The sequence below is a fragment of the Triturus cristatus genome, chromosome 6 (assembly GCF_964204655.1).
Source record: "Triturus cristatus chromosome 6, aTriCri1.1, whole genome shotgun sequence".
NCBI lineage: Eukaryota > Metazoa > Chordata > Amphibia > Caudata > Salamandridae > Triturus > Triturus cristatus.
In genome coordinates, this window is record NC_140589.1 from 1863193771 (window position 1) to 1863770486 (window position 576716).

Sequence of the window (576716 nt, forward strand, 5' to 3'; positions counted from 1 at the left end):
GAGACAAACGCTAGTCACGCTGTATGTACACACCCTCTCTAAAGCTCGCCATGTCACAAACAGACCACAGTGATTGTATTTGCTTTCCAGTGAGCCGCAGTGTTCTGTGCTACCTTGTGGTGCACACTGGGGATTATGCTGTAAAACATATGAGGCAATAGGGCTCGCTATGTACATTTAACAGCCTACAGCACCACAAGGTGGTGGTGGGGTAGGTGGGAAGGCGAAACATGTACTTCTATTCGCTTTATATGACTTTTATTCTCGCATGTGTGCCTTTTTCTCACCATTTGTGCCTTTAAAGCGCTTCTTGTGCGGCCTTTGGAATCCGTGCATGTCCTTTCGAGGCCACACAATGCGTTTTTTACCCACATATGAACCTTCTAAACCTAATGTTTGCCTTTTACACTTGATTGCGAAATTGTGCCTTTGTTCACTATTTCATCTTTTTACATTTTTTGCGTGCTCTTTAAACTGTATATGTGGCTTTTATTATAGTTTACATTTTAGTTACATTGCGCAGGAAACAAGTAGCTACTGCCGTTTTCCTATTGATTAATTTGCAACAGAAGGAAGTACCGGTGTTTCATCAGGCAGCTGCTGCACACTGTTTCATTTTTTAATATACGTAACAAAGACTATATGGATTAAACTTTAATAGTGTGACAAAGAGATGCCGGGTTTCAGATTAGGCAAAAGGTTTATACAGTACCTTTTACAAAAATTTACAGTAACATAGAGCACATAAATAACAATCAGCGAGCAAATATTTTTGTGAACCTGCTTTAATGTCTGATTCTGATTATTAGCTTGTAATGGTGTCCAAATTAAAATATATATATATATCTATCAAGCATTTGCAATGAAATAGGTCTTGCATTTGCGAGAGTTTGAGCTATTTTTATTGTAAATGACATTGCCTTATGTTTTGGTTTTTGAAACATAAATAAAAGCCATTGTCATTTACAATGCCAATAGGTCAAATTCGCGCAAATAAATAATAATAATAATAATACTGGGTTTTGTAAAGCGCGACAGCTACCTCGCGAGGAGGTGTCCCGGCGCTAGTAGAACACAGAAGACATGGGAAGTAGTTAAAATTAGCAATTAAAAATTAAAAAGCTAGCGTGGTTGGTTAAAAAGCCAGGTTTTTAGCAGTGTCTTAAAACAGGATTCGGAAGGGGCCTGTTGAATTTCTTGTGGCGGGGTATTCCACAGAGCGGAGACGTTAGCCGAAAAAGTCCGACCCCCGAGTCGAGCCTTTTTCGTGCGTGGGACTGTCAGTTGAACACGGCAGTTAGACCGCAATGCGCGGGTTTGGGAGTATCTGGGAAGACGGTTTTTCAGGTATACTGGACAGGAGCCATGCAAAGATCTAAAAGCCAGCGTTAGTGCTTTAAACTTTATTCTGCTGGCAACTGGCAACCAGTGCAGAGATCGAAGATGCGTAGAGACTGACTGCTTGAGTGGAATTCGCAGTAACAGTCTCGCAGCCGCATTTTGAACTACCTGAAGCTTTTGTGTCAGGTATTTTGGTAGGCCTAGGTAGAGTCCATTGGCATAATCCAGCCTTGAGGTCACAGTGGCGTGGATAACCGTTTTTCGGCAGTCTTCTGGTAGGAGTCTGAGGATTTTACGAAGATTTCTCAGTTTGCTCGTACAACATCCGGCAACTTGTTGGATATGGGAGGTAAAGGACATGCAATCATCCCATCTCACTCCAAGATTTTTTGCCGTGTGACTGGGTGATGGGGCAGGACCCATCTCCGACGGCCACCAAAGATCTGACGCGGGCGGGGAGCCCTTGCCAAAAAAGATAACCTCAGTCTTATTGGCATTAAGTTTTAATTTATTAGCGTTCATCCAGTGGGCTACATCTTGAAGACAGCCTTTGAAGTTAGAAAAGGACTCTTGCGTGATCTCGGAATACGGAAATACCAACTGTGTGTCATCGGCATATGAAATTGCCTTGACACCCCAGTTGGCAATTAGCGTAAAGAGAGGAGCAAGGTAGACATTGAACAAAAGGGGGCTTAAGGCCGACCCCTGCGGGACTCCACAGCCAAGGGGCTTGGGAGCCGACGAGATCGTTCCAAGTGCCACCTTCTGGGTTCTCAGGGATAGGTAGGAGTGTACCCAATCCAGCGCCTTATCCTGAATCCCTATCTCGGCCAGCCGGCTGAGTAGTCTGGCGTGGTCCACCGTATCAAACGCGGCCGACAGATCCAGGAGTACCAGCATTGCTGAGTTCCCTGCATCCAACGACCACCTAACTGACTCGGCTACCTCAATAAGCGCTGTTTCCGTGCTAAAGCCGGGCCGGAAGCCAGACTGTGTTTCATGGAGAATTTTGTTTACTTCTACAAATTTACTCAGCTGGCGCTGTATGACTTTTTCCAACATTTTTCCCGGGGCGGCTAATAGGGATATCGGGCGGAGATTAGTGAGATCTTCCGGGTCCCCGTTAGGCTTTTTCTTTAAGGGCAGGAGGGTAGCATGTTTCCATGCATCCGGAAATATGCCCGAAGCAATGGAGGAGTTCCAGATATGATGAAGTGTAGGAGCTACGAAGTCGGCTATAGAGCTCCATAATTTTGCAGGGCAGGGGTCGTCGGGTGAACCAGATTTGCATCGGAGCAGTTCTTGCCGTACCTCACTCACGGGGATATTGAGGAACTGGGTGAAAGTCTCACTTAGCTCGCTCTTATTCGCGAGGTCCTGTTTCACTGTTTTTATTTCTGGTCCAAAAGAGTCGTAGACCTTTTTAATTTTTTGATCAAAGAACTCAGAAATTTGCTCACAAAGCATAACTGTTGGAGCAACCTCCCTCTCAATGCACTTTGGTTTAAAAAAAGACTGTACTATTTTGAAAATCTGTTTGCTAGACTGTTCTGCCTGTAGAATCGAGTCTGCATAAAAACGTTTTTTATTTTTCCTAATAGCTTTCCGTAGATTTTTAGAAGCTTCTTTGTACCTAATCTTTTCCTCCAGACCATAGTTTGCTCTCCAGAGTCTCTCCAGCTTTTTACAAGCTGATTTCTCTATTCTTAGCTCCTGTGAAAACCAGGGTGCTGAGGGAGAGTCTCTTTTCGATAGTGCACGGGAAGCTGGCGCAATGGAGGAAACCATCTTTCCAACCCACTCGTTGAGGAGTTGAGCATCAATATTGGCGTTGTTTGTCAGGGATGGGGTAGTCTTTTCCAGGACAGGGCCCATAGTCTCGGGGATCAGCTTCTTCCATTGTCTTTTTAGGAAGTAACATTTACTGGACGCAGAAATGTCGTGCGCCAAGTTCAGTGTAAAAGGGACAAGTGAGTGATCTGACCAGGTCAGAGGGAGTGGATCCTCGGACAGCACATTTTTGATATTAGAGAAGATGAGATCAATAGTATGGCCCCCCCTATGTGTAGGGCCCTCATTGATCAGTCTAAGACTGGCCGTGCTTAAAGTAGCTCTAAGTAGTTCTGCCATGGCACAGTCTGATTTATCCATGTGGATGTTAAAGTCACCCACCACAATAAAATGGGGGTGGAGAAGTGAGCTCTGAACAATCATGTCCAGTAGGATAGATAAGTTCGAATCTGCGCCGCCCGGTGGGCGATAAATCACCAGTCCTGCTAATGAGAGCTGAGGACTTGCCTGAAAGCAGAAGTGGAGGCCTTCAATTCCTTGAATCGTCGTAGGTGCTGAGGAGGTTAGTCTTAAGTGCTCTTTAAAAATGATAGCTACGCCACCGCCTCTTTTTGTCCCAGAACGGTTGGCGAGGCATATTTTAAATCCCAGAGGGACTGCCAATGCAATGAAGGTCAGGTTGTCTTCCTTCATCCATGTTTCTGTTAAAAACAGGATATCCCATTCCTGTTCTTCAAGTAACAGCCAGACATCATCAGCATGTTTGGCCAGGGATCTACAATTCAGTAGTCCGGCTCTAATGCCTAACTGAAGTGGAGATTTGGGATTAGGAGGCCTCACAGAATTTACGTTGCCAAAGACTATCTCACAAGTGTTACAAATCTGAGGAGGGGCGAAGGTCAGAGGGTCTGTAGAGTGCGGACAGCATTTAAAGAGGGGAGCCAGAGCCTTTAGGTCCTCACCTGACCACACTATCCTTTCACCCTGAGATCCCTCGCCAGCAGCATGTCTGGCCCCGGCCGCGGTCTGGTCGCGGACGGGCGCAGACGGGCTTGCCTTAGGCACGCCTTCGGCGCGCAAACGGCGCCCCCGCTGCGCCCGTCCGCTGCGCTTCCGGTGGAAACACATGATAAATAGTGGCGGAGGTAGGGGTGTGGCCTGTCAGGTGGTGGGCGTGGCCTGCGTGTCCCAGGGCAGGGCGTCCACTCGAGAAAGTATCCCGTGGCAGAGGGGGATCGAGGTAGGAAAGTTGTCAATCACCTTAAATACACACTCGAAGTAGTAAAATAAAGTCTAAAATCACTTCAGTTTACACAGTAATACAATTTTAAAAACGCTAGCTAGACTCTCCCGGCTTCCGCCTCAGGAGGTCAAAGTGTTCTGCCTCGCGCTAGGAGTGGCGCGCTATTTGAGCGTTCGTCCGTCTAAAAAGGGGCGTGGCCTGTCAGGTGGTGGGCGTGGCCTGCGTGTCCCAGGGCAGGGCGTCCACTCGAGAAAGTATCCCGTGGCAGAGGGGGATCGAGGTAGGAAAGTTGTCAATCACCTTAAATACACACTCGAAGTAGTAAAATAAAGTCTAAAATCACTTCAGTTTACACAGTAATACAATTTTAAAAACGCTAGCTAGACTCTCCCGGCTTCCGCCTCAGGAGGTCAAAGTGTTCTGCCTCGCGCTAGGAGTGGCGCGCTATTTGAGCGTTCGTTCGTCTAAAAAGGGGCGTGGCCTGTCAGGTGGTGGGCGTGGCCTGCGTGTCCCAGGGCAGGGCGTCCACTCGAGAAAGTATCCCGTGGCAGAGGGGGATCGAGGTAGGAAAGTTGTCAGTCACCTTAAATACACACTCGAAGTAGTAAGTAGTAAAATAAAGTCTAAAATCACTTCAGTTTACACAGTAATACAATTTTAAAAACGCTAGCTAGACTCTCCCGGCTTCCGCCTCAGGAGACCTATTGCATTGCAAATGCTTGTTTTTATTTTCTATTGGTTTTCAGCATCATGTTTCTATAGGTGTGCTTGTGTGACAAGACTATTATGAACTGCTTTAGTGACTTATTCTTTTTGTTATGTAGTGATTGGTTTTTATTAGTATCTGATCATAATAATTTAGTTTATGTAGCCAAATAACTGCATACGTTGGTAGCAGTGTGCTACATGTGTAGCCCAAAACCTATCTTACCCAGTCATTGGCTGCCTTTCAAAATTGTGATTGTAAAGTTGTTTCTTACTGGCCAATGTTGGTAACATGTATATATTTGTTTCTGTGGGTTACCATTCCTTCCTCTTGTATGTAAGTGCAGCAGCAAGATGCTTTATGTTTGGGTTGTTGTTCATAGCTTAATTTTTTGGGGCCAGAAAGAATGCAAAGAAAGCCTATCTTGAATGTAAATAAGGTTTGAAAGGAATAGAGATTATCTGGATTGAGGAAAGAGGTTTGAGAGGACATCAGTTTCCCCCTCTAGTTTCTTCTCTGCATGTGAACATCCGCACTATATGAACATACTGGAAAATATACAGGAGAGAGACTAAAATTAAAAATGAAGGCCACATTTTCAAAGTTAGTGTCTCTATTTCACAAAACACTAGGAGAGGGGGGGACAGGGAGCGTTAAAGAAAGTAGAAGGTCCAGTACCCTTGCTCCCAAGAACAAATATGTACTCACTGGTTGGTGACTGTTCTTAGATTAAAGACTGTAACCTACTTGGTTACATAAGAAAGAAGTTAGAAAGTAATCTCTACATGTGCTTCCAGTCTGATGAAGATGGGGGAATTTCTCCTTTAGAAATTAGTGCCCTCACACACTCTTGCGAGTGTCATGCTTCATCATCGGGCATTGCTCCTCCTGGGGGTGGCGCTGCTGTCCTCCACGGGCCCCGCAAGAGGGCTCTTTGTCAGAGATCTTTTAGGAGACGCCGCAGTTGTGCATGTGGGTACGTGGGACTAAAAGGGAATGGTGCAAGTGTATTAAAATTACCCCACCGGTACCCTGAAGTAAATTTTTATTCGTAGGTCCGAGAGGTAAATGTAAAAGAATTATCCAGGGGAGATGAGGCGCCTCTATTAGCAAATATGTTAGAGGTTGAGATATTACACTGCTGCTCTCAGTGCCCGTGTGTGTTTATGAATGTGAAACCTGGTCGACATGTTTCGTGCTGGAATAAAGGTCCCTAATGGATCCTGGTGCGCTTCGTCAGGACCGTGCAGTGAAAATTGGTGAATAAATGTGAGTATAAAAATAGGAGCAGGGAAACAGACTCCCTATAATCCTATAATACCTCTATTAAGGTTCTGAGTGAGTTATACTACTCATGGGAACATCTCATTTGTGTTCCTATTATTACCTGGAGGGGAAAAAAACAACAGGAGTTGGAGACACATATATAGAGACAAACTTGAGTTACAGTGAATACGATTATATCCACATTTTACTTCATTTCCGCAGCTGCGTATTGATCACAACATGCATCTTGTAGCGGCAATTGTGGAAAAACACGCCTTTTCATTTTATTTATACTGCCACCTGAGCAACCTGCCTATATATGTGGGTTATGGAGCGGTCTCATGCATAGGCCTCAAGTTGACTGTGCATGTTGTGCTTTAGCCCACGTGGGTGACTCGAAATCCTTTATTTGAGTCATGGTGGCCACCAATGGTTAAAAAATAAGCAAAGTGAGATTCGTAGGTGTAGCGATACAAAGGGGCAAGGAGGCCCTTGTGCATAGAGGCAGGCCATTACCGCTACTACGTCTTGTAAAAATGTTATTAAAAAAGATAGCGTTACTTGACTCGGTGTTCGTATATAGAGAAAGACGCATACTGTCACCCAAAATAATGCAGCCATTTACCCCTTCACAAGAATGTAGTGCCTCAACGGCGAGTCCCAGCGGTCTTGAGGGAGTGGTCTCTGTAGAATGATAAAACCTCCATGAGTCTCTAAGCGTACTGCGACATACCTGTTTGTGAAGAGAGTCAGCAGAGCAATACTCACAAAGTAGCCCCTCCGATCTGGCATTAAGCCTGCCCTGCCGCCGGGTGAATGCTGGAGGTTTGCCAGCAAGAGGCCGGCCTGTTAAGACTCTGTCCGTGGCAGAAATGACGCAGCTCCGTCAAAGAGCGTGGTTATGTCAACGTTACCGGACGTCGTGAAAAAGAACTAGCACGTCAAAAGTGCTGGGGAAGGTGGCCATGTTGGGGTTATGTTCTGTATATCTACACGGATGTATAAGTAGATTATCGTAATGGTCATGGTTCGTTATACACCCTTATACTCGTTAAAATAGGTCAGTTGAAAGGACGAAGAGTAAGGACATTGTTCGTTTGTAACGGACGTGGCTCACTAATTGGTGTTAAGTGAGCATAATTGTGTAGATCTAAACTTGGGGGTCAGTTACCAGGTTAGATGGTCCCCCCATTGGATGTTAATGATGAACAAAGCTCACGGTGTGGATAATTATGTGAGCCAAGTTGACTAATGTTACTTGGGGATCATGTTTGGCAGTATCCATGGACGTCGTTAGTCATTTGGGATAGCTGTGGGTATGCCTGTGCCAAATCGGTATACTCTAGAAAGTGTGGTCTGGTATTGTCCTAGACTAGCATTAAATGAGGGCCATGTTTTACCGTGTCAGAGAACGTCGTTATCCATCTTTTGAGGCTTTTGGTGTAACTCTTCTGAAAAGGATATGTGTTAGTGATATGCAGGGACTACCCCATTCGCCTCAGCCACAAAACCTGTAATCAGCAGTTGTTACAGAATATACAAATGTAAATGTACTGTGCTGTGTGGAAATGGTGTGGAGGGGGTTGTCTTAGGTGGTCTGTGCTCCACAAGGGACAGTGTCATAAAATTCACTCACTCCTGGGGTATCTGGTTCACTTTCCTAATGCTCTAAGTGGTAAGTTCAGCCCATGGTATCTCATCGTTTAATCCCCGCGTATTACATTTCGGTCTGAACACCCAACGTTGTTCCTGCCTAAATAGGGTGCTGGGGGTCCAATTGGGATTGGATTCGATGATGGTCCATCTCAGGCTGTTCCTCTCATGGTTCTTCTCCATTAAGTGATTTAGTAGCTTTGTACTCCTTTTTTCACATTGTATCATGCTTTTGTGTTCCCCTATGCGAATTCTGGCAGGTCTTGTTGTCATCCCTACGTATTGCATATTGCACGTACATGTGATTAGATATATACAGTTGTTCGTATTACAGTTCATGTGTCTTTTGTGTAACCATGGTCTAGCCAAGCTCAAGTCAATTTGTTTGGTTGCTCCTGTTAGGGGACAGATGGAGCATGACCCGCATGGGTAGTGGCCCTCAACAGGTGGCAGTGTCCACAAGGTAGATTGCATGGGGATGGATGCTTTTGGGCGTGTATGGACCAAGAGGTCCTTGGAATTCTGTGTTCGTTTGAATGAGAAAAGCGGTTGTGGCCCAGGTTTAAATACTCCAGTCTCTAAAATTCGCCAGTGTTTTTGGATCACTTTTTGGATTCTGCTGGAGTTGGGAGTGAATGTAGTTACACATGTTAGTGCTTCTGTTTAGGGTTTCTCCTTCACTTAAAATAATAATTCCCTGTGGTTATTCCTCGCTCGTTTTTGTGCTTGTCGTATTATCCTCTTGGGATAATTGCGTGCAGACAAGTTGTTTGCCAAAATGGTGGATTGATTTTCCACTTCTTAGATGGTATTACAGTTGCGTCAAAGGCGTAAAAATTGTCCTACAGGAAGGTTATCTCTGAGCGCCTTGGGATGATGGCTCTCATACATCAGGAGACTGTTACGGTCTGTGGGTTTTTTGAAATTGTTAGTTAGCAAGCTCCCCTCATGTAGTGTAATCCAGAGATCCAGAAAGGTGACATTCTCTTTTGATATTGTACTCGTGAATTTCAAAAAAGGGTCTAGAGTATTTAGCCATTCACAGAATGTTGTGCATTGGTTTTCATCTCCTTTCCAGAAGAGTAAAATGTTGTTGATGTAGCGACGCCAAGTCATTATGTTCTCCATGTAGGGGTTAGTCTCGTCCAGGATGTATTTGTCTTCAAAACTGGCCATGTACATACAGGCCAGACTGGGCGCGAACGTACTTCCCATGCTGGTCCCTTGGATTTGGTGGTACAGTTGTTTGTGAATGACAAACAAGTTTTCTTTGAGGGCCAAGGATGCACAATCGCAGATAAACGAGACTGCTGTCTCATATGGCCACAAGTGAATCCTCTGGAGCATTGATTCGATTACTTCCAGGGTGGCATCTTGGGGGATATTAGTGTATAATGCTTCGCTGTCTATGCTGACAAGTAGAGTGATTGCTTCTGGTTCTGCGAAATTCTCAATGAGATTGAGGACTTCTGTAGTGTCCCTTAGGTAGGTTGGATTTTTTGTGACTATGGGGCGTAGAATTTGCTCAATGGTTCGAGCAATGAGTCGATGCCTGACACTATCGGGCATCCTGGAAGGGGGTTGTCTCCTTGTGTATTTTGGGTAAGGTGTAATAGTAAGGCATTCGGGAATGATCATTCATAAGGAAAGCTACTTCCTGGGATGTGATCCAATCTTCACTTTCTGTCTCTGTGACCATCATTTTGATCTATGTTGTTATTTTGCTGTAGGGTCTTCCTCAATGGGGAGATAATATTTGGTATCCGTGAAATGACGGCGACATTCTGCATCATATGTGCCTATGTCCTGAATCACGATGGCACCGCCTTTATCGGCTGGTTTGAGAATTATTGATGCGCCTTCCGTTATGCCTTTCAAAAGCGTTCTTTCTTCCTCTGTTAAGTTGTCAAAAGTGCGTTGATGTTGGAGGTTGGTAACATCCTTCAAAACGGCTTGCTCAAAGGTGAGCACTTCATTTGGTGTCACCGCTGCTGGGGTGTGAATTTTGATTTATTCTTCAGCCCAGTGCCTCTGGAGGTGGTCTCTGGTTTGTCTTGAAAGAAGGCCTTCAATCTCACCTTCCTAAAGAACTGATGGAGTTTCTGATGTGGTCGGAATGTGTCATCACAGGGTGTCAGGACAAAACCTAATCCCTTCTCCAAGAGGTCGGATTCATCTTTAGACAGTGACCTGGAGGACAAATTGACCACTAATGTTTCAGTCCTGATGTCTTACTCCTCAGGGTCATTTGTTCTGGTTCTTGCAAGTGAACGTTCTTTGATCCGCTTCTACGTCTGCCTCTTCCTCTGCCCCGTCCTCTGTTGTGAAAAGGGGGGTTCGGAAACTGCTGATATTGTGGTATCTGGAAGGGGTGTCCTGGTGGTGCGTTCCACATATGTTGGTGACCAATCCATTGTCCCAAGTATGGTTGTTGTTGGAATGGGTGCGGTGGGAAGTTTTGGAACAGTGGTGGATGTGGTTGTCTCTAGGCCCCTCTGGACGATGGTGTGTAGTTTTTCCAATTGTGGCTTGTGTCTCTGTTTCCCAACATACTTTTGTGTAAATCTGTTCAGTAGCTGTTGAGAATTAAGGTTAAAAATGTAAGTATATATAGTGACAAATAGAATCCGCTGACCCAAAAGGTGAAAAATTAAGATCTGATTGGCTGGTGACAATATCAATAAAAATGCTGCGGCAGCCATTTGAGGACTTGTGGGCACAGTCCCCTGTCCTGAAAAAAGAATGAAAAAAATATAAGACGGCAGGGTAGGGATACACTGACCCCTTTAACTTTGCGGGGATGGTCCCTCTCGTGGAATAAAAAAAAACAGGGCCGAGGCAAAAGATTTCTTTTTTGAAAGCTTCCTCTGAGGATCCACCTTAAAATTAAAAACCAAGGCGGGAATCCATCCTTTCCAGTATGAAGCACCCTGGGGTGGGCCAGAGAAAAGGACTTTGCAGCTGACAGAAATAAGGGGTAGGAGTTTGTGGTTCCCTAGAGCCATTTTATGGCCTCAGGGACCCCATACCCTCAGCCGTGCATATTTATTTGATGAGGCAAGCGTGGGTCCCCTGTTCATTGAGCCATGTTATGGCCTTGGGGATCACATCCTCTGGGGCCCAACATAAAGCAGCGTCCCAGAAATCCCATACCCCTGGGACACATGTTGTACCCTGCTCCCACCAGGAAGGAGAAGAATGACTTGCGTCAGGTGAGAGCAATGAACACAGGAATGCTCCTGCCCTGCATGAGCAGAAAGACATGGTGCTCCCTTCCGGGCAGGAGAAAATCAATGCAGCTTGCCCCCACTGGTTCCCAGAGTGTGGACTACCAGGGGAGCCTGCAGGGCACAGGTGCTATGGGCCTCCCCCACAACCACCTGCGGGATGAGTTGTGGATGCACCAGGTAGAATAAAATAATAAAAGCCTGTGAGGCTGCTCATAAAATATTGCCTTCTCTTTCCTAAGAGCTCCCCAGAATTTCATGGGCTTTGTTTTTAAAATTGTCCTTGACCTGGTACCCCAAGGAGGGGCAGGAACTATTTGCAAAAGTTTTGTCGTGGGCTGCAAGGAGCACAGCAGCTCTCTAGGAAAGATAAAAAAAATAAGTCTCCTGGGTAATTGAATGCATGACCACAGGAGACATAATTATTATTTTCTTAGTATTCAGAGTTGGATCTATGTAGTCCAAGCCTAAAGGGCAGGTATGAAACATTCCAGTACTTTGATGGTGCTAAGCAAATGAAGCCTTTTGCTTCCTATTATTTGAAATTTTTCTGAGATCTCAAGATGTCATTGATTACCTTCATTGCGCCAAGGCAAGCAGTTCTGTCTCAGTTAAAATGGGCCTTGTTATTCTAAGAACTACCTACAATGCCAGTGTCAGAATGTTGCCATAGATCCCGCACATATATCATGGGTGACCCTTATGTCAAAAACTACCTCCAGGGGGGGCGTGGCTTAGCAAGCCAGCATGGCGGACAGCTTCAAAGTGGGCTCCGTCCAGCCCTTCATTAATCCTTACGTTATCCTGCTCCTCTGGCCACGATACCCCCGCCTGCTGTGCCTGGAGGTGGGGAGCTGCGGCGGCGCTTGTTGGCGGTGTTTTGGGGTCCGGAGCGGCATCCTGCAGTGGCGGCGGGATCGGATCGGCGCTGAGGGCTGTGGGCGGCGCTGAGACCACTGCCTCGAGTGTGGCCCGGCTGGAGGATCCTGTTGCGGCGGAACGGTGGTGGATGGGGCAGCCCCCGCTGGAGGCGCAGAGTGAGTTATCCTGCTGGTGGGGGGTTTCCTGTGTGGCGCCCCCCCCCTAGTGTTCGACGGTCGATCGGACCGAGGGGGGAGAGAGTTGACTACCTGGGAGGTGTTCGCTGCTGCGGACGCCATTTTGGGCCCCTGACGGGGGAGCTCCCGGGATCCGTGCATAGCCTGGTGGTGGTGGTGATTGGCAGATGCTCGCCTTCCTGGTCTGGATATTGAGGGTCCGGGGCCTGGTACGTGGCCCCCGGGCTGCGGAGGTTGGCCCGCCCGTTGTGGTTCACGGATAGACTCCCGCGGAGGATCACTCCTAGCTGTCGGCAGTCGGATCGGGCTGCGGCGAGGACCCGGGCGGCATGGGGTGAGTGGTCGTGTTCCCCCACTGGGCCTGCTGTTTGTGGATGGGCTTGGGTCCCTGCCCACCCCCCTGTCGTCTCCAGGTCTGTGTGGGGGTTCGGCGGTGCTGTCAGACCGTGTAGGGGTGTAGGGGGTGACCGCGGCCTGCAAAGCCTACAGCGTTTCTTGGATGGCGCAGGGGCGCATCCTGTCCGCTCCCGGGGGCTTGTCTGTGGCTCTGTGGGGGTGCCATTGAGGACCCGGGCTCTGGGGCATACGGCGATATTGGTGGCCCGTGCAGTGATTTCTGGGACACCCTGGCAGCATCCTCATCGCCCGCAGGGTTGCTGAGTGGCATTGACATTCACCCGCTGGGTGGAGCGGTGCCACCTGACGCACGAAGGGTAGGGACAATTGGCGACGGCACTCCGACGGCCGCATCGGCAGTTGGATCGAGCTGCGTGGACCGCTGTCGGACAGTAGTGTCGCCCTGGGCTACTTGCGCTGCCCTACCAGGGTGCGCAGTGATAGCGCTTGCCCGAGGGTAGGGGGTTCACGAGGGTCTACCCGGCTCACCATGATGAGAGATAAAACCAGTGGAAGGTCCTCCAAGCAAAGCACGCTGGACACATTTTCTGGCCCTGGAGGCTCCGCGGTGGCAGCGGGCGGGGCCCAGGGCACTGTCCCGGACAATGCGGCCCTCCTGGCGGCTGTCACCCAGTCCAGGGATGCCTTGGATGCCAAAATAGGGGCAGTGGGCTAAGATGTAATGTTGCTGCGCCAGGACCTGCGAAATGCGGTGGCACGCGAGACTGAGACGCGGATCTCTGGGGTGGAGGATGTGGTGACTACCCTGCAACAGCGAGTGGCCTCTCTGGAGACTACCCAGCAGGGCTTGGCGTCTAGGGTGGAGGATGCTGAGGGCAGGGCCCGACGTAACAACCTCCGCTTTGTTGATTTTCCGGAAGGATGTGAGTCTGGAAACATGGAGAGGTTTCTCACCCAGTGGCTGGAGAGCTGGCTGCCCCCCGATTCCCTTTCGAAAAGCTTTGTGGTGGAGCGGGCACATAGAGCCCTGATGCAGAAGCCTCCCCCTGGGGCCCGGCCGAGGCCAGTGATTGCGAAACTACTTAACTATCATGATCGGGATGTGATCCTTAAGCAAGCCAGGGCCCACAAACCTTTGCAGTTTAACAATGCCTAGATTCTGATATTCCCGGACTATACTAAACAGACTCAACAACAGCGGCAATCATTCCTTGCGGCTAAGGCCCACCTGCAGGAACTCAAGCTTCCATATGCGTTGCTCTACCCGGCCCGGCTGCGGGTTGTCTACCGCTACCGCACATACTTTTTTTTACTCTCCGAAGGAGGTTTTCCGTTGGACGGATGAGACGGTGCGGCTGCGCCCTCACTCCCCGCCCGGGAGAGAATCTGACTCATCCTCGAGCGGAGTGGCCCGGAGTGTGCCTGGTGGCCGGGTGAAGGGGTCTCGCCCCTCCAGGTCCAGGAGGCGGTCTAAGTCCGGCGATGCTTCGCTGTGTGGGGGGTCAGCTTTGGATCAAGCGGCACCAGCTGACTGATTCATCTTTGTTCATGCGCATCAATGACTCTTAGAAATGTTCACAGTGGTCAGAGGAGCTCGATGAGGGCCGACATCTCTGCTGGTTACTCCAGATGGGGATGGGGGCTAAGGGATGATGGGCTGTAGTTTGGGGATCCATTGGCGGGTGGGGGGTGGTACCCCCTGTTGGGGTCTGCCTGCTCTGCCTGCCGCGACAGGTACTTCACCGTTCTCGAGGTATAGGGTGGGGGTAGGGGGTTGGTTGGGTTGTTCTGGGAACTGTTGTTGTTCTTTTATCGCACTGTCCAATTGCAGGTCGGGGTCGCGCTGTGACATGTCTTGGGCTACTGGGGCTCTTCCTGTTTCCGATGTTTTGGCATGGCCGCTACTGCGGGTAGATCGTTGGATTCCTTGGGGTCCCTGCGCATTTTGAGCTGGAATGTCAGAGGTGCGCTAGATAAGATTAAGCGTGGCGCTATCCTTAAGCAGGCTAAACACGCCGGTGCTGATATCTTGATGTTACAAGAGACACACCTTATGGGGACTAAAGCACAATGCTTCCAGCGTTTCGGATATATTCAGGTGTTTCATGCGGGCTTTGTGCGAGGTTCAAGGCGGGTGGCAGTCTTGAGCCATAGACGAGTTCCTTACATCCACATTAGAACATGGGGTGATGCGCAGGGCAGATATCTTTTCCTACAGGGTACCTTGAGGGGTGAGTGCATAATTTTGGAGAGCGTCTATGCCCCACCGCCGCTGTCCTGGGTTTTGTAGAGAAACTAGTGACTGTGTGGACAGATATCCCAAAGGGACTGGCAGTGGTTGATGGGGACTGGAACGATGTGCTGGATCTTGCTCTTGACAGGCGGAGGCCTGATGGGGCCCCAATGGTTCGCAATCCCACCAAGCTTCATTCCCTCTTGGTGGGCCAGGATTAGGATGACCCATGGCGTCCGTTGCATGGCGAGTCTCCGGGGTTCACCTATCTCTCGGCGGTCCACGACTCCTTCTCTAGTATCGATTATATCTTCGTGTCTCGGGACGACGCTGGCAGGGTGGTGGAGGCCGACATTCTCCCCCGAGGGTTATCTGATCATTCATCGATGGCCATTACACTGCGTGCTGGCCCTGCGTGAGGACCATTCCGGTGGCGCCTCTCCGTGTGGAACCTCCAACAGGCGGAATATAGGGAACACATGGGGTACGCCATAGATCACTATTTGCTGCACAATGTGGGAACGGTTTCGGCGTTGGCGTCCGTGTGGGAGGTGATGAAGCCCACACTCCGTGGGGTTGATATCTCCTTCTGTGTGGCGGCACGCAGGGCCCACAGGGAATCTCTTGTTCGGGCAGAGGCGAAGATCGTAGACCTAGAAGCACGCAGTGGAGACGAAGGGGGGCAGCTGGTCCGCCGCCAGCTGTTGCTGGCGCAACAGTATCACGCGCCCCTTTTGTTGGACGAAGCCCGCCAGGCATGGTTGGCAACCCGCAGCAGGATATATCAGTGGGGGGACAAGTCGAGCAAAATCTTACATAGATTGTGCCAAGGGGCGACAGGCTCCCTTGTCCTCCCGGGTGTAGTTGGACCCGATGGAGTACCGATCGCAGAAAGTTTTGCGGCCTATTATGCGGACCTCTATGTTCCCCGAGAATGTCTGCCGGCAGAGGTTATTGCCCAATCTTTGGATGATCTTCCACCCAGAACTCTGACTGACGAGGTAAGCGCGGACCTTGATCACCCATTCTCAGTAGATGAACTAAACTCTGCTCTTCAGGAGCTGCAGCCTGGTAAGGCGCCGGGCCCTAATGGATTCCCGAACGAATTCTTTAAACGGTAGTTCCAGCAGCTTGGTCCTCATTATTGTAGGGTGGTGGAAGAGGCTAGGGAGGTTGGTCGTTTGCCCAGAGACTGGCGGCATGCTGAGGTGGTGGTTTTCCACAAACCCGGCCGGCCTCCTAAACACCATGCATCCTACCGTCCCATCCCCCTTCTCAACGTCAAGGCTTAGGTTTTGGCCAAGGCGCTTGCTAATCGTCTCCGTCCCCACGTCTCGTCTATTGTTCATCCGGACCAGGCCGGGTTTATGCCTCAGCGGGCGACCCGCCATAATATTCGTAGAGCCCAGACAGCAATTGCGGCAGCAGAGAGCTTGGGGGTACGCGCAGCCTTATTGCTTGCGGATATGGATCGGGCCTTTGATTCATTGAGCTAGGAATATTTATTCGCCCTCCTACGCAGATTGAATTTAGGACCTCACTTTCTCTCCTATCTGACTTTGCTTTACACGGACATAACAGCGTCTGTGCGCGTGGCTGGTTCTGTCTCGTCGCTCTTTTCTATTGGTCGAGGCACCAGGCAGGGGTGCCCCCTGTCACCTTATCTGTTCGCCCTGGCAATGGAGCCCCTAGCCGCTTGGGTGCGTGTTGATGCGCAGGTGTCAGGGTTTGAATGGGCCAATGGCTTGTCGGATCATATAGCTTTATATGCAGACGATGTGCTATTCTTTCTTCCACAACTGGATAGGACTAGCTTGCTGCGTATCATGCAGGTGTTTGGGGAGACTACCGGCTTGTATATGAATGAGCGTAAGTTTACCCTGTGGGTCCGAGGTGGACAGACTGACCCTGGTGCCTGGGCCTCTGCGGTGCAGGTGGCGTGTGGGGGGCTGAAATATTTGGGTGTGTTCCTCTCGGACACTCGGTCGATTTCCTGGGAAAAGAACTTGGTGCCGGTATGGAACAGGGATGCGTGAAGATCTTAGAGTCTGGTCCCACCTGCCCCTATCTATATATGGCCGCTGGGCCATTTTCAAGATGGTTGCTCTTCCTCGCTTGCTATACCAGCTGCAAAACCATCCATATCCTATCTCCTCGGGTTGGTTCCGCCAGGTTAATGCGACTTTGGGCCAGTTTCTCTGGGGTGGGGGAGTCGTTAGGGTGGCTCTCCATACTTGCTTTAAATCCACGTATTGCAGGGGAGTCGCTACTGCCGATATTCTCTGGTACTATATGGCCTCCCACCTGTTGGTCTGTAAGGAATGGTGGTATGGCAACAAGTCGGATCCGGCGTATCTTCTAGAGCGCCGGTTAATGGGAAACCATTCACTGCATACGCTCCTTTATTCCGCGCCTTTGAGGCGCTCTTCGCCATGTGTGACACGACTGGTGTTTCAGGTTTGGAGACATGCGTTGCGGAGGATGGGCTGGTGGAATCGCCTAACTTGAGAGACACCTCTTTGGCAAAATGGAGGCCTGCCGAAGTTGGCGGCCTTGCTCGGCTTCCAGGACTGGGATGCGATTGGGATCTCCACTTTGGGGGACGTCATGAGGGGTCCTGTCCTGAAATCATTTCAGGATTTGCAGCAGGACTTTCAAATGCCGCGCACTCAATTTTTTAAATACTTGCAATTTCGGCATGCTCTCTCTCCTAGCTTGGTGGGTCTGGGGGAGCTAGCCGACTTCAGTCCAATAGAGGCGAAAGTTTTCATGGAGGACCTGTGGGACCATAAGATATCAAAAATATACCAGTCCCTTGTGACACACTGCTCCCCATCTTTACAGCGTCTCCGTGGGGTATGGGAGGAGGATGTGGGCCCACTTGAGGAGGAGGACTGGATGGAGGCCCTGGCCTCCCCACGCGGGGCGGCCATCGCTATGAACCTTCGACTTATCCAGTTTAAATACCTCCATAGAGTATATTTTACTAGAGTTAGACTGTACAGGGCTGGTCTGGTGGCATCCCCGAATTGCCTTTGCTGCTTGCGTGAAAAGGGACTCTGCTGCATACAATATGGGATTGTTCTGCGCTAGCTAGGTTCTGGCGGGGTGTACTGGCATGCCTTTCGGAAGTTCTGGGTTGGGATCTCCCATGGTCTCCTAAACTAGTGCTCCTGCATGTTATGGAGGATATAGGGGGCAATGTCTACAAGCGCCACCTGATGCTCCTAGGCTTTGCCCTTGCCAAGTGCAACATTGCGAGAGCTTGGAAGGCGACGGCCGCACCCTCCGTATCAGTGTTGAATGCAGGGCTGGATTTCTGCATGGGCCTTGAGGCCCCCATTTTTGTGGCACGGGGCTGCCCGCGTAAGCATTATAAAATCTGGAAACGCTGGGCAGATTACAGGGGATTGGAATTGGAGCCCACTCCAGCGTAGGGATTGTGTGGGCTGTAGTCCTTTCCTCCTTTGTCGTGGGAGGGCATGTAACATATGAATATTGGGCGGCGTGGTGTCTTTTGGACATGTTTCATGGCGAGGGTAGAACTGTAGCTCCAAATATACTTGCTGATGTTGCTGGGTTGGCTGTGCGGGAGGGTGGGGGATGTTCTTTGTTATTTTGTTTTATTGGGTTGCAGTTTATATGCATGTCCCTTCTGTATTTCTTTTTTGTTATCTCATGAGAAAACTGTCAAAGTCAGGATTTTGTCCATTGATGCTCCAGAGGTCTCTGGGTTACAGAGCTCCGTTGAATGTGCATTTGACAAATAAAATTTGTTTACAAAAAAAAAAACTACCTCCAGTATGTCAGGGTTCGCATTTTGCCATGGTTGTGCTGACCCCCTTTGACTTCCCTCCATCATACCAAGATTTACCTCCAATATTTTAGCGCCAGATATTTGTCACACACACCAATGATTACCTCAAAGTTGCTAATGCCAGTATTTTGTCACTGGTGCCGGTAATACCAAGACTTTGCTCTAGCATGGCAGCAAAAGCATTTTGCATTGGATGCATTTTATGCCAATGCCTGCATTTTAACACATGAGCCTCATGTGCTGAGTTTTGCCTCCAGTATTGCAGCACCAGCATTTTGACATGGATGTCTTTGTAAGCCAGAGATTACTCTCACTCATTCATATTCTGTCACTCATTGAGGTTAGAAGGGCAGTTAAAGTTGCAAATTCCAGCAATAGATTTTCAGGTGTTAAGTTCGTGGAACCTATCACCTTCAGAGCTGTGACAAGTAAAGCACGTCTCTACTTTCAGGAAAGTTCTTAAGACTCATCTATTCTGCAAATGTTTTATTGTGATGAACAGTGGCCTTAATTCCTCTGCCAATGTTTCTCTGTGATTTAGAAAAATGACATCTATGATGAGTGTTGTGCTTTACAAGAATCTAATCAATCAATCAATCATTTATTCTAAAATAGCTATATGGTAGAAATGTTGGTGGCCAGTCATACCCAATTGTAACACTGGCTCAGAATTGTTCTTTGCGTTTTAGAGAAAAATGTGTCATGGAATACCCCCACATTATTTGGCAATTTGCAGCCCCAGAAGCAAGAGAGGTTGTGGGACCTGAGAGTGGGAGAAGCAAAGTAGTGCAAACAGTGTGATAAAGATTGACTCATGTCTATAAAACTGTAAAAAGAAAAATGAAACTTACAAGAACTAAACAAAACACCGAACAACTGCCAGGGGTTCACGTGCTCCTATATGAGAGATAAAATGGAGATCACAGGCCACATGTATAAAAATTCCATTTTGCATTCCCTAAATAGCAAATTTTAGGTAATCGCTATTTAGGGAATGCAAATTATCATGGAAGAAAACAGTGATTCCCTAATTAAGATATCTACAGAGTAGCAATCTCAATTATGGAAGCACTAATAGGAAATGCTACTCCATTCGTTACTATGGGCCTAAAGGCCTATAGGTGCTAATGGTTTTGTATTAACTAATTTGCGATTACCTAATTGGTAATCAGAAATTAGGGAATGCAAAATCATGGGTGCCTGGGTGCCTAAGACCCCCCTGAAGCACCCCTAAACGAAATTTAAAAAAATAAGAAAATTGCACCTGTAAAGCGCACACATGTCCTGGGGGCATGTGTACACTACCTGGAACTTTGAAAAATGCATTTGAAAAAATTGCACATAGTTACCATTGACTTGGAGTCTATGGCATTATAGCAGTTCTTAAATGTCCAGTTTACATTTAGGACATTCTTGGTACATGTGCTTAGGGAATCACAAATAACGATTCCCTATTTGGAGTAGCGAATACCTAAAATACACTGCCAACGCTTTTCATACATCTTGTATAAAAGGCTATTTGGTATTCGTAAATGGTCAAATTTAGCGATTCGCACCGTTTTCGTATGCAAATATAGGTTGATACATATGGCCCCATATGTCTGCTATAGAAAATGATGAGACAGGACTGAATCATGCCTTGAGAAAGCCTAGCAGAACCCGTCCAAGCAGAAGAAACTTGCAGCTACCATACACCTGTCTTTTAGGAAAGACTCACACTTCTTTAGATATTTAAGGCTACTTCTTACTGACATCACTGAGATTATACACAAGCCTGAATCCAGCATTCTGCAGATCAACCATCCTCTGTAAGGCTGCCTGAAGTCTTCATTAACTCAGATCTCCCAGCTAACAAAAGGTTCGCATTGGATCATTTCTCTTTCTTTTTCTATGCAGATTTCTTACCGTTTGAAAATCTATTTTTGTGGTGGTCATATTCCTGCCTGTTTGTTTAATGAAATGTGATCAAACCAGCACCATGTTGTGTTTCTTGTGTGAGCCCCTTCCTGTACTGTATCTGAGAAAATGCATATTTTTGACCTCTGTTTTATTATTTTTACCCATGTACGGAGCAGCATGAACCTTTACATGTGGAAACAGAGCCACTTATGCTACTTGAGGGGAGAGTTTCATGCGGATTCATTTAATCAAATAATGCCAAACTTTTAAGCAAACCAAAAATAAACCTAAACTTTACTACTTTTCAGTACTCACAAAGGTAAACTTAGACCAAAAGTCTAACTTTACTAGTAGTAACTTACCTTTGTGAGTACCAAAAAGTAGTAAAGTTACACAAAAGTGTAAGTTTGCCTTTGTGAATTGGGGCCTGTGACTCTGTGGACATCTCGGACCATGGTACCCACTGCCGCCTTAAATGAAACCAGTCACCTCAATGGCCACGCCCTTCTTACATCTGTCTGCCAGTCATGTCTTAAATCATCAATAATAAAATACTGTTCAATATTTCATAAGGACTTTATTTTGATTGTATGAACGCACATTTACAATGTAGAATTTATGATTGTTGCACTTTAAAGCTAACACATCATGCCCCCCCCCCCCCGCTGGCCTAATCTACAACACTTGACTCAAAGGTGGACCAGTAAAATCACACAGATATAGAGATAGAAGACCCCATCATCGGCCAAAGGTCCTCTTGCCTTGCGATAGGATGATCTCGGCAGGGCGTTGATGGGTGATCCAAGACATGCTTCATCATTCTAAAGCAGTAGAGAAAACAATAGTTAAAATAAATGTGTACACAGAAGCAAGTGCACTAGAAATCCTTTCAATGAGATGTAACTACACAATAAGGAGCATAATAATGAAAGAGTCACCTTTGAGCCTCGCAAGGGGGTGCAAGGGCGACACAACTATTAGGTTTGATTTGTGGACTTGAGTTGCATGATAAATCTAGAGTAACGCAACGCAGTACAAATCACTGTGTTGCATTACTCTGCCCTAGGGAGGCATTCTATGGTTAGAGAGTGGCTGTTACCACGTATTCAGCCATGGATTCTGACACAATCACAGATTTAACATCAGTGGTAGAACGGGGAATGGTTCCGGTCCAGTGAGGACCTTGCCTGGCAGTTCTGGCTGGGCTGTTCCCATAAGGAGCAGAGTCAACACTGATTAGCACATGGCTGGGTCCAAACTGGGGCGGCATATTGAACAAAAGAACAATGGATTCATCCCAGATCCCTTCACTGGAGGTGAATGGTTGAAAAGTTTCAGCACTCTGTCCATCATCTTTATGTGTTTGCTAGGCCTGGGAATGCATCAAAACGCTAAGCCTCCCCAGGTGAGGCATAACTATGAGAAATGACCTTAGTTCTCCACGTTACTTCCTCTTTGCACACATAGAAGAGTGAAAATGCCTCAGGGGAATTGTTTTTGTGCAGGAAGGCACAACAACAATCCTCCAAAACAAAGCCACCCTTGCACAATGGTCCACGGGTGCCTGCATTGGCGCTAGGCAGCATATTGTGCACCAATGCTGGGAAATGACAGGGATAAGCCGTATATTGTTAAGTATGGCGCATTCCTGCCCTTTCCTTATCACGCAAGGCAGCAAGGTGACTTACTGCACCGCATGAATATTTGTTAAACATGCCCCTAAGTCGATCAATCTACCAGAATTTAGTCCAAGAAAGAGATCAAGTCATGCCACTCTATTTTATACTGAGATCGGGGCAGACCATATTTCATTTTCATTTCTGCCAGTAGTTGAGTTCCACAAAGCATGTTAAGAAAGCAGTTGTATTTTGAAGGTGAAGCTGCACATTTTTCTTGACATGCACATAGCAGCAGGTGCCACGTGTCCAAATACTGAGCACTGACCGTCATTGAACATACATCATGTTCATCACTCTAGATAAGATTTTCCAGGCCAAGGTAGCATTGATACAATCAAAAAAGGTTATAAAAGTCTAAAGGTTTTGTAAAATGTTTTCCCTGGCTTAAGAGTGGGTTTAGGCTACCAATATTGATTAGCAAAGGATTTCCCAGCTTTAAAATAGTCTTAAGTCAGGATGTAACATGAATGAAAAACCCTTTGTATGTCAGACCATTGAATCTCCAGAAAATGCCCAACCCAATGCCTAATACAACCAAACTCCTATTCTGAAGTATCACAACATTTTGGCCCACATCATAAATAGGTAACTTGAGTAACTTATGGACTCAGCCTTCTTCATTATGGGATTTTATATGTTTCAGATCTGCATTGATTTTTTGAAACCTGGAATTCAAACTCATTTATAAATGCACTTTACATACATTGTAATGGTCCAGCCATTTCTGCCAGGACTATATTATCACACTTAACAACACTAATGATATATTCCTAAAGCATGTACCCTCTGTGACACTTGAAGTATGGGGCGCTTACTAATTTTGTTTTGAAAGAATATCCCTGTCCACTTTCATTCCATCATTCTACTTTGCTTGATTCTTCCTGTCCAGAATACCTGGGTACCTGAACCCAATCCTACTCGGAAGGAGGTACGAGGTGAGTGTGCAGATAGAGTGCAGGGTGGTAGGAGGGTACTGGGTGCTGTGAGGGGGAAGCTTCAATTTGTGTTGCCTGAGTAATCAGCTTCTGCTGTAACAATGCGGAAAACAGGATATTTGGAGTTTTAAGAATATTTATAATTGGTGAGGTGAGTTGGACACTTTTGCACATATATAGCAGTGAATAATAATAAGATAAACTGTTAAGAAGAGCAAGACGTGCCTCCTGTGTGAGCTGAGCCAGTGTCAGCATCTAGCAGAGGATGTCCTGTGATCTCCTATTAGAGCTCTGATACAAAAGCGTCATAAGAACAAGTTAGTGAATTCCATTGAGAGGCCAGGAGCAGCGAGGAGAACCACCAAATTATCAAGCCTTTAGGGAAAGGGTATGGCAAAGATACACTGCAAAGAGAAAATTAAACCCTTTGAAAAAGATCAGAGTTACAACTGCAGAAGAAAGGTGACAATGTCCCTAATAGACTCGAAGGCTCCTCTACAAACGAGGCTGGATCACCATCCACCATCCCACTAGCCTCCTCAATAAAACTTTCATGGAAAAGCACTTTAAGAACAAGAAAGGTGGGGAGGATGAAGGAACAGTAAGCTGCCTCAGCCAGGAAACATATGAGGGCCAGAATTTGCAAATAAGGAGAGATGCTTGCAACAAACTATTCCAGAATTTGGATCCAGATCTTGATGGCAACCGCTGCACTAGTTCATTGATTGAATTTCAAAAGATCTCCACTAAGAATGCAGTACAGGATAAGGGGAAAAAGAGTAAATATGTAAGAAGATGACTTGGAAGGGGAATGAGAAATTGTAGGAAGCTGGCTTTTTATGTGGTGATTCCAATGTAAGGGCACACCATGCAAAAAGTACTGACAACCCTTATTGGTTTACAGGGCTTGAATTAATAATTCCAAGTGCTCTATTTTTGGTAGTGTGGTCGAGCAGCTTAGGCTTATCAGAGGGTAGTGTTAAGCATTTGTTGTACACATAGTCAATAAATGAGACACACACTCAAGAATGAATTCCAAGACTTAGTTAGAAAAATAACACAGATTTTTAGAAAATTTTAGACACCAAGATCATTGGAGTCAGGTAAGCACTTTCAGAGTTATAGATTTTTGAGAAGTAAAAAAATACAGTTGCATAACATTTTGAGGTATGAGCCTCGGGAGCAGTAATGTTATCCTATGAGAGAAACATAACACTGCATATATATACTTTTTTGGTGGATGTCTTCTAGGACTTAAAGTGACTAGGGGCGAAGAAACCACCAGCAATTCGGTTTGACCTGCCCTGGTGTGTCCAGGTGCCGGGGTGCTGGTGGTGTTGGTAGCCTTGAGTGCTACGTGTTAAAGTCTATCGAAGAAGTACCTGCAAAAGAAAGGCTGCAAGTGGGAACTTGGGGACAAGTCCGACAGAACCCAAAGAGGGGACCCCACTCTTGAGGGTCTCCAGGGCACAGGGACACAGTCAGCTTATGTGAACCCGTTCTGGGGGTCTCGGTGCAGAAGTGTTTTGTCCGGTGGGTCGCTGCAGGTAGAGGCTCTCACTTGGCTTTGGTGACCTGGAGAGGGGGAGAAAACAGGGCAGCAGGGCCACTCTCAATGAAGGCCTCGTGGATCCTAAAATACCTCAATGGCAGGTCGGAGTGGGTGTCAGTGGTGTACGGACTGGACACACACCAAGTCTTGGTAGTTGCAAGGGCTCTGGTACCCAGGGCATTGGTGCTGCAAGGCTCCCGGAGGGGTCAGCTTCTTGACACTTGGTGAATGCAACGGATCTGCCCTCCTAAACCCAAAGCAACTTGTCCCTGGCAAGTTGCTCCCTTGGTGGGCCCGATGGCTAGTAAGACAAAGTACTGGGTTACTGCTGTTGGTGCTTGCAGATTCAGAGGGATGGCTCCTCTACCTCAAGGGAGAAGCTGCTTTGTTTATGAAGAGGGGAACAGTCATCCAAGGGTTTGAGGAGGCTGTTCCGCTTCTGAATGAGTCAGTCTTTGTGATTGTAATGGTGCAAGCAGCCAGGCAGGATTTGGCGTCAAATTCAGTGCAGGACCTCTGTTTACACGACCTTGGCTCTTCTTTGTTCTTCCTTCAGTTCCCAGTAGACAAATCTGTTTTCCTGTTGTCAGGGGGACCCCTAAATACTGAATGTAGAAGCGCTTAGGGGAGTTTATGGGCTACTTAACCCTGGAGTGACTACACCCCTTATATGACCACTTCCTATGGAGAGTTGGCAAAATCCTCACCCAGAGTTCCTAGTTCACCAAATCCAAGATGGTGAAACCCTTTCTCATCTGTCCACTTCAGGTGGCCAACCTTAGGGGATGTGCTTAGTCTGAAAGTGTGACACGCCTAATGACTATATTAATTTGCTACCTTCTCTGGTGCCAACTGAGCTTCAGGGGGTGGAATTCCCCAGGTCTTGGGGAAGCCAGCGTCATATATCAAAGGCGGCAGAGGCTTTCATGCCTCTGGCTTACATATGCTGAATCATTAGCCTTCATGCTGGAGGAGTTGTTACTACCTCCCTCTGGAGCAGGCATTGTTTCTGGCATCTGAGAGGGCGAACCTACATGGGGTCAGAAACTCATCTGTGGTGGCAGGCAGGATGATACCAGCCAGCCTGCACACTAAAGGACTAGCAGGTTATCATGGGACACCTCTAAGGTGCCCTCTGGGTGCATGTCACAATAAATCTGATACTGGCATCAGTATAAATGTATTGAGATGAGCTGTTTGATACCAAACACCATTGATTTCATTGCAGCCATCATGTAGCTGGGTAACTCGTGAAGGCCAGTGCCCAGTAAATGTCCGTAAGATGGCTGCCTGATCACTTTGAATATCTAGTAATGAAGCTTGACATCACAGGGGCCTATCTGCTCATGCAGGTGGGCCCTCACATATAATTTATTGCACCCTGCTCTAGGGCTCTTAGACCTGCTGAGTGACTTAAATATAGTATATGCAGTGTAATTTGGCGTGGCACACAGTGAGTGGGTCACATCGTATTTTCGGAATGGTTTGCACCATTTCACACAGCCTGCAATGTGCTGTTTGGGTGTGGGTCCCTAAGGGAGGCATAATACATTCTACAGCCCTTGGAGACCCTCTTTAGTACTCATGTCCTAGGTATCAGGAGTACCTTTTAGTAGAGACTTACAGGGGTGCTAAAGTCCTTGCCAATTGGGTTACAATTAGACATTTTAACATGTTTTAAGGAAAAAGAGCACTGGCGGCCTGGTTAGCAGGGACCCAGTGCACTTTCAGTAAAAAAGCATCAATACTAGGGCAAAATATTGAGGGTGTCAAAAAGGGGCACTTTCCTGCACAAATCCCCCAAAACAAAAGGGAATGATACTAACCTTTCCCATGACAGTCTTCATTATCTACGTGAAAGTACCTGGAAAGGCCATCTACATTGGCATGGTCAGTCCCAAGTCTGTGTCCCACTGTAAAGTCCATTCCCTGTAGGGAGATGGACCACCTCAATAGTTTAGGATTTTCCCTTTTCATTATCCATCCGAAAGGTCTGTGCTAAGTTTGCACAAAGAAGTGAGTACCAAACAGAAATGGTTTCAGCTTCTTCCGGGACCAACCACAGCAAATGCTTCCCTCTCAATGGCACTTCAACGCTTTCTCCTGGGAGCAACCTCCTGCTACTGAAAGCAACAGGCCGGTCCTAGCCATCATCGTTATTCTGTGATAGGACTACTCCTATCCCATGCTAAGAGGCATCTGTCTGCACCATTAACTGTTTTGCATAATCTGGAGCACATTGCTTCCTTCAGAGTGTCAAAAGCCTTTTGACAGCTTACTGACCATTTACTTTCTTGGGATGTTTCTTGGAGGTCAATTCTGTGAGGGGTACCATAATATTAGCATATCCCTTCCCAAACCTCCTGTAGTGCACAGCGCAGTCAAGCCAAGGAATGCCCTGACTTGTGTCTTGGTGATTGGAGCCTCCCTGTCCAGAACAGTCTGGATCTTGGACAGTAAGAGTTGAACTTGGCTTCCACCTAATAGGTGACCAAGTATGTAACCTAGACCTGCCCTTTCGGGCACTTGCTTACCTTGATAGTGAGTCCTGTATTCCGCAGAGCCTCCAGGACCTGTCCTAGGTGGATTAAATGATCCTGCCAAATGGAGCTATAGACAGCAATATCATCAAGATATTCTGCACTAAAAGACTCCAGCCCAGGCAAGACTTTGTTCACTTTAAACCATACTATATCACAGTAAACTGGTAATATCCATCTGGGGTCAGGAATGCTGATTTTTCTTTGACTCCTGGGGTGAGACAAATCTGCCAGTACCCTGATGTTAAATCAAAAGTACTGAGAAACTTGGCAGCATTCAACCTGTCAATCAGTTCATCAGCCCCTGGAATAGGGTGTGCATCTGTCTTAGTCACAGCATTGAGACCTCTATATTCCACACAAAACCCCAGCTCCAGATTAACTTCCTTGGAATGAGGTTTGGGACTGAGACCACTAGGCTGGCCCAGTGACTCTCAAGAGGGTTCAGTCAACCCTAACTCCAGAACCTTGCTGACTTAAGCTCTGATGCTTTCCTTGACTTGATCAGACTGCCTGCACATCTTGTTTTTGACAGGTAGGCTGTCCCCAGGGTCCACATTATGAGTACACCAAGTTGTCTGACTAGGCGTCAATGGAAAGAGCTCAGCATACTGCCTTAGGACTTGCCCAAAACCAGTTTGCTGTTGTGCAACTCCCTCCACAGACCCATCTTTAGAAATGTTAGAGAGGAGGTCAGGGAGAGGTTCACTCTCTTCTTTGTGACCAACAGCAGTCCCCTCAGGAAGGTCACATCAGCCTGGTCATGAAAATGTTCTAGGCAATTTACATGGATCACCCTGTGGGGGCTTGTGAGAAAGAGTCTCTTTTGCATGGTTAGCATCCCACTTTTTGCCTGGTTTCGATGTTGTTTCAAATGTAGTGCACCGGGTACCTGCCAACCAGGTCCTGTGTCCTCTTCCCCCTGTAAGTACCTAGTAACTGGTACCCTGTGTTCCCAGGCCCTGGGAGTTGAAGAGTGTCCCCTGGGAAGCCCCTTACTGGGGCCATGCCAAAGCCCTAGAAGCTAGCATGCCCATGTGAGGGAGAAAACGACAAATTTGACATTACAACCTGTCTGGGTGCCAGGACAATTAGCTTTGCCTGAAAGCATAGGTAAGTCACCGCTCCAGCAGGCCTCACAGCCCTAAGGCAGGGTGCACTATACCACAAGTGGTGCACAGACATAATATTGAGTTTTTTATTTCGACCTACAGAAATATCGAGTTGCAAATATCGAAGGGACAAAATAACTAGGGGTGGGCGGAATTTGCGAAATTCACTTCCGCAAATTATCGCGAAAATGTCACAAATCTCCGCAAACACGCGGAAATATCGCGAAGATGCGGAAGTTTTTTTCCCGCCCGTTCGCGATATTTTCTGCATGGTTGCGGGTCGCTAACTTACCCCTGCGGTTTCTCGCGGGCGCGGCCATCTTGTTTTCAGTTGTCTCGCGGTGCATGATCGCGAGAAGAAAGACGTGATCGTGCGACGCATGACGTCACTGCGGACGTGAACTGTCGCGAGACAGCGCAAATGGCTAAAACAATACAACATCTCATGGAGAACGTGACCGGATCGGGAAAACTTGTCGGCGAACGCGGGGATTCAGGTAAGGTGATCGCGCGCGCGCGAGAATGTATTATTTTACAGCGCGAGCAAGAAACAAATTATCGCAAAGCTGCGGAATGCAGAAATGTTGACATTTCCGCGCTCTCCGCGGAACGCGAAAATGCCAAATTATCGCAAATTCCGCAAACGGAACGGAAATTTTGCCCAGGCCTAAAAATAACGACATCAAGAATATCGGTGAGCAGAATATCGAACTGAAGGTAAGAAATATTGTTTTTGTTAAAATCGAGGTCAGTAATATCGTTTGCAAAAATATTGTTGTTAATAATGTTGATGTTTATCTTAGTGTTATGCATTTTAGTATGTATTTTATATGTATGTTTTCTATATTTTTTGTTAAGTATTGTATTTGTTTTAAAATGTATGTATTAAAATATTAAAAGTTAGTAATTTTTTAAAAAGTAAATTTTGGTATTCATAATTTATTGTTAATTAATTATTAATTGGTTATTTAATTAAAAAAATTACTTCATTGATAAGCATGTTAATTGTAACCCTCTGCTATCTAACACTTTCCCCACAGTTGCTCTTTCTGGAGTGAGAATAATAACTTTTACCCCTACGCTATCCAACACTTTCCCTACTGTTGCACTCTCTGGAGTTGGAATAGTAATTTTTACCCCTACGCTATCCAAGACCTTCCCTACTGTTGCACTCTCTGGAGTAGGAATAGTAATTTAACCCCTTCGCTGTCTAACACTTTCCCTACTGTTGCACTCTCTGGCGTGGGAATAATATTTTTTATCCCTACGCTATCCAACACTTTCCCTACTGTTGCACTTATTGGAGTGGAAATAGTAATTTTTACCCCTACACTATCCAACACTTTCCCTTCTGTTGCACTCTCTGGAGTGGGAATAATAATTTTTACCCCTACGCTATCCAACACTTTCCCTACTGTTGCACTCAATGGAGTTGGAATAGCAACATTTACCCCTACGCTATCCAACATGTTCCCTACTGTTGCACTCTCTGGAGTGGGAATAGTCATTTTAACCCCTTCGCTATCCAACACTTTCCCTACTGTTGCACTCTCTGGAGTGGGAATAGTAATTTTTACTATGAAAAACAGAGAGGTACCCCTTGTGAATGCCAAGGGAAATAGGGTTATTCAACCTAGGTAAGAGAAAGGGTTCCCTTAAGGCACAAATAGAAAACAGGTACAAAATAATGTACCTTATGACTTAACAAATACATACAACAAAATATGGAAAAGTTAAAAGTTCATTTATTTGAACATATTAAAAAACAGTCAATAGGGATAACTAAACTAAATCCCTGAACTAAAACAAGATAAAATTAAGACAATATATATAATTGCGACCTGCACAATTACAAGCAGACAGAACAGTTACAACACACATTTGTTGGATACAGGTTTGTATATTCTTTCTCCGCTCTAATGACACCAGAGTAGTATCACTACCAAATCAGCGTATCTGTTATGGTGTTGGAGACTTGAATTATACGCTTTAGGTTGCGTCGACGCGTTTCGGTGATAACTCCTTCTTATAATCACCTTTATCAAGACATAAAATTTGTCTGCCAGAACCAGAGGGTATGTAAAATCGCCCCTGGAATAATATTGACGATCCTTTATAGGGATCACTTCACGTTTCCTAATTGGAGCGTGGGCTTCTGTAGTCGCCTTATACAAAGCTGCTGGTAGAAGTATATTTCTGTTTCTGTTCCGAATAAATGCGATCTTTTGTTGTCCCCCTGATCATGGAAGACCAGACCCTTATAGAGAGAGGAACCCTTATCTACTAACTAGGCAATTTTGGCCTGATCATATATAACTCTTATGGTCTACAACACAACCAATTTCCCTTGGTCTTTTTAATATTTAATATTTTTAATTCTCTAATAAGACCCCACTTACTTTAAACACCATGAGTGAAACTGCAGAAACCAGCCAGGAGGAGCTCATCCTGGGGCCCTATGCACATCTTAAAGTTTTCCAACTTAAAGATTTGTGCAAAGCATGGAAAACTGCCATGGTTCCTAAACCCAATAACGCCTTTCTCCAGCCGTTGCTGACAGACAATGGCAAGGCACTGGCAAACAGAACTTACCCACTTAGGGAAGAAGTAGAAGAAGAGGAGGAGGTGGATGGGGAAGATACTGGCTCTATCACTACCCCCTCAGATAGCAGCACTTCTGGAGATAGTGTCTCCAGTAATGTCTAAGATTAAGCAGGCACTAAAGATGCAGATTTTCAGGAAATGGCAAAGAGGACAGCTATAAAAGCTAAACTCCTAGCTATAGAAAAAGAAAGAGCTGAGTTGGGCCTAGGACCCATCTCTGGTGGTAACAAAATAATGAATAGGGAAGCAGACTCTACAGACTCCAAAATCCCCAAAGGGAGTGTCCCTAAATATTTTGAGGGTGATGATATCACTAAGTGGTTTGTTGCATTTGAGAGAGCCTGTCTTAGTAGACAGGTCCACAGGAAGCTGTGGAGTGCTATCCTGTGGGAAATATTCTCCCACAGGAAATGTCCTGACACTTAATGAGAACGATGTTTCATCTTATGACCTCCTGAAAGGTACCCTTATTGAGGGTGTTGGATTCAGCATTAAGAAGTATAGGATAAAGGGTAGATTTTGTAGATTACTCAGTGAAAACACTGGGAGGTTGGTTGAGTGGTAACAATGTACATGATTTTGAAGGGCTGTATAATTTGGTTATGAAGGAACACCTTTTAAGTAATTGTCACCAAGATAAACTATCAATTCCTAGTAGACCTAGGTCCACTTTCTCTACAAGAATTGGGGAAGAAGGCAGACCACTGGGTCAGAACAAGGGTCACCAAAACTAACACTGGTGGGGGAGACCAAACGAAAGAGGCCAAGAAGCCCCTCCAAGGGAAAGAGGGTAACCCTAAAAATAATCAAGTCTTTTACAGGCCCCAAAAACCTTCTCAAGAGTGTGGCCCAGAGTCTCAACACAGTCTAAGGGTGTGTACTGGGGGAAGCACTGGGTTACCAACAAGGCTTGGTGTCATGGCTGTAAAGCCACAGGACACAAACTGGAGACGTTAACTGTAAAACAAAGAAACATACCTATCGACCACCTGCAGTACCTGCAGTTGCTAACATTCAGATAGGATCCCAGGTGTGGCTGACCATGTCAGTAACCCCACTGAGGCAACATTAGTCTTTGAGAGAGAGGTAGACTTAGTCTGTGCTGCCTGGTCAGATAATATGAAAAAATACAGGCAATTTCCCAAGATTAATGGGTCCAGGATAGAGGCCTTGAGAGATACTGGGGATAGTGTCACCATGATGACCCAGTAGCTAGTTTACTCAGCTCAGTACCTGATAGGAAGGACCTATCCAGTCACCAATGCTAGGAATATCACCAAAGGGTCACTTTGGGGGGGGGGTTGCAAATAAAGTAGCTGTGCCCCCAACCGCCCCTGTAGATTGTCTGCTTGGGAATGATTTGGAGACTTCCCATTAGGATGAAGGTGACCTGAGGGCCCATGCCTTCAGGGTAGGTCTGTCAGGATAGGGTTGTGGTAGAATCAACGCACAGAGCAGAGCTCTGAGTGAAGAAGAGGTGCAGGATCGTGGAAGAATGGACCAGCCCTCTGAGGGAAAGGGCAAAAAGACTGGGGACCAGCTTCTGAACAGGTCCTAAGTCAGATCCCCTCTTCTCAGGAACAGGACTTGGTATTCTCAGAGGGAACTGAGCCTGAGATTGGGCCTTATAGGCTGATCTCTTGGGCCCAGGGAGGCCCTCTAGGATGGATCTGTGCCAGGAACAAGAAACATGTCCCACTCTTGAAAACCAGAGGCAGGAATCTGCTGCACAGGAAAATGGTGATATCAGTGGCACTCACAGGACATATTGGGAGGATGAGCTGCTATAAACTGGGGCCAGAGACCCCAAACCTGCTGCAACCAGGAGAGTGCTAGTGCCTCAGAGTTTTAGAGAGTTTCTCCTTCCTCTGGTCAACTTGGAGTAGGTTAATCAACCACTTTTACTGGCCAGGGATGTCACAGAAGTGAAGGACTTTTGTCAGTCCTGTGCCACCTGCCAAACCAGTGGCAAGGCAGGAGGCCATCGAAAGGCCCCCTTAATTCCACTTCCAGTGGTTGGGGTACCCTTTGAAAGGTCAACATTGTAGGCCCCCTAGACATTCCAACAGCCTCTGGGTACAAATATATTCTGGTGGTAGTGGATCATGCCACCAAGTATCCTGGAGCTATTCCTCTAAGGACCACTACTGCTCCAGTGGTGACAAAACCCCTCCTTGATGTATTCGACAAGGTTGGTTTCCCAAAGGAGGTGGTATCATACAGAGGCACAAACTTTATGTCTACCTAACTAAAACATATGTGAGATGAGCGTGGAGTGAACCACAGATATACCACACCCTATCCTCCACAAACGAATGGCCTGGTGGAGAGATTCAATCAGACATTGAAAGGCATGATTGGTGGGCTCCCTGAAAAGCTCAGAAGGAGGTGGCATGTCGTACATCCATGCTTGCTTTTTGCCTACAGGGAAGTGCCACAGAAGGAAGTATGGTTTTCACCCTTTGAACTTTGGTTTGGGCACTCTGTTAGAGGTCCTCTGAGTCTGGTGAGAGAAGGTTGGAAAAAATCTCTCAAAGAACCAAAACAAGACATAGTGGCTATGTGCTTGGCCTGCGCTCTAGGATGGCTGAGTAATGGAGAAAGCAAGCCAAACCCTTCAGGCCAGCCAAGAACTGCAAAAGCAGTGGTATGACCAAAAGGCTGCTCTGGTAGAATTGAAACTAGGGCATAAAGTATGGGTATTGGAGCCTGTTGGTCCTTAAGATCTCCAAGACAAGTGGAGTGACCCGTACCCTGTCCTTGATAGAAAAGGGGAGGTCACCTATTAGGTGTGGGTCTGGGTCAAACACCTCAAAAGGATGATACATGTCAACCCCCTGAAGCCCTATTAGAACAGAGCTGCACATGGTCACAGATGAGGGACTGATAATGAGAATGAACCTCTTACTGATCTCCTCTCCAGCAATCCCCAAGATGAGTCTGTCAGTGGAGTGGTCTTTTCAGACACCCTCACTGAGCAACAGCATGTTGAGCTCTTTTCTCTAATCCTGGATCAGACTAGCTTGTATACCCATGATGTGGACACTGGTAACAGCCAACCAGTCAAAAAAATATTAAAGGCAGTCTGATAATATCAGAGGGAGCGAGGGAGCATCAAAGCTGATTTCATCAAGATGCAGGAATTTGGTGTCATTCAACCCTCAGAGAGCCCCTGGACCAGCCCAGTTATCTTAGTCCCCAAACCTCACTCAATGGGTGAAAATAAAGAAATGAAGTTTTGTGTAGACTATAGGGACCTCAGGGCTATGGCAAACACTGATACAATCCCTGGAGCTGATGAAATAATTGACAGGTTAGGGGCAGCCAAATATCTCAGTACTCGTTATCTCACATCTGGTTACTGGCAGATAGGTCTGACCCCTGCAGCAAAGTAAAAATCAGCATTCTCCGCCCCAAATGGGCAATTCCAGTTTACTGTGGTGCCATTTGGACGAAAGAGTGTCCCAGCCACCTTACAACGGTTGGTGAACAAAGTCCTTGCTGGGCTGGAATTCTTAAGTGCAGTTTATCTTGACAATAATGTTGTCTACAGCTCCACCTGGCAGGATCACCTGATCCACCTTGGCAAGGTCCTTGAGGCTCCGAGAAGTGCAGGCCTCACTATCAAGGCAAGTAAGTGCCAGATAGAGCATGGAGAGGTTGTGTACTTGGGTCAACTGGTAGATGAAGGCCAAGGTCAGCCACTCCAACCTAAGATCCAGACAATTCTGGACTGGGTCGCTCCAACCACTCAGACCTAAGTCAGGCATTCCTTGGCTTCACTGAGTACTTTAGGAGGTTTGTGAAGGACTATGAGTCAATAGTGACTCCCCTCACATAACTTACCTCCAAAATGATGCCAAAAAGAAGTAAACTGGACAGTGAGCTATCAAAAGAATTTTGACACTCTGAAGGATGTTATATGTTGTGCCCCAGTACTCAAAGATCCAGAGTATACCAAGAAGGTCATTGTGCAGACAGATGCATCTGAACATGGGATAGGTGCAGTCCTAGCCCAAACAAATGATGAGGGACACAACCAATCTGTTGCCTTCATAAGCAGAAGACTACTCCCAATCGAACAGCGATGTAGTGCCATAGAGAGGGAAGCCTTTGCTGAAGAAGTTAAGGCCATACCTGTTAGGCACTCATTTCCTAGTTCAGTCAGACCACAGGTCTCTCAGGCGGTTACAACAGATGAAAGGTGAAAATCCCAAACTGCTAAGGTGGTCTATATCCCTACAAGGAATGGACTTTACAGTGGAACACAGACCAAGGCCTGCCCATGCCAATGCAGATTGCCTTTCCAGGTTCTTCCACTTAGAAGATGAAGGCTCTCCAGGGGAAAGTTAGTTTCATCCTCTTTCGTCCGGGGAGTGTTCAAGTGAGAAAGTGCCTCTTTTGCATGGTTCGCCCCCCCCCCACTTTTCTCCTGGTTTTGATGGGGTTTCAAATGTAGTGCACAGAGTCCTTGCCAACCAGGTCTCTTGTGCCAGCGCGTCTTCCCTAAAAACATATCCCCAATTTGTTCCTCTCCCCCCTGTAAGTCCCTAGTAACTGATTTCCTGGGTACATAGGGGCTGGGAGCTGAAAAAGGTCCATTGGGACACTAACCCTAAGTCCACTAAGTATTGATGCAGTTTTTGTGAAGTACAATTACTCAACATATGCTCTTTCATTGTCAAATTATAGGGCCATTCATAGTCTTGCACCTTACTGCCTTTCAGCTAGCCACCTAGTGCTTTGAGTGAGAAGTCAACAAAATCTACCCAGGACTGACTCAGGGTTTTGTGAGTCTCCCTGAACTCAATCCTGTACTCCTCAGTGTTGAGTGCAAGGCCCTCAATCAGGGTATTCTTTATGAGGTCATAAGACTCAGCATCTTCATCATTAAGTGTCAGGAGTCTATCCTTGCATTCTCCTGAGAATACCTTTCACAATAGAGAGCTCCAGTGTCTGGTGCAACTTTCTCATTTTACGTGCCCACTCAAAGGCTGTAAATCACTTTGTGATGTCATCACCCTCAACATATTTGGGGACAATCCTTTTGGGGAATTTGGGATTGAAAGTTTCCTCCCTCTCCCTCTTTACTTTACTTTATTGCTGCCACCACTTATAAGTGCTAAACCAATCTCAGTCCTCTCTCTTTCTATGGCCAGTATCTTGGCCTCAAGAGCTACTCTTTTGGCTAGTGTTGCAAGAAACATATCCTGCTCATCCAAATCTTCTATTTCACTTTTCTTCAAGATTGCTGCCACCTAGGAGTCTATATTCCAGTTCCTCCAGAGCCCATCCGGACAATCCCAAAACCCTCAGGCCCACCATACAGACCACCGTTGCCCGATGATGCCCGCGCCACTCCACAGCAGGTGCCTGGGCCAGCCCCCAGCGCTCCATTCAGGCCACCCCAGTATAATCAGGGACCACAAAATTGGCGCTTCATGGCTCCGCAGCCTTCTCTCCCCTCTGCAGTGCGGGCGGGTCTCAGGCAGCTCTCCCCAGGTGCAGCTTCACAACTAGGCCGCAGGTTCCAGGGTGTCTGCCTTTGCGATTATCGTCAGCGCTCACCGGGCTCCCGGTTCAGTCCCCAGCACACCACTAGAGCCCTCCCGGGCTGGCAGGCAACTGAGATAGCGCTCCGCGCTTCACCACTGTTTCTTCTTAATGTTGCGCGGTTCAACACTCCAACAGGCAGCCGCCGGCCCCAACAGTCTCCCCCATGTTCTGTGTCACCAGTAGTTCGCGACCTCCAGTTCGTCACCGCTTATCGGCGGCATGCCTCCGCTCCCCAATAAAATCCTCCAGCAGGCGCCCGTAGGTCCCAGGTAGCCCTCCCAGGGTGCGGTGTCACCACCCAGCTGCCACTTCCAGGCCGTCCACTCCAGTGACTACTACCAATGCTCACCGGCCCCCGGGACCAGCCCCCAGTGCACCACTCGGGCAGCCCCGGTCCAGCAGGCAGCAAAGGTGGTACCCAAGTGGACCATAGCCGTTTCTCCTCTGCACTGCGAGGTCCGACCTTTCAGCAGGCAGCCACAGTTCTCCGACAACCTCCCCTGGGCCCTGCGTCTTCAGTCCACGGCTTTCGGGTGGTCTCTATTTGTCAGTCGGGTCATCTTTGCTCGCTTTTCTGTTTCCTCCCTGCCGACTCCCCAGGTGCAATCCTCCGCAGCAGCAGTTGGCAGTCGTGTTCCAGCTCTGACAGCAGGCCGTTTTAACAGGATATATTTTAAGACGCAGCGGAGCTCTTCACTCACGCAGCCATCATGCTTTGTGTCCAAGCCACGCCTTCTAAACTCCATATCTTGTTCCTATTTCGGAAATACATAGGTTTCCTTGATACCTATTTTCTTTATATTTTACCAAATGAACTGCTGTTTGCCGGTACACAATGAAAACACATTGCAAAGTGGAGTGCAGTTATTGGCTCTGGGTACCTCGGCTTCTTTGTAAACCTACAAGCCCGATATATTGCTGTAACCAGAAGGATCCCTTGGACGTAATGGTATATTGCTTTAAAAAATATAGCATAGATAGAAGTTACAGGTGAAAATGTAGGCACAAATGGATGGTTTTCTTTTCAACTCAATTTCAATATTTATTTATTCAAACTGTTACTTGAAGGATCTCCACTAATGACCCCTTGCTGAATTTAAAATGTTGTCTTCTTTTCAGAAATATATAGCATTCCGGTATCCATTATTGGCTTCACACCCATTTCTACCACTAACTGGAAGGTGGTTGAAGGCACAAAAAAATAGGAAAAATTGACTATGTCCCAGTAAAATGCCAAAACTATGTATAAAATTTTGTTTTTTTGACAAAAGGCTACCGGTTCCTGAAAGCTGGGAATATGGTCATTTCTGATGGATACATCTGCCAGTGGATTCCTCACCTTGTGAATAACCCCTGCGCCATTAACGTTCGGAAACTTTTGTAGCAGTCCACGCCGATGGGGTCGAAGACGACGTCACAGAGACACGGCTCCGCTCGCGACTCCGCTGACGTCACCGGCTCCATAAGAAGACCTCGTCGGCATGATGACGTCAGTTCCCTTTTTTCCGCGCCGTCGACGCCAACGGATTTCGGGAATCTTGCTAGTAGCTTTTCTGATACTTTGTGTATTCTTCTGATTTTCATCTGTTTCTCTTCGAGAATATGTCGGCAAGGAAGTCGGGTTTCAAGCCCTGTCGGGAATGTGGCAAACACATGTCAATTACAGACCCATATGAAGACTGTGTTTGGTGTCTCTCATCCGACCACGATGTGGATGGTTGCTCTTGCTGCCGCAAGATGAGCTCCAAAGCTCTTAAAGAAAGGGAGGCAAAGCTTTTCATCGCTAGGATGCAGAAAGAAAAGAGAGGAAGAAGAAAGTCCAGATTGAGGCAAGAAGCATAAGAAGAAGAGGAGGCATTCTTCTCGTCATCACTCCGATAAGAGTTCGGCTCCAAAGTCGAAGTCGCCGGCTCGACGCCGGAGGGAATCCGTGTCTCCTTCTCCAGTCCCGGCCTCACCTCCAGTTCCTTCTTCTCCAGTGGCTTCGCTGGCTCCGGCTTCATCTCCAGTTCCGGTGCTATCCCAGACGCCGGTTCCATCTCCGGCTCCGGATTCATCTCCGGCTCCGTCTCCGGCCCCGGTTGAGGATCTTCCACTCCAGGGTGAGCCTGCGACGCCGCTAATTCCACCGTCGGCGCCGGCAGTCCCGAGTCCGGTGATGCCTGACCAGTACCCTGCATTCCCTGGACCAGGTCAGGACCCCTCGCATTATCTAAATGCTATGTACTTGGTGTTTTCGAGGGCCATGTATACCACTGGTGCACCTGCGGGTCCGATTGGTCCAATGGCTTTTAATTTGGGAGTGCCGCAGGTCTATCCTCAAGCTCCATTCATGCCGTTCTTTCAAGCGACGCCGTCTTGGCATCTACCGGCGCCAAGGACGTTGACGCCGCTTCCCTCTTCACCGGCGCCGGCTCGACCTCATTCGACGCCGGCTGCTCCAGCGGATCCACGTTCGACGCCGGCGCTGTCGGATTCGAAAACGGCGCCGCCGACGCCGCTGGTGCGGATTCGATCCAGTAGGGAGGCACAGAGAGTGGTGGATGAAAGGAGGTATCTTTTGGAAGAAGCTGAAGAGGGAGAGTTGGTTGAGTCTGATGAGGTGTTTGAGGAGCTAAAGGAGTCAAGTGGGCTGGATTTGTCGCCTGAGTGGGAAATCACTCCACCATCAGATGAGCCCTCAAAAGATGCAGCGCCGTATCATGCGGTCATTAGGAAGGCTGCGGAGCTGCTAGACCACCAGTTACCAACCACGGAGTTCAGGTCTAATATTCTTACTGAGGTGCTGCATTCGCCTACTGCAGTCTCGGAGCCTTTGTTGCCCTTTAATGAGGCCATTATTGACCCTGTATTAGAGGTATGGCGTAAACCTTTTTCAGCTCCCGCGGTCCCTAGGGCAGTCGCAAGGAGGTATTGGGCGGCTCCGGCGGATCCTGAATTTTTAACATCGTACCCATCGCCTGAGAGCCTGGTGGTTCAGGCTGCTTGTTCGGGAAAATCCAAGGGTGCCTTCCCTCAGGTTCCAGGGGACAGAGAGGCCAAAAAGATAGACCAGTCGGTCAAAAAGGTCTTTTCTTCGGCCAGCATGGCCCTAAAGTCGACAAACGCAACTTGTCTGTTGGGGCGCTATATCCATGCGCTTATGGACTCAGCGAAAAAATTGGCACCAAAGTTGTCGGAGGAGGATAGGGCCGGCTTCAATGAAGTTGTGACTGATGCTCAGGCGGCTGCACGCTAAGTAATTCAAAGTGGACTGGACACAGCGGACTCAGTTGCCAGAGTCATGGGGTCTTCTGTCGCCACCAGGAGGGGTGCGTGGCTAAAGTCCTCTGAATTCTCCCAGGATGTACAGTCGGCTTTGTTGGACCTGCCATTTGATGGGTCTGGTTTGTTCTGTAAGAAGGCAGATGCTGCTCTCGAACGCTTCAAGGAGAGCAAGGCTACAGCAAGGTCGTTGGGTCTTCAATCGCAGCCAAGGGGATCTTTCAAGAGGTATAGAGGCTTCGGAAGGGCGACTTTTCGCTCTTACAGACAGACCCAACAACAGCAGCAGCAACAACAGCAAGGCTCTTTGTCCAAAGGATACAGAGGAAGAATCAGGGGTCGCTCACGTGGCTGTCAACTCGCCACCTCTTCTTCCTCCTCCTCTGCCCCTCCCACCACCGCAAAGCAGCCCTAGATTCGACATTCTGGATCATGCTGGTCCTGTGGGGGGCCGGCTTACCCATTTTCTACAAGATTGGGAATCTGTAACTACAGATCTCTGGGTTCTGGATCTTGTAGAGAATGGGTACGCCCTTCCCTTTCGGGAATTCCCTCCAAATAACCCTCCTTGTCAAGAAGCTTGCTCGGAGGACCACCGTCTTCTCCTGCAGGAGGAAGTCCTGAAGTTGTTTCAGAAAGGTGCGATAGAGGTGGTTCCAGAGCAGGAGAGGGGTCAGGGTTGCTACTCCCGGTATTTCCTGATTCCGAAAAAGGACGGCAGATTGCGTCCGATATTGGACCTCAGAATCTTGAATTTGTTTCTAAAACAAGAAAAGTTCAAGATGCTCACCCTTGCTCAGGTTCTTCAAGCGCTGAATCAGGAGGACTGGATGGTGTCGATCGACTTGCAGGATGCGTATTTCCACATCCCCATCCTGAAGTCGCACAGGAAGCATCTCCGGTTTATGGTAGGATCGCAACATTATCAGTTTGCAGTCCTTCCGTTTGGTCTTACTACTGCACCCCGAGTCTTCACGAAGGTGATAGCAGTGGTGGCAGCCCATCTCAGGAGGTCGGGGATCTCGGTTTTCCCCTATCTGGACGACTGGCTGATAAAAGCGGAGTCGCCAGAGAAGGTGCTGCGTCATCTGCAGGTTACAACTCAGCTGTTGTACAAATTGGGTTTTTCGATAAACGTGCCCAAATCTCACCTGGTGCCCTCTCAGCGCAACCTGTTCATAGGTGCGGTACTGGACACTACTGTGTGTCGAGCATTCCCTCCTCCTCAAAGGATTCTCGACATACAGGAAATGATTCCTTTGTTTTACAATGGGGCGGTCGTTCCAGTTCTGAAGGTCCTTCGCCTGCTCGGTCTGTTTGCTTCCTGCATTCTGTTGGTCAACCATGCAAGCTGGCACATGAGGGCGCTCCAGTGGTGCCTCCGCAGGCAGTGGTATCAGCACAAAGGAGATCTCAGGGAGTCTGTGAGGATCTCCAGAAAAGCTGCGGCGGATCTATCTTGGTGGAGCGTGGAGGGCAATCTGCCTCAAGGAAAGCCCTTCCATCTACCTCCATCGGTGGCCACAGTGATAACGGATGCATCCACTTTAGGGTGGGGTGCCCATCTGAGGGATCTGGAGATCAAGGGTCTTTGGTCTCCAAAGGAGAGGTTGCTTCACATCAACCTTCTGGAATTGTGTGCGATTCGTTTAGCACTCAAGGCCTTCCTCCCTTCCCTTCGCGGTCAGTCTGTTTAAGTCCTGACGGACAACACTACCGCGATGTGGTATGTCAACAAACAGGGAGGGGTGGGGTCTCTTTGTCTTTGCAGAGAGGCTCTGCGTCTATGGTCCTGGGCTCAGGACCATCAGATTTGTCTGATGGCAAATCATCTGGCCGGGGTTCTGAATGTGTGTGCAGACAGTCTCAGTCGGCAGTTCTCCGCCGACCACGAGTGGAGGTTCCATCCGGAGGTGGTTCGTCACGTCTTTCGGTCATGGGGGACTCCTCGGGTGGACCTGTTCGCCACTCACGAGAATGCTCACTGCCCGTCATTCTGCAGTCTCCAGTATCCGATGCAGGGAGTGTTGGGGGAAGCGTTTCAGATAGGAGGGTAAGTGAGCTTCAAGCTCTTAGTTCAAAACCCCCATTTATGACCATTCATGCTGAAAGAATGGTACTCAGGACCAGGGCTGCTTTTCTGCCTAAGGTGGTAACTCCCTTCCATCTGGGGCAATCCATTACCCTTCCTTCCTTCTATCCTCCCCCTCACCCTTCCAAAGAGGAGGAGAGACTTCATCGCTTGGACCCTAAGAGGGCGGTGAGCTTCTACCTGGACAGGACAAAGGACTTCAGAGTTGATGACCAGCTCTTCGTGGGCTTTGTTGGCTGCAGGAAAGGTCGAGTGGTGCACAAGCGCACCCTTTCCAGATGGATTGTCTTGTGCATCAAGATATGCTACTCTTTGGCTGGTAAGGAACCTCCAGAGAGTTTAAGAGCTCATTCCACTAGAGCAAAGTCTTCCACTTCTGCTTTGTCTAGGGGTGTTCCTGTGGAGGACATTTGTAGGGCGGCAACTTGGGCCTCCCACCACACTTTCGCAAAACATTATTGCTTAGACACCGAGGTGAGGAGGGACGGACACTTTGCTCGTTCCGTCCTTCAGGACTTTCTGGTATAGAAGGGTGGACACCCTCCTCCGGGAGTGGGACTGCTGTGGGAATCTATTCACAAGGTGAGGAATCCACTGGCAGATGTATCCATCAGAAGAACAAGTTACATACCTTCGGTAACGCTTTTTCTGGTGGATACAGTATCTGCCAGAGACACTAAACTCAAAATATCTATATTTTCCCAATTGAAAATGACACAGCACCCTGCCCTTGGGGCTGTCCAGGGCCTACCTTAGGGGTGACTTATATGTATTAAAAAGAAGGGTTTGGGACTGGCAAGAGGGTTAACTTGCCAGGTCGAAATGGTAATTTAAAAATGGACACACAGGATCTGAAATGGTAGGTCTGAGACATGCTTAAAGTGCTACATGTGTGGGTGGCACAATCAGTGCTGCATGTCCTCTAGTAACATTTCATTTACAGGCCCCTTGCACATGTACTGCACTTTCCAAGGGACTTATAGATAAATGAAGTATACCAATTGTGGATATGCCAATGTTATCATATTTTAGGGAAAGAGCAAATGTGCTTTATCATCATTAGAAGAGGTAAAGACCCCAGAACCACAAAAATGCATTCAGCAAAAAGGGGATGAGGAAGGTAAAATGTTTGGGAGTGGACCTGCAGAAAGAGGCAAATCCAACAGGGCATTAACGTGTTATTGTATGGTATAAAATTACCCAACGTGTCTCTTTGGGTTGGTGTACTTTGTGACTACGGTAGGAATATGAAATGTACTAGTGTGCATATTTTATTGGATTCTTGGTTTTATATTAGGTAAAGCCGTAGATTCTTATAGCCTATATTTTTTTTAATAAATATTTTTATTTTGTTTTGAAAAGAAGATAACATGTTTAACAAAGCATGAATAAACCATGCCCAATAATTGTCATTCCACTGTTGTGTCATCTGGCAATAATTCAAATATAATGTCCGTTGTAGGTAGATCTATCGATGGGCTTGAATGAACCGAGTGTATATGAAGAACAAACCATTCCTATAATACTCTTGCGTACCAACATCGAGGACATACATTGCATCGTTCAAGGTTCCTCCCTCGACCTTCCAGACAACAGTCCCCCTCCCTCCACTTCCCCCTCCACCTCCAGATCATAGTATTTTAACCATGGTGTGCATATCTTCCTAAATTTACGAGGGCAGCCCCTGGCCTTATACGTTACTTGTTCCGCCACCATGTAGAGATCAAGACTTTCCCTCGATTCATTAAGTGTAGGTATGTGTTACACCCCCCAGTACTTTGCTATGTCTCTTTGGCTACCACTAACCCCAAGATAGCCAATTCAAGTTTATGTCTTGGGATATCTACATCCGTCGGGATACCCAGAGAAGAAACCTTGGTTCCAGTTCAATTTGGACATCAAGTATTCCGTTGAGCTCACCCACAATCTTTCCTCAGTACGCTTGAATCTCTGTGCAGTCCCAGAGAGTGTGTATGAAAGTTCCGTCTGTTACATGGCACCTAAGGCATACTGGACTTTCCGCTCTCCCTATTTTATGCAGTCAAACTCTATCAAAGTATGTGCGGTGCAGGATTTTGTACTGAATGAGGCGTAGCCTAAGTTTAATTGCCACTTCCCATAGATGCATGAGAGCGGCATCCCAGTCTATATCCAGTACTCCGGTGGTCCTTTCCCATTTAGTTTGGAGTGGACCAAGTTTGTCGGACATATTGTTAAGTAGTGTTTTATAGGTAAACGAAACGGCTTTAGCCGGAATCTCTTCCTGCAAGAGTCGACCCTCTAACGGGCATATTCTGGTAGAGTCTCCCCATCCAATCCCTCCGCAATCCATGCATGCTTCAGACGAAGGTATGCATATGCCTGAGTGTCGTGGAGCTGATACCTGGCTTGAAGCATGCCAAAAGAGGCCAACACACCCTTTTCTAAGATGTCCCCTATTTTGGAAATGCCTATCAAGTCCCATTTCCTAAAGCCTCTAAGCTTCCCAATCTCGGTTAGTCTACTCCCTTTCCACAGCAGGGTCTCCCTGGTACGCCTCCTGTCCCATTGCATTTGCCGTACAGCACTTTTCCATGCCTCCAATAACCTCTGGGACGCTTGTAGCAATTGGCTGCTTCCCTTACCTCCTTTGATATAGTGGAGGTGTGTATGTTCTCTAAACTGTAGCCTTTCCAGCCTATATGTCGAGTGATCTCCCCTTGCATGAATCCATTCATTAATAACAATGAGGTGGGACGCTCTGTAGTATGCCCTAATGTCTTGGAGGGCCAAACCCCCATTATATGGATTTCTCTGTAGAGTTTGAAGTGCCACACATGGATAAGCCCCGTCCCATAGGAGCAATTCGCTATCTTCATGTTTGAACATTGTGTCCGGAATTTTGCAGTAAGTGGTTTGTAGCACATAGAGCAGCCGTGGGAGCGTAATCATTTTGTACATAGCGGCCCTTCCCATAATGGTTAAGGGAAATCTTCTCCATCGCTTAACGTCTTCTTGAAAATTTAGAAGAACCCTCCTGACATTACGCGCTAGGCTTGCTGCTACATCAGTAGTGATATAGAGGCCAAGATATGTAAACCCCTCTGTCGACCAGCGCAAACAACCAGGGTTCGTCTGGGGCTCCACCCCCACCCCCCCCCCCCCCCAATTGAGTATAGAGTAGACTTACACCAATTGATTTTATATCCCGCATGACACCCGTAGGTCTAAAAAATCTGTAGGATAATGGAAGTGTCTCTCTCGGGTCCGTTACATATAGTAAAATGTCATCCGCATATAGAGATATGCGTTCTTTGTCAAGCAATCTGGCTTCATCTACACTTAAAGCCTATTTTAATCAAATATGATATTAAAACACGTTATGTAACCTTAAGGTTTTTATGTGCTTTGCACTCACTAGATGTTAGAATTGCAATTCTTACAAGCAATTGAAAAAAGGAAATGGGAAGATTAACATATTTAATGATTTAAACAATTCATATTTTAATATATGTTTATTAATTTGAGTATCTAGTACTATGGAATACATTAACACACTTAGGGGCACATGCATCAAGCAAACCAAAAGCGATTCCTTAATAGCGAGAAATAAGGAATCGTTATTAAGGAATCGCTTTTGGGCATGCATCAACAGATTCGGTAAATTTTAGCGATTCCTTAAAAATCGCTATTTTTACCGATTATTCAATAGCGGGGCATGCAAACTCCGATTAGCTAATAGCGCGTTCGGTAATACCGAATTAGCTAATAGTGAATTCGGTATTAGCGAAATCGCAAATGACCGCGTCGCACCGGGAACGTGCAGATGACATCACCAACCAGGAAATACTGCAGCCCCACCCACATTGCCTCGACAGAGGAGCAAACAGGAGCTGTGAGTGAAGACTGCCTGTGCAGAGTGAAGCCACAACAACTGAGCCATCCTCAAAACAAATACCTGATGGAGAAGGAAGCACCATCCAGCGCTGAGGCTGCACGCAAGCGCAAGCGCAAGTTCTCCGACAGGGAGCTGGAGCACCTGATAGAGGGAGTCAGCAGCAAGCACGATCGCCTCTTCGGTAAGCTGTCCCTCAAGGTGCCTGAGGCGGAGAAGCGCCGCATATGGCTGCGCATCCGGGAGAGGGTGAATGCTGTAGGTGTGACGCCCCGCAGCATCGACGACCTCAAGAAAAGGTGGTACGACCTGCGGAAGTGTGCGAAGGAGAGGATTGCAGAGAGGCTCCGGGAGGCAAGCAGAACCGGAGGCGGCCCTTCCACGGTCCAAGCAAACAGTGCCCTGGAGGAGCTGGTGGAAGGAACAATCGAGCGGGAAGCCATCGTGGGAGTGACCCAGATGGACACGTCCGGCGCAGCCACAAGTGCCCAAGGTAAGATGCATGCCTGTGCCCATACCCAGCATAGCGTAAATCCATTTCCATGCCCCCAGCAGGATCTGAGTGTGTATGCAGCTTTGGCACACACAGCTTTACTCCTAAAACTAGTGCATCATGGGAGTTGTAGTCTAGTCAGCCCAGTGTGCATGTACAGGCGTAAATGCAATGACCATTCACCACATCAGTTGAACATGGATAGAGACTGTTTATTTAGTGGATCACAGAGGGCCATGTATGTGTACAACACTACGTAGGTGTAACTATCCCACTAACCATGCACTGTTTCACACACAGATGCATCTCCTGGGGATTCGGACGACAGCGGGCAGCTGATAATATCCGAGACACCTGTGGATTCCGACCTGGAGACAGCGCAGGATGCGCATACATCACCTCCACCTGCCACCCCACCAGCACCACCACCACCAGCACCACCAGCACCGGCACCAGCGCCACCAGCACCAGCACCAGCCACACCCACTGCAGCTACAACAGCCACAAAAGCGCCGAGGCGCAGGTCCCAAGTTGCGCCCTTGCAGGTGATGGAAACACCCTCCACACAATTGGGACACAGTCTTCGCACCATCACACCACCTGATGCACCACCTGGACACGCAAGACTCACACAGCGGCGCAGGGCTCGGCCAAGTTCCGTCTCCTCAGGCGACCTGGATCTCCCACACACTTCTGCCATCGAGGAGAGGATGCTGCGTGTACAGCGCCTGCAGGGACGACACATGGCAAACATTAGCTGCAATATCGTGCGCCTTGCTAGAGAAATGCGTGCCATGACTGCGGCGGTTACGGACATGAGCACGGCGGTTAGGGACATGACCACTGTGGTGGCAGAGGGCAATGCTCACCTCAGGGAAGACATCCATGAGCTCACCCGTGCCATGAGGGAGGGCCATGAGTGCGAGAAGAGGAGGCACCGACAGCAATTGGTGCGTTCCGCCGCCGCTACAAAGGCGATCACACGTCACAGCAACAGTACCGCAGTGTTGGCACGCCGCTCTGTGTCCTTGCAGGTGGACCTTGGGCACTTCTGCGGGGATGTTGCCAAGGCACTAGGGCAGATGACCACTGCTGTTGAACACCTACAGAGCAGCACATGCAGTGCTGCTGCTTTGGGAGGGGATGACGCCAGTGAGGCTGCCTCCAGTGTCAGCAGCGTGTCACTGGCAGAGGCCAGCACCAGGCGCCGCAGTTCGCGGGCCTCCACGGGGACAGGCCGTGGTGAGGCATTGGAGACACCTGAGCGGAGGCTTGGGGTACGTGGCAAGCGCCACTAGACAGATACACAGACATGCCGGACCATGGTGGGGCAACCATGGACCTCCCCTTTCTGAGTCTGCACAGGCGTGACTTTAACGCACATTTGATTTTACTTTTTTCCTGTGGAGCATTATTTCCATTGCTTGTTTTGTTGCACATACCGCAGTGCTACTGTGCATTAAACAGTTGCACCCCAAACAAACTTGTAATGTTTCATTCTCACCTGATTCAGAAATGATGTTGCATGATGTATGTCCGCCTCCTGTGGCCCTCTGCTGTGTTAGGGACGTGTGCCTGTCGGTGTTGGGCGGGTGGTTGGTCATTCCGGTGGTGGTCATTCCTGTCAACCTCTATGGGTATCCCCCTTCTGGTCGCAATGTTGTGCAGCATTGCACATACAGCAATAATCCGGCAGCAGGTTTCAGGTTTGTATAGCAAGGCGCCGCCAGTCTTATGTAGGATTCTAAAGCGACTCTTCAGAATCCCAAATGTCCTCTCTATGACATTCCTAGTGCTTATGTGTGCTGCGTTGTAGCGTTGTTCCTGTGGGGTTGCTGGATTGATGTATGGGGTGAGTATATATTCACGCAGGGCGTAAGCACTGTCACCTAGAAGATAGAAGCAAAGACTTAGCATTGGTGATGTCCATACATGTGTGGTGTTGGTGTGGGGAAGCGTAATTTGTACGTACCAAGCAGGAGTCCCTCTCCAAATTCTCAGTTGATTAGACGCCTGTGGATTCCACTGTGGCGGGATATGTAGGAGTCGTGTGTGCTCCCCGGGAATTGTGCCACTAGGTCCGTTATGATGTGATTGGCATCGCACACAACCTGCACGTTGATTGAGTGGTAGGACTTGCGGTTCCGGAATATGTACTCATTTGCTGCGGGTGGACATATGGGGATATGCGTACAGTCGATGCATCCAATTACATGGGGGAATTGTGCCACCTGGTAGAATGCCTGTTTGTTGCAGTCCAACTGCTGTGGGGTTGTGGGGAAGCTGATGTGGGTGTGTAGCATTGTCAGCATGGCATCTAGGAATTTCTTGAAGAAGCGTGAGAGTGCGCTTTGCGATACGCCTCCGGCTACCGCAATTACCCCCTGGAAACTTCCTGAGGCCAGTAGGTGCAGGCTGCATAGGACCTGGACGTGCGCAGGGATTGCATTGGTCTGGTGTGTATGGTGCTGCAGTAATGGTTCCAGGTCTGCAATGAGGCGCATGATCATGGCACGATTGAGTCGATACTTCTCGTACACCTCGTCCTCATTCTGCCCGAGCAAGGTGATGCGCAATCTGAAAACTCTCTCCTGGACCCTTCTCCTGCGCTGTCCTGCCGCATTGATACGCATCCTCCTTGCAAGCACGTAGAGGGCTGCCATTTTGTGGTAGCCAACAGGGTCTCCTGGGCCACATTTAAGGGTTTGAGGATTGGCACAATCAGTTGCACATGTTGAAAGTGTTTTTTTTTATTCACATGACTTTTTTTTAACTTTACCTCCAGGTTCTGATTCCCCTTATTTAACTCAAGCAAAATAGCGATTTTTGGGATTTTCGGTATTTGCGACTGTTGTTGCATTGGGGTGCGATTCGTTATTTGCCATTGGCACTTTCCGGGAGCTAATAGTGATTTCGGTATCTGCTAAATCGGTATTTAGCGATTCGGTAATTTTGCATTTTGGTTATTTGCGATTCGGTATTTTACCGGATTTTTTGGGCGATTCGTTATTGGCTCACATTTTGGGTTCATGCATTGGAAATCGGGTTTTTTGATTCGCTAACGGGTGTTTTTAGCGATTCGGTATTTTACCGACTGGATTTTTGCTTGATGCATGAGGTTGTATGTTCCTAATAACATATTTTTTATTACTACTATTATATATTTGAGTAGCATGACTTTGTATTTGTCAGAGTTGACTGTATGACCTGATAAGGATCCACATTCTTCCAACAACCACAGACTGTGTGGGATTGAGATGTCAAGGTCAGTTAAATACTGTGGGAAAGTGCCTCTTTTTGCATGGTTACTCCCTAACATTTTGCTAGATAACTGATGCTAAATTGGCTGAGTGTGCCCTGGGTCCCTGCCAATCAGGTTCACAGGGCCTGTGTTCTTTCCCAAAATGGTAACTTTGTTCCCACAATTGGCAAATCTCTGGGTCACATGTAAGTCCGTTGTAAAAGGTATCCTTGCGATCAGAGAAGGCCTCCTAGGGCTGCAGCATGTATTATGTCACCCTCAGAGACCCCCCACCTTAACACACAGACACTGCCTTTGCAGGCTGCGTGTTTTGCTGTAGGCCAAAGTGAAGAGTTGCCATGCCAACTAACCCTGCCTATGGCATGGATAAGTCACCCCTCTAGCAGCCCTCACAGCCCTAAGGCAGGGTGCACCATACCACGGGTGAGAGCTTAGCTGCCTGAGCACTATGCCCCTACCTTAGATACCCCCTAGAAAAAGACCAACCTCTAGTATTGGCTGACTGGTGCCTGCCAGCCAGCCACCATCAGAAAGGTTTCTGACGTCATGGGGTGAGAGCCTTTGTGCTCTCGGTGGTCAGAAACACAGCCTGCTCCGTGTGTAGGTGCTTCACTCCTCCCCCTGGCAGGAACAGCAACACTTGACGGTGAGCCTCAAAGGCCTCAAAGGCTCTCACCTTGTAATGTGATGATTTGGGCAGCTCCAAATAGTGGAGATGTCACCCTCCTGTCCAGACCCCACTGTTTTGGTAGCAGGACAGGTGGAAAAATTAGTAAGCAGAGTAGGAGTATCCACCTTAGCCTGGCACACCCATAGGATTGCCAGGAGTTGAGGTAGGCCCTCTCTTAGAAATTCCCCATCTTGAATTGGAGAATTAGGCCTAATAGGAACAGGTATGTGCCCTCTCCCCATAAGGAGGAGGCACCCAAAGGGTGTAGTTGTAGTCACATTAGGGGACAGTAGCCATTGGCTACTACCCTCCAACCACAGTAACACCCTTACATTTAGTATTTAATGGCTCCCCTGGAACTTGTTCCTCAAATTTGATGGACCACAGAAGAAGACGGAAGAAAACCACAGCCTGACCAGGAACTGAACCGCTACAGACAGAACTCTTCAAGAAACCCGCCACCTGTAACCGAATCGACAACTGGACCTATAATTCCTTCCAGACACCCTGCAAGGCCTCCAGGAACCCATGGAGGCCTTTCCGCCTTCACTAAATCGCCAAGAACCGCCTTCAGTAGATTAGGATCAAAACTTGTGCCGACACGACTCAATACTGCAAAGGAAATCCAAGACTGCAGCAGAAGAGGACCGACACTTATGTCGACGTGACTATACCCTGCCAGAAGAAAGCACTGCAGCTGTACGGCTTCTATGACCTAGAGGGATCGTCTCGGCCCAACGACCCCAGCTGTTCACAGCTCCATTCCCGAGAGCCTGTACGCTTCTGCAAGTGGCCCTGTCAGCCTCCTCCTGCCCCGCCTGCAAGACCGCAGCCTCTCTATGACGGTCCAATGTGGACATAACTCTTCCATACCCTGCGCATCTCCATACCCGTGGCCGCTGATCTGGTAGTTCCTTACTTCAATCTCTAGTGACACACTGACAACCATGACGTACCAGGGTTGGCAGTCTACTGACTCCCATTCACCTCTATTACTCTCCGCGGACCACAAGAGCCACCATCATTGCCGGTATCAACCACCATGGCATAGATACTGAACCCTGCACCTCTTCAGGTGCCCCCAGTTTCAATTGGCTAGACTTTGGCATGGAAAACCCTGCACCTGGCCGCCCCAGTGCCACTGGTAGTACAGAACCTCCTTTAAAACTGACCCTTGCCCAGTACCGGTATAAACACCTGGAGACTGGAAAAGTAGGTTGTGTACTTACCTGCTGATGCATAACCCTGCCTTTTTTTCCTTAGGATTGCATTTCCTTCCAAATGTTGAATCCGACTGTCTACCTGTTTCAAGTACCCAGTGTTACTGATTGACAAGCTCGAAAGTATTTCTTGCACATGCAAAGTTTTGATCGATACTATGCCAACCTATAGCCAGTAATCTGAAAGTATTGCAATTAAAAAATACTTACTTGTAACTGAGTTAAGCTTGGTTCCTAGATATTAAAGTAAGTAAAGTAACATATTTTTAAAACTTTTTTACAAACATTGGCCTTGAGTCAGTCACTGACTGTGTGTTCCTGCCTTGTATGAGTGCATACAACAAATGCATTCACACTATCCTCTGATAAGCCTAACTGCTCAGCCCAGCTACCACTTGATTAAAAGTAAGGTATTATCTACTTTAACCTCTGCCTTTGGGGACTCCCTGGACTCTGTGCACACTATTCCTCTTTTTGGTATAGTAGGTACAGACCCAACTTGCTACAAATACAATAAGGCGTCATCATTGTAAAGTGATATTTTTTATTATCTGTCTTCCCACCATAAACAACAAAGGGGAGGAGGTGGTCTTGCCTGAGAACCTATTCCTTAGGGTACTTGTATTTGCAGAATAGCATGCCCATCACCTCTAAAGGACCTGTGAGGTCTAGTGGATACGTTGAGTCCATAAGGTCCTTGTTGACCCAACCAAAATACCTCTCAGCTGAATTGCACCAGCTGGGACTGCACCTGAGGATCCTAAATGGGAGCCACTGCATACTATCTGATGAGTAGCAATCCCGAATGAAGACTGTCTGGTCACTTGTATCCTTAGCACTATTTCTAAATATGAAGCCAACCATTTGGAAAATAGCTTTAGATGAGCATTCAGGAGTAGAATTGTGTCATAGGCCCCACCCAGCTGCATGTCCTTACACAGTTATGAGAAAAGTGGTAAAGAGGAATAGGACATGATAGCGATAAAAAACCCTCTAATTTCAGGTTGAGAAGCAATGATGAAAATCAAGGGGTATACTGTTGTGCCCCAATGTTTTATCTTTCATCAAATGTTTGGGTGTAACCTATTATTTCTTCCACTTGGCAAAACAATGTGTATAATCTTTAACAGGGAAACTGTGCAATGAGTAATGACTAACAGAACTATTGCCACATGAGAATAGGTTTGGTCTGCCTTTGATCTGAAAGATTCATACAAATATTCAAATCATTAGTAACCCTTAGGGTGGTATTCAGGATCGAGCCTGCGGTGTTCACTTCCAATCAGATTGGAGTAAGGTTTGCATTGAATAGAGTAAGCCAGGTAACTTGATGACTTCTAACCCTCTTCAAAAAAGGACTGATGGGACTTTGTAAAATTGCAGTACCTCTCAGTCCTGATTATGATAACCTCCTTCCAAAGGATCCGGTACCTTTCCTAATTTGCCCATGGTTCTTGGAGATCCTATTTGCTTATGTTTGTGCTCTAGGGCGTCAATATCAGTAATCAATACTGGTTCCTTTTACATGTATTGTATCAGTTTCACTGATCAATATACCATGCATGAGCTATGCACCACAATTTTCAAAACTTCCCTAAAGGGTGTAAGGAGACCTCAGGACAGTCAGCACTCCATTTTATCCCTCATAATGCTCACTACAAATTCCCTTTGATGGAGAAAGGTGATTTTGAGTCACCAGCAAGGCAGGCTATTAGAGGACTCAGAAAGGTGCACCTCCAAAAGTAAGGTAGTATGATGCGGAACAATGGTAAACAAAATATCACACTTAGTTACTAGTACATCAACCGGTAGGGAAGACGCCATGTGTCCAGCTAAAGCTCAAGGATGTGTGTAAAATGTGAAATATTTCCTTGTTAGCATGAGGAGGTGCCTTATACCCCCATAACGCAGGTAACTAGTCAAGGCAGTAAGAGTCCTTGCAAACGTTGGGTCTCGGCCCATGGCTTGCAATTTCCTGTCTATACACGGATCCACTATGACATTCAAGACACCAACCATGAAGGATAGAGAGATAAAAAGGGGGAGAAAAAGTGAAAAAATTAGTTATGTCCACCAGCAGGCCAAACAACCACTGAGGTTGCTAGTACACACAAAGAGGGTCACAGAAACAGATGGAAAATCACAATAAATAATCATAGGTGCTAACACTACCCAAGGGGAAGTGTTTCACAATCAGTAAGGTTACGAATCTTCCCTTAGAGTTAAAGAAAGAGCCATAACCCAGACCTACTCATCCCTTTCACAGTTTGCACATCGGTTCACGTCCTACGCGAGATGATCGAGCAAACCTTCCATTACACTGTAGGTGTTAGCAACCATAGCAACTTCATGATTGAAAAATGACCAGAAATATTTATTTATGCGCCACATGCTAGTAGTGCATAGAATCATAGGATCAGGTCTAAGTGTGAATGAAGAAAGGCAATAAAAGGTCAGCTGAAGTTAGTTTTGCCCAGCATGCCAAAGAGCAGGAGAGGAGAGTCCATAATGGGCATTGAAAACAAGAATGATCAGGCTTATTATGAATGCAGTGAGGCCATCAATAATAAGACCGTGGGTTATCAAATTAATCAAACGTGATACATTGCAAGAGGGGCAAATATCAACAATTAATGTGGCACCTCGTATGGCACTGGCTTTAAAACAAAAGTAAACATAGCCATGCTAAGCTACCCAATTTTGTTGGTTCTCAAATGGCACTGTAGATACCGCAGAATGGGTACTAACATGCCACATAAAGTAATATGTATGAGGGGCAGAAACATTTTAAGGCATGGACAAAGTGGGCAATTGCTAAGGGCCCACCTTCTAAGGGCCCCCTGGTAAAGTGAGTGGGACAGTCAACATTCCTACCATAATAACATTACTCATAAAATGAAGCTACATTTACTAATTTGAGAGATGAGCATGCTTAGCAGAAACTTAGGGCCAGGTTTTCCAAGACTTTTCACAGCGAAAAGTCAAGCAAATTGAAGCAGAGCATCATACACCCTTGCAGGCGAATCTACTGACTAGTGCAAAAGCTATGTTGCACTGGGAAGGAGACCTTTTTTCCAGCGGAAATATCATTTTGCTCTGCTTTGTGCCACTTTGCGTCAAGGAGACTTTACCTAATTAGTAGAGTCACACACATTCTTTTACGCAAAGCCCCATCTACCAAGATAGCCAGATCTGGCTTTGCGTCAGAAACGTTACACTTCCTTGTTGTAGGCTCTAATATGGAGAAACGTTTTAATTTCTCCAAACGTTCCACATATGTAACGAACAGCACACACACAATGTTTGGAATATTTAAGAATGTGTCTAGGCATAAGGTTTTGCAATGGAAGAGTATACTTCTACTACAAATCTAATGCTAGGCAGTACACACAGTTCTGCACAACAGTGCAAAGGTTGCACATGGCTTGAGGCAATCTGTTTGTGCACCAGTGCAGGGGTAGTGTGCATCAGGGGGCCATTATTAATAAATATGGCCCTGAAATGCTTTATCCCACTTGAGAAATGCAGCGCAGTAAATTGTACCCAGAGCCCCAAAATATATCTTGCCTGGGGCCCCACAAACCTTTAGGATGTCATTGAAGAGGAGATCTAGGGTAAATATTCGCAGATGCCAAATACCACAGCTAGAGTCCCTGCTCCCAACCCCAACAATAAAATACCTCATTATTATATAGAATATACACATCACAAGTGATACAATTATCCAGTGGCCCTGGCCCTCAATGGAGGGAGATTGAAAAGCATGATATCGCATCTGACATCTCACAGTCAGAACCCAGTGACTGCTTGAAACACCCTAGGTTTGGTCAACCCACTCTAGATACAGTGGGCTCAGAGGAGATCACATTGTGCATTCCTGCTGTGCTCAGATAATTCATCAGTTCCCATATGAACTTCCCAATAGCACAGCTTCACTGGGGTAGTAACCTCTCAGAATCAAGAACTTCGGCACATCACTGGGAGAGTCAAAGGAGTGCCACTGCTCTCCAAAGAGTAGATGAAAAGTATCAGGAAAACATTGAGCATGCAGATAGAAGTGCTTAGGGCACTCTGTCGCCGCCCCCGAAAAGTCACTGAAGATCCTGACCATCTATCCCTGCAAAGTGATTTCAGGGCAGTAAGGCGATGACAGATGCGCACGTAAAGATCAAAAGTATGTTGTCAGTCAGTGACCGAATCGAAAGTGGCATCAACAGTAGGAACACTAGGTTCACACAGATGATGGTGCACCACACAGATTGCACTTTGCAAAGCACCCTGAATGAATGGCCACAACAAGGTGCCACAGGGAGCATAGAGCAAAGGCATTTTGGGGCAGATTTATGAGCCCCTTGCGCCACTTTTGCGTCACTTTTAACATGGGAAAAGTGACGCAAAAGTGGAGCAAGTGGTTCATAAATCTGCCCCTTTGTTTTTAGACAAAGGGAGTCCACAGGGCCCCAGATCAGTGTTCAGTGGAGCATGGGACAAATAGGATCCTCTGAAGAAGAGCTATAAGTGGCGACTAAGTAGAAAAGGACTGAAAGATCTACCAAGATGACTGTAGGCCCAGCAAGAAAAACGATTGAGAGAGCAACCACAAACAGTGATAGTAAGTGCCAAGTGTCTCCCTGCTTAGTGTGTCCAGGACTGACACTAGACCACTTGTCCAAGTAACAGAACACAGATGGCAGCCTGTAAATGAGAAAGGTGGCTAGAACAGCCTCTCGCAATGTTCAAGACTCAAGTGTGTGGTACTCTGTTGACTACCGCATCCTGGGGACCTCTTCATTCCAATGAAATTACAATAAATACCAGAGCAAATCAAATCCTTTTCCTTTATTTACTGTTTTAACACTTCTTTTCATTTTAAAAATGGTGCTTTGCAGCCCTAAGCACATGGCACGGTTCTCCAATGGTCCATGCACAGGATATGCGTCTGAACTGCATGATGAGTGTCTAAGTGAGGTAGTAACCAGTTGTGCAATTGAGCTTAACTTATGGCCATACTGTTTTTCTGAAGACCAGACACTATGCAGATTAAATGGGAATTATTAATTCCATGGGAAGCATAATAGTAAATTAGATCCTTTTCATGAAGCTTTAGGAACTACATGACTCCTACAAAAGTTACTTTTTATGCAGAAACTCATTTATAACCCAACTGTTGTACTATAGCGTACATTGTGGGGATAGCTACCATTATAAATGTAAGTTCTTCTACCTCCGCTGCCCAGGGCTATACCTGTTGTTGAAGGCCTATAACAAGGGAACATGCCTTTGACAACTGGTATAGCCCGAGGTAGAAGGGCGATAAGGCTTTTAGAACATCCCACCCACTGCAGGTAGAATGCTCGAAATTAAAAAGGGAGAAATAGAAAGACAATCTTTGGAATGTTGAAGCAGAAGGGTTATACCAGCCGTTATAAGCCCGGAGTCACTTCACTGTCTTCAATGGAGCTCTCAACATTCCAATGTTCCAATTATAATTATTTTACCAGGGCTATTGTTATCATTGTTATTATTTGAATCTGATGCTTTATTTATATCAAATTAAAGCACCGCCCTTAATTCCATTCTAATCAGTTTGCCTCGTGATCTCAACTAAACAGAGGTGATATTACATGTTCCCTAACAGGTCAAGAGTAATTATCACCTACTGTACTACACAACCTGATAGAGTCTTTTCATTACAAGCGACACCTTTTTTACCCATTGTTCTCCAGCATGTCCTACCGCATGGCCTAGACCCCATTGATCTTGGCCAGGGGCGGTGATCTTGGCATTCTCCATGGTGCTAGTTGTAAGTCTGACGCTATCACCATACATTACGTTAAGTAACCAACGTACTTAATGTCAGTACCAAAGGCTCCACCTGACAACGCCATCAACAAAGCTGACAATGGTGCCCCTTGCTCCCTGGTGAAGTTACCTATCAACGGATTCGAACACTTCTTTCCACATATGATGAGGCAGCACTTCTGCTTATTCGGGCAGTCATCGTCCACGCAGCACGTATCGCGGCCACGCTCGGGGCAATGTGCAGCAGCCAATGGGCACCTTCCTGCTTTCAGTTTATCTGAAAAGTCACAGGTTTGACAAGAGAAAAAAAGATGATGTTGCACAAAGAACTCAACTCAAAATACAGTATTTAGCAAGGCGGTCTCAATTAAATGCCTTTTGCGCCTGGAGTTTGGAGTGCTGAAGTGCTGGGGAGCCTCTAAAGGAAAGTGGGAAGGGATGTCCTGGATGGCAGCATCACACCTGTCTCTGTGGCACCTATCAAGAGCATTAGCAGAAATGGACAGGCCCCACTGAAGCCCGCGAGGAGCACCATAGGATGTGCCTCTGGCACCACAGTCTGTCTCCTGGTACTGCGGATTCGATATTTTGGAACTATTGTTTGATTTAAAACTGCAATGGATGCATTTTTGACATCTCTAGCTCAGGGCATTTATACATCGATTTTCCAAGCTCATCATTTGTTCTCAAAGTTGCAACTGCAAATACATCGATTCTATGTGATTTTCTCAGATCAATTAATTAATTTTATGCTCCAATCATATGCTTAATTTTTTATCAAATTTGTCAGGCTTTTGTTTCAGCAATTCTGAAGTAAAAATTTGGATTTTTCTTTTTTTTGTAAGGATAAGACAAGCACGATATCTCCTCCCAAAAATAAAGGAAGTCGTTATACACTCGAATACAAGGGTTACCGCCCACAACAAATGCCGCAAACCTGTTAACTAGAAACTATTTCAATATGACAGATGCTACATAAGGTACCAAACCAAAAATATTATTACAAACTTTGAATTTGGAATACTGAAATCAAGTACTCATTCATATTCCCTCCTCCCACTATAGAGTGTGAACGTGGCCCTGAGTCGTCTAAGTTTCTGCACAGTAAAAGTTACAGGTTGCAAAGTATAACCAAAAAAAAATGAGCCCAGCCAGTGATATATAGAAGACTCATACATCAATAATAAACAGTAGCACTCATCATTCAAAACAATGCAGGGCATATGGCCAATAAAACAATCAAGGAAGTCAAGGAAATGCACATTTGAAGCTTTTTAGGGTAATGGGTGGAGAGAAAGGCTTGGACAGCTCAACGCCTGTGGGTAGGATCTGCAACAGGAGCCTTACCTTAATGGCTTTAAATTCAAAAGATCCTGGACAGAGGCATGGCTCAACTGAGCAGAGTTGAAGATCAGAAATTATGTTTAACGACAATAAAAGTGCCTTGGGAATAGTAGGAAGTACCCAGCCTGTTGATGTTCTCTGACTGCTAGTGTACTAAGAATCAGCTGGAGGGCTCTCCAGATTCTCCTTGCTCTGCATGAAATGGATCGAATTGTAGACTGTTCTTGTTACCTCATGTTGCAAATGTGTGCATTAAAATAACACATAATACAGTGCAAGTGGGTTTTGGATCAACCCCTTTCTGCCATAGGCTCTCATCTATCTTTCAACATTTGTCCTTATTTGGATTGGATGTCTGTCACTATCATGACCTTTAGAGAAGGTTACAGTCTGTATTTTTGTTCCAGTTTAGTTATGGTAATCTGGCATCAAGCACTATACTTGTAAGTGTGGAAGGTACTACATGTTGCTGCCAATCCACCCTCTCATTATGTCCTATTCCTCCACTTGTTCTACATATGCTCCCTCCTGCCCTCCCATCATCCCCATGTCCCTCTCCCTCCACCCCCCCATTCTACACTTGATAGCTGGTCTGCTGTCATTGGTCTCTGTCCTCAGCCCACCATAGCTTGGTCTCTGTCATCTCACTTGCTTCCTGGACAGAGTACTGGCTCTGTTATACAGGGAAAAGAAGGAGTTGCTGGGCTGTTGAATATTATATGAGCAGGAGATTGTCCCCACATATGTTGTAAACGTGTCTAGCTCATTCGGCTAGTTGCCTGTCAGTCCCTGCCCTAACCTCTTGAGCTAGGTTTTGAGCTGAACAATGCTAGTGCACCACACCACTTACACACTGGTGCCAGCAGTGCACAGCACCCCACCTGCCAATTAAGGTGACCCAGTAGCAGACAAAGTAGCTCTAGCTTCCTTGTGGGGGCTTTGTAGCGCATCTTTTACTGCAATTCATTTTTGGGGTGGGTGCAAGCACCCTGCTAATTTGCAGTCTGCTAATTTGCAAGGTTGATGGTCACAGAAATACAGCTGAGCATGGATATGAATAACTATTCCTCTTTTCCATCATGACATTTAGCTTATCCTGGAATTCATACCTGTATGCATCACTGTCCAATGCTTAAATATCTGGGAATTTCACTGGAAGACTCCCCTTTCCTGGAAACGGCATTCTTGCTTTACTCCTGATGTCCAGCCGCTAGTACCCTGAAACCCAGCTATGGCTGATCCCCTCCCCCCAATCTGATGAGCCTCTAGCTCAAGGACAAGGGGTAAGACAAACTGGAGATGGCGCAGAACTATCATTTATGGAATCAATGGCACAGTGTATACAGGAGAATTTAATTACTAGCTCCTGTCAAAAGGCAACAGAAGGGAGATGCACTGGGTAGTTTGTGGAGCTAAATGAATTGCTAATAATATAAACACCAATCATAAACACATCTGGAGTTCTTAAATAGTGGTATTGTCCACTACTTGTGCCCTACATCCATAGTTAACGGCACTGAACCTGAATTATAGCCCCGGGTCTCAAGCGAGGGCCTACTGCAAAGGAGACACCCTTAAACATCTGTGGGGCATATTTATAAGAATGCTGGTGCCGGGCAGCTCAGCAATTTACAGCAGAATGCAGCACACATAGAAATAGGAAAAAACAAGGAGAAGTAGATTTACTTCTCCTTGTACACCTCACTTCAAGATTCCCAGGTTTACAATTCCTAGGAAATCTGTGAATGCATAAAAAACCATTGGAGTTGCGTGGTAACATCCACCACAACGTCCACGGAATGCCTCTCTTACCCAGAGTAAGGCGATGCAGCAATTTGCGCTGCATTGCTTTACTCCATATTTGTGAAACTGTTCAAAGCCACACAAGGTACCCACTTTTGTTGGCTTTTAGGACTCTGTGCACCTTACGTCTGCAAACCAGTGCTAAAGTGCTTATGTTCACTCCCTAAAACATGGAAAATTGGCTTACAACTTATTGGCCTATTTAATTTACTTAAAATACTGTAGTAAAGTGGTATACTGAATACCCAGAAATTATTGTGCCACCCACTTAAGTAGCCGCTTAAAACATATTTCATGCCTGCTATTGCAGCCTTTGTGCAGTTTTAAAATGCCATTTCAACCTTTTGCCAGGACTATATCTTCCTTTTTTATTATGCATAAGTCACCCTTAAGGTAGGCCCTAAAAGCTCATAGGGCAGTGTTAATGGTACTTAAAAGTAGGATATGTGGCTGTAACTTGTCACTGTACCATGCACTGCGTTCTCAAAAATTATGTGATTTGAGATGTCATAAGTGTTGTTATGAATGCTGTGATTTCAGATCCTATAAATGATGTAATATGAAAGGTTATAAGCAGTGCATGGAGAAGGCACAAGGTATAGTTAATACATGGCTACTGATTTCACTACACCTTGCGTGTAGGTGCGTGAGCTATATTAATTTGAAGGTGATGCCTACATTCCTAAATTTAATGTATAATTGTAACATTAAAAAACAAAATCTTTCAAATTGTAGTGTCTAGCGTTGTTGAGTGGAGTGCCGTTAAGTGAAGTGTTGTACAGTACAGTGGAGGAGAGTATCGTACAATTTAGTGTCATAGAGTGGAGTAGAGCTGAGTGGTGTAGGGTGTAGTGGAGTAGCGTACAATGGAGTAAAGTGTCACAGAACGGAGTGACATTTAGTAGAGTAGTTTGGCATGGAGTGCAATAGAGTGGAGTGATGTAGTGCAGAGTCAAGAAAACTGTCTGTAAACTTGTACCGTGGTGTGAAACGTTCATGGCGTGGAATAGAGTGGAGTGCCACAGAGTGCATTAGAGTGTTGTGGAGTGACGTAGAGTGAAGTGTTGTAGAGAGTAGTAGAGTGTGGTGGAACAGTTTTAAAGAGTTGAGCGGGAGAGAGTAACATAGAGTGGAGTGGTGTAGAATGGGATAGTGGAGAGGGGTACAGTGGAATGGAGTATAATGGATCAGCCTAGACTAGAGTGGCATAGACTGTAATGGTACAGAGAGTGATTGGCGAGGAGTGGAGTGGCATAAAGTGGAGTTGTGTGTCGTACTCTAGAGTGGAGTGGCGTAGAGTGGAATGTCGTAGAGTGGAGTGGCATAGAGTTTATTGGCATAGAGTGGAATAGGGTATGGTTGAATGGCATAGAGTGGAGTGGATTGCCATAGAGTGGAATAGCACAGAGTTGAGTGGAGTGGAGTGACGTAGAGTGGAGGCGCGTAGAATGGAATACTGTACAGTGGAGTGTTTACAGTGGAGGGGCATAGACTGGTGTGCGTAACGTACAGAGGAATAGCAAAGAGTAGTGTAGCATAGAGTGGAGTGATACAGAGTGGAATGTTGTACAGTAGAGTCGCGTGTCATAGTGTGGAGTGGTGTGTCGTCATCCTGGACTGCAAACTCCCCATGAAACGTCAGGTCAATGCCATTTCCTCCGCCTGCTTCCACACGCTCTGCATGGTCTGCAGAGTTTTCAAGTGGCTCCCCATCAGCACAAGGAAAATGCTGACTCGGGCCCTCATCACCAGCCAACTGACTATGGCAAGGCCCTCCTTGCAGGCCCCACCACTGAACTCATGCAAAGACTCCAGAAAATCCAAAACGCAGCTGCCCAACTGATCCTTACCCTGCCCAAGAGAACATACGTCACCCAGCACCTGAAGGACCTCCACTGGCTCCCAGTCCAGTAGAGATGCCATTTCAAGCTTCTGACTCGCGTCTACAAAGCCCTCCATGACCAAGGACTTGCCTAAATGATCCACCGCCTGCATTTCCTCTGACCATACAGGACTCTCCACTCTGCACACCTCGCTCTCGCAAAGAAACCAAGTATCCATCACTGCTGCTCCGAAGGATGCTCCTTCTCCCACCTCACTGCCAAAGCCTTGAATGCCCTTCCCTACACCTCCGCACCGCACCCTCACTGACACACTTCAGGAAGGGACTCAAGACCTGGCTTTTTGACTATTACCTCCTACAGCACAGCACCTGGAAATCCTCTCGAGTAATAAGCTGCAATAGTACGTCTTGATAGATTATTGTAGATTGGAGTGGCGTGCCTTAGAGTGTAGTGGTGTATCATAGACTGGAGTGTCTTCCAGTGGCTTACAGTGGGGTAAAGTGTCGTACAATGGAATAGAGTGCAGGTATATAGTGTAGAGTAGAGTCCAGCATCATAGAGTGGAGTGACATGTTATCGGGTAGAGTCAGTGGCATGGAGTGTAGTAGAGTAGAGTGGCTTAGAGGAGAGTCTACTAAAGTGTCATAAATTGGAATGCTGTGTTGTAGAGTAGCATGGACTGGAGTAGCATAGAGTTGAGTACCATGTTGTACATTAGAGTAGACCACAGTAGAGTGGCGCAGAGTGGAGAGGCGTATAGTGGAGGATAGTGTAGCGGAGTAGCATACACTGGAATAACATAGAATGGAGCAGCATAGAGTGGAATATCATAGAGTGGAGTGGCATAACGTGGAATACTGTAGAATGAAGTGACTTAGAGTGGAGTGGCATACAATTGAATAGCGTACACTGGAGTAGCATAGACAGGATTGGTGTGCAGAGGTGAAGCATATTGTAGAGTAGAGTGGAGTGGCGTGACTGCAGTGGCATACAGTGAAGTAACATAGACTGGAATGGTGAGTAGCGTGTTGTAAAGTAGAGTGCAGTGCTGTAGACTGGAGTAACATAGACTGGGGTGGCATATAGTGGAGTGGCGCAAAGTCATCATAATACATTAACTATAACTCAATCCTCCTCTATTGCATTGGCTGCAGATGATGTTACTTATACCTTATGAAATCATAGCTTTCATACCAATACTTAGTTATGACATCTCAAATGAGATGATTTTTCAGGACACAGTGCATGGTGGAGTCATGAGTTATGGTTAATGTAGTATGAGGATTGAGGTGGGAATACTGTGTACGAAGATACGTAACTTTTAATAAGTAATTTCAAGGTGGCGCCTTAAGTTACAATGCAAGGTATAAGTTACACTGTATATGTAGGTGGGTAACTTATAGTAAAGTGAAGGTGATGTGTAAATTGTAAATTAAAGTTATAACTTTCGAATTTCTAATGTTCGCGTATTTCAAGTATGGTTTGTGGGCAAATAATAAATAACGTTTTTCTAACTAGAACTGATCTTTAACCTTTGGTTTTTTCATGGAATTTCAATGGTTTTTAATGAAAGTGTGTTTGAAACTGCAGCATTGAGAGAAATTTATGAAGGTATTGTTCATTGGACAGTCGTACAGTAAAGTGAAGGTGAGTGTACTGTCGAGTGTCGTAGAGTGGAGTATTGCATAGTGGAATTGAAGGCAGTGTAGTGCAATGTAGTGGGGTAGAGTGGGACACAGTGTAGTACCGTGTTGTAGAGTTGTATAGAGTACAGTAGAGTGTTAAGAAGTGGAGCTGTATAGAGAAGCTGATTGGACAGTGGTGTAGAGCGAGGTAAAGTCTCTTACAGTGGGGTAGAGTGTAGTAGAGTTCAGTGGAGTTGCATTACGTAGTATGGAGTAAAGAATAATCCAGTGTATTATCTTGCCGTAGAATAGAGTAGCGTGGAGTGGATTATAGTGTAGATACATACCGTATAGTCGAGTAAACTTTTATAATAAATTGGAGCGGTGTGCCATTCAGTAGAGTGGAGGTCTGTATGGAACCAGTATAGAAAAAAGTTGTTTAGTGGAATAGAGTGTTGTAGAATGGAGTGTACGGGCACAGATTGGACTGTAGAGTTAGACATTGGAATCTATGTGGATAGAGTGAAGTAGAGTTGTCTACAGTGCCATAAAGGGCAACATAGTTCTATATAGTGCAGTTCTAGAGAGGGGAGTAGAGTGTTGTACAGTGGAGTTGCGTCGAGTGCAGTGGCATGCACTGCAGTGGCATAAAGTAGAGTGCCGTACAGTGTAGTACAGTGGAGTGGTATACAGTGGATTAGCACACAGTGGAATAGCGTACTGTGGAGTGGAATACAGTGTTGTGGCATAGAGTGAAGTAATGTACAATGCAGTGTGGTAAACTGGAATACCATTTAGTGAGTGTCGTACAATGGAATAGCGTAGAATGAAGTGTTGTAGAGTGATTTCGCGAAAATTAGAGTGGCATACAGTGGAGTGCCATATAGTGGAATAGTGTAGACCACGGTGTACAGTGGAATAGCATATAGTCGAGTAGCGAACAGTGGAGCTGGATACAGTGCAGTAGAGTAAACTGGATTGCATCCAGTGCAGTGTGTACAATTGATTTGCGTACAGTGGCGTTGTAAATACCGCAGGGGCATACAGTGGAGTCGGGTAGAGTGGAACTGCATATAGAGGAAGGTTGCAGGGTAAATTCTCATCCAAGGGAGTAGCAAAGCATGAAATTATGTACAGTGAAGTGGCATACAGTGGAGTAGCGTGCATTGATATTTGATATTTCTTAAGCGCGCAAATACCAGAAGGTGTACTGGCATTAAGGACCTTCAGCACTGACCAGAGGAATATAAGGCTTATAACGGAAGAGAAAACAGCCAAGACTTCAGCTGTTTACAGAAACTGGCTTTTAATATGTAATGGCAAGGTGTTCCATAGCTGACAGGTGATAAAGGAAAAGCTGAGGCCACCCCAGGAAGCCTTCTTTATCCTAGGAACAGAAATCAGATATAAGGGGGCAAATCTTTTCTCTGAAGATGGCACTACTTAATTATTTCCTCAGGTAGTCAAGCCCTACTCAATTCAGAGCTTTATTTGCCAGACAAAGTGCCTTGAAGGCAACCCTTTTCCTTAAAGGAAGCCAGTGAAGTTCCACAAATGTGTTTGTTACTGACTTATGTTTGGGAAGTTTTTTAAGAAGGTGGGCAGCTGCATTCTGCAGTGTCTGGAGATTTTTAAATGTACCCTGTAAGGCACCCAAATAGAGGGTGTTACATTAGTTGATACATGACAAAACCAAGGCAATGACCACTGTTGTTGCAACTGAAAAGGAATGAAAGCAGTACTTTCCTCCAGGATCTAATCATCAAAAAATAAGAAGAGATCAGTTTGTTTATATGTGCCCTGAAAGATAGATCTGAGTGAAAGACTACTCTGAGGTTCCGCACCTTGGTGATGGCTCAGGGAGGGAACCAAGAATACCGGGCCACCATGAATCATCCCAAAAACTAGTTTACCACCCAAAAACAAGAACCTATGTTTTGTCTGAAGACATTTAGAAGACACTCAGTTGACAATTGAGCTCGAACACTTGTTAAACCTGTCAGCAACTTCTTCTAGGTGGCCTGCAACAGAGATCACAATCTGGGCATCATCAGCATACGCAACTGTAGTGAACCCAAAAGAGTAAACCAACTCAGCCAAAGGGGCTATGTATATGTTATATAGAGTTGGGCAGATTGAGGACCCCTGACAGGAAAGGGAAAATTATCTAGAATTGAAATTCACCCATGACACACCAATTTTGAATAAATGATCTAGTAACACGACGTGGCTTACCATATCGGAAGCTGCGGAAAGGTCTAAAAGGACTACCTCAGCTCTCCCTCTGGCATCCTTAATAGATTTAATTTCTTCTGAGACAGCTGTCAGCGCTGTGCCATAAAGTGAACTAGTATAGAGTGGAGTGTCATAGAGGGGAGTGGCGTATAGTGGAATAGCATGCAGTGGAGTGATGTTGAGTGGAATAGTGTAAAGTGGAGCCACGTACAGTGGAGTTGTATACAGTGGAGTGGTGTATATGCAGTGCCGTACAGTTTAGTGGGGTACAGATGTATTTGAAATTTTGGAGGACAGTAGATTATGATGTGCAGAGTAACGCAAGGCAGCTACTTTTGCTGCATTGAGTTTCTGCACGTGTACCAAGCAAAGCAAGGCAATGAACGCTGGCTTTACACAGTTTTCTAAATGTTACATAAGTTTTGCTTTGCCCTTGCGACACTACGCGTAACGCAAAGATAACGCAATAGAATGTGCCATGGTATACCGCTGTAAGTTAGTGGTATGCCGTGGTACACAGTGATAACAAGCCAGTGTATAATTGGCTAATGTCTGCTTTTGCAAATTTAAAAGGAAGCCATACTCCTGTTAGCTGACTTTGGGATTGTTATGGCTTCGGTCTTAAACATACGTAAGTGGTAGGTTTTATTGTTGTTCCCACCCTATTACTATTTTCTGAAAGTGGAAATAGGCATGGAAATGTTTGTATCATTTTCTATCCATCAATAGTACGTATCATATTTTCTGCCAAATGAAAATTTATTAAGTAATTTTTTTTAAGTAATGTGGTACATTTTAGGTATTACAGTGGAAATGCATTTACTTGTTTTGACATAATTAGATAGGTAAAAAACTTGTAAAGTCACTGTAGTTTTTCAATGTTTATACCTTTATTTTAAAGGTACCGTGGTACTACCTATGTAATACCTTGGTAGCACCTTGGTACTCTCTAATATTTTTTTATTTGATAGAAACTTATAATTATATTTCTCTACCTATTACGATTTAAATTATAATAATTAAATGGTAATAGGTAGCGAAAACATATCAAACCTAATGCTCACCTATATTAAAGTCCTTAAGCTAGGACACCAGCAAAATGGCCTTAAAATGACATAGTTGCCTGCATGTTTTGTACAGACAGTCATTATCCAATCAGATAATCACTTGTCATCGCTATGTACCGTGATAGTACGCCGAACCTACCTCAAAACTACAGCCTTAAAAGATATCTCTAAGTTTAAAATGCTAATAACGCTATAAATACTTACCCTTCTTCAAACCTGATGAATTTCATCCAAATCAGATTGCCCATTTTCCCGCTATGTAAAGTACAAAGGTCTGTGTAAAATGCATTGGATTTCAAGTGTGTTTTGGAAACCCCCTTATTTCTTAACACCCCTTGACCAAACGCTGCAAAACTTTCAATCCTCCAAAAATGTAACAGATGCAACAGGTCTGCAAAGTTTTGTGGAGATTCGTGAAACGGATATAAAGTTATTCAGAGACAAAAATCTGAGAAATCACTATCTCTGGTAACCCTAACTATCATCACAGAGAGACTGCTGTCACTCTGTAATATATACATATATTACAGAGTGGCAGTAGCCATTCCGTAGTTACGGTTACCAGAGATAGGAATTCCTCACATTTTTGCTCCTTAATACCTTTGCACCCGTTTCATAAATCTCCACAATTCTATGCAGATCTATAGCTTTTTCTACATTGGTGGATGATAGAAAGTTTCACGGTGATTGGTCAACAGGGCACAAAGAAAAAGGAGGGTCCAAAAATGCTTTTTTCCCACCAATGAATTTTCCGTAGACTTTTTGTATTTGACATAGAGGGCAAACAGCCAGTTGGATTTGGAAGAAAATTGGCAGGATTATAGATTAAGGAGTGTAAATGATCCTTTTTGGGGCTAGAGCTAAGTAGGGTAAGTATTTTTTAAGTTATAAGGGAGCAAATCCTTTGCACCACTTTGCGCAACTTGGTGCAAGAGGGACGCAAGGACACTTTGCAGAGCCATGAGTAGCTCTATAAATCTGGAGTAAGGCAACACAGCGCAAATTGCTGTATTGCCTTACTCTGCCCTGGTAAGGCATTCCATGGGCGTTGTGTGGGTGTTCTCATGCAGTTCTCATGGTTGTTGATGCATTCCCAGATTTACCGAACCTGGTAAACCTGGGAATGTTCCAAAAGCGTAACAAGGAGAAATGTCTTCATTTCTTCTTCTTACTTCCTCTTTATATGTGTGCTGCGCTGCACTGCATGACTATTTCATAAATTGGTCCCTAATTATGTTTTTGTTGCTGTCATTTTAAGGTACTTTCGCTAAACCACCATGGTACATGTCGATGCCAAGGCACTATATGATTGGCTAATGACTGCCTTTACACAAGTTTAAGGCAGCCATCTTGCTTTAAGTAAACTTTGGCTGTGGTCTGGGTGGCACTAGGTAGAGAAAAAGAATTATAATGTATATGTTTGTTAAAAATATTATGGGACACAAAATGTGTAACAAGATTTAAAAAACACTGTAGTAAACTATATGTTATGAATATCGTGTACTGCAGTGTATTTTCAAATTCTTACATATTTAAAAATTTGAAAAACACATGTAAGGACGAAATACCACGCAAGTTAAAAAAAAATGTATTACACAAGGTACGTATGTTTAGCGAGCTGTTAGTAAGGTACTTCATAAACACTTTGAAAAATATATAGAAAAATATAATTTAATTTCTGTACCTATTGCCACTTTATTAAAGTGGTAAAAGGTAGGGAAAAACAATAAAATCTACTACTTACCTATACATAAGATACTAACCCAAATACAGCCAAAATGCAGTAAAAATCCTCTACTGCCTTCCCATCGGCATGCACCACGGTATACCGCAAAAGTATTGTGGGATACAATGGCGCAATATATGCCTAATGCTCAGATGCATTTTTGTATCCCGTTACCCTTGAATGATGTCACATTGCCAACACAATACTTTAATGACATTTACAAAGAAATGCAAGGCTACGGTTGGTAAATCTGGAGAAACACAAAGTAGTGCAATTCACTGTCTTGCTTTACTTTTCACACCATATTCTACATTCCTGCCTAATTTAATGTCCATATCTATGCCACTGCACACCACTGCACTGTAAGTCAATACACTCTATGGCACTCCTCTCTATGCCACTACACCACACACTATTTCACTCTATGCCACTGTAGTGTGAACACTTAAATCTATGCCATTGTATTCTACGCCACTCCACCGTAGGCTATTCCACTGTACGCACCTCCACTGTACACCACTCCATTGTATTTCACTCGATCCCATCTCATTCCAGTGTACGTCACTCTAGTATATGCCACTCCACTATACACCACTTCACTCAACGGTATTCCAGTGTGTACATCACTCCACTCTACGCCACTCCACTATACGCTATTCAACTATACGCCACACCACTCTACATTGCTCCACTTTAGGCACTTCACTCTATGCTATTACACTGTGCATAACTCCATTCTATGCAACTCCACTGTATGGTATTCCACTCTACTGTACGCCACTCCATTGTATACCAGCTACTGTACGCCACTCCACTAAATGCTATTCCTCTCTACGCCACTTCACTGAGCACCAATCCACTCTATGCTATTTCACTGAATGCCATTACAATCTACGACACTCCACGGCATGTCATTCTAGTGTATGCTGTAATGTGGTCACATTCAGGTTGAGTAGAAACGACACCATTTTACATGTTCACATTAAATTGACATCTTTTCTTGAACCCTGTATATTGACATTTGATACACATTTAATTGCGAACCTGTGCAGGATAATATTCTCCATAATGGCTTTGCTTATACTTACATTTCGTAGGCATTTGGTCATGCCGCCTTGAACATTCTGTATAGAAGCCAGGAACACTATGCAAAATGTTGTCTCTCATTTTGTCCACTTTGCAACAGAGCAATCACAATAGAATAAACAATTGCAGCCTGACTAGGGCTTCATCATCGCAACATGGATGATATTAATTATAAAAGCAGCATCACCTCCTTGTTTAGTTAGAGGAGAATTTCGCTGACAATGTGAGGTCACTGCACGCCGGAATTCCTGCCCAGCTGATCCCTGTTTACCTCTTGCGAGGGATGCGGCTCAGTTCCACACCAAGATGGGCCCCCTGATGACACTTACCCGCAGGTAATAGAGAGTTAGATCACCCTACAGGGGTTTGGGAGAGCACCCACCCCAGACATACTGGGTTAGGCAGCGCTAGATAGGAGTGCCAGCATGTGAGAAGTTGGCCTGGCATATGCTGGTCACTAGTTATAGTGGCCACCTTGCACCAGTCCAATTCGACTCTTATGGTAGATAGGTTTAAGACAACCTTTTAAAGAAAGCTATCCCAATGGTAGCTGTGGAGAGCAGCCTTCAGGCTAAGTCTCAGAGGAATTTAAAGCACCTTGTTTTACCTTATAATCTCTAGAATTACCAAATGAAAGGACACCACACAGGTATATATATCAAATATATATGTATTTATTTCTAGACACACTCTACTAATCTCTTTATGGGATTAGAAGCCAGGAACACATTCAAATATCAACGTTTCACAATACGTTAAGCACAAATATGGCTAGGGCCCTAGGGGCGTACCAGACCATATACTAAAACAGAGGTTTAGGAAAGTCGACTTGCAGAATGACAAGGCCTAGGGCCTGTAGAATCGCTGGGGCTTCACTGCTGCAGTGAAAGCAGGTAAGTAACATACCCACGGGAGACGCATGCAGTGTGTGAACACAGCCGCGTGTTCCCTATTGATTACAATGGAGCAATTCGCGGTTTGATTTTAAAGTTTTAGGGTACTTCGAGGAAGTCTACATGCAAGCCACTTATAAGGTAAGTAATTTGAGGGCCAACACACACTAGGGCACCGGAGTGCATTAGTTACCTCATCCAGGGAAGCCGGGTGCATAGGTGTCTTTTGGTGTCGGGTCGCGTCGCTGTTTTCTATGGAGACCAAAGAAGATTTGCTGCTTGCATCGACTGAAGAAGTGTACGGTGGAATCCAAGGGTGGATTCGAGATGCAGATGACCTGAAAATTGAAGGAACAGTGTTCACAGTCACTTGCCAGTGACCGGGGGCCAGGAAGCTGGTTGCCCACGGAAGTCGGGTGATTTCAGGTGATCAAGGGTGTTTTGAATCTTCGCTCACGAGGTCCAGGAAGGATCGACGATGACCAGCAGCTGGGTTCGGAGTGTCCCACGAAGTCTGCAGCTTACTGAGGTGTCGACAACCGGATTGGAGCCAACAAGCCTTGGCAACAGCAAGTCTTGTGGAAATCGAAGAAGGTCAGCATTGCAGACCAGCAAGGTCTGAGGGACTCACCCAGCAAGGGAAAGTGAGGGCAGGCCTGGAGCAACCAGGGAAGCCCTTTGAGTTGATAACAAAGTCTTCAGTGGACCCACAGGCCAACGGGCAAGGGATCGCGAAGACACCTCTTGAGGAAATGCTTCACAGGAGCCCACGGTCACTCGGGATGGGGTAGGCCTCTGATTTTCACTGCAAAACTGGCTGGAGGCTTGAGCCACAAATGGTCCAATGCCCAAGTTCGTAGAATGTGGTGAAGGGGTTGCACTCAACAATAGTGCACTTTACCCGGGTATTGCTGTTCCTCATCACTCGTGGGGTCCACTCGCCTCAGCTCTGCTGGGTACTCACAATGGCTGTCGAGAAGTCATGAAATCCACTTCCGGGGCTGCAGGGACTTCGAACTCCGGCGGGAGCGGGAAAGTTTGCGACCGTTGATTAGAGTTTCTGGTGCCTGCCAAGCAGGGGAGTCACTTCTTGACTCCAAGGGAGATTCTTCTGTCTTCCAAAGGTAGTGGAACGTCGAAGGGCCAGGATTCTTCTTTGTAGAGCGTCGTCCAGGGTTATCTGCTTTGCAATGGCAAGGTTTGCTATCTTATACTGAAGATAGGGGAGGGACTAGCTCTATGACCACTCCTCTGGGAGGGTCAGGGTAGGGGGTGGTTACACCCACTTCCCTTTGTCCAGTTTTGCGCCAGAGCAGGGTCAGGTAGCCCCTGAACTGGTTTGAGCTGGCATAATCACAGAGGAGCCTACTGCTCCCCCAGTGAAGGACTTCAAAGCACTCTAGAAGTGCACCCACCCGGCCCCAATACACTAAATCCTGTCTGGAAGGTGGTGATACCTCTCTGTGACAGGATGCCTATTGTTGGGCCTCCTCCACTGCGAGTTTCTGTCAGCAGCGGGAGAGCAGCCCAGTGTCTGTGCTGATGGCATCCATTTTGTGATTGTATCAACAAGAGATGTGTAGTTCCTACAGGACAGGAAGTCGACGGGGAATAAAGTATTCCAATTCAGACTTCAACCTAGTGAAAGTAAGTGCACAAGGGAAGGGAATCCCTCCAGGGTGGAACTAAAACCCTCACACACCCAGCAAGCTAGGTGTCATGCTTCATCATCTGGGTTCTGCTCCTCGTCGGGTCGGCGGTGCAATACCCGACGGGCACCCATACAGGGGCTCTTTGTCGGAGATCTTTTGTTCCCTGCCGTATGGTGCATGCGTGTGAGGGCCCGGGAGTGTAGATGTAAGTGATTTAAAAAAGGTTGGTTAATCTGAAATAGAAGTTTATTGGCTCAGTCAACCACCTAATTAAAAAGGGGGGTGAGTGGCGTAAAAGCTATATATGCTCACAACGGATGAGTGGCTAGCTACGCTCGACTCTTCTGGTCAACATGTTTCGCGCGCATTGAGTCAGGAGGATCTCGTGGCGCTTCGTCAGGACCTATAATAAAGTGAGGTGTGCTCGAAAAAAACTATCTACAGTGTGGTGAGAAAAACAAGGGTGAGAACTAATATGTTGGTCAACCCTTAATAGGCGCCCCTACCTTATGTATTGATTTAAGAGGGGGTCACCTAGGGAAAGAAAACATTGAAAAAATATGAACCCAAAGCCACCCTTGGAACTGTAGGCATTATATCACAAAGGTTTAGTCGACCACCACTAGTGTAGTAAAGTGGTGATCAATATCATATACTCCAGATTATTAATTATACTGGATTCCTACCAGTTTCCTAATCAGTTAATCAATACATGACGTGAGACAAGGTAGGGCAAGGTAAAAAAACGGTTAAAACAAGCAGCACAGCAAGGTTCTGGTTGGAAGCACAACCCTTGTTACATTGAAGAAAAAAGTCATGGTTATGCATGGACTCACCAATTCATGTTAAAAAGAGCTCATCATCAGGTGCATGGCGCGTCCACAGGGGGAGAAACACATTCGTTCCCTAAAGTATAATGGTGTTATGGGGAAAGGTAGAGGCATAGGAAGATATCACAAACATAAAGTCACAGGAGAGAGATCTCCGTCCTAAGTATCACGAGAACATATTGATTTGAGCGTGTGACACCTCTCGTGTGCAATAGTACTCTGATCTGTAATGTGGTTGCCCAGGTGCAGTTAACCGGGGGTGGGACAGAGATGTGCAAGTCCCGGATGGTTTAAAAAGGCTACGATCAAAAGTAATGAATCGACGTGGACGATTCTAACTTAGTGTGAGCTTGAATTTAGATATAGCATTTCTTCGCAACTGAGCCCTGTGTAATTGGGCGTGTCGAAGTGCTCACATGCAAGGTATACAGACGTGTACCGATGGTGGACAGTGATCCGAAAAACTGCGGATGTACTACAAGTGTCTAGAGCGCCCAAGATCGACTCAGGTATTAGGAATCCACCCTCCAAACCGCGCGCCGATATGTACTTACTAAACAGACATCCCCTGGAGGTAATTCAACCTGCCCGCGTCGCCGAACCCGGAAACTGGATAATGGGTCGGTGACGCTTTAATTTATTCAGGTCAGGATTGGTTGTGAGCCTGACACGTGATTGCAAGCGGACCAATCACGGTCTTGGTGACAAATCTCGGTGGCCAATTGTTAGGAATGGTATGACGTTGATGCGTCTTTAGCAATGGGAGATGAAGGCATGTAACTAATGCCGGGTTTAGAAAGGTCTTGTGTAGTGGGCGCCATGTTGGCACGGGCAAAATGTGGAGCGTACCATGTGTTGGAAACGAAATGATTGCCCGTGTAGTGGATACGTCTATAACAATATCCAGTAAAATGATGTACATAATACTGAAATCAAGACGTCACTCTTCATGGTCGCCACGTGGTGATCGGCAAAGAGTGGTCCATAACACTTTATGGGATTGATATAACTGCCCCTCTTGTACAAGACGATAGTCATGTGTGTTTGCTGTGAATGACAGACGTATCTCACACCCCACAGCTACTGATATTAGTAGGTGGTTCATACCCTACTTGGTGAGTTGGGGTACTAAACTCGGGGGCCATGATGTAATGGTGTTGGTCTATAAAACCAAGATAGTTAATAATCTAAAGAAACCATGGGCAGAAATGAAAATATATATAAGGAATATATATAGTGTGATGCCCGTATCAATCAGTAAAAGGGTCACTGAATATTATACCCCTGGTTTGTCGTACAGAGGTGGGTCAATGTCGAAGACCAAGTATCAGTAGGGACCTAGGGTAGTGTATGTATTATCCTGCCCCCTCAGCTATATCGGCAGACACGCATCCTATCGGTTAGATATCATTGACCAAGGTATATCATCGTTGAGGCCAAGTCTATCCAACGAGAGGCGATGTACCCAGCGTTGTTCGAGCCTGAGTAGGGCATGTTGAGACATAACAGGCTGGCACTCAAGGACAATCCAACGTAGATCAGTCGGGCTGTGTTTGCATGCAAGGTAGTGACTGTAAAGTTTTGTGGTGGTTTTACCACATCTAATGTTGCTTTTATGTTCGGTGATGCGTGTTTTCACAGCTCGTGTCGTCATCCCTATATAGTGGAGGCCACAAGGGCAAATTAGTAAGTAGACACAGTTCGTGGAATTACAATTAGTGTGTCTTTTGAGGGCCCATTCGAAAGAGTCAGTGAGGCGAATAGATTTGGCCACAATGGTTTGCCCGCAGCAGGAGCACCCTCCGCAAGTGTAATGCCCCTGTACAGGGGGAAGGTTCCAGAGGGTGTTGTGTGCTGGACTTATTTGTTTTTTCGGTCTCGTGTGTATCAGGGTGTCCTTCAAATTGTTGGTCCTCTTGAAAGCGAAACGTGGTGGGGGAATCATGAGTGTGCCTGCGGATAGTATTCCCCAGTGTTTCTTTATCACTTTTTTGAGGTTGTTGGACTCTGGTGTGAAGGATGTGACACATGTAATGATCTCTCTGGTGTCTTTTGGTCTTACTTCCAAAAGTGCCTCACGGTTGTTATTTCTTGCTCGTTTCATTGAGTCGTAAATCACTCGGGGAGGATAGCCTCTTTGAGTCAAGTTCCCTGAGAGGATGTTGGCCTCAATTTTGTAGTCTGTGACAGAACTACAATTTCTCCTGAGTCGAAGGAATTGGCCGAACGGCAAATTATCGCGCAGGGCTTTGGGGTGATGACTGTTATAGAGGAGTAAACTGTTCTTATCAGTGGGTTTTCTGTAGAGAGTAGTACTTAACCCTGTGGGTGTCAATCTGATGTTTAAATCCAGGAAGGGGATATCTGAGTCAGAGATATGACTAGTGAATTTCAAAAACTGATTTTTGGTGTTGATCCATTCACAGAATTCGTGACAGGTTGTTAAATCACCTTTCCATAGAATCATGACATCATCGATGTATCTTTTCCACAGGGTTAGGTTAGGTCCAAAGGGGTTGTCCTCGTTCATTATTACTGTCTCTTCAAACGCTGCCATATACAGGCAGGCCACACTGGGGGCAAAGGTACTCCCCATCGATGTACCTTGGGACTGATGGTAAAGGTTGTCTTTAAATGCAAAATAGTTCTCAGTAAGAGCTAATGTTGCCAGATCCATGATAAATGTTATGGGAGTGGGAGATGTCCATTCCCTTTTCTGTAGGGCCGCCTCTATCACCGTCAGAGTAGCTTGTTGCGGGATGTTGGTGTAGAGAGCCTCTACATCAAGGGTCACTAGGAAGTCAACATTCTCGGTGTTCTGTATTCCCTCAATAATATTCAAAATGTCAGTTGTGTCCCTGACATAAGAAGGTGTCTCTTTTACCAAGGGTTGTAGGAAGTAATCACAGAATTTAGAAAGAGGTTCCAAGAGGGAACCTATTCCGGAGACAATTGGTCTGCCGGGGACAGGGGTAACGCCTTTATGTACCTTAGGTAATGTATAGAAATATGGTACGACAGGTTTGGTGGTGATAAGAAAGTCTGCTTCTTTTCTCGTGATCCAGCCATTGGCTTCGGCCTCCAAGATCTTACTAGCTATTGTTAAACTTAATCTTGGCGTGGGATCGGTGTCAATAGGTGTATAATATTTCCTATCGCCAAGTTGGCGTAGACATTCTGTTTCATAATCACTAGTGGACTGGATAACTGTCGCACCTCCCTTATCTGCCTGTTTGATGGTGATAGTCGTATCAGCTGCTAGTATTCTGGCCGCATCCCTTTCTTTGCCAGTAAAGTTGTTGTACACAGTAGTACTACTCTGTATTTTGTCCAGGTCTTTTAGTACAGCCTTCTCGAAGGTGAGGACCTCCGAGGGAATCATGCTGTTTGTCGGGGTAAAGGTGGAAGCTTTATGTAGGCCAGTGTCACTAGGTTCAGAAGCCGGTTCGTCCTGAAAAAATGCCTTGAGGCGTATTTTCCGAAAGAAATTCTGGACCTCGCAGATCAATTCGAATTTATCTACTCTAGGAGTAGGTACGAAGCCTAGACCTTTCTTTAGTACATCCTCCTCTGTGTTACTGAGGGGTCTATGGGAAAGGTTGATAACTAATCCCTCTGGCCCCTCCTTCTGCTCCGAGTTTCCATTTGTGGCTGCGGTTGGGGTTGATCTTGCCACTGGACATGGGTGGTAGTTTGCTGTTGTCCTCGCCTTCGCCCTCTTCCTCTGCCCCAGCCTCTGCCTAAAAAAGGTTTCGGGTTGTTACCAGGATAGAATTGTGGCGGGTACTGAGGAAACATGGGATATTGCCAAAACGGAGGTTGAGGGGGGACAGGAAACATGGGACCACCTTGGTTCTGATATGACCGTGTGTTGGTCTTTCTCTGATTTTTATTGTTCCAACTCCCTGTACTAGATCCACTAGATGAACCTCTTCTGCTGTGATTAGATTCCTCATCACTTGAATAGTCTGTCTTGTTGGAAGTGTAGTCTGCTTTCAGGTAAGGAAACACTCTCTCTTTGTCAAATCTGGTGATGTCTTTCTGTAGTTTCGTTATTTTTTGTTTTAACAAAAACTCCCTACTTTCAGCAATCTCCTGATTAATCTCTGCTAGTTTAGTTTTAAAAATAGCAGATTGAGTGACAGGTTTCATCGTGCTTTCAAGATCTTGAATGCGTGTAAGGATGCAATCGGCCAGCCTCTTGGCTGTCCCTATGATAAGTACTAGTAAGTCCCTGGTGCATTTCCACGACACCAGGGACCACTCTTTCTTGAATAGTGGATCATCCAGGAATAAACGGGGTACTAAATTGACGATGAGACCATTAGGGGCGATGTTAGCCCTAAGGTACTCAGTCATCATAGCCCCATGTATGGTTATTTTTAACCATTCTTTTTTCAAAGTTGTTAAATTCGTCCAGTCGTCCGACTGGGAACCTGAAGCTATGCTGCTGTCGGTAACCAAAAGTGATGGTGTTCTTAAAATGTCAGATACGGCGTCTTCACCATAGCTGATGCCTAGTTCCCCTTCCATAATTTTTGGAGGGACAGATGGTCCTCTTAGAGCCAGATGGCACTATAGGTAACCTTGAAAACAAACTCCTGCGGGGGACTCCCGCGCTAGATATGTTCAACAAAGAGAAGGAGAGTGAAAGGTGGGCTATTTTTAACGAGGTCCTACACATAGGCCCTAAGTAACTGTATCAACAAGAGATGTGTAGTTCCTACAGGACAGGAAGTCGACGGGGAATAAAGTATTCCAATTCAGACTTCAACCTAGTGAAAGTAAGTGCACAAGGGAAGGGAATCCCTCCAGGGTGGAACTAAAACCCTCACACACCCAGCAAGCTAGGTGTCATGCTTCATCATCTGGGTTCTGCTCCTCGTCGGGTCGGCGGTGCAATACCCGACGGGCACCCATACAGGGGCTCTTTGTCGGAGATCTTTTGTTCCCTGCCGTATGGTGCATGCGTGTGAGGGCCCGGGAGTGTAGATGTAAGTGATTTAAAAAAGGTTGGTTAATCTGAAATAGAAGTTTATTGGCTCAGTCAACCACCTAATTAAAAAGGGGGGTGAGTGGCGTAAAAGCTATATATGCTCACAACGGATGAGTGGCTAGCTACGCTCGACTCTTCTGGTCAACATGTTTCGCGCGCATTGAGTCAGGAGGATCTCGTGGCGCTTCGTCAGGACCTATAATAAAGTGAGGTGTGCTCGAAAAAAACTATCTACAGTGTGGTGAGAAAAACAAGGGTGAGAACTAATATGTTGGTCAACCCTTAATAGGCGCCCCTACCTTATGTATTGATTTAAGAGGGGGTCACCTAGGGAAAGAAAACATTGAAAAAATATGAACCCAAAGCCACCCTTGGAACTGTAGGCATTATATCACAAAGGTTTAGTCGACCACCACTAGTGTAGTAAAGTGGTGATCAAATTCATATACTCCAGATTATTAATTATACTGGATTCCTACCAGTTTCCTAATCAGTTAATCAATACATGACGTGAGACAAGGTAGGGCAAGGTAAAAAAACGGTTAAAACAAGCAGCACAGCAAGGTTCTGGTTGGAAGCACAACCCTTGTTACATTGAAGAAAAAAGTCATGGTTATGCATGGACTCACCAATTCATGTTAAAAAGAGCTCATCATCAGGTGCATGGCGCGTCCACAGGGGGAGAAACACATTCGTTCCCTAAAGTATAATGGTGTTATGGGGAAAGGTAGAGGCATAGGAAGATATCACAAACATAAAGTCACAGGAGAGAGATCTCCGTCCTAAGTATCACGAGAACATATTGATTTGAGCGTGTGACACCTCTCGTGTGCAATAGTACTCTGATCTGTAATGTGGTTGCCCAGGTGCAGTTAACCGGGGGTGGGACAGAGATGTGCAAGTCCCGGATGGTTTAAAAAGGCTACGATCAAAAGTAATGAATCGACGTGGACGATTCTAACTTAGTGTGAGCTTGAATTTAGATATAGCATTTCTTCGCAACTGAGCCCTGTGTAATTGGGCGTGTCGAAGTGCTCACATGCAAGGTATACAGACGTGTACCGATGGTGGACAGTGATCCGAAAAACTGCGGATGTACTACAAGTGTCTAGAGCGCCCAAGATCGACTCAGGTATTAGGAATCCACCCTCCAAACCGCGCGCCGATATGTACTTACTAAACAGACATCCCCTGGAGGTAATTCAACCTGCCCGCGTCGCCGAACCCGGAAGCTGGATAATGGGTCGGTGACGCTTTAATTTATTCAGGTCAGGATTGGTTGTGAGCCTGACACGTGATTGCAAGCGGACCAATCACGGTCTTGGTGACAAATCTCGGTGGCCAATTGTTAGGAATGGTATGACGTTGATGCGTCTTTAGCAATGGGAGATGAAGGCATGTAACTAATGCCGGGTTTAGAAAGGTCTTGTGTAGTGGGCGCCATGTTGGCACGGGCAAAATGTGGAGCGTACCATGTGTTGGAAACGAAATGATTGCCCGTGTAGTGGATACGTCTATAACAATATCCAGTAAAATGATGTACATAATACTGAAATCAAGACGTCACTCTTCATGGTCGCCACGTGGTGATCGGCAAAGAGTGGTCCATAACACTTTATAGGATTGATATAACTGCCCCTCTTGTACAAGACGATAGTCATGTGTGTTTGCTGTGAATGACAGACGTATCTCACACCCCACAGCTACTGATATTACCGACAGCAGCATAGCTTCAGGTTCCCAGTCGGACGACTGGACGAATTTAACAACTTTGAAAAAAGAATGGTTAAAAATAACCATACATGGGGCTATGATGACTGAGTACCTTAGGGCTAACATCGCCCCTAATGGTCTCATCGTCAATTTAGTACCCCGTTTATTCCTGGATGATCCACTATTCAAGAAAGAGTGGTCCCTGGTGTCGTGGAAATGCACCAGGGACTTACTAGTACTTATCATAGGGACAGCCAAGAGGCTGGCCGATTGCATCCTTACACGCATTCAAGATCTTGAAAGCACGATGAAACCTGTCACTCAATCTGCTATTTTTAAAACTAAACCAGCAGAGATTAATCAGGAGATTGCTGAAAGTAGGGAGTTTTTGTTAAAACAAAAAATAACGAAACTACAGAAAGACATCACCAGATTTGACAAAGAGAGAGTGTTTCCTTACCTGAAAGCAGACTACACTTCCAACAAGACAGACTATTCAAGTGATGAGGAATCTAATCACAGCAGAAGAGGTTCATCTAGTGGATCTAGTACAGGGAGTTGGAACAATAAAAATCAGAGAAAGACCAACACACGGTCATATCAGAACCAAGGTGGTCCCATGTTTCCTGTCCCCCCTCAACCTCCGTTTTGGCAATATCCCATGTTTCCTCAGTACCCGCCACAATTCTATCCTGGTAACAACCCGAAACCTTTTTTAGGCAGAGGCTGGGGCAGAGGAAGAGGGCGAAGGCGAGGACAACAGCAAACTACCACCCATGTCCAGTGGCAAGATCAACCCCAACCGCAGCCACAAATGGAAACTCGGAGCAGAAGGAGGGGCCCGAGGGATTAGTTATCAACCTTTCCCATAGACCCCTCAGTAACACAGAGGAGGATGTACTAAAGAAAGGTCTAGGCTTCGTACCTACTCCTAGAGTAGATAAATTCGAATTGATCTGCGAGGTCCAGAATTTCTTTCGGAAAATACGCCTCAAGGCATTTTTTCAGGACGAACCGGCTTCTGAACCTAGTGACACTGGCCTACATAAAGCTTCCACCTTTACCCCGACAAACAGCATGATTCCCTCGGAGGTCCTCACCTTCGAGAAGGCTGTACTAAAAGACCTGGACAAAATACAGAGTAGTACTACTGTGTACAACAACTTTACTGGCAAAGAAAGGGATGCGGCCAGAATACTAGCAGCTGATACGACTATCACCATCAAACAGGCAGATAAGGGAGGTGCGACAGTTATCCAGTCCACTAGTGATTATGAAACAGAATGTCTACGCCAACTTGGCGATAGGAAATATTATACACCTATTGACACCGATCCCACGCCAAGATTAAGTTTAACAATAGCTAGTAAGATCTTGGAGGCCGAAGCCAATGGCTGGATCACGAGAAAAGAAGCAGACTTTCTTATCACCACCAAACCTGTCGTACCATATTTCTATACATTACCTAAGGTACATAAAGGCGTTACCCCTGTCCCCGGCAGACCAATTGTCTCCGGAATAGGTTCCCTCTTGGAACCTCTTTCTAAATTCTGTGATTACTTCCTACAACCCTTGGTAAAAGAGACACCTTCTTATGTCAGGGACACAACTGACATTTTGAATATTATTGAGGGAATACAGAACACCGAGAATGTTGACTTCCTAGTGACCCTTGATGTAGAGGCTCTCTACACCAACATCCCGCAACAAGCTACTCTGACGGTGATAGAGGCGGCCCTACAGAAAAGGGAATGGACATCTCCCACTCCCATAACATTTATCATGGATCTGGCAACATTAGCTCTTACTGAGAACTATTTTGCATTTAAAGACAACCTTTACCATCAGTCCCAAGGTACATCGATGGGGAGTACCTTTGCCCCCAGTGTGGCCTGCCTGTATATGGCAGCGTTTGAAGAGACAGTAATAATGAACGAGGACAACCCCTTTGGACCTAACCTAACCCTGTGGAAAAGATACATCGATGATGTCATGATTCTATGGAAAGGTGATTTAACAACCTGTCACGAATTCTGTGAATGGATCAACACCAAAAATCAGTTTTTGAAATTCACTAGTCATATCTCTGACTCAGATATCCCCTTCCTGGATTTAAACATCAGATTGACACCCACAGGGTTAAGTACTACTCTCTACAGAAAACCCACTGATAAGAACAGTTTACTCCTCTATAACAGTCATCACCCCAAAGCCCTGCGCGATAATTTGCCGTTCGGCCAATTCCTTCGACTCAGGAGAAATTGTAGTTCTGTCACAGACTACAAAATTGAGGCCAACATCCTCTCAGGGAACTTGACTCAAAGAGGCTATCCTCCCCGAGTGACTTACGACTCAATGAAACGAGCAAGAAATAACAACCGTGAGGCACTTTTGGAAGTAAGACCAAAAGACACCAGAGAGATCATTACATGTGTCACATCCTTCACACCAGAGTCCAACAACCTCAAAAAAGTGATAAAGAAACACTGGGGAATACTATCCGCAGGCACACTCATGATTCCCCCACCACGTTTCGCTTTCAAGAGGACCAACAATTTGAAGGACACCCTGATACACACGAGACCGAAAAAACAAATAAGTCCAGCACACAACACCCTCTGAAACCTTCCCCCTGTACAGGGGCATTACACTTGCGGAGGGTGCTCCTGCTGCGGGCAAACCATTGTGGCCAAATCTATTCGCCTCACTGACTCTTTCGAATGGGCCCTCAAAAGACACACTAATTGTAATCCCACGAACTGTGTCTACTTACTAATTTGCCCTTGTGGCCTCCACTATATAGGGATGACGACACGAGCTGTGAAAACACGCATCACCGAACATAAAAGCAACATTAGATGTGGTAAAACCACCACAAAACTTTACAGTCACTACCTTGCATGCAAACACAGCCCGACTGATCTACGTTGGATTGTCCTTGAGAGCCAGCCTGTTATGTCTCAACATGCCCTACTCAGGCTCGAACAACGCTGGGTACATCGCCTCTCGTTGGATAGACTTGGCCTCAACGATGATATACCTTGGTCAATGATATCTAACCGATAGGATGCGTGTCTGCCGATATAGCTGAGGGGGCAGGATAATACATACACTACCCTAGGTCCCTACTGATACTTGGTCTTCGACATTGACCCACCTCTGTACGACAAACCAGGGGTATAATATTCAGTGACCCTTTTACTGATTGATACGGGCATCACACTATATATATTCCTTATATATATTTTCATTTCTGCCCATGGTTTCTTTAGATTATTAACTATCTTGGTTTTATAGACCAACACCATTACATCATGGCCCCCGAGTTTGGTACCCCAACTCACCACGTAGGGTATGAACCACCTACTAATATCAGTAGCTGTGGGGTGTGAGATACGTCTGTCATTCACAGCAAACACACATGACTATCGTCTTGTACAAGAGGGGCAGTTATATCAATCCCATAAAGTGTTATGGACCACTCTTTGCCGATCACCACGTGGCGACCATGAAGAGTGACGTCTTGATTTCAGTATTATGTACATCATTTTACTGGATATTGTTATAGACGTATCCACTACACGGGCAATCATTTCGTTTCCAACACATGGTACGCTCCACATTTTGCCCGTGCCAACATGGCGCCCACTACACAAGACCTTTCTAAACCCGGCATTAGTTACATGCCTTCATCTCCCATTGCTAAAGACGCATCAACGTCATACCATTCCTAACAATTGGCCACCGAGATTTGTCACCAAGACCGTGATTGGTCCGCTTGCAATCACGTGTCAGGCTCACAACCAATCCTGACCTGAATAAATTAAAGCGTCACCGACCCATTATCCAGCTTCCGGGTTCGGCGACGCGGGCAGGTTGAATTACCTCCAGGGGATGTCTGTTTAGTAAGTACATATCGGCGCGCGGTTTGGAGGGTGGATTCCTAATACCTGAGTCGATCTTGGGCGCTCTAGACACTTGTAGTACATCCGCAGTTTTTCGGATCACTGTCCACCATCGGTACACGTCTGTATACCTTGCATGTGAGCACTTCGACACGCCCAATTACACAGGGCTCAGTTGCGAAGAAATGCTATATCTAAATTCAAGCTCACACTAAGTTAGAATCGTCCACGTCGATTCATTACTTTTGATCGTAGCCTTTTTAAACCATCCGGGACTTGCACATCTCTGTCCCACCCCCGGTTAACTGCACCTGGGCAACCACATTACAGATCAGAGTACTATTGCACACGAGAGGTGTCACACGCTCAAATCAATATGTTCTCGTGATACTTAGGACGGAGATCTCTCTCCTGTGACTTTATGTTTGTGATATCTTCCTATGCCTCTACCTTTCCCCATAACACCATTATACTTTAGGGAACGAATGTGTTTCTCCCCCTGTGGACGCGCCATGCACCTGATGATGAGCTCTTTTTAACATGAATTGGTGAGTCCATGCATAACCATGACTTTTTTCTTCAATGTAACAAGGGTTGTGCTTCCAACCAGAACCTTGCTGTGCTGCTTGTTTTAACCGTTTTTTTACCTTGCCCTACCTTGTCTCACGTCATGTATTGATTAACTGATTAGGAAACTGGTAGGAATCCAGTATAATTAATAATCTGGAGTATATGAAATTGATCACCACTTTACTACACTAGTGGTGGTCGACTAAACCTTTGTGATATAATGCCTACAGTTCCAAGGGTGGCTTTGGGTTCATATTTTTTCAATGTTTTCTTTCCCTAGGTGACCCCCTCTTAAATCAATACATAAGGTAGGGGCGCCTATTAAGGGTTGACCAACATATTAGTTCTCACCCTTGTTTTTCTCACCACACTGTAGATAGTTTTTTTCGAGCACACCTCACTTTATTATAGGTCCTGACGAAGCGCCACGAGATCCTCCTGACTCAATGCGCGCGAAACATGTTGACCAGAAGAGTCGAGCGTAGCTAGCCACTCATCCGTTGTGAGCATATATAGCTTTTACGCCACTCACCCCCCTTTTTAATTAGGTGGTTGACTGAGCCAATAAACTTCTATTTCAGATTAACCAACCTTTTTTAAATCACTTACATCTACACTCCCGGGCCCTCACACGCATGCACCATACGGCAGGGAACAAAAGATCTCCGACAAAGAGCCCCTGTATGGGTGCCCGTCGGGTATTGCACCGCCGACCCGACGAGGAGCAGAACCCAGATGATGAAGCATGACACCTAGCTTGCTGGGTGTGTGAGGGTTTTAGTTCCACCCTGGAGGGATTCCCTTCCCTTGTGCACTTACTTTCACTAGGTTGAAGTCTGAATTGGAATACTTTATTCCCCGTCGACTTCCTGTCCTGTAGGAACTACACATCTCTTGTTGATACAGTTACTTAGGGCCTATGTGTAGGACCTCGTTAAAAATAGCCCACCTTTCACTCTCCTTCTCTTTGTTGAACACATCCATTTTGTGATGCCAGGGCTCTTTCAGATTTCTACTGTGTTACCACAGTAGGTACATGTCGTCCCATCTAGAAGGGTGGGATCATACCCCCACACCAGTTACTGGTGTGGGTATGATTCCAAGTTGTTTGACACCAAACATGACATGTTTTGATGCAGTCATTCTAAAGTTAGCATTTACAGTGGGGTTATAATGTACTTAAGAGTATATGGTTTAACTGCATCCACCAACAGCCACAGATAATAGACTCTGCCAGCTGCAGAGGGGTGCTGCTCATGCAGAGGCCCCCCCTCACATAGTAAACCAAGCACCCTGCCCTCAGGATTGATAGGGCCTGCCATAGGGGTGGCTGATAGGTTTATATGTGTGTGTATGGTGAGATATAGGAAACTATACCTCAGTGAGGAGTGCTAACACTACCTCACCCTGGCTGCAGTAGCAGGCCTGTGGTGTCAGATTGAGTCTGCTTCCCAGGGGTGGCATAATATATGCCTCAGCCCCTGGCAGGCCTGTGAAGTGCCTATGCCCTAGGTACCTAAGGTACCATATACTAGGGGCTCATAAGGTACCACAGTATCTAATCACTAGTGCATCTAATATGCACACCAAGTTGATTAGATAGAACAGAGAGACTGGGGCCCTGTTTAGCAGGGACCCAGACAGACTATAGCCAGGAACCAGTGTATACATCAGAAAAAAAGTGGGGGCAACATAAGTGCAGATCCTACTCTCCTACACAGCATTATTCATTTTCTTCACCATTCTCATAATGCTAATTACGCTATTCTGTTCCCTTCTGTTGATTATTGCCGCACATCACTTTTATACAAGAATCACAATGCTTCAATAAACATTGAAACTCTTTGCTGAGTATTTCTTGTGTGTCTCTTTGGGTATGCATAATAACCAAACGAAAAGGTTCTGGATCTGTTACCACAATTCCTTGGGGAGTTAGGGTTGTTATGTTCTGAGCTTAGACAATCCATTTGTTACCTGGTCAGATTTAGGGTACATATGGTGCACTGTGAGCTAGCAGGACTTAGGCCAACACTTCCTGAGGGCGGGCTCAGACTCAGTCTCACACAATTCTGACGTTCATGTTGTCCAATAAACACACAGTTTTACTTGGGAAAGTATAAGCCATACAACAATGCCACTCCAGTGTATGCTACTCAGCTCTATTTTTTTTTTGTAAAACCGTTTTTTATTGCAGAACAGTATTATCAGCAGCGTACATTCTTAATTTTCCTGCATAGCTGTTACCAGCGTCCTATTGCACGTGGCTACCTCGGTAGCCGTACACAGCTCATGAGCCCACATCCCGGAGGCCGGGCAGCGACATTCGGGGTACCATAATGCTGGACGGTATCGTAAACTGTACTGTTGCCGCTTTCCTGGTAGGGTACCCTCGTTCCGCTTTAGTGTTTTCCTCCCCCCTGTTCCCCCGCTTTAGCACTGCCCCTCCCCCAACCCCATCCCCTAATCCCTCTCCCTCCCTCCCCACCACCCGCACCCCCGCCCACGACCGCGACTGCACCCGGCTTTCGTACTCAGTCTGGAATACATTTCAGAAGTACTTAACTATTCTCTGTGTGTGTGTTGATGGAACGCTCTGGGGGGACCCCCTCGGGCTCACTTTGCGGCTCATCCGTCTCCACCACGTTATTGCGCAGGGTCTGCACCAGCCCCTCCCACGCTGTGGCCGCCGCTAGCGCCCTGTCATCGGCCCTGCGAGTCGCTAGCTGGTATCGAAGCGTGCTTTCACTCGCCGCCCATTTCTGTAGCTCCTTGACCCATCTCTCGTGTGTGGGACCCGCCCTCGACTTCCAGAGTCTCGTCACCTCCCTTTTGGCCAGAAGGAGGCCCATGTCGATGAATCTACTGGTGTTCTTGTTTTTAGGTGTGTGAGGAAACCAGTGTAGGATGCAAACCGCCTTAGTGTAGTGCAAGTCCCTGTCCGTCACCTCAGCTAGCGTCTCGCCTACCGCCCTCCAGTAGTCTCGTAAGTGGGGGCAGTCCCACAACATATGCCCGAGCTCCGCTCCCACCGTTCCACACCTAGGGCACGCCGCATCCGCCACTCCGAAATACTTCCCAAGTTTACTCGGTGTAAGATAGGCCCTGTGAAGTATATAAAAATGTATCAGCTGAAAGCGCGCGTTTCTGGTGCTTTTCCTAGCTCTCCGCACCAGTCCCGCCCACGTAGTGTCAGGGATCTCAGTCTGTATGTCCAGCTCCCATTTTGTCTTTAGCTCCACCAGCGGCCGCAGAGTTTCGCGCAACATCCTGGAGTACAAACACGACACCGCCTTGTAAGTACCAGCAGACATCATGGTATACTGGCAGGCTGCAGACGTGGCAGGCTCCGAGAGCCCCTCTCCCCAATGCGCCTGCATCGCCCTTGTCACCGCCGCATGCATCAGGTAGTCTCCTCTCGGGAGATCGAATCGCTCCTGCAGCGTTTGGTAAGGGATCAGCGCTCCCTCTTAATATAGATCGCCCAACATTTGGAGGCCCGCCTCCTCCCATCCCTGCAACCCCGACCAGTCTCCGCCGTGCGGCAACGCCGTCACCATTCCCAGCGGGATCTCCGGCGCATACGGTCGCCGCACTCCACCCCGACGCCGCGCCCGATTCCAGCATTGCCGGAACGTCTGCTCCTCCAGGGATAAGTCTCTGAGAACCAATCTCTGCTGGAGCGTGATATACGCCAGTACATGCCTGGGGGTGCCTCCCTCCCTGTCCTGCTCCGGCCCCCGATACACCCGCGCTACCTCCTGTGTAAAGATCTGCAACTGTGCTGCCAGGTAATAGAGCTCAAAATCCGGCACCGCCAGGCCCCCCTCGTCTTTAGGCCGAGTCAGTGTCGCCATCGCAACTCTGCGCCGTCCTGTGCCCCATAAGAAGGAGACTAATAGTGATCGCAGCTGACGAAAGACAGAGCCCGGTATCCACACTGGTAGCATGCGGAAATAATACAGAAGTCGCGGCAATGAAATCATTTTCAGCAGCGAGATACGCCCCGTCACCGAGAGCGGGAGTGTGGACCAGAAGGACATGCTGCCCTTCAGTGCTCGGATACAGCGCCCCACGTTGCCTTCCAGCATATCCGCGGCAGTGTGGTATATATGTACTCCGAGGTATTTAAGGCAATCTGGTTCCCAGTGAAGCAGTGGACGGACCGCCGGCCGCAGCTCGCCCTGTCGCAACGGGAATAAACAGGTCTTAGCCCAGTTCACCCGCAGTCCCGATAACCTGCCAAATCGCGCAAGATGCCGCTCCGCTCCGTCCAGCGCCTCCGCCGCATTCTCCAAGAACAGGAGCAAATCATCCGCGTATAATGAGATGAGTTGCGGGTACCCTCTATAATCCAACCCTCTGTAGTAACCGCCCGTTCTGGCCTCCGCCGCGAGGGGCTCCACCGCCAGTGCAAATAGAAGTGGGGAAAGCGAGCATCCCTGCCTGGTGCCCCGACCCACACAGTACTGGCGCGTTACTAGGGGTCCCACCCGCACCCTGGCCACCGCCGAGGCGTACAAGACTTTCGTCCAACCGATGTATCCCTCCCCGAGGCCGAATCGCCGCATGGCTTTTTACAGGTAACCCCACTCCAGGCTGTCGAAGGCCTTCTCTATATCTACGGATAAGACGAGTGGCATTCGTGCGTCGTCCTGCGGGTCCCCCATCAGGCGAACAAGGCGTCGGATGTTGGCAGTGGTGCTCCTCGCGGGGATGAACCCCGATTGGTCCCTATGAATCAGTCTCGGCATGTGCCTCAGCAGCCTGGTCGCCAGAATGGTGCTCAATATTTTATAGTCCGTCGTCAACATCGACAGCGGCCTATAAGAAGCGGGGTCCCTTCCTTCCCTTCCCGGCTTCAATAGTGGGATCATCAGGGCCTCACACATAGAGTGGGGCAGTCTACCCCTCGTCTTGGCTTCCCTATACACCTCCAGGAGCCGCGGGGCCGGCTGGTCCAAGTATCTACCATAAAATTCTATCGGTAGGCCATCTAAGCCCGGGGTTTTATTCCGCGCCATTCGGGTCACTGCCCCTCTAATTTCCGCGAGGTCAATATCACCGCCCAAGGCTTCTGCATCTTCCCGGTCAAGGCGCGGTAGGTGGAGTCCTTCCAAAAAGTCGTCGATATCCTCCTCCTGTCCCTCTAGCGCGCTTTTGTAGAGCGTCTCGTAGTACGTGCTAAAGCCCTCCAATATATCCATCTGGGCCGTGACCACTCCGCCTCCCTCCCTGTCCAAGGCCAAGATCGGCCAGCTACGCTTGTCTGGGTTGGCCAGCCAAGCCAGCAGCGTTCCCGCCTTGTCTCCCTCCTCGTGCGCCCTCACCGTATAATTCTTATAGTCGAAGCTACGGAGCCTCTCCACCTCAACCGCCACCGCCTCTCTCGCCTCACTCACCGCCTCCTGGTGCTCGGGGTGGCCAGGTCGCGCCAACTCCGCCGCCCTCAACGTCCCCTCCGCCTTGCCCAGATCCTCCAACAGAGTCCGCCTCACCCCGGCATATTTCCCTATGCAATGCCCTCTGATAGCAATTTTGAAAGCATCCCACTCTGTTGCTCTAAGCGCCGAGGAGCCGTCATTCTCGTCAAAGTATTAGGTGATCCTATCGCCGAGCGCTTCCCGGAATGGTGGGTCGTCTAGCGTTTCAGGCCTTAGTTGCCACGTTGGGACCCTCGAAGTCTCAGTCACCCAGTTCAGCGTCAGCAGTAAGGGATTATGATCAGAGAGTGTGCGGCTTAAGTACTCAGTGTGCGCGACTGATTGTATCACGGTCGGGGAACCTAGGAACGTGTCCAGCCTAACATGGAGGTCATGCAGTGACGAATAATATGAATAGTCCCTCAGCGTAGGGTGCTGAGCCCTCCAGGCATCCTCCAGGCCCCACTTCCCCTGCAATTCTAGCCTACGCTTCGCTAGTCGGTGTACCGGGGACGCCGCCAAAGGTGGATGGGATCTATCAAACTCGGGGTCCGTTATTGAATTAAAGTCTCCCCCCAGAAGGACAGGACCCGCCAAATACCTGGCCAGCACTCCAGAAAGTTTCGCGAAGTACGCCCCCTGATCCGTATTAGGGACGTACACGCTACACAGTACTATGTCTCGGCCCCTAAGTTTACCCTCAACCGCCACATATCGGTCCTCTGGGTCTATCGTGTGCCTGATCACCTGGAAGGGGGTCCCCGCCCGGACCCAGATCAGAGTGCCCCTCGCAAAAGCGGAGTACGTAGTGTTGAAGAACTGCCCTCGCCACCTACGCTGCAGCGCTATGCCCTCCTGCTTTGTTAAGTGTGTCTCTTGCAAAAGCGCAATCTGAACACCCCTGCGCACCAGATAGGCGTGAATCTTGTGGCGCCGTGCCATTGTGTGAAGTCCCCGTACATTCCATGTCACACATTTCACCAGTCCAGTATTAACCATAGTCCCATGTCCAAGGCCAGGTACCCTCGCCTCTCCCAGTATAGCCGCAGTCCATGAAGCTATCCCTCCCTCCCCCTAAAGAACCCTGTACCCCCCCTCCAACCACCCCGCCTCGAGTCTCCCCAACTTCTCTCAGCTCCATCCCCCCCAGAACAGGACCTAACTTCGAAAAAGCAGCTCCCATCCAAACTTAAGGAAGAGCAATCCCGCTCGACCACCCACCGAAGCCGCAGTCTACACTGCGGCGGCCTTAAGGGCCTCTAGGGTGCGACCCGGTACCAAGGGCGGCAACCACAATCCCATCCCCCCGCCCCTCAATCCCCCCCATAGTCACTCACGAAAATCCAGCCACTTCAGCGGCTTAGTCCTTCCTCGGGAAGAGCCGGAGTCTCCAGCCCCTGCGCTCCAGCCACTCGAGAGGGCCCCTCCGTCAGCCCTCCACGATTTCTCCCGAGGTCTGGGGGTCACCACCGGGCCCCCGGCCCCACTAAGTTCGGATTGGTCTGTGTCCGAGCTTGTGACCCGGTTCTCTGAGCCCGACCCGCGGCTCGACCGGGCCGCTGCCGCCCCCGACAGGCTTACCACCGCCTGCAGAGCCGCCTTCCTCTCGTCATCAGTTTGCGAGACTGTGGGCCGTCCGTCTCTCCGCTGCCTCTGCCGGAGCCTCCGCGATTTCCGCACCGGTCGCCATCGCTGCGCTTCTGTCATTCTGGGTCTCTCTCCGTCTCTCCCCGCTTTGTACTCTTCCCACCACGCCCAGGCGTCCTCCGCCGCAGTGAAGAACAGCGTCTCAGTATCAACCACCACTCGCAATTTGGCGGGGAACAGGAGCGAGTACTGGAGTCCCTCAGCTCGCAGCTCTCGCTTGAGCGGTAAGAAGGAGGACCGCAGCTTCTGAGTCTCGTATGTATAATCCGGGAACATGGTAACGTTGCTGTTAGCCACTCGGAACGGACCCGCATCCCTTGCTCTCTGCAGTAGCCAGTCTCTGTCTTTGTAATGCAGCAGCTTCATCACCACTGGGCGCGGCGGTTGGCCCGGCCTCGGGGGTCTTGCCGGCACGCGGTGCGCTCGCTCTAGCGTGAAGAAGGGCGAGAGCCCGTCCGGGGCCACCCACCTCCTTGCGCAGCCAGGCGTCCAGGTACCCCACCATGTCATCCCCTTCCATTTTCTCCGGCAGACCCACCAAGCGAACGTTGTTCCGCCTGCTGCGGTTTTCAGCTTCCTCCGCCCGCCTCTCCAGGACTTGTATACGGTCTAGCGCTTGTACCAGCCTCCCCTCCAGCGATTGGCGCGCCGGCACCAGCCCCTGCAGCGTGTCTTCCACGGCCGTGACCCTGTCCTTCAGTTTACCGTGGTCTGCTCGCAGGATCCCCAAGCCGGACGCCACTTGAGCTATATCTTGTTGCAGTGCGTCCTTCGTGGCCGCTATGGCCTCCAGGATACAGTCTCGCATCTGCTGTAATTCAGCAGGGCTCTGGGTGGCCCCATCTCTCCCCTCCGGTTCAGATACCGGCTCTCCCCCTTTGGCCCTGGGTTTGCCCATAGTGCAGTCGCTTCCACCGATCATGGTGCTCTTGCGGTGCCGTCCTCCAGGAAGGTCTCCCTCAAGGTGCTCACGGGACCAGCAGGCGCTCACCACCCGCTCACCACCCGCCTCCGGGGTCGTTGCAACACTGCCCTTTCTTAGTCCAGGGGCTCCGCCTCTCCGCCAGCCTTCAGCGACCTCGCGCTGGGTGTCACCGGAGCGCAGGGGCCAACGCAGCCCAGCCCAGCACCTCTCCCCCTCGGGGCACGCTCTCCGGGAAGCGCCTCTTCCTGTACTCCTCGCGGCCGTTGTCCCCGCCTCAGCCGATCGACTGCTCAGGACCGCAGGGCGCAGTTCTCCCCCAACAGGGTTCTCGTTCGGCGGACGGCCGACCTCCCCGCCGGTCCGGCACTTCAGTCCTCACTGGGGGTCCCACTATTCAGAGGAGGCGCTATCCAGTGCCCTCTCGCCGCCGACTTCAGACGCTGCCTCGCTGATTCCAGGGTCGCGGCAGCGCCAGTGCCCCTTAGGTCACGCTCCCACTCAGGCTTCCATCTGGGAAGGCCCCCCTCAAGCTCCACGGGCTCCTCCCAGCGCTAGGGATCCCGGCGTCAGGGGCCCCCGGTCTCTCACCTCCCTTGGGCCTTCCGCCACTCCGGCCTCCTCGCCTGCTACATAGGTGCTAGCCCCTCTTGTCGGTTCCGCCAGCGTTTCCACCGCTCAGAGTGCGGGCCGTTTCAGCACAGGCCGGCCAGGCCGGTCAGCCGTCCCCGGGGCCCCCGGGCGGGGTCCACCAATCCTGCTTCTCGCCGGGCAGCCCTCTCCACCCCGCGCCGCCGTACCAACAGGCCACAGGCCTCAAGGAGTGTGTCGGGGCAAGCCGCGCCCTCCGGCGGCCGATCCGCCGCCCGCCCAGCGCTCCTCAGCAGGGTTCAGGGTCTCAGCGCCAATCTCCCGTCCTCAGTCCTGACCAGCCCCGGTGGATCTCCACGCTCCGTCTCCGGCCCCGCGGGGGTTTCCTTGGTCCCGGCCCCCGCTAGCAGCGCAGGTCCGAAGTCGCGGCCGCCATTTTAGGCCGCGCCTCTCGCCGGGTCGGCACTCTCCTGCCCCGGTCGTTCGTCCCCGGATCGGCACCGGCAGGCGTCTCTGAAGTCTCTGCCACTCGCCCTGCACTCGGAGCCACCTTAGGGGCCCGGCGTGCGCTGGATTCCGCGTTGTCTGCAGGATGTTTGTGGGGATCGGGAGCGGAGCTCTGAGCTCACGCCGCCATTCCCTTCGGCATCCAAGCCACGCCCCCCTATGCTACTCAGCTCTATACCACTCCAGTGTATGCCAATCAACTCTACACTACTCCATTCTACACTATCCCATTGGACACCACTGCACTTTATGCACTTTTACTCTACCCCACTCAAGTATATGCATTTTAGTGTATGCTACTCCACTTTATGCCACTCTACTCTATACTACCCCACTATATGATATTTTACTCAACACCACTCCACTCTATGCCACTCCACTCTATGCTATTACACTGTGCATAACTTCATTCTATGCCACTCCATTGTATGGTATTCCACTGTGCCCCATTCCACTGTACACAACACCAGTCTATGCCACTCCACTGTACGCCACTGCACTGTATGCTATTCCCCTCTGCTGCACTCCACGTCATGCTATTCCACTGTATGCCCCTACACTCTATGACACTTCACGGTACGCCATTCTACTGTATGCCACTCCAATGTACACTACTCTACTCTATACCACTCCAGTTTACGCCACTCCACTGCCCCATTCTATGCTATTCCATTGGACACCACTCCACTATACTCCACTCCACTGTATGCTATTTCACTCTACCTCATTACAGTGTATCATTCAATCAATCAAATAATTTGTAAAGTGCTCTACATACCCGCAATTGGTTTCAAGGCGCTGAGGGTGGGGAGGGGGGGTGCTGTTGCTACTGGTCGAACAGCCAGGTCTTGAGTTGTCTCCTGAAGGTTAGAAGTTCTTCGGTTTGTCGTAGGATGAGGGGGAGGGTGTTCCAGGTCTTGGCGGCACGGTGGGAGAAGGATTTGCCTCCGGCTGTGGTTCTACAGATGCATGGGACGGTAGCCTGGGAGAGGTCTGCGGAGCGGAGTTTTCTGTTGGGTACGGAGAAGGAGAGTCGGCTGTTGAGATAGGCTGGGCCGGTCTTGTGGAGTGCCTTGTGTGCGTGGATCAGGAGCTTGAAGGAGATTCTTTTGTCCACAGGGAGCCAGTACAGGTTCCTCAGGTGGGGGGTGATGTGGTCGCGGCGCGGGACGTCGAGGATCAGGCGTGCAGAGGCATTCTGGATTCTTTGCAGTCTGTTAATGAGCTTGGTCGGGGCTCTTGCATAGAGGGCGTTTCCGTAGTCGAGTCTGCTGCTGACTCGGGCCTGGGTGACTGTTTTCCTTTTGTCTGTCAGGACCCATCTGTAGATCTTGCGGAGCATACGGAGGGTGTTGAAGCAGGTGGAGGAGGCAGCGTTGACTTGTTTGGTCATGCTGAGTTTCGAGTCGAGGATGACTCCCAGGTTGCGTACGTGGTTGGTGGGTGTGGGAGGTGTCCCCAGGGACGCGGGCCACAAGGAGTCGTCCCATGCTGAGGGGTTGGGCCCGAAGATGAGGATCTCTGTCTTGTCTGTGTTCAACTTAAGGCGGCTATTCCTCCATCCAGTCGGCGACGGCCTTCATTCCCTGGTGGAGGTTGGATTTGGCGGTGAGGGGGTCCTTGGTGAGGGAGAGGATCAGTTGCGTGTCGTCGGCGTAGGAGATTATGTTGAGGTCATGATGTCGGGCGATGCATGCGAGAGGCACTTTGTAGACGTTGAACAGCGTCGGGCTGAGGGAGGATCCCTGTGGGACGCCGCAGATGCTCTCGGAGGCTTTGCATCGAAACGGGGGGAGGCGGACTCTCTAGGTTCTGCCAGAGAGGAAGGAGGAGGTCCAGTCCAGGGCCTTGTCTCGGATCCCTGCGTCGTGGAGTCATGTGCGTAGTGTGCGGTGGCAGACGGTGTCGAAGGCAGCGGAAAGGTCCAGAAGGATGAGGGCCGCCGTCTCGCCATTGTCCAGTAGGATCCTGATGTCGTCTGGGGCGGCGATGAGGGAGGTCTCGGTGCTGTGGTTGCTGCGGAATCCTGATTGGGAGGGGTCGATGATGCTGTTGTCTTCGAGGTAGCGGGTGAGCTGGATGTTACTATCTTCTCGATGACCGTAGCTGGGAACGGAAGCAGGGAGATGAGCCGGAAGTTTTTGAGTTCGCTCGGGTCCGCCTTGGGTTTCTTCAGTAGGGCGTTGATCTTGGCGTGTTTCCAGCTTTCAGGTAAGGTCGCGGTCTCGAAGGAGAGGTTGATGATGTTGCGCAGGTGGGGTGCGATGGAGCTGCCGGCTTTGTTGAAGATGTGGTGTGGAAAAGGGTCAGACGGCGAGCCGGAGAGGATTGTGCCCATGGTCTTGATTGTGTCTTCGATGCTCACGTTGGCCCAAGTTGTCAGGGGGTCATGGTCAGTGGGGTGTGGTGGTTCTGGCATGTTGGGGCCTGTTAGGGTCATCCAGGGTTGAAGCTATCGTGGATGTCGGCGATCTTGCGGTGGAAGAAGGTGGCGAGGGAGACGCACAGGGCTTGTGACGGTGGAATGTCGTTGGAGCTGGGGTTGGAGAGTTCCTTCATGACGTTGAAGAGCTCCTTGCTGTTGTGTGCGTTGTTGTCGAGGCTTTCTTTGAAGGAGGTCCTCTTGGCGGTCCTGATGAGGTGGTGGTGGTTGCGGATGGCGTCTTTGTGGGCTGCGCGGCTGCATGGCGACTTCTCGCTGTGCCATATGTTCTCCAATTTCCGGCAGGTGCGCTTTGACACTAGGAGTTCCGGGGTGAACCAGTTGCCTCTCTTGCTGGTGTCTTTGAGGATTTGTTTTTTCAGCGGGGCTAAGGTGTTGGTGCAGTCGTCCATCCATTGTCTGAGGGTGTGTGCACCATCGTCGGGGTTGGTCGGTGGGTTGAGTGCGAGGTTTGTCTGTAGTTGTACTTCGGTGATTTTGCCCCAGCAGCGACGGGGGATCTGTAGGGTGCGGTGATGTGCGACGGTTTTCCGGAAGGTGAAGTGGATGCTGTGGTGGTCGGTCCAGGTGGGTTCGGAGACGTGGCTGAAGGAGACGTGTGGGCTTGAGGAGAAGATGGCGTCGAGCGTGTGTCCAGCAATGTGGGTTGGCGTCGTGACGAGCTGTTCCAGTCCGAGGTTGGCAAGGTTGTCTATCAGAGTGGAGGAGTTGCTGTCGTTGTTGTTCTCTAGATGGAAGTTCAGAGAGGAGGATGTAGTCGGTGGAGGTCAGTGTGTGCGTGCTGATGAAGTTGGCGATGGCGTCGCAGACTTGTGGTCGGGGTCCGGGTGGTCTGTAGACGAGGGTGCCTCTTAGGGTGGTCTTGGGGTCCGTGTGGATCTGGAAGTGCATGTGTTCGGCGGTGCTGAGAGTGTCGTCGGTGTTTGTTTAGACCCTGATGGTCTTCTTGTGGATGATGGCGATTCCTCCTCCGACTCCGTTGGTGCGGTCTCTGGGGAAGATCTTGTATCCGTCGGGGATGGCTATGGCGATGTCTGGAGAGGAGGCTTCGTTCATCCAGGTCTCGGTCAGGAAGGCGACGTCTGGAGATGCGGTGTCAAGTAGGTCCCAGAGCTCGACGGCATGTTTGCGTGCGGAGCGGGTGTTGATCAGGATGCATCAGAGCTGGTTGTGTTTTGTCGTGGCCGGTGTCTCTGTGTCTTCGATGCAGGAGAAGCTGCAGTTCTGGCAAGCGAAGGGACCGTGGGTGCACTTCGGGGTGGCACTGCAGCAGGTGTGGGTTCGTCCTGGGTTGAGAGCAATGAGGTTGCTGGCGTCTTATCGGAGGCAGTCTTCTATGGCTGGTTGGGGGCCAGGGGTTCTGGCACTGGGCGCGGTCCAGGCATGGATGGGCGCAGACGGGCTTGCCATTGGTGCGCCTTCGGCACGCCAGCGGCACGGCACGCAGTGGCGGCCAGTTTAAGGAGAGGTGGGAGGGAGGAGCAGCTGGGAGGCGAGTGGCAGGGGGCAATGAATGGGCGTGGGGGGGCAGGGCCGCAGGGGATGCAGCGGCAGGGACGGGAGTGGCTCGAGCAGGCACAACAGGGGGCACAAAAGGCAAAATGGGCAACAGGGCAAAGAGGAGCAAAGGGCACACAAGAGCGGGGGACAAAGGCAAGTGGGCAGCGGGGCACAGAGGAGCAAAAGGGCACACAAGAACGGGGGACAAAAGGCAAGTGGGCAGCGGGGCACAGAGGAGTAAAGGGCACACAAGAACGGGGGACAAAAGGCAAGTGGGCAGCAGGGCACAGAGGAGCAAAGGCCACACAAGACCGGGGGACAAAGGCAAATGGGTAGCGGGGCACAGAGGAGCAAAAGGGCACACAAGGACGGGGGACAAAAGGCAAGTGGGCAGAGGGGCACAGAGGAGCAAAAGGGCACAGAGACACTCAGAGCGCAGGTGGAGCTGCAGCGGGGGGGCGACCTACCTGGCAAGGTCAAGGGTCGCTCTCCTCACCGCGCAGCGGCCGCCATTTTAAGGGGAGGTGGGAGGGAGGAGCAGCTGGGAGGTGGGAGGTGGGAGGCGGGTGGCAGGGGGCAGCGAATTGGCACGGGGGCGGGGCCGCAGGGGATGCAGCGGCGGGAAAAGGAGCGGCGCGAGCAGGCACAAAAGGGGGCACAGAAGGCAAAATGGGCAGCGGGGCACAGAGGAGCAAAGGGCACACATGAACGGGGGACAAAGGCAAGTGGGCAGCGGGGCACAGAGGAGCAAAAGGGCACACAAGAACGGGGGACAAAAGGCAAGTGGGCAGCGGGGCACGGAGGAGCAAAGGGCACAGAGACACTCAGAGAGTGCAGGTGGAGCTGCAGCGGGGGGGAGCGACCTACCTGGCAAGGTCAAGGGTCGTATGCCACCCCAGTGTATGCTACTTCACTTAATGTGACTCCACTCTATGCTACTCAACTATACGCTATTCCACTCCACTCTGAGCTATTTATTTGTATGTCACTTCACTCTACATTACTCCAGTTTATGATATTCCACTATATGCCACTCCACTGTATGCTGCACTTCTCAATGCCACTCCAGAGTACGTCACTCGTATCTACACCACTAGATTGGACACTATTCCATTGGACATCACTTCACTCTACACCACTCCACTGTATACTGTTCCTCTCTACCCCACTCTACTGTAAGCCACTCCAGTCTGTGCCCTTTAACTATACACCACTCCACTGTACGCTACTCCACTATACAATATTACACTCTATGCAACTCCACTGTACGGCACTCCACTCCCCCCTATTCCACTGTATGCACTCCACTCTACGACACTCTACTATTTGCTATTCCACTGTATGTCACTCAACTGTATGCTACTCTACTGTAAGCCACTCCAGTGTACACTACTCTACTGTACGCCACTTCAATCCACCATACACTATTCCACTATACACCACTCCACTGTGTGCCACTCTACTCTATGCTTTTACACTGAACACAAACTCTATTGTACATCACTCCACTGTATGGTATTCCACTGTACCAATTCCACTGTACGCCACTCCACTATATACTATCCCTCTGTATGCCACTCCCCTGAACATCCCTCCACTCTACACTATATCACTGTATGTCGCTACACTTTATGACACTCCACTGTATGCTATTCTAGTGTATGCCACTCCAGTGTATGCTACTCCACTTTACACCAATCAAGTGTATGCCTCTCCACTCTTCATATACTCCATTCTATGCTATTACATTGGACACCTCTCCACTCTACACCACTCCATTGTATGCTATTTCACTCTACCCCAATTCAGAGCATACACTTTTCGTCGCTCCACTTTATGCTACTCCACTTTACGCTATTCCATTTCACACAACTCCACTTTATGCTACTCCACTCTAAACTATTCCACTGAATGTCCCTTCACTCTATGAGACCCCAATGTACGATATTCTACTGTGTGCCACTCAACTGTATGCCACTCCGCTTTATGCCACCCCATTGTCCGTCACTCTGATCTATACCATTCCACTGCATGCATCTCCAGTCTGCACCACTCCAATGTACACCACCCATTTTAGGCTACTAGGCTACTATACACTATTCTGCTCTAGACCACTCTAGTGTACAGCACTCCACTCTTCGTTATTCCACTGTATGCCACTCCACTCTAGGACACTCTGCTGTACGCTATTCCACTGTATGCCGCTCAACTGCAAGCTACTCCACTGTAAGCCTCTCCAGTGTATGCTACTCCACTCAATGCCATGACACTGTACACTATTCAAGTTGGTGCCACTCCAGTCTATACAGCTCCACTGTAAAGTAATCCACTCTACCCCACTCCATTGAATGCCACTCAAGCCTATGTCACTGCAGTGTACGCTACTCCACTATACACCACTCCACTCTACGTCATTACACTGTACACCATTCCAGTGTACACCACTCCACTCTAATCCGCTCCCCTATATGCTACTCTACTGTATGCCACTCCACTCTACACTACTTCACTGCATGTCCTTCCACACTACACCTCTCCATTCTAATATTATGTAGGGTATTCCACTCTACTCCCACTTAACCATATGCTATTTCACTCAATGCCACTCCACCGTATACTATTTCATTGTATAACATTTCCCTGTACCACACTCCACTGTACGCTATTCCACTGTATACAATTCTACTGTAAGCTACTTCAATGTCCGGCACTCCAGTGTATGCCACTCCACTCTACGCCACTCCATTGTACGCTTTTCCACACTACCATACTCCACTGTCTGCCACTCCCATCTATGTCACTCAACTAGCTCTCTGCTATTCCATTGTACCCCACTCCACTCGACACCACTCCACTGTACGCTATGACACTGTACACAACTTCACTCTATGGTATTCAACTCTACCCAAATCCATTCCATGCAATCCACTGTATGTCACTCCACTGTACACAACTCTACTATATATTCCCCTCTACGCCACTCCACTCTATGCTATTAAACTGTATGGAACTAAACTCTACTTTGCTCCACTGTACGCTATTTGAGTGTATGCCACTCCAGTGCACGCTATTACACCCTACTCTACTCCATCCTAAGCTATTAGATTGGACACCACTCCACTATATCTTAGTACACTGTACGCAACTCCACTCTCCACCACTCCACTGTATAGTATCCCATTCTACCCAACTCCACTGCACGCCCCCACTGTACGCCACTCCACTTTACGATACTCCAGTATACGCTATTCCACTTTATGGCACTCTACTGTACAAAACTTCAATGTATGCTAGCCCACTGTGCCACACTACAATTTATGCCATTCCACAGTATGCCACCTCACGGTACATTACTCAACTGTAAGCCACTCCTCTCTACGCCACTCCATTGCACCCGATTCCTTTGGATGTCATTCTACTTTACACCAATTCACTTTATGCATTTCCACTCCACCCTATTACACTATACAATATTCCACTAAACACCACTCCACTGTACGGCACTCCATTCTAATCTATTCCACTGTATGCCACTCCAGTCTATGTGACTCCACTGTACCCACTCCTGTGTTTGCTGCTCCACTTCATACTATAACACTGTACACCACTCCATTGTAATCCACGCTGGATCATTCCATTAAACACCACTCCACTCTACGTCACTGTACTCTTTGCTATTATCCTACACACAACTCCATTCTACCCCACTCTATGGTATTCAACTCTACCCCATGCCAGTGCACGCCACTGCACTGTACGTTACTCCACCCTTCCACCGACTCCACTCCACTCTACGCTATTTTACAATGCCACTACACTCGATGACACTTCACTGTATGCTATTCTTGTGACAGCTACTCCACTCTACATCACTCCAGTGTATGTCACTTCACTCTACACTACTCCATTCAATGCTATTCCATTGGACACCACTCCACTCTATCTTAGTACACTGTACGCAACTCCACTCTCCACCACTCTACTGTGTAGTATCCCATTCTACCCAACTCCACTGCACGTCCCCACTGTACGCCACTCCACTTTACGATACTCCAGTATAAGCTATTCCACTTTATGGCACTCTACTGTACAAAACTTCAATGTATGCTATCCCACTGTGCCACACTACAATTTATGCCATTCCACAGTATGCCACTTCACGGTACATTTCTCAACTGTAAGCCACTCCTCTCTACGCCACTCCATTGTCCGTCACTCTGAGCTATACCATTTCACTGCATGCATCTCCAGTCTGCACCACTCCAATGTACACCACCCATTTTAGGCTACTAGGCTACTATACACTATTCTGCTCTAGACCACTCTAGTGTACAGCACTCCACTCTTCGTCATTCCACTGTATGTCACTCCACTCTAGGACACTCTGCTGTACGCTATTCCACTGTATGCCGCTCAACTGCAAGCTACTCCACTGTAAGCCTCTCCAGTGTATGCTACTCCACTCTATGCCATGACACTGTACACTATTCAAGTTTTTGCCACTCGAGTCTATACAGCTCCACTGTATAGTAATCCACTCTACCCCACTCCATTGAATGCCACTCAAGCCTACGTCACAGCAGTGTACGCTACTCCACTATACACCACTCCACTCTACGTCATTACACTGTACACCATTCCAGTGTACACCACTCCACTCTAATCCGCTCCCCTATATGCTACTCTACTGTATGCCACTCCACTCTACACTACTTCACTGCATGTCATTCCACACTACACCCCTCCATTCTAATAGTATGTAAGGTATTCCACTCTACCCCCACTTAACCATATGCTATTTCACTCAATGCCACTCCACCGTATACTATTTCATTGTATAACGTTTCCCTGTACCACACTCCACTGTACGCTATTCCATTGTATACAATTCTACTGTAAGCTACTTCAATGTCCGGCACTCCAGTGTATGCCACTCCACTCTATGACACTCCATTGTACGCTTTTCCACACCACCATACTCCACTGTATGCCACTCCCATCTATATCACTCAACTAGCTCTCTGCTATTCCATTGTACCCCACTCCACTCTACACCACTCCACTGTACGCTATTACACTGTACACAACTTCACTCTATGGTATTCAACTCTACCCAAATCCATTCCATGCAATCCACTGTATGTCACTCCACTGTACACAACTCTACTATATATTCCCCTCTACGCCACTCCACTCTATGCTATTAAACTGCATGGAACTAAACTCTACTTTGCTCCACTGTACGCTATTTGAGTGTATGCCACTCCAGTGCACACTATTACACCCTACTCTACTCCATCCTATGCTATTAGATTGGACACCACTCCACTATATCTTAGTACACTGTACGCAACTCCACTCTCCACCACTCCACTGTATAGTATCCCATTCTACCGAACTCCACTGCACGCCCCCACTGTACGCCACTCCACTTTATGATACTCCAGTATACGCTATTCCAATTTATGGCACTCTACTGTACAAAACTTCAATGTATGCTATCCCACTGTGCCACAGTACAATTTATGCCATTCCCCAGTATGCCACTTCACAGTACATTACTCAACTGTAAGCCACTCCTCTCTACGCCACTCCATTGCACGCGATTCCTTCGGATGTCATTCTACTTTACACCAATTCACTCTATGCATTTCCACTCCACCCTATTACACTATACAATATTCCACTCTACACCACTCCACTGTACGGCACTCCACTCTAATCTATTCCACTGTATGCCACTCCAGTCTATGTGACTCCACTGTACCCACTCCTGTGTTTGCTACTCCACTTCATACTATAACACTGTACACCACTCCATTGTAATCCACACTAGATCATTCACTAGATGTACGTTACTCCACCCTTCCACCGAATCCACTCCACTCTACGCTATTTTACGATGCCACTAAACTCAATGACACTTCACTGTATGCTATTCTTGTGATAGCTACTCCACTCTACATCACTCCAGTGTATGTCACTTCACTCTACACTACTCCATTCAATGCTATTCCATTGGACACCACTCCACTCTACGCCACTCCACTGTATGCTGTTCCACTCTGCCCCTCTCCAGTGTACACCACACCACTGTAAGCTACTCCACTCTACACTACTCCACTGTTTGCTACTCCATTACTCTATTCCATTCTACGCCACTCCGCTCTATGCCACAACACTGCACGTTATTCCACTGTATGTCACTCCACTCTGACACTCCAGTATATGATATTCCACTGTATGCCACTCCACTGTATGCTACTTCATTCTACACCACTCCAGTGTATGTCACTCCGCTTTATTCTACTACATTGTACACTATTCCATTGAACACCACTCCACTCTACCCCCTATTTACTACACTATTCAATTAGAAGCCACTCCACTCTACCCCACTCTACTGTATGCCACGCCATTATACACTACTCCAATATACGCTATTTCACTCTAGGCCACTCCACTCAACTCCACTCTACTCTACGCTATTCTACTATGCCAATACTCTCTACGACACTCCACTGTACACTATTCTTGTGTATGATTTTAACATAACATATGCCTCTCCAGTGTACCCTACATCAGTCTAGTGCATGCAACTCACTCTACTCCATTCAATCCTATTCCATTGAATACCACTCCACTCCACTCTCTGCCACTCCACTGTATGTTGTTCTACTTTACCCCTCTCCAGTATATGCCACTCCAGTTTACGCTACTCCACTGTACACCACTCTACTCTAGGCTACTCCACTATAAGCTATTCCACTCCATGCCACTCTACTCTATGCCACTCCACTCTATGCTATTTCACTGAATGTTGCTCCATTCTGCAACACTCCAGTGTATGATACTTCTCTGTATGCATGCCACTGTATGCTACTCCACTCTACATGACTCCAATCAACGCCATTAAATTGTAGAGCTAACTATAACTTGCATCTCCATGCACTGTTTATGACCTCACATGTGACATCACTCATGACATGTTCTATGACATCATTTATGACATCACTGAGAACATCTCAGTCATGTCCTCAATGAGTGATGTCATACGTGAGGTTATAAGCAGTTCATGGCAGGGGCGCAAGTTACAGTGAGCTCTGCTAACTATAACTAGTGAATTTCTGTGGTTTCTTTTGTTCAAATTGTTAATGTTGTCACTGACAAAGTCATGCTGTGCATGGCTTTTGGCATGCATTGAGGGGGGATGGCCGAAAGGCCTGGCCTGTGGCCAGGCCCTGTGGACAACGCCCCAAAGGCTGACAACCCCACACTATGGGAGGATTTGGCCACAGGGCCTGACCCTGGGCACCTGATCACCTAGGGCTACACTTTTTAAAATATAGGTGAGGGGGCACATGTGGCCCCCATCCTTCGGTGCACGGTACACTTTTCAGGGGGAGGGGGCCCATTTCGGCCCAGGTACTGCATCGCCCAAGACCAGCATGTTTATCGAGTGGGGCACAAAGCCCCCCTCCCCAGGCCAATTTTGGTTCCAGGCACTCTGCCTCCCAGGGCCTGGTGTCATTGTTAGGTGGAGGGGCACACAGCCCCCTCCCTAGGTTGATTTCAGTGGCCAACAGCCTATCCCACATGTGCGTAGGGGGATTGGCAAAAGAGCGTGACCCTAGGTCCCCATACACCAGGGCCATTGTTTTATAAAGGGGAGGGAGGCCACATGGCCCCCCTCCAAATCCTTATTAGGCCCTGAGGATCCCTTCCCCCCAGAGCCATGTATTTTATTAAGGGGAGAGGGCCCCCTCCTGTGCAGTTATCATCCCCGGGGACCCCATATCCCGGGGCCACCTATTTAAATAAAAATGTGGCCCCTCCCTGAGCCTCGTTAGACCCTGGGGACCCCATCTCCAAGATCAATATTTATTTTAAAGGGGAGGGTGGACCCCGTCCCCGACCCTCGTTAGGCCCTGAGGACCCCAACTTCCAGGGCCTTTTTGTTTTGATTGGGGAGCCTTGGTAGGCCCTGGGGACCCATATCCCAGGTACACTCTTTTGAATAAATCGGAAGGGGTGTGCATGCCTCCCCCTACCAGGGCCGATTCCCACCCCAGGGACTCCATCCTTTGGGCTTGGCTCAATTTTCATGCTGAAGGAGCATTCAGCCCTCCTCTCTGGGCCAAATTTGGGCCCAAGATCCCATTCCCTGGGCCCTCACACTTTAAAGTTTGGTGCCCTGGTGCCCAGGGCACCCACCATAGTCTTACTGGGGGCCGCTGGGGATCCCCAAAGCCCATGAGGCTCCAGTTGGATCCCTGCTTACAGTGGGAGCCAGCATTGCTTCTCCTCTCATGGGTTAAGGTGCCTACAAGGGATTTTGTCTCAGAAATGAAGTATCCTATTATTTTTCAGGAAGTTACTCTACAGGTGAGTCTACTTTGAACAGCCACCACAATATCAATCGATTAAATCAGAAGAATTAGTAATTATATAAAAAGCACAAACACAGGAGCACATTTCAGCTCTGTGGTGAGCTCCTGGGGACTCTGGGGGCTGGGGGAGAGGGGCCACACAGTGCCTCTTTACTTCATGAATACAGACTGGGGGAGGGCTCCCCGGGATAAATCATTTTTTAATGCGGCCCGGTTGCTATATTTTTTTCCAAACAAGAGAAAGTCTTGCTGTAACAAGGTCGTTTTTTACTATTTTCTTTCTTTTTTTAGCCCCATGGGAGGGTTTCTCTGGGTCCCCTTCATGGGGATTAGGGGGTTGGGGTATCCCTACCTTGCCCTCTTGCCCTCTTGTACTATTTTTGTTTTTTTATTTCAGGACAGGGGACTAAGTGCCAGATGTGCGACCCTTTTTTGTGGCAGAAAAGGGGAGATCCTCCCATTTGCGGCTGCAAAAAAAAGTAATAGCATATACAAATGCTATTTTGAGAGTCACTGACTCGCAAAATAGCATTTGCGACTCTCGCTATTAGGAAGGGGCATCCCTTACTGATAGCGAGTCAACATGCTATGTACTGATGTTTTGCGGCAGCATGTGCGGCTGCAAAACACTTGCAGTTTACCACCTTCTTCAAGTAGGTGTTAAACCACTGGCAAAGGGGAAGGGGTCCCCAGGGGACCCCTTCCTCTTTGTGAGTATGTGGGAAAATATTTTTTAAGGGCAGGCAGTGGTCCCAGAGACAACTGCCTGCCCTCAAAAAAATGAAACTGAAAAGTTTTGTTTTTCTTTTTTAAATGCATTCCGTTTTCCTTTAAGGCAAACGGGCTTCATTAAAAAAAAAAAAAATGCTTTATTAAAAAAGTAGTGACAGACGTGGTGGTCTGCTGACCCCAGCAGGCCACCATCTCTATGAATGCTAGCCATTCCTAAAGGGATCGCAAATTGCACCTGCCTCATTAATATTAATGAAGCATGCAATTTGCGACCCCATTAGGAATCATAAACAGTGTCTGAGATACTGTTGTGCATTCCAATTAGCGAGTCGCAAATGCCTTGGTTTGTGTATAGCAAAAATTAATCTCAGGGCAATAATGCCTGCTAATCAGAATGTTCGGTCCCGCAGAAGTCTGACTCCCGCTGGAGCGGGATGGCCCAAGGGAAATAAAGCTCCCATGGAAAAATCAGAACGCTCCATTTTTAAACCGGAGTCTCATGTGGACCCAACTGTCTAAATATACAATTATATTTTACACTATATTTCTCAAAAACTACTGAACGGATTTACATCAAATCACAAAAAGCACAATTTGCGGACCAAGATCTAACTTCCTGTCGAACTTGGTGTAATTCCGTCTAGCAATTTTTGCTGTAACTCATTTTAAAGAAGTCTATCGAAAATAGTTGGGGATTTTATGTTTTGAGACCCCCCCTTTTTTCTTGGCCCCCTGCTTGAAGGATCACCGCAAAACTTTCCGGGAAGGAGGTGAGGCTGATGAACTTCTTTTTGGAAAGTTTTGGAAAGTTCGTCAAATGAGGCCAAAGCTATTAGCAAACCAAAAAAGGCTTTTTCTATGGAAAATCAGACCTATCTATAACGACCTAGTGACGACTGACAATAGGAAATATATATATACATATGACAGCGTCTCACGGCGGGATGGCGAATCCCCAACATACACCAACGCTGTATTCTTATCTCCCAAAGACAGCATGCCGTGGACAACAAATGTATTTATTCAAAGCTTGACAAACACCCTACACATTTCGGAGCTTGCACCCCTTGATCATGAGTAACTGTGTTCGTTTATATATATATCCAACTTTTCGCCCCAACAGTCCTCAAATCCTGAAGGAAAAGAGAGTGCGGACCACAGTTTTTGTGCAAAGAGTATTTATTTATCCGTCTGCCATGACCCGTTTCGAGCCTGCTGGCTCTTGATCTCATGACAACGCTGGGCTGAATTAGCGGCTCTTTTAAAGTGACACTGCAATGCAACAATTTGATTGAGATGGACAACAGACTAACCCATACACCTTAATAGAAAAGTCAATAAATAATGTTCTTGTCCATATTACTTCAACAATGACTCCAATGTTAAAATAAATCAAAATAAATTGTTTAAATACATTGTAGTAACATAGTCACCATGTGTTATTAATTTCTCTAAATTGCTAGTGCTCATCATTGTAGCATGGAAGCAGACAACATATTATCTAATGTGCATTCATGAGTCATTACTTATAAAATGGCATTGTCTGTATCTCTTTACAATTGACTAAATGCCAAAAAACAAACCAGGTAACCTGTGTAAATACATGTTGGCAATTCAATCATGGCATACATGCCTTATTTCTTTTAGAGAAATTAATTTATCGCTCCACTTCATATTATTGTGCAAATATATAATGTTCACATTACAACCAAGCCACCATCCCAGAAAACAACATGGTACATTCAAGTAACTAATGCAAAAACTCCTATTATGACATGTACCCACCGATGTATGTAAAGTGAATATGTGCTAACTATTCATACCCTATCGGTATTAGTTTTCTAAAGTGCCCTTATCTGAAAAGTGCTAGTGCAGTGCAAATGATGCAGTCAATTAATGCCTCCATGATAGACTATATAAACATAATATGTTTGAGGTATATCTGAGGCTGACTGTTACTACAGTACATCGAGTAATACAATCGGATTACCAGACAACTTTAAGAAAGCAAAGTATAAGTTCAAATTCATTTCGTCTAAAAGCTGTAAAAGATTGCTTTCTATAATCTAAGGTTATAAAATCCGAAATGAATATATGGAGAGCTCATGGTATAAATGCGAACAATAAAACTGATTACAGATATGTGTGAAGATCTTCGCTAGTTTCAATCCGCCTGGACACTTCGTATCAAGTTCTAAAATATTCTTTGTTTCCAGTCTCCTGAGTTTCTCCTGGTGATTGCCCCGTCTTTTTGAACAGGGACTGAATCAATGATATAATATTTGAAGTGTTTGAGATCACTATTGTGAAACTGTTCAAAGTGTCTCACAACCGGATAGCTGGGGTCTTTATTCACTATGGCCCTGGTGTGCTGCAAAAAAATGTTATGCACTTGTAAAATTGTGCTGCCCACGTACTGCAAGCCGCAACTGCATTCCAATATGTATATTGCACAATCGATACGGCATGTAAGATGTTTCTTAATCTCCTGTACTTTATTGTTGAACGCCGTACAGTAAGACGTCTTAGTGATACCGTATTTACAAGTTTTGCAGCTTATACATTTAAGAAACCCAGTTCTTGCTGTTAGCCATTTCCCTGGTAGCACATCCTCCGGGGTAATTTTCACAAGAACATTTCCCATAGATTCCAATTTCCTATATGTGACTGGGTTATCTAAAACTAAAGGCCAATTTCCCTTCTTAATGCCCCTTAGTTGTTTCTCCTGCTTAGAGTATCTTAGAATCAATCTAGTGGGTTCATTCAATGAATCAACTTGAGTGATGTCCCTCATGCACTTGTCTTTCTTTTTATGCTGTAGGAGATCAAATCTTGCTTTTTGTCTGGACTTAGCTACAGCAGCATCAATGATTTTGGATTTGTAGCCCCTTGCTAAAAACCTCTGTTTACTTTCCTCTTGTTTAATAGCTAAGTCCGTCTCATCACTACAGATCCTCCTTATCCGCAACATTTCGCAATAAAGAATGCTTTGTATCAGATGTGCAGGATGAGAACTTGTGGCATGTAATACCATATTGCCTGCTGTTGGTTTACGGTGCATAGATGCAATGACCGTGTTATTTAAAAAGTTACTTCTTTTGGGCTAATAGTAGATGTAAAATTCAAATTGATATTATTTGCATTAATCGCTAAAACAAACTCCACTGCACTTTGCTCAGACCCCTTCCAGTCAACAAATAAATGGTCAATGTACCTTGGCCAGGTTATAACATTTCCATTCATATTCTGGCCAAATTGTTTCCTGAGGACCAGCTCCTCCCACCAGCCCATGTGTAAGCAAGCATAGCTGGGAGAGAAGCTGCCCCCCATAACCACTCCCTGAACTTGATGGTAAAATTGCTTTTTAAACATAAATAAATTGTTGTCTAATCAAAATATGAACATGCTGATCAGCATCTTGTTGTGATGGGCCTACTTCAAAGGCCGATGATTGAGGAAGTGTACCACCGCTCTAATGCCATCTCTGTGTCTTATGCTCGTACAGAGCAATGTAACATCAAGGGCTATTAATAAGTAGTCACGAAACCATGCCAACTTGTAAATCATCCGCAAAAAATCGATGGTATCTTGTACATATGATTGCAGATCTCTCACATATTCCTGCAGGAAAACGTCTGTTGTATCTTGACATGTTCTCTAGAGGGCCATCACATACTGCAATAATGGGCTCCCCTGGCGGTTTGCATGGTCTTATGTACCTTAGGTATAAAATACATAACGGGTATGGTAGGATGAACCTTCTTCAAGAACTTATATTCGTCCATACTTATAAGGCCAGTACTCTTCCAGGCTAATATTTTTGCAAAAAAGTCGTCTTGAGTACTTTTAAATTTTTGAGGAGAGCTCTTCCTGTAGCATTCCGTGTTGTTAAGTTGCATCATTGCCTCTTCTATGTAACCGGTTGGTGGCCAAAGGACGATGTTACCTCCCTTGTCGGAATTCTAACCACTACCTGTTTCTCTTTCTGCAATTTCTCTATCAGCTGATGGTACTGCCATTCCTGATTGGTGAGTTTGTTCTTAGTTTTGTTGAGATTAATGTTCAATTTTTTAAATTGCACTATCACTTATTAAAAACATTCCGGGCATCCCGAGGCATAACTGGGATAAATCTAGATTTGCTTTTGAAGGGGGTGTTGGGTTTAACACACATGTCTGTAGTGAGCGTACAAGTTACATTCCTCTCAGTTGTGATTCACACATACCTTGCCCACTCTCCGGGATTCTCAGGTCCTTCTCTAGATCTTGTAGGTCTGGAAGCAAAATCAGATCTGATACAGTTAAATTAGACGTTTGATCAGAATAGCTTTCACTGGGCCCCACCAATCTATCAATCTCATTCATTTCGATTGACTTTGTAGAAGATAGAACTTTTACAACTTTCACTTCCTTATAAACTTGTAAACATCTGCCTTGGTTTGTGTATAGCAAAAATTAATCTCAGGGCAATAAGATAGTCCAAGAGTGAGTAGTTGTTGTTCCGCTGCATTGAGGTTAACTTGGGCCAAATTGATGATTGTGTTGGCATTGGATTTCGAATAGGCCAAGCTCTGGCTTTCTACTACTTGTGCTTCCAATGTCACCGCCCACGTGCCGGCTTCTTGTTGCCTCCGATTTCGACCGGCCTTGCGTCTTTCACGTTTTCTTTTGTTATTGGATTTTTTCCGGGTCTGTTGTTTGTCGGCCTTAATGTCTCTCTTCGATTTTGACATAAAAAATGGAATTCTTTCCCCAGGGACAACGTGATATTGCTTCGGCAAGGTCTTGTGGTACTCACTTCTGTTTCTGATTCACTTTCTAGTGAAGAACTGATATCAGATGCTGATGCAATATCTGCTTGGCGGTGATCATTGCCAGCTTGTTTTACCGTTTGTATTTGTATACCCGCCTTTGCATTTCTCAGGTAGTCATATTTCCATGAAAACGTGAAGATCTGCCCATTTTCGTAATCCTCTTTATCACTTTTAAAATTTATAGGTTTTTCTTGTCTTGATCTTTTCTTCTTCTTTGTTGAGTCTCACCATCATCAGTCTTCCTGAGTGGAACAGTAGAAAAAAAGGAAAATAAACTGAAAATGTTCATCTCGGAGGCCCACTGGAAGGCTCTTTAGTGAAATGAACACTTTGACACAGCACAGAAACGTAATAAAGGTAAAGGAATTTTGAAAGTGCACTACTGATCCCAGCATGCAACACTTAGTTGATTTCACCTGTGAGGCCCACTGAGGGCTAATTAAATGGACATGCAGAGGGGAGTGCCTTTTCACCATTTCTGTGCAGTATCATCATGCCTGTGACCAAGAAGGTGAGTGCTTTAAAACCTGTAAGGCAAATAAATGCATCTGAATGAAAATGCCAGTTTCCTTCTGCTCTTCGAGTGCGTCTTCAAACTGGAGAAGCTTTGTTTATATTCACTGAAAAAAACACAGGTTTCAGGGACGTTATAGTTAGAAATTAGCATTTAAAAAACCTTAGAAATTCCCTGAAAAAACCACAGGTTTCAGGGACGTTAGTTAGTTGGACATTTCACTTGTACAAAACCAGAGAAATTCGGCCGTTATTTTTAGTTGAGCTAACTATAACTCACGCCCCTGCAATGCACTGCTGATGACGTCACATATTACATCACTCATGACATGGTCAGTGACATCACTGATGACATCACCAATGACATCTCAAATGACATCACTGATGACATCACTGATGACATTATCCAGTGAATGTGTGTTTCTGTAAAATGTATATATGATATATATATATATATATATATATATATATATATATATATATATATATATATATATATATATATATATATATATATATATATATTATCTACTGGCGGCTGCCAGTAGATAGTTATAGTCAGGACCGTGTTTCCATAGGAAATCCGCAACATTCTATTTGGAATAACTTTGGCGCCAGTTGACGAATCCTCGCGAAATATTCAAAATAGGTGGGGCGCTCCGCTCCGCTCCGCTCCGCTCCGCTCTTACCCTGAAAGTCTCGGGGGGATTCGTCAAGCGGGGGCTGAGAAAAAAGGGGGGTCCCAAAACGCGTTTTACCCATGCAATTTTCCATAGGGACCTTTAGTCCAAGGTACAGCCCGAACGGCTGAACAGAATTACTTGAAATTTGGCAAAGAGGTAGTCCTCAGCTCAGGGATGTGCCTTTTGCATATATGGAGTCAATCTGTTCATTAGTTCCTGAGAAAATCAAAAGTAAAATCATATATATATCTGGGCGGAGCCTAACCACACATCTCATCCTGAGATCTGATTGGCTGTCAGCACTTCATCCAAGAAGTGTTGGCAGCCATCTTGGGACCAATATACATGATAGTACCTCATTAAAAAGCATTTCAGTTAATAGAAGGTTTTAAGACTTTAGTTACATTATAAATCATTTGTTGATGGTACCATACTCATTTAAGGAATTGTGGTGTGGTTTAAGGTGATGTTACCATGTGAAAAGCCTTCTGCTGTGATATCATGAACCATGTTTTAGAGAAAAATATTTTCTCATGCTTTTCCCACAGAGGTTTGGAAGGTGATCTATAAGCTAAACTGAGAGCATATTTTCTGTAAATTCACATTATCTTTCTCAGTCATGTGAGAATGAAGTCTGACATTCTCAGTAAAACATGTACATCCAACAAGGGCAGAGACTGTCAGTTGATTCCTTTGTGTTCTACTGCAGCTTCCCAGAGTGTTCTAAAGAACAACTAGAGCGCTAACAGTCTTACTTATGACAAAAGTATGGCACACCTGAAGCCATCTTGATTGGAATAAAGTGGTAACACTTAAAACATTTAATTTACAAAGGAACAAAATGAGGGGGTTCATTTTGCCATAGAAATTATGATTAGTGCTGAAGAAAGAAAAATTAGGGCATATTTTGAGTGACTTCTCAAATCCTCTTTATTTCATAAAAAAATTCTGATATGCAGACTAAAACATGCACTTCTAATACTAGCAGCAGACTTCCGTGGTGAGCAGTAGCTTTACTACAGTGATCTAATGAGCAACTAGAGTGCTAACATTCAGAATTTATGGCAAATGTGTGACATATCTGAATACCTTCTTGATGGAATCAAAGTAAAAAACTGAAATCATTTCCTACTGAGGAGACTGCAGTAAATGAGGAAATTAGGAAACTTCATAACAAATAAATCTCCTAAAATGGCCACCAGAGACAAAAGAGCCCAAATGTAGCCCAAATGTAGCCCAAATGTAGCCCAAATATCACCCAAATGTAGCCCAAATGTAGCCCAATGACAGAAGTGTGCAAAACACTTATTTTTTGTGTATTTGCAGTTTTATATAGTGCAGACTTGTCAGGTATTGGAGTGCTTTACATGAGCATTGGTTACATCACACAAGATCAAATTCATTTTGGTTGTAGACATGGGGAGATTAAGTGATTTGACCAGAATCACAGAATGTTGTGCTGAAGCAGAAACTCCAACCTGGTTCCCCAGTTGCAAAGTCTGCAGCTCTGGAAGTAACACCACACCCTCTCCCCTTGGATGCAACATTTAATCAAGTGGTCAACTGGATAAAAAAACTAAGATTACAAATAATTTATAAGTTCTTTGTCGCTATTTGAAAACTCAGAAAATATGTCCTCATTTTAGTTTTTTAGAGCACTAACCATAATTTTGATGCAAATAAGACCATCTCATATATGTAATTTCTAAAGGAAATGCTCTAGGCATTACAGTTTTGATTACATCAAGATGACGTCAGGCGTTCCACACTTTTGTAATAAATATAGAATGTTAGCAATCTAGTTGTTCGTTGGGATACTGTTGAGAGGCAGAGGCCAGGGGCACGGACTCTGAAAATTGAAGGCAGGTAGGAGAGTGCAGAGGCAACACTTTGACCACACTAGGCAGGCAGGAAGGGCAGTGGCAGCACAACAGACTATGGAGGGCAGTGGAAAGGGGGGCAGGGGCTACAAACCAACAATACAGGACTGGCAAGAGAGGCTGTGGTGATGTAATAGACCATTGTGGGCAGAAGGAAGAGGCACGGGTCATACAACCATACATGCCAACAGACCCGTTTCAGCCAGGAAACGTCCAATGTTTTTAAGCTCAAATGGGCTTTACTTGATCTGGTTCCTGTCTACAATCTTCTCTTTTTCAATGTAACTCAAAGGGGAAAATCAATACCCCAGTTTTATTTCAAAATCTCCCTCTTACCAAGTTCAAAATGTTCGCAAGTATGGTACATTGGATCATGGTAGGCAGGAGGAATTGGGGTAGGGACATGGACTCGGATAACAGAGGAGAGGAGGGACATTGAGAGGTGCACCAAACTGACCCTACAGGGCAGGCATCAGGGTTTGCAGCAGCACAATACACCACACAGGGCATGCGGGACGGGAGTGCAGCACAACAATCCATAGAAAGCAATAGGGAGGGGACAGGACCATGCACATGGACAACAGACAACAGAGGGGAAAGAGGCAATGGTAGCTAGCTGACCATAATGGACAGACAGGAGAGAAAGCTGCAGCATAACAGACCATAAAGGGCAGGAGGGACGGATCAGGGGCATTACAATGGAACCGACAAGCCAGGAAGGAGGGAATAGGGGTCTGCACATGGAAACAGAGGGCTGGCGGCAAGGGGGCAGGGCAGGAGCAGCAAGATGACCATGGAGGTCAGGCAGGATGGGCACTAGAAACAAGACACACCATGGAGAGCAACAGTGAGACTGATGGCATACACACAGACCATGGAGGGAAGGTGGGAGGGGGTCAGGAGCAGCTAGCTGACCACACAGGGAAGGTGGGAGGGGCCATGACAGCACAGAAGACCATGCATGGCAAGCGGGAGGGTTAGTGGCAGCACAATGGCTATGATGGGTAAGAAGGAGGATGCAGGGGCATGCACAAAGGACCATGGAGGATAGAAGGGAGGGTCAGGACCTGGGCACAGACAAGAGAGTTCAGGGGAAGGGGCCTCACAACAGACAGCGCGGGGCAGGCAGGAGGAGCAGTTGCAGCACAACAGACCAGGGAGGGCAGAAGGGTGTGGCAGTAAAATGGACCATGAAGGACAGGAGGAAGGGGATAGGGGCATGGCATGTGGACAGGCAGGGTGGAGGTGGCAGGGACAGGTTACAGTCATCTGACAATGCTAGGCAGGTGGGAGGGGAGTGGCAGCTCAAGAGAACGCTCAGAGTAGATAGGAGTGGCAGGTCCATGGAACATGGTGGTCAAAAAGGATGGAGCAGGGGCATGCACAAAGACATCGGAGGGCAGGGGGAAGGAGAATAGGGGCAGCAAGCTAAGCACAGAGGCTAAGCAGGAGGTCAATGATTGCCCATAGAATTGGGCAATGGAGGGCAGGAGGAGTGGACTGGTACATCATGCTAAATGGAGGGCAGTGGCAGCACATCAGACCATGCATGGCAGGAGGGAGGAGGCTAGTCCATGGATTCAGACAACAGAGGATAGGGAGGAGGTGGATGGGGCAGCAAGCTAACTGTTCATAGAAGGTGGGTATTAGGAACTTTATTGTTTTTAAAATGTGTGTCTGTGCGAACTACTTAAAATATGATCAAGTATGCAGCATAATCTCACTTTTCTTCAGGAAGAAGGGGACGTTTGTGACTGTGACTCCGGGCTCACTTGGCAGAAACACACCCTGACCCTCCACCCCGATCGCAAAATGTAATGCCCGTGAAAAGCGTAGGTGAACACAGTGTTATATAGAACATAGTCCTGAGAGCACGATTGAAAATGAAAACTAGATATAGTGTATGGTATAAACTATGCACCAAAAAGTGTGATATAAGATGAACCGGGCGTGAAATATAATATGCAATACATTGTGCGCAATGACAGATTCATTGGAGAGCGCGAGACAGCACAGGTACTAGCGCGTGCTATGCGATATGCGCCTTGGAGTGTAATATGCACAGGGCAGTGTTGTGTAACCTAACTAGTCTCTAAAGTTGTAATATAAAATATGTGCTGGGGAGTGTAATGTTGCATATGCACTGTGACAAAGATATGGATCCCAGATTGTAATATGTATGGCATAGCGCTGTGCGTTATAACATAGGCATCGAGGAAGGCACGTTAGATGGGGCAATATAACCCGTGCGAAGACAAGTGTGGCATGACATATTCACGGGGTGGTGCTACAGTGCATATGGGCTAGAGAGTGTCATAGCATATGCACTAGCTAGTGGAATACAACACACGTGGATTCATTGTATGCATAGTCGCCTTTTAATGAATATCACGCAAATCGTCATGGTGATAGGTACGTACGGTTTGTCCAGCATGTCCTAGGTGTGTCTATAAATATATATTTTTTTTAAATAATAAAAAACAGTGGCCGGCCCTGGGGATTGGGGTCCCTGGGGCCGATTAAGGCCTTGGGAGGGCGGCCACACGGCGCCCTTCCAAATTTTTTTTCTCAAAGAAATATAATTAGGAGACAGGCCCTGGAGGATGGGGTCATCAGGGCCAATAAATTAGAATAAGAAGGGGAACCACACAGCCCCCCTTCTTAAAAAAATAAAATAAATAAAAGACTGGCATCGTGCCGGAGGCCACGCCCCCTCCTTGCAGCACTCTGCAAACGCGCCCCCTGGCGAGTTGTAAGTTGGGGAATTAATTCCTCTTCAATACTGAGGGCCCCTGAGGGCCAACTAGCCCAACAGGCATCTCCAGTATGCGCCAGGGAGCTGCGCTGCAGACAGGTGTTCTGAGGCCAAGCCCCTTTTTACACCTCTCTGCAACGCAGCTCTGTGGCGCTTACTGGAGGTACCTAGTGGTCTAGTTTGACCCTAGGGACCCTTAGGATTCAAGGGGACTTAATCTCTCAACTTAGAACAGCCACAGGGCGCGTTTACACAGTGGTGAAGGGAGGGGACGGGTGCAAAAACAACAATTGATGGACAGAATGCAGAACAATGTCATACATTCACCCCAGTACAGAGATCTGGGCCTAAATCCATCGTTTTTTTGCTCACCATGCCATTCCAGTTTGAACCCAGCCATATGGAAATCAGTCTTGACCCTGTGCCTCATGGGAACAGTCCAGCCCGAACTGCCAAGCCAGGTCCTCCCTGGACTGGAAACAAGCATCCTAGGACCGGTTTCGGGGTTTCACCCCTCTTCAGCCAGGATAGCTTGATTCCAGTGGCATGGAGAGCACGGGACTCACGTCTGAGCATACCCGTCCCACTCGGGGTGACAAATGCAAAAACAACAATTGATGGACAGAATGCAGAACAATGTCATACATTCACCCCAGTACAGAGATCTGGGCCTAAATCCATTGTTTTTTTGCTCACCATGCCATTCCAGTTTGAACCCAGCCATATGCAAATCAGTCTTGACCCTGTGCCTCATGGGAACAGTCCAGCCCGAACTGCCAAGCCAGGTCCTCCCTGGACTGGAAACAAGCATCCTAGGACCGGTTTCGGGGTTTCACCCCTCTTCAGCCAGGATAGCTTGATTCCAGTGGCATGGAGAGCACGGGACTCACGTCTGAGCATACCCGTCCCACTCGGGGTGACAAATGCAAAAACAACAATTGATGGACAGAATGCAGAACAATGTCAAACATTCACCCCAGTACAGAGATCTGGGCCTAAATCCATCGTTTTTTTGCTCACCATGCCATTCCAGTTTGAACCCAGCCATATGGAAATCAGTCTTGACCCTGTGCCTCATGGGAACAGTCCAGCCCGAACTGCCAAGCCAGGTCCTCCCTGGACTGGAAACAAGCATCCTAGGACCGGTTTCGGGGTTTCACCCCTCTTCAGCCAGGATAGCTTGATTCCAGTGGCATGGAGAGCACGGGACTCACGTCTGAGCATACCCGTCCCACTCGGGGTGACAAATGCAAAAACAAGGGAGGGGACGGGTCCTGAGGTGACGTGTGCAAACACGCACTATGGCACGTTTTAAACTGGGGATATAATTTCCCTTCAATCCTGAGGGCCCCTGGGGGCTAACTAGCCCACCAAGTGCTTCCAGTAAGCGCCACTGAGCTGCATTGCAGAGAGGTGGTCCAGGCAATGCCACTTTTTATACCTCTCTGCAACGCAGCTCTGTGGCACTTACTGGAGGTACCTAGTGGGCTAGTTGGACCCTAGGGACCCTCAGGATTCAAATGAACTTAATCTCCCAACTACAAACGGACACAGGGCGTGTTTACACAGTGGTGAAGGGAGGGGACGGGGCCTGAGTTAACGTGTGCAAAAACGCCCTGTGGCCCGTTTTAAGAGGTAGTTTTAATCCCCCTGCCCTATTATATACTAGGAGTTTACAGAGGAGGTCATGCTAATTACAGGGGGACCCCAACGCATAATGTTCCCTAGTATATGTAGGTATTTTCACTGAATTCTAAGTGTCTTTTAACATAGCACTGGCTCTAGGACTGGTTAGTCAGACTCAGTTACCACCAGTATCCATCTGAAAAAGTTGAGGGTACAGGATGATTTTGCAACAAGGCTTCTTTCTGCTCTTCTTTTTGTTCTTTCTGCACGTTATCTTTCTTCCTGCACTTTTCTTCATCTTTGAGGACTTCTGTTGCTTCTTTCTGCACTTCTTTTTTTCTTTCTGTGCATTTTTTCTTCTTTCTTCACATGTCCTATCTCTGTAGGCATAGTTAGAAATTAGCATTTAAAAAAACCTTTGAAATTCACAGAAAAAAACATTGGTTTCAGGCACGTTATAGTTAGGAATTAGCATTTAAAAAACCTCAGAAATTCACTGAAAAAACCATAGGTTTCAGGGGCGTTATAGTTAGCTGGACTTTTCACTTGTACAAAACCATTGAAATTCCCCCGTTATAGTTAGTTAAGGTAACTATAACTCGCGCGCCCGCAATGCACTGCTGATGACGTCACATATTACATCACTCATGACATGGTCAGTGACATCACTCATGACATCACTGATGACATCTCAAATGACATCACTGATGACACTGTGATATTTTCCGCACGAGCCAGAAGTGCGGTACAAGGACCCGCCCTGTCAAGAGTCCCGGATTTTACTGGCATCTTTGTTGTGGCTACCAAGGGATTGGTGATTACCGGGACCGCCACGAGAACGGATCAAGCCTAAGGCTGCTGTCAGAAGACAGACCGTGACTGCACGGGAGGGAGGACTCACTACAGTGCTCTCCACGGCCCGATTTGTTCTGAACTCGAGGCTGGGGCGCTGGGGACCCGAGGGAGCCTTGACACTTTCATTTCGGAGGGTTCCTGCAACTACACGGCCCCCCCTTCACACGGAATTGCAGCATAAAAGATGAACTTACTTTCCTGTCAACGCATTTGCCATGCCAGTGCATTCTGGGAGTTGCGGTCTCGCATGTGATCACAGCTGCCGCCAGTTGAACAGGATCAGCTGCTCTCCCACCAATGGGAGCACCGCAACAATATATGAAGGAGGGAGACGGTACCCTCTAGTTGCAATGGCGTCTGAGGAAGGCCGCTCTGGCCGAAATGCATTACGCTGCGCATATGGTGAATAAAGGACTCCTGAAAGAATCCCCGCTGTGTCCTTGGGTCATTCCGAATTGAGTGGTCTTTCCTGTGATATTTTCCGCACGAGCCAGAAGTGCGGTACAAGGACCCGCCCTGTCAAGAGTCCCGGATTTTACTGGCATCTTTGTTGTGGCTACCAAGGGATTGGTGATTACCGGGACCGCCACGAGAACGGATCAAGCCTAAGGCTGCTGTCAGAAGACAGACCGTGACTGCACGGGAGGGAGGACTCACTACAGTGCTCTCCACGGCCCGATTTGTTCTGAACTCGAGGCTGGGGCGCTGGGGACCCGAGGGAGCCTTGACACTTTCATTTCGGAGGGTTCCTGCAACTACACGGCCCCCCCTTCACACGGAATTGCAGCATAAAAGATGAACTTACTTTCCTGTCAACGCATTTGCCATGCCAGTGCATTCTGGGAGTTGCGGTCTCGCATGTGATCACAGCTGCCGCCAGTTGAACAGGATCAGCTGCTCTCCCACCAATGGGAGCACCGCAACAATAAATGAAGGAGGGAGACGGTACCCTCTAGTTGCAATGGCGTCTGAGGAAGGCCGCTCTGGCCGAAATGCATTACGCTGCGCATATGGTGAATAAAGGACTCCTGAAAGAATCCCCGCTGTGTCCTTGGGTCATTCCGAATTGAGTGGTCTTTCCTGTGATATTTTCCGCACGAGCCAGAAGTGCGGTACAAGGACCCGCCCTGTCAAGAGTCCCGGATTTTACTGGCATCTTTGTTGTGGCTACCAAGGGATTGGTGATTACCGGGACCGCCACGAGAACGGATCAAGCCTAAGGCTGCTGTCAGAAGACAGACCGTGACTGCACGGGAGGGAGGACTCACTACAGTGCTCTCCACGGCCCGATTTGTTCTGAACTCGAGGCTGGGGCGCTGGGGACCCGAGGGAGCCTTGACACTTTCATTTCGGAGGGTTCCTGCAACTACACGGCCCCCCCTTCACACGGAATTGCAGCATAAAAGATGAACTTACTTTCCTGTCAACGCATTTGCCATGCCAGTGCATTCTGGGAGTTGCGGTCTCGCATGTGATCACAGCTGCCGCCAGTTGAACAGGATCAGCTGCTCTCCCACCAATGGGAGCACCGCAACAATAAATGAAGGAGGGAGATGGTACCCTCTAGTTGCAATGGCGTCTGAGGAAGGCCGCTCTGGCCGAAATGCATTACGCTGCGCATATGGTGAATAAAGGACTCCTGAAAGAATCCCCGCTGTGTCCTTGGGTCATTCAGAATTGAGTGGTCTTTCCTGTGATATTTTCCGCACGAGCCAGAAGTGCGGTACAAGGACCCGCCCTGTCAAGAGTCCCGGATTTTACTGGCATCTTTGTTGTGGCTACCAAGAGATTGGTGATTACCGGGACCGCCACGAGAACGGATCAAGCCTAAGGCTGCTGTCAGAAGACAGACCGTGACTGCATGGGAGGGAGGACTCACTACAGTGCTCTCCACGGCCCGATTTGTTCTGAACTCGAGGCTGGGGCGCTGGGGACCCGAGGGAGCCTTGACACTTTCATTTCGGAGGGTTCCTGCAACTACACGGCCCCCCCTTCACACGGAATTGCAGCATAAAAGATGAACTTACTTTCCTGTCAACGCATTTGCCATGCCAGTGCATTCTGGGAGTTGCGGTCTCGCATGTGATCACAGCTGCCGCCAGTTGAACAGGATCAGCTGCTCTCCCACCAATGGGAGCACCGCAACAATAAATGAAGGAGGGAGACGGTACCCTCTAGTTGCAATGGCGTCTGAGGAAGGCCGCTCTGGCCGAAATGCATTACGCTGCGCATATGGTGAATAAAGGACTCCTGAAAGAATCCCCGCTGTGTCCTTGGGTCATTCCGAATTGAGTGGTCTTTCCTGTGATATTTTCCGCACGAGCCAGAAGTGCGGTACAAGGACCCGCCCTGTCAAGAGTCCCGGATTTTACTGGCATCTTTGTTGTGGCTACCAAGGGATTGGTGATTACTGGGACCGCCACGAGAACGGATCAAGCCTAAGGCTGCTGTCAGAAGACAGACCGTGACTGCACGGGAGGGAGGACTCACTACAGTGCTCTCCACGGCCCGATTTGTTCTGAACTCGAGGCTGGGGCGCTGGGGACCCGAGGGAGCCTTGACACTTTCATTTCGGAGGGTTCCTGCAACTACACGGCCCCCCCTTCACACGGAATTGCAGCATAAAAGATGAACTTACTTTCCTGTCAACGCATTTGCCATGCCAGTGCATTCTGGGAGTTGCGGTCTCGCATGTGATCACAGCTGCCGCCACTTGAACAGGATCAGCTGCTCTCCCACCAATGGGAGCACCGCAACAATAAATGAAGGAGGGAGACGGTACCCTCTAGTTGCAATGGCGTCTGAGGAAGGCCGCTCTGGCCGAAATGCATTACGCTGCGCATATGGTGAATAAAGGACTCCTGAAAGAATCCCCGCTGTGTCCTTGGGTCATTCCGAATTGAGTGGTCTTTCCTGTGATATTTTCCGCACGAGCCAGAAGTGCGGTACAAGGACCCGCCCTGTCAAGAGTCCCGGATTTTACTGGCATCTTTGTTGTGGCTACCAAGGGATTGGTGATTACCGGGACCGCCACGAGAACGGATCAAGCCTGAGGCTGCTGTCAGAAGACAGACCGTGACTGCACGGGAGGGAGGACTCACTACAGTGCTCTCCACGGCCCGATTTGTTCTGAACTCGAGGCTGGGGCGCTGGGGACCCGAGGGAGCCTTGACACTTTCATTTCGGAGGGTTCCTGCAACTACATGGCCCCCCCTTCACACGGAATTGCAGCATAAAAGATGAACTTACTTTCCTGTCAACGCATTTGCCATGCCAGTGCATTCTGGGAGTTGCGGTCTCGCATGTGATCACAGCTGCCGCCAGTTGAACAGGATCAGCTGCTCTCCCACCAATGGGAGCACCGCAACAATAAATGAAGGAGGGAGACGGTACCCTCTAGTTGCAATGGCGTCTGAGGAAGGCCGCTCTGGCCGAAATGCATTACGCTGCGCATATGGTGAATAAAGGACTCCTGAAAGAATCCCCGCTGTGTCCTTGGGTCATTCCGAATTGAGTGGTCTTTCCTGTGATATTTTCCGCACGAGCCAGAAGTGCGGTACAAGGACCCGCCCTGTCAAGAGTCCCGGATTTTACTGGCATCTTTGTTGTGGCTACCAAGGGATTGGTGATTACCGGGACCGCCACGAGAACGGATCAAGCCTAAGGCTGCTGTCAGAAGACAGACCGTGACTGCACGGGAGGGAGGACTCACTACAGTGCTCTCCACGGCCCGATTTGTTCTGAACTCGAGGCTGGGGCGCTGGGGACCCGAGGGAGCCTTGACACTTTCATTTCGGAGGGTTCCTGCAACTACACGGCCCCCCCTTCACACGGAATTGCAGCATAAAAGATGAACTTACTTTCCTGTCAACGCATTTGCCATGCCAGTGCATTCTGGGAGTTGCGGTCTCGCATGTGATCACAGCTGCCGCCAGTTGAACAGGATCAGCTGCTCTCCCACCAATGGGAGCACCGCAACAATAAATGAAGGAGGGAGACGGTACCCTCTAGTTGCAATGGCGTCTGAGGAAGGCCGCTCTGGCCGAAATGCATTACGCTGCGCATATGGTGAATAAAGGACTCCTGAAAGAATCCCCGCTGTGTCCTTGGGTCATTCCGAATTGAGTGGTCTTTCCTGTGATATATATATATATATATATATATATATATATATATGCCAAGGTGTATTGAAGAATGAGTGGGTGTATAAGTATCTGAATGGATGATTTAGTAGATGCGTGACTGACTGTATAAGTGAGTGATTAATCGTGTCTTACTGAATGCATGGGTTAGTGACTAAACTGTGGGAATGTCTGTATTAGTCTGTCGGTTGGTGTGTAAGCGGCTGCATGGGATGGAGAGTTGATACATGAGTGTCTATATGGGTTATTGATTGGATGTCTGAGTATCTGTATGGGTGCCCGAGTGTCTGTGTGGGTGTCTGGGGGTGGTGTGACTCTGTGCATTATTGTATGAGTGGGTAATTCAGTGGGTGTATAGGATCAAGAGAGCATCTGTGAAGGGCTGTAGGGGTGGGTGAAGGTTTGTATGGGTGTGTTGGTGAATGAATGGTTGTCTCAGTAGTACATGTTTGAGTAATTATATATGTGAAAGGCAGTATATGTGAGTGTTAGGGTATATAAATCACTATATGTGAGAGTGAGTGATTGTAAGAGTGGCTGTATGGATGAGTGTGTGCTTGTATCGGTAAATGTATAAGAGAGTAAGTATGTGTTAGTATCTGTATGAATAAGTGAGGTGGTGTGTGTATAACTGAATAGGTGAGTAAATGGGAGTGTGAATGATTCTTTGCATGATTGGCTAGGTGTGTGAGTAACTCTATGGAGGTGGTGATGTGTGTGTATCTGTAAAGGTGTATGAGTGCAAATGATAGTGGTGTATTGATAAGTGACTGCATGTATGAGTGACTGTATGAGTGAATGAGTGGACGTGTGTGTAGATCTAGGAATCAGTGAGTGGGTATGCAGTAACTGGTATTGGTGGCTACTGTTTCGAAAATGGTAGTCTGTATTTTAGAGTGGGTGTATCAAAAGTTATATTAGGGTGTGAGGAGGTACATCAGATTATCATGTGGATGATGTCATCAGTCATGTCATCAGTGATGTAATTTGAGATTTCATCAGTGATGTCATCAGTGACGTCACTGACCATGTCGTGAGTGATGCAATATGTGACGTCAACAGGCACTAATACATTCACTGCTACAATCGCCAGAGCAGTACCTATGCACTGCAGCATTCCCTCTGTCACTCAGTGAGCACTCTTGCAATCACCTTGCCAGCACCGTGTACTTATCCAATCACTGCTCCAATACCCTAGCACTTATAAATTCACCATGTACTCTCTTTTCAGTACTCTAATCACCCAGTCACTAACCATGTACTTATGAAATGACCCAGGCACTAACAGATGTGGTGCTACAATCTCCCGAGGACTACCTATGCACTGCAGCAATCCCACTGTCAGTCTTTGACCACTATAGGTGTTATAGTTGTTTGGATTAGTACATGGTAGTGGCTGGGTGACTGGAGGAGTGTGCAGAGCGTGACTGTGTGATTGTGGGACTGCATGGGTACTACCTGGGGAATTGAAGGAGCATATAAGAAGTGTGTAAGTGGTTAGAGGACTGTATGGGTAGTGCATAGGGATTGTAGCAGTGATCAGTTTGTGCCTGGATCATTGCATGAGTACATAGCTACTGCCTGAGTGAATTTATAAGTGCTTGGGTATTGGCAGAGTGTTTGGATTAGTACATAGTAGTGGCTGAGTGACTGGAGGAGTGCACGGGGAGTGACAGGGTGATTGCTGGACTGCATGGGTACTACCAGGGGAATTGAAGGAGCGAATGAGAAGTGCGCAGTTGGTTAGAGGACTGCATGGGTAGTACACAGGGACTGTAGCAGTGCATGTGTTAGTGCCTGGATCATTGCTTGACTACATGGGTAGTGACTGGATGATTAGAGTACTGCAAGGAGAGTGCATGGTGAATTTATAAGTGCGTGGGTTTTGGCGCAGTGATTGGATAAGGGCATAGGATTGGCTGGGTGATTGGAGGACTGCATAGGTAGTACCAGGGAGATTACTGGACTGCATAGGTAGTCCTCGAGGGATTGCAGCAGTGCATGTGCTAGTGACTGGGTCATTGCATGAGTACATGGGCAGTGACTGGATGATTAGAGGGCTGCAAGGACAGTGTAAGGTGATTTTATAACTGCTTGGGTTTTGGCAGAGTGGTTGGATAAGTACATAGTGTTGGCTGGGTGATTGGAGTACATGGGTAGTGACAGAGGGATTTCTGGAGTGCATGGGTACTACCTGGGTAATTGGAGGAGTGAATCAGTAGTGTGTAGGTAGTTAGAGATCTGCATGGGAAGTGCTCAGGGGATTGTAGCAGTGAATGTATTAGTGCCTGGGTCATTGCATCAGTTTGTGGGTAGTGCCTGGATGATTACAGTACTGTAAGGAGAGTACACAGTGAATTTATAAGTGCTTGGGTTTTGGCGGACTGATTGGATAAGTACATTGTGCTGGCTGGGTGATTGGAGGAGTGCATAGGTAGTGACAGGCAGATTTTTGAACTGCATAGGTAGTCCTCAGGGGATTGTAGCACTACATCTGTTAGTGCCTGGGTCATTGCATAAACACATGGTTAGTGACTGGATGATTAGAGTTCTGCAAAGATACTACATGGTGAATTTATAAGTGCTTGGGTATTGGCACAGTGATTAGATAAGTGTGAGAGGAATGGGCGGAAAATAAAGCGAGGAGGCCTTAGAGAAGGTTGAATGATGGCTTCATTTATTTTGCCAGGTCAATATGGAAAATGTGACAGTATATGTTAAGGTAGATGACGATGAGAAGTGGCTGTTTGGGTGCGTCCAGTAAGTTGGCGATAGTGAGTTTGCTCGTCGTCGTCTTCGGACGGTGATGGTACAACCCCGGCGAAAGGAAACAACAAAGGAGAAAAAAAGGCGGTCACTGCATATGCCCTATATGCTTTTCTTTCTTATCACACTATACAAAAGGTGCCGTCACCGTTAGTGCGTTCAAAAGAAAGGATGAAGAGTGTTTACCTGCTTGTGCCCAGATAGACGTTACAACAAACAAATGATGGACGGAATGCTGACAATGCATACATTCTCCCCCAGTCAAGAGATCTGGGTTAAATCCATTGTTCTTTTGCCCACTACACCACCCCAGTTTAGACATGGCCATATGCAAATCAGTCTTGACCCTGTGCCTCATGGGAACAGTCCAGCCCGAACTGCCAAGCCATGTCTTCCCTGGACCGGAATCAAGCATCCTAGGACCGGTTTCTGGCTATCAGCCGTCATCAGCCAGGATAGCTTGACTCCAGTGGCGTAGTGAGCACGGGTCCCACGTCTGGGAATACCCATCCCACTTAGGGCGAAAAGCGTTACAACAAACAAATGATGGACGGAATGCTGACAATGCATACATTCTCCCCCAGTCAAGAGATCTGGGTTAAATCCATTGTTCTTTTGCCCACTACACCACCCCAGTTTAGACATGGCCATATGCAAATCAGTCTTGACCCTGTGCCTCATGGGAACAGTCCAGCCCGAACTGCCAAGCCATGTCTTCCCTGGACCGGAATCAAGCATCCTAGGACCGGTTTCTGGCTATCAGCCGTCATCAGCCAGGATAGCTTGACTCCAGTGGCGTAGTGAGCACGGGTCCCACGTCTGGGAATACCCATCCCACTTAGGGCGAAAAGCGTTACAACAAACAAATGATGGACGGAATGCTGACAATGCATACATTCTCCCCCAGTCAAGAGATCTGGGTTAAATCCATCGTTCTTTTGCCCACTACACCACCCCAGTTTAGACATGGCCATATGCAAATCAGTCTTGACCCTGTGCCTCATGGGAACAGTCCGGCCCGAACTGCCAAGCCATGTCTTCCCTGGACTGGAATCAAGCATCCTAGGACCGGTTTCTGGCTATCAGCCATCATCAGCCAGGATAGCTTGACTCCAGTGGCGTAGTGAGCACGGGTCCCACGTCTGGGAATACCCATCCCACTTAGGGCGAAAAGCGTTACAACAAACAAATGATGGACGGAATGCTGACAATGCATACATTCTCCCCCAGTCAAGAGATCTGGGTTAAATCCATCGTTCTTTTGCCCACTACACCACCCCAGTTTAGACATGGCCATATGCAAATCAGTCTTGACCCTGTGCCTCATGGGAACAGTCCAGCCCGAACTGCCAAGCCATGTCTTCCCTGGACCGGAATCAAGCATCCTAGGACCGGTTTCTGGCTATCAGCCGTCATCAGCCAGGATAGCTTGACTCCAGTGGCGTAGTGAGCACGGGTCCCACGTCTGGGAATACCCATCCCACTTAGGGCGAAAAGCGTTACAACAAACAAATGATGGACGGAATGCTGACAATGCATACATTCTCCCCCAGTCAAGAGATCTGGGTTAAATCTATCGTTCTTTTGCCCACTACACCACCCTAGTTTAGACATGGCCATATGCAAATCAGTCTTGACCCTGTGCCTCATGGGAACAGTCCAGCCCAAACTGCCAAGCCATGTCTTCCCTGGACCGGAATCAAGCATCCTAGGACCGGTTTCTGGCTATCAGCCGTCATCAGCCAGGATAGCTTGACTCCAGTGGCGTAGTGAGCACGGGTCCCACGTCTGGGAATACCCATCCCACTTAGGGCGAAAAGCGTTACAACAAACAAATGATGGACGGAATGCTGACAATGCATACATTCTCCCCCAGTCAAGAGATCTGGGTTAAATCCATCGTTCTTTTGCCCACTACACCACCCCAGTTTAGACATGGCCATATGCAAATCAGTCTTGACCCTGTGCCTCATGGGAACAGTCCAGCCCGAACTGCCAAGCCTATACAAAAGGTGCCGTCACCGTTAGTGCGTCCAAAAAAAAGGATGAAGGGTGTTTCCCTGCGTGTGCCCAGATAGAGGCGTAGTACAAGAGAGGAATGATGATACCAACAAAAAAAAAACCACAAGAGGCTTCCCCTCGCACTTAGTGCTGGTTCAGGTAGTTCAGGTTGTACGACTCAAAACAATCAAGAAAACAGAAAAGTAGTGAGGGATTGTGAGGGTAGTGAGGGGAGTTAAAGAACACGGATTGTGGGTTTCCTTCCTTTCCCTCCCCTTCTGTGACTGATTCGTGAATTCCCCCCCTCCTGTTTGGTTATGGCCCTTGCCCCGACCCACGTACCGCGAGGGCCGCAACTCTCCAGAGCTACGGCGGCGTTGTAGCGCCTTCCGGGGGTGTCCACCAGTCTTCCGTCCACACCTCCCACTCGGTGGCTTCTTTCTCGGCCCGGTGATGGTAAGTCTCGTCTGCTTCTCGTCCTCGACCCTCGTCTCCTTCGTCTACTTCTCGTCCTCGCTCCTCAGCTCCTTCGTCTACTTCTCGTCCTCGCTCCTCCTGTGTGCTCTGGTCTGTTCCTTCCACCTCCAGCCTCTCGAACACGCACCCCCCGGCGTCTTCCGGGATTTCTCTTTCTGGTTTAGGCTCCACCCCTGGTCTCTGCGTTGCGGACTCCCATTGGTTATGGCGCCGAAGGGGCTGTTCCTCGTCCTGTAGAGGAGAAGGACCGAAGGGAGTTAACTCCTTCAGTGCCTCTACTTCACAAGCCCCGGTCTCTCTCTCACATCTCCCTTCCCTTACATTCTTGCTCGCAAGAATACAGCCAAGCGGATACCGGGAAAGGTAGTCGGCGTTGGTCTGTTCCTTACCCTTCCTGTGCTTGGTTTGACACCGGTAGGGCTGTAATGTGAGGAACCACCTTAGGATTCGGTCATTGTGTCCCTTGTTTCTGGACAGCCATTCTAGCGGGGCATGATCGGTGAATAATGTAAACTCTCTCCCCTCGAGGTAATATTTCAGGGATTCTATGCCCAACTTAATAGCGAGCGCTTCTTTCTCTATGACAGCATAGTTTTTCTCGCGGGGGTACAATTTCCTACTTATGTATAAAACAGGGCGTTTATGTCCTTGCGGGTCTACCTGAGACAGTACTGCGCCTAAGCCTGTGTCTGACACGTCTGTCTGCAGGATGAATGGCCGCGCATAATCAGGGCTGAGTAGTACTGGATGACAGGTTAAGGCACGTTTCAGAGATCTGAAGGCGTGGAGAAGGACAGGAGTGGGGTGTTTTAAGTCTCTTTCTGTCTGTACATTCTTCCGGAGAAGATCTGTGAGAGGCGAGGCCTTTTGTGAAAAGTTGGGTATGAATCTCCGGTAGTAACCTAGCATCCCGAGAAATGCTCTTAATTCTTTCTTTGTTCGTGGAAACGGAATGTTGTCAATGGAGGCTACTTTCTCATTTTGGGGTTTTATATAGCCTTCTCCTAACAGATGACCCAAGTATTTCACTGATCGGGCAGCCAATTTGCTTTTGGCTGGATTTATAGTGAGCCCAGCGTCTCTTAAGGCCCTGATTACCTTTTCCAGATGCGCAAGATGTTCGGCCCAGGTAGTGCTGTAGACGACAATGTCGTCTATGTAGGCTGCGGAAAAGGAGGAACAGGGTTTAAGTACCATATTCATGAGCCGTTGAAACGTGGCCGGGGCCCCGTGGAGCCCGAAAGGGATGACCGTGAAGTGATACAATCCACTAGGGGTGGAAAAGGCAGTTTTTTCTCAGTCATCAAGGCTCAAGGGTACCTGCCAGTATCCCTTACACAGGTCCAGGGTACTAATGTATTTTGCGCTCCCTAACCGTTCCACCAGCTCGTCGACTCTCGGGAGGGGATATGAATCGAATTGGGAGATTTTATTCACCTCCCGAAAGTCGATGCAGAATCTTATGGACCCATCGGGTTTGGGTACGAGTACTATGGGTGAATTCCATTCACTGTGAGAGGGTTCGATAATGCCCAATTGCAACATCTCTTGTACTTCTTTTTCTATAGCTAGCCTACGTGATTCCGGTATTCGATAGGGGCGTAGCTTCACTTTTTTACCTGGGAGAGTGTTTATGACATGTTCCGTTAGCGGTGTTCTTCCAGGGTAAAGGGAGAACACTTCCTGGAAGGGCTTAAGCCGGGTCTCGAACTCCTCTCTCTGTACCTCCGACAACTCTTAGTCTATACTTTGGAGATATAGGGGTTCAGGACTTTGGATGAGTCCAATCTGCACGGGCAAAGCCCCCTCCCATTTTTTTAAAAGATTAATATGATATATTTGGGTATTAGTCTTTTTTCCCGGATCTAATTCCAAACGATAGGTAACCGAGGTAACCTGCTCTATAATACGATAAGGTCCTTGCCATTGCCCCAATAGTTTATGGTCTGAGGTGGGTCGCATTAGAAGCACATAATCATTGAGTTCGAAGGAACGGGTTTTGGCTTTTTATCGTATTGAGCTTTTTGGGAGGCCTGGGCTTGTTCCATATGGGCTTGGACTATACTTCTAATCTGTCCTAAATGGGTTTTTAGATTCAGCACGTACTCTGGCAGTGGTTTTTCACCTCCGGTTTCTTCCTCCCATGCTTCCTTTAGCATGTCCAACAAAGTACGGGGTTGTCGGCCATATAAGAGCTCAAAGGGCGAGAATCGGTACTTTTTTGTACCTGACACCTAATAGCGAAGAGAGCCAAGGGGAGCATTTCCTCCCATTTTCTGGTCTCAAGATTCAGCAGTTTCTTTAGGGTGGTTTTAAGGGTGGCATTATAGCGTTCCACCAAACCGTCCGTTTGGGGGTGGTACGCGGAGGTTCGGATATGCTTGATGTTCAGGGAGGCACATACTTCCCTCATGAGGTGGGACATAAAGGGAGTCCCCTGATCGGTGATAAGTTCTTTAGGGAATCCTACTCTCGAGAAGATATTGATCATGGCTTTAGCGATGTGAGAGGCATTAGGTTGACGCAAGGCCACGGCTTCAGGAAAACGTGTGGCATAGTCAACCATCACCAACACAAAACGACAGCCACTGCGGGAGGGTAAAAGGGGACCTATAATGTCCATACCAACTCTGGAAAAGGGTTCTTGTATAATAGGTAAGGGGTGTAATGGAGCTCTGACGGGTAGGGCCCGACTATTCTTTTGACATACGGCACACTCCCTGCAGTATCTCTGTACCTGGGAGTAGACCCCTGGCGAATAAAACCTTTTTAATATCGTGTCTTCGGTTTTCTCTTCTCCGAATTGTCCCCCCAGTAAGTGGCTATGGGCCAGAAACAGAACCTTTTCTCTATAGTCTTGTGGTACTAGTAGCTATATAGGGCTGTCCTTCCCTCCTTTACGATAAAGGAGCCCTTTCTTTTCAAAGAACTGCGGACCTACTTGCAAAGGGTCCTCTTCCTCCGTGGCCTTGTTCCATGCCTCCCGTAAGGCAGGATCTTCCCGTTGTGCCTCCCGAAACCCGGGCTCACTGGACCATACGAAAGCATCTTTGCTCTGGGTCAGGTTTACTTGGTTCACATAGTTTTTCTTTTCCCTTTTTTCTGTTTTCCGCTTTTTCGGGGTTTTCCTGGAGTATACTCTTATTCAGGTTCCTGTGAGAAGGGTGCAGATTTTCTCCATTCCTCCCCATCCACCCATGATTCCTGTACTAGGTCTGGCATGTGGGGGTAGTCGTTTCCTATGACGAATGGTTCTGGCAGGCGAGGGATGAGGCCTACTTTAAGCGGCACTGCGGTCAGGGAGGGGTTGTGCTGTACCTCTATTTCTGTGGTGGGATACTGTCGACTATCCCCATGCACACACTGAATGGTCATATGTCCCGTGGAAATAGGTCCCCCCCCCCCCGGAGCAGCCTGTGGTTGGATCACGCTTTGCAGACATCCTGTGTCGACAAGGGCCTGCCGTTCTTCTCCATTTACTTTTACGGTTCGGTGGTAGGGGAGACGAGCCCCAGCAGGGCTGCAGTAATAGTTTCGTACCAGCCCCACCTCCATAGGTTCCTCCTTCTGTGGGCAGAAACGGGCTATATGACCTATAGTTCCACAAGTATAACATTTCGGGCCTGTTGGAGGGGGAGCTCGGGGAATCATTATAACGGGTCCGGGTGGCGGGGTGACTGATTCTGGCCTACGTACAGGCGGGGCGGTCGTGAAATCTTTGTAGTGACCGTAGAATGTCTCCAGTGTGTGTCTTCGCGTCCCCTTTGGGACTCCTGGGCCCTAAAAAATGCACTGGCTATCTCAATAGCCCTGTCCATGGTTAGTCCAGTATGTTGTCTCACCCATTTCTGTATTGGTGGGTGTAGGGAAGACAAATATTGTTCCAGATACACTATTTCCAGTATCTCCTCTTTGGTTGATAGCTGGGGCTTCAACCACCTGTCAGTCATATCCCGCACCCCATAGGCCAATGCACGGGGAGTCTCCTGAGGGCCCTCCTTTATCTGGCGTAAACGAAGGCGATAGGTATCATCCTCTATACCCAATCTCTCCAGTATGCTTCTTTTCACTTCATCATATGGGGTAAGGCCTAGTGGATTTACGGCTTGATAGGCCGCTTGAATGTCCCCCGACAACAATGGACCGAGATATTGACCCCATTTCTCCTGACCCCAACCAGCCGCCCGGGCCATACGTTCAAAATTCGCGAAGAAGAAGTCTGGGTCTTCTCCTTCGACATATTTTTGTAGGACGACGGAAGGGAACCCTGCTGTACTCCTCTGTTGTCCTAGTGTATCGACCAACTTGATGATCACGGCCTCCTGGGTCTGACTTTGTTCGATTAGGGATTTTTGTAAGGTCGCTCGGTCCTCTTCAGCTACGGCAAGGAACCGTTCCATACAGCGTTCTAATTTCTCCTGGCTTTCGGCCATCTTCCTCATGGTTGCCTCCATTTTCCCCGATCCCACTTCTGACACCAGATGTGAGAGGGATGGTCGGAAAATAAAGCGAGGAGGCCTTAGAGAAGTTTGAATGATGACTTCATTTATTTTGCCAGGTCAATATGGAAAATGTGACAGTATATGTTAAGGTAGATGACGATGAGAAATGGCTGTTTGGGTGCGTCCAGGAAGTTGGCGATAGTGAGTTTGCTCGTCGTCGTCTTCGGTCGGTGATGGTACAACCCCGGCGAAAGGAAACAACAAAAGAGAAAAAAGGCGGTCACTGCATATGCCCTATATGCTTTTCTTTCTTATCACACTATACAAAAGGTGCCGTCACCGTTAGTGCGTCCAAAAAAAAGGATGAAGGGTGTTTCCCTGCTTGTGCCCAGATAGAGGCGTAGTACAAGAGAGGAATGATGATACCAACAAAAAAAAAACCCACAAGAGGCTTCCCCTCGCACTTAGTGCTGGTTCAGGTAGTTCAGGTTATACGACTCAAAACAATCAAGAAAACAGAAAAGTAGTGAGGGATTGTGAGGGTAGTGAGGGGAGTTAAAGAACACGGATTGTGGGTTTCCTTCCTTTCCCTCCCCTTCTGTGACTGATTCGTGAATTCCCCCCCCCTCCTGTTTGGTTATGGCCCTTGCCCCGACCCATGTACCGCGAGGGCCGCAACTCTCCAGAGCTACGGCGGCGTTGTAGCGTCTTCCGGGGGTGCCCACCAGTCTTCCGTCCACACCACCCACTTGGTGGCTTCTTTCTCAGCCTGGTGATGGTAAGTCTCGTCTGCTTCTCGTCCTCGACCCTCATCTCCTTCGTCTACTTCTCGTCCTCGCTCCTCAGCTCCTTCGTCTACATCTCGTCCTCGCTCCTCCTGGGTGCTCTGGTCTGTTCCTTCCACCTCCAGCCTCTCGAACACGCACCCCCCGGCGTCTTCCGGGATTTCTCTTTCTGGTTTAGGCTCCGCCCCTGGTCTCTGCGTTGCGGACTCCCATTGGTTATGGCGCCAAAGGGGCTGTTCCTCGTCCTGTAGAGGAGAAGGACCGAAGGGATTTAACTCCTTCAGTGCCTCTACTTCACAAGCCCCGGTCTCTCTCTCACAATAAGTATACGGTGCTGACAGGGTGATTAGAGTGCTCACGGAGTGACAAGGGGAATGCTGGAGTGCATAGGTACCGCTCTGGGGATTGTAGCAGTGAATGTATTAGTGCCTAGGCCATTGCATGAAGAATGCACAGGGAGTGACAGGGGGATTGCTGGGCTGCATGGGTAGTGCTCTTGGGATTGTAGCACTGCATGAGTTAGTGCCTGGGCCAGTGTATGAGTACATGAGTAGTAACTGGATGATTAGAGTGCTGCAAGGAGAGTGCATGGTGAATGTTTAAGTACACATGTAGAATAATTCATTTATTTGTCCATCTGGCACTCCTATGAACCATTTGATTATGTGATTTCTTTCTTTTTTACGGTGTGCTGCTCCCTCTTAGTGTTTTGTCTAGGAACACTCTCTATTTAAACATGAGTTCAGGAGAAAGTGATACCTCTCACTTCCAAGTTGGAGGTGCGCACAATTATACTTGGACCTATTCAGGTCTTATTCACATTTGATCTGTTCAATAAAAAAATTCCATCCAATTCAATCCAACTTTGCATTCATATCTTTTATTTCGTTTCTGTTTTTCATGTTGTGATATTTTCACATCTCTTTAGCGAAGAAACATATTCATTTTGCATATTCACACAACCCAATGCATTTCGGGTCAACAAAAAAGACCCTTCTTCAGGGGTCTGAAACAGAAAAATAAAGAAAATATAATGAGCTATTCAGTACTATACTCATGCTCTTTCAATATTGAACTCTATCTAATGAATTAATGAATATACTCAATGGACCTTAATGCAATCTGTTCCCCAAGTCTCATATGTTATAATTTTCATTGTTCTTTGAATTGGTGAGGTATTAGAGTTGACTTCTATCTGTATCATGACAAAAAGACTAGTTACTGTGCTACCCTAGAACTACTAAATACGAAAGTAAAAAATAGTCTAAATCAAGTTAAACATGTGTTTGTTCCATTTTAGTAACGGTTTACTATCGTATACAATTGGTGACTGATTATTCGATCTAAAAAGCGAAGAATGTGAGTTAGCGTGGCAATACTTAACAAGCCTTTAGGTTACTTACTTCCGTGTGTAGCAAAAATTCCCGCCTCTCCCTCAATCCGGGTTCTGTTTACGAGTGAACGTGTGTCTCCGGTATTTATGTGTGACTTAATTGGTTGAGAGCGCGCTGACGAGTCGCGCTTACAACCAATAGCATGCAGAGATTCACGGAACCTATCAGTTACTTACTTCCGTGTTTACAATAATCCCGCTTCTATCTCTACCTATCAGGGTTCAGTTGCCAAAACCACATATGTTTACCTTGTGTTATGTATTGCTTAACTGGTTAGAAGCGCGCTAACTAGTCGCACCTATAAACAGTGATTAAAACAATCTATATCACGCTAGTGATGATTCTACAAAAGAACCATATGTTGTGAAAAAAGTCCAATGTGTTATTAAATTAATTATGTGATCACCCAATGCGAAATAAATACTAAACAATAAAAAATAATAAATTTAAGCGATACAGTTTAGTGATACCATCAGCAAATGTCCTGTTAGTTCAATCATGTTAAAAAATGTGCTGTCCATGCAGGAAATCAAACAATTATTCCTCTGTAGTTTATAGAAAACAGGATAGTTCGATTCTGTCATTAATTCCTGCCGGTTGCATGCTGCCCATTTTCCTAATCCAGAAATATTCTGCTCTCAGTCTCTGTTTGTGAATGTCCATCGATGAGTTTGGTTTGATCACTTCTAGTATGGTAAATTGTAGTTGCGCAATATTATGACCAGCTTCTATCCAGTGCATAGCTAGTGTAGACTTTCGATTTTTATTTCTAATATTGCTTTTATGTTCTGTGATCCTGATTTTTATCTTACGTTCTGTCTGGCCCACGTATAGTTTACCACAGGGACATTTTATTCCATAAATTACTCCTTTCGTGTCACAAGTGCTGGAGTGCAGGAGTGGAATCATTTGTCCAGTCATCGGATGTCTGAATTGCTGACCCGTTATCACATTATTGCAATGTGTGCAGTTTTCACATCTTTTCATGCCTTTGTGAATCATCTTTTCACTTTGATTTGATTGTTTCTTAATTAATTCTTTCAAGTTTTTTGATCTCTTATATGCAAATGTAATTTGGTTAGCTACCAGTGGTTGCAAATCTGGTTCTTCTGTGATAAGAGGCCAATGCTTTCTCATGATAGTCGTGATCTGTTTGGATTGGGCTGAGTATTTTAATACGCATACCGTGAGTTTTTTCTCCAATTTTTCTTTTTTATTGAGTAGAAGTTCTCTGTCCATGGATTGAACTTTATTCTTTGAATGCTGTAATACACTTTCAGGATATCCTCGTTTTAAATATTTCTTGATCTGATTATCGATGGTGGAGGATAAGTCATTCGGGTCTGATGTAATTCTCTTGAATCGAATGAATTGAGATAGTGGTAGGTGTGTCTTCAATGAGTAGTGATGAAAACTGTCGTAATGCAGACTGCTGTTCCTGTCTGTTTCCTTTGTGTGAACATTGGTTGTTATTTTACCATCTTTAATTGTTATTTTCACATCCAAGAATGCTAACTCATTGGTGTTTATTTGGTAAGTAAACTTGATCCTATCGTGTATCTGATTCAGTGCGTGGATGTTTTCAATTAGTTGATCTTTCGTTCCTTTCCAAATTAAAAAAATATCATCTATGTATCGTTTAAAGATCATGATGCCTTTTTTCCAATGTGGGTTATTCAGTATATGGTCATGTTCAAACTTTGCCATGAAGGTGTTGGCGTAGGGAGGTGCCCCCGCAAAACCCATGGAAGTTCCACTGCATTGTTCATAAAAATCATTCTCCCATTCTAAATAGCTGTGGAATAACGCAAAATGTAATAATTCCATCAAAAAGATTTTTTCTGTTCCTGTGATTTCATTCTCCAGTAATCTCCATTCCATTGCTTCCAAACCCTCGTGGTGGGGGATAGAAGTGTAAAGTGCTGTAACATCAATAGAACACAGCCATATTTGCTCATTTTTTGGAATTATCACTTTGTTTAGAAGGTTTAGAAAAGCAGTTGTGTCTTTAATGTAGGTACTCCAATTTTGAACCAGTGGTTGTATGAACCAATCTAAGTATTGACCTAGTGGTTCTGAGATTGACCCGCAAGCTGACACGATGGGTCTAAACGGTGGTTTGGTGGCATGTTTATGAATTTTCGGGAGCATGTAGAATTGAGGTCTCCTTGGATATTTAATGTTTAAAAAGTGAAAAGTCTTCTCAGTTATCCATTTCAACTCTAAAGCTTTTTCCAAAATAGATTTCAATGTTTCTGCGAAAACATCAGTGGGATCTTGTTCAATTTTACGATATGTGTTAGTATCCTGTAGATGTGTGCGTACACTTTCAGTGTAGAATTCAGTGTTCATCACTACTATAGCTCCTCCTTTATCTGCTTTCTGTATGGTGATGTTGGTCATATCTTTTAAAGATCTCAATGTGTTCCAATCCTTTTTCGAGAAATTGCTTTTATTACCACCCAAATAGTTGATTTTCTTCATTTCAGTAGTAATCACTCTTTCAAACGCGTCAATAGTCTTGTGTGACGTAGGAGCGCAAAATGTACTCTTTACTTTACATTTTGCGTTATTCCACAGCTATTTAGAATGGGAGAATGATTTTTATGAACAATGCAGTGGAACTTCCATGGGTTTTGCGGGGGCACCTTCCTACGCCAACACCTTCATGGCAAAGTTTGAACATGACCATATACTGAATAACCCACATTGGAAAAAAGGCATCATGATCTTTAAACGATACATAGATGATATTTTTTTAATTTGGAAAGGAACGAAAGATCAACTAATTGAAAACATCCACGCACTGAATCAGATACACGATAGGATCAAGTTTACTTACCAAATAAACACCAATGAGTTAGCATTCTTGGATGTGAAAATAACAATTAAAGATGGTAAAATAACAACCAATGTTCACACAAACGAAACAGACAGGAACAGCAGTCTGCATTACGACAGTTTTCATCACTACTCATTGAAGACACACCTACCACTATCTCAATTCATTCGATTCAAGAGAATTACATCAGACCCGAATGACTTATCCTCCACCATCGATAATCAGATCAAGAAATATTTAAAACGAGGATATCCTGAAAGTGTATTACAGCATTCAAAGAATAAAGTTCAATCCATGGACAGAGAACTTCTACTCAATAAAAAAGAAAAATTGGAGAAAAAACTCACGGTATGCGTATTAAAATACTCAGCCCAATCCAAACAGATCACGACTATCATGAGAAAGCATTGGCCTCTTATCACAGAAGAACCAGATTTGCAACCACTGGTAGCTAACCAAATTACATTTGCATATAAGAGATCAAAAAACTTGAAAGAATTAATTAAGAAACAATCAAATCAAAGTGAAAAGATGATTCACAAAGGCATGAAAAGATGTGAAAACTGCACACATTGCAATAATGTGATAACGGGTCAGCAATTCAGACATCCGATGACTGGACAAATGATTCCACTCCTGCACTCCAGCACTTGTGACACGAAAGGAGTAATTTATGGAATAAAATGTCCCTGTGGTAAACTATACGTGGGCCAGACAGAACGTAAGATAAAAATCAGGATCACAGAACATAAAAGCAATATTAGAAATAAAAATCGAAAGTCTACACTAGCTATGCACTGGATAGAAGCTGGTCATAATATTGCGCAACTACAATTTACCATACTAGAAGTGATCAAACCAAACTCATCGATGGACATTCACAAACAGAGACTGAGAGCAGAATATTTCTGGATTAGGAAAATGGGCAGCATGCAACCGGCAGGAATTAATGACAGAATCGAACTATCCTGTTTTCTATAAACTACAGAGGAATAATTGTTTGATTTCCTGCATGGACAGCACATTTTTTAACATGATTGAACTAACAGGACATTTGCTGATGGTATCACTAAACTGTATCGCTTAAATTTATTATTTTTTATTGTTTAGTATTTATTTCGCATTGGGTGATCACATAATTAATTTAATAACACATTGGACTTTTTTCACAACATATGGTTCTTTTGTAGAATCATCACTAGCGTGATATAGATTGTTTTAATCACTGTTTATAGGTGCGACTAGTTAGCGCGCTTCTAACCAGTTAAGCAATACATAACACAAGGTAAACATACGTGGTTTTGGCAACTGAACCCTGATAGGTAGAGATAGAAGCGGGATTATTGTAAACACGGAAGTAAGTAACTGATAGGTTCCGTGAATCTCTGCATGCTATTGGTTGTAAGCGCGACTCGTCAGCGCGCTCTCAACCAATTAAGTCACACATAAATACCGGAGACACACGTTCACTCGTAAACAGAACCCGGATTGAGGGAGAGGCGGGAATTTTTGCTACACACGGAAGTAAGTAACCTAAAGGCTTGTTAAGTATTGCCACGCTAACTCACAGTCTTCGCTTTTTAGATCGAATAATCAGTCACCAATTGTATACGATAGTAAACCGTTACTAAAATGGAACAAACACATGTTTAACTTGATTTAGACTATTTTTTACTTTCGTGTTTAGTAGTTATAGGGTAGCACAGTAACTAGTCTTTTTGTCATGATACAGATAGAAGTCAACTCTAATACCTCACCAATTCAAAGAACAATGAAAATTATAACATATGAGACTTGGGGAACAGATTGCATTAAGGTCCATTGAATATATTCATTAATTCATTAGATAGAGTTCAATATTGAAAGAGCATGAGTATAGTACTGAATAGCTCATTATATTTTCTTTATTTTTCTGTTTCAGACCCCTGAAGAAGGGTCTTTTTTGTTGACCCGAAATGCATTGGGTTGTGTGAATATGCAAAATGAATATGTTTCTTCGCTAAAGAGATGTGAAAATATCACAACATGAAAAACAGAAACGAAATAAAAGATATGAATGCAAAGTTGGATTGAATTGGATGGAATTTTTTTATTGAACAGATCAAATGTGAATAAGACCTGAATAGGTCCAAGTATAATTGTGCGCACCTCCAACTTGGAAGTGAGAGGTATCACTTTCTCCTGAACTCATGTTTAAGTACACATGTACTCATGCAATGTCCCAGGCACTAATACATTCACTGCTACAATCGCAAAAGCAGTACCTATGCACTCCAGCATTACCCCTGTCACTCCATGAGCATTCTTCCAATCACCTTATCAACACTGTGTACTTATCCAATCACTGCTCCAATACCCTAGCACTTATAAATTCACCATTTACTCTCTTATTAGTACTCTAATCATCCAGTCACTAACCATGTACTTATGGAATGACCCAGGCACTAACAGATGTAGTGCTACAATCCCCTGAGGACTACCTATGCACTCCAGCAATCCCCCTGTCAGTTGTTGACCACTACGGATGTTATAGTTGTTTGGATTAGTTCATGGTAGTGGCTGAGTAACAGGAGGAGTACACAGGGAGGGACAGTGTGATTGTGGGACTGCATGGGTACTACCTGGGGAATTGAAGGAGCAAATAAGAAGTGTGTAAGTGGTTAGAGGACTGTATGGGTAGTGCATAGGGGATTGTAGCAGTGATCAGTTAGTGCCTGGATCATTGCATGAGTACATAGCTACTGACTGAAACATTATAATACTGCAAGGAGAGTACCTGAGTGAATTTATAAGTGCTTGGGTATTGGCAGAGTGTTTTAATTAGTACATAGTAGTGTCTGAGTGACGGGAGGAGTGCACGGGGAGTGTGATTGCTGGACTGCATGGGTACTGCCAGGGGAATTGAAGGAGCGAATGAGAAGTGTGTAGATGGTTAGAGGACTACATGGGTAGTACACAGGGATTGTAGCAATGCATGTGTTAGTACCTAGATCATAGCATGACTACATGGGTAGTGACTGGATGATTAGGGTACTGCGAGGAGAGTGTATGGTGAATTTATAAGTGCTTGGGTTACGGCAGAGTGGTTGGATAAGTACGCACATGTCACATCAGGCCCGCCCCTCCCTTCACCACTGTGCAAACGTGCCCCCTGGTGGGTTTTAACTTTGGGCATTAATTCCCCTTGAATCCTGAGGGTCCCTGGGGGCTAACTAGCCCACCAGGTACCTCCAGTAAGCGTCACAGAAATGCGTTGCAGAGAGGTGCTTCAAGGCCACGCCCCTTTTTATATCTCTCTGCTAAGCAGCTCTGTGGCACTTACTGGAGGTACCTGGTGGGCTAGTTGGACCCAAGGGACCCTCAGGAATCAAGGGGACTTAATCCCCCAACTTTCAACATGCCAGAGGGCCCGTTTGCACAGTGGTGAAGGGAGGGGGTGGGGCCTGATGTGACAAGTGTGCAAACGCGCCCCGTGGATGTGCATGTGGAATCAGCTGTATGGGTGGGCGAGTGAGTGTATGGGTGTGTTGGTGAGTGAATGGATGTCTCTGTGGTATATGTGCATGTAACTACATATGTAAAAGGCAGTATATGTGAGTGATGGTGTATATAAATAACTATATTTGAGAGTCAGTAATTGTGAGAGTGGCTGCATGGATGAGTGTGTATTTGTATCAGTGATTCTAAAAGAGAGTAATTATGTGTTAGTATCTTTATGAATAAGTGAGGTTGTGTCTGTATAACTGTATAGGTTAGTCAATGGAAGTATGATTGATTCTTTGCATGACTGACTAAGTGTGTGAGTAACTGTATATGTGGCAGTGTGTGAGTGTCTGTATAGGGGTATGAGTGCATATGATATTGTTGTATTGATGAGTGACTGCATGTATGAGTGACTGTATGGGTGAATGAGTGGATGTGTGTAGACCTAGGAATCAGTCAGTGCTTATTTAGTAACTGGTATTGATGTGTCTATTTTTTCAAAAATGGTAGTCTGTATTTTAGAGTGGGTGTATCAAAGGTTATATTCAGGTGTGAGGAGGTGCATCAGATTTTCATGTGGATGATGTCATCAGTGATGTCATCAGTGATGTCATTTGAGATGTCATCAGTGATGTCATCAGTGATGTCACTGACTATGTCATGAATGATGTAATATGTGACGTCATTAGCAGTGCATTGCGGGGGCGCGAGTTATAGTTAGCTGAACTAACTATACCGCCAGAATTTCTATGGTTTTGTACGAGTGAAATGTACAACTAACTATAACGTTCCTGAAACCTATGTTTTTTTCAGTTCCATTTCTATAGTTTTTTAAATGCTAACTTCGAACTATAACGTGCCTGATACCTATGGTTTTTTCAGTGAATTTCTATGGTTTTTTAAATACTAATTTCAAGCTATAACGTGCCTGAAACCTATGGCTTTTCCAGTGAATTTCAATGGTTTTTTTAAATGAAAATGTGTAAGTCTAATGTACCTCAATCCTATGTTATATATATATTCACTGAAAAAAACACAGGTTTCAGGGATGTTATAGTTAGTTGTACATTTCACTCGTACAAAACCAGAGAAATTCAGCCGTTATTGTTAGTTCAGCTAACTATAACTCGCGCCCCTGCAATGCACTGCTGATGACATCACATATTACATCATTTATGACATGGTCAGTGACATTACTGATGACATCACTGATGACATCTCAAATGACATCACTGATGATTAGAGTGCTGCAAGGAGACTGCATGGTGAATTTATAAGTGCTGGGGTTTTGGCAGAGCGATTAGATAATTATATGGTGCTGGCAGAATGATTAGAAGAGTGCACAGGGAGTGACAAAGGGATTGCTGGACTGCATGGGCAGTGCTCTGAGGATTGTAGCAGTGTGTGTGTTAGTGCCTGGGCCATTGCATCAGTACATGGGTAGTGACTAGATGATAACAGTACTGTAAGGAGAGTACATGGTGAATTTATAAGTGCATGGGTTTTGGCGGACTGATTGGTTAAGTACATTGTGCTAGCTTGGTGATTGGAGGAGTGTATAGGTAGTGACAGGCAGATTACTGGACTGCATAGGTAGTTCTCAGGGGATTGTAGCACTACATCTATTAGTGCCTGGGTCATTGCATAAACACATGGTTGGTGACAGGATGATTAGAGTGCTGAAAAGATACCACATTGTGAATTTATAAGTGATTGGGTATTGGCACAGTGATTGGATAAGTATACAGTGCTGACAGGGTGATTTGAAGAGTGCTCACAGAGGGGAATGCTGGAGTGCATAGGTACTGCTCTGGGGATTGTAGCAGTAAATGTATTAGTGCCTAGGCCATTGCATGAAGAGTGCACAGGGAGTGACAGGGGGATTGCTGGACTGCATGGGTAGTGCTCTTGGGAATGTTGCACTGCATGAGTTAGTGCCTGGGCCATTGCATGAGTACATGGGTAGTAACTGGATGATTAGAGTGCTGCAAGGAGTGTGCATGATGAATTTGTAACTACACAGGTACTCATGCAATGTCCCAGGCACTAATACATTCACTGCACAAATCGCAAGAGCAGTACTTATGTACTCCAGCATTCCCTCTGTCACTCCGTGAGCACTCTTCCAATCACCTTATCAGCACTGTGTACTTATCCAATCACTGCTCCAATACCCTAGCACTTATAAATTCACCTTGTACTCTCTTTGCAGTACTCTAATCATCCAGTCACTAACCATGTACTTATGGAATGACGCAGGCACTAACAGATGCAGTGCTACAATCCACTGAGGATTACCTATGCACTCCAGCAATCCCCCTGTCAGTCTTTGATCACTATAGGTGTTATAGTTGTTTAGATTAGTACAGGGTAGTGGCTGGGTGACTGGAGGAGTGCACAGGGAGTGACAGTGTGATTGCAGGACTGCATAGGTACTACCTGGGTAATTGAAAGAGCAAATAAGAAGTGTGTAAGTGGTTGGAGGACTGTATGGGTAGTGCATAGGGGATTGCAGCAGTGATCAGTTAGTGCCTGGATCATTGCATGAGTACATAGCTACTGACTGAAACATTAGAATTCTGCAAGGAATGTGCCTGAGTGAATTTATAAGTGCCTGGGTATTGGCAGAGAGTTTGGATTAGTACATAGTAGTGGCTGAGTGACTGGAGGAGTACACGGGGAGTGACAGGGTGATTGCTGGACTGCATGGGTACTACCAGGGGAATTGAAGGAGCGAATGAGAAGTATGTAGGTGGTTGGAGGACTGCATGGGTAGTACACAGGGATTGTAGCAGTGCATGGGTTAGTGCCTGGATCATTGCATGACTACATGGGTAGTGACTGGATGATTAGAGTACTGCGAGAAGAGTGCATGGTGAATTTGTAAGTGCTTGGGTTTTGGCACAGTGATTGGATAAGGACATAGGACTGGCTGGGTGATTGGAGGACTGCATAGGTAGTACCAGGGAGATTACTGGTCTGCATAGGTAGTCCTCAAGGAATTGCAGCAGCGCATGTGTTAGTGACTGGGTCATTGAATGAGTACATGGGTAGTGACTGGATGATTAGAGTGCTGCAAGGACACTGCATGGTGATTTTATAACTGCTTGGGTTTTGGCAGACTGATTGGATAAGTACACAGTGCTGGCTGGGTGATTGGAGGAGTGCATGGGTAGTGACGGAGGGATTCCTGGAGTGCATGGGTACTTCCTTGGTAATTGGAAGAGTGAATCAGTAGTGCGTAGTTGGTTAAAGGTCTGCATGGGAAGTGCTCAGGGGATTGTAGCAGTGCATGCATTAGTGCCTGGGCCATTGCATCAGTACATGGGTAGTGACTGGATTATTACAGTACTGTAAGGAGAGTACATGGTGAATTTATAAGTGCTTGGGTTTTGGCGGAGTGCTTGGATAAGTACATTGTGCTGGCTGGGTGATTGGAGGAGTGCATAGGTAGTGACAGGCAGATTACTGGACTGCATAGATAGTCCTCAGGGGATTGTAGTACTACATCTGTTAGTGTCTGGGTCATTGCATAAACACATGGTTAGTGACTCGATGATTAGAGTGCTGCAAAGATACTACATGGTGAATTTATAAGTGCTTGGGTATTGGAACAGTGATTGGATACGTACACGGTGCTATCAGGGTGATTAGAAGAGTGCTCGCAGAGTGACAAGGGGAATGCTGGAGTGCATAGGTACTGCTCTGGGGATTGTAGCAGTGAACGTATTAGTGCCTAGGCCATTATATGAAGTGTGCACAGGGAGTGACAGGGGGATTGCTTGGACTGCATGGGTAGTGCTCTTGGGATTGTAGCACTGCATGAGTTAGTGCCTGGGCCGTTGCATGAGTACATGGGTAGTAACTGGATGATTAGAGTTCTGCAAGGAGAGTGCATGGTGGATTTGTAAGTACACATGTACTCATGCAATATCCCAGGTACTAATACATTCACTGCTACAATCGCCAGGGTAGTACCTATGTACTCCACCATTCCCCGTCACTCAGTGAGCACTCTTCCAATCATCTTGTAAGCACTGTGTACTTATCCAATCACTGCTCCAATACCCTCACACTTATAAATTCACCATGTACTCTCTTTACGGGAGAGTGAATGTGTGTGTGGTTGGGTGGGAAGTGTTTGACTGTTCAAAGATGTGTAAATAGCTGATTTAGTAGGTATATGAGGTTAAGACTGCATGTGGCAACAGTTGTTTGGGTGAGTGAATGTCTTTATGGGTGTGGCAATGAGCAAATATATGTCTCAATGGTATATGTCCAACAAGGTAGAAATATAAAAGGCAGTGTATGTGACAGTTGTTGTATATAAATAAGTATAAATAAGACTCAGTGATTCTATGAGTGACTGAATGGATAACTGTATACTTGTAATAGTGATTTTATAACACACTAAGTATGAGTTACTATCTATATGAATAAATTAAGTGGTGTTTGTATAAGTGTATAGCTGAGTAAATGTAAGTATGATCAATTGTTTGCATAAGTGAGTAGGACGACTGCATATGTGAATAGGATGTATGCTGGTGTGTAATGTTGATGTAGGTGTATAAGTATATTTGATAGTGTTCTATTGATCTTTGTCAGCATGTATGAGTGAATCTATAGGTAAGTGTTTAGATGTGTTTGTAGATCTAGGAATCACTGAGTGGGTTTTTAGAAACTGATATTGGTGTGTCAATGGTTTCAAATATGGTACTCCATATTTTATAATGAGTGATGAAAGGTTATACTAGTGTATGATGAGGTGTATCAGATTGTCACGTGGATGATGTCATCAGTCATGTCATCAGTGATGTCATTTGCGATGTCATCAGTGATGTCATCAGTGATGTCACTGACCATGACATGAATGTTGTAATATGTGACATCATCAGCAGTGGATTGCGGGCGCGCGAGTTATAGTTAGTAGAACTAACTACAACAGAGGAATTTCAATGGTTTTGTACGAGTGAAATGTCCAGGTAACTATAACAGCCCTGAAACCTATGTTTTTCAGTGAATTACTAAGGTTTTTTAAATGCTAATTTCTAACTATAACATGTCTGAAACCTAAGGCTTTTTCAGTGAATTTCTAAGGTTTTTTAAATGCTACATCCTAACTATAACATGTCTGAAACCTATGGTTTTTTCAGTGAATTTCTAAGGTTTTTTAAATGCTAATTGCTAACTATAACATGTCTGAAACCTATGGTTTTTTCAGTGAATTTAAAAGATTTCTTAAATGACAATTTGTAAATGTAATAATAGATATATTTATTTTTTTGATACTGATTTTCTACATTTTTTTAAGTATTTATTTTGACATATTTTATTTTTTAAATGACATTATATATTTTTAATATAAATGGAAAAAACAATTTTTAAATATTGAAACTCTAATTTTTTTTTGTTTTATATTTTTTTAAATATATTAATATTATTTTCTTTATTGTTTTTTTTTCAACTTTTTCTGGGGAGTCGCGTACCCAAAGCGTTAAGAATCGTGTACCCAACGTGTTAGGAGTCGCGTACCCAGTGCGTGCTCACCAGGGGCCCGCGCTGAGAGCCGCGACTCCTAATTTTACCGTAAAAATAATTAGAACCTACCACTAATTTCTATTCTCCCCAGGGACCCTATCCCCTGGGGCCTATATACAACGTTGGGGACCGTGGGGGGAGCCCTAATGCCCCCACGGTCCCAGCCGGCTCCCCGCCTCCTTCGGGAGCCGGCTTTGCTTTTCCACATGGGGAGCTGCTAACATGCATAGAAAAGCAATCTGGTTTGCATTTTGAAAGGGAGAGCAGGTTGCGTTTTGTGCACTTTTTTCAAGGATTTCTTGTGCCTCGGTTCAACCGAGGCACAAAATGGCTGACTACTCTTCCTGGTTTGGTGTGTTGACAGCAAGTTAACAGCCCATTAACATGCAGCTCGTGATCAGGAGGGTGCACGCAGGGTGAGCTCAGGGTGCGCAGATCCACCACGCCCATAGATATATATGTGATTTTACTTTTGATTTTCTCAGGAACTACTGAACGGATTTACACCATTTAACCAAAAGGCATGACTCTGAACCAAGGGCTACATTTTTGCCAAATTTGGTGTAATTCCGTTCAGCAGTTCGGGCTGCAGCTGCGACTAAAGGTTCCTATGGAGAATTGCATGGAGAAAACACGTTTTGGGACCCCCTTTTTTCTCGGCCCCCGCTTTACAAATCACCTCGAGACTTTCAGGATAGGAGCAAACCAGAGCTGGCCAAAAGTTTTGAAAATTTCGCGAAGATTCGTAAACCGGAGCCAAAGTTATTGGGAATAGAATGTTGCGGATTTCTTATGGAAAATAGGTCCTAACTATAACTACCTACTGGCAACCGCCAGTAGGGTATATATATATATATATATATTCACTGAAAAAACCATAGGTTTCAGGGGTGTTATAGTTAGCTGGACTTTTCACTTGTACAAAACCATTGAAATTCCCCCGTTATAGTTAGTTCAGCTAACTATAACTCGCGCACCCGCAATGCACTGCTGATGACGTCACATATTACATCACTCATGACATGGTCAGTGACATCACTCATGACATCACTGATGACATCTCAAATGACATCACTGATGACATCACTGATGACATCATCCAGTGAATGTGTGTTATTCTGAAAATTAAATATGTTTTATATATGTATATCTCAAGGTCGATGGAAGAATAAATGGGTATATAAGTGTCTAAATGGATGATTTGTTTTTGAAAAATTGATTGTGTAACTGACTGATTAAGTGTATCATAGTGAATACATGGCTTAGTGAGTAATGTTTAAATATGTAAATATCTGTATCAGTCTCTCACTTTGTGTATAAGTGGCTGCATGGGTTGGTGAGTAGCTACATGGGTGTCTATATAGGTTATTAGTTGGTTTTTTGAGTATCAGTCTGAGTGTCTGCATGGTTCGGTGGGGGTATTACGTAGTGCATAGGTGCATGAATGAGTGACTCACTGTTTGTATGTGTTGAACACAGTATGTGTGCAGGACTGTATGGGTGGATGAGTGTGTGTATGGGTGTGTTAGTGAGTGAATGACTGTCTCAATAGTGTCTTTATGAGTAACTACATATGTTTTAAACTAGTATATGTGACTATTGGTGTATATATGTGAGTACATGTGAGAGTGAGAGATTGAAAGAGTTCCTGTATGAATAAGTATGTGTTTCTATAAGTGATTGTTTAAAAGACTAAGTATGTGTAAGTTTCCGTAGAAGTAAGTGTGGTGGTGTGTGTATAACTGTATATGCAAGTAAATGTATGTTTGATTCTTTATTAGCATGAGTGACTATGTGTGTGAGTAACTCTATGGATGAGTGGCATTGTGTAACAGGATGTATAGGTGTATGAGTACCTATGATGAGTGAGTACATGTATGAGTGACTGTATTGGACAGTTGGTGAATGAGTGGATGTGTATGTGGATCTTAGAATTACTGAAGAGGTTGTTGTAACTGGTATTGGTATGTCCATTGTTTTGAAAATTTTAGTCTCTATTTTTGAATGTGTGTATCAAAGGTTATATTAGGGTGAGAGGAGGTCTGCCACTCTATCACAAGGATGATGTCATCAGTGATGTCATCAGTGATGTCATTTGAGATGTCATCAGTGATGTCATGAGTGATGTCACTGACCATGTCATGAGTGATGTAATATGTGACGTCATCAGCAGTGCATTGCGGGCGCGCGAGTTATAGTTAGCTGAACTAACTATAACAGGGGAATTTCAATGGTTTTGTACAAGTGAAAAGTCCAGCTAACTATAACACCCCTGAAACCTATGGTTTTTTCAGTGAATTTCTAAGGTTTTTTAAATGCTAATTCCTAACTATAACGTGCCTGAAACCTATGGTTTTTTCTGTTAATTTCAAAGGTTTTTTAAATGCTAATTTCTAACTATACCTACAGAGATAGGACATGTGAAGAAAGAAGAAAAAATGCACAGAAAGAAACAAAAGAAGTGCAGAAAGAAGCAACAGAAGTCCTCAAATACGAAGATAAGTGCAGGAAGAAGGATAACGTGCAGAAAGAACAAAAAGAAGAGCAGAAAGAAGCCTTGTTGCAAAATCATCCTGTACCCTCAACTTTTTCAGACGGATACTGGTGGTAACTGAGTCTGACTAACCAGTCCTAGAGCCAGTGCTATGTTAAAAGACACTTAGAATACAGTGAAAACACCTACATACACTAGGGAACATTATGCGTTGGGGTCCCCCTGTGATTAGCCTTACCTCCTCTATAAGCCCCTAGTATATAATAGGGCATGGGGATTAAAACTACCTCTTAAAACAGGCCACAGGGCGTTTTTGCACACGTTAACTCAGGCCCCGTCCCCTCCTTTCACCATTGTGTAAACACGCCCTGTGTCCGTTTTTAGTTGGGAGATTAAGTTCATTTGAGTCCTGAGGGTCCCTAGGGTCCAACTAGCCCACTAGGTACCTCCAGTAAGTGCCACAGAGCTGCGTTGCAGAGAGGTGTAAAAAGTGGCACGGCCTGGACCACCTCTCTGCAATGCAGCTCAGTGGCGCTTACTGGAAGCACTTGGTGGGCTAGTTAGCCCCCAGGGGCCCTCAGTATTGAAGGGAAATTATATCCCCAATTTAAAACGTGCCATGGTGCGTGTTTGCGCACGTCACCTCAGGCCCCGTCCCCTCCCTTCACCACTGTGTAAACGCGCCCTGTGGCTGTTCTAAGTTGAGAGATTAAGTCCCCTTGAATCCTAAGGGTCCCTAGGGTCACACTAGACCACTAGGTACCTCCAGTAAGCGCCACAGAGCTGCGTTGCAGAGAGGTGTAAAAAGGGGCTTGGCCTCAGAACACCTGTCTGCAGCGCAGCTCCCTGGCGCATACTGGAGATGCCTGTTGGGGGCGCGTTTGCAGAGTGCTGCATGGAGGGGGCATGGCCTCCGGCACGATGCCAGTCTTTTATTTATTTTATTTTTTTAGGAAGGGGGGCTGTGTGGTTCCCCTTCTTATTCTAATTTATTGGCCCTGATGACCCCATCCCCCAGGGCCTGTCTCCTAATTATATTTTTTTGACCCCAATCCCCAGGGCCGGCCACTGTTTTTTATTATTTTTAAAAAATATATATTTATAGACACGCCTAGGACATGCTGGACAAACCGTACGTACCTATCACCATGACGATTTGCGTGATATTCATTAAAAGGCGACTATGCATGCAATTAATCCACGTGGAATGTATTTACACCACTAGTGAAGCTCTGACATGTCTGATGCTCTACCGTGCCTAATCCCGGTAGACACCCTTGTCGTTTATTTATACAAACATGGGTAGCTATTGACGGGCACATTTAATACACATGCACACCAAGCCATTCAAAGGGGATTCGACAAAAATTCGACCAAAACTATGCAAGAAACCCCCCTCACAGTTAATAAAACACACATCCACTGCCGGATGTGTAATACTTTTTATTTTACTCTCTGGAAAGGGGACGAACATCACTTGCGAGTCACAGCGCGCTCCTGACAGAGCCCAATGCTGTGTTACACCCACCATTGCCTGCCGAGTGCCACACACCTCTGTATTGTATTCCACTAGCTAGTGCATATGCTATGACACTCTCTAGCCCATGTGCACTGTAACACCACCCCGTGAAAATGTCATGCCACACTTGTCTTCGCACGGGTTATATTGCCCCATCTAACGTGCCTTCCTCGATGCCTATGTTATAACGCACAGTGCTATGCCATACATATTACAATTTGGGATCCATATCTTTGTCACAGTGCATATGCAACGTTACACTCTCCAGCACATATTTTATATTACAACTTTAGAGACTAGATAGGTTACACAACACTGCCCTGTGCATATTACACTCCAAGGCGCATATCGCATAGCACGCGCTAGTGCCTGTGCTATCTCGCGCTCTCCAATGAATCTGTCATTGCGCACAATGTATTGCATATTATATTTCACGCCTGGTTCATCTTATATCACACTTTTTGGTGCATAGTTTATACCATACACTATATCTAGTTTTCATTTTCAATCGTGCTCTCAGGACTATGTTCTATATAACACTGTGTTCACCTACCCTTTTCACGGGCATTACATTTTGCGATAGGGGGTGGAGGGTCAGGGGGTGTTTTTGCCAAGTGAGCCCGGAGTCACAGTCACTAACGTCTTCTTCTTCCTGAATAAAAGTGAGATTATGCTGCATACTTGTTCATATTTTAAGTAGTTTGCACAGACAAAATGTTTTAAAAACAATAAAGTTTCTAATACCCGCCTTCTCTGAACAGTTAGCTTGCTGCCCCATCCCCCTCCTCCCTATCCTCTGTTGTGTGAATCCATGGACTAGCCTCCTCCCTCCTGCCATGCATGGTCTGATGTGCTGCCACTGCCCTCAATTTAGTATGATGTACCAGTCCACTCCTCCTGCCCTCCATTGCCCAATTCTATGCCCCATCATTGACCTCCTGCTTAAACTCTGTGCTTAGCTTGCTGCCCCTATTCTCCTTCCCCCTGCCCTCCGATGTCTTTGTGCATGCCCCTGCTCCATCCTTTTTGCCCACCATGTCCCATGGACCTGCCACTCCTATCTACTCTGAGTGTTCTGTTGAGCTGCCACTCCCCTCCCACCTGCCTAGCATTGTCAGATGACTGTAACCTGTCCCTGCCACCTCCACCCTGCCTGTCCACATGCCATGCCTCTATCCTCTTCCTCCTGTCCTACATGGTCCATTGTACTGCCACACCCTTCTGCCCTCCCTGGTCTGTTGTGCTGCAACTGCTCCTCCTGCCTGCCCCGTGTGGTCTGTTGTGAGGCCCCTTCCCCTGAACTTTCTTGTCTGTGCACAGGTCCTGACCCTCCCTTCTATCCTCCATCGTCCTTTGTGCATGCCCCTGCACCCTCCTTCTTGCCCATCATAGCCATTGTGCTGCCACTAACCCTCCCACTTGCCATGCATGGTCTTCTGTGCTGCCATGGCCCCTCCCACCTTCCCTGTGTGGTCAGTTAGCTGCCCCTGACCCCCTCCCACCTTCCCTCCATGGTCTGTGTGTATGCCATCACAGTCTCACTGTTGCTCTTCATGTTGTGTCTTGCTTCTAGTGCCCATCCTGCCTGACCTCCATGGCCATCTTGCTGCTCCTGCCCTGCCCCCTTGCCCCCAGCCCTCTGTTTACATGTGCAGACCCCTACTCCCTCCCTCCTGGCTTGTCTGTTCCATTGTAATGCCCCTGATCCGTCCCTCCTGCCCTTTATGGTCTGTTATGCTGCAGCCTTCTCTCCTGTCTGTCCATTATGGTCAGCTAGCTACCATTGCCTCTTGCCCCTCTGTTCTCTGTTGTCCATGTGCATGGTCCTGTCCCCTCCCTCTTGCTTTCTATGGATTGTTGTGCTGCACTCCCGTCCTGCATGCCCTGTGTGGTGTATTGTGCTGCTGCAAACCCTGATGCCTGCCCTGCAGGGTCAGTTTGGTGCACCTCTCCATGTCTCTCCTGTCCTCTGTTATCCAAGTCCATGTCCCTATCCCATTTCCTTCCATGATCCAATGTACCATACTTGCGAACATTTTGAACTTGGTAAGAGGGAGATTTTGAAAAAAAACTGGGGTATTGATTTTCCCCTTTGAGTTACATTGAAAAAGAGGATATTGTAGACAGGAGACAGATCAAATAAAGCCCATTTGAGCTTAAAAACATTGGACGTTTCCTGGCTGAATCGGGTCTGTTGGCATGTATGGTTGTACTACCATTGCCTCTTCCTTCTGCCCACAATGGTCTATTACATTGCCACAGCCTTGAAGGAGGGTAGATTTTGTATCACAGGGGGCCCCTGGCCCGTTCTGTCCACACCTGAAGTATGAGACCCTTGTCCTTGCCCTGCCAGCCGCATTTGTAGGCCGTATTAAATTGACCAGCGGGTCCTGTGTTGCTATATAATTATCCTGAGACATCCTTACCACTCAGCCAGCATAAAACCCCTGTGTAGGCCCTTCTGTTCAATATGTAGGCCTCTTTGTTAAATTGACCATAGCTCTGCAATTTTAGTGTATAGCAGTCTGAAGGCAGGTCTGCGAGGCCTTCTGCTCCAAACTAGTAGCCCCCACCCTACCCGAGTGCTCCGTGCTCGGTATCAAAGTTCAACATCCCCCTGAAGCTGTCGACATACAGTAGGCTGCATCCTGGACTGGTACTTGCTTCCTGGGCAGGTTTCCCGCTTTTAAGGAAGTGGCAACCGCAGAGCGTCAAGTTAGGAGAACTGAGGAGATTTTATACATGAATATATTGAATTCCTGTACAATACCCATTATTTTCTGCTTGCTCTATGGAACTTACGATAAGCGATTGGCCTGAGAGACTGACCTTTTCACCCAGTCCATTGTCAGCATTAAGTGGGTAAATGACGAAATGTCTGGTAAAATCTGCAGACGAAGCTTTTGGGTAGCATACGTAGGTAGATGTAGCGTGCAAAGGAGCCCACAAAATGATATAAAAAGGGAGCACCCACAGATATCGACGGACAACCTCGCCGTCTGGATGTAGGTTAACAGGCTGTGCAGGTTTTCCCCAAGAACTGGGAGCTCTTGTCTTCCTTTGCTTAAAATGTCTTGCTCTGCTTTGCTTGAAGTATCTTATTCTATTTTACCTATATGAAATGTCATGTTATGTTTAACCATTGTTCTCTTTACTTTTGCATTTAAAAGATGTTGTATTGTAATTGCAGGAATGCTTGCTCTAAGAGTAAATGTGAGTGTCCCTAGGTAACATTTTCCTTGGTGTAACTTGTTTCTCATGATGCATTTATAGATGTGTTTTCTCTCTCTGTCAGTCCATTAATTGAGATACAGAGAATATCATGACAGCTGTATGATTATCTGGATTCTGTATTTTGTACTTTATGTCTCTATTCTGCGGTTTCTTTGAAGTTGCATCTTCTCATTAAACTGCCATTGTATTCTGCCTCCAATTCCATGTCTCAAATGTCTGTTTTCTTCATTTTTGGAGCAAGCGTTCCTAGGCACCCCGGCTCAAATTAAGGTGCCCCTTTTGTCCCTGACTCACTCTCCTGCTCAGTTCTGTGGTGGCTCCCGGGGCTCTGGGGACCGCCCCTAGCTTCCTTGACCCATAATAGATCTTCCCTCCAACAGCCTCTCTTGCAAGTCCTGTATTGTTGGTTTGTTGCCCCTGCCCCCCTTTCCACTGCCCTCCATAGTCTGTTGTGCTTCCACGGCCCTTCCTGCCTGCTCAGTGTGGTTAAATTGTTGCCTTTGCACCCTCCTACCTGCCTTCAATTTTCAGAGTCCGTGCCCCTGGCCTCTGCCTCTCAACAGTATCCTAATGAACAACTAGATTGCTAACATTCTATATTTATTACAAAAGTGTGGAACGCCTGACATCATCTTGATGTAATCAAAACTGTAATACCTAGAGCATTCCTTTAGAAATTACATATATGAGAGGGTCTTATTGGCATCAAAATTATGGTTAGTGCTCTAAAAGACTAAAATAAGGACATATTTTCTGAGTTTTCAAATAGCGACAAAGCACTTTTAAATTATTTGTTATCTTTATGTTTTTTTATCTAGTTGACAACTTGATTAAATGTTGCACTTAGGGAAGAGGATGTGGTGTTACTTCCAGAACTGCAGACTTTGCAACTGGGGAACCAGGTTGAAGTTTCTGCTTCAGCTCGACATTCTGTGATTCTGGTCAAATCACTTAGTCTCCCCATGTCTACAACCAAAATGAATTTGTTCTTGTGTGATGTAACCAATGCTCATGTAAAGCACTCCAATACCTGACAAGTCTGCACTATATAACACTGCAAAAACACAAAATAATAAGTGTTTTGCACACTTCTGTCATTGGGCTATATTTGGGCTATATCTGGGTGATTTTGGGCTACATTTGGGCTCTTTTGTCTCCGGTGGCCATCTTGGGAGATTTATTTGTTATGAAGTTTCCTAATTTCCTCATGTACTGCAGTCTCCTCAGTCGGAAATGCTTTCAGTTTTTTACTTTGATTCCATCATGAAGGTATTCAGATATGTCACACATTTGCCATGAATTCTGAATGTTAGCACTCTAGTTGCTCATTAGATCACTGTAGTAAAACTACTGTTCACCATGGAAGTCTGCTCCTGGTATTAAAAGTGCATGTTTCAGTCTGCATGTCAGAATTTTTTAATGAAATAGAAGAGGATTTGAGAAGTCACTCAAAATGTGCCCTCATTTTCTTTCTTCAGCATTAATCATAATTTCTATGGCAAAATGAACCCCCTTATTGTGTTCCTTTTTAAATTAAATGTTTTAAGTGTTACCAGTTTATTCCAATCAAGATGGCTTCAGGTGTGCCATACTTTTGTCATAATGAAGACAGTAAGTGCTCTAGTTGTTTTTAAGAACATTCTTGGACATTCTGTCATTGGGCTATACTTGGGCTACATCTGGGTGATATTTGGGCTACATTTGGGCTCTTTTGTCTCTGGTGGCCATCTTGGGAGACTTATTTGTTATGAAGTTTCCTAATTTCCTCATTTACTGCAGTCTCCTCAGTAGGAAATACTTTCAGTTTTTTACTTTGATTCCATCAAGAAGGCATTCAAATGTGTCACACATTTGCCATAAAATCAGAATGTTAGCACTCTTTTTGCTCATTAGATCACTGTAGTAAAGCTACTGCTCACCAGGGAAAACTGCTGCTGGTATTGAAAGTGCATGTTTCAGTCTGCATGCCAGGATTTGAGAAGTCACTCAAAATGTGCCCTAATTTTTCTTTCTGCAGCACTAATCATACTTTTTATGGAAAAATGAACCCCCTCATTTTGTTCCTTTTTAAATTAAATGTTTTAAGAGTTACCACTTTAATCCAAGCAAGATGGCTTCAGGTGTGCCATACATTTATCATAAGTAGGACGGTTAGCGCTCTAGTAGTTCTTTGGAACACTCTGGAAAGCTGCAGTAGAACACAAAGGAATCAACTGACAGTCTCTGCCCTTGTTGGATGTACATGTTTTACTGAGAATGTCAGACTTCATTCTCACATGACTGAGAAAGATAATGTGAATTTTACAGAAAATAAGCTCTCAGTTTAGCTTATAGATCACCTTCCAAACCTCTGTGGTAAAAGCATGAGAAAATATTTTTCTCTCAATCATGATATCCCAGCAGAAGGCTTTTTCACATGGTTAAATCACCTTAGAACATACCACAATTCCTAAAATGAGTATGGTACCATCAACAAATGATTTATAATGTAACTAAAGTCTTAAAATCTTCTATTAACTGCAATGCTTTTTAATGAGGTGCTATCATGTATATTGGTCCCAAGATGGCTGCCAACACTTCTTGGATGAAGTGCTGACAGCCAATCAGATCTCAGGATGAGATGTGTGGTTAGGCTCCGCCCACATATATATATTGATTTAAATGCTATTTTCTCAGGAACTACTGAACAGATTTACACCAGACCTACAAAAGGCACTTCCTTGACCTGAGGACTACCTCTCTGCCAAATTTCAAGTAACTCTGTTCAGCCGTTCGGGCTGTAGCTGTGTCTAAAGGTCCTATGGAAAAATGCATGGGAAAAACGCGTTTTGGGACCCCCCTTTTTTCTCAGCCCCCGCTTGACGAATCCCCCCGAGACTTTCAGGGTAGGAGCGGAGCGGAGCGCCCCACCTATTTTGAAAATTTCGCGAGGATTCATCGACCGGCGCCAAAGTTATTCCAAATAGAATGTTGCGGATTTCCTATGGAAACAGGGTCCTAACTATAACTATCTACTGGCGACCGCCAGTAGATAATATATATATATGTATATATATATATATACATATATATATATATAAATTTAAAAACATTGTGAATAATTTTCAGTTAGGAAAACTATGTTCATTCTTTTTTTTATTTTTTTATATTATACAGAAGTCGAGCACCCTTCGCGCACCCTACACGATGGCTGCGCGCATTCCGGTAGCCATTTTGAAAAGTCGCGCTGGGGTCGCGACTTCAGCATAATTTGTAAAGTATGAAATATCTTTAAATTAATTAGAAATAAAAGTTTTCCTTTGTTTGTCTAAATTAATTCATAAAAGTATTATTTTCAATATAATTTCGACTAAAAATTATTCGAGTATTACTGGATTCAGAGGTTAGGAGGGATGACCATTATGCTCGATCTGTTTTGCAAGATTTTTTGGTCTAGTCAGGTGGACATCCTCCTCCGGGTGAGGTACGGCTTGAGGATTCTATTAAAAAGGTGAGGAATCAACAGGCAGAAGTATCCATCAGAAGAGCAAGTTACTTACCTTCGGTAATGCTTTTTCTGGTGGATACAGTATCTGCCTGTGGATTCCTCACTGTCCCACCCGCCTCCCCGTTGTCCACCTGTTTCTACCAAAAAGATACTTTTACTGTTTGGCATGAATGTTTTTAATATGTCTTAATCATGCTTATGTTTTAATAGTGAGAAATGTTTGATCTGTTGCCATTTCTTTATGGCTTTATTGGTAATGCATTTGTATATATATATGTGTAAATTCACTGAAAAAACCATAGGTTTCACGCACGTTATAGTTAGGAATTAGCATTTAAAAATCCTTAGAAATTCACTGAAAAAACGATAGGTTTAAGGGGCGTTATAGTTAGCTGGACTTTTCATTCGTACAAAACCATTGCAATTCCCCCGTTATAGTTAGTTCAGCTAACTATAACTTGCGTGCCCGCAATGCACTGCTGATAACGTCACATATTACATCACTCATGACATGTACAGTGACATCACTGATGACATCACTGATGACATATCTAATGACATCACTGATGACATCAACCTTGTGATAGAGTGGCAGACCTCCTCTCACCCTAATATAACCTTTGATACACACATTCAAAAACAGAAAGGGAATTATTTACCCTCCTTAAAACGCGCCACAGGGCGTGTTTGCACATGTCACCTCAGGCCCGTCCCCTCCCTACACCACTGTGTAAACGTGCCCTGTGGCCGTTCTAAGTTGAGAGATTACGTCCCCTTGAATCCTAAGGGTCCCTAGGGTCAAACTAGCCCACTAGGTACCTCCAGTAAGCGCCACAGAGCTGCGTTGCAGAGAGGTGTAAAAAGGGGCGTGGCCTCAGAACACCTGTCTGTAACACAGCTCCCTGTGCCATACTGGAGATACCTGTTGGGCTAGTTGGCCCTCAGGGACCCTCAGTATTGAAGGGGAATTAATTCCCCAACTTACAACTCGCCAGGGGGGGGCGTTTGCAGAGTGCTGCAAGGAGGGGGTGTGGCCTGCGGCGCGATGCCGGTCTTTTATTTATTTTATTAAGAAAGGGGGGCTGTGTGTCCCCCCTTCTTTTTCTAATTTATTGGCCCTGGGGACCACATCCCCCAGGGCCTGCCCCCTAATATTTTGTTTTGGAGAAAACAAAATTGGCCCCGGGGACCCCAACCCCCGGGGCATGGCCTTTTTTTTTTATTCTTTAGGAGGGGGGCTGCGTTGCCCCCCTCCTCAGGCCACTTATGGCCCCGGGGACCCCGGCGCCGGCCTTTGATTTTTACTATTTATTTTTTATACATATATAATATATATATATATTTTTCAATATATTTATAGTAACACCTAGGACATGCTGGACAAACCATATGTACGTATCACCATGACGATTTGCGTGACATTCATTAAAAGGCGACTATGCATACAATGAATCCACGTGGAATGTTTTTACACCGCTAGTGAAGCTCTGACGTGTCTGATGCCCTACCGTGCCTAATCCCGGCACCCCCGCCGGTGGGCAATCTCCAAGTATACACACTTGTCGTTTATTTATACAAACATGGGTAGCTATTGACGGGCACATTTAATACACACGCACACCAAGCCATTCAAAGGAGAGTCAACAAAAATTTGACCAAAACTATGCAAGAAACCTCCCTCACGGTTAATAAAACACACATCCACCGCCGGATGTATAATACTTTTTATTTTACTCTCTGTAAAGGAGACGAACCTCACTTGAAAGTCACAGCGCGCTCCTGGCTGAGCGCAATGCTGTGTTACACCCACCAGTGCCCGCTGAGTGCCACACACCTCTGTGTTGTATTCCACCAGCTAGTGCATATGCTATGACACTCTCTAACCCATGTGCACTGTAACACCACCCCGTGAATGTGTCATGCCACACTTGCCTTCGCACAGGTTATATTGCTCCATCTAACGTGCCTTCCTCAATGCCTATGTTATAACGCACAGCGCTATGCGTTACATATTACAATCTGGGATCCATATCTTTGTCATAGTGCATATGCAACGTTACACTCCCTAGCACATATTTTATATTACAACTTTAGAGACTAGTTAGGTTAGACAACACTGCCCTGTGCATATTACACTCCAAGGTGCATATCGCATAGCACGCGCTAGTGCCTGTGCTATCTCGCGCTCTCCAATGAATCTGTCATTGCGCACAATGTATTGCATATTATATTTCACGCCCTGGTTCATCTTATATCACACTTTTTGGTGCATAGTTTATACCATACACTATATCTAGTTTTCATTTTCAATCATGCTCTCAGGACTATGTTCTATATAACACTGCGTTCACCTACCCTTTTCACGGGCATTACATTTTGCGGTGGGGGTGGAGGGTCAGGGGGTGTTTCTGCCAAGACAGCCCGGAGTCACAGTCACAAACATCCTCTTCTTCCTGAATAAAAGTGAGATTATGCTGCATACTTGTTCATATTTTAAGTAGTTCGCACAGACACACATTTTAAAAACAATAAAGTTCCTAATACCCACCTTCTATGAACAGTTAGCTTGCTGCCCCATCTACCTCCTCCCTATCCTCTGTTGTCTGAATCCATGGACTAGCCTCCTCCCTCCTGCCATGCATGGTCTGATGTGCTGCCACTGCCCTCCATTTAGCATGATGTACCAGTCCACTCCTCCTGCCCTCCATTGCCCAATTCTATAGGCAATCATTGACCTCCTGCTTAGCCTCTGTGCTTAGCTTGCTGCCCCTATTCTCCTTCCCCCTGCCCTCCGATGTCTTTGTGCATGCCCCTGCTCCATCCTTTTTGCCCACCATGTTTGATGGACCTGCCACTCCTATCTACTCTGAGTGTTCTGTTGAGCTGCCACTCCCTTCCCACCTGCCTAGCATTGTCAGATGACTGTAACCTGTCCCTGCCACCTCCACCCTACCTGTCCACATGCCATACCCCTATCCCCTTCCTCCTGTCCTCCATGGTCCTGCCACACCCTTTTGCCCTCCCTGGTCTGTTGTGCTGCAACTGCTCCTCCAGCCTGCCCCGCACGGTCTGTTGTGAGGCCCCTTCCACTGAACTCTCTTGTCTGTGCCCAGGTCCTGACCCTCCCTTCTATCCTCCATGGTCCTTTGTGCATGCCCCTGCACCCTCCTTATTGTCCATCATAGCCATTGTGCTGCCACTAACCCTCCCGCTTGCCATGCATGGTCTTCTGTGCTGCCACGGCCCATCCCACCTTCCCTGTGTGGTCAGCTAACTGCCCATGACCCCCTCCCACCTTCCCCCCATGGTCTGTGTGTATGCCATCAAAGTCTCACTGTTGCTCTCCATGGTGTGTCTTGTTTATTGTGCCCATCCTGCCTGACCTCCATGGTCATCTTGCTGCTCCTGCCCTGCGCCCTTGCCCCCAGCCATCTGTTTCCATGTGCAGACCCCTATTCCCTCTCTCCTGGCTTGTCTGTTCCATTGTAATGCCACTGATCCGTCCCTCCTGCCCTTTATGGTCTGCTATGCTGCAGCTTTCTCTCCTGTCTGTCCATTATGGTCAGCTAGCTACCATTGTCTCTTTCCCCTCTGTTCTCTGTTGTCCATGTGCATGGTCCTGTCCCCTCCCTATTGCTTTCTATGGATTGTTGTGCTGCACTCTCCTCCCGCATACCCTGTGTGGTGTATTGTGCTGCTGCAAACCCTGATGCCTGCCCTCTAGGGTCAGTTTGATGCACCTCTCCATGTCCCTCCTGTCCTCTGTTATCCGAGTCCATGTCCCTGCCCCAATTCCTCCTGCTTTCCATGATCCAATGTACCATACTTGCGAACATTTTGAACTTGGTAAGAGGGAGATTTTGAAAAAAAACTGGGGTATTGATTTTCCCCTTTGAGTTACATTGAAAAAGAGGAGATTGTAGACAGCAGACAGATCAAATAAAGCTCATTTGAGCTTAAAAACATTGGACGTTTCCTGGCTGAATCGGGTCTGTTGGCATGTATGGTTGTACTACCACTGCCTCTTCCTTCTGCCCACAATGGTCTATTATATTGCCACAACCTCTCTTCCCAGTCCTGTATTGTTGGTTTGTTGCCCCTGCCCCCTTTCCACTGCCCTCCATAGTCCATTGTGCTGCCACTGCCCTTCCTGCCTGCCCAGTGTGGTCAAATTGTTGTCTCTGCACCCTCTTACCTGCCTTCAATTGTCAGAGTCCGTGCCCCTGGCCTCTGCCTCTCAACAGTATCCTAATGAACAACTAGATTGCTAACATTCTATATTTATTACAAAAGTGTGGAACGCCTGACGTCATCTTGATGTAATCAAAACTGTAATACCTAGAGCATTTCCTTTAGAAATTACATATATGAGAGGGTCTTATTTGCATCAAAGTTATGGTTAGTGCTCTAAAAGACTAATATTTTCTGAGTTTTCAAATAGCGACAAAGCACTTTTAAATGATTTGTTATCTTTATGGTTTTTTTTATCCAGTTGACCACTTGATTAAATGTTGCACTTAGGGGAGAGGATGTGGTGTTACTGCCAGAGCTGCAGACTTTGCAACTGGGTAACCAGGTTGGAGTTTCTGTTTCAGCTCAACATTCTGTGATTCTGGTCAAATCACTTAATCTCCCCATGTCTACAACAAAAATGAATTTGATCTTGTGTGATGTAACCAATGCTCATGTAAAGCACTCCAATACCTGACAAGTCTGCACTATATGAAACTGCAAGAACACAAAAAATAAGTGTTTTACACACTTCTGTCATTGGACTACATCTGGGTGATATTTGTGCTGTATTTGGGCTCTTTTGTCTCTGGTGGCCATCTTGGGAGATTTATTTGTTATGAAGTTTCCTAATTTCCTCATTTTCTGCAGTCTCCTCAGTAGGAAATGCTTTAAATGTTTTACTTTGATTCCATCAAGAAGGTATTCAGATATGTCACACATTTGCCATAAATTCTGAATGTTAGAACTCTAGTTGCTCATTAGATCACTGTAGTAAAGCTCACCACGGGAGTCTGCTGCTGGTATTCAAAGTGCATGTTTCAGTCTGCATGTCAGAGTTCTTTTATGAAGTAGAAGAGGATTTGAGAAGTCAAAATGTGCCCTAATTTTCCTTTCTGCATCACTAATCATAATTTCTATGGCAAAATGAACCCCCTCATTTTGTTCCTTTGCAAATTAAATGTTTTAAGTGTTACCACTTTATTCCAATCAAGATGGCTTCAGGTGTGCCATACTTTTGTCATAAGTAAGACTTTTAGCGCTCTAGTTGTTCGTTAGAACACTCTGGAACATTCTGTCATTGGGCTATACTTGGACTACATCTGGGTGATATTTGGCCTACATTTGGGCTCTTTTGTCTCTGGTGGCCATCTTGGAAGACTTATTTTTTATGAAGTTTCCTAATTTCCTCATTTACTACAGTCTCCTCAGTAGGAAATACTTTCAGTTTTTTACTTTGATTCCATCAAGAAGGCATTCAGATGTGTCACACATTTGCCATAAATTCAGAATGTTAGCACTCTAGTTGCTCATTAGATCACTGTAGGAAAGCTACTGCTCACCAGGGAAGTCTGCTGCTGGTATTGAAAGTGCATGTTTCAGTCTGCATGTCAGAACTTTTTAATGAAATAGAAGAGGATTTGAGAAGTCACTCAAAATGTGCCCTAATTTTTCTTTCGGGGTGACAAATGCAAAAACAACAATTGATGGACAGAATGAAGAACAATGTCATACATTCACCCCAGTACAGAGATCTGGGCCTAAATCCATCGTTTTTTTGCTCACCATGCCATTCCAGTTTGAACCCAGCCATATGCAAATCAGTCTTGACCCTGTGCCTCATGGGAACAGTCCAGCCCGAACTGCCAAGCCAGGTTCTCCCTGGACTGGAAACAAGCATCCTAGGACCGGTTTCGGGGTTTCACCCCTCTTCAGCCAGGAAAGCTTGATTCCAGTGGCATGGAGAGCACGGGACTCACGTCTGAGCATACCCGTAACACTCGGGGTGACAAATGCAAAAACAACAATTGATGGACAGAATGCAGAACAATGTCATACATTCACCCCAGTACAGAGATCTGGGCCTAAATCCATCGTTTTTTTGCTCACCATGCCATTCCAGTTTGAACCCAGCCATATGCAAATCAGTCTTGACCCTGTGCCTCATGGGAACAATCCAGCCCGAACTGCCAAGCCAGGTCCTCCCTGGACTGGAAACAAGCATCCTAGGACCGGTTTCGGGGTTTCACCCCTCTTCAGCCAGGATAGCTTGATTCCAGTGGCATGGAGAGCACAGGACTCACGTCTGAGCATACCCGTCCCACTCGGGGTGACAAATGCAAAAACAACAATTGATGGACAGAATGCAGAACAATGTCATACATTCACCCCAGTACAGAGATCTGGGCCTAAATCCATTGTTTTTTTGCTCACCATGCCATTCCAGTTTGAACCCAGCCATATGCAAATCAGTCTTGACCCTGTGCCTCATGGGAACAGTCCAGCCCGAACTGCCAAGCCAGGTCCTCCCTGGACCGGAAACAAGCATCCTAGGACCGGTTTCGGGGTTTCACCCCTCTTCAGCCAGGATAGCTTGATTCCAGTGGCATGGAGAGCACGGGACTCACGTCTGATCATACCCGTCCCACTCGGGGTGACAAATGCAAAAACAAATGATGGACAGAATGCAGAACAATGTCATACATTCACCCCAGTACAGAGATCTGGGCCTAAATCCATCGTTTTTTTGCTCACCATGCCATTCCAGTTTGAACCCAGCCATATGCAAATCAGTCTTGACCCTGTGTCTCATGGGAACAGTCCAGCCCGAACTGCCAAGCCAGGTCCTCCCTGGACTGGAAACAAGCATCCTAGGACCGGTTTCGGGGTTTCACCCCTCTTCAGCCAGGATAGATTGATTCCAGTGGCATGGAGAGCACGGGACTCACGTCTGAGCATACCCGTCCCACTCGGGGTGACAAATGCAAAAACAACAATTGATGGACAGAATGCAGAACAATGTCATACATTCACCCCAGTACAGAGATCTGGGCCTAAATCCATCGTTTTTTTGCTCACCATGCCATTCCAGTTTGAACCCAGCCATATGCAAATCAGTCTTGACCCTGTGCCTCATGGGAACAGTCCAGCCCGAACTGCCAAGCCAGGTCCTCCCTGGACTGGAAACAAGCATCCAAGGACCGGTTTCGGGGTTTCACCCCTCTTTAGCCAGGATAGCTTGATTCCAGTGGCATGGAGAGCACGGGACTCACGTCTGAGCATACCCGTCCCACTCGGGGTGACAAATGCAAAAACAACAATTGATGGACAGAATGCAGAACAATGTCATACATTCACCCCAGTACAGAGATCTGGGCCTAAATCCATTGTTTTTTTGCTCACCATGCCATTCCAGTTTGAACCCAGCCATATGCAAATCAGTCTTGACCCTGTGCCTCATGGGAACAGTCCAGCCCGAACTGCCAAGCCAGGTCCTCCCTGGACCGGAAACAAGCATCCTAGGACCGGTTTCGGGGTTTCACCCCTCTTCAGCCAGGATAGCTTGATTCCAGTGGCATGGAGAGCACGGGACTCACGTCTGATCATACCCGTCCCACTCGGGGTGACAAATGCAAAAACAAATGATGGACAGAATGCAGAACAATGTCATACATTCACCCCAGTACAGAGATCTGGGCCTAAATCCATCGTTTTTTTGCTCACCATGCCATTCCAGTTTGAACCCAGCCATATGCAAATCAGTCTTGACCCTGTGTCTCATGGGAACAGTCCAGCCCGAACTGCCAAGCCAGGTCCTCCCTGGACTGGAAACAAGCATCCTAGGACCGGTTTCGGGGTTTCACCCCTCTTCAGCCAGGATAGATTGATTCCAGTGGCATGGAGAGCACGGGACTCACGTCTGAGCATACCCGTCCCACTCGGGGTGACAAATGCAAAAACAACAATTGATGGACAGAATGCAGAACAATGTCATACATTCACCCCAGTACAGAGATCTGGGCCTAAATCCATCGTTTTTTTGCTCACCATGCCATTCCAGTTTGAACCCAGCCATATGCAAATCAGTCTTGACCCTGTGCCTCATGGGAACAGTCCAGCCCGAACTGCCAAGCCAGGTCCTCCCTGGACTGGAAACAAGCATCCTAGGACCGGTTTCGGGGTTTCACCCCTCTTTAGCCAGGATAGCTTGATTCCAGTGGCATGGAGAGCACGGGACTCACGTCTGAGCATACCCGTCCCACTCGGGGTGACAAATGCAAAAACAACAATTGATGGACAGAATGCAGAACAATGTCATACATTCACCCCAGTACAGAGATCTGGGCCTAAATCCATCATTTTTTTGCTCACCATGCCGTTTCAGTTTGAACCCAGTCATATGCAAATCAGTCTTGACCCTGTGCCTCATGGGTACAGTCCAGCCAAAACTGCCAAGCCAGGTCCTCACTGGACTGGCAACAAGCATCCTAGGACAGGTTTCGGGGTTTCACCCCTCTTCAGCCAGGATAGCTTGATTCCAGTCGCATGGAGAGCACGGGACTCACGTCTGAGCATACCCGTCCCACTCGGGGTGACAAGTGCAAAATCAACTGTTGATGGACAGAATGCAGAACAATGTCATACATTCACCCCAGTACAGAGATCTGGGCCTAAATCCATCGGTTTTTTGCTCCACATGCCATTCCAGTTTGAACCCAGCCATATGAAAATCAGTCTTGACCCTGTGCGTCATGGGAACAGTCCAGCCCGAACTGCCAAACCAGGTCCTCCCTGGACTAAAAACAAGCATTCTAGGACCCGTTTCGGGGTTTCACCCCTCTTCAGCCAGGATATCTTGATTCCAGTGGCATGGAGAGCACGGGACTCACGTCTGAGCATACCCTTCCCACTCGGGGTGACAAATGCAAAAACAACAGTTGATGGACAGAATGCAGAACAATGTCATACATTCACCCCAGTACAGATATCTGGGCCTAAATCCATCGTTTTTTTGCTCAACATGCCATTCCAGTTTGAACCCAGCCATATGCAAATCAGTCTTGACCCTGTGCCTCACGGGAACAGTCCAGCCCGAACTGCCAAGCCAGGTCCTCTCTGGACCGGAAACAAGCATCCTAGGACCGGTTTCGGGGTTTCACCCCTCTTCAGCCAGGATAGCTTGATTCCAGTGGCATGGAGAGCACGGGACTCACGTCTGAGCATACCAGTCCCACTCAGGGTGACAAATGCAAAAACAACAGTTGATGGGCAGAATGCAGAACAATGTGATTCCAGTGGCATGGAGAGCACGGGACTCACGTCACGTCACGGCTTTTCACATGGTAAAATCACCTTAGAACACAGCACAATTCCTTAAATGAGTATGGTACCATCAACAAATGATTTATAATGTAACTAAAGTCTTAAAACCTTCTATTAACTGCAATGCTTTTTAATGAGGTGCTATCATGTATATTGGTCCCAAGATGGCTGCCAACACTTCATGGATGAAGTGCTGACAGCCAATCAGATCTCAGGATGAGATGTGTGGTTAGGCTCCGCCCAGATATATATATGATTTTACTTTTGATTTTCTCAGGAACTACTGAACAGATTGACTCCATATATGCAAAAGGCACATCCCTGAGCTGAGGACTACCTCTTTGCCAAATTTCAAGTAATTCTGTTCAGCCGTTCGGGCTGTACCTTGGACTAAAGGTCCCTATGGAAAATTGCATGGGTAAAACGCGTTTTGGGACCCCCCTTTTTTCTCAGCCCCCGCTTGACGAATCCCCCCGAGACTTTCAGGGTAAGAGCGGAGCGGAGCGCCCCACCTATTTTGAAAATTCTGCGAGGATTCGTCAACCGGTGCCAAAGTTATTCCAAATAGAATGTTGCGGATTTCCTATGGAAACACGGTCCTAACTATAACTATCTACTGGCAACCGCCAGTAGATAATATATATATATATATATATATATTCACTGAAAAAACCATGGGTTTCACACACGTTATAGTTAGGACTTAGCATTTAAAAAACCATAGAAATTCAGTGAAAAAACCATAGGTTTCACACACGTTATAGTTAGGAATTAGCATTTAAAAAACCTTAGAAATTCAGTGAAAAAACCATAGGTTTCACACATGTTATAGTTAGCTGGACATTTTACTCGTAAAAAACCAATGAAATTCCCCCGTTATAGTTAGTTCAGCTAACTATAACTCGCGCGCCCGCAATGCACTGCTGATGACGTCACATATTACATCACTCATGACATGGTCATTGGTTTTTTACGAGTAAAATGTCCAGCTAACTATAACATGTGTGAAACCTATGGTTTTTTCACTGAATTTCTAAGGTTTTTTAAATGCTAATTCCTAACTATAACGTGTGTGAAACCTATGGTTTTTTCACTGAATTTCTATGGTTTTTTAAATGCTAAGTCCTAACTATAACGTGTGTGAAAGCCATGGTTTTTTCAGTGAATTTGCAAGGTTTTTTAAATGCTAATTGTTTTTTTTTTCTTCTATTTTTTTTAACATATTTTTATTTTATTTTTCTTACCTTTTATAAAGACTATGGTTAAATTTTTAAAATTCTTTAATATGTTTTTTTTAAATATTTTTTTTAAAATAAACATGTAAAATTTATTTGCAGTACTTTTTTTCTATTTTTTTTATTATTTTTTTAGTACGCGTACCGTAAGCTCACGGTAAGCGTACGGTTTACGCTACATCCGTAATTTATCCACGCTGCTTGCGTATAGTTACGCAATTTGCGTAGCCGCGCGTACTCCGCGTGGGACGCGTACGCGTGTGCGCTACACGCGCACGTTACGCGGAAGTGTCGGGTAGTGTCTGTTATGCGCATGCGCGCAAGCGCGTGTCTTTTTTACGCGCATGCGCACTTTTGCCGTAAGCGTACCGTAAGCGTACCGTAAGCGTACGGTAGGTCATGTGATCATGAAACACAACTTTTGATTGGTTGAAACTACTTTCAGTTCTAGAACTCTCCTACACCACACCCATTCCCCTCATTTCTGCTTGTGATCCCTTAGGAGAAGGAGCTGGTTTGTCTTTGGGATACGATGGCAGAACAGCAGAGCTCTTCTGAGAGTGAGGCTAGCACTAGCAGCACTGTCTTGAGGCAGAGATCGAGGAAACAAAAGCCCTCTTATGTATGGGATTATTTTACTTTTCCTGAAGGCCAGCAAAAGGTGAATGCACCCTTAGTAACTTGCAAGCTGTGTAAGCGTGTACTTTCTAGAGGTAATCCTGACAGGAAGTATTCCTTTGAGAATCATACCATGAAGAGACACCTCCAGGATGTACACAGAAGGACACATGGTCATCTTTTTGGAGGTAACTCTTCAGAAAGACAAGCAAGTACATCCACAGCAGCTCAGCCTGGACCATCATCTGCAGAGCTGACTCCTTCTTCTGCAGGTCAGGTGAGCCCTTCATCTGTGGGGGGAGCATCTCCTTTTGCTGGCCCTCTGGAAATTAACCCTCGGTTTGCGAGGGTTGAAGTACGGTGCGCCACTTGTCACGATCTAATTACTTATAGGGAGACCAGTGTTTCCCTAGTGAACAGTAAAATAGATCAGCACACTTGTCGTACCGTCTAATATTCCCAATCTTTCTTTCCTCTGTCCCTTTTTTTTTTTTTTTTTACCGTACGCGTACGGTACGCGTAATTTTTTTTTTTTTTTTTTAAAAAACACTAAAAATCAATTATCACATTACAAGGTCCTTGAGAGACTACAATTATTATTATTGACTTACCATACTCACTCAAAAAAATATTTATTCATTTGTTTTTTTAAAAAATAGCTTTAAAAATGGTTCTAGTTTTCAAAAAATTTCTATATGAATCTGAAAAAAAAGAAAAAAGTATTAATATTTTTAAAACATTTTATAATACAGTACACATATTTACATTTTTTTCCAAAAAATATTTTTGCCTTATTTTTGCTGTTTTCAGAATATATTGCATTTCACTATAAATTGTGAAAGCAATTGCATTCATCATTTTACAGCGGGCAAAAAAAAATAACAATCACAAAGATTGTAATAAAAAAGCCCAGAATCTCTTTTTACTTAAACTTAACATTATAGAAATGCATAATATTCTAAAAAAATATCATATAATACCAATAGTTATTTCTTTAAAATACCGTCTGATATGTTTGTTTCAGAAGTATAATCACAATATTATATCTCAAATAACTCCACAATACATCTGATTCCATTTCCTTTAGGGCAAATAGTAATTTTAAAATTTTGTTTGGAATAAATTTCCAACAGTAATCAAATAAAATTCTAAAGTTTAATTTGTCCAGATCTCACTGATTCTCTGTTACATTTTGGTTCACGAAAATTTTTGGAATAATTTATTAAGTCCACAATAGAATTGGTTACTTTTCCGCATGGCCAAATAGTAATTTTTTAAATCATTTTTGAAAAAAATTCCAATGGCAGTCCAATAACATTCCAAAATTTAAATTGTGCAGATGTTACCGATTATCTCTAAATTATTGGTTTTTCAAAGTTTCATTAAAAATTAAAAAAGTCCACATTACAATTGGTTATCTTTCCATTAGGCCAAATGATAATTTAAAAAATCATTTTTCTACAAAATTGTAATGGTAATGCAGTAAAATGGTAAAATTATTTTGTCCAGATCTTGCCAAATCTGTCTAAAATTTAGGTTTCAGGAAGATTAGATAGGAATTTGCTAAATCAAAAGGCAAACGTTGTTTGAAAATCAATTGGGAATCATTACACAGTGTCCAACCTTTTTCACATTTAAGATAAACTGTGTAATGGTCAGAAGTAACAGTAGGTCCATCATGGAAAATTATTGCAACAGTTACAAAAGTTTTTCCTGAAATTGATAATTGCTGTCCTGTAAACTTCTTTATTAAAGTATCCAATTTTGAACCATCAGCTCTACATCGTTGCATCATTAAAATTACATACTGTCCGTATTCCTTTAAAATTAATGTTGAAAACATGTCAGATTTACACTCACCACATTTCATGCTATGATTAGCATCTTTAACTAATTTTGCAAAAGTAACTGTTTTACTTTCTGGCAATGTCAAATAAATAAACCTTTCATTATCAACATTAGAACCACATATATTATAACAATTATCACAACTATGTTCCCATTTATAAGAGAGACCAAAAAAAATGTCAATGGGAACTCCTTCTTCTTCCACTACCTGAAGAAAATACATCAAAAATTCCTGTACGTCTTGCTGTACATTTTGAGAAAACTGTGTTCGTCCTGAACATACATCTAAAAGTTTTCTAATTTCAGTGGCACTTTCTATTTGAGTTTTATCTTTACTCAGCTTTTGAAAAAGGAGACTCAGCTCTGAACAGAATCTTTTTCCCTGATTTACTATTATCTGCTCTTGCAAACTTTCCAGATAAAATGCAACATTCAGCACTACATTTGCGTAGCAGTTGACACCAGAGCTATTTTCAAAATGACATCCTACAACCTGTTCTTCATTTTCCTTTTTCTTTTTGCTTGCAATTACATCACTCCTCTTTTTTTTCCTCTTCTCTACATCTTCATTACAGATATTGTCATTTTTTCTTTTACGAGAAACTACACGTTTCTCCAACACAGGATACTGACCTAAATGAGGAGCATAGCTTCTTCTTAATCTATTATACTCCTTTACACAATTTGTATCAGCACTAACTTTTGAATCATCAAAGTCTATCATGAATAAACCTGATAATGTTTTCACTCGTGACAAAGCAACATATGCCATACCTTCTTTGAACACAGTTGAACCAATGTTCACAAATGCACAATCTACAGTCAATCCTTGAGACTTGTGAATAGTTACAGCATATGCTAGAGAAAACGGAAACTGCTTCCTACGTACATATAAGTCTTTCACAAGCATGAAACGAACTGTACAACGACAAATATCTTTAACTTCTTCTATCTGATCAAATTTTATTTTTAAACATTCAATTCCTTCTTTTTTCTGATAATTAATAAAACCCACAACTCTTCCCATAGCTCCATTAACTAAACCTTTTTCAACATCTAAATTTCTTCTTAAAAATACTCTACAGTTCATGCAAACATATAGATTTTTTTCTAATCCAGCTGTTTTGGAGATGTTCTTCTCTAGTGAGTCCAATTTATTTTTCATTTTGCCTGTTACTGTGACAGTAATTCTTCCATCCTCAATTTTGTCCACTGCTTCCAATTTCCTGATCTCTTCCTTTTCCAATTTCAAAAGCTCCTCATTGAATATTGAGCATTCACGTAGAGTTGGCATTAAGCAGATGACACTTTTGTTTTCTGCAATGTTCTTGTATATCTTCTCTGCAACTATTTCTTCCTTTGGAAATAAATTATGTAGCAGCCGACTCTGTAATGCTTTTTTGCCAACTTCTGTGAGTAGTCCAATTCTGATATCCTTCAGAATACTTCCATATTCTTCATCGCTTGCTTGCCTCATATTAGTAGTAAGTTCCTTGTACTCAAAGAAGGACCAAATATTTGTATTTCCGATGCTTCCCAATGACTTCTTTGTGTCTTCATGTGTGACAGTACTAAACACTGGTTGTCCTTTAACTGGAGTAAGTTGCAAAAGATCTCCAAAAACTATGACGTGTTTTCCACCAAATAACATGTCATAGTCTGTCTTCAAAATTTGCTGCATTCTTAAATGCACAAAGGCAAGCATTAAGTTTGATACCATGCTCACCTCATCAATAATGAGAACTTGCATCTTCTTCAATACTCTTGAAACTTCCAAGGATGCTTCTCCAGTTAGCTTGTTGAATTGTATTTTGTTCTCATGCTCCACTGGTAACATTAGCAAACGATGTAAAGTGATTCCTTTTATGTTATATGATGCTAACCCAGTTGGAGCAGTAACCACACAAGACAAAGTAGAATCCGTTTTTTGCTTTAGGTAGCTTCTGATGACTTTTATTAGGAAACTTTTTCCAGTTCCAGCTTGTCCGCTTACATACATCCTGATTGGATGAAATGATGTGCATGAGCACTCTTTTTTTCATGTAGAAATCCGTGATCAATTTTGTTTTTGATCTCTTCATAAATTTGTTGCTGCTCTTGATTCAGTTGTCTTTCCAAATTTTCTAAGTCTATAAATTCTTCTTGAGCTTGATTCATAGCCGTGTCCACTTCATTCATGGCTATTGATGCTTCATTTTCAACGATTGGTTGTCCTAGGGGATCTTGACTGAGTGTTCCTGAACTTTGGCTGTCCTGAGAACTGTCTCTAGCTATTTCTGCTGCAATTGTAGTTTCCTGTTCAATTTCTTCATTTAACATTTGCAGATAAGTTGAGAATGTACTGCATTGTATGCTGTCTTTGCAAGCATTAAAAGAATCTTCATAGCTTTGAAATTCTCCCAGTAGTTCATCCTCTGTACGCCATGGTTTAAACAACTGTAAAAGAGCCAAGTAGTAAAATTCCTTCTTGTCAGTAGTGTCACAACTCAGCTTCCGGTGATTTATCAAACTTCCTTTTGTTTGCTTCACCAAACATCCTTCTTCACCAACGACTTTATATTTTCCATTGTTGATGTCTTCTGCAGCTTTCCGTGAATAAATGTAGTTCTGCAACACTTCATAGAGACACATGTTCTCCAGATGATGACTTCTCTTGGGATAATAAGTGTCCAACATGTTTGATTTCAAAATATCTGTACTTTCTGGGTCATTCTCGGCCAAATATTCAATTTCTCCTACAGATTTCAGTACCCGATTTCTCATTGCTGCAAGGCCTAAACTTGCCCAAATTATTCTTCTTGACTTCGAGTAGAGACTTGCAGAAGATAACCTATCTGAACATTCGTAGGATCCAATTTCTCGATGCGATAACATCTTCAAACTGAAACTGTACAGCTTCTTACTGACAGTCTTCTCGTGAGAAATCTCTTCCCACATTTCCTTCAATTCTGTTTTTTCTGATTTCGTAATGTAAGACGTTACATATCGAGCAACAGCAATGGAATTGTCAGCAACATACTGTATATCCATGTTAGCGTTCCACATGGATAAAATGACTGGGTTGTAGTCATTTATATTTTTTGATTCTTCTTTTCTTTTAAGGTTGTAGGTATTCTTTGGTGATTTTCTTGTGATAGTATGTCTCACAGCTGACATAAAACTGTTTACTCTTCCATTTGAAAGAACAGGTCTAGGAAATCCAAATCGACATTTAGTGTAGTATTTTTCTTTGCTCTTGTATTTCCGTCGACAGTATTTTCCACACCGATGACTTTGGAAACGTAAAACTTGCTCCTTTAACTTTTTCTCTTCTGTGCTTTTTGGTATAGCACATGTTGCATATTCTTCAATGTAAGATAACACTGCTTCATCAGTATCTGTTCCAAACTTTGGGGCATCCTTGATCCACAACAGCATATGAATATGAGGAGCACCTCTTGCCTGGTACTCTTTTCTCCAAAAGAAATCCACTACTTCTCCAAGAGGTGGATTTTTTTTATTGCAGATGAAGGACATCATAGCCTCAAATCTATGATTGAAATATCTGCAAATATTAACCGGATCCAATGAGCACAGTTCTCCTGCTGTCTTGTATTCGATGTTTTTAATGTTTGAATTGGCCTCTCGTAGAAAATCCAGTAAATCATCCCAAGCGTACTCGGCACAGCTTAGGGTAAGGAACCATGTTGGTGTTCCTAAATTCCGTAACATGCATTTTAGTTCACCATGGCGTTGGTACCAATATTCATTTGTCCCACGCTGACAAGCCATCAGATTGATCAGTTGTGTTTCCAAATGATCATCTCGGTGCTGCACTTTCTCCATAAAATCCGTAGCAGACACATTTTGTAAATGTACTCCACTTTTTAAAATGTGATTTACTGCATAAGACAGTGCAGACAAGTCGCTTTCAAATAAAAGATGGAACAAATAAGGAATACTTTGTCGAAATCTGGGATTTTCAGCATATAGTCTTGTAGTCCGATACTCAGAAGCTGGAATCTGTTCCGGACGTTCATCGTATCGTCCTCCTTTTCCTTTAGGAAACAGCTGGGGAAAACATCGAGCTTCCAAGCTCTCCTCCCATACACTCACGGGAGTTCCTTTTGCTTTCTTCATCTGAAAGAGATCAATATTGTCTCCCATAACTTCTTTTGAATGAAGAGGATGTATGCTAAAATGTTCATAAATTTCTTCTTCCTTTGACTTGTCCACTTTTTCAATTTGTCCAGTTGGTGTTTCTGTGTCTTCTTGTAAATCTTCTTCTTCTTCTTCTATATAAATTGATTCATACCATTTGTTATTCCTTTTCAAATACAAATTTGCTTTTTGTACTTTCCGTACATCTACCAGCTCCTGCCAAATCTTCTTATTCTTTGTAGGTACACCATTAACCAGAATAATTAATGGTTCAGTTTCCAAAGTATCCGCATCAATAGTTTCCATATTTTTTTTCAAATCCAAGGGCAAATACACCACTCTACCTTTTAAACCTCTCAGTAAATCTGAAGGAGGTAATTTACCAGTTTTGGGCTCCATACGTACTATGGTCTGGAACGGATGAACACATTGAATGAGTATAGACTCATATGTATTTAATTCAGAAAGTTCAGCAGGAATAGCATCCAATTCAAAATTATTATGTACAGCTCTGGTCGGCATTCTATTTTCCTCTAACTTGTTGTAACAGTATTTACAAATACGCTGATCTTCACCCAATTCAAAACAATTTTCTAGAAATATATATGTGGCAAAATCCTTCCACTTATAATTATCTTCATTTTCACTCTTTCTGTAGAGATCAACATTCCTAGTTTGTTTTCTATAATGAGTTCTGCGGCAACAAATACAAGTAAAATTTGGTCTTTCATTAGAGACTATTGCAAATTTTGTTATGTGATCATTAAATGTGTTACTTACAGAGGGTTCTACATTCTCTTCCACTTCTTCCTCATTTACTGTGTCCTTCTCTGCACTGTTTTGTTCAGGACCAAAGTAACAAAACTGAATTTCATCAACAACCTTCTCTACATCTGATACCGTTCCTCGGAACAGAGCCCTATTCAATTCATTTAACTTTATTGCTGGACTTTTGGCAAAATACAACCGTCTCACAAACTTTCTCATTTCAGTATGATGAACAGCCAGCATCCTAAAATGATGGAAAACACTATTGCACACTTTTCTAGATAGACAAGCCAGAGAATGACCCTGCAAACCAGTATTCTCTCTCACTCTGCATGGATCCAGACTTTGAAGCACCTTAATCTTCTGTTTTATACTTTTTTTACTATATTCTCTTAGAAACTCTCGAAATTTGTCAATAGATTCCTGACGCACAGTGCAAATACTACTACAATTCCAAGTGTACACTGGGGCTTTAGGACGTCTCCCCATTGCCTCATCTGCCATCACTTGTACCTCATCTCTTGGAACCATTATCTCCTTCTCCATTATGCAACCATTTTTTACTTCGTATGAACGACCTCTGGTGTCAACTGCATGCAGCAAACTATTACTTTGAAAATAGCTCTCTTCATTAAAAAAAGGTTCACTACTTGAACTATGCATCCACTTTCCTAAAAACACTTTACAAAAGTTTGTTCTGTTCACTACTCTTTTCCTTTTGCTATGTGATTTCAGTACATTAACCATTTTGTCTAATGTACGCATCCTATTCAAAATTAATATGAATAGTTTCCTTTTTAATTCTAATGCCTTTGCTGCAATGGCTTCAATTTCTTTTTTTCTCTTATAAAACTTTGCCTTTTGCTTATATTTCTTCACATCCTTTATCAAATTGGACATAACTCTTCTCTGAAACATTTTTCTACGTATCTCTTTAAACGCTGTTTTTCTGTTTAAGTTTAACTTTTTAGTTGCAGAAGGTATATTTGCATTAACTAAATTCTCAATTTTTTCTTGTCCTTTTTGTTTGAAATCATTCTTTCCTGTACAGACATTTTGTACATTTTTCCTTTTTTTGAATATATTCCTTAGAAAATCTTTTTTTTGCTTACCAGAAGATTTTTTCTTCCTCCCAACATCAGCATCTTCTACTAACTTTGATCCTCTAGTTGTCTTCAAATATAGTTTTTTTTTTAGCGTTTTTTGAACTCTGGATTTTGTAGGCATCTTAAATTTTGTTCACTGCTCTTCAGCAATACCTGAAAAAAACTAAAAAAAAAATTCCTTTATTTTATTTAAATATATTACTACATTTCTTTTCACAATACTCACAAAACGAAATTTCTTTGCCAATTTGAATGCACACTTACTGCTCTTTTTTTTGGGCAAGTGAAAATCACTTTTACAAACTGACACATTATGAAACCACTTTTCAGATTTTTTAAAAAGCCCATGTCCAGACTGCTACACTCCAGCAAGGGCAACCAGCCTTAGTGATGCTGAATGTTTTCGCATTACAGACTGAAACCTGAAAACCCCACTCGCTTGTAAATACTGTGCATGATTATACATGGCAAGCAGATGGGTGTGTGCTAAGAGTCTGCTTCTTCCCCCAAAAAATCGCTCCCCCTTTTTCCTACACACAGAGTCATGTTTTCACATTAGTCCCAAAACGAAATTTCTTTGCCAATTTGAATGCACACTTACTGCTCTTTTTTTTTTGGCAAGTGAAAATCACTTTTACAGACTGACACATTATGAAACCACTTTTTTGATTTTCTTAAATGCACATGCCCAAACTTCTTTTTCAGACCACCACCATGTGTAACCTGGGTGGCTGCCTACACTCCAGCAAGGGCAACCAGCCTTAGTGATGCTGAATGTATTTGCATTACAGACTAAAACCTGAAAACCCCACTCGCTTGTAAATACTGTGCATGATTATACATGGCAAGCACATGGGTGTGTGCTAAGAGTCTGCTTCTTCCCCCAAAAAATCGCTCCCCCTTTTTCCTACTAATGCAACTGTGAAATCACCAGAAAAAAACGCAATAAATCTCTGCCTATAATTCCTCTTTGCACACAGAGTCATGTTTTCACATTAGTCCCAAAACGAAATTTCTTTGCCAATTTGAAAGCACACTTACTGCTCTTTTTTTTTGGGCAAGTGAAAATCACTTTTACAGACTGACACATTATGAAACCACTTTTTTGATTTTCTTAAATGCACATGTCCAAACTTCTTTTTCAGACCACCACCATGTGTAACCTGGGTGGCTGCCTACACTCCAGCAAGGGCAACCAGCCTTAGTGATGCTGAATGTATTTGCATTACAGACTGAAACCTGAAAACCCCACTCGCTTGTAAATACTGTGCATGATTATACATGGCAAGCACATGGGTGTGTGCTAAGAGTCTACTTCTTCCCCCAAAAAATCGCTCCCCCTTTCCATCTAATGCAACTGTGAAATCACCAGAAAAAAACGCAATAAATCTCTGCCTATAATTCCTCTTTGCACACAGAGTCATGTTTTCACATTAGTCCCAAAACGAAATTTCTTTGCCAATTTGAATGCACACTTACTGCTCTTTTTTTTTGGGCAAGTGAAAATCACTTTTACAGACTGACACATTATGAAACCACTTTTTTGATTTTCTTAAATGCACATGCCCAAACTTCTTTTTCAGACCACCACCATGTGTAACCTGGGTGGCTGCCTACACTCCAGCAAGGGCAACCAGCCTTAGTGATGCTGAATGTATTTGCATTACAGACTGAAACCTGAAAACCCCACTCGCTTGTAAATACTGTGCATGATTATACATGGCAAGCACATGGGTGTGTGCTAAGAGTCTGCTTCTTCCCCCAAAAAATCGCTCCCCCTTTTTCCTACTAATGCAACTGTGAAATCACCAGAAAAAAACGCAATAAATCTCTGCCTATAATTCCTCTTTGCACACAGAGTCATGTTTTCACATTAGTCCCAAAACGAAATTTCTTTGCCAATTTGAATGCACACTTACTGCTCTTTTTTTTTTGGCAAGTGAAAATCACTTTTACAGACTGACACATTATGAAACCACTTTTTTGATTTTCTTAAATGCACATTTCCAAACTTCTTTTTCAGACTACCACCATGTGTAACCTGGGTGGCTGCCTACACTCCAGCAAGGGCAACCAGCCTTAGTGATGCTGAATGTATTTGCATTACAGACTGAAACCTGAAAACCCCACTCGCTTGTAAATACTGTGCATGATTATACATGGCAAGCACATGGGTGTGTACTAAGAGTCTGCTTCTTCCCCCAAAAAATCGCTCCCCCTTTCCATCTAATGCAACTGTGAAATCACCAAATAAAAACGCAATAAATCTCTGCCTATAATTCCTCTTTGCACAGAGTCATGTTTTCACATTAGTCCCAAAACGAAATTTCTTTGCCAATTTGATAGCACACTTACTGCTCTTTTTTTTTGGCAAGTGAAAATCACTTTTACAGACTGACACATTATGAAACCACTTTTTTGATTTTCTTAAATGCACATGTCCAAACTTCTTTTTCAGACTACCACCATGTGTAACCTGGGTGGCTGCCTACACTCCAGCAAGGGCAACCAGCCTTAGTGATGCTGAATGTATTTGCATTACAGACTGAAACCTGAAAACCCCACTCACTTGTAAATACTGTGCATGATTATACATGGCAAGCACATGGGTGTGTGCTAAGAGTCTGCTTCTTCCCCCAAAAAATCGCTCCCCCTTTTTCCTACTAATGCAACTGTGAAATCACCAGAAAAAAACGCAATAAATCTCTGCCTATAATTCCTCTTTGCACACAGAGTCATGTTTTCACATTAGTCCCAAAACGAAATTTCTTTGCCAATTTGAAAGCACACTTACTGCTCTTTTTTTTTGGGCAAGTGAAAATCACTTTTACAGACTGACACATTATGAAACCACTTTTTTGATTTTCTTAAATGCACATGTCCAAACTGCTTTTTCAGACCACCACCATGTGTAACCTGGGTGGCTGCCTACATTCCAGCAAGGGCAACCAGCCTTAGTGATGCTGAATGTATTTGCATTACTGAGTCCAACCTCAAACCCTTAAACTATTCTTTTTTTTTCCAGTACACCTTAATTTATTGTGAAAACATAGTCCATATTATTTTACATGTTCCTCACATTTAAATTTCTCCCAAAACAGAAAATGATAAACGCAACTTCAACAAAAAGAATTTTCATTTCTATTATTCATTTCTTAATTTACCATATACATCTCCTCTCAAACTCTATCCTCACCTTTAAAATTAGTTAGTTGTGAAAGAAATGTGGCACTCAAACAGCAGATTATCAGAGCCAGGATCTCTGTTGTGTTCACCTCTCTCCTCTCAGCAGAACCAGATAATGGCAAACTTTCCCTCTATTTTTCCACACATATACATGTAAGTTTCAAATCTCAGTGCTTCCCCCTTTTTTTCAAATGTAATCACACATTTCTATTGGTTGAAAACCAACCCTTTTCCAAAAGTACCCTGCCCCCAACTTGACTTCTGCCTAGTACCCTTCCCCCAACTTGACTTCGGCCTGCTACCATAGCAACAGCTCATGGAACACTGCTGTGTGGAGTTAGGTCAGAAGTTCGCCACACAATGTTTCAATTCCACAGAGCAAGAGTGCTTGACTTTTCAAACCTAACAGCAAATCCATAGTACTGTTCTTTGGTAACACATTTTTCTGTACCAATACAAAACATGCTTCTATTAATTTACACATACAGCCTAGTTTTTATTCTAGAATGGTATGAAACAGCCAATCAGTTCTTTTTGTTTTGAAAAAAATATGTATGCCTCCATTTCCAAACTGTCTTTCTTTTCATATTGCCATTCTACTGAAAGACACCTCCTGAGTGCATCCAGTTCTCCTTTGAAGATGTTCACAGTGTGGATTGTAGGGCACAGCTATGTCTTCTGGAGTGAAAAGTTTGCAGAGAAAACAGATATGGTGAGAGACCTTGCTTTGCCAAATGTAGACATTAAATGGATTGGTCAGAGAGGGTTAAAGTGGCACCAGTTGATGCCATTGGTGAAATCCTTCATGCAAATCCAACACCCTGACCTCATAATAGTGCACTGTGGTGGCAATGACCTAGGCACTTTGACTGGGGTAGGTCTGGAAATGCTTATGAAGGACACCTTTGCACAACTGTTTTCACTTTTCCCTAAAACTGCCTTTGTGTTTTCCAACATATGCCAAAGGCAAAAATGGAACTGGTCCAATCATTTCTGTCCGCAGATTGACAAAGCAAGAAAGCACGTCAACAAATCTGTTTCTGCTTTCCTCCGTGACTATGGTATGGGTGCCATTTACCACAACAACTTGCGTTATGACATGCAAGACATTTATAGAGGAGATGGTGTGCACTTCAATGATGAAGGGAACAGAGTCTTCCTTTTGAACCTTAGACTCTGCATCGGTACTTACTTGTAAGTACCACTTAAAAAAATGACTTCATAAACACAACAGCTCTTTTTAGAGCTCCCTAATATCTAAACTCTTAAATCTGCATTTCATTTTTTTTTTTTTTATTTTTTTACCGTACGCTTACCGTACGCGTACCCCGTGATTTTTAAAAAAATCAATAAATGTTTTTTTTGTACTTTTCTGTCCTTCTTTGACCCCCTTACAAATGTTAGGGGGTCTGTAACTCTCCTCATTGCCCCCTTTTCTTGTTTTCACTCTTTTTTTTCAGAGTGAAATACACAAAATGGCGGCCGCCGCTTCCTAGTTTCGGCCGATTCGAATGTTTACTAAGATCTAAGAGCCAATCAGAATCGCGCTCGCGCACGCCACCGTACGCGTACGGTAAGCTTACGGTAAGCGTACCGTAAGCGGGCTCAGATATATATATTGATTTAAAGGCTATTTTCTCAGAATCTACTGAACAGATTTACACCAAACCTACAAAAGGCACTTCCTTGACCTGAGGACTACCTCTCTGCCAAATTTCTAGTAATTCTGTTCAGCCGTTCGGGCTGTAGCTCGTTCTAAAGGTCCTATGGAAAAATGCATGGGGAAAACGCGTTTTGGGACCCCCCTTTTATCTCAGCCCCCGCTTGACGAATCCCCCCGAGACTTTCAGGGTAGGAGCGGAGCGTAGCGCCCCACCTATTTTGAGAAATTCGCGAGGATTCGTCAACCGGCGCCAAAGTTAATCAAAATAGAATGTTGCGGATTTCCTATGGAAAAGGGGTCCTAACTATAACTACCTACTGGCGACCGCCAGTAGGTAATATATATATATATATTCACAGAAAAAACCATAGGTTTCAGGCACGTTATAGTTAGGAATTAGCATTTAAAAAACCTCAGAAATTCATTGAAAAAACCATAGGTTTCAGGGGTGTTATAGTTAGCTGGACTTTTCACTTGTACAAAACCATTGAAATTCCCCCGTTATAGTTAGTTCAGCTAACTATAACTCGCGCGCCCGCAATGCACTGCTGATGACGTCACATATTACATCACTCATGACATGGTCAGTGACATCACTCATGACATCACTGATGACATCTCAAATGACATCACTGATGACATCACTGATGACATCATCCAGTGAATGTGTGTTTTTCTGAAAATTAAATATGTTTTATATATGTATATCTCAAGGTCGATGGAAGAATAAATGGGTATATAAGTGTCTAAATGGATGATTTGTTTTTGAAAAATGGATTGTGTAACTGACTGATTAAGTGTATCATAGTGAATACATGGCTTAGTGAGTAATGTTTAAATATGTAAATATCTGTATCAGTCTCTCACTTTGTGTATAAGTGGCTGCATGGGTTGGTGAGTAGCTACATGGGTGTCTATATAGGTTATTAGTTGGTTTTTTGAGTATCAGTCTGAGTGTCTGCATGGTTCGGTGGGGGGTATTACGTAGTGCATAGGTGCATGAATGAGTGACTCACTGTTTGTATGTGTTGAACACAGCATGTGTGCAGGACTGTATGGGTGGATGAGTGTGTGTATGGGTGTGTTAGTGAGTGAATGACTGTCTCAATAGTGTCTTTATGAGTAGCTACATATGTTTTAAACTAGTATATGTGACTATTGGTGTATATATGTGAGTATATGTGAGAGTGAGAGATTGAAAGAGTTCCTGTATGAATAAGTATGTGTTTCTATAAGTGATTGTTTAAAAGACTAAGTATGTGTAAGTTTCCGTAGAAGTAAGTGTGGTGGTGTGTGTATAACTGTATATGCAAGTAAATGTATGTTTGATTCTTTATTAGCATGAGTGACTATGTGTGTGAGTAACTCTATGGATGAGTGGCATTGTGTAACAGGATGTATAGGTGTATGAGTACATATGATGAGTGAGTACATGTATGAGTGACTGTATAGGACTGTTGGTGAATGAGTGGATGTGTATGTGGATCTTAGAATTACTAAAGAGGTTGTTGTAACTGGTACTGGTATGTCCATTGTTTTGAAAATTTTAGTCTCTATTTTTGAATGTGTGTATCAAAGGTTATATTAGGGTGAGAGGAGGTCTGCCACTCTATCACAAGGATGATGTCATCAGTGATGTCATCAGTGATGTCATTTGAGATGTCATCAGTGATGTCATGAGTGATGTCACTGACCATGTCATGAGTGATGTAATATGTGACGTCATCAGCAGTGCATTGCGGGCGCGCGAGTTATAGTTAGCTGAACTAACTATAACGGGGGAATTTCAATGGTTTTGTACAAGTGAAAAGTCCAGCTAACTATAACACCCCTGAAACCTATGGTTTTTTCAATGAATTTCTGAGGTTTTTTAAATGCTAATTCCTAACTATAACGTGCCTGAAACCTATGGTTTTTTCTGTGAATTTCAAAGGTTTTTTAAATGCTAATTTCTAACTATGCCTACAGAGATAGGACATGTGAAGAAAGAAGAAAAAATGCACAGAAAGAAACAAAAGAAGTGCAGAAAGAAGCAACAGAAGTCCTCAAATACGAAGATAAGTGCAGGAAGAAGGATAACGTGCAGAAAGAACAAAAAGAAGAGCAGAAAGAAGCCTTGTTGCAAAATCATCCTGTACCCTCAACTTTTTCAGACGGATACTGGTGGTAACTGAGTCTGACTAACCAGTCCTAGAGCCAGTACTATGTTAAAAGACACTTAGAATACAGTGAAAACACCTACATACACTAGGGAACATTTTGCGTTGGGGTCCCCCTGTGATTAGCATGACCTCCTCTGTAAGCCCCTAGTATATAATAGGGCATGGGGATTAAAACTACCTCTTAAAACAGGCCACAGGGCGTTTTTGTACACGTTAACTCAGGCCCCGTCCCCTCCCTTCACCACTCTGTAAACACGCCCTGTGTCCAATTTTAGTTGGGAGATTAAGTTCATTTGAATCCTGAGGGTCCCTAGGGTCCAACTAGCCCACTAGGTACCTCCAGTAAGTGCCACAGAGCTGCGTTGCAGAGAGGTGTAAAAAGTGGCACGGCCTGGACCACCTCTCTGCAATGCAGCTCAGTGGCGCTTACTGGAAGCACTTGGTGGGCTAGTTAGCCCCCAGGGGCCCTCAGTATTGAAGGGAAATTATATCCCCAATTTAAAACGTGCCATAGTGCGTGTTTGCACACGTCACCTCAGGCCCCGTCCCCTCCCTTCACCACTGTGTAAACGCGCCCTGTGGCTGTTCTAAGTTGAGAGATTAAGTCTCCTTGAATCCTAAGGGTCCCTAGGGTCAAACTAGACCACTAGGTACCTCCAGTAAGCGCCACAGAGCTGCGTTGCAGAGAGGTGTAAATAGGGGCTTGGCCTCAGAACACCTGTCTGCAGCGCAGCTCCCTGGCGCATACTGGAGATGCCTATTGGGGGCGCGTTTGCAGAGTGCTGCACGGAGGGGGTATGGCCTCCGGCACAACGCCAGTCTTTTATTAATTTTAATTTTTTAAGAAGGGGGCTGTGTGGTTCCCCTTCTTATTCTAATTTATAGGCCCTGATGACCCCATCCCCCAGGGCCTGTCTCCTAATTATATTTTTTTGACCCCAATCCCCAGGGCCGGCCACTGTTTTTTATTATTTTTAAAAAATATATATTTATAGACACACCTAGGACATGCTGTACAAACCGTACGTACCTATCACCATGACGATTTGCGTGATATTCATTAAAAGGAGACTATGCATGCAATGAATCCACGTGGAATGTATTTACACCACTAGTAAAGCTCTGACATGTCTGATGCCCTACCGTGCCTAATGCCGGTAGACACCCTTGTCGTTTATTTATACAAACATGGGTAGCTATTGACGGGCACATTTAATACACATGCACACCAAGCCATTCAAAGAGGATTCGACAAAAATTCGACCAAAACTATGTAAGAAACCCCCCTCACGGTTAATAAAACACACATCCACTGCCGGATGTGTAATACTTTTTATTTTACTCTCTGGAAAGGGGATGAACATCACTTGAGAGTCACAGCGCGCTCCTGACAGAGCCCAATGCTGTGTTACACCCACCATTGCCTGCCGATTGCCACACATCTCTGTGTTGTATTCCACTAGCTAGTGCATATGCTATGACACTCTCTAGCCCATGTGCACTGTAACACCACCCCGTGAATATGTCATGCCACACTTGTCTTCGCACGGGTTATATTGCCCCATCTAACGTGCCTTCCTCGATGCCTATGTTATAACGCACAGTGCTATGTCATACATATTACAATCTGGGATCCATATCTTTGTCACAGTGCATATGCAACGTTACACTCCCCAGCACATATTTTATATTACAACTTTAGAGACTAGTTAGGTTACACAACACTGCCCTGTGCATATTACACTCCAAGGCGCATATCGCATAGCACGCGCTAGTGCCTGTGCTATCTCGCGCTCTCCAATGAATCTGTCATTGCGCACAATGTATTGCATATTATATTTCACGCCCGGTTCATCTTATATCACACTTTTTGGTGCATAGTTTATACCATACACTATATCTAGTTTTCATTTTCAATCGTGCTCTCAGGACTATGTTCTATATAACACTGTGTTCACCTACCCTTTTCACGGGCATTACATTTTGCGATAGGGGGTGGAGGGTCAGGGGGTGTTTCTGCCAAGTGAGCCCGGAGTCACAGTCACAAACGTCCTCTTCTTCCTGAATAAAAGTGAGATTATGCTGCATACTTGTTCATATTTTAGGTAGTTCGCACAGACACAATGTTTTAAAACCAATAAAGTTCCTAATACCCGCCTTCTCTGAACAGTTAGCTTGCTGCCCCATCCCCCTCCTCCCTATCCTCTGTTGTGTGAATCCATGAACTAGCCTCCTCCCTCCTGCCATGCATGGTCTAATGTGCTGCCACTGCCCTCAATTTAGTATGATGTACCAGTCCACTCCTCCTGCCCTCCATTGCCCAATTCTATGCCCCATCATTGACCTCCTGCTTAAACTCTGTGCTTAGCTTGCTGCCCCTATTCTCCTTCCCCCTGCCCTCCGATGTCTTTGTGCATGCCCCTGCTCCATCCTTTTTGCCCACCATGTTCCATGGACCTGCCACTCCTATCTACTCTGAGTGTTCTGTTGAGCTGCCACTCCCCTCCCACCTGCCTAGCATTGTCAGATGACTGTAACCTGTCCCTGCCACCTCCACCCTGCCTGTCCACATGCCATGCCCCTATCCTCTTCCTCCTGTCCTACATGGTCCATTGCACTGCCACACCCTTCTGCCCTCCCTGGTCTGTTGTGCTGCAACTGCTCCTCCTGCCTGCCCCGTGTGGTCTGTTGTGAGGTCCCTTCCCCTGAACTTTCTTGTCTGTGCACAGGTCCTGACCCTCCCTTCTATCCTCCATCGTCCTTTGTGCATGCCCCTGCACCCTCCTTCTTGCCCATCATAGCCATTGTGCTGCCACTAACCCTCCCACTTGCCATGCATGGTCTTCTGTGCTGTCATGGCCCCTCCCACCTTCCCTGTGTGGTCAGTTAGCTGCCCCTGACCCCCTCCCACCTTCCCTCCATGGTCTGTGTGAATGCCATCACAGTCTCACTGTTGCTCTTCATGGTGTGTCTTGCTTCTAGTGCCCATCCTGCCTGACCTCCATGGCTATCTTGCTGCTCCTGCCCTGCCCCCTTGCCCCCAGCCCTCTGTTTACATGTGCAGACCCCTACTCCCTCCCTCCTGGCTTGTCTGTTCCATTGTAATGCCCCTGATCCGTCCCTCCTGCCCTTTATGTTCTGTTATGCTGCAGCTTTCTCTCCTGTCTGTCCATTATGGTCAGCTAGCTGTCCATGTGCATGGTCCTGTCCCCTCCCTCTTGCTTTCTATGGATTGTTGTGCTGCACTCCCGTCCTGCATGCCCTGTGTGGTGTATTGTGCTGCTGCAAACCCTGATGCCTGCCCTGCAGGATCAGTTTGGTGCACCTCTCCATGTCCCTCCTGTCCTCTGTTATCCAAGTCCATGTCCCTATCCCATTTCCTTCCATGATCCAATGTACCATACTTGCAAACATTTTGAACCTGGTAAGAGGGAGATTTTGAAAAAAAAACTGGGGTATTGATTTTCCCCTTTGAGTTACATTGAAAAAGAGGATATTGTAGACAGGAGACAGTCAAATAAAGCCCATTTGAGCTTAAAAACATTGGACGTTTCCTGGCTGAATCGGGTCTGTTGGCATGTATGGTTGTACTACCATTGCCTCTTCCTTCTGCCCACAATGGTCTATTACATTGCCACAGCCTTGAAGGAGGGTAGATTTTGTATCACAGGGGGCCCCTGGCCCGTTCTGTCCACACCTGAAGTATGAGACCCTTGTCCTTGCCCTGCCAGCCGCATTTGTAGGCCGTATTAAATTGACCAGCGGGTCCTGTGTTGCTATATAATTATCCTGAGACATCCTTACCACTCAGCCAGCATAAAACCCCTGTGTAGGCCCTTTTGTTCAATATGTAGGCCTCTTTGTTAAATTGACCATAGCTCTGCAATTTTAGTGTATAGCAGTCTGAAGGCAGGTCTGCGAGGCCTTCTGCTCCAAACTAGTAGCCCCCACCCTACCCGAGTGCTCCGTGCTCGGTATCAAAGTTCAACATCCCCCTGAAGCTGTCGATATACAGTAGGCTGCATCCTGGACTGGTACTTGCTTCCTGGGCAGGTTTCCCGCTTTTAAGGAAGTGGCAACCGCAGAGCGTCAAGTTAGGAGAACTGAGAAGATTTTTTACATGAATATATTGAATTCCCGTACAATACCCATTATTTTCTGCTTGCTCTATGGAACTTACGATAAGCGATTGGCCTGAGAGACTGACCTTTTCACCCAGTCCATTGTCAGCATTAAGTGGGTAAATGACGAAATGTCTGGTAAAATCTGCAGACGAAGCTTTTGGGTAGCATACGTAGGTAGATGTAGCGTGCAAAGGAGCCCACAAAATGATATAAAAAGGGAGCACCCACAGATATCGAGGGACTACCTCGCCGTCTGTATGTAGGTTAACAGGCTGTGCAGGTTTTCCCCAAGAGCTGGGAGCTCTTGTCTTCCTCTGCTTAAAATGTCTTGCTCTGCTTTGCTTGAAGTATCTTATTCTATTTTACCTATATGAAATGTCATGTTATGTTTAACCATTGTTCTCTTTACTTTTGCATTTAAAAGATTTTGTATTGTAATTGCAGGAATGCTTGCTCTAAGAGTAAACGTGAGTGTTCCTAGGTAACATTTTCCTTGGTGTAACTTGTTTCTCATGATGCATTTATAGATGTGTTTTCTCTCTCTCTCTGTCAGTACATTAATTGAGATACAGAGAATATCATGACAGCTGTATGATTATCTGGATTCTGTATTTTGTACTTTATGTCTCTATTCTGCGGTTTCTTTGAAGTTGCATCTTCTCATTAAACTGCCATTGTATTCTGCCTCCAATTCCATGTCTCATATGTCTGTTTTCTTCATTTTTGGAGCAAGCGTTCCTAGGCACCCCGGCTCAAATTAAGGTGCCCCTTTTGTCCCTGACTCACTCTCCTGCTCAGTTCTGTGGTGGCTCCCGGGGCTCTGGGGACCGCCCCTAGCTTCCTTGACCCGTAATAGATCTTCCCTCCAACAGCCTCTCTTGCAAGTCCTGTATTGTTGGTTTGTTGCCCCTGCCCCCCTTTCCACTGCCCTCCATAGTCTGTTGTGCTTCCACGGCCCTTCCTGCCTGCTCAGTGTGGTTAAATTGTTGCCTTTGCACCCTCCTACCTGCCTTCAATTTTCAGAGTCCGTGCCCCTGGCCTCTGCCTCTCAACAGTATCCTAATGCACAACTGGATTGCTAACATTCTATATTTATTACAAAAGTGTGGAACGCCTGACATCATCTTGATGTAATCAAAACTGTAATACCTAGAGCATTTCCTTTAGAAATTACATATATGAGAAGGTCTTATTGGCATCAAAATTATGGTTAGTGCTCTAAAAGACTAAAATAAGGACATATTTTCTGAGTTTTCAAATAGCGACAAAGCACTTTTAAATTATTTGTTATCTTTATGTTTTTTTATCCAGTTGACCACTTGATTAAATGTTGCACTTAGGGGAGAGGATGTGGTGTTACTTCCAGAACTGCAGACTTTGCAACTGGGGAACCAGGTTGATGTTTCTGCTTCAGCTCGACATTCTGTGATTCTGGTCAAATCACTTAGTTTCCCCATGTCTACAACCAAAATGAATTTGTTCTTGTGTGATGTAACCAATGCTCATGTAAAGCACTCCAATACCTGACAAGTCTGCACTATATAACACTGCAAAAACACAAAATAATAAGTGTTTTGCACACTTCTGTCATTGGGCTATATTTGGGCTACATCTGGGTGATTTTGTGCTACATTTGGGCTCTTTTGTCTCCGGTGGCCATCTTGGTAGATTTATTTGTTATGAAGTTTCCTAATTTCTTCATGTACTGCAGTCTCCTCAGTAGGAAATGCTTTCAGTTTTTTACTTTGATTCCATCATGAAGGTATTCAGATATGTCACACATTTGCCATACATTCTGAATGTTAGCACTCTAGTTGCTCATTAGATCACTGTAGTAAAACTACTGTTCACCATGGAAGACTGCTCCTGGTATTAAATGTGCATGTTTCAGTCTGCATGTCAGAATTTTTTAATGAAATAGAAGAGGATTTGAGAAGTCACTCAAAATTTGCCCTCATTTTCTTTCTTCAGCATTAATCATAATTTCTATGGCAAAATGAACCCCCTCATTGTGTTCCTTTTTAAATTAAATGTTTTAAGTGTTACCAGTTTATTCCAATCAAGATGGCTTCAGGTGTGCCATACTTTTGTCATAATGAAGACAGTAAGCGCTCTAGTTGTTTTTAAGAACATTCTGGGACATTCTGTCATTGGGCTATACTTGGGCTACATCTGGGTGATATTTGGGCTACATTTGGGCTCTTTTGTCTCTGGTGGCCATCTTGGGAGACTTCTTTGTTATGAAGTTTCCTAATTTCCTCATTTACTGCAGTCTCCTCAGTAGGAAATACTTTCAGTTTTTTATTTTGATTCCATCAAGAAGGCATTCAGATGTGTCACACATTTGCCATAAATTCAGAATGTTAGCACTCTTTTTGCTCATTAGATCACTGTAGTAAAGCTACTGCTCACCAGGGAAAACTGCTGCTGGTATTGAAAATGCATGTTTCAGTCTGCATGTCAGAATTTTTTAATGAAATAGAAGAGGATTTGAGAAGTCACTCAAAATGTGCCCTAATTTTTCTTTCTGCAGCACTAATCATACTTTTTATGGAAAAATGAACCCCCTCATTTTGTTCCTTTTTAAATTAAATGTTTTAAGAGTTACCACTTTAATCCAAGCAAGATGGCTTCAGGTGTGCCATACGTTTATCATAAGTAGGGCTGTTAGCGCTCTAGTAGTTCTTTGGAACACTCTGGGAAGCTGCAGTAGAACACAAAGGAATCAACTGACAGTCTCTGCCCTTGTTGGATGTACATGTTTTACTGAGAATGTCAGACTTCATTCTCACATGACTGAGAAAGATAATGTGAATTTACAGAAAATAAGCTCTCAGTTTAGCTTATAGATCACCTTCCAAACCTCTGTGGTAAAAGCATGAGTAAATATTTTTCTCTCAATCATGATATCCCAGCAGAAGGCTTTTTCACATGGTGAAATCACCTTAGAACATACCACAATTCCTAAAATGAGTATGGTACCATCAACAAATGATTTATAATGTAACTAAAGTCTTAAAACCTTCTATTAACTGCAATGCTTTTTAATGAGGTGCTATCATGTATATTGGTCCCAAGATGGCTGCCAACACTTCTTGGATGAAGTGCTGACAGCCAATCAGATCTCAGGACGAGATGTGTGGTTAGGCTCCGCCCACATATATATATGCTTTTAAATGCTATTTTCTCAGGAAATACTGAACAGATTTACACGAGACCTGCAAAAGGCACTTCCTTGACCTTATGGCTACCTCTCTGCCAAATTTCAAGGAATTCTGTTCAGCCGTTCGGGCTGTAGCTGTGTCTAAAGGTCCTATGGAAAAATGCATGGGAAAAACGTGTTTTGGGACCCCCCTTTTATCTCAGCCCCCGCTTGACGAATCACCCCGAGACTTTCAGGGTAGGAGCGGAGCGCAGCGCCCCACCTATTTTGAAAATTTCGCGAGGATTCGTCGACCGGCGCCAAAGTTATTCAAAATAGAATGTTGCGGTTTTCCTATGGAAACAGGGTCCTAACTATAACTACCTACTGGCGACCGCCAGTAGGTAATATATATATATATATATATATATATATATGAGAAAGCAAAATGCCCTGTAGCATTTGAAAGGCACTCGACAGTGCCCCGCCCTCCAGCTTAATTCACGCAGCAATCCTCTTTGCTCCGCTTGTCTATTAGCACTGCCGACGCGTTTCAAGGCCTGACGGCCCCTTCTTCCTGGGCAAAAAAACATCACACCTGAGGCTTTCATTTCAATTTCCAGCATTTTATTGTATCCATGGCCCACCAGGGGGCGAGTGCTGAGTGCTTCGTTCCCGTTGATTTGTGGGGCATGGAGTCCGTAAATGAAGGCAATTATTTGCTTTGAGTAAGTTCATGCGTGAGTTTCAAATTATAAGTCCATTAAAACCTTAAGTAGGTAGCGGAGCGCAGATCTTGCTCATTAGGCGTATGGAGCACTGTGCCAGTGACAGCTTCGATTCGTTCAAAGCGCTGGCCTCTTAAACAGGTAAACAGTTCTCCCCTGCTGCTGATGGTGCTCTTTCCACGGCCAGGCTGCCGTGTAGAAATTTGAGAAAGCAAAATGCCCTGTAGCATTTGAAAGGCACTCGACAGTGCCCCGCCCTCCAGCTTAATTCACGCAGCAATCCTCTTTGCTCCGCTTGTCTATTAGCACTGCCGACGCGTTTCAAGGCCTGACGGCCCCTTCTTCCTGGGCAAAAAAACATCACACCTGAGGCTTTCATTTCAATTTCCGGCATTTTATTGTATCCATGGCCCACCAGGGGGCGAGTGCTGAGTGCTTCGTTCCCGTTGATTTGTGGGGCATGGAGTCCGTAAATGAAGGCAATTATTTGCTTTGAGTAAGTTCATGCGTGAGTTTCAAATTATAAGTCCATTAAAACCTTAAGTAGGTAGCGGAGCGCAGATCTTGCTCATTAGGCGTATGGAGCACTGTGCCAGTGACAGCTTCGATTCGTTCAAAGCGCTGGCCTCTTAAACAGGTAAACAGTTCTCCCCTGCTGCTGATGGTGCTCTTTCCACGGCCAGGCTGCCGTGTAGAAATTTGAGAAAGCAAAATGCCCTGTAGCATTTGAAAGGCACTCGACAGTGCCCCGCCCTCCAGCTTAATTCACGCAGCAATCCTCTTTGCTCCGCTTGTCTATTAGCACTGCCGACGCGTTTCAAGGCCTGACGGCCCCTTCTTCCTGGGCAAAAAAACATCACACCTGAGGCTTTCATTTCAATTTCCGGCATTTTATTGTATCCATGGCCCACCAGGGGGCGAGTGCTGAGTGCTTCGTTCCCGTTGATTTGTGGGGCATGGAGTCCGTAAATGAAGGCAATTATTTGCTTTGAGTAAGTTCATGCGTGAGTTTCAAATTATAAGTCCATTAAAACCTTAAGTAGGTAGCGGAGCGCAGATCTTGCTCATTAGGCGTATGGAGCACTGTGCCAGTGACAGCTTCGATTCGTTCAAAGCGCTGGCCTCTTAAACAGGTAAACAGTTCTCCCCTGCTGCTGATGGTGCTCTTTCCACGGCCAGGCTGCCGTGTAGAAATTTGAGAAAGCAAAATGCCCTGTAGCATTTGAAAGGCACTCGACAGTGCCCCGCCCTCCAGCTTAATTCACGCAGCAATCCTCTTTGCTCCGCTTGTCTATTAGCACTGCCGACGCGTTTCAAGGCCTGACGGCCCCTTCTTCCTGGGCAAAAAAACATCACACCTGAGGCTTTCATTTCAATTTCCGGCATTTTATTGTATCCATGGCCCACCAGGGGGCGAGTGCTGAGTGCTTCGTTCCCGTTGATTTGTGGGGCATGGAGTCCGTAAATGAAGGCAATTATTTACTTTGAGTAAGTTCATGCGTGAGTTTCAAATTATAAGTCCATTAAAACCTTAAGTAGGTAGCGGAGCGCAGATCTTGCTCATTAGGCGTATGGAGCACTGTGCCAGTGACAGCTTCGATTCGTTCAAAGCGCTGGCCTCTTAAACAGGTAAACAGTTCTCCCCTGCTGCTGATGGTGCTCTTTCCACGGCCAGGCTGCCGTGTAGAAATTTGAGAAAGCAAAATGCCCTGTAGCATTTGAAAGGCACTCGACAGTGCCCCGCCCTCCAGCTTAATTCACGCAGCAATCCTCTTTGCTCCGCTTGTCTATTAGCACTGCCGACGCGTTTCAAGGCCTGACGGCCCCTTCTTCCTGGGCAAAAAAACATCACACCTGAGGCTTTCATTTCAATTTCCGGCATTTTATTGTATCCATGGCCCACCAGGGGGCGAGTGCTGAGTGCTTCGTTCCCGTTGATTTGTGGGGCATGGAGTCCGTAAATGAAGGCAATTATTTGCTTTGAGTAAGTTCATGCGTGAGTTTCAAATTATAAGTCCATTAAAACCTTAAGTAGGTAGCGGAGCGCAGATCTTGCTCATTAGGCGTATGGAGCACTGTGCCAGTGACAGCTTTGATTCGTTCAAAGCGCTGGCCTCTTAAACAGGTAAACAGTTCTCCCCTGCTGCTGATGGTGCTCTTTCCACGGCCAGGCTGCCGTGTAGAAATTTGAGAAAGCAAAATGCCCTGTAGCATTTGAAAGGCACTCGACAGTGCCCCGCCCTCCAGCTTAATTCACGCAGCAATCCTCTTTGCTCCGCTTGTCTATTAGCACTGCCGACGCGTTTCAAGGCCTGACGGCCCCTTCTTCCTGGGCAAAAAAACATCACACCTGAGGCTTTCATTTCAATTTCCGGCATTTTATTGTATCCATGGCCCACCAGGGGGCGAGTGCTGAGTGCTTCGTTCCCGTTGATTTGTGGGGCATGGAGTCCGTAAATGAAGGCAATTATTTGCTTTGAGTAAGTTCATGCGTGAGTTTCAAATTATAAGTCCATTAAAACCTTAAGTAGGTAGCGGAGCGCAGATCTTGCTCATTAGGCGTATGGAGCACTGTGCCAGTGACAGCTTCGATTCATTCAAAGCGCTGGCCTCTTAAACAGGTAAACAGTTCTCCCCTGCTGCTGATGGTGCTCTTTCCACGGCCAGGCTGCCGTGTAGAAATTTGAGAAAGCAAAATGCCCTGTAGCATTTGAAAGGCACTCGACAGTGCCCCGCCCTCCAGCTTAATTCACGCAGCAATCCTCTTTGCTCCGCTTGTCTATTAGCACTGCCGACGCGTTTCAAGGCCTGACGGCCCCTTCTTCCTGGGCAAAAAAACATCACACCTGAGGCTTTCATTTCAATTTCCGGCATTTTATTGTATCCATGGCCCACCAGGGGGCGAGTGCTGAGTGCTTCGTTCCCGTTGATTTGTGGGGCATGGAGTCCGTAAATGAAGGCAATTATTTGCTTTGAGTAAGTTCATGCGTGAGTTTCAAATTATAAGTCCATTAAAACCTTAAGTAGGTAGCGGAGCGCAGATCTTGCTCATTAGGCGTATGGAGCACTGTGCCAGTGACAGCTTCGATTCGTTCAAAGCGCTGGCCTCTTAAACAGGTAAACAGTTCTCCCCTGCTGCTGATGGTGCTCTTTCCACGGCCAGGCTGCCGTGTAGAAATTTGAGAAAGCAAAATGCCCTGTAGCATTTGAAAGGCACTCGACAGTGCCCCGCCCTCCAGCTTAATTCACGCAGCAATCCTCTTTGCTCCGCTTGTCTATTAGCACTGCCGACGCGTTTCAAGGCCTGACGGCCCCTTCTTCCTGGGCAAAAAAACATCACACCTGAGGCTTTCATTTCAATTTCCGGCATTTTATTGTATCCATGGCCCACCAGGGGGCGAGTGCTGAGTGCTTCGTTCCCGTTGATTTGTGGGGCATGGAGTCCGTAAATGAAGGCAATTATTTGCTTTGAGTAAGTTCATGCGTGAGTTTCAAATTATAAGTCCATTAAAACCTTAAGTAGGTAGCGGAGCGCAGATCTCGCTCATTAGGCGTATGGAGCACTGTGCCAGTGACAGCTTCGATTCGTTCAAAGCGCTGGCCTCTTAAACAGGTAAACAGTTCTCCCCTGCTGCTGATGGTGCTCTTTCCACGGCCAGGCTGCCGTGCAGAAATTTGAGAAAGCAAAATGCCCTGTAGCATTTGAAAGGCACTCGACAGTGCCCCGCCCTCCAGCTTAATTCACGCAGCAATCCTCTTTGCTCCGCTTGTCTATTAGCACTGCCGACGCGTTTCAAGGCCTGACGGCCCCTTCTTCCTGGGCAAAAAAACATCACACCTGAGGCTTTCATTTCAATTTCCGGCATTTTATTGTATCCATGGCCCACCAGGGGGCGAGTGCTGAGTGCTTCGTTCCCGTTGATTTGTGGGGCATGGAGTCCGTAAATGAAGGCAATTATTTGCTTTGAGTAAGTTCATGCGTGAGTTTCAAATTATAAGTCCATTAAAACCTTAAGTAGGTAGCGGAGCGCAGATCTTGCTCATCAGGCGTATGGAGCACTGTGCCAGTGACAGCTTCGATTCGTTCAAAGCGCTGGCCTCTTAAACAGGTAAACAGTTCTCCCCTGCTGCTGATGGTGCTCTTTCCACGGCCAGGCTGCCGTGTAGAAATTTGAGAAAGCAAAATGCCCTGTAGCATTTGAAAGGCACTCGACAGTGCCCCGCCCTCCAGCTTAATTCACGCAGCAATCCTCTTTGCTCCGCTTGTCTATTAGCACTGCCGACGCGTTTCAAGGCCTGACGGCCCCTTCTTCCTGGGCAAAAAAACATCACACCTGAGGCTTTCATTTCAATTTCCGGCATTTTATTGTATCCATGGCCCACCAGGGGGCGAGTGCTGAGTGCTTCGTTCCCGTTGATTTGTGGGGCATGGAGTCCGTAAATGAAGGCAATTATTTGCTTTGAGTAAGTTCATGCGTGAGTTTCAAATTATAAGTCCATTAAAACCTTAAGTAGGTAGCGGAGCGCAGATCTTGCTCATTAGGCGTATGGAGCACTGTGCCAGTGACAGCTTCGATTCGTTCAAAGCGCTGGCCTCTTAAACAGGTAAACAGTTCTCCCCTGCTGCTGATGGTGCTCTTTCCACGGCCAGGCTGCCGTGTAGAAATTTGAGAAAGCAAAATGCCCTGTAGCATTTGAAAGACACTCGACAGTGCCCCGCCCTCCAGCTTAATTCACGCAGCAATCCTCTTTGCTCCGCTTGTCTATTAGCACTGCCGACGCGTTTCAAGGCCTGACGGCCCCTTCTTCCTGGGCAAAAAAACATCACACCTGAGGCTTTCATTTCAATTTCCGGCATTTTATTGTATCCATGGCCCACCAGGGGGCGAGTGCTGAGTGCTTCGTTCCCGTTGATTTGTGGGGCATGGAGTCCGTAAATGAAGGCAATTATTTGCTTTGAGTAAGTTCATGCGTGAGTTTCAAATTATAAGTCCATTAAAACCTTAAGTAGGTAGCGGAGCGCAGATCTTGCTCATTAGGCGTATGGAGCACTGTGCCAGTGACAGCTTCGATTCATTCAAAGCGCTGGCCTCTTAAACAGGTAAACAGTTCTCCCCTGCTGCTGATGGTGCTCTTTCCACGGCCAGGCTGCCGTGTAGAAATTTGAGAAAGCAAAATGCCCTGTAGCATTTGAAAGGCACTCGACAGTGCCCCGCCCTCCAGCTTAATTCACGCAGCAATCCTCTTTGCTCCGCTTGTCTATTAGCACTGCCGACGCGTTTCAAGGCCTGACGGCCCCTTCTTCCTGGGCAAAAAAACATCACACCTGAGGCTTTCATTTCAATTTCCGGCATTTTATTGTATCCATGGCCCACCAGGGGGCGAGTGCTGAGTGCTTCGTTCCCGTTGATTTGTGGGGCATGGAGTCCGTAAATGAAGTCAATTATTTGCTTTGAGTAAGTTCATGCGTGAGTTTCAAATTATAAGTCCATTAAAACCTTAAGTAGGTAGCGGAGCGCAGATCTTGCTCATTAGGCGTATGGAGCACTGTGCCAGTGACAGCTTCGATTCGTTCAAAGCGCTGGCCTCTTAAACAGGTAAACAGTTCTCCCCTGCTGCTGATGGTGCTCTTTCCACGGCCAGGCTGCCGTGTAGAAATTTGAGAAAGCAAAATGCCCTGTAGCATTTGAAAGGCACTCGACAGTGCCCCGCCCTCCAGCTTAATTCACGCAGCAATCCTCTTTGCTCCGCTTGTCTATTAGCACTGCCGACGCGTTTCAAGGCCTGACGGCCCCTTCTTCCTGGGCAAAAAAACATCACACCTGAGGCTTTCATTTCAATTTCCGGCATTTTATTGTATCCATGGCCCACCAGGGGGCGAGTGCTGAGTGCTTCGTTCCCGTTGATTTGTGGGGCATGGAGTCCGTAAATGAAGGCAATTATTTGCTTTGAGTAAGTTCATGCGTGAGTTTCAAATTATAAGTCCATTAAAACCTTAAGTAGGTAGCGGAGCTACAGGGCATTTTGCTTTCTCAAATTTCTACACGGCAGCCTGGCCGTGGAAAGAGCACCATCAGCAGCAGGGGAGAACTGTTTACCTGTTTAAGAGGCCAGCGCTTTGAACGAATCGAAGCTGTCACTGGCACAGTGCTCCATACGCCTAATGAGCAAGATCTGCGCTCCGCTACCTACTTAAGGTTTTAATGGACTTATAATTTGAAACTCACGCATGAACTTACTCAAAGCAAATAATTGCCTTCATTTACGGACTCCATGCCCCACAAATCAACGGGAACGAAGCACTCAGCACTCGCCCCCTGGTGGGCCATGGATACAATAAAATGCCGGAAATTGAAATGAAAGCCTCAGGTGTGATGTTTTTTTGCCCAGGAAGAAGGGGCCGTCAGGCCTTGAAACGCGTCGGCAGTGCTAATAGACAAGCGGAGCAAAGAGGATTGCTGCGTGAATTAAGCTGGAGGGCGGGGCACTGTCGAGTGCCTTTCAAATGCTACAGGGCATTTTGCTTTCTCAAATTTCTACACGGCAGCCTGGCCGTGGAAAGAGCACCATCAGCAGCAGGGGAGAACTGTTTACCTGTTTAAGAGGCCAGCGCTTTGAACGAATCGAAGCTGTCACTGGCACAGTGCTCCATACGCCTAATGAGCAAGATCTGCGCTCCGCTACCTACTTAAGGTTTTAATGGACTTATAATTTGAAACTCACGCATGAACTTACTCAAAGCAAATAATTGCCTTCATTTACGGACTCCATGCCCCACAAATCAACGGGAACGAAGCACTCAGCACTCGCCCCCTGGTGGGCCATGGATACAATAAAATGCCGGAAATTGAAATGAAAGCCTCAGGTGTGATGTTTTTTTGCCCAGGAAGAAGGGGCCGTCAGGCCTTGAAACGCGTCGGCAGTGCTAATAGACAAGCGGAGCAAAGAGGATTGCTGCGTGAATTAAGCTGGAGGGCGGGGCACTGTCGAGTGCCTTTCAAATGCTACAGGGCATTTTGCTTTCTCAAATTTCTACACGGCAGCCTGGCCGTGGAAAGAGCACCATCAGCAGCAGGGGAGAACTGTTTACCTGTTTAAGAGGCCAGCGCTTTGAACGAATCGAAGCTGTCACTGGCACAGTGCTCCATACGCCTAATGAGCAAGATCTGCGCTCCGCTACCTACTTAAGGTTTTAATGGACTTATAATTTGAAACTCACGCATGAACTTACTCAAAGCAAATAATTGCCTTCATTTACGGACTCCATGCCCCACAAATCAACGGGAACGAAGCACTCAGCACTCGCCCCCTGGTGGGCCATGGATACAATAAAATGCCGGAAATTGAAATGAAAGCCTCAGGTGTGATGTTTTTTTGCCCAGGAAGAAGGGGCCGTCAGGCCTTGAAACGCGTCGGCAGTGCTAATAGACAAGCGGAGCAAAGAGGATTGCTGCGTGAATTAAGCTGGAGGGCGGGGCACTGTCGAGTGCCTTTCAAATGCTACAGGGCATTTTGCTTTCTCAAATTTCTACACGGCAGCCTGGCCGTGGAAAGAGCACCATCAGCAGCAGGGGAGAACTGTTTACCTGTTTAAGAGGCCAGCGCTTTGAACGAATCGAAGCTGTCACTGGCACAGTGCTCCATACGCCTAATGAGCAAGATCTGCGCTCCGCTACCTACTTAAGGTTTTAATGGACTTATAATTTGAAACTCACGCATGAACTTACTCAAAGCAAATAATTGCCTTCATTTACGGACTCCATGCCCCACAAATCAACGGGAACGAAGCACTCAGCACTCGCCCCCTGGTGGGCCATGGATACAATAAAATGCCGGAAATTGAAATGAAAGCCTCAGGTGTGATGTTTTTTTGCCCAGGAAGAAGGGGCCGTCAGGCCTTGAAACGCGTCGGCAGTGCTAATAGACAAGCGGAGCAAAGAGGATTGCTGCGTGAATTAAGCTGGAGGGCGGGGCACTGTCGAGTGCCTTTCAAATGCTACAGGGCATTTTGCTTTCTCAAATTTCTACACGGCAGCCTGGCCGTGGAAAGAGCACCATCAGCAGCAGGGGAGAACTGTTTACCTGTTTAAGAGGCCAGCGCTTTGAACGAATCGAAGCTGTCACTGGCACAGTGCTCCATACGCCTAATGAGCAAGATCTGCGCTCCGCTACCTACTTAAGGTTTTAATGGACTTATAATTTGAAACTCACGCATGAACTTACTCAAAGCAAATAATTGCCTTCATTTACGGACTCCATGCCCCACAAATCAACGGGAACGAAGCACTCAGCACTCGCCCCCTGGTGGGCCATGGATACAATAAAATGCCGGAAATTGAAATGAAAGCCTCAGGTGTGATGTTTTTTTGCCCAGGAAGAAGGGGCCGTCAGGCCTTGAAACGCGTCGGCAGTGCTAATAGACAAGCGGAGCAAAGAGGATTGCTGCGTGAATTAAGCTGGAGGGCGGGGCACTGTCGAGTGCCTTTCAAATGCTACAGGGCATTTTGCTTTCTCATATATATATATATATATATATATATATATATATTTAAGTATACTATGTATACATGTGAAAATTTGTCGGTCCACCTGTTTATCTCGGTGGCACAGAAAAAAGGGGTGGAACTGATGTCAGCACGCCGACGAGGTCCTTTTATGGCTCCTATAATGCCATACGGTATCGCGAGCGGAGCCGTGCTATTATGACATCGTCATCGACGTGGGAGAGCTAGGAAATCATTTTTGCGGAATGCTGGCGCAGGGTATATTCACCAAAGTGTTCAGGCTAGTCCTTTGGGAGCAACTGTTTATGTGGCCACTCCAGAAACCGAAACCAGTCATCCGAGGGCAGAGACCCTGCAGATGGCACACGAGGTGGGGAGCCCAGTCGTGTGCACCGGCGGGGCAGCGAAGTGACAAGCACCACTACCCACAGAAAAGGTAACAAGGGCACTGAATAACACAGGATCTTCTCTTTGTATCTCGCAGGTTAAAATGCCCTAGTTCCAAAATGTAGAATTAGTGCTGCAACGGTCTTCAAGAGGACCTGCGATAGATGCTGCTTCCGCCTTCCGTACACTGGAGGCGGCAAATGGGTCACGCGGTACTGTCATACTGCGGTGGGACCCACACTCGTTGACCTCTCATGGCACAGCTCCACACTTCGGGGACAACGCTTTCCATTAGCTGTGTTTTCTGATGACGTGTCGCACCGGCCTGTCCACCAGCAGAACCCCTTTACATCCAAACAGACTCTTCCACTCTTCCACCGGAAGTGAAACCAGGCCACACGGACACTTCCACAATACAACAGCCGGGAATGCACTTTTCGGTAAAAAAAACACATTCCTTCCTCCTAATTTGTCAAATATACGACTCACTGAAGAACAGGGGCCAGCTTCGATCGGTAAACAGCCGTTACAATGACTTTTTTACTTCGCGATACCATTACAACGCATGCATTACCACGCATGCGTTGTACATCGGGAAGTCATTACTACGCATTTTTTTTAACGCATGGTCATTTACCACACATGCCTTTACAACGAATTTTGTTGTAAAGGTATGTATGGTAAATGACCATGAGTTCTAAAAAAATGTAGATGATCCACGTCGTTTTAAGGAAACAGAGGCTGTTCCGTTTCCTCACAACGAAGTGCACCGCCCCTCAGAGACGACATGAAGCAGGAACCACGAGGAGAGAGGAACCACGAGGAGTGAGAGGTAAGGGGGATTGGGCATGGTGTTGTTTTTCTTCTTCTAGGGTTTAGGGTAGTGAGGAAATATGAATTTTGTGATCAGTTATGTCCCCTATCGTAGACCCCAACGGCTCCATGTGCATGCTATAAGTACATGTATGTTCCCTCCTGCTCCAGTTCTGAAGACGCAAATATATGAGCGTCCACCGTCAACATGTCCTCTTTCAGATCCGCCATGAATGGGTCAGATATTCCATTCCTAAATATGAAAGGCCACCGACTTTATGTGGTTCACTTTCCACATCTCACAGATTCAGGCGAGTAGGCCCGAATTCTGTCATCAAGCCTTTTCCTGCCTTCTGCCTCTGAAAGCTCCAGTCTGAGCCTGCATCTGTGACCATGAACTTTGTCCTACTCCCTGCGCGGCTAACGGTGCCTGATCCACCATATTGCCTGCCAAAAACTGTATTTCACCTTCGAGATTATCTCCTTCGCTCCTCATCCGATGCATTCCTGTCTAGTAGTTTAGGTAAACATTCTTCCAGCTCCCGTGCAAAGGGCCAGGCTTCGCTGTCCTCACGCAAGTAATTCATAGCCCCGTTACCATGGAATATTCCTACCCCCTCGCATCTAGTGTAGACACTTAGACGCTTGTACACGCACTAACAGTCAGTATAGTCAGTATAGAATAAGATTCTATCCTAAGAGACCTCTCTTTTTGGATAACACAGTTCTTTAAACATAGGATATTAGATATGATTCGGGATTAGGTTGACATAACCCCAGACTTCTGTCTCCACACGTAGAGCTAAATGTCAAGTCCCCTTCACCCTCTAGTTGCACGTCAATCACACGTCATGCGGCTGCGCGCGCATCTCTGCCACATATTTCTGCTGACATTGCAGGATTCTTTTATGGATCCACCCACTTGTAACATCATGTTTAAATGACGTATTTTAGTTACACCCATGTTTAGTTACGTATGTACAGTTTATCTGAGTTATCAGCTGTCACGCCTCTTGCATCTGTTTTACTGTAATGCATTTTCTATAAAAACGCTTAACTGTCAATAATATATGTTCCTTCCTTCCTGAACTTTCGTGGTGATGGAATAGAAGGCCCACAACTTCGAATTGTGTTCCTTTGTATAGGAATAAAGCCTTTTTAAACCCTCTAATACCACGGATTCTGCCTCTCATTTTACTGAGTTATTCTTAGACAGACTTTACCGCATAAAAAATAGTACCGGTAACAAAATATTTACCACATAAATTGGCGCCCGAATAGGGACACTTTCTCATCTCACGCGCCGGCGGTGCGTTGCAGGCCCGGTCTCCTGCCACAGCTGAACGGACAACAAAAAACGCGTATCTGCAGGATTTCCTGTATCTCCTTCCGGCCAAGCGGGGACGACTGAGGCTGCGATCAACACCCAGACGAGGCGGTGAGAAGTGCGAAGTATCCCGACCAGAGCCTAGCTGAGAGAGCAAGATCCGAGGTATACAGAGACCCGCCAGGTTCCGAAGTTCCGAGTCCGGTCGAGTCCAGTCCAGTCCCGTCCAGTTTCAAGTTCTGTTCCGAGGCCTTCCGTTCCGAGCTACCCGGTGAGTACCATTACCGGGGAGGCATTTTACGTGCACATAGTCTGTGCCGGTCAAGACGGGTTTGGGTACACAAATCCGGTCTGCACTGTTTTAGCAGTGTATCTGTACTGTTTAGCAGTATATATAGTATGTTTTGCATATAAATTAATATAAATAAGTATTATCTAGTGTCAGTATTATGTCAGTAACTAGTTTTTATTAGTTATCATCGTTCGTAAAACTGTTAAGTGTTAAATGTTTTAAATACGTTCTATATACTGTGGTGTGAATGACTGTTCATTATTGTGTTTTTATAAAGTGTGTTCTAGTAATAAGGTCTAAAAATGCCGCTCTTTTCGAAACTAAGACAGATCAAAACTAGAAAAGGGGTACTCGAAGAAGCCGTTCCCATCCCACCGAGGGACACTCCAGGGTACTTTATGTATCATAAGCATGGCCTAGATGCCGTATTATTTCTTGATTTATGGGTGGACTACACCAAAGAATTACCAGAGAGTCAGAGATGGCCCGCAGCGGGGACCTGGGATGCAGATTGCATCATGAGAGTAGAAGAAGAATTATGGAAAAAGAAAGCCAGACAGTCACAGAAAGATGCCATTGAATTATGGCGTAAAGAATCATATAGACGCACGGAAAAAGCACTCAGACAGGAAGAGAAAGGTAGGGAGAATTCAAATAAAACCCGAGAAAATCTATTACTTGAGGAAGGTACCCGAGTAAAATCAGAACAAGTAGACAGACAAAGAAACGCCCTTATGAATGGTATGTATCCACTTTTGGCCGAAGGGTTACCTAAGGCTACTCCGGAAATACCAAAAGACTTGCCACCCCCATTGTTTCCGATAAAAACACACCCCAAGGGGCATCCCAGAACTGCAGAAGATGTTTTCCTTTCCCGCTATTTAGATGACGCAGCTCCCGAGTATGCTAATACCGCACCACATAGACCGCTTGCCGATGATGCTCATAGCCAAGAGCATTCGTCTGTACCTCCACAACAACAAGCTTCGACACACATTCCGACAAGCACATCTGTTTCTACAGCTTTTCCAGCAACGACGGTTGCTGTCTCACCCTCAACAAATCCTTTCACGTCCAGCACCCCAGACGGTGCCACAGGAGGTACGACAGACATTTTTTCTACACCACCCAGAGGAAATAAATTTTCCCTTAGAGAATTAGCACACCAACGTACGCCCAAACTAGCAACCCCCGACATGCTCAAGGAACTTCTAGTAGATTGTAGATATGATCCTGTGCCCGGTAAACGGGACGAAATGCTGCTGTCATCATTACGTATTAGACGAGCTGCAATATATTTAACGAAGTTACCAGGAATGGATACACATTTAGAAAATATATATCACTTTGTCCAGTCAGGGCGAGGTCCTGAAAGTATTAGTAGAGCCATGGAGTACCAGAAAGCGGAGGTACAGGGACAACTGTTACGTTTCCTCATAAACTGTGTAATCAGAAATCAAGACCGGCCAGGGGTAAATCCGGAAGAAATGCAAAAACTTGTCACTTGGGGTAAGAATATATCAGAAGGGAGACATGATAAACTGTTATGTATAGTAGCTATGTACCGAAAGATCCGCAAAGAAATAGAACGAATACACGAAGAAAGATTAGAGGCAGACGCCGCGGACCTAAACAGAGAGGAGGAGGAGCAAGAATCAGACCAAGTTGATACAATAGCTTATGTAGGTAGAGGAAGATCCCATAATAATACCAGAGGTTTTAACGACCCAATACGTCCAATACGTCCAGAATGTAATAGACATCTCCCAAACCCCATGCTAAATACGAAATCCCCTGAACACTTATTCCAAGCCGCTGATAAATTACTCCGAGATCGAAGGGGGTACCACGTGCTCGATTCCATGGACGAACAAGAATTAGCCAGGTCAGCAGTACAATGGGCAGACAGTCCCGGCGAATACAATGACGATGTACTTGCACACACGTTTCTGAATCTAGACCCCTATGAACAACGTTTAGCTAGTATATACATGATTCAACACCTCCTTATATTATATAAAAACCAACACTCCGATCCAGGACCCTTACCTGACATATTGACAGAACTGCTCACGAATATATGGAGAGGGTCAGGTACTGATTTGATTAAGGAAATTCTAGAATCTCGAAATCAATATTTAAATTTCGTATGCCCAGAACACGTTCCAGTTCCCATTATGGGAAGAAAAATGTATCACATAGATAGACAGAACCCGTTACGCGAAGTGCACCCGATCAGAGGTGCCGACGATAATTTCACACGTGTGTTTGTATACACGCCTATAACTAAACTGGAATTATTAGAAATGAAGAAAGTAGTACCCAGTCATGACAAAGACCCAGCAGGTTTCCACCGTGAGATAAAAGACATGTTACTCATGGGAGAGTATACCTACCCCGACATTATGAAAATATTGAAAGTACTATTACCTGCCGGTGTTTATGAGAAACTCAAAGAAAAGGAATGGGAGGTGGGAGACCAAAAGATAGATTGGACAGCATTAGAAAACGAAGAAAAGGCCCGAGCTGCAGGAGCAGGGCTTGGGGATAAGACTACAGCATTAGCAGGATTACTAATACAGGTACTGCCACGTTTATTAACTACGAAAAAGGAAGACTGGGGTGCAATCTCAGCCTGTAAACAAAAACCAGATGAAGACACTAGTGATTTCTATTCCCGATTCGAAAAATGTTTTAGTATAAATAGTGGCATAAAAGCCAGTAGTGAGTCATATCCACATCTGTTTGTGACAAAATTAGTTGAAAATTCTCTGCTACAAGTCAAGAATAGAGTATTGAAATTCGAAAGTACCTGGCAAGGTAATACCCCATCACAGATGCTACAGATGTTACAATATCATCACAATAGAATTAGAGAAGAGCAAGAACACGAACAAAGACGTATGAAAGATACGAAAATGAAAATGCTTGTTGCACAGTCAGTTCCAGCTGATAGTCATCAAAAGGGTGATTCCGCAGGCCCTGCGAAAGGGACATGCAACTATTGTAAACAACCAGGTCATTATATACACGATTGTCCAGTCCTGAAACATAATATAGCCACAGGTAGAACACATGAGAGACCACGTCCACCTAGACAGGATCAGAATAAACAACAGATGCCTCAGCAGGCACAACCTAGGTCAGCTCCGCAACAATTAGCTCCGCAACAGGCAGCTCCACAACAGATTGTAGTACCACCACAAGCGCAGCCTATTGCTGCAACACAAGCAACGACACAACAGATGTATCAGTATGCACAAGCAGATTATCCCGATTATCAGCGATACACATGAAATAGCCTAGAGAGGGAAGTTGGCTTACCCCTTATTGAGGTTCCTGTAGACCAAGAGGGACCTTATGTACATAGTGAACTATTAGGGGAAGAAAGAAAGTTTTTACTTGATACAGGGGCAAGCAGAACAACTATAAGACGTAGTGAAGTTCCAGGGGCACCCCTCTCAGGCTCACAGAATATTTCCCTTGGATTCTCAGGAAAACCTATAATTAATGATGTAACACAACCTCTTCCACTTACGATTGGTCCATTGACACGTACTACAGATTTGTTGCTTACTAAATCAAGTCCAGAAAACTTGTTAGGAATAAAAACATTGAAAGCTCTAGGAGCCATAATATGTTGTTCTCCGGAAGGAGTACGACTATTTTTACGTGACTTTAAAGGTCACTACGTATCCAGAGACATGGATCACCGACTGCAGAATTTACCTACACATTTATGGGCACAAGGCCCCACTGATGTTGGTTGCATGAACATTACACCATATCGAGTTACACTGAAATCAGGAATAGTACTACCACGAATGCGACAATACAAGTTACCACCAGATGCTGTAGTGGCTTTACTGCAAATCATTGACGAACTCATTACACAAGGAGTGGTTGTGGAAACTGACTGCAATGTATGTAATTCCCCGATAATTCCGATTCTTAAAAGAACGGATCCAAAAGCACCACCAGTATATCGATTGGTTATTGATCTGCGCGAATTAAATAAATGTATTGTACCACAATACCCCGTGGTCCCAGATATCTCTTCATTACTCACAGCTATTGACTCAGAAGCAACGTTCTTCACTGTAATTGATCTCAAGAATGCTTTCTTTAGTGTCCCAATTGATCCGGAAAGTCAATATTTATTCGGATTTAGTTTAAATGGACGAAGTTTTAAATTCACACGCGCACCTCAAGGATTTACAGAAAGCCCCAGCATCTATAGCCAAGCACAGAAACGAGAACTTGACAGTATCCATATGCCAGTTAACACTGCCTTGCTTCAATATGTCGATGATCTGCTGATCACCGCCCGAAGCAAACTTGAATGTGAAAAAGCGTCACTGACGGTTTTAAAATTTCTGGCCGACAAGGGGCACAAGGTGTCCCCTTCTAAGCTGCAATTCTGTGTCCAGCGAGTTGTTTACCTTGGGCACTCGCTGTCCAAGGAGGGAAGGCAGCTTACACCCGACCGCATACAGTTAATTGCTAACATGCCACCACCCAAGACACAAAAGGAGGTACGGGCTTTTATAGGCCTCACTTCATTCTGTAGGCAGTAGATCCCTCAATATGCATTTCTAGCAAAACCACTCATCCAGTTGACAACACAGGAGGCAGCCACATCGACTGTCCTCCCTTGGACTCAAGAACATACACACGCCTTTGAAAGCTTAAAGAAAGCTTTATGCCAAGCACCTGTTCTAGCAACACCATGTTACAGTAAACAGTTTACACTCTTTGTTACAGAACGCGAAGGTACTGCTTTGTCAGTACTCACTCAGGAACAAGCAGGATCACACAAACCATGTGCTTATTTCTCTAGTACATTAGATCCAGTAGCTCAGGCACTTCCAGCGTGCCTGAAATCAGTGGCAGCAACAGCTTTAGCAATCAGACAAAGCGATGCCATAGTGTTAGGACATCAATTGACAGTACAAGTACCACACGCAGTAGAGGTTCTTTTGAATCGCACACAAACACAACACTTGACTATAGCGAGACTCACCGGTTACGAATTAACACTGTTTCAGCCACATATAGAAATCAGACGTTGTAATACGTTAAATCCTGCCACACTGTTACCAGTGAGCGGAACAGATCCATTGGCACATGATTGTGTCGAAGTCATTACTATCACGACGAAACCCAGACAAGACTTGACAGACATCCCTTTGACAGATCCAGACTTGACATTGTATGTAGATGGGTCATGTATGAGAACAAGTACAGGAGAGTTAGTGGCCGCTTACGCAGTCACAACAGACACTGAAGTCATTGAAACAAATTGTATTAACACTTTGTCAGCTCAAGCAGCAGAGCTCACCGCTCTGACACAAGCCTGTATTCAAGCCATGAATAAAAAAGTCAACATATACACAGATTCACGTTATGCATTCGGAGTCGTTCATGACTTCGGCGTACTGTGGCGAGAGAGAGGTTATTTAACTTCTCACGGTGCCCACATCCAACACGGACCCCTCATTCAAGCCCTAATAGACGCGATTCATCTACCTACTGCAATATCGATTATGAAATGCAAAGCCCACACAAAAGTTATCGATATCATTTCTCAGGGTAATGACCTAGCTGACAGAACAGCTAAACAGACTGCTCAGAATCAGACTCTCACAACTGACATGACAAAGACAATAGTTCCGACACCAACACATTGCATGACAGTTAAGGATCCCGCCCTTGATGTAATTGACATACAGACACACGCTACACCAGAAGAAATAAAGAAATGGACTGAATTAGGAGGGATCCAAACAGATCAAGGATGGATGACGAAGGAAAAATCTATATGGTTTCTTCCCGATTCAATGGTCCAAGTTATCATTAACACTATACATAGTCCAGCGCACCTAGGAGAAAAAGCTATGCTAGACAGCATTCAACACATTTGGTTCAACAAACATTTACGAGCCGCAGCTAAACAAAAGGTTCGTACCTGTATGATATGTTGTCAGTTTAATCCAGGTAAAAGCATCCCCGTAGAACAGGGTGGATTCCAAACTCCCGATCATGCTTTTAAAGTCCTCCAGATGGATTATATCCAGATGGAACGATGTCGAGGATTCAAATATGTTCTCGTAGTTGTCTGTGCTCTTTCCCGTTGGACAGAAGCATACCCGGTTTCAGATTACACTGCCCCGACTACTGCCAAACAGTTAGTTCGAGAATTCTTCCCACGGTACGGTTTACCACGTGTTGTCTACTCAGATAACGGCCAGCCGTTCTCATCCGAACTAATGAAACACGTTTCCCTTCTATTAGGATATCAATGGAAATTTCACTGTGTCCGACATCCCGAGGCAGCAGGTCTCGTAGAACGCCATAATCAAACTTTGAAAATTAGATTGTCCAAAATATGTAGAGAAAAAGGAGTCGACTGGATAGTAGCCTTACCAGTTGCGCTCTTTTACATGAGAATGGTAGCACATTCTCGAACAGGGCTATCCCCGTATGAGGTGATCTTCGGTAGACCACCAAATATGTGGGGGACGCCTATACCTCGTAAAATCACTGACGTTGACTGTAATATGCTGACAGATTACCTGGCTTCCTTGATGTCTGCACTACAATCTTGTCGTTCACAGGTATCCGCAGCTTTTCCCGACAATACTGAGGTGAAACCCCATGACGTGGTTCCTGGGGACTTGGTGTTGGTCAGGAATTTTGACCGGAAGACCCAACTGGATCCTAGGTGGAAGTCACCGAAGTTAGTTTTACTCACCACAAGGACAGCCGTGAAAATCGAAGGAAGAAAAGGATGGTTGCACTCGAGTCATATCAAGAAATTTTATGGACTACCACCCAGTATAGAGACTCAACCCTGTAATCCTTCACAGACAGACTCAAAGCTCCCTTTGGTTGAGCAATCGAACTCAGAACTATATAGACTAAAATTGAGGTCCAGTAAGTCAGACAATTTGATTGTTTAAGTCCTCTCCAAGGTGAATTGGTTGAATTTGTCTCTGACATGTATCCTCTGGACCGGAATAGAGAAAGAAATAATCAAATGCTGCTCAAAAAGCAGGCGTATTGTAAATCATTTCGTAGTCATTGTACAGTAACATTATTAATTTTGTTTTTTCTAAGTCTTTTGATCATCATTGTCAGCATCCTATTGCACATGTATTACCCTATTCCTAAGCATGCTTATAATATAACTGCAGAACATTCTTTTAGCGAATTTCCTCCGCATGAGTTGTCCTATAGATTTGCGCTGCGCAACAACACTTTTATTAGTATGTTACATCATTCCCATCAAACCAGCAATGCCACAAATTGTTGGATATGTGGCCGACTCCCTCCCTATCAGAACTATAAGGGAGTCTTGCCCCTCTTTCCCTATCCGTTCACACACAATGGCTCCTGTGGAGCATGGTTTAGTTTGATTAATACCCTAGATTCAAATTCCGCAGTTTATCAAGACAACTGGGTATGGGGAAACCTGAACCTAGCTTTACTTAAAGTCTGCTACCCTAACAAGGAGGGACTTCCCAAAAGAACAGGAACTGATCTAGAAAATGAAGTATATGGATTAGGTAATTTTACACTTAACCTCATGATCCTGAACGTTGAATCTGAAGCTACACCAATCTTGCCCGCCATGTCAGTATTCCCAGTAAAAGGGGAATTATGTATAAGAAAGAATGGTTCCATACATATGGGCCATAGTAAATGCACCACTGTAATAAAATTCAGTGATCAAGGCAAGTCTACATTTAGAGCTTCCCATCATTCCTACTTCATATGTGGCCAGACCGCATATATATGTCTACCTTTAGATTGGGATGGTACCTGTTACATAGCATTCCTTCTGCCACCTGTTTTCCTAGCTCCTCCTGATTATCATAGAAATACCCATTTAGTACACAATAGACAACAGAGAGATCTCCCAATTGTCGATTACACTGAAACGGCATGGGAAAAATACACAGATTTCAATAAAGGTTTCTTTCCCTATATAGGTACAGTCACTAATAGTAAGCTGATACGTAGATTAACCAGAACCCTCGAAACAGTAGTGAACGAAACTATTTCCGCCTTAGGCAATTTAACAGAAGAGCAGTCTGCTATGCGGATTGTTGTGCTTCAAAATCGTCTTGTCCTTGACGTCATCCTGGCCGATAGGGGCGGAGCTTGTAGGGTCATCGGATCAAGTTGTTGCATTTTCATACCAGAAAATTCACCGTCAGTATATAAAGCCATAACCCGCCTTCATAAGATTGTAAGCCAGATACACCAGAGTCCAGGCACCTGGACTTGGTCCGGTTGGTTCTGGGGCGTGTTGTCAGCCTGGGGATGGAGAATACTATCCTTCCTAGGTATTGGCTTTCTCATACTATTCAGTTGCTGCTTATGTCTACAATGTGGGCCAGCGATTTGTGGTCTGTGTGCCACCTCGTGTATCCCACATCCAAGTTTTCGTTCGAGATCCCGGAAGAAGAAAGAAGAACAAATGATGCTATATGAACAGATCGATGGATTGATGAAGATCGATATCTCCTAAGGGTCCGAAGGGGACAAGGAGGGAATGAGGAAATATGAATTTTGTGATCAGTTATGTCCCCTATCGTAGACCCCAACGGCTCCATGTGCATGCTATAAGTACATGTATGTTCCCTCCTGCTCCAGTTCTGAAGACGCAAATATATGAGCGTCCACCGTCAACATGTCCTCTTTCAGATCCGCCATGAATGGGTCAGATATTCCATTCCTAAATATGAAAGGCCACCGACTTTATGTGGTTCACTTTCCACATCTCACAGATTCAGGCGAGTAGGCCCGAATTCTGTCATCAAGCCTTTTCCTGCCTTCTGCCTCTGAAAGCTCCAGTCTGAGCCTGCATCTGTGACCATGAACTTTGTCCTACTCCCTGCGCGGCTAACGGTGCCTGATCCACCATATTGCCTGCCAAAAACTGTATTTCACCTTCGAGATTATCTCCTTCGCTCCTCATCCGATGCATTCCTGTCTAGTAGTTTAGGTAAACATTCTTCCAGCTCCCGTGCAAAGGGCCAGGCTTCGCTGTCCTCACGCAAGTAATTCATAGCCCCGTTACCATGGAATATTCCTACCCCCTCGCATCTAGTGTAGACACTTAGACGCTTGTACACGCACTAACAGTCAGTATAGTCAGTATAGAATAAGATTCTATCCTAAGACGCCTCTTGCATCTGTTTTACTGTAATGCATTTTCTATAAAACCGCTTAACTGTCAATAATATATGTTCCTTCCTTCCTGAACTTTCGTGGTGATGGAATAGAAGGCCCACAACTTCGAATTGTGTTCCTTTGTATAGGAATAAAGCCTTTTTAAACCCTCTAATACCACGGATTCTGCCTCTCATTTTACTGAGTTATTCTTAGACAGACTTTACCGCATAAAAAATAGTACCGGTAACGAAATATTTACCACAGTAGTGCAGTGGTGTTTGGGTAGTGTAGGGGGTCGTGCTGGGGGTAGTGTTTTAGGGTTTAGGGTAGTGCAGTGGTGTTTGGGTAGTGTAGGGGTCGTGCTGGAGTAGTGTTTTAGGGTTTAGGGTAGTGCAGTAGTGTATGGGGTCGTGCTGGGGGTAGTGTTTTAGGGTTTAGGGTAGTGCAGTGGTGTTTGAGTAGTGTAGGGGGTCATGCTGGTGGTATTGTTTTAGGGTTTAGGATAGTGCAGTGGTGTTTGTGTAGTGTAGGGGGTCATGCTGGGGGTAGTGGTTTAGGGTTTAGGGTAGTGCAGTGGTGTTTGTGTAGTGTAGGGGGTAGTGTTTTAGGGTAGTGCAGAGGTGTTTGGGTATTGTGGGTCATTTACCACGCATGCCTTTACAATGAATTTTGTTGTAAAGGTATGTATGGTAAATGACCGTGACTTCTAAAAAAATGTAGACGATCCATGTCGCTTTAAGGAAACAGAGACTGTTCCATTTCCTCACAACGATGTGCACCGCCCCTCAGAGACGACATGAAGCAGGAACCACGAGGAGAGAGGAACCACGAGGAGTGAGAGGTAAAGGGGATTGGGCATGGGGTATTTTTTTTCTAGGGTTTAGGGTAGTGCAGTGGTGTTTGGGTAGTGTAGGGGGTCGTGCTGGGGTAGTGTTTTAGGGTTTAGGGTAGTGCAGTGGTGTTTGGGTAGTGTAGGGGTCATGCTGGGGTAGTGTTTTAGTGTTTAGGGTAGTGCAGTAGTGTATGGGGTCGTGCTGGGGGTAGTGTTTTAGGGTTAAGGGTAGTGCAGTGGTGTATGGGTAGTGTAGGGGGTCGTGCTGGGGTAGTGTTTTAGGGTTTAGGTTAGTACAGCGGTGTTTGAGTAGTGTAGGGGGTCATGCTGGGGTAGTGTTTTAGGGTTTAGGGTAGTGCAGTGGTGTATGGGGTCGTGCTGGGGGTAGTGTTTTAGGGTTTAGGGTAGTGCAGTGGTGTATGGGTAGTGTAGGGGGTCGTGCTGGTGTAGTGTTTTAGGGTTTAGGTTAGTGCAGTGGTGTTTGAGTAGTGTAGGGGGTCATGCTGGGGGTAGTGTTTTAGGGTTTAGGGTAGTGCAGTGGTGTTTGTGTAGTGTAGGGGGTAGTGTTTTAGGGTTTAGGGTAGTGCAGTGGTGTTTGGGTATTGTAGGTCATTTACCACGCATGCCTTTACAACGAATTTTGCTGTAAAGGTATGTATGGTAAATGACCATGAGTTCTAAAAAAATGTAGACGATCCACATCGTTTTAAGGAAACAGAGGCTGTTCCGTTTCCTCACAATGATGTGCACCGCCCATCAGAGACGACATGAAGCAGGAACCACGAGGAGAGAGGAACCACGAGGAGTGAGAGGTAAGGGGGATTGGGCATGGGGTATTTTTTTTCCCTAGGTGTTTGGGTAGTGTAGGGGGTCGTGCTGTGAGTAATGTTTTAGGGTTTAGGGTAGTGCTGTGGTGTTTGGGTAGGGTAGGGGTCGTGCTGGGGTAGTGTTTTAGGGTGTAGGGTAGTGCAGTAGTGTATGGGCTCATGCTGGGGGAAGTGTTTTAGGGTTTAGGGTAGTGCAGTGGTGCATGGGTAGTGTAGGGGGTCGTGCTGGGTAGTGTTTTAGGGTTTAGGGTAGTGCAGTGGTGTTTGGGTAGTATAGGGGGTCGTGCTGGGGGTAGATTTAGGGTTTATGGTAGTGCAGTGGTGTTTGGGTAGTGTAGGGAGTCGTGCTGGAGGTAGTGTTTTAGGGTTTAGGGTAATGCAGTGGTGTTTGTATAGGGTATGGGGTTGTGCTGGGGGTAGTGTTTTAGGGTTTATGGTAGTGCAGTGGTGTTTGTGTACTATAGGGGTAGTGCTGGGGGTAGTGTTTTAGGGTTTAGGGTAGTGCAGTGGTGTTTGTGTAGAGTAGGGGGGTAGTGTTTTAGGGTTTAGGGTAGTGCAGTGGTGTTTGTGTAGTATAGGGGGTTGTGCTGGTGGTAGAGTTATAGTTTAGGATAGTGCAGTGGTGTTTGGGTAGTGTAGGGAGTCATGCCGGTGGTAGTGTTTTAGGGTTTAGGGTAGTGCAGTTATGTTTGGGTAGTGTAGGGTGTTGTGCTGGGGGTAGTGTTTTAGGGTTTAGGGTAGTGCAGTGGTGTTTGGGTAGTGGAGGGGGTAGTGTTTTATGGTTTAGGGTAGTGCACCCAACCAGCCACAATATCTGTGAACAAAGTGGATCCTGACTCTTTTGAACGCTCCGCCAATTGAATAATTTGGGTCAAGGGCTCTACCACGTCCAAGACCTATCACTTCCTTTCTTGGGATCCCTCTTATACTTGGAGAAAAAGGTACATAGTTTTTCATCAATTTCAGGCATGTGTGCCACCTACCCCTTCAGTGAGGGCCTGGGGCATTCTCCCCTCATCCTATTCCTGTCCTCCCTTTCAAGGGGTTGATGGATTTTCCCCACCACATACTCTGCCACTTTGGTATCAGGGGTCCACTTCGCCGACCTAGGATGGTAAATTTGGGTAGACTCGAACATGTCCGAGTGGACCCTGTCCGCAACCCGGGACTGAGAGGAGTGGGACTCTGGATGCCAGTGACGCCCCGAGTCCTTATCCTCATCGGAGGAGAAATCGTCCTCCGATACACCCTCTCCCTCTAAGGGAAACCCGCTGTCGGGGTCTACAATAGTGGTGACAGTGTCGCAATTTTATCTGGACTCCTCCTCCTCCCGGCAGGGTGCATGTTTTAGCGTTCGCGCACTCTTGAGAAAGATCTTCGTAAGTTTATCAAATCCTTCCAAGTGCCCGGCGCTATGCTTAACGGCCCTTTCATTCCCCATCTGGGAGTTACTGGGACCCGCCACCACCAGATCTGGGTCACTGAACACCCCATGGATGCTTTTCGCCAGCTTATCAACCTGATCCCTAAGAGGAGCCAGCGCCCTAGAAATAGCCAGAGAGAGGGCTTGGTCCACTGCTGGAGGGAGAAGTTGGGGGGCCATTCCTCCTCTACTTCCTGGTAGGAGGAGTAAAAATGGTCTTCTGAAGAAGACATGATAGCAGAGGGTGTGAGTACAGAACACATGCCCTTAAAATCCTTAAGGCAGCTCCCTCGCCGGTGCTCCAACAGCTGGGCTTTCCCCGAAGCTGTTATAAGAATGGACTGAGGGGCAATACCAATTACCACTAACGTGTCCGTGTGGGGAAATCACCGCGTAGCGGTGTCAAAATTAGGTGAGGGTTGGTCGGGAATCAAGCAGACACTAAAGGAGTGACCGGATTCCCAAACGCGCGTAAAGAACAGCGGGAGCGCTCGACAGAGCTGCCTCGCTCGGACCAGACGCGCCTGATAGGATCTCACCGCGCGCAGAGCGCACAGCGGGAGAAACTGCGAGGGGGAGAACGCTCTTGGGCAAGAGCCTGCTGCGCAGGGAATATGAAACAATACCAAGGCAATAATGCTGATAACGTGCACAAGAAACCGCTATACAAACAGCAACAACGTCAGATTAAGCCAAGAATGTAAGGAATGCACTTAACTGATGAGCAGTGAAGAAAGAGGAAGCGGAAGGGACGTCACAATATTATATACGATGGACTGTGATATGATTGGACTATAGTTGCCTTGGAGACTTCCCCCCTAATGGTTCATGGGTTGTGTAGTCTTTTGTTTAATGATTGTTGTGTTATGTTTTCTTTGAACTGCTATGCAAGTAAAGTGAGGAAAGATATGCATAATCCTCGCCTCCGTCCTGCCATAGAATTCATTAAACTTTATTCGATCTGATTTAGAAACAAAGATCATAAAAGTGTACATAAAAACAATAAATCCTCTTTCCTAATACAATACAGTGAGAATTAATTAAAACCAGCAGGTAAAAACGGGTGTTACAAAGTCCGGTTCAGAGCAACTTCAGGTTAACATAATCGTAAAGTTCAATGTTTCACAAGCTAAATCTCATGTACTTCGTGCAAAATACGCAATAAGGGGTCCAAGTAAGATGTAACGCTTCAATACCTGACCAGTCTGCACTATATAAAACTGCAGAAACACTAAAAATAAAAAGTGTTTTGCACACTTCTGTCATTGGGCTATATGTGGGCTACATCTGGGTGATATTTGTGCTACATTTGGGCTCTTTTTCTCTGGTGGCCATCTTGGGTGACTTATTTATTATGAAGTTTCCTAATTTCCTTATTTACTGCAGTCTCCTCAGTAGGAAATGCTTTCAGTTTTTACTTTGATTCTATCAAGAAAGCATTCAGATGTGTCACACATTTGCCATAAAATCAGAATGTTAGCACTCTAGTTGTTCATTAGATCACTGTAGTAAAGCTACTGCTCACCAGGGAGTTGACTGGAAGTCTACTGCTGGTAATGAAAGTGATTGTTTCAGTCTGCATGTCAGAATTTTCGAATGAAATAGAAGAGGATTTGAGATCTCACTTAAAACATGCCCTAAATTTTCTTTCTACAGCACTAACCATAATTTCTATGGCAAAATGAACCCCTTCATGTTGTTCCTTTTTAAATTAAATGTTTTAATAGTTACAGAAGGGGGATGGGAACACACTGCTACCTCCCAGCACAGTTCGCCCCTTTGCATCCTGGTACATGCAGTTCAATTTTAAATGCATACTTGATATTTTGCCATCACTGATGACATCATCCTGTGAATGTGGTTTGGTTCGTTATTTAAATATGTATTATATCTATATAGCAATCTGCATTGAAGAATGAGTGTATATATAAATATACATATCTGGATGAAGGATTTAGTAGCTGTGGGATTGACTGTTTACTTGACTAATTTATAGTGTCTCACTAAATATATTGGATAGTGAATAAACTGTGTGAATATCTGTATCACTTTGTCAGTTGTTGTGTAAACTGCTGCACCAGTTGGTTACTAGCTATGTGAAAGTCTATATTAGTTATTGATTAGTTAACTGAGTAGTTGTATCGGAGAGTGAATATGAGTGTGGTTCGGTGGGGTTGTGCCCAAAGATGTGTGAATAGTTGATTCAGTAGGTATATGAGGTTAAAACTACATGTTATAACAGTTGTTTGGATGAGTGAATATCTTTATGGGTGTGGTGATGAGCAAATATATCTCTCAATAGTACATGTCCAATAAACTAGAAAAATAAAAGGCAGTGTATGTGCCAGTTGTTGTCTATAAATAAGACACGGTGATTGTATGAGTGACTGTATGGATAACTGTGTACTTGTAATAGTGATTTTATAACACACTAAGTATGAGTTACTATCTATATGAATACATGAAGTGGTATTTGTATAAGTGTGTAGCTGAGTAAATGTAAGTATGATCCATTGTTTGCATAAGTGAGTAGGATGACTGCATAAGTGAATAGGATGTGTGAAGGTGTGCAATGTCGATATAGGTGTATAAGTATATTTGATAGTGTTCTATTGATAATTGACAGCATGTATGAGTGAATCTATAGGTAAGTGATTAGATGTGTGTACATCTAGGAATCACTGAGTGGGTTTTTAGAAACTTGTATTAGTGTGTCAATGGATTCAAATATGGTACTCTGTATTTTACTGTGAGTGGTGAAAGGTTATACTACTGTATGATGGGGACGCGCGCTGCATTTGGTGATCCTGCCGTGAGGGGAACGGCTCTTCCTACCTCAATCCACCGCTGCGATTCTGCCTGTCGCGCCGTGAGGGGAACGGCCAGCCGGAACATTGGCCATCGGGCCACGCCGCGAGGGCACGGCCTTCTGTGGACCACAGTCCCCAGAAGACACTGGGCGTCGCACGCTTAATGAGTCACCACTGTGCCGGGGGATTCAAAAGCTGACCAGCACTACCGCAGCGCGGGACGCGCGTGCGCATGCCCGGGCCGCGCCCGGGCAAAGCCCGGGCCAAGGGCCGGCCCGTCTGCGCCCGTCATCGCCAGGAGGAGGCATGGCTGGGCCTTCCCTCTGATATTCGACCTACGAGTACACGATTGCAGGTACCGTTTGCTGCAACTAGGCCGGTCTTACCGGCTAGACGTCCAAGCCGATATTAGTGACTGTGCATTTATTTTTGTTGTCCAGTGGAAATATCCTAATGGGAAAGAGGAAGCTAAGGAGGGAGGGGGCCCACTCTCAAGTAGGAGAGGGAAAAAAGCCAAGAAAGTCTCCCATGCGGCCAGCAATTGTGTCCTAACTAGGATCGAAGCAATTGTGAATGACTGTGAAGATATTTTGGGTACTAGTAATAACACTGCTTTAGCTGTCAGTGTGTATAATCCTGAGGAAGTATCAGTATTAGCACAGCCAAAGGAAAAAGTATTTCCCGCAATGTTTAAAAAGAAACCATCTAAAAAGCTTTCCATTTGCGAATTACACAGCCCAGTGGAGGATAGTTCAGGGCCCCTCTCCACACAAAATAACCCAGGTCCAAGTGACTCTATAGGAGCCACCAGTAAGGGAATTCAACGTGATTGCTTTACTGTCCAATTACCCTGCTCAATTAGGTATGCAGTTTTAGATTCCAGCGTCGAGAGCAGCTTACCTTCTACCCCGAGTAAAGTAGGTGTGATCGAGCCCTCTGCTAGTCCAGCAAAATGCAGTTTGTGTGGCTCCCAAAATGATGCTCTTCGTCATAGAGTGGAACTCCTTGAAAGGGAACTGGCTCTGTTGAGAGAGAAGGTTGATGTGCTTGGGCACAGGCCACCTGGCCTAGCCACTACCCCCCCACCCACCTGTATTAGTTCAGACAGGGAGTTGGTGGGAAGGAGTTCTAAGGAGGCTAGGCTTGGGCCAGTAACTGGCCACGCGTCCCAAGCTCAGTTCCCTACTGATAGTTCTATTCCCCATAGAAAAACCAATACACTTTTTGATTTAGATCGTGACAAGGGTAACATGGGCAGGGTATCAGATTGGCACCCTATAAGAGCCAAATTTGATAGTACCGTTGTGACCAGGGAAGGGCAGTTCGACCAGGCATGCATAGGGTCCACAAGGGGCAATATATACACAAGGAACCATACTTCTACAATTTACATGACCAAGGTCCCAAAAATTGTGAATCCCCATAGATACGAAAGCCACAAATCCCTCCATAATAAAGTAATCCATTGGATAAGATATGTGAGGGGATGTAGGTCAGTAATACGGGAGGATGTGGTAAAAGTAAGGAGGATCAAAAAAGATGGCTCGCTGACAGATTGTATTGAGATACAGCTATTTAATGCTGAAATTGCTGGGAATCTGGTTGCACTTGAATTCCGCACTTCCCTCCCCGAGCACTCGGCAATTCAGTTTCGTAATTCCCAATTATGGACATTAGATGGGGAAGGAATAGAGTCTGGCCTGAGCTCAGTCGATTGACTGGATATAACTTTGCCATCAGCATTTTGCACCAAATTAAAAGAGGAGGGAAAAGTCAATGCAGCTATTTGTCGAGGTAACAGGGAGACAGGGAGAGTGGAGCAGAGGAGTTTAATGGCCGATTGCAGTAGACACATAAGAAATAGAGGTATTCGACCTGCGGGTAGTAGTCCAGGGCAAATTTGCTTTCTCTCCTGGAACATAGCAGGGCTGCAAAAAAAATGTTGCTCCCAGAGTGGAACAATTTTATAGATAACCAAGATATCTGCCTATTTCAGGAGACTTGGAGTTTGGTACCCTTCACAAATCTGGATTTATTACCTATATCATCCCAGCCAATAGATCAGGGAAAGGTCGACCAGCAGGGGGGCTCCACATTTGGCTAAACATTTCTCTAAACTGGTCAACTAGTATGCATTTAACTCCCTCAAACGACATTTTACATCTGACGGTGAAAGGCCCCAAAAATGGTTTTAATTTGGAAATATTCAATGTTTATGCTAGAGGGTCTCCCGGGGCACAATCTTCTTCAACTATATCAGTATTAGAGAGCGAGCTGTCCAGCATTAATCCCAACTCAGTATCTATTGTGGCAGGGGATTTCAATTGTACCTATGGACCCCTTTGTGTTGAGGATGTTTTGGGCATTGGTGAGCAGGACATTAAATTTGCAATTCCTCCCCTTAGTCTGGCCCCAATCAAGAAATGGACCCAAAGGGCCATACAAATGAGTGCCCTAACAGTGGAGTACAACTTAAGAGCTGTAAATGGCAGGACACGCTCTGACTTGTGTGGGGCCAACACACATAATAGGCCCAGCTGCCCGTCAAGGATTGATTATATCCTGTTGGATATACGGCTTTGGCATGATTTACTGGATATGGAAATTATACTGTCCTTCGATAGTGATCATAATTCGTTATGTATGCTTTTAAGTAATAACTGGACAGTTTCCAGGTCCCATAATGAAGCGAGATTGCTAACAAAAGAAGTGGTGCCTTCTAACTGCAACCGACGCCTTAAATGGCATAGGGTTTCACACGAGGAAGACACATTGTGCAAAATAAGAGACCTGATAGAGCAAAAGTCCTTAGAGCTTGATCTGTACAGGGAGACCTTTGAGGGAGCTCAGAACTCTCCCCTTCCAAATTTCTATCAATAAATTATTGAAAAGTTGGGAATGTTTTTTTCTACAACGGGGTCTTGCACGTATAAAAAAAACTCTAGGCCCTCCAATCTGTGATATACAAGTGTATGCAGGGAAAAGAGATGCATGTTATCTGTGGCCCTTCAAAGCAATAACACCTCTTCAGTTAGATCTGCTAGGAAAGAGTATGCCAGGACAATTGAGCAAGCCAAGCGTATTTGGGAAGAAGCGCATTGGCAGGATCTCAAATCTGCCTCCCTTTTGAAAGATGCCACACTGTTCTGGGGCCTCATTCATAGAGGCAGTAGCAAGGGTGCTGATCCGATGCCTAATCATATCACGGAACAGCAATGGCATTCACATTTCCTTGGTTTGTACTGTGACGGTGACAGCTCCTTATCCCCCAACTGCGAGAAGCGCCCCCATCCTTGGAGGACCCCTTGTTGGTCGCTATTCCTGAGGCTGTTAGTTCACCTGACCTTTTTACGATCAATGAGGTTTCCCTTGCCATCACTGGGTTAGCTTCAGGAAAGGCGGCGGGATTTGACGGCATCCCCGGCGATCTCCTCCTGCAAGAACCAAAGCTATGGGCCGATTTCATCTTGCTCATATTGAATTTTTTTTTTTGATAAACAAGTTTTTATTGTTTTGAGTGATACAACATAAAAACTTTGAGCCTGTCGAACCACCAGCATACAACAACATAGCATGAGAACACGCCACATCCCGCCCCCCCCGAAACCCTCCCCCGTCCCCTCCCCCCCGAACCGCACGCTCATAGTACATTGCCCAACCATTTCCCCCAGACCCTACGGTATTTCTTTTGGCAGCCCCTTGCCTGGTAGAGAGTCCGTTCCTGTGTCGCACACCAGTCCACTACGGTGCTCCATTTGGCCAAGCTAGGCGGCTGCGGTTGCTTCCATGCCGCTGCAATGTCACGTTTCGCTACCATTAACGCTGTCGTGAGGAATAACTTCTCTGCGCGTGTGCCATCCAGGCCCTCAGTGATGCCCAGTAGGGTGTGTCTAGGGTCATGTGGCACCTCCCACCCCAAGACCTCTGTGAGTTCGGCTTCTATGCCCCTCCAGTACCCCCCCAGTTCCGGACAAGACCACACCATGTGGATGAAGTCGGCCGGCTCAAAGCCACAACGGGGGCAAGCTGCGTCAACGGAGAGGCCCGCACGGTGCAGGCAAGCCGGTGTGAGGTAGGCAGTGTGGAGGTAATACATTTGAATAAGCCTCAGTTTGGCGGAGGCCGCCACCAGCCTGGGGGCCATAAGGGCATCCCGCCAGTCGGCCTCGTCCAGGGGACCCACCCACCTCTCCCATCGTTCCTTTAGGCCTTCCCGGGACATGGGGGTATTGTTAATAAGAGAACGGTATATCCTGGAAATACCCCCCTCCCCAGGTTGCCCAGCATGACCTGAGCCTCCGGGGGGGCTGTGTTCCGGCAGCCTAATGTCCAGTGGGGTGTAAGTGCGTATGGAGTGTCGCAGTTGGAGGTATCTATAAAATTGGGATGAGTGGAGGGAGAAGCGCGCCTGCAGTTCTGAGTATGAGCACATGCGTCCCCCCCGCCAGACATCTCCCAGCTGGGAGATGCCGAGTAGATCCCATGATTTAAAGCCCTCCAGTTCCGCAACGTCCCGCAACCATGTCCCATGCCAGAGGGGGGTGGCGCGAGTCAGCTTCCCGGTCCACCGGGTGTGGCGAAGCGCCGCTCGCCAAGCCAGGAAGATCGCTTTGGTGATGTCTGGGCAGGAGGCGGGGACGGGGGCGCCATACAGGCGGTCCTGAATACATGAGAAACCCAGGTCCTCTAATTCCACTCTGTAGGCCGGATCGGACCATCCCCCCCCAAACCAATCATGGACGACCAGGAGGCGGGTGGCCAGGTAGTAGAGGTAGAGATCGGTCATGCCCAGACCCCCATCAAAGGTGGACAGGCGACATACCGACAGGGCCAACCGCGGTCTCCCACCACCCCAGAGAAATCTGGTCGCCATCCCGTCCAGCTCGCGAAACCAAGGCCTTGGAAAGGACAAGGGAGTGTTTTGCAACACATAAAGGAACCGGGGGAGAATCATCATTTTGTATAGGGCCACCCTCCCCAGCGGATTGAGCGGGAGTGATTGCCATCTCGCCAGATCTACCTTGGCTTTCTTGACCAGGGGGGTCACATTAAGTGCCCAGCTCAATTCCGGGAGAAGGGAGACCCAGATGCCCAGATATTTGAAGGACAACCGGCGGAGGGGAATAGTGTCCTGCCAGTCAAAACATTCCCGGGAGGGGTGCAGAGGCACAAGGACCGATTTTCGCGGGTTTAAGTAGAGGCCATATGCGCTGCCAAAGCGGCCCAAGATGTGTAGTGCGCGCTGTCCCGAGCGCGCCGGATTACCAAGGTACAACAGGACGCCGTCTGCATAGAGGGCGATTTTGTCCGCCTCCATGCCCGGCCACTCCCAGCCCTGGAGGAAAGGATCCGTTCTGATCAGGGCAGCAAGGGGCTCCATCGCAAGCGCAAAGAGAAGGGGCGATAGTGGGCACCCCTGCCGCGTCCCCCGGCCCCGACAGTGCCCCGTTAACCAACACTCTGGCGCGGGGGCGCGCGTAAAGGACCCGTACCATTCCGACAAACTTGGGGCCGAAACCCATGTGGGTCAGGACATCAAACAAGTAGGCCCACCCAACCGAGTCGAAAGCTTTTTTGAAATCAGCGAGCAGGAGGGTGAGATATGGAGGTAAGCGATGGCGGTGAGCCAAGGCCACGTGAAGGCGACGGAGGCAGTGGCGAGTGCCCCGGTTTGGCATAAAGCCGCATTGGTCCGGGTGGACCAAGCACGACAAAAAGGGCCGGAGCCGCTGGGCCAGGACTGCCGCGTAAAGCTTGATATCAGTATTAATAAGAGAGATCGGCCGGAAGGCCGACCTATCACTGGGTGGCGGCGTAGACTTGGGCAGAACCACAATCGTGGCTATGTCGGCTTCCGGAGGGAAGGAGCCTTTTTCGACCGCTTCCGCAAAGAGATCACACAGCCGCGGGACCAGGTGATCTTTATAGGTGGCAAAAAACTCCTGGGGGAAGCCATCCGGTCCCGGGGTCTTCCCCGCGGACGTATGCCCTATCGCATCCCCGATCTCCTCAGGAGAAATGGGCACCTCCAGACTCTCCCAGTCTCCTGGCCTAAGTTGGTTAAGTCGTAAGTTACTAGCGGCGAGCAGAGAGGCCAGGGAAAGGTCCGGTGCTCGTGCCTGATACAGCTGCGAATAGTACTGGGCGAAGGCTTCCGCTATCGCCACGGAGGAAGATTGGAGCACGCCATCGGAGTCGGCGACCGCCGGGATGATGCGCGATGCCCTGGGGTAAGTGGCCAGCCGATGCAGCAGCGCACCGTTCTTATCGCCCCACCCGTACACCCTCGCCAGCGAGGATTGCCAGAGGAGCTTGGCCACATCAAGCGACCGTTGACGAATCTCATCACGCAGAAGTCGCAGTTGCCGAGTCCCGTCCGGATCACCGGACTCGGAGAGAGATTGCTCCAGTCGCAGCGCTCGGGCCTCACAGGTGGTGAGCTGCTGCAGTTGCGTCTGGCGGTGCCGTACCACGTGCGCCTTGGCAGCCCCCCTAATGGTGGCCTTACAGGCCTCCCAGAGGGTGCCCGCCGAGGAGACCGAACCGTCGTTGTCACCATAATAGTGCGTCAATGCGGACCCCACCTCCCTACGGAGCATCCTGTCCTGGAGGAACCAAGCTTTAAAGCGCCACATCTGGCGGACCACGCGGGGGACCCAGACCCAGGAGGACCGGAGAGTGATCAGATATCCCCCTGGGGAGGATGCGGATGTCCGGGATGCCTACACAATCGGCGGGGGGACGAAGATTGCGTCAATGCGTGCATGGGTGTGATGGGCGGCCGAAGTATGAGTGTATTGACGTGCGTGCGGGTGCCAGATCCGCCATGCGTCGCACAAGCCCTGAGCCTCCGTCCAACCCGCCAGCTGCTTCGCCCGCGCGGCGCGGGAGTCTGAAACCGGTCCCGAGGAGTCGAGCTGCGGGGCCGAGACTGCGTCGAAATCCCCCCCAAGAACAATAGTGCCCGGTGGGAGAGTTGCCAGCAGAGATGCGACATGAGATAAAGCCTGAGACAGCCCGGAGGGCGGCGCGTAGAGCGACAGGAAGCTGATCGGCCGACCATCAAGCGTGCCGCAAACGGCAATCCCCATTCCGTGGGGGTCGTGGATCACCCGGGTAAAAACAAGAGGGAGGGAGCGGCGCAGCAGGACGGCGACCCCCCGCGATCCGCGCGAGAACCCGGAGTGCCACACCCGGTCATACCCATAGCGTGCCAGAAAGGGACATTTCTCGCCAAGCAGGTGGGTTTCTTGAGCACATCTACCTCTGCGCGCTGGGCATATTTAAGGATGGCGGTGCGCTTCAGCCTATCCAACAGGCCGTTCACGTTCAAGGACAGGATGTGCACCTGGGCCTTGGGAGCTAGGTCATCCATGACAGTGGTGGGAGCGGGTCGCGCTAGGAGTGAAGCGGCCAGGGGATGCCGGGAAGACACCCAACGGTGTGGGTGCGCAAGGAGGGAGCAAGGAGCATGCGGGCCCCAGAGGGACTACGGATCTCGCGCTAGGGGAAGCCAGCGGACGGCGGCGGAAAACGAGCGACGGCGGAGTGCGTGTCAGTGTCTGCATGGAGTAGCGTGGCGACACTTGTGGTGTGGTGCTGCATGAGAGGCTCATTGGAGAACAAACCCAAACCAAACAAAACACCCTCCCAAGGAGGAACAACCAACGAATACCCAACCCCGACCCCCCACCCTGCACTTCAAGAAAGGAAGCATCTGTCGCCCTAACTTTAACCAACAATTACAAGGCCCTAAGCCTGGGCGCTCTGGTGTAAAGAGCGTGGTGGACCCCTCCTGAAGTACGGATTCCAATGTCCTGTCCTAGGTTTCTACGTGAAAGCGTGATGCTCATATCGAATTTAATTGCTAGAGATCACCCTGTTCCGGATTCTTGGAAGGGTGCTGAAGTGGTAGCCATATTTAAAAAGGGGAACAGGGAGGATCCTGCCAACTATAGGCCAATTAGTCTAATTGACATAATACAGAAGGTGGTTGGCAGGGTCCTCCTTATGAGGGTAAGGTCGAGGATGGACGATGGCAGTGTGCTTTCGCATTTTCAGGCAGGATTTAGACAGAGGGTGGGCACGATGGATCAGGTCTTTCGTTTCTATATGATCTACTGGAAAGTAGTGGTCATCGGGAAAGGTAGCCTATATTTGGCTTTTATTGATCTTAAGACAGCGTTTGACCTGATCCCTCGTGCCAGGCTCTGGCAGGTGCTGTCCGTCCTGGGTTTTCCATCTTTGATCCTTGATATTACTAAGCGTCTCCATGAGGGGAACTATGCCAAAATTAGGTGGGGTAATCAGGGTCAGCTGACAGAAAGGGTGGCGGTGAATAGGGGAGTACGCCAGGGTTGTGTGCTGGCTCCAACTCTGTTCTCTCTCTTTATAAATGGGGTGGTTGACCATTTGAGAGAGGACCCATCTGATGCCCCAACCCTGGCAGGGGAGAAATCTCCTACTCTCCTCTTCGCCGACGACACCCTTCTGATGTCTAAAAGTCCAAGTGGCCTGCAAAAGCTGCTAGATAGGTTTAGTCAGTTTTGCGATGCACGGGGATTAGTGATAAATACCACCAAAACAAAACTAATGACACTATCCCCATCCAAACGTTTTAGGAATGGGATCACACTCAATGGCATGCCACTAGATATTGTAGATTCTTTTGATTACTTGGGCATTAGGATTAACAATAAGATGAAATGGAACAGCCATCTAGCGAAAATGCTCTTTAACCATAAGAGGGTGGCGGGGGCAATTCTAAGAGAGCAGCGACTTTCCTTTAGCAGACCAGTTGTTCCGGCCCTTGTGGTCTACGATGGGAAGGCCCTTCCCTCAGCACTATACGGGGCAGAGCTATGGGCGTTTGAGAATATCAGTGATCTGGAGAGATATGAGAATCATTTCTACAGAGGACTGGTTTCTCTACCATCTTCTACCCCCCTGACACCGCTTTGTAGGGATTTGGGGAAACGCTCTATCAAGGACATAGTAAGATTGCACCCGTTGCTCTTTTGGGTTCGCTTGAGACGCACCCCTGAACTGGCCAGCTATGCCGCTGCCTTGAACGAGATTATCAATTTAGATAGCAAGTAACAAGATCAAATAGATCCGCAATTTAAGGCAGCTGGCCATAGAAATTGGTTATGGGAAGGCATGGTCCAGCCAGATTCCACCCGCAAAGCAAATTATTAAAAAAGCTTATTGGGACTGGGTGAAGGGAGAGGAAGATCGAAACCCCAATCGAGGGATCCTTACTGATCAGTTCCTGGAGCACAAGCCTTACATTAAAACTGAGCAGTATCTCGACTTTATACAATCCCCACGAGATAGAACACTCTATATGAAGCTTAGGGTAGGAACCCTCCCACTCAACGCTCTAGTAGTGGGTTGGAAAAAACAGAGCGTAACATCTGCCAACTGCCCCGGGTGTTGCGCCCCCAATGAATCCATTTCCCATTTCCTCTTTGCCTGCCCGGCTAATAGGCCGGCAAGGAGGAAATGGCTTAGCCCAATTTGCAGAAATTTGGGTTTTCGGGATTTTAGGGTGGCGTTGCGCTCTATTCTTACAGATGCCTCTTCCCTTGCCATGGTATGTGGGGTAGCTAAATTTTTGGGGTGTGCATGGTTGACGCGTATCAAATTGTTGAGGCCTAACCAGAGCTAGGCCTCTAGAGTGACATGTGAATTTTGCTCTGCCAAATTAGGAAGCGATTTTATGGCTTTTTTTAATTTGCATATATTCTTTTTTTTTAATTCTATTTTTATATTGTCACATGTGGCACAATGATGGACTTTTACTGATTATTGATGAATCAATTATGTTCGTACTTTTATGATATTTTTATATGGAATAAAGTGTTATACTACTACTACTGTATGATGAGGTTATCTGATTGTCATGTGGATGACGTCATCAGTGATGTCATCAGTGATGTCATTTGAGAAGTCATCAGTGATGTCATCAGTGATATCACTGACCATGTCATGAATGATGTAATATGTGAAATCATCAGCAGTGGATTGCGGGCGCTCGAGTTAGAGTTAGCACAACTAACTATAACGGAGGAATTTCAATGGTTTAGTACGAGTGAAATATCCAGCTAACTATAACAGCCCTGAAACCTATGGTTTTTTCAGTGAATTTCTAAGGTTTTTTAAATGCTAATTCCTAACTATAACATGTCTGAGACCTATGGTTTTTCAGTGAATTTCGAAGGTTTTTTAAATGATAATTTTTAAATGTAATAATAGTTATATGTTTTTTTATACTGATTTTCTACATATTTCAGCTGTTTTTTTTAACATATTTTATTTTTAAAATTACATTATATATTTTAAATATAAATGGAAATAAAAATGTTTTTGAAAATATTGAAACTGAAATATTGTTGTTTTTCTTGAATGTATAAGTGCAGAACTATAAGTGTGTTGGTTAGTTAGGTGACTGCATGCATAGTGGATAGGGTTTTGAAGCAGTCCATGTGCTAAGGCCTGGCTCAGTGCATGAGTTCTTGGGTACTGACTGAATGATTAGAGTACTGCAAAGAGAGTGCCTGGATGAATTTCTAAGTGGTTGGGTTTTGGCGCAGCGAATGGATTAGTACATGATGCTGAATGGGTCACTAGAGGAGTGCAAGAGGAGTGACAGGGTGTTTGCTGGAAGTGTATGGATACTGACTGGGGAATTGAAGGTGTAAAAGACAAGTGTGTAGGTGGTTAGAGGACTGCATGCATAGTGGATAGGCGTTTGAGGCATTCCATGTGCTAATGTCTCGCTGCATGAGTACTTGGATACTGACTGAATGATTAGAGTACTGCAAGGAGAGTGCCTGGCTGAATTTATAAGTGTTAGAATTACTTTTCAGGATCAGCACTGGGCTCAAAGATGCAACTCTGAGGTCTCTCTTGATAACAGGTGAGTAAATCAGAATTCGTAGTTCGTCTGATTTTAGAGGAATATTTGTAAGTTCAAAAACTCCACACTTTGAAACGTTTTCAGCAAAAAGCAAGCAATGATATCCTATGGAAGGAAATTCAAGTTACTGGTAAGTACGGTTAGAATTACTTTTCAGGATCAGTACTGGGCTCAAAGATGCAGCCCTGAGGTCTCTCCTGATAACAGGTGAGTAAATCAGAATTCGTAGTACGGCTGATTTTAGAGGAATATTTTAAAGTTCCAAAACTTCACACATAAAAGAATTTCCAAGTGAAACCAGTCAACGTTAGCCTATGGATGGAAATTCAAGTTACTGGTAAGTACGTTTAGAATTACTTTTCAGGATCAGTACTGGGCTCAAAGATGCAGCACTAAGGTCTCTCCTGATAATAGGTGAGTAAATCGGAATTCGTAGTTTGGCTGATTTTAGAGGAATATTTTAAAGTTCAAAAACTCCACACTTAGAAGAATTTCCAAGTGAAACCAGTCAATGTTAGCCTATGGAAGGAAATTCAAGTTCTTTTCTGATAACAGGTGAGTAAATTGGAATTCGTAGTTCGGCTGATTTTACTTTGATCTAGTATATATAGAGCCACTTTCCTACACCATACCCTACCTTTACCACTGTGTAAACGCGCCCTGTGTCCGTTTTAATTTGGGAGATTAAGTCCCCTTGAATCCTGAGTGACACTAGGTACATCCAGTAAGCGCCACAGAGCTGCGTTGCAGAGAGGTGTAAAAAGGGGCACAGCCTGGGCCACCTCTCTGAAACACAGCGCAATGGCGCTTACTGGAAGCACCTGGTGGGCTAGTTAGCCCCCAGGGACCCTCAGGATTCAAGGGGACTTAATCTCCCAACTTAAAACGGCCACAGGGCATGTTGGAACACGTCACCTCAGGCCCCATCCCCTCCCTTCCCCACTGTGTAAACACGCCCTGTGGCCGTTTTAAGTTGGGAGATTAAGTCCCCTTGAATCCTGAGGGTCCCTAGGGTCTAACTAGCCCACTAGGTACCTCCATTAAGCGCCACCTAGCTGCGTTGCAGAGAGGTATAAAAAGGGGCACGGCCTAGACCTCCTCTCTGCAACGCAGCGCAGTGGTGCTTATTGGAAGCACCTTGTGGGTAGTTGGCCCCCGGAGCCCTCAGGATTGAAGGGGAATTATTTCCCCAACTTAAAACACGCCACAGGGTGTGTTTGCACACGTCACCTCAGGCCCCGTCCTCTCCCTTCGCCACTGTGTAAACACGCCCTGTGGCCGTTTTAAGTTGGGAGATTAAGTCCCCTTGAATCCTGAGGGTCCCTAGGGGCAAATTAGCCCACTAGGTACGTCCAGTAAGCGCCATTGCAGAGAGATGTAAAAAGGGGCACAGCCTGCACCACCTCTCTGCCACGCAGCGCAGTGGCGCTTACTGGAATCACCTGGTGAGCTATTTGGCCCCAGGGTCCCTCAGGATTGAAGCGGAATTATTTCCTCAACTTAAAAGGTGCCGCAGGGCGTGTTTGCACACGTCACCTCAGGCCCCGTCCCCCTCCCTTCACCACTGTGTAAATACGCCCTGTGGCCGTTCTAAGTTAAGAGATTAAGTCCCCTTGAATCCTGAGGGTCCCTAGGGTCAAACTAGCCCACTAGGTACCTCCAGTAAGTGCCACAGAGCTGCATTGCAGAGAGGTGTAAAAAGCGGCGTGGCCTCTGAACACCTCTCTGCAACACAGCTCCCTGGCGCATACTGGAGGTACCTGGTGGGCTAGTTGGCCCCCAGGGACCCTCAAGATTGATGAGGAATTAATTCCTCAACTTAAAATGCACCACAGGGCGCGTTTGCACAATGCTGAAGGAAGGGGGCAGGGCCTGAGGTGACATGTCTGCAAACACACCCTGTGGCGCGTTCTAAGTTGGAAAATTAATTCCTCCTCATTCCCAAGGGTCCCTAGGGGCCAACTAGCCCACCATGTACCTCCGTATGCGCCAGAGAGCTGCGTTGCCGAGAGGTGTTCAGAGGCCACGCCCCTTTTTACAACACTCTGCAACGCAGCACCGTGGCGCTTACTGGAGGTACCTGGTGGGCTAGTTGGCCCCCAGGGACCCTCAGGATTGAAGAGGAATTAATTCTTGAACTTAAAATGCGCCACAGGGCATGTTTGCACACATATCACCTCAGGCCCCGCCCCTTTCTTTCACCACTGTGCAAACGTGCCCGTGGCGCATTTTAAGTTGGGGGATTAACTCCCCTTGAATCCTGAGGGTCCCTGGGGTGCAACTAGTCCACCAGCTACCTCCATTAAGCGCTACAGAGCTGCGTTGCAGAGAGGTGTAAAAAGGGGCATAGCCACAGAACACCTCTCTGCAACGCAGCCCCCTGGCGCATACTGGAGGTTCCTGGTGGGCTAGTTGACCCCCAGGGACCACAGTATTCAAGGGGAATTAGTTCCCCCTCTGCAAACGCACCAGGGAACGCGTTTGCATAGTGTTGCAGCGAGGGAGCGGGGCCTCCGCGGGATGCCGTTTTTTTCCATTGTTTTTTTAAAGAAGGGAGGCTGTGTGGCCCCCCTTCTTTTCTTATTTTTTTGGCCCTGGGGACCCCATCCCCCAGGGCCTGACCACTTTTTTATTTCTTTTAACAAAAATGATTTGGAAGGGGGATGCGTGGCCCCCCTCCCAAGGACTTAATCGGCCCCGGTAACCCCGTCCCCTGGGGCATCGCCTTTATTTTATTTTTTTATATTTTGGAGGGGGGCTGTGTTGCCCCCCTCCCAAGGCCACTTATGGCCCCGGGGACCTCATCCCCTGGGGCCTGGCCTCTCGTTGGGGACCGTGGGGGGTCCTCAATCCCCCCACGGTCCCAGCCAGCTACCCGCCTCCTGCGGGAGCCGGCATTGCTTTTCCACATGGGGAGCTGCTAAGATGCAGCTCCCCGTGTGGAAAAACAATTTGGTTTGCAAAGAGAGAGCAGGTTTCTCTTTCAAAATGCAAACCAAGTTTGCTATGGCAGGGCGGGAGCCACGAGGCTCCCGCCCTGCCATAGCAAACTACAGTGTTCCGGGGGTAGGCACCCCGGGACACTGCAGGAGCTGGCCCTGTGGTGGTGGTCCCCAGGGCCACGACAAGGCTCCAGGAGGGGGCCCGCATGGCCCCCCTCCCACATTCTACAAAGCCCCGGGGGGTGGTAGTCCCCGGGGCTGGGGGGTCCGTGACGGACCCCCCAATTTCAATATTTAGAGCCCCGGGGAGGTGGCCTTTGAGCCCCTCCACCCACCTATATTAAAGCCCGGGGTGGCAGTCCCCGGGGCTGGGGGGGGCTGTGAGCCCCCACACATAATTTTTTAAAGCCCCGGGGCTGGCGGTCCCCGGGGCTGGGGGCTCCTCTGGGCCCCCCATTCACTTAAAAACATTGCCCCCGGGACTTGGTCCCCTGGGGGCTAATTAACAACGAAGCGCGGAAGCCCGTGCTTCATTTTTTTTTTACATTTCGGCCGAAATTCGCGGTGGTACGCTACTCTCGGCGATTAAAAAAAAAAAATATATCTTTTTTGGGCCCTGGGGGTCCTTGTGGGCCCACCTGAGCAGGCCTAGGGGATCAGGGTGTTTCTATCATGCCCCCTTTTTGCGTTTTTCTTGTTTTTTTCTTAGGTTTCTTGTGCCTCGGTTCTATTGCATTGGTGTGTTCATGGTTTCGAAAAATATAGTCTGTATTTTAGAGTGGGTGTATCAAGTATTATATTAGGGTCTGATGAGGTACATCAGATTTTGACGTGGATGATGTCATCAGTGATGTCATCAGTGATTTCATTTGAGATGTCATCAGTGATGTCACTGACCATGTCATGAATGATGTAATATGTGACGTCATCAGCAGTGCATTGCGGGGGCGCGAGTTATAGTTAGCTCAACTAATTATAATAGGGTCATTTCTATGGTTTTTTATGAGTGAAATGTCCAATTAACTATAACATCCCTGAAACCTATGGTTTTTTCAGTGATTTTCAAATGTTTTTTAAATGCTAATTTCTAACTATAACATGCCTAAAACCTATGGTTTTTTCATTGAATTTCTAAGGTTTTTTAAATGCTAATTTCTAACTATAACGTGCCTGAAACCTATAGTTTTTTCAGTGAATTTCAAAGGTTTTTTAAATGCTAATTTCTAATTATAATGTTCATTGAACCTATTTTTTTTTCTGTGTTTTTTAATTATCATCCCATTCTCAATTTGCAACTGCAAATCTCACCACTCTTCCATCGATACCTTACGTCAACAAAATCGCCAAAAACGAGAGCCACAACTAACGCTAATGAAATGCAAAGTAGACGTTCCCGTGCAAAAACAACACAAAAACACCACTTCCCCATATTTTCAACGACCAGCCAAATCTGCAATGCGATCCAAAAAGCAGGCGATAAGCCAAGTTAGCAGTAACAAATGAACATCATCCTTTAACTGGTGTAAGGAGGTCGACTATCTACTCCGTGAATTGGACCCAGCTCACAGCCACATCTAAAGACAAACACGTGATAGACCTACTGAACATGCAGCTCCGACACCCTACAAGGCCACAAAACCCAGCGCCACTACCATCAGAGCCTCCCCCCCGCACCACCCCCCCACTACCACAGAGGCAGCGCAAAACAGGACAACGGGCCTTCCCAAAAAACCATGCCCATCAGCCACACAATAGCTGAATGTTGGGAGATGTGGCAACCAACTATATATGAAGGAGGCAAGTCACCCATCAACAATAAAGCACACAATGCCAAGTGTAACGCTGATGTGCTGCACAGACCTCACAATGCAAAGCACAAACCTCTGCATGTGGAGATATACTATTGATACGTGTAGTGTAGTGCACAGTGGATGCAACCATGTTAACTCAGGCAGTGGGGAAGATTTCGGTCATGTAGCTGTGTTGCCCCTCCCGGAAGCGGAGTGGGCTGCTCCAACGTATGCCACTCCAGCGTAGGAGTATGAATAAATAGGCCAGGCCCTATGGGTGGTTCACTTGTGGGAAGACCAATGAGTCTGTCACAGCGGCAACCCTCACCCTGGCACGTGGCTGCCGCCATAACCGCGGGCCTCCTCGACACAGGCCCCCTGCAAACCAAGCGGCACAGCACCGCAGACTTATGTCTGTACCGACTATTGCCTTCGATCTACACTGTGGACAGTAGCGCTCACAATTCAGATGCAGTTGCGATTGGAGATGTAGCAGTTCAGTTCGCAAGACATGTTGCTCCCAGCGCTGCCCGCCCAGACCACGCATCATTGCAGGGTACACACACGCTGTGTGCTTCAGGTGCTACTAACTCACTGCACCATAAGTCATTGCCACGTGGCCTCATCAAGCCAGAATAAATTATACAAAGCACATTGCTCCCAGTTCGGCCCGCCGGAACCACGTATCATCGCAGGGTGCGCACATGTTGAGTACTCCAGGTGCCACTAACTGTGCAGCTCAACTCAACGCCATGTGGTGTGCGCCCATCCTGACCGCTGCCTCCTGTGTCCTGAGTCCTGAATGGCAGTGACCCAAAGTCCATGGCAGCGAGCACAGCAGCATACTCCCTCTGATTAGTTAGGTATATTTCGATATGCAAGGCCGGCGACACATGGTGCCACTACCCTGTTCAACATAAGCTGATCCCACATGTGTAACTGTGTCCTGAATGGCAGTGACCCCAAGTCCGTGGCACTGACCACAGCACCACACTCCCTTCGATCAGTAAGGCATATTTCGATATGCAAGGCCGGCGACACGTAGTCCCACTGACCCTCTTTAACACAAGCCGATCTCACATGTGTAACTGTGTCCTGAGTCCTGAATAGCAGTCACCCCAAGGCCGTGGCAGCGACCACAGCACCACACTCCCTTTGATCAGTGAGGGATATTTCCATATGCAACTACAGACTCCAGTAGGCAAGTAACTATCACAGTCCTACACCCTACAAATTATCCTTTTAGTATCCTCGCTTCAAGAACTTTTTTTTATATCAGTTATAGCTTTACTACACTGATCAAATTAATCTTCAAATGCAAACTAACATGGAATAGCAGTCTACACTGCAGGCAGTACAGCTCGCAATTCAAATTTTAAATACTAATTTCTAACAACAAGATTGTACTCAGAAAATCCAACACTTCGTCAGTGTATTCTATACTTATATCATCTTTTCATCATACGCTTACACTGCACTCAGCAGGGCTCACAATTAAAATTGTTTCTTCATTCATTAACTACAGAGTCCACTAGGCAAGTAACTATTACAGGCCTCAAATCTACATAATATCCTTTTAGTATCCTTTCTTCTTGAACATTTTTTTCTATCATTTATAGCTTTAGTACAATCACCAAATTCATTTTCAAGTACAAACGAACACTCAGCAGTCTACACTGCGGGCAGCAGACCTCGCAATTTGAATTTTAGACATGTGGTGCCATCTAATACTGTCCAACACAAGCCGATCCCACAGGTGTAACTGTGTCCTGAATCCTGAATGGCAGTGACCCCAAGTCCGTGGCAGCGACCACAGCAGCATACTCTCTTTGATCACTTAGACATATTTCCATATGCAAGGGCGGCGACACGTAGTCCCACTAACCTTCTTTAACACAAGCCGATCCCATATGTGTAACTGTGTCCTGAGTCCACAGCAACACACTCCCTTTGATCAGTGAGGCATATTTCCATATGCAAGGCCAACAGCACGTGCTGCCACTAACCTTGTTCAACACAAGCCGATCCCACATATGTAACTGTGTCCTGAGTCCTGAACGTCAGTGACGCGAACTTCATGACACCGACCACAGCACCACACTCCCTTCGATTAGTGAGGGGTATTTGCATATGGAAGGCCGGCGACACCTGGTGCCACTGAACCTGTACTACGCAGACCGGTGGGGCCACCAACGTATACACGTGCCTGTGGGCCCTTGCTCACCCCTACCTCTGGTCTACACTACGGTCAGCAGGCCTCACAATTCAGATAGAGTCCTGATTCCACATGATGCAGTCCAGTAGCCAAGACACATTGCTCCCAGTGCGGCCTGTCCCCACCAACCATCATCACAGGCTCATATAGTCTCAATGCTTCTGGTGCCACTAACCCTCTTTAACACAAGCCAATCCCACATGTGCAACTGTGTCCTGAGTCCTGAATGGCAGTGACCCCAAGTCTGTGGCACCGACCACAGCACCACACTCCCTATAATCAGTAAGGCATATTTCGATATGCAAGGCCGCCGACACGTAGTCCCACTAACCCTCTTTAACACAAGCCAATCCCACATGTGTAACTGTGTCCTGAGTCCTGAATGGCAGTGACCCCAACTTCGTGACAGCGACCACAACACCAGACTCCCTTCACTCATATTTGTTGTTCGTTTCTTTAAATAATTTTTTTAATATGTAAATCTATACATGACTAAGATTCTTCTTTGTCCAACCGCACAGGGACACTTCCAAGCCCAAGAAGGTTGTTGGGGGTATGATGGTAATGTGGGAAGAGGGTGCCTTACCTGCTGATGTGGGGAGAGGCAGCCTCAAAGGGGTATCTATCACAGAAAGAACTCCGATATGCTTTCACAAATGCCTTGGACAGATGCCAGCTGGCAGACTGAATCACAAGATGGTATTTCAATGCTTATGTAGTGTGAGTTATGAACAGATCGCAACCAGGCTCGCAGAGGGACAGCTGCGGCCCGTACGCTCGACTCACAGACGCAATACTACGAGCCGTCCGTGTCATTGTTGCTATCCCTGCCCTGTTCCGTTGTATGCCACGCCACTCCGATTACGTTCCGACGTTGGCCCCACATAGCTACCTGACGCAGGCGTACTCGCTGTTGATGTGCAGGTCAGTGGTCTAGTTCTCAACATCTCACAGTCACTCCCTGAGGGCAGGTTTGCACACACATCACACCCATCCAGCACATGTGTCACAGGCCATGTGACCACACAAATATACTAGATCGACAACGTTGCATCCTTTATTCCCGGTGCTGACTAGATGGCGGACGCTCCACGTGTCTTAACCGTGAAGAGTCTTTGAAAAGTTGCATAGAAGATTAGTCGCACCCTGATCTGTATAGCTGTCAGGGGCCTACCACCTCCTTGGTGCAGGCTTCAGATGCACAGGGTTAGTGCCACCCGAAGCTCATATGGCCATCAGGAGCCTACCACCACGTGGCACGGACTTGAGTTCCACAGGCTTAGCGCCCCAAAAGCTGATGTGGTCTCCGCCATTGATGACTCAGGACTCAGCGACATGTGTGACATCTGCCGGGCCGTGCAGAAGATGATGTGGTCTCCGCCATTCATGACTCAAGACTCAATGACATAGCTGGGATGCGAGGAGTTTTGACGGGCACGTGGAGTGCCCACTGCTGCACACTCCGGTGGCACCAGGTAATTATTGACTCATGGATGCGCAGGGGCATCAGTGTCTGTCTGTCTCACCCTCTCTCTCGCTCTCTCTTTCCTTCTTTCTCTCTAACTCTCTCTCTTCCTTCTCCCTTTCTCACTCCCTGTCTTTCCTTCTGATCTCTTTTTCTCTCTGGCTTTTTTTTCCTTCTCTGTTTCTCTGTGTCTCTCTCCTTTGATATGCCCATTACACACGTCCTTATTTTGTGCTTTATTTTCCATGCTCTGTCGTCGACATCCATGGTCCCCACAGGAGTGTTCCGCCTTGTTGTTTTGTATTATTTTTGATACATTTTGTTTATTAGTTTATCGTTCATATTTATGTTTATAAAAAACTAAAGTTTGAAAAAAAAATGTATAACATTTTTGGTTGTTCTCTTAACTGCTGTGTGACTCTTTCTTGTTCTTATTACTATTATTTGATGGAGTCCACCATGGTGTTAAATTTTGGGGCACTTATCGCGGGAATACTGGTGATGCCTGCAGTTTGCACCAACTTCTGAATAGTGTGTTAGATTTATCTCAACTTTACTTCTATTAAAATGCTGATAATGAAATGCAGACTAGCCGTTCCCGTGCAAAAAAGACACGAGGTGCACCTTTCCGATTTATTCTAAATACTAAAATACTGTATTGAATTGCACTGAGGTAGTGGCTGCATTTACTCATGGATGCGCAGGGGCGGCAGTGTCTGTCTGTCTCACCCTCTCTCTCTCTCTCTCTCTCTCGCTCTCTCTTTCCTTCTTTCTCTCTAACTCTCTCTCTTCCTTCTCCCTTTCTCACTCCCTGTCTTTCCTTCTGATCTCTTTTTCTCTCTGGCTTTTTTTTCCTTCTCTGTTTCTCTGTGTCTCTCTCCTTTGATATGCCCATTACACACGTCCTTATTTTGTGCTTTATTTTCCATGCTCTGTCGTCGACATCCATGGTCCCCACAGGAGTGTTCCACCTTGTTGTTTTGTATTATTTTTGATACATTTTGTTTATTAGTTTATCGTTCATATTTATGTGTATAAAAAACTAAAGTTTGAAAAAATAATGTATAACATTTTTGGTTGTTCTCTTAACTGCTGTGTGACTCTTTCTTGTTCTTATTACTGTTATTTGATGGAGTCCACCATGGTGTTAAATTTTGGGGCACTTATCGCGGGAATACTGGTGATGCCTGCAGTTTGCACCAACTTCTGAATAGTGTGTTAGATTTATCTCAACTTTACTTCTATTAAAGTGCTGATAATGAAATGCATACTAGCCGTTCCCGTGCAAAAAAGACACGAGGTGCACCTTTCCGATTTATTCTAAATACTAAAATACTGTATTGAATTGCACTGAGGTAGTGGCTGCATTTACAGTGTACACACAAAATCAATTAAGAAATCTCATTGTATTTATATTGATTGGGAATAGTGCGTCAGGTGCTGGATCTTGACGAGATACACTGCTCATTTCGTATATTGTTCTGCACATGAAAAAAATCACATCACAACTTTCACACCAACTGCAATGCGAAACAAATTCCGGCGATAAGCCACGTTAGCACCAGGGATTTTACACCTGCTTTCTGCTGGTGTTAAGCTGGACAACTACCTGCACCATGAAAGGGAACACAGCCAAGAGCCACACCAGAACACCCACAGGTGCCATAGAGTCAATGAGCATGATGCAGGGATGCCCATGAGGGCCATAAGACTCATCGCAACAACTCTAGGACCGCCAACGCCCCCCAAACCCGCATCTGAGCAAGTGTGTCCCTGTGCTCATTGTCTTAGCATGATAGGCATGAGCCCTGCAACAGCACAGTGTGCTGTCACCTCAGCATTGGCAGTGAGCCTGGACAGGTAGCTACGCACGCATCCTCCTGCATGCACAACCGGCGTGTGCTGGTCTGGGGTACACAGGTTAGCGCAGGGGTGTGCCTATCCGGCAAGGGTAACAGGGTGTCTCGGACATGTCAGTGTACAGGAAGTGCGGTAAGTGTGTCTCTGCGTTCTGGTGTGGCCTGCCACAAGTGCCGCAGCAGTCGATGTTGTAAAGTGGCATGCACCACCTCCAAACGGCACTGTGATGGTGTAGTTGGAATGTAGCAGGACATGCGAGAATAGGCATTACAGTGGTGTGCCGTACGAGTGCACGAGATACAACAGTGCACCGTACAAAAGTATGGAGCTTGTGGGAGGGAGGAGCAGCTGTTTGGCAATGTAATACACAGTGAACTCGCCCATGTGCCACGTGCTGGGCATCACATCTATGATGACCACGGTCGCAGACATCCCACAACACCAAAGACCGGCCTTTGTACACATCATGTATGAATGCAGCGTGGTTTTCACTTCTATGCTCGTTCAGTGGTGTGATGTTGGTGGGATGTGTGACTTGTGCTCCTTGTTGGTGTGTTTCATTTTGGCCATTGTTTGCCTATACTTGTGCTGTACTTAATTGTGCATGTGTGCCATTCTACCCATCTCTCCCTGTCCCCCCACTCCCTGCTTCTTCCTCTTCCTGGTGCTGTTGTGTCTATAATTTTGTTGCTCCACACATAAATACATGTAAAAAACAAATTGAATAGTTCCTTGATTCTTTTAGGTTTCAAAACTTCTCTCTATTGGTTTCTTTTTAATTTTCCATATAAACCGTTTTTTAAATATTCAACAACACATAGAAGTCAGAAGTGCAACGTATTCTATCAACACACTTTCTAGAACATTCTACAACACGTACAGGTTAAAAGTTCATCAATTTTTTGAAACTTAACCATATTTTTTTGCAACATTTTCTCGAACATTTAAAGGCACGTGCAGGTTAAAAGTTCACGATTGTTTTAAGTTCGAAGAGTGCCTTCCAAATGCAAGTAGCAGCTGTGTTTGAGTTGAGCAAATTATATCCTATGATATGTACTCCACGTTGAAACTGCTTTTTCTTCACCAATCACAAAGATGCTTTTCCACAAAACTAATGTGCACCCTACTTTTAAAAAAGAATGCTTTTCATCTCCCAATCACATATCGTTTTGTATGGCAAAAAAAAGTACTTCCCCTTCTTTGAACATATCTCTTATTCTACCAAGGAACTGCATGAGCTACAGACATCTTTCCATACCTTCCAGCCATACCTTCAAAATGCTAGTTTGGATCGTAGGACATAGCTATATTTTCTGGTGCAAGAGGTATGCAGAAGACAGACGTATTGACTTAGACCTAGGTTTACAAAATGTGGACATTAAATGGTTTGCACAGAGAAGATTGAAGTGGCACCAATTGCTACCTTTTGTTAAAACCCCTTTGCATCTTCCACACCCTGACCTCATGATTGTGCATTGTGGTGTAAATTACCTAGGCACATTGACTGGGGTAGGTTTGGAAATGCTTATGAAGGACACCTTTGGACACCTCAGCTCATCACCATGTAACTCTGGGCAATAGCTCAATTAATAGCTCACATAATTTCCATGCCGGCCTCGAGGGCCTTCAGACCCATAGGGGATAGTAGTTTGCGCTTTACAAATACCGTATTGATTTGATACGTGCAAATTTACCTTCACACTCCCTGTATAACACCCTCTAAGCACCATACACAAGTTACAATGTTCGAAACAAAAGTTCCTCCGAGTAGGTATAACTACATGCTGACACTACTTGACAGATGTGGCACAGCGGCCAGAGCACATGACTTCACAGCATATGACACACAGTCTGGACTCACGCTTTCATCCCTGACTCCGGCAGCACCTGAGCTAAGCATCATGAGACTCTAGACAATACCTCACATATTTTCCGTACCCCAGGACTTTCAAACCAGTAGCAGTCAGTAGTTCGTCCTAGTAGGTATAAACACATGCTGACACTACTTCCACAGGTGTGGTGCAACGGAGAGGGCACCTGACTTCACACCATAAGACACACAGTTTAGGCTCACGCGTTCAACCCCGACTCCCGCAGCAGCTCACCTTAGCAGCATCAGACTCTACGCAATAACGCACTTAATTTCCGTACCCAGCACTTCCAGACCAGTAGGTATGAGGAGTTCGCTTTGCACCCCCTCTATAGACACCCTAAACACCCCTCAGAAGTTACAGTGCTCCTACCCTCCCCTTTCCTACTTTTTTCACCCCTTTTTCCCCTTACTCGCTTCAACAGAATCACAAAATGGCGGCCAACATTTCCTAGTTGCAACCGCTCTCAGCGCTCCCAACCAATAAGCAGCAAGTTCGTGCTCGTAACGCCTCAGCCAATTGGATGGCAGAATTCCCAAATATCGATATCTGTAAATTTCGATATTTCTCAAAAACTACTGAACGGATGTACACCAAATACACAAAAGCGTGCTTTCTAGACCAAGACCCTTCTCCCTGCCAAATTTGGGGGAATTCTGTTCACCCGTTCAACCTGTAGCCTTATCTAAAGTTTCCTATGGAAATTAACATGGAGAAAACACGTTTTGGGACCCCTCTTTTTTCTCGGCCCCCACTTGACAAATCACCCCCAAACTTTCAACATAGGAGCTGATATAAACAAGGAATTAGTTTGAAAAGTTTCATGAAGATTCATCAAACGATGCCAAAGTTATATATATATATATATCCAACAACAATCTTCAAATCCTCGGAAAAGAAGTACGCCGCACACCACACTTTCAGGAAACTCAGGCACTTGCTAAACACCTTATATCCATTGGAAAATAATGTCAGCATGCCATGTGGCAAGAAACATGGTCTTTCAGTGCCAAAATGAAAATTGTCTTCACAGCTCTATTCTGTACCCCCAACCGTTTAAGGTCATACATTAAGGGCATAAATAAGCTTAACTCTTCACTGTACAAATCGTTGCTCCTGTTCACTGGTTTTTCTCTGCACCATTCTGATGTAAAACACTAGGGGCAAGTTGGGAGTGGTTCATGAGTACTTACCAATAACCTAATAGACTGATCATTTACCTTTGCCCTTTATTATTCATAAAATGTATGCCCCTATGTCCCTATTCATAGAGTACAGAGGATAAGACAATAACAAAACCATCTGATGGAGAAATACTAGAAGAGTTTGCACGAATCTCGGCATGCATGAAGGATGTGGTACCAGAGACTCCTCATTGAATCCCAATTATGGTGGAGTAACTTGTCTATTCTGGTCTTCGCCCTTCTGCAAAGTCTACCATTTGTGTCTTTGATACCACTGTGCACATCTCCATACACATTCCTCATTGTTTTAAGCAAGAACTGAACTTAAGCCTAATAGTAAAAATAACTTACCGTCCACTGGGTCCAGGCACTTATATCCACAGTCAATGCAACATTTCTGGCAATATGGGCAGCTGAAATCATTTATACACTCTGTTTGAGACACTGGGCAGACTCCTTTCTTTGCTGTAACAAATAACAAAAAACATTTTAAAAGTATGCATTACATTATTTCACAACTATTCATAATTTGTTGTCTTCCTAGCAATGCAAGACTGAGATACATCATCAAGTTAATGTGTAACGTGCAATGAATATAAGGTTACAAAAGAAAAGAGGTGCATATCCAATGTTATAATACTATGCAAATTGTTGTATGAATGTAAAACAGTAATGATGTGTAAATTGAACTAATGAATGAGGTAACAGTCACAAATTATATATACATGAACTGCAGTGAAACATTTATATAATAGTAACCATGTGGGGTGGGAACAGGAGCTATCTATCACCCACCCCTTGCTCCCTAGTCATTGTTGCTTAAATGATCCCTTTGCTGTGCGGCATGAATGGTGAAGCTTAAGCATGACCTCTCTGCTCATGGAGGCCAAGTGACAGTTGTAATATACAACACACCTCTCTGGTAATAAAAAAGAACAGCACACCCCACTATCCAATACCATAACAGACAACAACTTAAACTACCATTTAACTAAAATAATTAGATCACTCAAGAACTAACTGCCAGTGGGGAATGGTTTCACCACAAACATTGGCAGATGCGCAATGCTGAGCTCATCCATGGCCTGCCACAATCTGACACCATCTGAGGCAGAATGCACATCGAAGGAACCCCAAACAGGCTGGCGGTGATCCACACGCATACTCAGTGGGCCAAGAGGAGCGTCCTGCCCTAGTACTGAGAGCTTCAGTCAGCTGCATGCATAGTAGGGGGGCTGGTAAACCGCCGGTGGGGGAGGTTGTGAGGAAACACCCCGTGTTGTGGGGACAAGAGTGCCGCCTGCCATCAAGGGCACCTAGGTAATCCCCACTCTGAGGACAGTGGGTGTGCCCTCTTCCATAGCTGCTGACGTTGGGTGCATCTACAAAACATTCCCCGACCTGGGATGTTTCATAGATGCACATTGCCTGTTTATGAGGGTGCATAGGCAGACCCCATAATACCAATCTAGGGCTCGACCAACAGACTCTAAAACAACCAACCACAGACTGCTTGGCAAAACAGACCTGGACGCAGAGATATAGTGTCCAAGAAATAGCAAGCCTCCTTCCTTGCTGCAAGCTCCAGTCGAGAGTACCATTAGCCAGTTGAGTGTATCATATCATCCATGAAGCCAAACTACTGCACAAGCATGGCGATAAGGGCTGGGATTCTATGCTTGGAGATGCCACACATTTGGGGGAGAAGACTCCACCTTGCAAGTTAGGCAGGTGTTGGTTGGCTGCAACTATAGACCCTCGGGCCCGTGCCACCCGTGCCAGCCGCGTATTTCCTTAAACATGTGGAAAGACAAACATCCCCCACCTTCCCAAGATAGACAAATATACCAAACCAACATCAGCCCCAGATGCAGCGTCCTCTGACCCACCAACCCCGGCTGAAGTAACCACTGACCATACCTCATCTATCCTGCATGTCATCCATGAAGCGAGGCCCTCCATCAAAGGCAAGATCGGCAAACATAGCCTCAACTTGTCGCTGCTCCACCAAGACCTGCAGAATTCCAAAAGGTGATGGAGGGTAGAATTTCAGAGGCTGATGACACACTGTGCAACTGTCAATCTCAAATCACAACCCCGCCAAGGACTGTTCACCTCTTTAAGGCATGCATGGAGTACTCGGAGGAAAGATCAGAAGCCGCAACCTCCGCATCATCGGGATCCCAGGAGGCTTGGAGGGCTCAAATTTAACTCATTTTGCAATGAAGTGGCTGAAACCTTGGGTGCCGGTGAAAAATGTATCTATGTGCTCTCTAGTGGAACAAAACTACTGATCCTTGGCTCTCAAGCCACCGCCAGGGGCCCCCTACCTCCTGCTCATTGCCCGCATCTTTAACTTTGCCTATAACAATGCAGTGCTGAGAGTGTCTCAGTGCATGGACACCCTGATATATGGTTCTTCAAAGGAAATTATATTTCCGGATCACCTAAAAGGTCCAGTATCAGCAGTTAAACCTGCTTGAGGGAAATACATGTTGCTTTTTCCAGTCCACCTAAAAGTTTTTTTTGAGGACAAAACATTCTTTTTTGGCGACCCTGAGAGCTGTTGGGACTGGGTGAAAGAGTGACCAAACATGCATGAACAAAGATCTCTTCAATCTCGGTAAGGCCCCTGCAGTCAAGAGTGCCCATGTGCCTGGCAGTGGTTGCCATGAAGGAGGCGAAGAAGCATGTAATGAATTTGGTCAGCCGACAATACCAGGGGACATTGCACAGGTGGCTGACCATACTAGGAGATAGATAGGCCAGCAAATTCTGACACGTATGCTACATGACTGATGGGCCACTAAGAGGTCTACTCTGGAAGGACCTGATAGCAAGAACCAGTCTGCTACTATACCATCTTTATCATCTGTCGGGCGGAGAGGCTGCGCTGAGTCAACTTTGCTCCTTTGCTAGCTTCCGATTATGGGTTGTGTTATGGGAGGACTTGAGGACATTCTAGCTCAAGGGGTGGATTTCTCTCTACAATTGTATTGTTGGCAATAGTCCCCAGTTTGCACCACAACTAGTACTTCTTGTTTTTGAAGTATGAGGGGATTTCACATATTTCATTCAGTCAGTTTCAACTCATGTTGAACAGGGACAACTACATCAATTGTGAGGCCCAACCTGTCTTGCCCCATATCAATCAGCCTTCATCATTAGCCCCTTCCTCAGTTGACTGGACACTGCACCTCTCACCACAGGGCCAACTGCTCCTGATCAATTGGAATATTAATGGTCTCAACAAAATGAAGAGGGGGGCACTCCTGAAAACAGCCTGCCAGATGGGGCCAGATGTGCTCTTTCTCCAGGAGACCCACCTGCTAGGGAATAAATGCCCCTTCTTCACCTGCATGGGCTCAGCTTCCCTGTTTCATGCCATCCTCCTTCTGACCAGTTGCCCTTCAAAGTGTCCCAGATCTGGTATGAGAAACTAGAACATTATGCCATCGTGACGGGCTCTTTTTAGGATCAACAAATATCCGCCTCCCCTATGCTGTCTACAGACTTCCTCAGACTCCTGGGGGACGTTCTGCTACAGCTCCTGACAAGACTGTGAGTAATAGGGGGTGAGCTCAATGGAGTAGAGGATACCACACTGGACTGCTCTGTGTCCCGACCCCGTGGCAGAGGGACAACCTCAAACCCCTTAGCAAATTCTATGGGATTAATGGGTGTGGTGTATGCATGGTGTTCCGTCACCCCACTGAGAGATGTTTCACCTTCTTCTCAGACATGCACAATTCATTCTGACATCTGGATTACTTTTTGATACCCAAATGAGATCATCTGTGAGTGAGCACTGTTTGGATCTTAGCTTGCAGTCTATCGGGCCATTCCCTTGTCAACATTACACTATAGACGGACCAGCGGGAAAGGTTGGAGCCTGGGAGCTTGGAAAATGGCAGCTCCAGAATTTCACAGCATCCTCCTCATGGCCATAGACACCTACGTGGAGGAAATGAAGGCTTGGTCAGATCTGCGGGAATGCTGTGAGAGCTGTAAAGGCCATGATTCATAGGGGGATAATCAATTACTGTATGGGACAAAAACATACAGCCCAGCAAATTCTCATGGATCTGGGAGCTCGGATTTGTAGCCTAGAATCATGAAACATTCCCTTTCTTTACAGGTCTGCCCTTAATGATTTGCTCCACACCCAAACACTCATCCAGCAGACTGTTAAACAATGCTCATACTGCTAGACTAGCGACCCAGAGTCGCATATACCAATGAGGGGCCCAAAGCAAACAAATCACTGAACAGGCTCAGCTCCCCTCATCATGAAATGGAGCTCATTACTCACATCCTGAACAGTAACACTGAGGCCATATGTGGAGGTCTATGCCAAAACCTGTAGTTTAGCAACCTACTATAGTCAGCTATATGTTAAACAACGTACTCGCAAACCAACACTCCTGGACTCCTTCATGGCAGACCTCCCCACTCCTAAATTAGACACTGAGGAGAAGCATCTCCTAGAACCAAAAATCACAGTCGAAGATTTGGGTGAGGCATAGCATTGGCTTCAGCCCGGTAAAACCCTGGATATGAACAGATTGCCAGCAGCTTTTTGCAAGGCCTCCTGGTCATGTCTTGGACCACAGCTGTTTGCCATCTTTCAAGAGGCTCTAGAGGGGGGTTTTCTCTTTTCTTCCACCAATTCTCCGTTCGGCAGACATTATTGTTATACTGAAATTGGTTCTGCCACAATCCGATTCGGATCTGTCGTCTCATCTCTCTTCAAAATACAGCAATAAAGATCTGGGCTACAATCCTAGTACTTTGACTCCTGAAAAAGGTGAGTTTGCAGATACATCCTGATTAGCCGTGCTTTATGCTCCACCACGCAAACCACAGATAATATCCAGAGTTCACAATGTGCAGACCCTTGCGAACATATTACCTGGCGACCATGCCCTAGTCATGGTTGATTCCTACAAAGACTTCAACTCATGGGCTGGGACTGCCTGCTCTCTACTAGCCAAATGTCTTGCTCCATACATCAACTATGGTGAGGGTTTGTATTGGAGGTGCAATTTCAAAGCCTTTTCTGCTTGAAATGGGAACCCCTGTAGTGTTAACCGCTGTGACCCCTGGTCTTGGAATTGAACCACTGACGGAGTGGTTGAGGGTGGATGCACAGTTTAGAGGGTTTGAATTGCCACCAGGAGTGGAAGATTGGAATTCTCTATATGCTAACGATGTTTTCACCTACCTTAAATCAAATCAATCAGGACTTATATAGTGCTGTTAATCACCAGTGAGGGTATCCAGGCACTGAGGATCCTGCTGTGGAGGTGGGGCTCAACTGAACAGCCAGGTCTTGAATCCTTTCCTAAATTTCAGCAGTGAGGGTGAGGTCCCAAGGTGAAAGAGGAGGTCGTTCAAGGACCTGGCTGCAGGGTAGGTGAAGAAACAACTTCCACAGTAGTTACGACGTATGTGAGCGAGGTGAAGGGAAGCGGAGCACAGGTGACTGGGGGGTTGGTGGAAGATCAGGCAGTAGATGATGTATGTTGGTCCTTGGTTGTGCAGGGCTTTGTATGTGTGGATGAGCATCTTGAAGTGACATTTCTTCTAAATAGGGAGCTGGTTTTGGTGCTGTGGTTGGCACGGAAAACAAGATGTCCAGAAGATTATTGTTCTCCAGGTGCTCCATGAGTTGGCAGTTGATGGCTTTTTTGGGGATGTTGGTGGGAAAGGGGAGCAAAGAGATGGGACAGATGTTCTTGAGTTGGCTTAGTCGGCGGATGATTTTTGTAAAGTGGTTTGACTTTAGTGTCTTTCTACTCATCGGGGCAGATTGATGCAGCGATGGATGCATTGAGGATGGTGGGCAGTTTGCTACTGGTTGACTTGCTCCCGAGGTGGAAGATGTGGTGGGGACAGGGGCCAATGGGTGCTCCTGAGTAAACGGAGTTCATGATGGCAGTATTGTTTTGTATGGTAAGCTATCCCAGGTAGTTAGCAGGTGATCAAGGTTTGCATCTGTGGGCACAATGAGGCTGAGGATGTCTGCAGTGGTGGGTTGGGGCTCAAAGTTTTTGTATGTCAGAAATCTTGTCAGGGAAGAAATCCGCCAGGGTGTCGCAGAATTTCTGGGAGGTGGTGATGGTGTTTTCAGTGGCTGAGGGTATGGAAAACTTTCTGTTGATGTTGAATAATTCTTTACTTTTATTGGAACTGGCCTTGATGCAGATGGCAAGGTCACTCCTTTTTGTCCTTTCCAGGAGTTGGTGGTACTGGTTATGCAATGTTTTGAAGGAGTTTCGGTTTGTGGTGTCCTTGTTGGTACGCTACCTTTTTTCCTGTTGTTTGCAGGTACGTTTAGTGGTTGTTAGTTTTGTGGTATACCAGCTGCCCTGGTTGGAGGGTCTCCTAGGTTTTATGGGCTTGATGGGTCAGTGCAATTGGTGATCCAGGCGGAGAACTTCTTGACAGCCTGTTCTAGGTTGTTTGAGGTGTCTGGATGTGAGGAGTTAAGGACATTGGTCCAATGGCTCTCTGATACTTTGTTACAGCTTTAGTAAGAGGTGCTGGCCAGTTTGGTGGTGGTGCCAGGATGACCTATGATTGTGAAGTGGACAATGGCATGGTCTGTCCTGGTGAGTTCGGTGACGTGACTGTTCTTGTCTCTTTCGCTGGCCGTTAAAATGGGGTTGAGTGTGTGTCCAGCAATGTGTGGGGGGTTGGTAACTAGATGAGTAAGGTTGAAGAGGTTTGGGGTGTTGGTATTGTCAGGGTGCTCAAGATGGAAATCGAGGTCTCCGAGGACAATGTAGTGCTTGGAGTCCATGGTGAGAGGGACAATGAGATCGGGGATGACATCGCAGAAGCTGGGTCAGGGACCTGGAGGTCTGTAGGTGAGGGTGCCTCTGATGGTGGTTTAGCTGTCTGTGTGGAGTTGGAACTTGAGATGCTCCATGATCAGGGTGGTGTCCTCTGTGTGGTGGTGCAGTGTATGGTTTCCTTGTGGGGATTCCACCTGTTTGTTGATGCAGTCTCTGTGTGGTATCTTGTAGCCATCGGGTGTTGCTGGGCAACGTTTGTGTGCAGATGCAGAGTTAAGCCAAGTCTCGGTGAGGAAAAGGACGTCGGGGTGAGGGAGGAGATGGTGTCCTAGATCTCAGTGGAGTGTTTGCAGAGAGATCGTACACTGAGGAGGAGGCAATGGAGATGTTCTGTGGTGGTTGTGGTCAGTGCAGTAGTGGTTGTCATATGTGCAGAAGCTTTGGTTTTGCAGGTGAAGAAGAAGTGCCGGCAGGTGAAAGGTCTTACCATTGAAAGAGGTGAGGTGCAGCAGCAGTTGTTGTTGTGGGATCATGGGTCCAGGGCATGAAGCTCGGTGGCGGTGTAGCTTAGGGTGGTGGCAGTTCAGGCTGGACTGTTCCCATGAGGCACAGGGTCAGACTGATTTGCATATGGCCATGTCTGAACTGGGGTGGCAGAGTGGGTTAAAGAACGGTGATGGATCAAACCCAGATCTGTTGACTGGGTGTGAGTGTTTGATTGGTTCTGATGCTCCGTCCATCACCACCCCCTTTTGTACCTCTTTGTTCGCCATAAGTTGGCAGGGTATGCTCAGACGTGAGTCCCTTGCTCACTTTGCCACTGGATTCAAGCAAGCCTGGCTGAAGACGGCTGAAATGCCAGAAACCGGTCCTAGGAAGCTTGTTTCCGGTCCAGGGAAGGCATGGCTTGGCAGTTCAGGCTGGACTGTTCCCATGAGGCACAGGGTCAGACTGATTTGCATATGGCCATGTCTGAACTGGGATGGCAGAGTGGGTTAAAGAACGGTGATGGATCAAACCCAGATCTGTTGACTGGGTGTGAGTGTTTGATTGGTTCTGATGCTCCGTCCATCACCACCCCCTTTTGTACCTCTTTGTTCGCCATAAGTTGGCAGGGTATGCTCAGACGTGAGTCCCTTGCTCACTTTGCCACTGGATTCAAGCAAGCCTGGCTGAAGACGGCTGAAATGCCAGAAACCGGTCCTAGGAAGCTTGTTTCCGGTCCAGGGAAGGCATGGCTTGGCAGTTCAGGCTGGACTGTTCCCATGAGGCACAGGGTCAGACTGATTTGCATATGGCCATGTCTGAACTGGGGTGGCAGAGTGGGTTAAAGAACGGTGATGGATCAAACCCAGATCTGTTGACTGGGTGTGAGTGTTTGATTGGTTCTGATGCTCCGTCCATCACCACCCCCTTTTGTACCTCTTTGTTCGCCATAAGTTGGCAGGGTATGCTCAGACGTGAGTCCCTTGCTCACTTTGCCACTGGATTCAAGCAAGCCTGGCTGAAGACGGCTGAAATGCCAGAAACCGGTCCTAGGTAGCTTGTTTCCGGTCCAGGGAAGGCATGGCTTGGCAGTTCAGGCTGGACTGTTCCCATGAGGCACAGGGTCAGACTGATTTGCATATGGCCATGTCTGAACTGGGGTGGCAGAGTGGGTTAAAGAACGGTGATGGATCAAACCCAGATCTGTTGACTGGGTGTGAGTGTTTGATTGGTTCTGATGCTCCGTCCATCACCACCCCCTTTTGTACCTCTTTGTTCGCCATAAGTTGGCAGGGTATGCTCAGACGTGAGTCCCTTGCTCACTTTGCCACTGGATTCAAGCAAGCCTGGCTGAAGACGGCTGAAATGCCAGAAACCGGTCCTAGGAAGCTTGTTTCTGGTCCAGGGAAGGCATGGCTTGGCAGTTCAGGCTGGACTGTTCCCATGAGGCACAGGGTCAGACTGATTTGCATATGGCCATGTCTGAACTGGGGTGGCAGAGTGGGTTAAAGAACGGTGATGGATCAAACCCAGATCTGTTGACTGGGTGTGAGTGTTTGATTGGTTCTGATGCTCCGTCCATCACCACCCCCTTTTGTACCTCTTTGTTCGCCATAAGTTGGCAGGGTATGCTCAGACGTGAGTCCCTTGCTCACTTTGCCACTGGATTCAAGCAAGCCTGGCTGAAGACGGCTGAAATGCCAGAAACCGGTCCTAGGAAGCTTGTTTCCGGTCCAGGGAAGGCATGGCTTGGCAGTTCAGGCTGGACTGTTCCCATGAGGCACAGGGTCAGACTGATTTGCATATGGCCATGTCTGAACTGGGGTGGCAGAGTGGGTTAAAGAACGGTGATGGATCAAACCCAGATCTGTTGACTGGGTGTGAGTGTTTGATTGGTTCTGATGCTCCGTCCATCACCACCCCCTTTTGTACCTCTTTGTTCGCCATAAGTTGGCAGGGTATGCTCAGACGTGAGTCCCTTGCTCACTTTGCCACTGGATTCAAGCAAGCCTGGCTGAAGACGGCTGAAATGCCAGAAACCGGTCCTAGGAAGCTTGTTTCCGGTCCAGGGAAGGCATGGCTTGGCAGTTCAGGCTGGACTGTTCCCATGAGGCACAGGGTCAGACTGATTTGCATATGGCCATGTCTGAACTGGGGTGGCAGAGTGGGTTAAAGAACGGTGATGGATCAAACCCAGATCTGTTGACTGGGTGTGAGTGTTTGATTGGTTCTGATGCTCCGTCCATCACCACCCCCTTTTGTACCTCTTTGTTCGCCATAAGTTGGCAGGGTATGCTCAGACGTGAGTCCCTTGCTCACTTTGCCACTGGATTCAAGCAAGCCTGGCTGAAGACGGCTGAAATGCCAGAAACCGGTCCTAGGAAGCTTGTTTCCGGTCCAGGGAAGGCATGGCTTGGCAGTTCAGGCTGGACTGTTCCCATGAGGCACAGGGTCAGACTGATTTGCATATGGCCATGTCTGAACTGGGGTGGCAGAGTGGGTTAAAGAACGGTGATGGATCAAACCCAGATCTGTTGACTGGGTGTGAGTGTTTGATTGGTTCTGATGCTCCGTCCATCACCACCCCCTTTTGTACCTCTTTGTTCGCCATAAGTTGGCAGGGTATGCTCAGACGTGAGTCCCTTGCTCACTTTGCCACTGGATTCAAGCAAGCCTGGCTGAAGACGGCTGAAATGCCAGAAACCGGTCCTAGGAAGCTTGTTTCCAGTCCAGGGAAGGCATGGCTTGGCAGTTCAGGCTGGACTGTTCCCATGAGGCACAGGGTCAGACTGATTTGCATATGGCCATGTCTGAACTGGGGTGGCAGAGTGGGTTAAAGAACGGTGATGGATCAAACCCAGATCTGTTGACTGGGTGTGAGTGTTTGATTGGTTCTGATGCTCCGTCCATCACCACCCCCTTTTGTACCTCTTTGTTCGCCATAAGTTGGCAGGGTATGCTCAGACGTGAGTCCCTTGCTCACTTTGCCACTGGATTCAAGCAAGCCTGGCTGAAGACGGCTGAAATGCCAGAAACCGGTCCTAGGAAGCTTGTTTCTGGTCCAGGGAAGGCATGGCTTGGCAGTTCAGGCTGGACTGTTCCCATGAGGCACAGGGTCAGACTGATTTGCATATGGCCATGTCTGAACTGGGGTGGCAGAGTGGGTTAAAGAACGGTGATGGATCAAACCCAGATCTGTTGACTGGGTGTGAGTGTTTGATTGGTTCTGATGCTCCGTCCATCACCACCCCCTTTTGTACCTCTTTGTTCGCCATAAGTTGGCAGGGTATGCTCAGACGTGAGTCCCTTGCTCACTTTGCCACTGGATTCAAGCAAGCCTGGCTGAAGACGGCTGAAATGCCAGAAACCGGTCCTAGGAAGCTTGTTTCCGGTCCAGGGAAGGCATGGCTTGGCAGTTCAGGCTGGACTGTTCCCATGAGGCACAGGGTCAGACTGATTTGCATATGGCCATGTCTGAACTGGGGTGGCAGAGTGGGTTAAAGAACGGTGATGGATCAAACCCAGATCTGTTGACTGGGTGTGAGTGTTTGATTGGTTCTGATGCTCCGTCCATCACCACCCCCTTTTGTACCTCTTTGTTCGCCATAAGTTGGCAGGGTATGCTCAGACGTGAGTCCCTTGCTCACTTTGCCACTGGATTCAAGCAAGCCTGGCTGAAGACGGCTGAAATGCCAGAAACCGGTCCTAGGAAGCTTGTTTCCGGTCCAGGGAAGGCATGGCTTGGCAGTTCAGGCTGGACTGTTCCCATGAGGCACAGGGTCAGACTGATTTGCATATGGCCATGTCTGAACTGGGGTGGCAGAGTGGGTTAAAGAACGGTGATGGATCAAACCCAGATCTGTTGACTGGGTGTGAGTGTTTGATTGGTTCTGATGCTCCGTCCATCACCACCCCCTTTTGTACCTCTTTGTTCGCCATAAGTTGGCAGGGTATGCTCAGACGTGAGTCCCTTGCTCACTTTGCCACTGGATTCAAGCAAGCCTGGCTGAAGACGGCTGAAATGCCAGAAACCGGTCCTAGGAAGCTTGTTTCCGGTCCAGGGAAGGCATGGCTAGGCAGTTCAGGCTGGACTGTTCCCATGAGGCACAGGGTCAGACTGATTTGCATATGGCCATGTCTGAACTGGGGTGGCAGAGTGGGTTAAAGAACGGTGATGGATCAAACCCAGATCTGTTGACTGGGTGTGAGTGTTTGATTGGTTCTGATGCTCCGTCCATCACCTCCCCCTTTTGTACCTCTTTGTTCGCCATAAGTTGGCAGGGTATGCTCAGACGTGAGTCCCTTGCTCACTTTGCCACTGGATTCAAGCAAGCCTGGTTGAAGACGGCTGAAATGCCAGAAACCGGTTCTAGGAAGCTTGTTTCCGGTCCAGGGAAGGCATGGCTTGGCAGTTCAGGCTGGACTGTTCCCATGAGGCACATGGTCAGACTGATTTGCATATGGCCATGTCTGAACTGGGGTGGCAGAGTGGGTTAAAGAACGGTGATGGATCAAACCCAGATCTGTTGACTGGGTGTGAGTGTTTGATTGGTTCTGATGCTCCGTCCATCACCACCCCCTTTTGTACCTCTTTGTTCGCCATAAGCTGGCAGGGTATGCTCAGACGTGAGTCCCTTGCTCACTTTGCCACTGGATTCAAGCAAGCCTGGCTGAAGACGGCTGAAATGCCAGAAACCGGTCCTAGGAAGCTTGTTTCCGGTCCAGGGAAGGCATGGCTTGGCAGTTCAGGCTGGACTGTTCCCATGAGGCACAGGGTCAGACTGATTTGCATATGGCCATGTCTGAACTGGGGTGGCAGAGTGGGTTAAAGAACGGTGATGGATCAAACCCAGATCTGTTGACTGGGTGTGAATGTTTGATTGGTTCTGATGCTCCGTCCATCACCACCCCCTTTTGTACCTCTTTGTTCGCCATAAGTTGGCAGGGTATGCTCAGACGTGAGTCCCTTGCTCACTTTGCCACTGGATTCAAGCAAGCCTGGCTGAAGACGGCTGAAATGCCAGAAACCGGTCCTAGGAAGCTTGTTTCCGGTCCAGGAAAGGCATGGCTTGGCAGTTCAGGCTGGACTGTTCCCATGAGGCACAGGGTTAGACTGATTTGCATATGGCCATGTCTGAACTGGGGTGGCAGAGTGGGTTAAAGAACGGTGATGGATCAAACCCAGATCTGTTGACTGGGTGTGAGTGTTTGATTGGTTCTGATGCTCCGTCCATCACCACCCCCTTTTGTACCTCTAGGGTGGTGGGAGGGCCAGGGTTCCTGGTGCTGGGCACAGTCCAGGTATGGACGGGTGCAGACGGGCTTTCCTTTGGTGCGCTGGCAGCGCAGCGCAGCTGCACTGCGGCTTCCATAAAGTAGGTTCTGGGAGGAGGGAAGGGCACTGGGAGGTGGGGAGCGAAAGGAGGAGAGCGGGCGTAAAATGGCATGAAAACGAGTGGCGGCGATGTGGAAGTGAAGGTGTTCGGTGGTGGAGAGGGAGTCGGTGGTGGAGGTAGAGAGTCGGAGAGATCTCTTGTGTGTGATGGTGAGTCCTCCTCCTGGGTGGTTGGGACAGTCTTTCCTCTGGATCTTGTATCCATCAGGGATGGCGGTGGCGATGTTGGGGGCATATGAGGTGTTGTTCCAGATTTCTGTGAAGAAGGTGACGTCTGGTGAGAGGGTGTCGAGGATGTCCCAGATCTTAATGGTGTGTCTGTGCAGGGAGCACACGTTCAGGAGGATGTACCTCAGGGTTCCGAAGGTGTTGGCGTTTGGTGCGGGGGTGGTGGTCATGGGGGTGCTGATGGTGTTGAAGGTCTGTCGGCAGAGACAGCAGGAGAACTGTCCATGGGTGGTGCTCGGTGTGGACAGCTGGCAGTTGTTCCTCCTGGGGTTGAGGGTGAGGAGGGTAGCCGAGTCATAGCGGTGGAAGGTTGGAGAACCAGGGTCCCTGGCGCTGGTAGAGGTCAGGTCGCAGCGGCAGCCATTAAATAGGGGAGGTGGAGGGAAAGCACAGCTGGAAGGCAGGAGTAGAGAGTGTCAGTGGGAGGAGCCACAGGGGCAGCAGCGGCAGGAAAAGGACACAAGAGAGCAAGCACAGAATAAGGCACAATGCAGGGCAAAAAAGAACAGGCAACAGGCACAAAATATGGCACAATACAGGGCTAACACAAAACAATACCTAACAGGAAACCGGCGGAGAGCAGACACGAACCCTGCTGATCAGGGCAGCGTCCACACGGCAGAAGCGGCACACCAGCGGAGCTGTGGGGGTGAGAGCAGGTCCCTGACCAGGAGGTCAGAGGTCATTCCCCATGTCTGTGCTCGTTTCGAGCAGCCTTTCGGCATGTGTGTCCTAGTCCTATCCGGTCGATTTCAGAAGGAGGGTAGATCAAATGGCCCTGATGCCCTGACAATAACTAATCTAGAAAAGCGTCTGTATCGGAGGTACAGTATAGCTGGGTGGGGAAACAAGTCCAGCGTCCGCTGTAGGACCGCATGATATGTCACACCTCTTGTGGCAGGTTTATGTGAGGTGTTAGAGCGGTAGTGTACACCCAACATTGCAACACTTTTATTCATCCATTCAAACCCCCTCTAAACCTATTTAAAGTTCATCAAGTCTTTTGAAATTTGCAGGATGACGGTGGGTCCGCTGCCCAGCACCGCTGCAAGTCTGTCATCGCTGGTGTGTTGTTGTGCAGGTTCTCTGAGGCCGAGGGAGAAAGTGATGTGTTGTGCTTCTCTGTTTCCCTCACCGCCTGGGCCCTTGCTGCTTGCTCTTTGGTGGGACCCTGTGGTCAGCACCTGTTTGTGCTCTGCGACGACTTTGTGTTTTCAAAGGAGGGGGGTAGTCAGTTTTGTCTTCACGTGAGGGTGCAAGTCCTTTGTGCTCTAGCCAGGTCTAGGCTTCACCGGAGTCACGCAAAAGGTGGTGGTGCCCTCATGCTGCACTCGGAGTGTAACATAGAACTGTAAGGCGTATTTCACGTTATGTTCGCATAGGCTTTTCTTCACCTCGAGGAGGGGGATCTGCATCTCTGAACCTCGAGAATGTAGTTCGGGTAGACATGTGCTGGGGTGTTCTCAACTGTCCATGGGCCCCTTGCTCTCGTCACCTCCAATATGCGATCCCTGTCTCAGTAACTGAATTGACGCACCACCACCGAGAAGAAGATGGACTGCTTTCCCTGTAGGATTCTATGGACTTACCAGTCTTCCAAGTAGAGTTCTATGTTTAGGCCTTCTGCTCATTTGAGGAAGCATACTATATACACGTTGTTTCTTCATGACCTCCCTTCCTAGTCTACAATACAGCCTCGCAAGTATTTCACTTCTTTCTGCATAGCCTGAAGGCGCTTGTCAGAGTCTAATACTGTGGGTCTGAGGGTAGCCAGTGCGGATTAAAATTTTTGGACCCGATCCTACAATTTTTTATGGTCCTCAGGGAGGTGGCCCACCTCTATGCATAGGAAGTCCAGTTGAGGCTTCAGGGTAGATTTGATATACAGGACCACTGAGAGTAGCTCATCAAATCATCGGGAATGGTCGGATAGCGTCTTGTCTGCATGGATACCATCCGCCGGGCGTTTTTCAGTCCCTTGCATGTCGCCTGCAGGAGCCTGAGTTCTGTCCAGCTTGTTCTTCACCATCTTGGCAGAGGAGGCGTGATTGGAGCTGCAGTATCAATATAGTGGCTGGCAGGAGTTGGGACTTAAGGATTATAACTGGATCCAAGGTAGCAGTGTGGTAGTTAGAAGCCACCCAGGTCTCACCGCCTCTGTTGGCATCCCAATGTTCGCTCACCCAGGTCCTGGGCACCAGTCCAGTAACTTGTCTCCAGGAGTCACAGGTGAAGAGCTCGGAAAGTGGATGAAGTGCATCTCAGTTAATCAGCGCATGTTTAAAGAGTATAAGTGCCCTCCCTGGTCTGGGCCTGGTATGGCTTGATACAGTGTTCACTTTATGTTGTTGGGGAGGGTTCTGGAGACAGGTCTCACAGATCTCAATGCTACGTGCTGCGAGTGTAACGTGTGTACTGAGCACTTTGTCTGCGTATTATCAACCTTGCTAATTTCTGCAGGGGAGTAGCTGTCTGAATTTGTGCTGGCTTGGGTCTTCCACTTGTTGCGTCTCCAAGGCTGTGTGTGTGAGGGCAGCATCACCCCCCAGGGTTCTCCATGGTGTGTCCCCGCCGCACGATCACATCTGTGGCCAGTTTCAGGGAGAAGGAATGGTAAGGGAGGGGGGTTCCCCAGCCCCCGCCGCAAATGAACGGGTATCGCGGTCACCGACCTGGAGCAGGAGACAACAGATCATGGCCCGCTCCTTACCATGACCTCGCGGGATGCAGGCAAACCGGCCCAGAAGACGCTTGATGTGGTGTCTGGCTTGGGCAACTTGGGCCATGCTGGGTGATAGCTTCTGCGCTGGAGCGTGGTAGTCAGGGGCGCTCCCTCTGGAACAGCGCAGTACTAGGATGGCAGACCAGTGCAGGTGAGTCCACAGGTGCAGCACAGGTCTCCAGGCTCAAGATCTCAATGCACCAAAACATTGCTCCCCAAGCGCAGCAGCACCTGGTATCAGGAACGGTGGCTGCGTGGGCAATGGGGGATCACCTTGTGTGCCACTGGAACAGTGGGAACTGGTGCTATTTTCAGCATTAGTGGTGAGCCGCACGCGGAACTTTCTATCACAGGTCAGCCTTGGTCACCATCTTGGCAACGCCCCCATGACGAGTCTGCACCTTAATTTACAGCTCTCAACCACCCACACTCCCTCCATGAATATATGTGACCAGTTTACACATGCCCAGCCAAACAAAATTAAACAAACTGTCAAAACATCCTATGTAGTCCAGTCGACAAGGTTCACCTCAACGAGGGAAAATTAAAATAAATAATTAATTTTCCCTCTGCATCGTCCCTCGAAATCTCCCCCAATGCGAACCCATCACCCCACCTCTGTTACCTGCACGGAGCGCGGCTGCACAAAGTACAATTTAACTTAAGAAGCTACTCTCACATCTTGACATTGAACACACAGGGGCAGATTTACAAGCGCTTTGCGGCACTTTTGCGTCACTTTTCCCATGTTAAAAGTGACGCAAAAGTGACGCAAGGGGCTTGTAAATCTGCCCCACAGAGTCTCAAACTCACCTTCCATAAGGGAAATTATGGAAGAAAGAAACATTGGTTTCCCTAATACCTACAATCATACACACATTTCTTATCTTTTTTCAAGACAAATGCACAAGCCAATATACTCAAAATTCACATTATCGCATTAACAAACATAGCACAGTCCTCCACTTCTTTCTTTAGCCTCTCAGTGATATGATTCTTTCAATTAATCAATCAGTGTTTGTAAAGCACGGCTACTCACCCGTGTGGTTCTCAAGGCACTGTGGGGGAGGGCAGCAGATCAGACTAAGTGCTGAGTTCATCCGAAGAGCCTGGTCTTGAGGTCCATCCTGAATTGCGTCAGAGAGGGTGATTTTCTTAGGTGGATGGGCAGGGTGTTCCATGTGTTTGAGGTGAGGTAGGAGAAGGACATTCCTCCGATTCTGGGCTTGCGGATTCGTGGAACCTGATTCAAGTATGCGGGTCCAGTGTTGTGAAGGGGTGAGGAGTTTGAAGGTTAATCTTCCGTCAACTGGGAGCCAGTGGAGATCACGGAGGTATTGAGTGATGTGGCTGAGCAGGGGGATTTTGAGGATTAGTCTTGCTGAGGCATTCTGGACATTCTGGTGTCTTTGGAGGAGTTTCTGGTTGATGCCGGCGTAGAGTGTGTTACTCTAGTTGAGTATGCTGCTGATGAGGACATGAGTGACTGTCTTTCTGGATTTGGTGGGGTTCCATCTGAAGGTCTTTCAAAGCAGGCAGATTGTGTTGAAGCAGGCAGAGGAGACGTGTTTAGCTGGTGGTCTATTGTGAGCGAGGAATCCAGTATGATGCCAAGGTTTTGTGCATGGCTCGCACTTCCTACGGCAGCGGGCCACCAGGAGTTGTTCCAAGTGGAGGCTCCCAGGATGAGGACTTCTGTCATGTCCGAGTTGAGTTTCAGGCAGCTGTCTGCCATCCAGGCGGCGGCAGCTTTCATTCCTTCATGGAAGTTGTTCCTGGTGACAGTGGGTTCTTTGCTGAGGGAAAGAATCAGCTGGGTGTCGCTTTTAAATCTTATCACTAGTGTTGCAAAGATGAGTAGATGCAGGTAAACATTTCTAAAGGCAGGTAGGTACATATGTTGAAATATTTACTAAAATATAGCTTTTTAGGTTAGGAAATCGATATGGGACTTGGTGGATCACTAGGAGGGTGATAGAACAGCTCTGTAACTGGGAAGCTTCTGCAAGTTCCAATTGACAGACACCAAATCAACACACCAGAACAAACATCAGAGTGGGGCCAGAGCTCTGCCAAAGGAAACAAAATGTTTTTCATTGTGGATTTGAGCGGAGAAGTGCACCCTGAGATTGTTTTAGTGCCAACCCCCAGGCATGTGTTATATGAGAGGGTAGGGCTGGTCTCGAAGCCTCTTTTCTATTGGTCAGGGAGTCTCCCCAATCCATAGGCTTGTGGCAAGGATAACTTTGGCACCCATGCAGCCCCTTGTCAGTGAAGACACTGCTAGACCTGTGGAAGAACAGAAGGACTGCATCTGCTCAACTCTGGTGCTCACAAAGAAAGGCTGCACCAAGCAAGAATGTTTCTGCTAAACCAAAGCCAGGATTTCAGAACGAGGATTGCTCCTGCTGGTGAACCCCTGTTGAGCAACCCCAAGGACTGGATCTGCTCCCACTGGTGCCAAGGACTACTGAGTGGACACCAATGGCTAGCTGGCTATCCAGGAGCACAAAAGCTTTAAAAGTCTGCATTTGCAGGCTCCCAACTGACCACTAGCAACTGGAAAGGCAGGTGACTGCTGTTGTATTGTGGGAGATTGAGTCCTAGTCCTAAAGAGGTGCCTAACCCACCCTGTACAGTTGGTTTGCACTACAGTGTACTCTTTCCCCAAAAGACTGAAATTTGTGTAGGCTGAAAGTCAAAAGGCAACAATTTCCTGCCAAAGAGCCACCGGCTATGACAAAACTCCTACTCAATTTGCCATCAATATCAAAGCCCTGCCCAGCTCCTGTTTTTGGATTACTCCTGCTGTTTGCTCGTTTCTGGGTAGCCTCGATCGCCTCCCACCGGAAAGCTGAATCCAGCTCTGGACCGGCACTGGTGAATATCCTGCCAAAAAGCCCATCAGCAAAAGAAAGAATCTAAAAAGTTCCTAAGTAGACAGTTAACCTGTGACCGGGACCTTCCAGGCCCTTGTATCAGACCTGCGCTCAATTGCGGTTGGCTTGAAACTTGCCTTTGAGATTCGGTTGAGGCTCATTGAACGCTGCTAAGTGAAATGCTATGATTTACTGTGATTTTTTGTGATACCATATCTCCAGTTCCCTCCAATAGTTTGTTGTTGTATATGTAGGTTTAGAATTTAAGATAAAAATATGTACTGTTTTTATTAGGCAGAGTTGTTTTTTTAATCGTGTTTTGTTTTTACCTATTCTTGTTTCTGTACTTCTAAATGCATTACACTTGTTCATTTGATTAAGCCTGACTGCCCTGTGCCACAGCTACCCACAACTGAGTTAAAGTTAGGTAAAGTAACCTAAACTAGACCCAATAGAAAATAGTGGCATCATTACACAATGAGATTTCACAACCACATCAACTAATAATCAACTTTCTCGCAATAGTCACCTGGAGTGAGCTATTTAGAGCAATGCAACGGGTGCAGGTCCTAGATTGGCCAAATTGTCTCTACTATGGGCCCACTACAACATCCTTCTGATTCTTTACAATATTCAGTTAAATTCATCATGCTCATTAGCGTCATGCTGGGATCTCTCAGCTGAGCTGTGCAAATATGTTCTTGGCATGTGTTGGACAAATTTCAGGTCACTGAAAGGCCTCCAGAGCATCTTCAATGAACCCAGCCATATGTAGCAGGTTGGCCATCACATTGGTAAGTTTTTGTTTAGGGCCTGGAAGAGTTCCTGGGGATAACTTATCCCAGTCCATTTTCCACCCCTTAGAGGTGTCAACATCTTATGAAGATTTCTGCTTTGATTTTGAACTCAACTATTTACTTCTGCAAAAGGAAATCACATCTTGCAAACAGAGCATGACCTCAAGTTGCACCCACATCCTAGTCAGTTCTCCAGTGGCGACCAAATTGCTCTTAGACCTTGTGATAAGGCAGTGCTGGGGGCATCAGAGGTCAGTTTTCCTTTTATAGTTTTGGCCATATGGTACCCTTGAATCAGTTCAGAAATAGAATTGATAATCTTGTCAAATCCTGGCACAAAATATTTCTCTTAAAGAATCCTAGCAAAGTTTGCAGTACTTTCAAAGTTTTGGGCTGAAGCAAATTCCTTTGGGACTCCACCCTGGCAGTGACCACCTCTAATCCTCTTCCCAAGACAAAGAGTAACTCATATGTGAAGCTGCAGAATTAGCAATAGCAGAGGACAACTTCAAACATTAGTTGAGAAGCAGATTGAGTTATTTCAGGAGTTTGTTGTTGTGCTCAACCTTTAAGGGGGATTATGCCATTGTAGTGCATTCCATGATCCTCTACAAGGTGGTTAGGGCTAGAAAGAGTCCTTTGACGTTCTCCAGGACAGAGTCCCAGCAGCGGCTAAATGTCTTTCCATGGCCAGTCTCAAATCAGTATCTGAATGTACCTGCTCTGAATTCCAGAACAGAAAAACACCAGCTTCATTCTAAGATAATGAGGTACTCTTCCACATTGCCCCCTGCTCTTGGATAGTGCGGATAGTAAGTGTATAAAAGTCAATTCAGAAGCACATCTCATTGCTCATTTGATGGGCCATTGTAAAACTGGAAAGCATAGGGACTTTAGGAATACTGGATGAATGCAGAGCAGATGATTCTGGTGTCTCCTCATATCTCAAACATCTTCTTGCACCAGCCATTGGGTCCTCTCTTGATGGGGGGATGACATCCTTCAGGTGGTTCTGCTGTTCTTGTCTTCTGGCTTTTCCCCTTCCCTACTGATATGTTGAGAAGACAACAATCTCAATCATTTTGTATCACATGGTTTTCTTTGGGCATCAGGTCTTAAGAATAATGTCAAACTTCAGTACCTCCCATTTCAAGGTACTGGATTCCTTTTAGCATGGTTTGCACATAGATGTGAGAAGGATTGGTTCCTTGTGGTTGGTTAATAGGATGCTACATCTAGTCTGAGATGAGCACAAAGTAAAATTCCTTCTGCTACACAAGGATAGCAGGGTCTTCTTCATCAGGATGTTCAGTGGCAATGTATTCCTTACACAGGCTTCATCCAGAAAGAACTGCAAAAGGCAAACTCCAACACCAGTGCAATTTCTTTGACCATTTGGCATCATCTCGCATGACGGTCAATGCTTGTGCTTTAGACACTGGTCAACCATTACACTCTCCTACATAAGACAGGAAACCTCTTGATATGGCATTAGTTGTTCATACAGACTTCATTGGGCATACGCCATTCTATGAACCCGTAATTTATTTATTATCAAAGCAAAAATACATGAAATGCATGGCGGTAAGCCAAAGTTAGTGTTACGTGGGTCAAAAGATAAAGCCCTGGTCATGTGATAAAGTGCACATTGTGACAGTATATTTGCATAAAGAATAAACTTAAAGATTTTGATTGCTCTTGCTTGAGATTGTTTGGCAACCAGGTGTTGGAAGTGACCTCTAATCCCCTTGTTTTCCATTTCTGATGTCTTGCGCAGGAAGGCAGAAGCCCAGGAATCGCCTGCAACCAATGAAGCTCGGAGATAAAGGACAATGGGTAAGTACTAGGAGTCACCCAAAATAACCAAAACAAAAACACAATTTTGGGCTTAAACCTACATCTGCTTTTTGGATCCTCCTTATTACTCAAGACTACTCTTCCCAACCTTTTATTTCTGTTACTCTTTTAGGTAACAACTGGATCTTTCACCAGAGTTAACAGGCAGGGTCCTAAATCCTGCCCTTGATACAAATAAAAAGCTTTGGGAAACCTTCTTCCCTTTAAGGCAACCAAACAATGGGGAAAGTAGACAAAAAAGAAAAAGACTGAAATGAGGTGTAGCCTTTTAAGGCCTTTTTGTAAAAATTCCTGGTATTGTAATCCAGCATGAAAAGGAAACAGGATCCCTCTACTGCAACCCCCTTGGTTAGCATTGCCATAGGCCCACCCACCTGGTGAGCAACAACCCCTACAGGGAACATGGCTGGTCTGAAAAGAGGAAAGGCAAGTTCAGGACGATTTCTACCTCCTTTGGGTAGTTCTCTACCTGTAGGCTGATGTCGCTCCACCTGATCTAGTCATCCTTCTTGCATTGCATCTTCTCCGAGTTAAGTCTTTTCATACACAATCTGCAGCATGGTCAGCTCTCCTACGAATGCCTCTCGCAAGGTCTTCAGTTACCTTCTCCACCATTGGCACCCACCAGTGATGATTTTTTAATGGACCAATGTGAGACAGCCCCGAGCTTCCGCCCCCCACAGATGTGTGCTCCACGCTGTCTTCTTCCTATGCCCTTGCTTTCCTCTCAAGCATGTCCCAGCTATCTGTTTCCTGTAGGAGCCACATCAGAGTAGTGTCTGGGATGGAAAATGAGAGACGGTGTCTATTCAGGTAAGTCATCATCACAGTTACCTTTTAGACACGCTTAGCAAAAATATAATAAAGTGGTAAATAACAGTTTTTCCTGGAAATGGCCCATTCCATAGTGCAACTTTAAAATAAAAAATGCTGTTAGTGAAAACCATTGGGATTAGTGGCTCCCCTCCCCGTTATTGAATTACCTTGGTCTGAAGTTGCACAAACACAAATTGTGCTTGATTTCATTCATGATTTGCAGCGAATCTGAAAAATAATGGGTATAAACTCCTGTGTCAGGTGCAGTTTGTGCCAACTTCTAATCTTGTTTCAGGTGCAAATGGTGTCCAGGTCAAATGCTTTCTGGGTTTCTGGGGCAAGCCCAGTCATTCTCCCATCCACTCCAGTAGATGGTAATTGTTAGACCTATTAGCCTTAGGGTAGTCCAAACATTTTGCCTTCTCTCCTTCTGTTTTAGTGGAATTCATTTTTTTTGGGCCTTAGGAGTCAGTGTACTTTCCCAGTTCTAATGCTTAAGTGCTTGTGCTCGCTCCCCAAAACATGATAAAATTGGCTTACATCCAATTGACACATTCAATGTACTTGTAAGTCCCTATTAAAGTGATTCTACATGTGCACAGGGCAAGTAAATTAAATGTTACTAATGGACCCCACAGGGGAGATCCAAGAGGAGATCCATAAGGTACTACAGGAAGGTTTCGACAATAAAATTTTGGGACCAAAGAAATTTGCACAACAGGTTAAAACAAAACCAAGGATTCCCGTCATATACTTTCTGCCTAAACTTCATAAAGATCCCCAAAATCCACTGCTATCATACCTGAGAGACACGATGGATTTTATCACCACAATTTATGGCCACAAATGTACCATGGAAGACCACTGGCTTGTGTTGTTTGATGTTGTTTTGCTTTATGCCCAAATTCCTCAAGAAAAAGGACTCGAAGCAATAGAGGTTTACCTTGAGGCTCGCCCAAGACCCCATCAAGTGCCTACCTCATTTATACTGAAGTTGGCAGAATTGGCACTAAAAAAGAATTTTTTCATGTTTGAGTACGAGTTCTACATTCAAGTCAAAGGGACAGCCATGGGTTGTCCCTTTGCGCTGTAAATGGCTGTATTGTACATGGCGCAGTTTGAAAAAAGATACATCATTAACAATAACCCTCCTTCAAACCAAATAGTCCACTGGTTCAGATACATCGACCATCTTTGGTGCCTTTGAAAAGGTACATAAGAACAACTGGATATGTTTCATACCTGGCTAAATAACAGAAATCCAGATATCCTATTCAGTATGTCCAAAAGCATGTCATCGCTCACTTTTCTGGATGTTCAAGTTCGATCAAGGAATGACATACTGTATACAACTTTATACTATGAACTGGCTATGAATTGTATGCTGTAATTTTAAATGAAAAATCTGAATTACCAAATAAAGAGAAACTCACCTTCAAGACTTCGAAGTTTATCGTGAATCTTTGGGGATACACTACTCATTTGTTTGTTCATTGACTATGACGAATAATTTTGTCCGTTATATTTGCATTTAAGTTGTGTGCTGAGCCACTTCTGTCTTATACAACTTTATACCGCAAGCCAACGGACAAAAGCAAATCTCTCCACTACAAAAGTTTCCACCTGAGAAATTTACGTGACAACTTGCCCTACGGGCAGTTTCTCCGTGTACGCAGGAATTGTACGAGAAAATAAGACTTTTTCATGCACACAGAAGTGTTGTAACAAAAACTCAAGCAAAGAAGATACCCATGAAAACTTCTAAAGTACTCAATGAAAAGAGCCTGGTTCACCCCGTGAGACATTGCTTGTTAAAAACAAAAGGAACCCAGTACTAAACTAGTATGTGTTTCCACGTTTTGCCCCACACAACACAGTTCAAGAGGATCATACGCAACAACTGGCACTTAATAAAGAACTCTGAATGCAGCCTAGAATTGCCAATATTTGCAATGAGGAAGTGTCCGAGTGTGGGATTCCAAATAGTTTGTGCAAGTCTAATTAAGGCAAAAAAGCAGAATGATTTACTTGCAGCATGGAATTTGAAGTCAATTCAAGGCCACCACAAACGTGGTACATGGAGTGTCTACAAACAGGCACTAAAAGGAAGTTCCTTCTCAGATGGAAAGATCACCTGGACCCACGAGGAATTCTCAAACTGCAAAACCAAAAGCATGGTTTACGTTATAGTCTGCCCATGTCAAAATATCTACAGTGCCAAAACTAATCAAGACGTGAGACAACGAATCATCCACCATAAATCACGTATCAAAACAAACATTCGAAGAGCATCAATGGTCAACCATTTCAATCAAATGGGACACACAGAGAAAGATTTCTACTGGCCTGTGTTAAGTGCTATCCAAACAGACCCAAGAGGTGGAGATATTGACACCAGGCTAATGCGTTAAAAAGCATACTTCATTATGAAATTTAATTCGGTATCAAGAGGTCTGAATGAGATGTCTAAAAAAAACAGATTGTAGCCAACCCATTTGTGTAACCCTGCGTCCATACTCGGTCTCTTGTTGTTGTTGTAATTCTAAAAACAAGGTTGACACCGCTTTGGCCTGCGATCCATTTCAGGTTTTACATTATCTTTGATATATCCTGTTTTCAAAAAATTATTCCTCCCAATTTTGCGTTGAATAATCGTAAACAATGTTGGTTTATTTAGCAACATTCACCCTGAGGCTTCGCTTTAGTAAAAAGAATTATGAATTGTGCACCGTTGTTGAAGTTCTGAGACAATACACTACATCACCCAGAATCCTCGAGCAGGACCTGTTGCTGTGGGACACACCCAATTTACAAAAGAAAGGTCACAGGAACACAACACCATTATCCATGTGGCAGTAGGATGATGTGATCCAGAGGGAGCCCCAACAAGCTTTTGTGTAAGTTAAAACAAAGAACAGCTGCATCATGTTTTAAAGGAATTAAGCATTTCGCACTCCCAGGCAACCCTAGAGTCTTAGCATCGGCCATAATATGCAATGTACCAAAAGCGCATACTTTTAATACCATAAGACTTGGCCTTGCACGATTGTTTTCTGTGAATATGCACTCTGAAAAAACAGTTTATACACACTGGGAAGGCAAATGCAACTTAATCACAATAGCAGCAAGAGTGACCTTGATATAATGCAGCACGAATGGTTTGGCAGCAAGATGCTTCTAAAGTTTTATTAAAAGAAAGGAGGAATAGCTAATGGCGATTGCATGCATTTTTCACAAGGCTTGTCGAGTGTTGATGGTGCTTTTGAAACGCGCAGGTGAAAGCAAAGATTGAAACAGGTCCGTTTTGTTTTTTACAGAAAATAATTACACTGGGCTCCAGAATTCACTTCTAAACAAATAAAAATTGCAGAGACTCACAGGTAATAGAAGCTTTGTAAATTTCTACAAATTCTGCGCTTCACTACCAATTTTAAAATACCTTATTTATTTAAGTTAATCCCTTCCTTTCAGAGCAACATGGGCAATCCAGAAAACCTGTCTTGCTCCTTTAATTTGGTGCACAAGTACAAATTCCTAATAACCTTGACAACTGATAAGTTGGAATCAAAACCGTTTGTAGTGCCCCTAAAGTAAATTTGAAACCTTTGTGCCATGTGAAAGTATATTGGGGTTTGCTGATCAATCAACTCAAAAGTATTTTTCCTTCACCCTAGCAAAATTCACCAAGCCTTTGTCCTGAAGAGAACCCCCAAAGAAAGTGTGGGTTCAAAACACATAGACTGGGATGAATAGGCCATCCTAGTTCAACCAGTATCAATATGGACACATAAATTCATTTGTCTAAAGAAACAATTGGAAGCCCATATTAGATACCTTTGGACCCTTTACACGTTCCAGTACTAAGAGCACTTTCTGTGAATGTAATGCTCTGGTCTTGTAAAATCTTGGATTGGTGAAGATGCAATTTTAGCCTAGTTCATGTATAAATGTTGCGTTATTACAATGTATATTTGATTTATCTTTCCAAATTTCACACATGTTTTTCAAATATTTTTCACTGTATATCCATCGAGTTCAATGTGGATTGTCCTTTCTTTATTCGTACCAAATGTGAAAGTTTAAAAAACGTTTGTTTTCCATCATTACTAAAACAAATTTGAGGTCATGATTATTGAGTAAAATGTACCTCATGCACAAGTAAAGATCTGTTTAAATCTCACAACCACCTGATGTTGTTTTGTGTATACAATTATCTAAGGCCCAAGGTGGTTGTTGGTAAGGGCCAAACCCCCAATTCACACTAGTGGGCCTACAGCACATATTGTGTCATCCACTCAAGTAGCTCTTTAAAACATGTCTCAGGTATGCCATTGCAGTCTGTGGGCAATATTAAACTACCAATTCGACTTGGTAAAATTAACCTTTTACCAATACGAAAACTCCCTTTTGAATACATATTTACCACCCCTAAGCTAGGTTCTGAACAGCCCATTGAGCAGAGTACATTGTGTTTGAAAAGTTGGACACTCACTTTTAAGTTTTACATGTCCTGGTGGTTAGACACACCTCTAAATTAGTTTTTAACCACTGCAAGACCTCCCTTTCCCATAGAATAACTTTGGGTTACCTTATTACATTTAAAACATGACAACTTTGGTTTGGGATCAAGTAGAAATATCATGCTTAGTATCAATTGAATCGTAATTTAAAATCCTCTTTAATGCTAACGTCGGATTTTAATTCACAATTTTGAAAATACCACTTAGAGAAAGCTTGTATTTTTCAGTTCTAAACAATTGGCGCTTGTCGCCTATGTCCTGGGTCACATGACTAGGTGTAGCTGACAGTTGGCCTATATCTATTGCTTCTAGAGAGTGAGACAAAGGAGGAGCTACTCTCCGACCCACTTACATTTCAAAGGAGCTGCCACACACCACACACACAAATAACTTGACACCAGGCTTTTGATACCTTAGACTTCTTGGAGCCTTGGCAGGAGAACGGAGGGACTTTCCAGAACCTGATGAGGGAAGTCAGGGTATCACCAGGTATAAATTGTAAACCTTGTGTACTACCTCTTAGACCTGTGGACAATTCAGAATGACTGCCTGTTGCCCTGCTTTCAGAGTGACTGCCCTTCTGCTTAAACAAATGATGTGCTGCCCTGCTGATTTAAGAAGGACTGGACCTGTTCCTAGAACCCGGGACCTCCTGAGTGACTCCAAGGGCTACACTTCAATCAAAAACCCAATTTCCTACATTAGTGCACAGTGGTGGGATCTAGTACTTGTGTGTTGAACTGTGCCACTCAGTGATTTTTGTAACACTAAAATCAAATAAGTAATCTGATTAAATTCTTCTTAGTTTTTGATTAAGCTGTTTTTTTCCTTTCCCCAAATTTAAGGTTACCTCATCTCCTTTGTGCCTACAATGGAGCTGGAGCTGATCAATGTGGATGACCTCAGCTAGGTACAGCTGCATGGGGGGCCTGACAGACGTCTCTGAGTGAGATCTGACTGGGCCAACCCGAACACTGCTTCCCCATTCTCTCTGAGGCTAGGGATCACTTACCTCCCCCCTACATCTCACCACCGGATCCCCTGTGAGCCCCCAGTTTAAAGCTTCATGACATACAGACAAACAGGCACACCGCTGCTTCTGCTGAGTCCCCATGACCGATGGACTTCGGCCTTTATTGACCAAGTAAGCCCCCTAACCTGTCTTCCAGTTACTGTGGGTCACTCCCTCATTGGTTATGGATGGCCTCAGCCCGCATCGGCCATGCCCCCACATCAGACCAGTCAGAGTAGGCTACTGATGGCCTCTACCTCCGGACATTGCTGTTACAGGACATTGGACTATTTTTCATGTTCCCATTTTCTCTTTCTTCTCCGTTCTCTTCTCAGATTTCCTTTTTTACTTGAAAATTGTTTATTGGGTATGCCCATAGGGCCCAAGATGAGGGGAATGCACCCTACAGTGATGGTTGTGACATGGACAACAGCAACTTCTATGTTCTAACACCATATTTGATCATTTGAATGTTCCATTGCTTTGTGCTGCTCTGTGTGCACCTCCACCTGACAAGTCCTCAGTTCCTCCCCTCCTTTTCTCCCCTTTCCCCCACCCCCATGATGTCATTTTGAGAGAGTGCACATGCTCAGTACTTGCTTTATAGCGCTGCACCAACACCTGATTGACAGCAGGTTCACTGACCCAAGGGAGCTTGCAAAGGAAGCGGACCTTTGGATCAGCAAAAGAATGTCCTAGAAGGTTCCTGGGAGTGACCCCAAGAAGTGTGGTTCAGGTTCCTCCAAGCAGGGTGAGGCGGGGTCCAGGGTGAGACCAGAATACAAGAAATCTGTGGCCAGTGTCACCCTAGTTAGACCTCATCAGCCAGGTATAGCCTGATATAGCATGATTCCAGTGACATAGTCTGCACAGGACCCACATCTGGGGATACTAGAAACACTTAGGAAGAAACACTAAAGTATACAATAAGTGATTGTACGAAGCTGGCTCTCTACATAGTGTCCTAAAAATCAGGTAATTCTAATGCTCTTTTTGTGATACTTGGGGTGAGCAGCTAGGCTTATCAGAGGGTAGTGCTAAGCCTTTGTTGAACTCACCAAGGCAATAAATGAGACAACGCTCAAGAATAAAAATGAGACCAACTTATAAAGAAAAGTAGATTTTTCTGTATTTTCTAAGCCCAAGAACTCAGTTCTAAAGCAAGTACTTTTGAAGTTACGATTTTTCAAAGTTCAGAAAATACATAACTTTTTTGCACAATTACGCACCATAAAATCAATGGGGGAAAAGAGGAAACATGTATATACAATAAGGCAAAGCCTTCAAGAAGTTCACCTTCTTTTTTTAGGTTGATGTCGGGACCAGATCCAAAGTTCTAGCAGGAGACGTTAAGGAGCGTCCCGGATTTGGTGGGAGCAGAGTGCTGAGGGCCTTGGAAACTGGTTTGCAAAGTCAAAGGGGGGCACTTGAAAATGCACTGCACAGGAGGACTTACAGGTAAGTCTGGTGGGTCTCTTTGGAGGGAGAAGGTTGCAGGAGACTGGGGACCACAGGAGCAGAGCTGATTAGTCGGTGCTGGAGCCAGGTGCAGAGCAAACCGTTCAGCCAGGCACGTGCATCTTTAGGTCCTCGCAGTCAGGAGCAGGCAACTTGGAGAGACGGTCTTGGGACAGCTGGGCCACTCAGTGAGTGGGTCTCGGGTGTGTCAATGTACCTCGATGGGTGCTTGCTTCTGGTGCTTTGGGAGTCCGGAGTTGGCTCCTCCTCTTGTTTTTTACCTTTGTGGGTTCAGCACCCCAGGTATTGGTACAATGTGGCTCTGGTAGGTCCTAGTGCCTCCAGACTTGGTGGAGAGGCAGATCTGACACTCCAGATCTGTTGTACATCTTCTTGCTTCAGTGCTCCATTACGGTCGTTGGGGAGCAGCGAGACAACAAACCGGACTTCACAGAATCGGTGCCTGCAGTGTGCACAGGAGTGCTATCTTCATTCCAAGGGAGCTTCTCTGTGATTTCTCGATTGCTAGAGGTTCTCCAGGGTTCCTGGAGTCCTTTCACGTTTCAGGACGACACAACAGCAGTGATTGTCAAGTCCTTCTTGCAGCCTGCATGGTTTGGCACCTTTTCTTTCTGCAGCAGGGCTTCAGTTCTCGCGTAAAAGGTCTTCGTTTGTCCTAGTTTTCTTTCATCTGATTTATCTGATTTCAGGTCTCGGGGAGCCACCTAAATACTGAATTTAGGGTTGTTACAAGGGGAGACAGGTAATAGCCAAAGGGATATCTACCGTTAGGGTGTCTACACCCTCTTGTGACCACTTCCTGTGGGGAGAGGCACTACCCTAGACCTCATTATAGGTTTTCTCACCATCTCAAGATGGTGGAATTTCAGGAGAGGGGTCTCCTTGTCTGGTCCGCCCTAGGGGTGGTGCAGGCTGAGGGGGACCCTCCTGCTTATCTAACTCATTTTTCCGCCTTTCCTCAAACCAAAAGTGGAGAAGGAAAGGGGGCTTGCCCTCTGCCTTTATCTGGGGGTTCCTGGGTTGGATTTCAAAGGCAGCATTGCCTTTGAGGCTTCCCGCCCGGGAAGGCCTTCCTTTCCTGGTGTAAGTGTGAAGCATCCCCACCAGAGAAGGTATCTTTTCTGTGCTCTGAGAGTGCTGGCTCTCACCCCATGAGGTCAGAAACATGTCTGGTGGTGTCAGACTGGTGAAAAACGGCCAGAGACCCCACTAGTGTTTAGTTAATTTTCAGGGGACCCTCTAAAAAGGTCTCCTTTGTGAACTTATAAACAATCCAACACTGGCATCAGTGAGGATTTCTAAAGACAAGATGTTTGGTACCAAACATCTTAGAAATCATGGAAGTCAACATGGAGCTAGAAAACTCGTGTTGACAAGCATCCAGCCAATGTACTCTTTATGGCTTCCCTGTTCACTTACAACATCACAGGATGGACTGGACACTGTAGGGGCATATCAGCTCATACTGATATGCCCACCCATAGGATATAGTGCACCCTGCCTTAGGGCTAAAGGTGTGCATTAAGGGTGACTTTCCTATATCGTATGCAGTGTATGGGTGGCATGGCACACAGGACTTACATCTGCATAAAGCAGGCGTAAGGAGTGACGCAGCACAATGAGGATAGATCTCCCCTGCATTGCTGGAGTTGCGTCGTGCTTGCGACACGACTCCAGCAATGCGTAGCTTTTGCATCAACAGATGCGTCACAATTTCTGATGCATCAGTCAATCGTTGCGCCATGGTGCGCCATATTGTTAAATACGGTACATCCATAGTGGCGCAAGGGTTTCTCAGGGTGGCGCAGGGAAAGTGACACAGATGTGTCACTTTCTTGTAAATCTGCCCCTGAGTATCTACCAGTGGCTGAGATTAATTCAAGCATTCTATCCATCACACTTTGCATACTTTATTCAATCACAGCGCCAGTGGTGGATGGGCACTAATTAAGAGAAATCAAGATGTAGTTCGTCAATGGGATAAAAAGAATTGATGCGATGCGAAAACTAACGCCTGGGACACACAGCTGAATTAGAAGGTAGTTAAGGGGAGTGTTAATGATGCCGATGAATGGTACGCAATGGGCGGCCTTCAAGCCTGTTTTTTAAACAACAATGTCTCGCAGGCAAGGGCGCATGGACCCTAAAAAAGGGTGAAATTTGATTATCTGTGTAAAGGGGATACACATTTTTGCTTCTTAGCTTCATATTCAAGTTGCTTTTAACCTTCAGGTGGTTCTACCCTTCAGCACCTGAATGCACTCTCCAAGCTTCTCCTGGCACAGATTAGCCCGAAAAGAGGTTTTTGCGGCACATAAAATTGAGCTCGCTTTTCAGAGTTTAAAAAAAAATATAAGGGGCATATTAACAAGCCAGGCGATAAAATTATCGCTGCTTTAGCGGCAGAAAACTGCCGCTAAAACGGCGATAATGGGCTTGATAATATGCTCTATGGAATTCCATGTGAAGGACATCTAACATGGGCTTTAATTGGAATTCCATAGACCATATTATCAAGCCCATTATCCCCGTTTTAGCGGCAGTTTTCTGCCGCTAAAGCGTCGATAATTTTATCGCCTGGCTTGTTAATATACCCCATTGTTTCTGTTTAGATTGCTACTTCCTGTAGTTTTCCCTGTTACCCCTGAAACACGATTCCTCAGAATTTATGAATTAATAAAGTTAGTTCCATAGATTTTCCTATAATCTTAAATCTACGCACATTTGGTACCTTTTCACCAAGTGACGGGTGCATATGAAAGAAAAATTGAAAGTCTACCAGCTGCATGCGGAGTTTTGTCTTTCATCTGTAAAGCGCCAGCGCCTTGACACCCTCACGGGTGAGTAGCGAGCTCTATAAACCACTGATTGATTGATTGATAACAGGTATTTCTCATAAGTACAAAGCTATTCACTTTCCTTCGCGCTAAAAACACGCGTACCCCCTGAAATTCTTTTGTATGAACTTCCCATGCATAACTTATTAATAAATGTTTCTCATGAAGGGACGACCATTTCCCAAAATGCAGTGAGGATATAATTCCTTGAGCCTTTGAAATGGAATCGTTTTTTCTCAAATTTAAAATGCAAAATACTAGAAATAGAGACATTTCATCAATAGAAAAGTAGAACTGAATAAATTGCAAAAACGTTTGCCCCTCTGACTATTGCAATGCAGCGGTAGTACCACAGCTGCGACCTATGGTCATTGCAGAAAAGATCTAGCTGAACCCCTGGCTACGCCCAGTTCTTTGCAGATGCTGACGGCCTCTGCTCTCTGAACCTCTGTGCTCACCTTCTGTCCACGGCCAAGGAGAGGCCAAGAAAGCGTCCGCTGAAGACCATCTTGGCGCTATCACGAAGAAATTCTTGTCCCAAGAGTGCTCAGGAATAGACTGCGAACCGGGATCTATAGCCATGCACGCGTGGCAAGGGAACATGGCACTGAACTGGCACGTCAGTGTGGGCGGCACAGAGCCCTGTGCACCTTACAATGGCTCTTCACAGTCCAGAGCACCCAGAACAGAAGAACAATGGAAGCCCAGTAGGGTCAGGTCAAGCGTCCCTGGAGCTTTCGCCTCCGAAGAGCCTGCCTTAGTTAATGTGCTTTCAATCCCAAACATTCTGTTCAGCCCCCCAGTCCTCGCCCTCTGCCACCCTTGATCATGCTTCCTTCAAATACCGCGTTTTAGCGTAATTTGCATATTCCAGCATATTGGTAGGACATGCACCTCAGTTTATCAAACCATCCTGTGGTGCCTGGTCCTCTATAAAGAATAGCATTACCCCTCTTCCCTGTCATTGCACAAAATGGTTGAGGACAGCAGCCCGAAGTCAGGTAACTCTGCCTTCCCCTTTCTATGAAATTTACATTTCTCCATTTGACTCGTCCACAAGTTCATCCCTATAACACGGCCAACTTCTTCCAGGATCACTGTTCTCTACTTATCTCTGTTTCTAGCATATGATCACAGGTTTAAATCCTAGAGGGCCTACTCAGCCTTTCATCTTTCCTGGGTCAATAAAATGAAGCCAATGAGTTGGGGAAGAGTAAGCATCTGTTCTCCAGCGCCTAGGTTCCCAAGGCAGTAAATGTGTGCTTTACAAATATTCATGATGCGTTCATATGGGAATGTATGTTCTTCCTATAATTCTTGGCCCCAGGCACATCATCCCAGGTGTTAGTCCAGAAAGTGTTTTTAGATAAATAAAAATGGTATTTCCTTTTCCGAGGCTCTCAAAAATTGTTTACTGCCAGGCAGTAACATTCTCTGCCTTTGCTCTCAAGTAGATATCATTCATATGTCTTTGATAACAGGAGTAAAGGGTTACAGACCGTATCCTGTTACCTGCGAACACACTTCCGGGATAGTCAATGGATTTAGGCATTGATACAACAAAGAAAAACATCTTGGAATGGACAATTGGGCAGTGATATTGTTTTGTATGAACTAAATAGATTAATGACTCCTTTCAACACATTCTCAAACCCTAATTTTGCAACTGCCTTCAAATCCAGACTACAGCCAGGATCTGCTTGACAGGGGGTGAGGCTTTGTGCAAAAGACGAGCTTTTCAGAGTCATTAATAGCAAAGAAGATGGAAGTATTTTTTGCATCTGATTTTTTTGTGTGAAATCCTTGAGCAAAATTCATACTAGTAACAGAGAATACCTTCCTCCACTAGTACCAGTTGCGCTCTTGACCAAAGGTGTCCAGTGTGGGCCATACAAGGTCCAGAGTGACCATGCCAGATAATCATGAAGTATGTAAATGGGCTCAATTTAGATTAGCACACATCCTTCAACACAGCTAAGCATCAGTGCTTAACACATTACGAACACTCACAGGATTCCCTGAACTCCTATTGCAATGGATTCCCTCAGCTGGCACAGCTGGGACTCCCAGGATCCGAGCAACAGCCATTAGTCTGTGGAGCACTTCAAGCTTCCATCTTCAGGGACCTCTACGTGGAGCATCTGTGAGCACTACTGAGTCAAAATCCATCAGTACTGGCACAATGCTGATGTCTGTATAGAAATCTCCGCCATAATATCATCCATACATCCATCCATCCATCCTTCCCTCCATCCATCCCTCCCTCCCTCCCTCCCTCTCCCTACCTACAACTAAACCTTAGGAGGAACAACAGCATTGTCATCACTAACAGCTCCAAACAACCCACAATGTTGTGCCTTCTTATGGACTCTATTCTGCTGGTATACAGACTGAGGACTGTGATATAGCTGCTGAGTGCTACAGTGCATCTGCTCTGGCATTGGTTTCACCTAATTGGTCTATTATATCGACCTATAGAACCATAACAGATGTCACAACAAATGCATCTGTGGTGTGGAAGTTAAAAGTCATGTGGACTTGTATGAATATTTACACCAACCAATCATATGATAAAAATATATCTGCCACAAGCATCAGTGCACTCTGGCCAGGCTACAGTTAAAATGCACTGAAGTGACACAAGGCAGGAAAAAGTTCCTTTACCTTTTAGAAAAAAAATATTTTTACATATTGATAAATCATTCCTAAATTGTGCCTTGTAAGCCAATAGGGTAGGGTGCTAATATATAAAAATAGAGCACTCTATATATTAGGGGAAACAACCTTTACAATGCAGTCATTACATCGCACTACCTTTACATAGCAGTCATTACATCGCAACATCCTTAACATCGCATGTCATTACAACGCAGCCATTACATCGCATGTCATTACAACGCATGTCACTACAACACAAGCATTACATCGCAAGTCATTAAAACACATACCATTACAATGCATAGTACCCTTACACTATCCAACACTTACACTACTGTTGCACTCACTGGTTTCAGAATAGTAATTTTTACCCCTATAATATCCAACACTTACCCTACTGTTTCACTCACTGGAGTTAGAATAGTAATTATTACCCCTATACTAGCCAACACTTACCTTAAATGCGATATAATGGTATGCATTGTAATGGTATGCATTGTAAAGGTATAATGCGATGTACTGGAATGCGTTGTAAAGGTAGTTTCTGAAAATGCGATGTAATGGCATGCGATGTAAAAGAATGCGTTGTAAAGGATGTTGCGATGTAAAAATTGTTTTGTAAAGGCATGCGTTGTAAATGTGTGTGTTGTAACGTCATACATTCTATATTAGGGTGAGTGTGACACTGAGCCCATCCAGAACTGGAATACCCCTGGATGGGGGAGTCAACAACCCTGGCTCAGAAGACAATAGCCTGTCTCTGATACCAGGAAGAGCAGATGGGTGTTCACTGATGTCAGAACTCAGTGCAGAGGGCCACTGGGCAAATAAGAGCTACTGTGCTCAGCCGTAGGGGGTTGAGGTCTTTTACTCCTGATGTTCCGGGGCCTGACCTACTGTGGATTCAGAGCAACTGGGCGAAGTACCCTCAGCACATGACTCTCAGTGGTAGTGCAGGTCGAGCAGTCCAAGGCTTCTCAGGGGGAGGGGGAAACACAGAGTGGTGGATGCTGGCTCACAACTCACAATACATTCAGCAGCTGCAATAAATAGTTATCCAGTGAATTACTTGCTTTTATGTAAAAAGGAGTGTTTATATATGAACATAAAGTAAAATACGACATTCACACACAATACATACAGTCCCCTGAGGCGAGGGCTCTAGTGTTTTATAGATGGTTCTCTGACCCCATTTCCCTTTCACTAGCGGTATTGGTTATTCGCAATTCACTATTGGTGAAATTCAGGTTAAGCCCCACTAGTACTCCAGCACTGAAGCACTGTTTTGCAGGTAAGTTACGCCGGGGACGTCTGGCCCGTAAATCAGTCTTACCCGCACCAGCAGGATCCGAGCGGCCAGAGTGTCAGCATGCCCAATTCATGGGCGCTGAAGCTGCAGTGGCTGTCTCTGGTAAGTTCCACACACAAGGCCTGGGAGGGGCAATGGTGGAGTTTCCTACAGTTCCTCACAGCAAGCCCTACTGAGGCAGTGGCCTGGGGACTTTGATACTTCCCACTGACCTCTCTTTGAATTAAAGAGCACCCTTTGAAGTGTACTGAACAGCCCGTCTCTTCCTTCCTCCAGTGTGTCCCACCCAGCTTACAGGAATGCAGCAAACTACAAATCTGTCTAGCGGGATTCCTTTACTGATGTCAAAAAAGAGTGGACCAGGGGCTAGTTAATGGTCCAGTGCCCGTGCTCCATACTAACCATGAATACAACAAAAGGGGGACACTGTTCCAGGGTGGGTGGTGTTAAAATCTCTGCCTAGCTTCCTACCAACGGGTGGTAGAAGAGCAGGATGAGAAGGAAGAAGATAAAAAGTCCTAGGTATAGGACACAATGGGGGAGAACAAGGCTTGTCTTTTGTTGCCCTCACAAACCCCGAAGGATGTCATGCTTCATCATTGGGCAATTGTTCCTCGTCGGGTAATGCACCAGAAAAATGCACACTTACCCCAGGGGGGTGGTTCAGATATGTTACGGGGTTCCCACATTGTGTAGGGCTGGTGTGTTCTAATTTGTTGGGATGTCGTTAGAGCCTAAGGGTGTTGTGTATAATGCGTGTACTGGCGATAGTGTCATAATTACAGTGACTGCCAAGTTCGCCATGGTTAGAATTCAGATCATGGAGATGTCAGTGTAAGAGGAAGGTTAGAATTCCAACCATGGGATTTTTTCGTTAAGGCCTCGTTCGTGGGTTCGGAGGCGATGCACCCACCAATGTTCTCGGCATAGAAGTGACTGGCTATTCCACCCTGTGTTAGCTTCTAGAATAGTCCATTGTATGGCCTCACAAGGGTGTCCCTTTTCGATGAAATGATTGGTCATCTTATTGAACATTCTCCTGTCTTTCAAAATAACCTCCGCACTCACCTAAACTACAGGTTGCCAGTATGTGAAGGTGGGGCAAAATAGCGGCCCTCGTCTAAAACGTCCCGTACAGGCAACGTTTGGTGTTTGCCTCTAGTTCGGATGTCCAGTACTCGCAGCACCAGTGGAACACCGAGACTCCTGACAGGGTTACCCCTGATCTCACAGGCACTACTATAACTACGGATACCCCTGAGTTGCCGGGTGTGAGTCAGTTGTGCATCCACTCTCCTGGGTGGTCGGCCATTGGGCTCCCTGCCTTCCGCCTCTGGGAGTTTCTCTAAACAGGGTGCCTGGAGTTTACGGCTCTATGCTGACAGGCCTGTCTCCGTCTGTGTGTGTGTGTCTTTCTCTTCCAGTAAGATTACTTCTGCCATGACATGTGGTCAAGGAGGCACACCTTCCAGCCTCTCTTATTTATTTTTTTAAACAAATTTCATTGTTTTTTCAATATACTCTCAATAGATACATAGCTATTGCGTTACTTGAAAAAAATAAATCACCAGTCCCATCGCCTTCAAACAGTCCCATTCTGTAGCAATTATTTTCCTATCTTCCCAGCTTCCCCCTTGACTCATAAATCAAAACAGAGAAATAATCAATAGTCTAATCCCCTACAAGTCTATATATTGCATTATGCAGCGTCTGTATCCTATGTGCTCAGCCTAGTCATATTGACTCAAACTGACCCAATAACAGTCCTAACTCCCCTCTCCCCCTCCCTCATCCCCCCGCCAGGCATGTTGTTCCTAGTAATGCACCCCTTACTTTCATCAGTCTGTAAACATCAGAAGAGCTGGGGTAGATCCATGACCCAATATTGTGGACTCGTGCTTGCGTATGACCCCACCCCCGGGTTCCCCCCATACTGGCTGCAAGTGCATCTCTGTCCTTATTGGTATGAGTCTTCGTGAAGCTGCTTTAGATCCTGTGCGCTCGGCTCTGCGTCATCATCACTATCACTGTCTGGGTCCTTTAGCAATCCTACCAGATCTTCTCACGCTCTTGCTGCCTCCAGTGCCCTATCGCTCCCAGTTCTTTTTGCCAGTTGGAGCCAAACTACCCTGTCACATTCCACCCATTTAAGAAAATTTCTTTCACGTAGCCACTCCAGGGGATACTCTCGCCTTCCAGTGCATTGTGATTTCCCTTTTGGACAACAATAGCCCCATATCAATGAACTTGCTAGTGACTTTGGTCTTAGCCGTATGAGGAAACCAGTGTAAGATACATGTTCCCAAAGCCAACTCCAACCCCCTGTCTGTGATTACATTCAGCAAGTCAATCACCTCCATCCAATAATCTGTTAATGACGGGCATTCCCATATCATGTGAGGGAAATCCGCACCCTCCCTTCCGCAGCGCGAACATTCATCTGTCTCCGTATGAAAATATGCTTTGATCTTCGCCGGGGTGAGATAAGCCCGGTGCAATATATAGAAATGGAACAACTGAAACCTAGCGTTTCTGGTGCTCTTCCACACCTGCACAACTATGTCAGTCCAAGCCCTATCTGGAATATGAACGCCCATATCCACCCACTTCCCATTTGTGCTTAAGACTTTCCAAGGGGGCCAACCTCTCCAGGGTCAATCGCTTATAAAGGCATGTGACTGCCTTGTATTTCCCTGCAGCAGTCACTACATATTGACAACCTAAAGAGGTCCGAGGTTCAATGTAGCCCTCCTTCCAGTGTACCCGAATAGCCGCCGTAAGGGCCGCGTCCAACAAGAAGTCTCCCCCTCATTGCTCAAATCACTCCTGCAACACGTGGAAGGGCAGAGATCCCCAATGGTAGACAACCCTTTCTCTGCCCAGTGGCTCAAATCCCGCCATGAGACCCCGTGTGGGAGCGCCTCACACACGGCAAGTGGTATATCGGGAGCATACGGCAATACCATACCTGCTCGTTTAACACTCCTCCTCCAGCACTGTCTTAAGGCCCTCACGCAGGTCACCCAGCCGAACGGGAAGGTCCAGTAGGGTTTGCGACAGCAACTTCAGCTCAGGCACTCCCCCTCTTTCCTGCTCCGGATCCCTCAGCCTTGCCATCACAAGTTGTGTTAACCACTGCAATTGCGCAGCCAAATAATACGTTTCAAAATCTGGAACTGCCCATCCACCCTCCGAGCGCGGGTGCTGTAAAATAGATAGGGCTGCTCGGCGCCTCCCAGTACCCCATAAAAAGGCAGTAATCATTGACGTAATTTGCTTGAACACCAGCGCTGGTATCCAGACCGGAAGGGTCGAGAAATAATAAAGCAATCGGGGGAGTTCCACCATTTTAAGTAAGGCCACTCGGCCCGCCACCGATAGTGGCAGCATGCTGCAAAACTCAAAACTACCTATCAGCCCTCTGAGTTCTCTAAGCACATTCCCCTCTAACAATTCCGACCTGTCATGATATATCTGAACTCCCAAGTACAAGAGGCAACCGGTTTCCCATCGCACCCCTGCCACTCCCCATAAATATCCTCTGCTATCATCCGTCGGGAATAGACAAGACTTGTACCAGTTAACTCTGAGGCCAGACACCTCTACTAATGCATGCAGTAGAGATTTTGCCCCCTCCAGAGCTCGTTCCGTATCCACCAAAAACATGAGCAAGTCATCCGCATACAATACGATATGGTGGGTCTTTGTCTCTTATTTGTAGGCCCGATAATATTCTTCAGTTCGAGCCTCCGCCACCAAATTTTCCATAGCCAATGCGAATAGGAGCGTGGTCAACGGGCAGCCCTGCCTCGTACCCCGACTCACTTCGCACGCTTCAGAGATCACCTCGCCCGTCCTAACTCGTGCCGTGAAGGACTGATATAACAACGCCGTCCATGCGATAAACGCGTCTCCCACCCCGAAGCCCACCATAACTAGGAACAGGTACGGCCACTCTAAGTTATCAAATGCCTTTTCTATATCCACGGCAAACACTGGGGCAATATCCTTCGCATAAGTGTCTGATTCAAGCACCTGAACAAGCGCCGGATATTTTGGGCCTTGTTGCGTGCCGGGATAAAGCCGGCTTGGTCACGAGGAATTAAGGTCGGCATGTGCTGCAGTAGCCGAGTGGCCAAAATGCGACTTAATGTCTTATAATCCGGGTTAAGTATTGAGAGCGGGCGATACGCTGCTCTATCCCACACTGGCTTTCCTGGCTTAAGTAACAGAATAATAACCGCTTCCCTCGTGGAAGTCGAGAGGCGGCCCAGGCTTCGAGTCTCGTTATATAATGCTACTAAGTGCGGGGCAAGAAGTGCAGAATAGGTTAGATAAAATTCAATCGGGAGGCCCTCTGACCCCGGTGTCTTGTTCCGTGCCATTTGTTTAATTGCCGCCCGCACCTCTCTCACTTCAATATCTCCTCCCAGTGCCTCCGCCTGCTCATCGCCCAATCGCGGGAGCTGCAGTCCTTGCATAAACTCAACTAAGTTCCCTTCCGTAGTGGGTGTCTTACTCCTGTATAGTTCCCTGTAATACTCATAGAACAACCTGTTGATAACCTCTTGGGTAAAACAGGCTTCCCCCCGATCAACCCTGGTCTCTAATAGTGGTGTCCCTCTCCGTGTCGGGCTAGCCAACCATGCCAACAGGGCTCCCAATGTGTTCCCCTCCACATGGGTATGGGCAATATAAGCTTTATAGTCAAAGCAGCGCAAACGCTCTACCTGTCCCGCCACCCTCTCTTTTGCCTCCAGCAGCTCTGCTTGTTTATCAGGCCTCCCAGGTTGGTCCCTTTCCACCTCTCGCAGCCGCCGTTCCATTTCCGACACCTCTGCCAAAAGTACCTTTCTCACCCCTACTGTCTCAGCTATACAGCGACCACGGATCACCGCCTTAAAGGCATCCCATTCCACTAGGGGCATGGAAGTAGTTCCTCTGTTATCCCCAAAATATTGCGTGATGGCTTCTCCTATAGCCTCACGATAGACCTGGTCCTCCAACACCTCAGGGCGCAAGCGCCAGGTCGGTATCTTAGCCTGGACTCACGACCACTGCATCCAAAGCAAGACAGGGTTATGGTCAGAAAGCGTCCTAGCCAAATATTCACTCCCCTACAATCCTGCATACACATCCGGTGTACATAATAATGCATCCAACCGCACATGAAGGTCATGCAGAGCAGAAAAATATGAATAATCACGCTCCTTTGGGTGCTGAGCCCTCCAAGTGTCCACTAGTCCCCACCTTTGCTGCCAATTACGCCTCGCTTCTGCAATCTTGTGTGTGGGGGCAGTTGAAAGCGGGGGGTGTGATCGATCCAGTGAAACGTCTGAGATGCAGTTAAAGTCCCCCCCCAATAAAACAGAACCCGTGAGATAGGGAGCCAGTTTCCCAGACAGATGCGAGAGAAATGATGGCTGTTCCGTGTTAGGTGCGTAGATGCTCCCTAATTTTTTTTTAAATGATTAATTAATAATTAAATTAATTGTGTTATCTTTTTTGTGTAGCGGGTTGTGCGTTTATAGGGGAATAGGGTGGGAAGTAATTTAATGTTATTTAAGTATATATTTATTTAATTTTATTGGTATTTATTATTAATATTTTTGTTAAATAATTATGTTATTTAAAAAAAAAAAAAATAATAATTAATAAGTATGTTAATTTAACCCCTATGCTATCCTACATTGTCCACACTGTTACACTCACTGGAGTTGGAATAGTAATTTTAACCCTTACGCTATCCAACACTTTCCCTACTGTTGCACTCACTGGAATGGGAATAGTCATTTTTACCCCTACGCTATCCAACACTTTCCCTAATGTTGCACTCACTGGAGTGGGAATAGTAATTTTAACCCCTAGCCTATCCAACACTTTCCCTACTGTTGCACTCACTGCAGTGGTAATAGTAATGTTTACCCCTACGCTATCCAATGCTTTCCCTACTGTTGCACTTACTGGAGTGGGAATAGTAATTTTTACCTCTACACTATCCAACATTTTCCCTACTGTTGCACTGTTTGGATTTGGAATAGTAATTTTATTCCCTCCTCTATCTAATATTTTTTGTATTATTTTAGTTAATGCATATAATTAATTTAAAAAATATTAAAAATAATTGTATGTGTAGAGATGTATTTTTAATTTATAAGATTATTAAAATAATTATTAAAACATATTAAGTATATATATTATATATTATATGTATGTTTAATTTCTTTTTACATTACATATATTATAATTTTTAAACATTTTAAAATATTTTTAACTCTTTTCATTTTGATTATATATATTATTTACTTTATTTTACATTATTTTTGTAACTTTTAAAAAAACAATATTTTTAAAAACGATATTTTTGACATTGATATTATTTTTCCAATATTATTGTTCTTACCTTAATGTAGATAGGATGTCGATATTATTGACTTCGATATTTTTGCGTCGATATTTGTGTAGGTTGATTTTCTGTCTCTCGATATTCTGTCAGTGATTCTCACAACTATGAGGGTAGCGCTTTGGGCACCCTTACTGGTCCACAAAGACAGCAATCCCTGAGAAACTCCCATGTCATGGTGCACACATATGATCTGTGTTCGCGCATGACAACAAAAATCAGAATTAGGGATCCAGACTTCAGTACAGTGGGGCACTCAGGGCAGGAGTGCACATCTATTACCATGGAGTGACTTTTCCTTCCCAACAACTGCTGGCCATTGAAGGGATTATTTCTCTGGGAGTGGATAGGAACCGTTTGTGGAATAAATGGGAGCTTAAGCGCTATCTCTTTTGGCTAGGAGATGCTTAGGAAGGCTTTGATTATTGATTCACTGGACCCTCCCAGTCAGGACCAAATCAGAGAAGGGGAGAGAACAAATGTTGACAATGCCAGGGAAGAAGAGCTCATTTAAGCAAGGGAGTGGCTTAAAAACATAAAAAAGCCTGCTTAGTTGAAGCTGGGTCTCCAACCTTGAAAAGGTTGCTTCTCTGTACGTTAACAGTAAGGCAACGAGGCAGTACTTCAAAAGGAGGTGGGGGACTTAGAGGAAATAGTTATGATTGGGTGGTGCAATTTCTCCAATCACTGGCTAGTGCATAGGATAGATCTCTCACCTCAACCATCGCCTCCTAAGAACATTCCAGGACATGGGAGGAATCCATGAAGAAGAATACTCCTGACTGCTGCTGGAAGAAGAGGACTCCTTTAAAGACTCTAGTATTGAAGCACTCCTGACTGCTGCTGGACCCGAAGGGCTGGATCTACTCACCTAGAGTCAAATGGTTCGTCTCCCGTTTACCTGCAGCAGCAGCACTAAATGCAGCAGGACTCCTGACTCCATGAGGCCCCAGCTGACCAAAAAGGACAGGACCCTGTCGGAGACCTGGCTAGGGAGATAACTGGTACCTTGAAGTCTGCCCTGAGATGCCAAGGGCCGCAGGAATGCCCAGGAGAAATGTTTCTACCTCTGGATGACCGGTACATGGTACAGAGGCTTGCCCAGAGAGGTCAGACCCTGAACAGACACGGAAATCAGACTTGTAGTGCTCTGAGCTTTTTATGGTGCAGAAAACTGGTTCAGTGGTTCCTTGCAGAGATGGGATATGGCCTCGTTGAGCCCAGTCCGGCCACAGCTCTACATGTGCCTTTTTTATGAAATGTCTTAGACTACCTTTTGGATACCATTGTACTACATAAATACCACATACTTACAATGGCTGAGCTGGGAAATGATGATGGAAACTAAAAATCCAGCAGTTAAATCGGAGTCACAGTAACTGTTTACTGCCCTCTAGGAAGTGATATTTGCTGATATGCTCCCTATCACGAGGCTTGATACGGAGTTTTCTCCCTATCATGTCTTTTCTACAGAGTTTTTAGGATCTAGATCAACTAGAGTCCACATGCTGGAGCTGTGCGCTTGGATTGAAGATGTGTGAGCTTACATAGGCTGTTATAATTGATTTGGCACTGAAGACGGCTTGGGGTACAGCTCTGGGAATTTGGCAAAATCCAGTCTCACACTCTGCTCCAGACTCACTGTTAAGGCTCATAAAGGATAAACAAAAGGAAGTCCTGAAACTGGAGTGATGGAACGCCTAGATGGCATTCTGTATGATGTGGGTGTTATAGACCCCTATAGTCATACATTTTGCTCCAACAAGGCTGTGGTCTGGTCCAGCACAGAACAACTGGTCTAGATATGCAAATTAAGCCTCCCTGCTGGATCTAAGGACTGCACTGAGGTACACCTATTGTCTAAATTGTAACTAAGTATACAAAATGGCCTTCCTTGAAAAGTGAGATGATTTTTAGGATGGTGGTGTTACCTTTTTGGCAATAACAGGAACATGGTCACGGAGGGTCCACATCTTGTAATGCTGAGGTATAAGCTATTAACACAATTTTAGCCCTTTGAGGCCTAGCTCTGGATGAATGTTCCATAAGCAAAGGTGGACAACAAGCAGAAATCATGATTACCATTAGTTGTTCCATGTTTGCGTTGAAATATATGTATGAAAAAGTCAAAATCATTACGTCCGATTTCGCGCAATGCCCTTAATACTCAAATGTATAATTACCCCTGACTCACAAGTAATTCCACATGGATCACCAATGGAATCAGGAATTATGTTGATAATTGGTGTTACTTCATGATATTTCATGTCATTCCAGAATTCATGGAGATTATGCGAGGACATATCCTACTAGGTTTGACTATATGCGCCCTGGAATCTCTAGAGGTAATTTTGCCTATGACAATGCAGCAGGCACAATGACTGCATTCCTCACAATACCAGTTGGGATTGGAACTCCTGCTTCCAGCCAATCACAATTATGAGGCTACTTGGCATGCCGACCACATTGTTAAAGCCGCAAAGGGCTCTGGGGCAGTCAATCCTTTGGCAAATGGGAGGTTTGGTTTGAGATATGGTTTAGTTGGTTTCAATAAGGTTTGGGGTTCTTAGAAGGTTTGCACTGTATATCCTACAGGAATGTTTCATCTTCTTTTACTGAAATATTGATGCAGGATATAGTTAGCAAAACACAATTCATTACTTGTAAGGTCCTAATTAAAAGGTTCACAGAGGTCGGACCTTTATTAACATAAATCACTGTAGAAGTCTGATGGCAAAATATATGCAAATCTTTTAATTCAATTTAGTGCCACTTAATATAGCCTCAATTTGGTAAGGTGTGAGGGCTCAGATGTTTTTCTGTCAAATGACATGCTCTCTAGAATGTCGGTCATTTTTCAGAACAAACCGCAATTGTTGTTTGTGCTTGTGATCTAATAATTACATTTCTCAGTATAAGGGGCCGATTCCGATTCCGGCCGTAAAACGTACCGACCGACACGGACCGGGAACGGAGACCGACCGACACGGACCAGCGCCGTACGACCCGTGCAGAACGATGCAACGCGTGTGAATTACAACTGACACATACAGAATACAAGCCGTACAACCGAGCCGTAGGGAAACCAGTGATTCGCCCGGAAACGGGACGAGATTCGCACCGACCGACACGCACCAGGAATGAACCCGACCAACACGTACCTGCGATGTCCGACCCACGCAGTACGATGCAATGCGTGTAAAACCAGACCGACTCGCACGGAGCCCAAGCCGCATGACCGACATGCACAGAAAACAGGGACCTGAAGCAATAGAGATCTCCGCGACCGACGCGTATGAAACACAGAAGAAAGTCAGCATGAAAGACCCAGAAAAGCCCGCACGAGCCAACATCAGCGTCTGTCTCGGTCAGAAGAACGTCTCCTTCATGCCTAGAAAACCCAAAGGAAAAAATACAACAAAAGGACAAACAAGCAATTACAAAGACAATAAATATCAACAAAAAAAAACTTGGAACAAAGACACAGCCAAAACTCCACCGATATAAAGGCCACAAATCACTACCATGATCCTTTGCAAATTCAAGAGAACAGCCAGCAGAGAACACAATCAGACAGCAACCACAGACACACTCACAGTTCACCCATCACACAACTTTCACACCATTAGCACCTCACCAAAAGCACTCACACATACACCTAGCAAAACTGACACTCACCCACCACCAATAGATAATCATCCCAAGATGTGTATGCTAGTCAGACAAACACAATACCTGCCATCTCATAGTGACTTGCAACTGTGTCATGACATGTACAAACCTACCAACAAATAGAGCAAGGCAGTGGCACAAATCCAAATAAACACTGTCAGACATTTTGCCACCACAAACACACTACCTCACAATGCATCTGACTGACAGGAAGGAATAATGGGTATGCTGGTGAAGTGAGTGTATCCAAAAGCATGATGGGGTTTGTAGTCACAGATAATGCTCCCCCTCCCAATTGGCTCATCAACACCTCTCTGAACCATGCTCAAATCACAGGGAGTGGAAAATAACTGACAAGATGGCTAACACTGGGTCCTGCTGTGGGGAGTGCAAGGCCCTGGTAGGAGTTGTGCTCAAATCAGAAGCAGGACACCACTGCCTGACATCCTGAAAGCCAACTTGCACGCCCTCCAATGGAAGCACGTTTCATGGTGGGATGTCTGGCCGGGTGGGAATGTCTGACCATACTTACCAGCATGTGTAGACACACACACCCCTCAACACAAACTCCACACAACTCACTTGGGATAATGCATTGACTCACACCATAGTGAAATATCACCCAAAGATACACCGCACTGGGTTCTGCCGTGTGAAGCACGGGGGCTCTCTTTGGACTTGTAGCCAAACAAACACCAGGACTGCACAGTCATCCATCTTGCCATTGCTGTCAAACTCCCTCACAGGGAAGCAGAGTCAAAAGGAAGGAAGTATGGGCATGCTGGGAAGGGGGGTGTAGCCAAGAGCATGATGGGAGTTGCAGTCACAGATAATCCCCACCCACCTACATGGCCCAGCAAGCTCACAGTGAACCATGCTCACCTCACAGGGAGTGGAAATGGACTGACAAGATGTCTGACACTGGGCTCTGTTGTGGGGAGCACAAGGCCCTGCTGGGAACTGGGCACCAACAAACACCAGGACTGCACTGACTGGCATCTTGAAAGTTAACCTACACCCACTGCAATGGTGTCACGCTTCATGGTGGGCTAACTGACCTGGGGGAGAAAGAGGTCCTGACTTGAAAACAAATAACACCGATGCTGGCCATTCACACACCTTCTCTGCTAAAACATATTGCACACATGGCACCAGTCACTCACAAAGATAATGCCCGGGCAAGATGGCTGACACATGGGCCTGATAAATAATGTGGCTGCAAATCACACATATGCACTGGCCAACCCAAACACGTTCGCACACACAGCCATTGCAACCGTATGTTCAAACTCACTGTCTGGGGATGCAGTGTCCTGGGGTGCCCCTTGCCTGGCTGTAGAGGTGTGTCTTGCAGATGACAAGTGTGGAGATCCATATTTAGTACATTCCACAAAACACACAGGAACTCACATATACATCATTGACAGGGGACATCTGACAGTGAATGGAATGGACACACCAATATAGCTGACACCATAGCATGGTCATATTCACACTAGGTGCTGTTGTGAGCTGCATTCCACTCCTACATCGTTCTGCAACATATGCATCCTTCACACAACACACCACTCACTGTCATACACACTGTAGACACAAGGTCTAACCTGGACTGCATTGGAGGAGACATGCTTCTCACATCAGCCAAACCGCAACACACACAACACTGGCTATCACTGTCATGAGCATTGAAAAGCGAGAGAGCTGCCTTGCTCAATCCATATCACCATGGAGAACATTGACAAGTCAAATCACATATGCACGTACAAAACTCAGCACCAGACTCATTAACGACGGTGACATCATCACTTGTATGAAATGAGATGGGCACTAGGAACACAGGAAAAAAACACTTTCTCCCAAGAGATCACAGGCATACCGAACTGTGACCATGTCGTACCAATGTGACGCACAAAGACTAGCAAAAACTGCTACCACACATGCCCCAATCTTGCAACATACCCTAAGTGGAATTGCACGTATGTCCTTGTTAAAGGTCAAATGTGTACAGGGATAACACACCTGTGTCAGCCACATGATGGCCCTTGAGTAGTAATGGCCATGTACAGTCAAATCTATACATGAGCTGGTCATGCACGCACTTCACCATGCACATCGAAATGCTTCATGTTGTCTGGACAATGTGCTACAACAATATCAATCTCTGTCCGTGACAACTTTAGACAAAGCAGTGTACAGGCACGCATCCTGACGTACAGTAGCAAATGTCATGTATGTGAACCATTGATGCCTGTAGAAACAAAACTTACATTGTGTGTCTCTTCCAAACACAGGTGGTGCTGGAGACACAGCAGCAAATGAAGAGGAGTCCCTGTCCCAGACTCCGGTGGACCCTCAGCTCTCTGGTCTGGATCAGTGTCTGTCCTCTTCGGATGACGAAGAACAACCTGGCACCTCCGGTGTGAGTCATAATGCAGCACCAGCAGTACAAACATCTGCACGCCCTGCAACCACGCCTCCAACATCTGGCAACAAACAGGGCACCCCCGCCAACGAGGACAGACCAAGAACACAGAATACCGACAGCACAGGGACACAGGCCACCCAGGAAGCTATGGACAACACCACCAGTAACAACACCCAAGGTTTCCCAGTGTCACCTGTGCGTGCCGCCGCAGGTCCTGTACGTGTGGCTAGGGGTGGTGGGAGGGGTGGTAGGCAGAGATAACGGCTTGCAGAGGGGTCTGGACTGCATGATGACCCCCAACTGGCAAGCATCATAGATACGTACCAGGATAGCACCGGAGGATTCGGCCAGGTAGTGGGGATCCTCAAGGACATTCAACAGGAGCAGGCTGCCCATCAAGCTTGCATGGAGTCCAAGTGGGATGCACTTACTGTGGTGCATAGGAACATACTCACATGCCTCCGCCAGATAAGCACCATGTCCACACCTTCCTGCGTGGCCACAACATCTGTTGCCGCTAGATCTGCCAGTGCCACAGGGAGGGAGGATGACTCTGGTGGAGAGTCTTCTGCACCGCAGACGCCTGCACCTGAGGATCCCCCCGAAGAAGAGGGATCGTCCGAAGAAGGACAAGTGAGACGCAGATGGCCATGCACATCCCCCAGGGCCTCAAAACCTGTTCTGGAAAATTTTCTTTGTGTGCAAACCGTTCACCTTGTCGTATATAACCCAACTCGCCTACATGACATGGAGGGTTCATATTGGTCTAATGTAGCAGATGGCTGTGGACTTTACTCTGGACATTTCAGCTACCAACCCTTCCAACTCTTCTGTGATTTTTGGATTCAAAACCCATTGTACAGCACCCACCATCCTGTGCACTATCATCACACATGTTTGTAAAAAAACTCACCAGTACACTATACTTGCCTCTGTTGTGATTCCAACTTGTTATGTATCATGGAGATGATGATCTGCTAAAGAACACAGTGCATGCCAACTACTACAGCAATGTGATCACCGTTATGTGAGTCATGGTGATGTGACACATGTGAGGGAGACACACCACTATGGCACCACAACACATACTCACCATGGCCATGTAACTCATCCCATACAATGATGTTGACCGGAAAAACAGTGGAATGCACAGACACCTCACCTATCCACAGTGAGTGGTAACAAGCCCACAGGTGAGGTAAGCAAATGTCAATCAGATGTGGGAAAACAGACAAAGCACATAACAAAACGTAGCACAGGTTAATTACACATCAGCAACATGTTTATTCCACAACAGTTGCAAGGTAATTCTATGTGACAGTGGACACACGGTCACAAAGTGTCGAAGAATTGAAGTCCATGGGTGTGTGGTACATCACTCGATGGGAATCGACAACTTCCACCCTGGGATTGGATTCTGGGTGTTGGGGGTCAGAGTTGACCAAACAACAGGCAAAGTACCCTGGGAAGGACAGACCTAAGACACAGTCAAAAGCGCAGCAGAACAGGAGAGAAATGCAATACACATGCACAAAACATTTCACAAGAAACCTACACAGAAACAAGTTAGCATGTCGACACTATTGTGGAGGACAGACTACCTGAAAGGACACATCACTGCACGCATCCAGTCAAGTAGCACACAGACACACTCAAAGAGCAACAGAGCAGCCCCAACACATTTCAGACTAACTCAATACATTGACATAACAACCCTGTAAACACACATTCAAGTGAAGAAGTTGTTGATGAGCTGTGTGCGGACGTCACCCTCATCATCATCATCACTGGCATCGTGGCCCAGGCCTGGATCCTCCACAGGTGGCGGATGTAGGTCATCGTCATCCTGGATGAGAGACAACTTCTTCCGCACTGCCATGTTGTGTAGCATGCAGCATACAAGGATAATTTTGCACACCTTTGCAGGGTCATATGGGAGGGTCCCTCCGGTCTTGTCCAGACAGCGGAAGCGGCTTTTCAGGAGACCAAATGTCCGTTCAATCACCCTCCTGGTCTGACCATGTGCCTCATTGTAGCGCATCTTGGCTGGTGTCACAGGGTTCCTGAGGGGTGTCAGCAACCACGGCATGTTGGGGCATCTGGAGTCACCTACATACAAACAATTGAACAATTAGCTGAGTTTTGAAAGAGGGTGGAATACAACATTGCCAAACACACACAATTGTAAACAGTCAGTGCACACCGACAAGCCAGGCGCGCTGGTTAGGCATCTGGGACATCAGCGTTGCAATGCGACTACTCCTCATGATGTAGGCATCGTGTGCAGAACCGGGGAAATGTGCACACAAATGTTATACACATGTCCACTAGACATACCACCAGAGCATTGATGGAGTGGAAATGTTTCCTGTTCCGGTATGTCTGCTCATGTGCCCGTGGTGGTACCAGGGTCACATGTGTACCATCAATAGATCCGATGATGTTTGGCATCCTCCCCAGTGTATAAAAAGCATCCTTTATGTCAGTAAGTTGACCTGGGCTAAGAAACTTGATGTACAGGTCAAGGAAATGCAACATCCCCTCCAAGACATCGCGTAGCACACGACTGAACATAGTTTGCGACATACCACCAGCAGTAGCCACAGTGTACTGGAAGGTACTGGTAGCAAAGAAGTGCAGGGCTGTCATCACCTTCACCTCTGGGGTCAGTGCTGTAGGGTATGTCCGGCCAGGTAGCAGATGTGACGCCAACTGCTCTGCCAACTCCTCCATCAGTGGCCTGGTGAAGTGGTACCATCGGATGCAGTCGCGTTCCTGCATGGTTTCAAGTCTGGGAACAGTCTATGGACAGCTGGTGCCCTGCAGTACAGAGATGAACAAAGGAAGATTGTCGATTCATCCACCCATGTGGCTATGACCAAGCAAATTATCACATGATACATCATGACAATACACAATGTACTGAGGTGTGTGCTGTTGGGTATGGACACATATGTCACCTACATGCACATCACCTCATCTCAAGTCCACATAAGTTACATGTAGTGCAATGGCCAATCATTAGGCTGTGTCACAGTACCTATGTACTGCTGTCACGTTCCAAACACACACCACAGTGACAAGTGAGGCCTGATGTCTCCCAGGCATCCCAGCTCTTTGACTGGCAGATACCCAGGGTCCCTGTATTGCCACATGGACACTGGCATGACATGGCGTATCATGTACACGCCACAAAACAACCATGAGTCCCACAGGTAGTGGCCCCTGTTGTCTCTGCAGGCCCTACATGGACGTCTCTGAGACACACACACAACATCAATGTTGATGCACAAACCACATGGATGTGGAGACTGTCTCCCATTGGGCACATGGAATCAGACACATCTGAGACACAACATCCACACAGACTGTGGGTGTACATCAGAATTGTGGCTATGGGTCTCACTGTGACATACATACCATCCCACCCAGGACTCAGAGTGTATGTGACATGTCCTAAACATATCCAACCTGCAACTGTGTCCATGACTCGTGCCCATAACTGTACAGTTGCACATCACAGTAGTAATGTGCACAACACACAAAGGATTCTGTCCCCATGAACACGTGCACAGCCTGGGAGTGGCTGCACCAAAGTGCCACACGACAAACCAAATGTTGCCCCCCCTACACAAACAGGTAATGCAGCCTTACATGACATTGGATACAGTGTGGCACATGCTGTAGTGTGGTAGGTGTGCACCTGAGTCCCTGGTAAGTAATTGTGTGTGAAATCTGTCACAAAGTCACACCAATGTCAACCGACGTGGGTGACTTCTACAGAGACGCATTGCACAGTTCTGGACCGAGCTGTGCGCACGCCTTGGCCATTGACTGCAATGTGAACCGATGCGGGTGACTATTATGCATACGTGTCGTGCAGGCATGGACCGAGCCGTGCGCACGCCTTGGCCATTGACTGTAATGTGAACCGATGCGGGGGACTATTATGCATACGCGACGTGCAGGCATGGACCGAGCCGTGCGCACGCCTTCGCCATTGACTGCAATGTGAACCGATGCGGGCGGCTATTATGCATACGCGTCGTGCAGGCATGGACCGAGCCATGCGCATGCATAGCCCATTGACTACAATGTGAACCGATGAGGGTGACTATTATGCACACGCGTCATGCAGGCATGTAACGAACCGTGCGCACGCATAGCCCATTGAATCGTATGGAGATGGGTGCGTGTGGATTTTCAAACTACGCGTTGTACAGTCAGTTGGCTATGGACTGTCATGGAGACAGACGCGGATTTAAAACTTGTACGAGTCGTGCGCTGGAAATTCAGTTGGATGCCTACAACAATGTTGCAATTTCTAGGGTGTCATGAAGGTGAAAATTTGAACGATGCGGAAGACGTGTACGGGTCGTACAATTCCATGGATTGGCCAGATTCATAGAATGCAATCGTGTTGGACCTATCACTTGGGACACATGGCACATATTCTGCCTCTGCAGCACAGATATAAGGCTGGCTGGCCCCCAGGGAGCTCACTTGCCTGCACTACATGCTACTGAACCACATCTCTGCTACCACTGCTGCTATCTCTGCATCCTCTGGCTACTGCTATGGCGCATACTCTGGAGAGGGCCCCAGCCTTCACTGAGGAGGAGAACCAGGCCCTGCTGGACAGGCTCCTTTCACAGTACTGCAAGCAGTATGGGAAACCAGGGGAGCAGGTGAGTGTGCAGTCGACTGCCTTCCTAATTGTGCATGTTGTCTGACTAGCAGTACTAGCAGTATGTACACCAATGGCAAGCGTACTCACTGAGTACTTTCAACCCCCAAAGTGTGTAGGTACATGTGATGAACAGGTGTTCTGCAGCAAAAGTGCATTTGTGCAAGCTTTAACTTCCCAGGCAATGTTAACATGTCAGACATGCAGGGCAATTGTCCATTTACATGGGTGTACTACCTGTGTACCTCATTTACCTTTGTAATGACTACATGTATATCCAACTGTTTGCAGCACAAATATGTGACATGTGTGGTAAAGGACTTTTCACTTTGTCATCCTCACAGGTTGATGCCCACCAGAAGCATGAAATCTGGCTGAACCATCGCCTGGGCAGTTAGATCAGTGGGGGTCTACAAGCGCCGGATCCGCAACTGCCAGAAGAGGTGGCAGGACCTTCGGGGCTGGACTCGGAGGATCGCAATGGTCCAGCTGAAGCTGTTGCCTCCTCGCAGGAGGGTCGAACACCGGACCCTGACCCCGCACATGCTCAGGATTCTGGCGGTGGTCTTCCCAGACCTGGATGGGCAGCTGAAGGCCAGACAGCAGCAAGGAGGGGGTAAGTCCATGCCTAATCTGTGTACTATGTCTGACATGCTATTTGCAGTCTTTTGGCCTGGTCACACTTCCACATTACGTAGGCCTTGTAGTCCAGGACTCATGTCCCTCAATTGTGTGATGCACCCTCCTCATCTGATCCACAGGTGTGGCCCCTACAGTCTGTGGCTTGTGTTACTAGGGCACTGTGTCCCTACAGTCAGCTATGCTTCAGGTTCTGTACAGCATCTGTTACCGTGGCTCTGTTGTGTGTTTCATGGGTGGGTCAATTGTTTACACAATGCCTGAGATCTGACATGTGATCTGTGTGTGCCCTTGATATGTGTTTCAATTGATGGTCTGACTCGCCACATGTGCCTGGGGTATTTCAAACACACCCATGCAGCAGGTGACTCCAAATGTTGGGCCTCAGGAGTATGTATATCAAGTGTGTCACACTTGCTTAGCCACCTGACTACTGTCCAGGGCTGTACACTATTTTGCGTAGACCTGGGCAGTCATTCCTACTCCAGGGCATTTAGAAACACTCTGTACTCCCACTCCTGTGTATCAACTTACAGATGGTGCTTAGTGACATGTGCCTTCAAGTGTCTGCCTCTGTGTCATTGTGGTGTGGCTTCCTTTTCAGGACAACTGGGGTGTTCATGAGTTTGAGGGTCAGCAGGACATCTGAGATGTGACTATAGGACTGTGTGACATATAGGTGTGTGATCACTTGACAGTGCACAATGGTGTATGCAACTGTGAAGTTCAGGCAGCTGTGTTTCATGCACAACAGACTGTGAGGTGCTCATGTTCAGGGAGTTGTGTTCGCAGACACTCATATGTCTGATTTGTATGATGTGGGGTCATCTGGATCCGGGATATGTTGTTTGCAGGGGATGGACAAGTGCACTTGTCAGCTGCGGAGTTTGCTTTACCCATGACCTATGATTATGACACAGTGCATACTGTTGTTGTCTGGATGCCATGCCCCTATGACAGGAGACAGTGATGACTGACTTTCCAGGCGTGCCTGTACCATGGCATTTAACTTGCTATGAGTGATCCTGCATTGGAATCAAATGTGCTCCATGCACCCTATTGTGGCATTGACTATCAGGACATAAGAACATCATAGTGTGCGTTGCTGGTATGCATCACAAGCATGTGAAATGAGACTCTGGCCATCCCTTCTTCCTGACACCTGTACTTAGTCAGTGGCAAGAGATGTGATGTGTGTATAGTGTATAGTGACAAACTTCTACGTGTTCACTTGCATGTCCAACAACTGTGTAGGTGGTGCATGTCTGCACTTTGGGGTATTGGCATCCAACATGCAACAGACATATGGGTGCAAGTCAAGGAGGGATATGAGTGCCATGGTTGATGGTGAGACTGACAATTGGCTTATTCAAAATAGTGTGAGCACTTTGAGCAGTATTTAGATAATGATGCCAGGGATTGTCCTGTGATGTGCTGTACTCACTGTGGTATGTGCGGTCAGTGCAGGTGACTGATGTTGTTCTGTTTTTCCTAATTCTATCAAGATACATCCACGGCCACAGGAGGGGACAGCGCCACAGACCAGGAGGAGCCACAGAGCCAGACTGGGACAGAAAGCGAGGAGTTGGAGGGACCCAGTAGCATGGAGGGCGAGTGGAGCCACCCCGAGGAGTCCTCAGCACCATCCACCCCAGCTGAGGACCACAGCAGGTCGGAGGATGACTCCCTTGTGGAGGCGGGTGTCAGCAGCCAACAAACATCAGCTAGTGAGGCTGTCCCCGCCACCACCACCACCATCACCACCCTCCCATCGGCTCCCATCCCAGAGGTCCGTGGAGGCTCCCGTGTGCCAGGCACCGCATCCCCTGCCCCTGTGTCCCCTGCTGCCCTGAGTGTGGAGTCTGTGGACTTGCTTCGACAGATCCATGTAGTGCAGACATCAATGCTGAGTGTCCTCCATGCACACACCAGTCTGTTGACACAACTGGTGTCGTTCATGGAGGGCATGTCATCGGGCATGTCTGCCCTACAGAAGACTAATCAGTCCATGGCCTCCTCCCCTACGGCAGCAGTGTCCCTCCTCCAACAGTCCCACACCCCTCCTACCCCTGCCCCATCCATGATTCCTAGCACCCTACCTGTCCCAAGCGCACACACACCAGCACATTCACCAAAACCCACAGGCACACGGGCAGCACACAAACCAAGGTCTAGACGTGCACGCAGGCAACCTCAGGGGACTGATTCTACACTCACAGGGGAGGATTTGCAAACACACACACAGGCATCCACAACCACTCCACAGTCCTCCGATACCTCTCCCTCCAAGACCCTTCCCTTGTCTCACCTGCAACCCCATCTCCCCAGAAGCTCTTCCTCTGTGACCTTGGCCTCTTCCCCACTGATCCAGCAGATCTAGCGTACAAGGGGAAATGGAAGTCCCCACACACAGAGGCGCGTGCCCCTCACACGGACACCCTCCCCCAGGTGCAGTCAGACAGAGGCCCCCACCCGCAAGTCCCCCCGGACCCAGAAGAGCAAGATCCCACCCCCGCAGCTCCACGACACAGTCTCCGTCCTCCATCCACCAGGCCACCACTCCACAGGTTCCCCTGCCACACCCTACCCCAGGTTCCCCCACCCACAGATACACCATCCCCAAAATAATCAGGCCCTCCCCCCACCACTTGCTCTTTCACCCCCACCCACCCCGGTCAGACTGTTTGTGCCACTGGTGTGGGGACCGTGGCCCCCCTCTGTCCTGCCGACCTCACCTGAACCCCATTGCGCTCCCATGGAGTTGGACACTGCAGTGGAGTCCACGACCATCCCATCTGACTTGGGCACTGCAGTGGGGACCCAGTCCACTCCATCTGACCTTCCCACTGCAGTTGTGCCGGCAACCACCCCATCTGACTTATGCCCCACAGTTGTAACTGGACACACTATGTCAGACACCTCCACTGCAGTTGCCAGTGACTCTCCTGCATCCACCACCCCTTCACTGCCTCCTTCTGCTGAGCCCTGATCCTGTCCCTGCGGTGCCTGGCCTGCCCCCATGTATGCCCCTCCAAGTGGATGTCCCCTGTCCTTAGCAGTGCAGGCAATCAACGTGTGACAGTTTTCACTCACATCCCATTTTTGACTTTGGATATGGACTGGCCATTGGCCTTTGTTTTGAAAGGACTTTACATTTGCAATTCAAATTTGCTGAATAAAGCATTTGTAGTTATCCTTGTGAATTTGATTTAGCTGTACATTATGTTGATGATGTTTACCATGACCTTGCAGTTATAATGCTGAATTTTCAATGTGGAATACTGAGGTGTTGATGTGATGTACTCCATGTGGTCCATGAGATATGTATCCTATTCTGGTCGGTATCCATGTCATCCTATGCAGCAAACTGGGTGTGTCATGATTAACAATTTGTGAACATCTATGTAAACATTTCATTTGCATGGTCACATCTGTGGCTTGCACCCATGCACATATGATGTGCTTCCCATTGTTCAATTTGTCTATTTCCCTGACTGTGAGCACATCTCCCCTGGACCTGCAGGTGTGGACATCATTGGTGTAGGAGCAACTGGGTCCTTTGTGCATATTGCTAGACATATGTATTGAGTATGTGCAGAAAACTTAAGGGACACTCCCGTACCCAGGACGATCTGACCAGAGCCTTCATTGGTTGGTAACTGATGGCTGACTGACCAAGTGTTCTGCTGACATGACTGAGACATGACTGAGACCTGCTGGGACTAAGTTTGGCACAGCTGAGCTTCCACAGGAGTTGAGTCCCCTCAAGTAAGTGTGTTCCGTGACATTGCCTGGGCCCATGGTGTGTGTTGTGTGAGCATGTGTGTGTGTGTCCACATCCCTTTTTCTACACAGGCTGTGTTCCCTTGATATGTTCCTGTTGTTGATGCTTGCTGAGTTGTCCTGTGTTCATCCCACATCTTTGTCCTGGGCTACCAGATATGTGGGTGCATGACATACTACTGTTCATTGGTGTTTCATCATTGGAATTTGTCAGTTCTGAGTGGTGATGATGTGGTCAGATGCAGATGGGACACAGTCAGGGGTTCCCAAGGCACTTGTTTGTTCGCAATATCATGTGGTTGTCCCTAGGTGGTACCTTTCTGTGATTGACACAAGTGTATGTGTGTGTGGCTGCTCCCACTCATCAGGTTCAGAGGTGCAATGTTGGCAGGTGTCAGCATGTGTGCCTTCTGGTTCTCCTTGGCTTCTGCATTGCCCTGGGACTGTGGCAGGTATTCCGAAGGTTACGGGAACTTTGACATCATGGCCATGTACCGTATACTGTGTAGTATGTCTGTCATTTACCAGGGTTGTAGACTGTCCTTGTGTGATGAGTCTCTGCACCTTAATTCATCCCAACATTACTGTGTTTTTCATGGTTGCACGTGCAATGTCACATGTCCATGTGGGCTTCACTGATGCACATTGGTGCAGTTCAGGATATGTGGTGTTGAGGGTGGACAGATGTGAATGTTTGCATGGCTCGGCCCCTACCTCACGTTTGTCCCTGGATGACGGGCAATGCTGAGTGATTTGTGTTTGTGTAGGTGTGATGTACGTTTGTGGCACAGGACACATGTCTGAGTTTCACAGTTTGTACGACATCTACCTTTGTCAACACATTTGACGTATCATGCATGCTTGTGTCACCCCAATGTATGGTCCCTGGGGGTAGTGCTGTTGTGTTTCAGTCTCTTGCTGTTTTAGTTGCTGTTCATTCCAGCTTGTGTCACTTGTGTCTGTTGGGATCCCTCTCATCTCACAATGCCTAATTGCCCACCAAGGGGTGCCCAATTGATGGGTTACTTTTGTATGGCACTGTGTCTACATCTGTGTCACTGTGGTTCAGCCCCCCTCATGTGTTGTGTAGTTGCCTGGGGATACATGAGACACACACACAAATGTTGTGTCAGATGTGCAGCGTGAGGTTGCCTGTTTGTGTTTGTGCATCTGCACCAGTGCATTGGTATTGCTGTTGTGGGCCATTGGCTTGATGTTGTTTGGGTGATTTTCCCTGCTGTCCCTGTGAGTCATATCTCATCATTCTGCACATTCATCCTGTTTGTTAGGTCCTACTGCTGCCATGGAATGGGAGTTTGTGACCTGACACCTACAGTCTACGCAGGATGTATTGATTTGTGTGTCTATTTTCGAGATGTGTGTATGCATTATGATGGTCACTTCAGCTTTTGTGTCATTGTACACTGTATGCAATGTCAGCCCCCATGGGTGGTGCTTGTCTGCACATGGCCGAGAGTATGTTAGATTTTCACAGCACTGTTTGCCACACCAAATTTCTGTGGGTATCGGACACAACCACTACTTTGCATCAAACGTGTTTCATGTGTTGGGACCAGGATCATACATGCTGTTTGGCATTTGCAGCTTTTACAATGATGAAACTTACCTTTTGGTCACTGTGATGATGGTGGGTTTAGACCCTATTACCACAATGCTCAACATTTTCTGCAGTTTGGAACCCCACACTTAACGTTTGTTCTACACAGTGAGGGTGGGTTAGTGCACATTGACACAGTGCTATTGTGATGACTGCCTTGTGTAGGCCACACATTTGGTCACACATGTGATGGGAGTTACATTGTATGTTCGAAATCATATTCACTGTTGTGGGCATCTGTCACAGACTACACACTCTTGTCATGATGTTAGTGGGGATGTATTTTGCTGACATACCTTATGTTGGTGTATGATGGATGTGTGGCACATCACCCATCCTAGGGGTGTGGGTGTTGATGCTGATAGTCACACAGCACCCTATGAGTGGGGGTGGCAGTAGTGATGGACAACATACCCCCTGTGAGTGGGGGTGGCAGCAGTGATAGGCAAAAAGTCCCCTATGGGTGGAGGTGGCAGTAGTGATGGGCAACATAACCCCTATGCGTGGGGGCGGCAGTAGTGATGGGCAACAGGTCCCCTATGAGTGAGGGTGGCAGTAGTGATGGGCAACATACCCCCTATGAGTGGAGGTGGCAGTAGTGATGGGCAACATACCCCCTATGAGTGGGGGTGGCAGTAGTGATAGGCAACAGGTCTCCTATGAGTGGGGGCGCAAGTAGTGATGGGCAACATACCCCCTATGAGTGGGGTGGCAGAAGTGATAGGCAACAGGTCCCTTATGAGTGGGGGTGGCAATAGTGATGGGCAACATACCCCCTATGAGTGGAGGTGGCAGTAGTGATGGGCAACATACCCCCTATGAGTGGAGGTGGCAGTAGTGATGGGCAACATACCCCCTATGAGTGGGGGTAGCAGTAGTGATAGGCAACAAGTCTCCTATGAGTGGGGCTGGTAGTTGGATGGCCATGCGATCCCTATGGTGTCCTGTTGCTAGTGGATAGGATATGGATCCCCTAGGTGTGTGTGATATTTGGCGGGTCCGTGTCGTTTGTGTGGTGGGTGTCTGGCTTACCGTCTGCGCCGTCCGCATCTGTTCCTGATCCGGTCATAGATGTACAGTACTGGTATGACCTGCGCGATGGGATTCATGATGTGTTTTGTCTCGTATACGCTGCTTGTTGCTCCGTCTCGTACCCGTTGCTAGCTGGTCCGTCTCGTAGCCGTACCTGATATGCTGCTTTCCCGGATGCTGTGACGTGCTGTACGTGGCGACCCGTCTGGCGCGAATTGATTGCCCGGATGCACCGGCTCCCAGAACGTGTCGTTCGTAAGGTAAGGCTGCAAACAGCTCTCGGAGAGCTGTCCGGCCCAGATCGGAATCGACCCCTTAGTGTAGTTTTTCCCAATACATTTTATACACTACAAACAATAAGCGTGCTGTTAAAGATTACAGGGAAAGCCATTTTGTACTTGGCAGCCATTTTAGTTACCTATGTGCTGGCCATTTGCTTTCTCCCTCTTCCAGAGTCTTGCACATGCTCAGAAGGGCCTAGCTAGTAGAATTCACCTGTTCCTAGTATAGAACTGTCAGGCTGTTCTAACTGATGTCAGCAACTCATTACTCCTCCTACTTGTTGACTGTGCATTTTCTGTATGACCATCTATGTGTGTAACTCTTCTCATGTGTACTTGTACCGCCTTCTTTTGAGCCCCTGTGTGGGTATATAAGGCCCCTGTTCTCTGCACTCCTTAGAATGCCTCCTACAGTGACTTGAGATTACTGTATGATGCAATCTCCCTCTTCTGAGGTTAATAAAAAAAATGTATTTTATATTACAGCTTCTGTGCCAATCTCTTCTTTGCTGTTGGTTTAAAAGGACCAGGTGTATCAGTGAAACCCCTGAGAAGGTTTTGATTTCTTCAATTGGTGCCCTCTGTGAGGCTCATCAGAGAAGTGGCTATCCAAGGGAGTGGTCTTGATGGGAGACAGGAATCTACTGAGGAGGACAGAACAGGACTCTAGTAAAAAGGTACCAAAAACTGAGATTCTGTCTCTGCAGCCCAGTATATTTCTGGTCTTCCTGATTTGACTCCTCCAACTGCTTACCACTCCTGACTGAGAACATTTTTGGCGTGAGTATTCTAAAAATGACCGTTTGGTCACTCAGAACTTGGCAGTTAGAATCTGGAGACCTATGCTAGGTAAGGTCATTTGTGAGATAGTGAGAGAAGTGCGCCGGCTGCACAGATAAACGGGAGATATAACGTGATATAACAATGAGATATAAAGTGATATAATGTGAGATATAAAGTGATATAACGTGAGATATAAAGTGTGAGAAGTTGGCCTGGCATATGCTGGTCACTAGTTATTGTGGCCACCTTGCACCAGTCCAATTCGACTCTTATGGTAGATAGGTTTAAGACAACCTTTTAAAGAAGGCTATCCTAGTGGTAGCTGTGGAGAGCAGCCTTCAGGCTAAGTCTCAGAGGAATGTAAAGCAGCTTGTTTTACCTTATAATCTCTTGAATTACCAAATGAAAGGACACCACACAGGTATATATATAAAATATATATGTATTTATTTCTAGACACACTCTACTAATCTCTTTATGAGATTAGAAGTCAGGAGCATATGCAAATATCAACGTTTCACAATAAGTTAAGCACAAATATGGCTGGGGCCCTAGGGGCGTACCAGACCATATACTGAAAAAGAGGTTTAGGAATGTCGACTTGCAAGGGGACAAGGCCTAGGGCCTGTAGAATCGCTGGGGCCTCACTAATCCACCCAAGGCAGGTAAGTAAAGGACCCACGGGAGGCGCGTGCAGTGTGAGAACACAGCCGCTGGTTCCCTATTGATTTCAATGGAGCAAGTCGCGGTTGGATTTTTAAAGTTTTAGGGTACTTCTAGAGAGTCTACAAGCAAGCCACTTACAAGGTAAGTAGTTCGAGGGCCAACACGCACAGGAGTACCGGAGTGCACGAGTTACCTCACCCAGGGAAGCCGGGTGCATAGGTGTCTTTTGGTGTCGGGTCGCGTTGTCATTTTCAATGGAAGCCGAAGAAGTTTTGCTGCTTGAGAAGACTGGAGAAGTGTCCGGTGGAATCCAAGGCTGGATTCAGGATGAAGAAGACCTGAGAGCAGAAGGGACAGTGTTCACAGTCACTTGCCAGTGACCCGGGGCCAGGAAGATGGATGCCCACGGAGGTCGGGTGATTTCAGGTGATCAGGGGTGTTTTGACTCTTCAGCCACGAGGTCCAGGAGGCGTCGACGATGACCAGGAGCTGGATTCCAAGTGTCCCACAAAGTCTGCAGCTTACTGAGGTGTCGGCAACCGGAATGGAGCCAACAAGCCTTGGCAACAGCAAGTCTCATGGAATGTGAAGAAAGTCAGCACTGCAGACCAGCAAGGTCTGAGGGACCCACCCAGCAAGGGTAAGTCAGGGCAGGCCTGGAGCAACCAGGGGAGCCCTTTGGTTTGATGAGAAAGTCTTCAGGGGACCCACAAGCCAGCTGGCAAGGGATTGCGAAGACGCCTCGTGAGGATTTGCTTGACAGGAGCCCATGGTCACTCGGGACAAGGTAGGCCTCTGATTTTCGAGGGAAATCCTGCTGGAGGCTTGAACCACACGTGGTCCAATGTACAAGTTCGTAGAACGTCATGAAGGGGTTGCACTTCACAATAGTGCACGGTACCCGGGTATTGCTGTTCCTCGTCACTCGTGGGGTCCACTCGCCTCAGATCTGCAGGGGACTCACAATGGCCGTCGAAGTCAGGAAATCCAGCTCTGGGGCTGCAGGGACTTCGGACTCCAGCGGGAGTGGAAAGGTTTGCGACCGTTGATTCAAGTTTTTGGTGCCTGCCAAGCAGGGGAGTCACTCCTTGACTCCAAGGGAGATTCTTCAGTCTTCCAAAGGTAGTAGAATGTCGAAGGTCCAGGATTATTCTTGTAGAGCGTCGTCCAGGGATATCTAATTTGCAATGGAAAGGGTTTCCTGTCTTATCCTAAAGGAAAGGGAGGGACTAGCTCTATGACCACTCCTCTGGGAGGGTCAGGGGAGTGGGTGGTTACACCCACTTCCCTTTGTCCAGTTTCGCGCTCGAGCAGGGGCAGGTAGCCCCTGAACCGGTTTGACCTCGCATATGCACAGAGGAGCGTACTGCTCCCCCAGTGCAGGACTTCAAAGCACTCTAGGAGTGCTCCCACCCAGCCCCATTACACTAAATACTGTCTGGAAGGTGGTGACACCTCCCAGTGACAGGATGCCTATTGTTGGGCCTCCTCCACTGCGAGTTTCAGTCAGCAGCAGGAGGGCAAACCAGTGTCTGTGCTGGTGGCATCCATTTTGTGATGCCAGGGCTCTTTCAGGAATCTACCATGTTTCCACAGTGGGTACATGTCTACCCGTCTAGAAGGGTGGGATCATACTCCCACACCAGTTAATGGTGTGGGGTTAGGATTCCAAGGTGTTTGACACCAAACACGACATGTTTTGATGCAGCCATCCCAAAGTTAGCATTTACCACTAGGTTAATAATGCACTTAAGAGTATATGGTTTATCCGCATCCACAAACAGCCACAGATAATAGACTCTGCCAGCTGCAGAGGGGCCCTGCTCAGGCAGAGGCACCCCCTCACATGTAAACCAAGCACCCTGCCCTCAGGATTGATAGGGCCTGCCTTATGGGTGACTGATAGGTTTATATGTGTGTGTATGGTGAGATATAGGGAACCTATACCTCAGTGAGGAGTGCTAACACTACCTCACCCAGGCTGCAGTAGCAGGCCTGTGGTGTCAGATTTAGTCTGCTTCCCAGGGGTGGCATAATACCTGCTTCAACCCCTGGTAGGCCTGTGAAGTACCTATGCCCTAGGTACCTAAGGTACCATATACTAGGGGCTCATAAGGTACCATAGTATCCAATCACTAGTGCATCTAATATGCACCCCAAGTTGTTTAGTGAGATCAGAGAGGCTGGGGCCCTGATTAGCAGGGTCCCAGCCAGGCCATAGCCAGAAACCAGTGTTAACATCTGAAGTACTGGGTAATTTAGACCCAGCGGTGCAGGGACACACACCCTATGACTTCTGGGTTCACCCTGTTCCGGACCTACAGAAACACAGAGTCTTCTGGGTGAAGTCAAAGAATCGTTTATTGGCTGCAGACCAATGACAGGTATCCTAGAAGTACAACAGCGTGTATGTTCTCAGGAGACTGCTGAAAATCATAGGAATGGACTTCATCTTAAATACCCTTTTTCCTGCCTCAAGCATACATTCCTAGGTTTTATGATACGGCAATATGCAAGTGTACATTACAAAGAAAAGGCAGAGTCATGATGACCATCCCACATTCCAGTTCGGCCAGCCCACAATGATTTACACAACAAGGTTCAGATCCCACATTACATGTAAACAGATCCCCCCAATAAACATGAGCATCTCCTGTTTTGGGAACCAAGTCATAAAGCAGGAACAGCCAGGTGCGAAAGAGATTAGCCAGGGGCTTGTGTAGAATGAAAGGGTTTTATGACGGGTCAAGCCCTGATGCTAATCACAGGTGGAGAGAGGAAGGGGAGCTCGTGAGACCAGTTTGACCCGGGGCAGCAGAGCCAGCTGCCCAGGTCACAGAGAAGTCAGAGAAGAAGCCCATGTACTGTGAGGCCCGTATTTGCTCCATTATAGCCTATGTGAGGGCAATGACAAGATGGCCACTGCTTCCAAAATGGAACCCGCGTAGTGCAGCAGAATAACGTGTACACAGTGCATTCATAGCTAGAACGATAAGTAAAGCACTCGTACATGCCGCATTTACCATTTGCGGTTCGCTAATACCAAGATAGACAGGGGTAGGGCCCTGTTCCCTACGTGGTCCCGAATATTAAAGTACGACAGACCCTCCTTTTGCCCTTACATAGGCAATCACTATACTCATCTTAATCCGAGTCTAGGTCAATGTTCACGAAGTCATGGAGATGTTGCTGTAGCATCATCCTATTACTTAGCTTGTCCCTCGATACAGGTTTCCTTACACATAAGGTAGCACAGAGGCCACATATCGCAGGAGCACACTGTATACACAGACAGAACAGGAAAAGAATGGCTAAGATCATTCCAATGACCATCAGAACTTTCCAACCCCAGGCAGATATCAGTTCCCAGAACCACCCCACCAGTGACCAATCTCCCTTATCCACGTGTATGGATTCAGATATTTTATGGAGTTTGGAGATGGCTTGATACACTGTTGGAGCATTATCTGGTATGAAAATGCAGCAACTGGATTGGATAACCCTGCATACCCCACCGCGGTCTGCAAGAATAACGTCTAGAACCATGCGGTTCTGCAAAGTCATAAGGCGATCCGCTTGGAGCTCAGCTGTCAAATTACCAAGGGCACCAGCCGTTACATTAACGGTGGATTCAACCACACGAGTCAGCTGTCTCAGGTTCCTACTATTGACCATAGGTCCCCAAAACGGCAGGAAACCCAAGAAGAAGTCTCCCGCTTCCTGACCGGCAGTGTCCTCCTTACTAATCACACCTCTCACAACTCTGGTCTTGTGATAGTCGGAGGCGGCAGTAAATGTAGGCGGTAGCAGATTCGCAATATAACATGTGCCCGAGAAATCAGGGGGCAACCATGTATATGCTCGGTCATTACAGATGAAATATGTACCCTTGGCAGTTAAAAACGCAGGGGAAAACTGTGACGGGAACGTGTACGTTTCAGTGCAGTCACTTCTTCCCAGTTGAGCTCTAGGGTTCTGACCATTACCCTGTAAGCAGAACCGACCCATGTGGGGTACGACCCAGATTGGAGATGAGATTTTTCGCTGTCTTTCACCCAGACTAATACTATACCCCGTCGCGTTCCATCCTACATAAGGTCTCAACTCTTCTTTGGGAATGGATGAGTATGCATCAATATCCCTACTCATATCGGCAATTCCTCTCACTAAGGCTTTATTATTTGTACCAGGTCTGATGGAACGCGGTTGGCGAGGGGAGTATGTCTCTAGGGCGTAGAGAAACATGGTCTGGAATGCCCATGACGATCCATTATAACTATATGGCAGCACCAAATAAGGAATACCCTTGTTAATGGTATGTGGCATTAACCCACACACCCAGCAATTGGTCGTATTCACTACTAGTTGGTGCTGGTGCAAGAGCTGGATAAACGAGTTATTTACAAACTCCGATCGTCTGGTCTGTTCGTGTTCAGGCAAAGGGTGAAAAGAGTGAGAGGAGGCAGTAGAAAGAGGTATAGGCTGTTCAGTGGGTGCAATGGGCTTTTGAGTGGAGAAAAGCACACATCCTACAATAAACATCATGATACTACACAGTGTAAAAAGGCACAAAAAGACAAAACATTTACTTTTTACAATTCTACACATTCTGGTTTTAAAGTTCATTTCCTCAATCGGTCTCTCCATCTTAAAAAACTCCATCCTCTACTCGGGCCGCTCGCGGCGGATGAGTTTCTTCTGCTAAGGAGTACGCCTGTCAGTCCAGGGAAACGCCCTAGACCAACCAGAACCGTTGACCTAACGTCTTCGGCCTGTACCCCAAAGTCTTGGCACCGCGACCCTGCGGCAGAACCCGGATGGTGGTTCGAAAAACAAAAATCAAGAAAGTCCTTCAGATGGGAGAGCAAAAAGTGTCCAAAAAGGAAATAGTAAGGAAACCTTTATTTGTCCATGGGCCTGGGTCTCAAATTATAGCGGAGACGGCCAGGTGCCGTTTGGTCTTGGAACAAAAGTTCAGGCTCAGTGGTGTCCAGTCGATTTGATGGTGGCACAGCTTCCTGCAGAATATTGTCACTCTCTTGGACTGAAGCTGTGTCTTTTAGGCGTGCGTCACTGAATGGTACAAAACGAGGTACAGTGTCTGTCTCAGTGTCGGCGATACCCTCCTTGACCCACTGGTCATATGGCAGAGGCAAGGGGACTATTTTGCAGTGGGTACCATGTATCCAATGCTTCCTTCCTTTTACTCGCACCGCTGATCTCGTTGACAGGAGCACAAGATGAGGGCCGATCCAGCGAGGCTCGTCGTTGCCCTTACGCTGGAAATTCCGGACCAGGACCCACGAACCAGGGTTGATGGGGTGTCCAGGAGGTTCAGAAGCTTGGGGAAGAGTATCATGTACCTGTTGGTGCAAAACACGCAGTTTAACAGTCAAATCATACAGGTAATCGAGCAGTACTGGATGCTCAATCTCACTGAACTTCGTAGGCCTTGGCACACCCCATACGTTGGCCGGGCGGCCAAAGACTACTTCATAGGGACTAAGTCCCACTCGTGAGTGTATGGTCATTCTGGTGGACAGGAGTGCTAAAGGCAAGGCGTCAGGCCATTTAAGACCGGTGCTCGCCTGGATTTTGGCCAGCTTGAGCTTTAAGGCTCCATTGTAGCGCTCTACTAGTCCAGCTGATTGGGGGTGATTTGCAGCGTGGAATTTCTGCCTTATGCCTAAACCTTCACATACGTTCTTCATCACTTTACCCACAAACTCACTTCCATTATCACACCACACCATTCTTGGCATTCCAAACCTAGGGAAAAACTCTTTCACAAGGGCTTTGGCTGTGGATAGGGCAGTGTTATCTTTCAGAGGATAAGCCTCTATCCATTTTGAGAAAGCACAAACAACCACCAGTACATATTTCAGGTTGTTGCATCTTTCCATGTGAATAAAGTCCAGCTGCAAAACTTCGAATGGACATGATGGGGGTGCAAAGTGACCGGCTGGAGTTGGGGTTCCCCTACCAGGGTTGTATTTCAAGCATACCATGCAATTCTTGACCACATTCTCTGCACACTTGGGAATCCCAGCATTCTGCCATACTGGAGCCAACAACTTACAGATACCTTTCGTACTGATATGTGCCATTCCATGTGCCATAGTAACCACTGGAAGCACATATGCCTCAGGCAACAACCATCGCTTATGTTCTGTCAGATCAATCCAACAACCATTCTCATCCAACTTACCCATACTCTCTCTCCACTTGCTTAACTCTTCCTCTGTGGCTTCAGCCTGAAGCGACTTCACACTCTCTATTGTGTTCTCACACATTCCAACATCATTAACCCATCTTGCGGGGCCTGCAACATACATTCTAGTCTTCACATTCTGTGCTGTTTCTTTCGCGGTCTCATCAGCAAACGCATTCCCACGTCCAACATCATCTGTAACTTTCCTGTGCGCACTGCATTTCATGATCGCAACTTGCAACGGTAGGGTCAGTGACTCAAGGAGATCATTCACCAACTTGCCATTCTGAATTTTAGCTCCATGTGACGTCAGGAACCCACGCTCTTTCCACAGTCGTCCAAAATTATGAGCCACGCCAAAGGCGTACTGGCTATCTGTGTATATATTAACTCTCATTCCTTCAGACAACACGCATGCTCTCGTGAGGGCAATTAATTCTGCTGCTTGGGCCGAATTATGTGGCACTCGTGCAGTTTCCACGACCGTGTGTAAAGTCGTGATAGCATATGCAGCAGTCGTGTCACCATTAGGGAGTTTGAAGCATGAACCATCCACCCATAAAGTACCATCACACTCAGTCAGGGGAGTATCTTTTAAATCTACTCTCCCTTTCGTCTCTTCTTCTGTTCTGAACAGACAATCATGTTGCTCAATCTCATCTGAGTCTGCTGGAATTGGCAATAACGTAGCTGGATTCAGCGTATTACATCTTTTTATGTGTATATGATTCGCTAACAGTGTGAGTTCATACCCTGATAATCGCGCACTAGTCAAGTGTTGTGTCTTGGTCCTATTTAATAATGTGTCTACAGCGTGTGGGACCATAACGATCAATGTGTTGTCCATTACCAGACCAGCAGATTGTCGGATAGACATTGCTGCAGCAGCTGTCGCTCTCAGACAGCTTGGCAATGCCCTCGCTACAGGGTCCAAGGTGGATGAAAAATACGCGCATGGGCGCGGTCTGTCGCCAAAAGGCTGTGTTAACACTGACAACGCACATCCATCTTTCTCGTGAACATACAATGTAAAAGGCTTGCTATAGTCAGGAGTGCCCAACACAGGTGCTGAACACAATGCATTGCGCAATTCCACAAAACTTTTCTGGCACTCTTCAGACCATGGGATAGGATTCGGTGTGTCTTTGCATGTTAATGCTAATAAAGGTTTTGCCAACAAAGAAAAACTAGGAATCCAATGCCTACAGTATGAAGTAATGCCCAAGAAAGCACGCACTTCTCTCTGTGTTTTTGGCACACTCAACTGTGCAATGGCTTGAATTCTTTCTGGGGTCAGTTTCCTTCCCTCCTTCGATAAGAGATGACCTAAGTAGGTCACTTCTTGTCGACAATATTGCAGCTTAGAGAGAGACACTTTGTGATGAAAAGCGGATAAATGGCGCAACAATGACAATGTGGCTTCTTGACAGATCTTCTCAGTATCCGCGGCGATTAGTAGATCGTCCACGTACTGAATCAGGATAGCGCCACTAGGTAAGACAAGTGCATCAAGCTGCGCTTTCAAAGCTTGACTGTATATGGATGGACTCTCGCAGTAGCCCTGGGGAGCGCGTTTGAAGCGGAAGCTTCGGCCTCCCAGACTAAAACCAAAAATGTCTCTGCTCTCTTCTGCAATTGGGATACTAAAGAAAGCATTTTTTAAATCAATCACTGAAAACCATGCAGCAGAGGCTGGAATCATCGTTAACAAGGCAGTTATATCAGGGACAACCGGAAACTGTGGCACAACAATCTTATTAACCTCTCTAAGATCAATCACAAATCTGTAAACAGGTGGCTGTGAAGGGTCCGTTCGTTTTAAGACAGGTAAAATCGGACTATTGCAAACGTTGCCTCTTGTCTCTTCAATCACACCCTTATTAATCAAGTCGCCGACAATGTCTAACAATGCTTTCTGGCCTTCATTAGAGATTTTGTACTGGGGAATACGTGGCAGTCTGACATTAGTCTTTAAAGTCACCACGTATGGCGGTATCTCCAAGAGGCCCACGTCATTGGGACCAGTAGCCCAAAGGGCATCCGGAAGGGATGACAATTCAGGTGGCATTGTGTTTTTAGACAAGTACATTGGGGAAATCACTTTCTTGCCTAATGTAAGTTGTACTCCTGAAGGAGAACAGTACAGTGTAGCATGCAATCTTTTCAACAAATCTAATCCCAGCAAATTCTCACCACAACCTGTTGTCAGAATCAGGGGTGCTTTCAGCTCGCAAGGCCCAACAGAAAGTGACATGGGACTAGAAATCGGGTTCCTAACCGGGGCGCCAGAAAAACCTACTGAAACATTTATATCGCCAGACAAAGGTGCGCCAGGGAGTTTTGAATGCATGATTGAACTCTTTGCAGCACCAGTGTCTAGCAGAAAAGGCTCCGTTACATTTGCTGTAGTCACATCAACATACGGTCCACTCTGATCCACTGGCACTGAAACAACTCCCTCTCTCTGTCTATGGCTGTCCTAGTAATCACTACTTTCTGCATCACCGTCCTCCACATAATAATCATTATTGTAATACTGGGCCGTATTACTAGTCGCGTTAGCTTGCTGATCAAAGCTATTAATGGCGCTTTGGGGCGGAAGAGGACGCGCGTTCTGGGGAACACTTCCACGCCCTCTGCCTCTAGGAGCTTGCTGACCACCCCTACCTCTAGCGCCATACACATTACCGTTCCGTTGCATTAATTTAGGGCAACTATATTTATAATGACCTTCCTCTTTGCAGTATGAACATTGGTTGGGACCCACAGGGACACGTGGTTGATAATACCCATTCATTTGCTGATTGTTCTGAAATTGTTGGGGTTGGTGATAAACACCTTGGGGTTGCCTATAATTATTCTGACCTCCACGTGGTGGATAGGCCTGCTGTAAAAGGACCTTTGTCTTTAATTCCTTTGTTTTCTTCTCTGTCCTATCTTTCTCGTCTTTATCTCTATTTTCATAATACTGTGCAGTAGCCAGTATTTGCGCTGAGGAAGAAACAGCCCAAGAACTCTCTGAATCTTTCAACTTTTTACACAGGTCAGGAAGTAAATTCTGCACAAACTTATCCACAAATAACCGTTGGCCACCCTCAGTACTCATATCCTGCCCACTGTGGTCAATAAACGTTTCCTCAAACCTAGTAAAGAAGTCTGACACTGTCTCATCCTTCTTCTGTTTACACGCAGATAACTTGTCCCAATTTACGCGCATTGCAGGCATTAGTGTCTTCATATATGTGATGATTCTACCAGGCAGTTCAGCTACTAAAGGCTCAGGTTTCGCGCCACCAGTTTGTCTAGTATCAGCAGCAATAATGTTAGCCCATGTATCCCCTAGTTCTGCATCGTGATCTGCATTACGTATTGACCCCCATAGAGGCTGTGGAACAACATTACCAAACAACATGTCTATGTCTGCCAAATTCATAACGCATGATCCTGCTGTTTGTGACAACTCTTTATAATAACCTGCTGGGTTTTTACGGGGATCGGGTAATGTCTGCTTAAGCGCTAACACCTCAGAGCGCTTCCATGGAACATGCACCCAAACACGTTGGAAATGCGCTGGCACAGCGGGGTTACCACCGGCAGCTGCGACTGCTTCCTTCCATACCGGGGGAACTTCTCTCATGGGGTATTGTCGCGCTTTTACCTTTTTCCCCACAAGGACATCTTGTTCAAACAATGACTGTTGACAATCATCATTCCTGAAGGACAATACAACTGCAACTGCTTTATCTATATCGCGGTCCACGATTATACCAGTTCCAAAATCAAACCTCACTCTACACAATTCCTGCGGGCTCGGATTTTTACCACTATCCTCCAATTCTTCAGAGAGAAATTCGCACATTTTCTCAAACACATATCTCTGTTTTGGGGCATCCCATTGATGGAAAACGCTGACAACTGATTCCACATCATACAATGAAGGGAAAACAATCCATCTACGCGCCATGCTGTCTATTACCTTTTTCTCATCAGGGTTAGGCAATTGACTACGCAATTGCTTACGCCGTAAACCAGGAGTCGCACCAGACGACTCAAAGAGAGGCGACATTAATGTAGTAACCACATTAGCTAAACGCTGTCGCGCTGAAGGAGAAGTTGAAGCGGAAACAGGGGGAAAAACAGAGGGAAGAAAAGAGGATGTAGAAACGGGTACTGGAGTGGTGCAAGGAAGAGTGTTAGGGGAGGCAGCTGCTGAATTAGGCAAAGTCGCAGGAAGTGCGGGGGCAGTTGGAAACACAACTGGCAACCCTTGAGAGGGTTGCGCTACAGGGATAAGAGCCGGCTGCAAAGCAGCTGGCGGTTGCGGCAAAGCTTGCGGCATATTGACTGGAGGAGGCATATTCACAAGCTGGGGAGGCGCCGTGGCATTTTGCGCATACGGGGGTGGCGAACTCAACAAATGCGACATCAAGGGATCTTTCTCCTTTTCTTCTAACTCATTCTGCTTAGAATGTGGTAAAGCTGGGTAACATGTGTCAATCCCTAACTTGCGCTGCCTGTGTAATTGCTCGCTCATCTGCTCCTCCTCATTGTCTTTAAATTGTACAGCTGCTTGCATTACTGTCATACCTTTTTCTCTCTTATTCTTTTTCGCTAGCTTAATTTCCTTTTGTTTGGCTTCCTTTCGCCATAAGCGGAAAGAGTCAAACATCGCCGGCCGGGCTTTCTTCTTAAACAATTTAATTTCCAAATTATCTAAAATATCGGTATCAAAACTACCATTTTGGGGCCATTTTAAAACACCGTCTTTTCTGGTGTAGTGGATCCATACTTCGTTATATGCAATGGGGCCTACGCCATGTTTTACATAGAGCTCATAAGTTGGAGTTCCAACCGGAGGAACCGGGCATGATTCTTCCAGCTGGAAATCTCTTCCACAACCCAAACAAAATATTCTACCAAATATTCTAGAACCAGGCATCTTCGCTCACTAGTCTAGATCCAAACGTCAAAGGATTATCGATTACGATATTCTCGTGAATACACGAGTCCTCTGGCTTTGGGGTTTGCAAACACCAAATCACCTATTACCAAATCAAACCAAACGATCCCGAAGGATACCAAAACAAATGGGAGACGCTCCACGTATACTTAACTGAATATTGCTAATCGATGGCGTCACCAGAAGACTCTCTCGATTGTTTCGCTCTCTCAAACTCGTCAAGGGTCCAAAACAGGTCGATTAATCAGGGCAGCAGTCCTTCGTAGCCGTCGGGACGCGGAGAACCTCGCAGAAAAGACTTTCGGACCACGTCGACATGCAGGGGTCGATGAAGTGGCGGCCTTCCTCCAGAATTTCCACACGAAGCTCCTCACGAACCTCTGGCTTGGACTGGTACCGCTGAAATCGTCCCGAGTTGGGCGCCAAACTGAAGTACTGGGTAATTTAGACCCAGCGGTGCAGGGACACACACCCTATGACTTCTGGGTTCACCCTGTTCCGGACCTACAGAAACACAGAGTCTTCTGGGTGAAGTCAAAGAATCGTTTATTGGCTGCAGACCAATGACAGGTATCCTAGAAGTACAACAGCGTGTATGTTCTCAGGAGACTGCTGAAAATCATAGGAATGGACTTCATCTTAAATACCCTTTTTCCTGCCTCAAGCATACATTCCTAGGTTTTATGATACGGCAATATGCAAGTGTACATTACAAAGAAAAGGCAGAGTCATGATGACCATCCCACATTCCAGTTCGGCCAGCCCACAATGATTTACACAACAAGGTTCAGATCCCACATTACATGTAAACAGATTCCCCCAATAAACATGAGCATCTCCTGTTTTGGGAACCAAGTCATAAAGCAGGAACAGCCAGGTGCGAAAGAGATTAGCCAGGGGCTTGTGTAGAATGAAAGGGTTTTATGACGGGTCAAGCCCTGATGCTAATCACAGGTGGAGAGAGGAAGGGGAGCTCGTGAGACCAGTTTGACCCGGGGCAGCAGAGCCAGCTGCCCAGGTCACAGAGAAGTCAGAGAAGAAGCCCATGTACTGTGAGGCCCGTATTTGCTCCATTATAGCCTATGTGAGGGCAATGACAAGATGGCCACTGCTTCCAAAATGGAACCCGCGTAGTGCAGCAGAATAACGTGTACACAGTGCATTCATAGCTAGAACGATAAGTAAAGCACTCGTACATGCCGCATTTACCATTTGCGGTTCGCTAATACCAAGATAGACAGGGGTAGGGCCCTGTTCCCTACGTGGTCCCGAATATTAAAGTACGACACATCAGAAAAAAAGTGGGGGCAACATAAGTGCAGATCCTACTCTCCTACACAACCCCCCCCCCCCCAACGTAGGGACACTAAACTAACCTTGACCAGTTGAGTCTTCGTGTTCTAAGTGGAAATACCTTGAGAGTCCATCTGCATAGGCATATTGGGTCCCAGGTCTATGTTCCACTGTATAGTCCATCCCCTGTAGGGAAATGGACCACCATAAAAGTTTTGGGTTTTCACCTTTCATCTGTTTGAGGCATAGGAGGGGCTTGTGGTCAGTCTGAACTATGAAGTGAGTGCCAAACAAGTATGGCCTCAGCTTCTTCAGGGCCCACACCACAGCAAAGGCCTCCCTCTCTGTAGCTGACCAACGTTTCTCTCTAGGGGTCAGCCTTCTGCTTATAAAAGCTACTGGCTGGTCTTGACCTTCATCATTCAGTTGAGACAGTACAGCTCCCACACCCAGCTCAGAAGCATCTGTTTGGACAATGAACTTTTTGGTGTAGTCTGGACTCTATAAGATGGAGGCAGTGCACATGGCCTGCTTTAGGTCTTCAAATGCCTTTTGACAGCTAGCTGTCCATTGAACCTTTTTTGGCATTTTCTTTGAGGTAAGATCATTTAAGGGGGTCACTATAGATCCATATCCCTTAACAAACCTCCTATAGTACCCAGTCAGGCCCAAAAAGGCTCTCACTTGTGTCTGGGTGGTTGGAACAGCCCATTCCATGATGGTTTGGATTTTGCTCTGAAAAGGTTCAACCTGGCCTCCACCTACAAGGTGGCCCAGGTACACAACCTGACTCTGCCCTATCTGGCACTTAGTGGCCTTGATAGTGAGGCATGCTTTTTGCAGGGCCTCCAAAACATTTCTGAGGTGGAACAGGTGATCCTGCCAGGAGGATCTAAAGACAGCAATATCATCTAGATAAGCTGAGCAATAAGTTTCTATACCTGTCAGAACTTTGTTCACCAACCTCTGAAAAGTGGCAGGTGCATTCTTCAAACCAAAGGGCATCACCACAAAGTGGTAGTGCCCACCAGAGGTCGAAAATGCTATTTTGGCCTTGGCATCCTCAACTAACCTGATCTGCCAATAGCCAGCTGCTAGGTCAAATGTACTTAGATACTTAGGTGAGGCCAAAGTATCAATCAGTTCATCTTCCCTTGGAATTGGATAGACATCAGTCCTGGTGACTGCATGGATGCCTCTGTAGTCTACACAAAACCTAATTTCTTTCTTACCACTCTGGGTATGAGGTTTGGGCACAAGGACTACTGGACTAGCCCAAGGGCTATCTGAAGGCTCAATTACACCTAGTTCCAACATTTTCTGGACTTCAGTCCTGATACAGTCCCTGACATGGTCAGGTTGCCTGTAGATTTTACTCTTGACAGGCATACTGTCTCCAGTGTCCACCTCATGGGTGCACCAGGAAGTCTGACTAGGGGTCAGGCTAAACATATGTCTAAACTGTTGCAGAACTTGTATGCATTCAGTTTGCTGATTATCAGTGAGGCTGTTTGCCAAAGCAACACCATCTACTGACCCATCATCAGGGTTCTGAGAGAGCAGGTCAGGGAGAGGGTCTCTCCTCCTCTTGTTCCTCATCAGTTGCCATGAGCAAGCCCATGTCAGCCCTGTCAACATATGGTTTGAATCTGTTGACATGGAACAACCTAAGGGGGCTCCTGGGGGTTCCAAGATTCACCAAGTAGGTGACTTCTCCCTTTTGTTCAACAATGGTATGGGGGCCACTCCATTTGTGTTGGAGAGCTGCTGGGGCCACAGGCTCCAACACCCACACTTTCTGTCCTGGCTGGTATACTGTCAGCACAGCCTTTTGGTCATGCCAAGTTTTTTGTAGTTCTTGGCTGGCCTCCAGGTTTTTTGTTGCCTCCTTCATGTATTCGGCCATCCGGGAGCGGAGACCAAGTACATAGTTCATCACATCCTGTTTGGGAGGTTTGAGAGGTAACTCCCAGCCCTCCTTCACCAAACATAATGGACTCCTTACAGGATGCCCAAACAGAAGTTCAAATGGGCTGTAGCCAACCCCCTTCTGTGGAACCTCTCTGTATGCAAACAGAAGGCAGGGAAGTAAAAGGTCCCATTTTCGCCTAAACTTTTCTGGAAGACCTTTAATCATTCCCTTAAGGGTTTTGTTGAACCTTTCAACTAACCCATTGCATTGTGGGTGATAGGGAGCAGTGAATTTATAGTTTACACCACACTCCTTCCACATTGCTTTTAGATACCCTGACATGAAGTTGGTACCTCTGTCAGATATAACCTCCTTTGGGAAACCCAGTCTGGAGAAGACTCCCATGAGGGCTCTTGCCACCACAGGGGCTGTGGTGGTCCTCGGGGGGAATTGCTTCTGGGTACCTGGTGGCATGATCCACTACCACCAGGATAAACCTGTGCCCAGATGCTGTTGGAGGGTCAAGGGGACAAACAATGTCAATCCCTACCCTTTCAAAGGGCACCCCCACCACAGGTAGTGGTATCAGGGGGGGCTTTGTTGTGCCACCTGACTTGCCACTGGCTTGGCAAGTGACACAGGAGCGACAAAACTCCTTTGTGTCCTCTGACGTGTGGCCAATGAAAATGTGGAACAAGTCCTATCCCAGGTCTTGTTTTGGCCCAAGTGTCCTGCCAATGGGATGTTGTGTCGTAGGGTCAAGATGAACCCCCTAAACTTCTGAGGCATTACCAACCTCCTGGTGGCTCCAGGGGTAGGATCTCTAGCCTCAGAATATAGGAGTCCCTCATCCCAATAAACTTTATGGCACCCACTAGCACTCCCAGCAGCCTCAGCATCAGCCTGCTGTCTGAGGGGTTCAAGAGAGGGGCAGCACTGTTGCTCCTTACTCAGATCTTCCCTGGAAGGTCCCCCTGCCCCCAAGAACTCAACCTGATCAGGCTCAAGTCCCTCTAAGGCAGTTCCTTCTTCAGAATCTGCGTCTCCTCCCTCAGGAGGGGAATCTGAGATCTGAGACAGAGGGGAAGGCACTGCCTTAACCCTACTGCTCCTTCTCTTGGGTAGCACCTGGTCCATACTTTCAGGATCCAGAGCTGGTTCAGTTTTATGCATCTTGGCCTGTGACCTGGTCACAGCAAATACCTCTGCAGGTATGCCCAACATCTCAGCATGAGTCCATAACTCTACTTCAGACCAGGCTGAAGCCTCTAGATCATTGCCCAATAGACATTCAACAGGGATGTCTGCACTGACTACTACCTTCTTGAGGCCAGTTACCCCTCCCCAGGAGAAATTCACAACTGCCAGACTATGGTTGGTCCTGACATTGCTTGCATTGGTAACCTGGTACATTTCGCCCAGGATGATCTGCCCAGGGTCCACAAGATCCTCTGCCACCATGGTGACACTAACACCTGTGTCCCTGAATGCCATAGCCTGTTTGCCATTTATTACAGGCTGCTGTTTGTATTTGCCCAGATTACTGGGGCTCACTAGGAAGGACATATCAATGTCTCCATCACAAATCAGCAATGCCTGTGTGGGTACTCTGACTAGGCCAGAGTCCACTTCAGAACCCAGGGTCAACCCTACTACACCCTTATTCTGATTACCACCTCCACCAGTAGCTGTAGAAGGGGGAACAGTTGACTTAGGGGCAGGAGTGGTGGTGGTTTGGTCTTTGGACTTGTTACAGTCAGAAGTCCAGTGCCCTTTCTGTTTACAGAATTTGCACCAGGGCTTCTTTTGGCCTTTTCCCTTTGTAGACTGTGAATCCCCACCAGATGCAGATTTATGGGGCCCTTGTGAAGACTTCTGGTCTTTTGACTTATCCCCACCTTTCTCAGAGCATTTAGGATCCTGCTTCTTAGTTTCACCCCCTTGGTTCTGGGTTTTCTGCCTCACCCTGGTTCTGACCCATTTGTCTGCCTTCTCTCCCAATTCTTGGGAAGAGGTCAGATCAGAGTCCACCAAGTATTGATGCAACAACTGGTTTTGGTAATTATTAAGGATTTGTTCTCTCATCATAAGATTATACAATCCCTTAAAATCAGTAACTCTACTACCAACCTGTGGTAAATAAAAATTCCTTTACCGGGACTGAATTTGATACGGAAACATTATAAAATAGCTCAGTAAAATGAGAGGCAGAATCCGTGATATTAGAGTTTCGGAATGGGCTTTATTCCAGTGATCGATTATAATCGGATGCTCCAAGTTCCATCACCACGGGGGTTCAGGAAGTGAAGTACATACTTTATTGACAAGAAGTAACTTTTATAGTACATATATTACAATGAAGCGAATACAGTAGGCGTAACAATTGATAAGGAAATTGACGTTTTGTCTGCGTAACCGAAAATGGGTGTAATAATGAGTAAAAAGGAACATAATTGGTTATGATGTCATACATAGGTGGATCTATAAGATAATACTTGGCCTAGATGCGCGCGCAGCAGCATGACGTGTAATTGACGTGTAACTAGGGGGTGAAGGGGACTTGACATTTAGCTCTACATGTGGAGACAAAAAGTCTGGGGGGTCAAGTCAACCTAATCCCAAATCATATCTAACATCCTATGTTTAAAGAACTATGTTATCCACAAAAGAAGGACTCTCGGATAGAATCTATTCTATACTGACTGTGCGTGCGTGTACAAGCGTCTAAGTGTCTACACTGAATGCGAGGGGGTAGGAATATTCCATGGTAACAGGGCTATGAATTACTTGCATGAGGACAGAGAAGCCGGGCCCTTTGCTTGGTAACTGGAAGAATGTTTACTTAAACTACTAGGCAGGAATGCATCGGCTGAGGGGGAAGCAGATAATTCGAAGGTGAAATACAGTTCTTGGCAGAGAATAGGCTGATGTCAGGCTTCGTGAGCCGCGCAGAGAATGAGACAAAGTTCATGGTCACAGATGCAGGCTCAGACCGGAGCTTTCAGAGGCAGAAGGCAAGAGGAGTTTTGATGACAGAATCAGGGCCTACTTGCCTGGACTGTAAAATGGCATAAGTGAACCATATAAAGCCGGTGGCCTTTCATATTTAGGAATGGAATATCCGGCCTATTCATGGCGGATCTAACAGAGGACATGTTGACGGTGGACGCACATGTATTTGCGTCTTCATAACTGGAACTGGAGGGAACATACATGTACTTGTGACATGCACATGGAACCGTTGGGGTCCAAGATAGGGGACATAACTGACCAGAAAAATCCATATTTCCACATTCCCTCCTTGTCCCCTACTTGCCCTTCAAGAGATATCAATCTTCATCAATCCATTGATCTGTTCATATAGCATCATTTGTTCTTCTTTCTTCTTCCGTGACGAATGAAATCTTGGTGGTGGAATACACGATGTGGCACACAGACCACAAATCGCTGGTCCACATTGTAGACATAGACAGCAACTGAATAGTATGAGAAGGCCAATACCTAGGAAGGATAAAACTCTCCATCCCCAGGCTGATACCACATTCCAAAACCAACTGGACCAAGTCCAAGTGCCTGGGTTCTGGTGTATCTGGTTTATAATCTTATGAAGGCGAGTGATGGCTTTATATACAGATAGCGAATTTTCTGGTATGAATACGCAGCAGCTTGATCCGATGACCCTACAAGCTCCGCCCCTATCAGCCAGGATGACGTCAAGGACAAGACGATTTTGAAGCACAACAATCCGCATAGCAGACTGCTCTTCCGTTAAATTGCCTAAGGCGGAAATAGTCTCATTCACTACTGCTTCGAGGGTTCTAGTTAATCTACGTATCAGCTTACTATTAGTAACAGTACCTATATAGGGAAAGATACCTTTATTAAAATCTACATACTTGTCCCATGCCGTCTCAGTGTAATCGACAATGGGGAGATCTCTCCGCTCTCTGTTGTGTACTAAATGAATATTTCTGTAATAATCAGGAGGAGCTAGAAAAACAGGTGGCAAAAGGAATGCAATGTAGCAGGTACCATCCCAATCTAGAGGTAGACGCATATATGCAGTCTGACCACATATAAAGTAGGAGTGGCGAGAAGCTCTAAATGAAGATTTGCCTTGATCACTGAATTCTACTATAGTAGTGCATTTACTATGGCCCATATGTATGGAACCAACCTTTCTTACACACAATTCACCCTTCGCTGGGAATACTGACATGGTGGGTAAGACTAGTTCAATTTCAGATACGACATTTAGAATCATGAGATTAGGTGTAAAATTACCTAATCCATATACTTCATTTTCTAGATCAGTTCCTGTTCTTTTGGGGCGACCCTCCTTGTCAGGGTAGCAGACCTTGAGTAAAACTAGGTTCAGGTTTCCCCATACCCAATGATCTTGGTAAACTGCTGTGTCTGAGTCCATGGAATTGATTAAACTGAACCATGCTCCACAGGAGCCATTATGTGTAAATGGATGTGGAAAGAAAGGCAGGACTCCTTCATAATTCTGATAGGGAGGGAGTCGGCCACACACCCAACAATTAGTGGCATTACTAGTCTGATGGGAATGATGTAACATACTAATGAAAGTGTTATTGCGCAGCGCAAGTCTATAAGACAATTCATGCGGAGGTAAGTCACTAAAAGAATGTTCAGCAGCAACATTATAAACATGTCTAGAAATAGGGTAATATATGTGCAACAACATACTTGTAATAATTATTAAAAGACTCAATAAAAACAAAATTAATAATGTCACTATGCAGTGGCTACGCAGTGATTTACAATACGCCTGTCGTTTCAACATTTTTCGCGACTGTCCATGATTCAGGTCTAGATGATACATGTCAGAGACAATTCAACCGCTTCACCTTGGAGAGGACTTAAACAATCAAATTGTCTGACGTTCTAGGCCTCAATTTTACTTTATAGAGTTCGGTTTCAGTTTTTTCAACCAAGGGAAGTTTTGAATCAGTCTGTGAGGGAGTGCAGGGCACAATGTCTATATCCGAGGATAGTCCATGAAATTTCTTGATATGGCTTGAATGAATCCAGCCCTTGCGGCCCTCGATCTTCACGGCTGTCCTTGTGGTCAGCAGGACCAACTTGGGTGTCTTCCACCTGGGCTCCAGCTGAGTCTTTCGATCGAAATTCCTCACAAAGACAAGATCACCCGGAACAACGTCATGGGGTTTCACCTCAGTGTTGTCGGGAAAGGCTGCAGCTACCTGTGAACGAGAAGATTGTAGTGCAGACATCAAGGAAGCCAAGTAATCTGTCAGCATATTACAGTCAATATCAGTTATTTTGCGTGGTATAGGCGTCCCCCACATATTCGGTGGTCTGCCGAAGATCACTTCATACGGGGATAGCCCTGTTCGAGAGTGTGCTACCATTCTCATGTAAAAGAGTGCAACTGGTAACGCTACTACCCAGTCGACACCTTTCTCTCTGCATATTTTGGACATTCTGATTTTCAGTATCTGGTTATGTCTTTCTACGAGACCTGCTGCCTCGGGGTGTCGGACACAGTGGAATTTCCACTAATATCCTAACAGAAGTGAAACGTGTTTCATTAATTCGGATGAGAACGGCTGGCCGTTATCTGAGTGAACAATACGTGGTAAACCGTATCGTGGGAAGAATTCTCGAACCAACTGTTTGGCAGTAGTCGGGGCAGTGTAATCTGAAACCGGGTATGCCTCCGTCCAACGGGACAGAGCGCAAACAACTACGAGAACATATTTGAATCCTCGACATCGTTCCATCTGGATATAGTCCATCTGGAGTACTTCAAAAGGATGATTAGGAGTTTGAAATCCACCCTGTTCTACGGGAACGCTTTTTCCTGGGTTGAACTGACAACAGATCATACAGGTACGGACCTTTTGTTTGGCTGCTGCTCGTAAATGTTTATTGAACCAAATGTGTTGAATGCTGTCTAGCATAGCTTTTTCTCCTAGATGTGCTGGACTATGTATAGTGTTAATTATAACTTGGACCATTGAATCAGGAAGGAACCATACAGACTTTTCCTTCATCATCCATCCTTGGTCCGTTTGGATCCCTCCTAATTCAATCCATTTCTTTATTTCGTCTGGTGTAGCATGTGTCTGTATGTCAATTACGTCAAGAGTAGGATCTTTAATTGTCATACAATGTGTCGGTGTCGGGACTATTGTCTTTGTCATGTCGGGGGTTTGAGTTTGAGCAGTCTGTTTAGCTGTTCTGTCGGCTAGATCATTGCCTTGGGAAATGATATCAGTAACCTTCGTATGAGCCTTACATTTCATAATTGATATTGCAGTGGGTAGATGTATTGCATCTAATAAGGCATGAATGAGGGGTCCGTGCTGAATGTGGGCACCGTGGGAAGTTAAATAACCTCTCTCTCGCCACAGCACGCCGAAGTCATGTACAACTCCGAATGCATAACGTGAGTCAGTGTATATGTTGACTTTTTTATTCGTGGCTTGAATACAGGCTTGTGTCAGAGCGATAAGCTCTGCGGCTTGAGCTGACAAAGTATTTATACGATTAGTTTCAATGACTTCAGTATCTGTGGTGACTGCGTAAGCAGCCACTAACTCTCCTGTACTTGTTCTCATACATGACCCATCTACATACAATGTCAGGTCTGGATCTGACAATGGGACATCGGTTAAGTCTTGTCTGGGTTTTGTCGTTATTGTAATAACTTCAATACAGTCATGGGCTAGTGGGTCTGTTCCGATTACAGGTAAAAGTGTGGCAGGATTCAATGTGTTACAGCGTCTGATTTCTATATGTGGCTGAAACAATGTAAGTTCGTATCCTGTAAGTCGCGCTATAGTCAAGTGTTGTGTTTGCGTTCTATTCACAAGAACCTCTACTGCATGTGGTACTTGAACTGTCAATGGATGTCCTAACACTATGGCATCGCTTTGTCTGATTGCTAAAGCTGTCGCTGCTACTGATTTTAGGCATGCAGGCAAAGCCTGAGCTACGGGATCTAATGTACTAGAAAAATAAGCACATGGTTTGTGTGCTCCTGCTTGTTCCTGTGTGAGTACTGACAAGGCAGTACCTTCGCGTTCTGTAACAAAGAGTGTAAACTGTTTTCTGTAACATGGCGTTGCTAAAACGGGTGCTTGACATAAAGCTTTCTTTAGGCTTTCAAAAGCTTGTGTGTGTTCCTGAGTCCAAGGGAGAACAGTCGGTGTGGCTGCCTCCTGTGTGGTTAACTGAATGAGTGGTTTTGCTAGAAATGCGTACTGAGGGATCCACTGCCTACAATATGAAGTGAGGCCTATGAAAGCTCGTACCTCCTTTTGTGTCTTGGGTATTGACATGTTAGCTATTAACTGAATGCGGTCGGGTGTAAGCTGCCTTCCCTCCTTGGACAGCGAGTGTCCAAGATAAACAACTCGCTGGACACAGAATTGCAGCTTAGAAGGGGACACCTTGTGCCCCTTTTCGGCTAGAAATTGTAAAACTGTCAGTGATGCTGTTTCACATTCCGGTTCGCTTCTCGCGGTGATCAGCAGATCATCGACGTATTGAAGCAAGGCAGTGTTAACTGGCATGTGGATACTGTCAAGTTCTCGTTTCAGTGCTTGGCTATAGATGCTGGGGCTTTCTGTAAATCCTTGAGGTGCGCGTGAAAATTTAAAGCTACGCCCATTTAAACTAAATCCGAACAAATATTGGCTTTCCGGATCTATTGGGACGCTGAAAAAGGCATTCTTGAGATCAATTACAGTAAAGAATGTTGCTTCGGAATCAATAGCTGTCAGTAATGACGAGATATCTGGGACCACAGGAAATTGTGGCACAGTGCATTTGTTTAACTCGCGCAGATCAATAACCAATCGATATACTGGCGGGGCTGTAGGATCTGTTCGTTTAAGAATCGGAATTATCGGTGAATTACATACATTGGAGTCTGTTTCTACAACTACTCCTTGGGCAATAAGCTCGTCAATGATTTGTAGTAAAGCCACTACAGCATCTGGTGGTAACTTGTATTGTCGCATTCGTGGTAGCACCACTCCTGCCTTTAGTGTAACTCGATATGGTGTAATATTCATGCAACCAACATCAGTAGGGCCTTGTGCCCATAGATGTGTAGGTAAAGTCTGCAGTCGGGCATCCATGTCTCTAGACACATAGTGACCTTTAAAATCACGTAAAAACAACCTTACTCCTTCCGGGGAACAACATATTATGGCTCCTAGGGCTTTCAACGTTTTTATTCCTAACAAGTTTTCTGGACATGATTTAGTAAGCAATAAATCTGTAGTTCGGGTCAGAGGTCCTATCGTAAGTGGAAGAGGCTGTGATACTTCATTAACAATAGGTTTTCCTGAAAAACCAAGGGAAATATTCTGAGAGCCTGAGAGGGGTGCCCCTGGAACTTCACTACGTTTTATAGTTGTTCGACTTGCCCCTGTATCGAGTAAAAATTTTCTATCTTGACCTAATAATTCACTATGTACATAAGGTCCTTCTTGATCTACAGGAATCTCGATAAGGGGTAAGTCAACTTCCCTCTCTAGGCTAGTTCATGCGTAACGCTGATACTCGGGATATTCATACTGTGCAGTCTGATACATTTGTCGTGTTGTTGTCTGTGTGGCAGCAACAGGCAACGGTGGTGCAGCTGGCACAAACTGTATTGGCTGTTGTGCGGCTGGCATGGCCTGGGCATGCTGCATAGCTCCTTGTTCATTCTGATCTTGTCTTAGTGGCCGTGATCTTTCTTGTGTTTTACCTATGGCGATATTATGTTTTAAAACTGGACAATCGTGTACGTAATGACCTGACTTTTTACAATAATTGCATGTCCCTTTTACAGGTCCTGCTGAATCGGAATGTGTCATACCCTTTTTATGTCCTTCAGCTGGAACTGTCTGGGAAACTAACATTTTCATTTTCGTGTCTTTCATGCGTCTGTGTTCATGTTCTTGTTCCTCTCTAATTCTATTGTGGTGGTACTGTAACATTTGTAACATTTGTGATGGAGTGTTACCTTGCCAGGTACTCTCGAATTTTAATACTCTATTCTTTACGGGGGGCAGGGCATTTTCTACTAATTTTGTTACAAACAGATGCGGGTATGATTCGCTACTTGCTTTTATGCCACTATTTATACCGAAACATTTCTCGAATCGGGCATAGTAATCACTAGTGTCTTCATCTTGCTTCTGTTTACAGGCTGAAATTGTACCCCAATCTTCCTTTTTCGTAGTTAATAAACGTGGCAGTACCTGTACTAGTAGACCTGGTAGTGCTTTAGTTTTGTCCCCAAGCCCCGAACCTGGACCTCGGGCCTTTTCTTCTGCTTCTAATGCTGACCATTCTATCTTTTGGTCACCTACCTCCCACTCTTTTTCCTTGAGTTTCTCATAAATGCCAGCAGGCATCAACACCTTTAATATTGTCATAATGTCGGGATAGGTATACTCTCCCATGAGTAACATGTCTTTAATTTCTCGGTGAAAACCCGCTGGATCTTTGTCATGACTGGGTACCACTTTCTTCATTTGCAACAATTCTATTTTTGATATGGGCGTATATACAAATACGCGCCTAAACTCGTTGTCCTCGCCTTTTATTGGGTGCACTTCTCGTAAGGGATTCTGTCTATCCATGTGATACGTGGTTCTTTCCTTGACGGGCAATGAGACATGCTCTGAGCATACAAAAAGAATATACTGCTTTCTTGATTCTAGAATTTCTTTAATTAATTTAGTACCTGGACCTCTCCATTTATTCATAAGCAATTCAGTCAATATGTCAGGTAAGGGACCAGGGTCCGAATGCTGACTCCGATATAGTATAATGAGTTGTTGAATCATATAAATCCCAGCTAACCTCTGTTCATCTGGGGTGAGATTCAAAAATGTGCGTACTACTGTATCATCACTATATTTTCCGGGACTGTCCACCCAATGGACAGCTGCCCTTGCTAAATCTTGTTCATCCATAGAATCGAGAAAATGATAACCCCTTCGTTCTCGGAGTAGCTTGTCGGCGGTTTGGAACGAATGCTCGTTAGACCTTATATTAATTATAGGTATTTGGAAATTCCTGTCATTATCTGGACATATCGGACGTATTGAGTCAGTATGACATCTAGTCTGATTCCTATTACAAGATCTTCCTCTACCTACATAGGCTATGGTGTCCGACTGTCCTGCGGGCAGTCCTGACCCTTCTTCCTCGCTTTGTTCGAACTCGTCTGCCTCTAATCTCTCTTCGTGTAGGCGTTCTATTTCTTTACGGATCTTTCGGCACATGGCTATTATACAATTTTGCTTATCGTGTCTCCCTTCTGATATATTCTGGCTCCACCTTGTAAGAATTTGCATTGCATCCGGATCTACCCCCGGTCGGTCTTGATTTCTGATCACACAGTTTATGAGGAATCGTAACAGTTCCCCCTGTATCTCTACTTTCTGGTATTCCATAGCTCTGTAAATACATTCTGGATCTCGCCCTGTTTGGACAAAATGGTATATATTATCTAGATGCGCAGTCATTCCTGGTAACTTCGCTAAATACACTGCGGCTCGTCTGATACGCAAGGATGCCAGGATCATTTCGTCATCTATACCGGGCACCGGGTCATATCTACAATCTACAAGAAGTTCTTTAAGCGCACGGGCACTTACGAATTTGGGTGTACGTGAATGCGCTGACTCTTGAAAAGTAAGTTTATTTATTCTAGGTGGCGTAGAAAAAATATTGGTAGCACCTCCCGTGGCCCCATCTGGGGCGTCGGGTGTGAAAGGATTCGTCGAACGTGACACAGCAACTATAGGTGTGGACACAGCTATAGAAGTACCTGTAGGAACAGATGCAGAAACAGATGTGCTTGCCGGAACTTGTGACTCGATTTGTTGCTGTAGGGATACGGGTGCTGGATCTTGGCGTTGGACCTCCCTGGTATGCGGTCTATGTGGGGCGGAATTAGCATACTCGGGAGCTGCGTCATCTAAATATGAGGAAAGAAAAACATCTTCTGCGGTTCTAGGATGCCCCTTAGGATGTACCTTGATTGGGAATAATGGGGGTGGCAAGTCTTTCGGTATCTCTGGAGTAGCCTTAGGTAATCCTTCGGCTAGAAGGGGATACATACCATTCATAAGGGCATTTCTTTGTCTGTCTACTTGTTCTGATTTCACTCGGATACCTTCCTCAATTAATAGATTTTCTTGAACTTTGTTTGAACTTTCTTTACTCTTCTCTTCCTGTCTACGTGCTTTTTCCGTACGTCTATGAGATTCTTTACGCCATAACTCAACGGCGTCTTTCTGTGACTGTCTGACTTTCCTTTTCCATAACTCTTCCTCGACTTTCATGATGCACTCTGCATCCCAGGTTCCCGCTGCGGGCCATTTCTGACTCTCTGGTAATCCCTTGGTGTAGTCTACCCATAAATCAAGAAATAATATAGCGTCTAAGCCATGTTTGTGATACATGAAGTGCCCTGGAGTATCCCTAGGAGGAATAGGGACGGCTTCTTCGAGTACCCCTTTTCTAGTAGTGATCTGTCTTAATTTCGAAAAGAGCGGCATATTGACAATCTGATCTGATACTTAATCTTGAACACACTTAATACAAAAGCACAATAATGAACAACCATTCATACCACAATATGCAGGACGTTTAACACATTAAACATTAAACATTAAACATTTTTTAACCTTTAAAATAAACAACAATGATGATCGTCTGCATAACTAATCACCACGCTTAATTCTTGACTATAACTAGATACTTCGGAATACTTGATATACTGCTAAACAGTACAGATACACTGCTAAAACAGTGCAGACCGGATTTGTGTACCCAAACCCGTCTTGACCGGCACAACCTATGTGCACGTCAGAAATGCCTCCCCAGTAATGGTACTCACCGGGTAGCTTCGGAAACAGAAGGCCTCGGTAACTTGAACTTGAACCGGACTGGACTCGACTCGACTCGTCGGAAACTGGGCTTGACTTCGAACTGGTGGGTCTCTGTATACCTCGGATCTTGCTCTCTCAGCTAGGCTCTGGTCGGGATACTTCGCACTTCTCACCGCCTCGTCTGGGTGTTGATCGCAGTCTCAGTCGCCCCCGCTTGACCGGAGGGAGATACAGGAAATCCTGCTGGTACGCGTTATTGTCCGTCCAGCTGTGGCAGGAGACCGGGCCTGCTACTCACCGCCGGCGCGTGAGATGAGAAAGTGTCCCTGTTCGGGCGCCATCATGTGGTAAATAAAAATTCCTTTACCGGGACTGAATTTGATACGGAAACATTATAAAATAGCTCAGTAAAATGAGAGGCAGAATCCGTGAAATTAGAGTTTCGGAATGGGCTTTATTCCAGTGATCGATTATAATCGGATGCTCCAAGTTCCATCACCACGGGGGTTCAGGAAGTGAAGTACATACTTTATTGACAAGAAGTAACTTTTATAGTACATATATTACAATGAAGCGAATACAGTAGGCGTAACAATTGATAAGGAAATTGACGTTTTGTCTGCGTAACCGAAAATGGGTGTAATAATGAGTAAAAAGGAACATAATTGGTTATGATGTCATACATAGGTGGATCTATAAGATAATACTTGGCCTAGATGCGCGCGCAGCAGCATGACGTGTAATTGACGTGTAACTAGGGGGTGAAGGGGACTTGACATTTAGCTCTACATGTGGAGACAAAAAGTCTGGGGGGTCAAGTCAACCTAATCCCAAATCATATCTAACATCCTATGTTTAAAGAACTATGTTATCCACAAAAGAAGGACTCTCGGATAGAATCTATTCTATACTGACTGTGCGTGCGTGTACAAGCGTCTAAGTGTCTACACTGAATGCGAGGGGGTAGGAATATTCCATGGTAACAGGGCTATGAATTACTTGCATGAGGACAGAGAAGCCGGGCCCTTTGCTTGGTAACTGGAAGAATGTTTACTTAAACTACTAGGCAGGAATGCATCGGCTGAGGGGGAAGCAGATAATTCGAAGGTGAAATACAGTTCTTGGCAGAGAATAGGCTGATGTCAGGCTTCGTGAGCCGCGCAGAGAATGAGACAAAGTTCATGGTCACAGATGCAGGCTCAGACCGGAGCTTTCAGAGGCAGAAGGCAAGAGGAGTTTTGATGACAGAATCAGGGCCTACTTGCCTGGACTGTAAAATGGCATAAGTGAACCATATAAAGCCGGTGGCCTTTCATATTTAGGAATGGAATATCCGGCCTATTCATGGCGGATCTAACAGAGGACATGTTGACGGTGGACGCACATGTATTTGCGTCTTCATAACTGGAACTGGAGGGAACATACATGTACTTGTGACATGCACATGGAACCGTTGGGGTCCAAGATAGGGGACATAACTGACCAGAAAAATCCATATTTCCACAAACCAGCCAACCCTCCAGATCCTTCGTTGCACAATCTACAAAGTCAGTCCAGTCCTGAGTCTGTGCTTTCTGGGTATCTCTGAAATTCAACCTGTACTGCTCAGTGGTTAAGCCAAACCCATCTATCAGTGCACTCTCCAGGACTTCATAATCATCAGCATCCTCTTCTCTAACAGCGAGGAGCTTGTCTCTACCTTTATCAGAAAAGGAGAGCCACAAGATTGCTGCCCACTGTTTCTGGGGCACTTGTTGTACTCTACAGGCCCTCTCCATAGCAGTTATCCATTTGTGGATATCATCCCCACTCTGGCAGGGAGAAACAACCTTGGACAGGTTCCTATGGTCTGGAATGTAATCTCCGACTCTAGGGACACTGTTGCTGCCACCAGGGGGTTGTAACCCCTCTTTTCTAGAAGCTCTCTGGAGCTCAAAGGCTTCTTTGTCTAATGCCAACTGCTTGGCCTTAAGGGCAAATCTTGCTTCCTCATACTGCAGCAGTTTGTACATTCTGTCAGTGGAGGTCTCTCTTCTATTAAAGTATGAGCTCCTCTGATCGACAGATTCTCTGCCAGAGTGATATGAGTAGTCAGAGTCCCTTGAAACGGACCTAGGCCTCTCTTCCATCCTGTCAGCTCTCTTAGGGAGAACTCCTCTGTCCTGTTCAGATCCTTTTGGATCTGGCCCTTCAACTATAGTGTCCAGGTCATCTTGATTTTCATCATCTGACCCAGACACTGTAATTGACCCACTCCCTGATTCAGATCTGTTAGCTCCTAGAGCCAACCTCAGATCATCAGCTGTAAGCAGATCTATCAGGCCTAGTGTGGAGGGACTCTATCCCAGGTTCAGGTGTCTTTCAACACACATGGCCTTCAAGTCAAAGAAGGTCATGTCCTTATACTGAGGCTGGGTGGACCCACTGGCTCCATCCCTTGAGGACATTCTAGTGTTGTGCAGTGTTGTACTACCTACACTAGTGTGTGGCCTACTGGTCCTTGCTTGAGCTGTAGCAAGGGTGTGCTATCCCTTCACTCACAGCTCTAAGTTCAGTAGAACTTATTGATACTAAGCTTGACTTTTATATGTACCTCGGGTACCTTTAGTGGTTTTCAGTTAGTAATTCAAATAGAGATTTTCTGTTAAACCAATGGCAAGCTGGAATCCCACACGCTGCCCACCAATGTGAGAAGTTAGCCTGGCATATGCTGGTCACTAGTTATAGTGGCCACCTTGCACCAGTCCAATTCGACTCTTATGGTAGATAGGTTTAAGACAACCTTTTAAAGAAAGCTATCCTAGTGGTAGCTGTGGAGAGCAGCCTTCAGGCTAAGTCTCAGAGGAATGTAAAGCAGCTTGTTTTACCTTATAATCTCTTGAATTACAAATGAAAAGACACCACAAAGGTATATATATAAAATATATATGTATTTATTTCTAGACACACTCTACTAATCTCTTTATGAGATTAGAAGTCAGGAACATATGCAAATATCAACGTTTCACAATAAGTTAAGCTCAAATATGGCTGGGGCCCTAGGGGCGTACCAGACCATATACTAAAAAAGAGGTTTAGGAATGACGACTTGCAAGGGGACAAGGCCTAGGGCCTGTAGAATCGCTGGGGCCTCACTAATCCACCCAAGGCAGGTAAGTAAAGGGCCCACGGGAGGCGCGTGCAGTGTGATAACACAGCCGCGGGTTCCTTATTGATTTCAATGGAGCAAGTCGCGGTTGGATTTTTAAAGTTTTAGGGTACTTCTAGAGAGCCTACAAGCAAGCCACTTAAAAGGTAAGTAGTTCGAGGGCCAACACGCACAGTAGCACCGGAGTGCACGAGTTACCTCACCCAGGGAAGCCGGGTGCATAGGTGTCTTTTGGTGTCGGGTTGCGTTGTTGTTTTTAATGGAAGCCAAAGACGTTTTGCTGCTTGAGAAGACTGGAGAAGTGTCCGGTGGAATCCAAGTCTGGATTCAGAATGAAGAAGACCTGAGAGCAGAAGGGACAGTGTTCACAGTCACTTGCCAGTGACCCTGGGCCAGGAAGATGGATGCCCACGGAAGTCGGGTGATTTCAGGTGATCAGGGGTGTTTTGACTCTTCAGCCACGAGGTCCAGGAGGCATCGACGATGACCAGGAGCTGGATTCTAAGTGTCCCACAAAGTCTGCAGCTTACTGAGGTGACGGCAACCGGATTGGAGCCAACAAGCCTTGGCAACAGCAAGTCTCATGGAAAGTGAAGAAAGTCAGCGGTGCAGACCAGCAAGGTGTGAGGGACCCACCCTGCAAGGGTAAGTCAGGGCAGGCCTGGAGCAACAAGGGGAGCCCTTTGGTTTGATGAGAAAGTCTTCAGGGGACCCACAAGCCAGCCGGCAAGGGATCACGAAGATGCCTCGTGAGGATTTGCTTCACAGGAGCCCACGGTCACTCGGGACGAGGTAGGCCTCTGATTTTCGATGGAAATCCTGCTGGAGGCTTGGACCACACGTGGTCCAATGCACAAATGTCATAGAACGTCGTGAAGGGGTTGCACTCAACAATTGTGCAAGGTATTGCTGTTCCTCGTCACTCGTGGGGTCCACTCGCCTCGGACTCACAATGGCCATCGGTAAGTCAGGAAATCCACTTCTGGGGCTGCAGGGACTTCGGACTCCAGCGGGAGCGGGAAAGTTTGCGAGTGTTGATTGAAGTTTTTGGTGCCTGCCAAGCAGGGGAGTCACTCCTTGACTCCAAGGGAGATTCTTCAGTCTTCCAAAGGTAGTGGAACGTCAAAGGTCCAGGATTATTCTTGTAGAGCGTCGTCCAGGGATATCTAACTTGCAATGGCAAGGGTTCCCTATCTTATACTAAAGGAAAGGGAGGGACTAGCTCTATGACCACTCCTCTGGGAGGGTCAGGGGAGTAGGTGGTTACACCCACTTCCCTTTGTCCAGTTTCGTGACAGAGCAGGGGCAGGTAGCCCCTGAACCGGTTTGAGCTGGCATATGCACAGCGGAGCCTACTGCTCCCCCAGTGCAGGACTTCAAAGCAATCTAGGAGTGTGCCCACCGAGCCCCAATACACTAAATCCTGTCTGGAAGGTGGTGACACCTCCCTGTGACAGGATGCCTATTGTTGGGCCTCCTCCACTGCGAGTTTCAGTCAGCAGCAGGAGGGCAGCCCAGTGTCTGTGCTGGTGGCATCCATTTTGTGATGGCAGGGCTCTTTCAGGAATCTACCGTGTTTCCACAGTGGGTACATGTCTACCCCTCTAGAAGGGTGGGATCATACTCCTACACCAGTTACTGGTGTGGGGGTATGATTCCAAGGTGCTTGACACCAAACACAACAAGTTTTGATGCAGCCATCCCAAAGTTAGCATTTACTGCTAGGTTATAATGCACTTAAGAGTATATGGTTTAATCGCATCCACAAGCAGCCACAGAGAATAGACTCTGCCAGCTGCAGAGGGGCCCTGCTCAGGCAGAGGCACCCCCTCACATGTAAACCAAGCACCCTGCCCTCAGGATTGATAGGGCCTGCCTTATGGGTGACTGATAGGTTTATATGTGTGTGTATGGTGAGATATAGGGAACCTATACCTCAGTGAGGAGTGCTAACACTACCTCACCCAGGATGCAGTACCAGGCCTGTGGTGTCAGATTTAGTCTGCTCCCCAGGGGTGGCATAATACCTGCTTCAACCCCTGGTAGGCCTGTGAAGTACCTATGCCCTAGGTACTTAAGGTACCATATACTAGGGGCTCATAAGGTACCACAGTATCCAATCACTAGTGCATCTAATATGCACTCCAAGTTGTTTAGTGAGATCAGAGAGGCTGGGGCCCTGATTAGCAGGGTCCCAGCCAGGCCATAGCCAGAAACCAGTGTTAACATCAGAAAAAAAGTGGGGGCAACATAAGTGCAGATCCTACTCTCCTACACAACCCCCCCCCCAACGTAGGGACACTAAACTAACCTTGACCAGTTGAGTCTTCGTGTTCTAAGTGGAAATACCTTGAGAGTCCATCTGCATAGGCATATTGGGTCCCAGGTCTATGTTCCACTGTATAGTCCATCCCCTGTAGGGAAATGGACCACCATAAAAGTTTTGGGTTTTCACCTTTCATCTGTTTGAGGCATAGGAGGGGCTTGTGGTCAGTCTGAACTATGAAGTGAGTGCCAAACAAGTATGGCCTCAGCTTCTTCAGGGCCCACACCACAGCAAAGGCCTCCCTCTCTGTAGCTGACCAACGTTTCTCTCTAGGGGTCAGCCTTCTGCTTATAAAAGCTACTGGCTGGTCTTGACCTTCATCATTCAGTTGAGACAGTACAGCTCCCACACCCAGCTCAGAAGCATCTGTTTGGACAATGAACTTTTTGGTGTAGTCTGGACTCTATAAGATGGAGGCAGTGAACAAAGAGGCTGGGGCCCTGATCAGCAGAGTCCCAGCCAGACTATAGCCAGAAACCAGTGTTAACATCAGAAAAAAAGTGGGGGCAACATAAGTGCTGATCCTACTCTCCTACACAAAGTGAGACATAAAAAGTGATATAGAGCAATATAACGTGATACAGTGATACAAAGTGATAAAGTGATAACGTGATTCAAAGAGATAAAGTGATATATAGTGATATGGAAATGGAAATTGGCCAATATGTGATGGGAATGTGAGAAATACATAAAATGCAATTTATGTAGGCAGGTAATGAGAAACTTTTGTAGACTTGAATGGCACACTTTGAGTTAAGTGCTACTTTGTGTATAATATTGTATATGCTGCAATATTCTTGGCATGCCTGTTCTTAGCCACATTGTAGAATGTGTTGCTTTCTTGGAGGTACTATTTTGGAACTTGTATAGAATTAGCTGGCTCCCCTAGAGGGGATACCTAACTAGGTTTAGGTATAAAAAATGTATTTGTTCCTCGGTGACTAGTACCCCGAGGTACTAAATATGTACATTGAAAGGATCCTGGTCTGTGCACTTAGTAACATTCATAAGTGATGATATGCAGAGCGTTTTTTTCTTGGTGGTCTGCCAGCCAAATCTAGTGAATATGACTTACAACTAGTATTTACAAATGGTTTGGTTTAAGTACAGTCTGTGGGCTGTCTTTTGTTTCTGTCTTAAGTGTTGATCTGTGGGTTAAATGTGTGTTTAAATGTCTGTGGTTTGTCATTAGGGGTACTTGTGTGAGTAAGTAGCGATTGCGCTCTTGGTGCAAGAATGGCTAGCCTTAAGCGCACTCTATTGTGTGTTCTGAGTGTATGACCCCCTTTTGATAATGTCTGGAATGAGCTCAATGTGTTTTTTTTGTCATCATTCTGTTATGCAAAATATCATTAAAATAAAATATATTTTAAAATAATCCAGCAACGAATTATATAATATATGCAAAATAGCTGCACGCTATAATTAAAATTGACAAAGTAAGACACTATACATGTATGAAAATTGCCACTGTGCTAAAGATAAAATTAGAATTCACATTGAATAGGAATAAAAAAAGGCCTCATATATGAAATGGTGTGTTTTGCAATAAATACATTAAGATACAAAATGTCACAGGATTTATCCTTATTTATTAGGTATTAAAAGGCATTCTCATTATCTGAGTGAGTTGGTTGTTGCTGACCTAAACACACATTACAGAACGACAGATTTGTGCTGGCTTGAAAGGCTGGTTTGAAAGGCGTGTGAATTCGACGCCTGCGGATCACATGCAGCTGTGTCAGCACGTGGGTATTTCTGACTGCAGGCCACAGAAAGAAAGAATGCTGAAGTCGACTAAATCTTAAGTCAGTGCAAACACGGTGTAAAACCCTGCATTTCACATTGCTGTTTTAAAAGTTAGAAATATAGTTTCATTATTTTTGATAACAGAGAACAGATTGGCAGTAGGGATTTATTTTCTTAATGCCTTTTTAAATAAGGACATCTGTGGTTTTGATGTTAAATAATGGCTGTCCTTTAAAAGTGGCGCAGACTTTCATGTTTCAAGTTAGGCTTCTGTGCTTAGGGTTATGAATGAATGCGCTTAAATATGATAGGCAAGGGATGCAGCTTGCTTTTCATATGTAAACAAATCAAAATGATTGGATTTATTAAAAATATATATATATTTTGATTATATACATTTTTTAAAATTAAAGATAGGTGCATTAAATTAGTTTTTTAATATTTATAATGCCTAATAATGATACTGTGAACTCCTAGCATCAAAATTGAATTTAAGCAGTGCTGTACCGCAATATGAGGAAACTTACATGTGAAATGTCACTTTACCCATGCGTACAAAACTCATTTTTATAAGGGTATACATTATATATTTCCGATCCCCCACATCTGGGATATGTAGAGGACATTCTGGGGATGACTATTATGCAAAAACATTGTAGGGTATTCATTTTTAAGTGCCCCAAACATCAAAGTCGAAATTGGGTAAAATTCACTATTTAAATTAGGTTCTTCCAATCAGAGCAGCTATTAAACTGCCTTAGGCTCCAGTAAATGCACATATGTAAGTATAGAATGAATAGCTGACATCTATACTGCTAGACAGGCACTCAGCACATTGCTTACAAATATAAATATGTACAAAAAACTGGCAAAAGTTATTAAGCTTACCTCTGAATTGCTGGTAGACAGGAATGGAGTGGGTTTGCTGTTCAGCTCTCAGTCTCAAGGGTCAATTTGAATTGAGAGAACTACATGGAAACCCTTGACACAAAATGGAACAGCTGCTAATAGCTTAAAGGTCGAAGTTCTACATTTAGAAGCCTATCAGGGCTCAGCGCAAGGTTTGCTTTGACATGTCGACATTTGAAAGACGAGATTTCAGGGCTGGGAGAGAAAGAGAGGTTTTGCTTACTTTTTTTGGCAAAAGCAAGCTTTTGTGCACTGATATGAACAAAAGGCAATATAATGGTATATGTGAGCTCTGATTAGGAGAATGGTTCTGCCATGTATATAGCACTAATGCTTTTAGGGCTGAGTGAAGGAAGCAATGGGATTTAGTTTGAATTCATGCGCCCTCATGTTACACTTGTACACTTGCTAAAGGAATTGGTGGTTGGTTATTCATGTTCTTTAGCTAGTTCAATGTGCTATTTACCTCCTATAACTTTGCTTATGCCCAGTTGCTACAAATAGGGGTTGATAGAGTTGACAGAAGTGAAAACTGTTTCAGGTTTCCTACTGTCAAAATGAGGGAAGGAGGCTAGCTCCTTGTTAGACCTGGCACATTGGCGTGAGTCTCCCTTCCATTTTTTCGTTGTGCCTCATATGTTTTTGCTGGTGTTAGTTGCTCAGGGCACTGTTCCACTGCTGTCCAGTGCCACAGTGCAAGTGCTCCCTATTTTAAATTAATGTATCATTTGTGATTCCATGATTGGTTGGTTTGGTTTACTTGTCCGACCCTAGTACAGTGCACCAGGAGTGCCCAGGGCTTGTAAATCCAAATACTGCTGGTGGGCTTGCAGCACCGGTTGTGCCACCCACAGAAGCAGCCTTTAAACATGTGTCTAAGGCCTGCCATTGCAGAGCCTGCATGCAGTCTGGTACTGTCATGCTGACTGGGCAAGTGCACCCACTTGCCAGTCCCTAAACCTTCCCTTTTCTTCATATCAGACACCCCTATGGTGCATTGTAAGGATAAGGAAGGACATGCCCTGGTGTGTGTGGCATGTTCTAATAGTGAATTACAGCCATTTTCGTTTTTCACTATTGCAAGGCTACCTGTTCTCCATAGGCCAGAATGGGCAGTTGGGTTATTACATCTTATAATCCTAACTGACTCAGAGAACATGGTAGAAATTCAAATTTAGTATGCCTGAACTCAGGATGATAAAATGCATCTTTTAGTGAAGTTGGTTTTAACATTCTGTGTTTGAAAATGCCACTTTTAGAAAGTAGGCATTTTCTTGTCTAACCATTCAAACCTGCCTCTGCAAGGCTGTGTATTCCTTTGTCTGGAGTTTGAGTGACAGGATTGGCGAATTCCAGGAGACAGGGTGAGGTGCCCCAGTGGTGAATAGAGAGATCTGCATCTAGATGGGTGGGAGGAGTTGCACCTGGGACCTGAATAGGGCTGTGCCTGCCTTCCACACTGCTGGCTCCACCCCCTGGGGAGCGGCTGATGTCTCTGCCCTGCACAGTGAAAGGAAAGGAGAAGTCTGGTAAACAGAGTGCTCAGGAACTGGTTTGTACTGGGCAAAGGCCCCTCTGCCTTCAGAGGACAAAGGATTTCTGGGTATAAATATTGGGACCCTGATCCCAAGAACTTAGATCACAGCCGAGGAGGAAACTATCCCTGAACCTGGGGGATTGGCCTGCAGTGGTTGCCTTACTGCCAAAGAGAGGAGAAAGGAACTTTGTGTGTACTTTTGCTCAACTTGTGAAGGATCTCCAAGGGCTTGGAAAAGAGCTTGCCTCCTGCTGAAGTCTCAGGAACAACAGACTTCACCCCCCAGCTCCCCAGAGTTCTTTGGAAGTGCCTGTTGCTGTTGTTGGGCCTTCTGAGGGACTGCGTGTCGCAAGGAGCTGGAAGCGCGACTCAAGAAGAAGCGTGCCACCATCGGAGCTGTTGTCGTCACATCTCGTAAAGTGTGTCGCTGCTGCAGCCTCGCATCGAGCGGAAGCGTCTCGCATCATCCAGGAAGTGTCTCGCAACGCCGAAGAAGCGTGTCGCCATCGCAGCCATCGCAGCTGACACATTGCACCGCATCAAGAGAAGAGTCTCGCATCGAGGAAGAAGCGTGTCGCCATCACAGCCATCGTAGTTGTCGCATTGCACCGCATCAAGAAAAGTGCCTCGCATCCAAGGAGAAGCGTGCCGCCGTTGGAGCTGCTGTCGTCGCATCGCGTAAAGGGGTGTCGCCGCTGCAACATCGCATCGAGCGGAAGCGTCTCGCAAACGTCGGAGAAGAGTGTCGCTGCCAAGGTCGCTGTTGTCGCATCGCGTAAAGTGTGTCGCCGCTGCAGCTGAAGCATCGAGTCGAGTCCTCTCGCAACATCGGAGAAGCGTGCTGCATCTGGAAGATCTTCACGTCTTTATTTCTTTGCACCAAAAACTTCATTGCATCAACATCGTTGCAACACTTTTGTTGCCCTGCGTGTCGTATCTAAAAGGTACATTGACTTAAAGTGTTGCATTTAAGAACTTAAGAGAACTAAGCAAAATTCTACCATCTAAAGTAACAGTATTGTGTGTTTTTGTCGTTTATGGTCTTGTGGTAAATCTATATAAAGAATACTTGATATAAAACCTGTGTGGTGTCCATCTGTAGTGTTGTCACTTGGTTACTGTATGTGTTCACAAATGCTTTACACACTGCCTCTGGGATAAGCCTGTCTACTCGTGCCAAGCTACCAAGGGGGTGAGCAGGTGTTATTTTAGGAGTGTACCCCCTTACCCTGACTAGAGGCGAGGGTCCCTATTTGTCACAAGTGCATACCTGTGCCAACTAGAGACCCCCAAGTCTAACACTCCTCTACAAATTAAGGGTAGGCAAATTTATGTTTTCTCTCTCTTTTTCTTAATTTCTTTTTAGCCTGTCTAAACTGTCTATGAAATAGCCATGAGACATTTAATTGGCTATTCAGTAATACTGTTTTAAACATTGTTAGCATTAATAAAAATGAATACATACATTTGTTATGTTACTGCCCATCCTGTCTGATGAAATTATGAAAGGATGAGTAGTCTAGATTGCTGTTCCCTTATTTGATCTTTAAGGGGAACTAGCAGTGGGTAGTTTTTGTTCTAAATTTCTCAGGTGATAACACAATTATTGTTTGTTATTCTCATGCTACATACAATTTTGCAAGGGTATTGCTAGTCTTTTATTAGCTAGTCTGTGTAAATAAACTGACAGTCCTTACTAGAGCTGATGTTGCATAGTTTGGATCGTGAAAAGTAGAATGCAGGGAAGATGCCCATGTGATCCTTAGCAAACATTTTTGAGGAAAATATTGTTTTATAGGAGTTTGTTTGTCACAACATGTTCTGCTGGAGAAAATGTACCCATTATGTTGAAGTTTTTAGTTCTTTATGTAATAGGAATCCCTGTTAAATTAGCAGTTTTAGATTTTCCTGTTGCTCCTATAACACAAGAGCATGGTCCTAAGCATACAATGTAGGTGCTTTTATTAAGATAAATCATTTTAGAAGTGTCTGCAGTCCTGTACAAGTAATGCAAAGTCTATGAGTAAAAGTGTAGAACATTTCCTTTTTTCTTGAGGGTCTTCAGATGAATAATATAGGAATACACAGATGTAAGGATTTGGAGTATGTCTGTATTGTTTTTTCTCTTTTCCTCAGAATTTAGTAAATGAACACATGGCTGCTTGGGATAGGGTGACGTATTACTCTTGTCAGTTCCCCAAAGGGTTCCTTTTATACTTGCCAATAGGTCCAGGCTGTTGTTATTTTAACTCTCACAGAGATAGATGAAGTGGTTCTTGGGTGCCTTGCTAATATATGGAGACTTGCATAAGGGAAAGACCCACAACAAATGTTGTTCTTACTGGGGACTTCAATCTTAATCTCATGGGTGATACGCAAGAAGACGAGCCACGAATCCAAAACGCAATCTGAGACATTCCATTACAAGCGACTTCACAAATCTCCAAGCAAACAAAGCTAGGTAACAAGGTTCTAGAAGATCTGGTACACTTCAACATCAGGGCCCTAAATGGAAGGACCTCTGGTGATAACCCCCCAGCTGCAACTTTCCACTCAACAAGAACAAGCAGCATCTTAGATTATACCTTTATCTCCTTACCACTATTCCAGTTCTTAAAATCATATCAGATAGGCCGCGGCGGAGACAGCGATCACTGCCCCCAAGAAACCTTCTTCAAGATCGCAAAACCCAACTTTGAGCTATCGAAAGAACCAAAAGAGTCAATTTATACCGTCAATTTAAAAAAAATTAAACACTCAACAGTAATAGACGGGACTTTAGTGGAAAGGGCAAAACAGCATTTTTGGAGATGCTCTGGATTCAGCGAAACCACAAAATGGGAACAATTTACAAATATTATGTCCACGTACGCTACAAGACCCAAGCCACAGTCACAATCAGGCAATGAAAGATCGAGCAAATTCTCTCAAGAACATAAAGAAAAAATTAGAGGCATAAAAACCTCAATCTATTGCACAATGAGAGAACTTCAACAGAAACCCTTGGACATAGCAAAACGTGACCAACTACGGAAATTAAAATCAACACTGAAAAAATTAAAATGGGAAGCAAATAAATCCGCTGAGGATAATCTATGGGCAAGACTTCACTCTGACATTAAATGGAACGATGGGGCAAGGTTTTGGAAATCAATAAACTCTTTTATACGACCCATGCACCATGGGGTCTCATCTAACATCTCAGAGGACACATGGGCAAACTATCTTGGTACCCATTTTTACCAGGCTGAGGGAATTAATCAGGACCATGAGCTTGCTACTCACAAAAAACTTCCAATGAGCAATGACATAAGCTCCATAGAATGGCACACTCCGAGTGAAAGAGAGAATCTGCCGAATTTACAAAACACCATTCAGCGTCTAATTAAGAAGGGAAGAAGTGAGGGAGCACCGGGGCCGAATGGAATCCCGCCAATTCTCTATAAACAAGATGTGGTAGGCTGGGCAGCAGCCCTTGAACCCCTTTTTTTGGAGATAAGACATTTTAACATCCTGCCAAGCTCTTGGAAGGGCTCAATTATCTCCCCAATTTATAAGGCAGGAGACAAGGCTTCCCCTCAAAACTATCGATTGGTGGCTTTAATCGACAATGAGGCAAAATATTTTGCAGGTATCCTTCTAGAAGAGCTGATGGCCTGGGCAACAGAGAGATCCTTAATCCCGGCCAACCAGACAGGTTTCGCCAAAGCAGTAGGCACAATGACTAACATTTTGAGCATGGGCATGCTAATAGACAAGGCGGAATCTAACAAAATGCCCATTCACTTCTGCTTTATCGACTATAAGGCCGCTTTTGATCACATAAACCGGAACCTCTTACGGTCTAAACTGAACGACTGGGGGATATCGAGACCCCTTTTGGACCTGCTAATTAACCTCCACACAGAGACCTGGGTACAGATAAAGGTGGGGGATGGATCCGTTTTGTCCAGGCGCATATCGACCAACAAGGGCCTGAAACAAGGCTACGTCCTGGCCCCCACCCTATTCAATCTGTTCCTAAGCGATCTTGTTCCCATTTTAAACGGTTGCAACTCCCATGCTCCCAAGCTGGGAGGATTGCAACTACCTTGTCTACTATATGCTGACGATATTGTCCTTATAAGCTCTACCAAGGTAGGACTTCAGCACCTCCTGAATGCAACACAATGCTACTCAAATAAAAATGAGCTTACAATAAATCTTGAGAAAACCCAGACAATCACCATCAGCAAGAAAAAAAGGAAACCAACACCATGGCACTGGGATAAGACAAGAATTGGAGATACACCAATATATAAATATTTAGGAGTGAAGATCGACAACAGTGGGCAATTCTCCGTCCAGAGAACGAGTATACGAGGGAAAGGGCTATCTTTGGCAATCTCGCTGAAGTCTCTAAACCGCAAACTTTCTAGCCCCTCCCTTCTGCCCTTGACGCAAGTAATCCGTGCTAAACTTCTCCCAACAATTACCGATGGGAGTGAGGCACTTAGAGGAAGGGACGCCAAGATCCTTGATAATACAATAACAGCTGCCTATAGAATCATCTTCAGCCTGCCCAAGCAAACCTCACCAGCTCAAATCAGGCTCGAATTCGGCATCGATCAACAGCCCCTGGCAAGGCAGGGAGCCTACATGATAGCCTGGGACAAAGCGAGGAAATCTAAACAAGGAACACTAAATGAACATTTGTGGATGGAGTTAGCACAATACCCATCCTCACCAGCAGCAAAGTTCCTAGGGAAAAGCCTGACAAACACGGGATTAAAGCAGCTCTGGGATACTCCAGTAAATCATATAACATTCAAAAAATTGGTCAAGAAATCGATCAAACAACTATCATGGGTCCAAGATAAGGCAGCCCTCTCTAAAAGAACGCATGGCTGGATGACCCTAAATTCGTATACAACAAAGGCAGCACAGAGCTACTTTGGGAAGGGATACTCCAAATCCGTCAAAATGTGCTTCTTAAAGCACAGGCTGGGCCTATTACCCTGTATTCAAAATCTTCCAAACTGGATTAAAATAAAAGCGGATCCCCTTTGTCGGCTATGTGGATTGGGGCAAGAGGACATGCTGCACTTGATATGTTCTTGCGAGAAACTACGTGATGAACGGAAACACTTGTTGATACACCATTTCAATCAGCAAGGGATCCGCACACGAAGGAAGGCAGTTCTCACTTGCTTTTCCCCCCATGACCCTCGCTTGAACTGCAGCTTCGTAAAATTCATGAAGGAAGTGAGAAAAAAGATGCCAAAAATCAGTTTATAACGATCCCGGTATTATCGATTCAATATTGCTTTGTCGATCGACATTACAGTCCCCATGAGCTCATGAGGAGATCGGGAAAGAAGAAATATCTTACAAACACCAACTTGAACTATCTTTTTAAAAAAACTTTTCTGCTCATGAAGTTGCCGCGCGTATATACGAACTAAGGAAATGTGAAAGTGAATGTTTTATTCTGATTTTATTAGAATTGTATTTTATTATTCTCTGCTTTTAATCTATTTTGTACAGCAATGGTTTTAAGTAACTATGCTAAATAAAATAAATTACTTGCTAATATATGGGGCGTCCCAAGACTAGGAAGTATTCTGAGAATATCCTCACTGTTGATAGATTATTTCTGTGCCTTGGCTAAAGACCTTTTGTTCTGTCCACCAATAGATATTTGCTGCCTTACAACCATTGCCAGAGGGGTGCGGACATCAGATCTAGTTTGGGGAGTCAGCACCAGTCCAGCTTGAAGTCAAGGTGAAGGTAACCAGCACAGGCATTGCTGGCAACTAGGACCTCAGTGAAGGTAGAAGGCTGGAAGCACTGGGATGTGAAGTGTGTACCCCTGCCACTGTCTTGGGCGAAAGACGGGGTCCCAAATCAGAAAGGAGAAATCGTGGATCAAGTTTTTGATGCCTAGCTGAGAGTCACCGACCGACCAGAACGGCAAGGTTGTTTTTACTTGAGGTGACCCCCTTGGAAACAAGGGTTGCTTCAGGTACTTCAGCATCACGCTCCTGAATGCTGGCTGTAAAGACTTCACCTTTGTTGGTCAAGAGATACCTGGGCACACTGGATGCAATCTGTGGCCCCAACGAAAGAGCAGTGTGCCAGCAGAGCAATACAGGAGTTAGGGAAGGACTTGAGTTCAGGGTACAGGTGCTGTGTCTCTGGTGCCTGTTAGATTGAAGTGAAGAAAACTGGTGCACTGCCTGAGACACTGGACAGGATCGCTGGGAGCATTTGCCCTGGTGGGTGATTGCCCTATTCTGAAAGAAGAAACTTATCCCTTGAAAGTGGGCCGTGATTCCTGAGTTGCGAGTTGTACAGCTCCACCGTGGGAACAACAAGAGCCTGCCTGTGAGGCTCAAACGGACACAGGGAGAAGACTCCCCTCCGGCTGGTTGTACAGCAGCTTTAGTTTCCCAAGGACTTTTTTGTTGAAATGTACCCCATTGGTCGTCCCATTTTTGAGGAGGAGCAGCCCTTTGCAGCTCTTCGTCCTAATTCTCATGGCCCTGTGTGGTCCTCCTGGTCCCCTGGATCCAGGATCATTTTTGTAATAATATGTCTGACTGCTTTAATATTTGCATTAGGAATAATGTTTTTTCTGCGAGAGAAAAGTTCATCTGAGCAGTTGACAAATGTTACTTTACCCTTTCCTTGATTATAATGATTTATACTCTAGCCCTCATAAAGGAAACACTGGAAAAGTCTAGTAAAAATGTTTTTATTAGATATGTGCTGTTGGCTATTCTGAAGTTGAAATGGATGGTCACTGAAATGCATAGGAGCCTTGAAAATATTTTTACTGGATGGTTCTAGGATTTGCTTAGGGCTAGAAAGCTAATAATTATGTTTGTGATAATAGTCATTACTCTCTTCTGCTATCTGTATGACCCAATGCTCTGTTCCCTTTGTACTTCTGCTTATACCTTATATATACCCGCATAACAATATTTAGAATGAGAAATGCCCACCTAGCAATGAATTAGGATATGGATACATTTATGACAATTAATGTGCAAATATTTTCTGTGTTCCTACTGGATCATAGGAATGTCTTTAGCTCATGCTAAAAGAACCATCTGTTAAAGAATACTGGGATCTGTTAGCATGAGCTGAAAGCCATTTTGTACTTGGCAGCCATTTTAGTTAGCTATGTGCTGGCCATTTGCTTTCTCCCTCTTCCAGAGCCTTGCACATGCTCAGAGGGGCCTAGCTAGTAGAATGCACCTGTTCCTAGTATAGAACTGTCAGGCTGTTCTAACTGATGTCAGCAACGTATTACTCCTCCTACTTGTTGACTGTGGACTTTCTGTATGACCATCTATGTGTGTAACTCTTCTCATGTGTACTTGCACCGCCTTCTTTTGAGCCCCTGTGTGGGTATATAATGCCCCTGTTCTCTGTACTCCTTAGAATGCCTCCTACAGTGACTTGAGATTACTGTATGATGCAATCTCCCTCTTCTGAGGTTAATAAAAAAAGATGTCTTTTATATTACAGCTTCTGTGCCAATCTCTTCTTTGCTGTTGGTTTAAAAGGACCAGGTGTATCAGTGAAACCCCTGAGAAGGTTTTGATTTCTTCAATTGGTGCCCTCTGTGAGGCTCATCAGAGAAGTGGCTATCCAAGGGAGTGGTCTTGATGGGAGACAGGAATCTACTGAGGAGGACAGAACAGGACTCTAGTAAAAAGGTACCAAAAACTGAGATTCTGTCTCTGCAGCCCAGTATATTTCTGGTCTTCCTGATTTGACTCCTCCAACTGCTTACCACTCCTGACTGAGAACATTTTTGGCGTGAGTATTCTAAAAATGACCGTTTGGTCACTCAGAACTTGGCAGTTAGAATCTGGAGACCTATGCAGTGTAGTCTCGCAAACTATCAGGCACTATGGTGATCCGTTTTTTATATTTATTTTCAAAGCATTTTTAAAAGAACAGGAAACTAATCAGAATGAGATCTTGCACAAAATATATTAAACATACACAAAGTTAAAACAATGTTGTATGTCCACTTAAACGCATTGTAAGCTAGAATGCAACTAGTGGCAGTTAGAGAAAAACTTATTTCTGAAATATGCAACTATTAGCAGTATTAACCTCCCCGCACGAAAATCACAGGCCTCAGCATTTCTGTTATTATTATGCACTTAAACACTATCTTCAGGTACAAGCTTTTCTGTATTCGAGGGTCATGGATACGACATGTATAAGCTAGATTGGCAGAATCAAGGCTCTTGCTGCCGCTTATGAAACAAACAAAAACTGAAACTGGTTCTGAAAAGACATTTCTAACGAGAATGATGCAGGGCGGGGCTACGAGGACATCTTGAACTGGGAAAGGAGATCTACAACTTTCTAATGTTCCCCCCAGGACCAGCACATAATAACTGCGCAGGTGCAAAAGTGCTGCACACGCACAGTCTGTTCTTCGCCACTACTCCAATGGCCTTTTCTGTGGAGCAAATGGAAGTGCCCCCCTACTCAAACTTCTGCACAGCATCTTGACTTGCTCCGGTGACTAAGCCTGCACTCAGATTCGGACTACAGGGCACCCTGCCTGAACTGGCAGCCTCAGACCTGGCACACCAGCTGGAGGGTGGATAGCAAGGGGGAGGCAATGTTTAATGATCACCAGAGACAGTGAGTGCCCCGCTCGGGTACTTTGTCATGTGACATCCTGCCCTCGTTAGATTAAAAACCATAACAGTGCAACGAACCGAGCATTTACGTGCACATTATTTTAAACGTGATACATTCCCAGGAATTGCACAGTGCAATGCCCAAAGCACATGATGTACTTACATGCTGGGGTGGGGCACTGCATTGCAAAATTTGTATAGAAATATATATTGTTTTGACGTCTTAAGTGTTATGGTCCCCTGTCACTCATCCATTATTAACTATATACTTAATTAGAACATTGGAATGTTGGGAGCTCCAAAACAATGGAGTGCTGCGGGCTTATAATGGCTGGTATAAGCCCGGAGCTCCAACATTCCAATGTTTTCTTTGTTCACAGCTCTGGCTGTGAACAAAGGCTTCAGGGAGCCTGAGGGGATTTGAATCCCCTCGCGCTCCCTGAAGGCTTTGTTTTATTTGTTAGAACATTCTGCCCTCTAGTGGCAGAATGTTCTAATAGCCTTATAGCCCTTCGTAGCTGAGCTATACCGGCTTTTAAAGTCCCTCTGCTTTGTTAAAGTCCCTCGCCTTCGGCTCGGGCCTTTAACGCTGCAGCGGGCCTTTAACAGCCGGTATAGCCCGCTACGGCGGGCTATAAGGCTATATTAGAGCATTGGAATGTTGGAAGCTCCTTTGAAAACAATAGAGTGCTCCGGGCTTATAATGGCTGGTATAAGCACGGAGCTCAAACATTCCAATGTTTCTTTGTTCACAGCTCTGGCTGTGAACAAAGGCTTCAGTAAGCCTGAGGGGATTTCATTCCCCTCGCGCTCCCTGAAGGCTTTGTTTTGTTAGAACATTCTGCCCTCTAGTGCCAGAATGTTCTAATAGCCTTATAGCCCTTGGTAGCAGGGCTAGACCGGCTATTAAAGTTCCGCTGCTTTGTTAAAGTCCCTCGCCTTCGGCTCGGGCCTTTAACGCTGCAGCGGGCCTTTAATAGCCGGTATAGCACGCTACGGTGGGCTATAAGACTATAATTGTTAGAAATGGGATCTCTGGTTGGCTAAGGCTTGCGCCAAAGCCAGGCAGAGACCACCACTCTAAGTCAGGGCTAGTGAGGTACACGCCAGAGATAACCCCTGCTCACCCCCTTGGTAGCTTGGCACGAGCAGTCAGGCTTATCCCGGAGGCAATGTGTAAACCGTTTGCGTGCACACACTGCAACAACATTCTAGGCCCACCACAAAGGAAATTCCACACAAGGTTATATATAAAAAAATAACCTTTGTATTATAATAAACACATTAGATGATAATCACATAATTTACACTGTGCCAACTGGCACTGGGCAGAATTTTACAAGGGACTATTTACACAAGACAGGGCCACATGGACCACTGTCAGAATTAGCACAAATCATTAATTGTAAATGTAGAACATATACCAACTGTAACACAAATTATAACTGTAGAGCACAACCAGTAACTACTGGCGCAATAATGACCTCAGCATTATCACAATAGAGTCAGGTATAAAACCTATCCTGTATACATCACAGGGGCATAACACATTATGCAATCTCTCACCAGTCTAACGCATAAGACCCTACCTCCTAAGTATACTTACACTAGGGGCGTACATCACACAGGGAAGTATAATCTCCCTAACATAAACCTAAACAGGTAAAACAACCTCCTATGCAGAAATCATATCTAGAGGTATAAAACACAGGGTGCGCAAACCATACTACACACGGTACATTTCCTAACACCCAAAGCATTGGCATATAAATCACATTAGTACTTCAATCACATTAGGGTCCAGGTTGCACCAGAACCTAAACGTAGCAGCTGCCCACTACTTGCTGGGCAGCTGGGGACACGAACAGGGCCTAAACGCTGCAGCTGGCACTAAGTGCTGCGCAGCTGTGGAAGTCAAATAGGAGGAAATCAATGGGCCCCACGTTGGAGCCATCTGGCTCAGAAAACAAATGTCCCCAGGGAGCGCACGGGCTCCTGCAATCAATATGCACCATCGTTGGAGCCACACGGGGCTCGGAAAATAATTAATAACCCCATATCGTGGCAGCGGCCCGCAACTGCGGCGCCGCTGGGAAAACCAACACCATGATGAGGCAAGGAAAATGCTCACGGGCCCCTCCGGCCCCCTAAACAACAATGTGCCACGCGTTAGAGCCTCACGGGGCTCTGTAATCAACTATGCCCCCTCCGTTGGAGTGGCCCGCTCCCTGGCGGGACCACTCAGTACTATTGGTCCAACACCGAACGGTATCGGTCATTTCTCCCGCCCAGCCCACACTCACCGGGCTGACGGGAACTCCTCCAGTCACTCCTGCTTCTCCTGAGACCACGGGCGGCACGCGGGGCTCTCTCTCGCATGAGAGCCCCACTGGGGATCCAGCTGCACTACGCTTCACCCGGGCCCCCTCCTGGGACCCTGGACTCCTCTGGCTGTCTGCGGGACTCCCTCTTCACTACGGGAGGTCCGCCTGGGGTCACGGCAGCACCGCCTTTCACCCGGGCCCCCTCCTGGGACCCGGGACTCGTCCTCACTACTCAGGGAGGCGGGGTAGGCTCCCGTCCTCCCCCTTGGCACACCGGGGCTCCCCTAGCCTCACGTGAGCCCCGCATCGAGAACTTCCGGTCCGGCTGCCGGCCCCGCCCAGAAGCAGGCAAACTTTGCCTGGCTTACGGGTCGGCGGCCATTACTCGGGTCACGGCGGTGATTTTTTCGGTAATCGCGGGGTGGGCACCCGCAATAACAACAAGGGCATAAGCGGGGTGGGCACCCGCCGAACACGGGAAATCGCGGGGTGGGCACCCGCTCTTTTTAAGGATGAGAACAATAAAAACGGCAATGAAGGGTAGGCTCCCTCCCAATTAAAAGTATAAAGCGGGGTGGGCACCCGCTTCGGCTGACATCACGGGGGAACCTACGATGGAGATTCCCTCTACACAGACGGCAGCGCATCGCTGCGGAGCTCCAGCGCTCCTCTGGTTCCAAATAAGGCGATATAGCGCTCCCAGGGCGCTAGAAGCAAGAAGAAGCAATAATGCGCTCACCAGGTGCTCGAAGTACAGCACAAAGTCCTTGATAGATCAAGGAAACAGCAAAAAGGTCCCAAAAGTGCATCAGGCATCCAAGATTCGAGTCCAAGAACAAGAACATTTTCATGGGGTCACAGCCCCTCTTTTATACACAAAATCCTTTGTCTCCAAAGGTGCAGGGAAGGGACGAACCAGATGCAAATGGTTCCTGAGCACTTTGTTTTGCTCAGCCCCTCTCCCTATTCACAGGACAGGCCAGGGACTCAGACGCACCACAGGGGGTGGAGCCAGCATTGTGGGGGGAAAGCCCAGCCCTATTCAGGTCACAGGTCTACTCCTCCCTGCCATCACATGCAGATCCCTCCATTCACCACCGGGGCAGACCCATCCTGACTCCTGGAGCCAGGCACACCGGCCAATCACAGGCCAGACAGTCCCTCCACACTTATTACACAGATATGCCAGCTCCTAGAAGTGGCACTTCTACACTAGACACAGTAACGCCGCACACATCATCGCACAGCATTCAATCTCACGAGTTCGCACATACTACACTCGACCCTGCACTCCTCTCATATCAGGACTTAACATGGTCACTCAGATACCTCATGCATTCCTATGGGAGGGCAGGTCAGTCTCACTAAAACATACACAGAGCGCACTCACTTTCCACTGGGGCACAGTGTAAAAGCGCCTAGAGGCCTAAAACCACTAATACAACATAGGAAAAAGGCTAGGATAAATGCAAAAAGTTTTAGGGGTGACCTTGCCAGAAGGGCCAAGTCCAACAATAAGAAATTGTGATGCGTGTTTATAAAATTCAGTTAGTGTTTTTTTTAACTAAAAGTGAAGGTCAGAGCCCTGAAGTGAGAGCTATTTACATTACTAACATGTTGTGTGCTTAATTCAGTAGGTAAGAAGAGGAAAGAAAATCAAGAGGAAAGAAAATCAAGAGAAATAGAGACTAAAAAAGGTGAGGTAATAAAGAGAGCAGAAGCAAGAATGATATAACTACAGATTGAAATGGAAAAATATGGGGACAGAAACTTGAATTAAATAGTAGAGTTAATAGATGAAGCTTGAAGCTCTTATAGAAAAACCGGGGAAACTAGAAGTAAGGATAGAGTGGGAGGGGTTCTTGGAGAGAGAGATAAGCATTACAGGTACGAGGCAGGAGAAAGAGTAATTGAATAATAGGGATAATAGTAAGCTTTATGCATATAAATAAAAAAAGAGACAGAAGTAGAGAACGAGAAATGCATAATGAGTGGGGGGTCAAAGAAGAAAGTGGAGAGAGAGGGTGAAAAGAGGAACTAGAAGGTGTAGAGTATAGCAAAAGAATCAGAACTGTAGAGAGAAGTGAGAATTCCAGGGTAATGTACAAGGGAATAGACCTGCCACGTTGGTGCAGGCTTTAATGGTCTGGGGTTGTATACTCATTACCTTGGCTTAGGGTGCAGCGTCGGCTGCAGTTTCGTAGCAGGCCATGTATAACACTGAGTCTCTGAGGGCAAGGCTCCTTGCATGTCCTGGGATTCACTAATATTTCTTTGAACTGGTGCCCATGGTACACAGTAAGCACATCTACTTAACCTATCTCTCATTGCAAATCAGTTGTCCACAAGCCCAGGTAATGGATTTGCAGTACATTGGTTATCCTTTAGACACTGGAAAGTAAAGATACGGGGCCTCATGTAGGTAGCCTAACATTTACCACTTCATAAATACCGAATTTTACCGATTCGGTATTTATGAAGTGGTAAATGCTATGTAGGTAATCCGTCGGAAATAATTACCGAATCGGAATGGGTCGGTATTTTAGAATCGGTAATTACCGATTCGGTAATGGTAACTGGCTTCCCATTGATTCCTATGGGCCAGGAGGCCCATAGGAATCAATGGGGAGCCAGTTACCATTACCGAATCGGTAATTACCGATTCGGTAATGGGGGGAGCACAATCAAGGGTGGCAGGGTGTCACATTGACACCCTGTTGCACCCCTGATTCCTGCATGTGTGCACATGTGGCACACATACATGCCCTAAGGGCATGTATGTCTGCCACATTGCACACTTCTAAGCGCTTTAAAATGCTTTTCCACATCCATTCTTAATTTACCACCAACTATTAGTTGGTGGTAAATACCGACTCCAGACAACACCCACACACTCCCCCTACATCTCATTTCTGTATTCGGTATTTACCGAATCGGTAAAATTACCGATTCGGTAATTTTACCGATTCGGTAAATTACCGAATACAGAAATGATCCCCCTACATAGCAAAAGCCTAAATACCGGTCGGTAACGGTATAATTACCGAAAATCGGCCGTTACCGACCGGTATTAGGCTACCTAACGGTGTGGTATTTGTTGGCTATATTTCACATTTTCTAGAGGCTTGTTCAGTTGATCATAGAAATTCCAATTTCAATTTCAATTTCTCCCATGTTATCTGTGCAGTCCGGCACCACTTGAAAAGGTTTTACATCATGAATGGCTAGCATTTGTGTTCATGAGTGGATGGCTCATGCATTCCTATGGGAGGGCAGGTCAGTCTCACTAAAACATACACAGAGCGCACGCACTTTCCACTGGGGCACAGTGTAAAAGCGCCTAGAGGCCTAAAACCACTAATACAACATAGGAAAAAGGCTAGGATAAATGCAAAAAGTTTTAGGGGTGACCTTGCCGGAAGGGCCAAGTCCAACAATAAGAAATTGTGATGCGTGTTTATAAAATTCAGTTAGTGTTTTTTTTAACTAAAAGTGAAGGTCAGAGCCCTGAAGTGAGAGCTATTTTACATTACTAACATGTTGTGTGCTTAATTCAGTAGGTAAGAAGAGGAAAGAAAATCAAGAGGAAAGAAAATCAAGAGAAATAGAGACTAAAAAAGGTGAGGTTATAAAGAGAGCTGAAGCAAGAATGATATAACTACAGATTGAAATGGAAAAAGATGGGGACAGAAACTTGAATTAAATAGTAGAGTTAATAGATGAAGCTTGAAGCTCTTATAGAAAAACCGGGGAAACTAGAAGTAAGGATAGAGTGGGAGGGGTTCTTGGAGAGAGAGATAAGCATTACAGGTACGAGGCAGGAGGAAGAGTAATTGAATAATAGGGATAATAGTAAGCTTTATGCATATAAATAAAAAAAGAGACAGAAGTAGAGAACGAGAAATGCATAATGAGTGGGGGGTCAAAGAAGAAAGTGGAGAGAGAGGGTGAAAAGAGGAACTAGAAGGTGTAGAGTATAGCAAAAGAATCAGAACTGTAGAGAGAAGTGAGAATTCCAGGGTAATGTACAAGGGAATAGACCTGCCTCGTTGGTGCAGGCTTTAATGGTCTGGGGTTGTATACTCATTACCTTGGCTTAGGGTGCAGCGTCGGCTGCAGTTTCGTAGCAGGCCATGTATAACACTGAGTCTCTGAGGGCAAGGCTCCTTGCATGTCCTGGGATTCACTAATATTTCTTTGAATTGGTGCCCATGGTACACAGTAAGCACATCTACTTAACCTATCTCTCATTGCAAATCAGTTGTCCACAAGCCCAGGTAATGGATTTGCAGTACATTGGTTATCCTTTAGACACTGGAAAGTAAAGATACGGGGCCTCATGTAGGTAGCCTAACATTTACCACTTCATAAATACCGAATTTTACCGATTCGGTATTTATGAAGTGGTAAATGCTATGTAGGTAATCCGTCGGAAATAATTACCGAATCGGAATGGGTCGGTATTTTAGAATCGGTAATTACCGATTCGGTAATGGTAACTGGCTTCCCATTGATCAATGGGGAGCCAGTTACCATTACCGAATCGGTAATTACCGATTCGGTAATGGGGGGAGCACAATCAAGGGTGGCAGGGTGTCACATTGACACCCTGTTGCACCCCTGATTCCTGCATGTGTGCACATGTGGCACACATACATGCCCTAAGGGCATGTATGTCTGCCACATTGCACACTTCTAAGCGCTTTAAAATGCTTTTCCACATCCATTCTTAATTTACCACCAACTATTAGTTGGTGGTAAATACCGACTCCAGACAACACCCACACACTCCCCCTACATCTCATTTCTGTATTTGGTATTTACCGAATCGGTAAAATTACCGATTCGGTAATGTTACCGATTCGGTAAATTACCGAATACAGAAATGATCCCCCTACATAGCAAAAGCCTAAATACCGGTCGGTAACGGTATAATTACCGAAAATCGGCCGTTACCGACCGGTATTAGGCTACCTAACGGTGTGGTATTTGTTGGCTATATTTCACATTTTCTAGAGGCTTGTTCAGTTGATCATAGAAATTCCAATTTCAATTTCAATTTCTCCCATGTTATCTGTGCAGTCCTGCACCACTTGAAAAGGTTTTACATCATGAATGGCTAGCATTTGTGTTCATGAGTGGATGGCTCAGTGAGCAGAGAGCCCCTTACAGCACCTGCAGGTCACAAGTTTACATTTTAGGAACACTCTCAGTTTTCCATCTTCAAGGTCCATCTTCTACTATTTACATCATTTCATAGCTGCAGAAATATGAAGCGGTATGAAACCAACAACTCATTCTTCTAAATACTGCAATAGGGAGGTGCTGTAACATGGTGTCATGCGCAACTTTGCCCTTAGGTACACTTTTATTTCGAGTCCTGCCAATAAAGCACTTCTATCTTTCCTCTGTTAGGGGTTCCCAAACTTTGATGGGCTAAGATGCAGTCACAGCCAGTGAGATGGCCCTAAACCAGCATTGGCTCTAATGTCCTAATGCAAGGGGTCAATCTGCAACTCACCATGCCTACCTACGCCTAGAAGTCAGAACAGAGCCACACCAAGACACTGAGATTCTCATGGTTTACTCTACTTGGGTGAGAATGGCCAGGTGCAGTGAGGGAGTCAATGAGAAATTACATTTTTAAAGCACTGTCTTAGTGGGGTTCCCTCCTACCTTCAATTTTGTGAACTGCTTCAGGGCACCACCATTTGGTCTTTTTTGGGGTCCCTGTGCCTTTTGTCTGATTTAATGCTCCTCTCTTATTGTGCATTTTGTGGAGTTTACCCTTGTATTTAGCTTTATTGTAGCCCTGCTGACACTTTTCTTTATTGTGTTGTGGTCTCTTTTTTGTATCGGGGCCTTATTTTCATTATTGGAATGTGTTCTTCGTAGAGCTAGGGGTTCCTGTATGTCAGTCACCTCCAGCCAGAGCACCCTTCTTCCCAGTACGGGTTCCAGAAACATTAATAAAAAATGAATTTCATGTTTTTATATTTGAAAGGTTGGCAAAACATTTATCGCTTGTGTTTTAAATGTTTGTGCGTGAATTAATTCTGCTTAATAACACTGTGCATGGTACACTGTGTTGTTGCGAGGGAACCTCATCCATCTCCTTAGAAGAGTTCAGTTTGTACATATATATATATTTAATACATTGGGAATAGGGTGTTTAGCAAAAAAATATTTGGGGACTAAAAAAATAATTTTAACCAAAGTGCTATAAACAATTTTTAAAACATATTTGAATCTTCCTATGCAATTTGAGGTTTACATAATTGTGAGGTTCCGCTATAAGTGGTCCTACCCATTGTAGCATCTGCAATTGTTTTTCATACTGGTACCAGTTGTCATATTAGAAACTGTAAGAAATTCGATTTCTCAGGCAACAACCACAATCCTTGCCAGGATGAACTACAAAAGTCAACAAATTAACCTGTGCTTAACGCCCTGGTAGCATGGCTCAAAAGCAGATATGTTTAATTTAATGTAAAGTATTTATGTAACACACAAACAGTAATACAGTGAAAACACACCACAAGAAAAATCCGAAACTAATTTAGAAAAATAGAGTATATAAAATTATACCAGAATGACGAATATCCAATCAGTAGAACCGGAGATATTCAATTTTTCAGTTAAAATAGCCCCTAAACGCACAAAGTGTCACTCGCAGTTATCTGGTTGAGCTAGACCGGGCAGAAGTCACAAGTTCAGTCCATCCGCGATGGAGTGCGGGTCGGATACAGGGACTAGGTAAGTCAGGCTAACAAGTTACCCTCTGTGTCTGGCGTAAAAAGTTCAGTTTGATCGGAGAAGGCCACAAGGAGTATGCTGAGTGTCATAGCTGGTCGTTGCTTTAGAGCAAAGAGCAAGCTGGGCATCGCGGACAGATGTCGCTGTAGCACAAAGAGCTGGTCAAGCGTTGAGGACAGTAATTGCTGCAGCTTCTTGTTGGTGGTTGTGGCTGTACAGAGAAGTGCAGGTCTCAGGTAGTGTTTTATTTCATATCGGTACCCTAATATAGGTCCAGGGAACATTGTACACTTTCCCTACTTCAGCTCCCGTTATTTCATATGAACGATCCTTATAAGGACATAACTCCAAATAAGGACATAATGCCTTATAGGGACATCATGACTTATAAGGACTGCAGCCTTTTATGGACCAAACCTTTCACCTAGTTCCACCTCATCCTTAGCACATATGAATAATTGATGAGTATACTCTCCAGGAGGTATACTTCACCTCTCCCATTGACGCACAAGTTTTAATTCCCAACGTCATCCTCATACTGAACAATGGGTAACACATGTACATAGACTGTATAAATACAGCATCTCTTGCTATCAGAAAACAGGAGGGAACCAAGACTTCAAGACCGACACACTGACCAGAGATGCTGCAGCTTCGGCATGCTATCACTCCAGCTGACAGTGGACTGACGATCCCTTGTGGGGTGTCCAGCTCTAGTCCAGGAGGAAGTCCCACACTCTCAGTATTCAGGTATGGGTTCCGACTAAAGCCTAGTGGGAGTCTAGGCTCATAGGCTCTTAGGCTCACGCTCTGTAGCACCTACTCACATGCTAGGTACACTTAGGCACATTTAGTCAGGCATCTTAGGAGTACGCACTTTATTTTATGAATGCATTTCATATTCATGTATGTGTTCATGACTATTGAAAAATGGTAGAGCAATACTATTTCTTTTCATTCACTGTACTGCTGGTTCTATATCTCTGCTACTGCATTACAGTTGTAACAGCGCACCTATTTTACACGAGAAGAACAACGGTACAATAAACTTTTATTGTAAAAACGCTCGACTGTTTCTTCTATGTATCTCTCTAAGAAAAACAAGCATGCACGAGTGACTGGGTGAAAAGTAGTATATTGTTTCCACAAATCTGAGGTTATTGTGTTCTAAGGTTGCCAAAAACTAATCTCTCTGATAACAGAAGATTCTAGTGGCACTGCGAGCTAGCTAATGCAAACCATATGCTAACATATGCGGCGGGGGTGTACAGAGTCTGTCTGCCACCAGACCCACAGTATATGTTATCCGTAAACAGCGTAGGTCCTGTATGAAAGGTTACTTTCGGGACTACACTACATGGCGCCCAACGTGGTATATTGATGGCGCACTTACTCAACAGTAGAGACTGAGTAGCTCAGTCGTGCTTAATCTCAGAGACCCTACTTACAAAACACCAGAGACGTCTGGAGTAAGTGGGAAAAAACTCCACCACAGCAAAATTGTGCATAAAACCTTTTCATCCTTTCCTTGGACAGTTAGTCTGTGTTCCATACACAATGGCTACTCCAACCTTAAACCCACTAGAACAACCACTTCCAGAATCAGAGGAAGATGCGGATGCAATAGAAATTGCACCCAAAGTAAGACAAACTTTAACAGTTAAACTACTCAAACATGGGTTACATCCCAGAGGAGGTGTAGTATTATTCGTGATAGAGGCACACGAAGATTTCAAAACAAAGGTATTCTACTCATGGGTTATATTCCCAGCAGGCGATGCTGTAACAAAAACTTTTCATTATTACATACATGATGACATTCCAGCGGTCTACACTCCTTTTTTAGGAGACTGAGACTCCGCTTACTTTCCAGGAACATATTTTCTGGTTTAATGGCGCCCTACCCCACATAAAAACAAGAGCAGGGCTTGGTCCTTTAGGGATTCCAGGAGCAACATGGCCGATATTAGCGACCTATGCAGCACATCCAGACATGGCACAGGATGAACTACTTGTTCAACACAAAGAGTTGATAAAACTCTACAGAAACATGACACATTTTGTCTTAAGGACACTTGTGTCCAAACAACAGTAATTACACCTACTGCAGCTCCAACACAGAACCTAGGTACTAAAATTACTCCACAAACATTACATGCTGTAATGTGCAAATTGCCCACAAAATGTGAACAAATTCCTTTCTGGGTAGCTCAGAAAATAACCCTCTTAGAAACAGTATTCCCAAATCAACACCATTTGAAAAACACAGAATGTTAACAATCTGTTTGCACATGGGGATTACACCACAGTTAGAAGATAGCACCTCTTGGGGTACAGTCTTTGCTGCCATATATACCAGAACACATGGTATTTCTTCATTAGCAGTAGTACCAGATGTATTTAGACAAATACAAAACGACTATGGAACCTGCCCTGAACTTAGGGATGAAGTTATTAAATAACTACTATCAGGTATCAGCCATAATACTAGCTAACATTAAAGGGGAAGCAGCATCAGTGGCAATCCGCCAACGCCTACGGGAGTTATCTCCATTAGAACAGGAGAATGAACTACCTAAAATAATTGAAACTGCGTATGCAGAGTTAGGCAGGGATAGTTTGGGGGGAAAAGCTTTGAAACCTTAACTGCAGGGCAGTCCTGAAAAGGACACTTTTAAACACACACCTACTTCTTCTAAAAAGAAGTGGGATAAAAAAGAAAATTCTAAAGACAAGAGATCTCAGTCCCGAGGTAAGTCTCCTTAACAGGAGCACTCTGAAAAGAGTTACAACCTTAGGAATAGGGACAATATTAGAAAACCTGACCGGTATCAGGATACTGATACACGTTCCTCTCGTTCATTTCAGGGCTCAAAGAAAGGATCCGAAAGAGAAGGGCAGTCGGAACACAGAGAGGAGCGCACACAGTCCAGGGACAAGCAGCGCGCTCAAGACTTTACTTCTAAAAAAGAAGATAAACAAAATCCAAAACCTCAATTTAAGAAAAAGAAAGTTGCTGGTCTGAAAATCAGACATGCCCCCAGAATTCTGAGGACACAACTTCTGAACGGGGAATGAGCTCTGAAGATGCTAGACAGCGCGGCAGAAGTAACAATAGCTCGCCTGAACCTGAAGGAATTTCTGGTGACAGCGGAGTTGAATGATTACATCACGGTGGAAACACCAGACACCAGGGTGAGCGTCCCACATAAGTTATATGAAATAACACTCCGGTTGGAGGGGGACAAACCCAGGAAAATAAAAGCTCTTTTTTTGGAAGCACTTATCATCTGGTTATGACATTCTTTTAGCAGAACAAGATTGGCCACCTGCATTCGTTATGGATTGCCCCAGGGGAGAAAGTATGACTTTTTCTGCATTTTCCAACTGCGTTCCCGTGCACCTAAAACATCCATATGCACAGGAGTGGGCAGTAGCCCAAGCTCCAGCGTTGTATAAAAATCACGCAGGATGGGATGAGAACTCAACCTACCACGTGATCCCATTAAAAGTTTCACCTAATGCTCAGAGGCACTATCCAATAAAGCAAGAAGCTAAAAAACAGGCCAGGGAGATTTTAGATCAACTTGAAAACCAGGGGGTCATTGAAAAATGTACCTCACCAATGAACAATCCTTTGTTTCCCGTTTCTAAACCAGACAATACATATCGTCTAGTATTAGATTACAGACATTTAAACTCATGCACAAAGACATTTGCTGTCCAAAATGCACACAGTGCAGCATTAATGAATAACATTGTGCGCAAAAAATACAATATATATATAGCGCCTGAAAGCAGGTATCAGCAAGAGTAACTGAGTTACTTCAAAATTTTGATGAAGAAGCGTTGTCCTATGTGGATGATATTTATCTGACTGACGACGACTTGTTGAGGCACTTGACCGGGGTAAGCACCATTAATATGGGATTTGCCGCAGAAGGCTAAAAGTTCAACTTTAAAAAGTAGAAAATAGCCCACCTCAATGTCCTATTTTTGGGATATGAGTTGTCAAGTGAAGGCAAAAGTCTGGCAGTTAACTTTTTAGAAAAGTGTGCACTGCTCTAGCCTCCAAATTCATTGAAAAATGTACAATCAATACTAGGATTCCTACATTTCGGCAGAACATACATTTTAGATTACGCACAGAGGGTAAAACCTTTCTATGAATTCAAAAAACGTGATTGTTCAGCTAAAGATTGGGCACAAGAACATACTAATATTCTTTGTTTACTCCAGGAAGACATGATCACTTCCAAACACTTACAGACACGCGTAAACGTACGCCACTTAGTGATCCAAATAATAGCGGGTCAATGCAAGTACACTTATTTGACCTTTAATGAGGGAGAAACTGTACCAATCGCTTACAAATCACACCTGTTCACAAATGCAGAAATGCGTTTCACTTCAACAGAAAAAATCCTGACAGCTGTTCAGACTGCGGTAGCAAGAGAAAGAGCACCGGCTCAGGGGAAACGCATCATTGTCGTGACTCCAGTACCAGCCTTAGAAGCTGTTACAAAGGCCAGCGTCCCAAATGCGAAACTGTTACATCCTAGGTGGATACAATGGGCGAATTCTCTTACTGCAACAGACTTTGAATACAGATTTGATCCCAGTTTAAAACTCAGGCAATATGAACAAGAATATCCTCTACCTAATGAAATCTTGCTTCTTGAACAGTATGAATATATTATCTACACTGACGGATCTGCGCAACCGGCTATAGAAAGTAAGCAGCAATATTTTTCAGCAAGTGCTATCGTTAAAGGTCGCATGTGTGATGGTAAGTTCCATCCTAGTTGCACAAAAACGCAATCTCTAGGAGACTGCACGGCTCAGTTGGCAGAATTAAAAGCACTGATACTTGCACTCAAAAATACGGATCACGAATTCCCCACACTGATCGTGTGTGATTCTTTTAACTGTGTACATTCGTACAATGAGTACTTACAACATTGGGAACAAAACGGGTTTAAGGACGCAAAAGGTGGCACAATCAAGCACAAAATGCTATGGGAACAGGTAGCGGAATTGAAATCTGAGCTACCAAGGACACACATGATCCATACACTGAGTGATCAACGTGATGGTGTTCATGTTGAAGGGAATTCATTGGCTGATGAAGCCGCAAAGGGGGCTGTACGCACAGTTTCCGTATCTGCGTTGACTCGTTCAAAAACGAGAATAGAGAGAGATATAATGGGAGCTGTCAATGCATCACGCAAGGGCACAAATACTCCTATGAGTTAGATGCACAAAGCATTCCATTTGCTAAGATTCCTGGAGTGGAGGATAGAGTAATACCAAATATGGATCATAGGCAAAGTTTAATACTAGCTGCACACGAGGGTTTGGGCTCTAAGCACACAGGCGTTACGGCGACTATTTCTTTACTGAAACAGCACTATTTGTGGGCAGGGTTATCTAAGCAAACTAAAGACTATGAGGCCCGTTAGGATGGCGGGCAGACTTCCGTCTGCCCGCCACCCTAGCGTTGCTGGTACCGGCCACCAGTGGTGCGGCGGTCCCGCACCGGCGATTAGGATGCCACCGTGGCGGTGGCATCCTCCATTCCCAGTATTGTGAGGGGCGGTGCTGTGAGCACCGACCGCCACAATGCTGGGAATGCACTGCGTGCCTTGTCATGCACAAGGTGACAGGCACTGCGAGGTGCCTGCCACCATGTCCATGACAATGCAGGGGTTCCCTTCCTGTGTACCCCCCACCCCCCAATACCCTGGGGGCCCTCAACGGGCCCCCAGGAGCAAATTCTGCATGCCCGTTGCCGCCACGGAAAGGCATGATTCCACACCCATGCTAATATGGATGGCGGTGTCTAGCAGACACCGCCACCATATTAAACCCTTTTACGCACGGAAAAGCGGTGGACGGTCTTCCTATCCGCCATGGTACCCCCGCCATACTAATATGGCGGGGGTAAATGGGTGGCGGGCAGGGAAGGATGTGTGGCGGCCACCATATTAAACCCTTTTCCGCCTGGAAAAGCGGCAGACGTCTTCCCGTCCGCCGTGGTACCCCTGCCATACTAATATGGTGGGGGTAAATGGGTGGCGGACAGGGAAGGATGTAGGGCGGATCGCCTCTGCCCTACACCCTAATGGGCCTCTATGTCTTGAAATGTGACATCTGCCAGCAGATGAAAGGCTCCACTGTTACACACCCAGCACAGACGCCATTACTTAAGTCAGACAAACCTCTTGCATGTGTGTACTTGGACCACTGCGGCCCCTTACAAACGGACAGGGCTTACAGGTATATCATGGTGGCAGTGGATTCATGCTCGAGATTCCTAGGGTTTGGCCTCAGCGTTTTGCTGACGCTTGAACTGTTATAAAAGATTTGCAAGTCTTTATCGGTACATAAACAGTTAGCACGTTACACTCTGACCGCGGCCCTGTGTTTAGCTCTTGGGCTTACAAAGAGGCCATGGAAGGAATGGGCGTAGCATTGTGGTTCTCATCTCTGCATCACCCTGAGGGAAATTCTGTTGTGGAGAGAAAAAACAGACTTAATGCAATCTTTAACAGCTAGGGTATTAGGCAAGGGCGGTAGTTGGGTCACACACCTGTATGGGGTACAGCGGGCATTAAATAACCAGCCAAGAAGCTCTCTAGGGGGTGTCACTCCATATGAGGTCCTCTTTGGGACACGAATGTGGGTACCTGATCTTGATAGTGAAGGCGCAGTGGCGGATGAAAAACCATTTGATATCCATGACCGTTTGGCTGTTTTACAGGATCTAAAAGAATCCAGGACAAAACAAAGCAATGTCCATCAAAAGCAGACCGCCACTGAAAAAGTCAAGGTAGTCACGGCAAGACCTGTCTGGATCCTAAAAGTCGGGGTTCTGGTCAGAGAGAAAATTGCAGACAAAAAGGAATTTGGACCTTCTGACAGAAAACCTGTACCAGTCATTGCAGTACACGGAACAAGAACTGTGCTGCTCCTGCCTCTTCCCGGAAAAAAAGGAGAAAAGATTTGTTTCAATTGACTTAATCAAACCACACTATGTGGCCAATACTAAACAGTAGGCCTAGTGGACTCCTATATAGCAGGCGTCCTCCTCCAGCTACAATCCAAGAAGTTCAAATAGAAAGACTCATCACATTTGAAGAGCCACCTGTAAGGAATGAGGGACAAGCAACAATGCTATGGAACTTGTTTCACTTGAACCAAACATTCAAATTCTAAATGAAAACCAGAATAAATCACAAGTTGTAATTAGACCTAACACAGATGTCTACATCAACATGCCTCGTCGAGAGGAAAAGGACATTTCATCTAATCCCAATGCAATTCCAACAATTGATCGAATTGCTTCTGGCTATTATATTAACTTTGATACGTTTTCTTTGGATCCAAGCGAATAGGAAACTACGCCAGCCAAACACCATTCAAACAAGAATTAAAGAACTTTCTACTCTTTCTACAAAAGACATACCTGGCATCACCTTGGATTGAACTCTGGGTAATCTCTGGGATAATGTTTTTTTCTTTTCTTGCTAGGTTTATTACTGACTTTTAGTATGCTGATTAATGGACATTATCTTCAACAAGTTTCCACAGCCTGAAAGGTCAACATCCTCCTGAAGCCACACATATCGTCACATCGTGAACAAAGAGACTTGTCATCAGTGAACATCACAGCTGTTCCTATACTGGATGGTATAGTATGGGACAAGGTTGATTTTAACATATTCGGACCGACTGAACTTTTAAAAATTATTCATGTATTTAAAATCTCATTAAGTGATTTCATTACCTCCAGTACATTTTCTGATGATTGGGACACTGAAACAGTTAATAACATGTTATCTGATTTGGAGAAAACTGCAGCATTTTCTAATAATGAGGTGTTAGAAAGTTCATCAGATTTTGACAAACTGTGCTGTTATCAACATTATGGTCATCATTTCCTGCCCAAATCCATTTCGCCTAGGAATGTATTTGAATACAATCAGTGGGAACATTGCCCAACACCACCAAAAAGTAGTTCACAAACGTTTGCACACAAATGTGCATACTTTTCAGGGGTTAACACCACAGATCCAGCCTCATTTTACTATAAGGTTGTACCAACATCAGCACTGAAAATCATGTTAACAAATACTAAACAGATTTACTCTGCTTCCTTTTTGGCCCATTTTTCTGAACAGAGTTTTGACCTATAGCAAGAAGATATTGACACAAAGTCGATTTGGGAGTCAAGGGCCTGGCAAGCCCAGGGTACAGAGGCACTATTGAGAGCATGCCTTATTCCACAGCAGATGATCTTTTTAAATGATACTGTGCAACCAACATCCTGTCTTAGGATAGCCAAGATGAAGGAGCTGAACACTCCTAAATTTCCAACACCAAACCATGGGTGGCAGAATTCTTCTACAAAGGAAGGGGCAACAATTGATGACATTCTAAAGTACAATATAACAGACCCCAATTGGAAGGAGTGGGCGGTTTGGCCCTTAGACTCAAACACATGTCATAAAAGGTTCCTACACATCACTGAGGGACTCAATATGCATCCAGGGGTAGTAACATTGTATAGTGTTGGGAAGTTGTACCTCCAATGGCTAGAAACCTCAACACTTGCAGAAGTGAAACAACACTTATCTTTACTCTCACAAGACATGGATCTTAGGGACTTTTTACTAGGACCTAGGAAACAACATCAAAAATGTTTCATACATGCAGGCATTTATGCTGCCTATAATGAAATCTGTAAGATTTCCCAACAAGATGCCGCAGAGAGAATACGGAAAATAGACCGTATTCATTTAGAAAAAGCTTTTGCTGTGGTGGATAATGGGTTAACAACTTTGACCTCCAGAGTATATTCATTGGGCAACATTGTATCTTCTGTTATTAATATACTGGAACAGGATTTAGCCATATTACAACACGGCCAATCACAGTTACGTTCTATGTTATTGAGCTGGACGCTACAATCTTTGTGTGTAGGCCTTGTGCCTTGGCATTTTATAAACGGTACGTCTCTGTTTTCAGAATATAATCTATTTGATACACAGATTGAAATGGCACAAAGGGGAGCTAAATATACAATGCTGCAAATTGAAAAGCTGGACAGACTGCCATTTAGGAAAAGAGAATTTAGAGAACTCAGAGGGCCCAGTAAAGTCGGTGATTTATCCCGCTACGGGTTTGGACACACGGTTAATCATGATTACAGATGGCCCATCAGGCGCTGCAGAAGCTACTGGAGCTGCAGGAGGGGTTGAAAACCAGATATCCAAAATGTTCCTGATTCTAAGAAAGGATATTCTGACTCAGTTTGAGATATAAGAAGGTAATCAGAGAGAAATCCAGGATAAATGCGAGACTTTAGAAGGGAAATTTGACGAAATAGTAAAAAGAACTGGGGATTTGGAACGGGAAGTGAAAGGCTTGTCGGAAGCTATGACCAAGAATACGAAGGAATTGGAGATGTTAAAAAAGCTGAATAGATCACTAGAAGAAGACATGGAACAGTTGGAGACACATACGAGACGTAATAATTTGAGAGTTCTTAAGGTACCAGAGGGTGCCGAGAAGGGAGACATTAAAGCTTGCATATGCAGCATATTGAGGAATGGTATTTTGAAAGACAGCCCGGATATTGAATTGGAAGAGGAAATTCAGAGGGTTCATAGGGATCCCTTTAAAGTAAATCCTGCCAGGAAAGCGCCGAGGAAAAGTTTAGTATGCTTTCAAACATATGCAGTCAAGGAATTGGTGTTAGGAAGAGCACTGAAGGAGGGGGTACTGAAGTTTGAAGACTTTAGTTATCAAATAAGGTCTGACCTGGGTAGAAGAATGACGCAAAGGCAGTGGGAGTTGGGCTCTCGAATAAGTGAGCTTAGGAGTAACGGAGCTCAGGTGCAGATGACATTTCCAGCAATGTTAAAGGTAATGTGGTGCAATAAGATGCACAATTTCCACAACCCAGAAGAAGTGGGCTCCTTTCTGGCTCAGATGGAGGGGTGAGCACTGAGCTTTGGTGTTTAGCTTTACTGGGTAGGCAATATAGTGCAGTATAGTGTAGTGAAAGGGTCTTAAGTATGTATATAAGAGTCGACTATCCATTTATTGTTTTTCTTTTTTTTTAGTCGTTTTTTTGTATTGGTATTCCTCCTTCCCGGGAAATAGGGGTCACGAAGGGCGGGTTATAGCACCCAGGGAGTAAAATGGGGGTTTCCTTTGGAGGGGTGGGGGCCACAGGGGGTGGGGAGCATAGAGGTAAAAAAGAAAAAAAAAACATTTTGTCCTCAGAACATTGCATTTGAAGGGGAAGGAGAACGATAAGGTAATTAAACATGATTTTCAAAGTAGATTTGAGAGGGGGAAGGTCATGAAGTTAGCAGAAATGAAAATGGAAAATGTTAAAAAAAACAAGCTTCACAACTTGGAATGTAAATCGGCTTCAGGGGGTAGAAAGATGCGTAGGGTGGTGGAATTGTTTTTAAAAAAGCGAAGCACAAATCCTCCTCCTACAAGAGACACATTTAGAGAGGCAGGAGGTGATGTGTTCAGATCAAAAGGGGAGCACAAGAGGAGTGGCCATTATTATTAGAAATATCTGAGGAATCAGGGTTGTAAAATATGAAACAGATGATACAGGGAGGTGGATAGTGGCCAATATTTTGGTACAGGATAAGCCCCTGATATGTGCAGCGTATTATGGACCCAGTGAGGATAACCAGGGGCCCTTAGCAAAGCTTGAAGCGTGTCTACTAGAAACAGAAGCTCCTATAATTCTAGGAGGAGAGGTTAACTTGGTCTTAAACAAAGATTTAGATAGAATGTCAAGGGTAAAATATGTTGTTCCCCCAAAAGCATTTGCCAAACTGAAAAAAATGATAAAATAATTTAATTTGGTAGATATTTGGCGCAGTAAGAATGGAGAGACAAGAGAATTCACGTAATACAGCAAAAAATATAGATATTACTCTCGCATTAATTACTTTCTCGTAGACCAAGCTTTCTACGCAGATATAGAAACAGTATTGCATTCCCCTGCAATTCTATCTGACCATTCGGCAGTGGTAATGTCTCTAAACATCCATCAAAGAGAGGAGCAAAGGAGATGGACGTTAGATAGGACGATTCTATTAGATGAAGACGCTATAAGAGATTCGAAGGAGAAAACGGAAGAATATTTTCGGGTGAATATTGGCTCCACAAATGAGCAAGTGGTCCTGGATGCGTTTAAAGCTTATCTAAGAGGAATTTTGAGCTCTATAATTGGGGAGAAAAGAAAGATTGCAAAACAGGATGAAGATAGTAGAACTAGGGAGATGAAGATGAAAGAGTAAGCTTTACAGAAAGCCTCCCTCGAAGGCACAAGTAATATCCCTACCCTAGTTAAGGATCTAGAAGATCTACAGGCCAAATTCTAGGCCCAGCTGGATAAAAAACTACTCGAGAAATGGAAGGTAAGCAAACTTCAACATTTTGCTTATGGTGAAAAATGTAGTTCTCTGTTGGCCTGGAAAAGTAAAGAAGACAGAGCAAGAAATATAATAAAGAGTTTAAAGAGGAGCTCTGTGCAAATGCGGACATACTGAGGGAAGCTAGAGGGCTGATGAGTGAACTGTATCAAGTAACTGTATTTCCAGACCCACAGGGTATCAATGAATGGTTAATGCAGGAAAACCTCCCACAGTTAGCTGAAGAACAGAAAATATCTCTGGGAAAGGAGATAACAGAATAGGAGGTGAAGAAACAGTGTACAAAAATGGCTAGGGGGAAAGCTGCAGGGCCAGATGGCATACCGATGGAGGTATACATATCCCTGCTAGATATAGTAGTACCCATATTTGCGTCATTATGTAATAGATTATATATCTTGGGAGAGAACATCCCTAGCACATGGTCAGAAGCCACGATCACCTTAATACTCAAACACAATAAAGATCCACAGAAAGTCGATTCCTATAGACCGATACCTCTTTTAAACGTTGGCTATAAGATCTATTCAGGTATCCTAGCAGCACGTATGGCCAAGGTGATAAAAGAGGTTGTGCATCTTGTTCAAAGGGGCTTTATTCCAGGAAGGCAATTAAACGAGCTTACGTTACAGATGATAGGAGCTATTGATATTGCCGAAGTAGGAAAAATACCCTTGACAGTAGTAGCAGTAGATGCTGCTAAAGCATTCGATCAAGTTAATTGGAGATATATGTGGGAAGTTCTCAATGGGTTTAATTTCCCAGAGAATTTGGTGAGGGCGATGAAAAACCTATATCAGAACCCCAGAGCCAAGGTATTGACTAATGGTGAATTGTCAAATTGGTTCAGCATAACAAGAGGCACAAGACAGGGATGCCCATTGTCTCCACTCTTGTTTAACTTATATATAGAACCCCTGGATATTTTCATTAGAGCAGATACAATGATTTGCCCAAAACTAACCCAAAAGAGGCAATACCTAATCAAATGAGAAAAGCTGAGGGTTTTGGCTTAATCTCAGGATATAAAGTCAATATAGATAAAACTGAGATTATGCAGAGGAATCAGGAAACAGACATTCAGGGAGCGAAAACAAGAATGGGACATTTGGGGGTAATTATTACACAGAAATTGGAAGATATTCCAAGATAAAATTGGAAGAAAGTAAGTCAGGAGATTTCATCTACACTGTTGAGGTGGGCGAACCTGCCGTTAAACATCTATGGTAGGGTAAACCTTATAAAAATGGTTATACTCCCAAAAATTACGTTTCTTTTTAATTCAATCCCTTTGTCTTTTAAAAAAGAAGATATAGCTAAATTACAGGGGAAAATTGGCAGTTTTGTTTGGGCATCTAAGGGTTCAAGGATAGGGTGGAAGAAATTGAGGAGGAAACTGGGGGCTGGGGGGTTGGCGTTACCAGATCTGCTTGTGTACTGTTACGCTTTCCATTTAAAAAACTTCCGTATGTTAGCAAACAAGCCAGATGGGCCATCTCTGGATGTATTGTTTACAGCAATGCTTGGAGAGGTGGGTCGAGGCCAACAAACTTTTTATTTAAATATGGTGACCCAAAATTTTTCAAAAAGGTTAGATTAAATATTCTGAGTACAGCATTAAGAACATGGCTGTATGTTCGGAAACAAATGAAAATTCCTTACTATTCTATGAGGGCACCAATTTGGGAATCAACTGGGACCCCTACATGTTTGAAAGATCAATTGAGTCAACCGCTAAAAGATGGGGGTATTCACTATTGGGCAGACCTTATGAAAGAGGGAGGTCTAGTGAGCTGGGAGACGCTTAGTAATCTGACTAAGGGAAAGCTTACAAGGTTTAAATATTACCAATTGGGCTCCTGGTGGGTTGCACAAGATTGGGCACAGGAGGAGGAAGATCCTAAGTTAAACCAGATAACAAGAACAGAGCACTGGGAGAAGGAAATCTTCTACTGGTATTGGGCCTTTTTAGATGCAGAAGATACGCTTGAGGCCGATGTAAGGAAATTATGGAGTGAGGAGCTTAATGAGGAGGAAATTGAAATCAGATGGGAAAAATCATTTGAAATGTTACGAGCAGTTGTGAAACCAGCCTCATTTAAGCGTAACCATTTATTTACTGCTCACAGAGTTTACTGGTCTCTGATGAAGTTAACAAAGGTTACAGGTAATAAATACTGCTGCCCAAGATGTAAGATAGAAGGAGCCGATGACAGGCATATGTTCCTGGAATGCCAAATTTCTGGTCGGAGGTCTGCTATTTTCTGGGAGAGTTCGGAGGTAAACAAATCAAGGTAAGCCCTTGTTTGGTGTTCTTTGGGCTCTCGCAAGAGGAAAAGGTGGGGAAAGATGTTGCTTCCAAACTTATCTTTTATGTGATTTTACTTGCAAGGCATGACATATGCAAGAAGTGGAAGTCTGAGGAGCCCCCCATTCTTTGCTGAACTTTTAAAAAGCATCATAGTAACAAGTGAATCAGATATGGCCTGTGACCCAGGGAGTAGAGATAAGGTCTGGACTTTATTCATGGAATGGAAAGAAAAAACAAGCGGGTCTAATGATTAAGCCAACGTGCCGGCGGCTCTGAAGTTCCCAGTGTTTATTCTCAAGGGTGGTACAGAGAAATGGGGACGGGTATCAGAAACGGCACTCTCCATAATGTAGTACTCATTCCTCTCTCTGATGGTCATCACAATCAGAATAGAGAGATAGGAAGAGTCTCAACATGAGAGCTGGCAATATGAGGACATAGAAAAAAAAAACAGACTACCATTTACAGTGGCTGAATTACCATCAACTGAGTGGCTAATCCACGGCCAAATCACTGTACGTTCACTACATTTCAGTTTCACTATTGCCTTGAGCAAAGTCAGGCAGGCACATATGAAAAATTGGGTAAAGAGTACATTAAGAAATCCTGGGATTTATCATATAGATTTCTATGCCGGAGTGGGGATCGAGAAGTGTTTCTTAGTGATACCAACTGCAAGAGCGCTTTGAGCGGTTCTCTCATATGCCAAGATTTCATTTTGCACGGAGCATGTAATGGTTCAGTTTCAAATCTGTCTTGCCACATGAAAGGAACACCAGCTGCCATGATAACGCCAGTGTTCGAGTTACTTTCGAATGGGAGTTACTTGATGCTGAACAATCAAGGTTGTTGTGGCATGCTTCCAGGCATTGCATAGCTGGTCACCATGAACACCTGTGTTACTTGCTGTATGCAAGTATTGTTTCCTTCGACAAATACAGTCAGGGAGGCGCTAGTATGGCCTTCACTGAATGTTTCATTGATACAGTTTGATGCTTTGAGCAGAATGAAAGCCATGCTTTTACAACAAACCGTGCCATTAACCTCCGCTCAAGAAACCTTTGAACTTCAAGTTGCAAGGACCTCGACAGAGATACAGGCACTAATCCGCACCAACTGCCCCCTACATTTCGTAGAAATGGTGGGACGTATCTTTAATATGTCTGATACGAGTGGCATTATACCCCTATTTAAGACCAGAGTTATTCCTAACTTCATACAATCCGTGTTTGGAAGCATTTTCGGGGGTCTACCTGATTATCGTCTACCTGCTGAGCATTGGACGGACCATCCGCCAGCCAGATTGCAAAAGCTCTCCTAGAAAGACATTACCGTGAGTGCATGATACAGCATCTCGGTGCACCTCGCCTATGAGAACTAAGTGCTTCTTGGTTCTTATCCTTCAGACCAGTCTTTGAGGACTGCATCGTACCTGTCTTCCGATGCCTGTTCTGGGGAAGCGAATACGAGTTGAACATCTGTCTGACGCCTCTGACGGAGACGCCAGCAGACTTAGACTACAGGCTGGAACCTTTGTGGTCCCATGCACAACTCTGTCCCCAGTGTATTCCCATCTTGACGCATGCCTTCCTTGAGGAACCGCAGGTGCCTTTCACGACTGAATTACATTTCAGCTCCAGCATTGATAATGAGGTTTCGAATCCGGTACCGGAAGCCTACACACCAGCTACTGGCAACGAGGAGTTACATCTATGCACACTTGACGTGCTATGCAAGGTATTGCAATGTTTGTCCCCTGCTGTAGTAGGCAGCGATAATGTTATGTCTCCCAGCCAGGACTTCTAATCTGAATCTGGCTCACCGTGTGCTGGGAACGAATATGGGACTTTTTCCTTCCCTATCTTTTTCAAAATAACTCTTTTCAAATTGACATTTTCTATCTCAAAGCATGGCCTTCTAAGTACGCTTACAGTAGTTCAACTTGTGTGATCGAACTCATTTAGAACTGTGATTTGGAGAACTTTACAACAATGTCAAACATTACCAAAGAACACATTTCCTCGTTTTTTAAACTGTTTTTAAATGATTTTTTAACGTGTTTATAAACATTTTAAATGACTACTTGATAATGTTATGCACTGACGCTTTTATAAATGTGTATTTCAAAAATGTGTATTATTATTGTTAAGTATAAGGTGGAGTGGGTGTTATATTTCTTATCGGTCCAGGGAACATCGTACACTTTCCCTACATCAGCTCCCATTATTTCATATGACGATCCTTATAAGGACATAACTCCAAATAAAGACAGAATGCTTTATAGGGACATCACGTCTTATAAGGACTGCTGCCTTTTATGGACTAAACCTTTCACTTAGTTTCATGCCGAGGGTGGGTTTTTCCCAAACGATATTGCTAAGACGTTATCCTTAGCACATATATATGATTGATGAGTACACTCTCCAGGAGAAATACTTCACCTCTCCCATCGACGCACAAGGTTTTATCCCCAACGTCATCCTCATACTGAACAATGGGTAACACACGTACATAGACTGTATAAATACAGCACCTCTTGCTATCAGAAAGCAGGAGGGAACCGAGACTTCAAGACCGACACACTGACCAGAGACGCTGCAGCTCCGGCATGCCATCGCTCCAGCTGACAGTGGTCTGACGATCCCTTGCGGGTTGTCCAGCTCAAGTCCAGGACGAAGTCCCACACTCTCACTATTCAGGTATGGGGTTCCAGCTAAAGCCTAGTGGGATTCTTGGCTCATAGGCTCTTAGGCTCATAGGCTCATAGGCTCTTAAGCTTAGGCTCTGTAGCACCTACTCAACATGCTAGGTACGCTTAGGTACATTTAGTCAGGCATCTTAGGAGTACGCACTTTATTTTATAAATGCATTTCATGTTCATGTATGTGTTCATGACTATTGAAAAATGGTAGAACAATACTATTCCTTTTTATTCACTGTACTGCTGGTTCTATATCTCTGCTACTGCGTTACAGTTTTGACAGCGCACATATTTTACACGAGAAGAACAACGGTACAATAAATCATTATTGTAAAAACGCTCAACTGTTTCTTCTATGTATCCCTCTGAGCAAAACAAGCATGCATGAGTGACTGGGTGAAAAGTAGTATATTATTTCCAAGAGTCTGAGGTTATTGTGTTCTAAGGTTGCCAAAAACGAATCTCTCTGATAACCGAAGATTCTAGTGGCACTGCGAGCTAGCTAATGCAAACCATAGGCTAACATATGAGGCAGTGGTGTACGGAGTCAGTCTGCCACCAGACTCACAGTATATGTTATCCGTAAACAGCATAGGTCCTGCTTGACAGGGTACTATTGGGACTACACTATAGTTGGCGGTCACCATCGGCAGTCACTGTCAGCACGAAGAGCAGGTTTCAGGAGAGCTTTGTGTTGGCAGTTGTCGCAGGCAGCAGAGTCTTGGCGCAAATTAGCCTGTTCACGGTCGTAAGGAGCCCAAACTTCAGGATTTTCACCTCATCTTTTCTTCAAGAGGAGTACAGTCTTATGCCAGTCAAGGGTCCAGGACCTGGGGGGCATCGCTTGGGGATCAGGTCTCACTCCTACAGAGGCCAACAGCAGGGCGCAGACAGGTCTAGTGGGAGTATGGCTGCTGGGTAGTTGTAGGGAGACCTCTGAAGCTTGTTGTGCCTCTGTAGCTCACACAGGAGGTCAGCCAAGTAACCTTTGAAGTCACTCAGGCTAGCCTGGCATGAAGACAAGCAGGTCTATCTTCCTTGTCAGACAGCAAGGCAGTCCTTTAAGCAGCATGGCAGTCCTTTAGAATCTTACAGGACTGTTCTGCTGAGTGGCTCTGGAGGTACAATAGTTATACCTGGTTCCAGCCTATGTGTGGCAGAACTCCCTGTCCTACCCTCAAGCTGGATCTGGAAAGTTCATCCCCTGGTCAACTGTCTGGAGGTGACAAAAGGCATGGCAGGCCCGGTGTCAGGTTCCTTTGTGTGTACTGTAGGTAATGCCCTTTAAAGTGTAAGTGAGGCTGGGCACAGCTCCTCCCCAGATATCCTGTCAGAATGGCCCATCCCATCTCTACCTCAACTCCCTTAGTGTTACTGTCTGGAAACAATACACAAACTCCCAGTGATGTGACCCAGGACACTGGCAGAAAGGCACAGTTAGTTGGGACAAGAAAATGCTAACCTTCTTAATGCAGCATTTTCAAAATTGTAACTCAAAATTCAACTTCACCATTAAAGAGGATTTTAAATTGCAATTTATTTGAGTGCAAACTGCATATCTCTATCTTCTCCCAATCAAAAGTCAGCACTTATTAAATGTGATAAATAACCCAGTGTTAGTCGATGGGAGAGACAGGCCTTACAACAGTGAACAAAAACCTGAGTACACCTGTTCTACTTTTTCGAATTAAATCGTTTTTTTATTGGCAAAACACATGACAAAAAAGTACAGTGCATTATTGCCTACAATCCTGTGGGCCGGTGATTTCACAAACAAAAAATAGAGAGCATGGTTAATGGTCCACAGAGCAACTAAACCGTAAAGTAACACAGCATGTCGCCTACAATCCATCATGAAGTGAGTGATAAATGTAACATCATGAGAAAAGAACCAATGCCGGGGCGAAGACACTGCACATGCCTATATGACAGTGCTACCAGGGCACACCGTAGCACATGGAGAGCAAGTAGGTCTGCATTTAAGTGATCAAAAAAGAAAAATGAGAACTAACCAAAATTCTAAACATATGAACCCGATACCCTCCCCTACCCCACCCCTCCTCCCTCTTGGTGAGCCACCCGTGTACTGGGACCTACACATGCATACCTACTATAACAATATCAGTCCCCTTGGAGTAAAGGCGATTATGTTAGGGGCGATTGCCCTGATCCACTACCGGGCTCTCAGGGATCAACTTCAGGAGCCGCAAGTAGGCAGGACAAGTTAGTTCCCGGAATTCTGAGAATAAGATTGTAATAAAGGGCACCCACACCATAGAGTATTCAGATTTGTCCCCAGGGTGGCCATGGACAACCGCTCCATACCTAGAAGGGACCACAACTGGAGCAGCCAGTGGGAGTGATCTGGGATCCTGTCAGTCTTCCAGCCCGCCAAGATAACCCGGTTAGCAGCGTTGAAGGCTAGGGTGATCTGTTTGCCTTTGAGTGAGCGCAAAGGGAAGGTCAATGAATTGGGGAGTCCAAGCATAGTATAGGCGGGAAATCTTGGAATAGCAGTATCAAAGGCCCTGTCAATCTCGTCAAGGAATGTGTCCCTGTTCTACTTTTTAAATGTAATGCACCCTGCCCCATGAGCCTAATTTAGGGGAGACTTATAAATATTAAGAAGGAAGGTTTAGGCCTGGCAAAAAGTTTACTTTGCCAGAATGAAATGGCAGTTTAACATGGCACTACATACTGGAGTGGCAGGCCTGAGACATGTTTTAAAAGGCTACTTTAGTGGGTGATACAATGAGATCTGCAGGCCCACTAGGAGCATTTAATGTACATGCCCTGGGTACATGTAGTACCATTACCTAGGAACTTACAGGAAAATTAAATGTACCAATAAGGTAGATGCCAATTGTGCTGTGTTTTAGGCAGACAGCACTAACACTTTACCACTGGTTAGCAGGGAAAAGGTGCACAAATTCCTAGTAGCCAACAAAAATGGGTTTAGTAGGAGAAGAAAGAGGAAAGCAAAACTTTTGGGGTACTCTGCAAAAGAGGGGAAGGACCAACATAAATATTTACCTACATTAGTAATAAGGTGCATTATTGTAATTAAATTCAATTTGTATGTACACCCTGTTTGGCGAGGGGCTCAGTACATATTTTTGAAAATTTGGTTAAAGGTACAAGTCCGTAATTGCAGCCTGTTGGACAAAGTAAGTAAAACATTTTACTTAGCTCAGTAGATGTGATTGTTAGGCACTCATAGGGGGCATCCTTATATTAATACTGCCGTTGCTGACAGGGTTTGCCACTGACTCTGGGCCTAATGAGGGACGAGAAACGTCTGGTTAGTATGAAGTTTTCACAGAGAAACTGGCTGTTTACCTCTTTTTTCAAGTTTTTAAGCACCCTTCTTCAAAGCTGCACTGGCCATCCTGGGCATCGGGCGTTTCCGTGGGAGGCCAGGAGGGTAGGGCTGCTTTTGTTATTGGGCGCTGCTTTTGGAGCACTGCAGCAGTTTTAAAAGCACTACAGAGTTCCTCGCATATCCAGTAGTTTTCAGGCAACAATAAAAGTGTCAAGATAACTCTGGTGATTAATATTCCTGCTGGATAGAGGACTAATATGCCTGCTGCAAAGAACATATACCATGCAGATCACGGAACAGTATAATATGCCCATAGCTCAGCGAGCTGCCTTTGTCACAGAGATACTTTTGTTACTCTGCAGTGCATAAGTTACAATCGTAATCTAGCACAGTGAGTTGTGAACTGCCATCAAAGAACTACATGGAAACTGCATTGTACAGGAGTCTTTTATTACCTTAACGTTGCTAATGTTGCAGAAGCAAATGATGAGCATGCTCCTATAATGAAGCCTGGTCGGAAAAGCCTTGCTAACTCTGCACCATGGTTTATTTCCTCTCTGGCAAAAGGAAAGCTTTCTTGCAAGCAGCTTGAAAGAAAGAGTGGAGGAATCATTATAAGTTGGAACACAAACTTAGATATTAACTTGATTGAGACAGTATCACAACCTGATAAAAGAGGCTAGAAAAGTTATTTTTCAGTTCTCAAATTGAGTTTGTTAATAATGACCCAAGAAGATTTTTCAGATCACCAAGTCATTTCTTGAACCCAAAGCCTTTAGGAGAAATATTACTCCTCCTCATACATTATTCAACAATCTCTCCAATTGTTTTGAGGAGAATATCATTACTATCCGAAGGGGCTTTAACAGTAATTCTGATAGGTTGGGTGGGGTGATTCTCACTGCCTCTTTCAGGATATTTCCCATCCTCAGCTGAAATGGCTGCTTTTCAACGTATTTCTCTTCAGCAATCGAAACAAGCTATATAACTTGTAAATCAGACTCCCATTTTGACCCATGTCCCCCAGCTGTCATTGGCAAAGCTATTGAGGCCATACATCCTATGACTAAAGCCATTCTTAATGCCTCTCTTTCCTCAGCGTTGGTTCCTGAGACATAGAAGCTGGCAACAGTCAAACCGTAATTGAAAAAGCCAACAGCGGACCCTAATGTTTTATCTAATTTTAGGCCTATCTCCATTCTCCCTGCCTGACTAAATTGTTAGAAAAATTTGTCAACAAATTACTTATGATCTTTCTTGAAAATTCCAGCATTCTTCATCCCTAAGAGTCAGGTCTCAGACCCAGGCAATCCACAGTATCTGCTCCTAGAGTTAGATTCCGCCCAGATAGGAGATAAACTTCCCCCAAAAATGTGAGAAGTGGAGAAAGGACCTATCGGAGGGGGAAGATGGCGGACTAGCGTCGCCCCGTCTCGCAGCTCCGCAAAGGTCCCGGCTGGCTATGCTGACACGGTGATGTAAGGGACAGGCTTACTCACACGAAATACCGGCAGGGTGAGCTTGGACTCAGCTGCAGTCTCTGGCGGCACTGGCGGAGGGTCTGCTGGCGAGTCTGCTGGTCGAATAGCTCCCGCTGCTCCTTTGAATCGGGAGTCTACCGGCCGCGTTTCCCTGAACGAGAAACAGCGTTAAGGTGGGATATGGCACCGCCAAAGAACGCTGTGAAAACGGCCCGTGCTACCGGGATAGCGGGATTACAAGTCCCCCTGCAGGGAGAGGACAACTTGAAGAGCAGAGCTAAAGTTGCTCTGACAAGAACCCGGCAGACCTGCATTACGGCTCCTAGAAGTAGGTAAGGTGGCTGAGCTGATATCAGAATGTGAGCTCCGCGTCCAAACAGCGGATGCTATTGTGTTTGCATCGCTACTTTGTAGCGCGACTGCTAGAGAAAGTGAGACTGATTCTGCTGAGAGCAAGCTATCGCCGAACTCTGTTGAAAGTATAGAAGAGGAGCCTGAAGTTGGGGGTGAGTTGCCTGTACGGTTGGATCAGGGGGCGAGCGCGGACCCGGGAAACTTGGGCCATTGAAGTGGATGATATTATAGAAATACCGGCTACGAGGAGCTGTGGCACTGAGGGGGACGGACCGCACATCAACAGGGAAATTAATGGATAAAGTCCCTGTAGCATCAGCCACAACTGTGAAGTGTTTAGCCCTGAGGCCGATGGGTCTAAAGATGATACTCAAATGAGACAAATGAGCCAAAGTGATGCTTTTGGTCAATCTTAAATACGCCTGGCGTGGCGGCGGAGGCTGCAACCTCAAGGAGTTATCAAGAGGATTCACATAAATCCCACAATACTTTAGTGGGGAATCAAAAGAAAAAGGATAATAGGGGAAGAACCCTTACAATACTAAACCCCGCAAGAAATCTATCGACCCACAAGGGGGTAGCTTATATAATAGCTTTGGAGCCCGCCGAGGGGGTGGTTTTGAGAACAGTCCACTCAGGAAATGGGTACAGGCAAAGGGAGAGGTCATGGCACTGATCTCTCGCCTGTCTGGCTCTGGCTTAGCAAGGGGTCAAGGAACCGGGAGTACAACCAGCAATGAAAATAACGAGGAAGGTGCAGAGCAAGAGATATCCCCGACCTATCCCCTAACTAATTCGGCAGGATACTCTATTCAGAGCAGTCTAGACAGTCTGGCCGGACCCAGCGAGGAATTGGCTAACAAAATACAGACAGCCTCATTGGGGACTGAGTGCGAGACGGAAGGAAAACAGCTTATGGCAAAGGAGTCTTGACTGGCAGCAATATTTCAGGCCTTGCAAGAACAACGGCGTGAAGCTCAGGACCACCATGCGCAGGTTAGGGCAGACTATCTCAACATTAAGTTGTCACTGGATGAAGGAACGGGTACAGTGGCTAGCATCACAAAGGATGTGACAGAGCTACAAAGCAGGGTAGCAGAGACAGAGGAGTCAGTCACTTCTATTGCGCAGAACATCCAGTCACATGATCAACAGCTCCAGGCTTGCCAAGCTACAATTGAGGAACTGGAAAACAGGCAAAGGCGGAATAACCTAAGATTATTTGGGGTGCCGGAGGGTAAGGAGGATGCTGATCCCCGGGCCTTTGTGGTCTGACTTCTTCAAAAAGCATTTCCGGATCTATCGGACTGGGACTGGGATTGTCAAGTTCAAAAAGCACACAGGCTCCCCTTCACTACACAGAGGCCTAATGCCCGGTATCCTCGCCCCATTTCGATTTTTTGGGGGAATTTTTTGCTGAGACAAGCATTGTCCTTTAAGGCTCGCCCAAATTCACTAGTAGCAGTGGATTCTCTATCAATATTCTTTAGATCTGAATTAAGCTGTGCTACTATGGAAAAAAGATGGAAAATTAGACAACTTATTGACCCACTTAAAGCGACAGGGGCTCAAGTGTTTCTGCAGGAACCTGCAAGATTGAAAGTTATTAAAGATGGAGAGCCACTATTCTTTGGCTCAGATTTGGAGGCTAAGTTAGCACTAACAAAATGGCAGACGGCTTGAAGATCTGGCATGAACACTTGGCGGACTGCTTGGGTTATGCTGAATCTTACAATCTTTGCATCTTGTTTTTGGAGGTTTTTTTTACATTCTGTTTTTGTGTCTCGGCTAAAAGGGTTTGGGGAAGAGCTGATTAGAATTATATGGAGACTGGGCCTGGATGGCTACGGGGGTAGTAAGGGGGTAAGCCAGCTCATATCTCTTTTTCCTTTTGTTATGTTCATGAGGGGCCAGCTGGGGATGGGCTTTGTGGGGGCTGAGACGTAAGCTGCCATATTCAGCGGCAGCTGTTGGAGAGGGTGATTCCTTCTTTATGAAACGGGGAGGGGAGGGGATGGGTAGGTTGGCTTCAAGGAGTGGGGAAAAGGGTATCCTAGGGAGAGAGCGGGGTATAAATAGGGAAAAAGTCAAAAAGAAGGTTTGCAGTTTTATCATAGGTGGTGGGATCTCAGCGGCTACTATTACTTTTGCTTTGAGGTTTTGTAATTTAACTAAACGGGTATGGCATTGATCAGGTGTTTATCTTGGAATGTGTCTAGACTGAATAGGGGGCCTAAAAGCCAACTAGTGCGAGAAGAGCTTAGGGCATATAAACCTCATTTAGTACTTTTAACAGAAACACACTTAGCATATCAAGACCAGGGTTTTCTTGAACAGCTGGGATTTCAGAAAATAGTATGTACCTCTCAAAATGTGTCAATCAGGGGGACTGCTATCTTAGTGTCTAAAACATTAGACTGTCTAGTTCACAAAGTTCTAGCAAATCAAAGAGGGAGATGGGCTATTGCTCAAATTGAAATTAATACTGTGAGATATGTTTTTTGTGTTTTATATGGTCCCAATGTCGATGATCCGACTATATTTGGTTAAATCTGTTTAGAATTAGTGGGATGGCAGGGGGTGGTGGTTTTGATCGGAGATTTTAATTGTGTTATTTATTATGGTATGGACTCTACTAGCCGGCCACTTGCCCTAAGAATGATGAAGGTGAGAGCTTCTATTTTAGAACTTGGGCGCCTATATTCACTGCAGGATGCATGGCGTTTTTTGTACCCAAATAAGCCGGGATATACGTATTACTCTGCGCCACATCTGCAGTACTCGAGGATCGACATTGGCTGGGTTTCAGGTGCTATTTTGACAGGGGCAGACATGGAGATATGTCCTAGGATTACATCTGACCACAACCCCATAATTTTTTCTTTTCGGGCTAACTCCACTCCTAAAGCTGCTCGCTTATTTCGCTTATTTACCTTTCCACGGTATTTGGTTACAAATTCTGAGTTTTTGGTTTTTATTTATAACATTGTTTTGGAATACCTTACAGGTAATATAGGGTCTGCCTCGCTTTGGGTTGTACGGGTTGCTAAGAAAGCATTTATCATGGGAGTCACTCAGCAGTTCGTGCGCCAACAGAATAGTGAACGGGAGAGACAAACCAAAGATGCTTATCAAACGCTTATAAGCTGTGAACTTCAGCATGCCGAGGCCGTCCGTCTACAAAAGCCAGACCAATATCTTCTGTATGTTTCTCTTCTGGAGCAGAAGGCAGTGATAAATAGGGTTTTAAAAGAGATAATAGCTGCTTGCTTTACCAAACATAAGACACTACAATATGAATATGGGGATAGGATAGGGAAAGTTTTAGCTCATCAATTTATGGATAACTGCCTTAGAACTAAGATTAAGGCTATAAAAGGCGAGGGTGGCATTCTCTATAGATGCCCCCAGGAGATAGCTAATCAGTTTTCTATTTTCTATCAGCAATTATATTCCCCAGATCCAGTACAAGACTTAACTGATATGCAGAGCTACTTACAAGGGAGTAATCTGCCGACTCTGACAGAAGAAGATTTTCTGTTATTAGGGCATGAGATTACAGTGGAGGAGGTTTTGGAGGCGATAGGGGGGCTATCATCAGGGAAGGCGACTGGGGATGATACACTCCCGGCAGAGCTCTATAAGTGTTGCAAAAGCCTTCTGGGCCCGGTGCTGCATGATGTAATCTCTCAAGTAGGGATCACGGGACGAGTTCCATATTCATGGAATATGGCCAACATAATCTTTTTTTAAGATCAAGCTACAGAGGAACGGGCTTCGTACCGCCCAATCTCTTTAATTAATGCAGATGCAAAGGTGTTTGCTAAGAAATTGGCCACCCGGTTAGCTCCAATGATGGCCAGCCTGGTTTTTCCCCAGCAGCATGGGTTTATTCATGGGAGAGATACCACTGCCCATGTTAACACGGCAATAGCAGCTTTTGACGTGGCGGGGAAGCTAAAAACTGAACTGGGCATGGTCTTATTGGATGCAGAAAAGGCATTCGACCGGGTGGCCTGGGAGTATCTCCGGGCAACACTCACTGTATTTGGGGTTAAGGCAAATTTTCGGAAAACTGGTTGAGGATTTGGATCACAACCCGATGGCTATGCGACAGTGTTCAAATGTTCAAACTATCCCCTTTTCTATCCGGTGCGGCACGAGGCAGGGTTGCTCCCTCTCTCCGCTCTTATTTGCTCTTTATATAGAGCCATTTATTCGAGCACTGCTGGCTAACAATCTGATTTGCCCATTGAATATTGAACAGCGTCCTCTCAAACTTACGGCATATGCCGATGATATAGCCATTTTTACGGAGAAGCCAAAGGAGGCTATAGAAAATATTAACAGAGAGGCTAAGCAGTTTGGATGCTTCTCCGGCTATAAGCTGAATAGCAAATAAACTCAAGTCATGCTTAACTTTCAACCGGAAGTTCCGATTGAAGGGGCCTGTCCGAGGGTTACATATCTCAGGGTAAAAATTTCGTTCAAAATTGAGCTTATACATTCACTAAACTATGTCTCTTCACTAACCACAGTTACTAAACAACTGAAGGTGTGGCACAAGCTTCCACTTAGCATCTTAGGTAGATGCAATGTTATAAAAATGATGATACTTCCCAAGTTCCTTTATCTTTTTAGGTCCATCCCACTACGAATTCCTAATGGGATTTTTAAGAAACTAGATGGAGTTTTGAGCAGCTACATATGGGGCTATAAGAAGTCAAGCCATGCTATTTGATTGTTGAAGCTCCCTTATAATCAAGGTGGCTTAGATCTCCCTTATTTTAAACTTTATTTTTCGGCTGCTTTTGTTGGTCGCTTGCGCAGTCTCTTGAACCCTGAGCAATTGGACTTCTGGCATTGGTTGGTTCTTGGGGGTGGGAGCCAGATGTTCTTGTATCGAATTCATGACCCCAACTATTTTAAACGCGTGTGGTTTAAGACTATTAGAGATTCTGTATATATATGGCAGGGCATTAAAATGAGATTTTCTCTATCCCCCGTATATAGCAAACTCCCTCTTTGCAGCAATTTTAGACACTTTGCTTACTTTACTATACACCTGAAAGGATTGCCAGATGGTCTCAAGGTGGGGCTGTATGGGGGGGATTCATCGAGGGACACATCAGAACTACCCTAAATGTGGGTTATATGCGGCTGGCATTGTTCATATGTTTGTTATGTGTCCTTCCTTAAAGCTGTTCTGGGATAAGATATTAGTGACAATTAAATATAGACTTGGCTGAGACCTCATGCTTTCAACAACCGAAAAGATGTTAGGGTACAAGGAAGACTGTGGTCGGATTAGGCCTACACTGAAAATTATGCTGGTTGCTGCCCGGTTGGCGATAGCTAGAGCCTGGATCTCTCCTAAACCCCCTACGGAGATAGAATGGTGGCTAATCCTTAAGAAAACTGGGAAAAGGGAAAAAGCGCTGGCTAAAGCAAGGGGTACTCAAGCCCTACCAAAATACAGGTCCATGTGGGGCTGTTTAGAAGAGCTTTAAAACTTTTGGTTAAAGCTTGCTGATTGTCATATGGATATACAGATATGAAATAGCTTAGGAGAGCTCCCATCGTTTTGTGTTTTTCTTTTTTATTATGTTTTGTTCTTTTTTTTCTGACTGTAGAACTGTACTTCTTTTTGACAGAATTTGTTTTTTAAAAAAGAGAGAGAGAAGTGGAGAAAGGATACTTGAAACCAAAAATTTAATTGATTTGAGTCCAAACCTTACCCCAAAAATTATTGACAAGCGGACACATAAAAAGTAAGTGGTATAGATCCGTGTGAGGGCGAATACATGTCCAGCAGGTATCTGAGAGTTCATCGTGTGTTGCATTCAGTACTCGGAGATAATAAAAGTCTGTTGTAAACAAAGAAAGGTGTCTGTTTGGTGTTAACTGCTCTTCTGGGTTTTCAAATTTTAGTCCATATCTTATTCCATAGTATCGTGGGCCAGCAAACCTCTAAATCATGTTCCCATGATATTTCCACCTTAGTTTTATCTCGTGGTGTAACTGGAATATGTAAGTAATTATAAATAACAGAAGCTTTGGGATTAAGACGTAGGAGAGTATGTAGATTATTATTATTTGAGGAGGGTATATGAGCATTGAGAGAGTCTGGTAATATATACTTGACATGAGCGTCCAAAATGGCCTGTTTCAAAAGGAGATATTTAGGGAGGTAAGATGTAGGTAGATCAAAAAGTCTGCAAGTTTGCGAAAAGGACTAAATCTCATTTTGTAGGTATTATTTATCCATTTCCTCCAGGATTTCCAATATAAAGGTTTATCACGAATCAAGATCATGTTATTGTGCCATATTGTGGAGTTAGAAAAGGAAGTCCAATCCATAGGTCCCAAAGGAAATTTGGAATTTAAAATTTTTGATGTATGTTTAAGTATGGGAGTGGATGCAGATTGTGGGGTGCGGGAAAAAGATAAATATTCTTGAAATGAAAAAGGGGATATAAAAGATCGTTCAATTTCAGCCAATAGGGGAGATTGTACGGTGGAATCCGCTAGCCACCTAGATGCCTGACAGTGTAAAAAATACTTGTGGTATGTAGGAAAATCAGGGAAATTGACACCACCCTCCAACTTTGGACGAATTAATTTTGATAGAGACATACGTGACTTTTTGTTGCGCTATAAAAAAGAAGATAATATAGAGTTAATTTTTGTAAAACTTATTAGGGAAATGGATACTGGAATGTAGGAAATTGTGAAAAGGACTATAGGGGACATCATCATTGTTATAGTATCCAGACAGTCCCACCAAGACAAATACAAAGGGTGCCATCTGGTGGATAAGGAAGATAATTTCTGTAAGCAGTTTTCCATACAGCGGGAGACTGTGCCTGAAATAGAGGGAGTAAATTGTAAACCTAGGTATTTAATCTGCTGGGAGCTCCATGTAAAACCAGAGATAAGAAAGTCTTCTTTGAAAGTATATTTTGTTAAAGGTAAGCTTTCACATTTATCTCCATTTAACTTATATCCAGACACAGCTGCAAAGGAATCAACCTCATGTTAGAATGCGGGGAGCGAGGTTTGAGGTTGTGAAATAAATAGTAAAACATCATCAGCATAAGCTGTCAATTTAATTTTAGTGTCTTTGAATTCAAATCCATGTATATCATTATTTTGACGAATTTTTGATAGAAAAGGCTCTAGGGGTAAATTGAAAAGGAAAGGAGATAACGGACAACCCTGTCTGACACCCCTACCTAAGTTGAAATAAGAAGATGTTCAACCATTTGCACATACGGCTGTGCGTGGGCTAGAGTATAGAATTGATATTAAAGATATGATTTTGGCGCCGAAACCAAACCATTCAAGTGTGAAAAAAAGGTAAGGCCAGTCCATTCTATCAAATGCTTTTTCAGCATCAAGGGCTATTGCTGCTAAGGAATATGGGGGGATTTGGACAAAACATGGAAAAATAAACGGGTATTATCTGTAAGAAGACGACCTTTAACAAAGCCCGATTGTTCCCTTCCTAACATATCCGGCAGATAAGATTCTAGGCGTAAAGCCAAAGCATTTGAAAACATTTTATAGTCAATATTAACTAGAGAAATAGGTCGATCATTTTTACAATATTGTGGGTCTTTACCTTCTTAGGAATAAGGCAAATTAGGGCATCTGCAAAAGAGCCAAGGGATTTATCTGAGTGTAAAAAGGATTTTAAAAGATTATTCAATTTGGGGATTAGCAAGTGAGATAAATGCAAAAAAAACCTCAACAGTGAAACCATCCGGTCCTGGCGCCTTGTCTCTCTTACGTGTCTGTAATGCAATTGATGGAGCAGGTAGAGCAACCTTTTGTATACCTCCTCTATTTTGCATGAAAGTATTAATTGAATAACCTACTTATTATAATTTACTAATTGGGTGCTGTGATATATTTAAAAACAAACCATTTGCATACACAAATTACACGCGGGAACTTGCAATTTGCATGGCAAAATAACTCTAATAACTAAAATATGTACACATATTAATATTAGTATATGTGGTAATTAGATATTGCATAATTTATGTTGCCTCCGTGATGTTTGCATCTTCGTGGAGGACTGTAAAGGTGAATATAATGCTTTAAATGTCGCTATATGCTAGGTAAATACTAATACATAAAGGGATTAGTAAGGGTATAACATTAGAAGCATCATTTCTTTGTATTAATTACTCTTTTGTGTTTGTTTCGCTTAAGTTGATATCTGGGCCTAACGCAATATGGCGGCAGAAACCAAGTTCAGAAGTGGCCACCGTCTCGTGAAGCGCGAAGTCTACTGCGCAGACTCGGTTGGCTCCGTGAACTTCCTAACAACCTCTATACACCCTGTCCCTGTCAAGGATAGGATATTGGTGGACTGCCAAGACCCAGGACATTAGGAACTGGTATAAATGAACAAAAGAACCATACAAGTAAAAATCGAAACTTTGCAACATCAGGATTAAATCATCACCGGAGACGTAACAGCAAAATCCATGTGAACCCGGACTGACTAAAAATCGGATGTTTGCCACTAGCTAATCACGAACACTTTCCGCCCAAAAATGGTTCATGCATTCGGCGGTTACTATGACTGCACACCCTCTTTGACCCCACAGGCGATGAAGGATGCTAGCACGACTTCTGGTCCTTTGGCAATCTTTGGGACTGTAACATGCTGAGCAGAGGACTTTCGGACTTTGAGCCTTGGCCTGCTTTATTCGGACAATTGACGACAAAATCCGGTTATGCAGAGCCAATGAAATAGAGAAACCCCAGATAGCCAGAATAGGTAAATATGATGTTCTGCGATTTAAATAAATTGATCCAGAAATTCTAAACTTTGATGAGACAAATGCAAATATAAGTTACAATGAAATTCGAGATAAACAAATATTGATTAACAGAAATTACGAGTTTGTGGTTTTTCGCTGTGGAGTTTCTCAAGGGAATATTTTCTGGGGCAAAGGTCAAATTTTGCTCCGACTCCCCCGTTCAGGAATTTCTCTTGTTCTTGTTTCTTCAGCATCCGATTCAGAACTAGTTTCTGAATCCTCAAAATATTCTCCTTCCTTGTTATCCACTGGATTTGGAATTCTCAATGTGTGACTAGCATGAAACCAGTTCTTTATCCCAGCACAGTGCTCGTGGCTGTGTGCTCCGTTCACTCTCCCAACCTACTGTATGTTTCTGGATCGTGCTCGTGGCTGTGTGCTCCACCCACTCTCCCAACCTACTGCATGTTTCTTGATCGTGCTCGTGCCTGTGTGCTCCGCCCACTCTCCCAACCTACTGTATGTTTCTGGATCGTGCTCGTGCCTGTGTGCTCCACCCACTCTCCCAACCTACTGTATGTTTCTGGATCGTGCTTGTGTGCTCCGCCCACTCTCCCAACCTACGGTCTGTTTCTGGATCGTGCTTGTGTGCTCCGCCCACTCTCCCAACCTACTGTATGTTTCTGGATCGTGCTCCAGGGTGTGCTCCGCCCACTCTTCCACTCTCCCAAACTACTGTATGTTTCTGGATCGTGCTCATGCCTGTGTGCTCTGCCCACTCTCCCAACCTACTGTATATTTCTGGATCGTGCTTGTGCCTGTGTGCTCCGTCCCCTCTCCCAACCTACTGTATGTTTCTGGAACGTGATCGTGCCTGTGTGCTCCATCCCCTCTCCCAACCTACTGTATATTTCTGGCTCATGCTCGTGCCTGTGTGCTCCGCCCCCTCTCCCAACCTACAGTATATTTCTGGATCGTGCTTGTGGCTGTATGCTCAGTCCACTCTCTCAACCTACTGTATATTTCTGGATCGTGCTTGTGCCTGTGTGCTCCGCCCACTCTCCCAACCTACTGTATATTTCTGGATTGTGCTTGTGTGCTCCGCCCACTCTCCCAACCTACTGTATATTTCAGGATCGTGTTTGTGCCTGTGTGCTCCGCCCACTCTCCCAGCCCACTATATATATTTCTGGATTGTGCTCGTGCCTGTGTGCTCCGCCCACTCTCTATGCTTGCCACTGATGTTTTGCCGAACGCGCCGCACGCACTGTATAGTGAACGCACCAGCTGAATTTATGACAGGTGCCAGATCAACAGTTGAAGGGCGTCACTGTTGCTGAAAGTGGCAAGGCTACAGGGATTTTACCAGCTCTCGAACGGCTTTCTACCAGATTGTCGTTCTGCACATGTTACAAGTTGAATGGGTTTTTCATTCTCTCAGGCATCCCAATGTCCCCACGCAGCGACCTTGGCCTCAGTCCCCTTTAGAGGGGTAAAGAGGACACCTGGGGTCTCAGAACTGCGGTTTCCATTTGCCATACTCTGAAGCAGCTTTGAGGTGCATGTGCAGGTAGAGTGCGGAGTGAGAGGTGAGTGCTGGGTGCTGTGAGGGGGAAGCTTCAATTTGTGTTGCCTTAGAAAGCAGCTTCTTCTGTAACAATGCGGAAAACAGTATATAAGTAGTTTTAAGAGTATTTATAATCGGTGAGGTGGGTTGGACATTTTAGCACATCTATGGTGGTAAATAAAAACAGGATACATTGTTGAGAAGAGCAAGACGTGCCTCCTGTGTGAGATGAGCCAGTGTCAGCATCTGGCAGAGGGTGTCCTGTGATCTTTTATTAGAGCTGTGATACAAAAGTGTTATAAGAACAATTTAGTGAATTCTATTGAGAAGCCAGGAGCAACGAAGAGAAACAACAAATTATGAAGCCTTTAGGGACAGTTGTTGTGATCTTGCTTTCATTCCATCAAGATGACATGTCTGTGGAATGTGGAATGTACTCTGTGAGCCTGTAGCTCAGAGGTTCCAGAGGTGACTGTTGCTCTGGTCTGCAGCAGCTGTGGCTAAAAACACTCTTCATGAAGTATCTCTGCTTGATGTCCTACATTCATTAATACTTCATTACAATTTGGCGACAATCTAGCCACAGCAAGGATCCACGCAAGGAAGAAAAACAAAAGAAAAGAAAGAAGTAGAAAAGAGGAGATCCAAAAGATGAAGACTTCGCAGACAAAGAAGTACAGGCTTGTATATCTTAGATACATTTATCAAAAGTGAGCCAAGAAATTTTCACGCAAGAGAGTGAACAGACTCATTTAAATATAGGACTAAGACTGCTTAGCGCGTTTATCAAAAGGAAAAAACAGCACTCTTTCAAACATAGGGCAAGGCAAATTGAAAAAAAACTGTCTCTAAAGATTTAAAAAGAGAAAAAACGAGTGGAGGGCTAACTCTGGTTACAGCTACTTTGTATAGACAAGACTGACATATGATGTGTAATGGGTAATTCATTTTATCATTAGTCTAACAAGTTCCACCTAACGAGTATCTGTTGAGGTGCCTCGACAGTGATCGATGTGTTGGGAGAAGATTTAGACACGGTGTTAAGTAAATTAGCATTGCAGCAATGATCGTTCACTTGGAAGTTGGCCTAATCTCCAGAGCAAGTGAAAACATTTAATAATTAAAGACATCGGTACTTCTGAAGTGAAGCGCGAGACAGCTTGTCATTATTCAAAAGCTGGCAGGGCGCGCGTGTGTGTAAAGTCAAGCAGGAAGATTCCTTCGGCATAAATAAAACAATCTGTCGTTTTGTGCCATTTCAAGCGTGAAGGGATATCCCTGTGTGAGTGAAAACACTTAACAAATAAAGTCATCGGTGCTTGTGAAGTGAAGCGCGAGACAGCTTGTCATCATTCAAAAGCTGGAAGGGCGCGAGTGCGCGTAAAGGCAAGCAGGAACATTTCTTTGGGGAAAAAAAATAAATCAATCTGTCGTTTTGTGCTTTTTCAAGCGTGAAGGGAATTTCTTGTGTAAACAGAGTCACCTAATGCGCGTTAAGTGAAGCTTGAAGATAATTGCCTGCAAACGCTTAACGCTGTGCTGAAAGCTTTTAAATTACCTTGCCGTGTGAAGTGTAATGTGATACTATTTGGGGATTCGAGTGTTTTAGCATTGTGGCCACGAACACAACGCCAGTTGGATTTATTTTAATGGAAAGGAGGAAATAGAACCTTTTACTTACTGGAGTTAACAGCCATCTGCCTAGGAGGAAATATGGTCACTCCCATGTTGTTTTCTTCACAGTAACTTCCCAAAGCAAAGTATTGAAAATCAAGGAAGGACTAGTTTTGCCTCCAACCACTAGAATGTTAACTGATTAACAGAATGTCCATATACATATACAGTTTTTAAAAAAAAAAGAGAAGAAAGAAGAGAGACAAATTAACCTCAATAGTATTGTTAGTTTGAAAATCTCATCACCAGTTACCTGTAAAAAAAAAAAGGGAAATTTATAGGAGTACAAAGTTAAAAGTGTTAATTAATTTATAGATTTAAAAAAAAAAGGGGAATATTTGCATGTCCGTGATTTCTACAAGTTATTAGTAGTATTGTTTAATATTCAACGTTTTCTTTTATAAAGTTTAGTGTTTTTATTTTGCAACTAGTAATTTGTGATGGTAAGCACATTTTGGAGTATAAACACAATATAGCATTAGTACTTTTGATGTTAAATTTAAGTGTCATGGCAAATAAGCAAAATGTTGGAGCTCCTCCGCCATTTCTACAAACAACGGGTGATCCCCCTGTGCCCTGGAGAAATTGGTATAGAGCCTTTACGAAATACTTAGGGGCAATTGGTGGAAATAGATATCGACCAGAGCGGAAAAGATTTTTGCTAGAACATAATCTAGGCTTTGAAGAACAATCTATATATGAACACCTTCCACCATATGTCGTTCCTCATGATCAAGAGGACTTAGATGAATTTCAATTAGCGGTAAAAAAATTAGAAAAGCAGTTTGATGTGCAACCGAGTTTAATTGTAAATAGACATACGTTTTTCACAAGGGAGCAATTGCAGGATGAATCGATAGTCACTTATGTTGCGGTTTTACGCATGTTGGCTGCAGAATGTGAGTGTGAAAATTTCACAGACCAGCTTATACGCGATCAAATAGTGGTACGTTGTTGGGACAAAAAGTACAAGAAAAATTGCTCACTATGCGCAATCCAAATTTCATTGAGACAATAGATATAGTAAAAGGGATTGAGGTCTCAAGAAAAGCTCAGAGAGAACTTACACGTAAGGAAGCTAGTGGTGTGTCTGTGGTGAATGAAAGTTCTATTCATAAGGCACGTGTGAATGAAAGCACAGTATCAAAACAAAATTTTAGTGGAAAAAATGTAACAAAAAAAAGAGAGTATAAAAATAATTTTTTCTCGCAAAAGAATATTTGTTTTAGATGTGGAAATTCAAGGCATGGAATTAATGGAAAACCGTGCCCAGCAAAAAATGTAAAGTGCAAAATATGTAATAAAATTGGGCACTTCGGGAAAGTATGTCAGACACCCAAGGAAAGAATCAATTATGTACAAGATGGAGAGGCTTATGACAGTTCAGAGGAAGAACAACATTGTTCTAGAGGTGTCAGGGACATGATTGTGGTTGTGCAGGACGAAGAGTCCGATTGTGTTGATCCCTATGAAAACATTGTGGTAGATGGCAAAAACATCCGACTTCTCATTGATTCGGGTGCCAGAATGACAATGGTAACTGATGAGTTGTATGATGAAATATGGGGTAAACGCAAGTTGTTTCCTCCAGATAGAAATCCAGTTACATACGATGGAAGAAAGATTGAATTGTCAGGATACTTTGAGTGTGAACTTAAATTCAAAGATCGTAGCATAGTGGGGAAAGTATATGTGGCAAAGAAAGGATTAAATATTCTTGGTTGGTATCACCAAGGTCTTTTCGGTATGACGCTTAGACCTGGGAGAGATGTTCAAGTTTCTTTAGTAACTGATGAAGATGAGGAAAAATTTGAAAATAGTAACAATTGGACTGGAAAATATCCCACAGTTTTTGGGGACGGGTTAGGTAGAATTAATGGATTCAAACATAGGATTAAGGTCAAGGAGGATGCTACACCCGTGAAACATAAATTAAGAAATGTACCGTTCATTTTCCGCGAGGATTTAGGGAAAATTCTAAAAAAAATGTGTGATGATGGGGTGATAGAGCCTATAGAATCATCGTTATGGTTAAGTCCATTGGTTATCGCGCGATGGTCAATTGAGAGTGTGTGTCGACTTAAGAAGCCTAAACAAGGTTATTTGGGTTGATTCTCACCCTTTGCCTAGGATTATAAGTACATTCTCAGGTGCTAGGTTTTTTTTGAAAATTGATCTAGCATCTGCGTATCATCAAATTGTGCTAGATGAATCTTCAAGACATTTGACAGCTTTTGTTTCTCCTATGGGTTCATACCAATTCAAAAGAATGCCTTTTGGTCTTGCATCGGCTGCTGACGTTTTTCAACGTGTGTTGGAGAATGTGCAGAAGGGTATCGAGGGGGTGGTCACTTTTCAAGATGACATCCTTATAGCTGGTGAAAGTCAGAGTGTTCATGACAAATGGATGGGTGCTGTGTTGGAAAGGTTAAAAATTTGGTGTGGTGGCCAATCGAGGGAAATGTGAATTCAGTAAGAAAACTATTGAGTATTTGGGACATTTAATTTCAGAAAAAGGAGTAGAACCCAGACCCGGTCTGGTTGATGCCATCACCAAAGCACCTACCTCCAAGTCTAAAGAGAATGTGGCTTCATTTTTAGGGCTTTGTGAGTTCTACTCAAAATTTATAAGGAAAACTGTCAGGCTAAGGTAATTATTGAAAAAGGACAAAATATTCTCATGGGAAGGAGGTTGTCAAATTGAATTCGATGGGTTGAAAGAAGAAATTGTGTCAGCTGGTCTTCTTGCACCTTTTGACCCGTCACTTGAGTGTATCATTACTGTTGACGCAAGCAATGATGGTCTGGGTGCTACCATCTCTCAGATGAAAGGGAGAAATGAGGCAACAGTTGGGTTTGCTTCAAGATCTTTAAGGTCTAATGAGAAAATGTTCTCGGTGATTGAAAAAGAGCTGTTGAGTTGCTGCTGGGCTGTTGAAAGGTTTAAGTGTTTTATCTGGGGAAGAAAATTTGTACTTAAGACTGATCACAAGCCTTTAGTTAGCATTCTAAGTGGAACCAATATAAAAGATCACACCCCCAGAATAGCAAGATTAAGCTCGAAACTTTTGCAATATAATTTCAGCATTGAATACATCCCAGGTGGTAAGAACATAAGAGCAGATTATCTCTCTCGTTCACCGTTAAGTTTCACAGATTACAATGAAAACTATGAGGAGAATGACGAAGAATGTTTAATTGCTAGTGTAGATATTTGTCATGACACCACATTTAATGAAAAAGAATGGTTGAATGAATCTTCAAAGGATCTGGAATTGGATAGTGTCAGAGAGTATGTCATGAGAGGATGGCCTAGAGAAAAAAATCTGCCACAAAACTTGCAACCATACTTTAAAATTGCAGATGAGTTGTCGATTGAAGAAAAGGGTATGCTTGTACGGGGAGATAAATTTGTTCCGCCCGTTTCCTTGAGGGAAAGGATTATCCTTTATGGTCATGAGGGACATCTGGGACAAACGATAACAAAAAGGAAAATCAGGGATAGTTACTGGTGGCCCGGCATGGATTCTGCCATTGTAGCCATTGTGCGGGGATGTGTTGTATGTGCCTCTAGTGACAAAAGTCTGAAAATGGAGGCGGTCCCTTTACAGCCTGTAGAATTACCAAATACAGTTTGGTCCAAGCTTGCTATAGATTTTATTGGTCCATTTAGCATTCTTCCACGGAAATTAAGGTTTACTATTGTGGTTGTAGATTACTACAGGAAGTGGTGGGAGGTGGGGTTTGTAGAAGAACCAAATACTGTCAGTGTAATCAGGTTTTTGAAGAATCTGTTTTTGAGAGAAGGGTTTCCCAAAGAAATTGTATCGGACAATGGCGTCCAATTTGTGTCAAAAGAAATGGAATGTTTTCTTGCTTGCACTGCCATCAAACACAGGTGTGTTGCGCTATACCACCCACAGGCAAATGGTCTTGTGGAAAAAATGAATCGCACATTAGTTGAGTGTATTCAATGGGCCATACAGAATAAGTTTGATATTTGTAAATCTGTGGAAGAAATGCTGTGGTCACATAGATGTTGTCCAAATGCTGTTTCAGGCTTTACACCATTTTAAATGTTAAGAGGACGACCACCTGCTTCTAGACTATGTCCTGCATGGTTGAGAGAGTGTCAACATAAGAATGATCATATGTTAAAAATGGACCAGGTGGTGAGGCCAAAGGTTGAAAATTCTCAGAGTAAAATGAAAGGTCATTATGACCTTACACACAGAGTTAAATCTGTAGAAGACAAATTGCAGGTTGGAGACTGGATTCGTATCAAGGATCCCAGTCACGTTCCCAAGGGAATGTCAAAATTCAGGCCTCCTGTCAGGATTGAGGTTGTGTCTAGGAATGCAGTGAGGACCAGCAAGAATGAATGGTGGAATAAGGGAAGAGTGGTGAAGGTGCACAATCATGTTGTTGTTCTGTTCCTAATGATTCTCCCCTTCCATCCAAACCGGTCTTGCACTCCTGTGTTTCTCCTCCATCTTCTCATTCTGATATTGATGTGTTAGAATCAAGGGGTTCTTTTCATCCTGAACCTGTACGTAGGAGTGAGAGACGAAATATTGTCAAACCTTTAAGATATCGCAATTGATGTGTTTCATCATTAGGTCATTTATTGTAAGTTCATGATTTGATGCTTTAATGTCATGTTCTTTCATTTGCATTTTGTAGTAACGTGTCTACTGTAAGTTTATGGTTTATGATTTGTTGCATTGAAGCTGTGTCATTTTATTGTTGTTTATTTTATTCATTCATTGTAAACAAGAGAGATAGTGTTGTGATCTTGCTTTCGTTCCATCAAGATGACATGTCTGTGGAATGTGGCATGTACTCTGTGAGCCTGTAGCTCAGAGGTTCCAGAGGTGACTGTTGCTCTGGTCTGCAGCAGCTGTGGCTAATAAACACTCTTCATGAAGTATCTCTGCTTTATGTCCTACATTCATTAATACTTCATTACAAAAGTGTATGGGCAAGATGCATCACAAAGGGAAATGTAAACCCTTTGAAAAAAGATCTGAGCTACAACTGCAGGAGAAAGATGAGAACGTCCCAAATAAACTCAAAGGCTCCTCTACGAGCAAGGCTGAATCACCATCCATCATCTCACTAGCCTCCTCAATAAAGCATTTCATGGAAAAGCACTTTAAGAACAAGAAAGGTGGGGAGGATGAAGGAACAGTAAGCCGCCTCAGCCAGGAAACATATGATGTCCAGAGTGTGCAAATAAGGAGAGATGCTTGCAACAAACTATTCCAGAATTTGGAGTCAGGTCTTGATGGCAACTACTGCCGCATTAGCTTATTGATGGAATTTCAAGATTCGCAACACCCGGAGTTTGAGATGCATCTTATTGGTCAATGGCTTTCATCTTCACCTCCTGTGCCAATAGCGATGTCATACCCCAGTGTGGGACAAGACCACACCATTTCCGAAATAGACATGCTAAACAAAGTTAATAGAGCTGATCCTGAGGAACAGATAAAGAGAAAGGAAGACACAGGATCAATTCTACTCCTTAACCCCACGGCCACTACAACTTCTTCAAAGCTTGAAATGCTACACCTAATACAAAAAACCCTACATGGAATGTTTGAAACTATAGTTTTAAATATTGAAGGGATTAAATCACAAATTAAATTGTTAAATAGTATTGCATGTGAGTTAAGGGAAATAAATAAAAGCATGCTGTCCTGTGTTAAGCCAATTGAACTAACTTCCAGTGAAGAGACACATATAACAGGGGATGATGCAGGATTAAAAGAGCCCAAAGTAGGAAATGAGGGTGAGGTATAAATTCCCTACAAACCCATGCTAGTTAGAAGGTGTGTGGAGTGTCTACATAGTAGTAAAAGGTACATAAAAGATATAGAAGATACAGAAAAATAGCACAAGTAGGAAAGAAGATCTCCACTAAGAATGCAGTACAGTATAAGGGGAAAAAAGAGTAAATATGTAAGAAGATGACTTGGAAGGGGAATGAGAAATAGTAGGAAGCTGGCTTTTATGTGGTAATGCCAATGTAGCAGCACACCATATTCAAAAAGTACAGACAAGCCTTATTGGTTTACAGGGCTTAAATTAATAATCCCAAATGCTCTATTTGTGGTAGTGTGGTCGAGCAGCTTAGGCTTATCAGAGGGTAGTGTTAAGCATTTGTTGTACACATAGTCAATAAATGAGACACACACTCAAGAAGGAACTCCAAGACCAATTTAGAAAAATAACGCAGATTTTTAGATAATTTCAGACACCAAGATAATCGGAGTCATGTAAGCACTTTCGGAGTTATAGATTTTTGTAGAAATTGAAAAACACAGTTGAATAACGTTTTGAGCTATAAGCCTTGGTAACAGAAACATACACTGCACAGATATACATAGAAATGTTTTTTGGAGGTTACCTTCTAGGACTTAAGGTGCCTAGGGGCCAAGGTCCAAGAAACCCCAACAGTTCGGTTTGACGTGCCCTGGTATGTCCAGGTGCCAGGGTGCTGGTTGCGTTGGAAGCCACAAGAGCTGTGTGTTAAAGTCTATGGAAGAAGTACCTGCAAAAAGAAAGGCTGCAAGTGGGGACAAGTCTGGCAGAACTTAATGGGGGGCCCAGCTCTTGAGGGTCTCCGGGGGCAGAGGGACACAGTCTGTTTACGTGAACCCGTGCTGGGGGGCTAGGTGCAGAAATGTTTTATTCGGTGGGTCTTTTCTGCTGTTTGAGTCTCTCACTTGGCGTTGGTGACCTGGAGAGACAGGGCAGCATGGTCACTGTCGATCAAGGCCTTGGGGATCCTAAAATCCCTTAACGGCAGGTCGGTGTTGGCGTCATTAGTGTCTGGACTGGACACGTAACAAGCCTTAGTAGTTGCAAGAGCCCCTGTACACAGGAAATCGGTGCTGAGAGGCTCCTGGAGTGATTAGCGTCTCAACACTTAGTAAAAGCAATGGGGCTATCCTCCTGAATCCATGGAAACTTCTGCTTGGCGAGTTGCTCCCTCGGTGGGCTCGATGGCCAGTAAGATAAAGTACCGGGTCGGTACCTACAGATGTGGGGGGATGGCTCCGCTTCCCCAAGGGAGATGCTGCTTGGTTGTTGAAGGGTGAAACAGTCGTCCAAGGGTTTGGGGAGGCTGTTCAGCTTTTGGATGAGTCGGTCTTTGTGATTGTCACGGTGCAAGCAGCCAGGCAGGATTTGGGACCAATTTCGGTGCAGTACCTCTGTTCTCATGACCTCAGCTCTACTTTGTTCTTCCTTCAGTTCCCAGTAGACAAATCTGTTTTCCTGGTGTTAGGGGGAGCCCTAAATACTTAATTTAAGGGTGTTTAAGGGAGTGTATGTTAGTGTCCAAAGGGCTCATTAATCCTGGAATGACTGCACCCCGATATGATCACTTCCTGTGGAGAGTGAGCAAAATCCTGAACCAGAGTTCCTAGTTTCACCAAATCCAAAATGATGAAACCCTTTCTCAACTGTCCACTTCAGATGACCCACCTTAAGGGTGTGCCTAGCCTGAAGGTGTCACACACCTTCTGATTATCTAATTTTCGGTTCTGCTCTGGTGCCAACTGGGCTTCAGGGTAGGAGGTAGAGTTCCCAAGGTCTGGGGGAAGCAAGGGTCATATATCATATCCATCCTGCTGGAGGAGGTGTTAACACCTTCCTCTGGAGCAGGCATTGTTTCTGGCCTCTGAGAGGGTGGAGACTCTCTCCTACAGGGGGTCAGAAACTCATGTGTGGTAGCAGGCTGGATGATACCAGTCGGCCTGCACACTAGAGGACTAGCAGGTTTTCATGGGACACATTTAAGGTGCCCTCTGGGTGCATATCACAATAAATTCGATACTGGCATCAGTATAGATTTACCGAGATGAGGTGTTTGATACCAAACACCATTGGTTTCATTGCAGCCATCATGTAGCTGGGTAAATCATGAAGGCCAGTGCCTAGTACATGTCCTTAAGATGGCTGCCTGATCACTTGGAATATCTAGTAATGAAACTAGATATCACGGGGACCTATCTGCTCATGCAGCTGGGCCCTCACATATAATATAATGCACCCTGCCTTAGGGCTCAAAGGCCTGCTGGGTGACTTAAATATAGTATATGCAGTGTACCTTGGCATCGCACACAATGAGTATGCCATGTCATGTTTTTGGAATGGTTTGCACCATTTCACGCAGCCTGCAATGGAAGTCTTCATGCTGTTTGGGTGTGGGTCCCTAAGGGTCACATAATACATGCTAATGCCCTTGGAGACTTTATTTAGTACCCATGCCCTATGAATCAGGGGTACCATTTATTAATGGACATACAGGGGTGCTAAAGGCCTTGCAAATTTGGTTACACTCAGACATTTTAACTTGTTTTAAGGGAAAAGAGCACTAGCACTGGGGGCCTGGTTAGCAGGGACCCAGTGCACATTCAGTAAAACAGAATCAATACTAGGGCAAAAAGTAGGGGTGTCAAAAAGGGGCACGTTCCTACACTACCCCCCCAAACAAAAGGGAATTATACTAACCTTTTCCATGACAGTCTTCATTGTCTAAGTGGAAGAACCAGGAAAGGCCATCTGCATTGGCATGATCAGTCCCAGTTCTGTGTTCCACTGTAAAGTCCATCCCCTGTAGGGAGATGGACCACCTCAATAATTTAGGATTTTCCCCGTTCATTTGCATCAGCCATCTGAGAGGCCTGTGGCCAGTTTGCAAAAGGAAGTGAGTACCAAACAGGTATGGTCTTAGCTTCTCAAGGACCAAACCACAGTAAAGGCTTCCCTCTTAATGGCCCTCCAATGCTGTTCTCTGGGGAGTAACCTCCTGCTAATAAAAGTAAAAGGCCGGTCCTGACCATCATCGTTGTTCTGTGACAGGACTGCTCAGAGGCGTGTGTTTGCACAATGAACTGCTTTGCATAATCTGGAGCTTTTAGAATGGGTTCTGAGCACATTGCTCCTTCAGAGTGTCAAAAGCCTTTTAACAGCTAACTGTCCAGTTATCTTTCTTGGGTTGTTTCTCTGTTCTGTGAGTAGGATATCCCTTCCCAAACCTCCTGTAGTACACAGTCAAGCCAAGGAATGCCCTGACTTGAGTCTGGGTGGCTGGAGCCTCCCAGTCCAGAACAGTCTGGATCTTGGACAGTAAGGGTTGAACCTGGCCTCTACCTAAATGGTGGCCAAGTATACAACTGAGCCCTGCCCTATCAGGCACTTGCCTTGATAGTGAGTCCTGCGTTCTGCAGAACCTCCAGGACCTTTCCCAGGTGGATTAGGTGATCCTGCCAAGTGGATCTATAGACAGCAATATCATCAAGATATACTGCACTAAAACAATCCAGCCCAGCCAGGACTTTGTTCACCACCTTTTGAAAGGTTGCAGGGGCATTCTTTAAACCATACAGCATCACAGTAAACTGGTAATATCCATGTGGGGTCGATATTACAGATTTTTCTTTACTCCTGGGGTGAGACCAATTTGCCAGTTCACAATGTCAAATCAAAAGTACTGATAAACTTCGCTTCACTCAATCCGTCAATCGGCCCCTTCGAATAGGGTGTGCATCTGTCTTAGTAACAGCATTGAGACCCATATGTATTTCACAAAAAACCTCAGCTCTGGTTTACCTTCCTTGGAATGTGGTTTGGCTGGCCCAGTGACTATCAGAGGGTTCAATCATCCCTTACACCAGGATCTTGCTGACTTCAGCTGTGATGCTTTTCTTGACGTGCTCAGACTGCCTATGCATTTTGTTTTTGACAGGTAGGCTGTCTCTAGTGTCCACATCAAGGGTACACCAGGTTGTCTGACTAGGGTTCAAAGGAAAGAGCTCAGCATACTGCCCCAGGACTTGCCAGAAGCTAGTCTGTGGTTGGGCAGTGACGGTGTATGAAAAGACAACTCCCTCCGCAGACCCATCTTTAGAATTGTTGGAGAGGAGGTCAAGTAGAGGTTCACTCTCTTCATCCTGATCTCAGCAGTGACCATCAGCAGGGTCACATCAGTCCAGTCATGAAAAGGTTCTAGGCAATTTACTTTGATGACCTTGAGTGGGCTTCTACAAGTGCCTAGGTCTACAAGGTAGGTGTTATACCTGGTACCATTGGCGTGAGTCTCCCTTCCATTTTTTCTGATTGCCTCCTCTGTTTTTGATATGTTTTGCTGGTCTAGATGCTTTGGGCACTGTGCCACTGTCATTAAGTGCCACAGTGCAAGTGCTTCCTGTGTTAAATTGATGTTTTGATTAGTGACTCCATGATTGACTTATTGGGTTTACTGTCAGACCCTCGTATCGTGCACCGCGTGTGCCCAGGGCTTGTAACTCAAATGCTGCGGGTGAGCGTGCAGCACCGATTGTGCTACCCCCGAAGCAGCCCGTAAAGTGTAACTCGGGCCTGCCACTGCCGAGCACCGTACGCAGTCTGGGACTGCTGTGTCGACTCGACGAGTGCACACACTTGCCAGTCCTTAAACCTTCACTTTTCTGCATATCAGTCACCCCTACGGTAGGCCTACGGGCAGGGTGCGTTGTATGTAAAAGGTAGGAGATGCCCTGATGTGTGTGGCATGACCTGATAGTGAATTACAAACTATTTCGTTTTTCACTATTGCAAGGCTACCTGTTCCCATAGGCCAGAATGGGCAGTTTGAATATAACATCTTATAATCCTAACTGACTCAGGGAACTAGGTAGAGATTCGAGTTTAGTATGGTTGAACTCAGAATGATAAAATACATCTTTTAGTGAAGTTGGTTTAAACATTCTGTGTTTGAAAATACCACTTTTGGAAAGTAGGTATTTTCCTACCTAACCATCAAGACTGCCTCTGCTAACTTTTGTATTGTATGTCTGGTTTTGTGAGTGACCAGGTCTGGGGGGCTCCAGAAGACAGGGTGAGTCAACACTAGGCTGAATAGGCTGATCTACCTGAGGAGTGGTGGGAGGAGTAGCACCAGGGCCTGAATAGAGCTGTGCCTGCCTTCCACAATGCTGGCTTCACCTCCTGTGGTGCATCTGATTACCTTGGCCCACTCTGACAAAGAGAGAAGTTGAGCACTGGCCGAATGCACCCCGAACTGGTTTGGACTGGGTACAGGACTCCCTGCGTTCAGAGGACAAAGGATTTACTGGTATAAATATTGGGGCTCAGACCCCAGGATTTTAGATCACTTCTGGGAACACAAGACAAACCTTTGCCGAGGAGAAGAACCGAAGGAAGCTGCGGGAGTTGAACTGCCCCTCGGCCAGTGTGCTGTTGTGGGTTGGCCTGCAGTGGTGTCTTCATTGCCAAGGAAAGGAGAAGGAACTTTTACGGAACTTTATCATCTTGCAGAATATTACTCCAAGAGCTTGAGTTTAGCTTGCCTCCTGACCGAAGTCTCAGGGATACCAGACTTCACCCCTGCTGCTTGCTTGCTTCTGGAACTTGTTGTTTCAGTCGCTACAGAAAGAATCTACAACACGAGAGCCAGCGAATATCGCCGCCATCTGCACCAAAGCAGTGAGCGCTGTTTCCAACTTGTACCTGTAGACCGACGCCTGCTGCTGTGCCTTATCGACTCCGCAACCGACATCAGCAGGGAGCTGATCCTCGACTAAGGTGTCCAAGAACTCATCGACACCGTGACATCGTAAGGAACCGTGGTGCCAGCACCATCATAAAGTCACCTCCTCTCCGGTCAGGAACCAAAACCTTCCCCTGCTTGCACAAGCATCCGGGACACCGACGCATCATCTCCCCCGAAGCAAGGAACCGATGCTGCAACGCGCCAACGACATCGCACCTCCCCGACGCCGTGAGCTGTCTTTGTTGTCACTTCTCAAGGTACTGTTCTGTGGGGGTCTGTTTTGACTCGGGGCCCGACTCTGCGCACCTTGCGGTCGGCGCCGTACTTTGAGAACTCTTGAACCTCGACGTCGTGATAACTCCAATTGGGGTTATATGTTGCTAGAGACTTTAAGTGAATTACCTATTTTTGAATTAGTTCTACCATCGTGAAGTATCACTTGTGATCACAGAATTGTGGATTTTTGTTGCTTGTGGTCTTGTGATAAGTCTATATAAAGAATACTTATTTTTATACATCCCGGTGTGGTGTGCGTTTGTAGTGTTTTCACTGTATTACTGTATGTGTTCACAAATGCTTAACACACTGCCTCTGAGATAAGCCTGACTGTGCGTGCCAAGCTACCAAGGGGTTGAGCAGGGGTTATCCAGTAGTGTAATCCCCTTTCCCTGACTTAGACGCAAGGGTCCCTATTTGGACAAAGGTGTATACCATTGCAAACTAGAGACCGCAAGTTCTAACATTGGTGGTTAGCGGTGAGGATTCAGACTTGCATTTATGACTCATTTACAGTGATTGGTGTACACTACTAGTGAGTGCAGACCAAAACGCGACCACGTACTTTTGAGCAGAATATTTTTTTCCTTTTACTTTGAGAAAGAGAGGTTGGAAACCTACAACCTGAAACAGCTGAAGTACCGCTGCAGAAAATTGAAAGTTGCTACCCAAGGTATTTCAAAGAAGGATGAATACCAAAAGGCGCTGAGGGCCTGGGTGGAAGCGAGAAAAACCCCAGACTTGGTGGTGGAGCGAGTCAGGGATGCAGAGGGGCAGCTGGATAGCCCGTTGATGCCCGCCAGTGAAGGGGTACCGTCCCCGCTTGGCAGTAGCCTCTCTTCCAAGGGCCCATCCCCAGGATAGCTGGAGGACCGGGAGAGAGACCGGATGCACAAGCTGGAGATGGCCTGGCTCAAGTTAGAGGGTCAGAGGGACTTAGAGAATAGTAGGTTGTCCTTGGAGAGAGAGAGAATGAGATTAGAACATGAGAGAATGTTTAGGGAGTTGGAGATCAAAGCAAAAGGCCTAGAACTCAATCCCTCTGGTGGCAGGGCACCATCTGTGCCTGTTGAAAGCAGAGTCCACATCTCGAAAGATGTCATCAAGGAGTTTCATAGACAGGAAGATATTGGCCAGTGGTTTGCAGCCTATACGATTGCAATGTTGGCCCACCGGGTCCCTGAGAAGGATTGGGGAGCGGGGTTGTGGGGCCGCTTTTTGAGTGACGGGAGGGATACATTGTTGAATCTACCCAGTGAGAATAGGATATCTTATGCCCACATGAAGGAAGCCCTGATGACAAGGTATGGCTTGACCCCAGAACTCTATAGACAGAGGTTCTGGAATTGTAAGAAGCTGGAGGCAACTACCTGGGTGGAGTATCAGTCTTTCTTTTGCAGAGAGATGGATGGTTGGGTAAAGGGTGGCAAAGTGGATACTTTTGAAGCGCTCGATGATTTGTTTGCATGGGAGCACAAGTCTGCTAATTGTTTTCCAGAGCTATGCCAGCACCTTATCGATAGCAAGTTGACTAACCCTAGGAAGCTTACTGAGGAGGCTGACCGCTGGGTCAGCACCAGGGTCCACAAGGGTCACGTGGGAGACTTTGCCAAAGGCGGGCAGGGTCCCCAGCAGAAGAGTGGAGGGGACAAGGGTAAACAGAGGGAGTTCCAGAAAGGGCCCCAAAGTAATCCCCAAGGGAACCAAGGGAAGGGTTCCCAGCCTCCCCCTGAGAAGAAGCAAGAAGCCCCGACAGGTAAACCTATTCAGAGGGGCCCCTTTAGGTGCTTTACGTGTGGTCAAGTGGGCCTCCATTGGTATGATGCACAGTGTCCCATGAAGGACCCCAAAGCACCACCCCGTGCACCACCCCGTCAGATGGCGAATGTAGCCCTGGGAGGGGAAGAGATGGGTGCCCAAGGTGGGTGGAGTCCCGCAGAAATGTCCCTTGTCTCGCTAGGAGACTTTGAGATAGTCCCAAGGACCCAGCTGCCTGATAACACTAAGAAGTACAGGCAGTGGGTGACCATCAAGGGCCATAGGGTGGAGGCGCTACGAGATACCGGGGCAAGTGTGACCGAGGTTAGTTGCCGACTGGTGTCCAAAGAGCAGGTTATCCCCCATGCATTCTTCCCGGTAGTTGCCGCGGACAACTCGCAGAGCCAGTGTGAGGTGGCTCAAGTTCCCTTGAAGTGAGGAGGGTCTCAGGTACTCTTCAAGTTGCTGTGAGGCCAGCCATGCCTGTTGATTGTCTGTTGGGCAACGATTTAGAGAACTCCCCTTGGGCTAAGGTGGAGAGAAGGTCTCATTTAGAGATGTTGGGTCTGCCAGAGTGGGCGTGTGTGACCACTCGGTCGATGGCAGCCAGTAAGGGTCTTCAAGAGATTCTGGAGCCTGAAAATATGGCCCAGATCCCTACCTTAAAAAGAAGAGGTAGGGGGCACGGGAAACCAGCCTCCGTAGTGCCCACGGTCTAGGAGGAAGCAGACCTTGAGGGGGATATCCCGGAACCTACAGGGGAACAAGTGGCCGAACTGGGGACCTGCCTGAGCTGACCCATTGGCAGCAGGAAGGAGGCCCCTCCAGGGAGGAATTTTGTGAAGTGCAGAGGAAGTTCCCTTCTCTTGTGGATTTGCGGCAACAGGCCACAAACCAGGCAGCAGGTGATCAGTCTGGATCACATTGGATCTACTGGGAGAACAACCGCCTGTATAGCGAGTCCTAAGGTTGCTGAGCCTGGGTCAGCCTGTGTGCTGGTGGTACCCTGGTGCTTCAGAGCCTTCCTACTGGGTTTGGGTCATGACATGCCGTTATCTGGACATCTGGGGCAGGAAAAGACCTTTGAACGGCTTGTCACACATTTTTATTGGCCCCAGATGCGGAAGAGTGCAGACACTCATTGTAGGACTTGTCAAACTTGCCAGGCAAGTGGGAAGAGTGGGGGGAAGCGCAAGGCTCCTCTCCAACCCTTCCCTGTAGTCAGTACCTCCTTTGAACGGGTGGGCATTGACATTGTGAGGCCACTGGACCCCAAGACAGCCATGGGCAATGGGTTTATCCTGGTCTTAGTGGACCATGCTACCCGTTACCCAGAAGCCATCCCTCTCTGGACAGTGACGGCCCCCGTGGTGGGACGCGCACTGATGGGGATTTTTTCCCGAGTGGGGTTTCCCCGAGAGGTGGTGTCCGACCGAGATATCAACTTCATATCCAATTATATGAAGTCCCTGTGGCAGGAGTGCGTTGTGACGTACACGTTCTCCATTCCTTACCACCCCCAAGGTAACGGGGTGGTTGAGAGATTCAACCGGACCCTTAAGGGCATGATTATGGGTCTCGAAGAACCCCTGAGGCATAAATGGGACGTCCTCTTGCCATGCCTTTTGTTTGGGTACCATGAGGTGCCACAGAAGTCCTTGGGGTTCAGCCCCATTGAGCTTCTGTGCGGTCACCCGGTACGAGGACCTTTGAGTCTGGTCAAGGAAGGATGGGAGCAATCTCCCCAGAAACCTCCCCAGGATGTATACAGTTACATGCTGGCCTTCAGGGACCAGACTCAGCATTTCAGACAGCTCGCTCAGGGGTATCTGGAAGCCAGCCAGGAGGAGATGAAGCAGTGGTAAGATCAGAATGCCACTCTGATCGAGCTTCAGCATGGACAGAAACTTTGGGTCATGGCCCCTGTAGAGCCCTGTGCGCTCCAGGACAGGTGGACCGGACCATTTGAGGTGGTGGAGCGCATGAGTGTTATCACCTTCTTGGTGAACTTGCGGTCTCCAAGGAACCCTTTGCGGGTCCTGCACGTTAACCTCCTGAAGCCCCACTTAGAAAGGTCTGAAGTGGGCATGCTCCTAGCGACAGATGATGGAATGGAGGAGGAGACTGAGCCTCAACCGGACCTCCTGTCTGCGACCGAGCAAGATGGGTCAGTAGATGGCATCAATCTCTCTGCCACACTGACTCCTGAACAGCAGCAAGATTGTCGCCAACTGTTAGGGCAATTCTCTGATTTGTTCTCCCTGGTTCCCGGTATCACTGAGCGGTGCATCCATGACCTAGACACTGGGGACAGTCCTTCTCTGAAGCACAAGGCTTACAGAGTGACTGACAGGGACAGAGCTCACATCAAGGAGGAGGTCTCCAATATGTTTGCCTTAGGGGTGATTGAGTCCTCTCACAGTCCGTGGACCAGCCCTGTGGTCTTGGTCCCGAAAGCTGCTGCGCCTGGTGCCACACCTGAACTCTGGTTCTGTGTTGACTACCGAGGACTCAATTCAGTCACCAGGACTGACGCGCACCCCATCTCCAGAGCTGATAAGCTCATTGATCAGCTAGGGGCTGCACAGAACCTCAGTACGTTTGATTTGACGTCAGGGTACTGGCAGATCGCCTTGACCGATGGGGCAAAGGAGAGGTCAGCATTCTCCACACCAGATGGGCACTACCAATTCTGGGTTATGCCCTTTGGGATGAAGAATGCCCCTGTCACCATTCAGAGGTTGGTCTACCAGGTGTTGGCTGGGCTGGAAGATTTCAGTGCTGTCTACCTGGATGACATCGCAGTGTTCAGAGACAGTTGGGAAGAACATCTGCAGCACCTCTGGGAAGTGTTGATGGCACTGCGGAAGGCAGATCTCACGATCAAGGCGAGTAAGTGCCAGATCAGGCAGGGTTCCGTGGTGTACTTGGGACACCAGGTGGGGAGCAGACAGGTGGCGCCCCTACAACCCAAGATTGATACCATTCTGGCATGGGAACCCCCGAAGACTCAGACGCAGGTGAGAGCCTTTTTAGGACTCACGGGGTACTACAGGAGGTTTGTCAAGGGGTATGGCAACATCGTTGCACCCTTGACGGAGCTGACTTCCAGGAAGCAGCCCAAGAAGGTAAACTGGACTGACACCTGTCAGAAGGCTTTTGACACCCTGAAGACTGCCATGTGTACGGCACCCGTACGTCAGGCGCCCAACTTCTCAAAGGAATTTGTTGTCCAAACTGACGCTTCAGAGCCTCGTGTGGGGGCTGTTCTATCAAAGATTAATGAAGAGGGCCTAGACCAACCTGTAGCCTTCATCAGTAGGAGGTTACTTTCACGGCAACAGAGGTGGAGTGCAATTGAACGTGAGGCATTTGCTGTGGTCTGGGCGCTGAAGAAGTTGAGACTAGGCCTGGGCGGTAAATTCCGTTCCGCTCGCGGAATTTGTGTAATTTGCGTAATTTCGCGTTCCAAGGAGAACGCGAAATTGCTCAAAAGTCTGCTTTACGCGATTTCGCGAAATTTTTTGCTTGTTCGCGTTCTCAAAATGCGTGTTCGCGAGATATTTCTCCCCGAGCACGCAAACAGCGATTGTGAACAGGAAAAAAGCATCGCGAACAAGCAATTCCGCGTGTTCGCAGAATTTCTGCGTGTTCGCAGAGATTTTTTACCGTTTCGCGGAGATTTGCGGAACGCAATTACGCAAATTCCAACCACCCCTAGTTGAGACCTTACCTGTTTGGGACTCACTTTCGGGTCCAGACAGACCACAGGCCCCTCAGATGGTTGATGCAGATGAGGGGTGAGAATCCGAAGCTGTTGAGGCGGTCCATTTCCCTACAGGGGATGGACTTTACGGTGGAATACCGCCCTGCTGATGGTCTGTCCAGGTTTTTCCGCCTTAGTGAAGATAACTCCCCACATTTCAGCTGGAGGGGACACGTGTTAGACCTGGTACCATTGGCTTGAGTCTAGCTTCCATTTTTTCTGATTGCCTCCTCTGTTTTTGATATGTTTTGCTGGTCTCAATGCTTTGGGCACTGTGCCACTGTCATTCAGCGCCACAGTGCAAGTGCTCCCTGTGTTAAATTGATGTTTTGATTGGTGACTCCATGATTGACTTATTTGGTTTACTGTCAGACCCTCGTATCGTGCACCGTGTGTGTACGGGGCTTGTAACTCAAATGCTGCTGGTGGGCTTGCAGCACCGATTGTGCCACCCACCGAAGCAGCCCGTAAAGTGTAACTCGGGCCTGCCACTGTAGAGCACTGTACGCAGTCTGGGAATGCTGTGTCGACTCGCCGAGTGCACACACTCGCCAATGCTTAAACCTTCCCTTTTCTGCATATCAGTCACCCCTACGGTAGGCCTACGGACAGGGTGCATTGTATGTAAAAGGTAGGACATGCCCTGATGTGTCTGGCATGACCTGATAGTGAATTACAAACTATATTCGTTTTTCACTATTGCAAGGCTACCTGTTCCCATAGGTCACAATGGGTAGTTTAATTATAAAATCTTATAATCCTAACTGACTTGGGGAACTAGGTAGAGATTCGAGTTTAGTATGCCTGAACTCAGAATGATAAAATACATCTTTTAGTGAAGTTGGTTCTAACATTCTGTATTTGAAAATACCACTTTTAGAAAGTAGGTATTTTCTTAACTAACCATCCAGCCTGCCTCTGCTGGCTTGTGCATTGTACGTCTGGTTTTGTGAGTGACCGGGTCTGGGGGGCTCCAGGAGACAGGGTGAGTCAGCACTAGGCTGAATAGGCCGAGCTACCTGAGGAGTGGTGGGGGGAGTAGCACCTGGGCCTGAATAGAGCTGTGCCTGCCTTCCACAATGCTGGCTCCACCTCCCGTTGTGCGGTTGATGACCTTGGCACACTCTGACAAAGAGAGAAGTTGAGCACTGGCCGAATGCACCCAAACTGGTTTGGACATGGTACAGGACCCTCTGCCTTCAGAGGACAAAGGATTTACTGGTATAAATGTTGGGGCCCAGACCCCAGGTTTTTAGATCACTTCTGGGAACACAAGACAAACCTTTGCCGAGGAGAAGAACCGAAGGAAGCTGCAGGAGTTGTACTGCCCCTCTGCCAGTGTGCTGTTGTGGGTTGGCCCGCAGTGGTGTCTTCCTTGCCAAGGAAAGGAGAAGGAACTTTTATGGAACTTCATATTCTTGCAGAATATTACTCCAAGGGCTTGAGTTGAGCTTGCCTCCTGACCAAAGTCTCAGGGATACCAGACTACACCCCTTCTGTTTGCTTGCTTCTGGAACTTGCTGTTTCAGTCGCTACGGAAGGAATCTTCAATGCGAGAACCAGCGAACGTCGCCGCTATTTCCACCGAAGCTGTGAGCGCTGCTCCGACTTGTACCTGTAGACCCACGCCTGCTGCTGTGCCGTATCGACTCCGCAACTGACATCATCGCGGAGCCGATCCTCGATGAATGTGGCCAAGAACTCATCGACACTATGACATCGTAAGGAATCGTGGTGCCGGTGCCATCGTCACGTCACATCCTCTCCAGTCAGGAACTGACACCTCCTCTGCTTGCACAAGCATCCAAGACACCGACACATCATCTCCCCCAAAGCAAGGAACCGATGCTGCAACGCGCCAACGACATCGCACCTCCCCGACGCCGTGAGCTGTCTTTGTTGTCACTTCTCAAGGTACTGTTCTGTGGGGGTATGTTTTGACTCCAGGCCCGATGCTGCGCTCCTAGCGGTCGGCGCCGTACTTTGGGAACTCTTGGGCCTCGACGTCGTGATAACTCCAGTTGGGGTTATCTGTTGCTAGAGACTTTAAGTCAATGAGCTATTTTTGAAATACTTCTACCATCGTGAAGTATTACTTGTGATTACAGTATTGTGGATTTATGTCGTTTGTGGTCTTGTGATAAGTCTATATAAAGAATACTTATTTTTATACATCCCGTGGTGGTGTCCGTTTGTAGTGTTTTCACTGTATTACTGTATGTGTTCATAAATGCTTAACACACTGCCTTTGAGATAAGCCTGCTCGTGCCAAGCTACCAAGGGGGTGAGCAGGGGTTATCCAGTAGTGTAATCCCCTTTCCCCGACTTAGACGCAAGGGTCCCTATTTGGACAAAGGTGTATACCATTGCCAACTAGAGACCCTGAGTTCTAACAGTAGGTGATCTCTCCTTTTCTTTCTAGTATAGGGTAGAGACCACTCCCGTTATCCTGTAGGGCCCTAACTGCCACAGTCTTCAAAACCCATACTTTCTGCCCTAGCTGAAACTCAACCAGTGCAGTCTTTTGATCAAACCACTGCTTCTGGAGCTCCTGGCTGGCCTCAAGGTTATTATTTGCTTTTTCCATGTACTCAGTCATCCTGAAGCGAAGGTCAAGCACATAATCCACAATGTCAAGTTTGGGCTCATTGAGAGGCTTCTCCCAGCCTTGCCTCACTAGACTCAGTGGTCACCTAACAGGTTGCCAAAACAGAAGCTCAAAAGGACTGAAGCCCACTACTTTCTGTGGCACCTCTCTGTAGTCAAAAATCAGGCATGGCAAAAGGACATTCCATCTAGTGAATTTTTTAGGAGTCCCATTGTTGCATGAATGTGAATTTACCTTAAAAATTAAAAGACAGGAGGCGTTTGTCAAAACAGGAACAGTTGGTTTCATTAAATGCAGCGGCTAGGGGAAGAGGCGACAAAGATGTGAAGACTATCTCAAAGCACATTGTTTTCGAAGTCATTTTATACATTATATGAGGCATCATAAAGTAATTTGTAGATTCTTTTGGAAACAGAAATCTGGGCCTACTCATGGGGCTATAAATCTGGTCACTTGAAAAGAAGCGCAAATGGGTCTCAACCTTGTGTGGACAGAATGCTGGGCCAATGGGTATGTGTGCAGATGTCCGGAATGGGGAGGACGGGATCACTGCTTGTAGTTGCATGCTGTGTTGTGATTGGCTGAGTATTCCTAATTTAGGTGGCCTCTGACTTTATGGTGTTTTGGGAACGCAAGCTCCTCAATCTAAGCATGTTTTATTGGGGCCAATCTCCTTAGACTATTGTGGTGTCACTGTCTATCTGTGGAATCGATCTGTTTTTTTCCTGTTCACACGTTTGGCTAAAGGTTACATATCATCCCACGTGTGATCTGTCTATCAGTTGGTTCAGGCCTAGGTCACAGGGCCTGCCTTACCACGTACTTCTGACTCAGGGTTGAGGAGGAGGTCATATCGCGGGAATTTAACAGCGATGATGCAAGTACTTTATTATAAGTATATATATATATATATATATATATATATATATATATATATATATATATATATATATCACTGAAAAAAACATAGGTTTCACACATGTTATAGTTAGCAGGACATTTCACTCGTGAAAAACCAATGAAATTCCCCCGTTATAGTTAGTGCAGGCAACTATAACTCACGCGACTGCAATCCTCTGCTGATGACGTCAGATATTACATCACTGTATTTAGACACCTATTTACCCATGTCTTCTTCCATTAATCTTTAGCTATACATATATTACAAATATTTTTTTTTCAGAAAGACACATATGTCATCAGTGATGTAATATTTGACATCATCAGCAGAGGATTGCGGTCGCGTGAGTTATAGTTGCCTGCACTAACTATAACGGGGGAATTTCATTGGTTTTTCACGAGTGAAATGTCCTGCTAACTATAACATGTGTGAAACCTATGTTTTTTTTCAGTGAATTTGCAAGGTTTTTTAAATGCTAATTCCTAACTATAACGTGTGTGAAACCTATGTTTTTTTCAGTGAATTTGTACGGTTTTTTAAATGCAAATTTTTTTGGGAGATTTTGGGTAAAAAATAATATCCAACCTATGTATAAAATAATATATGTACTATATCCTGCATTATGGAATGGTTAATTTTTTAAAAATTAATGTTTACATACAGTTGTACATCACAGTTATTATCTTCTACAACTCTTGAAACTTGTATTTTTTTTTTTATGCATTATTTGCCGTGCACGTACGGTAAGCTGACTCTACGCGCTCCGTACGTCATAAGTACGGTGCGCTTACGTGATACGATGCGCGTACGGTAAGCTGACGCTACGCGCTCCGTACGTCATAAGTACAGTGCGCTTACGTGATACGTACGTGACGTACGCGTACACGCATGCGCGTTGCGCGGAAGCAACGTCGCGGTTACGCAGGGGCGTGTAATGCACATGCGCGAGTGCGTCTTACGTACGCGCTCCGTAAGCGCTCCGTAAGCGTCACGTTTGCGCATGCGTACTTGTTTACGAGCGCGTACCGTAAGCTTACGGAGCGCGCACGATAGGTCATGTGATCCACAAAGAACACTTTTCATTGGTTGAAACTACTTTCAGTTCCAGAAACTTCCCACACCACACCCATTCCCCTCATTACTGCTTGAGATCCCCTAGGAGAAGGAGCTGAATTGACATTGAGATACAATGGCAGAGCAGCAGACCTCTTCTGAGAGTGAGCCTAGCAGCACCATCATCAGACAGAGAAGGAGGAAACAAAAGGATTCTTTTGTGTGGGAGTATTTTACTTTTCCAGAGGGGCAGAAAAAGGTCAATGCTCCATTGGTCACTTGCACACTTTGTGACCGTGTTTTATCTAGAGGAGATCCAAGGAAGAAGTATTCCTTTGGAAATCACTCTATGATGAGACACCTTAGGGATAAACATCCCAGGACCTTTGCTCGACATACTGAAGAAAACTCTTCAGTAAGTCACCGGAGCCCAACCTCAGAAGCTCAGCCGAGTACATCATCGGCAGCTCAGCTGAGCCCTTCCTCTGAGGTGGGAGCATCACCTTCTGCTGCTCCTCTGGACATTAACCCTCGATTTCGGAGGGTTTCAATGAGGTGTACAACGTGTTGTGGTCTTATTGTTTTTGGGGAGACCAGTGTTTCCCTTATTAACAATAAGATAGACCAGCACGTTTGTAGACGCTCATAATATTCCCATTCTTTCTTTCCTCTATCCCTGTATTAACCCAACGGCTCTTTTAAGAGCCAACCTTACCTCACAATTTGTTTTATTTTTTTTTAAGCTTTCCTTTTTGAAAAAATGTTTTTGCCGTGCGCGTCCGGTACGCGTAATAGTTACGCGAAGTTCGCGGAGTTTTTCTCGCGGAATTTTTCCGTTTACGCCGTGCGGGTACGCTACGCGCATTCGCCGATTTTTCGAAAACAAATTAAAATTAATTTTTGCCCTTGGGGGTCCTTCTGGGACCCCCTGACAAAGGCTAGGGGGTCAGGAACTGTCCACCCTGCCCCCTTTTCACGTTCTCCTCCTTTGTTTCTCACCCCCTCAGACTGCGAGAGACAAAATGGCGGTCGACACTTCCTGGTTTCGACCGATTCGAATGTTTACTGAGATCTAACAACCAATCAGAATCGCGCTCGTGCACGGCGGCGTGCGCGTACGGTAAGCTTACGGTACGCGCTCGGAGCGCGCCTATAGATATATATTGATTTAAATGCTATTTTCTCAGGAAATACTGAACAAGATTTACACGAGACCTTCAAAAGGCACATCCCTGACCTGAGGGCTACCTCTCTGCCAAATTTCAAGAAATTCTGTTCAGCCGTTCGGGCTGTAGCTCGGACTAAAGGTCCTATGGAAAAATGCATGGGGAAAACGCGTTTTGGGACCCCCCCTTTTTCTCAGCCCCCGCTTGACGAATCGCCCCGAGACTTTCAGGGAAGGAGCGGAACGGAGCGCCCCACCTATTTTGAGAATTTCGCGAGGATTCGTCAATCGGCGCCAAAGTTATTCCAAATAGAATGTTGCGGATTTCCTATGGAAACACGGTCCTAACTATAACTATCTACTGGCGACCGCCAGTAGATAATATATATATATATATATATATATATATTCACTGAAAAAACCATAGGTTTCAGGGGTGTTATAGTTAGCTGGACTTTTCACTTGTACAAAACCATTGAAATTCCCCCGTTATAGTTAGTTCAGCTAACTATAACTCGCGCCCCCGCAATGCACTGCTGATGACGTCACATATTACATCACTCATGACATGGTCAGTGACATCACTCATGACATCACTGATGACATCTCAAATGACATCACTGATGACATCACTGATGACATCATCCAGTGAATGTGTGTGTTTCTGAAAATTAAATATGTTTTATATATGTATATCTCAAGGTCGATGGAAGAATAAATGGGTATATAAGTGTCTAAATGGATGATTTGTTTTTGAAAAATTGATTGTGTAACTGACTGATTAAGTGTTTCATAGTGAATACATGGCTTAGTGAGTAATGTTTAAATATGTAAATATCTGTATCAGTCTCTCGCTTTGTGTATAAGTGGCTGCATGGGTTGGTGAGTAGCTACATGGGTGTTTATATAGGTTATTAGTTGGTTTTATGAGTATCAGTCTGAGTGTCTGCATGGTTCGGTGGGGGTATTACGTAGTGCATAGGTGCATGAATGAATGACTCACTCTTTGTATGTGTTGAAGACAGCATGTGTGCAGGACTCTATGGGTGGATGAGTGAGTGTATGGGTGTGTTAGTGAGTGAATGACTGTCTCAATAGTGTCTTTATGAGTAACTACATATGTTTTAAACTAGTATATGTGACTATTGGTGTATATAAGCGAGTATATGTGACAGTGAGAGATTGAAAGAGTTCCTATATGAATAAGTATGTGTTTCTATAAGTGATTGTTTAAAAGACACAGGGGCCGATTCACAGAACTAACTTAAGACAAAATTCTAAACTTACTACTTTTGGTATTCACAGAAGTTAGGATTTTGTCTTAAGTTTGTCTTAAGACAAACTTAGGACAGACTTAAGACAGACTTAAGACAGACTTAAGACAAACTTAAGACAAACTTAAGACAGACTTAAGACAGACTAAAGACAGACTTAAGACAAACTTAAGACAAACTTAAGACAAAATCCTAACTTAAGTCTGTCTTAAGTCTGTCTTAAGTCTGTCTTAAGCCAGTCTTAAGTTTGTCTTAAGTCTGTCTTAAGTCTGTCTTAAGTCTGTCTTAAGTCTGTCTTAAGTTTGTCTTAAGACAAACTTAAGACAAAATCCTAACTTCTGTGAATACCAAAAGTAGTAAGTTTAGGATTTTGTCTTAAGTTAGTTCTGTGAATCGGGCCCTAAGTATGTGTAAGTTTCCGTAGAAGTAAGTGTGGTGGTGTGTGTATAACTGTATATGCAAGTAAATGTATGTTTGATTCTTTATTAGCATGAGTGACTATGTGTGTGAGTACCTCTATGGATGAGTGGCATTGTGTAACAGGATGTATAGGTGTATGAGTACATATGATGAGTGAGTACATGTATGAGTGACTGTATAGGACTGTTGGTGAATGAGTGGATGTGTATGTGGATCTTAGAATTACTGTATAGGTTGTTGTAACTGGTATTGGTATGTCCATTGTTTTTAAAATTTTAATTTCTATTTTTGAATGTGTGTATCAAAGGTTATATTAGGGGAAGAGGAGGTCTGCCACTCTATCACAAGGATGATGTCATCAGTGATGTCATTTGAGATGTCATCAGTGATGTCATGAGTGATGTCACTGACCATGTCATGAGTGATGTAATATGTGACGTCATCAGCAGTGCATTGCGGGCGCGCGAGTTATAGTTAGCTGAACTAACTATAACGGGGGAATTTCAATGGTTTTGTACAAGTGAAAAGTCCAGCTAACTATAACACCCCTGAAACCTATGGTTTTTTCAGTGAATTTCTGAGGTTTTTTAAATGCTAATTCCTAACTATAACGTGCCTGAAACCTATGGTTTTTTCTGTGAATTTCAAAGGTTTTTTAAATGCTAATTTCTAACTATGCCTACAGAGATAGGACATGTGAAGAAAGAAGAAAGAATGCACAGAAAGAAACAAAAGAAGTGCAGAAAGAAGCAACAGAAGTCCTCAAATACGAAGGTAAGTGCAGGAAGAAGGATAACGTGCAGAAAGAACAAAAAGAAGAGCAGAAAGAAGCCTTGTTGCAAAATCATCCTGTACCCTCAACTTTTTCAGACGGATACTGGTGGTAACTGAGTCTGACTAACCAGTCCTAGAGCCAGTGCTATGTTAAAAGACACTTAGAATACAGTGAAAACACCTACATACACTAGGGAACATTATGCGTTGGGGTCCCCCTGTGATTAGCATGACCTCCTCTGTAAGCCCCTAGTGTATAATAGGGCATGGGGATTAAAACTACCTCTTAAAACAGGCCACAGGGCGTTTTTGCACACGTTAACTCAGGCCTCGTCCCCTCCCTTCACCACTGTGTAAACACGCCCTGTGTCCATTTTTAGTTGGGAGATTAAGTTCATTTGAATCCTGAGGGTCCCTAGGGTCCAACTAGCCCACTAGGTACCTCCAGTAAGTGCCACAGAGCTGCGTTGCAGAGAGGTGTAAAAAGTGGCACGGCCTGGACCACCTCTCTGCAATGCAGCTCAGTGGCGCTTACTGGAAGCACTTGGTGGGCTAGTTAGCCCCCAGGGGCCCTCAGTATTGAAGGGAAATTATATCCCCAATTTAAAACGTGCCATAGTGCGTGTTTGCACACGTCACCTCAGGCCCCGTCCCCTCCCTTCACCACTGTGTAAACGCGCCCTGTGGCTGTTCTAAGTTGAGAGATTAAGTCCCCCTGAATCCTAAGGGTCCCTAGGGTCAAACTAGACCACTAGGTACCTCCAGTAAGCGCCACAGAGCTGCGTTGCAGAGAGGTGTAAAAAGGGGCTTGGCCTCAGAACACCTGGCTGCAGCGCAGCTCCCTGGCGCATACTGGAGATGCCTGTTGGGGGCGCGTTTGCAGAGTGCTGCACGGAGGGGGCATGGCCTCCGGCACGATGCCAGTCTTTTATTTATTTTAGTTTTTTAAGAAGGGGGGCTGTTTGGTTCCCCTTCTTATTCTAATTTATTGGCCCTGATGACCCCATCCCCCAGGGCCAGTCTCCTAATTATATTTTTTTGACCCCAATCCCCAGGGCCGGCCACTGTTTTTTATTATTTTAAAAAAATATATATTTATAGACACACCTAGGACATGCTGGACAAACCGTACGTACCTATCACCATGACGATTTGCGTGATATTCATTAAAAGGCGACTATGCATGCAATGAATCCACGTGGAATGTATTTACACCACTAGTGAAGCTCTGACATGTCTGATGCCCTACCGTGCCTAATCCTGGTAGACACCCTTGTCGTTTATTTATACAAACATGGGTAGCTATTGACGGGCACATTTAATACACATGCACACCAAGCCATTCAAAGGGGATTCGACAAAAATTCGACCAAAACTATGCAAGAAACCCCCCTCACGGTTAATAAAACACACATCCACTGCCGGATGTGTAATACTTTTTATTTTACTCTCTGGAAAGGGGACGAACATCACTTGAGAGTCACAGCGTGCTCCTGACAGAGCCCAATGCTGTGTTACACCCACCATTGCCTGCCGAGTGCCACACACCTCTGTGTTGTATTCCACTAGCTAGTGCATATGCTATGACACTCTCTAGCCCATGTGCACTGTAACACCACCCCGTGAATATGTCATGCCACACTTGTCTTCGCACGGGTTATATTGCCCCATCTAACGTGCCTTTCTCGATGCCTATGTTATAACGCACAGTGCTATGCCATACATATTACAATCTGGGATCCATATCTTTGTCACAGTGCATATGCAACGTTACACTCCCCAGCACATATTTTATATTACAACTTTAGAGACTAGTTAGGTTACACAACACTGCCCTGTGCATATTACACTCCAAGGCGCATATCGCATAGCACGCGCTAGTGCCTGTGCTATCTCGCGCTCTCCCATGAATCTGTCATTGCGCACAATGTATTGCATATTATATTTCACGCCCGGTTCATCTTATATCACACTCTTTGGTGCATAGTTTATACCATACACTATATCTAGTTTTCATTTTCAATCGTGCTCTCAGGACTATGTTCTATATAACACTGTGTTCACCTACCCTTTTCACGGGCATTACATTTTGCGATAGGGGGTGGAGGGTCAGGGGGTGTTTCTGCCAAGTGAGCCCGGAGTCACAGTCACAAACGTCCTCTTCTTCCTGAATAAAAGTGAGATTATCCAGTATTAGGGTATCTTTCATAGATTCACATGCCTGAATCATTCCCCGTCGTCGGGAATGGGAGTCACCGGTAAATAACAAAGTAATGTCCAGAAGACATAAGACAGTCATAGGCCTCAGAGGCCTTAGCTTAGTAAGCTATCCACGTCCTTATGTAAAAAGGACCAAATTTTGGCCAGAGCCAATCAGCTAACACCACCCTCTAGAACCTTCCTGGTAGGAGCTCTAGTCCCTCAGATTTTCTACCGCACGTCGTGCTAAGGGAGTCTCCACTGAGCTCTGCTCATTTCTTTGGATTTGACAGCATTTCTCTCAACATTCTGGATTTTCAGCATGGCTGATACACCTAAGAAGGGTTTATTCAGGCCCTGCGCCTCTTGTGGAAAAAAGAGGCTACATATCGACGACCAACACAAGGACTGCTTGTATTGTCTCTATCCCAGTCACAGTTCTAAGGACTGCAAGGTATGTCGGACTTTCTCATCTAAGACCTTGAAAGACCGAGAGGGGCGCCTTTTAATCTGGCTGCAAAGGCTAAAGGACAAGGAGGATGTGGCCTCTGAGGAGAGTGAGAGTTCTTCAGTTGCGTCTCACTCCTCATCTAAAAGACCAAGGGTGGCATCGCCGGGCCCTTCGTCGCAGCCACCTCAAAAGAAGACGCAGAAAAAGTCTTCAGAGGTCCAGGATTCGCCTGTTCCAGGGAGCTCGTCTCCTAAGGTGATGCCCCACACCTTCAAAAAGCCTATTGCCACCTCGTCGACGACAACAATGTCGACAGTAGCGTCGACGAGAAAATCTCCTTCGACAGCGATTTCAGTTACATCGTCGACGACGACTCTATCGACGATGACATCCCATTCCATGTCCTCGACGACGACAACTCCATCGTCGACGGCAGGCAAGTCAATCCCGTCGAAGTTAGCCATAAAAAAGGCGTCGTCGAGTAAGCTGTCGACGGGAGCGTCGACGACGACGACACCGTCGACGAGAGCTTCATCATCGTCGACGACAACATCGTCGACGAAGACACCGTCGACGACGAAGACACCGTCGACGAGAATATCACCGACGACGCCGTCGTCGACGTCATCGTCGACGTCATCGTCGACGAGGAGACCGTCTTCATCATCCTCGTCGTTGACGACGACCCCGACGACGATCCCGTCGACGGCATTGATACCTGTAACGTCGGTTACAGCTATACCATCGAGCCCCTTGAGGAGTATGGACACGGACGACCAGAGTACATTTGTGCATGTACAAATAACCAAGCGTGCATTGACTCCGGCCCTCACTTCGCCCAGTAAGGTCTCAACCTTGCCTCCCACTCGCCTCTTTGAAGAGGAGGATTCGGACGACGCTAGTCTCTTTCCTGCGGCGACTAGTCCATCACAACTCCATGTGAAGTACCAGGATGTCTCGGATTACGAAGACAATCCCCAGGATTATGAGGAGGTTCCTCATCGAGAATACATGCCGCCTCCACCTTCCATGGTGTGTCTACCGGCAACCTTGGTCACAGACCTTCAGCTCTTAATAACGGACTATAAGCAGCGTTTTCCGACTCCGGCACCTCCACCGATGCCTGCGGGGCCTTCCAAGGAGGAGGCTACACGGCCACGACCGCCTCCACTGCGTTTGGAGAGGACGGCACCTCCGCCTCGGCCCGCCACGGACGACGAGGAGGAGGAGGAGGAGGAGGAACCTGAGGAAGGAGAACTCCAGGACGTTCAATCCCAACAAGATGAATGGGACGATTACATCCTTCCGGCTCCTGTTTCGCCTGTCCCTACCACAGCCGACTCACCGCCCGACGACATCGGCGGTTTCCACAACATCATTGAAAGGGCGGCCCAGCGCTTCCAAATCCCGATGCCTTCGCATCAACAGGACTGTTTCTTATATGACTTTAAGGAACCCTTCAAGAAGACCGTCCGGGCAATTCCGATAATAGATTATATTTGGGACCAGGGCATAAAGATAATGCAGAACCCTTCATCAATGCCACCGGTTCTACCACGCCTGGACAAGAAGTATAAAGCTCCGGACACTGCTCCGGTTTGTCTTACAGGCCATCCAAAGCCGGACTCGGTTATCACTCAGGCTGCGCAGAGGAGGTCAAACAACCCAGCTGCGCTGTTGACAGCTCCGCCGGATAAAGAAGGGCGACGTATGGATAACATAGGGAAACGTTTCTCCTCTATGTCAGCCTTGACAGTGCGTGCCTCCAACGCTACTGCACTATTGGGACGGTACAACCGACAAATGTGGGCGGACATTGCCCCATATCTAGCGGATTTGCCCTCTGACTTAAAAGAAGAGGCAAAGAAGATTCTGTTGGAGGGTGAGCGATCTGCCACGGAACTGATAGACTGTGCAATGGATATTGCTTCCACAGGCTTTAGACAGCTGGCTGGTGCGGCTGCTCTCCGGCGCCAGGGTTGGCTCAAGGCAACTTCTTTCAGGCCGGAGGTCCAGACAAAAGTCCTGGACATGCCTTATGATGGCCAGTTTCTATTCGGTTCTCTTATTGACGAGGCATTGCAAGGTATCAAAAAAGATACAGACACTGCCAGAGCCCTGGGGTCTCTGCAATCTCGGAACCCTTCCTTTCGTGGGTCAAGAGGAAGAGGCCAGACTTCCTCCAGAGGAGACTTTCAACAGCGTTCCTCTTTCTCCTCTTCCCAGCAGTACCGTCCACAATCTCAGCAGCGACAACAGTCGTCTTACCACAAAACTTCCTTTCGTAACAGAGGAGGAAGACAAAAAGGTGCCGCGCGGCGGCAATGACTTCCAGATGCAGCCGGGCTCAAACTTGTCTCCACCCTACAAGATTGGCGGAAAAATCTCCCATTTTCTCAAAAATTGGCAAACGATAACTACGGACCGATGGGTCCTTCAATTAATACAATTCGGCCATTCCCTGGAATTCACACAAATTCCTCCTCAAACTCCTCCCCGCCAAAGGGCTCACAAAAACCTGCGCCCATTACTCCAAGAAATAAAGATTATGCTTCTAAAGGGAGCTATAGAAAAAGTTCCCCTCAGCCAACGAGGGAGAGGGTTCTACTCCCATTTCTTTCTCATCCGAAAGAAAGAGAAGAAATGGAGACCCATATTGGACCTCAGAAATCTCAACAAATTTCTGAAAAAACAGTCGTTTCGAATGATTACCATACAGGAGGTTTTGCATTTACTCAACGCAAACGACTACATGGTGTCGGTGGACCTTCAAGACGCCTATTTTCATGTCCCAATACACCGCAACCACAAGAAGTTCCTGCGTTTCATGGTGGCGGGCAGGCATTACCAGTTTCGGGTTCTGCCATTTGGGCTCAAATCGGCGCCACGCATTTTCACCAAATGCCTAGCACCAGTGGCGGCGTACCTACGCCGGTTCCACCACCAAGTCTTCCCGTATTTAGACGACTGGCTTATCAAGTCCCCATCACAAGAAGGCGTGATAAGTTCTTCCAACGCTTGTCTGACACTCTTCGAGTCACTGGGGCTCACTCTCAACCACGACAAATCTGTCCTGCAACCATCCCAATGCATGCAATTTTTGGGAGCCACACTAGACACCATCCACAGGAAAGCATTCCCGTCACAGGAACGCCAGGACAAACTTCAATCTCTGGCACTCCAGGTAATGACAAGAAAGACACTCTCGGTGCGCCTCTTCAAATCCCTCCTCGGGATGATGTCTTCCTGCATTCTTTTAATCCCACATTGCCGCTTGCGGATGCGACCCCTACAAGAGGCTCTGTCGAACCAGTGGATCCAGTGTACAGGGTCTTTCGACGACGTCATCCAAGTAACCCCGGCGATCAAACAGGCTCTGCAATGGTGGGTTTGCCCCAAGAACCTTTCGCAAGGCTTGCCTTTCTTGCTTCCTGCTACTCCTCATATAATCACCACGGACGCTTCCTTAGAAGGCTGGGGAGCTTTCCTTCAGGAGCTACAGATAAGCGGAAAGTGGTCCCTTTCGGAAAAAATGCTTCATATCAACCTTTTAGAGCTCCGAGCAGTCTACCTAGCTCTAGTGGCTTTCCTCCCGAGGATAAAGAACTCAGTAGTGCTTGTCCGGACAGACAACACCACGACAATGCACTACCTGAACAAGCAGGGAGGGACTCGTTCACTGACACTTTCGCGCGAATCGCAGAAAATCTGGAACTGGCTGCTCCGCCACAACATCTCTCTCCGAGCAGATTATGTTCCAGGCACCCACAATGTGTTGGCAGATTATCTAAGCAGGAGGCAGGCAGCGTGCCACGAGTGGGAGCTGGATCAGCAGGTCCTCAACAATATCTTCGCCCAATGGGGCACACCTCAGCTGGACCTATTCGCCACCCAACGCAACGCCAAATGCCAATACTTTGCAAGCTGGCATCCCCAACCAGGATCCCTGGGGAATGCCTTTTCGATAGCATGGTGCAACGTCTTTGCATACGCCTTTCCGCCATTTCCCCTGATCCCCAGGGTACTACGGAAGATGAAGGCGGAGCCTTGCACTTTGATATTGGTAGCCCCAGCTTGGCCACGCCAACACTGGTTCTCGGAACTTCACCTCCTCTCCCAGGAACCTCCGATCAGGCTGAAAACGTTTCCATCTCTTCTGACGCTCAGCGATCAGCAGATTCAACATCCGGATCTAGCCTCTCTCAGGTTATCAGCTTGGCTCCTGAGTTCAGAGAGTTTCGGGGCCTAGACATTCCTCCAGACTGCAGGCGAATTCTAGCTCGGGCTCGAGCAGATAGTACCAACAAGACCTATTCACTCAAGTGGAAAAGATTCTGTATCTGGTGTAAGACGAATAAGTTGCATCCTTTCTCTTCCACCCCAGGACAAGTCTTACCCTACCTTTTACATCTAGCAGAATCTGGTCTTGCTCATGCCTCCATTAAAGTTCACCTAGCTGCAATCTCACGTTTCAGAAGATCTTCTTCCGGCCCCTCTTTATGGTCTCATAGACTCATCAAGCAATTCATGAAAGGACTGTTTCGCACATTCCCTCCAGTAAAGCCTGTTCCACCGGCCTGGCACCTTAACATAGTTCTAGCTCAACTAATGAAGCACCCGTTTGAGCCCATCCACAGAGCTGACCTTAAATTTGTTTCCTGGAAGGTGGCACTTCTACTAGCTCTTACCTCGGCAAGGCGAGTGGGAGAGCTCCAAGCATTCTCTATCCAGGACCCATTCCTGCAATTCAAAAAGGATAGAGTCCTTCTCCGCACAAATCCAGCTTTCATCCCCAAGGTTCCATCTCACTTCCACCTCAACGAACCTATTGTTTTACAATCATTCTTCCCAAATCCACAAACAGTGGCGGAACGAACTCTACATTCACTAGACATTCAACGTTGCTTGAAATTTTACATTGAGAGAACGAAATCTTTTCGAAAATCAAATCAGCTATTCATAGCCTACAGCAGACCTCGACGAGGGCTTCCGCTCACAAAACAGAGCATTTCCCGCTGGATTTCTTCGGCCATTTCTTTTTGTCACCAACAGGCAGGACGTCCGTTGAGAACAACGGTCCGTGCCCACTCCACAAGGGCCATGTCTACTTCCATGGCTCTTTTTGCTGGGGTGCCCATTGTGGACATTTGTAGAGCGGCCACATGGAAGACGCCGCATACCTTCACCAAGCATTACTGCCTGGATGCGGAGATCATGAAGGATGCGTCAGTGGGTCAAGCGGTACTACGTCATCTTTTTAAATAGAGGTGAGCCCTTTCTTTCATCCCACCATCCTCAGTTTATGCACATTTCGCACTATAATGTATGCTTTACTTATTCATTGCTTTACGGTAGCACTGTTGTTTATCTCGGATAGATGTGGTTATCTAATACCTGTATGTTATCCATATCTTTCGAAATGTGCTTTATTCACTGCTTGCTACTCTGATTCAGGCATGTGAATCTATGAAAGATACCCTAATACTGGATAAGGAACGCGTTACTTACCTGTAACTGCGGTTATCCAGTATTGGTATCTTTCATAGATTCACATGCAACCCACCCGCCTCCCCTGGAAGGGCTCTCTCGGATCTCTCAGTATACAGCTGCTTAGCACTGTGCTCACGAAAATCTGAGGGACTAGAGCTCCTACCAGGAAGGTTCTAGAGGGTGGTGTTAGCTGATTGGCTCTGGCCAAAATTTGGTCCTTTTTACATAAGGACGTGGATAGCTTACTAAGCTAAGGCCTCTGAGGCCTATGACTGTCTTATGTCTTCTGGACATTACTTTGTTATTTACCGGTGACTCCCATTCCCGACGACGGGGAATGATTCAGGCATGTGAATCTATGAAAGATACCAATACTGGATAACCGCAGTTACAGGTAAGTAACGCGTTCCTTATGCTGCATACTTGTTCATATTTTAAGTAGTTCGCACAGACACAATGTTTTAAAAACAATAAAGTTCCTAATACCCGCCTTCTCTGAACAGTTAGCTTGCTGCCCCATCCCCTTCCTCCCTATCCTCTGTTGTGTGAATCCATGGACTAGCCTCCTCCCTCCTGCCATGCATGGTCTGATGTGCTGCCACTGCCCTCAATTTAGTATGATGTACCAGTCCACTCCTCCTGCCCTCCATTGCCCAATTCTATGCCCCATCATTGACCTCCTGCTTAAACTCTGTGCTTAGCTTGCTGCCCCTATTCTCCTTCCCCCTGCCCTCCGATGTCTTTGTGCATGCCCCTGCTCCATCCTTTTTGCCCACCATGTCCCATGGACCTGCCACTCCTATCTACTCTGAGTGTTCTGTTGAGCTGCCATTCCCCTCCCACCTGCCTAGCATTGTCAGATGACTGTAACCTGTCCCTGCCACCTCCACCCTGCCTGTCCACATGCCATGCCCCTATCCTCTTCCTCCTGTCCTACATGGTCCATTGTACTGCCACACCCTTCTGCCCTCCCTGGTCTGTTGTGCTGCAACTGCTCCTCCTGCCTGCCCCGTGTGGTCTGTTGTGAGGTCCCTTCCCCTGAACTTTCTTGTCTGTGCACAGGTCCTGACCCTTCCTTCTATCCTCCATCGTCCTTTGTGCATGCCCCTCCACCCTCCTTCTTGCCCATCATAGCCATTGTGCTGCCACTAACCCTCCCACTTGCCATGCATGGTCTTCTGTGCTGCCATGGCCCCTCCCACCTTCCCTGTGTGGTCAGTTAGCTGCCCCTGACCCCCTCCCACCTTCCCTCCATGGTCTGTGTGTATGCCATCACAGTCTCACTGTTGCTCTTCATGGTGTGTCTTGCTTCTAGTGCCCATCCTGCCTGACCTCCATGGCTATCTTGCTGCTCCTGCCCTGCCCCCTTGCCCCCAGCCCTACTCTCTCCCTCCTGGCTTGTCTGTTCCATTGTAATGCCCCTGATCCGTCCCTCCTGCCCTTTATGGTCTGTTATACTGCAGCTTTCTCTCCTGTCTGTCCATTATGGTCAGCTAGCTACCATTGCCTCTTGCCCCTCTGTTCTCTGTTGTCCATGTGCATGGTCCTGTCCCCTCCCTCTTGCTTTCTATGGATTGTTGTGCTGCACTCCCGTCCTGCATGCCCTGTGTGGTGTATTGTGCTGCTGCAAACCCTGATGCCTGCCCTGCATGGTCAGTTTGGTGCACCTCTCCATGTCCCTCCTGTCCTCTGTTATCCAAGTCCATGTCCCTATCCCATTTCCTTCCATGATCCAATGTACCATACTTGCGAACATTTTGAACTTGGTAAGAGGGAGATTTTGAAAAAAAACTGGGGTATTGATTTTCCCCTTTGAGTTACATTGAAAAAGAGGATATTGTAGACAGGAGACAGATCAAATAAAGCCCATTTGAGCTTAAAAACATTGGACGTTTCCTGGCTGAATCGGGTCTGTTGGCATGTATGGTTGTACTACCATTGCCTCTTCCTTCTGCCCACAATGGTCTATTACATTGCCACAGCCTTGAAGGAGGGTAGATTTTGTATCACAGGGGGCCCCTGGCCCGTTCTGTCCACACCTGAAGTATGAGACCCTTGTCCTTGCCCTGCCAGCTGCATTTGTAGGCCGTATTAAATTGACCAGCGGGTCCTGTGTTGCTATATAATTATCCTGAGACATCCTTACCACTCAGCCAGCATAAAACCCCTGTGTAGGCCCTTCTGTTCAATATGTAGGCCTCTTTGTTAAATTGACCATAGCTCTGCAATTTTAGTGTATAGCAGTCTGAAGGCAGGTCTGCGAGGCCTTCTGATCCAAACTAGTAGCCCCCACCCTACCCGAGTGCTCCGTGCTCGGTATCAAAGTTCAACATCCCCCTGAAGCTGTCGACATACAGTAGGCTGCATCCTGGACTGGTACTTGCTTCCTGGGCAGGTTTCCCGCTTTTAAGGAAGTGGCAACCGCAGAGCGTCAAGTTAGGAGAACTGAGGAGATTTTATACATGAATATATTGAATTCCCGTACAATACCCATTATTTTCTGCTTGCTCTATGGAACTTACGATAAGCGATTGGCCTGAGAGACTGACCTTTTCACCCAGTCCATTGTCAGCATTAAGTGGGTAAATGACGAAATGTCTGGTAAAATCTGCAGACGAAGCTTTTGGGTAGCATACGTAGGTAGATGTAGCGTGCAAAGGAGCCCACAAAATGATATAAAAAGGGAGCACCCACAGATATCGACGGACTACCTCGCCGTCTGTATGTAGGTTAACAGGCAGTGCAGGTTTTCCCCAAGAGCTGGGAGCTCTTGTCTTCCTTTGCTTAAAATGTCTTGCTCTGCTTTGCTTGAAGTATCTTATTCTATTTTACCTATATGAAATGTCATGTTATGTTTAACCATTGTTCTCTTTACTTTTGCATTTAAAAGATTTTGTATTGTAATTGCAGGAATGCTTGCTCTAAGAGTAAACGTGAGTGTTCCTAGGTAACATTTTCCTTGGTGTAACTTGTTTCTCATGATGCATTTATAGATGTGTTTTCTCTCTCTCTCTGTCAGTACATTAATTGAGATACAGAGAATATTATGACAGCTGTATGATTATCTGGATTCTGTATTTTGTACTTTATGTCTCTATTCTGCGGTTTCTTTGAAGTTGCATCTTCTCATTAAACTGCCATTGTATTCTGCCTCCAATTCCATGTCTCATATGTCTGTTTTCTTCATTTTTGGAGCAAGCGTTCCTAGGCACCCCGGCTCAAATTAAGGTGCCCCTTTTGTCCCTGACTCACTCTCCTGCTCAGTTCTGTGGTGGCTCCCGGGGATCTGGGGACCGCCCCTAGCTTCCTTGACCCGTAATAGATCTTCCCTCCAACAGCCTCTCTTGCAAGTCCTGTATTGTTGGTTTGTTGCCCCTGACCCCCTTTCCACTGCCCTCCATAGTCTGTTGTGCTTCCACGGCCCTTCCTGCCTGCTCAGTGTGGTTAAATTGTTGCCTTTGCACCCTCCTACCTGCCTTCAATTTTCAGAGTCCGTGCCCCTGGCCTCTGCCTCTCAACAGTATCCTAATGAACAACTAGATTGCTAACATTCTATATTTATTACAAAAGTGTGGAACGCCTGACATCATCTTGATGTAATCAAAACTGTAATACCTAGAGCATTTCCTTTAGAAATTACATATATGAGAGGGTCTTATTGGCATCAAAATTATGGTTAGTGCTCTAAAAGACTAAAATAAGGACATATTTTCTGAGTTTTCAAATCGCAACAAAGCACTTTTAAATTATTTGTTATCTTTATGTTTTTTTATCCAGTTGACCACTTGATTAAATGTTGCACTTAGGGGAGAGGATGTGGTGTTACTTCCAGAACTGCAGACTTTGCAACTGGGGAACCAGGTTGAAGTTTCTGCTTCAGCTCGACATTCTGTGATTCTGGTCAAATCACTTAGTCTCCCCATGTCTACAACCAAAATGAATTTGTTCTTGTGTGATGTAACCAATGCTCATGTAAAGCACTCCAATACCTGACAAGTCTGCACTATATAACACTGCAAAAACACAAAATAATAAGTGTTGTGCACACTTCTGTCATTGGGCTATATTTGGGCTACATCTGGGTGATTTTGGGCTACATTTGGGCTCTTTTGTCTCCGGTGGCCATCTTGGGAGATTTATTTGTTATGAAGTTTCCTAATTTCCTCATGTACTGCAGTCTCCTCAGTAGGAAATGCTTTCAGTTTTTTACTTTGATTCCATCATGAAGGTATTCAGATATGTCACACATTTGCCATAAATTCTGAATGTTAGCACTCTAGTTGCTCATTAGATCACTGTAGTAAAACTACTGCACCATGGAAGTCTGCTCCTGGTATTAAAAGTGCATGTTTCAGTCTGCATGTCAGAATTTTTTAATGAAATAGAAGAGGATTTGAGAAGTCACTCAAAATGTGCCCTCATTTTCTTTCTTCAGCATTAATCATAATTTCTATGGCAAAATGAACCTCCTCATTGTGTTCCTTTTTAAATTAAATGTTTTAAGTGTTACCAGTTTATTCCAATCAAGATGGCTTCAGGTGTGCCTTACTTTTGTCATAATGAAGACAGTAAGCGCTCTAGTTGTTTTTAAGAACATTCTGGGACATTCTGTCATTGGGCTATACTTGGGCTACATCTGGGTGATATTTGGGCTACATTTGGGCTCTTTTGTCTCTGGTGGCCATCTTGGGAGACTTATTTGTTATGAAGTTTCCTAATTTCCTCATTTACTGCAGTCTCCTCAGTAGGAAATACTTTCAGTTTTTTACTTTGATTCCATCAAGAAGGCATTCAGATGTGTCACACATTTGCCATAAATTCAGAATGTTAGCACTCTTTTTGCTCATTAGATCACTGTAGTAAAGCTACTGCTCACCAGGGAAAACTGCTGCTGGTATTGAAAGTGCATGTTTCAGTCTGCATGTCAGAATTTTTTAATGAAATAGAAGTGGATTTGAGAAGTCACTCAAAATGTGCCCTAATTTTTCTTTCTGCAGCACTAATCATACTTTTTATGGAAAAATGAACCCCCTCATTTTGTTCCTTTTTAAATTAAATGTTTTAAGAGTTACCACTTTAATCCAAGCAAGATGGCTTAAGGTGTGCCATACGTTTATCATAAGTAGGACTGTTAGCGCTCTAGTAGTTCTTTGGAACACTCTGGGAAGCTGCAGTAGAACACAAAGGAATCAACTGACAGTCTCTGCCCTTGTTGGATGTACATGTTTTACTGAGAATGTCAGACTTCATTCTCACATGACTGAGAAAGATAATGTGAATTTACAGAAAATAAGCTCTCAGTTTAGCCTATAGATCACCTTCCAAACCTCTGTGGTAAAAGCATGAGAAAATATTTTTCTCTCAATCATGATATCCCAGCAGAAGGCTTTTTCACATGGTGAAATCACCTTAGAACATACCACAATTCCTAAAATGAGTATGGTACCATCAACAAATGATTTATAATGTAACTAAAGTCTTAAAACCTTCTATTAACTGCAATGCTTTTTAATGAGGTGCTATCATGTATATTGGTCCCAAGATGGCTGCCAACACTTCTTGGATGAAGTGCTGACAGCCAATCAGATCTCAGGATGAGATGTGTGGTTAGGCTCCGCCCACATATATATATGCTTTTAAATGCTATTTTCTCAGGAAATACTGAACATATTTACACCAGACCTGCAAAAGGCACTTCCTTGACCTTATGGCTACCTCTCTGCCAAATTTCAAGTAATTCTGTTCAGCCGTTCGGGCTGTAGCTGTGTCTAAAGGTCCTATGGAAAAATGCATGGGGAAAACGCGTTTTGGGACCCCCCTTTTTTCTCGGCCCCTGCTTGACGAATCCCCCCGAGACTTTAAGGGTAGGAGCGGAGCGTAGCGCCCCACCTATTTTGAAAATTTCGCGAGGATTCGTCGACCGGCGCCAAAGTTATTCCAAATAGAATGTTGCGGATTTCCTATGGAAACAGGGTCCTAACTATATCTACCTACTGGCGACCGCCAGTAGGTAATATATATATATATATATATATATATATATATATATATATATATATATATATATATATATATATATATATATAAATATCTCTATATTCACTGAAAAAACCATAGGTTTTACAGACGTTATAGTTAGGAATTAGCATTTAAAAAACCTTAGAAATTCACAAAAAAAACCTTAGGTTTCAGGGACGTTATAGTTAGTTGAACATTTGACTCATATAAAATCAGAGAAATTCGCTTGTTATAGTTAGTTGAGCTAACTATAACTTGCACGCCCGCAATGCACTGCTGATGATGTCACATATTACATCACTCATGACATGGTCAGTGACATCACTGATGACATCTCAAATGACATCACTCATGACATCATCCACATGACAATCTGATGCACATACTGATGCTCTAATATAAAATTTGATACACCCATTCTAAAATGCTGATTACTATTTTTTAAACCATACATAGAAGAATGCCATATACTACATAGCACTCACTATTTGCTAGGTCTACACACACATCCAGTCACTTATACATGTCATACTCATCAATAGAGGACTATAATATGCACTCATACATCTATACATGCAGTATAGTATAACTAGTATTCAAGGGGACTTAAAACGCGCCTCGGGGTGCGTTTGCACAGTGGTGAAGGGAGGGGGCAGGGCCTGAGGTGACATGTGTGCAAACACGTCCTGTGGCGCGTTTTAAGTTGGGGAATTAATTCCTCTTAAATCCTGAGGGTCCCTGGGGGCCAACTAGCCCACCAGGTACCTCCAGTAAGTGCCACAAAGCTGCGTTGCAGAGAGGTAGCCCAGGCCACGCCCGCTTTAACACCTCTCTGCAGTGGAGCTCTGTGGCGCTTACTGTAGGTACCTGGTGGGCTAGTTGGACCCCAGGGACCCTGAAGATTCAAGGGGACTTAATCGCCCAACTTAAAACGTGGCACTGGGCGTGTTTCCACAGTGGTGAAGGGAGGGGGCGGGGCCTGAGTTGATGTGTGCAAAAACACCGTCTGGCGCGTTTTAAGTTGGGGGATTAATTCCCCTTCAATCCTGAGGGCCCCTGGGGACCAACTAGCCCACCAGGTACCTCCATTAAGTGCCAGAGGCTTGCGTTGCAGAGAGGTGGTCCAGACCACGCCCCTTTTTAGACCTCTCTGCAACGCAGCGCAGTGGCGCTTACTGGAGGTACCTGGTGGGGTTGTTGGCCCCCAGGGGCCCCACAGGATTGAAGAGGAATTCATTCCCCAACTTAAAACACGCCCCGTAGTGCATTTTAAGAGGTAGTTTTAATCCCCCTGCCCTATTATGTACTAGGGCCTTATAGAGGAGGTCATGCTAATCACAGGGGTACCCCAAGGCATAGTGTTCCCTAGTGTATGTAAGTGTTTTCACTGTATTCTAAGTGTGTTTTAGCAGAGCACTGGCTCTAGACATGGTTAGTCAGAGTCAGTTACCACCAGTACCCATCTGAAAAAGTTGTGGGCACAGGATGATTTTGCCACAAGGCCTCTTTCTGCTCCTCTGTTGGTTCTTTCTGCACATGCCTTGCTTCTTCCTGCACTTTTCTTCGTCTTTGTGGACTTCTGTTGCTTCTTTCAGCATTTCTTTTGCTTCTTTCTGTACTTTTTTTCTTCTTTCTTCACATATCCTACCTCTGTAGGCATAGTTAGAAACTAGCATTTGAAAAACCTTTGAAATTCACTGAAAAAAACATAGGTTTCAGGCACGTTATAGTTAGAAATTAGCATTTAAAAAACCTTAGAAATTCACTGAAAAAAAACATAGGTTTTAGGGAAAGTTATAGTTAGTTGGACATTTCACTCATACAAAACCCGTTAAATTCACCCGTTATAGTTTGTTCAGCTAACTATAACTCGCACCCCCGCAATGCACTGCTGATGATGTCACATAGTACATCACTCATGACATAGTCAGTAGCATCACTGATGACATCTTAAATGACATCACTAATGACATCACTAATGACATCACTGATGACATCATCCATGTGCTAATTTCATGCATCTTTTCACACCCTAATATAACTTTTAATACACCCACTCTAAATTACAGACTGCCATTCTCAAAACCATAGACACTCTAACATCAATAACTACATACCCACTGATTCTTAAGTCTACACACACATCCACTCACTCACCCGTACAGTCACTCATACATACGGTCACTCAGTACAGGACTATCATATACACTCATACACCTATATAGACACTCACACACGGCCACTCATCCATAGAGGTACTCACACACCTAGTCAGTCATGCAAATAATTAATCACACTCCCATTTACTCACCTATACAGTTATACAGTTATACACACACCAGCTCACTTACTCATACAAATACTAGCACATTCTTACGCTCTTATACAGTCACTGATACAAGGACACACTCATCCATACAGCCACTCTCACAATCACACACTCTCACTTATAGCCATTTATATACTCCAACACACATATATACTGCCTTTCACATATGTAGGTGCTCACACATGAACCACTGAGATATACATTCACTCACTAACACACCCATACACACTCACCCACCGATACAGTCCATCACAGATGCACTCTTGAAACCATGCACCCAGTGAATCACCCAATCACACTTCTATGGACACATCTATGGACAGAGTCACATACACCCCATCCATACAAACACTCAGGCACCCATACAGATACTCAGACAACGAATCAATAACCCATATAGACACTCATGTAGCTATTCACAAACCCATGCAGCAGCTTGTTCACCAACAGACAGACAGATACAGCCATTTCACAATCATGTTCCCATTTGTAAGAAAGGTCAAAAATATTTTCTATTTCTACACCTTCATTTTCAAAAATGGTAAGCATATACATTAAAAATTCCTGAGCATCTTGTTGGATATTTTGTGTAAATTGTGTAGAACCAGAACACACATCTAAAAAATTACGAACATCTGAAACAGATTGTATTTTACTTCTATCTGTTGTCAATTTTTCATAAACAGAATGCAACAGAGACCAAAATCTTTTTTGCCGATTCTCCATGATTTGTTCTTGCAAACCTTCAAGATAAAAAACAACATTGACCACTACATTAGCATAGCAGTTGACACCAGAACTATTTTCAAACTGATAACCAGCAATCTCTCCAACAGTGTCCAATTTCTTTTTACCTGCAATCACAACATTATCTTGTTCTTTTCTTTTCTTGATACCTTCAGAACAGATATTCTCTAACCTTCTTTTTCGACCAACCATACGCTTTTCAAATACAGGAAATTGACCTAAATTTGGAGCATACACCCTTCTTAACCTATTATACTCTTTTACACAGTTTGCATCTGCAGTAACCTTTGTCTCATTAAAATCAATCGAAAACAAACCAGATAATGTTCTGACTCGCGACAAAGCAACATATGCCATACCCTCTTTAAATACGGTAGATCCAATGTTCACCAATGCACTGTCTACACTTAATCCTTGCGATTTATGAATAGTCACTGCATATGCTAGAGAAAATGGAAATTGTTTCGTACGGACATATAAATCTTTAACAAGCAAAAATCGAACTGAACAACGACCAATTTCTTTAACTTCATCAATCTGATCAAATGTAATTTTTAAAAATTCAATTCCTTCTTTTTTCTGATAATTCACAAAATCCACCACTTTGCCCATTGCACCATTAACTAAACCTTTCTATACATCCAAATTACGCCTCAAAATTACCCGACAGTTTACACACGCATACAGTGTCTTTTCCAAACCAGCAGTTTTTGATATTTTTTTTCTAAACAATCCAGTTTTGATCTCAACTTACCCGTCAAAATAATAGTGATTCCTTCATGTAGTAATTTATCGATGGCTTCCATTTTTACAATTTCTTCATTTTTCAATTTTAATAATTCTTCGTTGAATATTGAACACTCACGCAGTGTTGGCATTAAGCAAATCACTGACTTATTTTTAGCAATTTCCACGTACACTTTTGCAGGAACTGCATTTTCATTTGGAAAGACATTGCAAAGTAATCGACTCTCCAAAGCTTCTTTCCCTTGTTTTGAAAGAATTCCAATTCTTATATCTTGAAGAATACTTCCATATTCAGCATCATTTGCCTGTCGCATATTTGTTGTCAGTTCTTTGTATTCAAAATTACTCCAAATGTTCACATTACCAACACTGGCAAGAGACTTTCTGGTATCTTCATGGGCAAGTGTTTTAAATACTGGTTGTCCTTTTACCGGTGTCAGTTGCAGTAAATCTCCAAAAACTATGACGTGTTTTCCTCCAAATAACACGTCATACTCTGTTTTAAGAATTTGCTGCATTCTTAAATGCACAAAGGCAAGCATCAAGTTTGAAACCATGCTCACCTCATCAATAATGAGAAGTTTCATTTTCTTCAGGACTCTTGAAACTTCACAACAAGCTTCTCCAGATAGCTTGTGGTATTCCAATTTGTACTCATGCTCTACTGGCAGCATTAGTAAACGATGTAAAGTAATTCCTTTAATGTTATGTGCTGCCAACCCAGTTGGAGCAGTGACAACACAAGACAAATGCGACTCAGTTGTTTTTTGCAGATAACTTGTAATTACTTCAATTTAGAAACTCTTTCCTGTTCCAGCTTGACCACTCACATACATTCTGATAGGTTGAAATGATGTACATGAGCACACTCTCTTTTCATGAAGTAATCCATGGTCAATCTGCTCTTTCACTTGCTGATATTTTTGTTTTCCTAACTGTATTGCATCTTCTTGTGCTTGATACATTGATGTTTCCACCTCATTCATTGCAATCGCTGCTTCATTTTCAACAATTGGTTGTCCTAGTGGATCTTGACTCAGTGCAGCAGAACTTTGACTGTCTTGAGAACTGTCTCTAGAAATCTCAGCTGCAATTATAGCTTCTTGATCAATTTCATCATTCAACATTTTGACATAATTTGCGAAAGCACTGCATTGTATGCTATCTTTACAAGCATTAAATGAATCTTCATAGCTGGGAAAATCTCCAAGTAATTCCAGTTCAGAACGCCATGGTTTGAACATTTACAAAAGGGCTAAATAGTAAAATTCCCTTTTGTCACCAGTGTCGCAACTCAGTTTTCTGTGATTAATTAAATTTCCTTTCCTTTGTTTCACCAGACATCCTTCAGAACCAATCACTCCATATTTTCCATCGTTGATGTTCTCTGTAATATTCCGTTTAAAAGTGTGGTTTTGCAGCACTTCATAGAGACACATGTTCTCAAGACGATGACTTCTATTTGGATAGTATGTGTCCAACATATTGGTTTTCAAAATATCTGTACTTTCAGGGTCATTTTCTGCTAAATATTCAATTTCTTGAACAGATTTCAGTACCCGATTTCGCATTCCTACAAGACCTAGACTCACCCAAATGATTCTTCTACTTTTGGAATATAGACTTGCAGATGATAACCGATCTGAACATTCATATGCTCCAATTTCACGATGCGATCACATCTTCAAACTGAAACTGTATAATTTCTTACTTAGAGTCTTCTCGTGAGAAATCTCTTCCCACATTTCTTTCAATTCAGTCTTTTCTGATTTAGTAATGTAGGATGTTACATATCGAGCAACAGCAATGGAATTGTCCGCAACATACTGAATATCCATGTTAGCGTTCCACATGGATAAAATAACTGGATTGTAGTCATTTATGTATTTTGATTCTTCGCTTCTTCTTAAGTTGTAGGTGTTTTTCGGAGACTTTCTTGTGATGGTATGTCGTACAGCTGACATAAAACTGTTCACTCTTCCTTTGGATAATACAGGACGTGGAAATCCAAAACGACATTTGGTATAGAACTTATCCTTTGACTTGTACTTTCGTCGACAGTATTTTCCACACCTGTGGCTTTGAAATCGTAAGACTTGTTGTGTTAAGTTTTTCTCTTCTCTGCTATTTGGAAGAGCACATGTAGCATAATCTTCAATGAAAGACAAAACAGTTTCATCTGAATCTGTTCCAAATTTGGGGGCGTCCTTGACCCATAACAACATATGTATGTGAGGAGCACCTCTTGCTTGATACTCCTTTCTCCAAAAGAAATCCACAACTTCTCCAAGAGGAGGATTCTTTTTATTGCAAATGAAAGACATCATAGCTTCAAATCTATGATTGAAATATCTGCATACATTGACAGGATCCAAAGAGCACAATTCTCCAGGTGTCTTGTATTCAATATTTTTTATATTGGAATTTGCCTCTCGAAGAAATTCAAGTAAATCATCCCAAGCATACTCAGCACAGCTTAGTGTAACGAACCATGTAGGAGTTCCCAAGTTCCGTAGCATACATTTCAGTTCTCCATGTCGACGGTACCAATATTCATTAGTCCCACGCTGACATGCCATCAGTTTAATCTACTGAGATTCTAAATGATCATCTCGCTGATGCACTTTATCCATAAAATCCTTTGCAGTTACATTTTGAAGATGCATTCCAGTTTTTAAAATGTGATTTACCGCACATGAAAGTCCAGACAAGTCACTTTCAAACAGAAGATAAAACATATAAGGGATACATTGTCGAAATCGTGGATCTTCTGCATATAATCTTGTTGTCCGATATTCAGATGCAGGAATCTGCACAGGATGTTCATCATATCGTCCACCTTTTCCTGTTGGAAACAACTGCGGGAAACAACGAGCTTCCAAGCTCTCTTCCCATACACTCATGGGACTTCCTGTTGCTTTTTTCATTTGAAACAACTCAATCGTATTCCCCATCACCTCTTTGGAATGAAGTGGATGTACACTGTAATGTTCATAGATCTCTTCACATCTGGACATGTCCACTTTTTCAATTTGTCCACTTAATATTTCACTATATTCTGCTAAATCTATTTCTTCTTCTCCAACAAACATATTTTTATAGTACTCATTATTTTTTAACAGATACAATGATGCCTTTTGCACTTTTCTAACATCCACTAACTCTTGCCAGATTTTCTTATTCTTAGTAGGAACACCATTAACTAGAATGACTAGTGGCTCATTTTCTGCATGATCTACACCAATAGTTTCCATATTTTTCCTTAAATCGAATGGTAAATACACAACTCTTCCTTTCAATCCTCTTTGCAACTCTGATGGAGGTAATTTACTTGTTTTGGGCTCCATACGAACAATAGCCTGAAACGGGTGAACACATTGTATCAGAATAGACTCATACGTATTTAAATCTATCAGCTCTTGAGGAATAGCAACCAACTCTAGATTATTATGAACAGCTCTAGCAGGCATTTTATTCTCATCTAGTTTGTTATAACAATATTTGCAAATACGCTGCTCACATCCCAAATCAAAACAATCCTCTACCAACAAATAAGTTGCAAATTCCATCCACTTATCATTATCTTCTATTTCACTTTTTAAATACAGATTGACACTCCTCGTCTGATTTTTATAGTGACTTCGCCGACAACAAATACAAGAAACATTTGGTCTTTCACCTGAAATTACCTTAAACTTTGTGATTTCATCCTCAAATTTTTCTGTAATTACAGGTTCCACATTGTCTTCAACATTTTGTTCTACTAATGTGTCAGTATCTTCACTCTCTTGCTGAGGCCCAAAGTAACAAAACTCAATATCCTCACAGACCTGCTTCACATCTGAAACTGACCCACGTAAAAGAGCACTGTTCAACTCACTTAACTTTAGTGCTGGACTTTTTGCATAATACAACCTTCTCACTAACTTCCGCATTTGAGTATGATGTACTGCCAGCATTCTGAAATGGTGAAAAACACTTTCACAAACTTTCCTAGAAAGACAAGCCAGAGAATGACCTTGCAAACCAGTATGTTTTCTCACTCTGCAAGGGTCTAGGGCTTGCAACAGCATAGGTGCCGATTCCAATCCTGGAAAAACCGGGTACGAACCGTCGGTCGGAGGGTTTTCTCCGTCCGACTCGTACCCGGTTGTAACACTTTACAAATATGCAAGTACGATTCACACGGAAATACTATTTCCGTACGAATCGTACAAAACACCGACCGACGAAAATAAACATACAAATGTGATCCGGGAAAGCGCCGACGTGACGTCGGGACGCATGCAGCCTGCGTTTCACGAACCAGGAAGTACGAATCAAACCCACAGCAGTCCGGACGCCAATATTTTTACGGCACCCAAAAAGTGCCGGGAAAGCGAAGTACGCCGCGAAACGACCAGATTAGGGGGCCCGGTACGCGCCGTACCCCCCCTCAGCCCCCGTAAGTACGCGCTGGGGGTTCGCGCCGTACATACACGGGTGGGGGTACGGTGCGTACGTACACTGGTATACATACACGGGTGGGGGTACGGTGCGTACGTACACTGGTGTACATATACAGGTGGGGGTTCAGCGCGTACTTCCGGGGGCTGGGGGGGTTCGGTGCATACTTCCAGGGGCTGGGGGGGTTCGGCGCGTACTTCCGGGGGCTGGGGGGGTTCGGCGCGTACTTCCGGGGGCTGAGGGGGGGGTTCAGCGCGTACTTCCGGGGGCTGGGGGGGGTTCGGCGCATACTTCCGGGGGCTGGGGGGGGTTCGGCGCGTATGCGGGCACATGTCTCCATGGTTGCTATGGGGGTTCGGTCCGTACGGTGCTTTTTCCATACGGTTGTAACATCGGACGCACGGAACGGATCGTACTTGCGCGCTCGGACTTCACTTTTCACATTTGTACGTAAAATCGGCCGGGGATGTGTCGGACACTTTTTCCGACCTGAGGACGTTTGGGGAAATTTTCCCAATGCGATTCGTATGGACTTTTTCCCATACGAATCGTATTTGGCTTGGCAGTTTGTACGCTACTTGAACGATTCGTACGGTAAAAAGACCGGATACGAGTCGTACGGGGAAAAATTTTCCAGGATCCGAATCGGCACCTTAATCTTTTGTTTTACACTTTTTGTAGTATAGGCTCGTAAAAAACTCCATAATTTTTCAGATTCCTGTGGTACACTACAAACACTATTGCAATCCCAAGTGTACACAGGGTTTTTAGCACGTCTCCCTAAAACTTCATCAGCTATCACTTCTTCTGCATTTCTTTCAACCATTTTCTCTTTCTCCATTGGACAACCATCACTAACCTCATAACCTCTACCACTGGTGTCAACTGCATACAATAATTTTTCACTCAGTGAATAACTCTCTTCATTAAAAAAAGGTTCTGAACTAGAACTGTGTTTCCATTCTCCCAAAAAACATCACAAATTTTATTTTTATTAATAACTCTTTTCCTCCTACTTTTGGCCTTCATTCCATATATTGGTTTATCTAGTGATCGAATTCTGTTTAACACTAAAATAAAAAGTTTCCTTTTTACTTCAAAAGCCTTTTCCACAATGCTTTCAATATGCTTCTTCTTTTTATAAAATAAAACTCTCTTTTTATATTTCTTCACATCTTTCAGCAAATTATGCACTACTCTCTTGTAAAATATTTTTTTGCGTAATTCCTTATACTGATTTTGTCTTCTTTTACCATACTTTATCTCCTTTGACTGAACATTTGCTTTTTTACTTTTCCTCTTATTTTGATATTTTTTCTTACTTGAAAAATTCTTTGAAGTTGCAGCATTATCTACATTCTGTTTGCTCCTACAAACATTTTTAATAAATTGCTTTGTGATCTTACCAGAAGATTTTTTCCTTTTAGCCACATTATCTTGTTCATTCAAATAATGATGTTTCTTCAAATAATCCTCCTGTCTCTGTTCTTTTCTATTTCTGGCATAATTTCTCTATTTTAACGTTGAAAAACAGTATCTGCAAAAAAGAATCACAAATAAATGTATATTAATAACTTTCAAATTTACAGTATTCCATTATGTACAAACACATTTTATATAAAAACTGACTAAGAAACTATAGCCCTGAACCACAAGTGTGACGATGGTTAAAACACTACATACATAGTGCATACTACTTTGAAGCAGTTCATGCCCTAAAGCCTACCTCAGTAAAAGACTACATGCTAACTGACTGAATGATTACAGTACTAAAAGGAGACACACTGGGTGAGTAACAGGGTGTTTGCTAGAAGTGTATGAATACTAACTGGGGAATTGAAGGTGTGAAAGACAACTGTGTAGCTGATTAGAGGACTGAATGCATACTGGATAGGCATTTAAAGCAGTCCATGTGCTAAGGCCTGGCTCACTGCATGAGTACTTGGGTACTGACTGAATGATTAGACTACAGCAAGGAGAGTGCCTGGGTGAGTTTATAAGTGGTAGGCTTTTGGCGCAGGGAATGGATTAGTACTTGGTACTGAATGGGTCACTAGAAGAGTGCAAAGGGAGTGACAGGATGTTTGCTGGACTATATGGATACTGACTAGGGAATTGAAAGTGTGAAAGACAAGTGTCTAGGTGGTTAGAAGACGGCATGCATAGTGCATAGGGGTTTGAAGCAGTCCAAGTGCTAAGGCCTGGCTCAGTGCATGAATACTTAGGCAGTGACTGAATCATTAGAGTGCTGGAAAGAGAGTGTCTTGGTGAATTTATAAGTGTTTGGGTTTTGGCACAGTGAATGGATTAGTACATGGTGCTGAATGGGTCACTAGAGGACTGCAAAGGGAGTGACAGGGTGTTTCCTGGAAGTGTATGGATACTGACTAGGGAATTGAAGGTGTAAAAAACAACTGTGTAAGTGGTTAGAGAACTACATGCATACTGCATAGACATTTGAAGCAGTCTATTTGGTAATGAATGGTTCACAACATAAGTACTTAGAAACTGACTAAATCATCAGACTACTTCTAGGACAGTGCCTGGGTAAAACTTTTAAATTTTCAGTTCTGGTGCAGTGAAGACAATACTACATGGTACTGCACTTTAGTGTCAAAGCATGACTCATTTTATCAATGCATAAGCAAACACTGGCTTCTAATGCTACTAAAACTTGACAACATGACAGGTTTTAAAACACTTATCTGCTACCAAATACACAATGTTATCAAATGCTTCTCTCACAGTGGTTCCCAAATGCACATAGACTCAAAGTGTGATTCTAGACAACAACCACTATCCCTAAGAATTTACCAAAAGTCATTCACTACAGTGGAAGTGGTAAGAGAACTGCACACAAACTACAAATTTCACGACTACACTTTAGTGTCAATATCTGACTCATTTAATGAAAGCATAAGCCATAACTGTCTTCTAATGCTACTAAAACTTGACACCATGACATGTTTTGAAACAGTTATCTGTCAGCAAATACACGATGTTACCAAACACCTCTCAAAGTGGTTCCCAAATGCACACAGACTCACAGTGTGATTCTAGACAAGCACCACTATCCCTAGGAGTTTACCAAAATTCATTCACAACAGTGGAAGTGGTAAGGGAACTGCACACAATCTACATATTTCACGACTGCACTTTACTGTCAATGCCTGACTCGTTTAATCAACGCATAAGCAAAGACTGGCTTCTAATGCTACTAAAACTTGACAACATGACAGGTTTTAAAACAGTTATCTGTCAGCAAATACACAATGTTACCAAACGCTTCTCTCACAGTGGTTCCCAAATGCACACAGACTCACAGTGTGATTCTAGACAAGCACCACTATCCCTAGGAGTTTACCAAAACTCATTCACTACAGTGGAAGTGGTAAGGGAACTGCACACAATCTACATATTTCACAACTGCACTTTAGTATCAATGCCTGACTCATTTAATCAACGCATAAGCAATGACTGGCTTCTAATGCTACTAAAACTTGTCAACATGACAGGTTTTAAAATAGTTATATGTCAGCAAATACACAATGTTACCAAATGCTTCTCTCACAGTGGTTCCCAAATGCTCACAGACTCACAGTGTGATTCTACACAAACAACACTATCCCTAGGAGTTTACCAAAACTCATTCACTACAGTGGAAGTGGTAAGGGAACTGCACACAATCTACATATTTCACGACTACACTTTAGTGTCAATACCTGACTCATTTAATGAAAGCGTAAGCCATAACTGTCTTCTAATGCTACTAAAACTTGACAACATGACATGTTTTAAAACAGTTATCTGTCAGCAAATACACAATGTTACCAAACACTTCTCTCACATTGGTTCCCAAATGCACACAGACTCACAGTGTGATTCTAGACAAGCACCACTATCCCTAGGAGTTTACCAAAACTCATTCACTACTATGGAAGTGGTAAGGGAACTGCACACAATGTACATATTTCAAGACTGCACTTTTGTGTCAAAGCCTGACTCATTCAATCAACGCATAAGCAAAGACTGGTTTCTAATACTACTGAAACTTGACAACATGACACGTTTTAAAAGAGTTATCTGTCAGAAAATACACAATATTACCAAATGCTTCTCTCACAGTGGTTTCAAAATGCACACAGACTCACAGTGTGATTCTAGACAAGCACCACTATCCCTAGGAGTTTACAAAAACTCATTCACTACAGTAGAAGTGGTAAGGGAACTGCACACAATCTACATATTTCAGGACTGCACTTTTGTGTCAAAGCCTCACTCATTTAATCAAAGCATAAGTAAAGACTGGATTCTAATGCTACTAAAACTTCACAACATGACAGGTTTTAAAACAGTTATCTGTCACCAAATACACAATGTTACCAAATGCTTCTCTCACAGTGGTTCCCAAATGCACACAGACTCACAGTGTGATTCTAGATAGCAACCACTATCCCTAGGAATTTACCAAAACCTATTTACTACTATGGAAGTGGTAAGGGAACTGCACACAATGTGCATATTTCAAAAGCGCACTTTTGTGTCAAAGCCTGACTCATTTAATCAACGCATAAGCAAAGACTGGCTTCTAATGCTACTAAAAGTTGACAACATGACAGGTTTTAAAAGAGTTATCTGTCAGCAAATACAAGATGTTACCAAATGCTTCTCTCACAGTGGTTCCCAAATGCATACAGGCTCTCTGTGTGATTCTAGACAAACAACACTATCCCTTGCACTATACCAAAACACATTTCTTCATCTACAAGGATTACTACATTTTAGTGCAGAAACATAACTCATTTCACAAATTCATAAACAGTGACTGGTTTCTAATTCTACCAAAATATAAAAACTGCATAGTTATCTGTCTACAAACACATGAAAAAAACAAATCCTTATCACAAAATGGTTTCTACATGCACACACACTGTCAATAAAATTGTAGAGAAAAAAAGTACTCCCTACACTTTAGCAGAAGAAATACATTAGTCTGATTAAAATAAAAATAGTCTACATACATCCCCTCACAATGAAATAACTCACCTTTCAAGATGTTTTGTAGATTAGGAAGTATATCAGTCACACACCAGATATCAGTCACACAGCAGATTTTCTTATACAGAATCTCTGCACTGTGCACCTGTCAGCAGAACCAAAGAATGGCAAAGTTTCCCTCTAATTTTCCACACATATACATGTAAACATCAAATCACATTCCTTCCCACATAAATTCAAAAGCAAACACACATTTCTATTGGTTAAACATTTCAACCCTTTCCAAATGACATAAACTTCAACCCTTCCCCCAATCTGCCTTCTGCCCGTTACCATAGAAACAGGTCATGGAACACTGTACTGAGCACACAGGTCACAAGTTCAGCACACACAATGTTGCTAATCAAGACAGCAAGTGTGCTTGACTTCTCAACATATCAGCTTATCATATATAATGTTCCTTACAATCAGTTTTTGTTAACCAATACTTTCCAAACTGCCATTTCATTTACAGAGACCATCTGAGTGTATTCAGACCTCCTTACAAGATGCTTAGAGTGTGGATTGTGGGACACAGCTACATTTTCTGGAGCCAAAGGTAGGCAGAAAACAAAGGCATTCACAAAGACCTAGGTTTGCCCTGAAAGTCTAGGGGTGATTCGTCAAGCGGGGGCTGAGAAAAAAGGGGGGTCCCAAAACGCGTATTCCCCATGCATTTTCCCATAGGACCTTTAGTCGAAGGTACAGCCCGAACGGCTGAACAGAATTACTTGAAATTTGGCACAGAGGTAGTCCTCAGGTCAGGGAAGTGCCAGGGCTGGTGTCAATCTGTTCAGTATTTCCTGAGAAAATAGCATTGAAAAGCATATAAATATCTATATGCGCCCACCGTTACCCAGGAATACTGTTTTGTGCCTAGAATCACACCATGAGTCTGTGTGCACACAGGAATTGTTGTCAGAGATTTAATTTGTGTTGCTGTTGTTCTGTAAGACTTGCACTTGCAGGAAAGGGGCAGCTTGTTTTCTTCAACTGTGATGGTTAGCACTCAGCAGAAATCACTATCTCACAAATGAGAGGCAAATGCTAACACATTTGAAAACAACATGGTAGATTTTCCTTCCACTCCTGCAATGGGTGAGGTAGTTTTTACATGTTCAAAACTCCAATTAACCCTTACCACACATGTACTCTTACATACATCTCTGCAGTCTTCATGCAGTTGTGCAAGTGTCCATGCAGATCTCTCTTGCACCTGACAATACACAGTCTCCAGAAACACACTCTTAGCACACAGGCAGCAGCTTCTCCTACACTCCCATGCTTACTACTCAGTTCTGTGTGGTATTTCAGATAGCAGTGAAATGAAATGAAAAAAATATTTAATAAAGCGCACTGCGGCCAAGCGGCTTCCTGGCGCTGGAGACCTGATCAGAGCTCACAAGAACAACTCGAAGGGCTAGGAGGGGAACGCCTGGGAGAAAAGGAAAGTTTTGAGGGCCTTGCGGAAGTGAGAATAAATGGGAATAGAGCGAATAGAGAGGGGAAGACTATTCCAGAACTGAGGGGCTAGGACTGAGAACCGCGTGCCCCCCGTTATGGATTTGCGGAAGCGGGGGATGTGCAAAAGAGACAGAGAGGAAGAACGAAGAGTACGACAAGGAGCATAAGGGGAGATGAGGGATGCAATGAAAAGAGGGGCAGAACTAGAACGAGCCTGAAAGGCTAGAGAGGCCAATTTGAAAAAAGATCTAAAGCGGACAGGAAGCCAGTGAAGAGTTTTAAGCGCAGAAGTGATATGAGAGGATTTAGGGAGAGAAAGAATAAGTCGGGCAGCTTGATTTTGAATGGCCTGGAGTCTGCGGGATTCAAAGGCAGGAATGCCCACGTACAGACCATTTCCATAGTCGAGGCGAGAGGTGACAAGAGCCAAGACTATAGTTTTGAGTGCATCGGTAGAAAAGAACCGTGAGATCTTCCGGATTAGACGGAGGGACAAAAAACAAGAAGATACAACAGAACTAATCTGGCTATGCATTGAGAGGTCATGACTGACTTTGATACCGAGAGTGCGAACAGAGGGGACAGGCATGGGAGGGGGACCAAAAGAGAGGGGCCAGTGTGCAGGGGACCAAGGATTGGAGGGGCCACCAGTGAGGATAAGTTCCGTCTTGTCCGGATTGAGTTTCAAATGGTTAGCGCTCATCCACTCAGAAATAAATACTAGGGTAGAACAGAACTTAGGAAGAGAATCAGGGGAAGAGGACAGGTCAAAGATGAGTTGGAGGTCATCTGCGTAATTATACACAGAGACCCCCAACTCAAGAAGAGAAGTGATAAGAGGTTGGATATAGAGGTTAAAAAGAAGGGGGGAAAGAGAAGAGCCCTGGGGGACACCGCAAGTGACCGGGCGGGAGGGGGTGGAAAAGCCGGAAAGATGAACCGCCTGGGATCTCTCCCGAAGGAAGGACGCAAGCCAAGAAAAGGCCGCGCCCCGAATACCAGCTGATCTGACACGGTCGAGGAGGATGGAATGGTCGACCGTGTCAAACGCAGCGGATAAATCGAGGAGAACCAGGGCTTGGGGAAGGTTAAGATCGGCTTTTCCCTTTAGTTCGTCCAAAACCGCGAGAACCACCGACTCCGTGGAATGGCCCGGGCGGAAGCCCGCCTGATGGGATGCTAGAAGGCCATTCTCCTCAACGTAAGTGGAGAGGCAAGAGGTGACATAGGATTCCAGGATTTTACCAAGATATGGAAGAAGGGAGATGGGTCGGAAATTGGAAGGAAGAGAGGGATCCAGACCGGTTTTTTTTAAGGTGGGAAGGACTATAGCAGATTTGAAAGAAGAGGGAACTAGTCCAGAGGCCAGAGAAGAGTTGAGAAGAGCAAGAGGAGGGGCAGGGCAGTTAGTGAAGAGAAATTTAAGAATACGGGCCGGCGCGCAGTCCGCAGGAGAGCCGGACCTAACTTTGGCTAGGAGTTTAAAAAATAATTCAAGAGAGATGGGAGAGAAAAAAGCAAAAGAAGAACGAGGAGGGGGAGGAAGACAGGTGGAGCTAGGTTGAGCCACTGTAGGAATGTTGGCCTTGATCTTCAGAATCTTGTCTATAAAGAAATCATTGAGTGATGAGCAGAGGGACTGTGAGGGAAGAGGACTAGGAGTAGAACGATCAGAGGTGGCAAGATTGTGGACCAGGGAGAAAATTTCCCGAGATTTATTGGCGGCCAGAGCCACTCTCTCAGTAAAGTATGAGGTTTTAGCAGCTAGGATCGCCTTTTTGTATACATTAAGGAGTGATTTATATTTAGCACGCAGAGAAGAGCTGTAATTCCGTCTCCAGTGGCGTTCCGCCCGCCTGAGGTCGAGTTTCAGCGCTTTTAACTCTGGAGAGAACCATTTGTACGCGTCATAAGGACGAACCGCTTTGATCTTGCTGAGCGGAGCAACTAGGTCACAGGAGGAGGAAAGCCAGTTGCTAACAATCTCGGCCTGAGATTCTAGAGGAAGATCATTGAGGGCCGGGACAGAGGAGGCCAAAGTGAGAGAAAGGGAATCAAGATCAACCTGATTCCAATTACGAGCTAAACGAGCAGTGTGTAACGCTAACACATTCAAAGTCACCAAGGCTCATTTCCTTTGCTCTAGTCTAATCACTCACCCAGGTAACACATGCTGATGGTCTCAAGTAGCTGTTAGGACATGTGCTGCTTTCTGCCTCTCTAAACTATAAGGAAAATGTGTCAGGCTGTCACAGTAATTATCACTTACTGTACCACAGTAGTAAATGTGCTTTGAAATTGCCAATCAAATATCGTTTTCTGCCTAGAATCACACCATGAGTCTGTGTGCACACAGGAATTGTTCTCAGAGATTTAATTTGTGTTGCTGTTTTTCTGTAAGACTTGCACTTGCAGGAAAGGGGCAGCTTGTTTTCTTGAACTGTGACGGTTAGCACTCAGCAGAAATCTCTATCTCACAAATGAGAGGCAAATGCTAACACATTTAAAATCAACATAGTAGATTTTCCTTCCACTCCTGCAATGGTTGAGGTAGTTCCTACATGTTCAAAACTCCAATTAACCCTTACCACACATGTACTCTTACATACATCTCAGCATTCTTCATGCAGTTGTGCAAGTGTCCATGCAGATCTCTCTTGCACCTGACAATACACAGTCTCCAGAAACACACTCTTAGCACACAGGCAGCAGCTTCTCCTACACTCCCATGTTTACTATTCAGCACTGTGTGGTATTTCAGATAGCAGTGTGTAACGCTAACACATTCAACGTCACCAAGGCTCATTTTCTTTGCTCCAGTCTAATCACTCACCCAGGCAACATATGCTGATGGTCTCAAGTAGCTGTTAGGACATGTGCTCTTTTCTGCCTCTCTAAACTATACGGAAAATGTGTCAGGCTGTCACAGTAATTATCACTTACTGTACCACAGTAGTAAATGTGCTTTGAAAATGCCAATCATATATCGTTTTCTGCCTAGAATCACACCATGAGTCTGTGTGCACACAGGAATTGTTGTCAGAGATTTAATTTGTGTTGCTGTTGTTCTGTAAGACTTGCACTTGCAGGAAAGGGGCAGCTTGTTTTCTTCAACTGTGATGGTTAGCACTCAGCAGAAATCACTATCTCACAAACGAGAGGCAAATGCTAACACATTTGAAAACAACATGGTAGATTTTCCTTCCACTCCTGCAATGGGTGAGGTAGTTTTTACATGTTTAAAACTCCAATTAACCCTTAGCACACATGTACTCTTACATACATCTCTGCAGTCTTCATGCAGTTGTGCAAGTGTCCATGCAGATCTGTCTTGCACCTGACAATACACCGTCTCCAGAAACACACTCTTAGCACACAGGCAGCTGCTTCTCCTACACTCCCATGCTTACTATTCAGCACTGTGTGGTATTTCAGATAGCAGTGTGTAACGCTAACACATTCAACGTCACCAAGGCTCATTTTCTTTGCTCTAGTCTAATCACTCACCCAGGCAACACATGCTGATGGTCTCAAGTAGCTGTTAGGACATGTGCTCTTTTCTGCCTCTCTAAACTATAAGGAAAATGTGTCAGGCTGTCACAGTAATTATCACTTACTGTACCACAGTAGTAAATGTGCTTTGAAATTGCCAAACAAATATCGTTTTCTGCCTAGAATCACACCATGAGTCTGTGTGCACACAGGAATTGTTCTCAGAGATTTAATTTGTGTTGCTGTTTTTCTGTAAGACTTGCACTTGCAGGAAAGGGGCAGCTTGTTTTCTTGAACTGTGATGGTTAGCACTCAGCAGAAATCTCTATCTCACAAATGAGAGGCAAATGCTAACACATTTAAAATCAACATAGTAGATTTTCCTTCCACTCCTGCAATGGTTGAGGTAGTTCCTTCATGTTCAAAACTCCAATTAACCCTTACCACACAGGTACTCTTACATACATCTCTGCAGTCTTCATGCAGTTGTGCAAGTGTCCATGCAGATCTCTCTTGCACCTGACAATACACAGTCTCCAGAAACACACTCTTAGCACACAGGCAGCAGCTTCTCCTACACTCCCATGTTTACTATTCAGCACTGTGTGGTATTTCAGATAGCAGTGTGTAACGCTAACACATTCAACGTCACCAAGGCTCATTTCCTTTGCTCTAGTCTAATCACTCACCCAGGCAACACATGCTGATGGTCTCAAGTAGCTGTTAGGACATGTGCTCTTTTCTGCCTCTCTAAACTATAAGGAAAATGTGTCAGGCTGTCACAGTAATTATCACTTACTGTACCACAGTAGTAAATGTGCTTTGAAATTGCCAATCATATATCGTTTTCTGCCTAGAATCACACCATGAGTCTGTGTGCACACAGGAATTGTTGTCAGATATTTAATTTGTTTTGCTGTTGTTCTGTAAGACTTGCACTTGCAGGAAAGGGGCAGCTTGTTTTCTTCAACTGTGATGGTTAGCACTCAGCAGAAATCACTATCTCACAAATGAGAGGCAAATGCTAACACATTTGAAAACAACATGGTAGATTTTCCTTCCACTCCTGCAATGGGTGAGGTAGTTTTTACATGTTCAAAACTCCAATTAACCCTTAGCACACATGTACTCTTACATACATCTCTGCAGTCTTCATGCAGTTGTGCAAGTGTCCATGCAGATCTGTCTTGCACCTGACAATACACCGTCTCCAGAAACACACTCTTAGCACACAGGCAGCTGCTTCTCCTACACTCCCATGCTTACTATTCAGCACTGTGTGGTATTTCAGATAGCAGTGTGTAACGCTAACACATTCAACGTCACCAAGGCTCATTTTCTTTGCTCTAGTCTAATCACTCACCCAGGCAACACATGCTGATGGTCTCAAGTAGCTGTTAGGACATGTGCTCTTGTCTGCCTCTCTAAACTATAAGGAAAATGTGTCAGGCTGTCACAGTAATTATCACTTACTGTACCACAGTAGTAAATGTGCTTTGAAATTGCCAATCAAATATCGTTTTCTGCCTAGAATCACACCATGAGTCTGTGTGCACACAGGAATTGTTCTCAGAGAATTAATTTGTGTTGCTGTTTTTCTGTAAGACTTGCACTTGCAGGAAAGGGGCAGCTTGTTTTCTTGAACTGTGATGGTTAGCACTCAGCAGAAATCTCTATCTCACAAATGAAAGGCAAATGCTAACACATTTAAAATCAACATAGTAGATTTTCCTTCCACTCCTGCAATGGTTGAGGTAGTTCCTACATGTTCAAAACTCCAATTAACCCTTACCACACATGTACTCTTACATACATCTCTGCAGTCTTCATGCAGTTGTGCAAGTGTCGATGCAGATCTCTCTTGCACCTGACAATACACAGTCTCCAGAAACACACTCTTAGCACACAGGCAGCAGCTTCTCCTACACTCCCATGTTTACTATTCAGCACTGTGTGGTATTTCAGATAGCAGTGTGTAACGCTAACACATTCAACGTCACCAAGGCTCATTTTCTTTGCTCCAGTCTAATCACTCACCCAGGCAACACATGCTGATGGTCTCAGGTAGCTGTTAGGACATGTGCTCTTTTCTGCCTCTCTAAACTATAAGGAAAATGTGTCAGGCTGTCACAGTAATTATCACTTACTGTACCACAGTAGTAAATGTGCTTTGAAATTGCCAATCATATATCGTTTTCTGCCTAGAATCACACCATGAGTCTGTGTGCACACAGGAATTGTTGTCAGAGATTTAATTTGTGTTGCTGTTGTTCTGTAAGACTTGCACTTGCAGGAAAGGGGCAGCTTGTTTTCTTCAACTGTGATGGTTAGCACTCAGCAGAAATCACTATCTCACAAATGAGAGGCAAATGCTAACACATTTGAAAACAACATGGTAGATTTTCCTTCCAGTCCTGCAATGGGTGAGGTAGTTTTTACATGTTCAAAACTCCAATTAACCCTTAGCACACATGTACTCTTACATACATCTCTGCAGTCTTCATGCAGTTGTGCAAGTGTCCATGCAGATCTGTCTTGCACCTGACAATACACCGTCTCCAGAAACACACTCTTAGCACACAGGCAGCTGCTTCTCCTACACTCCCATGCTTACTATTCAGCACTGTGTGGTATTTCAGATAGCAGTGTGTAACGCTAACACATTCAACGTCACCAAGGCTCATTTTCTTTGCTCTAGTCTAATCACTCACCCAGGCAACACATGCTGATGGTCTCAAGTAGCTGTTAGGACATGTGCTCTTTTCTGCCTCTCTAAACTATAAGGAAAATGTGTCAGGCTGTCACAGTAATTATCACTTACTGTACCACAGTAGTAAATGTGCTTTGAAATTGCCAATCAAATATCGTTTTCTGCCTAGAATCACACCATGAGTCTGTGTGCACACAGGAATTGTTGTCAGAGATTTAATTTGTGTTGCTGTTGTTCTGTAAGACTTGCACTTGCAGGAAAGGGGCAGCTTGTTTTCTTCAACTGTGATGGTTAGCACTCAGCAGAAATCACTATCTCACAAATGAGAGGCAAATGCTAACACATTTGAAAACAACATGGTAGATTTTCCTTCCACTCCTGCAATGGGTGAGGTAGTTTTTACATGTTCAAAACTCCAATTAACCCTTAGCGCACATGTACTCTTACATACATCTCTGCAGTCTTCATGCAGTTGTGCAAGTGTCCATGCAGATCTATCTTGCACCTGACAATACACAGTCTCCAGAAACACACTCTTAGCACACAGGCAGCAGCTTCTCCTACACTCCCATGTTTACTATTCAGCACTGTGTGGTATTTCAGATAGCAGTGTGTAACGCTAACACATTCATCGCCACCAAGGCTCATTTCCTTTGCTCTAGTCTATTCACTCACCCAGGCAACACATGCTGATGGTCTCAAGTAGCTGTTAGGACATGTGCTCTTTTCTGCCTCTCTAAACTATAAGGAAAATGTGTCAGGCTGTCACAGTAATTATCACTTACTGTACCACAGTAGTAAATGTGCTTTGAAATTGCCAATCATATATCGTTTTCTGCCTAGAATCACACCATGAGTCTGTGTGCACACAGGAATTGTTGTCAGAGATTTAATTTGTTTTTCTGTTGTTCTGTAAGACTTGCACTTGCAGGAAAGAGGCAGCTTGTTTTCTTCAACTGTGATGGTTAGCACTCAGCAGAAATCACTATCTCACAAATGAGAGGCAAATGCTAACACATTTGAAAACAACATGGTAGATTTTCCTTCCACTCCTGCAATGGGTGAGGTAGTTTTTACATGTTCAAAACTCCAATTAACCCTTAGCACACATGTACTCTTACATACATCTCTGCAGTCTTCATGCAGTTGTGCAAGTGTCCATGCAGATCTGTCTTGCACCTGACAATACACCGTCTCCAGAAACACACTCTTAGCACACATGCAGCTGCTTCTCCTACACTCCCATGCTTACTATTCAGCACTGTGTGGTATTTCAGATAGCAGTGTGTAACGCTAACACATTCAACGTCACCAAGGCTCATTTTCTTTGCTCTAGTCTAATCACTCACCCAGGCAACACATGCTGATGGTCTCAAGTAGCTGTTAGGACATGTGCTCTTGTCTGCCTCTCTAAACTATAAGGAAAATGTGTCAGGCTGTCACAGTAATTATCACTTACTGTACCACAGTAGTAAATGTGCTTTGAAATTGCCAATCAAATATCGTATTCTGCCTAGAATCACACCATGAGTCTGTGTGCACACAGGAATTGTTCTCAGAGAATTAATTTGTGTTGCTGTTTTTCTGTAAGACTTGCACTTGCAGGAAAGGGGCAGCTTGTTTTCTTGAACTGTGATGGTTAGCACTCAGCAGAAATCTCTATCTCACAAATGAAAGGCAAATGCTAACACATTTAAAATCAACATAGTAGATTTTCCTTCCACTCCTGCAATGGTTGAGGTAGTTCCTACATGTTCAAAACTCCAATTAACCCTTACCACACATGTACTCTTACATACATCTCTGCAGTCTTCATGCAGTTGTGCAAGTGTCCATGCAGATCTCTCTTGCACCTGACAATACACAGTCTCCAGAAACACACTCTTAGCACACAGGCAGCAGCTTCTCCTACACTCCCATGTTTACTATTCAGCACTGTGTGGTATTTCAGATAGCAGTGTGTAACGCTAACACATTCAACGTCACCAAGGCTCATTTTCTTTGCTCCAGTCTAATCACTCACCCAGGCAACACATGCTGATGGTCTCAAGTAGCTGTTAGGACATGTGCTCTTTTCTGCCTCTCTAAACTATAAGGAAAATGTGTCAGGCTGTCACAGTAATTATCACTTACTGTACCACAGTAGTAAATGTGCTTTGAAATTGCCAATCATATATCGTTTTCTGCCTAGAATCACACCATGAGTCTGTGTGCACACAGGAATTGTTGTCAGAGATTTAATTTGTGTTGCTGTTGTTCTGTAAGACTTGCACTTGCAGGAAAGGGGCAGCTTGTTTTCTTCAACTGTGATGGTTAGCACTCAGCAGAAATCACTATCTCACAAATGAGAGGCAAATGCTAACACATTTGAAAACAACATGGTAGATTTTCCTTCCAGTCCTGCAATGGGTGAGGTAGTTTTTACATGTTCAAAACTCCAATTAACCCTTAGCACACATGTACTCTTACATACATCTCTGCAGTCTTCATGCAGTTGTGCAAGTGTCCATGCAGATCTGTCTTGCACCTGACAATACACCGTCTCCAGAAACACACTCTTAGCACACAGGCAGCTGCTTCTCCTACACTCCCATGCTTACTATTCAGCACTGTGTGGTATTTCAGATAGCAGTGTGTAACGCTAACACATTCAACGTCACCAAGGCTCATTTTCTTTGCTCTAGTCTAATCACTCACCCAGGCAACACATGCTGATGGTCTCAAGTAGCTGTTAGGACATGTGCTCTTTTCTGCCTCTCTACACTATAAGGAAAATGTGTCAGGCTGTCACAGTAATTATCACTTACTGTACCACAGTAGTAAATGTGCTTTGAAATTGCCAATCAAATATCGTTTTCTGCCTAGAATCACACCATGAGTCTGTGTGCACACAGGAATTGTTGTCAGAGATTTAATTTGTGTTGCTGTTGTTCTGTAAGACTTGCACTTGCAGGAAAGGGGCAGCTTGTTTTCTTCAACTGTGATGGTTAGCACTCAGCAGAAATCACTATCTCACAAATGAGAGGCAAATGCTAACACATTTGAAAACAACATGGTAGATTTTCCTTCCACTCCTGCAATGGGTGAGGTAGTTTTTACATGTTCAAAACTCCAATTAACCCTTAGCACACATGTACTCTTACATACATCTCTGCAGTCTTCATGCAGGTGTGCAAGTGTCCATGCAGATCTGTCTTGCACCTGACAATACACCGTCTCCAGAAACACACTCTTAGCACACAGGCAGCTGCTTCTCCTACACTCCCATGCTTACTATTCAGCACTGTGTGGTATTTCAGATAGCAGTTTGTAACGCTAACACATTCAACGTCACCAAGGCTCATTTCCTTTGCTCTAGTCTAATCACTCACCCAGGCAACACATGCTGATGGTCTCAAGTAGCTGTTAGGACATGTGCTCTTTTCTGCCTCTCTAAACTATAAGGAAAATGTGTCAGGCTGTCACAGTAATTATCACTTACTGTACCACAGTAGTAAATGTGCTTTGAAATTGCCAATCATATATCGTTTTCTGCCTAGAATCACACCATGAGTCTGTGTGCACACAGGAATTGTTGTCAGAGATTTAATTTGTTTTGCTGTTGTTCTGTAAGACTTGCACTTGCAGGAAAGGGGCAGCTTGTTTTCTTCAACTGTGATGGTTAGCACTCAGCAGAAATCAATATCTCACAAATGAGAGGCAAATGCTACCAACATTTGAAAACAACATGGTAGATTTTCCTTCCACTCCTGCAATGGGTAAGGTAGTTTTTACATGTTCAAAACTCCAATTAACCCTTAGCACACATGTACTCTTACATACATCTCTGCAGTCTTCATGCAGTTGTGCAAGTGTCTATGCAGATCTGTCTTGCACCTGACAATACACAGTCTCCAGAAACACACTCTTAGCACACAGGCAGCTGCTTCTCCTACACTCCCATGCTTACTATTCAGCACTGTGTGGTATTTCAGATAGCAGTGTGTAACGCTAACACATTCAACGTCACCAAGGCTCATTTTCTTTGCTCTAGTCTAATCACTCACCCAGGCAACACATGCTGATGGTCTCAAGTAGCTGTTAGGACATGTGCTCTTTTCTGCCTCTCTAAACTATAAGGAAAATGTGTCAGGCTGTCACAGTAATTATCACTTACTGTACCACAGTAGTAAATGTGCTTTGAAATTGCCAATAAAATATCGTTTTCTGCCTAGAATCACACCATGAGTCTGTGTGCACACAGGAATTGTTGTCAGAGATTTAATTTGTGTTGCTGTTGTTCTTTAAGTCTTGCACTTGCAGGAAAGGGGCAGCTTGTTTTCTTAAACTGTGATGGTTAGCACTCAGCAGAAATCTCTATCTCACAAATGAGAGGCAAATGCTAACACATTGGAAATCAACATGGTAGATTTTCCTTCCACTCGTGCAATGGGTGAGGTCGTTTTTACATGTTCCAAACTCCAATTAACCCTTACCACACATGTACTCTTACATACATCTCTGTAGTCTTCATGCAGTTGTGCAAGTGTCCATGCAGATCTCTCTTGCACCTGACAATACACAGTCTCCAGAAACACACTCTTAGCACACAGGCAGCAGCTTCTCCTACACTCCCATGCTTACTACTCAGCTCTGTGTGGTATTTCAGATAGTAGTGTGTAACGCTAACACATTCAATGTCACCAAGGCTCATTTCCTTTGCTCTAGTCTAATCACTCACCCAGGCAACACATGCTGATGGTCTCAAGTAGCTGTTAGGACATGTGCTCTTTTCTGCCTCTCTAAACTATAAGTAAAATGTGTCAGGCTGTTACAGTAATTATCACTTACTGTACCACAGTAGTAAATGTGCTTTGAAATTGCCAATCATATATTGTTTTCTCCCTAGAATCACACCATGAGTCTGTGTGCACACAGGAATTGATGATAGAGATTTAATTTGTGTTGGTGTTGTTCTGTAAGACTTGCAGTTGTAGGAAAGGGACAGCTCATATGATAGGATTTGAAAATTTCAACAAAAAAATCGTATTGTATTAAAATTACTTAAAGGTATTTTTTTTTTAGTTTCTTTCAGGTATTGCTGAACAACAGTGAAATAAATTAAAGATGCCTATAAAGTCAAGAAAGAGAAAAGAACAGCAACAACATCTATATTTGAAGACAACTGGACAAAAATAATTAGTTGAAGAACCTCATGTTGGAAAAAAGAAAAAGTCTTCTGGTAAGCAGTTTAAGGATTTTTTTAAAAATATCTTCAATCAAAGAAAAAATGTTAAAAATATATCCACTGCAAATAGTGTTTCAAGTACAAAACAACAACATAGTCGCCAGAAAATACTAAAAGCTAATGTAGAATCAGAAGTAAGAAAGAGTGACTTAACACGAAAAATAGATTTTAAAAACATTCGTAGAAAAATGTTTCAGAGAAGAGTGATGTTAAATTTGCTAAAGGATGTGAAAAAATATAAGAAGAAAGCCAAATTTTATAAGAAAAAGAAACATATTGAATCAATTGTTGCAAACGCTTTGGAATTAAAAAGAAAACTATTCATTTTAATTTTGAACAGGATGCGTACATTAGATAAATTAGTCAATGCAATGAAGTCACAAAGCAAAAGGAAAAGAGTAGTGAAAAAAAATAACTTTTGTAAAGTGTTCTTAGGAGAATGGAAGCATAGTTCAAGTACTGAACCGTTTTTTAATGAAGAAAGTTATCTTCAAAGTAATAGTTTGCTGAATGCAGTTGACACCAATGGTCGAGCTTATGAAGTTAAAGATGGTTGTGTAATGGAAAAGGAGAAAATGGTTCCAAGAAATGAGGAAGAAGTGTTAGCTGATGAGGTTATGGGGAGACGTCCTAAAGCCCCAGTGTACACTTGGAATTGTAGTAGTATTTGTACTGTGCGACAGGAATCTATTGATAAATTACGTGACTTTCTAAGAGAATATAGTAAAAGAAGTGTTAAACAGAGAATTAAGATGCTTCAAAGACTAGATCCATGCAGAGTGAGAAAGAATACTGGTTTGCAAGGACATTCTCTGGCTTGTCTTTCTAGGAAAGTTTGTCAAAGTGTTTTTCACCATTTTAGGATGCTGGCAGTACATCTTACTGAAATGAGAAAGTTTGTGAGAACATTGTATTTTGCTAAAAGTCCAGCACTAAAGTTAAATGAGTTGAATAATGCTCTGTTCCGTGGATCTGTATCAGATGTAGTGAAGGTTACTGATGATATTCAGTTTTGTTACTTTGGTCCAGAACAAGAAAGTGCAGGAAATGACACAGTTATTGAGGAAAATGTGGAAGGGAATGTAGAACTCACTGTTAGTAAAAAAATTTGAAGATGAAATGACAAAATTTACTATCATCTCTAATGAAAGACCAAATATTACTTGTATTGGTTGCCGGAGAAGCCATTATAAAATTCAAACAAGGAATGTTGATCTCTATAAAAAAAGTGAAAATGAAGATAATTATAAGTGGAAGGATTTTGCTACATATATATTTCTGGAAAATTGTTTTGATTTGGGTGAAGATCAGCGTATTTGTAAATACTGTTATAACAAGTTAGAAGAAAATAAAATGCCCGCTAGAGCTGTACATAATAATTTAGAATTGGTTGATATTCCTGCAGAACTTTCTGATTTAAATACGTGTGAGTCTATACTCATTCAATGTGTCCATCCGTTTCAGACTATAGTTCGTATGGAGCCCAAAACAGGTAAATTACCTCCTTCAGATTTACAAAGAAGTTTAAAAGGAAGAGTTGTCTATTTGCCATTGGATTTGAAAAAAAATATTGAAACAATTGATGCAGATAGTTTGGAAACTGAACCATTAGCTATTCTGGTTAATGGTGTACCTACAAAGAATAAGAAAATTTGGCAGGAGCTGGTAGATGTACGAAAAGTACAAAGAGCAAATTTATATTTGAAAAGAAATAATAAATGGTATGAATCAATTTATATGGATGAAGATGAAGAAGTTTTACTAGAAGACACAGGAATACCAACTGGGCAAATTGAAAAAGTGGAAAAGTCAAAAGAAGAAGAAATTTATGAACATTTCAGCATACATCCTCTTCATTCTAAAGAAGTTATGGGAAACGCTATTGATCTGTTTCAGATGAAAAAAGCAAAAGGAACTCCCGTGAGTGTATGGGAGGAGAGCTTGGAAGCTCGTTGTTTTCCCCAGCTGTTTCCAACAGGAGAAGGTGGACAATATGATGAACGTCCAGTACAGATTCCTGCTTCTGAGTATCGTACTACAAGATTATATGCAGAAGATCCAAGATTTCGTCAAAGTATTCCTTATTTGTTCCATCTTTTATTTGAAAGTGACTTGTCTGCACTATCTTATGCAGTAAATCACATTTTAAAAACAGGAGTACATCTACATAATGTGTCAGCAAAGGATTTTATCAACAAAGTGCAACAGCGAGATGATCATTTGGAATCTTAATTGATTAATCTGATGGCTTGTCAGGGTGGGACTAATGAATATTGGTACCGACGCCATGGAGAATTGAAATGTATGTTACGGAATTTAGGAACTCCTACATGGTTCCTTACCCTAAGCTGTGCTGAGTACGCTTGGGATGATTTACTGGATTTTCTTCGAGAGGCAAATTCAAACATTGAAAACATCAAATATAAGACAGCAGGAGAATTGTGCTCATTGGATCCGGTTAATGTTTGCAGATATTTCAATCATAGATTTGAGGCTATGATGTCCTTCATCTGCAATAAAAAAAATCCACCTCTTGGAGAAGTTGTGGATTTCTTTTGGAGAAAAGAGTACCAAGCAAGAGGTTCTCCTCATATTCATATGCTCTTGTGGATCAAGGATGCCCCAAAATTTGGAACAGATGCTGATGAAGCAGTTTTATCTTTCATTGAAGAATATGCAACATGTGCTATACCTAAAAGCACAGAAGAAAAAAACTTAAAAGAGCAAGTTTTACGTTTCCAAAGTCATCGGTGTGGAAAATACTGTCGACGAAAGTACAAGATTAAAGATAAATTCTACACAAAATGTTGATTTGGATTTCCACGACCTGTTCTTTCAAAAGGAAGAGTAAACAGTTTTATGTCAGCTGTGCGACATACTATTACAAGAAAATCGCCGAAAAATACCTACAACCTAAGAAGAAAAGAAGAGTCGAAATACATAAATGACTACAACCCAGTCATTTTATCCATGTGGAATGCTAACATGGATATACAGTATGTAGCTGACAATTCTATTGCTGTTGCTCGGTATGTCACATCTTACATCACTAAATCTGAGAAAACGGAATTGAAAGAAATGTGGGAAGAGATTTCTCACGAGAAGACTGTCAGTAAAAAGCTATACAGTTTCAGTTTAAAGATGTTATCGCATCGAGAAATTGGAACATACTAATGTTCAGATAGCTTATCATCTGCAAGTCTGTACTCCAAATCCAGAAGAATAATTTGGGTAAGTTTAGGCCTTGCAGGAATGCGAAATCGGGTACTGAAATCTATTCGAGAAATTGAATATTTAGCTGAGTACGAACCAGAAAGTACAGACATTTTAAGAACAAACATGTTGGACACATATTACCCACAAAGAAGTCATCATCTTGAGAACATGTGTCTCTATGAAGTGCTGCAGAACTTCATTTTTAAACGGAATGCCACAGAAGACATCAACAATGGAAAATATAAAGTCACTGGTGAGGAAGGATGTTTGGTGAAGCAAACAAAAGGAAGTTTGATTAATCACCGGAAGCGGAGTTGCGACACTACTGACAAAAAGGAATTTTACTACTTGGCACTTTTACAGCTATTTAAACCATGGCGTTCAGAGGATGAATTACTTGGAGATTTTCAAAGCTATGAAGATTCCTTTAATGCATGCAAAGATAGCATAGAATGCAGTACTTTCACAACTTATGTACAAATGTTAAATGAAGAAATTGAACAAGAAGCAACAATTGCAGCTGAAGTAGCTAGAGACAGTTCTCAAGACAGTCAAAGTTCTGGGACGTTCAGTCAAGGTCCTCTAGGACAACCAATCGTAGAAAATGAAGCTGCAATAGCCATGACTGAAGTGGAAACAGCTATGAATCAAGCTCAGGAAGATTTAATAAACTTACCAAATTTGGAACAACAACTGAATGATGAACAACAACAAATTTATGAGGAAGTCAGAAAAAAAATTGATCACGGAATACTACATGAAAATAAAGAGTGCTCATGCACATCTTTTGAACCAATCAGAATGCATGTGAGTGGACAAGCAGGAACTGGAAAAAGTTTCTTAATTAAAGTAATTAGAAGCTACCTACAGAACAAAACGGATTCAACTTTGTCTTGTGTTGTTACTGCTCCAACTGGGTTAGCAGCGTATAACATAAATGGAGTTACCTTACATCGTTTGCTAATGTTACCAGTAGAGCATGAGAACAAAATACAATACCACAAGCTAACAGGAGAAGCATGTTTTGAAGTTTCAAGAGTATTGAAGAAAATGAAAGTACTCATTATTGATGAGGTAAGCATGGTATCAAACTTAGGGGCAGATTTATGTTTCCTGGCGCATCCCTGCAAATCAGCAAGGATGCGCCAGGAAAGATGCGTCACGCAAGTTTACCCTTGCGCCACACATGATGCGCCGCATTTACAATGCGGCGCATCATGGCGCAGGAATAAACAGATGCGTGACGCATCCGATGGCGTAAGGTTGGCGCAGTGCTTCAGTTGCGTCGCAAGCGCGACGCAACCCCAGCACTGTTCCAACCTACCCTATCCCTAACATGGTGCGTCAAGCCTTACGCCTGCTTCAAGCAGGCGGAGGGTTTTGGCGCATCAGCGTTGGGAAAGTGACTCAGTCAAATCTTATAGATTTGACTGAGTCACTTTTCAGGTGCGTTCCTGCGACGGAACGCCCCCCCCTCTGTCGACACGCCCACGTGAAACCTGACCCAGGTTTTACGTGGCGCAGGGCTTTACATCGTGACGCATCTCCATAGATGCGTCACGATGTAAATATGGCGCAACGAGGCGCAGGGTTTACACCGCCGTTGCGTCACAAAAGTGACGCAACCGCGGCGTAAAAGTGGCGCATCTCCAATATAGATCTGCCCCTCAATGCTTGCCTTTGTGCATTTAAGAATGCAGCTAATTCTAAAGACAGACTATGATGTGTTATTTGGAGGAAAACACGTCATAGTTTTTGGGGATCTTTTGCAGCTCACTCCAGTTAAAGGACAACCAGTATTCCATACACTTAAACATGAAGGCACGAAAAAGTCGTTAGGAAGTATAGGTAATGTGAATATTTGGACATACTTTGAGTATAAAGAACTCATTACCAATATGAGGCAAGCAAATGATGAGGATTATGCAAGTATTCTCAAAGATATCAGAATTGGTCTACTCACAGAACATGGCAGAAAAGCTTTACAGAGTCGATTGCTATGTAATTTGTTTCCAACAGAACAAATAGTTCCAGAGAAAATATACAAGAAAATTGCTGCAAAAAATACTGTAATCTGCTTAATGCCAACACTACATGAATGCTCTATATTCAATCAATAACTTTTGAAATTGGAAAATGAAGAGATTATAAAACTGGAAGCTGTGTATAAAATACAACATGAAGGAATAACTATTATATTGACAGGCAAATTGACAACTAAATTGGATTCTCTAGAGAAAAACATATCGGAAACAGCTGGTTTGGAAAAGAATCTTTATGTATGTATGAACTGTCGAGTAATTTTAAGACATAATTTGGATGTAGAAAAAGGTTTAGTGAATGGAGCTATGGGTAAAGTTGTGGGTTTTGTTAAGTACCAGAAAAAAGATGGAATTGAATTTTTAAAAATACAATTTGATCAGATTGAAGAGGTAAAAGACATTAGTCGTTGTTCAGTTCGTTTTTTGCTAGTGAAAGACTTATATGTACGTAGGAAGCAGTTTCCGTTTTCTCTAGCAAATGCTGTAACTATTCACAAATCTCAAGGATTAACTGTAGATAGTGCTTTTGTAAACATTGGATCTAGTGTGTTTAAAGAAGGTATGGCATATGTTGCTTTGTCACGCATGAAAAAAATATCTGGTTTATTCATGATAGACTTTGATGATTCAAATGTTAGTGCTGATGCAAACTGTGTAAAGGAGTATAATAGATTAAGAAGAAGCTATGCTCCTCATTTAGGTCAGTATCCTGTGTTTGAAAAACATGTTGTTTCTCGGAAAAGGAGAATTGAGAATATCTGTAATGAGGATGTACAGAAGAGAAAACAAAAATAGAGTGATGTGATTGCAAGCAAAAGAAAAAGGACAATGTTGAAGAGGTTGTTGGTTGTCATTTTGAAAATAGCTCTGGTGTCAACTGCTACGCATGTAGTGCTGAATGTTGTATTTTATCTTGAAATTTTGCAAGAGCAGATAATACTAAATCATGGAAAAAGATTCTGTTCTCTGCTGAGTTTCCTTTATGAGAAGCTGAGTAATGATAAAACTAAAATAGAAAGTGCTTCTGATGTTAGAAATCTTTTAGATTTATGTTCTGGATGTACACAGTTTAAAGAAAATGTCCAGCAAGATGCACAGGAAATCTTAATGTATATGCTTATGGTACTTGAAGATGAAGGGGTAGAAATAGAAAATATATTTGGTGTCTCTTATAAATGGGAACATTGTTGTGAAAACTGTTTCAACACATGCAGCAGTAATGTTGATTTTGAAAGGTTCATATATTTAACATTACCAGAGAGTAAATCAGTGACTTTTAGTAAATTAGTCAAAGATGCTAATCACAACATGGAATGTTCTCAATGGAAATCAGAAATGTAATCAACGTTATTTTTTAAGAAATATGGACAGTATGTAATTTTAATGATACAACGTTGTAGAGCAGATGGAACAAAATTGGAAACTTTACTAAAGAAGTTTGTAGGAAATCAATTATCAATATCAGGAAAAACTTTTGCTGCAGTTGCAATAATTCTTCATGATGGACCTTCTATAACTTCTGGTCATTACACAGTTTATCTTAAATGTGAAAAAGGATGGACACTGTGTAATGATTCTCAATTGATTTTCAAGCAACGTTTGCCTTATGATTTACCAAATTGTTACTTAATTTTTCTAAAACCAAAATTTTAGATACAAATTCCAGCATCTGAAGAAACCATTATTTCAATTTTAAAGGATTAAGATTGGATATTTCACTTAAAAAGGATTTTAAAATTATCATTTGGCCTCATGGAAAGGTAAATGTAACAATTGTGGACTTCTTTGACAGATATTATTTTGGTGTATGTGCAAGATTTACAGACGTTATTTATTGCAAATAGTTATTGTTCTTAGAAGGTATTTTTAATATATATGTGACATTTCTATCAAGGTATGTTTTAGTGAGGATACATTCAGGGCTTTTTTAAACAACCTTTCAGATTGTTTTTTTTTTGCCCGCTGTTAAATGATGAATACAATTGATATCACTATTTTCAGTGAAATTCAATACATTATGAAAACAGCAAAAAAAAGGGCAAAACATTACTTTGTTAAATATGAAAATACATGTACTGTTTAATAAAATGTATTGTTGAATATTAATACTTTTTTTCTTTTTTTCAGATCTTGAAAGAAAATTTTGGAAATGTAATCCATTTTTCTTGCAATTAAAAAAAACATTTATTTCTAATTAAGTTATTTTGTTGGTCAGGTAAGTTTAAAATATCTGTATTTCTCACTCTTTCCCTTTCATGCTCCCTTTTCTTCACCTCTCCTCACTCTGCTTTTCTCATTCCTCTTCCCTTTCTCTTCTTGCTTTACTACTCTTTTGTAACTCCCTCACTCCTTCTCTACTACTCCCCTAGGTTTACTGCCTCCATCACTATTTTTTCAACCATGTTTCTCTCCCTGTCTCCATATGTCTCAGTCATTCTAACTGCCTTACTCCTTCTCTGTTCCTTGCTCTCTGTCTCTGTTTCTGTCTCACTCTCTTTGTCTGTTTTACCCTTAATTTCCTTAACATCTCTGGGGCAGATTTACAAGCCCCCTGCGCCACCACTACGTCACTTTTCATGACATACTGGTGGCGCAGGGGGTTCCTCCATATTTACAAGGAGAGGAAAAGCCACCCTGCGTGGCTTTTCCTCTCCTCGTAAATACAGCCACTTCACACGCAGCACTGTGCGTTGAAGGGGTATTCTATGGGTGTTGTTGTGGGTGTTCCCACGCAACACTCATAGAACTACACATATCTCGTGATTTACGAGATATCGTAACTCTGGAGATTTGTGTGAATGCTACGCCACCCTAGAGGTGGCGTTGCGAGGCACAACAAGGAGACATTTTTTCATTTCTCCTTATTTTTTCCTCTTTCAGTGTGTGCTGCATACTACAGCACGCATTAAAACAGAAAAAAGCCTCTTGTGATTGTTTTTGTGCAGGAAGGTGTCCCTTCCTGCACAAGAACAATCTCCCCACCACGCAGGCATCCTTGCACCATGATGCAAGGGAGGCTGCACCGGCGCATGGCTGCAGTTTCTGCGTCAGCGCAGGGGAAGCATAGACATGCAACATATTGTTGTAAATATTTCGCATCTCTGTGCTTCGAAAATAACGCAGCACGGCGCAGCAAAAATACTTGCTGCACCGTGCTGCGTTAGTTTGTTATAAATCTGCCCCTCTGTTTCTACCACTCCTCCTCTCTCCATCACTCATTTTCCATCTATGTTAATTTTTTAACCTTCTCCGTCGTTCTACTTCTCTCATCTTCTGTAACTGTCACTATCCTTTACTCATAGTCACACCTATTCTCCTACTTCACTTCCTCCTGTATGTATCTCACACCCCTTCTCCTTTTTGCATTCGTTCCTTCAATCTCCCTCACTCTGCTTTGCTCATTGACATCCCGACTCCCTTTCTCTCACTCCAGTTTCCGAAATCCCTCCATCCCCTCACTCTCCATTTCTCACTTTCTCTTACCCCCTTTTCTAATCCTCATGCCCGTAAAAATAAAAGAATTAAAAATCAAATTTAAGTGTTTTGATGGTGGTTGGCTCTAAAACGAGCCGTTATCTTTATTGAGAGTTTCAGGGTACCTATAAGTAAGTACCGATGCAGAGTCTAAAGTTCAAGAGGAAGACTCTGTTCCCTTCATCTGTGAAATGTACACCGTCTCTTTTATAAATGCCTTGCCACTCCCCTCACTATTTCTTCTTATTTCCTGGGACAAGGAGCTGAACAGCTATCAATTTCACTTGAAAATGGCAGAACAGCAGTCTACTTCAGGGAGTGAGGAGGAGACCTGGATGCACTCAGAAGGTGTCTTTCAGTAGAATGTCAATATGAAATGAAAGATAGTTGTAAAATGGAGGCTTACATACTTTTTTTTTAATAAAAAGAACTAATTGGCTGTTTCAGACCACTCAACACTAAAAACTAGGCTATATGTTTACATTTTTAAAAGCATGTTTTGTATTGATTCAGAAAAATGTGTTCCCAATGAACATTATTTTGGATTTGCTGTTAGGTTTGAAAAGTTAAGCACTCTTGCTCTTTGGATTAGAAACATTGGGGCAGATTTACAAGCCCCTTGAGCCACTTTTGCGTCTCTTTTTCAATGTTAAAAGTGACGCAAAAGTGGCGCAAGGGGCTTGTAAATCTGCCCCATTGTGTGCTGAAGTTCTGACCTCTCTGGTCACACCAGTTTTCCATGATCTGTTGCTATGCTAGCAGGCAGAAGTCATGTTAGTGGTAGGAATCATTTGGAAAGGGTTGAAATTTGCAAGCAATAGAAATGTGTTTCCATTTAAAAGAAAGCTGGAGAACGTGGAAAGGGGGCAGGGTAGAGAGTTCCTGACCCCCTAGCCTTTGGCAGGGGGTCCCTGAAGGATCACGAAGGGTGAAAAAAACGATTAATTTTTTTTTTAGAAACCCACACCGTGCGCGTACCGTGCGTGCACGGTGCGCGCTTGGCAAAAAAAAAATCGTAAGATAGAGTTCAAAAACAAGTTTTAGTGTTTAGATATTAGGTGGCTCTAAAAAGAGCCCTTGTGTTAATGGAGGGACAGAGGAACAGAAAAACGAAAAAATGAAAAAAATTATGGCTGGGAGCATGAGTGCTGCTCTATCTTCCTCTCAATGAGATCAATACTGGTATCACCAAGAGAAATAAGAGCATGGCAGTCATTGCACCGTATATACACCCTCTGAAAAGCAGGGCGTATATCCAGAGGAACAGTAGTAGGTGAAGCTGACGCCGCAGATGAAGTGCTCGGCTGAGCTGCCGAAGATGTGCTCGGCTGAGCTGCTGCGGATGTGCTCGGCTGAGCTGCTGGAGGGTTTTCTCTAGCAGCTCGAGCAAAAGCCACAGGATGCACTGCTTCAACGTGCCTTAACATAGTGTGAATGCTAAAAGAGTATTTCTTAGTAGGATTCCCACGAGATAAGGTCGTTCCACAAAGAGTACAGGTGACTTTGGCAGCATTTACCTTCTTCTGCCCCTCAGGAAAAGTGAAATACTGCCATATGAAAGAGTCTTTCTGTTTCCTCTCTCTCTGTGTCACAAGAGTCTCCTGCTCACTCCTAGAAGATGGCTGCTGCTCTGCCATTGTATCCCAAAAACAGTTCAACTCCTTCTCCCAGGGAATCAGAAGTAATAATGAGGGGAGTGGCTGTGGTGTTGGAAGAATCTGGAACTGAAACTACTTTGAACCAATGAAAAGTGTTGTTTCTTGATCACATGACTTGCCGTGCGCGCACGTAGCACGCGTGCATGCGCGAACGTAGCACGCGCGCATGCGCGTACAATCCACGCGCGTACGTAGCGCGTGTATGGAGCACGTACACATGCGCACACGGAGCACGTACGCATGCGTACACCGTGCACGCACGGAGCAGGCACGCTGACGGTGCAAGCACCGTGCGCACACGGAGCGCGCACGGTGTAAAACCTTAAAAAAAAAAAAAAAAAAAAATTCAAGTGTTTAGAAGTTTATAGAAGATATTAACTTCAACTTTAACCTAATTAAAAAAAAAAAAAGCTGAGCCATTCCAAATTACAGGATACAGCCAATCTATAACTATATGCATAGGTAACTTATTGTAAAATAAATATATAAAAAATATAATAACACTCATAAATTAGCATTTAAAAAACCTTTGAAATTCACTGAAAAAACCATAGGTTTCACACACGTTATAGTTAGGAATTAGCATTTAAAAAACCTTGCAAATTCACTGAAAAAACCATTTTATTTTTAAGAATTCAATTCCATCTTTTTTCTGGTACTTTACAAAACCCACAACTTTACCTATAGCTCCATTCACTAAACCTTTTTCTACATCCAAATTACGTCTTAAAATTACTCTACAGTTCAGACACACATAAAGATTCTTTTCCAAACCAGTTGTTTTTGAAATGTTTTTCTCCAGAGATTCCAATTTAGTAGCCAATTTGCCTGTCAATATAATAGTTATTCGTTCATGTTGAATTTTAACCACAGCTTCCAGTTTTATGATCTCTTCATTTTACAATTTTAAAAGTTCTTGATTGAATACAGAGCATTCATGTAGTGTTGGCATTAAGCAGATTACAGTATTTTTTTCAGCAATTTTCTTGTATATTTTCTCTGGAACTATTTCTTCTGTTGTAAACAAATTAGTCAGCAATCGACTCTGTAATAGTTTTCTGCCATGTTCTGTGAGTAGTCCAATTCTTATATCTTTCAGAATACTTGCATATTCCTCATCATTGGCTTGCCTCATATTGGTAATGAGTTCCTTATACTCAAAATATGTCCAAATATTTACATTGCCTATACTTACTAACGACTTTTTCGTGTCTTCATGTGTAAGTGTATGGAATACCGGTTGTCCTTTAACTGGAGTAAGTTGCAAAAGATCCCCAAAAACTATGACGTGTTTTCCTCCAAATAACATGTCATAGTCTGTCTTCAGAATTTGCTGCATTCTTAAATGCACAAAGGCAAGCATTAAGTTTGATACCATGCTTACCTCATCAATAATGAGTACTTTCATTTTCTTCAATACTCTTGAAACTTCCAAGCATGCTTCTCCTGCTAGTTTGTGGTACTGTATTTTGTTCTCATGCTCTACTGGTAACATTAGCAAACGATGTAAGGTAACTCCTTTTATGTTATACGCTGCTAACCCAGTTGGAGCAGTAACAATACAAGACAAAATGGAATCCATTTTCTTCTGTAGGTAGCTTCTAATTACATTAATTAAGAAACTGTTTCCAGTTCCTGCTTGTCCACTTCCATACATTCTCATTGGTTCAAATGATGTGCATGAGCACTCTTTATTTTCATGTAGTAATCCGTGATCAATTTTTTTCCTGACTTCTTCATAAATTTGTTTTTGTTCTTCATTCAGTTGCTGCTCCAAATATGTTAAGTCTACTAAATCTTCCTGAGCTTGATTCATAGCTGTTTCCACTTCATTCATGGCTATTGCTGCTTCATTTTCTACGATTGGTTGTCCTAGAGGATCTTGACTGAGCGTCCCAGAACTTTGACTGTCTTGAGAACTGTCTCTAGCTACTTCAGCTGCAATTGTTGCTTCTTGTTCAATTTCTTCATTTAACATTTGAACATAAGTTGTGAAAGTACTGCATTCTATGCTGTCTTTGCTAGCATTGAAGGAATCTTCATAACTCTGGAATTCTCCAAGTAGTTCATCCTCTGAACGCCATGGTTTAAACAGCTGCAAAAGTGCCAAGTAGTAAAATTCCTTTCTGTCAGGAGTGTCGCAACTCAGCTTCCGGTGATTTATCAAACTTCCTTTTGTTTGCTTCACCAAACATCCCTCCTCACCACTGACTTTATATTTTCCATTGTTGATATCTTCTGTGGCATTCCGTTTAAAAATGAAGTTCTGCAGTACTTCATAGAGACACATGTTCTCAAGGTGATGACTTCTTTGTGAGTAATATGTGTCCAACATGTTTGTTCTGGTTCGAACTCTGCTAAATATTCAATTTCTCGAATAGATTTCAGTACGCGATTTCGCATTCCTGCAAGGCCTAAACTTGCCCAAATTATTCTTCTGGATTTCGAGTACAGACTTGCAGATGATAACCTATCTGAGCATTCGTAGGAACCAATTTCTCGATGCAATAACATCTTTAAACTCAAACTGTATAGCTTCTTACTGACAGTCTTCTCATGAGAAATCTCTTCCCACATTTCCTTCAATTCCGTTTTCTCAGATTTAGTGATGTAAGATGTGACATACCGAGCAACAGCAATAGAATTGTCAGCCACATACTGTATATCCATGTTAGCATTCCACATGGATAAAATAACTGGATTGTAGTCATTTATATATTTTGACTTCTTTTCTTCTTAGGTTGTAGGTATTCTTAGGCGATTTTCTTGTAATAGTATGTCGCACAGCTGACATAAAACTGTTGACTCTTCCTTTTGAAAGAACAGGTCGTGGAAATCGCCATTTTGTGTAGAATTTATCTTTACTCTTGTACTTTCGTCGACAGTATTTTCCACACCGATGACTTTGGAAACGTAAAACTTGCTCTTTTAATTGTTTCTCTTCTGTGCTTTTAGGTATAGCACATGTTGCATATTCTTCAATGAAAGATAAAACTGCTTCATCAGAATCTGTTCCAAATTTTGGGGCATCCTTGATCCACAACAGCATATGAATATGAGGAGCACCTCTTGCTTGGTACTCTTTTCTCCAAAAGAAATCCACAACTTCTCCAAGAGGTGGATTTTTTTTATTGCAGATGAAGGACATCATAGCCTCAAATCTATGATTAAAATATCTGCAAACATTAACGCGATCCAATGAGCACAATTCTCCTGCTGTCTTGTATTGTGTGTTTTTAATGTTTGAATTTGCCTCTCGTAGAAAATCCAGTAAATCATCCCAAGCATACGCAGCACAGCTCAGGGTAAGGAACCATGTAGGAGTTCCTAAATTCCGTAACATACACTTCAATTCACCATGACGTCGGTACCAATATTCATTTGTCCCACGCTGACAAGCCATCAAATTGATCAATTGAGATTCCAAATGATCATCTCACTGTTGCACTTTGTTGATAAAATCCTTTGCAGTCACATTACGTAGATGTACTCCAGTTCTCAAAATGTGATTTACTGCATCAGATAGTGCTGATAAGTCACTTTCAAATAAAAGATGGAACAAGTAAGGAATACTTTGACGAAATCTGGGATCTTCTGCATATAATCTTGTAGTCCGATACTCCGAAGCAGGAATCTGTACTGGACGTTCATCATATCGTCCACCTTCTCCTGTAGGAAACAGCTGGGGAAAACAACGAGCTTCCAAGCTCTCCTCCCATACACTCACAGGAGTTCCTTTTGCTTTTTTCATCTGAAACAGATCAATAGCGTTCCCCATAACTTCTTTAGAATGAAGAGGATGTATGCTGAAATGTTCATAAATTTCTTCTTCTTTTGACTTATCCACTTTTTCAATTTGCCCAGTTGGTATTCCTGTGTCTTCTAGTATTTCTTCGTCATCTTCATCCATATAAATGGCTTCATACCATTTATTATTTTTTTTCAAATACAAATTTGCTCTTTGTACTTTTCGTACATCCACCAGCTCCTGCCATATTTTCTTATTCTTTGTAGGTACATCATTAACCAGAATAACTAATGGTTCAGTTTCCAAAGTATCTGCATCAATTGTTTCCATATGTTTTTTCAAATCCAATGGCAAATAGACAACTCTTCCTTTTAAACCTCTTTGTAATTCCGAAGGAGGTAATTTACCTGTTTTTGGTTCCATACGCACTATGGTCTGAAATGGATGGACACATTGAATGAGTATAGACTCATACGTATTTAAATCAGAAAGTTCTGGTGGAATATCAACCAATTCTAACTTATTATGTACAGCTCTAGCTGGAATTCTATTTTCTTCTAACTTGTTATAACAGTATTTACAAATACGCTGATCTTCACCCAATTCAAAACAATTTTTCAGAAATATATATGTTGTAAAATCCTTCCACTTATAATTATCTTCATTTTCACTTTTTTTATAGAGATCAACATTCCTTGTTTGATTTTTATAATGGCTTCTCCGGCAACAAATACAAGTAATATTTGGCCTTTCGTTAGAGATGATAGTAAATTTTGTCATTTCATCTTCAAAATTTTTACTAACAGTGGGTTCTACATTCTCTTCCACATTTTCATCAATAACTGTGTCATTTTCTGCACTTTCTTGTTCTGGACCAAAGTAACAAAACTGAATCTCATCAGTAACCTTCACTACATCTGATACAGATCCACGGAACAGAGCATTATTCAACTCATTTAACTTTATTGCTGGACTTTTAGCAAAATAAAATGTTCTCACAAACTTTCTCATTTCAGTATGATGAACTGCCAGCATCCTAAAATGGTGAAAAACACTTTGGCAAACTTTCCTAGATAGACAAGCCAGAGAATGTCCTTGCAAACCAGTATTCTCTCTCACTCTGCATGGATCAAGTGTTTGAAGCACATTAATTTTCTGTTTAACACTCTTTTTACTATATTCTCTTAGAAAGTCACGTAATTTATCAATAGATTCCTGACGCACAGTACAAATACTACTACAATTCCAAGTGTACACTGGGGCTTTAGGACGTCTCCCCATAAGCTCATCAGCCATCACTTGTTCCTCATTTCTTGGAACCATTTTCTCCTTTTCCATTACACAACCATCCTTAACTTCATATGCTCGACCATTGGTGTCAACTGCATGCAACAAACTATTACTTTGAAGATAACTCTCTTCATTAAAAAATGGTTCAGTACTTGAACTATGCTTCCATTCTCCTAAGAACACTTTACAAAAGTTATTTTTTTGTCTTCTCTTTTCCTTTTGCTTTGTGACTTCATTGTATTGACTAATTTATCTAATCTACGCATCCTGTTCAAAATTAAAATGAATAGTTTTCTTTTTATTTCTAATGCCTTGGTAACAATACTTTCAATTAATTTCTTTTTTTTTTAAATTTGGTTTTCTTCTTATATTTTTTCACATCCTTTAGCAAATTTAACATCACTCTTCTCTGAAACATTTTTCGACGAATGTTTTTAAAATCTATTTTCCGTGTTAAGTCACTCTTTCTTACTTCTGAGTCTACATTAGCATTTTGTTTTTGCTGTCGAGTCTGTTGTTGTTTTGTACTTGAAACATTGTTTGAATTTATCTTTTGATCATTTTTTTTTTTTGGAAGATATTTTTTAAAAATTCTTTAGTTTGCTTACCAGACTTTTTTTGTTTTCCAACACAAGCTTCTCCTCCTATTTTTTTGGGACCAGTTGTCTTCAAATACAGTTGTTGTTTCTTTTCTTTTGTCTTTCTTGACTTTATAGGCATCTTTATATTTTTTCACTGTTGCTCAGCAATACCTGCAAAAAACTAAAAAAAATACCTTTATATAATTTTCATTCATTACATCACATGAGCTGATCCTTTCCTACGAGTCCAAGTCTTACAAAACAAGAGAAACATAAATTAAATCTCTGACAACAATTCCTGTGTGCACACAGACTCATGGTGTGATTCTAGGCAGAAATCGATATTTGCTTGGCAATTTGAAAGCACATTAACTACTGTTAAGCAGCAAATGATAAGTACTGTGACAGCCTGACACATTTTTCTTATATTTTAGAGAAGCAGAAAAGAGCACATGTCCTTACACCTATTTGAGACCATGACCATGTGTTACAGGATGAGTGATTAGACTACAGCAAATGAAATAAGCCTTGGTGACGTTGAATGTGTTTGCATTACACACTGCTATCTAAAACACCACATACAGCTGTGTAGTATGCATGGGAGTGTAGGAGAAGCTGCTGCATGTGTGCAAAGAGTGTGTTTCTGGAGACTGTGTATTGTCAGTTGCAAGAGAGATCTGCATGGAAACTTGCACAACTGCATGAAGACTGCAGACATGCGTATAAGAGTAGTTGTGTGGTAAGGGTTAATTTGAGTTTTGAACATGTAGGAACTACCTCTGCCATTGCAAGATTTGATGGTAAATCTACCTTGTTGATTTGAAATGTGTTAGCATTTGCCTCTCATTTTTGAGATAGTGATTTCTGCTAAGTGCTAACCAACACATTTGAACAAAACAAGCTGGCCCTTTTCTGAAAGTGCAAGTTTTACAGAACAACAGCAACACAAATTAAATCTCTGACAACAATTCCTGTGTGCATACAGACTCATGGTGTGATTCTACGCAGAAAGCGATATTTCCTTTGGCAAATTGAAAGCACATTTAGTACTGTGGATGGAGCAAGTGATAATTACTGAGACAGCCTCACACATTTCCCTTATTTTTTAGAGAGGCAAAAAAGAGCACATGTCCTAACAGCTACTTGAGACCATCAGCATGTGTTACCTGGGTGAGTGATTAGAGTAGAGCAAAGGAAAAGAGCCTTGGTGACGTTGAATATGTTTGCATTACACACTGCTATCTAAAACACCACATACAGCTGTGTAGTATGCATGGGAGTGTGTAGGAGAAGCTGCTGCATGTGTGCAAAGAGTGTGTTTCTAGAGACTGTGTATTGTCACTTGCAAGAGAGATCTCCACGGAGACTTTTTCATTTGCATGAAGACTGCAGACATGTTTGTAAGAGTACATGTTTGGTAAAGGTTAATTGCAGTTTTGAACATGTAGGATCTACCTCACCCATGGCAGAAGTGGAAGGAAAATCTACCCTGTGGTTTTAAAATGTGTCAGCATTTGCCTCTCTTTTGTGACATAGTGATTTCTGCTGAATGCAAACCATCACAGTTCAAGAAAACAAGCTGCCCTTTTCCTGCGAGTGCAAGTTTTACAGAACAACAGCAACACAAATTAAATCTCGGACAACAATTCCTGTGTGCACACTGTCTCCTGGTGTGATTCTAGGCACAAAACAGTATTCCTGGGTGATACCAGGCCCTTTCCTGAAAGTGCAAGTTTTACCGAACAACAGGAACACAAATTAAATCTCTGACAACAATTCCTCTGTCCACACAGACTCATGGTGTGATTCTAGGCAGAAAACGATATTTCCTTTCGCAAATTGAAAGCACATTTAGTACTGTGGATGGAGCAAGTGATAATTACTGAGACAGCCTCACACATTTCCCTTATTTTTTAGAGAGGCAAAAAAGAGCACATGTCCTAACAGCTACTTGAGACCATCAGCATGTGTTACCTGGGTGAGTGATTAGAGGAGAGCAAAGGAAATTAACCTTGGTGACGTTGAATATGTTTGCATTACACACTGCTATCTAAAACACCACATACAGCTGTGTAGTATGCATGGGAGTGTGTAGGAGAAGCTGCTGCATGTGTGCAAAGAGTGTGTGTCTGGAGACTGTGTATTATCACTTGCAAGAGAGATCTCCACGGAGACTTTTTCATTTGCATGAAGACTGCAGATATGTGTGTAAGAGTACATGTTTGGTAAAGGTTAATTGCAGTTTTGACCATATAGGATCTACCTCACCCATGGCAGGTGTGGAAGGAAAATCTACCCTGTGGTTTTAAAATGTGTCAGCATTTGCCTCTCTTTTGTGACATAGTGATTTCTGCTGAATGCAAACCATCACAGTTCAGGAAAACAAGCTGCCCTTTTCCTGCGAGTGCAAGTTTAACAGAACAACAGCAACACAAATTAAATCTCAGACAACAATTCCTGTGTGCACACTGTCTCCTGGTGTGATTCTAGGCACAAAACAGTATTCCTGGGTGATACCAGGCCCTCTCCTGAAAGTGCAAGTTTTACCGAACAACAGGAACACAAATTAAATCTCTGACAACAATTCCTCTGTCCACACAGACTCATGGTGTGATTCTAGGCAGAAAACGATATTTCCTTTGGCAAATTGAAAGCACATTTAGTACTGTGGATGGAGCAAGTGATAATTACTGAGACAGCCTCACACATTTCCCTTATTTTTTAGAGAGGCAAAAAAGAGCACATGTCCTAACAGCTACTTGAGACCATCAGCATGTGTTACCTGGGTGAGTGATTAGAGGAGAGCAAAGGAAATGAGCCTTGGTGACGTTGAATGTGTTTGCATTACACACTGCTATCTGAAACACAACACAGAGCTGGGTATTATGCATGGGAGTGTAGGAGAAGCTGCTGCATGTGTGCAAAGAGTGTGTTTCTTGAGACTGTGTATTGTCACTTGCAAGAGAGATCTCCACGGAGACTTTTTCAACTGCATGAACACTGCAGATATGTGTGTAAAAGTACATGTTTGGTAAAGGTTAATTGCAGTTTTGAACATGTAGGATCTACCTCACCCATGGCAGGTGTGGAAGGAAAATATTCCCTGTGGTTTTAAAATGTGTTAGCATTTCCCTCTCATTTTTTTGATAGTGATTTCTGCTGAGTACTAACCAACACATTTGAACAAAACAAGCTGGCCCTTTCCTGAAAGTGCAAGTTTTACAGAACAACAGCAACACAAATTAAATCTCTGACAACAATTCCTGTGTGCACACAGACTCATGGTGTGATTCTACGCAGAAAGCGATATTTCCTTTGGCAAATTGAAAGCACATTTAGTACTGTGGATGGAGCAAGTGATAATTACTGAGACAGCCTCACACATTTCCCTTATTTTTTAGAGAGGCAAAAAAGAGCACATGTCCTAACAGCTACTTGAGACCATCAGCATGTGTTACCTGGGTGAGTGATTAGAGGAGAGCAAAGGAAATGAGCCTTGGTGACGTTGAATATGTTTGCATTACACACTGCTATCTAAAACACCACATACAGCTGTGTAGTATGCATGGGAGTGTGTAGGAGAAGCTGCTGCATGTGTGCAAAGAGTGTGTTTCTGGAGACTGTGTATTGTCACTTGCAAGAGAGATCTCCACGGAGACTTTTTCATTTGCATGAAGACTGCAGATATGTGTGTAAGAGTACATGTTTGGTAAAGGTTAATTGCAGTTTTGAACATGTACGATCTACCTCACCCATGACAGGTGTGGAAGGAAAATATACCCTGTGGTTTTAAAATGTGTCAGCATTTGCCTCTCTTTTGTGAGATAGTGATTTCTGCTGAGTGCTATCCATCACAGTTGAAGAAAACAAGCTGCCCTTTTCCTGCGAGTGCAAGTTTTACAGAACAACAGCAACACAAATTAAATCTCTAACAACAATTCCTGTGTGCACACAGACTCATGGTGTGTTTCTAACCACAAAGCGATATTTTTTTTGGCAATTTGAAAGCAAATTTAGTACTGTTGTGGAGTAAGTGATAATTACTGTGACAGCCTGACACTTTTATCTTATATTTTAGACAAGCAGAAAAGAGCACATGTCCTAACAGCTCCTTTCCACCATGACCATGTATTACAAAAAACAAGCTGCCCCTTTCATGTGAGTGCAAGGGTAATAGAACCAGACCAGCATGAATTAAATCTCTGACAACAATTCCTTTGTGCACACTGTCTCATGGTGTGATTCTACGCAGAAAACAGTATTCCTGGGTGATACCAGTACACCTTAACTTATGGTGAAGACATACTCCATAATATCTAACATGTTCAAGGCACTTAAATATCTTCCAAAACATAAAATGTAAAACACAACTTTAAAAGAAGAAACACAATTCTATTTTTTATATCAAAATTCACCACATACATCCCCTCTCAAACTCATATCTCACCTTTAAAATTAGTTAGTTGAGAAAGAAATGTGGATTATCAGAGTCAGAATCTCAGAGCTGTACACCTCTCTCCTCTCAGCAGAACCAGTTAATGGCAATGTTTCCCTCTCTTTTTTCACACATATACATGTTAACTACAAATCTCAGTGCTTCCCACATTTTTTCAAATGGAATCACACATTTCTATTGGTTGCAACTTGCAACCCCTTTCCAAATCATCCCTTCCCCCAACATGACTTCTGCCTGCTACCATAGCAACAGGTCATGGAACACTGGTGTGAGCAGAGAGGTCAGTAGTTCACCACACAATGTTTCTAATCCAAAGAGCAAGAGTGCTTGACTTTTCAAACCTAACAGCAAAAAAGTAATGTTCAGTGAGAACACATTTTTCTGTACCAATCCAAAACATGCTTTTAAAAATGTAAACATACAGCCTAGTTTTAACTGTAAAATGGTTTGAATCAGCCAATGAGTTCTTTTTATTAAAAAAAAGTATGTATGCCTCCATTTTTCAACTGTCTTTCTTTTCATATTGCCATTCTACTGAAAGACACCTCCTGAGTGCTTCCTGATCTCCTTGAAAGATGTTCACAGTGTGGATTGTAGGTCATAGCTATGTCTTCTGGAGTGAAAAATTTGCAGAAAAAAGAGGTATTGTAAAAGACCTTGCTTTGCCAAATGTAGACATTAAATGGATTGGTCAGAGAGGGTTAAAGTGGCACCAATTAATGCCTTTGGTGAAAACCTTTCTACATCTCCCACAGCCTAACCTTATTATTGTGCACTGTGGTGGAAATGACCTAGGCACTTTAACTGGAGTAGGTCTGGAAATGCTTATTAAGGACACCTTTGTGCAATTGATGTCACTTTTTCCACAAACTGCCTTTGTATATTCTATATATGCCAAAGGCAAAAAGTGGAATTGGTCCAACCAATTTTGTCCGCAAATTGACAAAGCACGTCAATAAGTCTGTTTCTGCTTCCTCAGAGACTATGGTATGGGTTCTATATACCACAACAACTTGCGTTGCAACATGCAAGACATTTATAGAGGAGACGGTGTACATTTCAATGATGAAGGGAACAGAGTCTTCCTCTTGAACTTTAGACTCTGCATCGGTACTTACTTGTAGGTACCTACTTGTAGCTACCAAAAAACACTCAATGAACACAAGGGCTCTTTTTAGAGCCACCTAATATCTAAACACTTAAACTTGATTTTTATTTCTATTTTTTTTAATGTTTTTTTTCGGGTGCGCGTAGAGTGCGCGCACCTCGCGATGTTTTTTTAAAAAAATTAAAATCTTTTTTTTTGCCCTTCGTGGTCCTACTGTGACCCCCTGATAATGGCTAGGGGGTCAAGAACTCCCTACCCTGCCCCCTATTCACGTTCCCCACCTTTGTTTTTCAGTGCGACAGACAAAATGGCGGCCGACACTTCCTGATTTCGACCGATTCGAATGTTTACAGACATGTAACAACCAATCAGAATTACGCTCGCGCACGTTAGGGTGCGCGCACAGGGCTTGCACAGTGCGCGCACGCTTCGCGCGTATAGATATTGATATGCTTTTAAATGCTATTTTCTCAGGAAATACTAAACAGATTTACACCAGACCTGCAGAAGGCACTTCCTTGACCTTATAGCTACCTCTCTGCAAAATTTCAAATAATTCTGTTCAGCCGTTCGGGCTGTAGCTGTGTCTAAAGGTCCTATGGGAAAATGCATGGGGAAAACGTGTTTTGGGACCCCCTTTTTTTCTCGGCCCCTGCTTGATGAATCACCCCGAGACTTTCAGGGTAGGAGCTGAGCGGAACGCCCCATTAGTTTTGAAAATTTCGCGAGGATTCGTCAACCGGCGCCAAAGTTATTCAAGATAGAATTTTGAGATTTCCTATGGAAACACGGTCCTAACTATAACTATCTACTGGCGACCGCCAGTAGATAATATATATATATATATATATATATATATATATATATATATATATATATATATATATATATATATATATATATCTTGTGATGTGCATTGATATTGTATTTTCCAAAATTAACGTGATGATCATACCTTTCATTGTCTTGTTGAATCTCACAACCATACCATTGGGTTGTGGGTGATACGGAGTAGTGAACTTATAAGTCACGCTACATTCATTCCACACTGCTTTTAGGTACGCAGACATGAAGTTTTTTCCTCTGTCTTAAACCACCTCCTTAGGGAAACCCACTCTAGTAAAAATACTTAAGAGGCCCCTATCAACTGCAGGAGCAGTGACAGTCTTAAGGGGAATTGTTTCAGGATATCTGGTGGCATGATGCACTACCACCGGTATAGATCTGCTTCCTGATGCTGTTTGAGTGTCAAGGGGACCAACAATGCCAATCCCTACCCTTTCACAGGAAACCCCAACCACTGGTAGTGTAATTAAGGGGAACTTTGGTTTACTACCTGTCTTGCCACTGGCTTGACAGGTAACACAGGAGTTGAAAAACTCCTTTCCTTTCTGGGACATACCTGGCCAGTAGAAGTGGGTGACTAACCTACTCCAAGTCTAAGGGCCTGATTTATATTTTGGCAGATGGGTTACTCCATCACAGTGATGACGCATATCCCGTTCACTGAAATATAAATGCCATAGGATATAATGGAATTTATATTTCGGCAGGTGGGATATTCGTCACCGTTGTGACAGAGTAGCCCACGCCCCAAAGTATAAATAGGGCCCTTAGTCTGGCCAAGATGTCCAGCTAGGGGGATGTCATGTGCTAAGGCAAATAAGAACTCACTGTACTGCTGAGGAACTACACCTCTCCTAGAGGCTCCAGGTTTGAGGTCTCTGGCCTCAGTATATGGGAGTCTCTCCTCCCAATAGGTTCAATGGGATCGACTGGCATCTCCCTTTTCCTGGTCAGTAGCTTCTGTCTGAGGCTCTCAAGAGTGGGACAGGTGCTTTGTCCCAGGTAAATAACTTCCCTGGAGGGCCCTCCTGGGCCTAGAAGCTCTGCCATGTAGGGCCCAAGTTCCTGGGGCTCAGTTCCCTCAAGTGCGGGCAGGTCTTCTCACTGAGGAGAGGGGACCCGAGTTTGTGTCTCATCAGAAGTTTTTTCAGCCTTCAGCCTTCTTGCCTTTTTCGTGGAGGATTGGGCCAATATTCCAGGCTCCAGTACCTCTTTTTCACCCTGCTTCCGCATTGTGCTCTTCTTTTACAGACACCTATTCAGGTATTCCCAGCATGGCTTTATGGGTTGTCATCTCTACCTCAGCCCATGCTGAGGTCTCCAGATCATTACCTAGCAGACATTCTACTATGATAACTGCATATGTCTGTCCAGTTAGGTCCTGTTCCGAGGATATCAGTTTTCAGTCACCATGGTGGCACTTGCACATGTATCCCTCGGTGCTTCTACCTCAACCCCACCGATATGTGGATGTTGTCTGTATATCTCCAGGGTACTGGGCCAGACAGCCAGGGCAGCCATATCCACCCCTTCCTCTGAGATTAAAGTAGCTTCAGTGTGCTCTCTGATCTGACATGGGGGCTCCAAGTATTCCATCTAGAGACAATCCTTGACGGTGTTTGACTAGTGGAAACCTTTATGGGGCAGGAAGAGTACCCAGTTTAGTGACCATTCTGCTTCCAGAGATGGATCCAAGTCCTCACCGTAGTATCCAGCTTTTGATTGGAAAGAGTCTCTGGCACACCCTCCTGAACAGGTTGTGGGGGGCCTTTAGAAGACTCTTTGGGTTTTTCCCCAGCTCTTGGGGAGACACTAACCCTTAGCCCACTAAGTACTGATGCAGTTTTTGTGAAGTACAATATCTCAACCGATGCTCTTTCACTATCAAATTATAGAGCCCTTGTTAGGAATGGGGGTCTGTAGTTGGCTGAGATAGGTACCTTAGACCAAATAGGGACCCTTGCTTCTAGTCAGGGTAAGGGGACGGGAACACCCTCTACGCCGGAACCACAGCCAAACACCAGAAAAGACTCCAACGCATCCAGAACGCCTCCGCACGACTCGTCCTGGACATCCCCCGACACAGCCACATCTCCTGCCACCTGAGAGACCTGCACTGGCTCCCCATCAGCAAGAGGATCACGTTCAGACTCCTCACCCACGCACACAAGGCTCTCCACGACCTGGGCCCCAAGTACCTCAACAAGCGCCTGACCTTCTACACGCCCACCCGCCAGCTACGATCGGCCAGCCTCGCCCTCGCCGACGTACCACAAATCCGCAGAGCCACCACCGGAGGCAGATCCTTCTCCTACCTGGCAGCCAAGACCTGGAACTCCCTCCCCATCCACCTTCGGCTGACCAAGGACCATCTCTCCTTCAGAAAGCAACTCAAGACCTGGCTTTTCGAGCAGTAACAGTCCCCTCTCCCCCAGCGCCTTGAGACCCTCCGGGTGAGTAGCACGCTATACAAATGCTATGATTGATTGATTGATTGATTGGTCATGAAGGCGTCTATTCAGACGGGTCTAAAGTTCAGGGGTTTCGGCTTTAATATTTATACCCCAAAAGTCTTTGTTCTCAAAGTGTGAGGGATCCTGGACCCAGTTCGAACCAGTTCGGGGTGCCTTCGGCCAGGGCACATCTTCAATGGTGAATGTGGGCCAGGGTCTTTAGACGCACGGCAGTAGGTGGAGCCAGCTCTGTGGAAGGCAGGTACAGCCCTATTCAGGCCCAGGTGCTACTCCTCCCACCACTCTAAGTGTCGATCGGCCTATTCAGCCTAGCTCATCCTGCCCTCCCAGGGATCACGCACACCTCACCAGACCCTGTCACTCACATCCCAGATGGCCAATTCACAAACAGGCAGAGGCACACAGAAAGGTTGAACAAGAAAATGGCCACTTTCTAAAAGTACTATTTTCAAACACAGAATTAAAAAAAACATCCTCCCTAAAAGATGTGTGATTAAATTCTGAGTTCAAGGATACCAGATTTCAATTTTCTATCTTGCTCCTATGGGAAGATATGCAGGTAAACATCATACACAGCATTCACCATTCTAGCCTATGAGCAAGATAGCCTTTCAATAGTGAAAAATGAAAATGGCAGTATTTCACTATCAGGCCATGTCTCCCACACTAGTTCTTGTCCTACCTTTTACATATACTGCACCCTGCCTGGGGGTGTACCTCGGGCCTACTGTAGGGGTGGTTAATGTGTACGAGAAGGGAAGGGTAAGGCCTGGCAGGTGTGGACACCGGTCAAGTCGACAGTGCAGTTAACGAACTGCACGCGGGCACGGCAATGGCCGGCCTGAGTTATCGTTTCCGTGCTGCTCGTGGGGGTGGCACAACCAGTGCTGCAAGCCCACTAGTAGCATTTGAGTTACTAGCCCTGGCACACGTAGTGCACTCTACTAGGGACCTACGGGTCACACAAACATCCCGATCATGGTAATCCAATCACAATATCAATTTACGGAGTGAGCATATGCACTTTTAGCACTGATCAGCAGCGGTAAAGTGCCCAGAGTCCTATAGCCAACAACAACAGGTCAGGAAAAACAAAGGAGAAAGAAGCAAAAAGATTGGGGATAACCCTGCAAGAAGGGCCATTTCCAACAGCCTTTCATAGTCTTGCACCATACTGCCTTTCAACCAGCCATCTAGTGGTTTGCATAAGAAGTCAGCAAAATCTACCCAAGACTGACTCAAGGTTTTGTGAGTCTCCCTGAACTTAGTCCTGTACTCCTCAGTGGTGAGTCCAAAGCCCTCAATCAGGGTATCCTTCATGAGGCCATAAGTCTCAGCATCTTCCTCATTAAGTGTCAGGAGTCTATCACTGGACGTGCCTGAGAATACCTCTCACAATAGAGAGCTCCAGTGTCTGGTGTAACTTTCTCATTTTATAAGCCGTCTCAAAGGCTGTAAACCCCTTTGTGATGTCATCATCCTCAACATATTTGAGAACAATCCCTGTGGAGGTTTTGGGATCAAACGATTCTTCTCTCTCCCTATTTACTCTACTTTATTGCTGCCTCCACTTATGGGTGCTAAACCAATCTCAGTCCTCTCTCTTTCTACGGCCAGTATCTCGTCCTCAGGGGCCGCTCTTCTGGCTAGTCTAGCAAGGACAATATCCTACTCATTTAGATCTTCTAGTGCACTTTCCGTGGGCACAGGGACAGGGTGATGGTTGAGGTCCTCACCCTCTGACACACTGTTTCCAGTGTCTGGGTCCTGGCTAATTCCGCCTCCACAGAGGGGTCATGCCCATTTGCTGCTTGGTCTCCTTCATACTCTGCCTTACAGATGGCCCTTAACTGCCTTATACTAAGTTGCAGATAAGGGGTCAGGTTGATCACTCTGACTATCTCATCTGAAAAAGACATTTTTATTACAGTTGTGAAAATTACACAAAAATTCTAAAAGGCCGACTAGTATACTTTTAAAAATTGTAATACAATTGCACTGGGGGAATTAACACAAGGCCTTAACAGTTCAGATTTAAAGATTTGGCAAAAATTGAAAAAAATCGACAAATCAAAGAATAATTTGGGGATTGGGGGGATCAAACATTTCCTCTCTCTCTCTCCCTATTTAGTATGTTCCTGACACCATTCATGGGTTCTAAACCCATCTTAGTCCTTTCTTTCTCTATAGCTAGGGTTTTGGCTTCAAGGGCTGCTCTCCTGGCTAGTCTCTCAAGAATTTCTTCTTCCACATTTACCTCTTCTCTGAACCTTCAGCTTCCTTACCTACCCCCACTTTGGGAAGGCACTCAAGGTTAAGCTTTAAGGTAGCTGTGAGGGGGTACCTCATCCCCTTCTCTAGTGAGTTTAGGGTGACCATCTCCTGCAGTATTGTCCCCACTATCATAGTCACTCTCTACCTCCTCTTCCAGAAGGGTGTCAGAATCTTTGGTTACATGGGTTACATCAAACTATGCAAGGAGCTCCTGGGGCTTTGTTTATGTAGGGTTTGAGCCAGTTTTGATTTTGCTAGCTGTAAAGAGGTTTCTTAACTGCTTCATACTAAGATGCTATAAGGGGTCAGGTTGAGTTCCTGGATTATCTCCAAGGGGCAGATTTATGTTTCCTGGCGCATCCCTGCAAATCAGCAAGGATGCGCCAGGAAAGATGCGGCGCATCATGGCGCAGGAATAAACAGATGCGTGACGCATCCGATGGCGTAAGGTTGGCGCAGTGCTTCAGTTGCGTCAAGCCTTACTCCTGCTTCAAGCAGGCGCAGGGTTTTGGCGCATCAGCGTTGGGAAAGTGACTCAGTCAAATCTTATAGATTTGACTGAGTCACTTTTCAGGGGCGTTCCTGCGACGGAACGCCCCCCCCTCTGTCGACACGCCCACGTGAAACCTGACGCAGGTTTCACGTGGCGCAGGGCTTTACATCGTGACGCATCTCCATAGATGCGTCACGATGTAAATATGGCGCAACGTGGCGCAGGGTTTACACCGCCGCTGCATCACAAAAGTGACGCAACGGCGGCGTAAAAGTGGCGCATCTCCAATATAGATCTGCCCCCAAATATTTTTAGTATATTCGGGACCTTTTTAGAAAATGGACCAAAAATTCTAAGAAGACTTCTAAGCCTACCTTACTATTACACTTTTTAAATATCTAAGCAATGGGCAGGTGGACTTAACACAACACCCCAACAGTTCTGCTTGGAAAAATGAGAAAGAATGTTTTCAAAAATATCTTTAACTAAAGTCAATTTTGGATTTCTTCTTTCAGAAATCAATTGCAGTATGCAGCTGTAAGAGTTCCCAGAAGAGGGTTTACCTAGTTGTAGAGGGGGGAAATCTAATTACATTATTAAGAACACTAAAGGAAGACAATTAAATTAAATCTTGATGAAACCCCAGTTGTCCCACACAATTGGATGAGGTAGAACAATAAATCCATTTTTACATGTTGGAGTTTGCCTATAATGTAAAGATGAAAAGTGCTAAAGATGTAAAACTAGTGAAAGCAGTAAAGATGCAAGTTATTGGAGATTCTCTTGATAGAGAAATGGATTGTATCTACCTGGATATTAGTAAGAGGGGCAAGAAAGCAAAACAATTAAAACCATTAAATTAAAAGCACCTTTCTGAAAGTGTTTAAAAAATGTGCAACTTTGAACCTAGTTACCTCCAAAGATCTCACACACATAGGATTTGTAAATTATTAGAATGGAAGGAAGGTGACAAAGGTCTGCCTCTTCTCCCATTTGGTGAAAAGTTTGGTGGTGGAAGCTGAACAGGATCTGAATAAGAATGAATCAAGGCTGGTTGAATTTCAAGAAATATATACGTTGGAAGAGAGAGAGGACCTAATTTGCAAGATTTTGGCGCAGGGCAGCTAGGAATCTTGCTGTGCTGCCCTACGTCCGAAGAAAAGGTCAGGAATGCATCATATCTATGAGAGAGGGTGCATTCCTTTCCTTTTCCCCAGCGTTGGCGCACCATGGGCTGCCATATGGCAATGCAGACACAGTAGCGCCATGGCGCGAGGGAGCCTGCATTGCAGGGATAATTGTTTGTGTGCAGAAAGCGACACCTTTGTGCACAAAAACAAGGGTTTTCCTCTTTCTATGTGTGCTTCAGCACACATAGAAAATGGAAAAACAAAGATAAATAAAGGTTGTGCCTCATTGCGTCTCCCTTATGCCTCCCCTGGGGAGGGCTTAGAATCTGACGCATGCCCAGGTTTACTAAACCTTGTAAACCTGGGAATGTGTCAGATTCCATGGGTGTTGCTGGGAACACCCACGCAACACCCATGGAATGCCACTTTCACACATGTGTTGAAGGGGAGCATATTTACAAGGCCATGAAAAGCCACGCAGGGTGCTTTATGTTGTCTTGTAAATATGGGCAACCACATTGCGCTGCTGGTGTGTCCAAAAAAGTGATGCACAGATGGCGCAATGGGCTTGTAAATAAGGCCTAAATAATTCAAGTTAAGGACTGCCAACCTAGCCACAAGCCAGATCTATGCATATTGGGATGAAAGTTCAGGAAGATCAACTGAAAGACATGTGAATCATAACAAAGGGAAAATTATAGTTACAATGCATAAGCCTGAGAATTAGTGCACTAAGACAGCATCCTTGAAAAAGAGACGTATAGAAATTCCCTTCTAAGTGATATAGATGAGCATGAAAGTATTTTATGCTGGAATGTTCATCGGTTGCAGAGGATAACAAAGGTAGGTAATATGACCAAATTCCCACAAAACATAATGTATTATGCTTCCAAGAAACAGGGAAGTGCAGGGTACCAGCCAGTTTTCCTACATTTGATGAATTTGTGCATGCACACTCCCTGGCCACCCCTTGTAAGAAGGGACAAGCGTATGGGCTTAGTGAGCTTGGCTTCAGCAGATATTGCAATTAATGTTTATAATTTTGTTGCCAAATGTGAATGGATCCAAATTATAGAGGTGAAATTATTTTTAAATTCTGCACAGCTGAAATCTATTGTATTATTTATTGTGTATGTGTGTCTGAGAAATAGGAAGTATAGTGACAATCATTTAGATGAATTATAGGAAGACCTGAGTTTTCCACAGACTCATGTCTTGCAGAGATTGGTCATGCTTATGGGTGATTTCAATACCAAACGATGCGAAAAAGATTCAATAAGAGCAGGTATGGCTTCAGAATGGCTACTACATGAGACTGTGAATGATCATTTCCCTTTAAGCGTGTGTTTGAAGCTTGAAATAGGTAAGGGCTGAGAAGAATGAGATCTGCGCCTTTTGACAGCGAAAATGTGAGCTCAGTAGGGTCAAACAGAAATATAGGTAAATAATTAAGCAAAAACAGAGAGATTTTGTAGGAAAGTGGAAAAAGATTGTAAAAGCAATTCAGTCTAGAAATGCTAAGAAAATCTAGATGTTTTGTAAGATGGAGATATAGTGATGTGTACACATTATTCTGTCGTAGAGTACACATATGATGATAGACCAAAAACGTTCATGAAATGAACACCGACCAAACCGACACTGATTAGTGTAGCAGGCCCGATAACTTGCCCTTTGGGACTATTAAGCTTAATAGTGATTGGTAGGCCTCTCTATTCTATCAAATCTTTAGAGTAGTGGTAGCCACTGGCACTATGCCTGAAAGCTGGAAGGGGCAGTATAGGCTTATCAGCCTTTCTGATGTGAGTTTAAAAGTATTCTCTTACAAGAGGTGCATTTAGACATTTTGGAACGTATATTGATAGAGCAAGGTGGTTTTAACCCCTTTGGTGCCAAGGACGTAATGGTTACGTCCTCAGCTGTGGTGCTGCTGTGCTGGAGCTATAACCATCACGTCCTGGCATTGGCCCACGGGGGAAGCACTGGCACTCCCCCATGGGTGCACCCACCCACATGACTCCACTGGCAATCTGATGATGTTGGCACACTGATAGCATGCTGACGTCATCAAGTGCAACCAGGGACGCGCTGGAAGCCATTTTCTTCCAGCGCTTCGAGGGAGAGGACGTGTTTTGGTAAGTCCTTCTCTGGGGGTGGGGGTTTACAGGACTTTCCCCATGCATCTATAGAGAGTGGATTCCTGCTCCACTAGACAGCAGGGCCTTTTTAGATGAAATCTGGGGGAGCGACCCCTTAGGCAAGGGTTGCTCACCAGGGCATATTTAATCTGTGATTTGTCCCCCCTCAGGGGCTGATTCGGCCATTTATCAGCTGGGGACAGCATGGTTTCCTGTATTTCGACCCCCCTGGGACTAGATCATTGATTTCTTCAGCCGATCTAGGTCGGTTGAAACCCACTAGAAGCAGGGATTTTGTTCATTCTGTTTAGGGGGAGCGACCCCTTAGGCAAGGGTTGCTCCCGTTTTGGGGCATTGATAATTTGCCCATTTCTGCCCCCCATGGGGGCATATCGGCCCTATATTTTTAGGCCCATCCGCCCCAAATGGGGGCAGAAGCCACTAGACCAGCAGGGATTTTATTATATATGGCGCGTAATGTATTGGGGAGCGGCCCCTTGGCCAACGGTCACTCTCCTTTTTGGGGTGAATATTTTGGCTGTTTTTGTCCCCATTGGGGGCAGATCAGCCATGTATTTTTAGGCCCATCTGCCCGAAAGAGGGGCAGAAGACACAAGGCCACCAGGGATTTTATTATATTTGGCATATAATATTTTGGGCCATTTGGCCATGGGTCGCCCCCTTTTTGGGGTGAAGATTTTGGCCATTTGCAGATTGGCCATGTATTTTAAGGCCCATTAAGCCATTAGACCACCAGGGATTTTATTATATCTGAAAGAGACTATTAGTTACAGATGTCTTACCTTAGAATTACCCCTCGGCGTCAGACTGGATCCGCAGAATTTCTTCTTCGTAGCAGGACCCCTGCGCGTCGACAGATGGCATCAGTCGACTCCGCGTTTGTCGTTGGCATGGTAGTCGCTGGAATGACGTCGCGATATCTACTTAGACGCCGCCCTCGCACGCTGATGTCAGTTCTTCCTTTTTCCACTACAGCCAGCGCAGATTCGGAGAGAACGGTACCTCCAGTCACTATTTGACTGACCTTTTTTTACTTTTGTCGACTTCTATTTTTGAGTCGCTTGACTCCTGGTGCACTAGGGATGCCACATCAGACCGGCTTCAAGGCTTGCGACTCCTGTCGCAAACGAATGTTGGTCACGGACCTGCACCTGGTGTGCCTTTGGTGTCTGGAGCGCGACACGACCCGAAGTCGTGCTCCGACTGCTGGCCATGAACCCGAAGTCTTTGTGGGAGCGGTCCCGAAAGTTTCTTGAGGCCCGTCAGTCTGCTTCGCACCGCTCGAGGTCCCGGTCGAAAGGAAGGTCGTGGGGGCTCTTGGCCTTCGAACCCGGCGGCTCCGGCTCCTGTGCCGAGAGGCTGCCAAGGATCCAGTGCTGGATCGGTGCCAGTCGACCTCACGGCACATCCTCTGGCGCCGCTTTCGATACCAACACCTCCGATTCCTGTTGTGTCCCCAGCCGGCGTTGGCCCCGCCCTCCCCCTCGATATGGACACGGAGCCGGACCGATGTCGCCTGAAGCCGAATCTGATGCCAATGGGTACTTTTGAGCCCCTGTTCTATCCGGGAGTTCCCTATCTCCCTGAGTGGGAACCGGGTGAGGATCAGGAGGACTGGGAGGGGTCTGTAGACCCTCTTACAGACCAGTTAGATGAACTGGAGTGGAGAGAGGGGTTGGGTGATGCCAGTGGTCTGGATACCTCACCAGACCTTGGTATGCTTTCTCCCCCTACCGTGGCTACGGAGGAGGGTGCCTGTTATGCAGTGATGTTGCGTTGGGCGGCCAAGTCTCTAAACCTCAAACTTCCTTCGGTGGCAGTCAGGACTAACCTCCTGACAGAGGTGCTTCAACCAGCATCAGCCTCTTCGGAGCCCCTGCTGCCATTCAATGAGGCCCTCACAGACATCCTTCTTGGCGCCTGGTCCAGGCCCATCACAGGGGCTCCTGTAGATAGGATGATTGCCCGACACCACCGCCTGGCTCCGGGTGACCCCATTTTCCTCTCCCAACACCCTACCCCTGAGAGCTTGGTGGTCCAAGCCTCTACTTCCAAGGGTGTATTCCCTGCTGCTCCCCCAGATAGTGAATCCAAAAAGCTGGACCATCTTGGGAAGAAAATGTTTTCTTCTGCCAGCTTGGGACTGCGGTCGGTGAACACCACATGTCTGTTGGACCGATACACCCACTCTGTGTGGGATTCAGTTGCGCAGGTGCTGCCTCAGTGCCTGGAGGAGGCCCCGGCTGCTCTCTCCCGTGCAGTTGCCGAGGGGAGAGATGCAGCCAAGTTCACCATTCAGTGTGGACTGGACACCGCCTACTTGCGGGGCAGGACGATATCCACATCCGTAGCCTTGAGACATTACGCCTGGCTGACATCCACTGGCTTTTCGGGTACTTTTGGACATGCCCTTTGATGGCAGTTTCCTGTTTGGCGACAAGACAGACAGCGCACCCGAGCACTTCAAGGATTCTATGGCTACGGCCGGTTCCTTGGGCCTCGCTTCCACGATTCCTTCGCAGTCTGCCTTTTTCCCCTTGCGTGGCTACGGAAGGCGTGCCCTGCCACGTTCAGCCCAGAGCTACCGGCCTGCGCAAGCTAACCAGCCTCTGCACAGCCGGGGACGTGGGACCCAGCATCGTGGGTCAGTGGGCGGGCCAGTCCACCAGTGCCCCCTCTGCAGCAGCCTCCAAACCCTCCTAGTCTGACCCTCCTGGGCCACCAGTTGCCAGTGGGTGCCAGGATTCGCCATCACCTCCCCACTGGCAAAACATCACGTCGGACAGGTGGGTTTTGCAGATAGTCCGAAGGGGCTACTCCTTCCCCTTCGAGACTGCCCCTCCATCGATGCCACCTCAATTTCATCGCATGTTGGAGGATCACTTGGCCTTTCTCTGCCAGGAAGTTACATCTCTCTTGGCCAAGGGAGCCATCGAGCGAGTCCCTGTGCCAGAAGTAGGTCGTGGTTGCTACTCCCACTACTTTCTGGTACCCAAGAAGGACAAAGGCCTGTATGCTATCTAAGACCTAAGGGACGTCAACAGCTTCCTCCAGAAGGAGAAGTTCAAGATGTTTGGTTCAGGTTCTGTCTGCCCTCGACCCTGGAGACTGGATGGTAGCGTTGGACTTGCAGGAAGCCTATTTCCACATTCCCGTCCTGCCAGCACACAGGCGTTACCTACGGTTCATGGTAAGCCAAGACCACCTTCAGTTTACCGTGCTCCCTTTTGGCCTTACCAGCGCCCCTCGGTGTTCTCGAAAGTGATTGCGGTGGTCGAAGCTCATCTGCGCAGATCAGGGGTTCCAGTCTTCCCCTATCTCGACGACTGGCTGTTCAAGGCAGGCTCGCCCCAGACTGTCGTCTCCAGACTACAGCAGACCTCCTGCACTCGCTGGGGTTCTCTATCACTGTGCCGAAGTTACACCTGACTCCCTCTCCAAAGCTCCTCTTCACGTGAGCGGTTCTCGACACGACGCAGTTTCGGGCCTATCCGCCCAAACAGCGAGTCCGGGATATTCGGGCTATGATTCTGATCTTTCAGCCTCTATCCCGGGTTTCGGTCAAGATGACCCTGCGACTGCTGGGCTTCATGGCCCCCCGCATCCTGCTGGTGGATCATACCAAGTGGCATATGCAGGCTCTGCAGTGGGACCTGAAGTTCCAGTGGGCACAGCATCAGGGAAATCTGTCCGATTGCGTCCAGATCTCGGAGGGCACTGCACTCCAAATGCAGTGGTGGCTAATGAACCAGGATTGGGTCAACGGCAGATAAATCTCCCTTCCCCAATCAGATTTCACAGTGGTGACCGATTCATCGGTTCTGGGACGGGGGGCACATGGGGGAGGCAGAGATCAGAGGCCTCTGGTCTCCAGCGGAGTCCAAGCTCCACATCAATCTTCTGGAGCTCAGGGCGATTCGTCTTGCACTCAAAGCATTCCTTCCCTTTGTTCGAGGAAGAGTAGTGCAGGTGTTCACCTACAACACCACCGCCATGTGGTACTGCAACAAACAGGGCGGGGTGGGGTCGTAAACCCTATGTCAAGAGACTCTTCGCCTCTGGACATGGCTGGAACATCAGGGCATATCCCTGGTGGTTCAACATCTGCCAGGTTTTCTGAACGCCAGGGCGGACGAACTCAGCTGCAGGTGCAGCCATGGATCACGAATGTCGTCTTCAGGTCATGGTGCAAGGTCTCTTTCAGCAGTGGGGAGAGCCTTTGTTAGATCTATTCGCCACCGAAGAGAACGCACAATGTCAGCAGTTCTGCGTGTTGGAATTTCCAAGGCGGCACTCGCTCAGCTACGCTCTTCGTCGTAAGTGGAGTTGCGGTCTATTATACGCCTTTCCGCCTATACCACTTCTGCCAGAGTGCTGTAGAAGATCAAGCGTGACCGGGCCCAAGTCATTCTTGCTGCTCCGGACTGGGCACGAAGAGTCTGATATCCTGAGCTGTTACATCTGACCATCGATCCTCCGATCCGACTGCCTCTACGGGAGCATCTTCTGTTGCAGCACCAGGAGACGGTCCTCCACCCAAACCTGTCCAGCCTCCACCTCCTTGTGTGGAGATTGAGCAGCAACAGTTGACAGCCTTTGACCTTCCTCCTGAAGTCTGTAATGTTATCTTGGCAGCCAGGCGTCCCTCCACTAAGACGGTATACGCCTGCAGATGGAACAAATTTGTGGCATGGTGCACAGCAAAGGCTGTGGATCCCCTCTCTGCCCTCTGTCTGAGGTTCCTTTGTTCCTCCATTCTTTGTCCCAGCAGGGCTCTTCGCCCGGGCACACTTAAGGGCTATCTCTCAGCAATCTCAGCCTTTCTTTGGTTGCCTGCTCAGCCTTCTCTTTTCAAGTCCCCTATTGTAAATAGGTTTCTTTAAAGCATTACTCACCTCTTTCCTCATATTCCCTTCGTAATGCCTCAGTGGAACTTGAACCTTTGTCTGACATACGTTATGGGCGCTCCTTTCGAGCCACTGCATAACTGTCCTCTCAGGCTTCTAACTTTGAAAACTGCCTTTCTGGTGGCCTTCAACTCTGCTCGCAGGGTGAGTGAGCTTCAGGCTCTATCCTCTAAACCTCCTTTTCTCGCTTTTCATCCAGACAAGGTTTGCTGTAAGAACCAGACCTTCCTTTCTTCCCAAAGTGGTTACTTCTTTCCACATTGGTCAAACCATCACTTTGCCCAACTTCTTTTTGCCTCCCCATCCTTCAAAAGAGGAAGAAAGGCTCCACCCTCTGGATCCAAAACGTGCGCTCTTCTTTTATCTGGATTGCACAAGACAATTCCGGGTTGGATGACCATCTCTTTGTTGGCCATGTGGGTGCCAAAAAAGGTTGGGCCGTGCAAAAACGGACTATCTCTCGGTGGGTCATTCTTTGCATTAAGATTTGCTACTCTTTGACAAAGAAGGAGCCTCCAGTGGGACTGCGCACCCATTCCACCAGGGCGACTGCAGTTACTACTGCTTTGGGACGTGGAGTCCCCCTTCATGACATCTGCCAGGCAGCTACGTGGGCATCTCTGCGCACATTTACCAAACACTACTGCCTGGATTCTCAAGTCCGGAGAGGCGGCTTATTTGGGCGTTCTGTTCTCCCGGACTTACTGGTGTGAACTTAGTTTGCAGACCCAGCTCCGGGGATGAACAAGTTACTTACCTGAGGTAACGATATATCTGTAAGAGACATATATTGTTATAGATCCCTTACCGCCCCACCCATCCTCCCTGTTCTGCAAACTGATTTCTAGGGTTGAGGACTTCCTTTCAGGGCCCTAGTTTTGTGCACCAGTGGTTAGTATCTTGCATGGCTCTGCATTTCTGGTGTGGAAAGTCGTGTACAGAACTGACATCAGCCCACCAGGGCGGCGTCTAAGTAGATACCGAGACGTCATTCTGGCGACTATGACCCCAATGACGAACGCGCAGTCGACCAACGCCATCTCTTGACGCGCAGGAGTACTGCTACGAAAAAAAAAAATTATATGGATCCAGTCTGATGTCTGGGGGTAATTCTAAGGTAAGGAATCTATAACTAATATATGTCTCTCACAGTTATATTGTTACCGAAGGTAAGTAACTTGTTCATTAGGCACATAAAGTTTTGGGGGGTGGCCACTCGGGCAAGGGTCGCTACTCTTTTTGGGATGAATGTTTTGGCTGTTTTCTGCCCCCCACTGCCAGGGGGCCGATAAGCTACATCTGTAGGCCCATTTGCTGCCAAGTGGGGCAGAAACCATTAGACCACCTAGTAATGTTTGTGTGTGAAATGTAGTTTGGTTGATGAGTGTTTTGGCGTTTGGCTGGCTGTGTGTGGACTGGCACTTGGCTGGCGGTGTGTGTGTTAACTGTTATTTTTTGTCATCATTGGTGATTGTAATGTTTTCTTTCTCCTTTTTATTCTAGTGCAAACTTTTGTTGTCCTCGTGGTTGTGGTTTCGGCACTGGTAGATCTGGTAGTTCTGCAGTTTGTGTAATTGCGAGTGTTTAATAAGAAAATGTTTTTTATAATGTTTACTCCAAATTTGTATCAATGACCTGCATGCATGTGTTTTTTGAAAATGCTGTAATAATAGCAGCCTATTTAGCTTCTGTTTGAATGTTGTGAAGTTTTCCTTGGATTTGTGCACAATGTGTATTGTGTTTCCTTGTGTGTAATTTTCTTTTGTTTTTCTATTCTAGTGGGTTTTTGTTGGTGCTTGCTGTATCTGTGCAGAGTCAATACTGGTGACTCTAGCTGTCTTTAGCAAGTGAGTAGTATTGTTTTATAGTTCATTACTTATTTTACACAGTGATGGGTATTGTTGACTTATTTCTCCAGTTACTTTTCTTTGTAAGGGTTATAGCTAGCCACAGGATGACTGCTCAGCAGGTTATTGGTATGCTTTTCGAGTCTTCTTCTGACCATGATTATGAGAATGACTCTGCATCTGAGGCACAGGAGGAAGGCCAAGATTCTGACAGTAAATTTTCTGTCCGAGATGAATCATCTGATGATGAACCTACTCTCAGTGTGGATGATGATACACTGAGTGCGGATGAAGTGGCTGTTTTGGAGGAGGACACTGATGTGCCGATAGTGCAGCAAGAGGCATTTGGATTGCAGCTTTAGGCTGCAAGGCTTCCCATTGAAAGTGCTGGACTCTGGATTGACCCAAACATGGTGCAGCCGGTGTTGCCTGTCTTTCGTGATGTTGCAGTGTGTAGAGTGAATTGTGAACATGTTTTTCCTATAAATTTCTTTCAGCTGTTTATGGGCGATGTATTTTTGGCTGAGATTGTTGAGCAGACAAATTTGTATGCTGGACAGTATTTGAGAGACAACAGTGTCAGGCTCAAGAACTACCCGGTGGACTCCCACAAATCTGGATGAAAGAAGTTCTTGGGTTTAACTGTTTTGATGTGCCTGATAAGGAAACTGTCGCTGTCTTCATATTAGTCCACTAATTCCTTGATTGCAACGGCTAAATTTCCTGTAACCATGAGTTGTAATCGGTATTTGCTTTTTCTTCGGATGTTGCATTATGTTGATAATGCTTCCCACAAGATCACCCTGATTGTGACCATCTGTTTATGGTTCGGCCTGTCCTTGATCACTTTGTAGATAAATTTTCAGAGATCTATGTGCCAGGAAAAAAAATAACTGTGGATGAGTTTTTGGTCCTATCCAAGGGCAGTACATTACTGGCAAGAGGGCACGCTATGGAATTAAGATGTATATGATATTTGTATGAGTCCTGCAGGAAGGGGTTTCAATTTTACAGCCGGCTAGGACTGGAAGAAGAATCCTGCACCGAGGAGGCAGCACGGAGTCAGGAAGGACCGCCAGCAGAGGTAAGCTGAGGTCTGGCCTAGGGCAGAGCGGAATTCCATTGAGTTTTTTCAGCAACTCAGCGGAATTCCACTTAGTGCCACTCTGCAACCCCCCCTGGTTGTGCGTACACTTTCAGAGTTACAGAGAAGATTGTGTGAGAACTTGATAGAGGACTTTTTATTGATTTATATGTAGATAACTGGTGTGCCATTGTTCAGAGCATTATTCAAAGTGGACACTGTTGCTTGTGGCACCATCCACTCTAACCATAAAGGTTACCCAAAAGAGCTGGTCTGTAAAAAACTTGAGAAGGGACAGTGCAGTGCCTTGCGTAGTGATGAACTTTTAGCTCTGAAAGTTTCTGACAAGAGAGATATCTATATGCTGACTACCATCCATAATGAAAGTACTTCACCTGTGACTTTTTGGGGTCAGGTTGCTGAAGTGTGCAAACCTGTGTGCATTTTAGACTACTATAAGCACATGGGTGGTGTAGATCGAGTAGATCAGAGGTTGGAACCTTACACTGCTGGTCGTAAGGCGTACGTTTGGTATAAAATGTTGGCTATCCATTTATTCCATTTAGCAAGCTACAATGCCTTTGCTTCAGGGTTGTTCTCTAGTGTTAAAGATGACATTTGTTCAGTTTCAGCAGTCTCTGATAGGCAGCCTTGTTTTAGTGGAACAGGCAGGAGTTCCTAGAGAAGCAGTGGTGTAGGATGTGGCTAGATTGAAAGATAGCCACTTTCCTGATGACGTTCATCCCACGGCCAAAAAAAAGACTTTCTCGCTAAGAAATGTAGAGTCTATGCCCACAGAGGTATGCGTAAGGATAGTTGTATGTACTGCCCCTATTGTCCTTCTAATCCTGGGCTGTGTGTGCCCACATGTTTTAAATTGTACCACACACAACAGAGTTTTTGATTGCAACCGTCAGCGTAAAGTAAACTGACTGGTCTATATCATTTTTATTTTTTTTTGCTCACATTTCATGGTTGGCATTAGTGCGATGTATTTAGTTAGAGCTGTTGTGTTTATATTTATAGTTTTGTATCTAATGTCAATTGGTTTGTGTTTCCTTTTTCGCATAAAAAGTTTTATGGCGGTGTGCGTGGACTGGCGCTTTGCTGGTGGAGTGCAAGGAGTCGATCGGAAGACCTGGCTTGGCAGTTTGGGCTGGACTGTTCCCATGAGGCACAGGGTCTAGACTGATTTGCATATAGATGGGTCTGAACTGGGGTGGCGAAGTAAGATAAAGAAGTATGATGGATTCAACCCATGTCTGTGACTGGGGATGAGTCTCCGAAAAGTTTCAGCGCTTCATCAATCGTCTCCTTGTGTTTGCGTAGTATATACAGAGCCAGCTTCCTACATTGGTATATCAGCGGTGAGGTGTACGGCTTTGTATTTGTTGGACTATTTAGCCAACACCTGATCACACAACAAGACTCCTATATTGTCTTTAGATTCTGATTTTTGAATTGACAATTTGTTCAACATTTTTACAAGTCTGTTACAGTGTTACAGCCTTGACAAAGTCCCTTTAGCATTCCTTTTAAATAACAACTGAGCCGCTACAGACAGAACTCGGCAAGAAACTTTCCACCTTTAATCGTTTCAACAACTGGAACTGCTGTCCTTGCAGAGACCCTGCAAGGCCTCCAAGAACCCTCAAAGAACTTTCAGCTTTCACCAAACAGCCAAGAACCTCCCTTTGGGCTAGATGATCTAGTCTTCGGTTCCTGCTGGCACACTAACCACAATAGCTGAGGACCGACACTTGTGTTGACGTGAATCACTACTGCAAAATAACTTCAAGACCGCAGCGGAAGAAGACCAACACTTGTGTCGATGCAAATCTGCCCTGCCAGAAGAAAGCACCGCAGCTGGATGGCTACCATGACCTAGAGGGATCCTCTTGACCCTACGACCCTAGCTCCATTCCTGAGAGGCAGTACGCTCTTGCAAGTGGCCCTGTCGGCCTCCTCCTGCCGTGCCTGCATGATAGTGACCTTTCCATGACGGTCCAACGTCGGCAGAGCTCCTCCATCCCCAGCGCATCTCCAGCCCCACAACCGCTGGGCTGGTAGTGCCTTCCTTCAATCTCCAGTGAACCGTTAATTGCAACAGCGACGGTACCAGGGTTGGAGGTCTACTGACCCCCATTCATCTCTATTGCTCTCTGCTGACCATCATTCCCGGTATTGACCGCTGCGGCGTAGATACTGAAACTCACACCTCTTCAGGTGACCTCAATCTCCATTGAATAGCCATGGGTCCAACAAACCCTGCACCCGGCCACCCTAGTGCCGCTGGTGGTGCAGAACCTCCCTTAAAACTGACCCTTGCCCAGTGCCGGTCTAAACCCCTGGAGACTGGAAAAGTACGTTGGGTACTTACCTGCTGATGCGTAGTCCTGCTTTTCCTTCCTTAGGATTGCATTAACTTCTAACTGTTGAATCTGACTGTCTACCTGTTTCAAGCACCAAGTGTTACTGTTACTGATTGACAAGCCCAAAGTATTTCTTGCACATGCAAAGTATTGATTGATACTATATCAACCTATTGCCAGTAATCTGAAAGTATTGCAATTGAAAAGTAGTTACTTGTAACTGAATTCAACTTGGTTTCTAAAAATAAAAGTAAGTAAAGTAATGTTTTAAAAAAAACGTTTTTTACAAACATTGACCTGCTGTCAGTCATTGACTGTGTGTTCCTGCCTTGTATGTGTGTGTACAACAAATGCATTCACACTACTCTCTGATAAGCCTAACTGCTCAGCCCAGCTACCACTAAATTAAGAGTAAGGGATTATCTACTTTAACCTCTGCCTTTGGGGACTCCTTGAACTCCATTCCTCTTTTTGGTATAGTATTTACAGAGCCAGCTTCCTGCAAATACAATAAGAAATCATCATTGAAAAGTGATATTATCTATCTTCTCACCATTAACACCACTGGTTAAATTAATGCAACTTATAATAATGGTGAGAGGAGGCACACCAGTCAAGCCACCTCAAGAAGGGGAGCATGTGGTCTTTCCTAAGAACCAATGCCCAATGGTTCTTGTAATTGTAGAGCAGCATGACCATTACCTGCAAAGCACCTGTGAAGTCTAGTCCATACATTGAGTCCACAAAGTCCTTGTTGACCCAACCAAAATACCTCTCAGCATCCAGGAGCTGAACTGCACCAGCTGGGCCTGCACCTGAGGATCCTAAATGGGAGCCACTGCATACTATCTGATGAGTAGCAATCCCGAATGAAGACTGTCTGGTCACTTGTATCCTTAGCAATGTTTCCAAACATGAAGCCAACCATTTGGAAAAAAGCTTTAGATGAGCATTCAGGAGTAGAATTGTGTCATAGGCCCCACCCAGCTGCATGTCCTTACACAGTTTTGAAAAAAGTGGTAAAGAGAAATAGGACATGATAGCGATAAAAACCACCTCTAATTTTGGGTTGAGAAGCAATTATCAAAATCAAGGGGTATACTGTTGTGCCCCAATGTATAATCTATCATCAAATTTTTCAGTGTAACCTATTATTTCTTCCACTTGGCGAAGCAATGTGTACAATGCCACAATTTCTTTAAAGGGAAACTGTGCAATAGGTAATGACTAACAAAACTATTGCCGAGTGAGAATAGGTTTGGTCTGCCTTTGAGCTTTAAAGATTCATACAAATATTCCATTTTTTTGTTACCCTTAGGGTTGGTAATCAGGATCGAGCCTGCGGTATTTGCTTCCAATCAGATTGGAGTTAGATTTGTATTCAATAGAGCAGGCCGGGAAACCTAATGACTTCTGACCCTCTTCAAAAAAGGACTGATGGGACTTTGTAAAATTGCAGTACCTCTCAGTCCTGATTATGATAACCTCCTTCAAAAGGATCCAGGACCTTTCCTAATTTGCCCATGGTTCTTGCAGATCCTGTACACCTATGTTTGTGCTCTAGGGCATCAATATCACTAATCAATACTGCCTCCTTTTCCATGTATTGTATCAGTTTCACTGATCAATATACCATGCATTGACTTTGCACCACAACCTTCAAAGCTTCCCAAAAGGGTGTAAGGAGACCTCAGGACAGTCAGCACTCCATTTTATCCCTCATAATGCTCACTACAAATTTCCTTTGTTGGAGCATGGTGGTGTTGAGTCACCAGCAAGGCAGGCTATTAGAGGACTCAGAAAGGCGCACCTCCAAAAGTAAGGTAGTATGATGCAGAACAATGGTAAACAAAATATCACACTTAGTTACTGTTAGGTCAACCGGTAGGGAAGACGCCATGTGTCCAGCTAAGGCTCATGGATGTGTATAAAATTTGAAACTCTTCCTTGTTTCCATGAGGAGATGCCTTATACCACCATAACGCAGGTAACTAGTCAAGGCAGTTAGAGTCCTTGCAAATGTTGGGTCTCGGCCCATGACTAGCAGTTTCCTATCTTTACACTTTTCAACTATGACAATCAAGACACCAACCATGAAGAATAGAAAGATAAAAAGGGGAGCAAAAAGTAAAAACACAGTTATGTCCACCATCAGGCCACATAACCACTGAGGCTGTTTGCACACCGACGACGTTCCCAGAAACACATGTTAATTCACCATAAATCGTCATAGGAGCTAACACTACTCAAAGGGGCAGTGCTTCACAATCAGTAAGGCCACACATCTTTCCTTAGAGTTACAGGAGGAGCCATAACCCAGACCCGCTCAGCCCTTACACAGTTCGAACACTGCTTCGCATCCTAAGCCAGTTGACCGAGCAAACCATCCATTACGCTGTAGGTGTTAGCAACCATAGCAACTTCATAATTGAGAACGCACCAGAAATATTTATTTATGCGCCACATGCTAGTAGTGCATAGAAGCATAGGATCAGGTCTAAGTGTGAGTGAGGAAAGGCAATAAAAGGGCAGCTGAAGTTAGTTTTGCCCAGCATGCCAAAGAGCAGGAGAGGAGTGTCCATAATCGGCATTGAAAACAAGAATGATTGGGCTTATTATGAATGTGGTGAGGCCATCAATAATAAGACCGTGGATTATCAAATTAATCAAACGTGATACATTGCAAGAGGGGAAAATATCAACAATTAATGTGGCACCTCGTATGGCACTGGCTTTAAAACAAAAGTAAACATAGCCATGCTAAGCTACCCAATTCTGTTGGTTCTCAAATGGCACTGTCGATACCGCAGAATGGGTACTAACATGCCACATAAAGTAATATGTATGAGGGGCAGAAACATTTTAAGGCATGGAGTAAGTGGGCAATTGCTAAGGGCCCACCTTCTAAGGGCCCCCTGGTAAAGTGAGTGGGACAGTCAACATCCCTACCATAATAACATTACTCATAAAAAGAAGCTACATTTACTAATTTGAGAGATGAGCATGCTTAGCAGAAACTTAGGGCCAGGTTTTCCAAGACTTTACACAGTGAAAAGTCAAGCAAGTTGATGCAGAGCATCATACACCCTTGCAGGGGCATCTACTTACTGGTGCAAAAGCTATGTTGCACTTGGAAGGAGACCTTTTTTCCAGCAGAAATATTATTCTGCTCTGCTGTGTGCAACTTTGCATCAAGGGGGCATTACCTAATTAGTGGAGTCACACACATTTTTTACGTAAAGCCCCATCTACTAAGATAGGCAGATCTGGCTTTGCGTCAGAAACATTACACTTCCTTGATGCAGGCGCTAAGATGGAGAAATGTTTTAATTTATCCAAACATTTCACATATGTTCTGCACATCAAACACACAATGTTTGGAATATTTAAGAATGTGTCTAGGCATAGGGTTTTGCAATGGAAGAGTATACTTCTACTACAAATCCAATGCTAGGCAGCACACATACCTCTGCAACATGGTGCAAAGGTTGCACGTGGCTTTAAGCAGTCTGTTTGTGCACCAGTGCTGGCGTAGTGAGCAGCAGAAGGCCACTGTTAATAGTTATGGCTCTGCAATGCCTTTTCCCACTTGCACAATGCAGTGCAGCAAATTCAAAGTTGTTCCAAACAGGGAGCCTCAAAAATATACCTTGCCCGGGGTCCACAGATCTTTGAGACGTCAATGATAAGAAGATCTAGAGGAAATATTAGCAGATGCCAAAAGCAAGAACCTGAGTCCCTGCTCCCACCACCAACAATGATCATACCTCATTATTATATAGAATATACACATCACAAGTGATACAATTATCCAGTGGTCCTAGCCCTCAATGGAGGGAGATTGAAATGCATGATATTGCATCTGACATCTCACAGTCAGACCCTAGTGACTGCTTGAAACACCCTAGGTTTGGTCAACCCACTCTAGATACAGTGGGCTCAGAGGAGATCCCATTGTGCATTCCTGCTGTGCTCAGATAATTCATCAGTTCCCATATGAACTTCCCAATAGCACAGCTTCACTGGGGTAGTAACCTCTCAGAATCAAGAACTTCGGCACATCACTGGGAGAGTCAAAGGAGTGCCACTGCTCTCCAAAGAGTAGATGAAAAGTATCAGGAAAACATTGGAGCCTGCAGACAGAAGTGCTTAGGGCACTCTGTCGCCTCCCCTGAAAAGTCACTGAAGATCCTGACCATCTATCCCTGCAAAGTGATTTCAGGGCAGTAAGGCGATGACAGATGCACACGTAAAGATCAAAAGTATGTTGTCAGTCAGTGACCGAATCGACAGTGGCATCAACAGTAGGAACACTAAGTTCACACAGATGATGGTGCACCACACAGACTGCACTGTGCAAAGCACCCTGAATGAATGGCCACAACAAGGTGCCACAGGGAGCATAGAGCAAAGGTATTTCGTTTTTAGACAAAGGGAGTCCACAGGGCCCCAGATCAGTGTTCAGTGGAGCATGGGGCAAGAAGGATCCTATGAAGAAGAGCTATAAGTGGCGAATAAGTAGAAAAGGGCTGAAAGATCTACCAAGATGACTGCAGGCCCAGCAAGGAAAACGATTGAAAGAGTAACCACAAACAGTGATAGGAAGTGCAAAGTGTCTCCCTGCTTAGTGTGTCCAGGACTGACACTAGACCACTTGTCCAAGTAACAGAACACAGATGGCAGCTTGTAAATGAGAAAGGTGGCTAGAACGGCCTCTCGCAATGTTCAAGACTCAAGTGTGTGGTACTCTGTTGACTACCTCATCCTGAGAACCTTTGAGTTCTAATGAAATTACAGCAAATACCAAAGGAAATAACCTCCTTTCCCTTTATTTACTGTTTCAACTCTGCTTTCGTTTTAAAACTTGCGCTCTGCAGCTCTAAGTTAAATACATTGTTTCCCAATTGCCCATGCACAGGATATTGCGTCTGAGCAACAGAAGGGGCGTGAGAATTAAGTAGCAACCAATTGTGAAAATGAGCTAAGGTTATGGCCATACTGTTTTTCTGAAGACCAGGCACCAGGCAGATTAATTCCATGGGAAGCATTACAGTCAATTAGATTTTTCTCATGAAGCTTTGCAAACTCCATGATCCCAACTGGAGTCCTGTTTTTATGGAGAATCTAATTAGCAACCCAAATGTTGAACTAGAGTGTACGTTGTGGGGATGGTATTATCAATATAAATGTTAATTCTTAATCTTCTTATATAGCCTTATAGACTGCTGCGCAGGGCTGTACAAGCTCTTAAAAGCCCTGAACCCGAGTTATAAGCCCCAGGCGAGGGCCTATAACGAGTCAGAGGGCCTTTCGCATACAGTATAGCCTGGGGCAGAAGGGTTAAACGGCTATTAGAACATTCCACCTACTGAGGGTAGAATGTTCTAAATCAAAAAGACAGAAACAGGAAGTAAACATTGGAATGTTGGAGCAGAAGGCTTACACCAGCCATAAGTTCTGAACCACTGCATTGTCTTCTATGGAGATCCCAAAATTCCAATTTTCTACTTAAATTATTTTACCAGGGCTATTGTTAGCATCGGTATTATTTGAAAATGTAATTTTCATTTAGATAAAAGTTAAAGCACCACCCTTAATTCCATTCTAGTTGTTTCCCCTTGCGATCGCAACCAAACGCAGGTGAAATTATAAGTTCCTTAATGGGTGAACAGGCAGTATTACCTACTAAACTAAGCCAGAATTTTCAGTAAGCAACACTCTATTTTCTCACATGTCCAGATTTCTGTGGGTCTCAGGAGTAGGCGCTTGGAACAGTTGTCATCTGTTGCATCTGAGCGCTATATAGCACGGTTACCGCTCCCGCAGCGTAGGAGGAGAACGGGCTGTGCCCAGGCCAAGGGCGGGCCCGTCCTGCAACGGTCTGTGCCAGGAAGAGCCAGGGCACGGCCTCCCCCCTCATCTCCTACATCTGCCATTACGCTTCGTTCTGATTGGCCCGTTCATTGCTGATGCTTGGGAGTGCCCTAATTGTTTTCATATGGGACTCACACTCTCTCTGTCTTCCTTTACTAAGCAAACGCTTGCCCGGGTGAGCGAATATAGGGGAGATACTGTTGGGATTGCCTCAGTGTCCTGAACATCTATTATTTGAGAGTTTTATCGTTTATTTACATCATAACCATTATCACTGCCCTGACCAGACGTTTCCCCACCCCTCACCTCAAGGAAGGAGGAAACGAAGAACGCATGCTCGATATAGGGCCCGCATTGCTGGAATCGATTAGCAAGGAACAGTGGTCGTGTTCGGGACACACCCTCCTGGGAGTGCTTGTTACACTTACACACAGGGTGCCCTGTGTCATAACGTTAAGCCCTTTGCTGCTATGGTGTCTTTGCTCTGTAGTAGTGTTTAGTGCCTTTCATGTAGTCAGATACCTAGCAGTCGCAGCTTGGGGGCAGCTACAAGGTTCTCCGCCCGATCTACCCTGAGGGGGTTTGCAGCTTGAAATTAAGTGCGTCATTGGATTTAATATCTTCCGGACATATTAGTTGGCAAATGTTATCTTTTCATCAAACCTTTTAGTTCTTTTAGGCCGAGATCCTAGCTCCTAGTGCATGTAGCGTAACACAGCGCTATAACAGAAGATTACAAGAAGGCACATCAAGAACTGGTTAGCGGTACCATAACTCCCTGTACTGTGTAGATTGTATTAAAAATTATTCAAGGCACAATTACATTCTTTGTATTTTATACACTGCACCATGCCCGTGGGCTGTCCATGGCCTACCTTAGAGGGGACTTATATGTAATAAAAAGGAAGGTTTGGGCCTGGCAAGTAGGTTAACTTGCCAGGTCGACAGCTTAAAACTTCATACATAGGTTCTGTGATGGCAGGCCTGAAACATGTTTAAAGGGCTACTCAAGTGAGTGGCACAATCAGTGCTGCAGCCCACTAGTAGTGTTTAATTTAAATGCCCTGGGCACATGTAGTGCACTTTACTAGGAACTTATAAGTAAATTAAATATGCCAAATGTGGATAAGCTAATGTTACCATGTTTTTAGTTCAGAGGACAAGCACTTTTGCATTGGTAAATCACCCAGATTCCGAAAGCCAGCAAAAACAAAGTTGGTAAAAAGGAGATCTGAAGGCAAAATGTCAGGGGAAGCCAAGGATGCCAGGTCTAACAGGCATTAACCTGTTTTTGTATGGTGTAGAATTACCCAACGTGTCTCTTCGGGTTGGTGGACTTTGTAGCTGTTACAAATATGAAATGTACTAGAGTGCACATTTAATGGATTGATGGTTTTATAATGGGGAAACGCGCAGATTCTTAAAGCCTATTTTATTCAAATAAGTTATTACCACACATTACCTAGACTTAAGGTATTTATGTGCTATGCGTTCACTAGATGTAATAATTGCAGTTGGGAAATTGTTGCAAGCAATTGTAAAGGGAAATGGGGAGATTCACATATCCAACCCGTTGCGTGCGTTCGTTGGCCAACGGCCGTCACGAGCACTACCTCCGTAGTGCTGCGCACGTCCGTTGGCTGACGCAGCCCGCCTACTCCTTTAAACTGCCGCACCGCGGCAGAATTTCCGCCGCGAAAGAGTTAAACAACTCATGTTTTAATATATGTTTATTAATTTGTGTATTTAGTACTTTTAAATGCTGTGATTTAGACTTTTGTTTATAGATTTATGTATCGAATAATTCACCAGACTATGTTCCTAATATAATGATTTTTTACTACTACTGTATGTTTGAGTAGCATAAATTTGTATTTGTCAGAGTTGACTTTATGACCTGATAAGGGGCCATATTCTTCAAATATCTCAAAACTGATAGGATTGAAATGTTAAGGCCAGTCAAATACAATAAGACGTCATCGTTGTAAAGCGATATTATGCGTCCCATCTCCACATCACATTGTAGTGATATTATCTGTCTTCTCAACGCCACTGGTTAAATCAACACAACATATAATAATAATGAGAGGGGGCACTCCTGGCTAGTCCAAAAGAAAGGGAGCATGTGGTCTTTTCTGAGAACCAATGCCCTACTGTACTTGTATTTGTAGAGCAGCTTGACCATCACCTGCAAAGCACCTGTGAAGTCTAGTGCATACATTGAGTCCAGAAAGTCCTTGTTGACCCAACCAAAACACCTCTCAGTGTCCAGGGGCTGAACTACACCAGCTGGGCCCACATCTGAGGAGACTACATGGGAGTCACTGCATCTATCTGATGAGTAGCAATCCCGAATGAAGACTGTTTGGTCACTTGTATCATTAGCAACCTTTACAAACATGAAGCCAACTATTTGGAAAAAAGCTTTCGATGAGCATGTAGGAGTAGAATTGGGTCGTAGGCCCTACCCTGCTGCATTTTCTTACACAGTTATGAGAAAAGTGGTAAAGAGAAATAGGACATGAAAGTGATAAAAACCGCCTCTAATTTTCGGTTGAGAAGCAATTATCAAAATCAAGGGGTATACTGTTGTGCTCTAATGTTTTATCTTTCATCAAATTATTTTGTGTTACCTATTATTTCTTCCACTTGGAGAAACTATGTGTACAATGCCACCATTTCTTTAACAGGGAAACTGCAATGGGATGGCACTAACAAAACTATTGCAGCATGAGAATAGGTGTGGTCTGCCTTTGAGATTAAAGATTCTTATAAATATTAAAATCATCAGCTACCCTTAGGGTTGGTAATCAGGATCCAACCTGTGGTGTTTGCCCCAATCAGATTGTACTCAATACAGTCGGTCAGGTAACTTGATGACTTCTCACCCTCTACAAAAAAAGGACTAATAGGACTTTGCAAAATCGAAGTACGCCTCAGCCCTAATTACGATAACCTCCTTCAACTGGGTCTGGGACGTTTCCTAATTTGCCCATTGTACTGGGAGATTCTGTTTGCCTATGTTTATGCTGTAAGGAATAGATATCACTAATCACCACTGCCTCCATTTCCATGGATTGTATCCGTTTCCCTGATCTATATACCATGCATGAGCTTTGCATCCAAACCTTCAAAACTTCCCAACAGAGTATGAGGAGACTTCAGGATTGTCAGCACTTCAATATATTCCTTTTAGAAATTGGGTTTCTGGTTGGCAGAGGTATGTTTCCTGTCCAAGCAGGAACCACAATCCTTGTCAGGGTAAATCAGATACACACCCTAAATTAACCCGTGCTCACTCTCTGGCAGTGTTGGAATGGGTAAATACGAAGCCAATGAGTACCATGATATGTGCAGGCTCGACCGCGACAATACCAATAAATGCAATACCAACGTATGCCATAACCTGTACACATCTGACAATATCAGTGCTCATAAATACAATGTCAATCTATGTCTTAATCCTTGCATGCACAACAACAATGATACTGGCAGTAGCGATGCCAGCGTTTAATTAAACCAACTTGTCCCTGTTTTGCCAAATGCATCTTGTCTTTTAATTTCTTTAAGGTAAATTCAAATCTGAGCAACAGTAGCTTGGCACAGTGCAGCCAAGTTTAATTTAAGAGGCAATGTGTAAAGTATTTGTGCAATACAGTAAAGCAGAGAAAACAATACACAAAAATATACCACACCTGGTTAAAACAATATAGCTTAATTTAATGAACAAAACAAGACCAAAACAATAAATAGAACCGGAGGCATGAATTTTTTAAGATTAAACTGAACTGCAGGCTCACTGTGATGGAGTGCGGGTCCGACACAGTCCGAGGTAAGTCCAGCTGAAGTTTTACCTTCTCAAGATTTGTGCCAAGAGTCCTGTTTGTTGGGGAGAAGTTTGCTGGGAGCACGACAAGCTGGAGCCTCACAGTCACGAACGGTGATGTTGCTGTGTGAAGAGAGGAACTTGCGCCTACTCTCATTGATCCTTTGTGCTAGCGACGTGATCTGGTTACACAAAGAGCACAAAAGCTTGTTTTTAAGAGCTGCAGATTCACCCAAGACACAGGGACCTGAGAGGTGTCTCTTGGGGGTCAGAACTCTTAGAAAACAGGTCCAGGAGCTGTGGGGGAGCCTCCTATGTCCCTGAGGCTCAGATCAGGAAGCCAGCAGACTAGCCCTTTCAGTCACTCTGGGGTCCTGGGTTCAAGAGGGGTTCCAGGTCCAGCTCTTCATCCCCAGGCAATAGGGCAGCAGGCAGCAGGGCAGCACAGCAAGGCAGTAGCTTTTTCAGAGTGGCAGTCTAGCAGAGTGAGAGTCCTTTCAGCAGCACAGCATTCCATCTTCTTGACAGAGTATCCACAAATCCAGAAGTGTACTGAAGTGGTGGTGTCTGAGGTACATCGCTTATACCCAGTTGTGCTTACGCAGTGTGGAGACTTCAAAGAGAGGCAGGCCTGAGGACGGTGCCCGGAGTGGGGAGGCCGCCCTCCCCAGGCCCTCGGGGGCCCCAGATTGAGCTCCTGAACCCAGCCAAGCGAGGGGGGCTCCCCAGGCATGACGGAACCGCGTCTCAGGCATTTGGCATAGTGGCAGGCTGGGGGACGGGGCCCAGGGCTGGAGCACCCAACCCAGGGCCCGACGGGGCCCCTGGACCCAGCCAGGGCTCCGGGGCCCAGAGGTGCAGGGGAAGTCTCCACGGGCCTGCAAGACCATGTCCTGGGCACTCTGCCATGCGGCAGGCCCAAGGATAGAGCCTGGGGTGGGAGGCTTCCCTCTCCGGGCCCTCAGGGGCCCCGGACGGAGCTCCTGAACCCAGCCAAAGGAGGGAGCTCCCCAGGCACAACGGAACCCCATCTTGGGCCTTTGGTATAGAGGCAGGCCTGGGGACAGGGCCCAGGGCTGGAGCACCCGACACGGGCCCAGCGGCCCCTGGACCCAGCCAGGGACAGAGGTACAGGGGAAGCCTCCCGGGCCCGTGGGACCCAGTCCCGGACACCCTGCCACGCAGCAGGCCCGAGGACGGAGCCCGGGATGGGGAGGTCACCCTCCCCAGGCCCTCAGGGGGCCCAGACGGAGCTCTTGAACCCAGCCAAGCGAGGGGGGCTGCCTGGGCACGATGGAACCCCGTCTTGGGCCTTTGGCATAGCGGCAGGCTGGGGGACGGGGCCCAGGGCTGGAGCACCTGACCGGGGCCCCCCGGGCCCTAGATCCAGCCGGGGCTCACAGGCTCAGAGGCGCTGGGGAAGCCTCCCCGGGCACATGGGACATCGTCCCAGGGACCCTGCCATGCAGCAGGCCCAAGGACGGAGCCTGGGGTGAGGAGGCCGCACTCCCCAGGCTCTCAGGGGCCCAGACGTAGCTTCTGAACCCAGGCAAGCGAGGGGCCTCCCGGGTACGACGGAACCCAGTCTCGGGTATTTGGCATAGCGGCAGGCAGGGGGACAGGGCCTAGGGCTGGGGCACCTGACCCGGGGCCCGGTGGGGCCCCTGGACCCAGCCGGGGCTCCCTGGCCCAGAGGCACAGGGGAAGGCTCCCCAGGCCTGCAGGACCCCGTCCTGGGCACCCTGTAATGCGACAGGCCCGAGGACAGAGCCCGGTGTAGGGAGGCCGCCCTCCCCCGGGCCCTCAGGAGCCCCAGACGGAGCTCCTGAACCCAGCCAAGCAGGTGGGACTCCCCGGGAACGACAGAACCCTGTCTCGGGCCTTGGCATAGCGGCAGGCCAGGGGATGGGGCATTCAAGCAGGGGCCCAGTGGAGCACCAGGACTCACCAGGGGCTCCCAGGCCCAGAGGCGCAGGGTAACCCTCCCGGGGCCGCAGGGCTCCTTCCCACGCAGGAGGACGGACCCCGGGAGACTCCAACTCTGCCCACCTCCATGCCAGAGATGAAGATTAAACTTCCTGCGCTCTTTCCACAGTTAATGAGGTTCGTTACCGTGAAGTAGGAAGAAGAAGTGCAGGATCGGGCATCCCAGTGCAGTTGCCGAAAGAGTACGTCCCAAGGACAGGAGTGGATCAGCCCAGAGAAGAGCCCCCGAAGAACTGGAATCAGTTGGATAGTGTACCAAATGAGGCTATGCCCCGAGTCTTGAGAGTCTTCGGATTAAATGCCTGCTGCCGCAGGCGTCAACCACATGTGCACCTGACCAGCGGTTGGTGAACGTGTATTGAACACTGCACCAGAGGGGGCACGTGCTGCAGGTTTGCCGGGTGTTGTTCCTGAGGTCGTATGAACGTGAAGGCCCACCAGGGAATTCCACATGTGCCCTAATTATTAAGCATGTGTTTAACACCTACCACTACCACCAGGGTTTAGCCTTAATCAATAATGCAGTACATACTATGCTGCATATACAATAGTAATGATTACGCCACATATGCATATACAATGGTAATGCTTAACATGAGACAAAGTATGTGCCAATTAAAACGTAGTGGTGTACATGTTACATATGGCAGTGTTCATTGTTTTGCGTGAAGCATAACGCAATGTAATACGATAGAGGTGACTGGATCTAATAATGCCCATAACACTTGAAGTCCTTTCAGGTTTCAGGAGCACACAGCAGGTCTTTTTTGTTGTGGTCTTCTTTGGCCCAATGAATCTGATGTTCAGGTCTCGGGGAGCCACCTAAATACTGAATTTAAGGGTGTTACAAGGGGGGACAGGTAATAGCCAATGGGCTATCTACCTTTAAGGTGTCTACACCCTCTAGTGACCACTTCCTATGGGAAGACGCATTACCCTAGTCCTGATTGGAGGTTTTCTCTCCATCTCAAGATGATGAAATTTTAGGAGAGGGGATTACCCTCACCTGCCCTGCCTAAGGGGTAGTGCATGCTGAGGGGGGACCCTCCTCCTTATCTAACTAATATTCCCACCTTTCCTCCTGCCAAAAGTGGGGCAGGAAAGAGGACTTTTCCTCCCCAGTATCTGGGGGTTCCTGGGCTGACATTCAAAGGCAGCATTCTCTTTGACGCTTCCTGCCCGCGAAGGGAATAGGTGTGAAACACCCCTGTCCAGAGCAGGTATTGTTTCTGTCCTCTGAGAGCGCTGTAACATGTCTGATGGTGGCAGGCTGCTGAAAACCATCCAGAGGCTCCACTAGTGTTTGGTTAAGTTTCAGGGGACCCTCTAAAAGTGTATCCTGTGGGAACGTATTAATACATTCAACACTGGCATCAGTGAGGATTACTAAGACAAAATGTTTGCTACCAAACATCTTAGAAATCACTGAAGCCATCATTAAGTTTTAGTCCAGAAGCAAATTGGGAAGGGTCCCAGAGAGGAGACGCTAGGCTCAGGCAGAAAACCTCCAGACATCTACAAGGAAGATTCACCATTCTGGGCTTCTCAACTGACCCCGTTCTTCCTGACCATACTGCAGCAGAATTGTATTTCCCCATCATGGCATGGCTCATTACTTGCTCCAATATTTAAGCATGCTGACAAGAGAGCCCCTGGAAATTACCATTTGGTAGCACTAATTAACAACGCCGCAAAATATTTTTGCAGGTGTGCTACTGGATGCACTGCAGTTGGGGGCCAAGACAAATAAGATCATCCTATCAAATCAAACTGGGTTCACCATGTTCACAGTGACCTTTGTAAATCTGATGGCACTCTCTTTTAATTGACCAGGTGGAATCTAATAACCAATCAGTTTTTTTGGGCTTTATTGCCTGTAAATCTGCATTCGACAGAGTCGACAGGGGGAAGCTGTGGCAGAACTCAACTCAAGATCCCTGATGGCCTTCTTAGGGCCTTGCAAATGTTGCACCAAGAGACATGGGTCAGAATAAAACTTGGCAATGGGTGGTGCTTGTCCAGACCTATTAACACCTCACAAGGCCTCAAGCAGGGCTGTTTCCTTGCAACAACGCTATTGAATCTATTTTTATCTGAGTTAACCCTGGCTCTGAACTTAGTACACTCTCATCCGCCCAAGCTGGGGGGGCTTCCACTTGTCAAACCTGCTTTATGCCGATGAACTAGTTATTATAAGCAAAACAAAGGTCGGCCTGCAACGCCTCTTGAATGCCACCATAACTTTCTCAAACAGGAATGGCTTGGTGATCAACCATAACAAAATCTGAGATTCTCGTGGTCACAGGCACTAAAAATCAAAAGGGTTTTATGGTTTCTGGATCAAGTAAGGCTACAGTCAACTAAAAGTTTCAAGTACCTCGGACCCCACCATAATGGGAGATACAGTGACCAAATGAACGAAATCGGGAGGAAGGGCATTGCTCAATCCTTTGCACTTAGGTCTCTTCACACGAAACAAAAAGGCCCTACACTTATGCCCATTCTTCAGGTGGCCCAAGCAAAGGTACATCCAACTTTAGCTTATGGAAGCGAGGTCGTGAAAGGACGGGACACTGCAACTTCGGATAGGATGCTCTTTAAGATTTGCAGAACAATCTTTCAGCCCCCTTCCTATACCTCACTAGCTCAGGAAAGGCTGGAGACTGGAATTGCTAGGCAGGCTCTGGCACGGATGGCAGCCTTTGCAATATGCTGTCATACACGTAGGTCAGCAAAGGAATACTCACTGGACACTGCCTCTGGTTAGAATTAAAAACAAAGTCTCCAGCAAGGTCTTACCTGTCCCAGGCTCTGAGTACGCTTGGTTCATCGAATGCCTGGGATTCAACCATCAGCCTTCAGGAATTCAAAAGGATAGAAAAAATTTGCACTAAACAGCTCTCACTACTAGAGGAGAAGGCCAGCCTCTCTCAGCGTAAACTCGGCTGGTTGACACTGCACTCCTATACATTTCTGAAACCGCACTCCTATCTAAGGAAACTTTATGGTGACTGGTTAAAACCACAGTTTATGAAACTCAGGTTGGGGGTAATTCCGATCCCAACACACTACCCAGTATGGAAGAGAGGTGAGGAACAGGCAATGGGTCGGCTATGCAAACAACAAAAGGAAGACACAGTTCATGTACTGTGCCTAGGCCCCTCCCTTATGGAAGATAGGAGGGAGCTGCTACGAAGAGGGTGGATTGCCCAGGGCTTAAGGTCCTGCTGGGAGGCAGTGACGCCCTGCTTTGATCCATTGAACACTAGCCTAAATTGCGCACTTGTAACATTTTTCCATTGCTTCTCAATTAAAGGTGGAGGCCTTAGCTCCATAAGGTAGCTGAATTGGCAGGGTGTGATTAGACAACTATCTTCCGAGTCCTGGTTCCCTTCAATTTTGAAGCCCTCTCCTGCCTGCTAAGGTCAGCAGGTGCATGTAGGCTAATTACCTGGCTACAACCTACAGGCATTTAGAACCAGCATAAACCTCGTACCTAGTGCTAATGGTTGCGGTTTTGAAATATTTTTGTTTAATCACTTTACTGCCCTTCTGTTATTATCCTAAGTTTGTCCCAATTTCTTAGGGTAACTCTATTGTATGCTATCCTACTTTTTAATTTTTTTTTATTCATGTTAATTAGTCAATTCAAACCATAAACACAGCACACTTATACAGAACAAAGAATAAAAAAGTCATCGTATATCTACTTCAGTCCAGTACAGGAATTAAATATCACGGGATCAAACACCAGCAGTAACTCTAGACGGAGTAAAATGAAAATATACAGAGCTGCCAATTATCGTGCTCCTAAATATACTGCTATAGGTAGTGAAAGTGCTGATGTGCAGGATCGGGAAGCAGGTGTAAGTGCTATGCTACATGGACAATGGTTTACAGCGGAATAAGGTGCCTATATACAAGACTGTGCATTATTAAAGAACCAATTTGCAAGGCAAAAGGCCAGGTTGAGCAAATTGACCTTGGCAGGACGGGATAGGGAACCACTACTGTGGGGGACCCTAGCAGCCCGTTCTTGCCGCTTACTTTCTCATGTGAATTTAACCTAAAAGGGAAGGGGTGTCACGGCTTAAAATCAAGTTCAAGTCACTCCGCCTCCCATCCCCAAGTTCACTCAGTGCTCAATATTAATCAATTTTCTTTTTAAAGATTTTTAAAAATGTCCAAAAAATGCACTAGTCTAATGTTCATCCTTGATTTGACTGGGTTAATTGATTCCACAAGAGCCGTCCTACAGAAGCTAATTCCCTGGTCAAGAAATCCATGCATTAATAGGTTTCTACGTTGGACAATCAGCATAGGGCAGAAACATGATACGTGAAGCAGAGTCTCGATCTCCCGATGGCACAAGCAACAGGTCTGGACTTCAGATAGACCGCCCATTCTCCATTTTGGCTTGAGTTCTAGCGTGTGAATCTCTCCAAATCTGAAGGCCAAAATGACTGTTTGGACAGCATTTCCTTATCTGCGGTCCAACTTTGCAGTCTGGTCAACTTAGTTACCACTTTCTTAAAAATGGTCCGGTGATATTAGAGATCCAAAAGTCGGCCAACTCCAATAACCTAATGCTACTATCAAGATGTTTCTTGTGGGAGCCGGTTCCCCGTTGTAAATTAATCTCGGGCCAGACTAGACTTGCCACGGTGTTATCAGCCGCTGCACGCAGTTTATAACAGAGCTTTACAAATGCCGCCGGCCTGGCAAGAGACTGTTTTGTAAGAGGGAATTCTAAATGGAGTTGAGCGGGCGAGGCCCACCTAGGTAACTGTCAGAACGGATACACTCTGATGCGGCCCCCTCAGGAACAGATGATCTTGCCCTCAGATCCCACCGACCAAGACCAGAGACAGGCAAGAATTCACTGCCTCTGAACTTAGCCCGGGGGGAAAAGGGAAGTGGAAGACAAAACAAGAGAGACACGCTTCAGGACACTGGCTCCTACTTCTGGAATTCTAGGAGGAATTCTGTAAGATAAACACAACAATTATCTTTTCTAAGACTGTGAGTTACCACTGACATTCTCACTACTCTCTCTCCCAACTAGAATAACTCTTACCTGTGCCTCATTAGAAGCTAGCTTCTCTCTAGCTGTTTTGTCTATTTATGCATTTATTGTAAAATCTAATTCACCGGAAGAACTACAGCCAGCACTTGTACTTTAGTTAATTGAAGAACATATATATAAAGCAATTCTAGCTATGAGTTCTCCTTAGAACGATTTACTGTTATTTACGGACTGTCTCTTCAATACTTTTCCTCAGTATACAATGGTAATGAGTCTCTTAAGTCTGTTTTAGAATAGTTCTCTTGTTCAAAATCCTGCGGTAAAGTTTTAAATGAGTTTAATAATTCACAAAATCTGCTGTCTGTCTCTGAACGATCTCTTTAGTCTCTTGCCTTTGACAGACCTACTGCAATCTCATTTGAAGTCACTCGTGAACTCTGGGCTCCTCTGGGTTGCAACGAGTGAGTAACTAAAACAACTGGACACACTTACTTGAATATTGTTGATCATTTCTCTTGACAGAAGTTACTCCTGGAACATGTGGTTCTCCTGACCCTCGACGCGTTACTGCTTTCCATACACCATAAGTTACTGCAGAGGAAAAATTATTAATTAATACTTGCTCAAGAAACTCAAAGATATGCATATCACAGTACTTTCCTTGAATATGACTGACGCGAGCCAAACTCGAAACTTTCTAAGAAGAGAAAAACACAGAATTTGACAGCGAGCGCGCACTAAAAACTCCTGTCAGACGGGTTTCCACAGTTGAAGTGCGCTGCGCGATAGTCGCGCATGCGCATTGCCGTCTCACTTCAATTCCCGGGAGGAACAACTAGACTGCGCACCACTACAGGAAGTGGGAGCAGTCCGGTCTCCTTCCAGCATGGCAGAACGTCGCAACTTGCGCAGCACCAAACGAGGGGAGGATCTCCAACACGGATCTTGCCTTTTCCGGAACAGACATTTGCTTTTAAGTAAGTTGATGGGGGCCACTGCGTTTCCTTTATGGCTCCCACTTGAGTCTAGATTGGGGTTCCTGACAGTAACCTGAAGGTTTGTTTATAAGCTCTTATTAACAATTTCTCAAGCAGAGGAGCGTCGTCGCCTAGCATTATCTCTGATCCATATGCCAGGGTTGGCAACAATTTGGCTTTCATAACTGCTCCCATAGATTTGAACTCATGACCTTTAATGGATTTGGTCAATGTTGAAAATTCATAATTAATGACCTGAGCTTTTGCCCTAATCACCTTCTTCTGAGATGCAAAGGTGCCATTTGCATCAATTTTGACCCCAAAATATACGTAGGATGGAACTTTGGCAATTATATTTTCATTAAGATGCCATTTTCGACTTTTGTTGGGACTCCAATTGCAAGCCATCACACTAGTTTTTTAGGTCTCATCTATGCAGCGCGAATGCGCTGCATAGGAAAGAGACCTTTAGAAATCGCTCCAGGTTTGCAGGCAAAAACGTGCACGTGTTGCATTTCTTTAAATGGCAACGCGTGCACGTTTGCCGATACCCTTGCGGGAGCGAGCGGCGCCTTGTGTTTGTAATTATCTCAAACACATGGTGCCCCTGGCTCGCTCCCGCAAGGGAAGTGCTTTTGTTGTTCTCGGCCGCACTCCCCTTAACCCTCCCACTTTTAGCGCGAGGCGCGCACGCTTGTTTATCCTTTCCTGCAGGAGATGCTCACATTACATGTGACAGCAGGCCGGGCAGAGGAAAGCTCTTTTGGGCTGTGTGAGTGTAGCACAGAATGTATTATTTGTTGCAGCGCAGACCTGGAACTTTCTGCTCAAGAACGTAAGGTACCCTTTCACCAAGCCCCCTCCCCCCAGTATTACGAAGACATTGTAGCAGACTATTAAACTGTTATTTTCAAGAGGAGCTGCCAAGGTGGTGGAGGGCGTTCTGTATTGGTTGTTAAAATAAATCAGTTGTCTTAAATGGAGAAAAGAGTGCGCAATGTTCGTGCACTGTTTATTTCCCTCTGTCTCATATCGCCAGAGTATTTGTGGCAGTCATGTGTGTACTTAAATGGTGCTCTGGAGTTCTTACTCTACTCTGTGGGTGCATATGTGTGTGTTCGTATACGTGTGTGTTTGTTTACAATTGTAATCTGCGTCTTGAAGTAATGATCTGCTGCCCGTGTAAGTGTGTGTGAGTGGATTGGCAATTTGGCCTGGACTTGTTGCTCTAGGCTGTGTGTGTGTGTATGTGTGTGTGCGTTGCTCCTGTAAACTGTGTGCCTTTCCGTGCGTATGCTGCCTGTATAATAATTGAGCTCGGAACCTGCTGTCCTCTACACTGTGCGTGAGTAGCTGTGTGTGTGTAAATATAGGGTCCTGGGGCTGGTGTAGCTGTAGGGTGCGTGTGGGTAGGGCTATTGGTGACAATCACGGGGCCTGATGGCTTCTCCACGGCTCTCAAAACCATCACAGCGGTGGTGGCAGTCTTTTGAGGTGTGTGCGCTTAACATGAGGATTCGGGCTGGCTCAGGTGTGTGGAGAGGGGCATCTTATTGGCTCCACCGAGATGATCCTCACATGCTTCCCTCTATTAAAACCCTCACATGATTAGTGCCAGCGTGTGCTTAGATCATGTCGAAGCTGTAGTGTATGGGCCGGCAGGGGGCGACAGGAGGGCATTGCGGTGCCCGTAGGTGGCTCTCGTCTTGTAATACTAAAACAGAAGTGATGCCAGCCTTTTTGAGGTGCTTGTATAGAAACATTGCTAGTCTAGCTAGTCAACAGCTGTGGTTGGGGGTGCGTGGGGGCTTCCCTGCTGTTCCCTTTCCCCCTTGTGGCGTACCTGTACATCCCAGTCCCTTTCACTGTCGCTGACATTCTTTTGGGGCGTGTGTGCATACAAATGAGGAGTCTGGCTGGTCTCGCAGCTCGGGTACCCGGGTCCCCGTTCGGCGCTGGTTTGCCTTTCCCCCCCTCTCATACAGTGATAGAAGTGAGCGGGATAGGAAGGGCACGGCATGCCCCTACTTTTTAAATGTAACACAGTCCGTTCCCCTACATCTTTACTTTAGACATGCGTCCCAGGACCGCAAGAATAGTCTGAATTTAAACAATATTCCGTGATCGCCCAGCCCTGTGAGTTGCACATTAGGGAAAGCGTCTGCAGTTGCCACGACCTCCTCCCCCTTCCCCTCTGTGTCTGGGGGCGGGGCCTGCAAAGCAACACTATAGGAGCAATCAATCAGCAGCGAGAACGGCTACCTTTGGTGGCCCTGCAGCTAGAGTGCGATTTACACCTCATTTAGGGCCATATGTACGTAGCCCAATACCGGTCGGTAACGGCCGATTTTCGGTAAAAATACCGTTACCGACCGGTATTTAGGCTTTTGCAATGTAGGGGGATCATTTCTGTATTCGGTAATTTACCGAATCGGTAATTTTACCGATTCGGTAAATACCGAATACAGAAATGAGATGTAGGGGGAGTGTGTGGTGGGTGTGGGGATTCGTTATTTACCACCAACTAAAAGTTGGTGGTAAATGACGAATAGGTGTAAAAATGCATTTTTGTGCACTGTGAAGTGTGCAATGTGGCAGACATACATGCCCCTAGGGCATGTATGTGCGCCACATGTGCACACATGGACGAATCCGGGGTGCAACAGGGTATCAATGTGACACCCTGCCACCCATGATGATGCCTCCCCCCATTACCGAATCGGTATTTACCGATTCGGTAATGGTAACTGGTTTCTCATTGATTCCTATGGTCCTCCTGGCCTGGAAACAAGTTACCATTACCGAATCGGTAAATACCACTTCTAAAATACCGACACTTACCGAATCGGTATTTTTTTACCTACACTACATTTACCGATTCATAAATACCGAATCGGTAAAATTCGGTATTTTAGAATCGGTAAATGTAATTTACCTACATAAGGCCCATAGTGAGGAGGCCCCCTGCCTGCCCCCACTGTGACCAATACAATAGTCACAAGAGGATGAATTTTAGGCACCACCCTTGACCTCATCTGCCCTTTATTTTTGGCTCACACAGACTGACAAGGCCAAAAGGAAAGGAAAAGCACTCCGTTGTAGAACTCCTGTCAGACTTTGCCCAAACCTTGGCGCTTTAAAAAACAAGCATTTATAATGCAATAGGTCTCGTATTTTTAAAACATTGACCTATTGGTATTGTAAATGACAATCTTGTATTATTGCAGGTTTTTTAAACATACATAAAAGGCATTGTCATTTACAATGCCAATAGCTCAAAATCTCGCAAATGCTAGACCTATTGCATTGCAAATGCTAGTTGAAGTTGGTCATGGTGCAGAATAGAAATGAAGTGCCAGTGCTGACATTTCTACCAGCCAAAAATGATGCACTGTGGGATGGAAACCTCAGACCATTTGGAAAGTCGTCTGTGGCCACCAAAGCTCTACAATGCCATATCAGTGACAGATAGCATAGGCAGCCACAGTGTTACCGGTTCCATATATATTTGCACTGTGCCCCCACAAGCCACACTTGGAATATATGCCCAAGTTACTGCCCTCGTTGGAAGGTATGTTCAGGTCTCTCTCATAAGGTGTGTTCCCAGGAATTTCATGTAGATGCTTGTAACATTGCCCAAATAAGGTGTGCAAGTGTATGCGTCTCCCATCGCATATTATTCTTTGTCTTTTGTTTCCCCCAAACCACTTATTTTGGTCTTCCAGCCTGCTTGAGCCCCTTTTGTGGAGCTCTCGCCTTGCCAACCTGTGGGTATTCATCCCTCTAACTTCATTCTTCAGGCTTGAGAACTCACCTACTGACAACCGATAACTTGGGAATCCCTCTCTTCCCTCTTACCAAACTGCGTCAGCAGGAGCAACCTGTAAATATGTAATTTACCCCAACGGCATGTTTCCCATGTTCGCCTCTCACTCACCACATATATAATGTCTTTGTATGCGTGCAACTGATACATTTAGTAAAAACCCAATCCGGCACTCTGGCCTGCATTCCCCCGGGAACCAACAAATATGAATCAAAATACAGAGCAGAGTTATAGGAGCTGGCATTATGTGCACAAGTACATCCATGAAGATAATCAGGTATAACATTTGAGGTATGTTTAACACTTCAAAAACAATAGTTGTGTAAGTTCAAAATAACATGAAAAAACTGCCGGTCAACTCGAGAGGGCCATCAGAATAGACGTAGTTTATGAAAGGTTTAAGGAGGCGTGGGGAGACTGATATTAAGTGAGGGCGTGCAAATGGGCCACACACTGAAATTCTTTGAGGACATTTTGGGTTGAGTGCTCTTTATTCAAACGTTCATATGCAGAGTATTTGACGGATCCCATTAAGGTTGTAATCCGTGATTTTCCTGCTTGACCCACACCCATCATGTGATATGTCTGCCCACTTGCAGCTGTTAGGATCTGGGTTGGGCCCCGACTTGGGTTGTGTGGAGTAAAATTCCCTTTAAGGTGGGTGTTTATCTGCTAATTACAAACCAGGTAAAAATTTACAGATCTGTATATGGGACTGTGTTCATTCACCGTGGGATATAGACAGGACCACTGGAATTATGTGACAATGATGAACCAAATTATGCAACTGGGTTGACTAATTTATGCAACAAGAAAAGGGACGTTACGTTATGCGGTGTAAAACGGCACATATACATTATTAGGTCTTTTTGTGCATGTTAACACTTGGAAAAGGTTCCACCTCCTTCCTAACAGTGTAGCACTAAAATACTGAAATAGATAATTAGAAGGTGACCAGTCAACTTTTGCAAATCCCCCCACGTACGCTAACACGTCGCGTGTTTTTTTACTAAATTGTGATGCGTTCCCGATAGAAACAGAATGTTATTTTGATCAAATCTGCAAGTTATGAATGACGTCGCTAATCCATAATTATGCGGAAAAAACACGCCCACAGAATTGCATAGTTCAACCTGCCCGGGATATAAAGTTGAGGTCAACTACATTAGTACTCAATCCAGTTAATTTTGGCTGGCTACTGGAAGTATGTGATAGTGCTGCTGAGGAGATTTCCCTCATAAATATGAATATGCTGCACTTGCATAATAATTGACCATCTCAGGCATAATATACAGCTGTGACCCAAACAATTTTGTATCTAGCTCGAGCCGATGTGAGATTCATAAGAGAAAGCGCCCAATGTGGCGTCGCAAAGTGTTAGACATATTGGGAAGCCTAACCAATCAACTTTAGTTACTGATTGCAGCATTCGGATTATATTACACTGGTACTAACTTGGTGAAATTTACACCCCGGCAGAATTCATTAGTGTTAAAATAACAGCATGGGAAACTAATAATGTCACAGGATGCACTGTGTTATACCGCATAATTTCTAATTTTATTTTAGACAAGTATGCTTTATAACCAGGAACTCCTTCGCCCTTCTACGCTGCTGTATCACCATAAATCAGATGAGTGGCATCTTCTGCTGTCCTTCTGGGACACGCATTGGTTTCCTAATGCATCGTGGCCGCGGTTTGCGACACTCATAGTCACCCTCACTTGCTTAGGGAGACCAGCAGTAGCCTGAAATCAAATATATTTAAAAGTGGGCCCACCGGGAAATAATGGTAACTAGTCCAGCTGCATTAGTATAAACAATAAATGCATTCTGGGATCTGTAGTGCTAGCATTAGCACTGCAAATTGGGTCTGCTTGTGAGTTCGCAGCGCATTGTGTCTAAGCTTAAATATGGTCGGTGGAATTCCGGTGCCGTTTTCCCTGAAACTCACTATTATTTATCATCATAAAATGGTATTGGTCAAATCAATGTTATCTTCGTCAGCCCAGCTGTGAAAGAGGAATACATCGAAGCCAAGAAGCCTTGCACGGAGTGCAATTTGCAAAACGTGCAGATAGAGTAATGCGTAACATTGTAGCATTTATATAGCGCTTTTACCACTCTGTGTGTGTGGGGGTACTGCAGCACTTGCCTGCAGGCACGCCTGGCAGGCTGTGTAGCTGATAGAGTGTGATCTCTGTTTTGATCCCACGTGGGAAGTGCTTCCTTGTCATGCGTGATGACCTTGGAGGAGCGGTTACCCAGTTATGGGACGCAGGATTTAGCAGTGTGTCTAATGGATGGACAGTGAGAGAAAAGTAGCTTAGCCAGTGCCTGTTTTTATTCTGATGTTAAGAGTTTTGTTGTCATGAGTCAAATTCCTGCAAGTACACCAAACTAAGGGGCATGTTTACGAGGACCTTGCATCCTGTTTGCACCACGGAACGCGGTAAATGCACAACGCAAATCTCCAAGTCATATTTATGAAGCTACTCATAGCCACTTTGCATGGATTTGAATGGTTTCATAAGTAGGAGTAATGTGACACAGTGCAAACCGCCGCTTTTCCTTCCTCTGCACAAGGGACGTGTTGTGGCGGGTGATCCCATGCAACTCCTGTGGATTTTGATGCTTTCCTAGATTTACAATGACTTGTAAACCTGGGAATCTATCAAAATCTAACGCCTCCCCAAGGGGGGCATAACAAGGAGAAATATCTTTATTTCTCTCAGTTGTTCTCTCTTTCTATATGTGCAGTACACATAGAAAGAGGAAAAAGCCTCTCAGGATTGTTTTTGTGCAGGAAGGTGACCCTTCCTGCACATAAAATATTCTGCATGCAACCGGGTGCCTGCATTGGCGCTAGGCTGATGAAACGGCGCCAGCACTGGGGGAAAAGACAGAAATGGACCGTATTGGATAAATACAGGGCATTCCTGCCCTTTCCCCGTGACACAGGGCAGCATAGCAAAATAACTTGCTGTGCTGCCCTGTGCCACCATTCCTGTATATATACCTCTAACTTGCAAACTTCACAGTCTCTCTGCTTCATGCACAAGCACTTTTAACATGTGCAGCCTGCTTTGGGGCCACTGCAATTATGCAGCAATGGAGGACAAAATTATGTTGCAGTTTTGGTTAAATTATGCAACAAAGAAAGGCTGCTGCGTAATGTGTGGTACATTTTCTGATACTTTATCATTTTGACTTTTTTACACATACTAACAGTCTCTGCAAAGCTTTTGCCCCTCATTAACAGCAGTTTGACATACAAGTGCAGCAGTGAGAACGGTGACCAGTCAACCTTTGTAAAGGGCCTTCTACTTCACAGCAACACATGTCGCGTGTTTTTATCCGTTTGTTGTTGGGGAGAGGAGTTGGCCTAACGGCTAGGGTGGTCGACCTTGAATCTGGAAACTGGGTTTGAGTCTCTGCAATGACGATTCATTTAATCTCCCTGTGCCTAACAAAAATGAATGTGTACTCATGTAATGCAACTGGTGCTGTTTAAAGTGCTCTGATACCCGATTCGGGTCAAGTTTGTGCTATATAAAGCTCTGTACAAAAAAAATATTTTTATTAAAACCATCAGATTATGCAGCCAATGATGTTTTATGTGGAAAATATGACAGAGCTATTATTATGTGGAAAACATTTGCAAACAAGGATATTTTGCAATTCATGTTTGAACTTCCTCATGCAGCCTATGTTGGGTGGTATTTCTAGACATCTACAGTGCTCGCGGTTAGACAAAGGATGAAGGTGTCTAATCGTGATTGCAGAGGATGGTAGTCTGAAGGGGAGCAAATAACTGATTGAGATAATCCGAGGACCACTGCCTATTTCTGACTCTAGCAATGTTTGAGTCTCATAATTTCAGAATTGATGCATTTGCATTTCTCATTGCTAACGAACTTGAATAATAATTACACAAACTACAAATATAATAATTGTATCTCATTCATCTGATATCGCTAAAAGCATCTGCAAAATCAACAGGCCTAGGTTGCTTTAGGTGTATATTTTCATTTTTGAGTGCTATTTCTGGATACAAAAACAGGAATCCAGGAGGCATCTAATGCAGGCTTCATGACATGCTGCATGAAGCACAAAAAACGTAGGACTCCAATTTTGCATGGACCGAGGGGCTCAGAATGATGTACTCAACAGTGCTTCCCAACATGTGGGGCCTCCTGGCATAACATTTAAACCCAAATTTTATGTTCAGAAATGGTTAGAAAAAGGGAGAACCCTCATGAGTTGGAGACAAATGGCACCTGGTTCTACTTATAAGCGTATTTGGGACATTCTCTGATTGAAAACGTATCACACATTGTAAATGTATTTTAATGTCATAAACTAATATATTTAACCTCAAATAAACGTGTATCCAATGGTTGTATTAACTAACGTTATAAGCTGTAACTGGTCAGTGAAATGCCAAACATGCTAAAAATTGGTATGTTTTGCTATTTTTAGCCACACCTCTGACTCCGCCCACTGACCCAATCCTCTGGTTATTCCCGCCTCCTGATGCTCCACCCACAGTTCCCCTACTTTTTTTTCTCCACTTCGACCACTGCTCTCATACCATCACAGTATCCATGTACCTGGCTTCCAGAAACAACTCTTAGGCGAAATTGCAAACACCTTTGCAATTGTTACATGTCTCTGTGTGGATGTTACCCTGGTTTTACTGGTAGAAAGTAGAAAACAAAACTCAATGTACGGGCATGCCAAGGAAAAGCCGGTCTGCAGGGCCTCTTCAAACCTGTCACAAGACACCTGATAGGTGTGGCACGTATTTATGCAAAATACTGATTTAATTAGTGTCATATTAAAGAAAGTGCACAACTCACGCGTCCAGCCAAACACCCTAGACTTTAAAATGGAAACTACACAATTTAGCTTAAAAGCCCGCTCTGGGAAAAGGTGCACTTCTCTTCATGGCAAGGACGTCATCAGCAGCTGGTTAGCTGTATAGCGCTTTATGCCACCTTAAGAGCGCCTCAGATCTCTGCAAAATATGTTGCTGTTGTGCCAGCCTCACACTCATTTTTTCAGTTTCATAACACGTTTGCTGTCTCATTAGTTAATAATTTATTTTCAAATTCTTGAACTCGGCTATTATCAGATATGCATGGAAAGCACGTAGCGACAGGCTATACTGTAATGCAAACCCAAAGGTGGCATCCTTCTCTCCATGCCCATTGTTAAACTAAAATTCAGCAGAATTGAGTTGTTTACACACTTTCTTAATTAAACGGAGCTTAAGGGAATGCATGGCTGGGGAGAGGTTAACTCGAAGTCGTTTGCCTTTTTTGTGACCAGACACGTGTGTGGTGCGCTGGTTGAGGTTCCTGTCTCTGGTGCCAGTGTCATTATTGGACAGGCTGCAAGTTCTCGGCTTCTTTCTTGCTGCTTCCCAACAGAGCACCTGTTGTATTCCCTGAACAATGACAGGGGTCTCTGATTGGCTGACGTCCGTCTGCCAGGGCCTCGTGGACACTGCAGCCTGTTTCCGCTTCCTGCTTTGATTGTTGTGTGCAGACAGAAGAGGGCATGCAGCTGAGGGGAAACTCGGCTCGGACCAGCATCCATGCCTTCCATTTTAACATGGCTCACCTCCAAGCAGCTGAAGGAAAAACACACCCGATAAGAATGTTTTGTCTAGACTTCTTTTTTCTAGACAGATGAAAGACAGTTATCCGCATTAGCTAATGTCAGGGATGTTCTTTCATGTGGCAGGACAGCGTGCAGCATGTAGGCCTTTTGTGAAAATGTAAAAGATCAACAAATACTTGTGGCTCAGAACCAGAACTCACTGGCCCTATAGGGAACATATGGAGAAATTGTGTCATGTGCACTGATGGTCAAACCCAGCGAGCAACATTGGTAACCGCCTAGGGTAGCAGGCAGGTGGACACACCATCACAAAATTAGAATTATTATGTTTACACTGAAATAATACTCCCCTTGGTCCTGGTTGGGCGTGGACACAAATTAGTAAATAAATAGTGTCGCACAGGGGAGGCCCTGACGGATTCAAACAGATAAACCAGAGTATCATATGAGAAAAGAACAGTTCCTTGCCGCCTGGCTCTGCTTCTGAACCAGGCCGTAACTTGAGCAGTGATGTAACAGGGAAATAAAAATCTGCTTCGTATATTTCTGTAATGTCTGGCCTCTTAGTGAAGACTCAGAGTTTCAAAGGATGCTACATTCGCATTCCTACAGGTACACTGTGTTTTCTGAGTCATAGTCTGCAACCACTGTGAGACATGGGTAGTGATCTGGGAAACAAATGGGTTAAAAATACCTAACTAGTGGGTGAAATATTTTATTCTAGCTGGTCCCTGTGTGGTCCTGAGGAAGAGCGTTGGGGAGGCTCGAAACATGTCGACTAATACTAGGGACGCCTAACTCATCATGGTTATGCTGTTTTCCCCAGTATTCACCCCTGTTTTTAAACATACCAACTAGGAGCTAGAATAAAATATTTCGCCCACTAGTTAGGTATTTTTAACCCATTTTTTCCACTCCACTGCACTACACATTTATTTCACATAAGTGCTCCTACGTAACTTCGCAAGTCGTAGCACTCCTCAATCCGCAGCAGATTGAGAGGACCCCTATGATGAAGCATGTCACCAAGGGGAAACCCTGGTAAGTGAGAGGACTCTAAAAAGAAATTCTTCTTTCTAATTCGTAGACTTTTCTACTCCACTTGAGCAGAAGTCTCTTTTCTCCCATAGCTTGCTTCTAATTCCAGTATTCCGTTTTTCCTGTGTTCTTTACTGATTAAGGAGGGTGAACCTAGCTGAAACCTCTACCTTCCTCCTTTTTTTGATTGTGGTATGATTAAAGTAACCACACTGTTCATTGCCTTAGCAAACTAACAGCATTATTGTGAGAGGTGATAATCCCTTATTTCCCCTGCCACCCACTCTACGTCAGTTATATTTCACCTTAAATAGTTTATCAGATTCTGGTAACTTGTACTGTCAGACTCTCTGTCAGTATGTAATTTGAACAACATTGTTGTGAACACTGCTTCTACGCCACAGCCCCCTTGACCCCCCCATGCTATACTACGACAGTCGTTAACCTGGAAACCACGCACCTTCAACAGCACTCCTGCAGCTTGGCTGAGGTCCAAGAGGACAAAGAGGACAAAACCCCTGGGGCGCAGCCTTAAATAACCTACCAGGTTTTCCGTACGCACCCTGATGACGTCACCTGACCCCTCCTTCAAACGGCCCCCTTTCTTGTCCCCAGAAGAGGCTCAGTCCTGTGGCCCTCCTAAGGGCACCCCTCCCCTAGGCGCCAGGGGGGCCTGTTCATTAGCTACAGATGTTTGATAAATTGGCCACGCTCTCAGGGGGGCTGTGCTTGTGCTCATCCCTCCTGCAAGGGGCATTGTTGCATGGATAGCATGTAAATACACTTGATATACTTTTATAGTCTAGTCTTTAATCCTGTAGTTTCTATTTGTTTTGGGAGGGTGGGAATACGGAATGCTAATAGGCATGGTGTCTGTTGAAGTTTCACTACTCGCAGCTGTCAGCAGATATTACTGTCTCACAAGCGGCACACTAGCCTATTTGCTTTCACTTTCCTAAGTACTGCAAGTGTTCCGTTGGTTTTCTAATACAATTGGGGGCTTATTTATGAGCCATTGCGTTACTTTTGCGCCACTGGTGCGTCACTTTTTATGATGCACCAGCGGCGTAAAAATGTGCCATGTTGCGTCATATTTACAAAGTGACGCATCTTGGTAGATGCGTCACTTTGTAAACCCCTGCGCCACATTATACCTGCGCCAGGTATAATGTATGTAGGGTGGGCGTTCTGACGCAAGTAAGCCTCGTAGAAGTGACGCAGTGAAATCTATAAGATTTCACTGCGCCACCTCTAGGACGCAAATGCGTCAATATCTTACGCCGGCGTAAGACTGACGCAGGCACATTTCACATGATACTTGTCCATGTGTAATGACCCATTGCTGGAGTTGCTTCACTTTTGTGACACACTCCAGCAATGCGTCATTTTTGTGCCTACAGATACGTCAGAAATACTGAATAATTGATTTCACTGCGTCACTTTTCCGAGGCTTTCCTCTATGGAACGCCCACACTGCGATGGAACGCCCACATGAAACCTGACGCAGGTTTCATGTGGCGCAGTGCTTTACAACATGACGCATCTGCCTAGATGCGTCATGTTGTAAATAAGTCGCAATGTGGCGCGTGGTTTACGCTGCCGCTGTGTCAAAAAAGTGACGCAACGGCAGCGTAAAAGTGTTGCAAGGGGCTTGTAGATCTTCCCCGGGGTCTCTTTGTAGGCATGCGCAAGCCGATGCTTTACACGCTTGGTCTTAGGTAACAGAAAAGTTGTGTCCTGAATCCTGTGACAGAAGCTAGATGCTGTTTATGTAGAGAGTTAAACTGTGTGCCTTGGAGGCTCCACTCACAGTTACTCAAAGCGTCCGCGGGTAATGCTAATGTGCTAATCTTCAATGTGTAAACAGGATACTGGCACCCAGGGGCAGTGAAAAGAGCATGCATCATGGCCAGGGGTCTCTTTTCATACCCCTCATCACACATTCCTATGTTGGGCGTGTAATCTGCGCATCCTATAGCAATGTGCTTCCGCACGCTTTAGGAGGGTTGTTACCCTCTCTGCCATGTCTGTTCTTTCATTCAGACTAGTGCTGGCAGTGTGTCTGTCTTACTTTGCTTCATAATTGCTCTTGTTGTGCCAGGGTGCGTGTGCTGAGGATAAAAGCTCTTCTGAAATATTGATGCTGGAAAGAGTAATCCGTGGAGTTACTGACGTCATTTTAGCACTGCCCTGAGTTCCCAGACCATCTCAGGTCGATGCCCCAGTGTCGCCTGGGCACCGGTCCCCGCCCCCCGTTCGGGGGGCGGGGACGCTGACCGGTGTCTCCCTCCTCTCTCTCTCACCCGGAAGTGACGCGAAGGCGTGTCACTTTCGGGCCTCCGTGGCGAAGGGGAGGCTATTTAGCCTTCCCCCACCCTCCTGGCGACCTCTTTGTTCGCCTCGCACGCTGCATGGAGAGGCCGTGTGTCGTCCTGTCGGAGCGTCGTCCTTAGGCGTGATGGTATTTTGGCGTCGTTGCGCGACATCGCTCACGGTGAGTGTGGCGATAACACCCCCCCCCTGCCCCGTCCCTGGGCGGCCCAAAGTTGTCGGCGGACTCTGGCGGCTCAGTGGGCTAATGCACCCACTCTGGGCACCTGTGTGTGACCTCATGGCCAGAGGTTCGAATCCGGACAGACTCACTCATCCATTCAGGTGCCATGGTACGGCCAGCCTGGGGGTGTGTGAGCTCGTTGCGGGCACGCAGGGCGGGGCTGCTGGCCTTTTACCGGAGCGAGGCGGGTGATCCTCCTAGTGATCCTAGGGCAGTGAGGGGCTGGGCGGGCCTTGCCACGAGCTGCCATTTTGGACACACAGTCTGGTCTGGCGTAGTGCTGGTTTCCCGTCATGCAGTATGGCGACCATCAGCGGAGGATGAGTAGGTTCGTGGTTTTGTATTTACAGTGGCCTAATGGTTAAGGTCAGAGACTCTGCTGCTCAAGGTTACAAGTCCGATTCCCATTGATTCTGTGCAGTCAGATCTCTTTCAAGTATGTAGTACCCCACAGAATAAAACTCTTCTCATTATATATGTTGGGTTTTCGGTTTGCAAGTTATATAGCTGTTTTGCCGACAGTGAGCTGTTGCCTGCTTTGCAGTGTGAGAGGGGATAGCCCCGGGCCAGTTGGGGCAATTTATACCATAGTCTTTTGCCCCCCCCCAGCTTTGCTATTGGCAAGCGAGGGCGTTTGTCTCCGGTATTATGATGAAGGCGAATGTAACGTACTTTGACTCCCCTAGTTAGGCGGAAGCACGCTAGTTAGATTGCCCCGGGGTTGCGCGTTCAACCTCAGACAGCCTTCGCTTTCCCTGGCCTTTGCCGCAAATGTAGCCCCGCCTGGTGCGCCGCTTGTGGGGGCGGAACGGATCCTTGAAGAGCTGCTGAGCGTCACTGGGATGGCGCCGGGGCCTCCTCGCCTAGGCGTGCAGCTGGTTGCGGTGCGGCTCGGACCGCGGGTGTTGGGTACACGGTACCAAGTGGCAGTTGTCACGCGCGGCGAATTTGGGGGGCAGAGGGTACCTTTGGGGCCTTCACTCGCCCAAGAGAAATTTGGGCACAGGTGAGCCAGGCCTGCCAGTTGTGCGCGGGGCGCAGAGCCTCGGGATTGGCTGTGAAAGTTGAGGCGCAGGGCCGGTTGAGCAGCCCTCGGTCTGGCGGCGCGTGGAGTGGGCATCGTGGTTCTACGCCCTCTAGTCAGGCCGCCCATGCACCGCTCACGCATCGGGTCAGTGGTTGCCTTCGACAGTGAGTTCTGCACCCCCCTGTGGGTGCGTAGTTCGCGGGACCGCTGGCATGCCCCATGTCTTGCGCTAGTTCGTCGTGGGGGGCCCGGGCATCGCGCCCCCCCCTCACCTATAGTCAAGTAGAATAGGTGGCCTTTAGGCCGGCGCTGCAGACTTTGGGCACTGGGGAATCGGGATCGAGCCCCTGCGTTGGCTCAGCATCATGGATGCGGGGCCGTGCCTACCCAACATGAATTTGTCCTTAGGGGGGGAGGATGTGGTCCGTCGGCGACGCTGTCGACTTTGCTGCTGGGAACCAGAGTTCGAGCCTCGAGGTCGAATCTTGTAATTCCGTGCAAAGCACGTAATCTCGCCGTGCCTGAATGGGTAAAGTAACTACGGTGCCCTTGTAAAGCGCTCCAACACCTTCCGGTCGAGTCTGCGCTATTTACTATGCAAAAAAAAAGTGTGTATATCAAAATACATTTTGTGTAACGCAACTGGTATCTTGCAGAGCGCTCCAATACCTTCGGGTTGAGCCTGCACTGAATATACAATTTTACCGCTAGGTCGGAAGGTGGGTTTTTTGGTTGCGTGGGGGACGGCATGGAGCAGACCCGCGATGTGGCCCGACACGGCCAGTGCGTCCTCTGGGTTCGTGGTGGCTCGCAGTGGCAGCCGCTTGGTAGTTACGGCCTGTGTTTGTCCCACCTCCTTTTGAACTGCAAACCGGGCGGTGGTCGCATCGCATGGCACTTAGATGCAGCGGGCGTCGGGTTAGCTGCGGTTAGTGCGGGCTATTATTCCCCCTGTTGTGTACCACGTGGCCCTGATCCAGTGGTTGCCCGGGGGAGGGTCTTTGGATTGTCCTGTGCGCCCTGGGACCCCTGACGGTTATGCGACAGGGGTTATATCTTCAGGCCGAGGGGGGGGCTAGGGCCACGCCATAATGGACTGCTTTGTCCCGTCGCATAGGCAATAAGAGCAACGCATGGGAAAGGCCCGCGGCACGAGGAGCCCAGGCTCAAAGGGAGTGACCAATTAAAATGTTTTAACTATGCTAAGGGCTGTAACGAGGGCGCTGGTGATTTATAATGGTAAGGCATCGCAGCCTGTTCGGGCACTTACGTAGGTTCTAGCGAGCATGTAAGTTGCCCTGTGCTGGTATTAGGGGAGGCCATGTTCGTGGTGATCCTTATTATAGCTTTAATAAGGTTGTGGCTCGAGACAACCTTCATTGGGCACAAGTAGCTCTCATGAGTGAAATGGTTGAGATCCCATTGAACTTGAGGTGATTCACCACCCTTTGGGGTATGCTTGTTAGTAGGGTACTTTCTGGCGTGTTATCGCGGTGACCTTACCGGTAAACGCGGTCCATTGCGGCGATTGATTATCCAGAGCATGATTAGTGTTGTGATCACCTAGACATGTGCACATTGGCGACTATCCTCGACTCCTTGTGCATTAGTCGGCAGTGTAGTGTTTAGGCTCCCGCCACATGTAAGCGTTGCCGGCCCATCCCGTTCCCTGCACGCAGTTTCCACGCACATTGTGTAATTGGTTCATCTGGGGATGTGACGTCCAGAATACACGCCACTGGATGCACCATGAGTTCTGCATGTCACAGATCACAGGACTCTGCACCCCGTTGTCTCTGCATTGTTCCCTTGGGAAGAGATCCTTCCAATGCTGCTTCATGTCGATGGCATGCTCAGGTTCTTGAAAATAACCCAACAGGGGTTGAGATACCACTTCTGATAGGTTTCATAGGGGAGTTTTGTTCTTGGGGCTCGGATATACCTTAACCACACGTGCCTTTACGATTCCCTAGAGTCCCCTGCTTTGCGGCGCTCGACGGATGCATGGCGCGTAGTTGGGGACTCTAGAACAGCGGAGCCTCGTGGTGCGCAGGATGTCTACAGGAAGCATGGTGTGCCCTGTCTTGGGTGGAGGTGTTACTGAGCATGCGGTGGCCTGCAGAGGGTGTGGTCGCGGTTTTCCGGCTGGCGCAGGCCACGAGCGCGAAGGCTTGCTGCGGTGTCCCTGTGTACTTCCCAAATATTTTGCCAATTGTAGAAAAGTGTGTGATGTTCTTGTTGGGTTGCAAGGACTTGATTGTGAAGTGGGACAGGGGGCCGTGGCGGTGAAAAGGGGGCAGGTGATTAAGTGTAGGGTCACGCTCCAAGTTGGCGGTCACCGCGCTCGAGGCCGCAGGTGACCGGTCAGGGGCCATTATAGGTGCCGGGAGCACAAGGCCAGCTGGTTTGTACAGTTTTAAGTCCAAGGGGATGTCGACATGGTCGCGGAAGGGCCAAGGGGACCATTACAGGGCCACTGTAATTTGACTAAGTGGGTGCTGGTGCGCTTGCCCGTGACTTAATTGCTCGCTGGCGCTTGGGACGGTCTGCCACGGGTTGGGCACTGTCTGTCTATTGTAGAGATGACCCCGAAGGCATGGATTAATGCAATTGGCATTAAACTCACTCCTCCCAGCTGCCCAAGCCAACCTTTTAAATTTTGAGGGCTTAAAATAGGCTGAATTTTCACGTTTGCACGAGTACCAGGGTCCGTAGTTGTGGTGTTACTATTTAGGGGCAGCATGGCAGGAGCAAGGCGTCGTGCATAAGGAAGTGGCGCCGGACAGGAGTCCTGGCTGGTAGGGGCACAATTGGCAGGCGTTCCTTAGAACTGCCTTGCGGTATGTAGCGCGCGCGTATGCCGATCGTAGTTTTGCGCTATACTGGGTGTCACGATGTATGTGTCGCCGCGAACAGCCCTAGGTCCAAGTTGTGTTTTACTCTGCCTTCAGTTTGCATTGCGGTACATCTGCCATGGTGGTTACCGGACAGGGTGCCCTGGGTTGGGCAAAGCAGCACACCAGTTTGCGGTTAATTATTGGTGCCCTAACCAAGTGCACTGCCAGGGGGCCATTAAGTGGAAAGACCACCCGGGGGGCTGTCTATAACAATTTGGCTGTAGGAATAGATTATTCATGCACTATCCCGATAGTGGGCATCGCTCCATCTTTCCCAGCAATGTAGAGGTAGGCGGGTAGTTGTGTCACTTGACGTTGAGGAGCGTTTCTTTCAATGCTTTTCTCCATAGAACTAGTCTCGCCAACTTTGTTTCAGAGTTTGGAGGGTGCCTGTGTCTCAAAATCGATCAACATGTAAATGAGTATCAGTTGACTCGCTGTCCACTGTACAGGCTCTGGTATCCTATATGTGTCGCGTTCGATGACTCCAGCTTTGCGAGTATAGACTCCTGTGGAGTACCCCAGTCTCTGGCCTTCATTTAGTTAGCTGTGGTGGCTTCAGCTCCAAAGTTTTCATTTCCGGTAGGTACAGGGATAGCTCTTCTACGGCCAAGGTCACATTGGGATTACTTTGGAATCAGGTTGTGCGATGTAAACCTCAGTGTCCTGCCGGCGTCTCTGTGGCATGCGCCGTGAGAGGACTTTTGTATTATTGTAATTAGTGAGTTTCCGCTGCTTGGCCTACTTGATCCGTTGGACATCAGGAGTTAGGCATGTGGACCTTATAACTGTCTTTTACTGCATGTGCTGCTGTTGGAAAAGGGTAAAAGGGTTGGCGGTTTTGGCCGGGTACCGGCAAGCATGACTTCAGCTTTCTCCGCGACTAGGGTGCATTATCGGCCTAGAACCCATGTATACTTCCCGGGGATCTGCCCACACCTAGGAGGGCCAATACCTCGCAGTCCGGCTTCCGAGCAAACCACAGCACCGAGACCGCCCTCATCGCAGCCACCGACGACATCAGGTCCCTGCTCGACAACGGGGAAACAGCTGCCCTCATCCTCCTGGACCTCTCGGCAGCATTCGACACCGTATGCCACCGCACCCTGAAACAGTGCCTCAGCAACATCGGAATCCAAGGAAAGGCCTTGGAATGGATCATCTCGTTCCTCGTCGGTAGAACCCAGAGAGTCCGCCTTCCCCCCTTCCGGTCCGCGGCCACCGAAGTCATCTGCGGCATCCCGCAACGATCCTCGCTCAGCCCCACCCTCCTCAACACCTACATGAGCCGCCTCGCAGCCATCGCACGCCAACACAACCTCAACATCATCTCCTACGTCGACGACACCCAGCTGATCCTCTCCCTCACCAACGACCCCGCCACCGCCAGAGCCAACCTCCAGGAAGGAATGAAAGACGTCGCGGAATGGATGAAGCTCAGCCGGCTGAAACTGAACTCAGATAAGATGGAAGTCCTCATCCTGGGAACATCCCCCTCCGCCTGGGACGACTCCTGGTGGCCCCATGCCCTGGGCTCCGCTCCAAAGCCAACCGACCATGCTCGCAACCTGGACTTCATCCTGGACTCCTCCCTCACGATGACCAAGCAAGTCAACGCCTTCTCGTCATCCTGCTTCAACACCCTGCGCATGCTCCGAAAGATCTTCCGGTGGATCCCCACCGACACCAGGAAGACGGTCACCCAGGCCCTCGTCACCAGCCGACTGGACTACGGAAACACCCTCTACGCCGGAACCACAGCCAAACTACAGAAAAGACTCCAGCGCATACAGAACGCCTCTGCACGACTTATCCTGGACACCCCCCGCTTCAGCCACATCTCTCCCCAGCTGAGAGACCTGCACTGGCTCCCCATCAGCAAGAGGATCCCGTTCAGACTCCTCACCCACGCACACAAGGCTCTCCACGACATGGGACCCACATACCTCAACAACCGCCTCACATTCTACACGCCCACCCGCCACCTCCGCTCCGCCCGCCTCGCCCTCGCCACCGCCCCACGCATCCGCAAGACCACCGCCGGAGGAAGATCCTTCTCCTACCTGGCGGCCAAGACATGGAACTCCCTCCCCACCCACCTACGACTGACCCAGAATCATCTCTCCTTCAGGAAACTGCTCAAGACCTGGCTCTTCGAGCAGTAGCGGATCCCCCTCCCCCCCGCGCCTTGAGACCCTACGGGTGAGTAGCGCGCTTTACAAATTAATTGATTGATTGCTTGACAAAGCACAGGGGGAGAGGTCATATATGACATCACAGACTTGATCAGTGACATTACCAGGGTCTTCCCTAGACCCAATTTGGACTAAGGTTATGGTCTGGCCCAGGGTTGGCAAAGGATAGTTATGTTGTTCCTGCATGCACCGATCTCGCAGTACAACGAGGTAAACCATTTTGTCTCTTAGGCGGGGATTGTGCGCCACCACTCCATGCCCAAAGGGCTCCCGCACCTTGATCACGTGTATGTGACCTGTCTGGCCGTTGCGAAAGTTGATTAGTGTGTTGGTTCATTCGCGGTTGAGCTCGCTATTCATCGAAGGGAGACGGTTGAAGAAGGTGCAACACGTTATGGTGACAGTCCCACCAGGTCAGAATTGAACCATCCGCAGTAGGCTACGCTGCGAAGCTAGAAGTATGCTTCATCTTTCTTATACAACTAACAAGCAATGTTTAAGCCAAAGGCACTGGCATGTAGTGAGGCACGGTGTTTGGGTTTATACACGGAGGCAATGTCATGAGCTGCTAAAGTACAGCCTGCCATGCCACCAGCTAACAGCCCAAGGGGTGAGTCCGCGAGGTCTTGGGGCACAGCTGGGCCGCTGTCAGGCATTGGCAGAAGTACATACATCCTCCAGTTGTTATTACCTGTCTGTGTTTCTCAACCCCTCACCTCAGACATTTAAGGTAACAGACCCCGGCTCTTCAGCAACATCGTGCCAGGGGGGCATGCGCGATGCGTAAACACAGAGCTCCAACCATAAGGGTGCCGAGTAGCAAAACCAGTAGATAGGTTTAAGAGGTGTCTCTCTAGCCTTACAGCTGTGGTAAACCACTATCATTTAGAGGTGCGCCCAGGTGAGAATGGGGCGCTCCTTAAGGTTCGGATGACTACTCCGGTTTGTAGTACCTCCCGGCGGAACCACTGGTAGTGTACTGGAGCTAGCAGGAAACTGGGAACCTGGGATACTGACACTTGTACCTCGCTTGGTGGGGTTGCGGTCAGCCAACATAGTGTGCTGCCGTCCCAATAAGGGGTAGCAGCGAGTCAACAAAAGGGGGACACTATGTCAATAGAAGATTTGCCACGCCCAGTGTGTAACTAAAACTAAACGTCAACGGAGGAGGTAACTTGTCACCGCTGGGGATGCCCTGGGTGGGCGGTGGATACCCCCCCCCCATGGACACCCTCTTATCTGGGAGCATTCTAGGATGGGTAAAGTAGGACTTAGCCAATTTCGAAGGCTTGGACCATGCCGCAGAAGGAGCTGAACGGGCATAATTCCCATAAGGAATAAGGGATACATGGCAAGGGCATGAGAGTCCCTAGCCCATGGCCACACACTTCAGTTATGAACTCTCCTGCACGTCAGGATTTAGCAAACAAAGGGACTGTTCATAGGTTAAATAGAATCCCCCTCGCCAGAATAGCCAGAGCAGCCAGGCGGGTGGGGGAGTCGTTACCCAGCTAGCGGGCTGCTGTCCCATAGAAGGGCACGCATGTTTTCCGGCACACCCAGTGCTAGGAGAACGACAGCTAGGTGAGATCAGCACATAAACAGGGCCTTGCGAGCCTGGGGGTCGGCGGTCACCCCGCCCAGAGCTGGCTCGGGCTGAGGTGAGTGAAGCAGTGGAACTGTCACGCATGGGGGTGAATTGCTCTTGGCACACCTCCCCAGGCCTGACGGGCCTCTGGTTTCAGCAGACACTATCTGACTCAGGATAGCGTCAAGGGCTTGGGGTATAGATGGGGCCACCAATAACCAGCGGGATGGCTCTCTTTCATCTGGATTGCAAGAAGCTCCAGACAGGAGAGGTGGCAGGTAAGACTATAGCTGCTTTGGTGGGGGGGGGGCTCTGGAGGCGACGGTGGCCTCCTCCAGAGCTGTGGCGGAGTTACAGGGCGATCTGGAAGCAGGCCGGTACCAAGGGTACCTCTGCGCGGCACCATAGGGGGTGCCTGAGCCAAATCCGAGGAGCCTCATGGAAGGGTCCTGGAAGCCGTGTCGGCGCCCCGCTAGTCCTGCGGGCGGTTGTGGGCCTGAACAACCGGGGGTTTGCTATGCGACGCTCCGCCCTGGAAGGGGCGTGAGTAGAAGTTACCAACGGCACGTGATCCTGTAAAAGAATCACCTGGACGGCATCAAAGGCGGGGTTCGCCCCAGTGCTGCCCAGCTCATCAGGCGGGCAGGAGGTCCAGTTGGTTGCCTGCCCTTGGATCGCCCGTAAGATAACCCACCCATTACATATTGGAATATGTAATAAACCTGTAGCAAATTTTACCCAACCTATCAGTCTGTGTGTGTGTTATTTGGGTATGTATTCTGGGGGAGGGGGGACTGAGGGGTGCCTATGGCGATACTATGCCACCGACCGTGGCCCCCGCAGGGGGTCAATAGAGCGGTCGGCGCCCTAGTGTCACCTGGGCACCGGTCACCCCTCCCCGCCCCCCCTTCAGGGGGCGGGGACGCTGACCGGAGTCTCCCTCCTCTCTCTCTCACCTGGAAGTGACGCGAAGGCGTGTCACTTCCGGGCCTCCGTGGCGAGGGGGAGGCTATTTAGCCTTCCCCCACCCTCCTGGCGACCTCTTTGTTCGCCTCGCACGCCGCATCCCTCCCTACCTCTTACCCGGCGTGATGGTCAGGTGGGGGTAAGAGTGTTGTAATGTTTTCCTTTTTCGTTGCAGGCGGAGTTACAGGGCGATCTGGAAGCAGGCCGGTACCAAGGGTACCTCTGCGCGGCACCATAGGGGGTGCCTGAGCCAAATCCGAGGAGCCTCATGGGAGGGTCCTGGAAGCCATGTCGGCGCCCCGCTAGTCCTGCGGGCGGTTGTGGGCCTGAACAACCGGGGGTTTGCTATGCGACGCTCCGCCCCGGAAGGGGCGTGGGTAGAAGATACCAACGGTACGTGATCCTGTAAAAGAATCACCTGGACGGCAGCAAAGGCGGGGTTCGCCCCAGTGATGCTCGGCTCATCAGGCGGGCAGGCGGCCCAGTTGGTTGCCTGCCCTTGGATCGCCCGTAAGATAACCCACCCATTACATATTGGAATATGTAATAAACCTGCAGCAAATTTTACCCAACCTAACAGTCTGTGTGTGTGTTATTTGGGTATGTATTCTGGGGGAGGGGGGACTGAGGGGTGCCTATGGCGATACTATGTTCCAGTAGGCTCAGCGTCCGCTTTCATTTGCGCAGCTCCTGCTGATTCGCCACGTCTCTATGATCCACATCTTCTCGGTGCCAGTTCTCAGTCCCTTTTCATTAGTCACCACCCCCTCCAAACCCCCCCCCCCCTCACCAAACATGTATTATCAGCTAAGCGGAACGACAAAAGGCTTAGGAGATGGCGACATTTAAAGAGCACCGGTTTGCTTCTTAGAAACACCAGCTTGTTGTCATACTTTTCACTGAGTGATCATGCACAGCACGCCAACACAACCTCAACATCATCTCCTACGTCGACGACACCCAGCTGATCCTCTCCCTCACCAACGACCCCGCCACCGCCAGAGCCAACCTCCAGGAAGGAATGAAAGACGTCGCGGAATGGATGAAGCTCAGCCGGCTGAAACTGAACTCAGATAAGACGGAAGTCCTCATCCTGGGAACATCCCCCTCCGCCTGGGACGACTCCTGGTGGCCCCATGCCCTGGGCTCCGCTCCAAAGCCAACCGACCATGCTCGCAACCTGGACTTCCTCCTGGACTCCTCCCTCACGATGACCAAGCAAGTCAACGCCTTCTCGTCATCCTGCTTCAACACCCTGCGCATGCTCCGAAAGATCTTCCGGTGGATCCCCACCGACACCAGGAAGACGGTCACCAAGGCCCTCGTCAACAGCCGACTGGACTACGGAAACACCCTCTACGCCGGAACCACAGCCAAACTACAGAAAAGACTCCAGCGCATACAGAACGCCTCTGCACGACTTATCCTGGACACCCCCCGCTTCAGCCACATCTCTCCCCAGCTGAGAGACCTGCACTGGCTCCCCATCAGCAAGAGGATCCCGTTCAGACTCCTCAACCACGCACACAAGGCTCTCCACGACATGGGACCCACATACCTCAACAACCGCCTCACATTCTACACGCCCACCCGCCACCTCCGCTCCGCCCGCCTCGCCCTCGCCACCGTCCCACGCATCCGCAAGACCACCGCCGGAGGAAGATCCTTCTCCTACCTGGCGGCCAAGACATGGAACTCCCTCCCCACCCACCTACGACTGACCCAGAATCATCTCTCCTTCAGGAAACTGCTCAAGACCTGGCTCTTCGAGCAGTAGCGGATCCCCCTCCCCCCCGCGCCTTGAGACCCTACGGGTGAGTAGCGCGCTTTACAAATTAATTGATTGATTGATTGACAAAGCACAGGGGGAGAGGTCATATATGACATCACAGACTTGATCAGTGACATTACCAGGGTCTTCCCTGGACCCAATTTGGACTAAGGTTATGGTCTGGCCCAGGGTTGGCAAAGGATAGTTATGTTGTTCCTGCATGCACCGATCTCGCAGTACAACGAGGTAAACCATTTTGTCTCTTAGGCGTGGATTGTGCGCCACCACTCCATGCCCAAAGGGCTCCCGCACCTTGATCACGTGTATGTGACCTGTCTGGCTGTTGCGAAAGTTGATTAGTGTGTTGGTTCATTCGCGGTTGAGCTCGCTATTCATCGAAGGGAGACGGTTGAGGAAGGTGCAACACGTTATGGTGACAGTCCCACCAGGTCAGAATTGAACCATCCGCAGTAGGCTACGCTGCGAAGCTAGAAGTATGCTTCATCTTTCTTATACAACTAACAAGCAATGTTTAAGCCAAAGGCACTGGCATGTAGTGAGGCACGGTGTTTGGGTTTATACACGGAGGCAATGTCATGAGCTGCTAAAGTACAGCCTGCCATGCCACCAGCTAACAGCCCAAGGGGTGAGTCCGCGAGGTCTTGGGGCACAGCTGGGCCGCTGTCAGGCATTGGCAGAAGTACATACATCCTCCAGTTGTTATTACCTGTCTGTGTTTCTCAACCCCTCACCTCAGACATTTAAGGTAACAGACCCCGGCTCTTCAGCAACATCGTGCCAGGGGGGCATGCGCGCTGCGTAAACACAGAGCTCCAACCATAAGGGTGCCGAGTAGCAAAACCAGTAGATAGGTTTAAGAGGTGTCTCTCTAGCCTTACAGCTGTGGTAAACCACTATCATTTAGAGGTGCGCCCAGGTGAGAATGGGGCGCTCCTTAAGGTTCGGATGACCACTCCGGTTTGTGGTACCTCCCGGCGGAACCACTGGTAGTGTACTGGAGCTAGCAGGAAACTGGGAACCTGGGATACTGACACTTGTACCTCGCTTGGTGGGGTTGCGGTCAGCCAACATAGTGTGCTGCCGTCCCAATAAGGGGTAGCAGCGAGTCAACAAAAGGGGGACACTATGTCAATAGAAGATTTGCCACGCCCAGTGTGTAACTAAAACTAAACGTCAATGGAGGAGGTAACTTGTCACCGCTGGGGATGCCCTGGGTGGGCGGTGGATACCCCCCCCCCCCCATGGACACCCTCTTATCTGGGAGCATTCTAGGATGGGTAAAGTAGGACTTAGCCAATTCGAAGGCTTGGACCATGCCGCAGAAGGAGCTGAACGGGCATAATTCCCATAAGGAATAAGGGATACATGGCAAGGGCATGAGAGTCCCTAGCCCATGGCCATACACTTCAGTTATGAACTCTCCTGCACGTCAGGATTTAGCAAACAAAGGGACTGTTCATAGGTTAAATAGAATCCCCCTCGCCAGAATAGCCAGAGCAGCCAGGCGGGTGGGGGAGTCGTTACCCAGCTAGCGGGCTGCTGTCCCATAGAAGGGCACGCATGTTTTCCGGCACACCCAGTGCTAGGAGAATGACAGCTAGGTGAGATCAGCACATAAACAGGGCCTTGCGAGCCTGGGGGTCGGCGGTCACCCCGCCCAGAGCTGGCTCGGGCTGAGGTGAGTGAAGCAGTGGAACTGTCACGCATGGGGGTGAATTGCTCTTGGCACACCTCCCCAGGCCTGACGGGCCTCTGGTTTCAGCAGACACTATCTGACTCAGGATAGCGTCAAGGGCTTGGGATATAGATGGGGCCACCTATAACCAGCGGGATGGCTCTCTTTCATCTGGATTCCAAGAAGCTCCAGACAGGAGAGGTGGCAGGTAAGACTATAGCTGCTTTGGTGGGGGGGGCTCTGGAGGCGACGGTGGCCTCCTCCAGAGCTGTGGCGGAGTTACAGGGCGATCTGGAAGCAGGCCGGTACCAAGGGTACCTCTGCGCGGCACCATAGGGGGTGCCTGAGCCAAATCCGAGGAGCCTCATGGAAGGGTCCTGGAAGCCGTGTCGGCGCCCCGCTAGTCCTGCGGGCGGTTGTGGGCCTAAACAACCGGGGGTTTGCTATGCGACGCTCTGCCCTGGAAGGGGCATGAGTAGAAGTTACCAACGGCACGTGATCCTGTAAAAGAATCACCTGGACGGCATCAAAGGCGGGGTTCGCCCCAGTGCTGCCCAGCTCATCAGGCGGGCAGGAGGTCCAGTTGGTTGCCTGCCCTTGGATCGCCCGTAAGATAACCCACCCATTACATATTGGAATATGTAATAAACCTGTAGCAAATTTTACCCAACCTATCAGTCTATGTGTGTGTTATTTGGGTATGTATTCTGGGGGAGGGGGGACTGAGGGGTGCCTATGGCGATACTATGCCGCCGACCGCGGCGCCCGCAGGGGGTCAATAGAGCGGTCGGTGCCCTAGTGTCGCCTGGGCACCGGTCACCCCTCCCCGCCCCCCCTTCAGGGGGCGGGGACGCCGACCGGAGTCTCCCTCCTCTCTCTCTCACCTGGAAGTGACGCGAAGGCGTGTCACTTCCGGGCCTCCGTGGCGAGGGGGAGGCTATTTAGCCTTCCCCCACTCTCCTGGCAACCTCTTTGTTCGCCTCGCACGCCGCATCCCTCCCTACCGCTTACCCGGCGTGATGGTCAGGTGGGGGTAAGAGTGTTGTAATGTTTTCCTTTTTCGTTGCAGGCGGAGTTACAGGGCGATCTGGAAGCAGGCCGGTACCAAGGGTACCTCTGCGCGGCACCATAGGGGGTGCCTGAGCCAAATCCGAGGAGCCTCATGGGAGGGTCCTGGAAGCCGTGTCGGCGCCCCGCTAGTCCTGCGGGCGGTTGTGGGCCTGAACAACCGGGGGTTTGCTATGCGACGCTCCGCCCCGGAAGGGGCGTGGGTAGAAGTTACCAACGGTACGTGATCCTGTAAAAGAATCACCTGGACGGCAGCAAAGGCGGGGTTCGCCCCAGTGATGCCCGGCTCATCAGGCGGGCAGGCGGCCCAGTTGGTTGCCTGCCCTTGGATCGCCCGTAAGATAACCCCCCATTACATATTGGAATATGTAATAAACCTGCAGCAAATTTTACCCAACCTAACAGTCTGTGTGTGTGTTATTTGGGTATGTATTCTGGGGGAGGGGGGACTGAGGGGTGCCTATGGCGATACTATGTTCCAGTAGGCTCAGCGTCCGCTTTCATTTGCGCAGCTCCTGCTGATTCGCCACGTCTCTATGATCCACATCTTCTCGGTGCCAGTTCTCAGTCCCTTTTCATTAGTCACCACCCCCTCCAAACCCCCCCCCCTCACCAAACATGTATTATCAGCTAAGCGGAACGACAAAAGGCTTAGGAGATGGCGACATTTAAAGAGCACCGGTTTGCTTCTTAGAAACACTAGCTTGTTGTCATACTTTTCACTAAGTGATCATGCACAGTATAACATGAGTTTTGTTTACCTTTCGTACACAAGTGCAAAGATGGCCGCCAGATTTTTCCGATACTGAAAGGTGCCTCAGAGTTATGCTTCTATGATTCACACCCTTCTTTAGGGGAGTCCATGCTGGCAGCAGCAGCCAAGCTTTAGGAACAATAGTAAGGAAGCGACATCAACGCCTAAAGCGAGGGTAGGTAACAAACAACACCACAACACCAGTTGCCACAACAACACATGTAAGTATTTTTCTAATCAATTACCTCTCGGGACTGTTGTTGTATTAGCTGTTTTCTCTATAATTTCTGCCCCCTATCATTTATTTCCCAAATGCTTTTCAGTGGGCTGTTTCAGAGCTCAGACAGCTCCTGCTAGATTGTTGTTTTGTACCCCCTTAATGCGTTTCTTAAAACATGATCTCTGAAGATCGAGCTGTGAAGGATGCCAGGGGGCAGCCAGCCACCCAAGCAGCAACGTTTACCAAGAGGTGGCAGCAGCCGATCACACTCACTGGAACGGGATGCAGTGGCCGCGGTCTTTGGACCGACACAGAAGCTGGCCCATCCAGGTCAGTTGCTGTGTTAGAGATATGCTAGGGTTGCCCATATCTTATGTTTTTGCCCAACAATGTCTCACTGTTCCTATCTGATGGTCTTAAATCTGCCCCTGATATTCAATGATTTGAGACCTATGCATCTACTGCCCTCGTGACACGGCTGGCGCCAAATGCCGCTGCTAAGAAGTCTGATCTGCTGCTAGTGATCTTCCCAGCTAAAGTTTTCACAGTATACAGACGGAGGTCTTGCCACCTGCCACTTTTCCCGCATACTCACACGCTCAATGACACCTCTCATCTCTCCTTCGCACTCCCACGACCCTGTCAACTCTCACTCGCAATCCCACTGTCCCCTCACCTCTCCCTCGTAACTCTTACTTCCACCAACCCTGTAACCTCTCCCCTACACCCCCACTGCCCCTGTCTTCCCTCCCTCACACTTCTTGTCTCCTCTCTGTAATGCCTACTCACACATTCTGCCTTTCAGTACCTCCTTGCACTGTGCACTTGCCCACCTCTCGTGCCCCCTCTCTCTAAGTGCCCCTACCACTCATCTTGGTGCTGCTCTCACTTCTACTCGGAAACTGGAAGATGTGCACAGTCCGTCTCTATCCATGCTCTCCCTGTCAGCTCATATGCCTCTCTCAGTCCAGTGCTCCGCTATCAGCTGGTGGATGGTCATTGCCTCTTTGAACATCTGCCTTACTTTAAGGTTGATAAGGTTTCTTTGGGAAGAGCAACCAGTCCCCCTCTCTCTCAACCCTCTCTCAAGCTCTCTAAGGCACTCTTCGTGCCTCTCTCATGTGGTTAACTTCAGGTCTTCAAGAACAGTTCCTTTCCCATGCCTTATCAAGGTTCCCATCCTTCAATCCCACCCTATCCTCTTCTTGGGGTGTCTTCTGCATACACAAGCGCTCTCTCTTTATGTGTCTGTCGCCTGCACTCTCCTTCTTTCTCTCTTTCTCACACACTCTTTCTGCTCCTCTGTCTGGACTGCATTCAGCACTCTGTGCACAAACTACCTAGCCCTCTCTGTGTTCCTGTCTATCTATCCTGTGCAACTCTCCCCCTATCTATCCACCATGCCACATAATTCCACTACACAATTCCACTCCGCACCACATAATTCCACCCCACACAATTCCACAACTAACAATTCCAATCCATCCCACATAATTCCACTCCACTCCACAAAACATACATCCACTCCACTCTAAACCAAAATACATGGGTAAAAGACATTGTCAGTTACAATGCCAATGGCTCTAACTCTAGTTTATTATAACTTTCAACATGCTGCACAGCAGCCACAATTCTCTACAACATAGCTTAAAGACATTGGCATATCCAATAGCTGTGGCTAAACACTTATAAGGTCCCAAAGGCGAGACCTATTGGCTATGCCAATGCTTGTTTAAACAACAGTGTTTCGGAAGCAAGAGTGCATGCGCTAGCACATGGCTCATGCAGATTCGGCCCTAAAAAAGGCTGACATTTGATTATCGGTGGAAAGGTGATATAAAGGTTTGCTTCTTAGCCCTGCAGCTCTTGAGGGCACTCTACTTGCTTCTCCTGGCCCAGATTAGCCCTAAAGAAGTTTCGCATCACACAAAATTGTGCTAGCTTTTCAGAGTTTAAAGAAATTTACAAGTTTCTGTTTGGAATGCTACTTCCTGTAGTTTTCATTGTCACCCCTGAAACACAATTCCTCAGAGTTTATGAATTAATAAAGTTAGTCCCATGAATTTTCCTGTAGCATTAAATCTACACACATTTGTAACCTTTTAATCAAGATGCGGGTGCCTGTGAAAGAAAAATAGAAAATCTACCAGCTGTGTGCAGAGTTTTGTCTTTCATTTGTAATACCAGGTATTTCTCATAAGTACAAAGCTATTCAGTCAGATAGTTATTAACGATTTGCAGTTTTTTAAAAACTTTACTTAACGCCTAAAACATGCATACCCTCTGAAATTCTTTGTGTGTACTTCCCATAAATAACTTATTAATAAATGTTCCTCATGAATGGACAAACATATTCCAAAATGCATTGAGGATATAATTCCTTGAGACTTTTAAATGTAATTGTTTTTTTCTCAAATGTAAAATGTAAAATACTAGAAACAGAGACATTTCATCAATAGAAAACTAGGAATACGTGTGAAAAATAAAGTATATGTTCCTTCTGCGTACTATGGGAATTAATAGATAGGGCCACCCTTGTCCCTTAGATGGGACGAAGGAACATAGCGGAAAAGACCTTTCTTTACCCCTTGTACCACTCTCAGCAGACACTGACGGCCCTGCCCTCTGACCCTCTTTGCTCACCTTTAATCACCTGCGGGCCCACAGAAGACACAGCCATGGAGAGGACAAGGAGGCTGACAGCAAGGAACTGCCCGCTGAAGACCATCTTGGCGCTATCACGAAGAATGTCTTGATTCAAGAGTGCCCAGGAATAGACTGAGGAACAGTGTTTATAGGCACGTGCGTGTGGCAAGGGATCGTGGCACTGAACTGGCACGTCAGTGTGGGTGGCACAGAGCCCTGCGTGCCTTACAATGGCAGTTCACAGTCCAGAGCACTCAGAACAGAAGAACAATGGAAGCCCTGCAGGGTCAGGTCAAGCATCCCTGGAGCCTTCACCTCAGAGGTGCCTGCCTTAGTTAATGTCCTTTCAATCCCAAACATCCTGTTCAGCCCCCCAGTCCTCGCCCTTGGAGTCTCTGCCACCCTGGATCATGCCTACTTCAAATACAGTGTTTTATCATGATTTGTATATTCCAGCATAGTTTATCAAACCATCCGGCGGTGCCCGGTCCTGTATGGTATTACCCCTCTTCCTGCCACTGTACAAAATGGTTGAGGACATACTTTCTGCTTTCGATGAAATTGACATTTCTCCTTTTGACTCCTCCACAAGTCCACCCCTAGAACATGGCCACCACTCCCAGGTCCCTGTCTCTTCGTATATATCTGTTTTTAGCAGATGATCACAGGTTTAAATCCCTGAGGGCCCGCTCAGCCTTTCATCCTTCCTAAAATGAGGACCACTGAGTTGGGAAACGATAAGCATCTGTTCTCCAGCGTAAAGAATCCCAAGGCAGTGAATGTGTGCTTTATAAATGCGCATGATAAGTCCATATGGGAATGTATGGGCCCTTCTCTATATGGATCAGGGTAAAAGCAGCAGACTCGAGCACGTTTTGAGGGACTGAATGTAATGCATTTGTTTAACTAAACAAACTAGCTTTGGTAGTAGCTTTTCTATTGTCTTAAGGGCCTACGGAAAAGAATGCTGTTCGGGCCTCCTGTTTGTATCATTTATGAGACTTCAATAGGCAGGGGCAACATGACAAGATGGCCTCCCTCCTGCCCAGTATGCCTTCCATGAGCCCTCTGAAAGCCTGCGTGCCTAGAGGACTGCACGACTGATCCAATAGGCCGGTGCCTCTGCAACAGCTTTCACTTCCAAGTGGCTGCGTTGTGTTTGTTTAAGGGGGGACTTGTCATTTTTTATGGTAAACTACCTAGTCTGGTCACAGAGCTAATAGGCCTTTTAAGTGGGCCAGGCATTCCTGACTCTGCAATGGCGGCCTCCCAATCAGACATTACTGCGATTGGTCTGCACGGAGGCGTTATCGGTAGCGCTACATTTCTGCTGACCTGGGGTGCTTGAAAGGGCACAAGGAGGTTTCATGAATATCCTTGGGTACTCTGGGAGAAAGTAAGGAAAAGGCCATCGTATGCCAATGATATTTTCTTGGGGGTTGCTTTAGGCATAACATGCTGTAGGGCTGTATGAAATTTGCATCATTAGCTTCCACATAATTATGTGCAAATTTTGGAAAATAAACAATGATTATAAAAATTGCAAGGCTATCATTTCATATAACCTTTTAGCGCAGAATGTGTCCTCAGGCACATCACTGAGGATGCATTTTACACTAACAAAATGCGACAACAAAATAACCGTGAGGAACAGCTGCTCGCGTTCTGTTGTTCCTGTGTGTTTACAGTACAAATTTACTGTAGAGTTTGCGTTTGTGGTATATTTTTATCACAAAAGGTGCGTAGTTATGAAAAGTGGAGTAATGGCCTAATTTCAGGACTTTAATGTAATAAGCTTAATGCAGAGCTTCAAATATTCGATTAATTATGCCAGAGTAATTTAAATTTCGTTCAGTTGTAAAGAGGAGTGGTACAAACAAGCACAATCCTCGGAGTTACTGTATGCCTCACGTGCTTATATAATTTTCTTTAATAAAGTTCAGCTCAGTCAGGTAATTAAAGCTCAGTTACAGCAGCTACTCTAAGGCTCATCACGGATCTCCTCAGAGTAGCTGCCTCTGATTAGACAGCCCAATTTCATACTTGTCTTTCAAGTTAGGGCTGGAGAGTGGGCGACCAGACAGGTATGTGTAGTGACTGCAGCTGTCAGATGGTTTGGGACAATAAGAGACAGAACCTGGATTCAACCAAGACTCTAGTTTTATCCACAAGGCCTGATGTCTTTCATCCATGTCACCTCCTGCTTTCTATTTCCTGCCTCCGCACCAGGCAATGAGCCAGGCCTTCGGGGGTGATGGAAATATGCCAAAAAGGGTTTTTTCCCAGATTCTGTTTGTATCCAGGACACTCTGGAGAGAGGGATTCCCGTGAACATGGTTGCAGTCAGAAGAATCGCCATCGGACTGAGCTTCGTGGACCTTGACAAAGATCCTGGAACTATAGTGGGAAACTAATGATGGAAGGCGCTATACAAATACATATGTTACAGATAACGTAACATATGCACCCATGTATGTGGCACGAAAGCAGAGACTTATGCCCTTTATGCATCTGAATCCCCAAGCCATTGCCACAGATTTGGGGCAGAAATGGTGTTGCTCTTCCTGTAAATCTTGGACCCAGGCACATCAGTCCAAGTGTTGGTCCAGAAAGTGTCTTAAGATAAATAAAAAAGGCATTTCCTTTTCGGAGACTCTCAAAAATTGTTTACTGCCAGCCTGCATTATGCTCTGCTGGGGCTCTCAGGTCGATATCATTGATATGTCTTTGATAAAAGAAATAGAAGGTTACAGAGAGTACCCTTATACCTGTGCTCACTCCCAATTTTCAGTGGCTTCCAGGGATACTCAGTGGATTCTGGCATTGAAACAGCAAAAAGAAATATCAACAAAGGACAATTGGGCACTGTAATTGTTTTGTATGAGCTAAATAGATTGATGAGTTGTTTCTACATGCTCTGGAACACTAGTTTTGCAACTGCCTTCAAATCCAGAATAGAGCCAGGAGCTGCTTGACAGGGGGTGAGGCTTTCTGCAAAAGACGAGCTTTCCAGGGTCCTTAATAGCAAAGAAGATTGAAGTATTTTTTGCATTAGATTTTTTTATAAAATTATCATTGAGCAAAATTCATACTAGTAACAGATAATACCTTTCTCCACTAGTACCAGTTGGGGTATTGACCAAAGGTGTCCAGCCTAGGCCCTAGAGGATCAAGGACATGCCAGATAATCATGAAGGGGCCGATTCACAGAACTAACTTAAGACAAAATCCTAAACTTACTACTTTTGGTATTCACAGAAGTTAGGATTTTGTCTTAAGTTTGTCTTAAGACAAACTTAAGACAGACTTAAGACAGACTTAAGACAAACTTGAGACAGACTTAAGACAGACTTAAGACAGACTTAAGACAGACTTAAGACAAAATCCTAACTTAAGTCTGTCTTAAATCTGTCTTAAGTCTGTCTTAAGTTTGTCTTAAGACAAACTTAAGACAAAATCCTAACTTCTGTGAATACCAAAATGAGTAAGTTTAGGACTTTGTCTTAAAGTAGTTCTGTGAATCGGGCCCTATGTGTGCAAATGAACTTATTATAGATTAGCACACATCCTTCAACTCAACACAGCTAAGCATCATGGTTTAACACATGATGAACGCTCACAGGATTTCCTGAACTCATTTTGCAATGGTTTACCTCAGCTGGCACAGCTGGGAATCACAGTATCCGAGCAACAGCCATTAAACTGTGGAGCACTTCAAGCTTCCCTCTTTTGTGGCCTTTAACCTCTACATGGAGTATCTGTGAGGACTACTGAGTAAAAATCTGTCAGTACGGGCACATGCTGAAATCTGTATAAAAATCTCCTTTATAATATTAACTGTCCATCCATCTATTCATCCATCCATCCATCCATCCATCCATCCATCCATCCATCCATCCATCCAGCCTTGGATATCTAGCATCCACCTACAAATAAACCTTAGGAGGAACAAAACCATTGTCATTACTAACAGCTCCAAACAAGTCTCAGAGAAGTTGAAGCCATTCAACCCCAGCTCACGCCAACACGAAATTCATAGGGTTCATTATAGACCCTTAATTTAAGGCCTACATCGTCAAAAGATGCAGATGGCCTGCTTCTGGCTAACAAAAATCATACCATGTGTCACTGACCATAAGTTCAGGAAAACCGCCTGGTAATTAATTGCTCTGAATTACAAAAGTTATTACTGTTAGCATCTACAAGGGTGTTCATTAAGTATTGGCCTTGCTGGTACGTGTGCCTAATGGCAGCTCTAATAAAACATTCACATACTAGTTAGTTGAGGCCAATTCTTCCCAACAAGTTAATGCCAGAATAATGCATACAGGTATTACAATTTTCTCTGACATGACTCCACATTTACTTATTACTTCCAAAGGGCTGCTAGCAAAGTTTCCTTTCTCCTGAGATGATCACTCGACAATTTGTGCCGTCTTATGGACACTATTCTGCTAGTATACAAACTGTGCACTTTGACATTGCTGTTGAGTTTCAAAATGCCATTTCGGATTGTTTGTGTGCAGGAAGGGACACCTTCCTGCACTTTAATAATCTTTCCCTACAATGCAGGCACCCTGCCCCTTGGGTGTCTGCGTTGGCACTAGGCAGGTAAAATTAGCGCCAGCGCAGGGCGAAACGTAGGGCTGCACCGTATCCTTGTATATACGGTGCAGCCCAGATTTTTGGAAGTGGCAGAGCGCAGCATTAAGCCAAGGTGGCTAACGCCGCGCTCCACCACTTCCTAGTAAATATGCCCCTATATCTTTTGGCTTGGAGATGCTAAGGATGGCTTTGCTTATTGATTCAAAGGACCCTCCCAGTCAGAATACAATCAGATATGGGTAGAGAATACATTTTGTCAATGCAACATTCTCGGACATGGGAAGATTCCATAAAGAAGAATACTCCTTACTGCTACTTGAAGAAGAGGACGCATTTAATTACTCAAGTATTCAAGGACTCCTGACTCCTGGTGGCACCTAAGGCCTGGAACTACTCATCTAGAGTCAATTGGTTACCCTCATGCTTATCATCAGCACTAAAAGCAGCAGGTCTCATGACTCCATGAGGACCTGGTTGACCAAAGAGGACCAAACCTTGCCGGAGACCTGGCTGTAGAGAGTACCGGTACCTAGAAGCCTGCCCTAAGATGCTAAGAGCTGAAGGACTGACCAGGAGAAATGTTTCCACCTTTGGATGACCAGTACAAAGTTCAGAGGCTGGCCCAGAGAGGTCAGACCCTGAATAGACAAAAAAATGAGACTTGTATTGCTCCGAGCTTTTACGGTGCTGAAAACTGTTTCAGTGGTTCTTTGCAGAGATTGGATATGGCCTCATTGAGCCTAGTCCAGTCACAGCTCTACATTTGCCTTTGTTCTGCAATGTCTTTCACTACCTTTCAGATACCATTGACCTATATAAATGCCACATACTTACAATGACTGAGCTGGGAAATGATGATGGAAACTAAAAATCCAACAGTTGAGGGGGGGCGTGGCCTTCAGGAGCAGCATGGTGAACACATCTTAATACTGCGCCGCCATCCATCCCCTTAATCCAACACTTTTATCCCTCATCGCCACAATCTGTGGCACAGGGTGATACCTGATGCCCATGTGACACCCCAGGGGGCCTGCGGAGGTTGAAATCATGCCCAGACAGCAAGTTTTTTGGACTTGTAGCGGAGCGCTAGAGCGCGGCCGGGTGGCCACGGCTGTGATCGATCGGGCGAGGCGCCTGCGTCCGGGCCTCGGTTCCCGGGCTCTGACCCCTGTGAAAGCTGTTTCTGCGGAGTGGTAGTCCGTGAACCGGCAGGCGAGGGTGGTGCCCCCCGAGACGTGGGAGAAGGTGAGGAGTACTGAGTGCGAGGCCCTGGTGAGCACTGTTGGAATTGGCGGTGATTGGGCCAGGCCCAGCCCCGCAGCGCGAGGAGTTGTGACGGCAGTGAGGCGGCACCAGAAAGAAGAGTGGCGGCTGTACATGAAGTAGGAAAGCCCCGCGGGCCTAAGACAGGCCGATAGAGAGACGATGGAGCCGGGCTGAGACCGGGTATGGCAGGTATCTGAAGACTGGACTGGAGAGCGATATCTGGCTGCATGGATGCGGGCTGATCTGGTGCACCCAGCCAGTGGCGGTATGCCGTAATGAGCATTACGAAGACTGGATATGGTCTGAGGCGTGGCGCAGCTACTGAGGGGGTCACTGCTGGGTGCAGGCCTACGGTGCTGATGTACAGGAGTGAACCACGCAAGGCCGGTGAAGTGGTGCAGCACCCTGGTACACCTACGATAGCAGGGAAGAGTGTGGTTGCTGTTGACAGCTGCTAAGGTAGTATGCGGTGAGGGACGACGCAAGGCCCATGAGTGAGGCCTGGTGTGGAGCGTGCCTGTGGTAGGCCGGGAGGCCTGGAAAGCTGTGTGGGTCCCTTCGATGCCAGAACTGATGTGGAGTGTGGATGCTAAGAGACTACCTTTGTGAGGCTGGGACACACCCGCTGACTACTGAGGTGCTCAGTAGACACACAGTGCTGCGTAACAAGAAGAGGAATCGGCGGCGGGAGTGGGGCACTAGCCGCGCCTCTGTAGGCCGGTGAGGCGATAACAGCAGGGGTAGCTTCAGGCAGCACCCCCACACTGTGCATGCCAAAGACGATTCAAGTATTTGAGGTGGTGCACCTGATGGATCAAGGACTCATTCTGTCGTAAATAAAGTATTATGCACTCATAATTTCTATAGGTATCAATAGGATCATGCATAAAGCAAGAGGCTGAGTCCGTGGTATCAGGTTCAAAAGGGCTTTATTCCAATAACTCGAGTTATAGGGAGAATAGTTCCATCATCACAAGGGATCAGGAAGGGTCTTCTGAAACTTTATTCACAGAGTACAGTATATATACTTTCAATATTATACGTAAGCAGGAGCGCTTCAGGCAGAGCAAGAGAGAATGAGATAAGAGCATGTGGGCGTGTAAGTAGGCGTGAAGGTGGGCGTCCATGTGGGCGTCCACTTGATGAGTCATAGGTGAGTGTCATAGGTGGGTGGGTACCTGGAGGGGGTTGCGTGATCAGCTGGAACTTTACTGGAACTTTGCCTTACTTGTGCTCAACTCGAGCATGACGTGTAACTGACGTGTAACTGGGGGAAGGTTGCTGTGCAGTCGGGGAGTCTGGAAGAGAGGCCTTCAGTGTCAGGACGACCAGCACATCTTGTATTATCTGATATCTAAAGTCCGGAGCAGGAACTGATCTGTGACATAGGTTGCCCATCACCAAGAGCCGATGTGGCTTCTATTTCTTTATTGACTGCGTGGGCCTTACATGGGGGCTATGGGCTTTTCACTGACGTGAGCTTTGCAATCTCTGAAAAGGAGACAGAAAGGCTAGGCTCTATCCTTTGCAGGTGGGTTTTGTTTATTCCTCCTTTTCCAGGCAGGAATGTGATTCAGTAGGAGTAAGCAGATAACCGTGCTCAATACTGTCTCGGCACCCCTGACTGGGCACCTTTGGCTGAGGCCCAAGTGTGCGAGGCCAAGGATACGCAGCTGCAGCTCTCAGAGCGTCTGAGGCCTGAAACCTCTTTTCGGGCTCCAGCTGAGCCACAAAATGGGCTTTCATGAAAATGACACGAGTGCAGGAAAACATGATGCAAAACGTGTAGGCCTCAGTGCAGATTTGTCGTTTCTCTCATGGGAGACTTGATGGCAGGCCACGTTATAGCATAGGCATCATGGTTGACAGACCATGGAGGGAAAATGCATGGCGTACATGCATGTACACGAAAACGTTGGGGAACACATAGGGGACACATAGGCCTAGTCATAATCTTTATTTTCTCATTCCCTCCTTGTCCCCTAGTGGACCCTTCATGTCACATCTATTCTCATGAGACAGTCGATCTGTTCTTGCAGCATTATTTTTCCATTTTCAATGCTTTGTATATGGGGACGTGGAACACATGCGGTAGCACACAGGCCGCAAATGGCCGGGCCACACTGCAGACATAGACAACAACTGAATACCATTAGTAGTATTAACCCACAGACGGTCAACACTTTCCATCCCCATGCCGATATTACTCCCCAGAGCCAACTGGACCAAGTCCACGTGCCTGGGTCTTGATGTATGCTTTGGGCAATCTTGTGGAGCCTTGTTATTGCTTTGTATACAGATGGTGCGTTATTAGGAATAAAAACGCAACAGCTGGAGCTGATGATTCTACAAGCCCCGCCCCTATCCGCCAGGATGACGTCAAGAACAAGACGGTTCTGAAGAACGACCATTCTCATAGCAGACTGTTCCTGGGTCAAGTCCCCCAGGGCTGATGCAGTCTCATTTACAACTGTTTCTAGAATCCTTGTTAACCTGCGGATAAGTTTACTATTCTGGACGGGACCTATGAAGAAAAAGAATCCTTTGTTGAAATCTGTATATTGCTCCCAAGCTGTCTCGGTCTGGTCAATGCCGGAGGCATCGAGCCCTCGTCTGTGTCTGATAAGTGCTAGTTGGGGATCTTGATGATAGTTCGATGGGGCCAAGAAAACGGGTGGTAAAAGAAATGATATGTAGCACGTCCCACCCCAGTCTAAGGGCAGCTGTACATAGGCTGTCTGGCCACAAATAAAGTAGGTGTATCGTGATGCTCTGAAATAGGACTTTCCTTTGTCTTTAAACTCTATTATAGTATTACACTCGCTGTGCCCCAAATGTACTGAGCCTTCTTTTCTGACACACAAGTCCCCTTTTACTGGCAGGACTGTAATTGAGGATGGACCTACATTGTGTATGGGCTTGACATTCAACATTATAAAGTCGAGGGTCGCATTTCCTTGCTGATACTCTTCATTTTCTAGATCTGTACCTTTTCTTTGGGGAAGACCTTCTTCGTCTGGGAAACATGCTTCATTCATGACTTTATTCAAGTTACCCCATACCCAGTCACCCCTACACTCCTTGTCTTGACATTCTTTGGCATCACCGTTGATGGATGTCATTAAGGCAAACCATGCTCCGCAAGAACCATTATGGGAGAACGGAAAAGGGAAAAGAGGCAACACTCCCTTCACCTTCTGATACGGGGGAAGTCGGCCACAGACCCAGCAGTCTGTAGCATTGCTAGTCTGATGTGAATGGTGCAGCATCTGGATAAAGGTATTGTTGCGCAGGGCAAGTCGATAGGATAGCTCATAGAATGGCAGATCACTAAATGTGTGCTTTATGGTATCATTAGTGGAGGAGTGTAAGAGTGAGGCAATAGGAGGAAAAATAGCATGTAGTATTAAGCTGATACATATTATCGTGATGCACAGAAGAGATAGAAAAATCAAAGTCACTATACATCTACCACGTAACATTTTACAGTATTTGCTTTTCATCTTGCTCTTTTTATCATTATCATTGTCCGAGATCTTATGCAAGCCAGAATACATGTTCAACCGATTCACCACCTAGTGGACTTAATTGATCAAACGGGGTCTGGCTTTTTAGATCTAAGTTTAGCTTTGTACTCCTGCTGAGGAGTCTCCTCTAGTAAAGGGGGCTCAAAGTCTGAAAAGTTCATTTCCTTTTTAAAAGAGTCGTTATTCCTGAAGTAGCGTTTGCAGTGGTGTATATGCAGCCATCCTTTCCGTCCTTCGACTTTAACGGCTGTCCTCGTGGTCAATAGCACTAACTTCGGCGCCTTCCACCTCGGCTCAAGAGGGCTTGTCCTGTCAAAGTTCCTTATTAAAATATAATCCCCAGGAGCGATGGAGTGTTCCTAGACCTGGGTGTTGTCAGGGAAGGCGGCGGCAACCTGCGAACGACAAGAGAGTAGTGCAGACATCAAGGAAGCCAGGTAATCTGTCAGTATGTTACTATCAACATCAGTAATCTTTTTAGGCATCGGAGTGCCCCACATATTCGGTGGCCTACCGAAGACCACTTCGTAGGGAGATAAGCCTGTTCTAGAATGGGCTACCATTCGCATGTAAAAGAGGGCAACCGGCAGGGCTACCATCCAATCTACACCTTTTTCTGCACAAATCTTTGCTAGTTTTGTCTTTAAGGTCTGATTGTGCCTTTCTACAAGGCCTGCTGCTTCAGGATGTCGCACACAATGAAACTTCCAGGTATACCCTAACAGAAGGGACACCTGCTTCATGAGTTCAGAGGAGAAAGGCTGACCGTTGTCGGAATATACGACACGCGGTAATCCATAGCGTGGGAAAAACTCTCGCACCAATTGTCTGGCGGTAGTTACAGCAGTATAATCAGGGACTGGATAGGCTTCTGTCCATCTTGTAAGTGCACATACGACTACCAGGACATATTTGTAACCTCTACATCTGTTCATTTGGATATAATCCATTTGGAGGACTTCAAAAGGATGGTCAGGTGGATGGAATCCACCTTGTTCCACCGGAATGCCTTTACCTGGATTGAATTGGCAACAGATCATACATGTTCTGACTTTTTGTTTCGCTGCTGCACGCAGGTGCTTGTTGAACTAGATATTCTGTAAGCTGTCTAGCATTGCTTTCTCTCCTAAGTGTGCAGGACTATGTGCGGTATTTATGATCACTTGTACCATCGAATCAGGAAGAAACCATGTTGCTTTGCCCTTAGTCATCCAACCCTGATCAGTCAGTACCCCTCCTTGTTCCGACCATTTCTTTAATTCGTCTAGAGTAGCATGTGTCTGTATGTCTTGTACATCCCTGGAAGGATCCCTGACTGTCATGGCTTTGGTCATTGATGGTATCTGTGAGTTCGTCATGTCTAGTGGGGTCTGAGCTGTCTGTTTAGCAGTTCGGTCTGCCAGATCATTGCCTTGAGAAATGGTATCTGTGGCTTTAGTATGTGCTTTGCATTTCAGGATAGCTATGGCTGTCGGTGAATCGTGAACTACCCCATATGCGTATTGTGAGTCGGTGTAAATGTTTACTCTCAGGTGCTTAGCTCTTATGCATGCTTGTGTCAGAGCGATGAGCTCTGCTGCTTGTGCTGACAGTATGTCTATTCTTTTAGTCTCTATGATTTCAGTAGCAGTGGTCACTGCATACGCTGCCACTAATTCTCCCGCCCCCGTCCTCATGCATGAGCCGTCAACATAGAGTGTTAGGTCAGGGTCTGGGAGTGCAACATCTGTCAAGTCTTGTCTTGGTTTAGTCACGGTATGTATCACTTCAACACAGTCATGTGGTGGAACGTTTTCTGTACTGAAGGGCAAAAGAGTAGCAGGATTCAATATGTTGCATCGTCTGATCTCTATGTGTGGTTGAAACAACGTCAAAAAAAAAAAACTGCTTTGTCCTAATCCAAATTACTCAACATCAGCTCCTAGTAAAGATTGTGAGTGCATTCACACAGACTAGTTAATGAAGAACTAGTCATTTCGCCTAAGCCTAGTAGAACAAAAAAAAAAAAACTGCCCACAACTAATTCCCCTGAAAGATCACAATAAAACATAAGAAAAGGGAAGAGCAACATACCTTTTTCTTAGGCTTAATTTCTAAGGGGGCTAATTTAATTTCCAAGGGGCTTAATTTCTAAGGGGCTAGCGGGAAGCGAACCTCCTCAGGGGCCAGCAGGAAGCCAATATTCTCCTCAGGAAGCCAATATTCTCCTCCTTCCCCCCTTTTTGACAGGAGTAAATCTGAAACAGTTTTCACTGCTGTCAAACACTATCAAACCCTGTGTCTTGTCAACACTATCAATCCCTGTGTGTAGCAACTATTTTCTCATTACCCTAAATACCGAGCCTCATTTGTGGAAACCCGTTTACAACATTCTAAAAGGCAGAGTTGTCACTCTGGGGTGGCAGTCCTTATTTAAAACAGGCATTTCAAGTGTTAAGATGCGAGTGTACAGATCATAATTGTTCCTTAATGTCCAATCTGGAAACATATGACCAAGGCTGCCTGTCTATAAGAGAAGGGCAGTCATGTGATACATATTTTAGTCTTGCATAACCTTTTTTTGTTTTATTCATCTCCAATACCAATTAGACATACACTGATAACGTGTTGTCTGCTATTTTGACAGCATGATAATGGTAATATCATGTCTGTGAAATTTAGTAATTGTGAACAAGTTCCAGCCAAGCGCTGCGCAAAGATTGACGTTGTCACGACCATCTCTGTACCGCACAGGAGAACTTGTATTAATGCTAAACAGACTGGTCAATACGACACAAAAACAAAACATATATAAAATACATATGCCAAGCCATCAGTATACCAAGCACAGAAAGCATAGACAAATTACAATAACATATATAAATGAGCAGTGATGCGCAATTACCGTACCTACAGCTCAGAGGCGAACATTCTGGCCTGCTTAATTTGTCAGGCTTATAATCAATAACTGATTTTCCTTTCCTGCCTTACTCACCCCCCATCTGACAGAAGGTCATCTTAATGATGAGCAGCTGTCAGCTGGACTGACTGTGTTATTTCTGACACACAGGACCAGCAAGAATAATCAAAAATGAAAAACACACAAACATTTCTTTTTGGAAAGGTGTTATGCATCTATTTCAACACAATGTACCCTGATTTCCTATTTGAAGGCGCATATCTCATGTTTCTTCACATACTTGTAACCTTTGGATCATTTTGCCAATCCAACTGGTGGCAGCTTTGGGCCATAATTTCCACTGTGAAAATTGTCTGAATTTGAAAATCGTTTTTATATAGGCATATAGCCCTTAAAATTTCAAGCAAGAGCATCATTTTACTTTTTGTTCTAGAATCAATTCAACAGTAGTTAAGAAAGAAAAACAACAGTCTTCCATAGACATTTCCTCGGGGCACTAGTCTTGCACAGAATAGAACAAGGGAAGGCTTCTCGAGTTTCATTTCCCAGCTGCCCTGTCTGTATCAGAGAAGCTAAAAATAGCCCCTCAGCCCGGCTTGAGCCTGGGCTGCCAGCCATCTGTTTTCTATCTACTCCTGGCCCTCAAGGCTCTCCGGCTACAGGCATTACACAGCTGCTATGTCAGAGAAGCTTTCTAAGCAGTGATTTCACCTCCCGTTTTCCGCTCCTTTTCCTAGCCCCCACCTTACAGGCTTCAAGGTCAGAATCTGCCTTCGATTTCTGCATCACATTCTGCGCTCTTTAGCCCCCACCTTCTCCTCACTCTGAAGCTGTCAAAGACAAAAAGTCTTCCCAATTCCATATAAACTGCAATAATTCGCCCTATTGAAAAATTGTTTTTGATATACAATTTGTTTTCAGGGGTTCGTAATCTTATTTTTCCAATCTCAGATTAGTAAAACTTGGTCCACAGGAACTGGAATAAGGGGCAAGTCGAATTCCCTCTCTAGGCTGCTTCATGAATATGCTTGGTATTCTGGATAGTTAGGTTGAGCGTGCTGATACATTTGTGCTGTAGCGTGGGTGGGTGCAGGTGCATGGACTGGCGGTGGCGGCGGTGGAAACGTATCTGATGTCTGATGCGTGTTATTTTCCTTGGGAGGATATGGACGTGGCTTTGTTTTACCTGTAGCTATATTGTGTTTCAGGACTGCACATTCATTTACGTAGTGGCCTGGCTTCTTGCAATAATTACAGTTCCCTTTAACTGGTGTTGCGCTACTTTTGTTCGTGTTTGTGTTTGCCGGTGCCGATTGGGCCACCAGCATCTTCATCTTTGTGTCTTTCATGCGTCTCTTTTCCTGGTCGTGTTCTTCTCTAATTCTGTTCTGGTGATATTGTAACATTTGTAACATTTGTGAAGGGCTCTTTGCTTGCCAAGTACTCTCAACCTTCAGTACCCTATACTTAATCTCGGGTAGGGAATTTTCTACTAGTTTGCTCACGAAAAGATGGGGATATGATTCGCTACCGTGCTTAAGGCCGCTATTGATAGTAAAACATTTCTCAAACCTAGAGTAAAAATCGCTTGTGTCTTCGTCTGGTTTCTGCTTACAGGCTGAAATAGCATCCCAGTCTTCCTTTTTAGTAACTAATAATCTAGGCAAAACTTGTACAAGGAGTTCAGGTAATTCTTTAGCTCAGGGACCCAGACCAACCCCCGCGGCTCTGGCTGCATCCTCTGTTTCCAACACATCCCAGCTAATCTTTTTCTCTCCCACCTCCCAGTCCTTTTCTTTAAGCTTCTCGTAAATACCAGCAGGCAATAGTACTTTCAATAATTTTAGAATGTCAGCATATGTATATTCTCCTAAGCGGAGAATGTCTTTTAGTTCTCGGTGAAAACCCCCCGGGTCTTTATCATGGGAGGGCAACATCTTTTTCATTTCCAGTATCTCTAATTTCGACAAGGGGGTGTAGACATACACCCGTTGTAGCACATTGTTTGTATCTTTTACAGGATGAACCTCTCGTAGGGGGTTCAGCTTGTCGTATAACTGTCGCCTATCATGGGGTGGAGCGGGAAGCAGGGACCTAGTCACGAATTCTATATATTTGTGTCGCTGATCTAGGATGACATTAATCAATTCAGTACCCATGTTCGTCCACCTGTCTAGTACTATGTCGTCCAGCAACTTATACAATAGACCGGGATCAGAATATTGACTCTCATACAACGTAATCAAATGTTGGACCATGTAAACACCAGCTATGCGCTGTTCGTTTGGTGGGAGGCTCAAGAACGTTTGGGCTACTATATCATTATTATATGTATCATATTGGGACACCCACAGGGTGGCTGACCGTGCTAATTCTTTTTCGTTCGGGGTGAGGGGCTGATCGTTACCTATCCATCTATTCAGGGCCTTTTCGGTAGTTTGGAATAAACTTTCAAGGGAATATCTTTCTTTTATAGCCGTTCCCTGTTTACGGTAATTGAGGCCCTTGGGCCTCTCGAACCGTCGGGCATGGCCCACGTATAGTACTTTGTCTTTGTCCCCGGCTTCGTCATCAGAGGATGACTCAGCCTTTCCGTCCGGTCCTGTTTCGTGTGAGGCTATTATTGCCTTTCGGATTTTGGTCAACATGCTGTCTGTCTGTCCTGATTTATCATGCTGACCGGCATCTATATGATCACTCCAACCTATATAACAAGGGTCTACGTCCCCGTTACCTTCGTCTTTTTCCCTGATCAGACAGTTAATTAGGAAACGAAGGATATAGTTCTTAATAATTACTTTTCTGTTTTGTGTGGCCTCTGCTGTGCACTCAGGACCCTCCCCTGTTCTTATGAAATTGTACATTTTCTTTAGGTGTTTATCCATATCTGGTAATTTTTCCAAATGTGCGACTGCTTGTCTAAGTCTTAGTGAAATCACGAGCATATTGCCCTTTCCTGGATCCGGATCGTATATACATTCGGAGATGTCTACTTTTACAGTCGGCCCCCCTCCTGATGCTGTCCCGGATCCCTCCCCGCCGTCCTCGAGCTCCTGGAGCTGGGCCTGTGTTGGGGGTGCAGGGAAAGATCCGTCTAGGTATGCTGGTGGGGATTCCTCTAGGTAGGTGGTAATAAACGCTTCGGATGCTGTTGGTCTTATTTTTCGGGGTACTTGCGGTGGCACTCTAACGGGTCTTTCTACTGGGGTCACTCTTGCTAGTTCCTCTGAAAGGACGGGATAAATACCAGCAACGACAGTATTTCTTTCTCTTTCAGCCTGTTCTCTTTTGACCCGCTCCCCTTCCTCCTGTAACTTCTTTTCTTTGGCTTTTTCAGACTCCTGTCTACTTCTCTCTGCTTTGTGGAACTCTTTCTCTGTTCTTCTATGTGACTCCTTGCGCCAAAACCCAATGGCATCCTTCTGAGCAGGTCTACATTTTCTCTTCCATAGCTCTTCCTCTACCTTCATAATGCATTCCGCATCCCACGTTCCCGTGATAGGCCATCTATACTGTGTCTCTAAATCCTTCGTGTAATCCACCCATAGCTCTAAAAACAACACGGCATCTAAACCATGTTTACAGTACATGAAATGTCCAGGTGTGTCTCTAGGCGGAATGTTAACTGGTTCCTCTAATAAACCTTTCCTAGTACCTATTTTACGCAGTTTCGAAAACAACGGCATGTTGAAATGTAACCAAAAACAAAATCACAATGAAACAATCTTACATACAAACCTGACACATTCAAACCTAACTGAACCTGACTAAGACAATAACATTCATACAGTTGAATCGCTGCACCTGAATACTTGAATACTTGAATAACTCTATGCATGCACTTGAATACTTGAATACTTGAAAACTCTATGCACTGGAATACAGCACAATCATACCGGTCTCACAAGTGAGACACGTCTTTACCGTGTTCATTAAATGAACCCGTCTTTATGCAACCCCCATGAAACTCACCGGGAAGCAGAACTTGAAGGCCTCGGACACTCGACGCTGCGCATGCGCGGGAATGGCGTATCTTTGGTGGATCTCTAGAAACCTCGGACACAGCTCTCTCGCAGGGTGGGCTCTGGGTCGGGACGATCCACAATCCTCACCGCCTCGTATGGATACCTGGTCGCAGTCCGTCTCCTTCGTTGGCCTGAGGGAGTTGGCGGGAAAACCCGCGACGTGCGCACTTGAAGTCCGTCACGGCTGTAGAAGGGGGCAAAACTGGACCTTCATCTCCGGCGCGTGGGGAAGGGGATTTGTCCCTATTCGGGCGCCATTAAATGTCGTAAATAAAGTATTACGCACTCATAATTTCTATAGGTATCAATAGGATCATGCATAAAGCAAGAGGCTGAGTCCGTGGTATCAGGTTCAAAAGGGCTTTATTCCAATAACTCGAGTTATAGGGAGAATAGTTCCATCACCACAAGGGATCAGGAAGGGTCTTCTGAAACTTTATTCACAGAGTACAGTATATATACTTTCAATATTATACGTAAGCAGGAGCGCTTCAGGCAGAGCAAGAGAGAATGAGATAAGAGCATGTGGGCGTGTAAGTAGGCGTGAAGGTGGGCGTCCACTTGATGAGTCATAGGTGGGTGGGTACCTGGAGGGGGTTGCGTGATCAGCTGGAACTTTACTGGAACTTTGTCTTACTTGTGCTCAACTCGAGCATGACGTGTAACTGACGTGTAACTGGGGGAAGGTTGCTGTGCAGTCGGGGAGTCTGAAAGAGAGGCCTTCAGTGTCAGGACGACCAGCACATCTTGTATTATCTGATATCTAAAGTCCGGAGCAGGAACTGCTCCGTGACATAGGTTGCCCATCACCAAGAGCCGATGTGGCTTCTATTTCTTTATTGACTGCGTGGGCCTTACATGGGGGCTATGGGCTTTTCACTGACGTGAGCTTTGCAATCTCTGAAAAGGAGACAGAAAGGCTAGGCTCTACCCTTTGCAGGCGGGTTTTGTTTATTCCTCCTTTTCCAGGCAGGAATGTGATTCAGTAGGAGTAAGCAGATAACCGTGCTCAATACTGTCTCGGCACCCCGGACTGGGCCCCTTTGGCTGAGGCCCAAGTGTGCGAGGCCAAGGATACGCAGCTGCAGCTCTCAGAGCGTCTGAGGCCTGAAACCTCTTTTCGGGCTCCGGCTGAGCCACAAAATGGGCTTTCATGAAAATGACACGAGTGCAGGAAAACATGATGCAAAACGTGTAGGCCTCAGTGCAGATTTGTCGTTTCTCTCATGGGAGACTTGATGGCAGGCCACGTTATAGCATAGGCATCATGGTTGACAGGCCATGGAGGGAAAATGCATGGCGTACATGCATGTACACGAAAACGTTGGGGAACACATAGGGGACACATAGGCCTAGTCATAATCTTTATTTTCTCAGTTCATGTGAGACTTGCTCGGATTCAATTATTAACATGAATTACTAATTTTGTTTCGTGATTAATCCTTGCACCTTACAGTTATATAATTTAGACAGAGAAGCTTGCCTTTGTGTTTTCTAATCATTAATACGGATAGCGGACTAAAAGTGCGGCTCTAACAGTGAAAACTTTACTGCACATGCGTCAATTGCGTCTACGTAATGTGACATCTAACCAGCTTTGGAGGGAACTTCTCACGCATGAGCAGAATGCACTAACATGGCGTCTTTAAGACCCACATGCATGGCACCTGCTTTGCTATTTAGAAAACGCTTTATTTACTAAGAGCTTATGCAGGGAAAGTATTAAATAAATTGAGGGGAATAGAGTAGATGTAGGCGAAATTATTCATTTCTTGAATTAATATTTTCTTTTTTTGATCTTTTATTAGTTCATATTTTGGGCCTTCTTGCCACAATCCGAGTGAATGAAAGAAAAGCCTTCTGCGCATGTGTGACCTCTACTTTCCCTGAAAGAATGATCCCATGATTGGACCTCATCCAAGGCCATCAACCGCTAAACCCTGGGGAAAAAGGGATGTCAGAAGTGCAGTGGTTCAGTCATATGAATAATAATGATAAAGTGTTGCAAATGTGAATAAACTCGGGTGGGAATAAAATAAAATACATATTAATAAGAGGATGAGTTTGGGAACAAAGGAAAGTACTATGCCATCATGGTGTGATGACTGAATGCACTTTGCCTGTCCAATTAGAAATCGTAAATTTGCGATATTGCAACTTTAGGGGGTGGTCCATGAATCTCAAAAGATATAACTAAGGTAGTTTAGTTAGTTGGGTGTGTTTGATCTTGAGAGAATGCTGAGAGGGAAGATGCTGTCGGAGTGAGATGCTGAAGAAGTTTCAATAAGAAAATTACCAATCCAAAAGCAATTAATTAGAAAGAAGATCGCAGAAGAATCTGGAGGAGGAAGAGAGTGTCAGAGAGGGGTGTGGCGTGTTCGGCGGTCTAGAGAGGCTCCCTGTCCTGATTCCTGACTTGAAGTCTTTGTCCCTGATCTTTCCCCGGGGACCCTTACCAACCCTTTGGCCAGGGGGTTGTCTTCACACCATCTGTGGTAACTATAATTTCACATATTTCCTATGTAGTGCTGTCTCTATCCTCTCCTTTCTGAGCAACGTCAATCTATTGAATTTGTGAGAGTATTTGAATTGATTGACTTTTCCACCCTAATGATTGATGGTGTCCGTGGTGTGCAATTGAATGGTTCACTCACACTTAACTTTAGATAAAGGTTTTGAAAACTCCCTGAGTCTGCGTTTATTATTATTATTATAAAATATTTTACATTTAGTGGTTATGTACATCGTCACCATCAACTAGTTCCAACTAATTTGGTCTATCGACCAAATGGAAAGAACTTATTGATCAGTGATAAGAATTGGAAAGAAATGGATTATTGGAATATTGATCAATAGGTTTTACAAACTTTTTATTTCCCTCCCAGCGGCTAATCAAGTGAATTTGAGTGATAAGGTGTATGTGTTTTGATGGGCCCAGATGAATATATGGAATCGGAGTATCTGTTGTTGGTCCGCCACTGGATCAGTTTTCTGGTAGCAGAGTTATGGTAATATTGACTAGTTTGGTGATGAGTATTGATTATTGATTATTAATTTATGTTTTAACAAATCCGTTCACGTTGCATTTTTATGTTGTCTGGAACACAGGTACAGTGGTACTTGGAACTCCCGGGAAGGAATAGCGGGTGGTGGAAGTAGACACACTGCTCTGAGGTTACTCATCTGTTGGAATAACACTGAGAAGCTATGCAGGGCTGGCAGTGTTAAATTAGGGACTATATTTTGTGTGTAAAGGTAAGAGTGATTGAAAGCAGAGAGTTCGCTGGTGAAACTTTAGTCGTTATATCACCTCGAAAGGGTAACACTGAAAGAGTAGCAGGTTCTTCTGAGCTAGAGTGACAGCAAAAGAGATCGCTGGTGAAACTTTGGTCTTACATAACCTAGAAAGGGTAACACCAAAGGAGTAGCAGGTTCTTCCGAGTTTGAGTGAAGGGTAAGCGGAAGGGATTTACTTGCAGTGTATGAAGAGTAAACGGAAGCTCTTACTTTGTGAAGAGTAAGCAGAATGTGTTACTCGCAGTGAAAGTAAAATCTATCCTTTATTTAGTGGAACAGGCAGAGTAGCGAATGTTTTTATGTTGTTACTAACGAAGAATTTAATGAAAGTATTGAGAAAGGGTTTTGCATTACCTTGTGAAGGGAGGGTCAGTCGCTGGAGTTAGACTGACGTCACAGTGTGCCGCGCTGGCATTGGTGGAAACAGCGGGTGTGTGTGACCAATGCAGATTGTAAAGACGGGGTCAGTAGTAAGGGGTGATTCTGACATCACAAAAGTCAGGGCTGGGATTGGTCAAACCACCAGTGTAAGCCCAAGTCTGATTGGATTGGGAAAAAAGCTACTTTAGGATTGGATAAAAGAAAATTATGTTCGAAATTGGGAGAAGGCTATTGTAGGGAATCGCCCGGATAGGAGATTTTTGGGCTTTGCAGAATACAATTTTATACATCGGTACTTACCCAAAATGTATAGGGACGAGAGAAAAATGTAATTGATAAAAAGAATTAAGAATTTCTTTTAAAAAGACAAGTCCGTATTGACTAGAGAAGGGATTCTTATCCCTCCACCAATAACACCTGCTTCATTCATGATGATGGAGAGAGGTTTGCATACCTATGTATGTTTAGCGAATTGGGTAGACAGAGTCTTAGCTTTCCCAGAATATGGTACATTTAATGGCAGAGTTCTTCAGAATTTGAGAATGAAAATGAATGATTTAGACCTAGATTAACTCAGTATGGAGCTTTAGAAGAATGGGAGACTGAGTCATTTGAGATAGAAAAGCATGGAAGAGGGAGAATGAAAGGATTTTTCCCCAGATATATGAATGGATCACAAGAAGATCAGATGAAACAATGTAGAAGAGCTATGGTATCAGAAGGGTTATATCCAGTGTTGACGGCTGAAGAACAGATAGGAGGCAAGTGCATATGAATGTGACTGGGTATGGAGAATCAGAGGATGAATTTTTAGAGGATATTTTAACTACAAATCCTCCCCATATCAGGAAGGACTCAATAGAGTAGTTACCCTAAGTGTCAGGATGTGACTTCAAATGCGCCTACCTCATTCCAAAAGATTCAGGCAGGAAAACAACATCTCCCAGAAGGCCGTCCTTCTGGGAGGGATTTAACTTCTTTAATCACATACGACGCATAGAGCGTTGTACGTGATTCTGGATTGTGTCCTGGACATCCTGAGTGCAGAGCGCCTGCTCTGCTTTCTTCCGTTTTGTACCTCCCTCGTTCTCGCGTTCTCTGTCCGAGACGCGGAGGGTGTCTTTGCTTGTTTCCGACTTTCGAGCTCAATGTGAGCCGGAAGGAGCGTTCCGCTCGGCTGAGCGAGAACGCTAGTACTTTGGGATTACCCGCTCGCGGCTGCGGCGGGAGGTGTCCTCCGCGGAGCCTTTTCTCCTCTAGTTGTTCCTGCCTGAATCCTCCCCGTAGCTGCGTTAGGGAACGAGTAGGTGTACCGCTAGGATTTCATCAGCAGCGGTTGTTCCTCCTCGTGATACGGAGCTGAGGATTGGTAATAGAGATATTTTCCTAGCTGTTATGCTTCGTTACTTTAACTTTGGATTACTAAACATTTGCTTTGCTAAACCAATCAGTGGATTCACACTATTGCCTTGCTAGCCTATCAGTGGATTACAACATTGTTGCTTTGCTAACCTAACTTTGCGAAGATAACTTTTGCTTGACCTTTGTTTATTTCCTTTGGAGTTCCTTGTTTTTGATTCCTTATCTGGAGATTTCAGCAAAAGGTTTGTTCCTGACTTTGCAGTATCTCTTGTTTGGTGCACTAGTATCAAGACATTTATCTGGTTCTGGAGCTGGCCTTTCTTTTTCCTTTGGATTCAAGGGGGTGTGGTAGAGGGTATGTATGTGGAATAGTACTGCTAGATGCTTGTATAGGGACGTTTGTTTCTGTACAGAATGTGTTTGACTCGTAGGTGTATATACTTTCCCTACAGTAAGAGAGGTATGTTACTAGACTGAGAGAGAAAGGGTTCACACCAGGGACTATCCTATTAAGGTATTGCTATGGTTCTAGTGAGAATTATATGAGCGTAGTTAGCATTGCCTATTATATTAATCATATGCTTATTTTGTTTCAGGTCTCACATTTCCAACGCTGCACCTACCCTATCCCTATCCCTCGCTTGATCACCTTTATACTCTGTGTAAATATTAGTCAGAGTGTGGGGGAGTCAGGAGGTGGACCCCTTTGAGCATCGTCCTGATCCTGAGGAGGCTTGCAGACGTGACACTAAGTGCCCCAGGAACTCCTATAATTCTGCACATTTTGCATGATAATTCACTAAATATAGTACTCCAAGAGAAAGAAATTGAGACTCTGAACAAAAAAGAGTTGATACAGAAAATAAATCAGTTGAATTTGCCTGCAGATGCCTTGTCCATACCTGTAACCATAGGTGCAGTTATACCATTATTTGTGAATAAAGCGAATATTCAAAATTCTCAAACTGTACCTGCCCCAGTGAACAACTCCAGAACAGAATTGATAATTGCAGAGGATCAAGCCAGTGAGTGTATCTCAGTCATTTCATTAATGGATCTCCCTATAGGAGACCCTGTGATTGGAACTCCAAAAATAAATTTACCTGATCATAGGAGGGAAAGAGGGACGGTGGCACCTCCAATGACTAAAAGGACAACAGCGGTTACTCCAGAAGATTTGGAAAGATGGTCACAGGGAATAGAAAAACGTAGTTTAGTGCCAAAAATTAAAAACATGTATAAATTGAAAGTGGAGTTAGGGGAAATGATTGCTGGAAATGTGTCATTACGGAGATTGAATGATTACAATGAAGAAGAATTGTTGTTTGTATGTAGAAGTATTACTCGAAACGCAAAAGTGTATCATGAAAAATGTATGGAAATGGCTGCAGAAATTGGAATAGACATAGGGAAATCTAAGTCATTTCAAAAACCCTATCGAGTGGAATTTACAGATAAGGATTTGTAAAATATGAATGTGTCTGGTAGAAAGTTACAAGTAAAGGAACTAATGAACATTTTGCAGAAGTGGGGAGATATGGACAAGTGCAAAACTAGGTGGACAAAAAAAGAGAAAGCAAAGGCTAGGGAAGCGTCGACATCTGCTTTCTTATCCAAAGACACCGAAAGTGTAGAGAGGTTGTGTCCCATGAGAGAAGTACCTGGTGGTGGATATGTTCATATCCCATGGAGCAGACAGGATATTTTGTCATTTACAAATGATTTCCCAAAATTGAGAGAAAAACTTGTGGAGTGGTACAAGCAGGTTGAGAGGTTCGTGAAGGTGTCAAAGGTTTTGTTGAAGGACCTGGATGGTTTGTTTGACATTGTGGTACCTGCAGATTTGTGGACAGAATGTAAAATTACAGTTGATTGGCCAGGTGAGGAATATCCGAGGGATGCTAAAACAGGAGCACCCTCAGATGATTTGATGAAAAAGTATCACCAAGTGATTACTTTCTTAAAAGTGAAAATTCCTCCAAAAGAGACCGATTGGGTAAAGATAGACAGAACAACTGAGGAATCAAATGAATCTGTATATGCCTACTATGAAAGGCTGTTGCAGGTGATCAAGCAGTACAGCAGTTTTGAGAATATTGGCGATAAAGATATGGGACATTTTGTGTATCGGTTTGTGTATGGTTTGAAACTAGAAATTAGTCAGATGATTCAACAACATATGCTTTGCTGGCAGAGCAAAAGCATAGATGATATTTTGATGTACACCAAGTATTGTGGCAACGATATTAAAGCCAGACTTAAAAAGTTAAAGGAGAAGATGATGTGGGCGCAAGTGAAATTAGCAGAACAGCAGGAATTAAAATGAAATGCAGAAACTGACAAGGGATTGAGCAAGAGTGATCAGGGATTGAATGGTGGTAAATTGAGAGGACGAATGAATAGAGAGGATGCGAAAAAGAAGTTCCCATGTCACGGATGCGGAGAGATGGAACATTGGAGAAATGAGTGTTCACATACTCAAAATAATAATGGCCCAAATCAAAATTTAAACCCACAGATGCAGACTGAAGGGGTTGTGAATCAGCCACCACAGGTAGTTAATCCACAGTATCAGGTACCTCTAGCTCCTATGGCAAACTTTGTTAACCCTCAAAAGCACACCACAGACGCCGGATTTCCAGGAGGAAGGGGTAAGATAAATTCTGTGATTTCACAATATGTTTTGAAAAGTGCTGATAGTGACACAAATGATTGACGGTGCCTGAGAGGGGAGGAAGAGGAGTGCTTACTTGGGGTATCCTTGCCGGTAGATCAGTCAGGTCCATTTTTTGATGGGAAAGTGGAAGGTAATGAGATCACTTTTCTATTGGATACTGGTGCTACCCGTTCTGCTGTGAGAACAGCAGACATCCCAAACCTACCCGTCTCGGGAGAAAGAATTCAAGTTGTTGGTGTTTCAAACCGACAAATTAAAACCTGTCACGACCTGAGACCCGGTGATACGCTGCTCGCAACAGCACTCAAACTCCCGTTTCATAGCACGCACTCAGCGCGAACTACACTACCCAGAAGGTTTAGAGGAGCCCGCCTCACGTGATCCAGGTTATGCAAGGCAAAGCGGATATAACCCAGCGCACGCAGAGAACGGTGCCGATGATTCCTGGAGGTTCGTCTACCTCGGCTCCCCGATCCGTTCTGAGACCCATCTTGCACAGAAAGCTTTGTTCCCGCCTTGGCAAGCCCGCTCCTGGCGTCCCGTCCTCCGGATCCCGACTCAAGAGAATCTCCGCCCTCAGGCACTCGAGCTCCTGTAAACTGCTCCAGCGCTCCTCTGCCCACGGAGTTCCGGGTTCAGAGTAGCAGCGCGAGCGGTCCGTTCCTCTGCCCACGGAGTTCCGGGTTCAGAGTGGCAGCGCGAACGGAGCGCTCTTCTGCCCACGGAGTTCCGGGTTCAGAGTGGCAGCGCTCTTCTCCAGTTGTCTCCGAGTGTCTCCTTCCGAACCGTGAGTACAGATCAGACCAAATACTGTGTGGTCGGGAAACACCTCCCTGTTGTTACCGATTGGTAACCCTGTGGTGAAGCATGCTCTAGAGTATTAAGCACTGTCACTAAGTGCTGTCCTTTACTCCTAGAGGAACGTTGATCCCCTGCAGGTCTCGCAGCTCGCTAACACCCGTTGTCCAGTAACTCCCTTTAACCGGATAGCGGATGTGTCCCAGAGTCCCGCGTCTTCCGTCCAAGGGGTTAGAGGAGGTACAGGTAAGAGGAAGATGAGAGGGGAGTGAGTAACAGCTCACATACGGGGTTTAAAGATACAGCGTGCTCATTTTGTGCTTGTGTCTTTTCAGGTCCCTTTCCCCACTGTTCCTCCCTTTCCTTCCCTCACTCACCTGTCTCCCGAGTCCGTGTGTGTAATATGTATTCCGGGCTGGGGACAGATGAGAGGTGGACCCCTATAGAGCATCAGCGCCATCCTGAGGAGAAGATCCCCGGCCTCCGTGACAGGCCGTGACAAAACCCCACTAACAAGGCCAATGGAGGTGCATATTGGTAACTTCAAAGATATGCATCGATTTACTTTATGTGATTCTAGTCCTGTGAATTTGTTAGGAAGAGACCTGCTGTGCAAGATGAACTGCACAATCTATTGCACACTGGATGGTGTTGCTTTCCAAACTCCTGATGAAAATATTGTTTATAAGGTAATGTTAGCAAAGCAAGGTACCAAAGTGAATGAAATGTTTTCTCTAATAACTTCAAATGAATTGCCAGAGAATTAAAAACTACAGTGAACCCAGAAGTGTGGGACTTTTCAGGAAAATACATTGGATTAATGGCAAATGTAGATCCTGTAAAAGTAATGATGAAAGAAGGTGCAGTCTATCCAAACACCAGACAATACAAAATGAGTCCAGAAGTGTAAGCAGGAGTTGATTCAAGAAATAGAACGATTAATTGAACAAGGCACTTTAAAGGAAATACTGAGCAGCCCTTGTAATTCACCCATAATAGGAATTATAAAGCCTCATGGGAAGTACAGGGTAGCACAGGATTTACAGAAAATAAATAAAATTGTAGTGACTTGTTGTCCAGTAGTACCCAACCCTGTAGTGATTTTATATCACATACCCTGGAATGCAGGCTGGTTTACAGTAATTGATTTATGCCATGCCTTTTTCTCTATTCCAGATAGAGTGTGTGTGTTTGCCTTTAAATTTGATGACCATATCTTGGCATGGTGTCGAGTTCCTCAAGGGTATACCGAGAGTCCCTCAATCTTTAACCAGATCTTGAAAAGTGTTTGGAAACACTAATCATGCCCCGAGGTTTAGTCTTGGTGCAGTATATTGATAACCTACTGGTCGCATCAAGGACTCGTGAAGACTGTGCCACTGACTTAATTGCTTTATTAAATCATTTGGCAGAAGGAGGGCACAAAGTATCCCCTGAAAAGTTGCAATTTTGAAAGCAAGGAGTAAAATTTTTAGGCCACACCTTAGGAAGAGGAGTCAGAAAAGTAACTCCAGAAAGAATAAAAATAATAAAACAAATGTCCTTACCCCATACTCAAAGAGAAATGAGAATGTTTTTGGGAGAAGTTGGATATTGTAGACAATGGATTATGGGATTCTCCTTGTTAGCAAAACCATTAATCCAGATGACTCGAAAATGTGCAAATGACCCAATTGTATGGACTGATGAGTGTGTTGAAGGTTTCATGAGATTAAGACACTGTCTATGTGAGGCCCCTGCTCTAGGCATGCCCGATTACAGAAAAGAATTTGCATTGTTCTGTTGTGAAAGAGAAAAGTGTGCACTTTCAGTTTTGACCCAAAGACACGGACTGAGCAGACGTCCAGTAGCCTGTTTTTCTGCTACTTTAGACCCTGTAGCTTCAGCTCTACCTGGCCGCTTACATTTGATTTATTCATTTATAAAGTTTTATATAGCATGAACAAGATCCTTTAAGGATATCAGAGTGCTTTACAATAAGTTGGGAGAGAGGACAAAATGAAATATACACAGCAATTGTGGAAAGAAAAATAAATAAATAAATAAATAAATAAATAAATAAATAAAATACAAAACAATGATAAATAGTAAGCAATGGTACACATAAAAGGTATAATATTATGCAGACGATACGATCCGTGACTGTTAGTTGTGCCATGGAGCTAGGAACACAGATACAGCCGCCTTATGAGTGCCACAGCCCCTTATGGTAGGAAATTGCTCATTAAGAATCTTTTGGCATTCAGTTTGAAAGCCGTTGTCGATGCGAGTCCGGAGGAAGAGAGTTCCATATTTTAGGGGCAGCGCCAGAGAAGGCTCGGTGACAAGTTCTCTTTTTGCTAAGGATGATAGGTTTCAGGAGGAGAGTAGAGGCTCTTCTAGATGCCCTCACCCCACAGGATAATTCAAGTTTTTGCGCTAGATACGTGGGAGTATTGTAGTGAAGGGCTTTGTGCATCAGGATTGCAAACTTTAGCTGGATTCGTGCTTCAAAGGGTAACCAGTTGAGAGATTTAAGGACTGGGGATATGTGCTCATTTCGTTTGGAGCCTGTGATCAGTCTTGCTGCAGAGTTCAGCGAAGCCCTAAGTGGAGCCAAGGCGTGTTTAGGAAGGCCACAGAGAGTTGCACTGCCATAGTCTAATCTTGGTAAGACAAGAGCTTGTATCACCTGCTTGAAATTCTTAAAGGCAGTTGCTGCTAATTGTATGAGCTTAGAACAGAGTGAACCTATTGTGATAGGACACACAGTTAAACTTTTCGTCCGACATTCAGTTGAGATTCTTTTAACCAGAACTCAAACTCAGCATCTTACTCCCAGTAGAATGACTAAATATGAAAGAGTGATTTTGGGAGCAGAAAATGTGTCAGTAGTGAGATGTACAGTATTAAATCCCGCAACTCTACTGCCCGATTCCACCTGTAAAGAGGTGAAGGATGAAATTGAACATGATTGTTTAGATGTGACAGAACTATGTACAAAGCCCCGACCTGACATTAGAGAAGAGCCCCTGAAAGACTCCGATCACAAGCTATTTGTAGATGGTTCGTGCCTGAGAATTAAGGGAGGCGGACTTAATGCTGAGATCCAGCACAAAACTGGGAAAAAGGGAGTAAAATATACAGATATCCTCCTTGCGTCGCAGACCCGACGTCACACCAGCTCATTCACACAAACTGTCATTGGTGGGCCCATAACACCAACACTCATACATCTTTCTCACGAGTCTGCACAAAGGAGGGATGATAATACACGCTGGACATGTGGGGAAACACCTTATAACCTAAAGGGAAGAAAAGTTATTTTACAGAATATATATATTAACATTCGTCACCTATAGATCCCTAATCTCAAACATCAAGGCACTCCACCCACTTGGTCGACGGACCAATTAGTTGGATTGGTTGATGGGGACTTAGAACCAGCTAAAACACATTTAAGACTCAGAATCCTTCACCACCTTCATTGAATGACCACAAACTCCTATTTTCTGTTAATCAATAATTGTTTATCTAAATTATAATTCATTAAGTCCCAACATTTACATTTAATCAAAGTTTAGACATTTTAGTCAATTTATGCAAATTGCTGGACATTTATATTTACCTATTCTGGCTGTCTAGATTTTCTCTAGTTCATTTGGCTCTGCATAACTGAACTTTAGCCGTTAAATTGTCCAAATAAACAGGCCAAAGTCCAAAGTCCGAAAGTCCTCTGCTCAGCACGTTACAGTCCCCAAAGATCGCCAAAGGACCAGAAGTCGTGCCACCATCAGTCATCGCCTGTGGGGTCAAAGAGGGTGTGCAGTCATAGTAACGGCCAAATGTTCTCTCCCCTCCCTATTCTACTACTCTTTTATAATAAATTTCGAGACAACATGAAACAATTTTATGCGGAGAAAGTCTATGATTGGCTAATCCAGAACGTCCGATTTCAGTTTGTCGGGTTTCAAATGAATTTTGTCGATTCGTTTCCGGAGATGACGTAGTCCTTCATGTTTCAAAACGTGGGTTTCTTCCTTGTATGATTCAATTGTACTTTTAAACAAGTTTTACTGTCCGGGGTCTTGGCAGTCTACCAAGATCCTATCCTTGACTGGGAACAGTGTGGAATAGGTTATGTGGAGGTTCACGGAGCCATCCGAATCTGCGCAGTTGAGTTTGCGCTCACGAGACGGTGGCCACTTCTGAACTCCATGTCGGGTGCCATATTTGGGTAGGCCGCAATTGTCAACTTAAGCGAAACAAACACAAAAGAATAATTAATACAAAGAAATGAAGATTCTAATGTTAAACCCTTACTAATCCCTTTATGTATTAGTATTTTCCTAGCATATAGCGACATTTAAAGCAATATATTCACCGTTACGGTCCTCCACGAAGATGAAAACATCCCAAAAAGCAACATAAATCATGCAATATCTAATTACCACATATACAACTATTAATATGCGTACGAATTTTAATTATTTGAGTTATTTCGCCATGCAAATTGGCAGTTCCCACGTGTAATTTGTGTATGCAAGGGTTACGTTATTTTCACACAGCAAACCATTAGTAAAATTATAATTAGTAGATTATATAGTTAATCTTTACATGCAAATAGAGGAGGTATACAAAATGTTGCTCTACCTGCTCCATCAATCCCCCCTTTGGTGATTTTTAACATCACCACACTACCTAAAATCTTTGTAAAATATTGTAAACAAATGAATTCAGTTCTCCTAAAATTTGTTAGATCACATTACTGTTTCACCTGTATCTTATTCTCTTGCCTTTCTATACATACTCTCTTTCCACTCTTCTAACTCTACCGCTTCAAATTCTTACTTTTCTTTCTTTTTCTCTTTTCTTTATAGTTTCTCCTTTTATGTTATTTCGTCTTTTCTTTCTTTTGCAACATAAACATCCTTGTCTCAGAATTAATACTAAAAATATCACACATGTTAATGGAAATAAGATTTTACCTATAAATGTACTACCTAGTTTTAATAGAAAATCTTTAA

At 45.5% G+C, this 576716-nt stretch overlaps 1 protein-coding gene across 1 annotated transcript; it reads right to left on the reverse strand.

Annotated features, from left to right (window-relative positions):
• Nucleotides 1–21265: 21265 nt before the first annotated feature.
• LOC146822224 (antileukoproteinase-like) lies at nt 21266–392356 on the reverse strand. Its single transcript, XM_085609438.1, has 4 exons — nt 392241–392356; nt 243467–243580; nt 57377–57523; nt 21266–21412 (listed from the first exon to the last, which is right to left on the reverse strand). The coding sequence occupies exons 1-4, from the start codon at nt 392284–392286 to the stop codon at nt 21408–21410; spliced, it is 312 nt and encodes a 103-aa protein (XP_085465564.1). The 5' UTR covers nt 392287–392356; the 3' UTR covers nt 21266–21407.
• Between the last annotated feature and the right edge of the window lie 184360 nt (nt 392357–576716).

What these genes read in the sequence shown, in the direction of transcription:
- LOC146822224 (XM_085609438.1), bottom strand. Translation starts at nt 392,286, where the DNA reads ATGGGAGTGACCATATTTCCTCCTAGGCAGATGGCTGTTAACTCCA. An exon ending in GCAGATGGCTGTTAACTCCA is followed by an intron (nt 243,581 to 392,240) that starts GTAAGTAAAAGG and finishes TATTTGTTACAG; the next exon opens with CAAAGAAAGGAGTCTGCCCA. An exon ending in GTGCCTGGACCCAGTGGACG is followed by an intron (nt 57,524 to 243,466) that starts GTAAGTTATTTT and finishes GTGACTTTTCAG; the next exon opens with ATAAACTGAAAGCAGGAAGG.